The following is a 576,716-nucleotide window of genomic DNA, read 5'->3' on the forward strand; positions in this document are numbered from 1 at the left end:
GTCCGAGGTGGTCCCTGGGGAATGGCTCTGAGATCTGTTGGGTTGTCCCATCTCCCCCAGATTGGGCCAGCAGCTCCCCCATCGAATCTGTAGAGAACCCCCCCCCCCCAGTTTAAGCACAATAATAATTGTTTACTGACCTTTTAACCTGTCCCCTTCGGTTCTTCTCCAAAGACGTTTGTTTTCCACCATCTGTTAATAAAAATGTGGTTAGGCTGGCGTTTTAGTCACTTATCTGCAACTGAATGCCCTAGAAACTTGACAGCTAAACTAAGCCCCTCTAATGAGAGGATCTGACAAATTTCATGGGAATAAAGAAAGTAATCATTGAATGCAGAAAAGAAATAGAAAATGTTAGTGAAAAACAAAATACATTTTTAAAAACTGCACCCTAGGAGCAACTCATAAAAAGCTCTTTCATAATGGGTAAGGGACTCTATAGTTCTTAGTAAGAGGAACATTCTAATCAACACTTCACAGTAATCTCAAAATACTTAAATAACTACAACATATACACATACTCAGGCTTAATAGGAACTATATTAATTAAAACTTTCAAACCAGCTTTAGAAATGTTTTTGGAAAATCTAAATATTTCCAATAGCTACTGGTGAAAAAGAAACGAAATAATATTTTAAAATAAGATGCAAGTTCTTTTCAATCCAATTTTCCTTTTCAGGTCACAAGGTAGTGGAAATAATTTAAATATGACATTATTTTGAGTATTCCCATCTTTGTCATCAACTCTAATCATTGTGGCTGGTGTAAGAATCCCAATAGCTTGTGGAATTCACACTCACATAGCCATACATTTTCGATATTTGCATTTCCTAAAACACTTCTATTTCAAAGTAGGGACCTGCCTCCAAATTACAGCTTTCTGATTAAAATAACCACTTGACAAAAACTATCAAAAATCAATGGCTTTTTGTAGGAACACTCATCAGCTACCTTTGTGTATATCATTTTATCCACCAGGTTTTTCACATTTTCAAACGTTTTATTACTCCCCTTATCCATCACAGAGTCTCAAAAATAAACTGTCCCCCCACCTGAGACTTATTTTAAAATCGAGTTTTTGTTGCCTAGGAGAGCTAACCACCAGTTACACTTACAAATGACCCATAAAGTCCATCATAGATCTTTGACAGATCTACGAGAACGCCTCAAATTGTAAATAAATTATTTTCCATTGAGTCTCGTTTGAAAAAATGACTGAACCACTTAATTATTGTAAGGCGCTCAGCATTAACCTGAGCCAACATTAATCAGCACTATTAATCAGGCATCACATTGCTTTGTTGATGTAGCCAGGATTCCTTACCAAGGCGTTCACTTTTACATTAGGAAGTTTAAGTTTTATAAGTACCCAGTCAATAGCTAAATAAACACCATGATTTGCACTAGACTGAGGATTGGTGTGTGGCGAGGTATTTGAAGGTAAAACGGAGGGGAGGAATTTGTTCACAGACCATTAGTTACTTTAGGTGATCAGCCCCCATTCCCCTACCCTGAACTTGTCTGGCCAAGGAGGGCGCCGAGATTGACTTTGCGTTCCGTTTGTACCTTTGTCCAAAGCTCCCTCCCCGAAGGGTTAAAGGGATCTTCCCTGGAAACGTTTGAAAAACGTGGCAAATTATCTTCTGGCCACTGAAGGGTAAGTGTTAGGATTTAGAGAAGGTCAGAGCTGAAGATCAACCCAGGAGGAGTGCTGCGGGGACAGTGTTAACAGAGATTTGGGTGAGCTTTATACTCGAGCCCCAGATTTGGACGTGTCACTTGCTTTGTTTGCTTTAGTGAAGCTACACTTTTGTACGCGGCCTGTAGCTCCCGGCTCTTGAAATTCCCAGAGCGCGGAAACCCAAGTGTTTCATTTCCCGCGTGGTCCTCCTTTGCGCCCCTCGTCCCCTCCCCCCGGGCGTCCCTCCCAAACGTGCTCCCAGCTCTCAGCCCCGGCTGGGGAATATCCACCGCCACGCTCTCAAGCTGGCACAAGGGACGAGAAACTATTCTGTGAGGCGGGCTGGGGGCGACGCGGCGATCTCCCTCTTGTGTGCTCCGCTGGCGTGCAAGCTGAACGCGCGGGGCGCCCGCCTGGCCGGGTAGTGCCCACGTGGAGGAGGGCTGCCCCCTGGCGGCGGCGCAGCGCCCTGTTGACCGCGCCGCAGGCCCGGATCCCGAGCTGGGAGGCAGCAGGCGTTTTGGGAGTGTGGCTAGTGGGCTCCGGGCCTTCCCTCCCACTGGCCGTCGGACGGCCAGGGTTTATGTTTCTTGAGGCCCCACCTCTCCTTCTCGGGAGCCGCGGAGCAGGAGCAAAGGCCTTTCCCTGAACCGCAGGTTTCTGCTGTTTTCACTTGGATGGTTTGGGCGCTCCACAAGTCCCCCCCCCCCCCCCCCCCCCCCCGCCCGAGAGAGCCGTTATTGGGATTGTGCGGCAGCAGGAATCGGGGAGGTGGCGGGACCTTCCACTGGGGGGGGGGGGTCGGGGGGGCTCGGTGCCTTGCACTCGGTCCCCTCACAGAACCTCCTTTGGTGGGTGAAGGCTAGCAGAGACCTGGGGGAGTAAACTCCCCATTTGGGACCTTGGACTCCAGCTCTCTCTGCCCTAGAGCATCCCAAGAGTTTACCCATGAATGTGTATACGAACGTGTTTCCCAACTCGGCGGACGCTTGGGGCTGCGTCTCTCCTAGAATCATTCCACAAGTCTGTACTGAGATACCACTTTGTGCCTAGAGCTCTGGTTCTGGAGAGAAAGAATAAAACTGGAGTCCGTGGTGTGAGGGGTCCCGTGGGGGAGCCAGGTAGATGGGCAATTGTTAGGCTCAATGACAAGTGCTTTCTCAGTCCCCCGGCCACAACAGCGGTGCCTGGGAGCCCTTCTTTAACCGGACACTGTCCTTCCCCCCGTGGCTCTACGCATCTTCCTTTTCTGGAACCTCAAACGTCTGGAGGCCAAAGGGCACTCTATTCCTCGTTGTTTTTTTTAAATTGTTTTTTTTTAATTGTTTTCCAGTGTGTGTTAAAATATACATAGCATAAAATTTACCCTTTATTTTTACTTTTTAACTTTTGTTTCTTGTGACTAGGCTCAGAGCCTTATATGTATTAAGTAATGTATAACATGAATATATACACAAACATCATCACATCGATGGCATAGCACAGTAGTAAAAATTTACCGCTTTATACAATTCAGAGGCATTAAGTCATGTTGAGGCAACAATCATATTATCCATTTCCAGAAGTTTTCCATCATCCCAAACCCATTAAACAGTAACTCCAGGGGCGTTTGGGTGGCTCAGTCGGTTAAGCGGCCGACTTCGGCTCAGGTCATGATTTCTCGGTCAGTGAGTTCGAGCCCCCAGTCGCGCTCTGTGCTGACAGCTCGGAGTCTGGAGCCTGTTTCATATTCTGTGTCTGCCTCTCTCTGACCCTCCCCCGTTCATGTTCTGTCTCTCTCTGTCTCAAACATAAATAAACGTTAAAAAAATTTTTTTAAACAGGAACTCCATTCCTCCCACCCAAACCCCAGCCCCTGGCAACCATGACTCCACTTTCTCTATGAATTTGAGGATTCTGGCTGTCTCACAAAATAGAAAAATACAGTGTTTGTCCTTTGTGACTGGCTTATTTCACTTACAGTATCTTCAAAGTTCATCCATGTTGTAGCATGTATCAAAATGTCATTCCTTTTTAAGGCTGAAAAGGCTTAAAGGCTCTTTTCTATATATACACATTTTGCTTATCCATTCATCCGCCAACGGACATTGGGTTATTTTTCTCCTTTTCTGTTCCTTTTCAAACCTCCATGCACCTAGCTCTTTGTAACACCATGCATGCAGTGGGCATTCAATAAAGTTTGTCATTTTCCTACACCTTTTTCACCCCAGAAATCCTCAAAGGAACCCCATTGTCCTAAGAAAGCACACACATTAGTGAAGTCACAGCAACAGTCTTCCCACACCCTTCTAGATTTGTAACCTCACCTTGCTCACGATTTTGAGACTTTCTTTTTTTTAAGATTTCTTTTTTTAAGTTTATTTATTTATTTTAGTGGGGGAGGGGCAGAGAGAGAGGGAGATAGAGAATCCCAAGCAGATATTCTGCCACCACAGAGCCCAACGATGAGCTTGAACCCATGAACTGCAAGATCATGACCTGAACTGAAATTAAAAGTCGGATGCTTAACCAACTGAGCCACCCAGGCACACCAATGTTGAGACTTTCAGATTCACACTCTGCACATTATCTTCAATTTTAAAGAGTTTAAAAAAAAAGAGTAAGAGTTAAGACTCCACCAGAATTGTGAATATTTCCCCCTGATGCATGCGTGCGTGCGCACACACACACACACACACACACACTTACATTTTATATCCCTTTCCTGCCTTCTTACCTGTCTTAAAGCCTTGGAGGCCTCAGATGACCTTGAAATATTTATCTGGCTGTCCAGGTCCTTCTACTTCAGCATTCTCTAGTGGTTTAATATTCCTTCCATGAGGGTTGGTTCATACATGCCACTGAGCTAATGTCAAGGTCACAACAACTGGTGAAGTGGGTACCATATGATGGCTGCGGAAACAGCCATGGATAGTTGCCTCTAGTTGTTACAGAGGCCACGAAGGCAGAGTGGAGCCCTCCATCTTCATGTCGCAGTTCCAGAAGCCTCTCCCAACATAGGACTCCATGGGCCAGACTCTTTGCACCCCCTAAATCTGCTTCTTTGGAGCCAGTTACGTAGTCTGAAAATAAGTTCAAGGCAAGGTGTTACTGGCTGAGAGTAGTTAGTACCTCTCCTAAGGGTAGGTACATTTTAACAAAAAACATTTGATAAAATGTCATAATCCAGTTTCAAATGGGGGTCTTCACGCAGTGTAGTTGGAAGTTAGAGTCCTTTGTGAAGAAGATATTTTAGTGGCCTTCTGGGTCTTATTAAGCAGTCTTATGCTTGCACAACAGCTCCTTAAACAAGCATTTCATGTCCTGAGCAAGATTCAGAAATCCTCAAGAATTCAGAATGTCAGCAAAGGTCTAAATCTGTGTTTTATAACAGCAAAATTATTTATACTGACTCAGGAATTTTCATTACCGCAGTTAACCTGGACTAGCCCTCCTGCCCCAACACACACCAGCACAGAGACTTATTTAGCTCTGATCTCAGTGGCTTGAGGCGGCACGTTTAAATTTTGTATCCCAAAATGAAAAGTTCAGAAGATATTTTTATCAGAAATTTAACTGCAAAATACACACATCTCCATTCCAGAGAGGACTCCTCCTTTGGGGGGTTACCTTCAATACAACACTCTCAAGAGAACATGTTCATAGCATCACCTGAGTGGCTCAATGGATTAAGTGGCTGACTTCAGCTGAGGTCATGATCTTGCGGTTCGCGAGTCCAAACCCTGTGACCAGCTCTGTGCTGACAGCTCAGAGCTTGAAGCCTGCTTTGGTTTCTGTCTCCCTCTCAAAAATAAATAAACATTTAAAAAAAGAGAATATGTTTTTAGCTCTGTAATCTTCTCATGTTTACTTACATTGTTTAATAAGTTAATTTCTTCGAAATAGACATGTTATTTTTAATTCTAACATAAGAATTAAAAAATAGTATTACCATATCTAGAAAGAATGCATTCATTATTATTTTTTATTTGTAGTTCACCCAGGGGCTCTCTGTGAAGAGAAATCTCTCTGCTTGGGAAGAATGGGGCTCTTTAAAGTGATTTTAGGGATGCAGCATTGAAAATAAAAAGGATCCTTTATAAAACCATGAGAAAGCCTTGTCACTTATTGCAATTTTTTGTGTGTTTAAAATACACAGTGACCAACCATAGCTATCACACACACGCGCGTGCACACACACACATGCACGTGCACACACATACACTCTATTGCTTGGTGTCCAGGCTTAAACCAAGACTGAACTATCATGCCTCTGCTCTACATATGCAAACACACCAAGAGATCTCCATATCCACCCTCAGGGGCAACCCTTCACCTGACACCACAGTCTGGCACCAATGTGGCGGTGGGGGGTTAGTTGCCGTGGAATACAAACATAGGCCCCTGTGCAGAAGGTGGTCTTAAAAGTTTCCACTAGAGGAATATGTGAGCAAATTGTCTTTACTAGAAAGCTCTGATTGGCTAACTTTCTAGAGCAGAAAAAAACTGAGAAAGGATCTGAACCCAAAATCTACAGAAGAGTAAAGAAAAATAATGACCACTGGTAATAAAAGACATGCAAATTGGAAAAAGGTGAAATGCCATTTTCCTCGATCAAATTAGCAAAGATCATGAACATGATGGGTGTAATGGTAAGAACTCTATCATACACTTCCTGTGTAAAGTGTAGTGACACAAAACTTCTAGCAAACAATTTGGCAGTTGTATCTTCAGTGCCCATTCTCTCTGTTATCATTCATTCTAGGGCTCCATCCTAAGAAAACAACCAGAAATATAAACAAAGATTTATGTACAAAATTGTTTGTTGTAGTGATTTTTTTAAGGGAAAAAAATTGGGAACATGCTAAATGCTCAAGAGTTCAACGTTTTACTATATATCCTTAAAATGGAATCATTTGCAATCATTAAAAATTAGGTCTGTGACTGGAAGTCCTAATCAGAGCAATCAGGCAAGAAAAAGAAATGAAAGGCATCCAAATTAATAAGGAAGAACTAAAACTTTCACTCTTTGCAGATAACATGATACTATATATAGAACCCTCTAAAGACTACCAAAAAAAAAAAAAAAAAAACCCAAAACTACTAGAACTAATACATGAATTCAGGAAAGTTGCAGGATACAAAATTAATATACAGAAATCCATTACATTTGTACACACTAATAATGAAGCAGCAGAAAGAGAAGTTAAGGAAACAATCCCATTTACAATTATACCAAAAATTGGGGCACCTGGGTGGCTTAGTCAATTAAGCATCTGACTCTTGATTTTGGCTCAGGTCATGATCTTAAGGTCGTAAGATAGAGCCCCATGTGGGGCTCCTCACTGAGCGTGGAGCCTGCTTAAGATTCCCTCCCTCTGCCCCTCCCCTGCTTGCACTCTTTCTCTCTTAAAAATAAAAATTAAATAAATTAAATAAATAAAAATAATTTTTTAAATTTACAATTGCATCAAAAATAACAAAATACCAAAGGAAAAAAAAAAACTACCTAGGAATAAACTTAACTAAGGAAGTGAAAGACCTATAATCCAAAAACTATAAAACATTGATTAAAGAAATTGAAGATGACCCAAACAAATAGAAAGATAGTCCATGTTCATGGGTTGGAAGAATTAAATGCCCATACTACCCAAAGCCATTTAATGCAATCCCTATCAAAACACCAACATTTTTCACAGAAACTAGAACAAGTAATACTAAAATTTGTATGGAACCACCGAAGACCCTGAATAGCCAAAACAATCTTGAGAAAGAAGTACAAAGCTGTAGTAACCAAAACAGTATGGTGCTGGCAACAAAATAGACACCTAGGTCAATAGAGAACCCAGAAATAAAGCCATGCTTATATAATTAATTAATCTAAGACAAAAGAGGCTAGGATATACAACAGGAGAAAGACATTCTCTTCAACACTTGGTTCTGGGAAAAGTGAACAGAAACTAGACCACTTTCTTACACAGAAATAAACTCAAAATGGATTAAAGACCACCAAATGTGAAACCTGAAGCCATAAAACTCCTAGAAGGAAACATGGGTGGTAATTTCTTTGACATCAGCTGGAGAAAGATTCTTCTAGATATGTCTCCACAGGCAAAGGAAACAAAAGCAAAATTAAACTACTGGGACTACACAAAAATAAAAAGGTTTTGCACAGTGAAGGAAACCATTAATAAAACAAAAAGGCAACCTACTGAATGGGAGAAGACATTTCCAAATGATATATCCAATAGGGGGTTAATATCCAAAATAAATAAAGAACTTATACAAGTGGATATCAGAAAAACACACAATTTAAAAATGGGCAGAGGACCTGAATAGACATTTTCCCAAAGAAGACATACAGATGGCCAACAGACACATGAAAAGATACTTAACATCTCTCATGATTAGGAAAATTCAAATGAAAACCACAATGAGATATCACCTTACAACCTTTCAGAATGGCTAGAATCCAAATGACAAGAAACAACAAATGAGGATGATGAGGATGTGGAGCAAAAGGAACCCTTGTGTACAATTGGTGGGAATGCAATTTGGTGCAGCCGCTGTGGAAAACAGTATGAAAGTTCTTCAAAACATTAAAAATAGAAATACTATATTATCCAGTAATTCCACTACCAGGTATTTACTCAAAGAAAATGAAAACACTAATTCAGAAAGACATATACACCCTATTTTTATTGCAGCATTATTTACAATAGCCAAGATATGGAAGCAAACATGGAAGTTGGAAGCAACCATGGAAGTCTATCCATAGATGAGTGGATAAAGGAGATGTGGTATATATGTACAGTGGAATAATACTCAACCATAAAAAAGAATGAAATCCTGCCATTTGTAACAAGATGGAAGGACCTCGAGCATATAACGCTAAGTGAAATAAGTCAGTCAGAGAAAGATAAATACCATATGATTTCACTTATACATGGATTTTAAGAAACAAAACAAAGAAGAAAAGAAAAACCAAAACACAGATTCAAAAATAGAGAGAATAAACTTTGGTTGCCAGAGGGGAGGTGGATGGGAGAATGAGTGAAAGAGATAAAAGGGATTAAGAGGACATACTTTTCTTTTTCTAATCCAAAATGTGTTTAATGGGGGGGGGGGGAGGTGCCATGCTGTCTTGGTCTGTGAAGCACGTGACCCTTGATCTTGGGGTTGTGAGTTCTAGCCCCACCTTCAGGGTAGAGATTTTACTTAAAAATAAAACGTAAATGTTTTTATTGGGATGGTTTCCCATCATCTTGATTCTGGGGGTTATTAGTGCTACTTCCGTCTGAAGGAGCATCCTTCTGTAAGTCTTGCTTTTCCTCCTGTAGGCTGGCAATGGAAAGTGGAGCAGCCAACACACAAAACTACAGTTTGTGCATGGCTAAAGACAATCGCGATTTTATGAGCATTTCACATCCATGAAGTAGGAATTGGGGCTACGCACCAGGCACTTCTTCTTCCGCTTCCTCTCCTCTCCTGGGGAGGGGTGGAGGAGGTCCTTGGAGAGAGGCATGTTTTTGTGGGGAAGATGTCCCTTCATGAAAGGCAGAATACACTTATCTTGATGAGCACTGAGTAATGTATAGGATTGTTGAAGTGCACACCTGAAATTAATGTAACACTGTTTGTTAATTACACTTCAATAAAAACATTCGGTCTGCAAACAATCTTAATAACTTGAAAAGGTCTTAAGACTAATGGTAAAGGAAAAATTCAGATAGAAAATTACACATAATATCTTACCAATTTTTAAATATGCTATACATGTAAATAGTGTGACTGGAAGGAAATACAATAAAAGGTCAGTTGGTTATTTCTGAGAGGTGGGATTATGGTGATTTTTATTTTGGTATTTATACTGTACTTTTCTATCTTTTCCTCATTTTTCACAATGAGCAATCTCCAAATTGCTGAGCTGTGACCTGAGGAGCATAATTAGTGTAAAAGAAAGACTATAGTCTAAACAGTTTATATCATCTGACGCATAACTATTGGAACAGACACTAAGAATTTAAAAAAATTTTTAATGCTTATTTATCTTTGAGAGACAGAGAGAGACAGAGCATGAGTGGGGGAGGGGGAGAGAGAGAGAGGGAGACACAGAATTCAAAGCAGGTTCCAGGCTCTGAGCTGTCAGCACAGAGCCCGATGTGGGGCTCGAACACACGAACCGTGAGATCATGACCTGAGCCAAAGTCGGACACCTAACCGAATGAGCCACCCAGGCACCCTCAGACACTAAGAATTTTAAATAAACATGATAAATATCTTAAGGAGAAAAGGGAAATTATTAGTAGGATCAAGCAAGAAAGATAAATAATTTTCAAAAAACCCTAGTGGAAACATTAAGTATGAAGAATGCAATAGATGAAATAAAGAACAAACAGATGGAATAAATAGCAGAATGGAGACAGCTGAAGTATGGATTGGGTTTGAATGAAGATCAGTGTGAGGAAGTCTCCCAAAAGCAGCTGGAAAGGACACAATTCTAGCTTGAGGCACTTTGTAATTTTAGCAGGAGAGAGACAGACCATAAGAAATAAACAAAATGAATACATGAATTAATGAATGATTTCTCTAGTATGCTAGAAGTTAATAGATGTTGTGGGGAAAACAGTGAACAACGACTGGAATAATGATACAGTTGGGTATTTAGGGGAGGAGAATTCCAAACAAGGAATGATTAGGGCAAAGGCCCTGAGGCAGGAACATACCTGGTCATATTTAAGGAGTGGCAAGTAGGCCAGAGCAATCTAGTGGAGTGAGCAAGGGGGGGGGGGGGGGGGGTAGTGGACCAAAATCATAGAATACGAAATGAGGTTAAAGGGGTATGGGATGGGAGGAGGCGATCATGTAGGTAGGCATTATAAAGACTTGGGTTTTTACTCTAAATGAAACAAGGAGCTGTTGACAGGGCAGTCACCTGCTAGAATTCATCCTTAAATCCTGTAAAGGATTCATCCGGTTGCTCTGTTAAGAATATCCTGTATCAGGGGGTACCTGGGTGGCTCTGTCAGTTAAGCGTCCCACATCAGGCTCTGTGCTGACTTCAGCTCAGGTCATGATCTCACAGTTTGTGAGTTCCAGCCCCATATCAGGCTCTTTGCTGACAGCTCGGAGCCTGGAGCCTGCTTTGGATTCTGTGTGGCCCCCTCTCTCTCTGCCCCTCCCCTACTCTCTCTCTCCCAAGAATAAATAAACATTAAAAAAAAAAAAAAAAGAATACCCCGTATCAGGGTGCCTGGGTGACTCCATCGGCTGAGCGTCCAACTCTTGATTTTGGCTCAGGTCATGATCTCAGGGGTTGTGGGATCAAGCCCCGCTTCTGGCTTCACACTGAGCATGGAGCATACTTGGGATTCCCTCCCTCTCTCCCTCTCCCTCTTTTCCTCTGGTCCTCTCTCTCTAAAAAAAAAGAAAGAAAGAAGAAAGAAAGAAAGAAAGAAAGAAAGAAAGAAAGAAAGAAAGAAAGAAAGAAAAAGGAAAAGAAAAAGAAAATCCTGTACCAAGCAAGGGAAGAAACAGAAAGACACGTTAGGAAGCCATTGCAGCAATGCAGGTGAGACCCAATGGCAGCAGAGCATAAACCAGGTGGGTAGCAGCAGAGAGGTGGTGAGAAGTATCTCGATTCTGGATGTATTCTGAAGATGGCACCTACATGACTTCCTGACATACTGATTACAACCTGTATGCAGATGTTAAGGATAATCCCCATTTGGTCCTTTTGCAGCATTTTTTATATCACTCCATCTTAGTTTTTTTTTTTTTTAATTCTTTTACCTTCTGGCATCACCTAAATGTTGGCGTTCTCCAAGACTGTGTCTACAACTCTACCCCATTCGATATTCTATGCCTTGGTGAGACCATCTACCCTCATGGCATTATCTGTTGCTATCATCAAGTCATTTGAAAATTCCTATCCCCTTCCTAGTCTTCTCATGTTCTGCCGGGTCTTGCTTCTAGCTGTCTGCTGGACATGTCTACCTGAACTGTGGGCTGGGAACGCAAATGTTCTTTTCTGACTCTGGAACCCCCTACTTCTATGTATGCCCAATCACTTCTTTGTTAAGCATCTTGCCATCCTGCCAGCAAGAATGGGTCAAGACATCCAGTTACCTTGGACTCCTTCCTCACTTTTTTTTTAACATTTATTTATTTTTGAGAGAGAGAGAGAGAGAGCATGCACATGAGTGGAGGAGGGACAGAGAGAGAGAGGGACACACAGAATCCAAAGCAGGCTCCAGGCTCTGAGCTGTCAGCACAGATATGGGGGCTCAAACTCATGAACCATGAGATCATGACCTGAGCCAAAGTCCTACGCTTAACCACCGAATGAGCCACCCAGGCGCCCCTCCTTCGTCACTTCTTAATGTCTGCTTTGCTACCAAGTCCTTTCAGTTTTACCTGCTACAAGGCCTGGCTCAAATGCCACATTCTCAGTGGAACTGGACTCAATTTCAATATTTTAAGTAGTTCCTTCTCGCACTTTTATAGTTTTAGGCTTTACATTTAGGTCAGTGATCCATGTGGCGTAAATGGTTGTATGTGGCATGCAATTAGAGGCTTATTTCTATTTTGTTTTGTTTTGTTTACGTATGTATCTCCAATTGTCCCAGCACTGTTTGTTGACAGGGTATGTACTGAATTTCTTTAGAATATCTGGTGAGAAAGTATAATGGTACAACTACTTTGAAAAACAATTTGGCAGGATCTTTAAATGGAATATTACTTGGCAATCAAAAAGAATGACATCTTGCCATTTGCAACAACGTGGATGGAACTATAGGGTATTATGCTAAGTGAAATAAGCCAGTCAGAGAAAGACAAATATCCTATGATTTCACTCATTTGTGGAATTTAAGAAACACAACAGATGAACACAGGGGAAGGGAAGGAAAAACAAAATAAGACAAAAACAGGGAGAGAGGCAAACCATAAGAGACTCTTAAATACAGAGAACAAACTGAGGGTTGCTCGAGAGGAAGTGAGTGAGGGGAGGTGGCTAAATGGGGGATGGGCATTAAGAAGGGCACTTGTTGGGATGCACACTGGGTGTTATATGTAAGTGACGAATCACTGGGTTCTACCCCTGAAACCAGTACAACACAGTATGTTAACTAACTTGAATTTAAATAAATAATTTTTTTTAATTTTTTTTTTTAACGTTTATTTATTTTTGGGACAGAGAGAGACAGAGCATGAACGGGGGAGGGGCAGAGAGAGAGGGAGACACAGAATCGGAAACAGGCTCCAGGCTCCGAGCCATCAGCCCAGAGCCTGACGCAGGGCTCAAACTCACGGACCGCGAGATCGTGACCTGGCTGAAGTCGGACGCTTAACCGACTGCGCCACCCAGGCGCCCCTAAATAAATAATTTTTAAGTCAAATGTACACCTGCTACATGACCCAATGATTCCACTTCTAGCTATGTACCCAAGAGAAACAAAAGTATACAGCTATTTAAAGACTTGTATATGAATGTTCCCAGCAGCTTTATCAGCAATAGCCCCAAACCGAATGCCCATCACCAGGTAAATGAAAAAATAAACTATGGCACATCTATACAGTGGAATACTACTCATCAATAAAAAGGAATGAACTAACGATACATGCAACAACATGGATGCATTTCCAAATCATTACGACAAATGAAGGCAGCCAGACAAAAAAGAATTACATTCTGTATGACTCCATGTACACGAAACTCTAAAAAAAAATGCAAACAAATCTAGAGTGACATAAAGCATATCAGCGGCTGCCTAGAGATGGTGGGGGGAATGGAAGCAGGGATTACACAGGGACACAAGGAAAATCTGGGAGTAATGAATATGTTCACTGTCTTGACTGTGGTGATAATTTCACTGATGTATACATGTCAAAATGTGCCAAATTGTGCCTTTTAAATTCATCTCTTCTGAATCTTTTTTTTTTCTTAATTTTTATTTATGGAGGGGCACATGGGTGGCTCAGTTGGTTAAGAATCTGACTCTTAATTTTGGCTCAGGTCATGATCTCACAGTTCATGGGTTCAAGCCCCATATCGGCTCTGCACTGACAGTGTGGAGCCTGCTTGGGATACTGTCTCTCTCCTCTCTCTGCCCCTCTTGCACTCTCTCTCTCCCTCTCTCTCAAAATAAATAAACTTACAAAAAATAAAATGTTTATTTTTGAGAGCACGCGAGCATGCATGCACAAGTGAGCAAGGAGGGACAGAGAGAGAAGGAAAAAGAGAGAATCCCAAGCAGAAAGAGAGGGAGAGACAATGCCAAGCAGGCTCCACGCTGTCAGTGTAGAGCCTGATGCAGGGCTCGAACCCGTGCACTGTGAGATCATGACCTGAGCCGAAATCAAGAGTCAGATGCATAACTGACTAAGCCTCCCAGGTGCCCCTCTTCTGCATGTTCTGTTGCATCCATAGTGTTCTGACTTGGGTGAGATACAGGTGACCTCTTTTAGAAGATATATAGTAGCCATTTTTGTATCCATATACAGTGTTTAACACATTTCCGGCCATGCTGTGTTTCGCAAGGCTTTGCTGATATGAAACAAATATAGATAAATCAATGGCTCTGCTGTAAAAAACTGTAACTAGTTAGATGGGGATAATGACCATTGTAAGGAGGTTAATTTTTCTTGGATACATTTATGAGTTTAATGCAATTTTAATAAAAATTATCATGGCTTTTTAAAACTTCACTCTGACTATACCAAAGAATAAATGAGTGAGAATGATCAAGGAAGTTTTGGCAAAGAAGAGTGGCACTGAAGCTTGTCTTAACAGATATTACTAAGTAGCTGTAATAATCAAAATAATGGGGATCTCACATCAGAGTAAAGCAACGGTACAAACTGTTATGTCCACAAACAAGCCCTAAACTGTAAACACAGTCTTAGTATATGACTCACATGTGGTACCACAGGTTAGAGAGGAAAGGAAGGAGTTATTCATTAAATGGTATAGGATAGCCTGATTAACTTCTCTTGAGTGCAAAAAAAAAAAAAAAAAAAAAAAAAAAATAGGTATTTTGCCCATATGCCAAAGTAAATTCTAGGTAAATTAAACTAGGGGTTATTTAGAAGTAGGTAGAGGAGGAGGACGCCTGGGTGGCTCAGTCAATTAAGCATCTGACTCTTGATTTCAGCTCAGGTCATGATCTCACCGGTTCCTGAGATCAAGCCCCCAGTTGGGCTCTGTGCTGACAGTGGGTAGCCAGCTTGGGATTCTCTCTCTCTCTCTCTCTCTCTCAAAAATAAACTTAAAAGAAAAATAGGCAATAAACGTTTGAAAACTGTTTCATCTTGTTTATAATTTAACGGCTAGTAATTAAAGAAATTCAAATTAGGCAGATATTATTTTTCCACCAAATGGGCAAAAAAGTTACATAAGGCTGGCAAGGAATGAGGAAACAGGCACTCCCAAGGTTTGTTGATGGGACTGAAGGGCAATTGGCAGGATGTAGAAGCAGCCTCGGAGTGTCTATACTGTTGTTTGCTCCGTGATTCCACTTCTAAGGATCCATTCTAAAGAAATAATCATTTATATTCAAGGTGCTTTATCCAAACAATCTCCCCACAGGAATGTGAGCTCTGTGGAGGCAGGAATTGTATCATCTTTGTTTACAGCTATATCCCAATGATAAAGCAGAGCCAGGCACAGAGAAAGCACCCCCAAAATATTGTTGAATGGATATTTTCACTTTCTAAAGTTTTTATTATGAAGTATTTTAGGTGAATGAAAAAGGTATATATTTTTTTTTTCAACGTTTATTTATTTTTGGGACAGAGAGAGACAGAGCATGAACGGGGGAGGGGCAGAGAGAGAGGGAGACACAGAATCGGAAACAGGCTCCAGGCTCTGAGCCATCAGCCCAGAGCCTGACGCGGGGCTCGAACTCACGGACCGCGAGATCGTGACCTGGCTGAAGTCGGACGCTTAACCGACTGCGCCACCCAGGCGCCCCAAAAAGGTATATATTTTTTAAATGTAATAGTGATTTATTTTGGCCGGTGGGAGGAGAGGAGCAGAGAGAGGAAGAGAGAGAATCCCAATCAGGCTCCAGCTGTCAGCACAGACCCCGACTCAGGGCTTCATCTCATGAACCATGAAATCATGCCCTGAGTTGAAATTAAGAGTCAGATTCTTGGGGCACCTGAGTGGCTCAGTTGGTTGAGCATCCGACATCGGCTTGGGTCATGATCTCATGGTTTGTGAGTTCGAGTCCTGCATCAAGCTCTGTGCTGACAGCTCGGAGCCTGCAGCCTGCTTCGGATTCTGTCTCCCTCTCTCTCTGCTCCTCCCCCACTCACTGTCTCTGTCTCCTTCAAAAATAATAAACATTAAAAAAATTTTTTTTAAACAGAATCGATTCTTTTTTTTTTAAAAATTTTTTTTTTCAACGTTTTTATTTATTTTGGGGACAGAGAGAGACGGAGTGTGAACGGGGGAGGGGCAGAGAGAGAGGGAGACACAGAATCGGAAGCAGGCTCCAGGCTCCGAGCCATCAGCCCGGAGCCCGACGCGGGGCTCGAACTCACGGACCGCGAGATCGTGACCTGGCTGAAGTCGGACGCTTAACCGACTGCGCCACCCAGGTGCCCCTAAACAGAATCGATTCTTAACCGACTGAGCCACCCAGGTGCCCCAAAATGTATATTTTTTGAAAATACAAAACACCCAAGTATCCACTGCTTGATTTAGAAAAGAAAACATTACCATTATGGCTGAAGTCCCCTGTTGCATGTATTAGTTTCAAAGTAGGAAAAGGACAAAAATACAAAGCAAATTCACCATAACCTTCTGATCAGGCCAAAAATTCTACACAAAATTTTCCTTTTTCTCTCGTTTTTTAAATAAAAAATTACAGTGAAACACACATAAACATAAAATTTACCATCCTGACCAATTTCAAGAGTACAGTTGGAGGGGGGGCATGCAGAACATTCACATTGTTGCGTCAAGGTTATCACCATCCACCCACAGAACTGTTTTTGTCTTGCAAAACCGAGACTCTGCATCCATTTAACAGTACTTCCCATTCCTCCCTCCCCCAGCCCCTGGTAACCACTTGTTCTACTCCCTCTGTATATTTTATTACCCCAGGTATCTCATATAAGTAGAATTATACAATATTTGTCCTTTTGTGCCTAGCTTTTTTCACTTAGCCTATCCTCAAGATTCACCCATGTTGTAGGATATATCAGAATGTCTTTCCTTTTTAAGGCTGAGCAATATTCCATCGCGTGTATGTACCACATTTTGTTTATCAACTCATCTGTGGACGGACACTTGGGGTGCTTCCACACTTTGGCTACTGTGAATAATGCTGCCATGAATGTAGGTATACAGATACATCTTTGAGTCTCTGAATTCTTTTGGGAATATACTCTGAGGTCGAATTGCTAGATTAAATGGTAATTCTGATTTTAGTTTTTTAAGGAACTGCCATACTGTGTTCCATAATGGCTATACCATTTTATAATCTCACCAACAGTGCACAAGGGTTCCAATTTTTCCACATGCTCACCAACACTTGTTATTTTAATAGTAGTCATCCTAACAGGTATGAGGTGGGAATTCATCCCTTGTGTCTCCTGCACAATGCCTATCAGTGTGGACAAGCACGTGCTTGAAAGAAAAACTATACTCAGGAAGTTTTCAGGTAACAGAACCACAACCTCATGAGGTCTTTCCAGGGAAGTCAAAAAAGGGCTTGTAACACACCCACACCCACCCACATGCACCCACTCACACACCATTAAACAGAACCTCTTTCTTGTTATCTGGAAGACTTCTTCAGCAAGCATGGTGGCCATTACCACTAGGGGCAATATTCTTCCCAAGCAAGGCTGAAGTGTGGGGAATAAAACTCCCCCAGCCCTTAGGAGGACTTGAAAGGACACAGGCAGGGACTTAACAGGACCACGAAACTTTTGGGAATAAGGTATACGTTCACTATCTTGATTATGGTAATGGTTATATATCAAACTGTACATTTTAAATATGTGATTATATTGGATGTCCACTATTCCTCAATAAAGCTGTTTTTTTTTTAATTCCAGTCCCTAACAAAATTTAGAATTGCTCAAAATGAATTTTATCAAAAAATAATGAAAGGTTGGGGTGCCTGGGTGGCCCAGTTGGTTAAGTGTCTGACTTGATTTCGGTTTAAGCCATGATCTCATGGTTCATGAGTTCAAGCCCCGTTTTGTGCTCTGTGCTGACAGCTGGAGCCTGCTTTGGCTTCTCTCTTGCCCCCTCTCGTTACTCCTCCCCCACTCACAAGCATGCATGTGTGCACTCTCTCTCAAAATAAATAAACAAACATTAAAAAAAAAAAACAATGAAAAGCAAAGCACAAAACTGAGAAGAAGAGCAAGCCAGGAAATAATTGGGCAGATTTACAAACTGCATTTTCTTTATGTTTGATACCTTGAGCCTGAATAAACACAGCTCTTTAGTGCGGGTTGGTCCATGCCTCCCTTTCTGACCCTGATTATGAAGTATTCAGACACGTAACTTGTGGGTTGCCAGTGCTCCCTAGTTTGGTTGAGATTTCACAAGCTGCCTCAGTCTGCTTCCCAATTCCTTTTTCTGGAACAGCCAATACTTCCTGCCCCTCACAACAGGTTGGCACTTTTGCTTTATTTTTTCCTGGATTCTGTGCCCCATATGAGGAAAGTGTTGCCTTTTGGGATTCAAAGATTCCTTCTCTGCTCCAGGCAAACCGCATTAACCTTGCTAGTAAACTCTTACTCACCTCAGAAGTTGTTCCAAAATTCCTACCCTCACCCCTGAGCCACTGTTGTCTGTCCTGTTCAGTTCATCTGAAACTCATTCATTCGTGGTCTATTAAATTGACTTATGGCAGGGCCACCTACTGCTCCTAATATCTGAGCCTAATGTCATGAAGGGTCAAGAGAAGTGGTGACCATCATGCAGAATCTAAGGTACCTAATGGTTTCAATAAAATACCAGCCACATAAGGTACAAACATTTTGTGAAAAAAGATAATTTTAAAGACACGTTGCCAACTACTATGTAGCAAATTACCACAAAATTCATTAGCTTGAAACAACCTTTTATTATACTCATGACATGTGCAAGTCAGAAATTCATACAGGGGTTCATAGGTCTCTACTACAATATCCAGGGACTCAGTCGGAAAATTTGAAAGCTGGGGTGACCCAGGGCTGGGGACAGGAATCATTTGGAAGCACGTTTATTTAACATTTCTAGCAGCTGATGCTAGCTGTCAGCTGGGATTGGCAGTTAGAACACCACCATGTGACCTTTCCAAGTGGCCTGAATATCCTCACAGCTGACCAGTCTCTGAGAGAACCAATGGAGGCTTTATTGCCTTCTGTAATCTAGCCTAGGAAGCTATATAAGTAGTCACAAGTCCCCCAGATTCAAGGAGAACTGTATTCCTTTGTTAGGGCTTCCATAAGAAAGCATCACAGACTGGAACTCAAACAACAGAAATGTATTGTCTCACAGTTCTGGAAACTAGATGTCCACAAGGTATCAGCAGGGTTGGTTCCCTCTCCAGGTTGTGAGAGAAAGATCTCTTCTAGGCCTCCCTCCTTGGCTTGTACATGGGCGTCTTCTCTCTGTGTCTCTTCACATCGCTGTCCCTCTTTGTGTGCCCCTGTGCCCAAATTTCCTCCTTTTTATGACACCAGTCATACTGGATTAGGACCCACCCTAACGACTTTAACTTGATGACCTCCATCTCCAAATAAGACCACATTCTGAGGTGCTGAGGATTAGGACCTCAACATAGGAATTTTGAGGGAAAAACAATTTAATTTGTAAGAGGAATATAGACCCCAACTCTCAATGGGCAGAGTGCCAAAGTCACCCCATAAAAAGTGTGTGTGGGAGATATTATTACTACCATCTTTGGAAAATACAGTCTAACACATCATGATACATAATGCTTAATGATGAGAATCTATAATAGTTTGTTATTCGTTTCATGTAAGTCAGCTCACAACATAATAAAACAATGATTTGGGGGAGAGCTATTTTCATGTGTTTCATATTTTTATGGCAGTCAGAGAGCTCAAATGCCAAGTGTTTGGTTCCAAACAAGACACCTGGAAAATCTGTGGCTTGACTTTTCCAAGGCAATGAAGGCATGTGCTTCAAAAACTAGTGCTTCCCAACAGAATTTCCGGCAAATGATTATTTCTGGCTCAAGGATTTGCTCCACTTCAAGCTCCTTTACTGATGTGCTTATTTGTAGTAGACACTCAGTATTAGTGCCTATAGTTCACCCTTGACCAATTTTGTCTTCACTCAGAGGAATTCATGCCTATCCATTTTATTTTGCAGTAATTTTAAAGTAAATTTAAACATGCATTTTTATCAAGTTTTAGGAAACACATATTAATAAGTGCCTACTATAACCGTAAATCTTATCACGCCTCATTTGTTGCCACCATTGTTACTATGTGAATTGACTTACAGTGCAAAAAATCAGGTGGGGCCTCTGCCAAACCCAGACTGGCGGTGATAACACTTACTGGCCCAATGCACATCAGCAAATGTTCTGCAACAAGTATTGAATAAAGATTGCACAAAAACCAGTCTCGAAAATCTAAACATTCCTTTTGAAAGTGGGGAAGACACCCAGTTACTCCACAATCCACTGGGCTAATCTCCAAATTGCTTTTCCAGAACTACCCACTCTTGCCACTTTGCTCTTCCTAGCCTCTTTTCTCCTGGTCAGCCTCTCCCTCCCTGCCCACCTGGGCAGCACACATCACAGGGCCCACTCAGACCTACTGAATTAGTCCAAGTTCCCCAGGTAATTCTGGTCATCAGCTAGGTCTGCCAACCACAGATCAGTGTGATCAGATTCAAGTTCCTTAAGCTTAGCCTAAAAAGTTGTCACCTCTGCTCAAGTCACCGTCACATCCTCTGCCACTCCCCATCTCATGATTTACCCCCTAACAATACTCAGTGGGTTGCTTCCCCCCCAGACCCCACCTCAGACCCTGCCCAGGTTGAAACCCTCCACCCACCTTGACAGCCAGACAACCTATTTTCCCTCCAAAATCCAGCTCCAGTGTCTGCTTCCATGAAGGCTTCCCTGACCATGAAGCCAACCCTCATCCAGTGTTAATCCTTCTCTGCATTTCCGCTGCACCGCGTTCACAAACAGCAATCAGCACAGTGTAGAAATATACTTGCTTGCCTTTCTCCCCTGTGAGAGTATGATCCACTTGAAGGCAGGTTCGATGTCATTTCCATCTTAGAATTCCCAGCATCTAACCCGGGGCTGAATTGAATCAGAATAAACTGGTTTTATGGGAGTACACAAAGAAGTCCTTTGTCAAGCAGGTCAAGTCTCCTTTGTACAAACTCCTTGATGTTACTGTGTTCAGTTAGGCTGCTGTGTGTGTGCTACTCTGCCTGGCTCTGACATGATCAATTCTTTCAGTATTTAACACAGTACACACAGGCTCTTTTCCTTGGCAACCAAGCAAGTCCCTATAAAGACATTTAAGGGCATTAGCATTTAAGGAAAGACTCCCAAACCAGGGCTCTCCTGGTTTCTCCTAGCACAGACCCTTGAGTTCCATCCTCTCCCCTCATATTTCATGATCTTATTTCACATCCCAGACAACAGGGATCAATGTTTGCCTTACGTTGCCTGCCTCCTGTTAGCTCTTCTTTGCTTAGAACTTTGACCAAGATTGCAGCTGCAGCCCGTTAGTGACACTCCCAACTTGATGCCATCAATTTCCAGCCAACAAAAACTTCACAGATTATATAAAAACTCAGTCACACCAAGAATTTTGGCATTGCTCATCTAGAAACTGGGGATTTGGTATTGCCCGACATTCAGAGGACTGAAGTCCTTGCTTCTTAGGCTGGATGGTCTCTGGGAGGATGGCAAACAGAACCTTCAGATAACAGCCAGGATAACACAGCAGTGTTTCTCTGAGTTCAGGGTCCATCCTAGTCTCAGGAGGGCTTGTTACAACACAGATTGCTGCTTGTTACAACTCAATTACTGATTCAGGGCGTCTGAGGTGTGGCCTAAAAACTGCAGTTCTAAAAAGTTCTCAGGTGGTGCTCATGCTGGCTGAGGAAATACGTTTTGAGAATCTGTGTGGTAGAGAATGTCTGGAGAGGAGGACCAAGCCATCAATCTGACTTGTTAAATCCAGAATAGATTTACCTGCATATTAGACATAGTAGGATCACCTGAGAAGATTTAAAAACTCTGCCCAAGCTGCAGCCCATTCCAAATCAGAATCTTTGAAAATGGGACAGAAGTATCAGTATTTTTTTTAAAACTTCCCAAATGCTCCCAGGGTGCAGGCAAGTTTGACAACCACTGATGTAGACCAGCAGGTCTCAGACCTGGTTGCAAATTAGAGTCGCATGGGGAGCTCGTAAAACATATTCCTGCCAGGACCTTACCCTGAACCAATTAAGTCAGAATATCTGGGTGTGAGGCCTGGGCGGGTTGCCTTCATTCCTTTAGCCCTTCCTTCCTTCCTGTCCCGTTTTCCAGATTTTCCTAAAGTTAAAGCAGTGTCGGGGATTGAATTCTGGATGTCAATGTACCCCTATTAGAAATTGTCATTTCTGTTGCAGTTGATAAATCCCTTGTCTTAAACAGAAGAAACTGAGATAATGATTTTTATTTTTTTGAAACTAGAGAAGACTGATCCAAGGGGCAGGAGGGAGGAGAGGAGAAGGGGAACAAATTCACCTTCAGGGTGGATCCCCTAGCATCAAGGCCACACCCTCTCTAAAAATTACCTAGGGCAGCAACACCTGTACCTGCATCAACAGCATCACTTGGGAGTCTGTTAGAAATGCACATTCTCAGGGGCGCCTGGGTGGCGCAGTCGGTTAAGCGTCCGACTTCAGCCAGGTCACGATCTCGCGGTCCGGGAGTTTGAGCCCCGCGTCGGGCTCTGGGCTGATGGCTCAGAGCCTGGAGCCTGTTTCCGATTCTGTGTCTCCCTCTCTCTCTGCCCCTCCCCCGTTCATGCTCTGTCTCTCTCTGTCCCAAAAATAAATAAACGTTGAAAAAAAAATAATTTATAAAAAAAAAAAAAAAGAAATGCACATTCTCAGGTCCCTACCCCAGGAATTCTGAGGACGGGGCTCTTGAACCTGTGCCTCCAACAAGCCTACCAGGTGATTTTGAGGCAGGTTAAGGTTTGGGCACCTCTGACCAGGAAGATAGCAGTGGGGTGATTAAGATCTTGATTTTTCATTTCTGATGTTGATTATTTTTTTTAAGACCGAGAACTCACAAGTGCATAAGTGGGGGAGAGGGGCAGAAGGGGAGAGAGAGAATCTCAAGCAGGCTCCATGCTCAGCATGGAGCCTGACACGGGACTCGATCACACGACCCTGGGATCATGACCTGAACAGAAATCAAGAGTTGGACGCACAACTGACTGAGCCACCCGGGTACCACTCAATCTTTTTTTTCTTTTTCTTTTTTTAAACACACCACAGTACCTCTCAAAAGACAAGAGCAACATAGCAACAGCCATGCCAAGAGCCACCTGACTCAATGCCATGTGTCTCAGTGTGAGATGGAACCATCGAACCTCCACCACGCCCCTGCTGACTGTGGGCTTCCATTCCCGACCTTTTGGTCCAGAAGGTCCAGAAAGAAACTGGAAAAAAATTAGTGTATAATAAAGGTGATAGCTTAAATCAATGAGGGAAGTATGTACACATGGTCCCTGACTTATGGGGGTGTGACGTAACAATTTTTTCAATATTAGAAGAGCCTTAACATGTGGTTTTGCGTTCTTACTATGACGGTCACAGGTAATTCCCAAATTCGAATAGTCATTTGCATTTAGTAGACGACTGCCCTTCCAGTTTGATTAAAGTAACTTAGAAGGCTCTTCGGGGCTCCTGTTTGCCTGCCTTCTGTTCTCCATTTCCTCACCAGATGGGGTCATATAATCTCCAGTTGTTATGCAAGCCATAGCACATGAGCCTGTGCAGCCAGGAAGATGGAGGGCGGCCCTGCTGGACTGAACCCATCAATGTTGTACCAGGAGCCACGGCCCTCCTCTCAGCCTGGAGAACAGCAAAATAGGAAGCAGCTCATTTTTTAAATTAATTAATTTATTTTTGCCCAAAACCCTTTATCAAGGGTTAGCAAGACCCTCAGGCAGTATGAGGCCTCAGAGCTTGTTTGGGATGGAAAAACGACCACATATGAAACGAGTAGTGACACCTGTAACTAACTGACCCCTTTGCTGCTGTTCTTAGCAAAGAAGAGAACCTACTTTCATTGAGCACATACTCTAAGGATTTTACATATATAATTTTCCTTCCAATAACATTGTAAAGTTAAGTGGTATTACTCTTACAGAAATACAAACATATAGGAAAGAAATTCAGAGACTAAATGATGTTCCTGAAACCCCACAGCTAGTAAACTGAGATTGGAAGCTCTCACTGTTACCCTGCCCTGCCCACAAGGAGTGCCTGTGCTATCTGCACAACACTTAAATGTCAGTCCTGGCTTCTTTCTATCACTGCATTACACTTCTTGATGTAAATGTTGAAAATAAACACATATTTTAGGGGTACCTGCATGGCTCAGTGGGTTAAGCATCTGACTTTTGGTTTCGGCTCAGGTCATGATTTCACGGTGAGATTGAGCCCTGTGTCAGGCTCAGAGTCTGGAGCCTGCTTGGAATTCTCTCTCCCCCTCTCTCTCTGGCCCTCCCCCATGCTCACTCTAAATAAATAAGTAAGTAAGTAAGTAACACAATTTTTTAAAAGAAACCAGTATAAATGTGTGCTGGGTAATGAGTTGTTGGGATGCTCTGTAAAAATCAAAGGCATGAGCAAAGAATTTATGAAGGGAAATGTAGCTGTAATGGCATCAGAAATCACTCTTTCCTAGAACCTTCTGGGATCTGTTTTTCCCTTGTTCTCCTGCTGTCCACCTTCCTACCCCAAGAGAACTTTCATCAACTCTCTAGCTAGGCCAGGTAGGACTAATAACATACCCAACCTCTTCGGGCACTGTGCTCTCCACCAATGACTGTTCCACCCCTTCTCTCACACCCCATCCTAATTCCCACCTGCGCCTGAACAATCCATTTGACACGAGAGTGCCTGCTTCCCCAGAGCCCTGCCAGTATTGAGCACCATATTCTTTTTAAAGTCTTCACCATTAAAATAGTAAAACTAAAAATCTCGTTATTTAAAAATTTTTTTTCAACGTTTTTTACTTATTTTTGGGACGGAGAGAGACAGAGCATGAACGGGGGAGGGGCAGAGAGAGAGGGAGACACAGAATCAGAAACAGGCTCCAGGCTCCGAGCCATCAGCCCAGAGACTGACGCGGGGCTCGAACTCACGGACCGCGAGATCGTGACCTGGCTGAAGTCGGACGCTTAACCGACTGCGCCACCCAGGCGCCCCTAAAATCTCGTTATTTTAATTGGCATGTCCTTAGTCGCTGTTGAGGTTGAACACGTATATCCAAAAAATATTTGATTTTTTTTCCTTTGCAAATTGCCCTTTCATTTTTTAATAAGTTTATTTCCTTTGAGAGCCAGAGAGCCAGAGACAGAGTGCACGTGATTGGGGGAGAGGCAGAGAGAGGGAGAGCCTGACTCTTGGCTCAAACTCACGAACTGTGAGATCCTGACCTAAGTCGAAATCAAGAGTCAGATGCTTAACCGACTGAGCCAACCAGGCGCCCTGCCCTTTCACCTTCTTCACCCAATTTCTTTTGGGGCCTGGTTCTTACTGATATATGAGGACCTTTATTTACTAAGGACATTCATCTTTTCCCATATATAAGCAAAGACTTTGTCTCAATTTGTATTTTGACTGGTTTCTGCAGCACTGGGGTTGTATGTGGTCACATCTATGGTTTCTTCGTTCAGGGTCATTTTTAGAGAGATGTTCCCCATGCTACGATTTTTAAAATATATACTCATACCTTATTATATATAATTTGTATGTCTCACTTTTTACATTAAATCCATGTGAAAATTTTTTGGTCAGGTATGGAAAAGGATTCTAGACTTAATTCTCTCCTTCAAACGAATAGCCAGTTTGCTCTAATGCCATGTACCGAATGATAGACATCTTCAACTTCCAGTAAGGTTATGTCCCAATTACAATTTCACCATAAGTTGAAAATATCGTAAGTCAAAAATGCACTGAACACACCTAACCTACGGAACATCCTAGCTTACTTAGTCTAGCCTACCTTAAATGTGCTCAGAAGACTTACATTAGCTTACAGGTGGGCAAGTAATCTAACACAAGGCTTATTTTATAATAAAGTGCTGAGGATCTCATGTAATTTATTAAATACCATACTGAAAGTGAAAACTGGAATGGTGGTTAGTACCCTTGAGATCAGGTGCCTGACAGGGAGCTGCAATTCCCTGCTACTGCCTAGCAGCATAAGAGAGTGCAGTATTGGGTACCATTAGCCAGGAAAAGATCACTATTCAAAATTCAAAGTACAGTTTCTACGGAATGCTATTACTTTAGCACCTTCTAATGTTGAAAAAATTGTTATGTCACACCACCATAAGTCAGGGACCATCTGTACATACTTCCCTCACTGATTTAAGGTATCACCTTTATTATACATCAATTTTTCTCATGTTTCTTTCTGGACCTTCTTTTGGTCTTTTTAGACCTTCAATTCTCATGCCCCTACCACACTGGTTTAATTTCCGTAATTTTATATTAGGTGGTATCTGGTAGAGCTTTTTCAATCCTTCTTTATTAACATTTAAAAAACATTTCTAGGGGCGCCTGGGTGGCTCAGTCAGTTACGCATCCAACTTTGGCTCAGTTCGTGATCTCGCAGTTTGAGAGTTCGAGCCCAGCATTGGACTCTGTGCTGACAGCTTGGAGTCTGGAGCCTGCTTCAGATTCTGTCTCCCTCTCTCTCTGCTCCCCTCCCCCCACTTGCAGTCTGTCTTCCTCTGTCAAAAATAAACATTAAAAATTTTAAAAGAAAAAACATTTAAAAAAACATTTCTAGACTATTGCACATTTATTTCTCCAACTGAATTTTGGAAATATTTTGTCAAAGCTTTACTTTTCCACTTACTGTTGTAGGAATACTGCTGTTCATCTCTCTAGCAGCTGTTCTTTCCTTTATTCAATAATCATTGCCTGTGCCTACTGTTAACCTGGCCATGGGGTAGGCACTGGGGATATAAAAATAAGCTTGATGCAATTCTTGCCTTCAAGAGGCTTAAAATCACAGGTAGGAAGAGAAAAATCAATGAATTTGGGTTATTCAGTCATGATTTCTCCTGTTGGGGGAGTACTTTAAGGCTAGAGTCCAAGAAAAGGCATTGATGTATCTTCTGAGAGAAGTGGCGGAAAATGAAAATAGCAAGTGGTGGCCAGCCAGTGCCTCACCACTGGGCCTGGTAAGTGGCCTCAGGAAGGGTCCATGCTTACTGTGTAACATTGGAACCCTAAGATTCCGAAGATATGTTTTGGGGGTCTTAAAAGTCTACATTCCCTCTTAGCACTATCCAGTGAAGTCTGCATTTTCAGTTTCCCTATCCCATGCTAAAGCCTCCTGTCAGATTATGTTTCACCTGCTAGCAAGAGTGAGTATCCTGGTCTGTTACACAGCTCAAACCAGCATAAGTCAGGGACCATGTGTGCACATTCTTCTCACTCATTTAAGGTACGACCTTTATTATACACTGTATTTTTGTGTCTTTCAAAGCATTATTTGCCTGTTGATATAATCCAAAATCCCCTACAGTCTCGTGAGGTGAGCAGATATCATAATTTCTACTTGAAAGGTATATAAATGGATGCTTTGCAAAGCTAGCACATAAGTTACGTGATCTGCCCAAAGTGCTGGGTACAGAGCACCTGGAAGGAAAGTTTCAGGTTCCTGGGCCAGTTCTCTTTCTAGCATATTCTATGGCCTACTGAGTAAGCCCAATCTTTCTGTTTAAGGAGTTTCTAATAGCACTATTCAACCTGCAAATGGGTATGTCTAGAACTTCATTATATCTCTCCTCTACCCTTCACCTTCACCACTGTAAAGAAATGGGGGATCCCCTTCCTTTATATTTCTGCATCTAAAACAAGAGGTTGGGAAGAAAAGGGAAGATGCTAGAACAAGATTAGGGTGAAGATCTAGATGGAGGCCAAAGAAGTGGAGCAGAGGGGAAATGGGCCTTTCGGGGACCCCAAAAGGGTTGAAGGAGTTGAAGCTGTCACGGTTTCCTGCTAATTTATGTTCAAAGGCTCCCTGGCTAAATCCCCAGTCACTCCAACTCACTTCCTTTTTCACTGCGACCATTAGTAGCTTCTGAGCTTCTGAATTTCTCTCCTTCTCTGGGCAACTAAAGAATAGAATTCAGACTTAGTTTTTCACTTCCATAGATATACCTTTTAAAAATACACATAGAGGGGCACCTGCGTGGCTCAGCTGGTTGAATGTCCAACTCTTCAATTCAGCTCAGGTCATGATCTCCTGGTCGGTGAGTTTGAGCTGCACATTGGGCTGTGCTGGCAGTGGGGAGCCTGCTTGGGAATCTCTCCCTCTCTCTCTCTCTGCCACTTCCCTGCTCCCACTCTCTTTCTCTCAAAAATAAACATTAAAAAAGAAGAAAGAAAAAAAGAAGAACTGGGACAGAAGATTAATCTGCAGCTCTTGCAACTGGGCATTTCATTACTGCAGCTGAGACTTAAAGGGAGGAGGAGCTCGGGGTTAATGTGGGGGAAACGGGCTGGATGCTGCCAAGACTAACATTAGGGATGGGTGGGGGCTGAGAACAGCTGTGGGGGAGTGTTCTTCCTTACCTCAGCATGGACCAGCTGGAGGGAATGAAAAGACAGAGGAGGTGGGGATCTGGGCCAAGGAAGGGGAAGGAGAAATACTAAGTCAAGCAATTGGGAGAGAATTACTATAGCAAATTCTAGGGTCAGAGGAGGGAAGGTTTGGCCTCTCATGCATGTGTGTGTTGATGGGGGGTGGGGAGGTGGGGGTGGTGGCAGTTAAGTGACCTAGGTAACTGAGCAAAGTCAGGCTTGTAAGCCACTGCAAAGCCTGCTTCTGCAAGTAATGTGTATACCATCTGTCTCTCTGTGCCAGGGGAAGCACTAATAAATGTTACATGTTGAAACTTTTGCATAGCTTGTACATAAAAATTCCATATGCCAATTGACTGGACTACATGAACACATCTGTCAAAAACAGGTCTCTTAGGCACAATTTAGGACATTCCAAAGCAGCTTTATAACTGTTTCAACCTCCAAATGGTATGAATTAACTCTCATAAGCCAGGTCCATTCTCTGAGTGGAGAACTGGGCTAAATGTCCAAATAATTCAAGTCAGAAACACTCTTTTGCCTTCATTATAGAGAGTATCAGTAGCAAGGTCTTTTTCCCCCCCGAATTATACTGTTGATTGACTCAGTGTTTGATGTCACATTGTTAACATATGTTAACATGGCCAGAATGATAAAATACTTTATGTATAATGGGCTTCAAAAGGACGCTGTTTTTAACTTCTACAAGATTGTTACTCCACTAACATCTACAATTTCCAACGCACACTGACACCAGTAGGTGATTAGATCTCAGGTGCCAAGGAGATTTATTTTGAAAAAGCCATTATAGAGGAATTCCTGAGATGACCCTTTTACATCCGTTCTCTCCCTGCAACAGGAGACGCATGAAGGAGGAACACAGCCTCTTGGGGACAAAGCTTAGCTGTGAACTTCATGTGCTCAGTCTCAGCACTCATATTAACTCTAGGAACTGGAAACTTTTCTTCTTTTTACCTCATAGGGACTTTTGTTTCTGTTCTTTTATGAAAGTATCTTCAGAAAAGCAAGTGTAAGTAATGAATGAATGGATGGGATGGATGAATGAACTGGATAACAGAATCAGGATCTTCAAATGTCTCAACATGAAGGAACAAGTGGAAGAGCCCAAGAGGACATGTAATAGGTGCAAATGAAAATCACACGTAAGTCTCAGAAAACTAGAACTGGATGGAGGAAGAACTCAACCTATCAACAGGACCTGTGAAGAAAGGCTTAGGGATTTCCGTTTATTACTCAATAGGTATCAGCAAGCTAGTCAGGCTGCCCTGGTGACTCTGCTAATAGGCGAACACCATCCAAAACAGGCGAAGAGATCGCCTTCCTCGATTTGGGCTCAGATACCACGTTCAGATAGATACCTAAGTTTAACAACAAATTGGAGTGGATCCAAATAGGGCAACCAGACAAGACGTAGGGCCTTCCCCTAAAGAATGTGTGTGCAATAGGGGAACTGAGTCAAATGAATGGCAGTTCAAGGAACCTGTGGTTATGTTTAGCCTCAGAAAGAAAAAGCTTAGAGAAACTAGTCAGTACAGAAAGAATAAAATTTCAGTTATCAAATACTTGAGGATTTGTTATAAAAGAGATTAAGTCTGTTTGGTATGGAAACATCAGAGCCAATTAGTAAACTTCACTGGAAGATAGAGTTCACCTCAACGTGAGGAGGAGAAAGTTGCTTTTCTAAAAAAATTTTTTTAATGTTTTATTTATTTTTGAGACAGAGAGAGAGCATGAACGGGGGAGGGTCAGAGAGAGAGGGAGACACAGAATCTGAAGCAGGCTCCAGGCTCTGAGCTGTCAGCACAGAGCCCGACGCGGGGCTCGAACTCACGGACCATGAGATCATGACCTGAGCCGAAGTCGGACGCTTAACCGACTGAGCCACCCAGGCGCCCCGAAAGTTGCTTTTTAGGCTACATGTTAGCATATCCACTCCCAGTGGGAGTGATAGTGCCCTCAAGAGACATACTGTGCAAAGTATGGGATTACAAGGGTTTCAGGCCTTTCAAAGCTCCACCCTACTCAAGAAAAAAAAAATTTTTTTTTTGATTCTCAAAGGGTTTATTGGGGTTTCCTGGGTTAGGAAAAGGAGGGGACTCTTTTTGCTCCACACAAGGCAAGTTCTTCAGACATCATCTCCCTTCCTCTCCCTTCCCTCTCTCTTTTTCTCTTCCTCCCTCCCTCCCTCCCTTTCCTCCCAGTAGTTCCAAGAAAATCTTATTCCTTAGTATATAATTTCTCTTGTTGAGCTTTATTGGGCATCACGTGTGCAACATAGGCATTAACTTGGAAGATACACAAATGGATGCCAGATCAGTACTACATGGTGAATAGGGGGCTGTGATTTGAAGACTCTCTCTCAACTGCTCAATCTCAAAGTCATATTGTGAGTGGTGGCCTGCTGTACTGTTGGCTGCCATTGGCTGCCTTGAGGATGTTGTCTATGTTGGATGCTCAGTGCTAGTGTGTGACTTGAGCCTTGGGAAGTTAAAAAAAAAAAAAGGCTTGTATTTTTTTTTAAAACCGTCTTGTATTTTGGGGCGCTTGGGTGGCTCAATGGGCTAAGCGTCCGACTTCAGCTCAGGTCATGATCTCACAGTTCATGAGTTCGAGCCCCACATCGGGCACTCTGCTGACAGCTCAGAGCCAGAAGCCTGCTTCAGATTCTGTGTCTCCCTCTCTCCCTGCCCTTCCTCCACTCATGCTGTCTCTCTCTCTCTCAAAAAGAAATAAACATTAAAAAAAATTTTTAATGGCTTGTATTTTACTATTTAATCCTACAAAAGTTAGTCAATCATCATTCACTACGCCAAGGGCTGAAAAGAAGTGTCAACAATATTTGAGTAAGCATCTAGCATCTAGTTAAAAGACATTTTCTCATATCAAGCAAAACTTAATACTTAGGAAATTTAATTTTCTTCAATTGTTACTGTTTTGCTGAAAAAAAGAACCATTTTGAATGATTTCTTTTTAAATTGATTACATTGCTATTATTATATACTTCTAAAATTGCTAATATGTATATTGATTTGATACATTACAGTTTCTAAGTAAATCATATTAAAAGTTACTCAGCAAATATAGTTATAAAGTTAAATGCTGATAGCTTTTTCTTTAAGATTTTATTTTTAAATCTCCTCACCCAACGTAGGGCTCGAATTTACAACCCTGAGATCAAGAGTCACAAGCTCTACCAACTGAGCCAGCCACGCGCCCCTGATTATCAATTTAACTAAAATTTTAACTTAAAATTTTATTTTGTTGTTCTTAACCCTGCATTAAATAGTCAGCTTTATACTTACTCTTCTTATATATAAAGCACAAATATGCATATAGTAAATAAGCATACCGTGTGTGGTGTTTAAAATCTCATGGGCAGGGGCGCCTGGGTGGCGCAGTCGGTTAAGCATCCAACTTCAGCTCAGGTCACGATCTCGCGGTCCGTGAGTTCGAGCCCCGCGTCGGGCTCTGGGCTGATGGCTCAGAGCCTGGAGCCTGCTTCTGATTCTGTGTCTCCCTCTCTCTCTGCCCCTCCCCCGTTCATGCTCTGTCTCTCTCCCAAAAATAAATAAACGTTGAAAAAAAAAATTTTTTTTTAATCTCATGGGCAGGTGATTAGGCAAAAACATGTCTGAAAGGCTCTTTAGAGGAATAATTGTTTTTGAATAATTTTTTAAAAGTTGAGAAACTCTGAATTAAAGGCATCATAAGCTTTTTGGCATGAAAACATTTTGCTGTTGGTTTGCCAGGATGAATCTCAGCCAAAATTTGAAATTAGTTTATTCATCTTCTTTTCTTGTCCTCGTGTCCCCTTTCTTGCTTTTGTTCCACCCCAGGTTGTTGTCTATCTTCTAATGACAGAATCCCATTGCTTAGCTCCAGTGGTGGTAAATGACCCAGGCTTGTCCAGCAGTGGACATGGCACTTGAGTCAGGCCAATCACAGTTAATCCTGGGACTCTTGCTGGAACTGAGAAGAGATCCTTTTCTGTTAAGAGTGACATTTGCCAGGCTGTGAGCCTGGAGCTGTGAAGTCTCTCTTTGGCATAACCTGTGCCAAGGCTACCAGAGAGTAAAACCAAAGGAGAGAGGCAGTATTCGGTGGTATCCCTGAAAACCTAGATCTAGCCAAGCCTGAAGCTATCATAGGAACCCCTGGAGTTCTTGATGTCTTTTGTGGCTTAAGCCAGATGGAGTTCTGTCTCTGTTAACAGCAACCAGAAGGGTTTTCACTTTGTAAAATCAACACTGCCCAGTTCATTAATTCCATGACTCTCTATCCAGGGTCCAGGAACCCCTCTTTGGTTTCTCATTCAAAGCTGCTTTTCCCATTTGGGGCCTTAACCCATCACCTCTCCCTACTCAAACTCCACTCTCAGGGAGACTGTTATAGTTCTTGCTGGTTATGATTTTGAATCTGAGACACTAATCTTATAGCAGTATTTTTAGTGCAACTTTTATTTTCTTGGTTAAATTATGAATTAGTGTTTATTTGAAGAAATGTGTTTTATTTCCTTTTTGTAATGTTTGCTCTATATGTAAATATATATAAATTATGCGACATTCTATCATCAGCTCACCAGTCATTAAGTATGTACCATTAAGGTACTATACACTGAAAGGCCATAAACATAAATCTACATGAAATTCTACTCTGACCTCCCTGAAAAATGTCTATTGTTTATTTATGACAGATAAGCAGAAGGTGAGACTGATTTGGTAATTTTATTATAAAGCATGTAAATACAAAAAAATTTTTTGTGCGCACAAGTTAGAGAGAGGGGGAGAGGGGGAGAGGGAGGGGGGGGAGAGGGGGAGGGGGGAGCGAGAGAGAGAGAGAGAGAGAGAGAGAGAGAGAGAGAGAGAGAATATCTTAAGCAGTCTCCATGCCCAGCATGGAGCCTGACTCGGAGCTTGATCTCACCACCATGAAATCATGACCTGAACTGAAATCGAGAGTCAGACACATAACCAACTGAGCTACCCAGGCGCCCCAAATACAAATTTTTAAAAATTGAACTTTGGTATAGTAGCCAATATATTTTGGAATTTGTAAGGTTCTAATTAGTATATTCACAAGCAACTAAAGCTGTTCAGTATTCCTCATGAGTATTCCATTTAATAGTCCTATCCTCAAAAATCTGAAATTTAGTGATCTTTTTATTTTCAACAACTCCGCTCCCAAAGGGTTTCCAAGGAAGGAAGGGAAATTTGGAAGCAACAAAAGATGGCTTCTTTATTCTGTGGGTGCACAATCAATTAACATTGTTCATCTTTCTGTGAACCCAAATCGTTGAACAGCAGACCAAATAGCCTGGAGTGTGTCATTTTATCAGCCTCAGTAACTGATAGCCAAATATGGGATTATTTAAAGAGATTTAATTCACTAGGAAGATTTAAGTTGGGTTACATTACACTTGAGGACAACCAAATGGATTCAAAAGGCATCTGAAAATATAGAACGGGGAATAAGGAGCCAGGATTTGTGATATAAATTCAAAAGTCAGCAGAAACTCAACCGTGGAGGCTCAGAAGGAGAAGGTCCTGTGGAAAGTCTAAGGACAAAGAAAGAAGGAGAGCCTAAACAGATTTTTATTTTTTACTGTTTGATTGGTTTTTGAGAGAGAGAGAGAATGAATGTGAGTGGGGGAGGGGCAGATCTCACAACCATGAGCTCAGGACCTGAGCTGAAATCAAGAGTCAGATACTTAACCTCCTGAGCCATCCAGGAGTCCCCCCGTAAAAAGATACTTGAAAAAATAAGGCAGGCCAGGGGCGCCTGGGTGGCTCAGTCGGTTAAGTATCTGACTTCGGCTCAGGTCATGATCTCACAGTCTGTGGGTTCGAGCCCCGCGTCAGGCTCTGTGCTGACAGCTCAGAACCTGGAGCCTGTTTCAGATTCTGTGTCTCCCTCTTTCTCTGACTCTCCCCTGTTCATGCGCTCTTTCTCTCTCTGTCTCAAAAATAAATAAATGTTAAAAAAAAAAAAATAATAAGGCAGGCCAGCATCAAGAAAAAAACAAAAAACCAACCAAGAGCACAAGGCCATTTTGCCAGGGCCCATATCTTCACAGCTATTGAGAAGGTGAGAAAGAAAGGCTTATAATTGAGATTTTGCTCAATAGGCAACAGGGCAATCTTTGCTTAGGTTATATGTTACATGTTAAGTCATCTAGTGCATAGGACTTCATTTTGATCCTGGTTGACAGAAGACAGATGTCTGGCATCTGGTTCTATGACCCAGCGTGGTCACTGTTTAGAGCCCCTGGCATTCACTCTTGGCCCAATCTCTGTGGGAACCATGACTTGACAAGAGTTGTGCACCCAGATGTTGGGGGAGTGGGGAGTAATATGAAATATTTCACTCAAGTTACATGGAAGAAGATTTTTTTTTTAATTTTTTTGAAGATTTTATTTTTAAGTAATCTCTATATCCAACATGGGACTCAAACAACCCCAAGATCAAAAGTCACACGCTCTACTGGTCAACTGAGCCAGCAAAGCACCCCCCCTTTTGTTTTGATTTTTAATGGTACATATTTTTGGTACCTATTATCAGAGAGCAGTAATTTTGCTATACTCCAAATTTCTTATAAAAATTTTAGCATGGAATATTACCTCTGTAACTAACAGTCTGTGGAAGTGTCATGCTTTATATTCTTAAACTAGCCATTTGGTTCATACCCAAGCTGCAGCTATCAGTTAAATGGGGCTGAAAGCTCCTAAAGTGATCAACCTCACCCTCTTCAGAAGTCTCCATTGATTTAATGAATAGACAAGTCCATCAAGAACAGCTCTGGATTATTGTTAGCCAAACCTATTTGTGAATTCCCTCTACCTCTCTCCCCCTTACCAGCCTCTTCACTTCACTCTGGCATTATCTTTTGTGGCTTTTTCCAAGTCTAACTTTCTCTTGTTTAACATCTTCATGACACCTCCACTCACTTTATAATAAAACTCAAGGTCCTTAGCACTGCCTCCAGGTTCCCTCATAATTGCTTTGTCTTTGTAGCCTTACCTCTTGCCACTGACCTCCATGTTAAACTTCAAAAATTCATTCATACACTTTCCTCACAATTTTCAGCATACTCAAGTAACAAATGAACTAGCTATTTAATATTTTTTTATATAGGTCAATTTTAATTATTCCAATAGATTATTTTAGAAGGAAACTTTATATTTCTACCAAAAAGTCAGTTAGCAAGTTAGCTTCAACTGCCATATAGCGAAGATAAGTGTTTAATTCTACCTAGATGATGCTGCCAGCTGAAGCTCTGAGATTAAGACAACTTTCCTCTTTTTTTTTTTTTTTAATGTATGTTTATTTTTGAGACAGAGAGAGATGGTACAAACAGGGGAGGGGCAGAAAGACAGGGACAGAGGATCTGAAGCAAGCTCTGTGCTAACAGCAAAAAGCCTGACGTGGGGATTTCTGTCATGAGCAGAAATCGAGGTGGCCCCTTAACTGACTAAGCCATCTAGGCGCCCCCAAGGCTACTTTCTTTAAAAGGAAATTAGCAAATGTTACAAAGCTGTTACTTACTAGAGCCAGCCAAAAAGATGTTCTTCTTACAAAAGATGCAGAAAAGAATTGGTAGGAGATTTCTATCACTATGTAATGACTTATCCACCATGAACCACCTAAATCACTAAAATCTGATTAGTGAGGGAAGTGTCCCATGGTTTGGGAAATAATACTCTAGCTTGTCAAATTCCTTGTGGTTTGTGCCTCCTTATTCTTCTGTGCCTAAAATGCTCTCCTCTCACTCTTACTCAGTTGATTCCTCTAACCCTTCAGACCAACGAAATACTCCCTGATGTGCAATTCCAGGAGAAGTGTGATGCCCTTCCTTCTTGCTGCCTCAGCATCCCATCTGTTTCAGAGCACAAAACACCACAATGCAATTAACAGTTTGTCTCTTCCACTAAACTGAGAACTTTTTAGGGCAGGGCTGCTTCTGTCATCTCTGAGGTCTCAGCACTACATGACCATTCCTAGCTGGTTCATGTTCATTTATATACATGCACATAAATGAATAAATAAAATGTATGAAGATCAATCAATCCATAGAAGCATACTAAGACAATAGTTCTCAAATTTCTGGGGCAACTTAATAAAAACACAGAAGCCGAAGCCCTGGCCCCAGCCTCCTTCAGTGAGCGTGGCCCTCTACCTACATTTGTTTCTTTGAGCTCTCCCGGAAATTGTGACTCACAGTCAAGTTTGAGGACCTTTACAGGTAAGCAAACAGGTTCAAATCTATTTGTCCAAGGACTGCAGTCGAAATGAAACTGGAATAACTGACCATAGTTTGTGAAGATTTCCTATTCAGTCTTTTAAAAAAACTGGGGGTGGGGGAGGCACCTGGTAGCTCAGTCAGTTAAGCATCTGACTCTTGATTTCAGCTAGCTCATGATCCCATGGTTGGGAGATAGAGCCCCACATTGGGGTCTGCACTGAGGATGCAGCCTGCTTAAGATTCTCTCTCTTTCTCTCCCTCTGCCCTTCCCCCACTCACACTTTATCTCTCAAAAATAAAAACTTTTTAAAAATTTATTTTAATTTTTTTAAATTTTTTTTTCAACGTTTATTTATTTTTGGGACAGAGAGAGACAGAGCATGAACGGGGGAGGGGCAGAGAGAGAGGGAGACACAGAATCGGAAACAGGCTCCAGGCTCTGAGCCATCAGCCCAGAGCCCGACGTGGGGCTCAAACTCCCAGACCGCGAGATCGTGACCTGGCTAAACTCGGACACTTAACCGACTGCACCACCCACGCGCCCCAAAACTTTTTAAAAATTTAAAGAAAATATGGAGCCCTTCACAAATTCGCATGTTATCCTTGCAGAGGGGCCATGTTGCTCTTCTCTGTATTGTTCTAATTTTAGTGTAAGTACTGACGAAGTGAACGCTCAATTCAGTCTTGATAATGTACGTGAAAAGGCTATTTATAATGGAAATATGAAGCCATGATTCTGTTTTAGTGAGTACAATCAGTATATAAAACCACCTACTCCTCATTTGTTTGAATCAACAGCGAAGAACAATATCTAAAAATTAGCCACAGGGGGAACCTGGCTAGCTCAGTCAGTTAAGAGTCTGACTTTGGTTCAGGTCATAATTTCATGGTTCATGAGTTCAAGCTCCACGTGGGGCTCTGTGCTGACAGCTAGGAGCCCGGAGCCTGGAGCCTGCTTCAGATTCTATGTCTCCCTCTCTCTCTGCCCCTACCCTGTTCACACTCTGTTTCTCTCTCTCTCAAAAATAAATATTAAAAAAAAAATTTTAAATAAAAAAATAAAAATTAACCATGATACTCAAATTATAACCATGATTTGTGCTTTCGACACAGATTTAATGCAAATGTCATTCTCTTCATGTATTCAGCAGATCTGAGCTCACAACAGACTGTATGGTCAGAGAAAATAAGGGAGGATAACATTGAAATTTTCAGTTCTGTAAAACTCAGGAGGGTGAAAAATATTACTACCACCTGATTAATATTTTATAGCAAAAAATATTTATTATTGGAACAGAACAGAGACCCCAGAAATAAACCTACAATTATATGGTCAATTAATCTATGACAAAGGAGGTAAGAATATACAATGGGGAAGTGACAGTCTTTTCAATAAATGGTGCTGGCAATACTGGACAGCTATAGTAAAAGAATTAAACTGGCCTACTTTCTAATAACATACCCAAAATCAAGCTCAAAATGGATTAAAGACCGCATCATGGGACTTAAAACCACAAAAATCCTAAAAGAAAACACAGGCAATAATTTCTCTGACATCAGACATATCAACATTTTCCTAGATATGTCTCTTGAAGCAAGAGCAACAAAAGCAAAAATAAACTATTGGGACTACACATACACACACACACACACACAACTTTTGCACTGCAAGGAAAGCCACCAATAAAACAAAAAGACACCCTATATCAAATGAGAGAAGGTAATAGCAAATGACACATAAGAAGTTACTATCCAAACTTACATAAGTGAATATCAAAAAAACCCAAACAATCTGATTAAAAAAATGGCAGAGGACCTGAATAGGCATTTTCCCAAAGAAGATATACAGATGGCCAACAGACACATGAAACGATGCTCAACATCACTCATCATTAGGGGAATGCAAATCAGAATCCCCCAAAAATATTACCTCATGCCTGTCTTGTCAAAAAGATGAAAAACAAGTGTTGGTGAGAACGTAGAGGAAATGGAACCCTTGTGCACTGTTGGTGAGAATACAAACTGGTGCAGGCAATGTAGAAAATAGTATGGTGGTTCCTCAGGAAATGAAAAATAGAAATACCCTATGATCCAATAATCCCACTATTGGGTATTTACCCAGGGAAAACAAAAACACTAACTTGAAAAGATCTATGCACCCCTATGTTAACTGCAGCATAATTTACAATAGCCAAGACATGGATATAACCTAAGTGTCCATCAATAGAAAAATGGGTAAGGAAAATGTGTGTACACACACACACACACACACACACACACACACACACACACAGGAATATTACACAGCCATAAAAAGGATGAAATTATGACATGGAAGGACCTAGGGCATGATGCTAAGTAAGACTGAGGAAGACAAATACCGTATGATTTCCTTCATAAATGGAATCTTCAAAAAAATGAATAAACAAAAAGCAGAATCAGAACTATAAATACAGAGAACAAAATGATGATTGCCAGAGGGGAGAGTGAGTGGAGGGAGGAGAGGTAGGCAGAATGGGTAGAGGGGAGAGGGAGATAGTTATAGAATGAGCAAGTCACAGGATTAAAAGGCACACCATAGGGGCGCCTGGGTGGCTCAGTTGGTTGGGCGGCTGACTTCGGCTCAGGTCATGATCTCGCGGTCCGTGAGTTCAAGCCCCGCATCGGGCTCTGTGCTGACAGCTCAGAGCCTGGAGCCTGTTTCAGATTCTGTGTCTCCCTCTCTCTGACCCTCCCCCGTTCATGCTCTGTCTCTCTCTGTCTCAAAAATAAATAAACGTAAAAAAAAAAAAAAAATTAAAAGGCACACCATAATGAATACACTCAATGGTACTGTAATAGTGATGTAAAGGGACAGATGGTAGCTACACTTGTGAACAGAGGGTAACATATAAACTTGTCAAATCACTAAGTTGTGCACCTGAAACTAATGTAACATTGTGTGTCAACTCTACCTGAATAAAAAAAACAATAAGGGGTGCCTGGGTGGCTCAGTCCGTTGAGCATCTGACTTCGGCTCAGGTCATGATCTTGCGGTTCGTGGGTTCGAGCCCCACATTGGGCTCACTGCTGTCAGCCTGTCAGTGAAAATCCCCCTTCCAATCCTCTGTCCCCCTCTCTCTGCCCCTCCCCCAAAGTAAATAAACACTTTTTTAAAATAACAATAAAATAACTGAAAAGGAAAACCTGAGATGCAAAAATGTTGAGGAAGGGGCCCCTGGGTGGCTGGGTTAGTGAGCCTCCGACTTCAGCTCAGGTCATGATCTCACAGTTGGTGAGTTCGAGCCCTGTGTCAGGCAATGTGCTGACAGTGCAGAGCCTGGAACCTGCTTTGGATTCTGTGTCTCCTCTCTCTCTGCCCCTCCCACATTTGCCCTCTCTCTCTCTCTCTCTCTCTCTCCCTCTCTTTCTCAAAAATAAAGTTTTAAAAATCTTTTAAAAATTATGTAAGTAAAATAAATACATAAAATATTTGAAATAATAGTGGTGCTATATTCACGGTATAAGGTAGACTGGCACTCAGCATTTATTCAAATTTCTTTTAAGCTTACTTTCTGTACTATAAATGTTGAAAAGTTAAGAACTACATTTCCCAGATATCCTTGCAGTTAAGTGTTCTAGAAGTAAATGATTTCTGCCAATTAGGTACATGTAAGTAAGATCTGGAGTGTGGAAAACCAAAGCCTTCTTTCTGCTGCTTTGTTTTTTGGATGGCAAGCATGGTGGTGAATATAGGAGTTATTTTCTGCAGTGGCTTTCTAGAGCACAGTCATTGGCTTTGTGGGCATTGAGTATTACAGTATCTTCTTGATTCTTACATTGCAGCCATGGTAGTCCATCCTTAACACTGATAATTCTAGTCCTGGGGTCTTGATTCTCCATCCACCTGACCGGTAGGGGCAATAGCAACAGCTCCCTTAACAGTCTAGCTCTGCTATACTATCCTAGGACTCATTTCTGATGGCCTAGGCTAAAGTCCACTCTTCTAGCCTTTTAAATAATATTCTAAGCCCCAATTCCCTATACTAAATCCCTATATACTTGAAATAGCCAGATCTATTTATTGCAACTGCGTGCAGACTCATACAATTAGCAAAGATATAAAAGCATCCCAATTAATCTATACAATCTCAATAAAATTTTAAAATAATTTAACAAAACCTAACGTGTATATGGAATAGAAGCCTGCAAATAGGTCAACTTCAAGAATGAAAAAAAGACAGTCATCCTACCATATATTAAAAATATTGAATCTATCACCCAAATGCAAACAACGAAATAATTATTTCTGATTTTTTTCATTCTTTTACATCAGTGATAAATGATACAGGAATATACAAAATGAAACGTCCTCTAGGTTTAAAATATGGATAGTTTTATTAACCAAATGAAGTTACTAATTATATGTTCGTCTTTTAAGTTATTTTCTACCCTGACAACTTCTGTTTTGTCCATAAATAAATAAACAGTAATACATAAGCAGTATGACGTATCTGACAAAGGAATAGTGGGTGTCCTGACAGTTAATGTAAAGGGTGTAGACTTCAGGACAGCCCTTCAGCCAAAAGAACGAAATACCCCTGGGGGTGTGTAATGATCCTGGCTGGCACTAGACTGGAGCTTGGGAAAAGATCAAGTACTGAAACAAGAAGCTGAATCAGTTACAATTTGGTAGTCATGAAGTTATCCCATAGTTTACATTTTAAAGTGCTTATAGATTTGGCTTCTGCAGTCAGATTGCTTTCTTTGAGCAAATAAAATCTTTAAAAAATTTTCCCCCAATAAATTGCAGAATATATCGTTAAAGGTGCTAAAACGTAACCTAAAATAGAAAGGGCAAAACCACTTTTTCTATTAAAAAGTTAAGCTCTGCTGGCATTCTCTACCAGAAACACTGCTTCAAACTGTTGAATGATTTATTTACTTTTACTTCCTAAATTTGTCTTAACCCCACCCACTTCCAGGATATACCTTTAGAGTTTAATTATCCTCTGGCTCTCTGTGTCCTCTTCTCAGACCAAAGGTTAAACCACTTTAACCTGTAATACCTCTGCAGCTCCAAAATGATATGAAATGCACACAGTGTCAATCTCCTACACCACCTTCCTTCTTCCCACCACTCCTTATTCTCTAAACCAAGAATACAAGTTCAGGGGCACCTGGGTGGCTCAGTCGGTTAAGAGTCTAACTTCAGGTCATGATCTTGAGGGCTCCTGAGTTTCCTTGCTCTCAAAATTAAACATTAAAAAAAAAAAATACAAAAAACAAGTTCAGACTCCCAAGAAAAGCAAACAAGGATGTTGGATGTTGGCAAAGTTAACAAGTATTAAATTACAGTATTTCTTTAAAAAGGGTATCAAGGGGCACCTGGGTGGCTCAGTCGGTTGAGCATCCGACTTTGGCTCAGGTCATGATCTCGCGGTGTGTGAGTTTGAGCCCCGCAATGGGCTCTGTGATGACAGCTCGGAGCCTGGAGCCTCCTTCAGATTCTTTGTCTCCCTCTCTCTCTGCCCTTCCCCCACTCATGCTCTGTCTCTCTCTGTCTCAAAAATAAAAACATTAAAAAAAAATTTTTTTAAATAAAAAATAAAAAGGTATCAAGTTTACATTACTTTCTTGTTGGCAGTATTTTCCAGCCACTTAAAAGATACACAAATAAACAGTATATATATTTTTTTCTGCAGGATTTTAGTTTCCTTGAAGTTCTCTATATTCCTGTTCTTTATATGCCAAGTCCTCTCCTGTCTTTTTATTTTATTTTATTTAAAAAAAAATTTTTTTTTAACGTTTATTTATTTTTGAGACAGAGAGTGACAGAGCATGAGCAGGGGAGGGGCAGAGAGAGAGGGAGACACAGAATCGGAAACAGGCTCCAGGCTCTGAGCAGTCAGCACAGAGCCCGACGCGGGGCTCAAACTCACGGACGGCGAGATCATGACCTGGGCCGAAGCCAGACGCTTAACTGACAGAGCCACCCAGGCGCCCCTCTCCTGTCTTTTTAAATTACAATTCCACAAATTCACTAAAGCAACTAAAGTTTGCCAGTTTGTCACTCCTCCTCCTCTTGTTGCCACATCAGTTTTAATACCAAAATGCTGAAAATAGCAACAAACTCCATCAGCCATACTGATGCACTGTTACTGTAGCACTTGCTTCTACTCTAGTAGAATATACAATTCTCACTTTGATTTATCCTATTCACAAGAAGGCCCCTACTGAATCATCAGCATATAAGCATAGAGAAACTGAAGTACAACTAATAAATACTAGCAAATGTTGCAAGATAAAATGAAAGAAAACTGGCCTCTATAAAGCATTACTATCTTAAGGAATTTGAAAGACTTCATGAAGATAATAGAATTGGGGAGATTTACATAGCTGTGAAAGCCCTTAAAAATATTTTAGTGTGTTTAATAAACAGTATGCTAAATAGATAATCAGCAAAATTTGGATAACGTAGACTTCCATGCTTTGCTTTCATGACTCTCCAGGAGCTTCCTACCATTTATCATCCTTATTTGACTGCAGACAATATATTCTGAGAGCAACTTATTTTCAGTGGGCTTTTTTTCCCCCAGCAATTAAACATTTAAAGTATTTTTTTTTCTTATAAAAAAGTAATTGACCTCCTTGGTTCCACTCTGGTCTCAGAAATACAGACTATATTAGGTGACTGAGATTTTTTAAAAGATGCTTTGGTGGCGCCTGGCTGGCTCAGATGCAGGAACATGGACTTTTGATCTTGGGGTTATGAGTTCCAGCTTCACGTTGGGCGTAGACATCACCAAGAAAAATAAATTAAAAAACAAAACAAAACAAAACAGAAAGATGCTTTGGACATACCTACGACTTCAGTAAATCTTTCCTTTTTAAGCACACTTTCCTCTCCCCATGTTCACTCAACTGCTTCTGTACCAGGGTTCTCTGCGAAACAAAAAAGCCCTCTGCTCCTCCTCCTCCTTTTCCCAGCACTCAACTTTCTGTATCTTTCTCCCGGAGAGACCTTATATATATATAAGTTTTCTGAAACAAAATTCAGAATAAAATCAAAGTATGTATGTATTAATTTAATAACTGTTGATACTGTGCAATGGTTTGATAGAAGTTCACTCTATTATTTGTACTCTTATGTACTTGAAGTTTTCCACAATAATGTAAAAGGAATATTCAGTCTGGTATTCAAAAAGTTAGGGCTGGAATTATAAATTTGGGACTCATCAAACTAAAGATGACATTTAAAGCCACGGGAATGGATGAAAATGTTTAGGGAGAGTACAGGCAGAAAAGAACATAGGACTAAACTGTAAGCAACTCTAATATTTAAAAGTCAGAGAAATAAGATAAAGCAAAGTAGACTGAGATGCCAGTGAGAGGAAATCAGGAAGTGAGAGGTTCTGGGAGCCTGGAGGAAAAAAAGAAGTTTCAAAAATGTGGAAGCAGCCAAGTATGTCAATGCTACCTAAAGACTAAAATAAGAACTAGGAATCTACCTTTTGGAATTGTCAAGATGGAGGGTTAGACAATTCTTCGGAAAGATTTTGCTATAAAAGGGAACACAAAAAGTAAGTAGTGGCTGGAGGGGAAGAGAGGTCAAAAAGAGTCTTTCATTTTCTTTTCTCTTGAGATACATGATAACGAGGCATTTTAGTGTGCAGGGAGGATGATCCAGTTCAAGGGGGGAGGGGAGAGATAAAGGAGGGGATGCAACAGAAGAATCAAGGTCCTGAATGAAATACACAAAAGTACAAGTAGAGGGAATATTCTCCTGTGTGTAATAAGAAGGCAGGCAATATTTATAGGTTCAGATATACAGAGATGGTAGAATTGATGGAGGGAAGATGAGGTCATGTCAATCTTCACATCTTGATTCTCTACACTTTAGTTAGATGGCCAAAAATAAGTAAAGTAATATGGGAAGAACCGACCTCATAAGAGCACTCCTAAGAGTTCTTTGAGGATCCAGCTGTTAAAGAGCCAACACTCGACATTAACCTAGTAGAAATTGTTATTAAGATTCCTAGTTGAATTATCCATTAACTCAACAAAATTATCAAACCACCATTTGCATTTAATAAAGTACCACCACTAAAAATAACGATGGAGGTAACTTCATGGGGCTGAGGGTGTCAGAGAAGGCTTTCCTGAGACATTTAAACCAAAAGCCACATGAGGTGCAGAAATTAACTTGACAAAGGTGAGTTATATTAGAAGTTCAAGCAGGTTTAGAAACAAACGAAAAAAAAGGTCCATTGTGGCTATCAGTTAATGGCCAGATCACAAAGCAACTAGAAGCGTGGGAATATTTATTCTCAGCCATTTCCAATATCTCTTGTGGGTCAAAATGCGATCTTAATAAATATTAAACAAAGTAAATATTTACCTCTTGCTGAAGCTAACTTAAATCCAACAGAGAGGTGAAAACAATTCATGGACTTTGATTAGACCATGAACTATAAACCAAGGAGAGCAAACAAGTTTCCCCCTTCTTACCTGCTCTATTGACAGAGGACATGTTGAATGCTTCAGTAAATGAGTCTTAGGTTTGTTCAAGCTAAGCAGTTAAGTGTGGGAGCCAGTAATTTTTATTTGCCCTACACATCATAAATTATTCCTTTGTCAGCACTGATTAAGATAGTAACTTAGTAACTTTTTTTGGAGTTAAAAAAAAAACCCTTTCAGTTACTTTTTAAAAAAGCCTTGTATATAACTATTAGCAGAACCTGAATTTCCTAACCATTCACAAAATAAGCAAATGTAGCAGAAGTCAAAATTCAAAATTTTCTTTTCTTACTATGAGGGGCATCTTTCATATTTTTCAACATGATAAAAGTCTTAAAAATTAGAAAAGTACAAGACAGAAACATGGGAATCAAAGGAAAATAAACAATAACCTGGGATACTTCCAGAAAACAGGTGTCTAAAAGGTGAATCAGGTGACAGGCAGAAGAATCTTGGGTTTATGTGAATGCTCAGAAAACATTATATGAATAGGAAGTTTCAAATGCTCTCAGTGTAACATGGAAGAAGGGGAAAAATCTGTTCCTGAACAAAGACATACTTTCAAAAAGGGGACTATTTCTATATATATTTTGTAATATTTCTATAGCACTGACTGATGTTTGCACTGTCATCTTGACCTCTACAGTAACCCACCCAGCCTAATAGTACATATTTTTCTGTACTCAACTTGTCTTATATAGGAGCAACATTGTTTTCTAAGAAGATATCAACTGTTACAATTACCCTAACAAAGCAATACAGATGTCCTATTTTCTTAGAGACATCACATTTTAAACAATGTACATGTGAAAAGTATACAAAAAGATTCATCTTAATTAAAGAGAAATCTGCACCTACGCAAGTTTCCCTGCTGTATAAATTGTATTTTTCTTAGGGATTTGGAACTCATTTTTGACCCTGCGAAGGCTTTTCATAGCTAAGACCACCAAAAGGCTGACCAGATAGCATTCTGACTTAAATCGCCATTTTAAAATATAAGTAGTTTGACGTTAACATTGTCTTAAAGCTCGTCCTACCGTTCAGGAATTTTTAACTCACACCAGAAGTCTCTGTAAACACACTGGGCACAAATTCTCCCTTGATTGCACTACCTAGTTCAGAAACAAAGGTGGTTCAACTGTGAATCGCTAATTGTTAAATCCGTGCCAAATAAGGATCAAGGAGTCAACTTTTTTGTTAAAGAAAACAAGTAATGTAATCAAGTACAGGGGTCTCAGGTGAGACCTGCTACGCTTGCTGAAATGCAGATTACCCGGTTCCATCCCCAGTCCGAATGAACCGCTTTTGAGGAGTGGGACTCGGGAATGCATTCTGAACACTCAAGCCAGAAAACCTGTGAACCACGGTCCTGCAACCTACCCAAACCTCCTCCTCCTGGAAGGCAAAATTAGCTTATTTTGACGTTTGGCCAAAATGTCTTGTTAAAGGCTTATTTCTACCGGAGGGTAGAAATAACATTCTAAAACATTCTAAAACATTCAGACGACTGCTCCAATCTACACCCTCCAGCGAGCGAGAGCTACCAAAGAGGTGCGCACACTCTGGGCGCCCCAAGCGTTTCCGCAGATGGGAAATGCCGTTTCTTCTGAAAGTAAAGAATTTGGGGATCGGGGCCGACTTACTCAACCCTAACTGTGCAAAGAACCGTTCTTTCTGACTCCTTTATGGCCTTCCCCAGGACTACTCGCGGTGCCTCCAGCACAGAGTCCCTCGGGAGGTCTCAACCTGGCCCGCGCTGACGAGAAATGTGACCCACGCGACCGTCACAAACGCCTCTGCCTGCAGCCGCGCGTGCGCAGCGAGGAGCTGAGCTCGCAGCGGAGTCCGTTTCCTGACTCTAGGAGGAAGCAGTGTTGCATCACTTCCGGCCTCCCTCTAGCTGCCATCTTGCGTCCCCGCGTGTGTGCGCCTAATCTCAGCTGGTCCACCCGAGACCCCCTGAGCGCCTACCCTAGTCCCCCGCGCGGTCCCATTTCCGCTCCAACAAGGTACAAAAAGGCTCTGGACGCCGGCGTGGGAGGAGGACGGGAACGGGGGCGGGAAGTGCCCGGAAGGAGCGAGACAGGGAGGGACAGGGCTGAGGAGAGGAAGGCGATGCGACGGACAGGCGCACCCACTCAGGCTGACTCTCGGGGGCGAGGTCGAGCCAGGGGCGGCTGCCCTGGGGGCGAGGCGACGCCGTCTCTTCCTCCACCTCGCGGCGGAACCCGAGGACAGGAGCCTCAGGTACCGCGAGGCTTGCGGAGAGTGGCCGGGCCGGGCCGGGCAGGCCCTGGCTAGGCCGAGGCCGGGCCAGGGCCGGGGGTGGGGGGCCGGGGGTGATCAGGCATGGGTTAGCGCCCGTTTTTCGGGCCTGCAGGGAGGGGGGAGTCGTGGAGGAGGGATAGGAAGGTGGGTGCCTTTTGCGCTCCCCCAAAACTGAAATTGGGAGCTTTGCGGGGTGGATTGGGGATTCAGGCCTCGGCCTGTTTAGGACGTTTTTTCTTCTGCTCATGTCTTGGGAAATAATGAGCGTAGAATGCTGGAGATAACTAGACCTTTCCTCGCTGAGGGTTTCCTGTTTTTCTAGATGAAAGAAACTATCATGAACCAGGAGAAACTCGCCAAACTGCAAGCACAAGTGCGCATTGGTGGGAAAGTAAGTTTTAATAGTTTTTTGGGGTTTTTTTTTGTTGTTGAAGTTTCCAGGTTTGGGTTTTTTGGGGGGTTGTTTTTTGGTATTGTTGGCTTGTCACTGTCTCTAGAGGGCATTTCATCGAGCTCGCAAAGTGGGGTGGGAAGGAGGAGGCGGGGTTAAATGATATACAGTAGAGTGTATCAGTGGGACACGCATGTTGTATAGTAAAAAAAAAGTGAATCTAGGTGAAGAGACCACTTATGAACATTACTTCTGTGAAAATGTTTTCATTGTTACAGTGTTTCAGTACAACAAAATGTTTTCTAAGTTGATTAGTAAGAAAATGTGTCATTTCGGTTAGATAATCCTTGTGGCCCTCCTACTCCTAACTTGTTTTGTCCTAAGTTGTATACCTTCAGTGCTATGCTGATGCCTTTTTTTTTTCTTTTTTCTTTCTCTCTTTCTTTTTTTTTTTTTTTTTTTTTTTTTTTGTAAATAATTAAGGTAACTCTGAATTTAAGTTCCACCTGTCTTTTGAACTACAGTTTATAATGTCAGGTTCTGGATAATTGTACTTGACAGGTAGAAGTTTGTGTTCCCTGTACATTAAGACCTTTCTGTAATACTTTCTTAGCTAAATGCATTCCAGAGTAGTTGTATATTTTCTAGGATATTTGGGAGATACCTTTGTTAGAGGTACATCACAAAATTTAAGAGCAGTGACTATGGATTTGAAAATACTACCTAAGCAGATAAGCTCTCAATTTTGACTTTGTAAATATGCTAAAACTGAGAGAATGAGAATGATTGCTAGGCTTTTAGGTAAGTTTTGGTTAATTGGGGTTTTTTCTGCTTGATACTGATTTTCAAGAGTATTCTTTTTTGAACTTGGAAATTTTTAGATTGTTTTCTGAGTAATTTACTTAAATCAGAAGACTGCTCTAGACAGAGATCTACTTAGTTGTATTTTGCATTGTGTTAGCACATTCCTAGTATTTAACAAGGTGTGGTAGCTTGTCCGAACAGAGCGTGTCTTTACTTGGTAAAACTTGTAAAGCTTCCCTGCTACCAAGCTTGTTATCTATTAGCTTTTCCCAACTTTAAACATTTGCTTTCAAATAGAGTATTCTGTGAAATAGCCAAAAGTTTCACTTAGATTTAAATAAGGAGATGTGTATCTGTTAAATTCCTGGACTTTGCCAACAATGAATGTGTCCTGATTTTTTTTTTTTTTTTTTTTTTTTTTTCCCCTGAAGCGGGTAGTCTTCAGGATCTGCACCTGCCAATTAACAACCAGTAGGTGTTTCTTGGCCTTCTTAGCAATTGTTAAAAGCTAGGTGTGGCCTTCAGGTCCCAGAGAAACTCATTATAGCCTTTGTGGGTCAGTGTTTGGATATTCTTATATTGGTGTTTTTAACTATCATTTCTTTTGGTACAAGTTTCACAAGAAATAACTTGAATAATGTGCTTGCGTGCTATCTTTCTGTGGTTACTCTGATCCTGTAAAAATGCTTTATTCAGTATCTGATCAGAACATTGATAATATCTTAATTATATCAGTGAAAATGGAACTCTACACATGTGAAGTGTGTGGAATGTATAGAAGGTGTGTCCGTTTTGTTTTTATAATCCTACAGTAGCAGTTAGAGTGTCTTTTAGAGAGATTTAGAGACAATTATTTGGAAACCAGATAGCTACATAACTACATCAAGGTGGTGTCTATTTTTAAAGGCTTTTTTGGGTCTGGTAACCAGTATTTTTTGTAGCTGTTGATATTTTATTTGGTTTAACTATCATTATTTAAGCCTTTATTGTGCTCAGTCCTGAGAATATGAAATTTAAGAAGTTCATGGTCCCTGAGGGAGCTTTAATGGTAGTAGGGGAGATAGGCATCTTTTCTAAAAGAAAGATCTGTTTCATAGTGTAATATACGTATTCAGTAGAAGTGTTTCCGAAGTACAAGGGTGGGAATGATTTTGCTTGGGGACAGTTAATTACAGAGGTTTGGGAAGGCCTGAAAGAGGCTGGAACAGGGTTTTAAAGGACAAATAGGAATTGGTATGGAGGTTGGGGTATATTGAGGCAGGTAGGTGGTAGCCTTTCCCTAAAGAGCCTTATATACCATGTAAAGGGTTTAAACTTTTTATAGCAGTAAACAGAATGGAAGCTTACATTCTAGTGAGGGGAGGCAGACAATAAAATACATTTCTCTCTTATAGTAATAATTGTTATGAAGAAAAATAAACCTGGATAGATAAAAGACGATGGCTGCTGGAGTTGCTTTTTTTCATCGGGTGTTTGGGAAAGGTCACTGATAATGGTGCCAAAAAACGGAGATCTGTAGTAAGGGAGGAAGCCAGTGCAGATGCTAGGGGAAGAAGGGAACAGTATGTGCACAGGCTCTTTTCCATCTGTTTAAGGAACTCAGACGAGGTTTCTGTGGCTGAAGATGAGAATATGTATGTGATAGAGACGTTGTCAAGAACAGCATTATAGGGGCAGAGCAGATCATGTAGGGGCCTTGTAGATTAAGATAAGAACTTCAGATTTTACTATTCGGTGTTACAGAAGTCTATGTACAGACTCATTTGAATGTGTCATACATTGTCTTGCCTGTGACTGTTAATGGATGTTGATTTTTCATCGGTTAATGTAAAAAAACCAAAAAGGTTAATAGTTCTGAATATGGAGCTTTTAATGAGGCCTAATTTAGGTTGATAATGCCACCTCTTTATCTGCTCTTCTGGAGCACATAATCTAAATAATAGGATTTTGAAAAGATAATTTGTTTATATCTGACAAAATGAGAAGTTATTAAGGATTTGTTACCCTCTTTCGGCTTCCGTCATTGCCTATTTGCTGCCTAAAACTTTATACTTAGAGTAATTTTCTTAAACAGATCCAAAGGTCAGAAAGGAATTAGAAACTGATTGTTATGGTGTTTATGTGTGTTATCTTCTCCTCACTCAGGGAACTGCTCGCCGAAAGAAGAAGGTGGTTCATAGAACAGCTACAGCAGATGATAAAAAACTTCAGTTCTCCTTAAAGAAGTTAGGAGTAAACAATATCTCTGGTATTGAAGAAGTAAGTGTCAAATTTTATTTTTATTTTTTTAAGTGTATTTATTTTTTGAGAGAGCATGAGTGGGGCAGAGAACAAGAGAGAGAATCCCAAGCAGGCTCCTTGCTGTCCACCCTGAGCCACAATCAAGAATTGGATGCTCAACCTAATGAGCCACCCAGGTTCCCCAAATTTTATTTCTTTATAGAACAAGATGTGGGTAGAAAAAAATTTTAATGGTCATGAGTTAAATGATTTTTTAAAATCTTTCACTCCATTAATAGTAGGGAGATTGCTGAGTCTGAAAGTGATTAGATTGCACTTTTCCATTCCAGGCAAAATAGCACCTGTGCTACACAGTGGAATAGTGGATTACTTAGCCAGACTTCAGCTTTTGCTTAATAGAATGTTTGGCTTTAAAGGAATGTTGGTGGGTGTTGCTAATTAAAACTTTTTTTCTTTATAGGTGAATATGTTCACAAACCAAGGAACAGTGATCCACTTTAACAACCCTAAAGTTCAGGCATCCCTGGCTGCGAACACTTTCACCATTACCGGCCATGCTGAGACAAAGCAGCTGACAGAAATGTTACCCAGTATCTTAAACCAACTTGGTGCAGACAGTCTGACTAGTTTAAGAAGGCTGGCTGAAGCTCTGCCCAAACAATGTAAGTTTCCTAGTAGTGGTTTTGCCTAGCGTTACTGATTTGTCAGTAAATTTCTAAGATTTCAAGTAGATGTAAATATCTTTACATTTGGACATGCCAGTTTTCCTCTAAAAACGATTGTTACACTGCTTTTAAGTGTTCTTAGTGTGTTCAATAAGTTAACTAGTATGCTGTGATCGATCATTAATACTTGATTCAGTGGATTGTGCTAGACCTTTTACATGTTTATCTGTGTGTGTGTGTGTGTGTGTGTGTGTGTGTGTGTGTGTACATATGTATATGTTGGGAGAGAGGGTATCACAGTGAGAGACTAAAGAAAGAGGTTCTAGAAAGGCTTTCAGAGCTGAAGTAGGTTTTGGAAGTATCCCACTGAAAATCTTACAGGGCTAGTACTGTGAGGTCTCAACTCCTAAGTGTAGTTTACTTTTTTGTGTTTTAAAAAGTGGATGCTTACCACCAATCAAAGGCATTTAATTTTTTGATCCTTTTATGTTCATTTCAGTAAAGGTTTGTTAAGCATCTCCCTTATGCCATTAACAAAACAGCATTTGAGAAACAGCTTCTTGATTTGTCTCCCATAAGAAATTTTACCATGCTGTGGTATATGGGTTTACCTCTACCCTGTGGTGGCCAGAGGGCTTGAAAGAAGGGTATGGAATTTGATTTGTTGGCTGTTAACAACATTCTCGTTCATTTGTAGACTGCCATGTTAATGCTTGGACTTAGGGATGAAATCCCAAATGTCACTGTTGTAATCGTGAATATAAACTGTAACAATGCTTGGCCTTTCATCTGTTTTTGTGGTTGATGTTTATTAAAAACTTAACAAGTGTGTAACATATATTTCGCTTTCACAGCTGTGGATGGAAAGGCACCACTTGCTACCGGAGAGGATGATGATGATGAAGTTCCAGGTAGGAACCTTCACTTGTGGTTAAATTAGAGAATCTTAGCAAGGAAGAATGAAAAATCTTTACACTCTAGGAAAGTACCTTGTGGGGGGAGGTAATAAGGTAAAGAACAGAAAACGTAGACATGAACCTCACTTCTTTAGAATGGAAAAAATAATGCAGAGTTATTTAACTAGGAGTTAAATTTGTAGACTTGGTTTTTTCTGATTGGGATCCCAGGTAGGTATAGGTATCTAACTTTAAATATTGAATAAAAAATGTATGTTGTCACATGAATATAATAACTAATAGATCACAGAAGAGACCCCTGTTTCCTACTTCGAGATCAATAAATTTTTGAGAAGGCATGGAGAAATCGTTCAAGAGTCTTAGGGGTATGGTGTAACTATTCTAAAATCAGAAAAACTGTTGGCAATTAGGAGGCAATTTACTTGGTAAATCTCTTTAAAATCCATTGATGTGTAGGTTTGGCTTTTGTCAGAGTTTCTACCTTTTTCTTTTTCTAGATCTTGTGGAGAATTTTGATGAAGCTTCCAAGAATGAAGCAAACTGAATTGAGTCAACTTCTGAAGAAGATAAAACTTGAAGAAGTTACTGGGAGCTGCTATTTTATATTATGACTGCTTTTTAAAAATTTTGTTCATGGATCTGATAAAATCTAGATCTCTAATATTTTTAATCCCAAGCCCCCTGGACACTGCAGCTCTTTTCAGTTTTTGCTTATACACAATTCATTCTTTGCAGCTAATTAAGCTGAAGAAGCCTGGGAATAAAGTTTGAAACAAGATTAATAAAGTTCTTTGCCTAGTATATGGTTTCATTTTTTATTTCACTGACACTAATTTGTACACAGAAAGCAAAGTTATTCATAGCTAATCATGGCATGTAATATGACTGGTAATCTTTGATGAAATTTGATTAAAGATTTTAAATGGCCATATAATGTAACACAGGCAATATAAAGTTGTATTTTAAAACTTTTCTCCAGCAATCCTCAGGGCTACAGTGGTTTATGTAATGGGTATAACTATAAAATGAGAATGAAATACTCCTTTGAGCATGAATTTTTTCTCTTAATACGGTCTATTTCTTAAATGTATACTAAGTGCCTTTAATATATTACTGTACTTAATTTTCTCTCATTTAATCCCCAGTCTATGAAGTAGGGAGGAGTAGCTCCATTTTGTAGTTGTAACCCAAAGTTACCTAAAAAGGAAACTCTTAATAACCCTTGTAGGATATTCTGTAAGACACGTGAAAAAAGTAGTGTTTGTATTAGGAATGCCACCTTATGTTAATTCAAGTGGTAACACTGTAGCAGGGCTACTTTTTTCTCTTGAAAAAAATTTATGTATTTATGTATTTTTTTACTTTAAGAAATCTCGGCACCCAACGTGGGGCTCAGACTTAAAACTCCCAAGATCAAGACATGCATGCTCTACGAACTGAGGCAGCCAGGTGGCTCCTCCCATTTTCTTTTTAAAATAACACAGTAAAAACGATGTGTACAGTTGCAAGAGATTTAACAAACAATACTTGTGCCTGCACCCCAATCAGGACATCATCCCCAAAATTTGTCGCAATATAAGGCTACTTAAAACATTGTATTAGCAATCAATGTTGAAGTAACTTAAAAATTTACAAAGGGCATTTAAAATAAATGTCATCTGCTTTAAGGCCAGATGAAAAAATAGTCTTAGCTTTTTCTTGCAACAATGAGAATGTTAAATATCCATAATAATTTGCAAGTACCTTGTGAGGGTACTATGCAGCTATATCTAAAAGTCACTGTAAGTAAACTATAAAAATGAAATGCTTGTGTAGATAGTATTTGCATATTTAAACATTGTATTACTTTCCAAGGATGTGTCAGTCTTGTTAAAGTCTGCTGCTACAGTAACAGGGACTCAGCAGTCTCCGCGGTTACAAAATTACAGAGAAGTGCATGTTCCCAGAGTATTGTGGGTCAGGTTAGGCTCTGCTACAAAGTTGCAGGTGCCAGACTCATGGGTAGCTCTATCTGGAGCACTCGGCTTCCCAGCAAATGAGAAAATGGTGGGTCATCTACTGGCTTTTAACGCTGTTAACAAATATTGCTTGTATGTAACTGACCAAACAATGTCTAAAGGAGGACAGAAGATTGGGAAGAGCTAGAGGAGGCCTGAGGGTTTGCATTTCTGATCTACTCCCAGGTGAGTCTGATGCTGCAGGTGCATTGGCCATACTTGGAGTAAATGAGATTTTTAGTTTCCCAACTCATCCCAAGAAATGGAGTTGAAAGTGACAGGCTGACTTAGGCCTGTGAAGAATATGCTACTACCTGAATATCCTCCCAGGTGTTTGCCCAAGATCTGTACAGGAAAGGGACTGAATGAGGAAATGCAATCAGTTTCCAGGCCAGGCCTACACAGGGCAACTTATTTCTTTTAGCAGATGCTGGGTAGGGTTAATTCTGTTGTGCCTGTAGTCAGAGACTCTCCGACAACCTCAAGAAAAGTTCTTTGGTCCATTTTTTAAATGGTCTGGGGTGTGTTAGTGGCTATATATTAATAAGAAAAGTTCTTGTAACACCTTCACTATCAGGATTATGCTACAGTTACAAATGACTATTTTAGTTGCTACAAAGATTTCTCTGTCACTCTTGATACATGTGCTTTGCCTGCGGCTGGGGTCCACTTTACTGCAAGAACAGCATCTGATCAGAACATTGCTAGTCTCAGGACAGGGAAAAGAGAGCAAACAACCATCTGGCTCTGAAAACTTAGGAAGCGACGCACGTCATGAATCAAATTTCATCAGCCGGAGCAAGTCATGTGCATAGTCCAATCTGACGGCCAGGAGGCCTGGAGAAATGTACTCTTTCAGAGCAGGACAGCCAATACTTTTGAACAATACTGCAATCTACCATATCCTTACAATTTTTCTTTAATTGCCCACAGTTCTGGCGGCTATTATGTGTTAGGCTGTGTACCACTTGTTTTATATAATCTCATTGGTTATCATAATAATCTCCCCCACCCCCCAAAGAGCCACGTGGTACAGATAAGGAAGCCAACTTCAAGAGGTGAAAATACTTTGTGTCAGATCAACACAGCCTGTTGTGTGGTAGCATGAGAGTCAAACCTAGGTCTGCTCTTTTGACCTCAGCAACTACTAGAAAGAATTTTAAGTCTTGGCCGGCTTAGAGGGGCAGATGATTCTCATCTGGTTGATCTTCTGGATGCTGTCACTACATGCTGGCAGGTGTCCTCTACTTTTAAGACTAGTCCTGGGCCAAACTAGCTTTTAGCTGCATCAGAACCAAGGCTTGGCCAATGAAGAGATAGTGATCAAATTTTGATCTGAAAACTCTTGGGATTAATACCTTTTCTTTGTTGAAATAGTTAAACTGGAGTACACTTGTGTCGTCCTCCCAGTAACCCTGTGGTGCACAGGACAGAAAGCTACATTCTAAAATTTGGAAACAAGTTTAAAATGGGCTGAAAGGGGCGCCTGGGTGGCGCAGTCGGTTAAGCGTCCGACTTCAGCCAGGTCACGATCTCACGGTCCGGGAGTTCGAGCCCCGCGTCGGGCTCTGGGCTGATGGCTCAGAGCCTGGAGCCTGTTTCTGATTCTGTGTCTCCCTCTCTCTCTGCCCCTCCCCCGTTCATGCTCTGTCTCTCTCTGTCCCAAAAATAAATAAACGTTGAAAAAAATAAATAAATAAATAAATAAATAAATAAAATGGGCTGAAGGTCACTAAAGTTTGGGTCTGATTTCTACTAATCATTTTTTTCTCTGTTACATAACACCGGATTCATGCTTTAGGAGGCCCCTCTGCCCAATAAGATACATATGTCAATTTTTTTTTTTTTTTTGGAGAGAAGTCTTAAGGTAACTAATAACAGGTTTTTAAGGCTTTTCCAAAACAATGATTAGAAAAGTCTTCTATTCACATAAATTTTCATCACTCCAATCAGCACGGTCTTGAATGCCATTTTTGCAGCATGTTTGGGGAATGCAGGCATAGTCAGCAAAGAAAACAGTATCACATCTCTAGGCTGAACACTTTGTGCACTGTAAAACTAGACAATTTTATTTATTTTTAAAATCATTACTGTTAAAATGTCAAGGCGGCCTGGAAAAGATGCTCTTGGAAAAGAAAAAGCCCTTTGGATCCTAAAAATATGAGTGAAAACTGTCCAAGGGGAAAATTGCAGATGTCTATTAAAGATTCTACATGTTTTGGTGAAAGAATTCGTACTTTGAAAAGCCAAGAAGAGTACTGCCTCTCTCCATCGGTCTGAAAATAAACATACTGACACACTCCATAAATAAGGAAGGGGCCATATGAGTTTATGTGCTCAGTAAGCAGGGAAGAGAGTCAGTGTTCGCTAACTGGCAGTTAGCAAGAAGACAAGGATCTGTTTATACTCTTGCCTTTTATTGTCAATGCGTTGTTAGATAACACGCAACTCCCAGGAAGCGTTTCTGTTTCTACCTTCCATAACGGCCAGACAAAAGGTAGGAACGGATCTATTTAGTGAACGATATTTCTGATAAGTCTTTTACCCAGTGACTGGGGCACGAGGTATGAGAATTGTATCTACCACCATGGTTTCTAGACAAAACAGCCTTGCCAGTTTGTAAAGTGATGGGGTGCTGCAGTGTTTAAACCACCATGGAGAGCACCGCGGGAGGCAGAGAGGAGAGTGGTGGAGGAGGAGGAGTGAGGAAACACCCAAGGTTAAACAAACAAACAAGAATCTTTGAGACCCAAAGTACTCAACAGACTTGCCTTTGATCTTTACCAAAATTTCCAAAGAAATCCAAAAGGAATTTGGTAATGGACAAGAGTTGCTAATCAAGATTATTTCCTTTGTTGAACTTTGCAAATCTGACTGTATTTGCTTATTAGGTAGAGAACTAACCTGCTTTAAAAATGCAAACTCCTGGACATGATGGAACCACTTAATCACAGGTGTAAATATCCTGAGGAAGGTTTCTAAGTATATATTAATGTATGTAGTTGAAATGCAAAGGTAGCTACTCCAAGAACTCACTAAAACATCAATTAAGCCAAAGTAATTTTGAGAAAGAAGAACAAGCTGGAGGCATCAAAATCACAGATTTCAATATATACTTCAAAGCTATAGGAATCAAAACACTATGGCACTGACACAGACACAGACACATAGATCAATGCAACGGCATAGAGAACCCAGAAATAAACCCATGCTCATATGGACAATCTATGACAAAGGAGGCAAGAATATACAGTGGGAGAAGACAGTCTCTTCAACAAGTGGTGCTGGAAAAACTGGACAGCTACGTACAAAAGAATGAAACTGGACCACGTTGCTTTTACGCCCTACACAAAAATAACCTCAAAATGGATTAAAGACCTAAGTGTGAGACCTGAAACCATAAAACTCCTAGAAGAAAAACATGGGCAATAATTTCTTTGACATGAAGCATAGAAATGTTTTTTTAGATGGGTCTCCTGAGGCAAGGGAAACAAAAGAAAAATAAACTATTGGGACTACATCAAAACGAAAAGCTTTTGTACAGTGAAGGAAACAGAAAGGCAACCTACTGCATGGAAGAAGAAATTTGCAAGCCAGTAAGAGATTAATATCCATAATATATAAAAAGAACTTAAACAACCAAACACAAACACAAAACAAACAAACAAACAAACAAAACCACACACAAAAAACAAAACAAACAAAAAACCCAATTTAAAAATAGAGGACTACGCGTCGGGCTCTGTGCTGACCGCTCAGAGCCTGGAGCCTGTTTCGGATTCTGTGTCTCCCTCTCTTTCTGACCCTCCCCTGTTCATGCTCTGTCTCTCTCTGTCTCAAAAATAAATAAACATTAAAAAAAAATTTTTTTTAATAAAAAAAAATAGAGGACTAAATAGACATTTTCCCAAAGAAGACATACAGATGGCCAACAGACATATGAAAAGATCCTGAATATCACTCATCATCAAGAATATGCAAATCAAACCCACAATATCACCTTACATCTGTCAGAATGCCTAGTATCAAAACGACAAGAAATAGGGGCCCTTGGGTGGTTCAGTTGGCTGAGCATCTGACTTCGGCTCAGGTCATGATCTCACAGTTTGTGAGTTCAAGCCCTACGTCAGGCTCTGTGTTGACAGCTTGGAGCCTGGACCCTGCTGCAGATTCTGTGTCTCCCTCTCTCTCTGTCCCTTCCCTGCTCATGCTATATCTCTCTCGAAAATAAACATTGAAAAGAAGAAAAAGAAAGACAAGAAATAATAAGTGTTGGCAAGAATGTGAAGAAAAACAGAACTCTCATGTATTGTTGGTGGAAATATAAATTAGTGCACACACTGGAAAACAGTATGGAGGTTCCTCAAACAATTAAAAATAGAAATACCATGCCATCCAGTAATTCCACTCCTGGATATTTACCCAAAGAAAACAAAAACAGTAATTCAAAAAAGATATATGCACCCTTGTGTTTGTTGCAGCGTTATTTACATTAGCCAAGGTATGAAAGCAACCCAAGTGTCCATAGGCAAATGAATAGATAAAGATGTAGCATAGATACACAATGGAATATCAGCCACAAAAAAAGAATGAACTTGTCATTTGTAGCAACATGAGTGGAGCTAGAGGGTATTATACTAAGTGAAATAAGTCAGATAGAGAAAGACAAATACCATACGATTTCACTTCTGTGTGGAATCTGAAAACAACAAATACAAGTGAAATCTGAAAACAACAAAAACAAGTGAATAAACAAACAAAAAGCAGAAACAGATCCATAAATACAGAGAACAAACTGATGGTTGCCAGAGGAGAGGGGGGTTAGGGGGATGGGCAAATGGGTGAAGGAGAGCGGGAGGTACGGGCTTCCGGTGATGGAATGAATACGTGTGGGGATGAAAGGCACAGCGCAGGGAGTACAGTCAGTGGTGTTTTAATAGGGCTGCATGCTGACACATGGCGGCTACACTTGCGGTGAGCATAGGAGAACACGTAGACTTGCGCAACCCCTCTGGTACACACCAGAAACTAATGTAACATTGTATGTCAGGTATACTTCAATTAAAAAAAAAAAAAAACCTTACAGCGAGGGGCGCCCGGGTGGCTCAGTCGGTTGAGCATCCAACTTCGGCTCAGGTCGCGATCTCGCGGTTCGTGAGTTCAAGTCCCACGTCGGGCTCTGGGCTGACGGCTCTGAGCCTGGAGCCTGCTTCGGATTCTGTGTCTTCCTCTCTCTCTGCTCCTCCCTTGCTCATGCTGTGTCTCTTTCTGCCTCAAAAATAAATATGTAACATTAAAAAAATTTTTTTTTGAATTAGAGCAAAACAAAACAAAAAACCCGTCAGTTACCATATATGTAAAGAGCGGGAATTTCCACAATCATGGAAATATGCAAAGTAAGGCAATTTTTTTCCTCCTGAAACATTGTTTTGGCTAAATATAAAACATTATCAGTTAACGTCATCACATAAATAATATCAAATTGGATGTGTATATCACCATAAAAAACCACATCAAGTACACCTATTGTCAGTTTTAGGGGATTCATCTGAATGATCATCACAGCCGTTTCTTGTGTCACACACCTTGTCCATGTATGTCCAAGTCTTCTGGTTGGAATATCAAGTTTTGTTGGAGGCCGATTAGATGAAGGCATTATTTCTAGTAGAAAGAATTCCTTCATGATAATGTTTTAAATATAATTCTGAATTTTAGTTATTAGTTGCTGGTAACTGTTCTTTAATTCTTTTTAAAAATTTTTTAACGTTTATTCATTTTTGAGAGACAGAGACAGAGCGTGAGCAGGGGAGGGGAGAGAGACAGGGAGACACAGAATCAGAAGCAGGCTCCAGGCTCTGAGCTGTCAACACAGAGCCTGACGTGGGGTTGAACTCACGAACCCCAAGATCATGACCTGAGCCGAAGTCAGATGCTCAACTGACTGGGCCACCCAGGCACCGCCCCCCCCCCCTTTTTTTTAACTGTTCTTTAATTTTGACTATTTGGCCAGCTCACCCCAGTAGGTAGCAGATTCCTCTTCACCATGACCACTAGCCGGCTTGCTGTTCCAAAGCAGGGAGGATGGCAAGCAGGTAGCGAGGTCTTCACACAAGAAGTCAAGTTGCAGAGAGGCTGTTTCACGTTGTCGATATGGCACATCTCGAAGATTTGTAAGACAAGTGCTGGAGGAAGGCATATACATCCATGACCACGCACATCAAGCTTTTGTAATATAATAATAATCTGCTTTCTCCTTCCCCTTCTGCTTCTTTCCATGGGTCCTTGCCCCAGTATTTCTTCTCCTCGTTTTCTTTCTTTTTTCTCCTCCATCCTCCAGACCTCTTTAGGCTTACTTAGCTTGCATGTCTTGCAATACTACTGGCGTTTGAGCAAACGAGCGTGGAGTTACTCCCGCCTGAGAAGCTATCAAAGGTGATTGAGAGGGAGTCCACACACCTGGGCTCTGGTTTGAGCTTTGCCAGGGATTGGTTCTGCGCAGCCCTTCCATTATTTTCTCAGCTAGAAATGGGAACAAAGAAAGTTTGCTGCAACAACTTCAAGGGGACATTGGTAAATTGGTATCATTCTGTGTGTGTGTGTGTGTGTGTGTGTGTGTGTGTGTGTGTGTGTGTTTTCTAATTGGTATAGTTGTTTAAATGCAATGAATCTACTCACTCAAAAAAAGGAGTGGGAGGGGTGCCTGGGTGGCTCGGTCGGTTGAGCGTCTGACTTCGGCTCAGGTCACGATCTCGCGGTCCGTGAGTTCGAGCCCCGCATCGGGCTCTGGGCTGATGGCTCAGAGACTGCAGCCTGTTTCAGATTCTGTGTCTCCCTCTCTCTCTGCCCCTCCCCCGTTCATGCTCTGTCTCTCTCTGTCTCAAAAATAAATAAACGTTGAAAAAAAAATTTTTTTTAAAAGGAGTGGGAGCTTGTCAGAATACTGTGATGGTTTTTTAAAAAAATTTTAAACTATAAAATGTTGAAGTTCAGATGTAAATAGCAGGATAACCCTTGTATCCCCAAACATCGCTACACCTAAAATAATGTATCTCCAGAAAAGTCTGGTTTGGTGTATGACATGGTACACAGGCTGGAAATACTTTCAATTTAGGTGGGGAGTTGAGGGCTTTGTGAAAGTGCGTCTTGCAGCTTGAATGTTTTGTAGCTGAAGTGTGTTGATAATTAAGGGGCAGACAGTCCACAGTTTGTATCCCTTAGTCCATAAGGTGCCTGGCATTGTGATTGTAGCTCACTTCTCTCAAGTCACTAATCCACCTAATTTAATACTAAATTATACAGGGGCGCCTGGGTGGCTCAGTCAGTTAAGCAGCTGACTTCCGCTCAGGTCACGATCTCACGGTCCGTGGGTTCAAGCCCCGCGTCAGGCTCTGTGCTGACGGCTCAGAGCCTGGAGCCTGTTTCAGATTCTGTGTCTCCCTCTCTCTGACCCTCCCCTGTTCATGCTCTCTCTTTGTCTCAAAAATAAATAAATGTTAAAAAAATTTTTTTTTAAATACTAAATTATACACTCTTCTGTATTGTTCACCATTTCCCTAGTCTCCCTAATTCCAACGGAAACTTCTTGAAGGTAGAATCCACGTTCTGTGTGAACTTCAGAGTTGGGGAGAGTTGGAACCTTATCTAATCGTTTTACCAGCTCTCTGATCTGGGGCAAGACTTTCTGAGTCTCTGTTCAGAATGGTTATAACAACCACCTCTCAAGACTGTTGAAAAGAACAAAATAAAGATGTGATATATTTAATGTTCAGAGCAATGGCTGGCTCGCACCACATGCCAATTGCCCACTATCAGTAGACTCACCCCCAAATCACCCGTACCGGGAGACTCAGCCATTTTGGAAATAGGTGGGGTATAAATACATTCTTGTTTGTTGAGTGAATAAATTGACATTGTTGAGTATGATTATTGGCCTGCCACATAGGAGACACAAATACTTGCAGATTTTGTGAGTATCCCAAAAAGGGTCCCCAGACCAGTCACAGCAGCCATAACTCTGAGTACAAAGAATGCTGTGCAGAAAATCCGGAGGCACTGCCCAGTGGGAGGCCAGCCAGCATTGCCCTGTCACAGCAAAACACACAAGCACAAAGAACAAGTCTTCATCTCAGGGCAGAGACTCGTGTTGGAGGGCATTGTTGACTAGCTCTGTATTGTCCATGGTTATCTTAGTGTGAAAGCAGGAGCCAAAATTACAGGACTTTAAACGTATGCTTTGAGTTAGAGTGGTGTTTTCCGAGTCTACAGTTTCTAATTTGATCTTCTGGGTAAGCAGCCTTAGGATTATTATTATTTTTTTTTTTTTGATTTTACACTTAAGTGATCTCTACACCCAACATGGGGCTCAAATTTACAACCCCAAGGTCAAGAGTTACATGCTCTACCAACTAAGCTAGACTGGCGTCCCTGTGTAACCAGCCTTACGATGAATGAGCATTGCTCTCCCAGTTGTGAAAATGAAGTTTTAAAATAAAGAAACAGATGAGCACCAGGTGATAAATGGGATTGTTGAATTACTACATTGTACACCTAATTTAACTAAATAAACTGGGGCACCTGGGTGGCTCAGTTGATTAAGCATCCAATGTCAGCTCAGATCATGGTCTCATGGTTTGTGGGTTCAAGCCCCACATCGGGCTCTGTGCTGACAGCTCAGATACTGGAGCCTGCTTCGGATTCTGTGTCTCCCTCTCTCTCTCTGCCCCTCCCCTGCTTGTGCGCTCTCTCTCTCTCTCTCTCTCTCTCCCTCAAAAATAAACATTAAAAATTTTTAAAAATAATATGACTAGATAAACTAATATAACAAAAAGCTAAACTCTAAACTACTATAACAAAAAAATAAAAAACAAATAAAATGAAGAAACAGACAGTGAGTTGAAATAGCTTCCGAGGTTTATGTTGATATAAATGGAATGATGTCACCTCAAACCCGGGCCTTCTGATTCCCCACCCAGGACTACTTCTACTATGCTAGTGTTTCCCAAACCCTGGTTTTCAAACTATCTACCTCAGACTCACTGAAGGAAAGGCAGGTTCCTGTCCCCACCCCAAACCTACAGAATCAGAACGTCTAGTGAACGGGGCAGGGAGTCTGCGTATGACTGAGCACGTCAGGTCATTCGCATCCACACCAAAGTTTGAGAACCATGGCTCTGTGCCAAAGATGACACGCAGACCTGGGTCTTGGGTTCCAACCAGAAGTTCCAAAGGCTGGCACTTGGTGCTTTGGCGAACCCCAGGATCCTGCAACAGAAAGGCGGGAGATGCAAGCTGCCGCCCTTCAGAGTGGCGGGCACCGTGGGAACTTGCCTGACTGGTTTTATTGGCACATCATGAAGAGAAAAATAATGTTCAGACTGCTCTGGGTCATTTTTGTCAGAGTTCAGCAGCCCTACCTTCCCCAGACAAGGAGAGCCTTGGTATTTCTGAGGTAGGTCCTTGGCCAGGGTTCCTAAATATCTCTGAACCTTCTTCAGCGTCCTGAGGCTGCAGTTGTGACATTTCTGGATCCCCACTGTCAGAAATTAGCATCCAAACCTCCTGTGGGAAAATAGTACATTTTATTTTATTTTTATTAAAAAAATTTTTTTTAATGCTTATTTATTTTTGAGAGAGAGAGAGAGAGAGACAGAGCATGAGTAGGGGAAGGGCACAGAGAGAGTGGGAGACACAGATCAGAAGCAGGCTCCAGGCTCTGAGCTGTCAGCACAGAGCCCCACATGGGGCTCGAACTCACGAACTTCGAGATCATGATCTGAGCGGAAGTTGGACCCTTAACCGACAGAGCCACCCAGGTGCCCCTAGTACATTTTAACAGAAGATAGATGGGATGGCATCTTTTCATGGGAGCAACTCCTAGACTCTAAGACTTCTGTCCCTTTGGAAGTAAATCAAATACAAATATTAATTCTTTTCTCTCCAACACCTAATAGTGTTAACAGTATCAGGTAGCTGTGAATAGTCACATTATTGGTAAGGAAACTTAAGCTTAGAGTCTCAATGTCACAGACAGTAAGTGGTAGAAACAGACACCAGAACTCAGACTTCCTGGTCCACAAAGCTCCAGAAGATTCTCTCTGACGGATCACAAAACCCCTGTCGGCCCTTCCTCATTAAGCCAGAGTCTCCACCTCCTGAGATCAATGTGAATTTGTCCTTCCCAAGTACCTATAACCTTTAAAATGTCCTTACTCTTTGATTTAGAAATCTCACTTCGAGGCCTCTCCCCTGTGCATATAATAGGATATATAGAATAAAGCTGTATGTAGGAAGACTTTTTTTACATACTGTAATTTGTAATAGGAAATACTAAATGCTAAACAATGCTAAAATACTTCATTGACTTTAAATATTAAATACACATTTACTAAAGTGACTTAAAAACTACTCAGTTTTATATATGATGGGTTCTCAAAAGCATAAACTATTATATAAAAACATTAAGGATGACAGGGCACCTGGGTGGCTCAGTCGGTTAAGTGTCTGACTTCAGCTCAGGTCATGATCTTGCACTTTGAGTCTGAGCCCCACGTGGGGTTCTGTGCTGACAGCTCAGAGCCTGGAGCCTGCTTCAGATTCTGTGTCTCCCTCTCTCTCTGCCCCTCCCCCGCTCACACTCTGTCTCTCTCTCTCTCTGTCTCAAAAATAAATAAACATTAAAAAAAAACCCTTAAAAAAATAAATAAAAATAAAAACATTAAAGATGAAAGCAAAGGCTGGAGGAGTTACCTGTGGCCTTCTCCCTCCCGACTGTGGTTCATTTGCTTATGACTCCTTCCTTCAGCAAATGTTCATGGAACATCTGTGTCGGGCAGTGTGCTAGACCCTGTAGATACAACAGTGAACAAGAAAGATTGACAGAGTCTGGCCCTTGGTGAGCTTACAGTCTGGAAAACAATGTAATTTTTGGCAAGAGAGTTTGTATCAGAATCATGAGGAAAGTACTTTTTAAGAGTTCACATATCCCATGCCTGCCTCCTGAAGACTGGCTCACTGAGTCCAGGATGGGTTTGGGGCATGGCAAAAATTTTTGAAAAGCTCCCTTGGTGACTGTGAAACACAGGATGAATGGGATGATAAATACTCTTCTAGAATAGAGACTTCCAAACTTTTACGATTGTATATGCCTTCAGTAACAAAATAAATAAATGAAATAAAATTGTCATTCCCCTATGGCATGCAAATACTTATTGATAAATCTATACGTGTGCTAGTCCACCAAATATTATATGTATTGTAAAGCATTGTCTAAAATTAAATTTTAAGAAGGGTGAAATTAAATATACTATATAAAAATGAAAGTTCTAATTCTTTTTTTCCCCTGACCCCACTGGAGTCTCTTGCATACCCTGGGTGGTTCATTTGGAAATCACTTCTCTACTCTAAATGATAATGAGGCTGTGAGTGGCAAACAAGAAAGGAAGCTACTTTTAAAAAGTCAGTGCTTATTTAGTGTGACAGTCCTGAAAGGTATTCAAAACCTAATGCAAAAACTAATCATTAAAATAGAATTAGACATCGCCTTAGAACAGTGCCATTACAATGGAATTAGAACAACACAGAATGCCTTCATTACCTCAGTGGCTGCTGTGTAACTGGAAATCATTCCACCGCAGGTCAGCAGACGTGAGGGAACTTTCTCCCGGCCCTAAAATACATCGTCTTAACTAACAACCAAGAAGGAGGGAGAAGGAATTGTGCAGACTGAGAGATGAACAGAGGGGCTTACGTGAGGCCTGGACGCCTGAGGGTCTGCAATTACTCAGGACAAGCCTCGGGAAGTGGGCTTCTGAGGAGGTGGGGTAGGTGGGGAGAGGGGGCGCTGGAATGTGGAGCTGGCGTGCCCCGTACAGTGGGCGTGTGCATTTCCTCGCTTGAGGCCGACTCCATCTGATGCAAGACCAACTTCCATACTGCAGAGGGCAGCAGAGAGCAGCAGTGAACAGGCCCTAATGCCACAGGAGGGAGGTGTTTTCAGCCCGCTAACCTGAAGATCAGCACCCTAAGTTGCTCCGAGGTCGCCCTGACAGGAAGGACCAGGAGGACCAGGAGATACTCATGTCTGTCCTGTGCTACTCAGGAATGACTGGCTAGGACTTTTCAAGCGCCTGGGGGGAAATCTGCAGCCACTTGCCCCTGCCCCTGTGATTGTGTTTTCTCCTTTTGTAAGCAGCATGAGCATTGTTTAAGCACCTTCCAATACGCTGTCTCATCAACTTTTGTGAGGAGACCATGTTATAGTCGAGGAAACCGATGCCCAGAGATGTGAACACCTGTCCAACCGTCGAAAGCTAGTTAGTGGCAGAACGGGACTTAAACCTGAGTCTCCTAAAAGCGAATACTGGTTAACTTTTGCTCATCTCACCTCCCTCAGAGTTCCTGGACAGTTTGCCAAGGAACCTGCAAATACGTCCTCTGTGAGAATCTAAATGTTTGTCTTCATTGTGAGGATCATCTGTAACGGTCATTATAAAAGCACATTCTGAATCCTTTGGACGGACCACAACCGAGGAATAGAATGTATCACCAGAATCCTTATTTTTAATCTGCAGTCTGTATCTGGCTTTGAGTTTATACCAAGGGAAGTTCAGTGGACTTCATGGGGTGTTCTGTCACTGAGATAGAAACGTGGTGTCCTCTGAGGACACACGAAATACAGGCGTGCCAGGCTGAAAAGTAACTTGCCCCATAACATCCATGCCCACGTTTCCAGTGGAGGCGCACTGTGGCTCACTCTTTGAAAATATCAACTTTAAATATTGATTTAAAAAATCATTTCAGTAGGAAGTATGCCCTGAAGAATGGTTCTGTACCAGAATACAATAATTGGCTTAGTTGCCCACTGGAATACACACTGGTATCTTCAAATGAAGAGAACGTTAGAGTTTTCAAGCGACATCTGCGTTGCTCGCTTAGAGTGTTGGTTAAGTGAAAGGTGTGTTTCTCCTGAACTACAAGCAAAGGGATGTATCGACACTCCTGATTTGTATGCAAACAGGTGTTCTCAGGAGTTGTGTTTTCAGACTCACAATATAGAAACAGACTACAGGACGCCTGGGTTGCCCGGTTGGTTGAACTGCCAACTACAGCTCAGGTCATGATCTCGCAGTCTGTGAGTTTGAGCCCCGCGTCGGGCTCTGTGCTGACAGCTCAGAGCCTGGAGCCTGTGCTCGCTCTCTCTCTCTCTCTCTCAAAAATAATAAACATTAAAAAAAGAAAAAAAGAAACAGACTACATTATAGGACCCAAAACTGAGCTAACATTTTTCTACCATTATCCCCCAATTGGCAATTGTATTACTCATTCACTTACCCATCACTTTAAATTACTGTTACAAATCTGAATTCTGCTACCTTTCTGGCAACTGATTTCTTTCTTTCTTTCTTTTTTTCTTTCTTTCTTTCTTTCTTTCTTTCTTTCTTTCTTTTTCTTTCTTTCTTTCTTTCTCTTCAGTTATATAGTAATCTATCACCCTGGAGTTTATACATTGTTTCATGGTTGTATGTGTTGAAATAACAGTTTAGTAAAAATTAAAATGATGGTAACTTGGTGAGAGTTGGGGCCTGCAGTAATTTTCCAAGTGTGCAGAGGTTCCTTCAGTACCCAGGTTGGAGGAACCCACCCCAGAGAGAGCTTTCCTATCTCCCTGTTGCACCCCCTTCCCACTCCACGATGGCTCGCCTCTGAGAACTGCTTACAGATCTCTTTCCTTCCTCTTTTTTCTTCAGCGCGGTCAGCCTGACTCCTCTCTTACTGTAACTCCACTCTTAGCTCCTGTGCCCGTCAGGGGCCTCTCTTTCTTGGGAAAAGTGTTGAGATCCTACTCTAGTCCAGTTACCTTGTTTTACACCTGAAGGAGCTGGGGCCTAGATGGATAAAGTGACTCTAGTTCAAGGGTACTGGAGACTACAGCTGGCATTCCTGCACAGGGAAGCAGCAGTCATTACTCCCCATGGCCTGCTGGTCTCCTGTTCCTAACGTAGGAGGGAGTCTCGTTACAAAGTCTAGTGACGAAAGGCACTACGAGGAGAAAGTGATTACTGGTTCAGTCGACTCCTCGCCCGCCTGCCGACACGGTGCCCGAGACTTCCTGTGTCCTCCAGCAGGCACCTGTGACTAATGGCACAGTGGGCACAGTGGCGGCACCGGGCTGGAATCGTGAACCTAGGCTCGGATCTGCTAAGGCGGTCGTCAGCACCCTTGTGTGAGTCACCGCCCCTCTACAGGCCTCCATTTCCTGTTCTATAAAATGGTCAGGATCACAGTAGAATTCCGATGTCTCCCAATCTTCTCTAAATATGAGAGTCCCTTGGAGTGTTTCTTAAAAACCCAAATTCCTGGGCTCCGGCCCAGATCTGGAATACCCAGGGGAGAAGCCTGGCAATGTGTGTTTAACAAGGGCTCCGGCTCATTGTTATCAGCAGGAAAACGCAGAACCAGATGAACCCTGGGGCCTCTGCCAACTCCAAGATTCTGTCAACAAAAGCCTCCAATTCACTACAAGTGTGCACTCAGGGTCAGCTCTCGCCCCTAACAGGATTGCTATCGGAGCTGTGAGTGAGTCAGCCAGCAGGGACTGAGGGACTAAGAAAACAAAATGGGTGAGCTTAATCAGAGGGATTAATTGAGAGAGGGCAAAGGCAGGCTTGCAAGGAGGGACAGAGGCTAGGGTGAGGGGCAGAAGTGAGCTTTTCTGGGTGACGGGTGGTGCGGGCTGGCCACGTGGAGGAGGTCTGGCCTGGAGGGAGCCAGCTGCACTTTCTTCAAGGCTTTCGGTGTTTCCGTTTCAGAAGATGGGTATTTGTCCAGTGTGGCATGTAGATTAGTGGTGGCTGGGCTTCAGGGGGATCAATAGTCAGAAATAGACATGCAGAGGGGGCCCTTGGGTGGCTCAGTTGGTTAAGCCTCCGACTCCAGCTCAGGTCATGATCTCGCTGTTCCCGAGTTCGAGTCCCGTGTTAGGCTCTGTGCTGACAGCTCAGATCCTGGAAGCTGTTTCAGATTCTTTGTCTCCCTCTCTCTCTCTGCCCCTCTCCGACTCATGCTCTATCTCTCTCTCTCTCTCAAAAATAAACATTCAAAGAAAGAATGAAATAGACATGCAGAGATAAAGGGCACAAAGGAAAACTTATTCTGACACTTGTTAAAATGGTAAGGAAGACTTCATTTGAGACTATTTCAGTAGGAAGAGAGAGTGAACTCAACTCCACCTTTAAGCAAAGACAACTGGGGATGTACAGCCAGTGAGCAGAGTGAGGGGGTCTATGGGTGGAAAGTTACTAAGAGGAACTTGATTAGCCATCAAGGGTAGGGGGATCCTTGCTAATGCAGGCCAACATGACCCACTATCAAGGGCAAGGGATTCTTAGTAAACTGGCTTAGGAGATTTGTGCCAAGACTGGACTCAGCAGGCCAAGGTCAAGGGCAGTAGACCAAAGCCAAAGTCAAGGTCAAAACAAGAAGAGGGCTCAGAGGAGCTTGACTCAAGTTTGGTCACGGAGTGAGATCTCCCATGGTTGAGATGAGGTAGTAGTAAAAAGCTAGCAGGATTTGTCTCTGTCAGGCTAAAGAAGCTGACTGAGAGGAAGAACCATCCTTATGAAAATATGCAGGATTGAACTGGGGGCTGGTGTTGCTTGATAGAGGTAATGTTAATAATAATATAATAGCAATAATTATAGCTCTCATTTATTAATTATCATGTGCTAGTATGAACATTATCTCAAATCTTTAGAAAAACCCTCAGACTGTATCAGTTTTTTAATTTTTACAGGTGAGAAAACTTGGGCTCAGGAAAAGCATTGTCAAAGTCAGGAGTTGAATCCGGGTTCATCCGATTCTGAAACTCTCATTGTTTTCACTATGGCATAAATCTTATATACAGCAGTTTGTAAAGTGAATGGATTTATAGAGTGAATGAATACATGAACACATGCGCTTTTTTCCAGTCTAAAATAGTTCTCCAGATGAAAACATTCTTTTTGTCTCTGACAAGCCTTAAAAACTGCACGAGGGGCGCCTGGGTGGCGCAGTCGGTTAAGCGTCCGACTTCAGCCAGGTCACGATCTCTCGGTCTGCAAGTTCGAGCCCCGCGTCGGGCTCTGGGCTGATGGCTCGGAGCCTGGAACCTGTTTCCGATGCTGTGTCTCCCTCTCTCTCTGCCCCTCCCCCGTTCATGCTCTGTCTCTCTCTGTCCCCAAAATAAATAAACATTGAAAAAAAAAAAATTAAAAAAAAAACAAAAACAAAAACAAAAACAAAAAAACTGCACGAGCCTCTTATCCACCCTAACTTGGCCTCTCTCTCTGTCACTGTCACGTGGCCTCGGCTTCAACAGTGTAGTTTTGTTTTGTTTCATGTGACTGAGATGCCTAATGGGTGGCGTTAACGGACTCGAAGGCTGGAAAACTCAGTGCACAGCTGAGCACATTGGAAACCCTGAAAACTGACGAGGACTGAAGGGTAGAGAGCAGATCTCCTTGGTGTGCAGATGCCCTGGGGTTACTACATCCTTTTGCCTGTTTCTGACTAAAGGCCACTGGTCAAAGTGAGAGAGAAGCCTTGTGACTTCTGCGTGGAGAAGACTTCGTTCCTTTGTTCCTGCTGTCTGTGGTGAGACAGCTTGTCGCCAAGAACGCACCGGTGATTTGAATACCCCAATGGCTAGAAATATTAAGAGCTAATCCAAACCATCAGAATTGTTGGCTCCCACTCTAGCAAAGAAGGATAAACAAAATCTTTCTCAACTGGGAAATGGTTCAGGATTAATTTTCATGGCGTTTCCAGCCCATCAAAGATAAGCTTTCAACACCGGAATGTTTCACTCAAATTTTTCTCACAGGCTTCATTGTTTTGTTAATCAAGCTGATCACAAGGGTAGCATCTTTGTATCTGTATTGCTAATTAGATTCTTTCAAACCATGGTGACATTTTGGTCGTTTTGAAACCATCTTTTTTTTTTTTTTCCTTTTCATGCACTAGGTCATGTCTTATTAACCTCTTTGAAGATTTGGCTGTCTTTTTAGGGATATTTGAATCATACTGATTTGTGTGCTTATAAAATATGCAGTGAGGACAGATCGACAGAAGGCTGGAATGGAGAAGGAAATAAAGTGCGTGTTGTTAAGTTTCCATCTATGCCACAAACTATAAAAGGTCACACACATAAAATAATGGTATGGGCTATTACACCAGTTGTTTTCTGTTAGTCTCAGCTGATTGATGGTGATCCTATCAGCTAGGAATGCCTGCACCCTTTTTCGATCCGTGGCAACCCTCACGGACATTTCCCCCACCTGCACCTACCGCGCCTGCCCTGGGGCTCCTATTATGTCTGCAAATTACAGCTCAACTACAACCACCAGGGAACAGCGAAAAAAACAAGATTTATTACTCACAAGTCCTGGAGGGTACATGGCACACCTGGGCTCATATACCCAGGTCAGTAGGAGAGAGAAAGGTAAAGAGAGAGAGAGAAAGCCTTCTTCATTTATGGGGTTGAGGATGCTGCCTTGTGTCTCAAGGCTTCCCTCCTGGAGAATTCTAACGCTAGAATTAAAATATAACCTAGTTCCTGGCATTATTATCTGATCCCCATTTAAAATAAACTCTTGGGGCACCAGGGTGGCTCAGTCGGTTAAGCGTCCGACTTCAGCTCAGGTCACTATCTCGTGGCCCGTGAGTTCGAGCCCCGCGTCTGGCTCTGGGCTGATGGCTCAGAGCCTGGAGCCTGCTTCTGGTTCTGTGTCTCCCTCTCTCTCTGCCCCTCCCCCGTTCATGCTCTGTCTCTCTCTGTCTCAAAAATAAATAAACGTTAAAAAAAACCATTTAATAAAAAAAAAAAAAACTCTTGTAGTTATATTTTGCTTCAAACAGGTCATCATTTACTTCACCAGCTCCTAGGTGTTTTTGAGGTTGACAGTTTCTGGATCCTTTCTGGAGGGGTCAGTGTCACATTCGTACTGCATCATGACTGCCACTTGGCGGCCAGTTATTGTATGACACATCTCGGAGCATCTGATTGGTTAAAGCTCCATAACACACTTGCACTCTAGTCGCCAGGGGAGGCTGGGGTAAGGAGGGTGGGGAAGCTAGGGAAGAACGCACCCTGACTTCTTTGCTTCTCTAAAGGGAGGCGATTGGAGACATTGTCTTGGGAGCACAAAGGTATTGGTGAATCTAACTACACAAAATAAAATATATACGCTCTGAAAAAATTAACATAAAGCCCAAAGCTAGAACCCAAATGACAAATCAAATCAGTTTTGGGGATACACTGGAACACTTTAAGATGAATCAACTAGTCTTCTGTTTACTTACATCTACGCACAAAAGAAGAGAAAAAGAGTTCTAAGACAGTTATTTTTTTTTCAACGTTTATTTATTTTTGGGACAGAGAGAGACAGAGCATGAACGGGGGAGGGGCAGAGAGAGAGGGAGACACAGTATCGGAAACAGGCTCCAGGCTCTGAGCCATCAGCCCAGAGCCAGACGCGGGGCTCGAACTCACGGACTGCGAGATCGTGACCTGGCTGAAGTCGGACGCTTAACCGACTGCGCCACCCAGGCGCCCCTAAGACAGTTATTTTTAAGCAAAAGGGAGTAACGGTTCATATTTTCTACTTACAAAACTCCATGTGAATGCAGTTACCCATGACTATTAGGCAGCATACAAAGTTTTCAGAGATTAAAAAGCTGTGTTGAAAAGGCATTGTTTCTCCACTGAATCGCAGTGGTAACTTCGTCTATATTAGCTGACACACAGGTGCAGATCCTTCTTTAGACTATATTCTATATCATTGGTGTATTTGTTTTGTCACTGCCTGTGTTAACTGCTGTAGCTTTATATGGTTAAGTCTGGATATCTGACCATTTTACTCTTCTAACTTTGTTCTTCTTCAAGAAGAACTTCTTCAAGTTTTGGCTATTTTAGGCACCTGAAGTTTGAGATGCCAATATTAATGTGGCCAAATCAACATCCTTTTGTTGATGTTTATGGTATCTTTTCCTAGTTTTTGACTTTCAATCTATCTTCATCCTTATATTTAAAGTTTGTTTCTTTAAAATAGCAAATGGTGATTCTTGCTTGGTTTCCTTGGTCCAGTCTCTCAACCTTTGTCTTTTCTTTGTTTTGTTTTTGTTTTTTAAGTAGGCTTCATACCCAGCGTGGACCCCAATGCAGGGTTTGACCTCACGACCTTGAGATCAAGATCTGATCTGAGATCAAGAGTCAGACACTTAACCAACTGAGTCATCCAGAGGCCCCTCTCAACCTTTGTTTTTTAACTGTAATGTTTAGTCCTTGTACATTTAATGTTGAATTTAAGTTTACCATCTTGCTAGTTGTTTTCTATTTGTCCTATCTATGTTTCCATATTTCTTGCTTCCTCCTTCTTTCAAATCAATCAAGCATTTTTTTATTATTCCATTTTCTTATTTTATTTTATTCCATTTTATTATTCCATTTTCTCTTCTTTTGCTTTGAGCTCCTGGTCAGGGCTCTCCATAGGTATTGTGTTTGCTCCCCTTTTCCCCCTTCTTAACAGATGCTGGTGTTTCTCCCCACTCAGCCCAAGTGCTACAGAAGATGCTGGCTGTCAGTTGAGTTGGGTATGACTGGTAGATGCTCGGCTAGTCTTAATCTCCATAGCTGGTTCAGGAACGAGCATGTAAGCCTGTCGTAAATGAGACTAGAGGAGTGGTTTTCTGGAAACTTCCGGAGAAGTTCTTCCTCACTCTTCTGGAAGGGGGATGGGACACCTCCTTCTCTCATTGAACCAGACAGAAATGGAGAAGCATATGGCCCTTGTTATTAGACACCACACCATGGCCCTGAGGGGAACCAGCTTTAGGACGGGGCTGAATTGTGGCCCACAGAGTGCAGAGACCGAAATAACCTGGGTCTTACTTGACATTGTTGCTTTGCTATGTCAGCCAACTTTGAAGTCCTCCCGACTCTGGACTTCCTCCTATGTGAGCAAATACATGTACTTATTTGTTTAAGCCACCTCAAGTGGGTTTTATTTTACACCTGAAAGCATTCTGACAGATACGAGAAGTACACGTTACTTTTATATTCAGAAAAAATAAAGATAAAGGTCAGGGATTCTGACCTGGGCTTCCTGAAGCCACAGAAATAAGTGTCTTTCCCAAATCAATTCCTATTTGACATCAACTTTTCTTATCAATTACTGCATATTGCGTTGAGGTTAGTGAATTTGTACTGCATTCTCTCCCTGACTAGATTCTGAGGTGCAGGGGCCGTGACTTCAGCACCTGGCACAAACTTTGACATTTGTGTTCTAGTGTTTCTCGTAAGCCAACAGCAGCTGCTGTATTTGACTTTTCCCCCATGTAGGAGGCTGTGTGAAAGCTGACCACACACAGTACATGGTGCTTTCTTGGGGAGGGCCCCAGTCATCTTATTGACACAGGGAAGGCAACGGTATCTTCTAAGAAGAACCTAGAATGGCACAAAGGGAGTGGTTTATTCTCTGAAGAAGGCAGTAAGGCCAAACTCTGGCCCAAACGAGCTCTTTGCTAAATCCCACCAACCTGTTCCTGAAGTGGCTAAGGGACCTCGGAGGCAGGAGATCAGTGAGACAGGGGTACCTGTGATTGACTCCATTTTTGTTGACAGTCTCCTTGGCAGAGGGGCAAACACAGCGTCACCACGTACGAGAAGATCAAAGTTTTCATAACAGGCACACATCATGGAAGAGGGTTACCCAGCCTTGTCCTTGTGGAGGAACCCATGAGCCAGTGTGAATTCTGGATGGCCAGTGCTTTAGTCAATATCCGTGTCCCGAAGGAAATCCTAGAACAAAGGAATAACAAGTTCTTTGGCATTTGTTGGTAATAGACTACTGTCCCGGGTGTTCAGGGCTCTTTTCTTACCCAGAAGATAAGCAAAATAAGTTAACAACTGTATGGCATCAGAAATGCGTCTTTCGGAAACACAAATTAATAAAGGATGTGTAGTTATAACTAACAGCTCATTGAAGGACAAAAGCTGAGTTATTCATGTGTTATTCATGTTTACCTTTATAAAAGAGAGCATGTACCGACAGGCTAGAGAGAAAGGATAATCTAGGTTCTTTCATAACGTTACTTTGTAGACAGGGTGGCAATGTGAAAGGCAAATTTTAGAATGTGGTTTGGAACATGCTGGTTCTACCAGCCACAGCAAGGTTGGCACTCTTGGCTGTACATGAGAATCACCCAGGAAGCTATTACATGCCCCCGCTTGGCATCCCAGATGAATAAAACAGATTCTCCGGGAGACCCCGGCCTTAGCATTTTCAACCGCCCTCCAGATGATTCCATTGTGCATCCCAACTTGAGAACCAATTGTCCTTAGAGTGGAGCCTCTGCTACTCTCAGATCCTCTGCCCTCTGTTTCTCCTCAGGACATAGAGGGTTCTGTTGTGTCCATAAGGAGGACTAACGTGGGGACACAGCAGGACAATTAGTGTGTGATAAACCCAGTACCAGGCATTTTAGGGCCTTGAACATGCCTCAGTTAACCATTCATTTAAATTTATGTTTATTTTTGAGAGAGCGAGTGAGTGAGCAGGGGAGGGGCAGAGAGAGAGGGAGACACAGAGTCTGAAACAGGCTCCAGGCTCTGAGCTGTCAGCACAGAGCCTGATGTGGGGTTCGAACCCATGAACCTTGAGATCATGACCTGGGCAGAAGTCTAATGCTCAACCAACTAAGCCATCCAGGAGCCCCGACACTTGGCATTTTTAACTTGTCCTCAGGATGTGTGGGACAACAGATGATTTTGAACAAAACCAAACTCGCTGGGAGGAGTTTTTTTTTTTTTTATTTAAGAAAGAAATGGAGCACGTGTACACACACACACACACACACACACGTGAGTGGTGGAGGGGCAGAGACAGAAGGAGAGAGAGAATCCCAAGCAGGCTCTGCACTGTCACTGCAGAGTCCGACTTGGGCCTCAATCCCATGAAATGTAAGATCATGATCCGAGCCCAAAACTAAAGTTGGACCCTTAAGTGAGCCGCCCAGGCTCCCCAGAGGCAGATTCTATGTAAGATCTTCAAGGCAGGGCAGTGAAAATGTCCCTGTGGGTCCCCACCACTGCATCTCCTGAGTCCAACCCAAATCTAACATGGCGTATGAGCTCAATAAATGTGTATTGAAGGATTGAATGACTGTTGAGGGGAAATTTCTTATTTCAAATATTTAACCTTTTGGGTAAGAGACAGTGAACAGAAGACGGACTGAGTACCAATAAGGACTTTATGACACTTTCCATGAATTGATTCTGGTATATGTAATAGGTCCGACTATTCTCAGTGGATGTGAAAAAGAAACATAATGGACACATGTAAAATGTTGAGATGCTTTCCAGGCCCATAATGTAATAGCAAATATGTCTGAATGGAGAGCAATTTCACTGAATTTATGAATAAAAAATAAAACATGGGGCAAAGGTATCAAATGGTAGTCTATCCTTTTCACAGGGACAACTCAGAAAGCAATGGGTTTGGGATGGTCTACTGTGAATGTAATAATTATGTATCCAATTGTAATTTCAATTCCATTAAATATAAAATCACCAATAATCAAGTTTCTTGTTTGGAGTCACTGACGAGGCTATGCAGGTGAATTTTATTCCTGTGCACATAGCTAGCATTACATAGCTCTCACTCCAGCAAAAAGCCTTAACTGTCTTAAGAGGAAAATCTGTACAAAAAAGAAGTTTCCCTTAACCAAAGAATATTTATATAGTTCTCTTTAGGTTGTATCCCTTTTATTAAATGATTGTATTTTCTCTCTAAATGTACATCTAAAAGGTTTCAATCATGTTACGGTCCTTTTTTATATCTCGGTTATCTTTTATTTTAAAACCAATATATATATTTATAGTACTCCTTCAGTGGAATTAAAGAGCATTTAATTGACTTTTATTGAAGAACTGACTTTTCTTTCATGGAGGACTTTTCCTACTGAAAAACTTATTTACAAGAGAAAAATATTCTAAATATACTTCTAAAAATGACAATCAAATCTTTGTTGATTGACTTACATTTGATTTATTTTAATTATACTGTTTGATCTAATGGAGTATCCTAGCAGGACAGAAGGGTTAAACCAAAATCTTAAAGTAATTCCTCAATAATCTTATAAAATTAAAAAAAAAACAACTAGCATGCAAACAGAAAAAGTACTTTATTTATAACATCATTTTGTAAACAATCACACTGTGCATTTTTGAATTCAACAATAACAAATTTTTTTTCTATAGATTTATAGCAAACCTATGTGAAGTCAATGAGTTAATACAAGAGTGAAGACAAATAGGGTAGAATAATTTTTGAAAATGTTAAATTATAGCACTTGATACAAAGACAGATAACTATCTGTACCATAAAAATTTACATGCCACAAAACATTAATTTATAACTTTAAATATGCAGTAAAACACATTTATAAAAAAGCATCAATATTAATTTTATTATAAACCAGTGAATTGCTGAGAGGAATATTTATTAAAACTTACCCAAACCAGTAAATTTTGCAACTGAGGTAAAAATTTGTAAGTAAACAAAACTATCATTTATAAGAGCCAAAAAGTAAAAGAAAGGGCAAACGACACTTCCTGATGACTGTGTCTACTCCTTGATATTCTGAAGCAGCTTCAGCAAATGTGACTCAATAACCTGTTGAACTAGAAGAGATAGGTTATCAAGACCACAGCATGCTGATTACACAATTTTAAACAGAACTATCAAATTCAACTTAACATCAACTTTTTCTTTTCTTTCTTTTACATTTTTTAAGTGTTTACTTTTGAGAAAGAGACAGAGCACGAGTGGGGGGTGGGGCAGAGAGAGAGAGGGAGACACAGAATCTGAAGCAGGCGCCAGGCTCTGAGCTGTCAGCACAGAGCCCCACGCGGGGCTCGAACTCACGGACCGCGAGATCATGCCCTGAGCTGAAGTTGGATGCTTAACCGACTGAGCCACCCAGGTACCCCCATCAACTTTTTCTTAAAATAGTTATTCATCACATTCTGAGGATACACCCTAGTAATATATACTCGTAGTCTGAGGGTGATACGATTGCATGCAATACTTAACACACTTAAAACTTAGTCTGTCATGGACTTAGTAATTGTCTAAGTTACTGGATTCTGTTCTTGCACAAAGTTTGTTCTAAAGAACAGAGAAAGGGCAACCAGAAAGCATTTTGTAAATAATTTGTTACAAAATGTTAAACAAATCTTGTACATAAGTAGGTGTGCACTCTAGCAACTAGTTATTTGGGTTGGTGAAAAGTAACAGTAACAAACTCTTTTTTTTGGTAAGAATTTGTTGATGTTGCCCACAGTTAAAAGTATATGTCAGGAGTTAGGACAACATGTCATGTTTTAGGACAAGTGATGAAAATGGTTTAGACCACAGTTTGTACTATTTATACAGCTTTACTAACTAAAATACAATCTGACAGGGGCGCCTGGGTGGCTCAGTCGGTTGGGCGTCCAACTTCGGCTCAGGTCATGATCTCGCAGTCCATGAGTTCGAGCCCCGCGTCGGGCTCTGTGCTGACAGCTCAGAGCCTGGAGCCTGTTTCAGATTCTGTGTCTCCCTCTCTCTGACCCTCTCCCGTTCATACTCTGTCTCTCTCTGTCTCAAAAATAAATAAATGTTAAAAAAAAAATTAAAAAAAAATACAATCTGACAGTTCTAAAATACTTACCACCTCTATAGCCCAAGGCTACAGCTAAATCCATAGAATTATACCCAGAGTCAGTTTCAATTGTGGGGTCAGCTCCATTTTCTGTATCAAAACAGAAAAATCTGCATAAATAAAATGAAAATGTAGACATGTTTGTCTATTACTGGCTCATGTGCAAACAGCAGGACAGATTTTCAGCAAAGTGGAGGGTGTCTTCAGGATGGTCTGACAAAGTACGAAGGGCAGAGATTTCACTTCGGTGGGTCAGAGGGAAGACACTTCAAACAGGCATCCTCTCGAAAAGCTGAAACTCAGCAACAACTATAGCGAGAACTTCTGCATAAAGACGCCGCGGATGGAGGAAACAACTGTGGATTCACCCGTGATCCTCCAAAGGAAAGCAACAAAGACAATTGCTCCAAGCACAGGTGTGCGGTGTGCTGGAGCTGCTTCTCACACGGGCAACTCTCTGGTAGCACGTGTTCCAGAAGGATTCACGTGTTTAATAGTAATTAATGATTCTCCCGAGTAATACCAAGGGAGGCCACCTTGTAAGAAGTGAAAATAAACCCCTCACATGGTATTTTCTAAATATTTTCACTTTTAAAAATGGCTTACCTAAGAGCATTTTTACACATTTAACATGATTTCCATGTACAGCATAAAGCAAAGGTGTTCCTCCATTCTGCAAAAGGAAAAGGTCATTTAGTTTTCAAGGTGAGCAAGATTTGAGTAATTCAATGTTGCCATTGAGGAGTTTTACTAAGAAATGGACATGTAAAAGCAGTTTAAGGCAATTTTCATATTTTGTGAAGAATACTTAAAGCAGATGTCACAAGTGAGTTTACACCATTAACTTTTTCTTCCAGGTGTTTAAGTTAATGATTTTTCCAAATGTTTAGTGAAATGTATTACGTCTCTCCAAACTAAGTAAATCCTAGAGTTTATTACGGTATTTTAAAATCAGTAGCATAAACTCACCCAATCATATTCATTCACATCAACTCCACAATCAAGCAGCATTTTGACAATATCTGTGTAGCCTTTACTACAGGCCAATGATAGTGCACTTTCTCGGCCTTTTCCTAAAAGTTGGGGATCAGCACCCTGGAGTGGTAAGTGGAGAGAAAAGACTTTTCAATTCATGTAAACAAGAATACTGTTGTTTCTGTCACTAAGAATTCAGTTCAATACTTCGGTCAGGTAACGTTCTGGGGTAAATAACGCAAATTTCTACTCATGGATGCCTTCCTTCCTCCCTTTATCTCGGTCCTAACTGTCCTTCTGCTCTGGAGTCAATTTACATCTCCTCCACGAAGCTGGTCCTAGAGAGCTGACGGTACTTTTGTTCCCACTGTACCTCAAGGGAGTTGGGCATTAAATTCTTTCTTGCTGTTCACGTACGATTGGTCTTGTCTGCCCAGCTAGATCCAGGTTCCACAAGAACATGAAAAGCATGTAAAATTGTTTTGGATCCTCTACCATTGCATCTAGTTGGCTGAAGATACAAAATCTTTACTACAGACTTAAGTAACTGTACATATACATTTTCTGAGGCATTTTCCTTACATTCTGAAGTAGAAACTCTACCACAGCTATTTGCCCGTGTGCTGCAGCCCACATCAGAGGAGTAAATCCTTCTTCATCCGTGTGATTGATAACATTTTCTATTTAAAAGAAAAGCAATTTTTGTCATCTAATTTAACAACCAACTATTAATATCATTAAGAAAATACTGGCATTCTAAAAAGTTGATACTACTACTCACTGAAGTTCACTTTCTGCCGACTTATTTGCTGAAGTCCTATTAAGTGTTGTTGCAGGGTGCGGTGTGAATGTATTAAAATGTGCTTCGGTATACACAGCTCAGTTCAAACAGCGTGTTTCTACTGCACATGACGTAACGCTAGGTACAGGGCAGTCCACAAAAGACTGGACTCGGGATCAGGAGACCATAGTCTGAATCCTGCCTCTGTCACTTTACAGGACTATGATTCTGGGCATATCATTTAATTTCTCCAATACACGGAATAATACTTTGCTTATCTCAATGAGTAGTTGGGAGAAACACAATAGAAGCGAGATTATATAATAGCCCTTACAATTATATAAATATGTATTATAAAAAACCTCCAAAACCTTATTAAAATTATCTTCTACTCTATAGCTAACACTGATATTTTTTTCATTCTTGGTGGTTTACTAACATAATTGGGATGAAGACAGAATAATCTGAAACACAGTCCCATGCAATTCTACCTTGAACCCCATTTTGTTTCCGAGATTCACCTTACTAGTTATAAAGTCCACAGGTTTCCCCTAAGTTTATTTAGTAGACTGAGAATGAAACCGTCAAATATTTATGAACAAAAAGAAATATAATACTGAAGTATGTCTTATAAGAAAATGACATGATGAAAAAAAACCCACCTCTTTTATCATGCACCCTGTATTCAATCAGTAATGTTGGGATAACTGGCTAACTTTATGAAAAAGGAAAATAGAAGTAAAGCTTGACCTTTACCTCCTTATACCAAAACATTCCATATGCGTCAAAGATTGAAATGTGAAAAAAACCAAACCACAGAAATTGTAGAATAAGATGTGAGTGAATTTATTTGTAATTTTGAAGTAGAAAATCATTTCAAAGCAGGATATAAAACTCAAAAGTTGCAAGGAAAAAAATAAATTTACCACTACAAAATGTTAAGATTTTGTTTGAAAACATCAGAATCAAAGGAAAATGACAAACTAGAAAAAAATGCAACATAAACAACAAAGAGTGAATTTCTTTAATTTAGATAAGAGTTCACATAAATCAACACATATCAGGCAGTTCACACACAAAAAAGCTTAAATAGACCATAATTTTAAAAACTGAAACAAAACCAGTATGAGAGACTATTTTTTCACCCATGAGATTAACAAAGATTAAAGTCTGATAATATCTTGTGTCAGGGTATGGGGAAACAGAAACTCTAACTCTGGTGTAGGGACAGGACAAATATCTGGCAATATATATATATATAAATAAAAATTCACATTTTCTTTTGACCCGGCAAATATACTTGTAAGAATTTACGTACTTAAAAGGAACGTAAGCAAGACTATTATTTAAGAGCAAGAAATTGGAATCACCTCCAAGAGGATTAGTTAAAAAATAAAAACATGCACCTGGGTGGCTCAGCCGGTTAAGTGTCCGACTTTGGCTCAGGTCATGATCTCGAGGTCCGTGGGCGTGAGACCTGTGTCAGGCTCTGTTGCTGGCAGGTCAGAGCCTGCAGCCTGTTTCAGATTCTGTGTCTCCCTCTCTCTCTGCCCTTCCCCTGCTCATGCTCTGTCTCCCTCTATCTCTCAAAAATAAATAAACGTTTAAAAAAATTAAAAAAACCCGGGGCGCCTGGGTGGCTCAGTCGGTTAAGCGTCCGACTTCAGCTCAGGTCACGATCTCGCGGTCTGCGAGTTCGAGCCCCGCATCGGGCTCTGGGCTGATGGCTCAGAGCCTGGAGCCTGCTTCCGATTCTGTGTCTCCCTCTCTCTCTGCCCCTCCCCCATTCATGCTGTGTCTCTCTCTCTGTCTCAAAAATAAATAAACGTTAAAAAAAAAAAATTAAAAAAAAAATTAAAAAAAAACCAAAACATGGTACATATGTATGCAGCAATACAGTGCAAAATCATAGACCTGTTAAACTATTAAAAAGAATGAAACAGATCTTTATGTGCTTATATGGAAAGATGTCCAAAATATTAAGTGAAAAAAAGGAAAGTGTAATACGGTGTGTACAATACTTTCCCTCTTGTGTAAACAACAAAAAAGCACATATATATTCTCATACAGAACTCCAAAAATAAACAGAAATGTTTTCTAGAAAAGTTTTCTGAAAATATAAGAAATTTATAATATTTGCTTTTGGGAACAAGGCTAGGATGGTATGGGAAGCTGTGACTTTTATACTTTATATACTTTTTGTTTGTCTGTTTTTTACCACCTATTGGGTTATCTGCCTGGTGAGATTATGCAACTATTTTTGTCGTCTTTATACTTTCCTGTATTAAAATAAAACAACAAAAATCTAATAAACCCTACAAAATTTAAGTACGTTTAAAAGAACAGGCTATTACCTTGTTCAATCCGAGTAGCTAGGTAAAGCATCTCTCCCTGAGCAGCCAACTGGTGAACAGATAGAGCTGAAACAATACCATAAAAAGCTTCACAGTTTTCGACTTACAGGGTACACTTTCATCACGTCAGTATTCATATGTGTGCAGCAATTTTCTTTTCTAAAATAAAAACTCTCATTTTATTGTTTAAAAAAATATAACTTAAAATATACGTATATCTGAGGATCGGTATGTGTTTAAGGCAATTCTGACAGCTACAAAGTATTATTAGCAATGAACAGGCAAATTGTTATGATCAACTATTAATGCAAATCGCCACTGATCTTATCAATCAAAGAAACAGTTTAGGTATTTAATTTTTAAAATGCTAACTCAAACCAAATTTTAAAATGCAAACTCAAATCCAAACTTAGGAGGAGGTTGGGTCTAAAACCACACAAAGATACACCTTCTGTCTTTTTATTGACTGAATCCTCTGAAATCCCAAAGACCATTGTTTCAAGACTCCATGGGTTTTTTTCTAACCCATGGGAATTAGTAAGTTGAAAACTAACTTTCAGAGTAAATTCTTGAATGCAGACTTCATTGTGGCTAATCAGCTGTGTGACCTTGAGTAAATAATTAAATGTTTTTGTCTATAACATGAGGGAGGGGAACTGCATAATCTCTAGGTGTTTCTTTTTAGCTCAAAAATAATATGGTTGGACTATTTTAAGACAATATCTTTATTTCATTCATTTATTCATTCATTTATATTTAAAAGTTTATATATCTATTTTAAGAGAAAGAGAAGGGCAGAGGGAGAGAGAGAGAGAGAGACAGACAGACAGACAGACAGACAGACAGATAGAGAAGATCCCAACCAGGCTCCTCAATATCAGCGCAGACCCCCAGGTGGGGCTTGATCCCATGAGTGAGATCATGACCTGAAGTCAAGAGTCGGAAACTTAAGTGACCCACCCAGGCACCCCTCATTTATTTATTTTAAGACAACATCTTTATTTTACAACAAAACTAAACAGGTACTGTTCTGTGAGAGTTCATCTTAGAAATTAGTATCACTTGATCCTTGACTTCAGTAATATGACTGAGCGGCCTTAATAGAAAGGAAAGCAATTAGGAAGCACATGGAAATATAAAGAGTAGAAACTTTGGTTAATAGGTGAAGTAAGAATCATGGACTCCTCCTGGCTTAACTGCTAAGGCATGCCATTCAAAATTAGGAGAGATACAGTGTTTCCAAAGTAAAAACAAATATTTCACCATGCTTTAGAATATAGATGCATTTACATTACATATTCAGATACAGTTCCTAACGTCAAACTGCTAACTGGTTTGTTTTCATTAACATACCCATACTACATTTTTCTGATTTGTATAGAAAAGCTTCATTTTATTTCCTCTAGAATGATTCCATTTTTAAAAATTGTGGCTTCAAGGTTTTAAAAAGAGAAATTTCATATTCATATTATTATAGTCAAATTCTAAATTACAAATCACTCAGCTTTTACTACAAATCACTTGCTGATCACTGATCTAGTTTAAAATACTCTCTTACTTTGCACATAGTTCAGAATAACAAATTGTTTTTTTATAGTTAAACTATAAAGGTTTTAATAGTGCCTGGGTGGCTCAGTCGGTTGGGTGTCTGACTTCGGCTCAGGTCTGATCTCGTCGTTCCGTGAGTTCCAGCCCCGCATAGGGTTCTGTGCTGATAGCTCAGAGCCTGGAGCCTGCTTCAGATTCTGTGTCTCCCTCTCTCTCTGCCCCTCCCCTGCTCACACTCTGTCTCTCTCTCTCTCTCACACAAAACTAAACATTAAAAAAAAAACTATAAAGGTTTTAAGAATGAAAACCGGTAAAAATCTGTATGTGTATGAATATAAACCTGTATTTGTATAAGCCTATACAAAATCTGTATTAAAATCTGTATTTTTTCTCAACATAGAACTATAAGACATGAAATATGTGACTCTGCAGTAATATTGTGAAATTTTAAATTACTAAAACTATCAAGACATCACTTTCCAAATAGAATATGCATTTAAAGAAAATAATGTTTCAAGGCCAAACTCTTGAAAGCATTATACCAGTAATAAGAATATTTTAACAAATCAGTGGGAAATACTTACAATTTGCTAAGAGAGGTGTGGTTGAGACCTCATTTCCTCTGTGTTTGTTGGTTAAAGTAGTTGATTGTTTTATGGGTGAGAAGTGCTTTGTTGTAGAGGGAGTGTAGACATGCCTTACTTGAATTCCCGGAGAAGGAGATGTATGGATATTGCATTCAGCTAAGTAAAATAAATTTAAACACATTAACACAATATTTTAATGATAAAACATTTCAAAGTTCTATGTCAATGTTTACATTAAAAGAGAAATACACGAGGTACATCTTCAACTGTTTCTCAAGTGATATTAAATTATTCTTTGCTATTAAAAAATCTATATCATCATAGTGAAAGTTCCAGGAAAAATGTGTATTAATTTTGAACAATTTTATTTTGAAATTAGCTTTTTTATTCAGTAGATTGTTATAAAAATAAATCTACAATATGATGGCAGACCTCACTGCATTAATGCCTGGGAAACTGAGGCCAATCAAATATTCATGGAATAGGGAATTATTAAGCTAATTCATTTTTTAAAAGGCACGAATAATTTTTCTTCTATCATTTAAAAAGGTACAAATAAGAAACTTTAATTTCTAAATAAAGGTCAAGCTAGAAAATTTTAAAAAATCAACATACACTATAGACATCACAAAACATGAAAATTATTTAATTTCGGTTTCTCTGAGATTCTAGAAAATCATATTAAAAGATGACTTCCAAACTCTCTTCCCAAACTCAAAATCTCGTGATCAGAAAGCAAAAACCAAAACAAAAAACAAAAAAAACAAAACCATACACAAAAAACACAAAAAAACAAAAACAGAACAAATGCACATATTTATACCATAACTTGCAACCTTTAAATAGGACAGATGCCACTTCCAGGTCAGAGTTAACCTGATCTTGAATATTTTTACTATCCTCTTCATTTAAGGACTTCACAAATCGAGAACACACGTTCATATCAAATCGGTTAGGTAATATGAATTTCATTCCCATGGCAACACCCTGAGCTGATCCTTCCTCTGCATTTGAGTCCAGCTGATGTTCTATTTTAATGTCTGGCGTGCCAGTTAGACTGTAAGTGCTGGGACACTCTTCCACTATCAGCTGGGCTCCAATATCCAGATTTGCTGACGTAGCCATGACTTCAACTGTAGTTTCAATGATTAAAACATTCCTTCATGATTTCCTCTTTGTTTTATAGGAGTGGTATCCAGTGTGTTCTTGGAATTTAGATATTGAAAAATCTGAAAGAAAAAAATTAAAAAGATTATATCAACTTAGGTAATAATACACAAAATAATCATTTTTCAATCAAGTATGCACATAGTGCTCTTACAAGCCCCTATACGTAACAGTAAGCATACAATGTTTGGAGGCAGACACCTGGGTATGAATCCAAGCTTCCCCACTTCTTGGCTGTGTGAACCGGTACATTATTCAACCTCTCTAAGTCTCAGTCTCATCTGTAAAATGGGGGTATCGCCACTAATTGCATAGGATCTTGGTAAAGACCAAATGAGATACAGGCATATTTTTACCTTCATCACCAGGTTCCAACAAATTTTACTCTTTTCTCCCCTCTCCTATTCCTGAACATTGATAAGTGGACAGAAGATCAAGCTAACAATGAAAATAAACTTTCATGGTTTTTCACCAAGTTAGACCAAGAAGATGGAAGCTATGAACCACGAAGAGGGCTCACACCAGAACACAGCCATGCTAGCACCTTGATCTTGGATTACCCAGCCTTCAGAACTAACCGAAGTTCCTGATACAGGCGAAGCCCAGAGAGGGGTGGGAGGCACTTCATCAAGATGGAAAGAAGCTAGTTTCTGTTGGGAGAAAACCTTGTAAAAAATTCTCATAGCATCTTTCTCTCAAAAATTGGGCATTTGTTATTTTCATACTTCAAGTGGGTGACCTTTTCATTGACTGATAGATTTAAACAACCTTCTAAATTTATTTATTAGATTTTTAAGTGCTTATTTATTTGAGAAAGAGAGAGAGAGAGAGAGAGAGAATGACAGGGGAAGGGGCAGAGAAAGGGGGATAGAGGACACAAAACGGGCTCCATGCTGACAGCAGAAAGCCTGATGCGGGGCTTGAACTCATAAACTGTGAGATCATGACCTGACCGGAAGTCTGACACTTACCCAACTGAGCTACCCAGTAGCTCCAAACCACCTTCTAATTTTAAAGTGCCAAGACTTCATTCCATAAACTAAAACGGCTAAAACATTAAAAAAAAAATTGATGTGAAAACTTTAACCTCTTACCTGTAGTTCATTTTTTAACATGCTATGTTTATAAGTGGTCCTCAGTTTGAATTTAAGATAAAACTCATTGTATCCATGTCTATTGGCATTTATAAGACCTGATTCTTGGACAGGTAAAGGCTTTACAAAGCTTTGGTTATGATTTACTGAAGATATACTTCTCAATTTTTGTTTAGTTAAAATGTTAACAACTTAATATAGGCTTTTATGAAAATTTCCTGAGGGACGACCCATCTCCCACAGACTCCTACCCAGAGCTGGCCTAAATGCAATCCCCTGAGCTCTCTTAGCACACTGCATTTATTTCCATTTTGGCATTTACCATTCCTTTGAATGTTTCCACTTAAACTCCCAGGAAACTGAAAACTTCTCTAGGCTGGGGGCCACTCTTACTAATCTTTGCATACAAAACAGAGCTTGATCCCATCAGGTGCTCCAGAAATGTTTCCTGATATGAAGTTTAACACTGTTTCATATTATTTCCTATCCTAAAATGACCCTGCGAGATGCCCAACAGGGGCTTGCTAATTAGATCTGGCATTCCGGTCTCAACATCACTACTATCTACCTGTGCAACAATGGGTTGTATTAATCTATACAACGAAGACGGTTGAAATAGGCATCTCTAATATTCTTTCTAGCTCTAAACATCTTCCATGTCATAATATAGGCGGAATTACCCTCTTCGAGAAGGGGAGAACTGGGGCGAGGAGGGAGTGAAAACAGAACGCTGGGCCTGCCAATACGCTAGACGAGATGAGCCAAAATTGACGGGTTAAGCTAAGATTTTGAAGACTTGGAGAAGGAGAGGTGAAAATAGGATTGAGAGTAAGAGGCGATGAGAAGAAGACGGATGGCCAAGGAGAGCTAGGATCACCTCGATGGGTCAGAGCCCAGGGATGAAGGGAGAAAACCTAATGAGATACACATTCCGCAGTGGATCCTAGTAACAGGTGTCCCTTGGCTCTTCCTACTCCTGAAACTGTCCACCAAGGAAAGGAAGGTGCTATGGAAATGACGCCTCACAGGCGACAGGTGTCCCAGGGCAGAAGCCCCGTGAAAGGGACACTTGTAGGGAGGGAAGTCCGCTCGGGAGCCACCCGCCAGCTCGGCCCGAAAAGTCGCTCAGGCGGAAACTCTGGTTCACCCCCGGCGGGAGGGTCCGGGGGACAGGGGCCGGAAGCCTACTGGATGGGCGCGCAGGGCCTCGCGACTACCTTCGACAGCCGACAGCGAGTCGGGCCTTTCCATCTGCGGCCACAGATTCACTGCAGGCCCCCAAACCCCGGCTTGTTTTGACCGCGACGTCACTTCCGATTTCTTCTTTCGGGGTTTGGCCAAAAAACGTTCCGCGTCACCGCAGCCGAGAGGACTTCCAGGTTTTTTCCCCCGCCGCTGCGCAGTCTCTGCTGCCCAAGTACTACAGACACTGGGTCACTTCAGCAGGACCCGTCTGGGTCTCTAGAGCAACACCCGTCCAGTACTGGGATCACGTCTCCCCCACCGTCCCGCCCCCCTGACCCGCCCCTACGACTCCTGGCCGCGTAAGTCACGTGAGCCTACGCCCTTACGTCACTTTTGTGCGACCGGCCAGGTAGTTCTGCCCTCTCTGTGTCTCGGCGGCGCCGTGTAGAGTCCGCGTGATCTTCCGCGAGTGAGCTTTAATAGTCCGGGTGGGGGCTGGCCGAATCCAAGAAATTCTCCTTGGACACAAAGTGTCCCGGCGGACCCGCGGGGCCTATCGGAGGTAGGTGAAGGCGGCTCCTGGTGGGCGCAGTCCGGACTCACGTCGGGCCTGCTTTGCTACCTCGCGTGCTCCTCTGGGGCTTCCCAGTCTTCGCAGACGGGCTGAAACTCTTTAACCAACCTCTCAGGATCCCCACCGCTTAGCTTCGACCCATATTTGCCCCTTCTACGACCACATTCTCGCTTGTGCACCGTTATTAATGCGCATCCCTCCGAGGCAATGGGCAAATTTCCATCTCTGTCTTTGCTAATGATGTTCCCTCGGTTTCGAATGCTGCCCTCACCCCGCGCGCTTGTGCTCATCTTAAGAGGTCAGTCTGTTTTGATCTTATACGTCAAGGCCGAGCTGAAATGCACTGTGAATCTTTCTGGGAGCCTCCCGGTTAGAATTAAAAATCTTTTTTGAGCGCTTAGTACTTTGTACGTTACTTATAGCATATATCTGTTATTCTGCGTCGGATTGTAGTAGTATCTATTCATTTACTTTCAGTTTCTCAGGCTCTGACCTGTCCCTGATCATTTTCTTATTCATTTTCACATCATTTCTTGCCTGCATGCCTTTGTATTGTGTCGTGTTCCCCCTCTCCCTCTCCTCCAGTGCTGTATCTCACTTTTATCTGGCAAACCACTACTACTCCTCACTTGTAAACATTTAAAGCTTTAAACTGTTTCTCTCGAGGCAGAGTTAGGTATTCCTTTGCCGATATTCTAGTAAGGGATGGCTTTGCCTGTATGCTAGTAAGGGAAGGAGCCGCAGGCTAAATCTGGGCAAGTGATGGTTTCTTTTCGCCTGCCAGTGAGCCTAGAATTGTTTTACAGGTAACTGTTTGCAATCTGTTTGATGCTAGGAAGCACGTTGAACCCGAAGTGAGTAAAATATTATTCCCCGCCTCCATAAATCTCATTCTTTTCATTTATAAACATAAAATTGTACTCATAATTATTAGGGGGGGGTAGTAAAAAATTGGGATTTTTTTTCTTCCTTGCTTTCTTGTAACAACATGATATTCTCCATTTTGCCTGTTGGTCAGCAAAGCTTAAGATATTTATCTTCTGGTTCCTTGCAGAAGAAGTTTGTTGACTCTTGCTGTGTAGTAATGTGCATATTACAGACACCATTTGTGATTTTAATTTTGTGTTTTTCCATAGAACCCAACATAATGCTTTCTTTCCTTCCTTCCACAAGTTTTCTTTGAGCACTTAAAAAAAATCTTCCAGGTACAAAATGTTCAGTTTAGTAGGAAAAAGAGATCATTACAAATGCAATTTTACTATGCACAGTGACAGAAATATGCAGAGTGAAGTAGGATTAGTTCACAGAAGGTTTCCTGGGGGATGTGATTCTTGAGTTGAGCTTTAAATGATAAACAGCAAGTGGGTAGATGGAGATCATTCCTGGCAAAAGAGGACAAATGAGCAAAGAATGAGAGAAGAAAGAGAATGCTGTGTTAAAAGGGAGTAACAAAGAAGTGAAGCTGGAAAGGTAAGCAAGGGCCAGATCACCTGCCATGTTAGGGAGCTTAGACCTTTATTTTCAGGCAAGGTTGGGCTTTGTAGCAAAAGCTGGATCTTGCTGATGGCTATTTGAAAGATGAATGAGGGAGTCAGGAGCCCTTATACTGCACCATATCAGTAGATGAGAAGATCTGATTAGGGCAGTGGAACTTGGTAGAGTGGACATGATGGAGGTTTAGAAAGATCTGGGAGGTAAAATCATCTTAACTACTTGGATGTTAAAAGTGAAGAGGAAGGACAAGTCAAAGCTGATTCCATAGTCCTAGATTCTGCCAATCACCACCTAAAATGGAGAATATTGGAGTGTGTGAAAGCACTGACCCATATCTGTGTTACTGAACATAGTATCTCCAGAGCCTAGAACAGTGCCCTATACAGTGTAGGTACTTGAATGAACAGAAACATTTCCTTCCTTTTAATCATTGATTGCTGTGTTTCATCAAAATAGCCTTTAGCATATGCCATCCCTATTCATTTTGGTATTACTCATGCACTGTTGCCAGGCTTTTTGGGATAGACAATGAGTTGCACCACTGATAACATGAATCTCTTTTACAGCTGAATAGTTCTGGAGAGATGTTTTGGCTTAATTCTATGTTAGTTAAAAGTTTTAATTCATTTTTATCCTACTGTTTAAAAAAATTTTTTTTTCAACGTTTATTTATTTTTGGGACAGAGAGAGACAGAGCGTGAACGGGGGAGGGGCAGAGAGAGAGGGAGACACAGAATCGGAAACAGGCTCCAGGCTCTGAGCCATCAGCCCAGAGCCTGACGCGGGACTCGAACTCACGGACCGCGAGATCGTGACCTGGCTGAAGTCGGACGCTTAACCAACTGCGCCACCCAGGCGCCCCTATCCCACTGTTTAAAAAAATATATATTTATTTATTTATTTCTTCTTAGAGTTGGGGGCAGAGAGGAGAGAGGGAGACAGAGAGAATCCCAGGCAGGTTCCCCTGTCAGCACAGAGCCCTTTGTGGGGCTGAATCCCAAGAACCAGGAGAACATGACCTGAGCTGCAATCAAGAGTTGGACGCTTAATGACTCAGCCACTCAGGAGCCCCTTTTCTTAAATTTAATTTTAAGCTTTTTCGGGTTGCCTGGGTGGCTCAATCGGTTAAGCATCCAACTTTGGCTCAGGTCATGATCTCACCGTTCGTGAGCTCAAGCCCCGCGTCGGGCTCTGTGCTGACAGCCCAGAGCCTGAGGCCTGTTTCAGATTCTGTCTCCCTCTCTCTGCCCCTCGCCTGTGTGCACGCGCGCTCTCTCTCTCTCAAAGAGTAAATAAACATTAAAAAAGAATTTAAAAAATTTTTAATTTTAAGCTTTTCCATTAGAATACTAGCTTTGTTTTCCTTCTTGGTATTTCTAAGGCTTTCAGGAAGTCAAGACCCTAGACTGTGTTCTTATAGATTGAATGTTATCTTAAATTTGGTTTCAGGAAACTTTTCTATTTGCAGTTTCACCTTAATGCTTTCTGTTGTTAAGAAATAAACAATCCAAGCCAGTGCACTTCTGCTTTGGCTACTGGATGAATGGTTGAGCCAGACTTACTTCCAAGTGTTGTAAATTGGCTAGTTAGATGTGAGAATATTTGTGTACAGCTTCTGTGTATAGCTGAGTAGAGGGTGCACTCTGGTAGTCCTATCTGTATTCTACCTGCTTCCTTAAGGTTGTCTCTTCTGTGTTATAATTAAATGGCTTATTGGTCACTAATCCTATAAGCTACCACACAGCCTTTTGAAAAGACACAAAGTGAAAGTTATACAGGTTTAAGAATAACGTGTATTTAAAATGTTTTCTTTTTCAGACATAAAGCAGAGTCACTGTAATTATTTCTAACATCAATTTCAAACTATTTATTCTTGGATAACAGTCCAATTATATGAAATTATGGCTGGTTATAAGCCTGTAGCTATTCAGACGTATCCTGTACTTGGTGAAAAAATCACCCAAGACACACTGTACTGGAACAACTATAAGGTAAGTGGAGACAGTAACGAGGGGGTTGTACTGATGCTCATTTCTCCAGCATATGTTATACTTTGGATACTCTAATAGAGAACTAATAACTAAAAGGAATCAATCACCAGTTCATAATTTGGGTAGAAAATTAGGTAGCTGATGTTTTTTCTTAGAATTTTTTATAAAAGTCCCTACTGCTTAATCATTTTAATCGTACAAGGACCTAGCGCAGAATAGATGATTAATGAATGCCAAATGAATTAAATCTTAGAATTTGAATGTCATGCGAGAAAATTTTTTTTGCCTTTGCAAAACTAAGGAGAAAGTGATGCAGAATTAATTCTGCTAGACTATCCTTAAAAGCTTGAAAATTATTTTTTTTTAAAAGATGAACAACTAAATAGAAAAGTGGAAAAAGATTGGGATTGGGAGGTTAATGGAACAGGAAATTTAAATGACCAATAAATGTATAAAAGAGCTGTGGCTTCACTCATAAAGAAATGTCAGTTACCACAATAATTTGGATACTACTTTTCATCTGTTATATTGGCACAAATGAAAAATTTTGATCACTGCTACTTGAGGGAGGAAAATTGATGCAGAATTTCTGGAGGGCAGTTTCACATTATCTATCGTGATAAAAATACCTTTTGGCCATGTAAGTTCCACAGTTTGAAACTTACCCAAAGATTACAGTCCCCTAAATTTGCTGAGATACAGATATATAGATGTTGATTAAAGTATTATTTGTAATGCTAGAAATTCTGGGAAAACCTGTGTCCCTTAGTAGCGGACCGGTAAAGTAAATTATGATGTACCCTATAATGGACGGCAAAGCTATTGATCATATGAAAAATTAGCTGAGATGTGTAATTTTTTTTTTTTCAACGTTTATTTATTTTTTTGGGACAGAGAGAGACAGAGCATGAACGGGGGAGGGTCAGAGAGAGAGGGAGACACAGAATCGGAAACAGGCTCCAGGATCCGAGCCATCAGCCCAGAGCCCGACGCGGGGCTCGAACTCCCGGACTGCGAGATCGTGACCTGGCTGAAGTCGGACGCTCAACCGACTGCGCCACCCAGGCGCCCCTGAGATGTGTAATTGAGTGAAAGGAAGCGAGGTTCAGAACAGCCTGCATGGTGTGATCTTTGTGTCAGTTACAGAATACATGGTTAAATGTATGCTGGCACAGGCATAACTTTTTCTCCCCAGTAATAATCACAGAAAACTCCACAGCTGAAGAGAAAGAGTGGAGTATGGTTTTCCAGCCATATAGTTATTTACTTTAATGACAGCCAGGATGGTCTGGGTGATGTTATTTGGACCTTTTTTGCTTTTTCATACTTCTGTATTAGCTACAACCTAGTAAATGTTACTAAGAACAAAGTGAAACGATCGAGTAAGAAATTATGTAATGCTTGAACAGTCTTACCAGTTGTAACTCTGTTAATACTTTGTATTTTGTTTTGTTAAGACCCCTGTTCAGATCAAGGAGTTTGGTGCAGTGTCAAAAGTAGACTTTTCTCCGCAGCCTCCATATAATTATGCTGTCACAGCTTCCTCGAGGGTAAATATAATACTACATTTATTTTTCTTTTGTGTCTTTATATGTACTACTGATCTAGAGGCATTTGGTTAAGTACTGTGTTTTTTATCTTTTCATAGATTCACATTTATGGCCGATATTCTCAAGAACCTATAAAAACCTTTTCCCGATTTAAAGACACAGCATACTGTGCTACTTTTCGTCAGGACGGTAGACTGCTTGTGGCTGGCAGTGAAGATGGTGGAGTTCAGCTTTTTGATATAACTGGGAGAGCTCCCCTCAGGCACTTTGAAGGCCATACTAAGTAAGAGCCAGTGTTTAAAAATCTAAAAACAATTTTTTTTTAACTGAGGTATAATTAACAAAACATGTTCGTTTCAGTTGTATGTTCGATATTTGTATGTGTTGCAAAATAATAAGTCTAGTTAACATCTGTCACCATATTGTTACAGACAGTTGGTTTTTACGTGTTCTTTGTTGTTTTGTTGTTGTAAGCTTTTTTGGTTTCTTTTTTTTTGGGGCTTTGAATAAAAACATAGAGAAGTTCTGTGAAGATTATGTACCTGTATATACTTTATTTCATGATTGTTCAAGGACAGAGTGCTTAATCTAGGCCAGTCCTATGGTCCAGTTTGATGGGGCTCATGAATTCTGTAGAATTGTTTGTGACATTTGAAGAAATGTATGTTTTTCCGGGAAGATTTCCTGTAGCTTTCATGTGATTTCTTTTTTTCTTTTTTTTTTTTTTTCAACGTTTATTTATTTTTGGGACAGAGAGAGACAGAGCATGAACGGGGGAGGGGCAGAGAGAGAGGGACACACAGAATCAGAAACAGGCTCCATGCTCTGAGCCATCAGCCCAGAGCCTGACGCGGGGCTCGAACTCCCAGACCGCGAGATCGTGACCTGGCTGAAGTCGGACGCTTAACTGACTGTGCCACCCAGGCGCCCCTCATGTGATTTCTTAGTGAGTTCTGTGATCAGTCAAGGTTATAAACCACTGATCTAAAGGCACCTCACAACTATGAATGAGAACTCTATAGGCTGAACTATAATGGAGGTCCTCATTTTGAAGGCAAGTTGGAAGGTTGATTTTTTCTTCTTGAATTTAATATTTTCCCCTTGATAAATGGTCAGGGCAATTTTATATTATAACTTCATATCAGAATTACCACTTTCAATTCTGACATTTGCTACTGATTTAAAAATCTGAAGTGTTTTTTACAGTGTATTATCAGGAAGGTCTTTTCTCATAAGTGAAACATTTAAAATACAACAAATTCACTTAACATGATCCTACTTAGTGTCAAGTCTTCTTAGAATTTTGTAAAGAACTACCCAGTTTGAAATATTTTTTTTAAGTAAGTTTATTTATTTTGGGAGAGGGGGAGAGAGAGAATCCCAAGCAGGCTCTGTTGCTGTCAGCACAGAGCCTGACGTGGGACTCGATCCTAGAGACCGTGAGGTCATGGCCTGAGCTAAAATCAAGAATCAGAAGCTTAACTGACTGAGCCACGCAGGTGCCCCTGAAAATTTTTTTAAGTGTTTATCCATTTATTTTGAGAGAGAGAGAGAGAGAGAGAGGGTGTGAGTGAGCGGGGGAGGAGCAGAGAGAGAATCCCAAGCATGTTCTGTGCTGTCAGCACTCAACCAACTGAGCCACCCAGGCGCCCGTCCCCCATTTTGAAAGTTTTTAAATTAAAAGTACCTTTGCTCCAACATTTAGAACGTTTACCTTTATTGAGCAGTTTTGTAGAATTGTTAACGTATAGAAAATAACTTGTAAGGCTGTTGAATATTATTAACTTCATAGTGTAACGGTATTTAGAATTTTAAATTGGGTTAGGGACGGATATCTGTTTTAAAGATTTTTCTCTCATGATTTCCCCCTACAATTACTCCCTAAAACTGAGCTTTTTTTGTTATTTGGAGAAAAGCAGAGTTTTATGTTTTATGTTAGTTTTTTTCTTGCTGTTTAACATATTGATCCTTAATTTTTTAGAGCAGTTCATACAGTCGATTTTACAGCTGACAAATATCATGTGGTCTCTGGGGCTGATGATTATACGGTTAAATTGTGGGATATTCCAAACTCCAAAGAAATTCTGACATTCAAAGAACATTCTGATTATGTGAGGTGTGGATGTGCTAGCAAACTGAACCCAGATCTCTTTGTAACAGGTTGGTGAACTGTTTTTCCCTCCTGAAGTTGATCATTTTATTGCGATATAATTTGATGCTGCTTTGGGACTCTTTTGGGATAGAGCAATGTAAAAAATTTTATAAAGGAATATGTTTCTGTTTATCCAATTCTTTTTCTTCTTTTGGTGATTGTTCTTATTGTCTTCCAAGTGTGTTTGGAAACATAAGGCTTCCTTGAAAACATGAGTGTCTGAACTATGGTTTAGTACTCTGGTTTTCACAGAGCCTCCAAGCAGCTGAGAAACAAAGATAATGGAGTTCAGTCTTTGTGGGTGCTTGTGCAGAGGTTCCCACGTGATTGAGTAGTGACAATAACTTGAAGATGGGAATAGTTTAAGATCCTATATGATATAGTATGGTATAGTAATGCTTTTTCAGAAATAATCAGTGGTCCCAGAGTTTGTAGGTACTTTGTCATCATGAACGTACATATGTGTCTTTAAATTTTATCTAAGCCCTTTCTCCTTTTCAGATTTGTTTGCATACACACACGTATATTTAGTTTTTGTTGATTTGAGTAACGAAACTCACCTAATACCAAAATTGACATTTTAGGGTCATATGATCATACCCTCAAGATGTTTGACGCACGAACCAATAAGAGTGTGATCTCTGTTGAGCATGGGCAGCCAGTGGAGAGTGTCCTGCTCTTTCCCTCTGGAGGTCTTCTGGTATCAGCAGGTATTTTAAAAATTGCTTTTACCTATATAGTTGGTTTTGAGTCAGTTATGTCTTTATCAGTTACTTTTTATAATTTAATATTGTGCACTTGAATTACATACCTAGGTTTTGCTCAATTGATAAACAGGACAAGCAAGCAGTTATTATTTATTGACTACCTAATGTGAGCCAGGTACTGGGCTCTTACATACAAATTATTGAGCCTAGAAGTGAGTGAGTTTTCTCCCTATTTTGCAACTAAGGAAATAAATAAAAGTTTTTAAAGTAATTTGTCCGCGATAGAGTGGCAGATCTGAAATCCCAGAACTCGAGAGCCTGCATTGTGTATATAAGCCAGAAATCCAGGTTGTATGCCTGTTATTCCTACCTAAGAGGTCTTAGGTTGAAAGAGATCACAGTTCTTTCAATTCTAGAATCAGGCTTGTCTGTTTTTGTCTCTTTTGAGTGAAGTGACTTTGTCCAGAAAATAGTCAGTAGTTCTGGAGGAGGGTATAATGTGGCGTTCAAAAGGGGTCTTGGTACGTTTTTCATCAAGCTGGAACTGAGGTATTTTTCTGTAATGTTGATCCTAGAGCGTTTTCAAAATGAGAATTGAAGAAATAAATCGGCTTCTTTGATTTATCAAGTCAAAGTTAATGTGTTGACATTAGAATACAAAGGTGGTGTGTATAATTCATAGCACGTATATGGCTGTGTGTATAGATTTTTTTTCTTAATTCTAAAACCCGAATAGAAATTACCCTGTTTTGTACTTCTTCCCCAGTACCTGTTTAGTTTCAAAATAAATTGATGACATTGTCAGATGTATCCATTTTTCTTGATGTTATTTTGAGAAATGGAAACAAGCTGAATGGGGAGAATGGACGCGTGTATGCTAATCTCCACTGTGTCACTAGTTAATTGTATGACCTTGGAAAATCCCTTAACTCCTTTAGACTTTGAAAATGAGAGTTTGGCTAGGATCACTTGTTTTAAACTGTGCTCTCATGAGCTGCCACATGCGGTGAGAGAGGGACTATGAATTGGCTCCCAGGCCCGGTTTCCCAGGCAGGATAGGTAAGACCTTTGCTCCCCCCTCTCCAACTCATTCTTCAATTTTACCTTCTAGACTTCTGTGTAATATTTCATTGAAATAGAAGATGCTATAGTAAAAGAATTCTTTTTAAACTATTAGATTAAATTGCCTTTAAGGACGCTTCTAACTCTTAGAGTAGAAGTGATAGGGAAATTTTTCAGTTTTGTTAGGATTCACAAACTTTTTAGGAAATAAAACTATATTATTTCATTTCTGTAGTGACATGTTTCTTTTGCAGAATGATTTTATTACAATTTTCTTAAAATCCATTTTGGTTATACTTTTTATTATATTTATATTTATTGTAAAGTTCTGTGAACTTTACAGGTATGCAATAATTTTTCGTTGTAACAGTTCTTCGTGGTAGGAACTATTTGTTATCATCAGTTACAAACTCAATAAATGATAGAGACAGCATTGAAACTAGGCAGTTTTGCAGAACCCTTCACTTCACCTCCATGCTGTGCAGTGTCTAGTAAAGAATGCTTTTCAAATCTTGAAACTATTGAATGTAGAGGCAGAATTTCAAACTAATGACGATTTCTTTCTATAGGAGGTCGTTATGTTAAAATCTGGGACGTACTAAAAGGAGGACAGTTGCTAGTATCTTTGAAAAATCATCATAAAACTGTGACATGTTTATATCTGAGCAGCTCTGGACAGAGGTTACTCTCTGGGTCACTGGATAGGTTAGCATTTTCATTTTCTTTCCTTATTATTGGTATTGTAGAAATATTTACTGCTTGAGAAAATGAGTTATTTCTGCAGTATTTGTGATGAAATAAATGTTCTGTCAAATGACTTCTTTGAAAAGCTATTGAGTTGAAAATAGTTTTGACCTTTTATTTACAATACAGTAAACTTATTTTCTCACTTGACAAAATTTAGTGTGTTAACTTGCATACTTAAGGAATTTTATTGAACCATTTGAACGTTAATCTTAAAATAGTCTGTTATTCTGTGGCTTTAAAAAATCCTTTGTGTATATATTTGTATATTTTAAAAGATTTCTTCTGAGTGTATGTATACATTCTAGCTTATATTCTTCAAAACTTAAAATTGTATGTGAAAATTTCTATACTTGAACGTGATTCAAATATTCCTTTTTTATATAAGCATTAGTATTCCATTAGTTAAAGTTCTAGAACAGTGCTGGCCAACAGAAATAAGATGTGGGCTACATATGTAGTTTTAAATATTGAAGTAGCCACAGAAAGGCAAAAGGAACTAGGTAAAATTAATTTAATAATATGTTTCATTTAGTTCAATGTATCTAAAATATCATTTCAACGCGTAATCCGTGTAAAAATTATTACCAAGAGACTAGAGACAAATTAAGCATCCAATATGTGCCCTATGATGTGGTAATTTATAGTGATTAAAGTGAAATATAGTTTTGTTTAACAGAAAAATGTTTTAATACTGCCTCAGTTTTAAAATTAAAATAAGTTAATTAAAATCAAGTAAAATTGAAAATTTGGCTCTTCATTTTCATAACCACCCTTCAAGTGCTCAGTAGCATGTGGCTAGAACTATGGCACAATTCTTGTAGTTACTTACATTCGTTTGTTTTTGGTCATTTTGTTTCCATATTTCCTATTTTCACTATTATGGAAAGCCTTGGTTTTTCAGTATGCTTAATACATATTTTAAAAGCTAGAAAATATTTTAATTTTTTTTTTCAACGTTTATTTATTTTTGGGACAGAGAGAGACAGAGCATGAACGGGGGAGGGGCAGAGAGAGAGGGAGACACAGAATCGGAAACAGGCTCCAGGCTCTGAGCCATCAGCCCAGAGCCTGACGCGGGGCTCGAACTCACGGACCGCGAGATCGTGACCTGGCTGAAGTCGGACGCTTAACCGACTGCGCCACCCAGGCGCCCCTAGAAAATATTTTAAACAGAAAGGAATTTATTATGTAAATTAGGTAGCAGATTCTCTGAAATGGTGTTACTAGGCAATTTGGGACTCGAGTTTAAAAAAAAGCTTTTTTTAAATGTATGTTTATTTTTTTGAGAGAGAGAGAGAGAGAGAGAGAGAGAGAGTGAGTGCAAGTGGGGGGGTGAGGCAGAAAGAGAGGGAGACACAGAATCTGAAGGAGCCTCCAGGCTCTGAGCTGTCAGCACAGAGCCCGACGCAGGGCTTGAACTCATGGATTGCAAGATTGTGTCCTGAGCTGAAGTCGGACGCTTAACCAACTGAGCCACGCAGGCGCCCCTGGGACTCAGGTTTTAGATGTGTCCCTCAAAAATCAAGTGTGAGTTGGCTCTGTTCACGGTTCTCAGCCCACAGTGACTTGTGTCTCCAAGAGGATGCATGGCAGCAGCTGGAGACATTTTGGGTTGTTGGCACCAGTTGGGAGTGGTGAGCTGCTGGCCTGCAGTGGGTAGTGGTTCAGGATGCTGCTGAGCTTCCTGCAGTGCACAGAACAGCCTCCACAACAAAGACTGATCTGGCCCATGGTGCAGAGCATGCTAACATTGAGAAACCCTGCTCTTTTGACTTCCAGTGGGCTTTGATACTTTTTCTTTACTCTCACGTGTCATCTTCAGGCTACGTTGGTTCGCGGTCTGTTCTTCTGGTGACTAGTCAGGTCTTTGTACAGACATGGCTAGTGCTGACAAATAGTTCAGTTGTAAAAGATTCAGTGATGAATTAGTTTGCAGTTAATGTTATTAATTGTTATTTTCCTTCATTGATGTGTAAAATTTAATGTTTATATATTTCTAAAAAGTAGAAAATTTGCATTTTATACTCCTTTCCAAGGTGATTTATGACAAACCTTTCCTTTTTATCAGGAAGGTGAAAATATATAGCACGACTTCCTATAAAGTAGTCCACAGTTTTGATTATGCAGCTTCAATTTTGAGTCTTGCACTTGCAGTAAGTATTTTTAGCCCTTTTTAAAGCTTTCATTAACATTGTTGAGTGAAACTGAAATGGAATTTTACAGTTTATCTTTGTATTTGAATAAATCTTATTTTCTTCTTGCCACATGAAATAGTTAAGACAGTTGCTATTATATGACTTGTCCCAGTAATTTAGTATGAATTGAGATTTAGGTCTTGTTCACCATACAGCTTCAAACTGAGTACAGCTGTAGGCATTGTTAACTCTAAAGACAGGATCTGGGAAATTGTTAAATCTCTTTTCAACACATTTAACTTAGGGTTAACATACTCTAGAAAGTCACATTGGCTCTCTGAGGGGGAAAAAAAAAAGAGGAGAGAGAGAAGGAGATAACAAAGTGAATGTGCTTGTCTTTGTTGATGCTCTTTCTGGAATGTCCACTGTCAAGTTTCATGAGCCGTGGAAGAAGAGGAAATTTGAATACATCATATAGAAATCTGAATTAGAAGAGGAAAAGCTTATTATAAAATATTCTCTTGGCCAGACTGTGGAAAGTCATGCCATCACACAATCCTTTTCCTAGTAAGAGGATGTAGGAAAAAAATTATTTTAGAAGTTCCTCAAGATGTCATTAATTCTGTATTATTATACAAAGTGCCAGTGATAATTTACACTGGATATAACATGTTCTATCAGTAAAATCATATCCTGGAAGAAAAAATGATTTGTTCTGACTTTTTGCGTAGATCATTGTTAGGCAAAGTATCTCTATCTGAATGGAACTCTTGTGAAAGTGCGGATAAGCAGAAAACGCTTTATAAATGGCGTTTTGAAGAAAAAGTAAGATAAATGATGTGTTAGGAATAGACTAACTTATATTTCTAATTGCTTTTAGCATGAAGATGAGACAATAGTTGTGGGAATGACCAATGGAATACTAAGTGTTAAACATAGGAAATCTGAAGCAAAGAAGGATTCTCTTCCCAGGAGAAGAAGGCCTGCGTATCGAACTTTTATTAAAGGAAAAAATTACATGAAGCAACGGGTATTTGTGTATTTCTTACATTTTCTTTTTAGATGGTGTAGTTTGTTAGAGTAGTCAACTCCGTCCCTGCACGTTACTGGAACGTGTAGTTCACATGGCATTTAGCTTTATTTTGCTTTTGTCTACATTAGCTCTCTCTCCAGATTGCTAGATTGGGAACATTATTAATAAGTACTGGGGAATAAGGAGTACTTTAATATCCTGGATCATTATAATGTTACAGTATTTTACTGTATTCAAAAATAGGGGCGCCTGGGTGGCGCAGTCGGTTAAGCATCCGACTTCAGCCAGGTCACGATCTCACGGTCCGGGAGTTCGAGCCCCGCGTCAGGCTCTGGGCTGATGGCTCAGAGCCTGGAGCCTGTTTCCGATTCTGTGTCTCCCTCTCTCTCTGCCCCTCCCCCATTCATGCTCTGTCTCTCTCTGTCCCAAAAATAGATAAAAACGTTGGGGAAAAAAAATTTTTTCAAAAACGGTATCTTTCATATGGTATCTGATTGAATGTCCTAAACAACCCTGAACAGTAGCAGAGCCAGTTATATCCCCATTTGGCATCTGAGGAGATGGAGATACAAAGAAGTTACAGTCTATGTAGCATTTCGTTACTGGTTACCAGAGTTGTTGGGCCTAGATCTGTTTCTCACATTCTTGGTTTCTCTTTCTGCTAGGTCACGTAGGCTGCCACGTAAAGAGAACTGAAATGAGTACTATTTGCCCAGAGTGAGGTGTTGTGTATATGTTATAAGTTAAGTCATAGGAGAGTTAATAATACATTGATGTGGCAAAGTATTCCATTTTCAATTAGTCTGCATTCTTGGCATATGCCTGGTATTTATTACGCAGTTCAGGGTCACCCTGGTGTAAAAAAATACCACTATGAAAAAATTTGTTTTCAATGCAACTCTATACAGAAACTGATTTTTCTTTATAAATTTGCTTTGTAATACAGGATGACATTTTGATCAACAGGCCATCAAAGAAACACCTAGAATTATATGACAGGGATCTGAAAAACTTCCGGGTCTCTAAAGCACTTGACAGAGTCCTTGAGGTAAGTGAGGAGCATGTATACATACATACAATATGCTGTGTGTGTGTGTGTGTGTGTGTGTGTGTGTGTGTGTGTTTTAAATTTTATTTTTATTTTTAGTAAGACTTTAGTTTTTTAGAACAGTTTTAGATTCACAGCAAAATTGAGGGAAAGGTACAGAGATTTCCCATATATTCCCTGCCCTACACATACATAGCCTCTCCTATTACTAGCATCCCCCACCAAAATGGTACATTTGTTACAGTTGATGAACCCATAAGGAGCATATTTTTAAAAGACTCATTTTATTACTTGTCTTGTGCATTACCATTACTCCAAACTGTGAAGATAAAAACCTATTTAACTTCGGTAATTGTTAGTGAGTTCCAAGACTATGATCTTTTTCCTTTGATGTCTTATCTGCTCGTGTTGACTCTGAAAATTTTTCTAGCCTAGTTGTACAATAAAGACACCTGAGATTACAGTTTCCATCATAAAGGAGCTAAATCGAAGAGGAGTCCTTGCAAATGCCCTTGCAGGCCGGGATGAAAAGGAAATCAGTCGTGTTCTTAATTTTTTGATACGGTATGTTTTATGTCATGAAACCTGTATTTTGCATCGGAAATCCTTCTTTATCTCAAATGAGAGACATTTACTTTTAGATTGACCTTTGTAGACAACTGAAGGAACAATTCAGGAAATCTATTTTAAGGACCTTTTGGGAAAGATTACAAGTTTCAGTAAACAATTTTTGCTTTTTAGGAATCTTTCTCAGCCAAGATTTGCCCCTGTTTTGATCAATGCTGCTGAAATAATTATTGGTGAGTAGTTGTTAAAACCTGAAAAATCCTAGCATGCTTGCAACACTAGAGGTGTCAGATAATGAAATCAAATAGATTACAATATCTTGTTTTATCAATTCTCCAGTAGAGATTATCATGAAGAAAACAAACAACATTAGCAAAACAGTGCATTTTAAAGGAAGTAAAATGTTTACAGTAGTTCTGAATTGCTGAGAATAATTATAACTAAAGAACTTTGTCTTAGACATCACTAATGATGACTATTTTTTAATGAGAAAATGAAATAAGAACCTCTACAGTTTACTTTCTGTAATTATTTCTTTTTGAATACATTTATTCAGTTGGACTGTTTGCCTTCTATAAATCATAAATTGTAAAATAAGTACAGATTTTTCAGTACCTTTGTAGGTAATATTTTTACACTTTTCCTAAACATTGGCTATTCGTTTATTGTTTAGAAAGATACTTACCATTAATGTGTTTTATTTCTCTTTCCAGATATATATCTTCCTGTGATTGGTCAGTCACCCGTAGTTGACAAAAAGTTTTTATTACTTCAAGGACTTGTAGAGAAAGAGATTGATTACCAAAGAGAACTACTAGAAACCTTGGGGATGATGGATATGCTCTTTGCTACTATGACAAGGAAAGAAAGCACTTCTGTGTGGCAGCATGCATCTGATGGATTTCTAGAGAACAAGAAGGTGGAATCATAGTGTCTGCTTAAAGAGACCTGTAAGAACTGCTAACTTGAAATCGATTTGATTCTATTAATTATTGGAAAGAGAATCTCTTTGATAGATTAAAAACTACCCCAAAACTATTCACAGAAGGAGTTTTATGGAAGAGACCTGAATAGCTATAATTGGAAAATAAGAACCTATTTTAAGACATGGTTTACCATGGTTTACCAAATATGTACTATATTTTGAATTATGCCATGGCATCTTCTGCTGGTAAAGATCTCCGTTATCTTGGTCATAGTGTATTGTTCACCTTGGACAAATTGATACTGATTTTAATACAGCGAAGTTGTGTATGAACATCTGGGCAGGCATTCAGAATCTGGAATGGGTTTCAGCTGGAATCCTGCTAAAGGAACAGTGCTTTATTTTGTATTTCTGTCCTGGAAAAACAACAACGGCAACAACACAACAAATGGCAACGACAAATAAATTCTCTCTTCACTCTCATCGGTGCCCTTGGGATTTTCAGGCTTGGCTCCCTCTGCTTGACATCATCATTTATCATGGGTCCCGTGTTCTGCTTCCACTGGTAGTGGGACTGCTTCTGCTCCAGTTGCAGCAAATCAGTGGCCAGCTCTGAACAGTTTAACTCTGAACTAGTTAGATATGTATTCAGAAAGTGTGAGGAGGCAGCTTTGATACCTAACAATTGTATTCTCCATTCCACATACTCTTTTTATTCCGTGAATCGTGACCATCCTTGTCAGAACAAGGTCTACAGATTTTAGTGGACCACGTTTTCTTCCATCTCGATATGTTGTTTTTCTACCCAGTTTTCAGCTTGCCTCAGGTCAAAGGAGTGATAAAATTTGTCATTTCTCTTGTAAGAATTAGCCTTTCATCTTGTTGTGTATGTTTGGAGCTTATCTTGTAGCTCCCGACCCTTCTGAAAACCATTTTCTCTGATCTGTATTTATATTTTTATCTCTCAATTTCCATAATCATCTTGTGCTTCAGAACCCAAGCTAGAGTAGCTTGCTTTGGAAAATAGTTGTATTTTTTTTTAAGTTCTATGTAAGTCACGTTTTTTTATAAAGATATTCTTATTTTCTTCTTGTATTTCTGAGATGTATCAATTCTTGATGGATAGTTCCTGGCTAGTGAATGCTGGCACACACATTTCACACTGGCTACCTCTCCCGCCTTCCCATTCCTTTTCCACCTCATGTGTTAATTATCTGTAAGGAAACATGCCTTGGGTTAGAAGGACCCTTAGTTAAAGGAAGATTCTACAATGGGAATCTCCTCTTAAAATTTAGTTCTGTGAATTCAGATTTTTTTTTTTTTTTTAAAGCAGAAAAAAAATTTTCTGTGGTCTGGTAAGAGCCTGTGCTCAAAAATAAGGTGTAGTTTCCCTTTTATGAATTGATTTATGTAAACATACAGCACACTGGCTTATGAGAAACCAGGAGTTTGCTTCCCTGAGTAATTATGAGATTAGATGAGGTCAGAAACTGTCTTCATGTTGAAATAATTAATTTATTTAAATAAACGTCGTATGTAAAGGCTTTTAAAAATACTTCTTAAGTATGGTGGTAATTTGTGTACTAGTAAAAATTGAGAGGATGAAATTCTGTCTAAAACTAGCTGCCATCAAGTGTGTGACATGTGATAAGGGTTTTTCCATATATTATTAGTTTTTAAATGTTTATTTATTTTGAGAGAGAGAGAATGCGAGCAGCGGAGGGGCAGAGAGAGAGAATTCCAAGCAGGCTCTGTGTTGTCAGCACAGAGCCTGACGCGGGGCTCAATCTCACAAACACGGAGATCCTGACCTGAGCTGAGATGGGGAGTCAAATGCTTAACTGACTGAGCCCCCCAGGCGCCCCTCCCATAAATTATTTTATTCAGTTCTCATCACAACCATCCACTGTTGGTGTTCTCATTTAATGCTGAATTAGCTACAGTAGTTAACCTACTCTTAAATTCCCCAAGCTTGAGTTACTCGTCCTCCTGGCACTGTGAACTGGCCTGGCCTCTGGGCCCAAAACTACTGCTTCCCTTTGAGAGGACTTCACTGAGTGCCGCAGTTCTTAGATGAAATATATAGTGAAGGAGAGTTTTTACATTCATTGGGACAAGTTAGTATTTGTTATTTAAAGTGTTTAAACACAATTGGCATGTTAGCCATATTATGGTATGTAACATTGGCCTTTGGATTCTAATTTAAAATGCCTAAATGATCTTAGACTCTTGAATTTTAGTTTAAAAGTACTTTATTTTTTTTTTATTTTTTTTTAATGTTTTATTTTTGACAGAGAGAGAGAGAGACAGAGCATGAGCGGGGGAGGGTCAGAGAGAGAGAGAGACACAGAATCCGAAGCAGGCTCCAGGCTCTGAGCCATCAGCACAGAGCCTGATGCGGGGCTTGAACTCACAGACCGCGAGATCATGACCTGAGCCGAAGTAGGACACTCAACCACTCAACCGACTGAGCCACCCAGGCGCCCCTAGTTTAAAAGTACTTTAACATGTTACTAAGCCTGCAAAAATATTGACATGTTCCAGAGAATTAAGGAAGTCACCGTACATTTAATTTATTACATTTATAAGAGTTAGGTACTTCGGAGAGCTTTGCTTGTTGGGTCAAGCATTTGAAGCGCTGTTTTCAAGAAAATACTTTTAAGTGTATAAATGTTAAGTCGTTTAAAGGAATTTGGATTGTAAATGGGTTTGTTTAAAGAAATTTAAATTTTAGTCTGTTCCACTTAAGTCTGCTCTCTCAAAGATGAATTAAAGGCCCCCTTGAAAGTGATTATTAAAATGTACTAGTCTTCTGGATGAAGTTAAATCTAAAACTTTAAGTTTTCAAATGCTTGACTTTAACAAGTAACTATAAATTGTCTTTCCTAGGAACAAAATGTTCCCCTCAGGCACTAAAAGATACTTAATGGTAAATAGGTTACATGCCTATTTCCCCTGATTAAAGTAACTAGACTAGGTGTGGTGTATCTGGCTCGTTCCCTGTGTAAGCGGGGGGTTGTAATTAGGATTTATAATCAAATTCTTGATCTAAGAAAATGTGGGATTCAAAGAATGCTGTTGCGATTATCAGCAGAGGAAGCTGGTCTACAGAGAGAAAGGAGAATGAAACCTAAGTCCAGATAAAATAAGCAAGACAAGGCCATCCTGCCTCAGCAGTTCAGGCTAGAGAAGAGAGAAACCATCATTGTTACCAGCAGTTTGTTTTACCCTTCTGGCTGTCCCTTAGGGGTTCCCTCAAGAGTCCGTGAGAGTCTTTGGAATCCTTCTAATAAATTCTTTTTGTTTAGATGAGTTTGAGTGGTTTCCTTTATTCACAACCAAATGGTTCCAAAGACTAATTCACTAATCCTGAAAACTTATTGAAACACGTACATTAGAGTCAGGGAATTGGCAGATATAGCCATGAGCAAAATAGACAAAATCCCTATTCTCTTGGAACTAATATTCTACTTGGGAGAGGCAGATGTTCAGTAAACAAGTAAAATATGTCGCGGGTCAGATGGTGATAAATGATCCGGAGAAAAATCAGGCAGAAGAGGGAGTTAGGAAATGATATGTGTGTGTTGGGGGTGAGTAGGTGGGTTGCAGTTTTAAACAGAAGTGAGGGAAGGCATCACCGCAGTGGCAACTGGGCAAAGGCCTTAAGGAAATGGAGAGATCCTTACTGACATTTAGGGGACCGGGTGGCAAGATCCTGAGGCAGAAGCATGCCTGGTGAGTTCAGAATAGCAAGGTGCTGGCTTAACTGACATGAAGCAAGGGAAACGAGTTGTAAGACAGTCATCAGGAATGAGATGATGCATTTAGGCAGCTCTTTGAGGGAACTTTACCATTAAGGGGAGCAGAAAAACAGATCGGCTGGAGGGATAGGAGGTCAAGGCAGTTTTCCGAAAAAATTAATGAGGTCTAATTGGTATGCTATAAATTGCACATTTTAAAAGTTCAGTCTTAACGTGTTTTGACCTGTACACCCATAAGACCATCATTGCAAGCAAGGTAATGAGTATGTGTCACCCTCAAAAATTTCCTCCTGCCCTTCTGCGAACCTTAGTTAGGTCCCACCCACTCAGACAACCACTGTTCTACTCTCTGCCACTATAGGTTCATAGATCGGTTTGCATTTGGTACAATTTCACACAAATGGGATCATAGAATTTAGGTTGGGGCGGGGCTGGTTCTCACTTAGCATAACTGTTTTGAGATTCGTAATTCATTTGAGATTTAAACTTGAAAAAAATTACAGAATGTATGCTGATGCAGATAATCCGGCAGACAAAAAAACTAGTGATCTAGGAGAGAGGCAGGCCGATTGCCGGGGCAGTGTTCTGGGGAGGGACCTGGGGTCGAGGGCCCAAATGGAAGGATTGGCTTAGATAAGAGAATGAACAGTTCAGGCCTGGTTCAAGAGGAAAGACAAAACATACGGGCACAGATGCCATTAAGTGTGTAGATGTGATGATGGTTAGGGTTTGTGGAAATTCTTTACTGGGTACCTTTACTGGAAACAACCAATAAAAACAGTTTGGAGGAGGAAGTTAGAGGAGAGAACAGAAGATATGAAATACTCCTAGAAAGAGCTCAGAGGGAGCCACCTGCCTAGGTTTGAATCTTGGCTCAGCCACTCACTACCTTTGTGACTTTGAGCAAGTTATTTTACCATTTTGTATTCACTTCATCTGTTCATCAGACAACATCACAGGGAGTGGTTGTGAGAATTAAGTGAAAGTACCTGGAACATTTCTGTTGTTAGCTATTATTATTTTGGGGAGAATGGGTGGACTACAGAATTAAGTAGGATTACCAGCAGCACTAAGGGCCTACATGAAGTTAGTGTCATGGATTTGAAGCAAGGCCAACTGGCATGGTTGTGTTTCTCTCTTCACGCTTGGCTAATAGGATGCAGACGCAGGGTGCCCTGAGACACGGACTCAACCAGCACTGAGGTTTTCATTGGTGAATGCAAAATAATAGAGAAAGGGACAATAGCTTTTAAGATTTATGTCGTGTAGTTATGATGGACCACAGACGCAAGATGGATAAGGAAATGGAGTGAGGATAGTGAAAACATAACTGGATCACTGGGCTATTTGTGTGGAGTTGAAGAGTTAAGTTTGTTTGCTGGAGGTAGTGAGAGAGACACATGGAAGGTGGTGGTCCAAGAGCCAAGAATTATGACAGGAGCAATGTTGGAGAAAGTGACAGAAAGCCAGGAGCTAGAATGTTCAAGAAATGGTGGGGAGTGGCCACTGATCAGTGGTGACCAACAAGGGGGAGGATTAGGTCTGCAGTCAGATGGCATGAAAGTCAAAAGTGAGGCTTTCTTGGGGGAATAGTGAGGGAGAACGATCCAGAAACCGCATTGAGGATCACCCACCCACCTGTTAGGGCTGCCATAGGAGGGGTCTGGGAATATGAGTAGCACTTAGGCAAACTGTAGAGGAATCTTGCTGAAAGTAACACACAAGAAACTGGCCTTCCCCTCACTCCTGCCTTCCAAATCATGTGTGAATATAACTAATTGGTGGAACTCAGTTTTGCATCCAGAGCACTATCTACAAAGAAATCTGGGAAATGTGGTTTTTGACTTTCCAGCTCTGTAGTTCTGAAGGCACCCCAGAAGGAGGATGGAGCAGAGGATAAGGAAGGCAATCCCTACAATTTTCTTCCCCACCTGTTCTACACATCTTTAAATATACAGGTACGCCCTCACTTCTAAACCAACAGGACCACGCCACACTTGCTGTTGTGCATTTCAGTTTTCCCCTTTGTGTCGCAGACTGCTCCATCTTGGTGCACATAGTTCTGCTGTGTTCCATTTTATGCTGGCCTCCTATATCACTGTGGATATAGACGTGTCATAAGCAGTTTAACCAATGGAGACAAGCTACAAAGGTTATGTTATTTTTCTGGTATCTCCAACTCAGAATTTTTCTGCAAGCTGTCTTTTTTGCCTGTTGAGAATTTTAATCAGGTGAACTTGAAACTGCATTAGGACGACTTAACCTAGCTCTCCCTTAGTCCACGAGGTGGCAGTATTATTTCGAATACCATGAGAAACCCGTTTCCACAGTCCTTTCTCTGAATCAAGCTGGTGTTCCTAGGTAGAAAGGTGAGTTCTCTCAGAAAACAACCAAGCTATTTGGCTAGTGCCATGTTGACAAAATGACTTTCAAAGCCCTTCTTTGAATTAAAGATTAACCTTTTCAGCAATGTAGAATAATGGAAAAGAGCATACACTGTGATCCTGGGCAAGTCCCAGCTACTCTGGGCCTCAGCTTCCCTCTCTGTCAAATGGGACTAACATCACTTCCCTTGCAGGATTGTTGCAAGAGTAAATGCAGTGATATAAAAAGTACCTTACCTGCTTAACTGTGTTTGTCACATGTTTGTGGTTATGAGAAGTCTATTTGCCCTGCACTAGTTGGGAGTGTTTTCTTAGTTCCCGATTATTAACATCATTTGGACTAGTTAGATGAGGGTTGACTTGAAATTTTCTTTGATACTCTGTTATAAAGGATGTTTTTAAAATAAATTAATCCCATAAAATATAAAATGAGGGGTATAGTTACTTGAGGACTTGAGACAGGCTGCTCGCAAGCATTTTGAAAGTAAACAGTATGATTTGCAATATGTGTTATTTACAAAAGTGAAATGTTAGTTCCCATTGGGTCATTAGGGTTAAAACTTTTTAATGTTTATTTATTTATTTTGTTAGGGGAGAGAGAGAGAAGGGGCAGAGAGAAAGAGGAGAGAGAGAATTCCAAGCAGGCTCTGTGCCATCAACTGTGCAGGTCAGATCATGACCTGAGCAGAAACTAAGAGTTGGATGCTTAACCAACTGAGCCAGCCACTCCGGTGCTCCTCATTGGATCATTAGTGTTATAGCAGAAATTTTTAATAGAGTCGTCTATAACAGTACTTATTAATGCAGGCGTTCCTTTATTCATATCACCTGTATTAGCTGGGACTGTGTGATGACTTTATTGGCTAAAAGGCTAGAAATATAAACTGTCAATTTAATGAGGCTTGGCAGTTTTCTATAAACATAACTATAAAACAATGGACTCCTAGACAAGATACATTTTTTCAAGTTTTTAAAACTAAGGACATAACTGACATACAACATTCTATTAGTTTCAGGTGTACTAAGAGATATATTCTTGACAAAGTGCTTCCAATTAAAACAAAAAATACCTGAGTCAAAAGCAGTTTCCTCATAGGAAACAAATGGAAAGCTGTGGACAGATTTTTTTTTTTTTTCTGTTGCCCACTCAGGATAAAAGATTTTGAGCCTCACTTGCCTAGCCCATTCTTATTTCCTAGTGATAAAAGATCAAACAAAACATTGAGAACAAAATTGAGAACAGTGAGAACAGTGAGAACAAAAAATTGAAAAAGAATAAAATAGAAAACCGCAGTGAAATTTACTAACCATAGCATACATGGATTTCCTTTTTCTGTATTTTCTAAGACACTAACGTGAGCTTGTGCACATGGTTTTTCTCCCATAAGATCATTATTCATAAACTTAAACATAACCTAGCAGTTTTATTTACTTGTGAGTACAAGTAAATACACTTACTTACTTAAGATAGTGTAAGTCAGTATGTTATTAATGATAGGAAACTCTATGGAGCTTATAATCATGTATAAGTCTGCTTTAACAATAAGTATGAGGGTGATCAAAACTACAAAATTATAGACAATAATAATAATGGCTAACATTAATAATATACTTACCAACGTACTGTTCTCACCAATGTACATATATCAACTTACTAGTTATTTAATCTTTACAACCACTCTGGAGTAGGTACTGTTACTATCTCCATCAAAATTACTATTTTGCAATTATGTATTTCTCTACTATATAGAGTAATACAAAGGAAACACAATTAAAAGCAAGGTGGTGACTATGTTAGGTGATGGATAGATTAATTAGCTTAGTTGTAGTAATCACTTCACTGTATATGTACATCAAATCATCACTTTGTATACCTTAAATATATATAATTTTTATTTGTCAATTATACCTCCCTAAAGCTGGAAAGAAAAAAGGATAGGGGCGCCTGGGTGGCTCAGTCAATTGGGCATCCGACTTCAGCTTGTCATGATCTTGTGGTTCACAAGTTTAAGACCCACATCAGGCTCTGTGCTGTCAGCTCAGAGCCTGGAACCTGCTTCATATTTTTGCATCTCCTCTCTCTCTCTGTCCCTCCCCTGCTCATGCTCTGTCTCTCTCAAAAATAAATAACCTGAGCCAAAGTCGGATGCTTAATGGACTGAGCCACCCAAGCGCCCCTAACTTTAAAACATTTTAAAAAAAGAATGAGCCACTTAAAAGAAAAAGAAAAAACAAGGAACAAGAGTAACCACAGATGTAGAAGAAATTTAAACAACTTAGAAGAGTGACAAAACTTTATACAAATATATATATATATATATATATATATATATATATATATTTCTTTTTTTTTTTTTAATTTTTTTTTCAACGTTTATTTATTTTTGGGACAGAAAGAGACAGAGCATGAATGGGGGAGGGGCAGAGAGAGAGGGAGACACAGAATCGGAAACAGGCTCCAGGCTCTGAGCCATCAGCCCAGAGCCCGACGCGGGGCTCGAACTCCCGGACCGCGAGATCATGACCTGGCTGAAGTCGGACGTTTAACCGACTGCGCCACCCAGGCGCCCCTATATATTTCTTTTTTAAAGTTTATTTATTTTGAGAGAGAGACAGAGTGGGAAGGGGCAGAGAGAGAATCCCAAGCAGGCTGCACACTCAGCAGTGAGGCCAACACTGAGCATGATCTCACAAACTGTGAGATCATGACCTGAGCTGAAATCCAGAGTTGGACACTAAACAGAATGAGCCAGCCAGGTGCCCCTATACAAATATATTTAAAAAGCTGGGTTACATGGATTTTCTAAAAAGTTTTTATTTAAATTCCACTTGGCATACGATGTAATATTAATTTCAGATGTACAAGTTGATTCATCACTAACACATAACACCTTGTGTTCATCATGACAAGTACACTCCTTGATCCACCCCCCCCCCCCAACCACCTCCCCTCTGGTAACCCTCAGTTTGTTCTCTATATTGAGAGTCTGTTTCCTGGTTTTCCTCTCTTTCCACACCACCACATTTGTTGTTTTGTTTCTTAAATTCCACATGAGTAAAATCATATGGTACTTGTCTTTTTCTGATTGAGTTATTTTGCTTAATATTCTCTAGTTCCATTCATGTCATTGCCAATGGCAAGATTTCATTCTTTTTTATGGCTGAGTAATATTCCAGTGTGTGTGTGTGTGTGTGTGTGTGTGTGTGTGTGTGTGTTGTGTCTGCGTGTGTCTGTGTGTGCGTGTGCACACTTATACATAAAATATATACCACATCTTCTTTATCCATTCATCAGTTGATGGATACCTGGGGTGTTTCCATAGTTCAGCTATTGTCAATAGTCCTGTGATAAACATTGGAGTGCATGTATCCCTTCGAATTAGTATTTTATATCTTTTGGGTAACTACCTAGTAGTGCAATTGCTGGATCATAGGGTAGTTCTCTCTTTTTTTTTTTAAGTTTTTCAATGTGTTTTGAAAGAGAGGGAATGAGCATGGGAGGGGCAGAGAGGATCTGAAGCAAGCTCTGTGCTGATAGCAGAGAGCCTGATGTGGGGCTGAAACTCACGAACCGTGAGATCATGACCCGAGCCAAAGTCAGACATTTATTTAACTGACTAAGCCACCCAGGCGCCTCAGGGTAGTTCTATTTTTAACTTTTTGAGGAACCTCCATACTGTTTTCCAGAATGGTTGGCTAATTTGCATTCTAAAACAATAGTGTGAGAGGGCTCCCCTTTCTCCGTATACTTTTCTTGAAAATATAAATGAACAAAATAGGTCCCAAAGAGAAAGAAAAAATGAAACAGAACACTGGCCAGGGAAGTAATTCAGAACATAACCTGAGAAGCTTTGGACTTAAATGTTTTATTAGTGAATTGCTGGAAACTTTCGAGGAACAGAGAATCCTGACATATTTAAACTGATCTAGAAGTTAGAGGAGAAAACTTTCAATGTAACTTTCTGAAGCCAGCATGACACAAATGTCCACAAATCTTTTTGGTACGTTGTACTATTAAGGTGTTTGATGTTCCTCCTCTGAGACAGGTTATAGTTCTTCACACACAGACATCTGGCATGTCTCTAGGACTTGAGACGCGCCCCCTGCCGGTTGGATGATATATCCCCACCCTGGAAGTCACGACGTGGTCATGTAATTTGCCTTGGCCTATGAAATAAGGACAGAATTGACATCATGCCATTTGTAAGCAGAAGTTTTAAAATCCAGTTCATGGTTCACCAAGTCTCTCTCTCTTCCATGATAACCAGCAATATGCCAGATAAGCTCATCCCAGAGGGAATATGACATGGAGAAAAGACAGAGTAGACATATAGTATGAGGAAGAATCAAACCTCTGATACTCTAAGCTGCTGAGATTTGGGAATTGCTTGTTATCACAGCATAACCTAGCCCACCCTGACTGATAAACTCCTCTTCCCCAACAGCAAAAAAAAAAAAAATATATATATATATATATATATATATATATAAACAAAATTCACTTATGAACACAAATGTTAAATCTGTAATTAATAAGGAAAATATTTCAGGCACACATTGTAGGGATGATGTAAGTCTCCCAAGTAAGTCTCTACGCAGGTAGGAATGTTCCCCACTGATGACTTGGAGACTTCCCACTTTATGCATGTAGGTTGCCATCTAAAGAAAAGGTAACAGTGATTAGTTTGTAAGATGTGTAAGTAACATTGTTCCTTCTCTCCACCAACCTTCTGTATCAGTATCAAAAAAAAAAAAAGAGTTAAAGATCCAAGGGCTTCATCAAAACACTCTTAAGTGGGAAACTGCTTCTTAGAGTTGAGATAAGGATGAAGGGTACATTTAATGCAAGTTCCCAGGGCTCATTGCCTTATATAATGTCATGGTATGATGCTTCCCATGAGCGCATAGGAAGTGCATATTACTTTTATTTTGAAAGTGGAGAAATTGAAGTCACTAACAGGGAAACTCTGATACGGATTCAGATCACCAAGCTCCTGATGCAGTTTGATTGGCAGATGTTTTCTGGTTTTGTTACAAATAAATCTATTGCCTAAGTCAGTGAGTTTCTACTAAAGATACTCTAATGGTCACTGCAGTTTGGGTTTTTTTTTTGTTTCTTTTTCCTCTATGTAATAATGGATGTGGTGATTTCTAAATCATTAAAAGATGAACACATCGAGCTTTTGTAAAGAATCCTGGAGAACTGGTTGTCCCTGTAAATATAACATTGTCTCTTGCATTGCTATAAGCAGACCATGTGATCAGTGATGGATATTCTTAGAAAATAGGATATGGACGTCATTTGATAGTCAGAGGAACACTAATTTAATGTTCAGCTCAACCAATATAAACTGTTAGGTCAACAGTCCAAATAGTAACATAGACTAGTTTATCTCTGGATTTCTTTCTTAACAATATAGGAGATAAGGGTATGAATCTCCTTGATCCATCCTGGAAAAACAGGAGAACAGTATTTAAAATCTGAGCCAGCCACTTAAATAGTAGCTGACATAAGGTTGGATGGGTAAGACAAGTTGTGAGAGTACAGGGGCCATATCTGCCTTACATACAGGGTTTGGCATACAGTAAGTGCTAAGTGTTTGCTGTTTGAAGGCTGAATTCTGAGGAGGCAAATGTCAGACCTGAGATAAGTGTGAGCAGGGATGCTAGGGAGGGAGGTGGCTTGCTCTCTTGGGACTAAACAGGAAATTAAGTCCTTGGTCTCCGGGGAACTAAACAAAAATGGAAGAAGCTTCAAGGACAGAAGGTTTTAAAACCCCAGAGTTATTTTATTTTGAAATCATTTTAGACTTACAGAAAAGTTCCAAGAATAGTGCAGCTTCTCTGAGCTTCCCCAGTGTTAACAACTTCTGTTGCTAACCACAGTACAAGTACCAAAACAAGGAAATTAACATTGGTGCCATGCTATTAACTAAAATACACCGGTTTCTCCAGTTTTGTTCCTGATGTCCTTTTTCTGTCCTCGGATCCAACCCAGAATCCTACATTGCGTATAGTTGTTGTGTCTAATATCCTCCAGTCTGTGATGGTTCCTGAGTCTTGTCTTTCATGACCTTGAAACTTTTGATGAATACTGGTCAGTTATTTTGTAGAATGTGTCTCCATTTGGGGTTGTCTGGTGTTTTCTCATGATTAGATTAGGCTGCATGTTTTGGGCGAGAATATCAGAGAAGTGATACTGTGTTTCTCTTGGAGTGTCACATCAAGTCCACACGATGTCCATATGCCCTATTACTGCTAACATTGCTTTGATCCCTTAATTAAGGCATTCTAGGCCAGGTTTCTCCACCATTGTTATTTTTCCATTTGTATTTGAGAAATATTTGAGATCATTCAAATATCCTGTGTAAGCGTAAACATTTACTAATTTCAACTACTAGTTGAGGTTTGGATGTGCAATTCCCTGATGATTAGTGATGTTGAGCATCTTTTCATGTACCTGTTGGCCTGTGTGTGTCTTTGGGAAAATGTCTATTCAGATTGTCTGCCTATTTTTAAATCTTTAATTTTTTTTAAATGTTTATTTATTTTAAGGGGGTGAGGAGGGGAGAGGCAGAGACAGAGGAGACAGAGGATCTGAGGTGGGCTACTCGCTGAGGGCAGATTGCCAGATGCAGGCCTTGAACCCACACACAGAGAGATCGTGACCTGGGCCCAAGTCGGATGCTTAACGAACTGAGCCACCCAGGCGCCCCTGCCTATTTTAAAATACGTTGATTTGTTTTTTGCTTTTGTTGCATGAGCTTCTTCCTTATATATTTGCAGATAGTAACTGCTTACCAAATAGATAGTTTGCAAATATTTAGGGACAAGCTCTTTGTGAGGGATCAATTAAAGAACGATCTGCAAAACTTCTATTTTTTAAAGTTTATTTATTTTTGAGAGAGAGAGAAGGGAGGGGGAACACATGCATATGAGGGGGGAAGGGCAGGGAGAGGGAGAGAGAGAATTCCAAGCAGACTCTGCTCTGCCAGCAGAGAGCCCTGTGTGGGGCTGGATAGCACAAAGTGCAAGATCCTGACCTGAGTTGAAATCAAGAGATGGACGCTTAACTGACTGAGCCACTCAGGCGCCTGCAAAACTTGTTTCTTTTAAGTGATTTATTACTAATTTCTACCAAAAATGTTATCATTTTTAAGTTTTTTTAAGTTTACTTATTTATTTTGAGAGACGATGGGCAGGGGAGGTGGCAGAAAGAGAGGGGGAGACAGAATTCCAAGCAGGCTCTGCACTGTCAGTGCAGAGCCCAACACAGGGCTCAGTGCCCGGGCTCAATTCTATGAACTGTGAAATCGTGACCTGAGCCAAGATCAAGAGTTGGACGCTTAACTGACTGAGCCACCCAGGGGCCCCTATCATTTCTAGTCTTAGGTAGTATGATGCTAATTTAATAAAGAAGAAAATATTCCATTAATAATGGGTTCAATGGCTGCTCAACTTATGTGTGCTATTGCTGTCGAGAAATGTAAGTGATTTAATTTCCATACTTCATGAAGTTTTTGTCCCTGTGTGTGAGTTCTTAACCTGTGAACCACTAATAGACTTTCAGGTGGCCAAGAACTCCCTGGAAAGTAAATTCAAACTTTGGTGAATATGAGTGAATGTGTATTATTTTGGGGGGCAAAGATCTGAGGTTTTTTCAGGTTTTCAGATCTGTTTGTGACCACACTCCTTTTCCCCCTGAAGCCTTATACTTTAATTAACATAGTGAACAAACACAGATCATTCTTTCTTCCTGACTCAAACTTCAACTGCTGGGTTTGGCAACATTTACACAGGAGGACAGAATCAACGTTAATTCAGGTTGATCATTTTGGTTGGAGAAAAACATGTCCCTACAATGAACAAAAGATGGTAAGTGTCCCTTTTATGTTGCCAACTGCAGAGATTTGGATCAGCATTGTACCATGAGGTATGTTTAATTTATAGAGAAACAATTACGTTTTGATGCCAACAGAAAAGCAAGTAAGTGTTTGGTATGATTAATGATACTTTGCATTTGGGGCTTTAATCTTGCCGTGTGATGTTTACTTATGATGGTTTATACAATTTGTCATACTGTCAGTATCAAAGGTGAAGGCCAAGTGCACTATGTTAAAGGTTTTCTGGTCTGGGATACCATTTCCATTCTCCTCTTTAACGCTCTTAACCTGTTTCTTAGCACAGTTTATGTTATGTGAAAGAAGAATGTAATGTTTTATAATGAGGAATATCTAAGGACTTTATATTTGCCGTGAAAGTCATTTCAGTGGCACATTTTAACAGTGCCAAAATGACTTGCAAAAGAAATACTCAGTTCCACAAGTGTGACTAGAGCAGGGGAGCTGTGTGAGAAGGATGGCAAATGAGACCTGTTGATAATATTTTCAGTAATCTTGGAGTATATCTTAAGTGTTTGGGAGTGGGGTGGGGGGTGCACCTGGGTGGCTTAATTGGTTAAGTGTCTGACTTTGCCACAGGTCATGATCTCAGTTTGTGGGTTCGAACCCCACACTGGGCTCTGTGCTGACAGCTCGGAGCCTGGAGCCTGCTTCCATTCTCTGTCTCTCTCTCTGTCCCTCCCCCACTTGCACTCTATCTCAAAAATAAACATTAAAAAAATTTTAAAAAAGTGTTCTTGGGGCTTAATAGAAATTATAGGAGAATATGTTTATCTGTAGAACCAAATCATGTCTTGCACAGAAACTGAAAGGCAAGTGCCATTCTGTTTCCTTTGGCTTATTTATCTCCTGACCTCTGTGTGATTTCACTGGCAGTTTCTCCTCACTCCTTTGTCTGTATTTCCTTGCACTTCACAAGGTGCAACTAATTCTGAAGTCCTCAAAAATTAAAAGATAAAGGCAAGAGAGTTTATATCTATCACCTTCATGTTGCTGATGACTATGAAGTGTTTCAAAATGTTGAACATCTATTTTTTTTTTTTGAGCCTCCATCTGGAGCTTCCAGGAGTCTATTTTGCATGTTGTAGGTCCCCCACTAATAAGTCTTGGTAGGGTGGAAAAGAGAGAATTTAAAGATAAAGGGTACTCTCTTGTTAGAAAAGTTGGCATTTGAATGGGAGCATATCTTTTGCAGATTAACTAAGACTGTTGGGTCCCTGGCTTCTCAGCTATAAAACAAACCAAAATAAAGTATAATTATATTGGGGCAGGGTTTGGAAGACAAAATAGAACAAGATAATGAGTCTAAATAGGGGCCCACTAGATGATGTTCCTTCTTGCTTCAGACTCCAGAGCTGAATTCATAAGTCCCTGCTAGAAGGTTGAGGGGTGAAGGTATCATTGAAGCCAATGTTGTTTATTAAACAAACAGTTATGTGTTTCTTCTGCCAAATCTTATACTAGGCAACGGAGAATCAAAGATGATTAAAGCATACTCCTGACCTTGGTCAGCTCTCAGCTGAGGGACATGGAGGCAGGTACAGACCATCCAAACGCCATACAAGTAAGTTCAGTGACCAAGAACTATGCGGAGTCGGACAGAAGGGCAGATAAAGGCATCTAGCTCAACCTGGCCTGGAGGGTGGGGTTGCTGCTGAAAGTTTCCTGGAGGGAGAGGCTGAACGAAGGTGTAGGAGATCAGCAGAAAAACACAGATCTGCAGACTGGCTTCCAGAATTTATATGGCTGAGCAGACCAAGATGTGACGGCTGAGGTTGGTGGTGGACCACATGGACCGGGGCAGGCACAGTCATTGTGGTGACTGGGGTTGTTTCGACCATCAAGAAATATGTGACTCCTAAGTTCTTCTGAAACTCCCTGCATGAGGCCATACAGGGTAGTTGTTGTGAGTCCGGGCTGCGCTTGAATCTGGGCTTTACCACTTACTAGTTTCTTTTCTGGTAAAGAGGAGATATTACTGGTAGCTGATAGCATCTCTAGTGTTGTGAGGATTAAATGAGCTAATGTAAGAAAAGGCCTTAGAACAGTGCCTGGTATATGTTAAGCATGGTGTTAGCTGCCATTATCATGAGTCTGAGGCTGTGACCCATAGTGCAGATCCTTGCGGCACTGGTGGCCAAGGAGAGAGTGGCTTTCTACAAACCATTGCCAAGAGCAGCTCTGAAGAAGGGAGTGGCAGGTTATTTCGGTGTTTCCCAAGGCAGAGGTGGGGAGGAACTTAACAGAAATACCGAGGTAGCATTTTCAAAATATACATGTTAGGGATGTATCCTGGAGCTGCTGAATCAGTATGTTCAGGGGTGAGGCCCAGGCAGGAGTAAAGGGAAAAGGCTTCCAGGTGGTATGTCAGCTCAGTGCTGTCTCTGCCTCCCCTTAGGATAACAGTGTGACCAGGGAAAATGTTTAGTGTAGGTGCATGTCAGGCACAATGTGGTGCGGGGGAGTTTCCTTGAATACACAGAATAAATCAAATTGTCTTCCTTTCCACCCTGCAATCTGATGTGCAAATGTCAAGACAGGGAGAGGCAAAAGATAATAGGGGCAGAGCTTTGCAACCAAAGGGTTTAGGGCAGAATGCCCGGTGCTTTAGGAACTGTGCTTAGGTTAAAACAAGAGATGGTCTGAGAGACTTTTGCAGAGCCTTTGTGCTTGTGACATCACAACCACCCAGGGAAGGGATCTATGTAGGGGAACTCTCCTGGAGGAGGGGACACAGAGGGGACTGGCCAGGCCTCAGTGCATCTCCACATCTGTTTGCCGGGAAATACTCTCCAACAAGCACACTGGCCACGGTGCCCTTAAGGAGGTACAACCTAGTGATTAAATGATGAAACATAAAAGAGGAAAAGACAGAACACTTGTTAGGTGTCTAGAATCTCAGAATGTAAAATGTCCCACAAGGAGAATCCTACAAATGTCACTTACCATTGTTGGGGAGATTTACTTCCTATGGCTTCACTCCTGGCTCTGGGGTGTTAGTGACATTCAGTCCACCATCATGGCCTGGCCTGCAAGCTGCTCTCTTTCAGAGGTCCCCTGGAGGCCCACTAGGCGACCTTCTATTTGCTGAAATGGCTCTTGTCAGGGCATTCAGTATCATGTTGGATAGGGGTGGTCACAAAAAAGACACTAAGAGTCCTTAAGGAGCTTAGAGTCCAGCAGAAAAGACACAAATAACACCGAAGGCTACCAGTTACCAGGTTCTGGCTGGGTACTAGGCTCCAGTCCTTACCACAATCATGGTCATGGAGTCATGGAATGATCTTCACTTTAAGGGGGATGAAAGCATGTCTTAATGAGATAAAGTAACTTACTGGACGAACACAGTTAGCAAGTGGCAAGTTAGGTGTGACGACAAAGTCCACGCTGTTCTTTCGGCTTGACCACATCGCACCTTAGCCAGCAAGGTGACAACCAACTCAGGAGCACAACGTGGTAATTATTATTACAGTGGTGTCTTCAAAGCACCAAGGGCAAATGGATGAGAAGGGGCAAGAATGACTTCTAGAGCATACACAGAATAGAATTCTACCCTGTTTTGGGAGCACTGGGAGCACATACTTGCATGTTACTGAATCTTCTAGAAAACTGTAGAAGGTTGGAGGTTTCTGGATGGAGCAGAACCTGACGTGGTTTTTTTTTTTTTGAGTTCAGGTATATAACTACCAAAATTATCAATTAACTACTTAGAATTTAAAAAGTTGTGGTAGGGGCCCCTGGGTGGCCTCGTTGCTTAAGCATCCAACTCTTGACTTCAGCTCAAGTTGCGATCTCACAGTTTGTGAATGCAAGCTCTTCATCTGGGTCCGTGCTGACAATGCAGAGCCTGCCTGGGATTCTCTCTCCCTCTCTCTCTCCCCCTCTCCCCTCAAAATAAATAAACTTAAAAAAATTGCGGTAAAAATACATAGTAAAATTTATTCTCAAACATTTTAGATGTACATTTCAGTAGTATTAAGTATCTTCACTTGGTTGTGCAACTAATCAATGGCCTTCTTTTAGAAGTAACTAGATACTCATGTTTTTCTCATTTTTCACTCGTATTCCTTTCTATGCTTTTAAAGCTCTATTTAGGTTTATTCGTTTCACTACCTATTTGTTCACAAATCCCCCAATCCTACTCCTCTCCCAAGAGATGATCACTATTAACAGCTTTTTGGGTGGCTTTCTAGACTGATTACAATGCATTTGCAAATATATATTGATCCACAAACAGTTTACTATTTTTTAAATAAAAATGGGCTGCTAATAAACATACTGTTCTGCAATTTGCTTTTCTCACTCAGTCATATAACCCTGGACATCTTTCCACGTTAGTACATTCAGAGCCATGTTATTTTCTTAAACAAATAGTAGAGGCGTTCCATAATTATCTAACCAAATACCCATATGAACAATTAGGTTGTTTCCAATTTTTGCTCGCAAAAACGGTGCCTGAGCATAGTTGTGTATACATGTTCATGCCCTTGCAGGTATCTTTAGGATAGATTCTGAGAAGCAGACTTCTGTGTCCTTGAATTCTGTGTTTAAAAATATTGTACGTTTTTGGGTGGGGGATGGGTTAAATGGGTGATGGCTTAAGGAGAACACTAGTAATGATGACCACTGGGAGTTGTATGTAAGTGATGAATCACTAAATTCTATACCTGAAACTAATATTACACTGTATGTTGACCAATTGGAATTTAAATAAAAACTTGAAAAAAATATTGTTCCTTTTTTTTTTTTTCCATTTTTTTAAAGTAGGCTTCATTTCCAGGGTGGAGCCTAATGTGGGACTTGAACTTACAACCCTGAGATCAAGACCTGAGCTGAGATCAAATTTGACACTTAACCACCTGAACCACCCAGGTGCCCCTTTTTTTCATTTTCAAAAATGAGATAGAATGCAAATATTGTATATGTTTAAGGTGTATAACATGTCAATTTGCAACATTATATATTGCAATATATTACTATCCTATGGTCAGCTTAACACCTATCACGACACAGTTATAATTTATTTTTTGTCTTTTATAATTTTTTTGTTGTGAGAACATTTGAGATACAGTCTTTCAGCAATTTGAAGTATATAATACACTATTATTGACTATAATCACTACCCTGTGCATTAGGTCCTCAGAACTTACTCATTTTCTAATTGTAACTTTGTACCCTTTGGCCAACTTCTCATAATTTCTTCACCTCCCAGTCCCTGGTAACCACCATTCTAGTCCCTGTTTCTATGCAAGTTCAGCTCTTTCTAGATTCCACATATAAATCAGATCATGCAGTATTTGTCTCCCTCTGACTCCTCTTAGTATAATGCCCTCAGTGTTGATCCAGGTTGCTGTAAAGGGGCAGGATTTCCTTCTTCCTCATGGCTGATTATTATTCTATTATGTATGTGTGTGTGTGTACGTATATGTATATGTATCTGCATCTCACATCTTCTTTATGCATTCATCCATTGATGGACACTTAGATCATTTCCATATTTTGGCTACTGTGAATAATGCTGCAATGAACATGGGAGTGCAGAGATCTTTTTGAAATCCCGTTTTCATTTCCTTTGGTTATATACCAAGGACTGGGATTGTTAAATTATAAAAAGTTTCATTTTTAATTTTTTGAGGAACCTCCAACTATTTTCCATAGTGGCTGTGTCCATTTACATTCTCACCAGTGTACAAGGGTTCCCCTATGTCCACATTCTTGCCAACACTTGTTATCTTGTCTCTTTATCTTGTCTCTTATCTCTGGGATGACTGCAACTTTGATGCTGAGTGTGTTTTCAGGTACCTGTTGGCCATCTGGATGACTTCCTTGGGAAAAGATCTATTCCGTTCCTCGGCCCATTTTAAGATCAGATTATTTTTTTGCTATTGAGCTGTATGAAAAAATTGTCTCTTTGATAATTTCTTTTACCCTTTCCGTCTTCTCCTGGAACTCTTTTTAGTGGGACGTTGGATATGCGAGATTAATCCTGCAACAATTTTGTTTTTGATTTTATATTTTCTGTGAACTTGGCTTTTTTTTTTTTTTAACTTTCTGGGATTTTTCATCAATTTTATCTTCAACATCCTGTGTTGAATTTTCAAATTGAATTTTGAATTTTATTTTAAAAATATTTTGAGAGAGAGAGAGAGAGAGAGAGAGAGAGAAAGTGTGTGTGTGTGTGTGTGTGTTTATGGAGGAGGGGCAGAAAGAAAGAGAGAATCTAAAGCAGGGTCTGCACCACCACTCTGGAGCTCAATGCGGGGCTTGATCTGACAAATCATGAGATCATGACCTGTGTTGAAATCAAGAGTCTGACGCTTAACTTACTGAGTCACCCAGGCACTTCTGAATTTTGAATTTTAAACTTTACTATGAATTTTTAAATTATATTTTTAATTTCCAGGTATACCTTCTTGTCCTCCCTCTGTTCCATTTTCACAGCATTTTGTTCTTGTTCAATAGGTACTTTAAATCTATCTATCTATTTCTGGAATACACAAATGAGAATTTATAAGAAGTTTTTTTCCACCTGTAGTTTAATTCTTAATTTCTGAAGTTTAATTTTATAGCTTAACTTGGATGGGTTTTGTCACGTTGTGGCTTTCTACATGACTAGCTGTCCATATTTGAGGTAGTATCCAGGCATTAGTGGTTTTAAAAGCTCCCTACATATTCCAGTGGTCTAGAGCAGTGGGTAGGCAAACTATAGCTTGTAGGTCAAATTCAGCCCACCATCTATTTTTGTACATACAATTTTTGGAACACAGACACCGGTCATTTGTTTACATACTGTCAATCACTGATTTTGTGCTATAGCTGCAGAGTTGAGTGGTTGTGACAGAGACCGTCAAACCCACTCAGATGAAGAAATTTTCTATCTGTCCCTTTACAGAAAATGTTTGCAGACTCCTGTTCTAGCGGAAGAAGGCAAAGGCTGTCTTGTAAGCTCTCTGAGCTTGTCCACAGCTTCTGTCATGCCTGCTGCTCAACTACCCCATATGGCTGAAATTAGCTTTTTAAAATGAAAAACAACTAATTTTTTGCAGTATGAGATAGTATCAGAGAATAATAAATTTTAATATTGATTTTTAAGAGAGAGACAGAGTGTGAGTGGGGGAAGGGCAGAGAAAGAGGGAGACACAGAACCTGAAGCATGCTCCAGGCTCTGAACTGTCAGCAAAGAGCCTGATGCAGGGCGTGAACCCACGAACCATGAGATCATGACCTGAGCTAAAGTCGGATGCTTAATGGACTGAGCCAGCCAGGGACCCCAAGAGTGATAATTTAAAGACATTTTCCTTGATAGAAGAAAATTAACTGCCTTTTAGGGTGGGGTTCTGAGTAGGACACTTTAAAATAAAGTGTCTATTTAAAATAGTCTATTTTTAGACTCTCCATTTTTCTCCAAGTCTTTCAATTTTCCTTTGTATATTATGGATGATTCTTAAGTCTTTTTGTCTGAGTTGGAGTACCAGGGCCTGTGTAAGCTTACCTGCTCTCCATACCTCCCCAGGGTGCTGAAGAAAGAGCTCTGAAAGTGTCCCATGAAGGGAGTGTGGGAATGAGATCTTTTCAGAATTAAAAACAGACAACAAAGTTCCCATGCATTATTGCACTTATCACCGACTGCCTTGCTCTTCTGAGTTGGATTCAGAAATTGCAAAATAGTTTACTCGGCCAATTAAAAAAAAAAAAAATCTTGGATCCTTTAGTGGCAAAAGTCCGAGTTACTGAGATAAAATATTTTTTATGTAGGTTTTGTTATTGTTGGGGGAGGTTAACTAATTCATAGCAATTTTATTTATAGATTTTCCTGTCTTTTCTCTCCCTCTGCCTACCCTTTTTAAATGGAAAAACAGGACCTCGGTCCTCTTTAATGAGTAATAGCTGCCCAAAGCTATACGTGCATTTTGAGGCTTCCAAATGATGTCATGTGCAGAACACCGACACTTCATTCTCACCATCTGGCATGTCACCAGAAGTCTTCAACATAATTGCAGCCCATGTGACTGTGGCACACACATTAGTTCCCACCTATATTATCAGTGATGAGTTCTATCTCCCTAATTAAAAAGGTGTTGTTATCTCGATGATCAACTCTGTTTTTTAAGAGCTTTGTCTTTTAACTGTGAAAACTTGCTGCAGGCTGGGATTTCATATGTTTGTGCAAGTGATCAGCAGGTGTTAGGGGACTGGAGACAAGCTAGCTTTTGAGTTACGTGGCCCCAAATCTTATACGTGAGCATTCCAGTAAGGTTCCTGGAAACAAACTTGCTAACCGGTGGAAGGTTTATAGATGTCTGCATTTGGGGATAGTATCTAGCTGGCCTGCTTTGTACAGTCATGCCCTGGAGACCAAAAAGGGGCCTTTGAGTTGGTTTAAAATTTAAGAAGTCAGGTACAAACTGGGGAGAGCTGGAGCCATTTTTGGTAAGGAAAAAAAGCTAACAAATGGATGGTGCAAATAAACAATCACTTTGTGAGATGAAGCGTGTTCTAGACCCTATGGAAAACCTCTGTGTTTCCTTGGGTGAATCAAGGATAGGATTTCCTGGCCCTTCACAAGTCAAAAAGGCCTGGCTTTCATGGGGTGCTTGCGGGGGCTCAGTCGGTTGAGCATCTGACTTCTGTTCAGATCACCATCTCACAGTTGGTGGGTTTGAGCCCCGTGTCGGGCTCTGTGCTGACAGCTCAGAGCCTGGAGCCTGCTTTGGATTCTGTCTCCCTCTCTCTCTGCACCTCCGCCACTCACTGTCTCTCAAAAATGAATAAACAAAACAAAACAAGAAAAACAAAAAGGCCTGGCCTTCCCGAAGGGCAGGGAATTATCAACCAACAGTTAGTTTCCTACAAAGTTTGGGTCGGGAGGTTTAGAAAAGAACAGAGTAACTGATGACCTGTGAAGCTGGAGAAAATAAAAAGCAAAACAAAACGTGCCTGGGCTAGAGGCTACATACTTCCCAAACCGGCCTTGCGTTTCAGAGGGTCCTGAAACAGCACGGTCCAAAAGAACCTTCTGTGATGATGAAATGTTGTAATATGTGTTGTCCAAGACTAACACGTGGCTATCAAGCCATCAAGATATGGCTAGTGCAACGAGGGACTGATTTTTCAATTTTATTTCATTTCAATTAATTTAAACAGCCACATGTGACTGATGGCTACTATACTGGACAGTAAAGAAATCAGAAATCAGTATTTTTTTTTTTTTGTGGAGGTTACTGTATTTAATCATAGTGATGAAGGTGACACTTTTTAGCCATGAGTGGCCGCATCTGAATATTTAGGAACGGATTAGAATTGGTGTTTCTTGTAAAATGAAATCTCATCGTTGTATCTTCTTTTAAGAAAATCCCCTGAGTAGTTTCTAAAAAGTGGTGCTGGATCAGGAGGGTAAAAAAATACGGGGATCTGAAAGATCAGTTTTGCAAAGGAAGGGTCTCTAGACAGTGTAAAGCTCTGAAGGTGGCTGGGAGGTAGAATAAATCTCCGCTGGTAGAATTTTTGGGCCTCAGGGATGCGCTGAAGGGGAACAAAATTTTGTCAGTGGAGCATTCCCAGGGGTCCTCAAATCCTGTGGGAAGTGTTGAACTACTTATACAACTGATTACACTCAAGAGGCAATTTATAGCTCCCCCAGCATCTTTTTTCTCATGTAAATATCAATATCTAAATATCAACCACAACAGGCTCCATCTGCTTTCCTTAAAATACCTGGGATTAAAATGTACTTTGAATACACAGGCACATTATGACTTTGGTGGGCCCCAGGCTCTTTTGCATTCACGAATCCTTGCCTCCGTAAAACAATTCAATTTTATTATTTTGGGGCACCTGGGTGGCTCAGTCGGTTGGGCGTCCGACTTTGGCTCAGGTCGTGATCTCACAACTCGTGGGTTTGAGCCCCGCGTGGGGCTCTGTACTGACAGCTCAGACCCCTGGAGCCTGCCTTGGATTGTGTATCTCCGTCTCTCTCTACCCCTCCTCCGCTCCCGTTCTGTCTCTCTCTGTCTCAAAAATAAACATTAAAACATTTTTTTCATAAAAAAATTATTTTCATTGTTATATATACATTAATATTATATATTAAAACATTTCATCCGACCTAAAAGTTCATGTTTTTCCTTCTGATTTTAAAAGAAGTTACAACATGTTCTTTGGCCCCTAAAAGTACTGTAGGCTCTGGGCACTGAACCAGCTGTACCTAGTGGAGAAGTTAGGCCTGTTGGAGAGGTCTCACGTTTAAAACTGGCTGGCAATGGCCTGTTCCTTCTTAAAAGATTGCAAAATACCTTTTGTGCATAGTCGGTGCACAATACATGTTAACTGATTAAAAATATTCAGAGATGTTGGGGCACCTGGGTGACTCAGTCAGTTAAGGGCCCAACTCTTGATCTCAGCTCTGGTCTCGATTTCAGGGTCGTGAGTTCAAGCCCTGCGCTGGGTCTGAAGCCTACTGAAAGCAACAACAATAAAAAACACAAACAAACAAAAATGTTCAGAAACATCAAGACTCCTCTTGTAACAAGGTGACTACTTCTCTACTTTTGTCCCTAATGACCATTCTGGATCTGTTACTTTGCTACTCAGACCCGCGCCATTGTGGTCATGTGGGGCTTGTCACAAATGCAGATCATCAGCCTCCAACTGATGTGGAGTCAAAATTTGCATTTTGACAAAATTCACAGGTGATTCACACGTACCTTGCACTGAAGCACCACTGGCTGGCAATTTAAAAAGGATTGTACATCTGGGGCGCCTGCGTGGCTCAGTCGGTTAAGTGTCTGACTCTGGCTTAGGCCATCATCTCAAGTTTGTGGGTTCAAGCCCCACATGGGGCTCTGTGCTGACAGCTCAGAGCCTGGAACCTGCTTCGGATTCTGTGTCTCTCTCTCTCTCTGCCCTTTCCTCGCTTGCATTCTGTCTCTCAAAAGTAAAACAGACATTAAAAAAATAAAAAAATAAATAAAACAGATTGTACATCATCAGCAGAAATGGAAGAGCTGATTCCTCATATAATTGAGGGCTGGCTCTCATCTTTCTCTAGTGGCTATAAATTCAGTTGTTAGACCAGGAGTTCCCAATCTTTGGCATCACCTGGGAGTCTTAGAAAATACCAATGTGCCACTTCCAACCGTAGGGATTCTGAAATAATTGGTCTGAGGTGGGATTGTGGGAACCAAAGTTTGTTAGTGCTTCCCAGGTAATGTTCATGTGTAGCCATACTGAAAACTGAGCCCTTTTCCACAAGATTTGTCCCGTGGTTGTGATCCAGTGGCTTTTTTTTTTTTTCTGTGTTCCTGACCTTCTCAACATGAGCAACCAAGTGTACATTCCAGAACTAGTCTCTTACCTCAGAGTCTGACATGCTCTATTAATTATTTCAATGCTCTGAAGTATTCTCATTTACCCATATTCTGATTATCAGTTGCCACCATTTCCTGCATCCTTATAATGTATCCCATAATAACCTTCATTTAATTTTCACCATGTTGAAGAATTTTTATGCCCATTTACAGATGAGGAAATGGAGGCTAGAAGGTTTGGATCTTCCAAGGCCATCCTTTCTCACGCTACAATTTGTACCCCCTCCCTCACCCTTACCTCTATGGTCTTCTAGTATCTTGCTGTTATTTAAAAAAAAAAAAAAAAAAAGGTTAAGTTCCTAACATATATGGCTCAAGATTAGATTTACAATTTTTCAATCTTTGAGAATTATTGGAAAATAGAATGAAGGGCAGGAAAGAATTAAGTAGATAATCAAACTGGAGCAGTTAGAAACCACTAAAACAAAGTTTGAAAACTGTGATAGCAGTTTTCCATCCTATATAACTGAGGGGATAGTGCACTTAAAGAAAACCAAGTAGGGGCGCCTGGGTGGCTCAGTTGGTTGAGCGGCCGACTTCGGCTCAGGTCATGATCTCGCGGTCCGTGAGTTCGAGCCCCGCGTCGGGCTCTGTGCTGACAGCTCAGAGCCTGGAGCCTGTTTCAGATTCTGTGTCTCCCTCTCACTCTGACCCTCCCCTGTTCATGCTTTGTCTCAAAAATAAATAAATGTTAAAAAAAAATTTTTTTAAGAAAACCAAGTATTAAATACCCCCAGAGCTAGAGTCTGTATACAAATATTAAATACTCCACAGGTGCCCTGTGTTAGGACTGTAGAGATTCTTGGGATAAGAAACAGTCTTTGCCCTTGAGATGTCAAGAGTGGATAAGAACCTGTAACAGTCCCACATAGGACAGTGAATATAGTAAAGGACTAAGTTGTGTGATAAGGTCGTTACACTTTGGCAAAGTTCAGAGGCTGGCAGGAACCAGGACAATGAAGAAGAAAAGACTCAGGGAGGAGGTCTGTAAGGATGAATGGAGACTGAATAAGAAAGACAGAACTGAGTTGGGATAGTGGCATAATCCTCAGCAGGACGTTAGAAATTGAACTGAATTGCCAACCTGGTTTCTTGTTGGCTGAATGTCCCTTGTCTGGGGACTGACAATACATAGGTAGTCTTTGGATTCTCAACAAATGCTGCCCCAGCCAAGCTTAGTACTTTCTCAGTGTCGGGAGTAACCTGTACCTGGTGTAGCAAAATCAACCAGACGCAAAGGGTTACTTACACTACTGATAGCTTCCTTGCCTCATACATTCACGGGCTTCTTTTAAGGTTGCTAAAGTACACTTTGCTTAATATTTGAACCTAGAGAAGTTGAAAGCCAAGTGCTTACTTAAATATTGATCAGGCTCAGGGCTTGAGAGAAGGCAAGAAAACTACAGACAGCATGATTAGATGTCCTCAGCTGGTAAAGGTTCCCCAAAGACTAGTTCTGCTTCTTTTTAGTGGGGAAGGGGTTTTGGATAATTTCCTCTAATATTTGTTCCTCCTGCTACATGGTCTTACTTCTTTCTACATATCTAACGTAACTAAGAAAAGGGAGGAAGGACAAGGAAAAAATAGAGTGATTCAATACTATGGATGCAAAAAGACTATTAACGACAAGGTCACTAACACATGGATGTTTTTGCTTACCAGAGTTTGGGAACCGTTTTTGTCTGGTAAGGTGATTCAATTCGTCTCCAGCAGACATTTTACAGTTGGAAAAGAAAATTTTTTTGGAAAATATTATTGTTTTTATCTCGAGTACATTGAGGTCTTGGCATGGGGAGGACCGTCTTTAAAAGGCAGTGCCTGAGGCCAGGCCTTGGGTTCATCCCAGTGGGAAATAACATCAGCTGGAACTGCACCTAGGGGAGGGGGTTAGGAGCGCAGGCAATCGGGGGCCCCTTTATGAAGGCAGGACGCCAGACCTTTGCCTTGGAACAGGACTAAGGACTTCAGAGGCGGGATCCTGTTGTTCTGCTATCTTCTTCAGGAACTCGGTCAGCAGATCGGGTGAGACAAGGTGAGACTGCAAAGAGGCACAAATGGCCCAGACGCAGGACAGGTGTTGCAGACAGCTGGGAACAGGTCGGGGGAGGGGAGCTCCTCCTGGCTGACTGTCTTGGTGGCCAGCTTCCTCCAACTACACACCCTGTCCGGCTCTGTGGGCGGTAGGTCTTCGCAGGAAAAACAAAGAGATTCGAGGTCCTCACAAGAAAAGTCCATTTGGTAACTTTGCCTTTAAAGTTGGTCTCAAGTCTGTGTTTTGGAAGCCTGGCTGACGGAGAAGCTTCTGTGCTCGGGGTTATGAGGAGCTAACCGGAAAAGCGCCTTGGATGGTAAGGGAGCCCCTCCCGCGCAGTTTTTCGTGGTGAAAACAGGTTACGGTTCTCATGAGAAATTTGTGAGTTTCAATGACTTGCAAGGCAGCCACTAGCCCGCACGAACGCGGAGGGAACGGAGGCTCGCACAGCCCTGGGACACAGGGACGTGAGCCTCAAGAAGAAAGAGGGCGTCTGGTTTTCAAGTCACACTTGGGCCACGGCCTGTCACCGGTGTGGTGGCTTTTAAGTGAAGAGCCTGCGCTTCCCCTGGGCATGGCCGGCTCCCTCCTCAGGCGGCGCCGAAGCGAGGTCTGTGGGGGCCCGGGGAGCGCGGGCGCCGCACCCGGGACGCGACCTCGCCCTCCCCCGGCCCCGCAGGGGCCGCGCCAGCCTCCGCCCGACTGGGCGCTCCGGGATGGGGGAGGGAAGGCGAGGCGCGCCGGGAGGGAGGGTGGGGGTGGCGGCGGAGACAGCGCGGTCGGGCCGCTTCAGGTTTCGTCCTGGAGCCGGTGGCGGGCGCGGCGGCGGGCGGGCCCGGCCATGTGATGCCGGGGCCGGGAGGTGGGCAGGCGGGGATCCAGTGGCAGCCGGCAGGCGCGGAGGGAGCGGGGGCGGCCCGAGCTGCGGGCGCAGCCAGCCGGCTCCGGGAGCGCGCCCGCGGCTCCGCCCCCTCCGCGCTGGCTCCAGCCTCCGGGGCGGCCGGGCGTTGGCAGCTTCGGGGAAAGCCTTCCCGGCTCCGGGCGGCGGCGGCGGCGGCGGCGGCGGGCCGGGGCGCGTTCCAGACGCCCTCGGGCAGGGCGCGGGCTGCAGCGCCTCGGTGGGGTTCCGGAGGCTGTGGGGGCCCTGGCTCCAGGTAAGTGTTCTTGGGGGCTCCATCCCCCGCGTCTCCCTGTAGCTCAGGGCAGAAAAGTTTGCTCCCCTCGCCCGAGTTCTCTAGCCCAGAAATACTCTCTCCAGGGTCCTGGGGGACGCGAGGGGCAGCAGAGGTGGAAAGGTGGCTGCCGCTGTGAGTTTAGTGGCGCGAGGGATCCTGCCGCCTCATTGCCCCTGGGGGCCGGCAACAAGTGCAAAGGGCCGCACCGTCCGGCGCGGCGGCGGCCGCTGTGGAGCCTGGGGTGGTTTGCGCCGCGCGGCCGGGAGCGCACCGAGAAGGCTGTGGCCCCTCTCGTTGCCGCTGGGGGGGGGGGGGGGTCCCGGGATGGGGGGGTGGAGGCCCGGTCGGGGTCCTTTGAGAGCCACGGAGATGCACTCCTGCGGTGGAGATGGGGGTGGGGGGCGGCTCGAAAGCTGGTTCCCCATCGGTGTCTTTGCTCCAGCGTGAGGGTCCTTGGTGGGGCTGGGCTCCCAGAGAGCAGACCTCACGGTACCAGCGCTAGCACTCTTTCGTATGGAGACGTTTGCCGTATTTTCAAAGGCAGCTGCAGACGTTTGATTACGAGGGGCGGTCGGCGTTCCGTCGGATTTTATTCTTACGGGTTTGTGTGCCCCTTGAACATCTGGGATGTGGGTGGTACCCTAACCTTCTCCTGCTTAGAGTTTCCTGAGGGGGTCACAAAGATGGGCTTTTGCTCGGCCGAGGAGGCATCCTTTCCTGTCGAGGCTGGGTAGAAGCTGGGTGCTGGGGCCGCCTTGGAAACCCATCTCTGGTTTCCCAGACGCCCATTAGAGTTCCAGGCGAGAATCCATCTGCCTCCCTAGGAGCCCACAGTGACCCCCCCCTATTGGTTACAGCTGGGTGGGTCACGGAAAGGCAGCAACATCTGTGTTTGCCCAGCTTCCTGAAATGACCCCTGCCTGGGTCTAGACCAATCTCTGCAGACCCGGAATTATGGTGGTTTACCACCAGACCCGCGCCAGTTGGGAAGGAAAAGAAAAAACGCAAACCTTATAAAAAACAAAACAAAACGACACAAAACCCCGCCCCCTAGTCCCCTCCTCATTTATGGTCCCGGGGGTCTGTGATTTTCCGAAGCTTTCTCATCCTCTGTTCCTAAGCCCTGGAGCTGTCAGGGAAAGCGAAATCCTGTTTTCAGAACAGAAAGGAGACCTGTCTTTACTAGGTTTTGTGGGTTGCTGTTTGCACATGACCATACAACCAGAGTGAGAACTTAGGGGACGGTTTCTGTATGAATTCTGGATTTTACATATATCTTAATAAAACATCTCTATTTGCCTCCTCCTGATTATGGCCGACCTAACTGCTTTGGACTGTTTGGAGGACAAGAAAGGAATACTGCAAAAACATTTTGGAATTGCTTTCTACAGCATAGCATTCCAGCGTAATGGTCTGTAGGGAACTTTGTGTGATTATTGTGCTCATTAACTTTGATTAAATAGGAATTGGGATCACATCAGACCTCTGCTTTAGTGGTTGGGAAACTGAGGCACACAGCTTCTGAATGTCCTGGCTAATAGGAGAATGGAGAACAGAATTAGTGTTTGTTCTGCTTTTGACAGTTTTCTTCCTTATCACAACCGTATAACCTGGTCAACCAAGAACAGGTTATGTAACAGGTGTCATTAGATTTTGCTTTGAAGCACCTGTCCTGCCCTTTAAGAAGTTTAGAAGCACTTAAAGAGGGAGATGGTAATAAAGGCTCGATGAAATTTCATCAGTGGCGTCATTTGGGGTTAACACCTTTTTTTTTTTTTTTTTTTAAACATGGGTGCAGTGCGTAAGAGTTGAGAATATTTTCTCGTACTTTTAAAATGTTCTGTGGTGGCTAAGACGAATTAGGTAGAAATTTGAGGTGAGCTCTGATACATGACCTTGGGTGTATGCCATATGAGAAAAGGAAAAGTATCCTCAAAAGGTATTAAAGCTGGAACACAATACGTTTATGTTTGGCATTGTGTATAAAAACAAGTACTATATTGGTACTTAAGCTCTAACTTGAAGTCTGGCCAGAGTTTATTACTAAGCAGACTGTACCGAAAAATGAATGCTATAAATATTGGAAAACCCTGATTGGGGTTTGGCTACAATGGTATTGCCAAATTACTCTGGTAAATGATGGTAAAGCCCAAATTACTCTAAAACTCCTAGGCTGACTAATTGTATTATGTGTTAATTTACTGATTAGATAGGACAGATGTAGTTGATAAAGGTTTTGTGTAATTGCATTTGTACTTTCATTGTTTTAGTTGAACAGAGAAGCAACGGGATAATTTTTTCATGTGACTTTAAGATTTGTTACAAAGAGGGACGCCTGGGTGGCTCAGTGGGTTGCGTGTCTGACTTCAACTCAGGTCATGATCTCTCAGTTCCTGGGTTCAAACCCTGTGTCGGGCTCTATGCTGAAAGACCCTGCTTTGGATTCTGTGTCTCCTTCTCTCGCTGCCCTCCCCCCCGCCCCCACTTGTGCTCTGTCTTTTAAAAATGAATAAATGTTAAAAAATAATGAAAAAGATTTGTTAGGAAGAGATGGGTCAGGTTGGGTAATTGTTATTTTGGGTTCTAAATTTCTGTGGATTTCACATCTAAGGCAATACTGGTCTAAGTTCAGAGTTTTTAGGGTCTGTTGTATTTTGAGTGGACTTTTGCACACTTGATACTCAGACTTTTGGTAAAATGTCAGGTACCTTTATGTGATAGTACATCTTAATCAACTGTAATTTTGTCCTTAATTTGATCTTGGCACAATAGTAATTTGCTTATTTCTAGCATTACTGCTCCTGGACTGCTTCTCCTGGATAACCAAGATAATGAGATTTGACATAATTTTTTAAATGAGGGAAAGCAAAAATGTCACGTAATTGAATATTGGGCATTTGTTCCGGTGATATTTGTTTTGAACTGTTTTATCATATGTACTTCTATCCTTCAGAGGTGATTTCTCCTTAATTTTTTTTCCTGAATTTGAGGTTTGACTTCTTCTTTCTTTTTTTTTTTTTAGTTTTTTAAAAACTTAAAAATGTTTGCTTATTTTTGAGACAGCACGAGCGGGGTACTGGCAGGGAGAGAGGGAGACACAGGATCTGAAGCAGGCTCCAGGCTCTGAGCTGTCAGTGCAGAGCCCAATGCAGGGCTCGAACTCACGGGCCATGAGATCGTGACCTGAGATGAATTCAGATGCTTAACCGACTGAGCCACCCAGGCGCCCCTAAAAGTTTTTTTTAATGTTTTATTTATTTTTAGAGAAGGAGAGAGAGAGAGAGAAAGCACGTGTGTGCGCCTGCAAGCAAGTGGGTTTGGGGTAAAGAGAGGGGGGCAGAGGATCTGAAGTGGGCTCTACGCTGACAGCAGCAAGTCCCAGCCTGAGGTGGGACCCAAACTCCTCTAAACCTTTGATCATGACCCCAGCTGAAGTCAGACACTCAACTGAGCGAGGCGCCCCTTGAGGTTTGACTTGTGTAGGAAGTTAATGTAAAAGTAAGGTTTCTTGAGAGGAAAACCTTGTATCTATGAGTGAAGGCCAGCATTGGTGGAGACAAGCAATGTCAAGTTTACTTTCCTTTTTTTTTTTTTTTTTTTTTTTTTTTATGAAATTTATTGACAAATTGGTTTCCATACAACACCCAGTGCTCATCCCAAAAGGTGCCCTCCTCAATACCCATCACCCACCCTCTCCTCCCTCCCACCCCCCATCAACCCTCAGTTTGTTCTCAGTTTTTAAGTCTCTTATGCTTTGGCTCTCTCCCATTCTAACCTCTTTTTTTTTTTTTTTCCTTCCCCTCCCCCATGGGTTCCTGTGAAGTTTCTCAGGATCCACATAAGAGTGGAACCATATGGTATCTGTCTTTCTCTGTATGGCTTATTTCACTTAGCATCACACTCTCCAGTTCCATCCATGTTGCTACGAAAGGCCATATTTCATTTTTTCTCATTGCCACGTAATATTCCATTGTGTATATAAACCACAATTTCTTTATCCATTCATCAGTTGATGGACATTTAGGCTCTTTCCATAATTTGGCTATTGTTGAGAGTGCTGCTATGAACATTGGGGTACACGTGGCCCTATGCATCAGCGCTCCTGTATCCCTTGGATAAATTCCTAGCAGTGCTATTGCTGGGTCATAGGGTAGGTCTATTTTTAATTTTCTGAGGAACCTCCACACTGCTTTCCAGAGCGGCTGCACCAATTTGCATTCCCACCAACAGTGCAAGAGGGTTCCCGTTTCTCCACATCCTCTCCAGCATCTATAGTCTCCGGATTTGTTCATTTTGGCCACTCTGACTGGCGTGAGGTGATACCTGAGTGTGGTTTTGATTTGTATTTCCCTGATAAGGAGCGACGCTGAACATCTTTTCATGTGCCTGTTGGCCATCCGGATGTCTTCTTTAGAGAAGTGTCTATTCATGTTTTCTGCCCATTTCTTCACTGGGTTATTTGTTTTTCGGGTGTGGAGTTTGGTGAGCTCTTTATAGATTTTGGATACTAGCCCTTTGTCCGATATGTCATTTGCGAATATCTTTTCCCATTCCGTTGGTTGCCTTTTAGTTTTGTTGGTTGTTTCCTTGGCTGTGCAGAAGCTTTTTATCTTCATAAGGTCCCAGTAATTCACTTTTGCTTTTAATTCCCTTGCCTTTGGGGATGTGTCCAGTAAGAGATTGCTACGGCTGAGGTCAGAGAGGTCTTTTCCTGCTTTCTCCTCTAAGGTTTTGATGGTTTCCTGTCTCACATTTAGGTCCTTTATCCATTTTGAGTTTATTTTTGTGAATGGTGTGAGAAAGTGGTCTAGTTTCAACCTTCTGCATGTTGCTGTCCAGTTCTCCCAGCACCATTTGTTAAAGAGGCTGTCTTTTTTCCATTGGATGTTCTTTCCTGCTTTGTCAAAGATGAGTTGGCCATACGTTTGTGGGTCTAGTTCTGGGGTTTCTATTCTATTCCATTGGTCTATGTGTCTGTTTTGGTGCCAATACCATGCTGTCTTGATGATGACAGCTTTGTAGTAGAGGCTAAAGTCTGGGATTGTGATGCCTCCTGCTTTGGTCTTCTTCTTCAAAATTCCTTTGGCTATTCGGGGCCTTTTGTGGTTCCATATGAATTTTAGGATTGCTTGTTCTAGTTTCGAGAAGAATGCTGGTGCAATTTTGATTGGGATTGCATTGAATGTGTAGATAGCTTTGGGTAGTATTGACATTTTGACAATATTTATTTTTCCAATCCATGAGCAGGGAATGTCTTTCCATTTCTTTAAATCTTCTTCAATTTCCTTCATAAGCTTTCTATAATTTTCAGCATACAGATCCTTTACATCTTTGGTTAGATTTATTCCTAGGTATTTTATGCTTCTTGGTGCAATTGTGAATGGGATCAGTTTCTTTATTTGTCTTTCTGTTGCTTCATTGTTAGTGTATAAGAATGCAACTGATTTCTGTACATTGATTTTGTATCCTGCAACTTTGCTGAATTCCTGTATCAGTTCTAGCAGACTTTTGGTGGAGTCTATCGGATTTTCCATGTATAATATCATGTCATCTGCAAAAAGCGAAAGCTTGACTTCATCTTTGCCAATTTTGATGCCTTTGATTTCCTTTTGTTGTCTGATTGCTGATGCTAGAACTTCCAGCACTATGTTAAACAGCAGCGGTGAGAGTGGGCATCCTTGTCGTGTTCCTGATCTCAGGGAAAAAGCTCTCAGTTTTTCCCCGTTGAGGATGATGTTAGCTGTGGGCTTTTCATAAATGGCTTTTATGATCTTTAAGTATGTTCCTTCTATCCCGACTTTCTCAAGGGTTTTTATTAAGAAAGGGTGCTGGATTTTGTCGAAGGCCTTTTCTGCATCGATTGACAGGATCATATGGTTCTTCTCTTTTTTTTTGTTAATGTGATGTATCACGTTGATTGATTTGCGAATGTTGAACCAGCCCTGCATCCCAGGAATGAATCCCACTTGATCATGGTGAATAATTCTTTTTATATGCCGTTGAATTCGATTTGCTAGTACCTTATTGAGAATTTTTGCATCCATATTCATCAGGGATATTGGCCTGTAGTTCTCTTTTTTTACTGGGTCTCTGTCTGGTTTAGGAATCAAAGTAATACTGGCTTCATAGAATGAGTCTGGAAGTTTTCCTTCCCTTTCTATTTCTTGGAATAGCTTGAGAAGGATAGGTATTATCTCTGCTTTAAACGTCTGGTAGAACTCCCCTGGGAAGCCATCTGGTCCTGGACTCTTATTTGTTGGGAGATTTTTGATAACCGATTCCATTTCTTCGCTGGTTATGGGTCTGTTCAAGCTTTCTATTTCCTCCTGATTGAGTTTTGGAAGAGTGTGGTTGTTCAGGAATTTGTCCATTTCTTCCAGGTTGTCCAGTTTGTTGGCATATAATTTTTCATAGTATTCCCTGATAATTGTTTGTATCTCTGAGGGATTGGTTGTAATAATTCCATTTTCATTCATGATTTTATCTATTTGGGTCATCTCCCTTTTCTTTTTGAGAAGCCTGGCTAGAGGTTTGTCAATTTTGTTTATTTTTTCAAAAAACCAACTCTTGGTTTCGTTGATCTGCTCTACAGTTTTTTTAGTTTCTATATTGTTTATTTCTGCCCTGATCTTTATTATTTCTCTTCTTCTGCTGGGCTTAGGCTGCCTTTGCTGTTCTGCTTCTAGTTCCTTTAGGTGTGCTGTTAGATTTTGTATTTGGGATTTTTCTTGTTTCTTGAGATAGGCCTGGATTGCAATGTATTTTCCTCTCAGGACTGCCTTTGCTGCGTCCCAAAGCGTTTGGATTGTTGTATTTTCATTTTCATTTGTTTCCATATATTTTTTAATTTCTTCTCTAATTGCCTGGTTGACCCACTCATTCGTTAGTAGGGTGTTCTTTAACCTCCATGCTTTTGGAGGTTTTCCAGACTTTTTTCTGTGGTTGATTTCAAGCTTCATAGCATTGTGGTCTGAAAGTAAGCATGGTATAATTTCAATTCTTGTAAACTTATGAAGGGCTGTTTTGTGACCCAGTATATGATCTATCTTGGAGAATGTTCCATGTGCACTCGAGAAGAAAGTATATTCTGTTGCTTTGGGATGCAGAGTTCTAAATATATCTGTCAAGTCCATCTGATCCAATGTCTCATTCAGGGCCCTTGTTTCTTTATTGACCGTGTGTCTAGATGATCTATCCATTTCTGTAAGTGGTGTATTAAAGTCCCCTGCAATTACCACATTCTTATCAATAAGGTTGCTTATGTTTATGAGTAATTGTTTTATATATTTGGGGGCTCCGGTATTCGGTGCATAGACATTTATAATTGTTAGCTCTTCCTGATGGATAGACCCTGTAACTATTATATAATGTCCTTCTTCATCTCTTGTTACAGCCTTTAATTTAAAGTCTAGTTTGTCTGATATAAGTATGGCTACTCCAGCTTTCTTTTGGCTTCCAGTCGCATGATAAATAGTTCTCCATCCCCTCACTCTCAATCTAAAGGTGTCCTCAGGTCTAAAATGAGTCTCTTGTAGACAGCAAATAGATGGGTCTTGTTTTTTTATCCATTCTGATACCCTATGTCTTTTGGTTGGCGCATTTAATCCATTTACATTCAGTGTGATTATAGAAAGATACGGGTTTAGAGTCATTGTGATGTCTGTATGTTTTATGCTTGTAGTGATGTCTCTGGGACTTTGTCTCACAGGGTCCCCCTTAGGATCTCTTGTAGGGCTGGTTTAGTGGTGACAAATTCCTTCAGTTTTTGTTTGTTTGGGAAGACCTTTATCTCTCCTTCTATTCTAAATGACAGACTTGCTGGATAAAGGATTCTCGGCTGCATATTTTTTCTGTCTAGCACCCTGAAAATCTCGTGCCAATTCTTTCTGGCCTGCCAAGTTTCAAAAGAGAGATCAGTCACGAGTCTTATAGGTCTCCCTTTATATGTGAGGGCACGTTTACCCCTTGCTGCTTTCAGAATTTTCTCTTTATCCTTGTATTTTGCCAGTTTCACTATGATATGTCGTGCAGAAGATCGATTCAAGTTACGTCTGAAGGGAGTTCTCTGTGCCTCTTGGATTTCAATGCCTTTTTCCTTCCCCAGTTCAGGGAAGTTCTCAGCTATTATTTCTTCAAGTACCCCTTCAGCACCTTTCCCTCTCTCTTCCTCCTCTGGGATACCAATTATGCGTATATTATTTCTTTTTAGTGTATCACTTAATTCTCTAATTTTCCCCTCATACTCCTGGATTTTTTTATCTCTCTTTTTCTCAGCTTCCTCTTTTTCCATAACTTTATCTTCTAGTTCACCTATTCTCTCCTCTGCCTCTTCAAGCCGAGCTGTGGTGGTTTCCATTTTGTTATGCATTTCGTTTAAAGCGTTTTTCAGCTCCTCGTGACTGTTCCTTAGTCCCTTGATCTCTGTAGCAAGAGATTCTCTGCTGTCCTGTATACTGTTTTCAAGCCCAGCGATTAATTTTATGACTATTATTCTAAATTCACTTTCTGTTATATTATTTAAATCCTTTTTGATCAGCTCATTAGCTGTTGTTATTTCCTGGAGATTCTTCTGAGGGGAGTTCTTCCGCTTGGTCATTTTGGGTAGTCCCTGGAGTGGTGCGGACCTGCAGGGCACTTCCCCTGTGGTGTAGTGTATAACTGGAGTTGGTGGGCGGGGCCGCAGTCAGACCTGATGTCTGTCCCCAGCCCACCGCTGGGGCCACGGTCAGACTGGTGTGTGCCTTCTCTTCCCCTCTCCTAGGGGCGGGATTCACTGTGGGGTGGTGTGGCTCGTCTGGGCTACTTGCACCGTGCCAGGCTTGTGATGCTGGGGATCTGGCGTATTAGCTGGGGTGGGTAGGCAAGGTGCTCGGGGGCAGGAGGGGCAGGCTTAGCTCGCTTCTCCTTAGGTGATCCACTTCAGGAGGGGCCCTGTGGCAGCGGGAGGGAGTCAGATCCGCTGCCGGAGGTTTGGCTCCGCCGAAGCGCAGAGTTGGGTGTTTGCGCGGAGCGAGCAAGTTCCCCGGCAGGAACAGGTTCTCTTTGGGATTTCGGCTGGGGGATGGGCGGGGGAGATGGCGCTGGCGAGCGCCTTTGTTCCCCACCAAACTGAGCTCTGTTGTCAGGGGGCTCAGCAGCTCTCCCTCCCTTTGTCCTCCAGCCTTCCCGCTTTCCGAGCAGAGCTGTTAACTTATGACCTCCCAGACGCTAAGTCGCGCTTGTTGTGGGAACACAGTCCGTCAGGCCCCTCCGCTTTTGCAAGCCAGACTCGGTGGCTGTGCTTGGCCGGCGAGCCGCCCCTCCGCCCCGGCTCCCTCCCGCCAGTCCGTGGAGCGCGCACCGCCTCGCCGCCCTTCCTACCCTCTTCCGTGGGCCTCTCGTCTGCGTTTGGCTCCGGCGACTCCGTTCTGCTAATCCTCTGGCGGTTTTCTGGGTTATTTAGGCAGATGTAGATGGAATCTAAGTGATCAGCAGGACGTGCGGTGAGCCCAGCGTCCTCCTAAGCCGCCATCTTGCCGCCTCCTCCTGGAAAATAAAAGCTTTAAGAGACTTGCAAATAATAAACTTCACCAGCCTAGCGCAGAAAAATGTGGAGTTTCAAGTTTACTTTCCTTGATAGTGTGTCTAGAAGAGACCCTCTAAACCAGTCCGCAGGTAAAATTCTGCCGTGTTTCAAGAGGCAGGCTTTGTTTGAGAGGTGTGCACATGACCATTTTACCTTCTTGAAAGATACCTCAAGGTTTAACTAAGTCTGTATATTAAAATTCACAGACCTTCCCTTCATATGTTAATCGAGAGGTAAATTGCCTGCTAATGACTTTATGGTTGAGCTCCTAATTTCATTGGCAAACACGAGTTACCATGCCCTTGTGCTTAAAGGCTTGCTCCTTTTCTTACATCACTTTATAACTTCTTTATAACGAAGCGAATAGCACTGGGGACTCTGGAGCCAGACTGTCTAGTTAGCCTGCCTTGGCTCTGTCCTGGTTGTATGATGCTTCTCTGCCTGAGGTTTTCCATGGGTAACATGGGGATAATCATTGTAACCTGCCCCTTCGGGTTGTTGTGAGAGTCAGTGAGTTAATTCACAGCCTTTCTAGAAGTGCCTGGCAGAGAGGAAGTTCTAGAAAGCATTGGTGATGATATTTGTAACAAATGGTAAATAGGCAATTGCAGAGTTTTAGCTTTAGCAGGTTTTCCAGGTTTCAGAAAGCAGTGAGAGGTCAGTGTGAAGGTGCCTAACTCAGGAGTCCGGGATGGAGATGGCCTGTGATCTCCCAGCTGTATGAGTGTGGCCAAGTATGACCCCTCTCGGGGTCTCCATTTCCTCCTCTGGTAAAACAGAGTAGACTGGATGGTCTCTAAGGACCTGCCAGTTGTCACAGTGTAAACTAATAAAATTCGGAAGGTGGGCATTTGTCAGTTCAGCCTTATTATCTTGGGCAACGCTGCCAGGAATGTACCGTCCCCAGGGTTGATACAGTACCTGCAGTAGTCTGTGAGCATTTTGATGGGATGTGGACTATTAAGACCATTAACTTCCCTCCTCTTCTTCCCCAGACGGTCATAGGTTGAAATGACTGTATTATCTTCCTGGACTTAGTCCAGAGAGATTTTACACATCAAAGTCTAGATCCCATGCATGCAGGTCATAGGCCACCCTGCTCCCTTTATTCCAAAGAGCTCCCTGTATTTTAAAGCGGTAATATGGCTCTTGGAAGCCGAGAGATAAGCTGGTGGATGTTTTCTGAATTTTATGATAAAGATTCCACATCTGATAAACAGGAAAGCCCTAGCAGGAATACTGTATGCTCCAGGACTTGGAGCACAGGAGGTCTTATTAAGGACTTAAAAGTAGTGGTGAAGGGGCACCTGGGTGGCTTAGTGGGTTGAGTGTCTGACTTCAGCTCAGGTCATGATCTCATGGTTCGTGAGTGAGAGTCGTGTGTCCGGCTCTGTGCTGACAGCTCCCAGCCTGGAGCCTGCTTTGGATTCTGTGTCTCCCACTCTCTCTACCCCTTAGCCACTCATGCTCTGACTCTGTCTCAAAAATAAAGAATAAAAAAAAAAAGTATTGGTGAAGATCAAGAGGTTCCACTGGGGCAAATTTCTGTCTTGTGTGGTCCCCTCCCGCCCTTTGTTTGTGTTGTCTCCTGGCTCTTTGTCAGTTTCCCTCCTTTTCTTCAGCCTCCTGGTTTGCTGTATGACCAGATGTTAGTTTCAAACGGTAGGAGATGCTCAGCGATGGAAATTGTGGCTCCTTACTTTGAGCCCCAACCCAGGATTCCAAGCTTGGTGGTTTGTTGTTATCACCTGAATTTAGAATCTCTGGTGGGCCTAGCCTTTAAAAAAACATTTTTTTTAATGTTTATTTTTGAGAGACAGAGTGTGAGTGGGGGAGGGGGAGAGGGAGAGAACCCGAAGCGGGCTCCAGGCTCTGCCATGTCAGCACAGAGACTGATGAGGCGCTTAAACTCACAAGTTGTGAGATCATGACCTGAGCCGAAGTCAGGTGCTCAACTGAGGCAGTCCTGGCCTTTTTTTATAAAGGTGATAGACCTGGGTTTGCTATCTATTTCCTAACCTTGAGGGGTTTCTGGCATTCTACTTTTGAAAATTTTCAGTAAGGCATTTTTCTCATGGACTTCCTTTTCCCTATGGGCATGTCAATTGTCCCCTGCTGCCTCTTGTGGACCCTCTACTTACATTAACTACAACTAATAACTGCCTATGGAATAGGCTGTATGCCTGCTAACCGCTCTCACCTCATGTTTGGTCTCTTTTCTGTTCTTCTTAAAATCTGTTGCAGTCTTCAAAGCAAGCTCAAGCTTACTTCTTCTGAAGCTTCTTTTTTACTAATCTTTTGACCAGATTAATACAACTGAACTCTTTCCCTTCCGAAGTCATTAATACATGGCTGGTCCCTCATATTTATCACTGATCACCTGCCCCTGCTTTCCTTTTGGGCTCCTGTGTGTTAGTCTTGACTTTCCGAACTAACTGTAAGCTCAGTGAAAGCAGGAGCCCTGATTTAAGTTGCCTTGTAGCGTGTTCAGGTTGGTAATTTTGCTCTCATGTCTAGAAGTCCTTTTAGTTTACAGCATTCCTGCAAGGGCTAATGGCAATGTTTTCCTGTGTATCAGGTATGGGTTGCATTAGAAAATACTGGGATGCAGAGGAGGAGAGGTAAAGGTTGCTCAGGACATTAGATGACTAGTCTTTCTCAGATGTAAATGGGCAGTTGCACAGGCCTCTTAAGAAATTGTTCAGGGGTGCCTGAGTGACTGAGTTGGTTAAGCATCTGACTCTTGGATTTGGCTCAGTTCATGATTTTGTGTTGGTGGGTTGGAGCCCCATGTTGGCCTCTGTGCTGTCAGTGAGGAACCTGCTGGGGATTCTACCTCAGCCCCTGCTCTCTCTCCCTCTCCTTCTTTCTCCTATAATAAATTAACTTAAAAAATTGTATGTTCAGTCTGGGAAAATAAATTTCTTGGCTAAAGTCAGAGTCTTAGGATTGAGAGAAACCTGAAAGTTATTCTTTAGTTTCTAGCAGGTGCACCATCCCCCTGTGTAGCTTACTACTGAATATTTGACCGCTTGAATACTGTCCTTGAATACTTGGAGTGATGGGGAGCTAATAATCACAAAGACCACCCCCCCCCAATCTAACTTTTCTCCCCCTCAAGTTGATTTTTAAATATAAGCATATGTATTGAGAGTGTACAACATGATGACTTATTACATATGTTGGGGAAGGATAATATTTATCTCATACAGTGAAGTTCTTAGTGTATGTGGTGAGAATGCTTAAGATCTTCTCTCAGGAAGTCTCAAGTAGACAATACTGGATTAACTCCAATACCATATTAACTATAGTTAGCATGCTGGATATTAGATCCTCAGAACTTAGTCTTGAAGGTCAAAAGGTACAAATTTTGAGTTGTGTGTTCCCATTTCCTCATTTCTCCCAGCCCCTGGCAACCGTCATTCAATTCTGTTAGAATTAAACTGGCTTTTTATTAAAAAAAAGATTCCACATGTTATTGATAGTATACACTATTTGTCCATGCCTTGCTTATTTCACTTGGCATAATGCATTCCAGATTCATTGTTGTTGTTGCAAAAGGCAAGACTCTGCTTTTCTCATGGCTGAATAGTATTCCATTGGTAAATATACCCTACTTTCTTCACCCATTCATCGGTTGATGGAAACTTAGGTTGAATTTTGTCAAATGCTTTCTTTGGATCTTTTGAGGTCAGATTTTTATGAAAGCATTGTATCACATTTATTGACCTTTTTATTTAATGTGTTGATCCCTATAGATGCTTTTTTTTTTAATTTCCACACACTGCGATTCCCTCTTCCACTCCCCAACTTTCTTCTTGTCACTGATACCTACTTTTATATCATAACGTTTGGAAAAGATACTTGATATTTCAGTTATCTTCAATTTGTTAGGACACATTTTGTTTTTTTAAAAAACGATCTGTACTTGAGTAGACTGTGTGTGCTTGAATAATGTGTATTTTGCTGCTGTTGAATGGAATGTTTGTATATGTTAGGTCCTTTTGGGCTACAGTGTACTTAAGATCCACTCTTTCCTTAGTGATTTTTTCTGTCTGGATGATCTATGCATTGTTGGAAATGGGTTATTGAAGTTTCCTAGTACTATTGCTTTGCTGTCTATTTCTGTCTTCATACCTGTAAAATTAATGTTTAGGCTTTCTGATAGTAGGTACACATAAAATTGTTAAATCTTGGCGATCAATTGGCTTATATTATTGTATAATGACCTTACTTGCCTCTCATTATAAATTTTGATCTAATCTTTGTGTCCTAAGTATAGGGATCCCTGCTTTCCTTCAGTTTCCATTTGTGTGGAATGTCTTTCTGTCCTTGGACTGTTAGCCTGTGAGTATTCTTCAAGGTTGAATCTTCTAGGCAGCCATACTTGGGTCTTAGTTTTTTTTTTGTTTATTCGTTCAGCTGCACTGTTTAAAATTTAAACCATTTACATTTAGAGTACTACAGAGTCCTTATTGCTAGAGAAAAACTTCTTCTTGACATTTACTTAATTGCTTTCTGATTATTTTCTAGTTGCTTTTTTCTCTTCTCATGTAGTCCCCCTTGGTGAATTGATAGGACTTTCAGGGGTTCTCCTATGCGTTTCCATGTGGGGTGAAATCCCTCTAGGGGATTGTTATTGGCACTAAGCTACTCCGGACTGGTAGGATGGAATGAATGACACAGGTCAGATGCTTCCTATGCTCTATATGGCCATCCTCCATTTTTTTTTTTTTTTAGCTCCATAGGATTTCTCTTGCTTTTCGGGAGAATGCAAAACTTGCCCAGAGCTATTTTTGTTGGTTTGTAGTTGTTCTTGGGGGATAAATGTTGGCACCGCCTTGTTCTCCGTCTTGTTGACATCACCTCCCTGTCCCCAGTGTATCTTTGGAAAGATTAGGCTGCTATACTTAATGAAGGAGAGAATTGTTTTTATCATAGTTTGTTGATGAGGGACCATTCTGAACAGTTGACTTTCATGACATCCCCTTAGATTTAAAAACATGAATTAGTAGCCTGCTTTCAAGTCTTCTAAATTAGAAAAGAAAAACCTGTTCAGCTTTGCTTAAGTAACAGGATTTTGAATCCTCTCCCCACCCCGGGATACTGAATATACCCCAGTTTGCTATGGTTCTTAAAGTGCAGTACTTTCAGATGCTGTTTGACAGCACAGAGCATGGTAGAACCATTCACACTCTGGGCTAACTGTCCCACCCCTGTCCCCTTCTAGGAAGGTGGTAAAGCCTCATGGTTAGGATTACTAGCTTCAGGTCAGAGCCGAGGACACTTCTGGCTCCACTCCTTCCCACCTTGTCTTGGGGAAGTCACTTAAACTTTAAATTCTGATTTTAGCTATTACTCTCATAGTTTTGTGAGGAGAACTCCATAAGATAGTCTATGGAAAGTGCTTAGCACAGAACCTAGGATAGAATGATTGCTTGGGGCACCTGCGTGGTTCATTTGGTTAAGTGTCTGATTTCTGCTCGGGTCATGATCTCACAGTTTGAGTTTGAGCGCTGCGGTCGGGCTCTGTGCTGACAGCTCAGAGCCTGGAGCCTGCTTTGGATTCTGTGTCTCCTCCTCTCTCTGACCCTCCCATGCTCGTGGTCTGTCTCTCTCTGTCAATAATAAATACATGTTAAAAAAAAAACCTAAAACTAAAAAAAAAAAATGATTGCTCGAATGAAGGCATTTCAACTATGGTACTTCTAAGTAGCATTACTGACTCTTTTTTTTTTTTTTTAATTTTTTTTTTCAACGTTTATTTATTTTTGGGACAGAGAGAGACAGAGCATGAACGGGGGAGGGGCAGAGAGAGAGGGAGACACAGAATCAGAAACAGGCTCCAGGCTCTGAGCCATCAGCCCAGAGCCCGACTCGGGGCTCGAACTCCCGGACCGTGAGATCCTGACCTGGCCTGACCTGGCCTGACCTGGCTGAAGTCGGATGCTTAACCGACTGCGCCACCCAGGCGCCCCAGCATTACTGACTCTTGATGGTCCATTATCTCATAATTGCCAAGTTTGTTTGTTTTTTTATTTTATTTTATTTTTTTTTAATTTTTTTTTCAACGTTTATTTTATTTTTTGGGACAGAGAGAGACAGAGCATGAACGGGTAGGGGCAGAGAGAGAGGGAGACACAGAATCGGAAACAGGCTCCAGGCTCTGAGCCATCAGCCCAGAGCCTGATGCGGGGCTCGAACTCCCGGACCGCGAGATCGTGACCTGGCTGAAGTCGGACACTCAACCGACTGCGCCACCCAGGCGCCCCTGTTTGTTTTTTTAAACACCTGTTGTTCTGAGCAGACTTGGGCAATTGGTTTCTTAGTCCTATGAACAGAACTGAATTTCTCAAAATTAATTTCCTGTATTTGGCTCTTTAACCTTTCAAGGTGTTTTAGATGGTTAAACTTACTACTTTTAGTTCTAAGTTTTGCATGGTTTAATGAGTGTTTCTTTAATGCTTTAATGAAATAATAACACTATTATCTAGGCTAAAATCCTAGTCCTGAAGGCAGGGTAATTTGGTGTTTGTATACAAATTTCAGATTGACGTCTACCAATTTCTGGTAGAGTTCAACTAGTTACTGTTGTACTAGGATCAAAGTTTTAACCTTCCATCTTTCATTAGAAACTACACAATGGAGTGAGGTTATTCTCAAGTGACTTCATCTTAGGAAATCCACACTGGTTCCAAGTGGCCACTGTTTCTTCTTTGAGGTATTCAGACATTAGTCTTCTAATAATCTGCTGTGGCAACTTGTTTAGGATAAAAAGAGACCTCTTGGATCTACAGCTTGTAGAATCTGCCTGTTTGAAAATTGGAATGACTGGGGCATCTGGGTGGCTCAGTCGGTTAAGTGTCCAACTTCGGCTCAGGTCATGATCTCACCGCTCCTGAGTTCGAGCCCTGCGTTGGGCTCTGTGCTAACAGCTCAGAGCCTGGTGCCTGCTTTGGATTCTGTGTCTCCCTCTCTGCCCCTCTCCCGCTCACACTCTGTCTCTGTCTCTCTCAAAGGTAAATAAACATTTAAAAAAAAAAAAAGAAAATTGGAATGACAGGTCCCTGTCTTACAGGTGAAACCCATCATTTTCCATAGTTGCTGATTATGGCTGGGAAATCACATAGGATTCTTAGATTTTTTTTTAATTTTTAAAAAAAATTTTTTTTTTTGTTTCAACATTTATTTATTTTTGGGACAGAGAGAGACAGAGCATGAACGGGGGAGGGGCAGAGAGAGAGGGAGACACAGAATTGGAAACAGGCTCCAGGCTCTGAGCCATCAGCCCAGGGCCCGACGCGGGGCTCGAACTCACGGACCGCGAGATCGTGACCTGGCTGAAGTCGGACACTTAACCGACTGCGCCACCCAGGCGCCCCTAGATTTTTTTTTTAAATCATCATTATTTTTTTAATGTTTATTCTTGAGAGAGAAAAACTGAGTGTGAGAAGGGGAGGGTCAGAGAGAGAGGGAGACAGAATCTGAAGCAGGCTCCAGATTCTGAGCTGTCAGCATAGAGGCTGATGTGGGGCTTAAATCCACAAACCACGAGATCATGACCTGAGCCAAAGTTGGATGCTTCACCAATTGAGTCACTTAGGCACCCCTTAATTTAAATTTTATTTATTTATTTATTCACTTATTTTCACATACAGTGAAATAATAGTTGGGTATATAATATAAGCTCCTTCTAATCTGTATTTTTGTACCTTTTTGGGTAAATACCTAATAGTGCAATTGATGGATTTTAGGGTAGTTCTTCTTTTTAATTTTTTGAGGAACCTCCCCTCTCTAGAGTGGCTGCACCAGTTTGCATTCCCACCTGCGTGCAAGAGGGTCCCCTTTTCTCCATATCCTCGACAACACTTGTTGTTTCTTGCACTGGTAATTTTCACCCTTGGGCCAGGTGTGAGGTGGTATCTCGTTGTGGTTTGGATTTGTATTTTCCTGATGGTGAGTGGTGATGAACATCTTTTCATGTGTCTGTCAGCCCTCTGAATGTCTTCTCACATAGGATTCTTCTTATCTCCATGTGTCTAGCAGCCTGGAACTTAAAGCAATTTAATGGTTTCTTCACGAAGGAGTTTCCACTTAGAGATGTTCTTGATGTCCTCCTCCACTGGAAAATCATTTCCCTCAAAGAGGAGATGAATTTTAAATAGAGAAAAATCCTCTATATCATTCATTTCATACCAGTCCTAAGCAGACCTATTTATCTCTTCTCTGATGTTCTGGCTTAAAAATAAATGGAAATAAAAATCTTAGTGTTTTTCTTTTTCTTTCTTCTTTTTCTTTTTCCATTTTTCTTTTTACTCCTCACTCCCCTCAGGTTATTTGGGGCTTTGGTTTGCCTGGCCTAACTCTTCAGAGCCTGCCAGGCTAATTCTTTGAGTAAAAGAAGCAGAAAAGGGAGTAAAAAAACTATGCTTACCTTTGTGTGGAAAACCACACCAAACTAGGAATCAGGAGGCCTGCTTTTTAGTCTTGAGCTCCTAGACTGTGAAGGTCTCTCCATCCATCCAGAGAATGCCTATCCTTTCCAAATGGGAGGTTCTTGGTTTTTCCCATGAACTGATCTCTTTAGGCAGTGATTTCACTGAAAGGTGGGTGGTGGCACATGGGATGAAATGGTAGGGCAATTAAGGCCTGGTTTTATCATTCAGTAGAAAGTATAATCTATCTCCCTCCCGTTCAGAAAAAGCCACTTACATAAGAATCAACCCCGCTGACATTTTTGTGTAGGGCTTTCCTGTACTTGCCAGATTTGTAACTGGTCAGAAGTTCTCACAGATGGATTTCCGGAAGTACCTTTTGTACGAGTTACCACAGTCCTTAGAAACTTAGAAAGTTTCCTGCTGTCCACGCCTCATTCTTAGAGGCAAGTGACAACACACACAGCCTGTTTTCAACATTTTAATAGGTTTTTAACTGATGGATTATTAAGGGGGAATACAGTAGAAGCAACTGGTTTTTTTTTTTTTGTCACCCTAAGTTGTTTAATAAAACTTGCTTTGTTTCTTTTGATCACCAGAACTATTGAGAGCCTCCTCATTGAAAATCAGTGTTAAGAATCTTTCAAATCTTAGCCATTGGATCTAATTATTACTTGAGGGTTACCTAGGTACTAATTTGGACTGAAATAGTTTATTATGAGATAAATGTCTCATGTCTTTTTTTTTTTAGCTTCATAAAATTTTACTTGCCTCTTTTTACATAAGATTTTAATCTATTGCACATATAAATTGTTTTGCAATAAAAATGAATAATCAAGGCTTTCTTATCTACAGAAAGTCTCAAATTAACTTTTTACTTGGCTCGTCTTACAAAAACAGGAATTTATAGTACGGAAAGCCCAACTTTACCATGAACAGTTGAAGAAAAATCACATCTTGAAGAATGCCAAGCATAATTTGGATACTTCAGAATATGCCATTTTGAAAAAGAGAATGACCTGTGTCTGTCATGTGCACCTGAATCCCTCTATCATTCTCTCTAGTTCCTGATGGATTATGGCTGGGAAATCAAGGTGTGTCTTTTTTGTATTAAAATGAAGAATAAGGGCTCCTGCATGGCTCAGTCATTAGGCATCTAACTTTGGCTCAGGTTATGATCTCATGGTTCGTGAGCTTGAGCCTCTCTTGTCTCTCTCTCCCTGTCTACCTCTCTCTGTGCACCTTGTGAGATTCCCCACTCTCCCCCGGTCTCTCTGCCTCTCACTCACTTGAGCCCTCTCTCTCTTTCTCAAAAATAAAAAAAAAAATACATGAAGAATGAGCATTTTTTCCTTTCACATTGATAGTAGGAAAATTTATCTTCATGGGCTGTTAGGGCATCTTTGTTGATAAGCAGAAATTAAAAGTAACAAAATGTCAATTTTGTGCTATTTTTTTTTAAGCTTCATTTATTAGAGCGAGTGTGTGAGCAAATGGGGGAAGGGCAGAGAGAGAGCAAGAGAAAGAGAGACTCCCAAGTATGCTCCATGCTAGCAGCATGCGGGACTAGAACTTTCTAACCATGAGATCATGACCTGAGCTGAAATCCAGAGTGGGATGACCAACTGACTGAGCCACCCAGGTGCCCCTGTGACATTCATTTAAGTGTGGTGGTAGGTTCTGTGCAAGAAGAAGGTTTTTAAAGTCTGAGTATAACAGAGGCTGGAACAGAAGCGGAATTTGGGTTGAAATCTTAGCACTGCTACTGACTTACCAGGTGGGTCATGTGATCTCTTTGATCATTGATGGCCTTACTTCAAATCCATGGGGTTGGGTCAAGCCCTTCTCTTTGGTGTGTCCCATTCCTAGGCTTTGTTCTGTGGAGGTAATGATGGTGTCTTAGGTATCTCTTTGATTACTAGCCCAATGCTTGGTTCTCATTGCATTTTAAGGCACTTAGTTGGCAGCATCTAAATTGTTAAGGAAGTTGGGTTTGTAGTGTTGTATCTATCACAGGGAGAAATGCTTGCTCATAGCTTGAGATTTCCCATGTTGTTGTTTGTACCTCACTGCTCATGAAATATTTAATCAGCCAGTAGTAACCTAGCAATTACTTCATTTATTAAAAAAAATTTTTTTAAATGTTAGAGAAACAGAGTGCAAGCTGGGGAGGGGCAGAGAGAGAGGGAAACACAGAATCCAAAGCAGGCTCCAGGCTCTGAGCTGTCAGCACAGAGCCCAGTATGGGGCTCGAACTCACAAACTGTGAGCTCATGACCTGAGCCAAAGTTTGACGTTTAACCAACTGAGCCACCCAGGTGCCCCACAGTGACTGTAAATTGAATTCTAAGATGACTGAAAGTGGATCTTAATTTGACTTTAATGGATGGACCTTAATTTACTTATATGTCCATTCATCTAGGCTAGGTGCAGAATATGTCCTGAAATGCAGAGCGTTTTTGATGTCAAATTTTAGCTAAAATAAAGGTTGTAATTCATTTTCTTTCCTTTCCTCTCTCTTTACTCCGTTCTTCTTCACTCTCCCTTTCCTTCCATCTTCCCTGCTTTTGTTCCTAACACTTAATTTGATTTTACTGTTTTCCACAAGAGGTATAGCAAATATCTAAAACCTCTTCTATTTCATGTATCTCCTATTTATACTAAAGAAAACACACTTGTCCTCATAAAAATAGTGATGTTTTTAAGGGATGACGTTCTTTCTAGTTTTCATTGAACCTCCTGATAAAGATAACTTGTTGATGTTTTGGAAATGGGACATTATTGTGCTGGGAATTTTACTTGGTGGTTATAGGGGCTCTAAATCCTCTTATCCAGGCATACTTTGCAAAGTATTTCCACTCTGGAGTGTTGGAGAGTTACTCTTGAGTTTTGACCCTTCACTGATTTGAGGTTAGTATCATGTAACTATTAATTCCTACAAGGGGGGCACATACTGGATACTGGAGGCTTAGTGGTAAGAGGCTTGTTACAACCAAATCAGCAGCCATTAATGCAAATAAATATGTTGTGGTGTGAGATGGTGTGGGGCAGGGCATTCTCAGCAGCCTGGTATGATGGGGACCAAAGTATCGTCCACTTTTTCCCGCTATTCCAGTGTTCTAAATCTATATTATGAATATGTATTTGTGTCAGTGATAATGAAAATAAGCAAATTTAAGAAATAAACATTTTAATGAAATTCTGTACTTCATTGTAGTTCACACATAAAATTGGAATGCCTGTCAATTGGCAAAATTCCATCACAAACACTTGAATGTCAAAACTTACTGTGTTACCCATGCACCCCAATGTTTATAGCAGCACTGTTGACAATAGCCAAAGTATGGAAACAGCCCAGATATTCACTTACAGATGAATGGATAAAGAAGATGGTGTGTGTGTGTGTGTGTGTGTGTGTGTATGTATACACGCGCGCGCGCACACATACACACACACACACACACACAATGGAGTATTTCTCTACAATCAAAAAGAATGAAATACTGCTATTTGCAACAAAGTGGATGGAACTAGAGGGTATTATGCTAGGTGAAATTAGAGGAAGACAAATATCATATGACTTCACTCATGGAATTTAAGATACAAAACAGATGAACATAAGGGAAGGGAAGCAAAAATAATATAAAAACAGTTGGGGACACAACATCAGAGACTTAAATATAGAGAACAAACTGAGGGTTACTGGAGGGGTTGTGGGTGGGTGGGATGGGCTGAATGTGCAAGGGGTATTGAGGAAGACACTTGTTTTTATTAAATTTTTTTTTTCAACGTTTATTTATTTTTGGGACAGAGAGAGAGACAGAGCATGAATGGGGGAGGGGCAGAGAGAGAAGGAGACACAGAGTCGGAAACAGGCTCCAGGCTCTGAGCCATCAGCCCAGAGCCTGACGCGGGGCTCGAACTCACGGAGCGCGAGATCGTGACCTGGCTGAAGTCGGACGCTTAACCGACTGCGCCACCCAGGCGCCCCAAGGAAGACACTTGTTGAGATGAGCACTGGATGTTATACATAGGGGATGAATCCCTGGAATCTACTCCTGAAATCATTATTGCACTGTATGCTAACGAACTTTGATGTAAATTTAAGAACAGTAACCTATAAAAAATTAAAAAAAAAACCTTATTGTGCTACCTAAAGAAGAAACCCTTTCAAATTTGGGGTTATGTTGTAAATGTTTAACTTAGCCACGGGTTAGAAAGTTGGGTGTTAGAAAAGACTTCTTTGTTCCAATTTATTTTGGCAATATGCTTGTAATAACTTTACATCTTGAATTTATATGGGAAAACCTAGCTTTGTGTACATCCTAATTACAGACGTTTGAAAATTGAAGCAATTTAAAAAAATTCGGGAAATTTTGAGAAAGGTCTTTGTGTTGTGCTTCATGTCAAGATCAAACGGATTCTCAGGTTTCTACTGGGAACAGTCTCAGGCTAAGCACTGCACCACTCTGAATTACATCGATGGCCACAGCTGTAGCCAAAACTGAACTCGAGGAGGTAAACGATAGTGCCATTGAACAGTAGTGTTGTTCATATGCCAAGTACATGTTTTTACCTGTTTTTACCTGTTTTTGGGCATAGGATCTTTGGAATAACTCAGTAATGAAAATTGAAATTCCTGTGTGCCACAACTGAACCCCAGTAAACTTATGGAGCATTTCAAGTTGCATAGCATTTAAAAGATACTGATGGAATGAATCACCACCTCATGTGTTGTTTTGACAGGAAATGTATCATGTCTCAATAATTTCCTTACAAATTTTTCCTGCCAGGTGCCTGTTTTCTTCTTGTAAACGTATGCCCACAGAATTCCAAATATGTGGTTGATATTTCCCACTGATGCATTTTGACAGCTCCTCTTTCTTCTTGAGAATAGCTACTGTACTTCTGTTTGTAACGAATTTAAGGCTTCCTACAGGGAAGTGAGAAGGTTTAGCTGTTTTGGAGACTGATGTCCAGCCTGGATGGGTTTGTGTGGTGAGATCTTTTTACAAAGAAAGGGTTAAAAGTGTTGGGGCGCCTTGTTGGCTCAGTGGGTTGAATGTCTGACTTCAGGTCATGATCTTGTGGTTCATGAATGCACGCCCCACCTCGGGCTCTGTTCTGATAGCTCCGAGCCTGCCGTCTGCTTCAGATTCTGTGTCTCCCTCTCTCCCTGCCCCTCCCCAACTTGCATGCATTCTCCCTCTGTCTCTCTCCCTCTCTTAAAAATAAATAAACATTAAAAAAATTATTAAAAAGTAAGTGTTGACAGTCGCGGTCTAATGCCATATGTACATGAAGTATTACTCATCTATGGAGAGATTAGGGGGGTATCTTAATTTCCTACTTTTTAAAAATTTATTTTAATTCCAGTATAGTTAACATACAGTGTCCTATTAGTTTCAGGTGTTCAATGTAGTGATTCAACAGTTTTATACATTGCTCAGTGCTGCTCATTATAACTGTACTCTTTAATCCCCATCACCTATTTCACCCATCCCCCACCCACCTCCCCTTTGGTAGCCATCTGTTTGTTCACTATAGTTAATCTGTTTCTTGGTTGTGTGTCTCTTGTTTTTTTCCCCTTTGTTCATTTGTTTTGTTTCTTCACTTCCACATGAGTGAAATCATACGGTATTTATCTTTCTCTGGTTATTTTGCTTAGCATTATACTTTCCAGATCTATCCACGTTGCTGCAAATGGCAATATTTCATTGTTTTTTATGGCTGAATAAAAAGCATTATATATATATATATATATATATATAAATCTTCTTTACCCATTCATTTATCAGTAGACACATTGGCTGCTACCATAATTTGGCTAGTACGAATACTGCTGTAAACATAGGGGTGCTTATGCCCTTTCTTTCTTTCTTTTTTTTTTTTGGATATATTCTTTTGAATTCGTGTTTTGGTATTCCTTGGGTAAAAACCCAGTAGTGCAATTACTGGATTGTAGGGTAGTTCTGTTGTTAAATTTCTGAGGACCCTCCATACTGTTTTCCGGAGTGGCTGCACCAGTTTGCATTCCCACCAACAGTGCAAGAAGGTTCCTCTTTCTCTGTATCCTCACTAACTCCTGTTGTTTCTTGTGTTGTTGATTTTAACCATTCTGACAGGTGTGAGGTATCTCATTGTGGTTTTGATTTACATTTCCCTGATGATGAGTAATGTTGATTATGTTTTCATGGGTCTGTTGGCCATCTGGATGTCTTCTTTGGAAAAATGTTCATGTCTTCTGCCCATTTTTTAATTGGAATGTTTGTTTTTTGGGTGTTCCTTATATCTTTTGGATACTAACCCTTTATTGGCTGTGTCATTTGCAAATATCTTCTCCCATTCAGTAGGTTGTCCTTCAGTTGTTCGTTTCTTTTGCTGTGCAGATGCTTTTTATTTTGATGTAGTCCCAATAGTTTATTTTCTTTGCCTCAGAAGACATATATAGAAAAATACTACTATGGCCAATGTCAAATTACTTACCTGTGCTCTCTTGTAGGATGTTGATGGTTTCAGGTCTCACATTTCTGTCTTACATCCATTTTGAGGTTATTTTTGTGTATGGTGTGGGAAAGTGGTCCAGGTTCATTTTTCTGCATGTTGCTGTCCAGTTTTCCCAGCACCATTTGTTGAAGAGGCTGTTTTCTCCCATTGCATATTCTTGGTTCTTTTGTCAAAGATTAATTGAGCATCTAATCTTGGCCCTTTTCTGGGCTTTCTGCCCTTTTCTACTGATCTATGTGTCTATTTTTGTGCCAGCATTTTACTGTTTTGACTACTGCAACTCCAGCTTTTTTGTTTTTCAACATTGGTTTGGCTATTTGGTGTCTTGCGGTTCCATATACATTTTAGAATTGTTTGTTGTAGTTCTGAAAAAAAAATGATGGTATTTTGATAGGGATTGCATTAAATCTGCACATTGCTTTGGGTATTATGAACATTTTTTTTTTTTGCGGGGCGTGGTAATAGGGACATTTTAACGATATGCTTATAAACCATGAGTGTGGAATATCTTTCCATTTGTGTTGTCTTCCGTTTCTTTCATTACTGTTTTATAGTTTGTACAATACAAGTCTTGCACCTCCTTGGTTAAGTTTATATCCTATTTTTGGTGCAGTTGTAAATGGGGTTGCTTTCTTATGTTTTGTATCTGTTGCTTCATTATTAGTGTAGAGAAATGCAGTGGATTTCTGAACATTGATTTAGTGTCTTGCGACTTGACTGAATTCATTGATCAGTTTGAGTTGTTGTTTTTTTAGTGGAGTCTTTAGGGTTTTCTGTACATACTGTCATGTCATCTGCAGATAGTGAAAGCTTTACTTGTTCCTTACCAATTGGGATGCCTTTTATCCTTTCCTATTTTATACACACAAGTAATTAAGCACAATGTTCTTTTACAGTGAGCATGAGTTCCCTTGAAGTAAAATAAATGAAAAAATATCAAGGAGGTACCTATGTTAAGCCAGGTGCTATTCAAGGCAATATGAGAGATACGGAAAATTAGAGCCCCTGACAGAGGATGTGTGGGTAACCCCTCACAGGGCAGCTGGTGTGGCATCTGTCTGTAAAGGTGAGGGTTTCATGCTCTGATCTGCTTAGACCTGGGGGCTCTGGGAGGGAGGGGTAGCCACCATAGAAAACAGGCTTTCTTGACCTTCCACTAGAAATAGGTGCAGAAATCTAGGAAATTACATGACTGTGTGCAAAAATTTTTAATTTAGTAACTTGGGCATTGTATTTTAAGGACATTGATGTGTTTGCCCTTTGGATATTTAGTTCCGTGTATTTGACTAGTAAGAGTGTATCTGTGTATGTATCTAAGTTTATGCACATTTTATTACTATAATAAAAACACCCATGCATTTTTATCAGCAAATTATCACCCACAGCCTTTTATAGTCTGCCTACATATTTTCGTATGGTTTATATTGAGTGATTTCCTAACTCTTCCCTTCTTTGGTAGGATAGATATGTTCCTTATATTAATTGAGTATAGAATTACAGTATGTAAAGTATAGTTTATAGTGGTTCATTCTTTTAAATAAAACAGTGGTTTCTTCCAAAAGTTGTAACCTTTATGGCAGGATTACATGGTATAGGTAGTGAGCCTTGTGTTCATAGACTTTTAAAGACGTGTGACTCGGTAGTGTGTGTATCCCACATAACTTTGAAGATGATAGGTTTTTATGAAGGCGAGCTTGTTGGGGTTGGCATCTAATTAGAGCCAGCCCTCCTACAAACAGCAGTATAAGCTTTAACTGTGCTTAGAAAATTAGTTTTCTGTTTTAGGTTTTCTACATTTGTATAGGGGAAGAAAAAAGAATTTATCGGCAAACCAAGGTTCTGTTCTTGTATCCTTAATGGGGGTTGAATGTCAAAGCCATAGTATGGTTAAAGTGAGATGCCTATATGGGAAATGGTTAATGCTCTTGAAAAGGGCAAGTCAAGGACGCTAACCCTGTAGGATGCGGAGTGACGGGAGGGGGAGAGCAGAGGAGGCATGAGCTGGCTCTGATGGGCATCCGACCTGCACCTTATCCCACCTCTGTTCTTTGGCTTCCCTTGGGCACTCATCTGCAGGGATCAGGCAGGTACTTGGTCACAAGCCCACAGCAGTACTCCTGCCTCAGCCCTCGCTTTCCTCATCCATCACCTTGTGTGATTCTGTGAGCAGTATGTAATAGATGCATATATGATGGGAAAAGCCTCTATGAAAGTGAAGCAGCCTTATTCTTTTATGCACCTTGTGCCAGAATGCCATTTAACTATCAGTTAGGCAGAGCTTTGATCTTTAAAGTGCCAGGGAGAATTTCTGCCAGCAGAGCTCTGAAGATCCTATACTCCATTTAACAGAACTTCCTTCAGTATTATGGTTAACAAAAACACAAAACAGTTGTAGGAAACTAGAATAAATCCTTAACTGGACATACTCCATGAGATTTTGGGTGTAAAGCTAGTTTCACTTGGTGGATTTTCCTTTTTTTTTTTTTTTTTTTTTTTTTTTACTTCTAGTTTCCTCATCTATGAAATGGAGATAATACCAGCTCTCTGGGTAAAACTGGATAGTTGACCCATCAAATGAAGTTATAAATGGGAATACTTCGGTTTTACATTTTTGGGTCATTTAAAATTTCTAAACCCTACACCGTGGTAACTTTGCACGAAGAGTGATTTATGGCCCAGATTTACTATTGCTGTACCTGCTGTAAATATACGCGTGGAAAAGCAGACCCTGTGATCATTTGGTACCATGCCAGCTCCTGTGTCTTTCTGTTAATTTAACACTTGGGCATTTAATAACATGAAAGAAAAACGTGGAGCCAAATCAAATTAGGGAGCAAAGTCTCAAAGAGGACCATTCTGTAAGAGAGGGACTAATGAGTGGCCTTGTTCTGGTAGGAATCCCTTGTTCGGTACTTGAGGTTGTAAAAAAAAAATAAAACAAAAACCCATAAACAAAAATAAAGAAGAAAAAACACTTTAAAACCCATGGGTTTTTTTTTCTTCTATTGTACAGCTAGAGTATACAGCCATTTGAGAAAGCATTAGTGAGGCATTTTGTTAGAGCACATTTCCCCTCTCTTCAGGAAAAACAAACTACCACCAAAAGAGGTTTTGTCAGTACTCTCATTTATTGGTGGGAATATATACATTTAAATGGTTTGTCAATGGCTGCCACTTTGGTTAAGAAATAAAGTTTCATGGGTCCCAAGCATTAGTATGTGTTAGTCCTTCAAAACCAGTGGACGAAAAACGATCTTCTCCTTAATCGGTGGTCAAATGAAAAGATGAAGACAGTAAAGAACTTTTTGATCCTCTCATCTGGTTTTGGAGTCCTACTCAGTTGTAACAATTCATCAGGTTCCTATGCTGGAAACATTTTGGGCTAAGTACATGTTGACTATCTTGGAGTCTTGAGTTGGGATGCCTCTCTGGGAAGGATTTGGCTCTTGAACATCTTTTTTAAAAATTTCACTCATAGGGGCGCCTGGGTGGCTCAGACAGTTAAGCTTCCGATTTCAGCTCAGGTCATGATCTCATGGTTCTTGATTTTGAGCCCTGTAGTGGGTTCTGTGTTGACAGCTTGGAGCCTGCTTTGGATTCTATGTCTCCCTCCCCTGCTCGCACTCTAGCTCTCTCCCTCTCTCTCAAATAAAAACTTAAAATTTAAAAATCTCACTTGTAGGTCTTGGGTGGTGGGCACATAGTGTTTCTACTGCCTTAGTTGAGGCCTTGTTCTAATTAGCCCACGATTGCCATGGGCAATGGGAAATAGAGTCCCTGTGGAAGTATCTTTGTGCAGTTTGGAAAATGAAGCTTCTGAGGTTTATCCAACGATCCAATCAGTTTCTGTAGCATTTGAGGGCCCTATTACAGAGAGTGTCAGATGAGCTTTTCATCAGGCACAGAAAGACCCTTTTGTTGTTGGTGTTTTTTTTTAAGCAATTACTGTGTTTTATTATTTTTTTTTAGATTTTTATTTTTATTTTTTTAAATTTATTTATTTTAATATGAAATTTATTGTCAAATTGGCTTCCATACAACACCCAGTGCTCATCCCAACAGGTGCCCTCCTCAGTGCCCATCACCCACCCATCTCTCCCTCCCGACCCCCATCAACCTTCAGTTTATTCTCAGTTTTTAAGACTCTCTTATGGTTTGGCTCTCTCCCTAACTTTTTATTTTCCCTTCCACTCCCCCATGGTCTTCTGTTAAGTTTCTCAGGATCCACATAAGAGTGAAAACATAGGGTATCTGTCTTTGTCTGACAGGAAGACCCCTTTGTGTAATTTAGTTTGGAATTCTGGAGTTGCTATTAACAATGAAGATGGTAAGTATTAGTTACTTTTCTTTTGGCATTGTGCTTACAGCTTTATGAATTATTTTCTTTAATTCCTTGAACAACTTCACCATTGGTTTTACAGATGAGGAAACTAAGGAAAAGGTAGGCAGTACTTTCTAGGTCCAGCAGTTTATTGATCACTTGACTGTGGGACTCCCTTCTTTCTTAACTTTGCCATGGTGTGTCTTAGAAGGCTAGAAGGGGGAAATCCAACTTGTCTGCATAATAGATGATGCTGTATCAACTAAGTTGAAGTTTTCACTGCCTCTCTATTTTCAAATTTGCCTTCATAGTGACACTAAGTGCCTCATGTTTTACACTTATTTCAACCTATGTAAGACACTTGTCTGTATTTTATTTGATTTATATAGTTTGACATCTTAAATATTTCCAGGATCGCAAAAAAATTTTTTCCCCCATTTTGTCAACTGATTTTGAAGGACTAACATATTGTTGATTAATTATGACCATTTGAAGTTCTTGGCTATTTTTTAGAAGAAACACTCCAAACTAGGCACAGAATTCTAATGTCCATATCTGTACAGTTCCTAGGACTTTGTATGCATTCTACAAGGCTGTTTACATTTTAAATAATTTTGAACTTGGTGACTGCTCATTTAGGCACGCCTGAGGACTTCTCTACTTTTTACTCTTGATCACTCTGTACTTGGTCTTCATTGACTTGCATGCTGTCCCCTCAGGCCTCTTCAGTTTGCACTGGTTTCCCAAGGGTGGGAAGTCGTCACCCCATTCTCCAACCTGCCAGAGCGCACATTAAAAGGTTATGTTTTCTGCAGGGGAACACTACATAAAATGGCTTTAGTCAGTCTGGTTTTTGCTATCACCATGTACCAGCAATTCTGAACAGTAACTTAAAGTTACTTGCCACCAAATTTCTTCTGTTGGTCTAAATTCTAAATAATTCTTATAGTAACTGTTGCATTTTAATATCTATATAAACTTCAAATTAGCACATTTTGATGACTTATCCCTTAATTTTCATATTGAATACAATGTCAATTAGGCTAACTTCCATTTATTCAATTGATCCCTAACACAGGTTACATGAGTTCTGAGAGTAGGTTGAAAAAGATTTGGCATCATCCAAACTTGATTATGGTTCAGTTTGGGGGTCTGAGATCTGTAGTACTATTTAATGGTGTATATAAACAGCGGATTTGAAATAAGCAATGTTAGCACAGTGATGGTAAAAACCAAGAGATTAAACTTGAGATATATTTAATTCTGTCCTACCATGAGACCAAGTGGAGTTTGTTCAAAATGTAAAGCAGTGAGTAGAGAAAAGGGAACCCTTGTGCCCTGTTGGAGGGAATGCAAACTGGTACAGCCTCTGTAGAAAACAGTATGGAGGTTCCTCAAAAAAATCAGAAGTAGAATTACTATATGATCCAGTAATTCCACTATGGGGTATTTACTCAAAGAGTATGGAAACACTAATTTGAAAAGATGTAAGTAATGCTGCAATAAACATTGGGGTTCATATAATAACTACATTATGGAAGCAGACTAAATGTCCATCAATAGATGATTGGATAAAGAAGATGTGATACACACACACACACACACACACACACACACACACTCTGTAATATTACTCAGCCATAAAGAGTAATGAAATCTTGCCATTTGCCACAACATGGATGGACCTCGAGGGTATAATGCTAAGTGAAGTAAGTCAGAGGACAACAAATATGCATGTTATTTTATGCATATGTGGAATTCGAGAAACCAATGAACAAAGAAAAAGGAGGCAAAAGGCAGACTCTTAAGTATAGAGAACAAATTGATGATAGAGGGGAGATAGGTGGGCAGGGGCCAATGGGGGAAGTAGGTGATGGGGATTAAGAGCACACTTACTGTGATGAGTAATGTATAGAATTGTTGAATCACTATATTGTACTGCTGAAACTAATATGACACTGTATTATACAGGAATTAAAATCTGAATAAGTAAATTGCAAAGCAATGAAGGAGTTTAATACTGTTTCATAGATAAATATACTATACTTGAACTTGAATAATACTTTGAAATTGAAATTTCATTAAAAAACTTTTTTTTAACATTTATTTATTATTGAGAGACACAGAATGAGCATGGGAGGGGCTGAGAGAGAGAGAGACTCAGAATCCGAAGCAGGCTCCAGGCTCTGAGCTGTCAGCACAGAGACTGATGTGGGGCTCGAACTCACGAGCTGTGAGATCATGACCTGAGCTGAAGTCGGATGCTTAACCGACTGAGCCACTCAAGCGCCCCTCAAATTTTACTTTTTAGATGGTTTTGGAAACTAAAAGATGAATGTAGGGAAAATGTTAGGATTGGCGCAATCCGTAGTTGGCTCCATTGGATCTTTGGAAGGCATCTCAAAGTTTTGTTGACATTTTCTTTATTTTTGCTGGCATGATTAAATATTTGTACTTAAATGAGACTTTCACAGTGTTTCTTGCCATTATGCGTTTTTAAAAAGATTGTTACTGAAACAACTGTTGTGTAGAAAAGGGGGTATTAAATGACCTGCTTTAGGTATCAAATACATTAGGTATGGCACTGCCAGTGTCCCTCTAAATGTTGCTCTTGTATCTTCCCATCAGGCGTTAATTTAAAGTTCGCGAGAATCTACATTACAGATAAGCATGTAACCTAGCAGACCTCGAGTTGGTTGACATGGAATTTGTCCTATGGCCTGTTCTGTGTTCCCCATGACGGTCCAGGCTTCACCATTTCCCTGGATTACTGTATTTACTGGCTTCCTGTGCTCACATCCTTCTGCCTCCTGCTGCTGCCACCACCACCATCCATGTGCTCCTCTCTCAGGGCAAATTATCTGAAATACAAACCTTAGCATGTCTGTTCTCTGCTTAGAATCCTTCACTTGGTCCTCTTGTTTTTCATTCCGCAGGACCCTTCACAGTCTGGCTCTCGAATTCCTCTTCGGCCTTCCTCTGTCAGACAGCTCTCCTGAGAGCTCCTTGAACACCCCTTGATGCTTGCTTCTCTGCCTTTGTGTCTGCTTTTCCCTTGGCTAGCCATTCCCTTTCGTCTTCACTTCCCTACTCTCTGCAGAAATCTGGCTAATGTCTGTCTTGTTTTCGAAGAGTTTCTTTTTAAGTAATCTCTGCACCTTCTGTGGGGCTCGAACTTATGACCCCGAGATCAAGAGTTGCATGCTCTACCAACTGAGCCAGCCAGGCGTCCCATGACTTCTGTTGTTAATGAGTCATAGGTCCACTCCCTCCCTCTCTTGTCCTCAGCAGGTAGCTGCATCCACTGCATCAGAGGACGTTGATGTTGTCCTCAATGACATTGTTGTCTTTTGCCTCTCCCACTACACCATGGGCTCCCAGCATCTAGGTCAGTGTCTGTTGCGAATTGGGTGCTCTCAGTAGTGCACAGAGGAATGAACTGACAACCACAGATTCTAGTCATCTGAATTACATTGTCTGCAAAAGGCTGTATGACCTGGGCAGTGCTTTCTAGTTTACATAGAATCACAGATCTTCCTGGTCATTAGAACCATCTGGGGAGTTTTTGAAATGTAGTTTCCTGTGCACTTAGAACACTTGAGTTAGACTATCTGGCAGGTGGGACTTGGGAATCTGTATCAAACTCGACTGGCATAGAGTTTATTCTTGCCTGGAAAGCTTTTTATGAAAATCATGGTTAATTATTGATAGTTTCCCTCTGTCCATTAGCTTGCTGTTCTATCCAAGAAAGAGATGTAAGTAATCTTAGAGAGTTACTTCCGTATAAGAAAACAAAAATCTGTCTACCCTTTCACAGTTTAGAGAAGGCTCCTATTAACATGTGAGTTAATCCTCAATTCTGGGAGGTAGGAAGATGGGTCACATTTTAGCATGTGAGGTTGATACTTGATCAGGGTCATGTTTCCTATAGGTATGTAGTTAACTAGGTTGTTAGGACTCCCAGTAACCTTGGGAGTTTGATCCATGTCTTCCATTCCTATGATTCCAGATGGCCTCCCCACCCCCTTCCTGCTGGCATTTAGCATTTCCTGTTCAGGGCCATCCCCTGTGTCTGTGGTCACTGGGTATCTACATCCTTGATTCTGGTGCCATATTTGAGCACTAGGCGAGGGGCATCTGTTACTGATGTGAATTGGTATAAATGGCAACGCTTCACACTTGGTGGGTCTGAAACTGAACTCCTTACTGCTCCACCCCAAATGGTACCTTCCCCTAATCCAAAAGTCCAGGAGTCTGTTCCTAGTGTTCACTCTTCTTTATTCCTGGTGTAACTTGACTTTTTAAATAACCTTAATTCTGCCACATCCTTTCCTCACTGTTACCGATGCAGTTGAGACCCTGATCTTATTATATCTAGATTGCTGGTACATTACCTGCCTTTGATTTGGTATCCTAAAAATGTATTTTCTGTACTGGCACCAGAGTGATCCATCTGAAAAAAGAATTGATTGCTCCCTCTTTAGGTAGGATCTCCAGTAGCTCCCTATTCCTACATGGAAAAAACTTCATGGTATTCAGTCCACCATCCAAGGCTTTCCACTATTTGGCCAGCCTTGCAGCCTCACCCTTTAGTGCTACCTCTCCATCTTGGAGTGTTCCCTTTGTGCAAGTTGGTGCTTCTGTTTGACAGCTCACTGGGCATAGCCTGCCGAGCCTTGCCCCCCTGCCTTGGCTCTGTTGTCGATTCAGCCCTAAACATCCTTCTTGCTCCTGGTCCTCGTGACCGGTATATTACTCTCCTTTACCTGGCTAACTCTTGCTCTGGAAGATAGATTTACAGGTATCAGTACCTTTAGGGAATCTCTTAGATCCTCCTGTTTAACTAGAATGTAGCTAAGGTAACTTTAAAGAGACCTAATCAGAGGCTTAAATAAGACAGGAATTTATTTTCTAGAAGAGTCTAAGCTGGAGAGATGGGTGGCTCTCACTCTGAGGTTATGTTCCTTCTGTCTTGTTGCTACGCTGTCTGCAGGGCCTTATTTTCATTGCATGACTGTGCTTGACTCCCTCCCACAGAGAAAGAGGTTGTGGAGGCCACACTCCTTCCTTTGAGGAGCCTGATGGACACTGTATGCATGACTCCTGTTCACATCTCATTAGCCTGAACTTCCCTGAATGCCCACACCTAATTCCAGGGCAGGCTGGGTAATAGCATCCTTAGCTTAGCAGTTTTTAATAAAATGTGACCCACACATGTAATAGAAAGTTCCTAATAACCATATTAAGAAAAAGAAACAGATGAAAATAACCCATTATATTTAGCCCAGCGTATTTAAACTAGCATGTCCCTTGCGGGATTAGCTACACTTCAGATATTCAGTAAATACACGTGGTAGTGGCTACAAAATTGGGTAGTACAGCTTTTGCTGGCTATGTGTGCAGCTAAAGTTGAAGGTTCCTCCCATGGAAATTAAGGGGAAAATGGTATCTGGGATCACCTGGGTAGTTGGTCATATTTCTTGGTAACCAGTAGTCGTTTCCCTTTCTTACTTGATATTACTGCAAGGCATTGCCTGTGACACATTGTGCCTACACTTACCTGATTTAGTCTGTCATTTGCATTGAGTATTTTTTAAATTTTTTTTTTCAACGTTTATTTATTTTTTTGGGGACAGAGAGAGACAGAGCATGAACAGGGGAGGGGCAGAGAGAGAGGGAGACACAGAATTGGAAACAGGCTCCAGGCTCTGAGCCATCAGCCCAGAGCCCGACGCGGGGCTCGAACTCACGGACCGCGAGATCGTGACCTGGCTGAAGTCGGATGCTTAACCGACTGCGCCACCCAGGCGCCCCAACATTGAGTATTTTTAAGAGCAAAGATTAAGTTTTTTTCTCTATGTCCCAGTATAGTATTGGGCACATTTTGATGATTCAATAAATGTTAAGTGCATAAAGTAACTGAACTGGGATTTCATTTAATTCCTCACCTGTTTTCATTATTCTTGGGCAGATGCTTATAAATCTACTCATTGATAGGGTAACACTTTCTTGTGTGTCAAAAGTTACATTGTCCTTCGGGGGATGAATATACTGTGATTTTATTTGATAGATTTCCTGTGAGGTCAGATTCACAGGCGCTTTGGGATAGAATGGCAGATTCTTGGTTCTGCAGATCATGTTTTAGAAAATAGGTCCGGTGTGCAGAAATCTATTTTCTGTGAAATAGTGAATCTTCTGGTGATGGTGCCTCTGTACTGTGAAAGAAAAGGATAGAGCTTTTTGCATGCAACCTCTTGCCTTGAGAGTTCCTGTTCAGTCCTTGGGGAAATAGGCCATTTCCAGGCAATACTACAAATCTGTTGTTGGTAGAGGACAGAGGAAAATACTTTACATGTGAAGCACAGTATTCCCAGAAGTCAACAATTGAGCAGAACTTATCAATGATTGTTAGAATTAAGTGGGACATGAATGTACTTTCTCATTAAATGAAGTACAGAACGGAATGTTCACTAAACAAGGTAAATTGTGGATGTTACGGGCTGTTCCTAGCTTGTACAAGCCAGTCCTGCATCCCTAGTCAGGTGGCTGCAGGAATGCCTTTCTTGGGCTGGTTCTTGACACGGGTGGCATTCTCTTTCTGGAGAATGGAGGGCAGGGATAGGAAGGGTAAGTGCACAGGACTGCGTCTCCTCTCACTTTTCATCGACACCTCCCTTTGCCCCTTGCTCTGTCATTGTTCCACACCTCCCCTCTCCTCCACCATAGCTCTTCCTCCCTATCCCAGGAGTAGCTCTTGGGATGAGTTTCCTAGGTTAGTCACATTTTGTGAGAATCTCCTTTCCATCATTCTGTGGCTTGCTTCAAAAACATATTTATAACCGTAATAAGAGCCACTACTACGATAATGGCGTTCCAGAGCGTGTGCATGTCAGGCATGTACTAAGGCCTTCGTGTGCGTTACTTATTTTTTCTTACAAGATCTTATGAGCTAGGCATTATTTTGATGCCCATTTTTTTAGGTGAAGGAACAGAGGCTTTGCTTAAGTGACTTGGCTGGGGTCACAAGCTGATGAGTTGCTGAACTAGACGTACACACATCTGAATCTAAATCGTAGGCTTTGAACTGTCGTATGGTCCTTCTTCCTAAATATAACTTCTGTGACTTTTCCCCTCTATTTGATACATACATTATTTGTAGTAGAATGGGGAGAGGGATGGGGTGGGACAGGGACCCAGGAGCATCTGATCTAGAAGCAAAAGAATTGAAGGTTTGGACAACCACAATGACTTACTGGTGGTAGAGCAAGGAGGAGACAGAAATATCAGACTCAGATTCTGAGTACTGGGAGAGCTTTCGCTGTGACTCTATTTACGATAGCGTTGTACAATATGTTAAAAAAAAGCACTCACCGTGGGATTATTCCTGGGTTGCAAGGGTGGTTCAATATCCATAAATCAATCAACATGATACATCACATCAAGAGAAAGGATAAAAACCAAGAGATCATTTCAATGGATGCAGAAAAAGCATTTGACAAAGTATAACATCCATTCGTGATAAAAACCCTCACTAAAGTAGTTTTCAAGGCAACGGACTTAAACATAATAAAAGCTACAAATTAAAAACCCACAGCTAATATCATCCTAAATGGGAAAAAACTGGGAGCTTTTCCTCTATGGTCAGGAACAAGACTGGGATGTCCAGTCTCCCCACTGCTTTTCAGCATAGTACAGGAAGTCTTAGCCACGTCAGTCAGATAATAATAAGAAATAAAAGGCATCCAAATTGTCAAGGAGGAAGTAAAACTTTCGCTATTTGCAGATGACCTGTTACTCTGTGTAGAAAATCTGTAAGACTCCCCCAAAACTATTAAAACTGATAAAGGAATTCAGTAAAGTCACAGAATACAAAACCATCGTACAGGAATCTTTAGCATTTCTATACACTATTAATGAAGCAGCAGAAAGAAAAATTAAGGAATCAATCTCACTTACAATTGCACCCAAAACTGTAAGATCCCTAAGAATAAACCTAACAAAGGTGAAAGACCTATACTCTGAAAATGATAAAATACTGATGAAAGAAACTGAAGAGGACGCAAAGACCTGGAAAGACATTCCATGGTAATGGATTGGAAGAACAAATATTGTTAAGAGGTCTATACTACCCAAAGCAATCTACACATCTAATGCAACCCTTATCAAAGTACTAACAGTGTTTTTCACAGAGCTTGAACAAACCTAAAACTTGTATGGAACCCCACAAGACCCCGAATAGCCAAAGCAACCTTGAGAAAGAAAAACCTGGAGGCATCACACTTCCGGACTTCAAGTCACATACAAAACTGTACTAATCAAAACAGTATGGTACCGGCACAAAAATAGACACACAGATTAATAGGACAGAGTAGAAAACTCAGAAATGAATCCACAGCTGTGTGGCCAATTAATTTTTGACAAAGCAGGTAAGAATGTCTGGTGGAAAAGACTGTCTCTTCAACAAATGGTGTTAGGAAAACTGGACACCTACATGCAAAAGAATGAACCTGGACCACTTTCTTACATCATACACAAAAATAAAATGGATTAAAGATCTAAATAAGAGACCTGAAACCATAAAAATCCTAGAGGAGAACACAGATAGTAATCTCTTTGGCATTGGTTATAATGACTTCTTTCTAGATATGACTCCTTAGGCAAGGGAACAAAAACGAAAATGAACTATTGGGACTTCATCAAAATTAAAAACTTCTGCACGGGGAAGGAAAACAGTCAGCAAAACTAAAAGGCAAGCTATGAAATGGGAGAAGATATTTGCAAATAACATGGGATAAAGGGCTAGTATACAAAATATATAACAAACTTAAAGTCAACACCCCCAACATGAATAACCCATTTAAAAAAGGTAGAAGACATGAACAGACATTGTTCCAAAGAAGACCTACAGATGGCTAACAGACCCATAAAAAGATGTTCAACATCACTTACCAGAGAAATGGAAATCAAAACTACAATGAGATAACACCTCAGACCTCAACACCCATCAGAATGGCTAAAGTCAACAACACAAGAAACAACAGGTGTTGGCAAGGATATGGAGAAAGGGGAACGCTGTGAACTGTTGGGGGGAATGCAAACTGGTGCAGCCACTCTGGAAAACAGTATGGAGGTTTCTCAGAAAGTTAAGAATGGATCTACTCTATAATCCCACAATTGCTCTAATGTATATTACCTGAGGAATACGAAAATAATAATTCAAAGGAGGATACATGCACCCTGGTGTTTATAGCAGCAGTATCTACAATAGCCAAATTATGTCAAGAGTCCAAGTGTCCATCAGTTGATGAATAAAGGAGATGTAGAATAAGCACACACACACACACACACACACACACACACACACACACTGGAATATTGCTTTTCTATAAAAAATGGAAATCTTGCCATTTGTAAGAACATGGATGGAGCTACCTGAGAGTGTTAAGCTAAGTGAAATAAGTCAAGGAAAGACAAATTCCATATGATTTCACTCATGTGGAATTTAAGAAACAAACGAGGCAAGAGGAAAAAAGGGGAGGCAAAGGGGCAAATCAAGAAATAGACTCTTAATTATGGAGAACTGATTGGGGGGGCAGGGGGACGGGTAAAATAGGTGATGAGGATTAAGGAGTGTACTTTGATGAGCACTGGGTGACAAATGGAAATGTTGAATCCATTGTATGCCTGAAATGAATACGGTACTGTATGTTAACTACCTGGAATTTAAATCAAAAATTAAAAAAAAAAAATGGCGTTGTAGCCATAAGGTGGTTCAGCCTTGTTTTAGTGATCAAGCAATTGGCGCTCAGAGACATGAGATTATTTTCTGCTATATGTGCACATAGTAAAATAAATAGAGGATGGCATACTTGGATGGGTCCTTAGTCCAAGTTGACTTCATTCAGCTACATTGTTTTAGTGCTGCCTTTCATTAGTTTGTAACCAACCCGTTAGTTTCCATTTTATGTTTGTCTGTTTGTTACCAGTAATAAACTATCTTTGGAAAGTAACTCAAGGGGAAGTGGACTTGGTTGAGGAATAGTAGCAGGATAGTGGAGAAAGTGGCATAGAAATTGGTTTTGCAGCTGCCTAGGGAGTAGAAGTGAAGGATGAGCTAATACAGAAGGCGGTGGAAGCGAAGGAGACTGTGGGTGTGCCCCCGGTCCCTCTGCAGTAAGAGGGGGGGGCAGACTACCGAGGTTGGACTTGCCAAATTCTTCTGCCCACACCTTGCCGTGGCCCTCACACAGGCCCAGTGTCTCATTTGGGGTGGAGTGTTTCAGCTCCCATGGCTCCCTGAATGGGAGTGGAGGAAGGAGAAGTGTATAATTCCACCACTAAGATTGTGGCAGGAGGGAGTGTGTTCTTGGAATGCTAAATAGGAACTCTGATTTTCACGTGGAAATGTGGGTAAGTATGCTTAGGACAACATCCACGGGTCAGCATTTGAGGTAAAAAGGCTCTCTGGTTGGTTGTGGAGGGCTTGAGTGAGGTAAGGTTTCATGGGAGCCCAGCTGTGGGCATTCACAAACATGGGACTTTTCCTCTCCCTTTGGGTCTGGTGGTAGAGAACGATCTTGGCATTATGGTCCAGATGAGGTATGTAAGAGAAAGATGTGGTTTTAATTCCTAGCTCTACTCTGGTGACTTAAGGACCTCAGTGTTTTCTCTTCCATAAATTGAGCATAATACCTACCTCATTACTGTGCAGAAGAAATAAGTAACATGTTAAGAGGCAACTCAAACTCGTCGATACAGTAAGAATGGAGGGAAAGCAGTTGTACCAGAAGAGCAGGGTCTTGTCTTGAAACAGAACACATCGTTGTACTAAGGTCGTAGTATTTGGAGGAAGCGGGTGGACATGATGGAGGGTGTTACAGGTCTTCCTCAAGCTGCCCTTGTCACGTCACTCTCTGAAGTGTTAGCAGATAGGACCGTGTGTATAGTAAACTTCAAGTCAACGACAGCTTGTTTCATGATAACATAATTGAAAGCACAAAGTATGTACATGGAGCATTCTTTATTTTTCCACTTCTTAAATTAGTAATGTGTTCACTATTCAGTATCCTTCCCAAAATTGTTTTCAGTAGCTGCACGCATTTCTCTTAGTATTCTCTTCTTAATGTGGGACCTTGAGGTTATTTCCCACACACTACTCATCTGATGAAGTGTAACTCCTTAGAAGGGAAGAGGCAGTTCTGTGTTACAACGATAGTTGTAAATTCCGAGTTAGAATCAGGGGCTGCAACCGTGGCTGGTCCCAGCTTCCCATCCTCTATCGTACTGAAGTCTGCCATTGACCTATTTGTCTCTAGAACCAGGGACTTGCTCTACTGATCTTATTTCTTTTGACATCAAGCACAGAGTGGGTGATTGGTAGAGGTTTATGGGAAAAGACTGAGGATAGAAGTTTTGATGTGTAGAGAGGTTTGAGAGCCTCCAGTCGGCGTTTTCCCTCTGTGTTCAACTGACTGCTTCAAATTTTCAGGGATGAGGAGTGAGTATAAAAAAATCTCTTCCCTCAAGAAGGAGAGATAACACAAGCAGGAAAAAGAAATGACATAATTCAGTAAAAAAACAATAAGTTGAAATTCTGGTTAGGAGTTCAAGCTTGGAGAATTTTTACTGCTGGAGTAATCAGGTGTAATGGAGCAGTCCAAGCAAGATGGGATTTAGGAATCACCCACTTAGATAAAAGGGGGGCATAAGGAGTGGGTGCTTTAGGCGGGAGAACCATTGTGAACAAGACTGCAGTGATGGGAATCACTGTGGACCATGAGAGACATAGTGTGGTAATCTGGGGAAGTAGAAAGAAATTGTATTAGATCTCCAGGTAGGGTAGGGCTATGTTAAGAAGGGTTGGAAGCCAAACAGAATTAGACAGAGGCATAATGAGCAATAAAGAGTCTCTGTAGGTTCAAGAGTGACATGAGGAAAGTGGTTGAACTGGAAATTCAAAGGTGGTGTCAGAAATAACTTTGAGAAGGTCACTTATAACTATGCAAATACTTGGTAATATTGTACATATCTGCTACCTTTAAGTTTCCATGAAGCTCATTTAATCCTTACATGCCCAGGAATGGGTAGCAATTATATTCTTTTTTTTTTTTTTTTAAAGTAAGCTTTGCATTCAACATGGGGCTTGAACTCACAACCCTGAGATCAAGAGTTGCATGCCCTACCGTCTGAGCCAGCTAGGTACTCCTGTATTCCCCATGTTATGCATATGGAATTGGAGCTCCCAAGTGGTTGACATCTCAGTCACACAATTAAAAAATGGCAGACTTAGGAACCCAAATGTTGCTCCGAGCAATTGGTTTTCCAGCAATGGATCGTGGTGTGGGGGACAGGTCATAACATAAGGCCTTGTTGGAGGAACAGTTTCTAGGAAAGAAAAGAATAGCATCCAAGTGGAACTTACGTGTACTGGGTGCTTTATGTAAGTTTGATTTCCTCACCCTAACAAAGCTCTTGATATCCTAACTTCACTTGACACATAAACAGGTGAGGCTCAAAGAGGTTAAATAACTTGCCCAAAGTTATGCACCTACTTAGAGGCAGAATGGGAGCTCTAATCCAGTGTATGAGCCTCTTTCCTACCTTGGCTCTGTTCACTACTTCTGTGCACCTACTTCTATTTGTGGCTTTGCTCAAGAATGTGAGCAAATGGGTTGATTTTTTTTTTAAAGGTATACATGTACAAGATGAAATAATATTAGAACGAGTATGACTAAAGCAGGTCTCTTGGCTTAATATTACATTGTAGATTATGGAGGGGAGTGTGTTTAATAAGAGTAAATATTAGGAAATTACAAAAACTTATTAGGAAAAGATTAAACTTAGATGTCTTTCAGGTTTTGTGCTTGTACTTGTTTGTATTCACCCCTTAACCTTCAGGACGGAGACTGAAATGGTTGGCAGGGTGCAATGTGCAGTTGATGTCTCTAGTGTCAGCTCTGGTCGCTTAGTACCTTGTGCACAGCTCTGAGAAGGAATTTTAATGCTTACACTTAGTTTTCAGTGTCCTCTGTCCTCCATGCATGTGCTAGAATGCATGTCTTCTCCCCAGGCCCCTCTGTTCTCCCCTTCGGTCTGCTTAGCCTGTATTACCTTGTGCTCATACCTTGTATTACCCTGTCAGGGAACTTTTCCCCTTATTTCCCAGGAAGATGGCACAGGGGTGCACTATACACATGGAACTGGGAGGGGGATACTGGATTAGGCCACTCAGGGTAGAACGGCTGGTGTGTAGAGGGAAACTCTTAGGACCTAAGCTGGGGAGTACCTCAGTCCTAGTTCTTGGGTGTCAACAACAAATAATTTGGCTTATAAATATGATGGTAATTGGCCTCATGTTCTTATTTTTTTTTAAGAGTGGACCCCTGCTTAAGTCCCCTACCCATGTCCCTATTCCTGACTGCATGGGGCAAAGAGAGAAAATGAATGCCCATTGGCTTCTGTAAGGACAATGGGATGCTGCTTCCTATCAAAGCTGTATACAACGGTGGATGCAGGGGGTTCCTTAGGGGGGAGTGCCAGTGGCTAACAAGGGAAGGATGCTAGACAACCGGTGCCCTGCAGATGTCTATTCTAGAGAAGAAAGGAAGGAAGCCTTCTAGTTCACAGTGGCCTTGAATGGCAGGTACAGAAGTGATGTCCTCCTTCTCTAGGCAGTGGGGAGCCCCCGAGGGGTTTAGAGTAGGCTAAGGGGCTAGTACTTGAAGAGCAGTACTTGAAGTTAAATGTTTCGTTCTTAGGCCGAGTGGACTGGAGAGAGCTGGGGCTGAAGGGAGAGAGGCCAGTTGGGAGATTAGTGCCAGTGTGCAGTAAACACAGAGCTGGAAATCTGGAATTTACCATGAGTCATCAGTAGATCAGGGATTAGAACTCACTGACCTTGAGTGAGTCATCAGACTCTCCTTGCCTCAGGTGTCTGCAGCCCACTCGGGAAACACTGTCGGGATGAACTCATCAAAATCTTTGGTTCAGGTTCACATTAGCCATGGTTTCATTTCTAGCATGGAGCTTGTTTCCACCCTTTCTGTGTCTGATCCTTTTCTAGCCACGGCTCGCTTTTCTTTTTCTGAAATGGAAAGTTGAGGTGTGCTAAAACCTGAAGTTCACAGTAATCTGAGGACATCCTTGCTTTGTTAGGGAAAGATTTCACCTCCAGATTGTGCATTCATTGGGTCTTCAGCACGTTTTTGAGCCAGGAACAAGGCTGTGAAAGGTTGTTTGAATACTGATGTAGAATCACAGTGGGCAGGGAAAGCCATCTATTTGGATTATGAACAGAATCCCTACAGTGGCCTATTCATGTCAATGTTAATTGTGATCATTTGAGTGGACTTGGACAGCCTTTTAGAAAACAGGGAAAAACGCCTTCAACAAAGCTCTTTTCATGGATGGCTCTTAGGATACACTTGATTGCACGGCCCTTACGTAGCAGTTCGTATTTTTTCCGGGGGTAGATTTGGGATTCTAGTTTGTGCAATAGGAGTTTGGCCTCGCTATGACTCACAGGTCAACGCATTAAACTCCTGTTTGAAGGCTTACCAGAGCTATGGCTTTCTGTAGGTTTTTAAATGATTTTTAACCTGTATTTTTTTTAAATGGTTTATTTATTTTTAAGAGGGCGCAAGTGGACAAGGGGCAGAGGGGGGGGGACAGAGGATCAAAACGGGCTCCATGCTGACAGCAGCAAGCCCGATGTGTGGCTCGAACTCAAGAACCGTGAGATCATGACCTGAGCCGAAGTGGGATGTTCAACCAAGTCACCCAGGTGCCCCAACCTGTGTTTTTATTTTGAGAGATTGCTTGTAGAAATCCTCATATTGGAGTTGTACTTCACAAAGAGGTTTCACACATGACCTTGTTTTGTCTCTTTAGTCATGTGCAGGCTAACTTCAGTCAGATTTTCAGTGGAGTGTGTTGGAAAAAAGTTTGCTTTGTCCGGACCTCAAAAACTTACAAGTGGTGTTTCATTGTCCCTTTATTTGAATAGCTCATAATGCTTTATACACGCTAATTCATAATTCCTCCTTTGGGGAGCCCCAAAGCCCTGTGTGTAGGCAGTGGAAAATATTTTTTTGCTGCTGCAGTATTTACACACGGAGAAACCAAGTCCTGAGGCAAAGGTGGGCGGGGCCTGGGGAAGCAGCCCGGCTGCTGCCCTGTTCTTAGTCTGTCCTCTTCCTTGACTGTTAGAAAACCCCAACTCCTGTCCCTTTGGAAAATAAATACGTCCAAGGAAAATAGCCTTGTAAACCAGATTCTGCCTGGGGGACAGAACCCTAAGAGCGAAGAGTAAGAGGTAGTTTTATCATGAAATGGTTGATGTGGTTTCATCTCTCTGTTCTGTCGCCCTGCATGTAGTCGGAACCTGGTCAGTCAACACGATGGCATGTTTCTGTGTCCAAAACCACTTTTTGGATGTACCCACCTGGTTGCTTGGATGCTTTCCAGGGGTTAGGGTAGGATGGCATTTGCTGTTCCAGCTTAGGCTGTGCCAGAGGTACAGGAACAGCGGCCGTTTGTCTTTTTCAGACTCCCACGTCCCCAAGGACAAGGGCATGGCCTTTACTCCTAATTCATGTCACCTCTTTTATAGTCCCACTGTGCTCTCTTAGGAGTGAGTCAGTAAAAGGACTTGTTGGGGGCAGAATAAACTGCAGGGGCGCCTGGGTGGCTCATTGGGTTAAGCGTCTGACTTAGGCTCAGGTCATGATCTGGCGGTTCGTGGGTTCGAGCCCCGTGTTGGGCTCTGTGCTGACAGCTTTGGAGTTTGGAGAGCCTCCTTCGGATTCTGTGTCTCCCTTTCCCTCTGCCCTCCCACCCTCCTCCCCTCTCTCTCTCTCAAAAATAAGTATAAATTAGAAAAACATGTGACCCGTCTGCACATGTGGGCGTTTCAAACTTAATGTGCCCCAAACTGGGTTCCTGGTTTCCTTTCCTACACCTTGGCCACCTGCACTACTCCCTATGTCTGTTAATGGCAATACCACCTTTAGCACACGATGCCAGTTTGGGAGACCTTCTCTTTTTCTCTCATCCCACTTCTAATTGTCAGGAAATCCTGTTGAGTCTACCTTGGGAACGTGTCCAGAACTCAATTAGTGAGACAAGCCCCGCCCCCCCCCCCCCCCCCCCCCCCGGTCTCAGCCACCATCTCTTGTTTGTATTATCGCAAGGGCCTCCAAACAAGCCCCTTGCTCTGCCCTTGGCTCTTCTCAGCCAGGCTGTGGCATAGGGATTAAATGATACCGTTTAGTATACATGTCTGGTCACGTCACTCCTCAGCTCACAGCCTCAAGTGGATCTTCTTCACGCTCAGAGAAACCGAGGTCCATGTGATGACCTACAAGGCCTTATCTGATCAGGTGCTCATTTTTCCTCTGTGCCCAGCCTTTATTCTCCTTTACACTCATACTGATTCCTTGATCTCACTCATGGGGTGTGTCTTCTCGCTTTGCTTCCGGATTTCCCGCTCTCTGCTGCTTCTGAGACTCCTCCCAGATAGCTGCACTGCTCTCTCCTGCCTCTTATGTCTTTGCTCACATGTCACCTTTGTAGCTACATCCACCCAGACCACGACATTGGAAATGGCGCCCCACCGTCCACCCCTCCACTCTCTTGTCCTTTGCTCTATTTAAAAAATAGTACATATCACTATGAAGTATACTGTAAAATTTTCCGTGTTGTTTGTAAACTGTACTGTAAGCTTCAGAAGGACTGGGACTTTTGTTTCTTGTTCAATTGTATATCCTTTGCACATAATGTCCTCGTGCCCAGCAGATGGTCAGATATCATTTAATGAATAAGCAGTGTTTACAAAAACACTTTTGCCCTCCCGTCCTAGTCACATCAAACGACTGGGTTTAATCTCGTAGGTAAATTTTGATATGCACAGAGCACGGCAAAGGATACAAGAGTAAAGGGTTCAGCTGGAAGATAAGATAAACCCTCGACATGAGCAAAAAGTACTAAGATACAATTGTTAGATCATTGAATAAATAAAAGATCTAGGGGAGGTCATTGGGAAAATGGCAGGAGGGAGGGACTCTGGAATTTGATCCTGGGTGTCAGTACTATTCTATTCTAAGTATTTTGCCTACTGGATTCCATTTGATCCTCACAACAGGTATTGTGAGACAGGTAAGTAGCCCAAGGTCACAGAGCTAGTGGGTGTTTGAGCCAAGATTCAAACCCTAGTGTCCCATGCCACAGTGTTAGAGTGTTCAGCGTGTGAATCATGGAGCTAAAAGGTTTGGGATGGGCCAGCTTTGTAGAGTCTGGGTGTCTGATCCATGGGGAAGCCAATCTGGGTCCAAGTGGGATTTCTTTGTTGAAATGGTGAGCGATGGGTTATAGGTAGGATGAACAATAACGTGAAAGGCTTTGGATGCTCATTGCAGAGCTGGCATTTGATCTGACAGGCACCAGAGGGTAAGGTTTCTTCTTGAGCAGGGGAGTAAAATGATGGAAATAATTGTGACTATTTAACTTGGAGTTGATATCCAAGATAGGTTAGAAGTAGGAAGGGCATACCGCTGGTGACCACTCAGCAGACTATTTGGGATACCCTGGCAGGGGGAGGTGAAAGGAATGGGATGCTGGATAAAGAGATGGGAGAGACGGACTCCAAACAGTGACTATTTCGTGAATGAATGAGTGGGGGGAATGAGGAAGGAAGAGCGGTCAGAAACCATCTGGGATTATAAACCTGAGTGGTGTTACTGTTTTTAACACAATTGGTACCATTAGGAAAGGTAGACTAGTTAGGTCCTGGTATACTGAGAAGTTCTTGAAACAGTGATAGGAGGAAAAACAGGGCAGGAACAATTTTCCTGTAGGGAAGACCTACAAGAGTGGAGAAATGTTGATAATCTTCAGACATTGTGAGATAAAGGGGGTGGCCCCAGTTCTGTATAGTTTCAGAGATCATTGTAGGACAAATGGGTAAAATTTGGGGCAAGGCATATTTGCTTTAAAATAAGGAATTCAAAGTATCACCAAGGAGGAGCTTCACTTAGAGAAACTGATCTGATCTTCTACACAGCTCTGCAAAGTAGATACTACCATCCCATTTTTTATAGATAAATAAACTGAGATCTTGAAGCAAGCAGCTTTTAAAAGCGTAGAGCCAGGGCCGCCTGGGTGACTCAGTTGGTTGAGCATCTGACTTTGGCTCTGGTCCTCATCCTGCCACTCGTGGGTTCCTGCCCCACATCCGGCACTGTGCTGACAGCTGGGAGCCTGGAGCCTGCCTCAGATACCGTCTCCATCTCTCTGCCCCTCCCCCTGCTCGAGCGCGCGCGCGCATGCGCTCTCTCTCAAATGTAAATTAAAAAAAAAAACACTAAAGAAAAATTTAAAAAGTGTAGAACCAAGATATGTTATTGATTTTCCTTTTGTGGTTGAATTTGTTTTTAAGATTAAAAAAAATTAAAACCTAAAACTTTAACTGTTAAATATAAGTTCAGATTAAATATACATTTAAATTAAATACAACTTAAAATTTAAAAACTTAAACACTTTCAAAATGTGTCTTATTTATAAATTTTATTATGTCAGAGGGGTATTTTTAAAAACTTGAAGATTGGGGCGCCTGGGTGGCGCAGTCGGTTAAGCGTCCGACTTCAGCCAGGTCACGATCTCGAGGTCTGTGAGTTCGAGCCCCGCGTCGGGCTCTGGGCTGATGGCTCGGAGCCTGGAGCCTGTTTCCCAATCTGTGTCTCCCTCTCTCTCTGCCCCTCCCCGGTTCATGCTCTGTCTCTCTCTGTCCCAAAAATAAATAAAAAACGTTGAAAAAAAAATTTTAAAACTTGAAGACTTTTTTTTATCACTCTCTGCAATCCCATGTTATAACCAATATGAACAATTGACTATTTTTACATTTTTCTCAGTCATAATACAAAATAAATAGTTTTCATGAGTAAAATGAAACCACACAATAGACATGACTTGGTAAAGTACCTTTTTAAGATACTCTGTGTTTTGGTATATCTAGATGTAGAATTGTTGGGACTCCATTTATTTTCAAAATCTGAGAATTTATCAACTGATAGAAATTCTCCAAAAGTCTCTTAAAATACTGTTTCTCCTTTATTATCTCTTCTTTCTCAGTGTGGGCCTCCTATAAAAAGGATTCTGGACTTTCTCATTCCGTATTTCATGTATCTTAACATCTTTCGTATCTTTCACCTATTCTAACTCTGTGCTGTATTCTGGGTAAATTCTTAATATCAAAGTTCTAATTCACTGATGATCTCTTGACTTTCCATTTTTGCTACTTAACCTATCCAGTGAATTTTCAAACACTCTACCTGTTACTTGCTGAAATTCTGTTTGCTTCTTAGTCAAGTCAGCCTAGTTTTTGTTAAGTGAGCTGGGGGCAGATCGTATTCTCATCCTAAGTTTTCAGTTATTTTTTAGCATCTTTATTGAAACATACTTAGATTGCAGAATGTTTGGATAGTCTATTGCTTGAGCTTCAGAAAGTCTAATTTTCTGTTCTCCTATCTTTCTCATATTCAGTAGTCTTGTCAAGTGTCTCAAAAGTTTGCATTGTGAGCCTATGACCAATGACCCTTGAACTGGGGGAGTCCTGGAATTCTAAGTTAACCCTGAATGCATGCATAACCATAAATGTATCTTGTATGTAAATTTTGTACGTAAATTTTGTAGTTGAAGATTTACAGAGAACTTTCTTCCACCTCCCCCCCCCCCCCCCAACCAAGTTAAGGCTTAAGCTGAAACAGAACAATTTCTTCTCTTTTTCTTTTGCTACTGGTCATAATTTTTTATTGGACTAAGTAAAAGCGTAGCCCTTTGCTGTACTGGCGGATGCCGAAGTTTCAGTTAGGATACTTAACCACACAGGGATACATAACTTTGTCTCTTGATGTCCCTGGCAGTTAAAATGCAGTCATCTTGGCTGAGACTGGCAAACCTTCTCAGGGCAAATATTCTCAATAGGTCATTACGACATTTTTTTTTTTTTTTTTTTTGACGAGTCATAATTTTAGGACTGAGGAGATCTCCTTTACTGAGAGTTGAACTACACACTTGAAGTAGCTCTTAAAAATAGTCTAGTGAATGTTTTAAGCAATAGGGTCCTTAGGTTATTTAATCCATCATATAGGCAGAAAGGAGGTCTGTGTTTAAAAATATTTACCAAGTATTTGTCAGCTTCTAAGAAGGAGCACATCCTGCTCATTGAGGATTAATACCTTTCCTATGTTCTCTCCTAGCACCCAGCACTTCTGTTTACTCTAATGTTACATGGTAACATTACATTGTAATACATGGTATTAGCTGTTTACTTGTGTGCTTTCTCCAGTAAACTAGGAGTTCCCTGGGGTAGGGACCCTGGTGTATTCGCATTAGAATTGTGCTGATCACAGGGCAGAATGGAGGGGGACCCAGAAATAGGAACACAGCAGTAAAGGGAGAACTACTCTGGGTGGCACGGGACTCAGCTCTTTGGGATTAATGGGACCCAGATCACAGGAGCAGAGATGGACAAGGGAATATGTGCAGAGCCAGAAAGAAAGCATTCTAACGGCCTAATCTATGACTAGTTGGTCAAAGGTGTTGATTTCAAAATAGGGAATGATAGCTTCTGCTCAGAGTAGCCTCCTGTGGATGGAGAAAAATGGAAAGAACTGCTAAAGTTGTAAACAGCTAATACAGTCAGAGGAAGTGGAAACAGGAGAGCATACCCTGGTGCGAGCTCACGACTAAGGTGGACAATGAATGTAGTCTGGAATTGTCAGTTACACTGTCAATCATAACTCGTTTACCAGGTGCATTTTATACCTGGGGTATTTTGTATAGTGTCTGTGTTCTACTAAATGCTGTGGGAACTTAACCAAAATGAAGTTTCCTCCCATAAGTCTAAATTTATAGGTTACACACTTAGACAAGTCTGTGATGCATTTAGGTATGTGTGTATACTCGGGCTGGGAACTGTGTATTTCCTCTAATTTGGCTAATAGGCCTATTTTTGCCCCAAGCTGTGTGTCCTGCTGCCTTACTTTTTCCCCCTCAGTTAGTGTTTTGGATCAAGGTATGGCCTGCTGGTGGGAAAGATGGAGGCTTTATATTCCTCACTGTCTATTACCCTATGAACTTGGATTATATTACTCATTTAGTGACCTTGAATCTAGAGGAGAATAGGAACATGAAGAAGCAGATGAGAAGAGAGTTTGTTATGTGTTTGTGTGTGCACCTGTGTGTATGTTGGAACAGGGTTGAGATGAACTTGAGCCCTGTTGATGAGAAGTCCTCATGTGAGAAGTACTGATGAAGCACTGACCATATATTTGGCATTGTCTTTGTCTCTTCAGGCTGCTGTAACACAATGCTAAAGACCGGGTGGCTTAGAAACAAGAATTTATTTCTTACATCTCTGGAGCCTGGAAGTCCAAGTTCGGGGTGCTAGCCTGTTCTGAGTGAGGGCCCTCTTCTGGGTTAGAGGCTTATCATTGCATTCTCACATGGCAGAAGGGGCTTAGGGAGTTCTGTGGTTTTCTTTTCTTTTCTTTTCTTTTTTTTTTTTTCTTAAGGCCAGTGCCATTATGGAGGCTCCACCCTCCTAACCTGAGCACCTCCTACAGGCCCCGCCTACTCATACCATTATGTTGGGGGTTAGGACTTCAACCTGAATGTTAGTGGGGGACACAAACACTCAGACCACAGCAGGTCTGTACACACCTGCCTGTTTTGTTGTTGTTCATACTGGCTTTTTAGACTGCATTTGTTGTCCAGAACAGATAGAGGGTAGTTCAGTTCATGGCTGGTGAAGATTTGCCTTGATTTGGTATTTACTGCCTCAGATTTCGCAAAGTGTAGCTAGCATTCATTTCCTAATAACTTTGTAAGTGTGCGTTTTTCAAAATATGAGGCTGACTGTTGCTTTAGGCAACACATTGTTGCGTGAGAGCCATAGAAAACATCTGAGAAGGGGACTCTGAGCTTTCTTGAGGGCTTGAGTAAATACTGTGCAGGCTGAAAAACCAAGTTGTACCTGCCTCACAACAGGCGTTGCAGTTTTTTGGAGCACATCCAGTCTTAAGTTCAGGTTCAGGTTGCCTAGAAAGACAGAGCCTTCCTTATTCTTTGGTTTCTCCTGGTGAGGGCTATCAACAAGGAACTTAAACACCATAAAATAAAACCTTTCACCCCAACAGAATCTATGTAGAATTAGGTATTAAAACTTTTTTCCACAGTAACTTGAAATGTTGAGGCCTAGCATTCTTATTGATAATGAATATTAATATATATATATATATTATGAAGTAGATGTTGGATAATTTCTAATTTAAGCAAAAATATCTAGGAATTTTAAGGCAGGCATAGAAAAAATTCATTAATTTCCTAGGCAGTTACACCTGGGATGGTACTATGTAGTTAATTGGTATTATTTTCTAGAAGTAGCAACTGTCTTGTGAGGAATGTCCTTCCAGGAGACATTTTGAAGCTGGCTAGCCGCTTTGAGGGCAAGGCACACCTAAGCCACTAGGAGCAAAATAAAAAATCTGTCCAAATTGCCAAGAAGGACATGGGACAATTCTTCAGTTATACAGGACTGTCCTTCTTACAGGACGTTGAATATCCCTGGCCACTTGGTGCCAGATACCAGGATCTGTTCTTCCCAGCTCTTCTGATACTCTGGTGTCTTTCCCCCATCCCTGCAAGCACCCACAGGTCCCAAATGGGACGGGGGGAAGACCTAAAACATAAGCCCCCTTGATGAGTCTTTCTGCTGCCCTTGAAGTGCCAACCAGTGACTTGGTAACTTCCAAAGACAATGGCCCCTTCTGAGTCCTCATTCTCTTTGACTTGACTACAGTCCTTGGTAAGCTGTAAGCATTATTTATTATTGCTGAGCGATTAGGCTTTTGAACGTTGCTGAGCCGTTTGTGTGTTTGAACTTGTCTCTTTACATTTTTAGACCTCACGCTTTATTTAAAACATTGCCTTGAATATTAAATAACAAACACTTAAATTGTTGACTATTTTTTATGTTATTGCAATATCTTAATACTTATCCTGTAAGAACTTTTTAAAAAAATTTTTTAATATTTATTTTTGAGAGGGAGAGTGACAGCACAAGTGGGGGAGGGGCGGAGAGAGGGAGACACAGAATCGAAGCAGGTTCCAGGCTCTGAGATGTCAGCACAGAGCCCGACGCGGGGCTCGAACTCACGGACCGCGAGATCGTGACCTGAGCCGAAGCTGGATGCTCAACCAATTGAGCCACCAGGCACTTCAGAGCTTCTGTTTTAACCTTGAATCCCAGGTGGTGGATGGCACAAAGTCCTTGTTTGGTATGTAATAGAAATTTGTGACTATTATTAGCTTGTGTAGGTAACATTTCTTCAGAGCACAAGAGTATGCCTAGATTTGAATCAGAATAACAAAATAATTTTGACTGTTTTCGCCCAGTGAAAGTATTTGAATACCAGTTCTCCCTATGTTCCTGCTTTAAGACAGCTCATGATCCCTTTGCCCAGTGGAGGTTTTTTAAAAAATTTTATGTTATGTTACGTTATGTTATGTTATGACTTCACCGCAAAGCTCTTTCCTTTTCGTAGACTTGTGGAACGTTTACTGTTTCGTGTGGTCATATTCACTTTTTTACCTCCCGGTAACAGCTCCATTGGCTTTTATCAGGCCGATTCTTCCACCAGCGTGCAAATGGCTGAGAGTCAGCGACTTCTTAAGTTAGGGATCCGGTAGGTCCTTCTCTGATTTTAGTGTGCTTGGCTTCATTTATCCACAGCATTTGCTGCCTTGTCCGTCCCTCTTGGATTTTGTCACATTAGTCCCCTTTCAAATTTCTGACTTAGAAGTGGAGACTTGAAGTTAGGAGGATGAGATCCGGGACCAGACTGCCTGGGTTTAAATCTTGGCTCTGCCACCTAGTACTTGGGTGACCTTGGACAAGGTACACAACCTCTCTGTGCCTCAGTTTCCTTATCTGTAAAATGGGGATGGTATTCCATGTGAAACAGGAGGTATTCCATGTGGCTCTGAGAAGTAGGTGAATTTAAACAGCACTCAGAACCTTGTCTGACACAGTAAATCGTGCTCAGCTAATGCCAGCCTTGTTAGTTATTTCTCTATTCTTAGTGTCTTTCGTGAGCTCTTCTACCTTGCTTTCTCTTGACATTCTCTAAGTCTCTACGCCACGCCTTTTCGAATTTCTGTGTATCTACCACCTTAATCCTCTCATTTACTCCCAGTGACTCAAACTACCGTGTTACCAGTATATCTTTCAAGCCCAGACCTCTCTGTCTTGATGAGTAATCACGTCGCAAACTCGTTATGGCTAGTAGTCCTTTCTCCCCCTCCACGTCTTCCACTTCTCCTTTTTATTTTCCCTATCTTGGTCAATGTCACTAAATACCTGGCTCCCCAGACTAAGAACCAAGGAGTCACCCTAGAATCCTCCTAGTCCTTATCCCCTACATCTGGTTTAGCATTAAGGCCTGTCCGTTTTGTCCCTTAATCTCTTAAATTTATCTCTGCCCTCCCTATGCTACTGTTTTTCGTTCAGGCTCTCTGTCTCTCTCACCTGAGTGACAGCAATGGTGTTTGATCTGTTGCTCTGACTGCAGAATCCCTCCTCCACCTACTCTCACAGTGGCCTCTTGAAAGCACAGTTCAGGTCACATCCTTCTCGTGCATTAAAGCCGCTCGCTGGCGTGAAGCTCACATGACTTACTAAGGTGTATCATGGGGACCCTGAACGTGTTTCCATCCTTCTGTCCTGGAGGTGTTTGTCCCTCCGTGAACAACCCTTTCGTGCTTCATGGGGTTCTGCCTGTTCCTTCTTGGGCTTGAAAGGTTGTTCCATTTCATCGCGTACCTGGTGAATATCTGTTGTCCGCCTCGGTGATTTTCAACAGAGATCTGTGTTGGCATTTGGGGTGGGACCTTTCTTTATGTAGGGTTGACCTGGCATTATAACAGCTCCCTTTCCCATTCTGCTTTTTCCCTATCCTACCGACCCGGTCATGTGAGAACCAGAAAAGCTGTCCTGCCCCGTTTCTAGATGCCTTTTGGGATAGGAGTGCCCCTAGTTGACAAACTATATAAAAGGCTCAGGTCAGGCTCTGTCTCCTTGGGGAGCCCTGTTGATACCCCAACTACTGACAGAGGGTAGTGTTTGTGCCTCTCTCTACTGCTAGAACCCCATAAGGATTTTGTGGTCTTCCTGTCTTCCTCTGTCCATGGGGCAGGCATTCTGGTGCCTAGGGGCTTTCTATATCCTTGGTATTGTCTTTTCTATAGGTTATTTACCTACTTCACATCTGTAAGCCCTTTCTTGTCGAATAGATTGATATGTACCTGAAAGGAGACACTTTTATCCCCCCTCAGTACTAAGCATACAGGAAGTTGTGAGTACATGTGCTGAACTAAATTAAACATTTTGAGACTAGTCCTATTTCTTTTTAAAAAAAAAATTTTTTTTTCAACGTTTATTTATTTTTGGGACAGAGAGAGACAGAGCATGAACGGGGGAGGGGCAGAGAGAGAGGGAGACACAGAATCGGAAACAGGCTCCAGGCTCTGAGCCGTCAGCCCAGAGCCTGACGCGGGGCTCGAACTCCCGGACCGCGAGATCGTGACCTGGCTGAAGTCGGACGCTTAACCGACTGCGCCACCCAGGCGCCCCAAGACTAGTCCTATTTCTAAGGCTAAGTCTCATTTCTTTTCATCTTTGCTTGAAGGTCATAATTCTGAATGTTAAATGATCATTCTAGAGTTTCTTCAGGTTTGACACACAGATCCACTAGTTTTATTGTCTAGAATTCAGTATACTAATTTAGCTATTTACCAGTTAAAAAATGTCTTAATTTTTCTTTGCATTGGCATAGAATGTTAAACTAGTTAGGGGTGTACAACATAGTGATTCAATAGTTGTGAGCATTGCCCAGTGTTTACCATGATAAGTGTATTCACCGTACATGAATATGATAATACTGACTGTATTCTTTGTGCATACTTTTCATCTCCTTGACTTGTTTTACAGCTGAAGCTTGTACCTCATGATCCCCTTCCCCTGTTTTGTTTCTCCTTCCACCCCTCTGACAACCACCAGTTTTTTGTTCTTGTGTTTGTGAGTCTTGTTGTTGTTGTTGTTGTTGTGTTTTTTAGATTCCACCTAAGTGACATCGTGTGGTTATATACTGTATTTCTATAATGCAGTAAGCTGGAGAAAAGAAAATGTTAAAAAAAAAAAAACTAAGAGAAAATGAATTCACAGCACCGACTATATGTATCCAAGAAAAATCCATCTATAAATAGACCTGAGCAGTGTAAACTTAGGGTGTCCAGGGTCAAGTGTATTTCCTTGCTTCATTAAAAAGTGTGGAAAATAAAAAACAGAAATGAGAAGCTGGTGAAGATACCAGGGTCTGATAAATCCAATGAGGTCATTTGTCCAAGTAAAGAACTATCAGTACCAATAGGGTCCTCCCTAAACTTGTTTGTGGAAGCTGTTATGCAGAAAAAGCAACAGTAAAGCAAATTACAGGAAAAGCTGGAGTATATTTTGTTAAATTCTGACCAAAAGGAGACATGAAGTTGGTGTTATTAAGTCTCTGGCGGGTGACTTTTGGCCCCTGAAAGTCTGTTGTTCACCTCTGTCACAGATTTGGTGTGTTTTCGAGATGGATTATGTATAAAAGTAAGGGGCCAATTACCTTTACTCCTTCCAAACCTGTTAGTTCAGCCTGTCAGACTCCTCACTTTTTCCTAAATAGCACAAGTCCATGTCCTTTTTTTCATGCTGGTCCTTCTCCCTGCCCCCCCCCCCCATTACATTTATAACTCATTTGTCACTGATGCTTGCCTAACACTATCATGTTCTGTCAGGTTGATGGTGTATTACTCCTTAAAACTTCTAGGTTTTCACAGATATAGATATTCCCCGAACCAAACTGTGAGTTCATCAGTGATAAGGGTGGTGTTTTATGTATGTGAATCTTTCTCATGACAGCCTCCATGGTGCTTTGCATGGAGTCGGTGACAGTAAATTGACCTCCGGACATGATAGAGGGACCTCAGAGACCTATTGCTAATGAGGACATTGACGCCTTTGATAGGCTGTATCTTGCCCAAGATGCTGAGTGATAGAGCTTTGCACTGATGATGAAGGATGCAACTAAACAGATCGATCGCAACAGTGAGATAGGAAAAGCAATGTTGAACTGATATATAAAAAGGCTCGGAATGCAAATACATCCTGCAAAATACAAGGGAGTGTGCCAGTTATGGTGGAACACACACCCCTCTGTGTACTTCATAAACATTCTCTCATTCAGGCTGCGCCATTTCAGACTGACTCCCCTTCTTCCTGCCCACTCCCACCACTCCTACTGGTTTGAATTAATGGGATCTGTTGAATAGTTACTGTATTTTCTAATCTTCAGACCTCTGCTTGCACTCTTTCTTTCATATGAAATTTCTTGTCAAATTGGTTTCCATACAACACCCAGGGCTCATCCCAACTGGTGCCCTCCTCAATGCCCATCACCCATCCTCCCCGTCCTTCCACCCCCATCAAACCTCAGTTTATTCTGTTTTTAAGTCTCTTATGGTTTGGCTCTCTCCCCCTCTGACTTCTTTTCCTCTTCCCCTCCCCCATGGTCTTCTGTTAAGTTTCTCAGGATCCACATAAGAGTGAAAACCTATGGCATCTGTCTTTCTCTGTATGGCTTATTTCACTTAGCATCACACTCTCCAGTTCCATCCACGTTGCTACAAAAGGCCATATTTCACTGTTTCTCATTGCCATGTAGTACTCCATTGTGTATATAAACCACAATTTCTTTATCCATTCATCAGTTGATGGACATTTAGGGTCTTTCCATAATTTGGCTATTGTTGAGAGTGCTGCTATAAACATTGGGGTACAAGTGCCCCTATGCATCAGTACTCCTTAACAGGCTTCTTTCTTTCTTTCTTTCTAAATTTTTTTTTAACATTTATTTATTTTTGAGACAGAGACAGAGCATGAACATGGGAGGGTCAGAGAGAGAGGGAGACACAGAATCCGAAACAGGCTCCAGGCTCTGAGCTGTCAGCACAGAGCCCGATGCGGGGCTCGAACTCACGGACTGCGAGATCATGACCTGAGCTGAAGTCGGACACTTAACCGACTGAGCCACCCAGGCGCCCCCAGGCTTATTTCTAAAATGCTCTCTTCTTACCCATTTTCACTGTGCCCACACTGAAGCTTTTTCCTTAGACTTGGCCTTCCCTCCGAGTTGTTCATGTGTTCTTTCCTCCTCCAGTTAGCATAACAGTTGTGAAATATAGATATAATTCTACACTTCTAGGTTTGTTGACAGAGCTGTGAGTCATCATTTCCAAGTGAAGGTTTAAAACAGAGATGGTTGTCGAGTTGTGTCAGTAGGAATAGCTCTACCCTTTGAATTCTCTGACCGTAGTGGGGGGAGTATTCATTCAGCTGTGTAAAATCACACACCGGCCTGGTATAATACTATTCAGAATTCTTGATGCTTGGAGATTCCTCTGGGCTGGGGTGAGGCTGAGCTGGGTGGACCCATTTCAGAGGAGCCTGGCCCCGTTTAGTGCTGACTCATCTTGTTAAGTCTGATACTTAGAGGTCTTTCAAAATACTCAAATGCTTAAGAAACCCTTTATATAAGCTTGATAAATGAAGCTAGCCTTTGAGTACTCTTGATGGGCACTAAGTGTTTTCTGTTGTTACTGTCAGCTGTCTGAATCCTCTCAAGAGGCTTATGAGGTAGGCACTATTACTCAGGGATGAGTGACTGCCCCAGGGAGGGGAACTTCAGGCCCAAGTCACACAGTTAAAATAGGGCAGAGGTGTAGTTCATATACAGGCTGCTTCTGAGGCTCTCCTCTTATGAGGTGTTGGCTGCTTGTTACCCAAGCAACTTGCTATCTTTGAGACCAAAGTTATGTGACACAAGGACTTTGTGCTGTGGCTAAGGAGAACGTGGGCTGGATAGGTCAGATGGGCTGGATTCACACGCCCGCTTGGCCGCTTGTGGCTGCTTGATCTGTAAGTGGTGCAACTTTGCCGAGCTTCTCTTTCTTCCTGTGAAGTGCAGAGGGCGACCATGGATACTGTCTTACCTGGGGAGAGCAGGTATCAGGGACGTTCCCTACAGGGAATCTCCTTAAAAGGAGGACCAAGGTCTCATAGGAAACAGTGGTAGAAAAGAGATTTGCCTGGGGTTCTATTATGAAAAGGAGTATCCCCTATAAAACTTTGTATTTGACTTCTGTGGCTAGCACGCAGCACAGCATCATGGGTAAGAGTACAAGCTTTGAAGCAGGAAGCTCGAATACCTGTTCTACCATGTGTAGTGTGACCTAGTGCCTTGCAGTTTTTTTTTTAAAATTTCTTTTTTTAATGTTTATTTATTTTTGAGACAGAGACAGAGCATGAACGGGGGAGGGTCACAGAGAGAGGGAGACACAGAATCGGAAACAGGTTCCAGGCTCTGAGCCATCAGCCCAGAGCCCGACGCGGGGCTCGACCCCACAGACCGTGAGATGGTGACCTGAGTTGAAGTCAGACGACCAGCCGACTGAGCCACCCAGGCGCCCCGTGCCTTGCAGTTTTCAACTCTAATTCTTATTCTTAGGAGGGACATCAAGTGTAGTGTGTGGGGGGAGGTGTGGGGGGGGAGAGGGAGAGAAGAGGGGAGTGATGGTGGGGGCATTTATGGTTTTTGCCTGCCAAATTTGTTAATTGCAGAGCAGGACATGTTATCACACTGTATTTTCTTTTTTCTTTTCTTTTCTTTTCTTTTCTTTTCTTTCTCTTTGTTTCTTTCAGAGTGTAATTTCTTAGAAAATTATTACATTTCACACTTTCTTTAAATGCACCTTACATCTTTATTCTAATTAGCATTTTACATCAAACAATGAAACAAACATGCAAAAATAAAGCTCTCATCCAAAATACATGCATATCATACTGTATTTTCGAAGAGCTATCGTGAGCTATCGTTAGAATTAGTTAACAAGTTCTTGCGTTTTCTCATAGGATAAAGAGGAGAAGAAATTCTTCCTTTAATACTGCAATGATCTTTAAGGCTTTATCTCCTTATGATTTCTTTTTTTCACTTGTTAGTGGATCTCTGCCACATTCTCATTGATCATCAGTAGGATCACGATTTGAGAAGTTAGCCAATATTGAAAAATACTATTCTCGATTTTATTTAACCTAATTTCATCTTAAAAAAAAGATTTCCAATTTTATCCTGATAGGTATTTTATATTTATAACACCCAGTAACCACTTCAAGACCAAAACAAGTAACTACAAAACATCTAAAGTACAAGGGGGACTGGGTGGAGAACAGATGCTAGCCTTAAGTAAGGGGGCGGGAACTGAAGAATAAACTTGGGAGGGAGTTGTTCCTAATCTTCATGGTGGTCAGTTGATTCAAGAATCATTCTTAGGTTGCGGCACCTGGGTGGCTCAGTCGGTTAAGCGTCCGACTTCAGCTCAGGTCGTGCTCTCGCGGTTTGTGGGTTCGAGCCCCGCGTTCGTGTTCTGTGTTGACAGCTCAGATCCTGGACCCTGCTTCGGATTCTGTGCCTCCTTCTCTCTCTCTGCCCCTCCCCCACTTGTGCTCTGTCTCTATCAAAAAGAAATAAATATAAAAAAAAATTAAAACAGTTATTCTTAGGTTTAGGTAACTTTTGCTTCAGTGTAAACTTACAACTGCAGGGATTTGTAAATGAAGATTCAGGCAAGTAAGACTTCCTCCATGGTTCCTCTCATGGCTGCTGTGAGGCTTCTCTGAGGTGTTGGTAAAATACATAGCACAGTGCCTAACCACATCATTAGCCTTCCAAGTATAGTTACTAACAGTATTAGTAAATATTTGACCATTATTTGTTAATAGGTTTTGTAAGAGGTGTACCAGCCAAAGTTTTTGGCATGTTCAAACACAAAGTTCAAGTCATAGATTTTATATGGAGTTAGTCTTAGAAACCCAGAATTTCATAAAGTCAAGAATGATTATTTACTGTGAAAGTTGAATGTTATATTTTCTCTTATTTTTAAGTTGGAATATTCTCTTCACCTTTTAAATGGTCTAATTTTTATTAGAAGTAACTAGCAAAATGAAGATCCTGAAACATTAGGCATTCTTTCTAGTATGTGTGAAATATTGAATATTTTGCATCATGATGTTCTTTTTATAAGAATTTTTTCCTCTGTTTTGGGAGCAAACTTAAAAACTGTGGCTGTGTACCAAGACCCCCTATCATTCTCTGGTGTCTGCAAGAAAGACTGGAAATTGGCCTTAAATTTCCCAAGACACATTTTTGAAAAATAAAATATTAAAACAGTACTCGAGTCTAAGAATTTTTGAAAATCCAAATGGAGAACTCAAATTAGGAAACGTAGACCATGATATTTGTGTGGTGAAAAGCTGGTGTGTGTAGAACTTGTCTAGCAAATACAAACTGGTTTTGTTATTAAACTTGATAATAAAGGAGGCACAATATGATTTAGCCATGCATCTCTGCAAGGGAGCACAGATCTTGCTGCTCTTGACTATGTATGAAGCATCAGTTTTGGAAAAATTCAAATGAGAATACGGTTTTTTATACCTATATCAGTTTGAACTTCCGAGTATTGGAGTATATAATACATGTACCTCAAATGATTCTGTCTCTGATAGGGGCTTTTAGAAAGTTTGGAACCAAGGCTGAGAACCGTGGGGACTTTAGTTTTAGTTTATTTTTTATTTATTAATTTTAACGTTTATTTATTTTTGAGACAGAGAGAGAGCATGAACGGGGGAGGGGCAGAGAGAGGGAGACACAGAATCTGAAACAGGCTCCAGGCTCTGAGCTGTCAGCACAGAGCCCGACGCGGGGCTCGAACTCACAGACTGTGAGATCATGACCTGAGCCGAAGTCGGACGCTCAACCGACTAAGCCACCCAGGCGCCCCTGTTTTAGTTTATTTTTAAAAGCGGTGAAAAGTGAGGTCTCCAAAAAACAAAACAATTGCTGTTCTCAATGGTTGTTAGATTTCTGTACTCAAAAATGGCAAAAGCTAGAGTGGGTGGGAATAATGGAATCCGAGTTCTTATGTGGAAGGTGAAATAGAAAGGAATATTTAGCCCTTGATGTTTCTTGACCTTTGGCCTGTCATCCTATTAGACTGTGGATTGGGAGCCCTCATTTGCAGTCTGCCTCACATGGTCTGAAAGGTGTAGAGAAGCTGGATCCCTCTTAGCTTTTATAAATTTTTTTTTTTAATGTTTATTTTTGACAGAGAGACACAGCATGAGCGGGGGAGGGGCAGAGAGAGAGAGGGAGACACAGAATCGGAAGCAGGCTGCGGGCTCCAGGCTCTGAGCAGGGCTCGAACTCACTGACCGAGAGATCATGACCTGGGCCGAAGTCGACGCTCAACCGACGGAGCCACCCAGGCGCCCCTCGATCCCTCTTAGCTTTAAAGAGGTGTGACCTTGCACTCTGCCCTGCAGTCCAGCTTGCAGGCCCTTGCCACCTAGAACCTCAGCAGGGGGGGGTGGGGGGAGCTCGGGAAACCCCACAGCTTATTCCTTAGTCTAGTAAGGCTGCATTGAGACCCCTGTGGGAAAAGTACCCACAGCCTGGCAAGTGGGGACAAAGGCTTACCTAGAAGGAACAGATCCGCAAGATGTCACGTACCCTTACTAAGTTAAAAAAAAAAAAAAAAAAAAAAAAAAGCGTGTATCCTTATTTTTTTAATTTATAAATTGTACTACTGCAACAGTATATTTTTTCAAACTTACTCCACATTTAAAAACCTATGAAGATTAAATGCGATTAATAACCCTTTTTGTTCTCACTAAAAACATTGATGTACAATACATGTCAGCGGAAGTAATAAAACAAATGGGTCGTTATTTTGAAAACCTTGGTTTAAAATACTCTATAACCCTTCTTTTTAATTTTTTAAGTTTTTTGTTATTTTAATTAGAGAGAGAGAGAGACAGAGACAGAGACAAAGCACAAACGAGGAAGGGGAAGAGAGAGAGGGAGACACAGAATCTGAAGCAGGCTCCAGGCTCTGAGCTGTCAGCACAGAGCCCCATATGGGGCTCCAGCCTGCGAACTGGGTGATCAAGACCTGAGCTGAAGTCAGCCACTTAATCAACTGAGCCACCCAGGTGCCCCTACTCTGTAACCCTTCTGTTTGAATGTCTGGTTCAAAGCCCTTTGACTTTGAAGTTGGATTTAATGTGTGTCACAGCTGAAGAGAACCTCATTATGATATATATATTCTAATACAAGTGCAGTGCTGGCTAAACTTAAAAATTTGGGGCTTTATGTATTAATCCCATCCACTAATTATACAAGTTTATTAATTTTTTTAACGTTTTTATTTATTTTTGAGACAGGGAGAGACAGAGCATGAACAGGAGAGGGTCAGAGAGAGGGAGACACAGAATCCAAAACAGGCTCCAGGCTCTGAGCTGTCAGCACAGAGCCCGACACGGGGGCTCGAACTCACGGACCACGAGATCATGACCTGAGCCGAAGTTGGCTGCTTAACCGACTGAGCCACCCAGGTGCCCCACAAGTTTATTAATTTTTAAAAGTGGCTGCATGGGGCACCTGCGTGACTCAGTCAGTTAAGCACCTGACTCTTGATACTGGTTTAGGTTGGGATCTTGCAGTTGTGAGACTGAGCCCCACATCGGGCTCTGCACTGACTCTGGAGCCTGCTTGGGATTCTCTCCTTGTCCCCCTTCTCTGTGCTCCTCTCCAGCTTTCTGTCTCTCTCACATACACACGCTCTCTCCTACAAATAAAAATTAAAAAAATAAAGTGGCTGCAAACTCCCATCTTCCCTGATGTCAGTCGGTTCTCCTATAATTTAGAAGTTGTTATGTTTTAAAAATACAAAACCTGTGAAACATTCAGTTTCAAAGATTTATATAGATTAGAAGGCTTTTTCCCCCCAAGAATTTGAAGCCTGCTGATATGAGGGCTTTATTAAGTTGCAAACTTTATTATTTTTTATATGAAATTTATTGTCAAATTGGTTTCCATACAACACCCAGCGCTCGTCCCAAAAGATGCCCTCTTCAATACCCATCACCCACCCTCTCCTCCCTCCCACCCCCCATCAGCCCTCAGTTTGTTCTCATTTTTTAAGAGTCTCTTATACTTCTAAGTTGCAAACTTTAATTACTGCAAGAAAATGACAAAACAGTGGTAGCACGTACTAATATCCTTTTTGAAAATGTTATGGCATATGCTATCTAACAGTTGAATTTCCTTTAAGAATTTTTACTTACTGAAATATCACCCCTTCTTGATGGAAAGGGCTATATGTATTCCAAATACTATATGTATTTGGAAAAATGGATGTTTTTACAGACATGTCAAAAACAGCCACTTTTTGTAGAAAAACGAGAACACTTCTATTTTGGGAAGCGAAAATTGTGTAGGACATATTAAATAAAGTGGGACAGTGTTTTAAAAGACTTTGCCACAGTATAACTAATACGACTCAATACGGTGTGTGGATGTTTATGGTCCTTAGCAATGTCATTACAGAAATTGTAGATTGGACTGTGTTTGAAATTCATTACGGTACTTTGCCCATGGATGACACAGGGAATGAATTTCACTTACGGTGCCTTTTAAGGTTCTTATCCAAGCAGCTGCCCTACCTAGTGATTGTAGTTGAATGCTTTTCCCTTAGGAGATTACTCTTTATTAAAGAAGTAATTCACACTTCAGATTAAGTCCATATTCTCTTCACAAGTGGTTTCTTAGTTTCTCTCCCTCTCTCCCTCTGTACCCCTCCTTCCCACCTTCCCTTCCTTTCTGCAAGCAGGGGAGAGGGGCAGAGAGCGGGAGTCCCAAGCAGGCTTCATACTCAGCACTGAGCCTGAAGCAGGGCTTGATCTCAAGACCCTGGCATCATGACCTGAGCCAAAATCAAGACTCAGATGCACAACTGACTGAGCCATCCAGGTGCCCCAGAAGTGGTTTCTTGGAGATGTATTATCAGATAAAATCTAGAAAGCTGAGTAAGGGAAAACATCTGCACTTCTACGAGTGTATGGCAAACCTCTTACACAGATGATGTATTCTAAGATTCATTAAAATACTCAGTAGTCTTCAAAGTTTTGTTCATAAAGGAATGCATTTATATTATTTTCTGTGTATTGCGGTCCTTTTGAAACCACATTGACTGTAGAATGCACTCTTGCTATTAAGCAAAAATTTTAAAAGGTTGTAATTGTATCAAGTTTTGTGAAAGTTTTTTAAAAGATTGCAATGGTTTATGGCATGCCTGTAAACACAGGTTAAAAACAGTTGCTGATACCTTGAAACACATTACACATTTAGGGTAAGGGATTGTGGTATATGCTATTGGGTGTACTTTCAAAATTTAAATACATACCTGAAAGCTGATTTTTTTGCGGGGGGATGGAGATTATAAGGCATTGCTCTTAGTCATTTTAATTTCCCAGTAGGGTTGATGAATAATTCGTATTTAGGAATGAGAGACTGATTTGTCATATTCTTGTTAGTATTGTCTTCCATTTGAAGATTCCTTCCTGGAATTCTTAAGCCATTCATCTAATTTATGAGGCGAGTTTTATTAAGAATTGATGATAATAGATAAGCCCATTTAAGTGGGTCTACATAAATGGCCACAGGGCACAGTGTGTTGGTAATGAGCTTGGTCTTCTCTCAGGATAACTTAGGGAGTATAACTTGTGACCTAGGAGGGTGCCAGTGGCAGTGTGAGTATGAAGTGTTAATAAACCGGAAGTTAAAAGTTGTTACCAAAAAAAAAGAACTTTCTGTATTTTCCTTCTCGCCAAGTGTATACTTGGGGTATTATTGCACTAAATGTCCCAATTCAGGTTGCTATGTGCCCTGTCACCCATCGCCGAGGTACTGCAGCTGGTGTGGCCTGGGAAGGAGAGCCAGGATTGGCCTGGTGAGCAGAACTTGGGTGGTGGTGGGGTCTCTGTCTTGCCCCATTCACAGTTCTCATCCAGCCCACTCCTCACTTTGTCCCGGTTTTTAGGGCTCTCTTGTTGAGCTGTGCATTTTTTGAGGGCCGAACCACCTCCTGGTCATCTTTGTGGATTGTTTGGCCCACTGTAGGTGTTCATTGAACGTCTTGAATAATGGTTGCTTTTTTTCCCTAAGCTTCAAGGTGGTTTCTGGATGTGGGTTTTACAGGGGCAGGCATGTAGTTGGTGGAGTGGTTGGTAACTGGAGTACATACCCGCCCTCCTGAGATCACATGACTGAAACCTTTGCCCTCTGGATGTTCAGCAAAGAAGTGTCTTGCTCCTGAGGTCTCCTGCCTCATTTGGACCGCGGTGAACTCTAACCTCAGAGACCTCTATTATTCAAGTAGTTAAGGCAAAACTTTGAGTACGTTTATGTTGACTTTCTGGCTTTTGGAAATATTTCTCTCAAGAGCAGTCAATAGCATATTACCTGGGGTGGATAGGTTTCCCTTAGGTGTGGAAATTAATGTGAGAGAAGAAAAGGGGGGTGGTATTTGATACAGATGGAATCTCTTTTCTGTAGTTCATGGTTTTGTCTCTGCAGTTTTCCCATCTATTGTTACTTCTCCCCCCTGGATAACTGAAGGGAGGGACACACAATTCTGCTGGTTGGTTACGCAGTGCCTCCTGTAATAACGGTTGTCATTCGTTATTTTCCTTGCAGATGCGGAAGCCATGGAGTTGAGCTGCAGTGATGTTCCTCTATACGTAAGTCTCTAAGTGTTGGATTTCAGGTCTAAATGACCCTTTCTTACACTCAAAACCCGTGTGACTAAAGTGGAGAGAAAGGTTTTGCTTGCTGTTTGAGGCTTAAAAAAAACCAAAAAACAAAAAACGTGAACTGTCTTGTTTCAAGTATGTGTATGGACCCTTTTAAAAGTCATTGGCTCTTGGCACTGAAGTCTGGGTTTTAATGATACTTATCTGAGTAATTTTATTTAAACTGTATAACTTCTGGACTCACAAACACCCGTTTCATTCATGTGAATGGTTTTTGAACGTTGTATTTTAGGATATACCGATATTGGTCAAGAATGTCTTCTAGGTGCGTCTTTGGATAAGGTTCAGTGGCATTTGTGTCAGCTAAAATCATGAAATAGGAATTCCAAGGGCAAAGTGCTGGGACATCCACAGAATAGGTGGAGGATTGGGTGACAGAGATGCCCGATGAGATGCCTAGACAGGTGTGTGTTCTGCATTGAGGGAGGATTCTGCTCTTCTGCACAGTTACTGAGTGTAACGGGGAAGGGAATGGATGGTCTCTTCACATATAAAGTGGGATAGGGCTTCATCCCCCTGCCCCCCTTATTTCCTTGAAATCTGAGTTGGTATTGGGTGGGCATGGATGGGTATGTGGGACCTGTGGTTTCAGGTAACTTTTGAATCATCGACTCATGGAATTCAGCAAGGTTATCCTTAATAGATTTAATTTAGGTTATCCTTAAAAGAATGAAGTGTCAGGGAACCTGAACACACAATCAGAATCTTCAGTTAAAATCTTTTGATCCATTTCATTGCCCTCTCAACCTCAGATATACTCCACTCTCTTCTATAGAGAAAAACTGAATGATACTACTACTCTGTGCTTGATGTCAAAAGAACCAAGGTCAGTAGAGCAAGTCCCTGGTTCTAGAGTCAAATAGGTCAATGGCAGACTTGAGTACAATAGAGGATGGGAAGCTGGGGCCAGCCATGGTTGCAGCCCCTGATTCTAACTCAGAATTTACAACTATCGTTGTAACACAGAACTGCCTCTTCCCTTCTAAGGAGTTGCACTTCACACATCAGATGAGTAACGTGTGGGAAATAACCTCAAGGTCCCACATTAAGAAGAGAATACTACGAGAACTGCACGCAGCTACTGAAAACAATTTTGGGAAAGATGTTGAATAGTGAAAACATTACTAATTTAAGAAATGGAAAAATAAAGAATGCTCCATGTATATACTTTGTGGTTTCAATTATGTTATCATGAAACAAGATGTCGTTGACTTGAAGTTTACTATATACCCGGTCCTATCTGCTATCCCTTCATGTAGTGACAAGGGCAGCTTGAGGAAGACCTGTAACACCCTCCATCATGTCCACCCGCTTCCTCCAAATATTACAACTGTACTAGTATCCTACCCACTAGATTATCATCAGACTAGGGAAGAGTCAGTACTCTTCCAGACAAAGTAAAGGACAGACAAAAGTAAAAATAATTTTGTCTAATAAACAGAATATACTAATGGGAATGAAAGGGAGTAAGTGAAAGGTGTTAAGAAAACGTTACTCATAATCTGAGTACCTATAGATGTTTTATTAAAATGACACTTTGTCATTTCTAAAGTGCAGTTTTTTTCCACCCTCATTTTAACATCTCTGAAGCTGACATGCACTGTGCATTCCAGCATATGTCACGGTATAGTTATTACCTATGTGTGCGTGTCCTTGCTTACAATGCTCAAATGGTTGTCACTTAAGATTACGTGTGTGCCTGGGAATGCACGCTGGTGCAGCCACTCTGGAAAAACAGCATGGAGGTTCCTCACAAAACTAAAAATAGAACTACCCTATGACCCAGCAATTGCACTACTAGGCATTTATCCAAGGGATACAGGTGTGCTGTTTTGAAGGGACACATGCACCCCCATGTTTATAGCAGCACTATCCACAATAGCCAAAGTATGGAAAGAGCCCAAATGTCCATCAATGGATGAATGGATAAAGAAGATGTGGTATATATATACAATGAAGTATTACTCGGCAATCAAAAAGAATGAAATCTTGCCATTTGCAACTATGTGGATGGAACTGGAGGGTATGATGCTAAGCAGAATTAGAGAAAGACAAAAATCATATGACTTCACTGGTGTGCACAAAAGTGCACCTGATAGGACTGAAGAGGTGCCGTGAGGTAAGGGAGAGAACTAAAGATAACTCTGAAGAAGTCTGGCTGCACTTTGCAAATAGGTGGATGGAACTGGAGGGTATTATGCTAAGTGATATTAGAGAAAGATAAACATCATATGACTTCACTCATATGAGGACTTTAAGATACAAAACAGAAGAACATAAGGGAACGGAAACAAAAATAATATGAAAACAGAGGGGGACAAAACAGAAGAGACTCATAAATATGGACAACAAACTGAGGGTTATTGGAAGGGTTGTGGGAGGGGGGATGAGCTAAATGGGTAAGGGGCACTAAGGAATCTACGCCTGAAATCATTGTTGCACTATATGCTAACTAATTTGGATGTAAATTAAAAAAAGTAAAAAACAAGTTAAAAAAAAGATTACATGTGTGCCTTGTTGGTATAATAAAAACAAATCTAAAATCAATTTCTACCAAATTAATAACATAAACAGAGCACACATAAGAACTATACTAAAAGTTGTTTTTGTGCTTTGGGGTAGACCTCTGCTTTTCTGTCTTCAGAGGTTTGATGAATATTTACTTGTAGCTTCTAGTTTATTAAATTCTGGTTTATAAATGTTTAATTTTTAAAATTCACACATGAATTAAATGCTTTCAAAATGATTCCATTACAATTTGGCATTAAAAAGTTAAGTTATGGGGTGCCTGGGTGGCGCAGTCGGTTAAGCGTCCGGCTTCAGCCAGGTCACGATCTCGCGGTCCGTGAGTTCGAGCCCCGCGTCGGGCTCTGGGCTGATGGCTCAGAGCCTGGAGCCTGTTTCCAATTCTGTGTCTCCCTCTCTCTCTGCCCCTCCCCCATTCATGCTCTGTCTCTCTCTGTCCCAAAAATAAACAAACGTTGAAAAAAAAAAAAAAAGTTAAGTTATTATGGGGGTACCTGGGTGGCTCAGTCAGTTAAGCATGCAACTTGGCTCAGGTCATGATCTCCCAGTTTGTGGGTTTGAGCCCCACATCAGGCTCTGTGCTGACAGCTCAGAGCCTGGAGCCTCCTTCCCATTCTGTGTCTCCCTCTCTGCCCCTCCCCAACTAGTGCTCTGTCTCTCAAAAATAAACATTAAATTTTTTTTTTTTAAATTAAGTTACTCTGTACACACAGTAACACGGAAGACTTGGAAACAGCAACATGGTACACGATAAAATCTGTCTAAATCTAGAAGTTCTTGCAATGAGTATAAGATAAAATTCAAACATGTAATGATTAGAAATTTTTTAGTGGAATATAAAATGGAATTTATAACTGTATATTATGTATGCATTTATGTATACATACAGAAATTGTATATTATGTATATTTAACATGACACTTGATATGTATAATTGTATGTTATGTATATTTAACATGACTCTTACTTGATATGTATATAGATTGTAACCTGATTCTTTTAACCCACTTAAACATTTATGTCACTATTACAAATTGATCTCAGCCAATTTGACTCCTTGGACATATGTAGTAAGAGGTCAGAGAGTGTATATTATAGTAAAAACAAGTCTAAATTCAATTTCTACCAAATTAATAACATGTAAACAGAGCACATGTAAGAACTGTAGTAAAACTTGTTTTTGTATTTTGGGGTAGACCTGTTCTCTGCTTTCTGTCTTCAGAGGTTTGATAAATATTTACTTGTAGCTTCTAGTTTAATAAAGTCTCATTTATAAATGTTTAATTTTTAAAATTCATAGTTATATTTCATAAATTATAAAAATAGGAAATACCAAGAAAAATTAAAACCTTATGCTTAACTCTGTCATCAGTATAAGCACTGTTGATATTTGGTATGTTTTTCCAGAGTTCTATTTATATCTGTGTTGACTTTTATTGACATTAATGCATTTATTATTAAGGCATATATATAGATGATTTTTTATTTGATGGCAATGTATTGGATCTCTTTATTTTGATACTTTTATGTGCTAACAATCCTATTATGATTGGTTATTTTACAAAAATCATCTTTGGCAAGTGTATAATGTAAAATCCAAACAAAACTAGAAAGTTTAAAGGACTCACAACATATTGAGATACTTTCAAATTTTAAAATAATTGTATGCTAATGAAAAATCTCATGAAAATGGGCTCTAAAAAATAGAAATTGTAAGATTTATCTGAAGGAAGATTAGACCACATAAATGGAGTGATAATTATGGAGGAAAAAAATTGATAAAAATTATTCCCAACTTGGATTCACCCTCTACAAAAAGGCACCTTGTTCAGGTGGCACATACGTATATTTTTTCCCGTTCCTTTGATTATAAGCTGTTTCTTAAAAAAAATTTTTTTTTCAACATTTATTTATTTTTGGGACAGAGAGAGACAGAGCATGAACGGGGGAGCGGCAGAGAGAGAGGGAGACACAGAATCCGAAACAGGCTTCAGGCTCTGAGCCATCAGCCCTGAGCCTGACTCTGGGCTCGAACTCACAGACCGCCAGATCGTGACCTGGCTGAAGTCGGACGCTTAACCGACTGCGTCACCCAGGCGCCCCGATTATAAGCTGTTTTGACGTGAGAATTTATCGTTCAAAAGTCTTTGCTTCTTGGTCACTAAAGAGAATCCTTACTTACAAAGATGGTAGACTTCATTTATAACTTCTAGTAGATTTTTGGATGCTCTTTAGGGTTTTCTTTTTTTTTTTGCATTTTTTTATTTTTTTATTTTTATTTTTGGGACAGAGAGAGACAGAGCACGAACGGGGGAGGGGCAGAGAGAGAGGGAGACACAGAATCGGTAACAGGCTCCAGGCTCTGAGCCATCAGCCCAGAGCCCGACATGGGGCTCGAACTCAGGGACCGCGAGATCGTGACCTGGCTGAAGTCGGACGCTTAACCGACTGCGCCACCCAGGCGCCCCTCTTTAGGGTTTTCTATACTTAGTACCTTGTCATCTGCAAGTAGTGGAAGTTTTACTTCTTCCTTACCAACGTGGATGCCTTTTTTTATTTTTTGTTGTCCAATTGCCTTGGAGAGGACTTTGAGTACTGTGTTGAATCAAAAGTGGTGAGAGTGGACATCCTTGTCTTGTTTATGACCTTATCAGAAAAGCTCTCCGTTTTTTGCCATTGAATATGATGTTAGCTATGGTTTTTTCATGTATGCCCTTTATTATGTTGAGGTATATTCCCCCTAAACCTACTTTGTTGAGGGTGTGTATGTATCTGTATCTATATCTGTATCTATATCTATATATCTATATATCTATATATCTATATATCTATATATCTATATATCTATATATCTATATATCTATATATCTATATATCTATATATCTTAATGTTTATTTATTTTGAGAGAGTAGATGCACACAGGGAAGGGGGCAGAGAGAGAGGGAGTGAGAGAATCCCAGGTAGGCTCTGTACTGTCCGTGCAGAGTCCATTGTGGGGCTCGAACTCAGAAACCATGAGATTATGACCTGAGCTGAAACCAAGTGTCAGGTGCCTAACTGACTGAGCCACCCAGGTGCTCCTGTTGAGCGGTTTTGTCATGCATGGACGTTGTACTTTCCTTCTTTCTTTCTTTTTTTTTTTTTTTAATCTTTATTTATTTTTGTCAGCGAGAGACCGAGCATGAGCATGGGAGGGGCAGCGAGAGAGGGAGACACAGAATCAGAAGCAGGCTCCAGGTTCTGGGCTGTCAACACAGAGCCTGACACAGGGCTCGAACTCACGAACTGCAAGATCGTGACCTGAGCCGAAGTCAGATGCTTAACCGACTGAGCCACCCAGGTGCCTCAGATGTTGTACTTTCAAATACCATACAATTTCACTTGTATGGAATTCAAGGAACAAAACAAATGAACAAAGAAAACAAGAGACAAACCAAAAAAAAAAAAGCCTCTTAAATACAGAGAACAAACTGATGGTTACGGGTTAGGAGTTGTTGGGGAGGATGAAATAGGTGAAGAAGATTAAAAGCACACTTACCATGATGAGCAGTGAGTAGTGGATAGAATTGTTGGATCACTATATTGTACACCTGATACTAAAATAGTACTCGATGTTAACTATACTGGAATTAAAATTTAAAAAAAGATGAAGTGATATCTCTATGCCTATAGAAAATCTGTGGATATAAGAATTCTTTTTTCCCCCATGCATTTTGTTTGGATCCGTGAAGAAAACTTTCACGTTTCCTTTTTAAAGTTTCATTTTTCTAGGTCTTTGACTATTATTTACTCTGTCTAAAACTGCTATTTCAAGGTTAGACTGTTTTGTCCTTCCTGTAGTCTGACTTCTAGAAGCATTTTTTTTTTAATTTTTTTTCAAACGTTTATTTATTTTTGGGACAGAGAGAGACAGAGAATGAACGGGGGAGGGGCAGAGAGAGAGGGAGACACAGAATTGGAAACAGGCTCCAGGCTCTGAGCCATCAGCCCAGAGCCTGACGCGGAGCTCGAACTCACGGACCGCGAGATCGTGACCTGGCTGAAGTCGGACGCTTAACCGACTGCGCCACCCAGGCACCCCTAGAAGCATTTTTAATTTTATATTGAAGTGTTCTATATTGTCGAGTCTGTTTTTCTTTTTTGCCCGCACAATTTTTGTTCCCATTCCTTTGTGTTAGTTTCTCTGTAGTATTTTTGAATCTTGGTCTATTTCTTATGCCCATATAGTTTCATCACCTTGGGTATTTTATTGTGAGCACAAAGAAAGAAATTAACATATTTTTCTCTATTTCAGGAATTCGTTTCAGAGGGTGTGATAATTTTTGATTCTGTCTGGTGTGCTATAGAACTTTATAGATTTTTTGAAAACTATTTCCACTTGCTTGTCTTTAGGAAGGGAGACAGTGTTGGGGATGCAAGGATATTCCTCAGATTAGTCACAGACTGCCTCTAATTTTTAAAACGAACAATGGAGGTTCATTGACTTGCTATTGCAGGAAAAGAGAAACACTGCACCGTAATAAGATTAGAGAAGAAGCAGGGGTTGGCAGCTGGTAGCCAAGAGTTTTTATAATACCGATTTGTAGACCGTGGGGATGTGGACCTTGCAAATCCAATTTTCAGCCTCTGAGCAGCTTCCTGCATCTGTGTTCTAAGGGGGCACTAAAGGAGCTGCTTTGGAAGGTCAGGCTGTTTGTTCACGATAGAGGAAAATAGCAGACACATGCAGTCTGGCTTGAGGTCTAGGCTTAAGGTGTAGACTGAGTTGACAACATGCTTTGGGGAGGAGGAGGAGGAGTGTTAGGCTAGCAAAGAGTTGTAGTGATGAAGCTAATGACGTTTGAAAGCCTGGAAGAGTGTCAATTATAATTAATTGATGTAAAATGTTCTCTTTTTTTTTTCTTCTTTTTTGAGAAAGAGTGTGTGCATGCACATGTGTATGGGGAAAGGGCAGAGGAACAGGGAGAGAGACTCTTAAGCAGGTTCCATGCCCAGCTTGGTGCTCGCTCTCACAAACTGTGGGATAATGACCTGAGCCTAAATCAAGAGTTGGATGTTTCCCTGACTTGAGCCTGCCAGGTGTCCTGAAGATGTTCTCTGTCGTAAACCATCTTTATTTTTTATAATTTTTTTCTAATGTTTGTTTATTTTTGAGACAGAGCACGAGTGGGGGAGGGGCAGGGAGACAGAATCTGAAGCAGGCTCCCGGCTCTTGAGCTGTCTGCACAGGGCCTGATATGGGGCTTGAACCCGTCGACTGCGAGATCATGACCTGAGCTGAGGTCGGACGCTCAACCGACTGAGCTACCCAGGCGCCCCTGTCTTAAACCTTCTTAATTGACAGCACTTGGGAGCTTAAAAGTCCTATATTGCAAGCCATTAAGTTATTTTTATTTTTATTTATTTTTTTTTAATATATTAAAAAAAATTTTTTTTCAACGTTTATTTATTTTGGGGACAGAGAGAGGCAGAGCATGAACGGGGGAGGGGCAGAGAGAGAGGGAGACACAGAATCGGAAACAGGCTCCAGGCTCTGAGCCATCAGCCCAGAGCCTGACGCGGGGCTCGAACTCACGGACCGCGAGATCGTGACCTGGCTGAAGTCGGACGCTTAACCGACTGCGCCACCCAGGCGCCCCAAGTTATTTTTATTTTTTTAGTTTGTTGTTTTTAGTCCTTTGTTTCCTAGTTTGTACATAAAAAGATCGGAAATGATGCAAGTAGAGCTTAAGAGGTGAGATTTTGCTTACTTGGTATTTGATTGAATTTTCAAAGAGGAAGAGATTTTGCATCTGCAAGCCAAATAGTGTTTTTGCTATTCGGTGTTTTTGACTACTTGTTAAATTGAGTTGCCTCAAAGTTTTTGTAGATTAATAAATGTCATAAAACAGATACATGTTAAATTTGTTAATCTAGGAACTTGCTTTTTCCACATTTTATTTTTATGTAAGTTATAATTAGCCCTAATCTTCCCCCGAACAGCTCAGTGCTGTGAATAAAACAGACGAGCTCTTCCTTGGGAACTTGTTGACTGCAAAGGCTTTTTTCGCAATGAAAATAGCTTTATTCTAGATAAAGTTAGTTAAATAACACTTGCTCATGACAAAAAAAAAATAAGCACAAATTATTAGCAATTACTTTTTGCAAAATTTGTACATACACTGTTCCATGAAAGGAATCCTATGGAAAATCTGTTAGGACCTTTAGCAGATCTCAGTAATCATTCCTCTCCATTTTATACCTCCTTTTCTGTCCTCCCTGGTAACTGCTGTTGAAAGTTGATGCATTTTCGTCAGCAGCATTATAATCTCTGGTGAACTTGTTGGCAAAAAGAATATGAGACCTTTACCTCCGACCTACTGAATCAGACATTCTGGTTGGTGGGGGGGTTGGGGGGGCAGCAGTCTGCATTTTAAAGCCACTTTGAGGTAGTTCTGTTGCACACTAAAGTTTGAGAACCACACTTACTGTGTATATTTACACATTGTTGCATGTTCCTACAGCCCTGTACATCAATTTAGACACAAGCTTTAACAAAATCATGAAAAAGCCTAGATCATATTTGGACTTCTGTATCTTTTCCAACTAAGCAATACTTGGTAGAAACTCCTCTAAATCATTAGACATAGTTCAGAGTCATTCTGTTTAATGAGTGGGTGTGGACCACTGTGGTGTGGTCCACCTCTGTGGATGAGTATTTACTCTGTTCTTGACAACCAATCACTAGATATGTTTGTCTATATGTCTTTCTATATTAATATTTTTGTCTCTATAGGATAGATTCTTAGAGGGTGCATATTTCAAATCTTAATGAATTGCCTTGCAAATGAGATAGAACACTTAGCATTTCATTAAATATCTTTCTGGTATGTTTAATATCTTGTGTTTTTAGCTTCAATGACTAGTAATTATGAAATCGGTTGTTCTCATTTTCATCGTGCAAAGGAAGGAAGTATATTCACTCTTGTATGCTTTAAGAAAGTTCAAAAATTTCTTGATTTATTATTATTTTTTTGCTATGGTGCTTCATTCCTACTGGTTCCCAAATTCTGGTTAATGGGAGCATCTAATCCATGGAGATGTTTATAACATCTGCAGAGGGTGAATCTTTGCGTGTGAGCTGTTGCTCTCTTCCACCCTTCAGGCATGTTAATGGGAGCAGCTGACTGAGAAGAGTCTCATCATTTCTTTCTCTGGAGGCTGCGAATTGTTTAACTGTTGGGCAGTGCATTGTTGCCAGCTGGATCTAAGCTGCTTCCCTCTTCCCTTAGTACTTGGTTATTCTTCCCACTTCATGGTATCCTGCTGTGTTTGGTCTCAAGAATATTGGTTGCTACTGGGCTCATTGTGTAGATTAATGGAAAGTGTAATCTGATGTTTAGAGATGTGATTAGGTCGTTGGGTAACTGAGCGAAACTTCCCCCAGTCAAGCACTTTTATTTCTGGGGCTTGGAGTAACTTCCTTGAGTCCTTGGCCGAGTGTAGTCTTCTTGGTCCCAGCCTTATGGGGGGAGGACCCGAGGACAGGTTCCAGGGCCTGTTTCCTAGCCGAGGGAGGCAGCTTCCTATGGAGGCGGTGACTTATGGCTTTGTTCTCCGCTCACCTGGCAGACGCCTCCTTCCTGATTCCTGCAGACTCCCTCTGGCTTCTGGTTCCTGTTGAAGGAAATCCTGTCCTCCAGATGCTGCCCCTTCTCTGCTTATGGCTCTGCATCCCTGATGGCTGCCTGTGACTGGTCTCTCTCGACGATTATGTCAATGATAGTAAGGGAGCGTATCTTTGAGACTTTGGCCTTGCCACCCTCCCTTGGAGATGAGCAAGTTAAGGTTCCTAGAGGGAGTGACTTACTTGACTGATGAAACTGAGTTGGTTTGACATTAAGAATTTTTACTGCTGTATTAGAAGTCGTAAAATACTTGTACTCTGAGAGAGGTAGAGCCCACAGTAAGTCTGGGGTTTTCCCATTTCACTGGTTAATTAAAATGACCTTCCCGTTGTCCTGTCACCTCCAGTGTTTTTTCCCACTGGCCAGTACCCACAGGCACCATTTTGTTTGTTAGCGCCCTGCAGTCTCTCTTGAGCTTTAATCGTGAAGAATGGTGCCACTTCCCCCATTTTTTTTTTTTTTTGGTCTCGCTAGAGGATCCTGCCTATAACTACGTCTAGGCAAGCCCTGGCCCCCTGAAACTAATTTACTCAAAAAAAAAAAAAATCTGGGCTCAGTAATTGTTTTTCATTTGCCTCATTAAGTTTTCCAGCTCGCATTAATAGAAATTTCATTAGCTCAGGTGTCAGAGGGCATGGGTGAAGGTGTCTTTGGCACATACCAGTAAATTCTGGCTTTGAGAATGGAGTCAGGAAGAGCTTTTGCCTCAAAACCACTTGCAGATCACACGTTGACTGTGTGAAAATTTATTTTTAGCAAATTAAGTCTCCTGACTTCAACACAGCAGCTTGTGCATCTCAGCCGTCACCTGTTGCCTGGTTTCTTCCATCACTGGGCTCACTTAGGCTCTTGGTTTCTGCTAACTGGACTTTTTCCTGCCTGCTCCCCCTTTTACCTTTTTGCCTTTTGTCCTCTTGTCCCTGTGAGAGGGCAGGCCAACTCCAAAGCACCATGTTCCACCCGTGGTACAGGAGATCCATGGTAACTGCTTTATCCTGCCTGGCCAGCAGCCACCAGATGTCCATTCCTGGACGTCCCGAGCTCCTTCACTGCTGCAAGAGACAGCTCGATGGTATGGCAGGAGCAAAGGGGAAAAGCACTTCTCAGACGTTAGCAAAACCCGTGACTTACAATGTTACATCAGTCCTCCGTTAGCTTCATCCCTGTCCCTTTCCTCTTAGCTCAGTGGCAGTTTCTGGTACCCCTTCTGTCACCACTGATAAGACCTACGTCTGACAAAAGGCTCCAAAGTAAAATGAACAGCTATGGGAAATTGCTGGGAGACTCAGCCCCAGCACCCCCCCCCCCCTTGCCCGGAAGGAATTTCTTTGTGGGTAGGCTGGGGGCTATGGGTAAATTAGTACCACATGTCATAAAGTCTGATGATCTCTCTCCCATATTTCAGTGACAGCCTCCAATTTGGGTAATATGCAGCCTTGTATTTTTTAACGCAGAATGTGAAATAATTGACGTTTTTGTTCTAGTTGATTTTAAAATATATTACCATTTTAAGAATTTTAGACATGCATATGGGTCAGAGTTTTCTCTCAGAGAACCCTCAGAAGATATAAGATGTGATTTAGTTAAAATGTTTCAGTAACACGTTCTAGAAAGGGAGCTGTTACAGAAGTGCGTTAGTAATTCTGTATTATCAACAACTCTTCCCTCTGACCCGTGAAGATGTGCACGTGTATGGTTTGAATAGGTTGTTTTTAACTCCTGACTTTTTCCTCTTCAAAGTTTGATACGCTTTTGACTTTAACCTTATTTCTATCAAAACTGATCTCATGAACTTCACCAATTTTGTTCTTGGTTAGTCAGAAGTGTTTAAGTCTCCAATTAATACAGTGCACTATTCTAGGCACTAAGGATATAGCCCAGAGAGAAACAGATTTCTAGGATCCTGCTCTCCTAGAACCCACTTGACAGTGGAGAGATGGACAATAAATAGGTAAACAAATAAAAACATAGGACATTGAGTTAATGGTGTGTTAAGGCAACACAACGTGATATGATAGAGAATGGTGTGTGTTGTGAGATAGGGTGAGAGCCAGGATCCCCCATAGTGTTCCAGAAGGATCAGGAAGCTCAAAGGGCCCTGAAGTAGGAGTTGACTTCACATATTTAGGGGACAGCAAAAAACCCACGAGAGAAGAGGAATGCCAGGTCATGGAAAGCTTTGGAAGCCAATGTAATGAAATGATAAGTTGGTGGGGAGTCAAGGTGGGGCAATTGCCCAACATGATTCTTAGTGTTCATGAACTCTGCTGGTTCTTCTCAAGTTCTTTATTCGTCTATTGTGTTTTCTTCTCCTCTTTTTATGTGAGTGTTCCCAGGGCCCCCTCCTTTCTTCTCTCTTTCTAGGCAAGCTTATCTTGTTGTTTGAACCACAGCACCTCTTTGAAGACTGCCACATGAGAATCCTTCTCCTGACTTCTGCTCAGGCCACATCTTCTACTTCCAGCTGGCCCGTTTGCTGTATCCATTTAATGAGCACTGGCTTCAAATCCAGAGTGTTATATTCTAAACAGTTTTTCAAATTCTCCTCCTAACCAATACCCAGTCCAATTTCCTGTTTGCTGTTCCCTTACCATCATTCTTCCAGGCATGGTGACTTTACATGTGAGTTTTCCTAATTCTTTCATTCCTTCATTCTCTGTAGTTGATCAGTCATCAAGATGTGCTGATGATTACGGTTGTCTCTTTTCTCTCCTCAGCCATTATGCAAATTCATCTCTGGGTTGTTGCCTTTAACCTCTTCAGATCTGCCATTTCCTTAGACTTTGTGATTGTTTTCTTTTCCCCCTCAAATATTATCTCCTGCGTTCATCTCTTGCTTTGCAGCCATATACCCTATCTGTTCTAATCTGACAAGTTCTCTATCTTGGTGGGCTTTCTTTTCTTAGAGCAGGACTTTACCCAAGCTACTCTGGTTCCATAACCAGGAATATCTCTAGGGTAGGAGTGGGATACATTATTGTATGTAAGTTATGACCCTGGAAAGCTATACATTTGGTATCTTCTTGGAAGTTTTCTTTTTTCTTTTTAAGAGAGTGTGTGTGTGTGTGCGTGTGTGTGTGTTTGAGAGAGAGCCCTAGTAAGTGGGGGAGGGGCAGAGAAAGAGGGAAAGAGAGAATCCCAAGCAGGCTCTGTGCTGTCAGCACAGAGCCTGATGTGGGGCTTGAACTCACTAACTGTGAGATCATGACCCGAGTGGAGATCGAGTTGACCCTTCACCAACTGAGCCACCCAGGCACCCCTTCTTGGAAGTTTCCTAAGACTTGTTTGCACTTTTTGGGTTACCATTTTGGAAAATGCTCCTGCCTCCTGGATATTTCAGTTATCAGGATGTATTACCTCCTGGTGCCTTGGGTATAGCCTGTGCCTGAAAAGCTGGACTTTCCAAAGGTGAGGATAATTGAGAGAACAATAGCTCAACTCTGTGTCCTGTGGACACAGGTTACTATACTTCGTTATATCAAAATACCGAGTGTTGTGTCCAATATACTACAGCCTTTCAATAAACATTTGCTGACTGGATTCCTCGAAAACCGTTGAGGGGGAGGTAAGCTTGTTCTCTGATCATAGCAACATTCTGGACAATGGCTGTGGTCACCGGGGAGAGGATCCAGCTGAGAAAATGCTAATTAAAGATGGTGCTTGGTCACATCTGTGATCGTATACCCCCCCCCCCCCCACCATAAACAACAGCTGTACTGTTCTCAGGGCCTCCTGCGTGTCACGCTTATTGCTGCTCTCAGACCTTGTACGTGCTGTTTCCTCTACTTGGCATGCTCTTGTTCCCTCTTCCGTTGTATGATTAAATTCTTACTCATTATGCAAGTTTCAGCTCAAATGGGACATCAAACTTACCATTTTAGGTTTTTGAGGAGGTTGTGTTATGGCTGGGTTTAATCTCTTTCATTAAGCTTGAAAACAATTAGGACAGGAGAAACTTAAAATGCTAGTTTTTTGTCTCCTGATTTTCCAATACCAGTACAGTGCCATGGTCAATAAATATTTGTTAAATGAATGTACGGTTCTAACTTAGTTTGACTCAAGTGCAGTGGTCAAGGTTCACGCAGTATATTCTTTAGTTTTATTGTTTGCTTATTTCTGTACTGTTGTACATTTTGCCGGCAGGTATATGGCTGTCCCTATTTTGGGATGGGGACAGTCATGTTATTTTTTTGGACTTCAGGTACACAAAAGTCAGAGCAAAGTTCACATTAGGAGGGGCTGTCCCAGCGGTGATAAAGTTTGGAGGTTTTGAGGGGAACGTGTCCTATGTAGTTTAACTACATTTTGGAGGCACTGTATGGAATCTGTAAAAATGATGAAACGCAAGATTAGTTTTTTGTGAGGTAGATATTCCTCGCCGAGAATTAGAATTTAACAGTGAGGAAGTTCTGACAAAGTAGTGGGGAATTAAAATTTGTCTAACTGGAGATTCCTAAAGAGTTTCCTAACTCAGTATCTGTGAAAACTGTCAGATGAACTGAACCCCCTTCTTTAGCATTCTTTAGCAGTATCTCCCATCTCTCAGTTATTGTGCTCCGTGTCTTTGGAAATAAGTCCTTGCATGACTACCTTACCTGTTGAGAGCACCTTGTACTGCCGTGAAAAGTGTTTTCACACCTTAGCTATTTCATTAGAGCCATACAGTGCTATTTAATGGAGGAGGTGAACTGAGAGATGTTAAATGGCTTGCCTGGGTACATTTGTGCATGCATTAATACACTTGACAAATTAAATGTGCCAGGTTAGGTAAGATAACAGGCAGGAGCAGGTCCTGGTTTTGTGAGGCCTGAGTTGATGTGATTTGTAGTGTTCTCTTTCAGAAAAGGAATAACAAAATTAAACCAAATGCATATTAAATTAAATATTTATGAGAAACGACAGCATTTTTAAAAGCTGGGAAATTCCATATTTATTCGCAATCCAGACTCCCCTTTGCCAAATCCTGAAAAATGCCCTCACACACTCCAGGGCCACCCGACAGGCAAGGGAAGTGTGTCCTAGGGGAAATGGAATGGAAAGACAGAGCACTCAATTAATGGCAGTTAGAACATCTCCCACTTAACTCCAGCCTAGAGTAGAAACTAATTTTTTTTTTCTGTAACATTTCATCCACCACTCTTTACATAAACACTCAGCCACAACCTAATTTCCCAGTAGTCAATGTTGTTTTCCTCTGATGGTCATGGTCACCACCCCTGACTTTGATAGATCAAACTATCACATTTAAAGTGTATTACTTGGGGCGCCTGGGTGGCGCAGTCGGTTAAGCGTCCGACTTCAGCCAGGTCACGATCTCGCGGTCCGTGAGTTCGAGCCCCGTGTCGGGCTCTGGGCTGATGGCTCAGAGCCTGGAGCCTGCTTCCGATTCTGTGTCTCCCTCTCTCTCTGCCCCTCCCCCATTCGTGCTCTGTCTCTCTCTGTCCCAAAAATAAATAAACGTTGAAAAAAAAATTTTAAAGTGTATGACTACTGGGGGGCACTCGGTTAAGCATCTGACTCTTGATCTTGGCTCAGGTCAGGATCTCATGGTCTCGGGATCCAGCCCTGTGTTGGGCTTCATGCTGAGCGCAGAGCCTGCTTAAGATTCTGTCTCTCCCTCTGCTTCTCCCTTCACCTCATGAACACATGGTCTTTCTTTCTCTCTTTAAAAAAAAAAAAAGTGTGTGTGTGTGGGGTGGTATTACTATCGGAAGTTTAGAAATAAATATAAGGCTTAGGACCCTGCTGTGGCCTTGCAAGAGGCCTTGTAAAGCAGGGGCCCTGAAGCTTAAGCTTGGGTAGCTTTATGGTAAATGTGCCTGGCACAGGGTATACAAACATGGAAGGAGCCGGCTGCCCTGCCCTCAACACTTCATTAGTAGGGAGGCAGAATAATCCCAGAAAGTGAATAGTGAGAAATGGTTGGATAAAGATAGGCTGAAGGTGCTTCTGAAACCACCAGAGGGGCTCAGGGAACACTTCTCAGAGAACCTGGATTCAGACGGGCAAATGGATGTTGCCAGCAGACTGGTAGAACAAAAATGGTTCAGACAGAGGGTGTGGTCTGAGAAGGCTCATGGGTTTGCCAGAACCTTGTGAATGGAAGAGAGGTCTGGGGTAGCTTTGGAGGGCAGGTGCTGGTGTAGATCGTGCCTTGAGTGATAATGATGGGGGCATTGAAACCCAGGTCATTTGACTGCCCCACTGTATCACATTATGTGGTGGTTACATGCATTCTCATGTTCTCATACTTAATTTTGCAGACATTTTCTTGTAAGTGCAGAAGAGAAGAACATCTGCCTCTTGTAACAGATGGTGCAACTATTGAGGGCAGAAAGCAGCAGCCTGAGTTCCTTCTCTGGAGCTCTGTTTGAGAGTAACAGTGACACTTGTCTTTCTGGATCAGGTAGCATGGATGTGGGAACTTTTGGGGGACACCTGTTTTCCTAGGGACTTGTCTTTTACCTTTACTTTTTTGAAGGTGAGTAACAGGAAGGGAACCTCTAGAGAGAGATGTAGGGAGAAAGCTCATTAAGCAATTTAGAAACAGTTGCCAGGGTAGACCATGTCAAAGACTAAAAGTTTATCATCTTTAAAAATTTCTGAAAACTTGAGTGCCAACTTAGAATTTGAAATGACCGGGTTTTGGAGCAACGTATAGATAATGTCTGGTCTGGGGTCATATGGGATGTAGGAAATTGGGTGGGTGGGAGAGAATTAAAAAATGTAGGTCAGTAAAACTAAATATTTCAGCATGTGATAAAAGTGTTGGTCAGTTAGAATATGGTTGTAGTTATTAAATGTGACTTTCTAGAAAAAGGCAACAACTTCTTGTATTGCCTTGAGAACAGGTAACCCTTGTATTCCCTTCTCAGTAGCCATGTACCCACCCCCCACAAAAAAATGAAACTAATGAAGTACTCATTGTCAGCACGGATGTTCAGATTAATGCTTTAATGATACAGTTTTATTAAATCTGTTTTAAATGTACTTGGCCACTCATAAATTAGATTAAGAATATCTGTAGGTCAACAAGAATCACATATTTGTCATTTAATCTCATAATAAAATCTTATATGAAAGAGATAATGCATATTTTGGTAAGAAAGTGAAGACACCTGGCATGAATTAGAATAAAAAAAATTATCCCAAGGGGTAGTGCTATAAACATGAGTTGTAGGACTTTTTTTTTGTATGAAATCCAACATTGGCTTTCATAATACTGCAGTTTACTTTTATTATTGTGACTTTTCAGATTATTTACACCTTCATTACTTAACAAAGAATACAGTAGGAAAGGGGTTTTGGGGAAGTTACCTGTAAACAGAATCATATTAGCAGGAGAGTACACTCTTGAACAAAACCCAGTGGTGAAGACTTTTGATAATCATGCTACACTCTGTGTTTGAGTTCAGATTTTTATGTACTACATTTGTTTTAAGTGACAGCCCTCTATACATCTTTGTTTGCTGTTGAATTTAAAAAATATATTTATACATGAGTGGTGGAGGATTAAATATGAAAATAAAGGGTACTGTGTCAAGACCACTGATTGAACTTAATAGTAAGCTGTCCCCCAGGCAAAACCGGTTAAAAAAAAATAAAAGGCTAAATTGTCGTAGGTATAAGTTGGTGTATGACAAGTTGGTGGTGGAATTTCTGTGGGTAGCTGCCATTGTGCTTTCAGTGGAAGTTGGAATGACTGGGAGGGGCATTCATTAAACTGCATGTGGTCCTGATGAGAATACAGAATAGTCCCTGAAACATTTTTGACGGCAGATAATTGAAAGTATCTTCAACCTCCATCAAGGAACCCCCCACCCCCCCAGCCAATCCCCCACCCTTAATTCCTAGAAGTCTCCAGGAGTTATGTGAGTGGAGTGATAGAGCTTGTGATCTTGGGCTTTTGGGTTTTTTCATTCAGCATAATGTCCTTATGATCCATCCCAACTGCTGTGTGTATCAGCAGTTCATTCTTCTTTGTTGATGAGTAGTATTCTGTGGTATGGAGGCACCCGTTTCTTCAAACTTTCTCATAATGTAGGACATGTTGGTTGCTTCCAAGTGTTGGCTACTATAAGAGTGCTGTGTATAGCTCTTTGTGTGGGCATGATTTTCATTTCTCTAGGATGAATGTCCAGCTGTGTGATTGCCGGATTCTATGCTAAATACATGCTTTAGCTTTCAAAGGAACTGCCAAGCTGTCTTCCATTGTGGCTGTACCGCATTACTTTTGCTTCAACAGTAGACGGGAGATCAACATTCTTTGTATCCATGTCTGTATGTTGCATGGTGGCTGTTTTTTCTTTCCGGTTTTATTGAGAAATAATTGATTTACATCACTGGAGAAGTTGAAAGTGCACAGCATGATGGTTTGATATACATACGGTGCAATGATGACTACAGTAGGCATAGCTAATATCCACCTTCTCATATACATAGTTACTTACAGGAAGCCAAGGTGGTGTATGGGGCTGTGGAGGCCGAACCACTTTGTTGATAAGTATCGTTTTGCTGCCTCTCCCTTTCTTTTCTGCTCCTGTCCTGATCCTGTTCCTTAAGAGTTAACTCTTAACTCAGAGGACTGTTAGGTATCTGGAGGTGTTTTTCAGATTGGTAGCTCTGACCCTCCGATGCTTGGTCTCTGCAGAGCTATGCATAGTAGAATTTGGATCCTGACCTGGTCACCTGAAACCTGATGCCTTCTGTTCTTCCTGGGTCTGACTCCTCCTTAGACCCCCCGGTTCTCTCCTTGGAACGTGTGGTCCCCCACCTTGTCCTCCAGTGTTACAGCATCGCATGCCCTACTGTGCATGGGCCCTTGGCCAGAGTTGGACCTTCAAGTTAGCATTCTTCTCAGCGTTGGCCCTTTTGGTCTCGTCCTGTGGCTGCCTGGGGTCAGAGAGAGAGGCAAATTGAGAAGTTGGAATGTCTTGGGGGGTGATTTATTCTTGGGTTAATGGTGATAGTGTATGTATGTAAAGTGTGTAAGGAAGAAGTAGTTGGTACGAGTAAAGTGGCTGTGCGTTGGCTACCCAGCGTGGGGAGGAACATTACTTCTGCCTCAGTGTAGGAAGTGACTTTGCTTTCTCAGTGCAGGGAGAGGAGAAGGGCTTGACAGAGTAGGCTGGCTTGGGAGTTCCAAGGAACAGGCATACAAACTATCTTAGAGCATTGAATCTGAACAGAAATAGGGAAGTTCTAGATGGGTGGATGTAAATTACTAACATATGTGTTGTAGAATAGAGCCGTATGTTCAGTTTGACCATGCCTGAACAGTATGCAGGGGCAAGCTCACTTATTTTGAAAAAAGTTTAAAAAGAAAAACTGACATAAGTTTTTTTTTTTTTTTTTATGTTTCCTATGAGTGACCCTCTATTAACCAGAGAAATCCATCCATTATTCTCTAAACAAAATTGAAACAAAACAAGCATTCTATCAAAGGCATGAATTTTTATATTTTCTAGTGTGGAAAGGTTGTATGTATTTCTGGAATATAGAAGTTGATGAGTAATCCCTACTGGCTGGTAGTAAACTGAAACACTAAAATGATAGGACTAGAAGACAACTGAGAAACTTTAATTACCCAATCGAGTTTCACTTTGGGAAAGTTAAATTTACTCAATAATTACGAAGACCCTAGTGCCTATGTGAGAATAGCTGCCTTAATCCCCTAGAAGTGGTAATTCTGCCTGATGGGTTGTGAGTAGCTTGGGAGTTTTTATTGCAACTTCCATTGTTTGGGATTGTAATTGGTTACAATATTTTTGTTGTTGTGTTTTTTATTTCATACAACAATAATTCTGGCTCATGTTTGGCTTTTGAACATCAGTAACAATAGGTATGGGAATCGTTTTTATAGATCCACTTTGTGATCCTGCCTAGTGCTGAGGTTCTAACCAACACCTGGCCCTACCACCTTATATAGGGTGTGCTTACTCTTCTCCCAGCAGGGAGTGGGTCTTGTCCAGGTCATAGAATGAGTGACCAAGTTAGAGCATTCTGATTCTGGTGATGTTGCCTTTTAGAAGTTTTCATTTTATATGGTAGCCCACTTATGGAGCACACCGTATAATTAAAGTCCGTATAATGTTTCCCCCATTTTTACTTTGTGAAAACTTTTTTTACTTGGCAGTATTTTTAGACTGAAGAATTGAATTTTTGCATATACTTCAGTATATTTTCTGTAAAGTTAACCTCTTAAATAACCGTGATACAAATACCAAAAATTAGAAATGGATTGGCACAGTAGCATTAACTACATTGCAGAACTAACTTGGCATTTCAGTTTCCCCACTATTGTCCTTTTTCTCTTCCAGTACCCAGTTTCTCAGTGTTTTGTGTGTGTGTGTGTGTGTGTGTGTGTGTGTGTGTGTGTGTTTATGTCTTTGACAATTACGAGGAATAGCGGTCAGATACTTTGAGAGTGTCCTTCAATTCAGCTTTTGTGATATTTTCTTATGATTAGACTCAAGTTTTAGATTTTTGAGAAGGGTATCACAGAGGTGAAGTACCTTTCTCATTGCATGGTATCAGGAGGTACCTGATAGCAATATGTCTAATTACAGGTGATGTCAATTTTGATCACTTGGTTAGGGTGGTGTCTAACAGGTTTCTCCCTAGTAAAGTTAGTATTTTTTCTTATTCCATACTCTATTTGTTAAAAGTGAGTCACTGTTAAAGTTAGTAGAATAATTAATGCATATCTTATAGGAGAGAATTTTAGATGATCACCAAAACCAACTACATAATTTGTAGGGTCCAAAAGAAAGTGAAATTGTGGGACCCCATGTTCAAAATTAATAAAAAATTTCAAGATGGAAGTGGTGGAGAAGAAACCAAACTGTGAGCCCTTCTGTGCATGGAACACTGCAGCTGCACAGACTGCACACCCATAAGAATGGCCCTGAGGCCATTCAGTATCCTGTTTGTCCTTAACTTGCCCACTAATTTTATCGTTCCTTCATAGATCTTCCTGTAGAAATTATTACTATGGGTGTTTGAATAGCGACCTTGTTTTTTTCTTGTTGGTTCTATTCTATATTGATTGGAGTTCTTAGGTGGGGAAGTCCATAACATATGGATTCCACAATATTTGTTGTATTCTTCGGGTTATCACCAAATACTGTCATTTATCTGCTCAAGTTATTTCAGCTTTAGAGATTGAGAGCTCTTTCAGATGGACTCCTCTGTCTCTTTGAAATGCTTCCATCTGTTTTTGTTGTTGGGAACTTCTTTTTTAGTACCATGAGATGCTTCCGATTGCTCTTGTATTTTCCCTGACTCACTCAGCCTTTTCTCCAAGGAGCCTTGTTTCTTTTTTATTGGAGAATGGGATATAGAAACCAAGATCTAAGCATTAGTTGTGCTCATTGCCACTGGAGTGCTACTGCTTCCACACTTTCTCGGTGGACAGAGCTTGGGAATGTATACAGTAATCCATTATACAAACATAAAACTATGTTTTTATGTTTACCTGTCTGATATATGAAAATAAACATGACCTCCTATCCATGACTGCAGTCCAGTGCTATGGAGTTTGCTGTAGTATTCACCCTTTGATTATAACTCTTCTTGTGTTTGACAGTGAGAAATTTGGCTGTGTTTAACTACACATGTTTACTCATTATTCTAACTTAGTGCTTTTGTAATTGCTAATCTGTACTCCTGTGAGACTATAAATTTTCCAGCTTGAGGACAGGGTTTATGTCCAACATAGCTTGTTCTTTGTCACTGAAGTGTTTTTATTAATGATTGTTGAACTTTGTTAAACCTGATCTCAATAAATGTACAAAAAGTATTTTTCATCTGTAGTCTGTTAACCTGGTGAATTATATTGATATTTGAATGTTGAACCAGTTTTGAATTCTTGAGATAAACCCCACTTGGTTGTGATGTGTTATCCTTTTTATGTATGGCTGGTTTTAATTTCCTAGTATTTGTTGGGTTTTGTTTTTATGTTTGTGAGGAACACTGGTCTGTAGCTTTTTTTTTCTTATAATGAGTTTGTCAGAATTTGGGAGTAATGGAATTCCTTTCTCATCTGAAGAAAGATTCCACATATGTAGACTAGGAAATCTCTTGGTTCATATAAAATGAGGTAATAAAATAAAAAAAAAAGGAGGTAATGATAAAAAAAATACTGTGAAACTATAAATAGTCTACCTTTAAAAAATTTTTCTTTACATTTATTTATTTTTGAGAGACAGAGCACAAGTGGGGGAGGGGCAGAGAGAGGAGGAGACACAGAATCTTGAAGCAGGCTCCAGGCTCTGAGCTGTCAGCACAGAACCCGACACAGGGCTTGAACTCACAGACCGCGAGATCATGTCCTGAGCCAAAGTCGGACGCCTAACTGACTGAGCCATCCAGGCTTCCCTAAATAGTCTACCTTTTTGACTGAAGTGCAAGTGAAGATCTCTTGATCCTTGTTCACTTTTCTCTGCTTCTTGGTGAGATGGACACTTTCTTCTCGCGGTATGTGACTTGATGCCTACAGTGCACCCAGAGCTAGTGCCAATGTGTATCTTGCTGCTGAAGCTGTGCCAAAGGGCACTCTCTGAAAGTTCCAGCAAGCCTGGGCTCAGTTTGCATGGAATTTTGCATGCATGGTAACTAGTGGAGGGAAATGGGCAAAAAAACTATTTGGAACAGGCACAGAGTTCAGTGAACTTTTCCCTTGAAATTGTCCACGTGCTTCCATTATACACAGAACAGTAGGAAAGTCCTCATTAGGCTAGCAGAACTGAGGCATATTCCCACCACTTGCATTCCAGGCTCTTAACCTAGTTCACAAATTGCCCATCTCTGATTGCCTCTTGGAGGAAAAATGGAGGGAAATAAATTTTAGGGATAATATAAACTTTGTTCTGAAATTGGAGTTTACTACTTCATTGATTTCAGAGGTATGATTATTGAAATAAACATACAGTGAACATTTGTTGCAAGGGGTTCCTTTGGTCACTATTTATTGTGGTTTACCCAGATAACTCATTCCACTTCTACTTGCAAATGGGGGAGGTGTAGTAGTCCTAAGAAAATAAAATAAGTATATGAAATACAAATTTTTATGCAAATGCCATATTTGAGGAGGCAGTTATTATGAAAAAACTCTTAAGCCTTCCTACAAAGGCTTTTTAAACGTCTGTATTTCCCAGGGGCCAGATTGGTGACACAGGCAAATTCTAGGGGATCACTTTCAACATACTTTCAAATGCATCCAGCCATTCTCCCAGGACCTCTCTTGGTCTTTTTTATCTTCCTTCATAATTGCTTTGTAAAATTCTTTGTTTTCATTGACCCCATCCCGCCAAGCTATTGATGTAGTGTTGCCACAAGGCTAAGTGTCAAATCATAGATGCTGTAGTTTGCTTGCTGATACCACTTACTTTTGCTTCTTGGGACAGGTGAAGGTTGATTTGTGGCAGGGAGTGGTTAGGGTAAGGGCACAGGAAGAGGAAATTGAGTCATTACTGTCTTTCCAGGCCTGTTGACTTGGTTTTTGGAATAAATAGAAGCTTCTAGTAAAACTATTTGAGATGTGATATTGACATGTTTGTGAACATCATCACCACTCACAAGTTTGGAGAATAGGGAGCCATGATGGTATTTTTTGAAGGAGGGAGAAAGTCATCCAAGGATTTGGTCATTCTGAATACCTCTTATATTTGTAAGGTGGAATTCTATAGCTTGGAAATGGCCATTTTCATGGTAAATCAAATATTTGTGGTTCTTGAAGGAATACAGGGTAGTAATATATGCAGATTGTGGGTTGATGTATTCCTTCCTCTACTTGGCATTATTATTTGTTTTGCCCTAAGTGTGTGTGTGCATGTGCAAATTCGAAATTGCAAATGGATGTCCTTAAAGAAAAATTTATGTCATTATTTCTTCACCAGGGAAAATGAAAGAAAGAAAAAGGCTGAGAATAAACTAGATTTTAGATCTAGTAAGTGGCTTTAGCTTGGAGATACAGGTGGACCTCCTGGTGAGATGAACCTGGATTAGCATTTTAACATCAAGGAAGTAATTCAACTTCTCTGGGTCTTGATTCTCATTTATAGAATGAGGGGAGTAAGTGCTTGTAAAGTGCCTGCATCATTGACTAGCATATATAGTTAATTATCATTCATTGTCTCTTTTTTTTAAAATGTTTGTTTGTTTGTTTGTTTATTTATTTATTTATTTATTTTAAAGTTTTATTTCTTTTTGAGAGAGAGACAGAGTGAGTGGGGGAGGGGCGGAGAGAGAGAAAGAGAGAGAGAGAGAGAGAGAGAGAGAGAGAGAAAGAGAATATCCCAAGCAGGCTTTGCACTGTCAACATGGAGCCCAAGGCGGGGCTTGAACCCACACACCGTGAGATCATCACCTGAGCCGAAACGAAGAGTCGGACTCTTAACCGACTGAGCCACCCAGGCGCCCCAAATGTTTATTTATTTTTGAGAGACAGAGACAGAGTGCGAGCGGAGGAGGGGCAGAGAGAGAGGGAGACACAGAATCTGAGGCAGGCTCCAAGCCCTGAGCCGTCAGCATGGAACCCAACGCAGAGCTCGAGCTCACAGGCCGTGAAATCATGATCTGAGCCCAAGTTGGATGCTGAACTGACTGAGCCACCCGGGCGCCCCATCATTCGTTGTCTCTTGAACCAGGTAGTGATTAGGATCACTTGATGAAAAAGGCAAGTGTGGGGGCAGGACTTGAAGAGAAACAAAGTCAGCTTCTAAGTTTGGGAATTGTGATACAGTGAGATGGGCAAGACTTCAGGAAGACTTCAGCTTTCTCACTTGGAACACAGTGGAGATGTTGAAGGTGTGAAGAGACAGCAAACCAGAACTAGATGTGTCCTTTTCTGAGAGGCACTGAGGAAGATCACTGGGCATTGAAATGTGTCCGGGAGTAATTCTTCCATTGTCGGAAAGGAATGCCCAGGGAGGTCCAAGGTCAAAGAGGATAGTATGTACAAAAGCTTATTTTGAGGACATTCTTTGTTTTATCATCAGTATGATGATATCCTACATCAGCATAACTTTTGGGCCATATATATGTCCCTGTGTTTTGTTTTGTTTTGTTTTGAAGTTATTTAGTTTGAAAGAGACAGCATGAGTTGCACAAGGTGAGAAAGGGAATCCCAAGCAGGGCCTGCACTGTGAGTGAAGATCTGGACAAAAGGCTTGATTCCACAAGGCTTAACTCACTGAGCCACCCAGGTGCCCCTGTCTCTGTGTTTATGTACCTGTATTATTTAGATAAACTCACATGGAATCTCATGCACAAATCTTAAGAGTATACAGGGTAAATTTTTACAAACGCATATTTGTATCATCACCCAAATCAAGATAGAGAACATTGTCCAGCACATTTTTGTGCCCCCTCCCAGTTGTTTGTATGAATGCTATTGGGACTATCATTGTAGATTATTTTCATGAATCAAGAGATTTTGACTGAACATTCTCTTCCTAACACGTTAGTATTGAGAAAGTAAATACAAGATACAAAAATATTTAGCTGAGACAGAAAAGGGTGAGCTCTCTGATTATATTTACTAACATTTCCTTATACAAAGTGAATGCTTGTTCATGAAGTGAATTCATTTCTTACCACTCTTACGAAAACACTCCTTCCATTGTGTGGGTCAGGCTGTGGTACTCTGATTGAGACAAAATAGACAACAAGTGGTGAGAAGATGGCTTGAAACCCAAACTCAAACGAGCAAGGAACCACAGTCAGAGTCTTAACTGTCATCTGTGGAGTCTGGGTTTGGTGCTGCTGCTGCTGAACTGTGTGGCTGATTCCCTTTGCAGTCACCGCCTGCTGATTCCGCGATTACTGTCTCTGATCTCCCTATCTTGATGTCACTCGCCCCAAATTAAGAATCTGAAATGGGACATGATGGGCTGAGCCTGGGTCATATGACTGCCAAAGGCCAGCAGAGGAAATGTCCGTTTTTGTATTGTGAGGTAGGGTCTTGCTTGCCACGAAGACTCAAACATCGGATGATTCTCTAAAAATAGGAAGAGGTTTGGATGCCATTTAGACAAAAACAAAACCAAGCTCAACTGAAAGGCAAACTGTCCATCATACTTTAAAGCTTACTTCTGTTATTTTAGAACACAGCATATCTGAAGTGTTATGTGTTAGGTAGCAGATTCCATGTAGCTTCAGGACAGAGTGCTGCTATCTCAATATGCGATTGACTTGTGTGGGGAGCTGTTAACGGATCTCCTAAAGTTCGTCTCTTAGGAGTAATGCCTTGAGTTGTCAAGTAAAAGTATCTAGGTGTCCTTGGTCTTGAACAAAAGTATGCTGGGATTGAAAAGATGTCTCCCCCCATCCTGTAACTGAGTGGTGACATGTGCTGATCAGAATTTCCTTTTGATGTGTTCAGATAGTATCAGTTACCAGAGCCCAAGAGATGGGCTAACCAAGCTGTTAACGGCTTCATTTATTACAAAGAGGGAGGAGATTTTCTTCTGATACAAGCTATAGGCTTTTTTTGGAATGAAGACTAATAATTTAATTCATTTGGCCTTAAGAAGTTAAACAGTATCAAGATGAGGGTTTTTTTTTTTTTTAATGACAAGCTAGGATGAACCAGGCACCTGTGATTCCTCGATCTCTCGATAGCTACACCTCTCAACTGAGAATTGTTGCTTTCTTTGATGGCAAGTCTGGAGAATTCTATGACAATTATGAGTATACTGGGTATGTCAGTGTATAGTATTTCGAGTGCTGAGGGCCTGTTTTGAGGTCCAGTGTTGTTCTTGCTTATGTTATTTGTGTTAGGAGTCTACATGGTTATCCAGCCTGTTGCGGTCTGGATTTTGCTTGCGCTTCTTTTGCTCGAGCCGAGTTGGGGGTTGATAATACTGCGGATATCAACACTTGGACTACTCAGCATTGGTGTCCTGTTCACCCAGTGTGGCTTGCTAGACAGCTCTCTGGCCCCAAAGACCACCCGTGCCAGTGATTGTGATCATGAGCCTGCTTTTGTTTTGATCCCCTTTGTTGTGGAAACACCATTGCTCTCCTGACTGGCCAACCCCAGCAGTTGCAGGTTCTTAGTTATATTCTTGAGACTGTTCTGGAGTGCGTATCTCTCAACACTATCCGTAGTCACATCATGGCTTTATTATGAAGGTCGTTTGAAGGTCTATTTTATGGCTTAGAGAAAATGTCGGTTTTAGCCGAGTTAATTGGTCTTGAAATATTTAATATTTCTTAGCACTAGGGGAAAAAATCTCGATTCTAAGGCTTTGTGAATAATTATAAAGTTGATATGGGTGATGTAGAGCTCATTACTGAAGGATACTCTACACTTCCTGTGCTCTGAATTTCTAAATGTTTCCCTCTATAAAAAGTGTACTGCTGCTGTTTGAGTGACCTGTTTACATACTTACAGTATGTTCTTTATTTGAACAGTTGGTGAATCTAGAGCATGTACTGAGACAGAGGAGGCAGAATGAAGTGCCAAGAAAAAAACCCCCCCAAAGAACGAACAAAAAACCCCTGAAAACCTGACCCAAGCAAATACATGCTCAGGTAGTTTGTGTAAATGAATATGAGGGGACTGCACACATTCATAGTTGGTCGTTTTACTCAACTTTGTAAGTGCAGGCCTGTTGTGACATTAACATTCACCTATTTCACCTGTTCCCCTACCCATCTCCCCTCTGGTAGTCCTCTGCTTGTTCTCAATATTCAAGAGTTGTTTTTTTATCTCTTTTTTCCTCATCTGTTTTGCTTCTTGAATTTCACGTGTGAGTGAAATGCGGTATTTGTCCTTCTCTGGCTGACTTACTTCACTTAGCATTATATTCTCTAGATCCACTCATGGTGTTGGCAATGGCAAGATTTCATTGTGTTTTTTTTTTTTTCTTCCCCATGTTTCTGATGCCTACTAATCAGTATAAACCCCAACACAATACATCACGGTTTTGTGCATTTAGAGGGGAGATAGTTCCTGGATAAGTAGAAAATTGTGCGGATGACTTCTGGAAGACCTTGATTCTCAGCAGCTTTATAGTGAAACATTTCATTTAGAAGTCTGGACTTTTTTTTCCTTCAGTTTGCTGTAATCTACGTTCACTGAGTAGAACTCGTATTGATCGTTGGGACCCTGTTTGTTCTAGGGTTCTGGGTAATTCTTGCTGTCCCCTCCGACCTCGGGACTGAACAGTGCCCAGGGACAAGACCTATAGCAGCTCCAGTACCTCCTGCTCCAGTAAATACAGAGAAGGGGGATCAAGCTCAGATGCTGCTTGGCCTGACCAAGAATCTGGCTTAACATGATTGTGGTAGGGGCCTCAGGTCCAGAAGATGAAAAGATCAAATCTGCAAGGCTGACCACTAAGTAGTCCCTACACCAAGCACAGATGGCATTCTTTGTTTCGTGGCTGAGTAAGATTCTATTGTATATATGTATCTACCACATCTTCTTTACCCATTCATCTATGGATGGACACTTGGATCGCTTCCGTATTTTGGCTGTTGTAAATGATGTTGCAATAATCATAGAGTGCATATGTCTTTTTGAATTTGTGTTTTTGTATTCTTAGGATTAATACCCCATAGTGTGATTACTGGATCATATGGTAACTCTTTTTAGAATTTTTCGAGGAACTTTCGTACTGTTTTCCACAGTGGCTGCACCAGTTTGCATTCCCACCAACAGTGCACAAGGGTTCCTTTTTCTCCACATCCTCGCCCACACTCATTTGTTCTTGTGTTTTTGATTTTAGCCATTCTGACAGATGTGAGGGGTAACTCATTCGAGTTTTGATTTGCTTTTCTTTGATTATTAGTGGTGTTGAGCATCTTGTCAGCCTGAGGTGGTTTGCCCCTCCTCCTCCTGTCCTTTCTTGGTCACCTGACTGGTTTTCTGGTCATGCTCATGTCGGTTGAATTGTCTAACTCCTTTATTTCCCTCTTGTCCTTAATCTTGTCCTCTTCACATTGTGATTGATCTCTCTGCTCTCTTTCCTGTAGCCACTTCTCTGTGTTTCTGCCTTCCCCTTTCCGGGAGATCTCTTTATTAGAATATCAACATTGTATTTGAGAAAACTGGAATGATGACAGTAACTTAGGTTGTGTCCAGTATAACCACATCACTGATAACGTAGAAAGTGGTCATTTTTAAAAAAATTTTAAATATTTATTTTTGAGAGAGAAAGGAGACAGAATGTGAGCAGGGGAGGAGCAGAGAGAGAGAGAGCAAGAGACTGACAGAATCTGAAGCAGGCTCTAGGCTCTGAGCTGTCAGCACAGAGCCCGATGTGGGGCTCGAACTCATGAACTGTGAGATGATGACCTGGGCTGAAGCCGGACGCTTAACTGACTGAGCCACTCAGGTACCCCCAAAAGTGGTCATGTTCTTATGCTTCGGTGATTGTTTATTCATTGTTGCTTTCAGTAAGGAAAGTAAAATTTTGAATGCTAACTGCATGTGAGGCATTGCCCTGAATGCTGAAAATTTCGAATAGAAGAGAGCTCTTAGTTTTCTGGGCATGAGATATCGTAGAAGAAAGATGAATTGTAATGATCATGTGTTAGCCTGTGAAAGAATCCTATTAGTAAGTTTATTGTTGTATTAATTACAGTGGCAAAGAACTATTGTTACGGGTCATGGAAATGAAGTTGTTACACTGAAAGTCGGATTAATTAAAATGGAATTTTTTGATATACTAGTTAGGAAGAGTTTAGAGCTCCTCAAGCTATATTCTAATATGCAGAAGAAATATTGTTTCTTATTTCTAAGAAAGATGTGTCCTCCTGACCCCTTGTCTGCTGGGCAGTAGGAGAACACAAAAGGAGTCTACTGCAGTATATGTTGTCTGATGAAATGATAGAAATAAATAGTTGCTTTATGTTTTGTATGCTCACTTATTTAGATACACTTTTCAATTTCTCAGGTATGTGGCCTCATCTGTTCCTTTCTAGGGTACTTTGTGCAGGTCTGGGGAACAGAGTGGGGATTGGGTGTCCTTTCCTTTGTCTTCATGCCAGTTCTCAATGACCTTTTCTGTTTTTGGGTGTCTGGCTAGTATCTGCAGCTATGTAGGTTGGGGGCTGGTCTCTTTGAGCTTTGTCAAGCCCCAGTTGTGGTCCTCAGTTGACCTTGACTCCATCTCTCAGCCCTTGCTAACACTTTTTGAGACCTCTCCAGATCTATCACCTCCTCAATCCAGTGCGTGGCGTAGGACCTCACCATTGTACATCTCTGCTGTGAGTTATCTTTTGTTTAGCCAGGCCTCTTGCTTCTTGATTCACTTCTTTCTCCATCCTTCTTAGGAGTACACAGTCACTTCTGGTACCATCCATACCATACTAGAACTCAAATTGGCTATACAGTGGGTTAAATGTTAGTCTCAGTCTTGGAGTGTCCTGGAACTTATCTGAAACCTTTTCCTTGTTAGGGTCAAAAATAAGAAGGGAGATCAGAGTGCACATGTTTGACCACCCCTGTCTTCTTGTAATCCCCTGATCCCAGAAGGAGTGAATTTTAGGCTTTACCCTATTGAAGGTTCTTTCTGTAGTTGGTAGCAAGCATCATACCTAGCCTTAATAAGAAGCAGCTTTATCTTCCATAGAAGACACCACAATCTGAAATTTTCAAGCTCTGTTCTTGATAAAGCCGACTTTTCCAGCCCATTGTCTTGATGTAAAATCATGTTTTCAATGTCAGAAGCAGATAGTTCTCTTTTGTTTTCTGCTGTCACAGTGCTAAAATGTCCTGTCTCCTCAGGACAAGCATCCATAGCTGCAAGGCTTCAGGTTGACAAGGGAAAGATGACACACAAACTGTGTGTGTGTGTGTGTGTGTGTGTGTGTGTGTGTGTGTGTGTGTCGAGGGTGGTGGAGAAGTCACTATCAAAGTATTACCCTTGTCATACTAGTCATACTAGGTATCAGTAACTAACTCTGCAAGTTGCAAGACACATATGTCACATGCATAGAGGCTACATGTTCCCAGAAACAAAGCCTCAATACCTCAATAACAAGGCAAATTATATTCTTACATATGAAGAAAGCATTAGCTGGGGATTATATTCCTGCCTAAGTACTAGATAGGACTCCTTGCCAGGTGGCATTGAAGAAAAGCTACAGACCACCAGGTGACAGGAAAGATGTCTTGCAGGGGAGTGGACAGTTGCAGGTTCTCATATCGATCCTGCCTGTTGGACCATCTACCTCAGAGGCAAATGGGTTAAACTAAGAATGTGTTGTTCTAAAAGACAAATGACTTGATGTATGTCAAAATATTTTGAGTGTGGCAGTTGCCTTAAATAGTAAGCATGAATATTGAAAATAATGGTAATAAGCTTTTTTAGTTGTCACTTGAGATTTTAGAGCTCATTTAGTAATCATTATATTTTACAGATTGGAGTAAATGACCACATGAGTAGATATGACACGTGGTCCCTGGAGGGAACATAACTTTATTTTTGGTTGAATTAATCAATGAAGAGAGCAAACTAAGGGGGTTACAAGAGGGTAGAGCAAGAGCTAGTGATGCACTGGAAGGCAGGGGAGGGGAGAGGTTCAAAAAATGAGAGGTCATACGCTTTAGCAAAGAGGTTAGTTACTTAAGATTGAAGATGTCAGTGAGGGTGTTTAGCTACCAGTTGGAGGTATGGTAGGATGTCGGCTGGGTTGCAGTGAGTTAGAAAGGGAGACCGGGATTGCAGATCTTGACTATCACAGGAAATAGTGAGAGCATATAAGACGAAGGAAGAATTTGACTCTGAAATGGTATTGGACTTGAACGTGTCGGTAATCTCATGAAGGTCCCAGTTGAAATGCAAGGGGAAGAGGGTGTACGATGGGTGGAATGGTACAATCTGACAAATTGGGAGTAGATGCACAGCCAGACCTTGAGGGGAAATGTCCTTCTCTGAGACTTAAAAGTGTGAACCAGGGTTACAGGCTGAACTGAGGTCCCGGGTCCAGATTTTCCAACCCTATTCATTATTCTTCCTTCTGACTAACTTCTTCTTAGAAATGGGACATATATATCTCAAAGTGGATATTCAAGAAAACGAAAAGGCTACCTATGCCAAAATTGAACATATATTTTGTCATTTTGCTGACCATCTTTTAGGATTTGAAGAACCTTTGGGGGAATTTGAAAGGCCCTTGCCTTTGAAAATAGCAGCTTTCTACAAAATGTGATAGTTCTCCAATTTCCTCAAACCAAGAGGCTTGAACTCATTAATCATTAGCTTGAAAATGGAGATTAGAGCATTTCATTGCTTACATTCTCACTAAGGTCTTTGTTTTGAGAACCTGGAGAGCAGGAAACTGTGGGATCTGGGTTTCTTTGTTTTTGCTTTTTCCTTTTTCCCTCGGGCTGCGAAGAGCAAGGGAGTTCCACAGGAGCAGTTCTCGACAGTGTGCCAGGGAGGATAGGGACCCTGGAGCATGAGACAGTCTCCTGCCTCAGTGTCCATGAAGACATTTAATAGTATGAGCTTATACTTCAGGGATTTGTGGATACCCGTTGGCCAAAGACTTCATTCTCCAGCTCCACTGTTATTGAGTTACAGAGTCATGGCTTACACCAACCTATGTGTTGAAACCAGAAAACTAGTTGATGACCTCTTTGAGAAGTAAAGTAAAATCATTCTTGGGTCCTATTGAATCTTCAGAAAGGGGAAAATCTGAAGTGTTAAAAGTGCCTGTGGGTTTGGTGTGTTGGTCAGTGACTCTGGGTTTACTTCCCTCCAGAATCTACCTCTGCTTGAGTGCTGTGTGTCTAAAATGAGCCCGAATTAGGTTTATCTGGCTGGTCACTTTTGATTTTCAAAATACCCTGTTTAAAGCCTTTATTTTTATTAATGGTGTCTTTTTTTTTTTTTTTTTAAAACCAGGGAGCTCATGGTTAGTCCTATGACTTTAGCATGGAACTGTTGCGTGAAATTTTGTCTCATCTGTTGGTATACTCCTTGTCTGAGGTGTCCCTGGTGTAAAGGGCTTAGGAACTGTTCTGTCATGTGCCCTGTGCTGGCCCCACCCTCACCTGGAAGATTTTCTGTAGACCTAGACACAGAGTCAGTGTTTATTGATCATATCCAGAAGCCTATCAACAATGGTCTTCTGTAGCCATTCACTGTTAGTTGAGAAATAATTAAGCAGTAGCATACAAATCTGTCCGGCATATGTGGACTCAGAGATAGAAAAGCTTGCTTCTCCGCTGGACTGTTTAGTAGACTAAGCAAAAAGATTCATTGTGAGTGTGTAACAAAAGCTTTTCAGAAAGGAGAGAGGGCGAGAGATAATTAATATTCTCGAACATCCCCTGCATACCAGACACTGTGCTCGCTGTTTTGTAAACCTTTTATCTAATTCCCATGACTTACCCAGTGTGCTAAGTATGTTTTTTTTTTCCCCTCTCAAAGGCTCAGAGAGATTATAAATGATGTGTCCAAAGTTGCACAGCTATTTAATGGATTCCCTGAGACCATCAGACTGGAAGGGCTCCTCAAGTGTGTGGGGTGGATGAATGAAACACCGTGGCCCAGTTCTCTTGACTAGCAGCCCGAGCGAGTTTCCGTGTTACCATTTAGTCTCTTACCTTATATTTTTCAAAATGTACAATGCTTTATTTTTTAGGAAGACCCACTATGAGCAGGACGTGAAAACAATGGGTGTGAATTTTCCTGTGCTCATTTAATGTTGGACATTTGATTCCTAATTTAAACATAACAGTGCTACTCCTGACATGTTGAAGTTCCAGAAAGGCTCTGACAAAAACCAGACAGGTATTTTATGGTAAATCCCTACTCAGAGACCATGAATTTTATGGGGTGTGTGTGTGTGTGTGTGTGTGTGTGTGTGTGTGTGTGTGTACATAGATAGATTTATATATAAACAAGGCTAACTGTGTTCTGAAGTAGCTGTTCTTTGGTGGTCTGGTCTAGTGAACAGATGAGGATAATCTCTCTTGTTTAATGTAGACAGTCCTTTTAAGTCCTTAACAATAATTTAATCTGCTAATTAGCCAAAATATTCTTTTTCAAGAACATTAATTTGCTAGTCTCCATTTTTTATATCGCAGGAGCTATATTTCAATACACGGTTTAATTTTAAGAATGTTTTACATTATTTTCAAAGTGTTCAGGAAAGAGATTAATGTAATTGTTGTCCAGGAATAATTTCTGTACCTGTCCTAGGCCACTTTACTCTTAACTTCTCCACAGACCAGGAAAATGGGTGTCACTCTCTTATATTTGGAAAAAAAGAATATTTCTTGAGAAAAAGGATTCCCTACTTGATAAAAACAGTTTTTCACATCTCTGGTCTAATTATACTCTTTTAAGCTCATGATAAGGATCAGTTAGGACTTATTTGTATGTTCTTATAAATGGTGGGGGGAGGGGAAGACCAAACAAAACAGAAAACCAGTTCCCTTATAAGCTCAGGAGAAAGTTCCTTGTTCCCAGATCCGTTTAAGAGGATAAGCCATTCTAAATCTTTTCAGACACCTCTCAGAAGCGCTTTCCTAATATCCAGAGGTGGGGAGGGTATTTTAAACCCTAAATGAGCAAACCAAACTGGCCTGGCGATTGCTTAGTCACACTCTAATCGGTCTAGAAATGGTTCTGGCATGGGCGTGATGGTTAGAAGTGCTCAGTTACAACCAAATCCTGGCTTCTCTGGTGTGGATTTCAGAGTTTGCATTTGGTTACCTCCTGCAAGTATTAGACAAGAAAATGGTATCTGCCATCTCCACTCCTTTTAAGTACCTTCCCTCCAGCTCTGGAGTGCCTTGATTTGTGTCCAGTGGCCCACACAGGTGTCCTTGCTAGCATTTGTAGGGATAGTGCAGAGGCCTGGGTGTCCTCTGCATGATTTACCCACCCCTATTTTCATTAAAAAATTTTTTTTTAAAGTTTATTTATTTTTGAGAGAGAGAGAGAGAGAGAGAGAGAGAGACAGAGCGTGAGCAGCGGAGGGGCAGAGAAAGAGGGAGACACAGAATCCGAAGCAGGCTCCAGGCTCTGAGATGTCAGCACAGACCCCAATGTGGGGCTTGAACCCACAAACCGTGAGATCATGACCTGAGCCAAAGTCGGACACTCAACTGATTGAGCCACCCAGGTGCCCCTCGACTCATCCCTATTAAAAATTTTCTGTGTTCCATTCCTTCAGAATGCACCTGCTAGGTGAAAATTATTAAAATAATGAAAACTAAAATAATTAAAAAAAACTTTTTGGAGAAACATAGGTGCATTTTAGATAAAGAATCACACAGAAAATAATATAATCTGGACATGAGTAGGCTTTCAGTTCTTGTTTTTGTTTTGTTTCTGGTCAAGTTTATTAGGGTATAATGTGCCTATGGTAAAATTCATCCTTCCTAGTAAACACTTCTTAGTTTTGACAAGTGCATTTAGTTCTCTAAGTAGCACCACAATCCGGGTATAAAACATTTTTATCACTCCCAAAATTGCCTGTGCTGCTCCTTGGTTGTAGCCATTGCCTCTCCTAACCCCAATCTTGGGCAACTATTAATCTCCGTCTCCGCGCCCCCCCCGCCTATGTTTTCACCTTTTGCGTCACGTCCTGTCAATCATGTGGCCCTTTGAGTCTAGCTTTTGGCATTCAGCATAACGTGTTTGAGATTCATTCCTTTGTTGCCTGTCTCAGTAGTTCATTCCTTTGTACTGCTGAGTAGTATGCCACTGTGTGGAGATACTACAGTTGATTTATTCACCGATTGAAGGATATTTGAGGTATTGTCACTTTTCAGTGATTACGGATAGAGCTACTGTAACCATTTGTACAGTTCTTACATGACTGTAGGTTCACAACAATGTCTGCATAAATACCTAGGACGAGGATTGCACGTGACCAGTTTACCAAAGGGTGATTACTAAATTTCCTTGAAATTTCATGATTTTTCTCTTAATTGTAGATGTGATGCATGTTCATTGTAGAAATATTGAAAAATATCGAAAAGAATGAAGAAAGTAAAACAAAACAAAACCCGGATCTCCTCTGTCTTTCATTTTCATCTGCTTATATGCATAATTACTTGAACAAAAATATTTATTTTGTGACCTAGTTTTAACAATATTTTACTGTATCATTAAATATTATTTATCATAATTTCAAATGACTTCATAATACCAAGAAGTGAACTTGGTGAACTTGGTGAACTGATAGAGGATATGTTTTGGTACAGGAGAACTTAGACTTTGTCAGCTGTAGCTGTTTGCACATAGCTAATCCTATTCTCACAGCCCTATATTGCATGAAATCATTGAGGAACACTTAGAACGAGTATGACCAATTGCCTTTCCGTGGATGTGACCTTTAAGTTTGAGACTTATGGGTATGAATAGAATTTTGGTCCTCCCTGCTTAATTTTTCCCTTAGGTGAACTCGGTAACGATTAGCAATGATTTAAAGGGTGACTGTAAGAAGGTTGTTGTTCTTCAGTTGCATAAAAGAATTTGCAAGATTTTTTTTTTTTAAAGTTTGTTTATTTTGAGAGACAGAGTGTGCCCACACCATCTCTGAGCCACCTAGGCAGCCCTGCACTATTTTTAAGTGAAATTAAGGTTAGAGACTACCATAGCTTAAATAACCAACTAACAACTAAGGATCTTTATTGTGTTTTTGAAAAATGCTGTCTGCACTACTGGTTGTAGTAAGGTCCCTGTACTGTAGTCTGTGAGTTTGCTTTTTTTGGTCGATATTTTGGAAAACTTAGGGACGTAATTGGTGGGGAAACGTGTATTCATTCACATGTCTGGCTTGCAAAGCCCTAGACACGTCATGTTCTCTTAAGAATAGCTAACAATAGGGGCACCTACGTGGCTCAGTCGGTTGAGCTTCCGATTTTGGCTCAGGTCATGATCTCACAGTCCGTGAGTTCGAGCCTCGCATCGGGCTCTGTGCTGACAGCTCAGAGCCTGGAGCTTGCTTCAGATTCTGTGTCTCCCTTTCTCTCTCTGCCCCTCCCCTGCTCATGCTCTGTCTCAAAAATAAATAAAATCATTAAAAAAATTTAAAAAAAAGAATAGCTGACAGTATTTGGCTGGGTAATGAAGAGGAGTACGAAAAGGATTTGAGAAGAGTGTGAAGACTTGGTTTCCATTTTGGGTGTCCGGTAACCCTTTCCTGTGCCAAGCCTCACCTTCATCGTGTATATTTCTTAATTAAGAAATCATTAAGGGGCGCCTGGGTGGCTCAGTCGGTTTAGCATCCAACTCTTCGTTTCGGCTCTGGTTGTGATCCCAGGGTAGTGGGATCAAGCCCCACGTTGGGCTCCATGCTGAGCATGGGCTCTAAAAATAAGAATAAAAAAAGAAATCTTTAAAAATAAAAAGTCTCCAAGAATCATTGTTAATCTAGTAATCAAAGCGATAGACTTGGGCAATGTGAGTTATTCCCCCCACCGGACCGTGCTTGGTTGCAAAGACCGAATCCTTCCTGGTTGAAATGCAGGGGGGAAGAAGATGTGCATGTTTCTCAGTGCAGCATACCTCTCGATGGAGTGAAAAGCTCACTGCCAGAAGAGAGGAGGGCATGGTTCAGTCTCAAGAATGGAAAGGACGTCCTCTGAAGCTTCCAGGCTCTGAGCTCCCTCGTCTCAATGTACGGCTAGCAATCTTGTCAACAAAACTCCCGTTAAATAGATACCAGTTCATTGTCCTGCTTATGGACACATGCTCTAGAGCCCAGCTATGGCAGTAACAAAAACCAATGTCTTTTAAAAGAGTTGATTGAGTGCTTAACTTTAGTTTTATTTTTGTTAGGGAAGCACTTAAAAAGAATCTAGTACATGCCTTCCAGTTAATTGGGAAGTAAAGAGTTTTAATGGAAAATTGATGGGTTGACTAGTAGGCAAATTAGTTTGTTGCTGGAGTCCATCAAGAGAGTGTGTGATAAATTTACTAAGCACAGTGTAAGGTACGAGGAATACGGCCAGTGAGAATTTTGTGCCGAGTGGAGTTTCAAGGCAGCTTTGTGTTTGGCGACTTTATCTAGCTCTTAAAGAAAGGAGAGAACAACAGTCTTTATGGAAACTGTATGTGGGTACCTTTTAAGCAAATTAGGCATTTTTGAGTACTCAGTGTTGTCACTAACCTTTTAAAGCTGTCCTGTATTCCTGCTGCTCAAGTGTCATTTCCCGTCAGTTCTGAGTGATTTTAATCTAAACACATTAAGCTTCAGTCCATTCTTCCTGCATAGAGATAGAGAGCTCGATCTGAAAAGACTAGCAGAGCTCTTACACAAGGAGGTCTGTGTTTGCACTCAAAAATGAGAGCATGTAAATCAGTCTTGTAATGGTTTTCAAAACTGTTCTGAATGACATTTGACATTTAGAGATTGGAAACATTTAAAAAATTCATTGCTTCATATTTTGTCTTTGTACATGTTTCTTTAATTGATAGGTTCTGTCAGGATCATTATAGAGCTCATTTTGTTATCCACGTTATTTGGTATAATTACAGCAGGAAGAGTTGAGATTGGACCGCAGGGAGAACTTCCTGAAAAGCTAAGTGAGACTGGGGGTACCAAGAAGAGAGGGAGATCTTTTTTTAGAAACCTATAAAGTAAAATTTAAAGTGCTCTCTGTGGATGAGTCTGTCTCTGTGCTCAGAACTAGGGGGATGTGCACAAAATGCACTTGTGACTATTTCCACTTAATGCTTTTGTGATGCTCTGAATCCCAGCAAAAGGAAAATGTCCTATGTATCGAATGCAAGTTTGAACCACTTATCGTGGAATCTTGTGTGTAGAAATTCTGACAACAGGAACAGATGGTCATCTACTCTTGTTAAATTGGTGGAGAGAAAACTCTTCACCAGATCATAAAAAGAGTCCATAATTGGACAGTTGTAATTATTACAAATTTTAATTTTCAAAAAATCTGTCTCTCATAATTCTCTCCATTAGTTTTGCCCCTGAGACGTTGTGTAGGAACAGTGCTCTTTCTTGTCCATAATCCTTCAAAAGTTTGAGCACGGCTTTTATGTCTCCCCATTAAGTGTTCTCTTTGCCAGAGTAAACTCCCAAAGCTCCCATGATGTAGGTTTGCCAGCTGTTATCACCCTGGTGGCTCTAATTAAACAGAAAACCCCTGCAGGTTTTGGTTAAAGTGGAGGACAATGGAACCATTTTCTTCCTCTTCTGGACACTGTCCTATAGTCTCAGGTAGTCTTAGCTTGATGTGGGCAGCTGCGTCACACTGTCAACTGTCAACTGTCCTGAGGTCACTGCCTTCCCAAATCTCTAGATCCTTCCCACATCAGTGGTGGTCATCTGGTGTTCTTCCATCTTCTGTCGTGCTGCTGAGTTTTAAGTGCACTACTTGAATTTATAGTTGGGAAATTCATCTTGTTAGTGTCGGCCCTGTTCTTTTTATTTTATTTTATTTTTTTTAATTTTATTTTATTTTATTTTATTTTATTTTATTTTATTCTTTATTTTATTTTATCTTATTTTATCTCATCTCATTTTATTTTATTTTATTATTTTATTTTACTTTATTTTATTTTTTATTTTTTAAAATTTACATCCAAATTCATTAGCATATAGTACAACAATGATTTCAGCAGTAGATTCCTTAGTGCCCCTTACCCATTTAGCCCATCCCCCCTCTCACAACCCCTCCAGGAACCCTCTGTTTGTTCTCCATATTTATGAGTCTCTTCTGTTTTGTCCCCTTCCCTGTTTTTATATTATTTTTGTGTCCCTTCCCTTGTGTTCATCTGTTTTGTCTCTTAGAGTCCTCATGTGAGTGAAGTCATATGATATTTGTCTTTCTCTGAGTAATTTCACTTAGCATAATACCACTAGTTCTATCCATGTAGTTGCAAATGTCAAGATTTCATTCTTTTTGACTGCCGAGTAATGCTCCATTGTATATATATACCACATCTTCTTTATCCATTCATCCATCGATGGACATTTGGGCTCTTTCCATACTTTGGCTATTGTGGATAGTGCTGCTATAAACATGGGGGTGCATGTGTCCCTTCGAAACAACACACCTGTATCCCTTGGATAAATGCCTAGTAGTGCAATTGCTGGGTCGTAGGGTAGTTCTATTTTAGTTTTTTGAGGAACCTCCATACTGTTTTCCAAAGTGGCTGCACCAGCTTGCATTCCCAGGCCCTGTTCTTTTTGAGTCTTGACTTACTGATGCTTCCAACTTTGCTCCTGCCATTTGTCTATTCGATAGGGACATCTATGTCTTCATTAGTAAACCTGTAGAACAAGATAGAACCCTTCTTGTCTCTTGGAAAGATTGCTCATTCTTAATTATTGCTTTTATCAAAATGTAGTAAAGAAATGGTTGGACTAGTAGCTCACTGAAACATGGGTCACAGTTGGTGGCTTCCCTTTGTGGTGCCTCTACAAATCTTGAATCAATTCCTTAGCTTTACAAGGTAAAATTCAATTTTTCTTTAAGGTCAGGTGTGACAGATAAACCTATTATTGAAAACTTTAAAATATGGTTTTAAATGATAAAATGTTAGAAGTAGAACATTGTGGAAAATAATTAAATAAAGCCCTCTTTGATATTATCATGTAGAGTTAAGACAAGTTGAAAGGTTACTGTTTTTTCCCTTTTGTTCCGAATGCTAAACAATATTCGTAGCCACAAGAGAGTTAGTGTGCATCTAGCAAGGAACATGTGGTACTGAGTGTTCTACTGAGGAAGAGAAGGATCCCATTGGGAATCCTGATGAGATCCATCAGGGAGCTGCCCAATTATTCTGGGATAAGTGTGTTCTGCAAATACTGTTTTCTGTCACTGCTCTTTCCATCATTTATCTTGCATTTCAAAGGAAAAGTTTTCCTTTTCCTTTCCTTTCCTTTCCTTTCCTTTCCTTTCCTTTCCTTTCCTTTCCTTTCCTTTCCTTTCCTTTCCTTTCCATTTTAGCGAGGTGAAGGAATGAACAGGGGAGAGGGGCAGAGGGAGGGAGAGAGAGAATCTTAAGCAGGCTCCACACTCAGTATGGAGCCCGATGAGGGATGGATCCCATGACCCTGGGATCCTGACCTGAGCCAAAATCAAGGGTCAGATGGTCAACTGATTTAACCAACCAGGTGCCCCTTGAAAGGAACAGTTTTGATGCTTTGGATGGTTGACCAAAGGTGTGTGACTTGAAAGGAAGAGTTTTGATGCTTTGGATGGTTGAGCAAAGATATGTGACCTCGCCCCAGAAACAAGGGAGGAGTCTGGTGCTGGGTGTTAACATGTGAGTTTTACAGCACCTGAAGGTGCAATTAAGGAAATGGAGAATAAAGATCAGAAAATTAGGAAATGATGACAAGCCCTGAGCATTATGAAGGACTTTGTAAAGGTCATTGCAACCTGGCAGGATTGATCCACAAGTACATAGAGGATGAAGCATGCCTTGTTCTCCAAGAAAGAGCATGTTGGCTTTGCCAGTGTCCATTCTCTATAAGGACTTGACTGTGAGAGGTTAAGGACTGCCTGGGTCAGTCTCCTATCTAACTGTGACCTGGATAAGTTAGCTCAGCACTCCCTGCCTCAGTTCCCTTGTTTGTCAAATGGGGTTGAGAATAAAACACCTACCTCAAAAGATGGTTGTGGGATTAAATGAGATGATCTTTTGAAAGCAGTTGGTACTGGATTTGGTGGATGAGTAAAGATTAATATGTGTTACTGTAATGCGGATGAGCATGGATAGTGCTGATTTTATTTTTGAGAACGTAGTCGTGGTGTAAAGGGGGTGTGGTTGCACATGCGTCCTTAGGGAGCTCTACAGTATTTCCTGTAGGTATCTGCTGTCAGACCAGGTGAAATACTTAGAAGAGCTGGCTAAGTCATCTTGTCTGGGGGGTAACACAATGATCAAGTGTTGAAAACTTGCCTCTCTTTAGGTTGTCTATTTACAAAAGCCATTTAGATCATCATTCTCTTCAGAATATGTTAAATTTCTCATTTACTTGTCACTGATCAAATTTCCGGTGGGCTCTTGCTTTCTGATAAGGAGGCATGTATTTTTCTTCTTTTCAGTAGGATGTCCACATTACAGTAAATAGTTTGATTCAAATTGTGTAGACCATTTCTTTTGTTTTTAGAGACAGGAACTTAATGAGTTGGGGACTCGTCTTTTTTGGGCCATGTAAATACAAATCATTTACACACTTGTTTTAATCTTGGAATAGTACCAAGTAGTACATAGGAGATAAACCTGAATACAAATCCTAGCTGTGGCCTTCAAATTTGTCCTGAGTCATTACTTACTTTATTCATTTATAAAGTCAGAATTACAGAACCCACCCTTGCAGTGTATTGTGAGGATTAAATATATTTTCTACGAGTGGTACATAGTGGTATTCAATGAAACATAGCTATACAAAATCATTATATTAATCCTGGATGAAAATCAATTTTTCTTTTTTTTATTGTTTTATTTTTTTTTAACGTTTATTTATTTTTGAGACAGAGCATGAATGGGGGAGGGTCAGAGAGAGAGGGAGACACATAATCTGAAACAGGCTCCAGGCTCTGAGCCATCAGCACAGAGCCTGACGCAGGGCTTGAACTCACGAACCACGAGATCATGACCTGAGCCGAAGTCGGACGCTTAACCGACTGAGCCACCCAGGCGCCCCTAAAGTCAATTTTTCTGAGTTTCAAGATTAAATGAAAATGTAAACATAAATGGTATTTTCAGTTGATGGCTAAGTTTATAGCTTATAGTTCTGTTTATAAGTTTGTAAAATACAATTTAGTGAAATCAACTCAACTTATTCTTCCATCCAAAGTTTTTTAAACAGTAAAGTGTCCAGGCAGAGTTATGTTCTTACCGAGCATTGGTTGGAATACAATTGCTTCTCACCTGTTAACAAGGTGTGCCAGCAAGGCTGGGAGGGAGATGGGTAGGTGGGGACACCCTGCTTGCCTTATGGGATTCCAGGGTTACCTTGCATCTGTAGGTACACTTAAGGCAAAACAAAGGAAATGGAAATAAATTTTTTTTTTTTTTCCGAAAATGCATACCAAAGGATTGATGGCTTTGTAATGGATGTAGCCTGCAATCATTACAGGTTAAAAGAATCTTCTGTGAAGCAGAATTTCTTTAAAGATTAATGTTTTCATTGGCTTAAAACTCTAGATTTGAAAAAAGAGAAATTGATTCTTGAGGTGCCCCCAAACTAACCATGTGTTTAGAATCTTTTGGTCTTTTTAGTTAGTGTGGGTTGAGTCTTTATTTTTATTTTTTTGATTTGAGAATAGTTGACACACAGTGTTACGTTAGTTTCAGATGTACAGCACCGTGATTTGACAAGTTTGTATATTCTGCCCTGTTCACCAGAAGGGTAGCTACCATCTGTCATGTTCTAGTGCTTTTACAATATCATTGAATGTATTCCTTAAGCCGTGCTTTCTACTGCTATGATTTATTCATTCCGTAACTGGAAGTCTGTATCTCCCACTCCTCTTCACCCATTTTGCCCACCTCCCCTCTCCCCTCCGGCAACCAATTTTTTTCTTTCCATTTATAGTTCCCGTTCTGCTTTTTTAAATTCATTTTTCTTTGTTTTTTTGTTTTCACTACATTAGATTTGACTCATGAGTGAAATCGTGAGGTATTTGTCTTTCTCAGTGTGACTTACTTTACTTCATCTCATACACTCTAGGTCCAACCATGTTATCTCAAATGGCACTATCTCATCCTTTTTTATGGTTGGTGTTATTCCATTGAATATGTACACCACAGCTTCCTTACCCATTGGTCTATCCGTGGATACTTAGGTTGCTTCCATATCTTGTTTATTGTAAATAATTCTGCAATAAACATAAGGGTGCTATGTCTTTTTGAACTAGTGTTTTCATTTTCTTTGAGTAAATACCCAACAGCAGAATTACTGGATCATATGGTATTTCTGTTATTAATTTTTTCAGGAGCCTTCATACTGTTTTTCACAGTGGCTGGACCAGTTTGCATTCCCATCAACAGTGCACGAGGGTTCCTTTTTCTCTGTATCCTTGCCAACACTTTTTTTTCTTGTCTTTGTGATTTTAGCCATTCAGGTAGGTGTAAGGTGTAATATCTCATTGTGGTTTTAATTCACATTTCCATGGTGATTAGTGATGTTGAGCATCTTTTTTGTGTCAGGCCATTGGTATGTCGTCTTTGGAGAAATGTTCATTCAGTTCCTCTGCCCATTTATTAATTGGGTTGTTTGCTTATTTGGGGTTGAGTTGTATGTCACTTACACATTTTGTATACTAACCCTTTCTCAGATACATCATTTGCAAATATCTTCTCCCGTTCACTAGGTTGCCTTTTCATTTTGTTGGTTTCTTTTGCTATGCAAATGCTTTTTATTTTGATGTAGTCCTAGTATTTTAATTTTGCTTTTGTTTCCCTTTCTTGAGGAGACATATCTAGAAAATGTTGATATGGCCAATGTCAGAGAAATTACTGCCCGAAATATCTGGACAGACTGAAGACAAGTAATGAAACTGAATTGGTAAACAAAAAACTATGACAAAAGCCCAGGACCAAATGTGTTTTCTTTAATCAAACAGTTGAAGACCAATATCTTGGATATTTTTGGAACAGTTTGTATTATTGAACTAGGTTTTTTTTTAATTTTAATCCTCAGTTGAAATTCCATAATGTTTACCCCTTCTCTTCTTTTAGCCTTCAAAACAAAACACCTCAAATCTGAGAAATGTAGAAAGCTCTTGATGTTCTGTGTGTCAAAAATAATCCATTTTTAACAACCGCGTGCTCCACATGCTCAAAATTTAGCACATTGGGTTTCAATGGGAATACATTGCTTTCTGTAATTATTGGAAACATGTTGACATTGACTCAGGGGAGTTAGATGTGCTTTACTTAGGAACACATGGCTCTGGAGGTGTGTTTGGGTGAAAGGTATAACTAGTTAAAAAAACAAATGAATCTGGCTATCCTATTAAGAATGAGATAATTCAGGGCTTGTAATAACTTAAGGATTTCTTCAGTTACAAGTCTTTAAAAATGCAAATCATGACAAGTCCTCTGCTTGGATATTAAATAATTTTTTCAGGGAGAAGGGGTCTTGTGTTATAATGAGTACTCATTTGGGCTTCAGGAAACAATGGGAACTCTGTGGGAGAGTCAATGGCTGGCAGGTTTTGTATTGGCACTCCTTCAGGAGGAGACTCCGAGTTAGTTACCACGTGGCCAGCAAACTCTTTTTTGAATTGTTGGTTTTTGAAGGGATAGGGTAGTTATGGAATGATAATTGTTATGCCTCTGATAAGTAAGTCATAAAATTGTGTACCTTTGGAAAATTTGTAGCATTTGTCACTTGTGCTGTACTTGTGGGTAATCTCCACAGATTCAAGGTAGATCGTGTACTTTATGGTGTCAGACATCTCCTTTCTCGTTAGGAACGACATTTAAAATAATGAAATTTTCCTTTATTATATGAACAGTTCCTTACTGATGAAGCAGTAAGGGGGGCAGGCAGGCACCATGTGCTTTTGAAAATAGTCACATGAGTGTGATGACATTGCTTGCCCGTTTACAGCGCAGGCTTGGCCTCACAACCCCAAGATCAAGAGCCGCAAGCCCCACTGAGCTGGCCAGCTGACCCCGAAGTTTAGTATTTTTCAATGTTGATGAAACTGACCTGGGAAGTGACACTAGAAGCTCTTCCATTTCTCTTGGAATCCGCTTTTATGCCAGAACCCGTGGCAGGGATTGAGCCGATAACCGAACATACCTTGCTTCTCTTGGGCACATGGCTTGTACAGTGTGTCCCCGTTAGTCTTTGTAGCTGAGTTCTTGACCGTGAAATGGTAGCTGCAGAGGTGGGTGCCCTGTTCAGGCCTGGACAGCGGTGATGATCCATATTCTTCTCTCCTTTTGGCTGGAATGGAGAAGCTAACTTGGGATCCATGGGTTGCAGGTGGCAGGGCCACACGGTGGTGGGAATGTGGGTCCCCGGAAGGCTATATGGAAGCAGTGTGTGCTTGGGGCTATTAGGTGAGCAGGAAATGTGCTTTTACTCTTTTACTCCAACCAGCCTTCAGGTTCTCCATTACAGTTACCTTCTGACTTAGCCTCTGCCTTTGAGGAGCCTGCAGCACCTCCCTTCATTTCGTTCCCGTGTTCGGGGACAAAGCCCTGGTTTTTGCCAACAGATTTGCCTTTTTCTATGACCTACCTGTTGTGTTTGCTTCTCATTCACTCCATTCTCATTCTTTTGTCTTCCTTTATTAAAACACACACAAAACTTGCAAATGTTGCAATTCACCGCTCAGTTTCCATGCTCAGCCTTTCAAAGTCTCTTTGCCCAATCTGAAATAACTCCCTGGGCACTTGGCATTATTCTATTTGAAATTATCTGTGTAGCACCCACAATTTTTTGATTTTTTTTTTATTGTGTCTTCCCTGAAGACTCTAAACGTTGAGAGCAGGTGTTGGCTCTGTGCACTACTGCCTCCCTTATTCCTCAAACAGTGTGTGCAGTGTACTCTAATACAGACTTGATACATACTTGATGAATGAAGTATGAAACCATATCTTACTTTAGATAAGAAAAACGTGGGATATTAGGGGCGCCTGGGTGGCTCAGTTGGTTAAGCGTCCGACTTCGGCCAAGGTCACATCTCACGGTTCATGGTTTCGAGCCCCGCGTTGGACTCTGTGCTGACAGCTCAGAGCCTGAAGCCGGCTTCGGATTCTGTGTCTCCCTCTCTCTCTGCCCCTCCACCACTCACGCTCTGTCTCTCTCTCTCAAAAATAAACATTAAAAAAAAAAAAAAGGATGTAATTTACAAATGAGCAAGAAGAATTACCTTTTTTGAGTTCATACTGTTGGCAGGTGCAGGCATTCCTTATCTCCTTCCGCCCTCACTAATTCCCAAAGAAGGAATATCTGCTGTTAATCTCATTTTGCAGATGAGGAAAGGAATTGCTGTACAGAGAAGTTAAGCCACTTGTTTAAAGCTAAACAATGATTAGTGGTAGAGGTAGGAATGGGATCCAAGGTTGTCTGACCACAGACCAGGGCCCGGGTGCATCACCACCATGTTCTCCTGCCCTCATGATGTCACCGAGTGAAAATAAGGATGAAAAGAAAACAGTAAAATGGAGGCTTATATTTTGGGCGGAAGAAAAAGACTTGAAGGCAGGAAGAGCTAAGTACTATCAGAGAGGTTGACATGAGATGACTCAGAGTTCAGAGGGTATATCCTGCCTTCAAGAGCTGCCTTACAGACTACATGGGGTCAGGTTGGGCAGAAGGGATCGGGGCAGAGTGCTCCCCAGTGACGGGAGGGTGTGAAGTGCTGGGAGTTTCATTTCACGGTCTTTAGAAAGAGGAACAAAACATTGCTGGGCAAATTACTACTCGAATTTGTAAGTAAAAGAGAAATGGAGATTATAGTACCTATGACGAGGTTCCATAGAGTACAGATGGGGTAGTGATTGAGCATAGAGCATAGGTAACATTTCTTCGTACTCTCGTGGCCTGTTGCTTGCACCACTTCTTATTCCAGAAAAAGTCAGATGCACAACTGAGATAGATTAATACCCTAGAGAAGGAGTGCCCTCTTAATCCCCTAACAGACAATTCGAGCATCCAGTTCCTGAAGAATGCGGTAACTGATAGCCTGCCCAAGTCTGTTAGAGTGAACCGTCTTAAGGATTAAAAATACTTCTAGTTTTTTTGTTTTTGTTTTTTAAGTTACTGTTGCTGTACGTGAGAAGGACATTTTGAAGTAGAGGTTTATGTAGTATCTTTTTAATGTGGGTATAGTACTTATTTTACCTTTCTACTTTTAATTCTGTGAATCCTCTTGCTGCCATAAAGAGGATTTGGCGATCACCGTAACTCGAGTCAAAGAATTTAGCCTTTTGGGCACGATATCTTCATCTGCAAAATGAAGGTACTGATACCAGACCACCAATCTCTCTGGTATTTTCAGAAAACGGGAAGAATGTGCCTGGCACGCAATATTCAAAATAGGTTATTTCAGGGGACCAAGAATACTAATAACATTGTTTTTAGTATGACTACATTAGCAGCTAGCCAGTTTAGTAAGTTCTCAAGTGTCAGGTGCTGGGCAAGGGTCAATAATACCCAATTGAGTTGAGTCTTACCTGCTAGGTGAATTGTGTTTTTATGTCCATTTTACAGCTGGGGTAGCTGAGGCTGCTGAGATTGGAACTCAGGTCTAATTTAACTCTAGGTGCCTCATGCTCAACCTTTATATTCCTTCCACTAACGCATCAGGATGTGGGTGGAGATCCTGACTGACGTTTCTTGTCTACTTTTTCAGCCACATTGAGCCAGACACATGTTTTCCTAACTTCTGGGAAAGTTTTCACTACTCTTAAAGTTCATTTTTTGAATTTATTTTGAGAGAGAGGGAGGAGGGAGGGGGGAAGGGAGAGAGAGAAAGAAAGAGAGGAAGAGAAAGGGGGAGGATCAGAGAGAGGGAGAGAGAGAATCCCAAGCAGGCTCTGAGCCATCAGCACAGAACCCAATGCAGGGCTCGAACTCAGAAACTGCAAGATCATGAACTGAGCTGAAATCAAGAGTTGGATGCTTAACTGACTGAGCCACCCAGGAGCCCTTTCAGTGTTCTTTACAAATTACTGAACAGTAGAGGACTGTGGGAGAGGCTATATCCCAAGAAAGGCCAACCTCTCTGGTGTCCTTTCTGGTGTATCTACCTCTGCCCTGTAGATAAATGTTGATATGATTGTGTCACTCTGCTGCTCAAAATCCTGCCCCCTGCCCCAGTGATTTCCCATCCCTCAGGCCCTCCATGAGCTGGCCTTCATGTCCGGCTTCCTCTCTGGTCCCCCTCAAGTTTTGACAGCCTGGCCACAGTAAACTCTTGCTTCCCAAGGAACCATTCTGTAGCCAGTCTTCATGCTTTCCCTTGACCAAGTCCCATCCCTCCTCTGGGGGGAGGACTTTGCCAGCATCCTGTGGTGTACCTGGAGACTCCTCCCAGCTGTGCAGAGTCCCTGGCAGTAATTTATGTGGTGTTGAAGCTTTTCTCTGCCCCTGAGGCTGTGAGCTCTCTGAAGTTAGGGTCAGGTCTTGTTCTCTTACTACCCTCTGTGCCTGGCACAATTCAGGGATTTGTTGAATGAAGGGAGAAGAAAGCATAAAATAATTTAAATGTGGTTACAATATTCATTCTTCTTGAACACAGATCTTTTATTTAAAAAAAATTTTTTTTAACATTTATTTTTGAGACAGAGACAGAGCATGAATGGGGGAGGGTCAGAGAGAGGGAGACACAGAATCTGAAACAAGCTCCAGGCTCTGAGCTGTCAGCACAGAGCCCGACGCGGGGCTTGAACTCACGGACCGCGAGATCATGACCTGAGCCAAAGTCGTTCGCTCAACCGACTGAGCCACCCAGGCGTCCCAACAAATCTTTTCTTCTAAGTATTCAAAGTACAGTAAAACCTTGATTTGCAAGCATAATTTTTTCTAGAAACATGCTTGTAATCCAAAGCACTTGTATATCAAAGCGAATTTTAAGTACCATTGGCCCAGTTGTGATCATGTGATGTTTGGCGTCACCTACTACTTGTATTGCAAAACATCGCTCATTTATCAAGTTGAAATTTATTAGAAAGATTTCTTCATCTTGCAGAACACTTGTGGAACAAGTTAATTGCAATCCAGGGTTTTACTGTATATTCATGTGTAATTTAAGACTGCATTAAGTTAGGTGTGGTGAGGCTGTTGGAGTCCGTCAACAAGGGGCCAGCTCTTCCAGAAGCCCCACCGAGGCAGGATGTGGCAGGAGTTAGGAAGCAAGCAGAGCCTATCTGGCAGAGATGGGCTTGAGTCCTAGTTTATCCCTAAACTTCCAGATCGCTGTGGTCAGAGTACTTTACCTCTCAAAGCTTCAGTTTCCTCCACCATGAAGATGATGGTTTCTATCTTGAAGAATGATTATAAGGACTTAATGAGATAATTAGTATGGTGTCTGATACATTCATGTGCACAGTACTATTAAGACACAAAGAGTGTTTTGCCATGTTTTTATCCTTATGGGTTACTAAGCAACCTCATTTAATAAGTTGATAGATACTGTTGCTTTCACATTGAATTTCCACGTTAGGATGCGAGAAATTTTCTATTCAGTGTGAGATAAAACAAAGTTGGACTCTTTCTGGAAGTTACTTTAGTAACCTCTCTAAGAGGGCTTTGTCAGTGGTGAAGTATCTGCACATAGGTACCTTTCATAATAAGGTTTGTAAAACATATTTATATCGGTCAACTAAAGGTTTATAGTTGGTCTTATCACAAAAGTTTATATACAATAAAAGTTAGGGTTAGAGGATGATCAAAACTATTTTGTGTTTACATTGAAAAGCCTTCTGACCACAACCCCAGTTTGATCATTCGATGTAAATTGCTGATAAAGTCCAAGAGAGAGATAAATGGAAGGTCTCTCTCTTTCTGTCCGTCTCCATCCATCCATCTATCCATCCATCCATTTGCCCATGTATCTGTAAGAAATGGAAGGAAGAGCCTTGAACTACAGGCCAGCTCTTCCACAAGAACCCCTATGGTATAATAACTACCCACTTTCTGACATTGGAAAGCATCCATTTCTGCACTTGTGGCTCCCAAATCATCTCAGTGGCGCAGGGTCGCTAAAGGTGCTACAGTTGATGATAAGCAGTGCTGAATAGAAAATGTGGTTTCCTGGGAAACTGATGCATTCGCCTCTTCTTAGCAGCGAAAATCCTATCAAGAGCCTCTGTGATATGGCAGAAAATGCCTGGTAGTTTCTTGCCTGCTGTCTGCAATGGGCCTCTCTGATTTCACCCTTGTCCCATTATGGTCTTATCTCAACAAAGCAGCCAGAGGGATCCTTTTGGAGTGAAACTTAGATCTTGTCACCTTTTACACAGAGTTCTGCAATGGTTTCCCACTGGAGTTGACACCTATGTCCTTAAGACAGCTTTACTTGTTCCTGACCTTGCCTCCCATTCCTCGCCTCTTCTGCTTCAACCGCCATGTTTCCTATCTCAGACAATCCAGGCACATGTCATTTTAGGACCTTTGCCCTTTCAGTCTCTGAACATGAAATTCTCTTTCACCTCTACAAGGTTCACTCTGAGTTTATTCAGGTCTCTGATAGAACATCAGCTCACTGGGGGCATTTTCCTACTTTCCCATTTAAGATACCTCTTTACCCTACCTTACTTTTCTGAGCTCTTGCAAATCCCTCGCATATCAGACATTCAACATTTCCTGTCTCTGTCTCTGTCTCTGTCTCCACTAGAATGATAGTGAAGGCAGGTAGTTTGTTGTAACCACAGCTGTACCATGCAGTAGATCTCTTCAATGGATGAATGTATGGGGAAACATGGTGGTTGGTTCTGCCTCCCTTGTGAACTATGGACACACCATTCCCTCACCTTCTGTGTCATTGGGGGTTGTGATGGTCAAATGGGACAGCCTATACAGAAGTGCCTTATGAACAGTGATCACTAAGAAAATGCAAGGTGTTATTCTTACCCAGATTAATTACATACTTAGGCTTTGGGATTGGTTCTTTGTGTTGGTTGCTACAGATGTTCCGGTCTTGCTGGGCGATGTGCTGAATTAGGAAGAAAGAATGGATTCCAATTGACTTTTGGCTGAACGTTGCCTTTGGTGAAGCCAATATTTGGCAGCTTTGTATGTAGGTCCTATTTTTCACTGGCAGAGAACTCTGACCAGTTGACCTGAAGATACAGAGAAAGTTCAAAGTATGGGGCTAAAAAGGACAAGGCCAGAAAAATGGGCTCCTGTGTTCTAAAGCCACTGTCAATTCTAAAGTGGGACTGGGAATGGGAAAGGAATCGCTTAGTGTGCCCTCTCCTCCCAACACTGCTGTTTATGACGCAGGAGAGATGGACTTACGGCGGGGGGCGGGGGGGGGGGAGGGTTGTGGCCATTAATTGGACGTGGGTAATTTGGAAAAGCACATTCTGTGATGTGTCACAAGGAGACATTTCCCATAGTGCGTCTTTTGCCCTCAGTTCTTTTTTTCTTTTGTAATCTTAAATCAATTTTATTTAATATACAGTGTTTTATTAGTTTCAGGTAGAAGTACGATGAGTCCACAATTCTATGTGTTACTCAGTGCTCATCCTGATAAGTGCACTCTTAATCCCCTTCACCTATTTTCCCCTTGGACCTACCTCCCCTCTGGCAACTACCAGTTGTCTATATTTAAGAGTCTGTTTTGTTTCTTTCTTCTTTTTTTTATTTGTTCGGTTTTTTTTTTTTTTCAAATTCCACATGTAAGTGAAATCCTATGGTATTTGTTTTTCTCCGACTGACCTACTGCGCTTAGCACTCCATCCTCTAGGTCCATCCATGTTGTCGCAAATGGGAAGAACTCATTTTTAAAAAATTTAAAATTCCAGTGTACTTAGCATATGTTGTTATATTAGTTTCAGGGGCATGAGATAGTGATTCACCAGTTCCATGTATGGAAGTGCCCTCAGTTCTTGATTTTGATCAGATGAAATATTCTTTGCAAGCATCAAAATTCAGCTCTTGCCTGCCCACCCCCTTCCTTTTTACCCAAGGTGTTTCCAGATTGCAGTTCCTGGTAGGGTGGATATATCTCTCTTCTTGTTTTCCTGTATTTTCCATCTTGCCCCTTTTCTGCTTCAATTAAAGCGTTAGTTGCTTTGTTCTTCTAGCCCTTTCTCCTCTTGCCATTGCCATCACTCTCCAGCCCGTTGCTGCTGCTGTTTTCTCCTTTCCCTCCCCACTGAGCCCTCATCCCTTTCTTTTCGTTCATTGCCTCCCACACCCTCTTCTGGAGCTAGGGCTATATGGGGTTTTTGGGGGCTCTTTCCTCATTGCCCTGTGCCCTCAGTTTCTGTGGCTTCATGTTTGCCATGCTGCGGCTCGGCCGGCTTTTATCTGCACTTATTCCCATTCAAGCAGGAGAAGAGTAAAGAGGAGAGGCGCGGGTCCTGGACTCATGGTGTGTACTTTGACAGAGGGGATGAGAATGGAGGAAGAGAAAAGGCAAGAGCATGAGGAGAGATGGATGCTTTGGGGAACTTGGACAGCGTTGATTGATTCTGCTCCTGACTCGTTTCCATAAAAGCCTTTTTTTCCGAGTTCCTGGAGGAGGAGCACGGGGTGAGGTAGTAAATCTTCCAACTAGTGGCTTGGAGCACGTGAAAAGCATCGGATGGAGGGTGAAGACCCGGGCCCCTGCCCTGGGTCTGCAATGCGGTGGGACCCGGAACAAGGCACCTGCTGGTACGGCGTTCAGTTTCCTCACCTTGAAGTCAGATATTTATCAGATGAGCTCTGAGGCTTCTTAGAGCCCTGTATTTTGTAAATTTCTGAATCCTTATCTCTCTGCGCAGGCATTCCTGATTCTTGTATCTTTGTGCTAGTCATTACTTGGTAGGACAATCAGTACTGTTGTTTAAGAATGGCCTCTGTGTGTGTGTGTGTGTGTGCATGTGTGTGCGTTTGCGTGTCGTTGGTAGAGAGTAGAATTTGTGTTCTGGCACAGATGCTGGTCAGATGAGGAGGAGAAAGGGCACTGTTCCATTCTTTTGTACCCTCATAAGAGGGACTTCCTGTGGAATGCTGGAGCTACGTGTTCTACCCTGAAGTAAGAATACGGACCGTTGTGTCCCTGTTCTTTGCCCGGGAGTTATCAATTCACGGAAACTTAGGGTTCTTTGTATCACTGATAGTCTTGGTTTTGGTTTGGCACATTCAGTGCTGTCTGTGGACCCACACTGACTTTCACATGAGATCTGGTTTGACATACATTTGTAGACCTCAAGCATTGAAAAATAACCAAATGATATTATTGTCTGCTTAAGTTCAACCCACATCTTCGGCTCAGGTCATGATCTCACGGTTCGTGGGTTCGAGCCCCACGTCAGGCTCTGTGCCAACACCTCAGAGCCTGGAGCCTGCTTCGGATTGTCTCTCTCTCTCTCTCTGTGCCCCTCCCCTATGCACATTCTCTCTCTCTCTTTCTCTTAAATAAACTTAAAAAATTTTTCACAGCCTGGAGCCTGCTTCGGATTCTGTGTCTCCCTCTCTCTCTGCCCCTCACCTGTGCACATTCTCTCTCTCTTTCTCTCAAAAGTAAATAAACTTGAAAAAAAAATTCTTTTTTTAAGTCACCTGGGGGCGGGGGGTACCTGGGTGGCTCAGTCACTTAAGTGTCTGACTTCGACTCAGGTCATGATCTCACAGTTCATGAGTTTGAGCCCCGCATCGGGCTCTGTGCTGACAGCTCAGAGCCTGGAGCCTGCTTCGGATTCTGTGTCTCCCTCTCTCTCTGCCCCTTCCCTGCTCATGCTGTCTCTTTCTCTCTCTCAAAAATAAATAAACCACACACACAAAAAATTAAAGTTCCCCATAATACTTTTGGAAGAAAAGTGTTTTCCTTTGGGGGAAAAAAGTTTTCCTTTGAGGAAAAAAAATGGTTTTCCTTCAGGAAAAAAGTTTTAATGTCTGTTTAGTGTCTGTAAGGCTCCTCTGACTCTAGGATCCCCTCTGGTGGTCTACATTGGAAGATCAAGTTCCCCCACCCTCTTTTTCTTTTTTATTTTTTTTCTATTTTTAAAGGTTTATCTATTTTTGAGAGAGAGAGAGAGAGAGAGAGAGAGAGAGAGAGAGAGAGAATGCTAGCTCACCACGTATGAGTGGGGGAGGTGCACAGAGAGGGAGACAGAGAATCTCAAGAAGGCTCTGCACTGTCAGCACAGAGCTCGACAAGGTGCTTGAACTCACGAACCATGAGATCATGACCTGAGCTGAAGTCGGACACTTAACCGACTGAGCCACCCAGGCGCCTTATGGGGAACTTTAATATACAAAATGGACATAACTTCTTTATTATAAATGTATTCTTCAAATATAAATATATTAAATTTATGAATTCACTGAGAACAGTGACTTAGCCTGGCAGTTCAGGTCCTTTCCAGTGTATTAAAATTTGGTAATTAATACATTTAAGTGAATGAAAGGTTTTTAGATTTAAAAATAATTAGAAACCTATTTTCCACAGTGAAATTTAAATGGGATGCTTGTGAACTCTCACCGTGTCTGTTAGTCTCTGTTAGAATCCATAGTTCCCTGATCTCAGTTTGAAAACCACTAAGGTAGAGAATGAAAATGAATTAACCATCAACCCAAGGAGCTAGGAAACTGAACCAACAGAATAAGGGAGCGATTAGATTTTTTTTTTTTTTTTTTAATTTGAGGGAGGGGAGGGGCAGAGACGGAGAGAGAGAATCTTAAACACGCTGAGTGTGGAGCCAGATGTGGGATTCAATCCCACAGCCCTGGGATCATGACCTGAACCAAAGTCAAGAGTTGAGAGCTCAACTGACTGAGCCACCCAGGCCACACCAAGTGAGAGATTAATTTAAACACACACACACACACACACACACACACACACACACACGCACACACACCCCAAAATACCACTTGTCTAGACCCACGTATTCTTTTCATACTAAAGCTGTTAATCTAGAATTCTATACCAGGTATCATAGATTCTAGATTTGCAAGACTAGATCAGTCCTTATTTAGCTCTGTCCTCTATTACAATGCATAAAGAAGCAAAACAAAAACAAACAAGCCCTGTATTCTGGTTGTGCTTATTCCTTAAGCTAACGCAATCTTTGTCATCTTTGGACATCTGTGATCCCGACAAGGCTCTCACTGTAGAACTGAACTCTGTGCCCTGTCCTTCCCTCCATTGTTCTGTGCTTTCCCCCTTGGGGCCTGCAGAACATGTCAGAGCCCCTGTCTGCATGATACACCCTCAGATATTTGTAACAGTGAACATTTAACCATGATTCTTCTCTTCTTTGGCAAAACAGTCCCAGTTCCTTCAATTGTTCTTCATATGACAACATGGTTTCTCTGTCCCTTTGGCATCCTTGTCCTTTTCCTCTGAATGTATTGTCAGTTTTGTCTGTATTTAAGTATTCCATGGCCCACGTATGTCTGATGGAGAGCAGAGCCAGACCATACCCATTTAGTGGAGTTATTAGATTTTCATCCATGCAGGGTAGGGTAGAGTTAGCATTTTTGGGTGGTGGTCTCAGTGATAAGTCATGCTTAGTTAATTAGTGAAAATCCTAATACATGTCCAGTTAAACTGCAATTTACTTCATTATTTTTTTTTATTTTTTTAATGTTTGTTTATTTCTGAGAGAAAGAGCAAACACATCTGGGAGAGGGGCAGAGAGAGAGAGAGACCCAGAATCCGAAGTAGGTTCCAGGCTCTGAGCTGTCAGCACAGAGCCGGACACCGGTCTCGGACCTATGAACCATGGGATCATGACCTGAGCCATAGTCGGATGCTTAGCCGACCGAGCCACCCAGGCATCCCTCCTTCATTTCTTGTTTATGCACTGGCTTGTTTTGGAACCAAGCACAGGACGTTTCTTCCTCAAGAATTACTGGGATGATATAAGAGTAGATGTTACACCTAGAATTTTCTTACACCTAAGCCAGTACATTTTCTGCTATGGTCTGCTTGAAGTGTCATAAATATATTCAGTTTCTAGGAATGCTTTGTTTTCATACATCTGTGAGTAAGTCAGTCTTTTTTTATTCTATTTTTTATTAAAATTTTTTTTAATGTTTATTTTTGGGGGGTGGGGGAGTAGCAGAGGGAGGGAGACACAGAATCTGAAGCAGGCTCCAGGCCCTGAACTATCAGCACAGAGCCTGACGTGAGGCTTGAACTCAGAGAGATCATGACCTGAGCCGAAGTCAGATGCTTAAGTGACTGAACCACCCAGATGCCCCAAGTTAGTGATTTTAAAAGGAAGCAAACTAAGGAGGTTTTTAAAGCCTACTTCGGTTTTTTTCTTGAGGAATTTGGAGTAATTTACTGACCCCTGTCATGAATTTTGGTTTCTTACTCAATTTAGCTTTGATACAGAAACAAAGGCTATTTCACTTCTGTAGTGGTAAATCATTACATCAAGTGTGAAAGTCATGGAGAATTTTTGACTTGTGTGTTTATATTTACCTGACTTTATTGCAGAGGTATGAAAAATGGGTGGCTTTTAAATATTAACATATGCATTTAATTTATGGTAATTATTCCTTTTAGTAAATAACTGTTAAGTATGTAATTCAGATCTTTTAAATACTTGACAGTTTTTTTGTCTTTGTGTTCTATCAGCTGCTGAGAGAGACATGGTGAAGTCTAACTTTGTGATTATGGATTGGTCCAGCTCTTGGGCTTGTTAATTTCTTTTTTTTTTTTTTTTTTTTACAGATTTAATAGTATGATAACTTACTTTTCAACTGAAGATGATACAGACTTCCTCTTTCCAAGTCTTACTATGTCTTACTTTAAAAATCTACTTTGGGGCGCCTGGGTGGCGCAGTCGGTTAAGCGTCCGACTTCAGCCAGGTCACGATCTCGCGGTCCATGAGTTCGAGCCCCTCGTCAGGCTCTGGGCTGATGGCTCAGAGCCTGGAGCCTGTTTCCGATTCTGTGTCTGCCTCTCTCTCTGCCCCTCCCCCGTTCATGCTCTGTCTCTCTCCCAAAAATAAATAAACGTTGAAAAAAAAAATTAAAAAAAAATCTACTTTTTCTGATACTATTTTGGCCATACTAGCTTTCTTTCAGTTGGTACATCTTTTTACTTTTTTTTTTTTTTAATGTTCATTTATTTTTGAGAGAGAGAGAGAGCGTGAGCAAGGGAGGAGCAGAGAGCAGAGAGAGGGAGACACAGATTCTGAAGCAGGTTCCAGGCTCTGAGCTGTCAGCACAGAGCCTGTCGTGGGACTTGAATTCATAAACCACAAGATCATGACCTGAGCCAAAGTCGGAAGCTTAACCATCTGAGCCACCCAAGCACACCTATCTTTTTACTTTTAAACTTCCTGTGTTATTTTTATTTTTGAGTTAAAAGATTCCCTTCTGACCGTGTTACTTCTTATTTGGATCAGTTCATTTACACTTAATATACTTGCTGGTATATTTGGATTTATATCCTATAACCATCTATTTGACATACGTTTTTGTTTCTCCCATCTTTCTGATTAATAAAATATTTTCTAATTGAGTTTTTCTTTTATAACTTGTTAATTACATGTTTTTATACTAATGTTTACTTGCAACTTAAAACATGTATATTTGACATGAGCATAATAAGCTATTACTTTTAACATTTGCCCCAAACTGGTAGATACTTGAATTCCATTTACCTTTCACATTATTGTCAACAAACATAGTTCCACAAATACTATAAACACCGTGACATAGTTACGGTTTGGTGCATTAGATACTCATTATATCTACTATTTGATATCTCCTTTTGGGTGTCTGTTTATGTTTCAGATCCTTTTATTTCTGCTTGAATAATTGCCTTTAATATTTCTTTCAGTGCTGACCTGCTGGTGATGAATTCCTCAGTGTTTGTCTGAAACATTTTAATTTCAGCTTCATTTTTATTTATTTTTATTTTATTTTATTTTTTAATTTTTTTTTTAACGTTTATTTATTTTTGAGATAGAGAGAGAGACAGAGCATGAATGGGGGAGGGTCAGAGAGAGGGAGACACAGAATCCGAAACAGGCTCCAGGCTCTAAGCTGTCAGCACAGAGCCTGACTCGGGGCTCGAACTCACAAACCGCAACATCATGACCTGGGCCGAAGTCGGCCGCCCAACCGACTGAGCCACCCAGGCGCCCCTCAGCTTCATTTTTAAGAATGTTTGATGGGCATAGAATTTTAGGACATCCATTATTTTCTTTCATCACTTGAAAGATACCATTCTGTTTTCTGACTTCCATAACTTGTCTGAGTGGTTCTTTCTGGAATTTTAACGCATTTTGTCCTTTTTTCCATAGTTCTCTGATGCCTTTAAGAATAGGACTTTGTGGGGCACCAGGGTGGCTCAGTCGATTAAGCATCTGATTTTGGTTCAGGTCATGATCTCACGGTTTGTGAGTTTGAGCTCCACATCGGGCTCTGTGCTGACGCCTCAGAGCCTGGAGCCTGCTTTGGATTCTGTGTTTCCCTCTCTCTTTGCCCCTTCCCCACTCACACTCTGTTTATGTCTCTCAAAATTGAATAAACATTAAAAAAAAAGGCTTGAATTGGAAAATCTGTGGCTAAATATAAAGAACTTAAAAAAAAAAAAGAATAGGACTTTGTAATTTTTCTGTCTTTATTTTCTAGTTGTTTTCGGCAGGGACGCTGGCCCGCTGTGGACTGTTTCGTCCTGTCTGGAAATAGAAGCCATTCCTACTTGAAAGGCTCTTTCTGAAGAAATGTCTTAGAAGCCTTTGAAGTCATTTTGGCTTATCTTCCCCAAGAAAAAAATGATATTCTGATAGCCCCCTCAGATTTAACCAATTTGCATTCACCTATATTTTGTTGATTTAGTTTTGCTTTGGGATAAGAAATTTGAATGGTCTTGAGATTTTATGCTACACAAAAGGTGGCTCGAACATGCTTTGAAGTCAGTGGTTCCTAAACTTTTTGAACCATATGTTTCTGTACACTCAGAAGAATCTCTAACTAATAGAGTTTCTCCCCAGATGAATGCCTGAAACCCTGCATACATTTTGAGGTGCCTAAGGAGCATTGCTTTTCCCTCCCCTCTCCACTCTTCCTCTCCCTGTGGATTTCAGGGTGAGAATCATCGTGTTAAATACATGAAACAGAGGTTGAGGTGAATCTAAAGGTGTAGTAAGTCACTAAATGCTTGAGCACTGCTGTTGGTATGGTCACATGTTGGGGAGAAAAGTGTGCTGGGCCTGGGATGGCAAGGTGTGGATTTGGGTTTGTGGTTCTGCCACTCACTGGACCTCATAGTACCGGGGTTTTCATTTTGACAGTGGGAGTCATGGTAATCTTTCCTAGGACTTGCTGTGGAAATACGATGAGAAAATACACAATAAAGCACTTTGTAAATCATGAAACACTGTGCATATAAAAGATAATATGTGTGTTTAGATGTGTCTAGATCTATAATATGTGCACACACATACAGGAAATAATTTCTGCATTTTCTCATGTCTGTTGAAAGAAGTACTTAAACAGAGCAACATAGAAGAGAAGGCTTAGTGCCTGTGGTAGTTTCTTTGGCATTGTGCTTGAAGAATGGAAAGCAGATGACCTAACTTGGAGCTTGGGGCAGAAATCAAGACACTCTATACTGTCCATCTGGTTCTGGAGTCTTGATCTAGTTAGTGGTAACTAGTTGCTGTACTTGTATTTACTTATGAAATTGGATAATACACTTGAGAAAATTTTCAAGAATCTCCAAACATATTTAATACTGCTCTTCAGAGAAGGTTCTATGCAGAATTATTTTTTGTTGTAAAGAAGACAGGTTTCAGATCAAATCAAGTATCAGATCGAATTTGATAATTGACTTAGGGCATTATGTTGATATTAGCATAATGGCTTTCATTGGCATATATTAGTAAACTTTCAGTACAGTATTTGGTATCTTAGTTAACATGTACCCTTATTGTAGTTGCATCATAAAAATTACTCTAGGGGCACCTGGGTAGCTCGTCGGTTAAGCGTCTGACTTCAGCTCAGGTCATGATCTCACGGTCTGTGGGTTCGAGCCCCGCATCGGGCTCTGTGCTGACAGCTCAGAGCCTGGAGCCTGCTTCCGTTTCTGTGTCTCCCTCTCTCTCTGGCCCTCCCCTGCTCATGTTCTGTCTCTCTCTGTCGCAAAAATAAATAAAAACATTAAAAAAATTAAAAAATAAAAATAAAAATAAAAATTACTCTGTATAAAGACTATGCAGAATACCTTGAAAAACAGTAGGACATGTTTTACTGTCCTATAAAAAGATGACCATTGTTATTATTAACTTCCCATTTCTATTTAGTTATGTAAAGTTAGAGTTGAATTATATGCATACTTTTGAGAATATGAGGAAATCCATAAACCTTTCCTCAGAAGAATGGACACATACACATAAAAAGAGAGTTTGGCTTACAATTTTTAAGGGGTTCCCAGACCAGCTGAAACCTATTTATGGATTCTTCCTGTGGCCTCAAATTAAGAAACCCCACTATAAAAAGATGCATACTTTGTTCTCATTGTCATAATTTGAAACTACAGTATTTATTTCCTATTCATGCCAGATACTTTAGAAACTAGATGGTTAAATTTGTTGAGCATACAACACTGTTACTAACCAAATAGAATTACACATACATTGTCTATAGAGGATGAGAGTTAAGACTATAGGGAGAGCATTAGCACAGGGATATTCAGTGAGTATGATAATACAGGCACCAAGTTACTCAAGGTATTTAGAGACCTAGATCAATGAAAACATATTTAGAATGTGCACATTGGTGTCGATCATTTCCATCTGAAACATTCATCGGAAGAGGAATAAAAAAGTTGCGTGAAAGAAATAGTATTAAATCTTTTTGTCACGTGAAACTTTTTTGGTTGTTGGAGAAGAAACCCACAGATGTCACAGCATTTCAGCAGAAAGCTTGGTCTTTCAGAAGTATTGATGAGTTTTACAAGCAGAATTTCTTTATGAGATGCCTCGTGGTAAAAAATGTTGGTTTAATTTACGTGCGTGTGTGTTTGTATTGAGGTATATTTAGTGTGGTTGTAGTTCAGCTTTTTTACTGAATATTTGTTCTCATTTTCCATGTTACTGTCCTGTAGAGATTTTACAAGAGTATTTGAGTGCTTTTTATTTGGGCAAGAATAGATAACCGGTGGTACATCTTCATTGTTCAGAGAGGAAAGGGACTGATTCTCATGTTCATCTAAACTGGTGGACTTGAGAAAGTGAAAATTTTGAACTGCTGAAGGCAAACATGAATGGAAAAAGGAAGACCAGAGTTTTTAAAGTTGAAATTTGATCATACTGCTAGCAATGTTGACAATATTTTGTAGTACACTTTAATAAAAGTGGGCAATAAATGTCACTGGTAAGGGAAAAAAGATAAATGATATTAAGGAGGAACTGTTTACTATCCATAAATTTGGAAATAAAAGTTTTGGCAAGGTTGCAACGAAAAGAATACTCGTGACCAGCACAGGTGGCAATGAAATTTGAGAGAACATTATTGGAGAGCAGTTCGGCAATTTGTGACCAGCTTTCACACTTTTGGAACCATTTCTGGAATTTAGTTCTACAAAAGTAAAGGGTGATGTACATGAAGAGGTTTGGTGGAATATTAACAATGTTAACCTAGAAACAGTCTTAAAGTACAACATTACAAGGATGATAGAGTAAAATGTAGAAGGAACATTATAGTTTATGGAATGCAATTAAAAATGATGCCAAAAATCATAACATGGGAAATTACTTTTGACAGAAAAGCACAACCATATGTGTATTTAAGCTGTGATGATCGCTCTCTAAGAGTTAGCCGTGTGTTGAACAAAGACTGGGAGTCAATGGAAGAATGAAAACAAGTTGGTACTTTTGGGTGGTGTCAGGATGGATGGGATCGATTTCATTGCTACCATTTTTTTCAGTAACGATAAATTTTAGACCGCCTTCTGACTTTATGTGCTTATGAATTTTTGTGTTTAATATGGAATTAATTGGAAATTGAGACATGTGGAATGAGGCCTTTTTTCCCCCCTAATAGAGGCTTTTGTTCCAAAACGATTTGTTGGGTCACCTGTTCTTTCCGCACTGGCTTCACATGTCACCTTTATTACATGCTTTTTATGCGTCTGCTTCTGGACTTCATACTTAGTCGTCTGTCTTTGTGCCCCTGTCATGCTATTTAAATTATTATGGTTCTAGGGGCGCCTGGGTGGCGCAGTCGGTTAAGCGTCCGACTTCAGCCAGGTCACGATCTCGCGGTCCGTGAGTTCGAGCCCCGCGTCGGGCTCTGGGCTGATGGCTCAGAGCCTGGAGCCTGCTTCGGATTCTGTGTCTCCCTCTCTCTCTGCCCCTCCCCCGTTCATGCTCTGTCTCTCTCTGTCTCAAAAATAAATAAACATTGAAAAAAAATTTAAATTATTATGGTTCTATTGTATGCTTTACTTTGAGCTGGGGCAAATTCAGACCCCGCCCTGCGTAGCCCAAGCATAGCATTATCTTTCTCCCAACTGTTTCTAGTCTTGTGTATCTGTTCTTCCAGATGCACTTTAAAATAAGCTCACTTCATTTGAAAAATTAAGTTTGGGTTTTGACTACAGCACGTTAAATTTTGGGGTTTACTTGGGGAGATATTTTTGCCTGTTAAGCCTCTTACTGTGCCCACAATTTTCAGTGAAATGAGTGTGTGTTGTTTTTAAACTTGGGATAGAGTGAGCTGGCAGAAAGGTGATGACACATGTTCAGCATTTCTCCCTAGAAGCACAGCGATTCTGATAGTGATGTAGACGAATTCACTTGGGAAAGCTTAAAGTTTTTTTTTTTTTTTTAAATTTTTTTTTTTCAACGTTTATTTATTTTTGGGACAGAGAGAGACAGAGCATGAACGGGGGAGGGGCAGAGAGAGAGGCAGACACAGAATCGGAAACAGGCTCCAGGCTCTGAGCCATCAGCCCAGAGCCCGACGCGGGGCTCGAACTCACGGACCGCGAGATCGTGACCTGGCTGAAGTCGGACGCTTAACCGACTGCGCCACCCAGGCGCCCCAAGGGAAAGCTTAAAGTTTTAATTGTCCAAAACAAAGTATGAAATGACTCCAAGTGGGGAAACGATGGAGGCACACGGGAACTCTGTAAGTTGGAATTTATCTTTTCCATTAATAAAATCAATGATCCTTTAAGAAAAAGAGCAGGTTTTTGGTGGCCACAGTGGTTAGAAAGACCCTAGTCTGACCCCCAAATCGTCCCTGGGCGCTGATTATTTACACTGTACTTGTTTTTCAGAACATTTTCTGAAACCTCTTTTTCCTGTTGTGTGTCGCTTCATCCGAATCTCCTTCGAACTCTAAGTTTCCTGAATGAAAATGTTCATGTTCTTTAGTATTCATATTTCCTTTTTCTGGCGTCTTCTCCTGCCAACCCTCCATCCCATTCTATCCCATTGGGCTTCTCTCTTAGTTTCTGCATCACCCCCTTCCCTCCTCCTCCCATAATACTTTCTGTGTCTTTCTGGTCTCCTTGTGATTAGCAACTAAGAGGGCTGCTTTCATTGCTGAGTAGTATTCTTCGTGCTAAGACTCTGGGTATCTCTCTTTAATGGATATGTCTTATTTCTGGCCTGTTGTTGTTTATCTTCTTGTATCAATGTAGAGCATGGTGTGGTCTCAAAAGGAAGGCATACCTGAATTGTAAAACTGTTCGGTGGTGAATTGCTTTGGAAAGGGTTGCAGCTAAACTCCTTTATAAATTGTGGGTGGTCCTTGTTCACCCAACCAAATAAAATAGTATTGTGATGGTTGTTTTGACCAGATCCAGATTAGATATCCTTTTGATCTATGGAAAACTTTGATTTGTTTATACAATTTGTTTTCTTTATAAAAAAAAAAAAAAAAAAAAAAAAAAGACCAGTGAGGTCAGATTCTGTTCGCAGACAATTAACAGTCTCTTTAGCAACCAGGAACATGACTAACACAAGCTGTTCTTCCTTTTTTAGGAAATGGAATTTCATCGAAGTTTCCTCTCTGTCATGTCAGACATTTGTTACTGTTTTTTTTACTTTTCAGATCCTCTTCCTGAACTTTTTTGGAAGCTGTCGTATGGTGCATTTTTCTTGGTGTGTTACGTTCTATTGACGATATTTGTGTGTGTTTGCCCACGCTCACATGCAGAGAAAGGACAATCCAAAATTATAAACTCGTGTTTTTTTCCATGAAACCACAATTTGTGTTGATACCAATTCATAATTAATGATAATATTTCAGGGGGACCTGGGTGGCTCAGTTGGTTAAGTGTCCAACTATGGGTCAGGTCATGATCTGGTGGTTCATGGGTTCGAGCCCTGCGCTGGGCTCTGTGCTGTCAGCACAGGGCCCGATGCGGGGCTTGAACTCATGGACCTCGAGATCCTGACCTGAGCCGAAGTCAGATGCTCAACCGACTGAGCCACCCAGGGACCCCAGATAATGTTTCATGTGTGTGTTGGATTACAAACTGCCAGGAAAACAGCCGTTTTATTTTTAAAGTTTAGATGAAATATCCATGTGATTATTGGAGAAAGGAGTTATGCACTGATTTTGTTTCTGCTACTGATTGGCATAGTTCTTGATATCCTACAGAATAGAGTGCTGAGACCCATCAAAGGCAAACAGATGTTAAGGAGACTGTGTAGAATTTCCTCTGTTTCCTTTCCTCCCCTATCACGGGGGGAGGAACTTGCCAAGAGCGGGTTTGTTTTTGTTGGGCAAGCACACAAAAGCCCAGATGCTTCTCTGCACTGGGCCAAGCTCTGGAGGCCCTCCAAAGTGGGGGACCCTTTCCACCTCCTAGTTTCCATTATGCTGCCACTCCCATAGGCTGGGTGGAATGTACCATCTCTCTGGAGGACTCTCTTTGTATTGTTTGTGTGTGTGTGTGTGTGGAGGGAGTGTCCTGAATCCTCAGAGTCTTCAAGCATCCCAAGATGGTCTGGCAATTTTGTCCATCACTCCCTCTCCCTCGGTTGTAGCAGTGCTGATCTAGTCCCTCTACCTAGCCTCTGGGTGATGACATACCAAAGAGACCTCACCTGCTGCCTGCTTCCTTGGCATACCTTCTTTCCTTGGAGTGTGCCTCTAGGACCCAAAGGCAGCTCCTCTCCTTTGGACCGGGGAACTTAGCAGGCTTTGTGCCAACCAGAAGCTCTCAGGAGAAAGTGTCAGGCCAGGCCGGATGAGAAAGAGGACCTGGAATTCCCTCAGTAGAAGACAAATAGCATTTGGAAACGGCACAACAAGTGTGGGAGCATGTGGTGCAATTTATTTGGCAAAGTTCGTGAGTGTTTAAAGTTCTTACCACCTACTGTGATCCACTCTAGGGTAAGGCAATAACTAACAATAATTGTTTTGAGGGGCACCTGGGTGGCTCGGTCGGTTGAGTGTCGGACTTCGGCTCAGGTCATGATCTCACCGTTCCCGAGTTCAAGCCCCGCGTCGGGCTCTGTGCTGACAAATCGGAGCCTGGAGCCTGCTTTGGATTCTGTGTTTCCCTCTCTCTCTGCCCCTCCCCCTCTCGCATAAAATAAACACATGCTAAAAAAATTTTAAAAAATAATTGTTTTGAACCTTTGTACTATGGTAGTATATTAGGAACAGAAAAAAAAGTTAAATAAAATCAATGATGTAGGAAATAAAGGACAACAAAGTTGAATCACATTTCTATAGCTAGTAAATTTTAAAAGATTTCTTCCCTATGCTTTGGACTTCTTCCGGTTTAAAAACAGAACAAACCAGCTCTGACACCCATACTTTAATATATCAGAAAGCACCTGTCATTGAAAGTATTTGTTACCGGAAATGAGGATTTGTGATGTTTGAGTCTCAGCCACATAAAATGAACATTAACAATGCTGTTTGGGACCCCAGCCCTTTTGACTGTGTGTTTTTTTTAGAGCCAGGGCAAGAAAGTGTGACGATGCCTCAACTTAACTCATTTTTTAGGGGCAGATGACCGTCTATGCAAAGTTTGGCGAAAATGTTTATCTTCCTGAAGATGCCGAGTTTTACTTTATTTATGATGGATCTCATCAGAGACACATCGTGATTGCACGGCGCACTGAGGATAATGTTCTCCAATCCAGCGTTCCAGGTAAGGTATAATCTTCACTCTGCATTTGAGAATTCTGTCTGGAAGCCTCTTTCCTCCAGGGACATAGGCTGGGAAGAGGACCAAGAGGAGCAAGTAAACAGTGCTCCAAGTGGGATGGGTTTGGGTCAGAGGTGGAGAGAGGGTGGGGTAGGGGAGGGGACGGAGCCCATGAGAAGGCACACAGTGGTTCTTCCAGCTGAGGTTCTTCCAGCTCTGTCAGCCTTGCCTTCGACTGAGCAGACCCACCCTGCTGGCCCAACTTTCACAGTGGGCTCTGCTTTGGGTATAGTTGAATGGAGGACTCCCTGTATCTTAGGATCACCTCCTATTGTCCTATGGCTATGGTCAGGGTGGCTCAGGCAGACCTGAGACGTGACCAGTAGGTTTTCATTCTCCCTGCCTGCTTCGCCTGCACTGAGTCTGCCAGCCCTAGTGTCTGCCTGTCTCCTGCTTGCTCCTTTTGGTGTCTGGGGTTCCTTCCTTCCATGGCTCTCTGTGTATCTAGACTTGTCTTTACCAGATCTCAGGCTCCATAACTTTGTCTTCCCACCACCCAAATGTTCGTGTTCAGAAACTTGTCATTCTCCTACATGTCTTCTTTGATTACCGTGGTGACAGATGACAAGTTAATATTTCATGTTAGTGTTTGTTAAGAACTAATAGTTCTCAGATGCAGCTGTTTTTGAAATTTCACTGGAACGTGGGTTATGTATCTGAGACACCAAGTTGTAGCCACAGAGCGTAGTGAAGGTGTTATTATTTGCGGGGGGGGGGGGGAGGATTTTGTTGTTTGGTTTATTGATGGATTGGTTTTCTTTAACCTAAATGCGTCTTTTAGGCCCTCTAAATTGCATTGTGGAGGGAACCTTCAGTTCTTTAATGGGTAAGTTGGCTTCATTTTTAGAGGAAAGCTACTTTTTTTAAAAAAAAGTATTTCATATTTTTAGATAGAGATGGTGTGAATAGGGGAGAGGGAGAGACAGGAAGAATCTGAAGCAGGCTCTACATGGAGCATAGAGCCAGACATGGGGCTGGAATTGCAAGACCCTGGCATCATTGCCTGAACTGAAATAAAGAGACACTCATCTGATTGAGCCACCCAGGTGCCCCTAGAGAAAGGATATTTCTTTCTTTCTTTATTTTTTTAATTTTTTTTTAACATTTATTTATTTTTGAGAGCGTGCACAAGTGGGGGAATGGCAGAGAGAGAGGGAGACACAGAATCTGAAGCAGGTTCCAGGCTCTGAGCTGTCAGCACAGAGCCAGACGTGGGGCTTGAACTCACAAACTGGGAGATCATGACCTGAGCCGAAGTCGGACGCTTAACCGACTGAGCCACCCAGGTGCCCCTAGAGGAAGGATATTTCTGAGTGCTTCTGCTGTGTATCTGTTACATGTGGGAAGAAGGTAGACAGTAAACATGCGAACAACCCATAGTGAGAATTGCAGAGAGGTGCGAAGGCCCTTCAGCCCTACCTCGGCCTGGTCATCAGATCAATCTGTTGTCGCATTTCTGACGCCATGGGCAATTTTAAGCACTTCTCTCTCTGGTCCAGTAACTTCCATCCTTAGAAGAAAAAAAGCCAACCCTCTTTAATGGCACAGAGTCACTTTGTCTCTTTCTCTTTAGCCTTTGTCTTTCTGCTTTGACTTTTACGTTGATGTCTTTACTGCCTTTTGCTTCCCCCCTCCTTGCTTGATTTTCTCTCAGGAAGCCTCTAGTGGGGGAAGAATGAAAATAACAAAAGTGCAATCCTAATATCAAAACTTCTGTCATTTTCTTTACTTGGACGTGGGGGTTAGCCTTCTTCCCCTTCCTTGTGTGTTAAAATCTTTTTGATGGTAGTGTCGCCTGTTTTGAAGTGAGAGGTCTTACCTTAGTTTTAACAGAATCCGTACAGGCAGGTGACAGTCCCTGCTTCTGAACCTTAAATGTCTGCTGTTGCAGCTTTCCCATGGTAGCTTCTCGGAAGTGTGTAGAGTAGATTTCTGCAGTATGTACTGGAAGCTTATCGTCTGGGGCGGGGGGGGGGGGGGGGAAGGGTTGCTATTTGGTGCCAGCACCAGTAGATCATTTTTAAAGAGGTGATGTGAAATGGCACTGGTTCTCACTTAGTAAACTGGGATGCTCTTGTTCCTGTGAAGGCTCCTATTAGCCATTTGCTTGGCTATGATTATAATAATCACAGAAGTTGGGTGGGACTAATTCCTGGAGCTTCTGTCAAGTGCAGCATAAAAATGTACCTGGAGAGTGGTTCACCCACTCTCCTTGACAAGATGAAGGGGGAGTATAAGGAGGGACAGGTGGCAGGATTCGATGACCACCCACAAGAGAAATACTAAGAGCACTTCCAAGAGACAGAAGCTATTCTCAGAGGTGGCAGGGGTGGGGGGCAACGAACAACGTACGTAAGTGTTTCTGATGAGTTGTCTTCACTTACCCTGACTCGTAATTCGAAGGACCTCCGTGGAGCTACTTTATGAAGCTATCATCTAAATAAATACCTAAAAATGGAAAAGTCAGGAGGAAGTGTCAGAGCAGGAAAGGGCCAAGGCCTTTAAAGTGACAAAGTTGAATGAAGTGTTTGGGGTAGGAGTACAAGGTGAAGGTGTGCCAAATAACAGTGTTGGATAATGATAGGAGAATAAACACTGAAGTGCTCAGAGCTTAAAAAGGTTAGTGTTCAAATCGGGAGTTATAGAAAGAAAATGGAACCTGTTTTAATCTGGCCCCACAAGCCCAGCAACGTTTAAAGGTAACTGGCTTCATTTCCCTTCTGCCTTGCTGTCCTGGAGCACGTGGTCTGCTTGGGCAGTGCAATGAAACTAGTGACCCCTGCCTGGGTGAGCACCTCATGTAGACTCTAGGTGAACTATTTCCTGTCTTTTTGTCCAGGCCATGGGCTTCAGGAGACGGTGATGGTGTCTGTGTGCCTCTGCTCAGAAGGTTACTCCCCGGTGATCATGGGCTCTGACTCCGTGACCTACGTGGACAACATGGCCTGCAGGCTGGCTCGTTTGCTGGTCACCCAGGCTGATCGCCTCACAGCCGGTAGTCATCAGACCTTGCTGACTCCATTTGCCCTGACGGTGGGAGCTTTGCCTGCTTTGGATGAGGAGCTCGTGCTGGCTCTGACCCATCTGGAGATGCCTCTTGGGTGGACTGTCTTGGGAAATTATTCACTTGAAGGTGGGTCCTCACCAGAATATTCAGATGTCTTTTCTCTTTGTGCCTTACAATTTGTTGTCTGTCTCTGTGGGTTGATTTTCCTGCCCGTTTTTTGACCTGATCCTCACTCTGATATGGCTGGAATCCTTGAGATCCTGGGGCACTGGTCTCTGGGCTGGTTGATGCTATTCAGCTCTATTCGAGGCAGGGAAGAACTTTGCCTCAAAGAGGGAAGGACTGTTGTTTGGTGGTAGGGTCCTGCACCAGTTCCTTTGGGCTATGGCTCTACTTCCTTTGGCATCTGTTCTTGCCATGAGCTTGCTGCACTATTTACAAGTAACTAGAGTCATCAGGCAAGGAGCCTGAGCAACTGAGCTATGGGAGTATGGCCATGCAGGAAATAGAATCACTATGTTGACATCTTTAAAACACCAGTGTCACTGAGAGTATCCAGATGTTTGTGCTAAGTTTTGGTATCTCTGGAATGGTTCCTATTTATTAAAAGACTGTATAGACTCTTTTTTTAAAATGTTTATTTATTTAAGAGAGGTAAACGGTGAGCAGGGGAGGGGCAGAGAGAAGGGGGACTGAGGATCCGAAGCAGGCTCCATGCTGACAGCAGAGAGCCCAATGCGGGGCTCGAACTCATGAATTGTGAGATCATGCGTTATGTCAAAGTAACACGCTCAGCCGACAGAGCCACCCAGGTACCCCAAGACTGAATAATTGGCTCTCAACACCAACCATCTGTGTGTGAACAAAGATGGGTGTTTTGTGTAAGTCCATGCAAGGCATGAGGCTAAACTGTTCGACAGATGCTTCTTATGGTTATTACCAATCACAAAATTTTATTAGAAATAGATGTTGTTAGTGGCGCCTGGGTGGCTTACTCGGTTAGGCATCCGACTTCAGCTCAGGTCATGATCTTGTGGTTCACGAGTTTGAGGCCCATGTCGGGCTCTGCTGACAGCTCAGAGCCTGGAACCTGCTTCAGATTCTGTGTCTTCCTCTCTCTGTGCCTCTCCCCCCACTCATTCTCATTCTCTCTCTCTCTCGAAAATAAATAAAACATTAAAAAATTAAAAAGAAATAGATGTTCTATATTTTATTAAATACACATATACTGTTGTCTTTGTGTATTGCATGCTTTAGTTTAATGGCTGGATGATGCTGTTTTCAAGAGTTTCTGCTTCCTGATAACTTCTGATTACAGGTTGGTTTACATTTGATCATGGATAAGATGCAGTGCACTAATCTAGGTAAAGGGGTATGATTTTTGTAAACAGAATCATAAGGCCATTAGCCACAGAGAGGATCTCCCTTTCTTTCTTTACATCAGGGTTAAAGTAAAGCTCTCAGGGGGAAATTAAACATGTTTGTTACTCCTTAAGACCTTGGATGAGGTAAGTCACTATCCTAGTTCAGGGTTGAGCCACGTCTGACTCCTGTGTGCTGTACTTAGCTGTATGGTAGCTGACTGATAAGTGTGAAGGGGTGGATGCCGGGGGGAAGTAGGAGTTATCTGTTCCCCTCACAATTATCTCCAAGGACCTACCAAATGGCTTGGAACATATCAAATGTTCAAGAAATATTTGTTGTATGACTGACGGTTGTATTTTGGGACCTTGAAAAGAAAGTCACATCCTAGATATCACTATTGTAATTCATACATATATGTGAAAAAATGTACATGTTTTATCGCTAAGGAACTTTATATGTGTATATGTGTATGCATGTGTACATAAACATGTATATACATGAGTACGTTCCTGTACATTCACACATACACATGTGAATTCACAAATACATGTATATACATATATATTCATTTGTGTATATATGTGTTTTCTGGCTAAGGAACTTCATTTTCTTAAGCCTCCTGGCTTTTTAAATAAAGTCTAATATTGGAGGGTATTTTACTTCTTAGAAGGCAGATTAAATTTGGCAAAGGCATAAAGTTTTCATAATTTCTCACCAGTCACTACACTTGGGCACAAGTAAAGTGTCCCAAAGCCTCCAGGAGCAGCGATGCTGGTCAGAAGCAGGGCTCCTTCCCTAGCCCAGGGCCTCCCTCAGTATAGCAGCCTGGAGCCTGCAGTGGTTTAACTTGTGGTCCTGCAAGTGACAAATTGTTGAAGGTTAGGTTAATTGCACATGAATAACTTAAACTGTAAGAACCTTCAAAGTGGGATTCATGTTACCGCATGCTATATTTTCATCCAAACATTTAGGAATGAATTAAGATTTCCTAACCTTTAATCTGTGGATTGGCAATAGTACATGCATACAGTTTTTACCGCATGCTATATTTTCATCCAAACATTTAGGAATGAATTAAGATTTCCTAACCTTTAATCTGTGGATTGGCAATAGTACATGCATACAGTTTTCTGTGCTGGGGGTATATATATACTCAGTCATTTTGCTGATGTACATAGTAAAATATGTTGGGAAAACACTAGGCTAATCCTCAAGTTGGCAAGGGTTCCCTTACAGCCATTTTTATTGCTATTTGGAAATGTATTCACATTCTCTAAGCTTCCCTTGGCCATGATCTTTGGTTTATCTGTATCTTTATAGTAGACAGAGTTACGTCACCAAGAGGTTCTCTCCTTTGCATGGTGAGATATAGATGGGAAAACAATTCTAGTGTCATAAAGAATCTATGTTTCGGAGCTGGGTTCATATCCTGAGCCTGTTGCTTCCTGGCTATGAGAAATTCTGGGCAAGTTACTTCAATTCTAATGTCATAGGGTTTTAATTTCTAAAATGAAGCACTATAGTACCCACCTCATTGGCTTGTTACAACGATTAAATTAGATAATATATAGTGAATCTTGTATAACAGTGTCTGAACATACTACATTCTCAGTAGAATATGACTTTCATGTGTGAATGTGAATGGATTTCCATATGTAGAATATATTGTTTGTACATATGTAGGATGCAGATTATACTTGGTCTGGATAAAATACAGGTATTGTAAACATTTCCTTGACAATTTCTGGGAACTTTTCTTGACTTTCTCTTGGAATGGTTGACACTGCTTGAGGTAACATTGCCTGCAGCTTAGACTTCTAATGGAACTTCTCTATAGCATCACTGTTCAGGGATGGGGTTAACAACCCTTTTTCTTTTGGCTCATCTGAGTGGATGAATTCTCCTACCTTGTCTTCAAGTTCAAGTTCACTGATCCCTTCTTCCCTTTGATCTTGTCTGTTGCTGAATGCCTATTAAATCTTTTGTTGTCTTCTTTTTTTCTTTTTTTTTTTTTTTTTTATAATAGGCTCCACATCCAGCATGGAGCCCAATGCAGGGGTTGAACTCACAACCCTGAGATCAAGACCTGAGTCAAGATCAAGAGTCAAATGCTTAATAAACTGAGCCACTCAGGTGCCCCTGCTGTTGAATCTTTTTATTGAATTTTCATTTCATTTGTTGTATTCTTGAGCTCTAGGATTTCTGGTTGGTACTGGTTTGTATTGTTGTTGTTGCTGTTGTTGAAATTAACACAATGTTCACATATTGCTCTCCTGACCTGGGAGAGCATCATTTTGGCCATTATTTTGAACTCTCTATTGGAGAAATCACTTCATTCCATTAAGGTTGGTTTCTGGGAATTTATCTTGTTTGGTTTGGAAACTATTCTCCTGTTTCTTCATTTTCTTTGACTCTCTTAGATGAAACAGACACCTCTCCCAGCCTTGACAGACCGGTCTCCTGTAGATGAAGTTCGTTAATCAGTCTAGCCCAAGTTCCTGGTTGCCTCTCAAACATGAGTGATTTCCCAGGATGTTATCTTTGTTCTTAGCGGCTCCCCGTAGTTGAGGTAGTGCTTAGGCCCATCAGTATCCTGAAAGGGAGGATCTCAGTCACCACCTAGATGCTGGCTGATTAGAAACCTGATGCTTAGGCCTAAGCTTGGAGAATATGCAGTCAAATGCCTTTCAGGGAAAGAATGGCAGGTGGGCATTTTTTGTTGGCTTCTCTGAGCTGAACCCTGGGGGGATAGTTGCATCTAGTCCTTCTGTGTGCACCCATTAATAACGAATTTTTTATCCAGTGCAGTCCTCTGGGAGTCATGAATGCAAGCCACATTGGCTCTGAAAACTAGGCAATCTGGGGAGCTGTCCCTTGGGTGGCAGCTGTAAAAGCTGGGGTGCCAGATGTGTGTACAAGTTGCTTCCAGAGAGATGCTGGCGACCTGGCTTTAATTTTCAAATGAACCCAAGCAAGATCATGGGGGGAATTGCCCATTGGCTCCCTTGGGGTCCAGGGAGGATCACAGTCAGCTCCTAGATGCATGCTAATTGGAAAGTGGACCCTTATGCAGCAGTTTGTAAAGTATGCACTCAAATCCCTTCCAGGGAAAGACTGGGAGCTGTGTCTTTATGCCTGCTTCCTCTGTGCTGAGCCCTGAGGGCATAGTTGTGCTGAGTGCTCTTCTGTTAAGAACTGTGTCTTTGTTTGCTACAGTCCTGTAGGACTCACGGATGCAAACCACATTGGCTTTCACAGCCAGGTGAAAGCTTTAAAAGTTGGGGTGCTAGATGTGACCCAGACCTTCCATTCCTTAGGAGAAACTGGGAGTTGGGGTTCCCTCTTGATTGTATTGTGTTTTGCCAAGGCTAGAATTCATGACGAGTGTGTCTCAGCCTTTTGTACCTCTTCCGATGTGGGTGTTTTCTCATGCCCCCTGTGCATGGGAGTCATACACTTAGCTCTTGGATTTCTCTCAAGGAATTACTGTGTGTGTAGCTTTACATTGGGTCCTTCCATGGGTGGAGGTGTGTCCTGTGTCGACAACTTGGTCCCTTGTTTTCAATTTAGCAGAGGTTTAATCTGAGCAGTTTAAATCTTTTACGTGCTCAATACATCTTTTCCTAAGGTATCTATTTTATTAGTGTTGTTTGTCTTCAAGGTAGAAAAATAATAAACTAAGGAGCTGTGGCATAAGGCCTACTGAAGTTTATTGTGCGTTAAGTGATAGTGGTGGCATCATTAGTTGGAAACAACTTTTTTTTCCTAGTAATTATTTCTCCTACCACTTACCCAGAAACAACGTAAAGCTTCACCACTGGCACTTAAAAATGCTTTGGGTTTATTTATTTATGTTTTTTTGCCGGATAAATGGATGTGCTGAATGAGAATTTATTTCTATAATGACTTCGTTTTGGAAGAATCTGATGGAAACCTTACTGGGAAGGATTACTGTATTTCTTTGCTTTTTGCACTTTGTAATCCCTCACTTTCTTGCCTTTTTAATCACTGAGTGTTACCTTGAAGGCCTCAGATCCTGGAGGAGGGCCAGTCTGAGCAGAGTGTTGTGTCTCGTAAAGAAAAGCAGAGATTTTTCTTGGCCCTCCTCTTCCCCCTCGGTACTCACAGTGCAACTTTATCATATGTTCTAAGGAAGGAAATATCCCTCGTTTTATTTAATTTTGTGTCATAAATAAAATTGAATTTCTATTTCATAAAATTAAACCTATTTCTTCCTGTGAAATAGCTTTCATGATAAAAGCTTTTGCAGGATCTCAGGACCCTATATTTGCAGTAAAACTTGGAGTATAGTTATATATATTCAATAAGATGCTACAGTTGATCTTTTTTGTTTGTTTTGGGTATTTTGCTTGGTGGGTTTTTGTTGTTTTGTTCTTTTTATTGGACAGAGAGCTTTTCTCAGTGATTGGCGTAATTTTGACAATTAGATTAACTGGGATAAAACCCTTGGTTTCTTTCTCTTGGTGCTCAGATAACTTGTGAGTTAGTCTTCCCTTCCTGCTCAACTGTATCATTTACTTCAGTTGTGTTCCCAGAAGCCTGACATGGCTGGAAAGCACCAACCTTGCCATCTCTAGTGAGAAGGCTACCATTTGAGTAAAGAGCCCAAAGGGACTAGAAATACTATCTTGGAAGACTGATGGCATTGCCTTTAGGAATATAATAGCTCCTATCCCAACCTATGGAATAAGAAGATGTTGTCTTGCTTAAGCTTTCTGATATGAGAAAAATAAGCCCACTCATGTTAAAAACAAACTCATGTCAAGATTCTCTCTCTCAGCATATATTTACATTTATAAACCAATATGTATGGGGCGCCTGGCTAGCTTAGTGTGGAGTGTGCGACTCTTGACCTCAAGGTTATGAGTTTGTGCCCCACATTGGGTGTGGAGATCGCTTAAAAGTAAAATCTTAAAAAAAAAAGATATACCAATATATAGCAACAATTTCCAGATTCAAGACCTTTTTTGCCAAAGTAAATTATTAGCAAAAGCAAATTTGGACTTTTCTGTAGTTCTCTAGGTAAAATAATTCATATGTTCAAAGGTTTCATTATAGGTACAAATTTTTAGTTATGGGAAAGATGGAACTCTTTATTATTCCAATTATGAAAACATACAATCTTTTTTTCCAGTTTCATTGAGACAGAGTTGACATATAACACTGTGTAAGTTTAAGGTGTACCATGTGTTTTGATTCATGTATGTATAACAAAATGATTACAGCTATAGCATTATGTAACAACTACATCCTGTTACATCATTACCATTTCCTTTTTGTGGTGGGAACATCTGAGAAAAGTGATACCTTGAATCGAATCTGCAGGGCATACATTGTATAATTTTTGAATAAAAAAGGAAAATTCTGTCTGTTACGTTCTATCAAGTTTAAAGAGTCAAACTTTATTCTTGCCTTTATAGTTGATGACATGAAGAAAGTTCTAGGGAAAGCCAACTGAGTTTTTGAAACTTTTCTGCAGGGGTGTCTTGGATCTAAACACAACTGCTCTGTTCAGGGAACCAGCTTGTTTTTCTGGAGCCGTCCCCCCAAAAGTAATGGGTGGAACTGGTAATACCCACTGAAAGCAGCTTAGATAATTTACTAATTTAATTATTGATTTCGAAGATGAGAATCTTTGAGAATCCAGTAATTAAAGGAATGTGCTGGTTGCAGAGTACATGTTGTAAGGGTAAGTCTAAGTACCAGTGGTCTGTGCAAAAACCAGTCACATTGTGGTTAATCTTGACTTACAGGAAAAGGAGAAGCCTTGTCAGGGACCATAAGTTTAATGGAGTGGTCATGCTCTTACGAAGAAGGATGGTTAGCGTGGTGCTCTGTTTTGTTAGTAGGATCTTTGTAAATTAGTTGGAGAATCTTTGTTTTTCTACACTTGACAACTAAAGAGGGGAAAAGGAAAAGAAACGCAGAAGGCCCAAAGAACTTTGGAAGGAAGTTTACAAAAGTGTGGGTCATTCAGCAATGGTTAAAACGTGTCTTGATTGTTTAGTGTACTTTAAGGGGTTTAAAGAGCAGTTTTATTTTAGGAAAAGCCATTAATTGAGAAATAAAGTTTCTTTTTTATTATTAAATTTCTTTTTAATGTTTATTTTTGAGAGACAGAGAGAGACAGAGTGTGAGCGGGTGAGGGGCAGAGAGAGAGGGAGACACAGAATCTGAAACAGGTTCCAGGCTCTGAGCTGTCAGCACAGAGCCCGATGCGGGGCTCTAAGTCACAGACTATGAGATCATGACCTGAGCGAAGTCGGACGCTTAACCAACTGAGCCACCCAGGTGCCCCGAGAATTAAAGGTTCTTAACTAAAGACTCAGTGGAAAGTGTCACTTTTCTGTGACATCTACATCATGCTTGAAGCCACACACCCAGAATCCTCACCTTTCTAGGCAAGAGCAGAAGGAAACGTGTGGGCCAGCAATGTTTGACAAAGGAAAATATCTGTTGACCTTTCTTTGAATAGAGGAAAGAGAACTGTAACCAGTAAGAAGCAAGATTTGTTTAACACTTGAAATAGAGCTTGGCTGGCGTTTTTATCCTTGAGTACAATTTGCTGGCTGCAGAAATAGAAAAAAAAAAAAAAGAGCAAGGCTCAGGAGCATCGCCCTGTTGGTTGGCCTTGACTTGTGTTCTAGGTCTTAGTAGCCAGGAGATGGCATAATGAACTTGAAGACTGACTTAGTGTCCCACAGACTGTGATAGGTCAGCTTTGCTTTTGAGCCCTGAAGCTTTGCACTGAATGGCAAATTTTAAATAACATCAGCTGGTGTCCTACCAGTGGATAGGAAACCCATAAAGGACAGATTTCTTACAAAATACAGATTTTCAGTTTAAACAAGATTGAGGAGTATGGAAATTAATGCATGACAGGTATCCACTAACTCTGAGGTTTTAATTGTTTTTCTTGGAAATCTTGACATTTTTCAAGCAGTTACATATACACTCAATATTACTTTCTAGCCTTGTGTTACTTCTGATAGTCTCTCATGGAACAAACATCTCCGCACTTCCTTTTCTGACATTTTAAGCTGAAATTCAATTCCTCCAGTTGCTAAGGTAACCTACTGCATGAATGCTAGTGGTGGAGAGAATGTTTTTTAGAATAGGTTCCATGATAAGGGGGGTGGGAGGGAGGGGAGGGTAGGTGATGGGTGTTGAAGAGGGCATATTTTGGGATGAGCACTGGGTGTTGTATGGAAACCAATTTGACAATAAATTTCATAAAAAAAGTTGGAAAAAAATAGAATAGGTTCCATGTTAAATTGGTAAAAGTGTTACACATTACTTAGGCTTGTATACAAATATGCATCATTTGTGACATTTTCAGTCTTTATTTTTAAGATTTTGTTTTTAAGTAATGTCTACACCCAATGTAGGGCTTGAACTCACAACCCTGAGATCAAGAGTTGCGTGCTCTGCTGGCTGAGCCAGCCAGGCCTCCTGAAGTTTTAAATCTTTAAGAATGTTTTCTATGTCTTCCATCTACCTGCCCCCCCCCCCCCCTTTCAAGCCTTTTATTGTTAAGGAATGGGTTTTCTGGCAATTAAGAATTTAATACGGAATTGAACTCTCAAGGAAAAGGAACCCCTCATCAAGTAATTTGAATTTATTTTTCAGTTAAAGCCTTATTAAGCACATTGTCTGTTTAAGGTATTATATTTTAAAGATGAGAAGGCAGCTGAAAGATTTCCTTAAATAATAAGCTTCCTACTTTTACCTGGCATTAATGGCCCTTAGACTGGAATTGAGAATTATCTATTAGTTCTCACATAAGAGATAGAACAGAGGGTTGTATTCAGGTTAGTTTCTCCCTCTCTCATAGTTTTCAAGGGAAAACAATGTAAGTGGAAGCTCCTGCTTTTTCTTTTTAAAAAAAATTTTTTTTTCAACGTTTATTTATTTTTGGGACAGAGAGAGACAGAGCATGAACGGGCGAGGGGCAGAGAGAGAGGGAGACACAGAATAGGAAACAGGCTCCAGGCTCTGAGCCATCAGCCCAGAGCCCGACGCGGGGCTCGAACTCAGAGACCGCGAGATCGTGACCTGGCTGAAGTCGGACGCTTAACCGACTGCGCCACCCAGGCGCCCCCTTTTTTTTTTTTATTTATTTTTAATTAAAAAAAAATTTTTTTTTTCAACGTTTATTTATTTTAGCTCCTGCTTTTTCAAACGCCCTGCCCTAATGTGCTTCCTAGAGGATTTAGGACAATGGAAGGTTTTGGGATTTACCTCTGGGTGGCCATGTCCCATCCCTGCTTCTCTCATCTGGAAACCCTTCAAACAGCAGGATTCTTATGACTGTTTTGATTGCACTCAGGGGACTAACACTGAATTTGCAAATGACAGTATCCAAGGATTCTGCTAATACTCAAGGAAAAAAAAAATAAAATTTTTGCTTTTTTCCCTAGATTTCTTGAAGAGGATTTGAATGTTAGCAGCTGTCCTTGTGTTACTTTATTTTAAAAAATAAGTAATTGGCTTTAAAACTACCAAGGCTTGCAGATTAAAGGCTGATGGTTGAACAGGTAGGTGGGACAGACTTGGAAAGGAGGTGGGCAGTGAGGCAGAAGTGAGGAGATGTTCTTAGGGAAATAACCAACCTGTGTCCTTTGGCAGTAACCTGCTGTATGTGGTCCCAGTGAACTGTGAAGGGCCTTGCCTTGACTCTTTAAATGTGGGCCTTTATGTGATCATGAGGCTATATAGGTAGAACCCCCCCCCCCCCCAATCTTGTGTAATCCTGCCCTGGGTTCTAATTCATAATGATACTCACATACTTGCTTTTCTCTGCCCTACCTTTGTAGCAGTAGAAACTTTTTTTTTTAATAAAAAATTTTTTTCTTTTTAACGTTTATTTATTTTTGAGACAGAGGGAGACAGAGCATGAACGGGGGAGGGGCAGAGAGAAAGGGAGACACAGAATCGGAAGCAGGCTCCAGGCTCTGAGCCATCAGCCCAGAGCCCGACGCGGGGCTCAAACTCATGGACCGCGAGATCGTGACCTGAGCTGAAGTTGGATGCTTAACGACTGAGCCACCCAGGCACCCCTGTAGCAGTAGAAACTTTAATTTGCAGACCTGTCATGAGACAGTGGTGTGTGTGTGTGTGTGTGTGTGTGTGTGTGTCTCTCTCTCTCTCTCTCTCTCTCTCTCTCTCTCTCTCTCTCTGTGTTGACCTATCTGGCCAACATGTGCACAGTGGAGTATGAGCCTGCATCCTTAGGAGTGGTGTGGCTTAGTTCTTTATGCTTGGTTTCCTGACTCTTGCTTTGTTGACTTAAGTTCTATCTTCACTGCCCTTCTTGTTTTTGCCATCTTTTACATAATCCTTTCTTTGCCTTTAAGAATTTGAGTTTTGGGGGTGGAAAAGCCTGGGTTCAGATTCCCGGTGCTCCATTTAGTATCTGAATGAGCTTGGACAATTAGTTGATGGTGTCATATCTCAGTTTCTGCTCCTCTTCGATGGGGATAATAATAGGCCTTACCTTGTGCAATGGCTGTCAGGATCAAATAAGACAACGTATGTAAGTCACATAATAAATGTTAGGGGGAAACGAGGGATGTAACGTTCTTACGGTCACTGGCAACTGACAAGCATGAAATAAAAAGGGTGGTTGTGCTGGTCCATTTCTTTGCTTTCATTTGTATGTCAACAGCTGCTCATGTGGACTTCTCGTGATCTCTTTCAACCTCCTCACCCTCATCCCAGGCACGGAGCACCTTAAACACTGGTTTCTTACTCGGTTTATTCCATCTAGCTTCCTCTTCTAGGCTCACCAGAATATCCCTAGCTGAGCATGCCCCTCGTGCTGAAAGATGGGATGAGGTCTCCCCACTGGTGGGGTAACTCACAACCATTGAGTTAAATATTTCTCAGTCTAGCCCTTTGTACAGAATTCTGGCTTCCAGTGCGTGGGAGGGCAGTGAGTGGACCCTGCCCAGCTGTAGACCACAGCTGGCCTGGTTGTGCTTCAACTCGGACTCCCAGGGCAGATTTCAAAAGGCCATTGCCAAGATTTGATGAGTCTACAGTTTTTCTGCTTGTCAGTAATACAGTTAGATGGTAATGTATTTTCATTTATCTCCCAAACAGAACAGCGTGCTTCGAGGGTCCCTTGGAGGGGGGCCTGGCAATTCCACAGGCTCCCCTGTGGTGTGAGGGGAAAGAACGCTCAGTGCCATAGTAGGCTGTCAGCAAATGCAAAGAAGTGAATACATGGAGAACACGAAGAAGAGCTTGGAGAAATATTAACAGATGATGAAAAAAAATCTAGTGCACAGTCTGGAAGGAGGGTATGGCCTGATTGTTGCTTATGGCACCTAAGAACCGCCTGCTGCCCAAGGCATGGGGCTCTAGCACATTTGTCTTAATGGCTCATCTGGTGTCCTACATCGATGCAGTTACAGCGCCCTCCTAAGCAGACGGCTGGTTCTCTTAATTGATGCTTTTAAATTATAACCAGAGGAAAACTGTTTTGCAGTATATCATGTCTCTCTTTAGTGACAGTTGTACTTTTTCTATGAAAAAGATGAGATAAGTGTGTACTACTGGTACGTTCCCCCCAGTACTGGCTTTCAGAGTTCGTGAGAACCCTGCCTCATGTGTTATTTTCATTACGTCACCCTGACAATCCTGGGTAGCAGGCTGGGAAGGTAACACTTTGCTTCTCCGGATCAAGCAACTTACAACTTGAAAATTTAAGTGGCCTTTCCAGAGCCACATCTCTCTCAGTGTTGAAATCCAGATTGTTCAGTTCTTTTGGCTGTCCACCTTTGTGCTATATACTATTGTGTCTGGATTCTGAACACGGAATATTGATGCCCACCTTGTATCATTCAGTTTGGATATGTCCCCCAGATTGCGAAGGCCAGAAATTGGTGCCCATCGTTGAGTCCTGATAAGGACTTTGTAGTGTTTCAGTGTGTTAGTCCTAGTTCCATAAGGTAAAATAAAGTGTAACCAACCTTTAAGAGCTGCAGACTCCATAAAGTGCCTTCCAGCATTGTGTTTCGCAATGTGAATTTTATGGAATGATACTGTGTGATTGATGTGTTCCCAGATCTGCGGTCAGCGGTTGTAACTGGGGTGTCTCCTGTATGTCCGATGCAGAAAGTTAAATTTCAGGAAGCTAAAACCCACCCTTATGGTTGTTACTCTCCTCCTGCCTTGGGCTTTATGACCCAGCCATGCCTGCCATGTTGGTACTGTGCTCTTTCTTATCTTTCCTGTGAACCTGTGTATACTTGCCGTTCCTGTCCCAGACCCAACAATCTCTGATCTTACGTGTGGAAGGCTGATTTTTACTTGACACACCCAAGTCCTGATGAGACCACTTGAATGAAAGCTACCATAATACATGATTTCTCCTCCCATTTTGTTGAGAGTCCTGGGGGGGTGGGGTGGGAAGGAGATTGTGTCATGTCATATATCCTCACCTGTGCTACATAGAATTTTTGGCAATACTTTTTTTCATTCTCCTTACTTTCTGTTCATCATTTTGCCATGATACATGATATCGTGATACATGATAGAGGTTGATTATCCTGCATGGTAGTTTCCTTATAGGTCCAATAGTTTCCTTATTTCTATTCATACTCTTTCTGTCTAAGCCTAGACCTGTAGCTCATCATACAGTGACTTCAAGGGCCAGATATTTATTCTGAACAGAAGTGGGTTGACAGCATGCTGTTGGAAGACAAGGGACCTGTCCATCTTTGGCAGCCACCGGGTCCGGCATCTAGTACTAGGTTCATTCAATGTTTGTTTACTGAGTGGCTTAAATGCAAAAATTGAGGCCTCCATCAGTATATATGTGGTTTTGGAAATGAGAGGACAACTTATTTTAATGATTGGGTTATATGTGAATTAAAAAAATGTCTCTTGTTATTCATAAACTTAAAGTGTTGAAGACATTTCAATGACTCCACTCACAAGTTACGGAATATCATGAAGTCCTACAGTGTAGAAGTACTTCTGAATTAAATTGTATTTAAAAATATTTGCTTCTAGATTATTGTCTCTATCACACTTATTTTCAATATCTTGTTTACAGCATTTAAGGATATATCTTGGTTTGGCAGCAAACATAGAATAAAAATACCTTGCATCAGTTACAAACTTCTTTTTGTTATTGGTGACATGTTTTAGATAATCTTTTTAAAATTTATTTATTTTTCTCATTAACACGCGGTGTAGCCTTGACTTTAGGAGTACAAGCCACTGATTCGTCTCTTATATTTGACACCCAGCGTTCATCCTGAAAAGTGCCCTCCTTAATAAAAGTGCCCTCCTTAATGCCTGTCACCCATTTAGCCACCCCGCCCTCCTCTATCAGCCCTCAGTTCTCTGTATTTAAGAGTCTCTTAGGGTTTGCCTCCCTCTGTTTTTATCTTCTTTTTCCTTCCCTTCTCCTGTTTTCATCAGTAGAGTTTCTCAAATTCCACATATGAGTGAAGTCCTATGATATATCTGTCTTTCTCTGACTTATTTTGCTTTAGCTAATAGATCTTAAGAGATGACTGGGAAGACCGTGGTATAAAAAGAAAGCAGAGCTTGGCATTTTGTTAACCACTTACTTATTGAAAATAGCAGATCTTAACCCTGACGTTGCAAGAATCGCTTGGGAATCTTTAGGAAAAAGCTAATGCTTGGGTGCCACCGCCAGAAATTCTGTTTTTGTTTTTTTTTTTTAATTTTTTTTTTCAACGTTTATTTATTTTTGGGACAGAGAGAGACAGAGCATGAACGGGGGAGGGGCAGAGAGAGAGAGGGAGACACAGAATCGGAAACAAGCTCCAGGCTCTGAGCCATCTGCCCAGAGCCCGACGTGGGGCTCGAACTCCCGGACCGCGAGATCGTGACCTGGCTGAAGTCGGACGCTTAACCGACAGCGCCACCCAGGCGCCCCCAGAAATTCTGTTTTAATTGTCCTGGGGAGAGGCTTAAACACAGCTCTCTGCATGTGGGGGGAGAGACCTACGGGCGCCGTTAGATCCCAGAAGAAGCAAAGTCTCACTCACGGTCCCCTATTTCTCCCAGAGAGATAACACTGACTTGTACAGTAGTCTTTCCTTGCTTTTCCTTGAAGTTCTACTCCCTGTGTATTCCTGAAAAGTATGCCTTAGTTTTCACTTTTTAAAATGTTGTTAATTGAAACATGTTCTGTGTATTCTTCTGTGACTTTTCCCCGACATTGTATTTCTTAGTTTTTTTCTTTCTTTCTTTTTTTTTTTTTTTTTTACGAGAGAGTGAGAAAGAAGTGAGCACACAAAGAAGGAAAGGGGCAGAGGCAGAGAGACAGACAGACTCCTAAGGAGGCTTTGTGTTCAGGGCAGAGCCTGTTGTGGGGCTTGATCTCAGGACCCTGGGATCATGACCTGAGCTGAAATCAAGAGCCAGACCCTCAACCAACTGAGCCACCCAGGCACCTTATATTTCTTGTGTGTTTTTTTTTTTTTTCCTGTATTAGTCTAATTTTCAGTTGTTAGGATACTAGTGTGATTATTCTACAGTTGAATCTATTGTTGATGGACGTTGAAATCACTTCTCTTTTTGACAATTTTACATCTTTGTGTGTGTTTGCTGGTGTACAAAGCCTAGTCCTCAGGAGGGTTTATTAGGTGGGAATGGAATTGCTCAGTCAGATACAACATAAGCTTGGGTAAATTTAATAGATGATCCCAGTGTGTTTTCCAAAATGGTTATGCCGATTTACGTTTCCTGTAGCAGTGATTGTGAATTCCTGAGGGCTTGATCATTTATTTTTCAGTCTTGCAACCTGAACTTTCTGCTAATGTCAAGGCATAGATGGACCGTGTGAAGCTATAACGGTCCCAGATTTGGACTGAACAGTATATAAAGTCACTCTCCTTTAGCAACAGCCACACTGTCTCTGCTCCTGTGCTCACGTGCTCCGGGAGGTCCCTTGGTGTGTACTGGATTTCATGGATGCTGGATCCCTGGTCAGTCAGGGCCAGGAACTTGTGCCTTTGATGTGACAGCCTCATTTTCGAGGCAGAGAAACTGAGGTATGGCACAGCCAGAGGCTTGGGCTTTGTACCTCCTCCTCTGTCTGGGGCAGATGAGCCTCCCTTTTTTGCCGTGACGGGAAATGCTGGTTGAATGTCACAGCCTGCTCACTTCTTGTTTTGTGCCTGGGTGATCTTACTCCCAGGATGTGACAGGTCATATCTTCTACTGTTTGCCATTAGAACAATTACTAGTAATTCTGTTTTAGAAACATTAGTGCACGTAACTCCTGGCACCAGCCAGACAGGATGAGGCATATTTATTTGGTTAAAAAAAACATTTTAAACACCCTCCTTCCCATGTCTGCCAAATTGTAAAACTTCTTTTCACAGCTTGTTTTCCTGACCGCTGTTAAGAATCTGAAACTCTATAACAAGCAGAATTATTTATATATGTCACAGTGTTTCCTATTTCAGGCTGTTTGCCTCATTCTAGGCTCTAAACTTTCCTACTGAATGAGAAAGCTCTCTCTCAAAACATTTTGGTCAGTTTCTTACTTGTTTTCTCCAAAGAACAGAAGATCCTCTCTTCCCCTGCCTTCCCACCTTCCCGGGAAGTGGGGAGTTTGGGAGGGAAGGACAGTTTGAGCAGTGAGCAGTTCAGTCCCACAAGTTTGCTGTGCTCTCTTAAGAAGTAGATGTGAGATTGGAGCCTGAGGAGGGGAGTAGGGAGCTGGATTAGCAGAACAGTCCTGGAAAGTGCTCCAGAGGAGGGAACTTCTCCCCACACCCGCACTGTCAGCCAGATTAAATACACTGATCTACTTCCCAGGTTCAAGGACTTGTGCGTCACTGTCCCCAGGCAGTGTAGGGGAGTTGCATTTAAATGATTGACACCATACTTGAGTTTATCAATGGTATGATTTTCAAGGGAATGCAGGGACACCTAGGTGGCTCAGTTGGTTAAGCGTTGGACACTTAGTTTAGGCTCAAATCATAATCTCACAGTTCCTGAGATTGAGCCCCACATCGGGTCCTGCACTTACAGTGCAGAGCCTGCTGGGGATTCTCTCTCCACCCCTACCCTTACTTGTACTCTCTTGCTCTCTCAAAATAAGTAAACTTAAAAAAAAAAAAAAAAAGACCTGGCTTAGGTTTAGATATTCCATTTTTGGTCTTTTTCTTGGAAGAAAATTGTATCCCGTAGACCCATGTGATATTTGTCACCAGATTCAAATTGGGATCTAGGACTTAGAAATTCCATCCTAGGGTAGCTGGTTATGATCTAATGCTGACCTACATGTTCGGGAGTGTCCTTGTGCATGTGTGTTGGTTTCATTACCAGATCCTAACTGGTCTCTTCCTCATTTTTAAGAAGGGGGGATACATGGAAATGTTCTCAAGCATGCCTTGTTGGGAATCTGTTCAGAAGGAAAATCCGACTTTCTAATAAAATGAGTTTAAAGAATAAAATAAACATCACTTCTTCAATAGCCTTTTGAAGGTATCAAGTATATTAAACAGATACTTAGCATAAGGGGTACATACTTCGTTTTTAGTTGTTTTGACATTTCAGTTGTCCTCTTATGGGGCCAGGGGGTCTGTGCTGTGTCACACAGACAGGGAGCAAATGCACTGTGAAGTTGTGCTTTTCCCTGTGAGGACTTACTTACATATTTGAGATAGAAGGCTTTATGGGGAAGCAAAAATAATGTAAAAATAGGAAGGGGGACAAAACATAAGAGACTCAAACACAGAGAACAAACTGAGGGTTGCTGGAGGGGTTGTGGGTGGGGGGATGCGCTAAAAGGGGAAGAAGACACTTGTGGGGATGAGCACTGGGTGTTATGCATAGGGGTTGAATCACTGGAATCTACTCCTGAAGTCCTTCTTGCACTATATGCTAACTAACTTGGATGTAAATTAAAAAAATATATAAATTAAAAAAATGAATTGCAACTAGAAAAAAACTTTTTTTTTTAAAGGCTGTACGTTCTTGATCTAGATAAATAATATAAACCCCTAGGGGCATCTGGGTGCCTCAATTGGTTGAGTGTCCAACTCTTGATCTCAGCTCAAGTCATGATCTCACAGTTCATGAGTTCAAGCCCTGCATCGGGTTCTACAATGATGGTACAGAGCCTGCTTGGGATTCTGTCTCTCCTCCTCTCTGCCCCTCCCCTACTTGTGAGCACTCTTTCTTGCTCTCAGAATAACGTTAAGAAATAACGTTAAGGAAAACCCCACTAAAGATAAAAGCAAAGCAGTTTTCTTCTGCTTTTTTTTGTAGTGGAGTATTTCCTTCTAATTGTTTGAAATTCAGATGTTGTTGGATGCTAGCTCTCCAAGTAGCATCAGCACAGCCTGCTGGGGAAAAGAAAGCTGAGTTAGCTCCCTACCCTGGAAAGACAGAACAACACCTTTACACGGCCTTACCGGGCTCTTCAAGGGGGGAGGGCAGGGTTGGAATGTCATGAGAACTTGAAGTTGGGCTTAATGATGGTCTTCTAAGGCAGAGGAGTGGCGGTAGGCAGGGAAGAGAGTTGGATTAGGACTGGATAAGGATCATGATATCATAAAGCTTGGTTTCAGGCTTTAAGCTTCTTGATGCTTTTTGCAGAACAGTTGATGGGTCTTGAAGGGATGATGCATATACCATCGTTTGCCCAGGGAAGAGTCTCCTGGGGTTGGTTACTCGTGGGGTTATGTTAAGGAAGACAATGGAAAAGTAAAGTCATGTTCACGGAGACTGTGAACTGTGTGGAGAAGTAGGTAGTCTTTGTCCTCAGTGTCAAGACTCCATTGAGAGTATGTAGTTTTTGTTCACAGATTTTAGTCGTGTCAGAGGCGGAACTAAGGACGGACGGTAGGTGCTCCAAATAGCACCTGCAGTCATCTATGAAAAGCTAACTTTTATGGGTAACTTTTATGAGTACTCAACAGGGAAAGGGCCCCGTTGGTCATATATTCGTTCATTCAACAGGCAGCTATTTCTAGAGCATATACATGTGGTTGACACTACACTGGGGTAGAAGACATAGGTCCCTCCCCTGCTGGCCTTTCTCTTCGGTACGATGCGGTGTGCTCTCTACCTCTTTCCTATTAGAACTTCAGCCAGTAACATGACTCAACTTAAGGGGTACGTGTGATTCAAATTCTTACTGCATGCTTATTCCAACAGATACTGAGTGTTAGGATTTTCAGGTTTAGTTTGTGAAGAAGGCTAGGTTTGTTTCAAGGGGTGTCTTGATGCCTACGGAGTTCATGGGCCTACGTTTTTTTTTAACGTAAGCATATTCACTTTTCTCTGTATGTCCAGTGTAATCTTTATCATGAGCCATCTGTGTTCCAAGCACTGGGTATTGCAGTAGAAACATCGGTGTACAAATTCTGTACAGATCAGGCACTTTTAACATAGACAAATCACGGAGATTCTAACAGTTGCTGTTCAACTCACAAATACTGGATGACTTCAGTTTGTCACATACTACGCTGGGTGTTGAGATGAAAAAACAAAGTTCCTCAGTCTGTACACTGATACACACAGGAGACAACCATAATGTAAAGTAGCAAACACCACGGTGAAAACTCAGATACACAGATCAATCAGGAACCTTCTGTCAGGGGGTGTGTGAAAAGGCACAGGCTGACTTTTTTAAGCAGAGCGCCAAAGTGGCTTTGCCAGCCCTGAAATTATCTAACAGATGGGTGAAAGCGCCTCTATGAAGTTTGGGAAAGACCATGGTCTCACGTATTCTGGACACAGGAAACCCATTGCTGACCCAGCTTCTCATCAGGGGCGGAGCACCTCTGAGGATGAAGAGTGGGAATGGGGGCTCCTTTACAGTTGGGGCCTCCGAGAGTCTGTCCTAATGAAATAGCAGTATCTCCTTAAAGGGAACCTTGGAGTGTTTCTGAAGGGTGGCGGTGTGCTCCTAGCACTTGTTTTCCTGGACGAGTTTAGTGCACATTGGAAAAGGGACGTGAGTGTGCGCTGTAGTGGGTGGGAGCAGCCCTGGGCTACCGATGAGCCAGCACTGGGCCAGACTGTCTCCAGCACCTACTGGCTGCCTAACTTTGGACAAATCACTTGACGTGTCCACGTATATAAAATGAGGTGTTTGGATTAGATGCTTTTGATGCTTCCTTCCAGTTCTAACATTCTGTATTATGTCTAAAGACATGGTTTTCTTGGATGAAACGTATTAAGACAAAGTTTGTGAATAGAGGAACTAATATCCTGTGTTTTCCTTTTCAGTGTCTTTATGCAGAGAGTCTCTTCTACACCTGGCTATGAGATGGGGCCTGCCTAAGCTCTCTCGTTTCCTCTTGTGTCTCCCTGGGGGAGTCCAGGCTTTGGCTTTACCCAATGAAGAAGGTGCCACCCCATTAGACTTAGCTTTACGTGCCGGATACTCCGAGCTGGTTGAAGACATCACAAAGTGAGTTTGGCTAATTGTTAGATTGATTCTCTCTTAACCTATTTCTATGAAGTGTTCCAAGTATTGTGGAAAAATAGAAATAAACCAAATCACAAGCTAATGTTGGTTTATGTTTTACCATTAGTTCTCATGTATAAAGTACAGAGTATGTGAGCAGATATACAGATGTATTTATTATCAACATTTCATGGGGGGAGTTAGGGGAAGAAGTCTTGAAAGGCTCAGAGGGAGCTATAATAAAGAGAAAAGTTGGCAAAACACTAGCCTAAACCCTACTTACCTTTCAGGTTTCAGCGTAAATGGGACTTTAAAAAAAAAAAAAAAAACAACTAAAAATAAATAGCACTTCTTGAGAGACACCATCTACATTAGGGCCTTTTGTGATCATGATTAATTTATAATATGGTGGTTAAAATTATTAACAATATTAAAAAAATTTTTTTAATGTTTTTTATTTATTTTTGAAGGAGAGAGAGACTGAACATGAGTGAGGGAAGAGCAGAGAGAGAGGGAAACACAGAATCCAAAGCGGGCTCCAGGCTCTGAACTGTCAGCACAGAGCCCAATGCAGGGCTCGAACTCATGAACTGTGAGATCATGATGAGCCAAAGTTGGACACTTAACCAACTGAGCCACCCAGGCGCCCCAAGATTATTGACAGTATTATTTAGAATTATATATGTAGTCATCATTTGTTGCCTAGGTCTCCATCCTGTATCACTTAAGGGCTGAAACTATTTGTTTACCCATTGTAGTATTTCTGATACATTTTCAGTATATAATGCTCACTGAAAGAATATAAATTATTGAATCAACCGAGCCAGCCAGGCACCCTAAATTTTTGTTGAATCAATAATAGATAAACCCTAAGATACTGTGTGGTTATTAGGATTTAGTGAAGTAATGTAAAACAAACAATAATGTAAAGGGGCTGTAAAGTTTGCTCTGTTGATGACATCAACATTGTCAATGAAGGAGGGATGTGTCGTTTATTACTTACAATGGTTCAGATTGGTTGTTACTCTGAAGAAAGGGAGATTCGTATATAGCAGTTTCCTTGACTTAACCAGGTGTTAAAAAATGGGGAAGTGCAGTGAAAATTACAAATAACTAGTAAATATATTCAGAGTATTATTACTTGGTGTATTTTAATGGACTGTTTTTTCTTGTTTGGCTTATGAAACTCAATGTGATTAATTTATAATTTTATCCTGAATAAATGGATATTGGCATAGAAGTCAGAGCTTTTTGTTTATTTTTGTCCTACTTTAGTCACGTGACTGCCAACCGAGGAAAAAAAGCGAATCCAAAAGGTCTTTTCTTGGGTCTAATATGACCCCACTTGCTTGGCTAAAAAGACCAAAGCAGGACTACTTTCTTTGACTTGGTCATTGTGGGGGGTTCACATTTAGATCAAAGCCCAGGAGGCTGACTTCATCTTGGATAGCTTGGTACCTTTCACCTGTCTCCAGGACCAGAAGATATTATGTTAGCGTGGGGAGTTGTTTTCTAAAAGATTCTAGAGTTGATACTAGTAATTCATGCCAAGAATTTGGGGAGATACCCCACATCTTAGAATGTAAGTGCTCTTAGTGGATCTCTTTTTGTTGCTCCATATGATGGAGTTAATATTTATTTGATTGGAAGTATATTCTCTTTTTGTGAAGCAAATATTCATTAACAAAATGAGGTCATGTAAGAGGAGGAAAGAGCCATAGAACTAATTCTGTGAAGTGAGGAATCTGTGGGGATGTGACAACCTGCTGAGGTGAGCTCCTATCGGCAAGCACTAGCATTTTCCTCCGAAGGCTCCTTTACTGTTGCAATTACATGACCTTGTGAGCTGTCCAGAATATTATGATACTAACCGTACAGCCTGCATGTAGCTAATGAATGTGCAGTTGTTCTTGGCCAAAACAAAACAGAAAATTAGTTTATATTCAAGAATTCAGCTTGGGAATATTGTTTCTTTGTTTATGGGTGTTTTCAAGAATAGAACAAGATCAAATTTATGCTTTTTTAATTTGCCTGATAAAATGATTTATAACAGTGGACCAGTGTGTTATGAATATCCCACTTGTTTGTACCATCCGAACCTCACTGTGCTCCCTGGAGATCATATCTATTTTCCACTGTAATCACCTAATAAGCTGTTGGCTGCCAGCTAATTTGTTCTATTACACATGACCCCGTTAAAGCAAGAGGCATCTTTTTGAGTTAAAGAGAGAATAGAATATTGAGGTACAATACTGTGTTTAAAAGTCTGTAGTTTCATTAGTTACATAAATATCTTTAAAGTATGTAGTATACGTGAATAGCTTTTCAACTGACATCTTCTCTAGGTAGAAAATGTAGCTTTATTAAAGGATCTGTTTACATGATCTTAGGTACTTGTTGTCAGTGGGTGGCTTGCATGGATCATTTGCCAGTTGGATTTCTAATACTGGGTGCAGTGAAGGTACTGGGATCTTGGAGTTGATATCTCTGAAATTGCCAGTGGGTTTTGATATGTGACATTTCAGTTTCCAGGGCAGACGTTTCCCCGACTTTTCCCGGGTGCAGCTCAGTGAAGATGCCTTCCTGCAGTATATTCACTCCTCAGAAACGCTGACCTTGACTCTGAACCACACGGCTGAGCATTTGTTGGAGGGAGATATTAAACTCTTCAGGAAATACTTTTGGGACAGAGCCTTTCTCCTCCAGGTGTGTGTCCCTTCATTCTGGTATGTAATAACTGATACTCCTTGAGAGTACAGACAGCAGGCTTATTCTTTTGGGAACAGTGTTTTGGAGGGTAGCACTTCATTTTTTTTATAGCGAAGCTTTGGACATGAAATTGGAGACTGTGTTACATTGGTAGAATGAAGATTATTGCATCATATTTTGGAGGTAGAACATAGTAACTTGTGTAAGGATTTATTTTCCAGGAGCCAGCATCCCCAGTGTTGGATTTTAATTATCTAATACTGGATATTTGGTATTCACTTATTGATTTTACTGAATTCTTTTTATTTATTTATTTATTTATTTTTAAATTTTTTTTTCAATGTTTATTTATTTTTGGGACAGAGAGAGACAGAGCATGAACGGGGGAGGGGTAGAGAGAGAGGGAGACACAGAATCGGAAACAGGCTCCAGGCTCTGAGCCATCAGCCCAGAGCCCGACGCGGGGCTCGAACTCACGGACCGCGAGATTGTGACCTGGCTGAAGTCGGACGCTTAACCGAGTGCGCCACCCAGGCGCCCCTGAATTCTTTTTTTTTAATGTTTATTTATTTATTTTGAGAGAGAAAGCACGAGTGGGATGAGGGGCAGAGAGAGAGGGAGAGACAGAGAATTCCAAGCAGGTTCTGTCCACACTGTTAGTGCAGAGCCTGATGTGGGGCTTAATCCCACGAACCATGAGATCATGGTCTGAGCTGAAATTAAGAGTTGACCCATTAACTGACTGAGCCACCTAGGTGTCCCTGATTTTACTTAATTCTTATTTAAAGCCATTGCATTTAGGGCTGTTATACATGAAGAATACCGACTTGTGGGCTTTCTTAAGACTTAGATGTAGTTAAGCCTTATCCCAGCATGTAGATTCTTCTTGAATGGGAATGGTCGTTTGAAGTCCGTTCCTTTTCAAAGGCTGGCTCAAACACCAGCTTTCAGTGACATCATAGCGTGCTCAGCTCAGAGCTTAAAATGTTTCATCTTTATTATTTTTTATTTTTTTGTAGAATCTGGAGCAATATAAAGAATATTTACATCTTTTAATTATCATGAAGCAAAATGTTACTTTGAGTAAAAGGCTTGAGTCCATCTGGTTGACAGTGCTCCGGGGTATAACGGATTCACTCACCAGATCCCCTGATGTCCTGTGTTCCCAAGTGTTTGCTTCATATAATTAAACGGCAGTTTTAGTAAAAACAAAAGAACCCCCCCCCCCCCCAAAACACAAAACATTGCTATCAAAGATTATGGTTGCCTTAGTCCATATAGGGTTTTATCTAAAGAAGTAAAATGAAGAGCATCTGGGTGGCTCAGTTGGTCAAGCATCTGATTTCAGCTCAGGTCATGATCTCATGGTTCATGGGATTGAGCCCCGTGATAGGCTCTGTGCTGACAGCTCAGAGCCTGGAGCTTGCTTTGGATTCTGCGTCTCCCTCTCTCTCTCCCCCTCCCCCACTCATGCTCGCTTGCGCTCTCTCTCTCAAAAGTAAATAAACATTTAAAAAAATTAAAGAAATAATATGAAACATGTTCCTCATTGTGAACTACATCCCTTTGTTGGGTTTTAGGAAATGTATCATTTTCTGGCATACAGTGTTGCCTCATTTGCTTAAGGATGCTTGTCATTTTAAGACCGTAAAGCCATCAGCCATTCCTGTGGCTTCTCACCCAAGCCCCCAGGGGTAGATATTCTGACCAGGCCAAGCCATGGCCTTGAAGAGCAGCATTGCTCTCGATGTGCTCAGCTCCCTGCACCCGTGCAGGGACACAGCTCAGGAGCACGCGTGTCCTTAGATGGGGTGTTCTGGTCACAGCGCAGCATCTGGTGACAAAACTCTTAAAAGCAATAGACCCTACCCTGCATATAGCAAAAATCATGACCATTTGTTTCATTATAAAAGGCCACCAACTTCTGAGGCTGGATTCATGATTTCTCATGACACATTTGAGATAATACCGAGGGCCTGGAAGATGCAAGATGAGTAGATACCGGTGTTCAGTAATTGGTGGTAGTGGACTCAGAGTAACAGAGACCAAATGGAGATTGCTTTCCAGTTTCTTGGAGGTTTTCATTTCATGAGAAGGGCTCAACGGAAGAATAGAAATTGTGTGGCTGGGTGGTGAGCAGAGGAACAGGAAAGGAAGAGAGCAGAGATTCATGAGGTTACTGATTTATAAGAAAGGAAGTCATAGTCCATGCTTTGGATCCATTTGGATCCATTATCCATCCATTGGATCATAGCTCCTACGACCACAACCTTGGGGTTTTGAAGAGTTGACAATGATGTAGGTGTCTTTTGTTATGTTAATGAGGCGACTCTCGGAAAGTAGCTAGTGTTGGGGACTGTGATTAGGGGGTTGGAACTTTCTTTCATTCCACCCTCTGACCTGGTTGGGGGCTGCCGACAGGAGATGGCTGCCGACAGGAGATGGAGTTCGCCCGTGGCCAATGATTTAATGAATCATGCCTATGTAATGAAGCCTCCTTGAGAACCCAAAAGGCCAGGGTTCCGGACAGCTTGTGGGTTGGTCACCTGGGGTGGTGATGGGAGTGGTATGCTCCATGACAACACGGAGGCTCTTTGCCCTTTGCCTGTACCTTACTCCACGTCCCTGAGTTACATGCTTTTGCAATAAGCCGACAATCTGGTAGGCACACTGTTGCTCTGAGGTCTGAGAGCCCCTCTAGCAAATTAATCACATCCAAGGTGGGGAGGTTGTGGGAATCTCTGATTTATAGCCTTTTGGTCAGAAGCACAAATAACAGCTTGGACTTACAAGTGGCATCTGAAGTGGAGGAGGCCAGTCTTGGATGGTGTCAGAGAATTGCTCCTTCGTAAGGAAGCTCCCCCGCCTTCCCCGCCCCAGCCTGGAATTGGGTCCAGAACCCTAATAGACATCCAAGTAGTTCATCCTCACCCGTGCTACAAAATGTTTCCATGGTATTCTTGAATTCACAGTCTTCAGGGGTACTTCTTTCTGGTTTGAGTCTATTTTAATTAATTAATTACTTAATTAATTTATTAAAAAAAATTTTTTTTAACGTTTATTTATTTTTGCGACAGAGAGAGACAGAGCACGAATGGGGGAGGGTCAGAGAGAGAGGGAGACACAGAATCCGAAACAGGCTCCAGGCTCTGAGCTGTCAGCACAGAGCCCTACGCGGGGCTCGAACTCATGGACCGCGAGATCGTGACCTGAGCCGAAGTCGGACGCCTAACCGACTGAGCCACCCAGGCGCCCCTGGTTTGATTCTATTTTAAATGAAAACAGGTGATGACTGTTACAGGTTGTCCCTGCTAAAGCTTTATCATTTGGGGGAGCAAATATAAAAAATATGTATAGTAGTAAAGTATTCATGTTTTGTTAAATCTTAGATGTGGGAAAGTCTTTTTTTTTTTTTTTTTTTTTACATAAAAGCCGTAGAAATGACTTTCGGGTGCTAATTTATTCTCAAGGAACTGAATCATTCATAGCCTTTGTCTTGTCAAAGAGGTGTCTTCAGTCTTGGGATTTGGTCAGTGCTTAGTTACCTGCAGCCCTTCTAGAACAACAACCGTAAAACCTTGCTGCAGAAGCCTGAGGCTGCTTTACCATAGACTGGAGCTATGCAGGAAGCGATCCCATTTAGACACCCTACTTGTTAAGAGTTACAAAGGATTCATCTTAGCACCCTGTAGTATAGCTGACACTATGTACTGATAATTGGCAATAATCATTAAGTGTTAAAAAATGCCAAGTTGGGGGCACCTGGGTGGCTCAGTCGGTTGAGCGTCTGACTTTGGCTCAGGGCATGATCTCGCAGTCTGTGAGTTCGAGCCCCGCATCGGGCTCTGTGCTGATGGCTCAGAGCCTGGAGCCTGCTTCGGATTCTGTGTGTCCCTCTCTCTCTGACCCTCCCCCGCTCATGCTCTGTCTCTCTCTCTGTCAAAAATGAATAAAACATTAAAAAAAAAATTAAAAAAAAATGCCAAGTTGGTGCTAAATATCCAAATAGTAAAGATATTAGGAAATTAGATAATAGGCAAACATCTTAGCTATATTTTCCAATCATGATTTCATTTTCTCCTCATGACAGAGTTTTTGCTATTAACCAGAATACTGAGAATTTAGTTCTTGAACTTGGCTAACATTAATAATAATTTCAGCTAGGAAATTAAAGTGTTCCAAGATTGCATCGAAATTTGCTCAGAAGAATAAAAACTGTTTTAATACCTGCCATTTACAAAAAAAAAAGAGTAAGTATTTGCTTACTTCAGGTTTTGTTTTGTAATCAGAAACCAGCATTGTCTGATGCCCTTTTCACACAGGCTTGCCCATTGCCCTCACTGAAAGACTAGGATTTCAGTGTTAGGGCTAACCCAGATAATCACATGGGCTGGTGGTTGTGTTTGGCCTTGAGCCTGCATGGCGGGATCTCCTAAGACCCTAGTCCCTCTCGATTTCATCTCCTTAGCACCTCCCAATACATACCTGGTCTGGTCCACCCTTTAATTCCATGGTGGACCCTAGAAGAGAGGATACTGCATCTTGGGGATAAGGCTGGTGGGAGTTAACAGCTATAGAGGGTAGGTGACTCAGTGCTTGTTCCCTGCCCCCTTTGTGGTTTGGCTAAGTATGTATATTTCCATGGGCTGCAGTGTTAGGCTGTTTTACCGTTTGGCAGGTTGACATGTCATTCTGTGGCTCTTTTCATTTTCCTGGCCCTGAGGTATCCATTTGAAAAGGAAATGCGGAGGGCTCCAGGGTGGCAGCTACTCTCTAAGGCCACCAGCTTGGTCTCAGCCTGGGCAGCCTGCACCAGCATATGGTGGCTTGCAGCCCAAGACGAGTGGTCATCCTGGGCCCTCCCTCTCTCTGTGTCTTATGGCATGGGCAGAGGTTGTTCAGGATGGGCACCTGCATAAACAGTGGCTCTTTACAGTTTCACCGTTTTCTGTTCTTCTGTCCCTTTTTGGTTCATGGATTATTTTCCTGAGGACCTTCCTCTTGTGACATGGGGAAGCAAACAATAGAGGATTAGTGGCAGGGACGCTTGCACCCCATGCCTCTGGGTTCCCCTCAGTGTCTCTCATCGTCTTCTTGGGGTGCTGCCTCTGTGTACTCCCAGTGGCTTTGCACACCCTGTCTTTCCAGACCTCCCCAGGCCGTGTCTGTCTCTGTTCAAGATCCATGGTTGAGATTTCCATCTCCTTGTCGCATATCTGAAACCTCCACTGGTTTTCACTGATTTTTTCTTCTTTCTTAGGCTCTTGAAGATCAAGAAGCCAGGCCGGAGGAAAGACAAGACGTGCCTTCCAGTGCTGCAGAAACTGAAGAAGGTATGGAAGCTCCTTGCCCCTCTCTGAGGAACCCAGAGAGTATTCAGAAGTAACAAGTTAAACTGGTGGTGACAGTAGGTAGTGAAGCGTAGTAGAAACCGATTCTTTCCTTTGGCTTTCTATTTAAGAATATTTTTTATTTTTTTGAAATTAGGTGTGGGGATAGGGTTATACATATTTGGGGGCATGATTACATTATCTATTTAATTTCAGGATGGTGGAGGGGCATTACAAAATATCTGTTATGTAAAGGGACAGTAGTGTGATAGGCCTGAAAACCAAGACTCTTGCCTGTAAGTCACCATCATTGACAGCTGGTTAATACATATTTTTTTAATAAATAATTTTTTTCTTAAGTTTATTTTGAGAGAGAGAGAGAGAGAGAGCACGAGTGGGGGGAGGAATAGAGAGAGAAGAAGACACAGAATCCAAAGCAGGTCCCAGGCTCCGAGCTGTTAGCACAGAGCCCGATACGGGGCTTGAATTCATGAACCATGAGATCATGATCTGAGCCAAAATCGGACACTTAACCATCTGAGCCATGTGGGTGCCGTCTGGTTAACATGTTTGATTCTGCTTGTAACTGCCACTTAGACTCGTTGCATGGCAGGTTATTTGTCAGGTGTTAAACTCTTAAACTCTTTGCCCCCATGTTTGTTAAAAAGGAGTCTTGGATGAGGAAGTTTTGTAGCAAGTTGTTGGAAGTCTGTGTGCCCAGCCATATTGCACACGCTCTTGGGTTAAGCTGACCAGCTTCCTGCTCAAGCTGGACCTGCTTGGGCCCCTGTGGAGTTGCCTTCACTTATGTATCCTGTAGATGATGTGCTGGTGGCACTGAGGAAGCTGAGGCTTGTCCTGCCTAAGGAGGCCATGGGTAACTTTATGCTTCCTCCTGAAGACCTGTAGGAAAACCTTTCTCGTTTCATGTCAGGAAAGCCGGCTTCTCCTGAGCATTTGGCTGGCTTTCACTGCTCTAACTGTAACTTAACAGGGTTTTTTTGTTTGTTTGTTTGTTTTTTGTTTTTTCCTTGAAGCTGGTTGAAAAAAAACAATAAAAACTTGGAGCTAAGGTTCTTACCTACAAATATGTACGGTACTGCTAAATTAATTTTTATATCACCCTTATTTATTAAGCTTTCACCCTTGCCTTTTCCTTGTGGTTTTTACTTGTATGTTTTTCTTCTCTTTCTAATCTACCTTTAAACTAATTTAGAACAAAGTGAATCTGAATAAGTGTTTGAATTCTTGCCCTTAAGGGGCTGACAGTTGGAATCGGGGCAGAAAAACATGTTGCCTCAGCACATTATGATAAGTGAAACAGGAGTCATATGCAAACTCTATGGCTTCTGACAGTTATCAGGGAAAGCTTCCTGGAGGAGGTGACCCTGGAACTGTCATCAAATGGAGGGAAGGGAATTTGAGGCAATGGAAATATTTGTAATACAGAGTTTTGAACCACAGGATGAATTGAGGGAAATGCTGATCATTTTGTAGTTCTGTCAATTTCGTGTGTTTGTGTGTGTGTGTGTGTGTGTGTGTGTGTGTGTGTGTGTGTGTGGTGCCAGTGACACAGGCTTGAGAGGGAGGCATAGCAATATGGCTTATACACAAGGCAAGGAACTGGAACCTCCACCCTGACAGCTGTGAGAGCTGTTTCAAGCAAATGAGATTATTATTTTCAAAAGGTCACTCTGTGAGAATGTGAAGAATGGGTTGGAGGGGTTGGAGGCAGGGGTGTTCGCTGCTATAAGTAATACAGAGGAGGGTCTGCACCACAGCAGTGTGATGATAGTGGAGAGGTGGGGACAGATACTGCCCTAAGGGTGTAGGATATCAGGTGGGTGTCAGCAGTGAGGGAGGAAGTTGATTCCTCCAGTCCCTAACTGGGTTAGACCTTACAGGAAGGTCTGTGTTCCTAGCTGGGTTAGACATTACAGGAAGCAGCTTCATGACAAAGCAAAAAGTTACTCCTTTGTATATGGGTTGAGTTTAATGGGTCTAGGAGCAGCCAAGGTAAGGTACCTGAGGTCCTGCAACCAATAAGCAAAATAATTTGGACAGAAACTCAAGCGCTCCAACTCCAAAAAATTCGTGTGTGTCGTGTATAGACCTTCTAGGCAATGCTTTGATTTGCGTGTGCTTGGAGGACATATTAGAAACTGCACGCTCCAGCAGAGAGCAGTATTCAACGAAAGTGGAAATATTCCATTAGTTTTTGTCCATTCTTGAACCTGTAGACCCCTCAACCGGAAGAAGGAAACATTGTGAATGTAAAAGTATGCTTCTTTTCCTTCTTCTTTAAGCCCCAAAAGCAAACCTTCCCTTTGTGGTCTACTAGGAGATTCTTAAGAGGTTTTGTTTTTCTGTTCCTCCTGGGACAGTGGGTGGAGTGGGAGGCTCCACGCTTGTATCTGTAGCTGCCATTGATTAAAAGATGGCAATGTTATGCCGGAGATCAGCTTTGCAGTCTCTGTTAGTGTAATAAATGGTGTCATCATGGTCTTTGAGCCAATTATGTTTCCATAGTTTCATGATTGTAATCGTACTCCCAGCAGGATGGGATGTTATTCGAAATGAACTAAATAAAAAGCCTTCTCATTTTTAATATGCTGAGATGAATATGCTAATGATTAGTATTTATTAATCTACCAACTGACACTGTTTTGTCCCTTGCCGCCTTCGTCCTTGTTTGATCTCCTATGCTAGGATTTCCCAAGGAGCGTTGTACAAAACACCCATGTTGGGAGATGCTTTGATAAATCAGGATTCTTGGACCAAATAGGTTAAAAAATGCACTGTAAGAGACCTTCATTCATTCTGGAGATTGAGAGTACATGAAATGTTTTTCAGCTTCTAGTTAACTTGTTGCAGTCAAGACCCCCGGGTGACCTTATTCGATAGCTCTCCAAGTGGTTCATGCCAAGAATCCCCTTTTAACGGTGCTTACACCATCTCATGGAGATGGTCTGTGGAAGGAACTCGAGGGATGTTGCCCTTCCTCATTTCTACCGTTCCTGCCCTTTCTGGACTGCATTTCCTTCCCTTTCACTATCAATCACATGGATCCTTTCCATCCATTAGTATGGTAATGCTCCCACTGGGAGCTGGGTAAGGGAGGTGTTTTAAAAACTCCTCATGTCATCTTGAATATTGAGAACACCTGTGCCTTGCCACCACCCCCCCCCCCCCAACCCCCCGTGCTGTACTTTCTGATGTTGTTTGGCAGGTTGATGCTGCTTAGCGTCTGTGGGGCATAGACAGCAAACAGAACCATTGTAATACCACTGACCATTATATGACTCCATTTTCTTTTATATTCTGTAGTTGAAAAACAAAACCCTATGTGATTTGCTAACTGTCTTGACTTCTGTGTTAAATAGTCCCTTACTTTGTTGGCTTCTCTCCATTAATTATGTTCCACGTTTTCATTAACAAGGAAGTGGCGAGTCGGGACTGGAGCTTGAGTTCTCATCACAAAGGACAGAAGGCAGAATCTTTTCCTGCAGGCTGAAACAGCAGTTCACAGCAGGGCGGAGAGGTTTCCTCTTCATGACCCCGCGACAGAGGCGGGAGAGGCTATGGATCCAAACACGAGGCACTGTCTAGGCAGGCAGATGTGAGCCCTGCAGGCTCATCTACTTATTCACTCTGTAAACATTTGAGTGTTCACTTTATGGCAGGCAGTGTTCTAAGCTGGTGACATAGCAGTAGCTAAAAAGGCAGAGAAAAAAAAACCCGATCTCAAGCAGTTTACTTGTATATAATTGCACGCCAATATTTGTTGAGTGCCAGACCCTGTTCTAGGTGCTGGGGACGCGGCTGTGCACTGAACACAATTTGTGCATTCCAGTGATCACTGAGAGGGACATTGCTAGGAGTCAGGAGTATATTTGTTCAGTTGTATACATGAGAAAGTAGCAGCACAGAGGGGTCACATAACTTGTCTGACGTGATACTTGCTCAGGCAGTCAGAAGTGTGGCACGTAAATTCTCTTACCTGTCCCACTATCCAATAGCCACTACCCTGATATAATGGAACACTTACCTATTTCATCCTTGGGTTGCCGATGGAGAGTTCTCTCCAGCGTTTGTGTAATGGAAATGTGTAGAATTGAAAGCATTGCCTTGAAATCAGCTCTCTTCCACATGGCTGACCTGTCTCATAAAGTCCTTCCAAGGATTTATGACCCACAGGCACAGGCACATCTTGATGACACACACCAACTACAGGCAGACTCTGCTGAAAACTCAGCCCCACCATCATCTGGCTTCTGAACATTCTGCAGGTTATTGAGCTGTGTTTTCTTTTGCGCCACATGGTGCAGCTGGGGGTATCATTTAATACTTCATCATACGGCTTAAATGAGAAAATACAGGTAGAGTCCCTGGACCAGTGTCTGACCACAGATGCTTAGCCACTGCCAGTGCATAGCAATGCTAGCTTGTTACAAGTACAAGTTATAAGCTGGGCTAGGGTGGCGTTAGTGGCAGTCATGCACGTGTTGGGATATCAAGACACAGCTCTTCCTGTCAGAGTAACGAGGTAAGCAGCTCTTTCATCTGAGAGTTCCTTAGATGAGGTTGCAGCCCTTCCCTCTGTGCTCTGGGTGAGTGAAAGGTGAAGAGAGAGCTGGGTGGGGGATCCTCCTTATTGGAATACTTGCGGTGAGTTACTGGGCAAACAAGGGGGCTTTTATGTGTGCACGGTTTCCCTTCCGAGAGTCTTCATTTTATTTTATTTAAAAAAAATTTTTTTTTAACATTTATTCATTTTTGAGACAGAGAGAGACAGAGCATGAACGGGGGAGGGGCAGAGAGAGAGGGAGACACAGAATCTGAAACAGGCTCCAGGCTCTGAGCGGTCAGCACAGAGCCTGATGCGGGGCTCGAACCCACGGACCGCGGGATCGTGACCTGAGCCGAAGTCGGCCGCTTAACCGACTGAGCCACCCAGGCGCCCCAAGAGTCTTCATTTTAAATACTGTAACCGAATGTCTTTTTAGAAATGTTGAATACAGTTCCAAGGTTTGTCAAGACGCAGGTCCTTTAAGCCAGGATGGGTGGGAACTGAGGTGTACAGGTTTCAGGACCGCAGTTAAGGAGACTGTTCTGTGGGGATTGGTTACTCAGTTGGACACAGAGTTGTTACCTTAACCCTAGTGTGGAGTGTCCCTCCAAGGACTTGATCAGGGTTTTTCACCTGAAGTCAAGTATTTAGGCTTTTTGAAGACCGTTACAAATCATACCCAGAGAATGTACTTTCCAGCCCGAGGAAGTGATTTGAAATTGTTCATTTCATCTTAAAGAATAGCTCAGCTTTTTCTGTACTTTCTTTAGAGACTGGCCTTGCCCATCTTCTTTCTCCTCCCCACAGAAGAGAATGGGTTTCATCATTAGAGGACCAGGGATAAAAATAGGATATCAACCTGATATGATGTTCCTTTTGTGTGTTGTTATTATTATTATTCTAGTTTTTTCTCACACGTAAGGAAAAATTCTTCTCCTTGCCTCTCCAAATGATTACAGAATTAAAGAGTAGCGGTGTGAGCTGGAAAGAATTTCCGATTCTTCAGAACTCACCTAGATGTAACAACTTCTGTTGAGATGTGCCTCGGACACTGGCTCCAGCTGGGTTAGATTGGCAGGCTAGCGGCAAGGACTTGCATGAACTGAGCTTACTTGTATTAGGAGTCTGATACAATTGAAATAAGCTTAAGTTGAAACCCTACAGCTTAAGAGTTTCTTTCCCAAGTTGAACTAGAATCTAAGTGGGAAGCCAGAGGGACACAAGAGTAATTCACAAGACAAAACTGAATGTCATTTATACCTTTCAAATATGACTTGCCTCATTTTATTCAAGCAGTTGAGTAAATCAGAAAAATTATTTCCTGACCTCAGTTGGAGATGGAATGATTGAGAGCTTCTGTTTACTAGATGTTTGTAACTAAAATTTTGGGCTGAGGGTATCTTTTTTTTTTTTTTAAATACCCATGACCAAGTTCTTCATTCTTTGAAATTTTATGGACAGTGGATGATGCACACTGGAGATCTAAAAAAAGAAAACAAAAAAACCACAAAACCCACCCAAAACTATATCGTAAAGACGTAGTAAGCATAGTTACCATATGACCCAACAATTACACTCCTAGATACATCCTCAAGCAGAATGAAAACCTACATCTCCATAATAAAAGGTATGTGCAGGTGTTCATAGCAGCCTTATTTGTAACTGCCAAAAAGTCGGAACAAACCCGAATATCAGTTTAGGAGCGAATATACAAAATGTGGTCCATCCACACGATTGAATGGCGTTTGGCAATAAAAAGGGATGGGCTACTGGTACATGACAACATGAACAAACCTTAAAAATAGGAAATATCCAGAACAGACAAATCCATTAAGAAAGAATGAAGATTAGTGGTTGCCTTTGGCTGGGGTAGGAATGCAGGCAGTTAGGGAGAAATGGGCCTTGAGTGCTAATGGGTATAGGGCTTCTTACTGGGCGTAATGAAAATGTTCACAAATTGTGATGATTGCACAACTCCGAATATGTCAGAAATAATTATATGCTTTAAATGGGTGATTAGTATGATATTTTACCTTAAAGCTGTTGAAAGGTACTTCTGTAGGGGAAGAAGTGTATACTAAAACATTAACAATGGTTTTATTATTTCTTTTGATATTTACAAAATGTTTAAATTACTTTGGTGGTCCAAAAAAGTGTCTTAAGTAATTTGAAAACATTTTGAAAAAGATGTCCTAAAGTCTTTTTGAAAGGACGCAGAGCACGCATATGACAATTATATTGTAAAACAACCCTACATTTGGAATTGCTTTAGGGCAAGAATCTCTTTTCTCACCTTGATGTCCTCTCCCCGGCTGATCGTGTGTCTCAGCCAGTGATCCAGCTAATGTTGTGGACTTGAATGGACTGTTAAGGCTCCTAGAAGAATGGGGCTCATGCTGGTATTTCTGTAGATAAGTGCCTTATCCTTTCTCCCAGTCCATATTTATACTGGAAAGTCCAAAAGATAGTTTTTCCTAGTATTCCCACTTTTAGGAAAAAATGGAATAATTGGGATGGTGAAACAAGAGGTCACAGTGTTAAATGGTCTCCAAATTAAGGCTTCTTAAGGAAGGCTTCTCAGATTTGTTCATTTCGCCATTTTAGTTCTCTGGCATTTGCGAATCAGACATGCACACTAGGGTAAAACATTAAAGTGATACATGGAAGTGATGTTGTTATATAAGGGAAACACCAGTGCGTGACTGGAAGTGAAAGGGTGACTTTTGGATTTAGCTGGAGGGGTGGGAGGAAGCCAAGGGAAAAGCATTCATCCGTCTGATCAGTCTGGCAGGTTAGAAGTTGCAATCAACAGTGATGGTTTTGAAAGTGTTTGAATTTGTATTTCAAACAAGTGAACCACTTTCCCTTCCCAGTCCTGACCTACAGTTTGCCTCATGATCCACTACATCTCATTAGCTCTTTCGGGCCACCAGATTTCGGTGGAGGAGAGAAGCATTTATTCAGTGCTTTTAATATGCTAGGCACTCTGCTTGGCATTGGGGATTCAAATGTTGGGCCCAAATCAATTTGGACCCAGCCTCCCTAGAACTCATCCTGTTGGGAGAATAGGATCCATTCAAAGACTCTGAACCACTCTGAATTCCTTTGGACCTTTGTGGAGGAGGCATTGCAAGCTGAGAGCATGACCTGTATTTTCCAGTTGTACTTTTGATGATGCCTTGCAAATCTAACCCAGTTACTGACTTGGTTGTGGACAGCTGAACCTGAACCAGGGATGAACAGCAGTAGTTGGCTGGGTGGCTCTGATCAGGACTTTTTTTTTTTTTTTTTTTTTCCTCCTTCTTGGGAGGAGGCGCAGCAAAGGGTAGTTAAAGGAGAAGACTCATCATCTTGTATTTTCAGTGTAAGCTTTTGCTTTGCTTGAATGTAGCCTCTGGGCTCCCATTTTTCAAAAGGGGACAGTAAGACTTAACACAGAGTCGAGATCTATTAGGCTCATCTCTTAACAAAACACTGCTAGTAATCTTAGAGCTCCTTAGCCCTGTTTTGTGAAAACCGTGTTTGCCCGCATAGTGTCGCTGGTGAACATGACTATCGGAGATTATTTCTTCCATTATAGTTTGGACGTAAGAAACCATGTTTATTAAGTTTGGTAAATCAGGTTTAGAGGGGATAATCCTTCTGGGTGGGCCGGGAAGGCAAGATGAATAGGCCTTTAAGACAGCATCGTTCGAAGTTACTGATACCATTATCTGCTGGAGGTTGCTATAGCAATAACTGGTTTGATTGCCCTGTGCACTTGATGGTACAGGGGAGTACGTGTAAAAGGATCCTGGTAATTTAGCAGAGACTCTCCTGGAACAATATGATTAAGCTCCAGTAGAATGAGTGTCAACTTCTTGAAAAGCTCTAGGATGAAGTTGTGTACAGTCCTAGATTAATTAATGATACATTATTATCCTGAATCTATACACCGTCACAAATATTTGTAATGGTGTTTGGATAAAGGTTTTATAACTCTGAAAGTTATTTTATTTATTTATTTATTTATTTTTATTTTTATTTTTTTTATTAAAAAATTTTTTTTAACCTTTATTTATTTATTTTTATTTATTTATTTATTTATTATTTTTGGGACAGAGAGAGACAGAGCATGAACGGGGGAGGGGCAGAGAGAGAGGGAGACACAGAATTGGAAACAGGCTCCAGGCTCTGAGCCATCAGCCCAGAGCCCGACGCGGGGCTCGAACTCACGGACCGCGAGATCGTGACCTGGCTAAAGTCGGACGCTTAACCGACTGCGCCACCCAGGCGCCCCTTTAACCTTTATTTTTGAGACAGAGAGCGACAGAGCATGAATGGGGGAGGGTCAGAGAGAGAGATACAGAATCTGAAACAGGCTCCAGGCTCCGAGCTGTCAGCACAGAGCCTGACGCGGGGCTCGAACTCACGGACCGCGAGATCATGACCTGAGCTGAAGTCGGACGCTCAACCGACTGAGCCACCCAGGCGCCCCTGAAAGTTATTTTTAAAGTGACGAAATACAAATTTTAAAAAGACGTGCCCCTTTTAATAGAGTTTGTGGTTTTTGCATTAATGAGATTAGATTGTGTCTGAAACAGAAGAAAAATGCCACAGATTATACAGAAAACTGTAGGCTGACGGTGTGCAAAGCCTGGAATTTGGAGAGTGGCAGGAAGCTGGAATCTGAACATACAATCAGGGTGGCACATCTTTTGTTATTGCAGGCTGGGTTTTACCAGGCGCTAGGGCCTTCTTCATTAGCACAATCTTGAATAAAATGTGTGCTGCCCCTTTTAATCACTGCTGTAGGTACACAATTGTTTAGAAATGCGGAATGCTAATTTAAGAGCATATGGTCTGAAATGGCTTTAAAGGTATATTTTCTAGTGCCAAAAGAAAAACGTGTGTGATTCTCTTGGAGTCTATGCACAAGTGTCTGTTGAAACTTTGGTCCTCGGACTCTTCCCCTTCTTTAACATGCTGCTATTTTCCCCCACCTAGCCAAATTTTAGGGTTTGGGCATGTGTGTTTCAAAACAAAATCCCTAATACTTTCTACAGGTGCTTCGCATCAATTTATGCATCTGTGTAACAGGACAGAAAGCTTTATGTTAGTGTTTTGAATTTCGGCACTTGAGCAGCGAGCGGGCTTTTAAAGGGTGAAATTGGCTCCTTTTGGCGTTCCTAGCTCTGACCATGTTCCGCAGACGCTACTCTGCTGCCACCTGGAGGCCCCGTGTGGGCTCTGCATTTAAAGGTAGGTAGGGATCCAGAGAACAGAAGCTGCTCAGGCTGGGTGTCCGAGTGTCCCTCATCCCTGCTCAGGTCAGTTGACATGACCACGTGAAATTGAAGCTGTTATCTTAGCATTTTTCATTATAGGTCTTGTAAGGATTATGAATGCAAGGACAGTAAACTATTGGGGGACATAAATATCTCCTTACTTGTTAGTAAACCCAAGGTTTATGTTAGCAAATTTTAAAAAAACCCATCATGACAGGGAGAGAGTTGACTGCCGTGCTCTGTCCTTGACCTATTGTAATTTTTTAGGAAGTGCAGTCTACTTTGTCTAAGCAAAAACAGGAATGAAACTCCTAGCTTTGGTGCCTGGCAGTAAGAAGAGCTTGCGTAAATACTCCCGGAGGTCTGGAGCCTCAGGTGACTTCAATTAATAGGAATGGCTAAGTGGAGTGGCAAATAGCTAGTTAAATCAGGGGGTTTCCTCAGAATCAGCGTTGGGGCCGGCCATGGTGGCAGGGCAGCTGAGGGAGGGTTCAGGGGAGGCCGGGGGCCCACGCCGTTGTATGTTAATACAATTGGTGGTAAAGCTTCTTAGCCATCTGCCCTTGGTAAGAGTGTCCAACACTTATTTTCCCCAGGCCCCAGCCTGCTTTTGGTGGTTACATGTCAACAACAGTGACTCTTGTTTATGGGCAACTGAGTGGGAAGAGAACCAGTCAGCACCCAGAGAAAAATACGCCGTAAATAAGCCTTCCTGTTTAGCCCAGAACATCCCGACCACTCATATTTCCAGGAAAGCCTTTATTCAGAAGGAGGGCGCTCAGTGTGCCTGTGGCCTGTCCGTGCTCAGCCTGGCATCATCTGTGGTGGGAGCGTAAGGGTTTTGCTAGCACTGTGGGCTTTTAAGGATGCCTGAGGAAAGGCCACAGCTCATCTGGAATGAATTAGGCTCTTTTGAAACATAAAATGTGTGGTATTTGAGGAACTAGACGTGGGATTTCCTCAGGTAGGTACTCGTCATGTCCTTAGAATCCGGGCTATTTTGAAGAGCCTTCGCTCTGTGAGCCGCCTTCCTTCTGAAGCCAGGGCATTTGTTTATTTAATGGTGGTTTTTTTTTTTTTCCCTCAGGATTTCCTGCAGGAGGTCCGGGGCTTGTTTGCCTCTTGGTCCACATAAAAACTACCAGAGTGTGGTAGTTGGGCTGTCAGATACTCTGCTCGGTGGAGAGGTGATTTTTAAGAAGCTTCATCTAAAAACCTAGCTCCACGCGGAGAGTTCCTGGGCTACGCAATTATATCTAGTCATCTAGTTTTTGTTTCCTTCGTTGTCTTTTAATGAAAGCTCCCACCGGCTGATCCTGATGAGGATTATTCCTTTTGCAGAGATTAAGAATTTGGTGTCTGGCGGATCATCACCGGAAAAGGAAGACGATGTCAAGGTAACGGGTCTCCTCTCCTCCTTTCCACGTTTTCTCCACAGCTGAATTAGAAGGGAAGGTCCAGCGGTGACAAAACATTTTAAAAGAACCAAATCTGAAAACAAGTAAAGCCCCAGGGGCATGCCCCAAGTCACATGCAGAGTAACTTGCAATTCAGTTTCCTTTGCAGTCTCTTGATGACCAAAGCTGGCTGTCTTTCTGGGTCGCAGTTGTGTATGCAGGACCGTTGTATGTACGTTTTCCAAAATAAGTTTTTCCTTGAAGACTGAGAGCTATGGAGGTTTGCCAGCAATGTGACAACTGGACCTGAGAGCCAGCCTCCGGGAGTAAAATCACCTGTGGGGAGTGGTCAGGTGTGCTTCAGCATAGGGCCCGGTCCTTTCCTTAAGGCAGCTCTTCCATAATGCTAATTAAGTCCAAGACTAGCTTCCTGTTGATGTGCCCTGATACACGTGACACGTCTTGATTTTTTTTTTTTTTCTGAGATGATACACATGAACAGAATTGTGGCACATTAAGTAATTTTTTAACCTCCCTGACTTTATCGATATTTTCCAGTGTGTGGAAAACCCGGTGGTTCAACCGAAGGAACACGAAGACCGGGACAGTGTAGACGCGGGTATGTTCTGAAATGCCACTTTCCCCTGTACTCACAGGAGTATGCCAGTCCTGGGTATGCACGGGACAAAATGAAATCTTCCTTCCTGGGAGCTGTGGCTAGTTTGTGAACACGATGGACGTAAATTTTCCTTGCAGCAACAGTTCTAATATTAGGAGTTGAGAGGTCGAATAATATCCACTTATGATCCTTTAAAAAACAAATCAAGACAAAGCCATGAAGGCTTCTCCTGAGCAGTTGAACTCTGAGCCAAACTCTGTCTCGGGACTCGCACTGTGTTGCTTATGTTGTTACTTCTGTGAGGTAGGCTCCGCTTGCTTCAGGTGAAGTGACACAGGGGTCCTTGAGAGCAGGTGGTGGAATGGAGACTCCTAACTTCATTCTGCCTGGCCCCGGAATCCCAAGCTTACCACCCTCCCATTTGGATACCCACTTGGGCGGCCCTCGGGGCTGAGCCCCTGTGGTCCTCTCCCTGGCCTCAGGAAAGACCAGATGCTTGTCACTGGGTGCGGAACTTGGCACAAAGAGATCCCTTGGTCGGGTGAATGTAGTTTTTCCCGGGGACTGAACATTCTCATCTGTCCACAAGTTCTAGTTCACAAGTCTCTATGGCTTCTCCCCAGATCTCCTTGGCCATCTTCCAATTCGTGAGGGCTAATCTGGACCCCAGGGTTCCGCTTTGAGTTAGAGCCTGACGGAGCAGTTGGAGGCTGGGGGACATACATAAACTGGGCTCTCAGCTGATGTCTCGTCTCGGCCCCTGGGCGGTCTGTGCAGACCTCTGGGGCTCAGTGCAAGGCAGATACGCAACAGCTTTCCCAGTTGGCTTCTTTAGACTCGGCGAAGCCGGGGCAGTTCGCGCACCTGGAAAGCACACAGGCAGAGTAGTGTGAAGTGTTGGGAGGGTGCAGTGGAGGTGCTATTGGCCCCGGTGGCGAAGTGCTCAGGCCGATGGGAAGGGCAGGGAAACGGAGACAGTGCCCAGGCTGAGTTTAATGGTGAAGGTGGGTGGGCCCGGGAGCCTAGTGGCGCAGGGGTCTCCCTGGAGGCCAGTGGGGGTGTTGGCACATTTGGCAGGCACAGGCAGAGCAGTGACAGCAGTTGGGGAGGCATGAAGAGTAGAACACGGCGAGGAGGAAGTACCGTCAGCGTCCGTTGGCCGTGCTGCTGGTAGCTTGGCCGCGAGCCAGACGTGTTTCCAGGGTCTCCCTGAATGAGGTACTACTGCAGTTGGGACAGAAACTGAGATTCTTCCGAGCAGTGTGCGCACCTTTAAGATTGCTGCTATATAAGGTAAGGGTACTGCTTGACTTGCAGAAGAGGGGAAGAGGAAGGAGAAATGAAAGCAAACGTCTCCATTTAAATGACTGTTGTAGGCCATTAAAGCAGGATCCTAGCCCTTGCTCACGCGCACAGGATGTCTCATCTACAAATTGCATCATGCCCCCAGGAACGTTAGCTGTGAAGAATGTTTACCAAAACACACTGCTGGTGGGGGAGGACCGTCGGCTGTTACAGGGGTTCAGTAGCAAGAAGAGACTAATTTTCAGCCTTGAAGGCTCCATTCTCACACTGGTGCACGTGCTGGGTTAGAAGACACGTGGTAAGGAGACAGTAGTGGTCTGACCTCATCAGTGTGTTTGGTCAGTCACAACCTTGTGTCTGAGGAGGATTGTAATAAATGCTTTGAGACAAACTTGGACTTTAGTCCAGTGAGTTATGAAAAGGGCCGTGAATGATTGTGCCTGTGCTAACGTTTGCTTTTTGTTCAGTTAAAGTCACCTGACTTGATGCCAAGAAGGCTCTCTTTTAAAAGAGCCTTCTGGGACAGAAGGGGGAAGGAAGCAGTGAGCAATAGTTGGATGGTAAGCCCGAGTCTGGAATCTGAAATGGCTTTTCCCCAAGGTCACTTCCAAACTATTGTGTTATTTTATATGTACTTATATTCTGCTCAGTCTGCAAGGACATGCTGATTAATGTGGGGTTGAGATACATGCCTTGGCTGACTTGGATTATTCAAAATAGTATGACGTTAGTTTTGCATGCTCTCATAAACTACAGCAGTGCTGTTCCAGTAGAACTTTCTGTGATGACGGACATGTTTTATATCTACATTGTTTGCAATGGTAGCCAGTAGCCATAGGTCTATTGAGTGTATGGTCTGTGACTCAGGAATTGATATATATACATTTTTAAAAATTTATCGCCCTGGAAATTCCCATTGTATTGTTGGCCATCAGAGCATCAAGAATTATACTGGCTGTTAGTTCCTACGCTGAAAATGGCTGTTGATTGCAGGGATGATGTCTTGGGTGGGTAACAGCTGGTTAGCTCGTCCAAGTCAGTGCCTCTGAGCCACTCAGGGAGTACTAAGAGGACTTTTGGGAGTGATGGCCCTGCTCTCTGTGGATGCTGTAAGAACCTCCAAGGGGAGGCTCTCAGTTGAAGGGCTGGGATCCAATTCTGTTGCCGTCAGAGTGAAGAGAGGACCTTCTCAACGTGTATTTCCTTCACATTGAGGGCAGGTAGAATGGAGAGAGCGGGCAGAGCATTTGGAGGAAATGGATTGAGAGAACATAGATGAAATGGGCCAATGGAGAAATGAAGAAGGAAGGAAGGGTCCATTTGGCTCAAGTATACAGGACTGAATGTGATTAAGAAATAGAAGCTGGGCGGTGGGTTGCAGCAAGCCCTGTGCTGAGGAGAACGGAAGTGGACAGTGGTGGGGATGTGGGGGGATGTGGGGGGATGGTGAGCCTCAGCCACCCTCCTGGAGCTCCACCTGCACACAAAAATGCATAAAGCATCGCTGCGCCAGCCAGGTTGCACGTGGCATGACCCGTTGCTGTCGTGCAAACTCTACTTTTAAAAGGTTGAATTTGAAAAAATACAACTGCCTGGTTAGAAATTAAGATTTCCAGTGGAAATCTTGTGCTTGAAGACTGTGAAACAAGAGTGCCGGTATCTCAGGTGAATTATAAAAGGTCCTGGAAGAGAACACTCCTGCTAGCCTAGCAAGGGATACTCAAGAGTGTGAGTGAAATTGTGTGTGTCACACCAGATTCGGTGACACTCGCACGGATATGGATTTTTCTGCAATAATTGATCAGCCATGTCCTGCATTGAGCAAAGATTGTTTAAAAACTACAGCTCAAGCTGTAATAGTCACATATTATATGACTGTTTAGATGGAAAAAATGGGTAGGCGAACTAGACTTGTTAAGATAAGAACCAGGTGAACATGTTTTAGCTTTCCTTATGGGACCTGGTTCTAGGGAGCTCGAGATGGAATTGGCTGGCATCATCGGCCTTGCTTGACAGTCCCAGGACCTTGAATCTCTGGGCATGAAGCAAAGCCGTTCCAGGTTTGGCTGGCTGGCAGAGAGTGGGCTTCCTGAAGTGCCAGAGAAGACTTGAAATAGAATGTCGTGCCAAGTAGACTTGTGGATAAAATAATCTTTCTAAATTACGGAAGTCGTAAATGCTCACAGTAGAAAAATTTGAAAGCTTATAAAAAGTAGGAAAAGAGAAAAACACCCCTGGAATTCTCCCACCCCAGAGCAGGTGCCCTTCAACTTTGGTGTATTCCTACCAGTATTTTTATTACGCATCCATTTTTTTTTTACATAGTTGGGATTATGTAAATCACAGAATTCTGTGTCCTGGTTTATTCATTTAACATTATATATGCCATAAGTAAGCTCTATTTTAGTAGGTAGCGTAAAATGATTCTGTACTTTTTTTTTCCTACACAAAAATGGGTTACTTTTCTAAAATGAAAGGGAAAGCATCGTAGATGATGCCAACAAGTACTTATCAGTGAGAAGAAAAAGGCTTTTTTTAATAATATATGTGGTTTGATTTTATAGAGTGACCTGATTTTCATTTTATGCTGAGGCTCGAATCCCAATTAGTCTTGAATAATTCTTGTATCACTTCATTGCTATTACTGTTGTTACTTATATGTAACATGAGAAAAAGAAAACCTTTTAGTTAGTAGGTGTTGGGACCGGGAGGGGTGGATATCAGGGAGACACATGAACCAAAGCTGGTGTAGAAAGAAACCCGACCCGATTACCCATCCCCCCTTCCTCCAAAAAACCCATCCAGACCAATTGTGAAGACAAGGAAGCAGAAATAGACAGAAACAAACAGTAGGAAGTGCAGTGTTGCAGATTGCCTAACCTAGACAGCACAGACTTTCATGACTACAGAAAATACTCAAAAGGAGAAACAAACGCCTTACCCAGGAAGCTTAGGAAAAAATGTGAGCGAGGGGAACCTGGAAGGAAATGATTGGAAGATCCAAAGGATCAGCCCCTCTAGAACAAAATGTTTGGTGTAATACAAACTTCTTACAGGATCCTCATTTGTGGCTCTATTTGGGAGAGGTCCAGGTCCGTGGATTTCAGTGGTAAGATGCATGGAGGCCATATAGTCATTCATGTTAGTTTGGCATAAACCACCAAATAAGTAGGGCTAATCAGGTTAGTCTTTGGTTTCTTATGTTAACTAAAAGTTTAGAAATGGAATTCAGGTTGCTAAGTTATAAAACAGCACTTTTAAGTTGTTTGTGAAAATAGTTTTGAGATGGTTCCAAATGGCGCAGAATCTTAAGATCTAGCACCCATGTCAGTGGAAGCTGGCTGTCTCTTGGCTGTTATTTAATAATAAATGTGTATCTATGTTGAGATCTGAAGAATGTTAAATGAAACATGAAGGAATATTTAAAAAGTGTCAGGGAGAAGGGAGCTTAGTAGAGCTTGTAACCTTCTGAAAAAGAAGTTTTGAAATTTTTGGCAGATCTCTCTCTATGCCCCAAGCTACAGAAGCTTCTGTGGATTCCTTTTTTTAGGCCGGGGATGGGAGGGGTGTGTCATTTCTTTACCACAAGCCAAAGCTTATCAGTGATTTGATTTTTGAAACAAAGGGGCTGGGGCTTTAGATGGACAAATATCCCAGGAAGACCATTGGGGATGCATAGTTATTTGTGAAAACGGACTCATTGTAGTCCTGTTGATTTCAGTGAATTTTTTTTTTTTTTTTTTTTTTTTTACTATGCTTGTTGAGGTTTTAAACACTGTTTTTGGTAGAAGAATTTACTGACTTACTAGAATTCCGCTGAGTGTATGTAATAAGCTCAATTTGGGTGTTTTACCATGAGTGTTCTGCCTGTTCTCTTTGTGCCTTCACTGTTTGGACACCTTCTCCTCGTGGAATGTGAATAAACCATTGTTCTTTAAATTAGACGAGAGGAATATTTATTGGCAGAAATGTATTCCATAAATTAAAGAATTGGGGGAGTTTTAGGTTAATCTATACTATAATCTAGGAAGCATGTACACACTAAAACCTTACTGGAGGTGTAGAGTATCATGCTGCTTTTCTTTGGATTAAAAAACAAAACCTGTTAAACTGTAAGTCCCAAATCTATTATGAGCCTCATGCTCTGCCGATTAGCTCATAAATGTAAAAAAGGGAAAATAAAAGTGAATGAAGATGAAGAGTTGCATAGGTACTCTGTTACCCTGCGGTTCTAAACTCAGCCTACACGTTGGGATTACCTTGGAGCTTTATACTGAAACCTGTGTCCATCCCCATAGAAATCTGACTTACTTGGTCTGGACTGTAGCCTGCACTTAAAGAGTTCTATACGTTCCCCAGGTGATTCTCAATTGTGGCTGGAGGTTGGGAACCATGACATACGTCCTCAGGGGAGCTCTGCTTTGCTGGAATCACCCCTGACTTCCTGGGTTTTCCATATTTTCCGAGTTGGGGAAATGGTGGTTCTACTTTTATTGCAGTAGATTGCAAAAGCAATTAATGGAAGCCAATTTGTACTGGGTTTGCAGACTCCCAATGATTATCACCATCAATATCCTCATCGATGTCTGGGGAATGTAAAACCTTTGGGAAAAAAAATTACTGAGAAAATTTCCCAATCACTTGAACCTAAATGAGATGGTTAATATTTAAAGATTAATCACTTTAAAATATTAAGAAGGAATCCTGTGATTGTGACTTGCTTTCAGAGTCATTTATTGGACTTTGAGGTGCACAGATGGGGATGAAGGGAATTGTGTTTAGCTCATGTGATAAGGGCTTTACAAGGATGCCTGATGTTTGGCATTAGTACCTATAGTACTAACGGAACTACCTTTTTCTTTCTTTTTGCAAACAAATTTAATTTCTGAAATGTAACTGAGGGAGGGGAAAAAATAGCAGTTTTTTTCTCTGAATGCTAAATGTCCTTTTTGTCGTTGCTGTCTTTCATTTTATTTTTTCGTCATGATGGGTATATTCTTTAATCCCCATCTCCTATCCCCACCCCCCCCCCAACCTACCCTCTGGTAATGATCAGTTTGTTCTCTGTAGTTGAATCCGTTTATTGGTTTGTCTCTCACTCTCTTTTTTCCTTTGCTTGTTTTATTTCTTAAATTCCACGTGTAAGTGAGATCATAAGGTATTTGTCTTTCTCTGACTTACTTTGCTTAGTCTTATACTCTTTAGCTCTGTGTTGTTGCAAATGGCAAGATTTTTTTATGGCTGAATAATTTTTTATTTTATGCACCCTCTACCCACCCACCCTCCCCCCATCTTCTTTATCCATTCATCGGTTGATGGACACTCGTGCTGTTTCCGTACTTTGGCTATTGTAGATAATGTTGCAATAAAACTAGAAATACATATATCCCTTTGAAGTAGCGTTTTTGTATTTTTTGGGTACTCAGTAGTGTGATTACTGGATCATAGAGTAGTTCAATTTTAAATTTCTTGAGGAACTGCCATGCTTTTCCAGAGTGGCTATACAAGGTTGCATTCCCACCAACAGTAAACAAGGGTTCCGTTTTCTCCACTTTTTGCCAACACGTTGTTTCCTGTGTTTTTCATTTTACCCAATCTCATAAGTGTAAGGTGGTGTCTCATTGTGGTTTAGATATGCATTTCCGTGATGATGAGTGATATTGAACATCTTTTCATGTGTCTGTTGGCTATCTGGGTCTTCTTTGGAGAAATGTCTGTTCATGTCTTCTGCCCATTCTTTTTTTTTTTTTTTTTTTTTAATTGGGCTGTTTGTTTTTTGGGTACTGAGTTGTATCTGTTTTTTTATATAGTCTGGATACTAGCCCTTTATTGGATATGTCATTTCCAAATATTTTCTCCCATTTTTAGGCTGTCTTTTAGTTTTGTTAAAGGTTTCCTTTATGCTGCAGAAACTTTTTATTTTGATGTAGTCCCAATGGTTTATTTTTGTTTTTGTTTCCCTTGCCTCAGGAGACATACCTAGAGAAATGTTGCTTTGGCTGATGTCGGAGAAATTACTGCCTGTGCTCTCTTCAAGGACTTGTATGGTTTCAGGTCTCACATTTAGGTCCCTAATCCTTTTTGAATTTATTTTTAAATTCAAATGATGTAATAAAGTGGTCGACTTTCATTCTTTTCCATGTGGCTGTCCAGTTTTCTTGACACCCTCTGTTGAAAAGACCATCTTTTTCCCATTTACGTATGAATTGTAAATTTTCATTCTCTAAAATAAGATTCTCAACTCCGAATAAACTAAGTGAATAAGTAAATTCCATAGGCTCCATCCCTAAAGATTCTATTTTGATGGTTTAAGTCAAATGATTAGATATAGAATTCAGGCAAAAATAAAATATTAAAGAAAGTAAAACTAATTTATAAAACATGAAAACAAATGAAAACTGGGAAATATATTCTGGAAATACACTTAACATTTTAATAAGAAGAGTTAAAATTCCACCCATAGATTTCTTTCTCTTGTGTTGAAATATTCGAGTATAGCGTATACAGACGTCAAATGTAAAAATTGCTCTCACAGAAGAAACACTGGGCTCTGGGCCTGACAGCAGAGTACGTGTGCTTATGTGAGTTGAGGCTTGGTTTTAATTGAGTACCAGTGGCTAATCCCTTGGAAGGGACTTCAGGGCAATTAAGTAAGAGCTCGTATTGCTGGCATGAAAGCTAACAATTTACTGGGACACACTGCTTTAACTTTCAGAGTGGCTAATTGAGAGGACCCTTTTATGAAACATGGCCTCTTTCTTCCAACATGAGCAAGAAAGCCAACAGAACTTATTCTTCACAGTATGAGATCCTGTGGAAGAATGTATACAGCCAAAATACAGAGAAGTGGTACAACCACAAATTGAATAGGAGACCCAGTAGTAAATCTGTGTCTTTATAATATTTTAAACAACTTTAACTTCACTCTGTGATTTTTTTTTTTGATACCTAGAACTTGAGAAGAAAACTGTGAGTAAGCTAGCTGGGTTTCATCCATGCTCTTGAGATCTGTCTGCGGATAAGATTTCTGTGATCTGATTGAGGTAGGCTCACTGAGGTACCCTCAGTTGCACATGAGAGCCTCTCCCTAGGGTTACCTCTTGGGAACCTCTTAATTCCAAAGAGACACTATTTGTTTATGAAAAATTAAAATTAGTTTCAGGATATCATCTTTAATTAGCTCTGTTGGTAACTTCACATAATAACTTAAAAGAAAGTGGAGTTTTAAGCATGACTTGACTTCTCCGTATCTCATTAAGTAAGTGATTCAGTATTTTAGCATGAATTCCACAAACGTTTAATGAACATAGATTCTGTACTTTACCTCCTCCTTTACAAATGTTTTAAGCTTTATTTTTTAGAATAGCTTCAGATTTACAGAAAAATTGTAAAGATAGTACAGAGAGTTCCCACACGCCCCTCTTCCCCATTAACATCGTATATTATGGTACACCTTTTTAAAATTGATTGATGCATTATTATTGACAAAAGTCCATACTTTATTTAGATTGCTTTAGTTTTTATCTGATTTCCTTTCTGTGTCCCAGGATCCTATCCAGGATACCATATTGTATTTAGTTACCATGTTTCCTTAGGCTCCTCTTGGCTGTGAGAATTTCTCAGACTTTCCTGTTTTTCTTTGTTTTTTTTTTTCCAACGTTTATTTATTTTTGGGACAGAGAGAGACAGAGCATGAACGGGGGAGGGGCAGAGAGAGAGGGAGACACAGAATCGGAAACAGACTCCAGGCTCTGAGCCATCAGCCCAGAGCCCGACGCGGGGCTCGAACTCACGGACCGCGAGAACGTGACCTGGCTGAAGTCGGACGCTTAACCGACTGCGCCACCCAGGCGGCCCAGACTTTCCTGGTTTTTAATAATCTTGACAGTTTTAGGAGTACTGGTCAAGTGTTAGGTATAATTTCCCTCAGTTGTTATTTTTCTAAAATTTTTTCCCATTATTAAAATTGGGGTTATGGGTCTGGGGAGGAATACCACAGAGGCAAAATGCCATTGTCATCACCTCACTGGTGTATGCTGTCATTACTTTCACTGTTAATGACGACCTTGATTATCTGGCAGAGGTGGGTTTTGTCAGCTTTATTCACTGTAAAATGATTCTTGCCCACTACTCTTTGCACACTATACTCTTTGGAAGGAAGTCATGATGTTCAGCCCATACTTAAGGGGTGGCGTGTCATCTGTATACATCCTTGCGTGCTAATAAATAATTTGGAATTCTCCTGCTTGGGGGGCTTATACCCTTCCTTACCTATTTATTCAATCATTTATGTCAATAGAGATTTTTGGATATTTATTGGATACTCGAGGTCATAATCTAGTCCTGCTTTATTGTTCAGAAGTGGTCTCACTCTGGCAATGGAGGAACTCTTCCAGTTGGCTTCTTTGTCCTTTGTTCATATTTCTGTCATTGTGGGGTTTTGTTGTTGTTGTTTTAGGGGAGTGAACATACTCTTTAAGATACTCTGATGGTGGATACATGACACTGAATTTGTTAAAACTCAGAGAGCTTAATGGCATACAGAGTGAACTTTAATATGGGCAAATAAAAAAATTAAGTTGGAGGGTCCTATGATGGAGACAGAATGTGACAAAACCATTTAATTGTACTAAAAATGTATGAAATGCCTTACTGTAGGGGATGAGGAGAGTTCAGACCTCAATAACTTTGGAAATGAGTAGAGTCTGTAAGATGAAAGGAAAGGAAGCGGTACATAAACATTGTCCTCTGGGTGATGGAATTGTTGGTCCCGGGGATACAGGTTAACAATTATACCACTGTAAAAGTACCCTGGAAATGAACAATTAAGCAAATGGATTATAGATAAGATTGTTATGTTGGAGTGGGAGTTGGTAGATAACCAAGGAGAGGAGGCTAGAATGATCTTTGTGCTAATGAATTAGAGTTGGACACATCAGTATGTACTCATGATTAGTTAACATGGACACGCATAGTTGCTTATAGAAATATTTGTAGATAAATGTGTATGCACACGTTAGGGCACACATGTAGGTGTCTCCTTACTCTTCCAGTTGACAGGGCCTAGAAGTAACAATACTCTAGTTAGAATATATAAGATGAGCCACCCTTTATTTAAAACTAGGATTCTCCATTCTGTTTTGTGGGAATTTTAGCTTTAGAACTATGGCATGGATAGATTTAAGTTTACATTAGAACTGATTGTTTAAGTTTTTTGCCCATTTTATATCTCCTAGTTAACTTTTGGACATGCAAATAATCATATAAAAGTCCATAGAAGAATAAGTTGAACTTTGAATGTTAAAATTGGCTTTAAAAAGTAGGTTTGTAAATAAGTTTGTGGCACATAAGAAACTTTTTTGGGAAGATTTGGGAAAATTGGAATTGGAAAATTATCAGAAAAAAACCTAAAATGTAGATGTCGCTCTCCCTAAGTGTCGTGGCTCTTTCTGTCATGAAGGATCCCTTTGTCCTGAGGCTATGACAAGAAACTTGACTATCTGTCCACCCTTGCTCTGTCCAGCCTCGTGGCTCATATCCTTGCTTTTCCCACCCCTAGGACCTCTCACATCCAGTGTCCACAGCTGCCTCTCCATAATAGAGTCAAAATTCCTCATAATTCATTGTTCAGAAAAACCAAGTGCTCATACTTTTTTCCTTTTAGGTTATGCCAAGGATTTCAAGGTCTAAAACAAAAATAGATCCACCAAGAGTCTTTTTTTTTTTTTTCCTTAAGAGTATCATCTGGATAGAAATTGATCATTTTAGCCTTATTAACTGCTAGGGAAAGCATTGACAATATAATTCTTTTTTTTTTTTTAATTTTTTTTTTTCAACGTTTATTTATTTTTGGGACAGAGAGAGACAGAGCATGAATGGGGGAGGGGCAGAGAGAGAGGGAGACACAGAATTGGAAACTGGCTCCAGGCTCTGAGCCATCAGCCCAGAGCCTGACGCGAGGCTCGAACTCCCGGACCGCGAGATCGTGACCTGGCTGAAGTCGGACGCTTAACCGACTGCGCCACCCAGGCGCCCCAACAATATAATGCTTTTTTAAAAAAAATGTATGTATGTATGTATGTATTCATTTAAATATAATTTATTTTTAAATTGGCTTCTATAAAACACCCAGTGCTCATCCCAACAAGTGCTGTTTCAAAGGGACACATGCATCCCCATGTTGATAGCAGCACTATCAACAATAGCCAAAGTATGGAAAGAGCCCAAATGTCCATCGATGGATGAATGGATAAAGAAGATGTGGTATATGTATACAATGGACTATTGCTTGGCTACCAAAAAGAATGAAATCTTGTCATTTGCAACTATGTAAATGGAACTGGAGGGTATTATGCTAAGTGAAATTAGAGAAAGACAAACATCATATGACTTCACTCATATGAGGACTTGAAGAGACAAAACAGATGAACATAAGGGAAGGGACACAAAAATAATATAAAAACAGGGAGGGGGACAAAACAGAAGAGACTCATAAATATGGAGAACAAACAGAGGGTTACTGGAAGGGGTGTGGGGGGGATGGGCTAAATGGGTAAAGGGCACTATGGAATCTACTCCTGAAATCATTGTTGTACTATATGCTAACTCATTTGGATGTAAATTAAAAAATAAAATTAAAAAAAATAGTAAAAAAAATTTTTTAAAAACCTATTTATTTATTTAAATATAATTTGTCAAATTGGCTTCCATAAAACACCCAGTGCTCACCCCAACATGTGCCCTCCTCATTGCCCATCACTCACTTTCCCCTCCCTGCCCCCCACCCATTTGTTCTCTACATTTAAGAGTCTCCTATGGTTTGCCTCCCTCCCTCTCTGTAACTTTTTTTTTCCCCTTTCCCTCCCCCTCCCCCATGGACTTCGGTTAAGTTTCTCAGGATCCACATATGAGTGAAAACATATGCTGTTTTTCTCTGTCTGACTTATTCCATTTAGCATAATACCCTCCAGTTCCATCCACATTGCTGCAAATGGCCAGATTTCATTCTTTGTCATTACCAAGTACTATTCTGTTGTAAATATAAACCACATCTCCTTTATCCATTCATCAGTTGATGGACATTTGGGCTCTTTCCATAATTTGGCTATTGTTGAGAGTGCAGCTATAAACATTGGGGTACAAGTGCCCCTAGGCGTCAGCACTCCTGTATCCCTTGGGTAAATTCCTAGCAATGCTATTGCTGGGTCATAGGGTAGTTCTATTTTTAATTTTTTGAGGAACCTCCACACTGTTTTCCAGAGTGGCCGCACCAGTTTTCATTCCCACCACCAGTGCAAGAGGGTTCCCGTTTCTCTGCATCCTCTCCAGCATCTATAGTCTCCTGATTTGTTCATTTTAGCCACTCTAACCGGCGTGAGGTGGTATCTGAGTGTGGTTTTGATTTGTATTTCCCTAATGGAGTGACATTGAGCATCTTTTCATGTGTCTGTTGGCCATCTGGATGTCTTTGGAAAAGTGTCTATTCGTGTCTTCTGCCCACTTCTTCACTGGATTATTTGTTAAAAAAAAAAACCTGTATTTATTTTGAGAGAGAGTGTGTGAGTGGGGGAGGAGGGAGACAGAGAATTCTAAGCAGCCTCCATGCTGTCATCACAGAGCCCAACCTGGACTTGATCTCAACGACTCTGAGATCATGACCTGAGCCAAAGCCAAGAATCAGACACTAACCGACTGAGCCACCCAGGTGCCCCTGACATGGTAATTCTTGAATATGTTGCTTCATGTAGAAATGTGCTTTCCTGTCCTAAATGTTCTGGATATTTTCTTCTTACACTATATGTGGATATTGTCATAATACAAGTAATGTCATCCTGATGGATTTCTAGGGTATACCCAGTTTTTCCCCTTAGTACGGTGATAAAAAAGCTTTTGAAAGGGCATGCAGGTTTTTTACTCAAATAAGTCAAGGCAATTAAGGTAGGTAAGAAATAAAAAGTACTCTTATGTATAAAATAAGATGGCTTTAGGAAATGGTGGCATCCTAGAGTTCTAATTTATGGTAACAGTGTTTGTCCCATGCTCCCAGTTGATGTCTGTTTTATAGGAAATCAATTTTATGGGCTCTGTTTATACACAATGCAGAAGTAGAGAGAAAAATTGTAGTTCAAACGTCTGGCTGGCTCCACTCATGATGCCACGTCCCTGAGTGTGACACTGCCGATGTGAATGTCCTGTGCCCACTGTCCTTCTCAGAGCACATCTTGAGCCCATGGATAGGAGCTGTGCTTTGAAAGATCCTTATTTTCTGTATAGCATGGCCTCCCAGTAAGAGCCAAGCATTTCACTTGGTGCATAACCAGAGTCACAATGTTCTCCAACAAAGAACTGCTTGTGTTGAATGCCAACAGATGACACGGTGCCTTCTAAAGGATTTTGAGGAAGATTCTGACCATCCCAGGCTCCATTACATTGCCTCTTCTGGCTGAAGTGAGCCAGGGTAGGCTTGTCCTGACATTAGGGGTTTTTGCCTCCAGCTCTTTGTGTTTTTTAATGATTTTCCCCCAGAATGCTGTCTAGCAGTGTTAGAAACTGTGGTCTCTGGTTGTTAGACAATGGAGCATAATAGGAAAAAAAAAATCTTCCTTCTCTTTCAGTCTTGGTATGATTGTCTGGGAACTTCTTTGCACATTAGCGTGTCTCACCTTAAGAGTCTAAATGCTGGGGCGCCTGGGTGGCGCAGTTGGTTAAGCGTCCGACTTCAGCCAGGTCACGATCTCGCGGTCTGGGAGTTCGAGCCCCGCGTCAGGCTCTGGGCTGATGGCTCAGAGCCTGGAGCCTGTTTCCGATTCTGTGTCTCCCTCTCTCCCTGCCCCTCCCTCGTTCATGCTCTGTCTCTCTCTGTCCCAAAAATAAATAAACGTTGAAAAAATAAAAAAATAAAAAAGAGTCTAAATGCTCTGCTGGCTGAGCTAGCCAGGTACACTGGCAGGTCTCAGTTTAGAAAAAGCTATCACTCCGGAGGTAAACATAAGAATACTTCAGTGTCTATAATGTAGAAGAGAAATACAGCGAAAGGGAAACTTTATTTAATATTTAAGAAAAAGTTATGAAAACTTAAGTTCTTTACTATTGCCCCATTTGATTCTCACAACTCTTTGTAGTATTGACGTTATGACCTCCTTTTGTATGAAACAAGTGAGGGTCGGAAAGTAACTTGGTTAGGGTTGCTAAATAAGTGACAGAGCCACTGTCTAAGCCTAGACACATAATGGCTCCCCAAACCCATGGTTTTTTCTTTTCAGCATCTGACTGCTTAAGAATATGAGTATGACACGGGGCGCCTGGGTGGCTCAGTCGGTTAAGCGTCCCACTTTGGCTCAGGTCATGATCTCGCGGTCCGTGAGTTCGAGCCCCGCGTTGGGCTCTGTGCTGACAGCCCAGGGCCTAGATCCTGTTTCGGATTCTGTGTCTCCCTCTCTCACTGCCCCTCCCATGCTCATGCTCTGTCTCTATTTCTCAATAATAAATAAACGTTAAAAAAAATAAAAAAAAAATGGGTATGACACAGCTCTCGCACTCCAGGAATTTTGGGGCTTATTGGAGGATGAGAAAATTGTACAAATATTATAATTCAAATCAAAATATAAATACCCTCTGAGGAAGATTAATTTTACCAAGACTGAAAGGTAGGTGGCATGCCATCATGACACGAGGAAAATGAAGGGAAGCTTCCCTTCTGTGTGGGTCTTGCAGAGAGCCAAAACTTCAGCAGCATCTGCCCTGCATGTTTGTCACCCAGTGGAGGTAATTTTCTAAACAAAGGATTTTCTAATTACAGGAGGCACAGTAAGGCTGATGAAATCATTCACACCCTGGCATCATAATAGTTGTATGATAGCGGGTGAGAAAGTGGCCCTTGGGGGACCTACCATTGAATTCCTCCACCTGCAGTTGGAATCAGCCAGAGAAAGCAAAGAATTTAAGCCATTGAATGTGAACGAGATCTAAATAACATCTTGAATTGATTTAAATGCAGTCATATTGGTATAACAGGGGACAAAGTTGAGTACTCCAGGAAACATGATAAATGACCCACATTTGGGAGAAGTTCTTTGGTGAGCAAGAAAATGAACTGGCCTAAAAATAGAGGGATGCAAACAATATTTTCTCTTTCATTTTATGTGTTAATTCAATGTTATATAGCTGGTCAGTGGCAGTAATTTCATTCTTTAAAAATATTGGTGCATCAAATAAGAATAGAAAATATTGTTAGGCTTCTCACATGTATTTTTTGGGTAGTTCTATTTTATTGTCAGAATAATTTTCATATCAATAATCAAGTGATAAGTAATTGGTCACCAAGGACCGTGCTTTGGGGAAAACTAGATTAAGATGGATCTACTTGGCATCTGAGCTACTAGAAATGTGTTTTACAAAGACTTTATCATATTTCTCTTGGGATTGTCCTGACTTTCTTCTTATTTGTCACTGATGGTCAAGAAGGGAGCAGCTCTAGTAGTTGGTTGACCCGGGATTGATCCTGGTTAAGTGGCTCTAAAACTTAACCACGCATGGCAAATGAGAAAGATAATATTATTTCCTGGTCCAACACTTTCATTTCAGTTTGATGATTGTCTAGACAGGTGGACGTTCCCTTTCTTTGGTCTGCAGACCTCTCTGAGGCATCCAAGGATCTATGTACATGCGAAGTATTGCCCAGAACCTTGGAGAACAGTGGGCTTTGTCCACTCACCAGTACTGTTGTTTTACTTTTATTTTGTCAAATAAAGATACTATTGTGATGAGTAAAACACAACGATACTTTAAAACACTTAACATAAAGCTACAGGAAGTCTCGTGAGGCTACCTATTTTCTGTGGCGTAGGGAATATGGTCAATGGTACTCTAATAGCCTTGTATGGTAACTACAGATGGTAGACCTACTGAGCATAACAAGAGTGTTCATTCAGTCTTCTACACCTGAAACTAATATAACATTGTGTATCACCTACAGTTGATTAAAAAAAAATTTTTTTTTTCCAACGTTTGTTTATTTTTGGGACAGAGAGAGACAGAGCATGAACGGGGGAGGGGCAGAGAGAGAGGGAGACACAGAATCGGAAACAGGCTCCAGGCTCTGAGCCATCAGCCCAGAGCCCGACGCGGGGCTCGAACTCACGGACCGCGAGATCGTGACCTGGCTGAAGTCGGACGCTTAACCGACTGCGCCACCCAGGCGCCCCCCAAAAAATTTTTTTTAATACATATTTTCAATCAGGATATTAAAAATACTACAGAATGACATGTAAAGCTTCTCTATCCACAGGTTAAGTAAGTGTACATCATTCATTCATCATATGCCCACAGTGTCCCTGGCATGTTTCTAAGCTTTAAAACTTAGAGAATGAATAGAAACACTCACCTTCAAGATTTTATTTTCTTGCTCAAGATCCATGTGGACTAAAACTCTCTAACCTGGTACAAGGCTTGAGAATAATTTATTCTTAGAATTGCACCTAGCTAATTAAGAGAAGTATTTTTCAAATAAAAGGCCACGAAGTAAAACATGTATTAATGTTTATTTTGACTCCGTTGTAATGCTTACAACTGTCTCCTAGTTGCATTTGGTTATATTTGTATGTGGTATTTGTGTAGCAAACCATATAAAAACACAACCGCGATTCATGTAATTCTAATTTTGATTTGAATTGGAAATTAAGTGGTTTCTCCCCTTGATCCAGTTCCATCTGGCCCTCTCACCTACTCCCCACCCAATCAGACGGTATTAGCTATTATGGAGCAGATTACGCATCTCTTTCTGACAGCGTGGCATGATCAAGTCAACAATTTGGGAAATAATTGTGGTGAAAAGGAATATTAAGTATGACACCTATTGCTATGCTTCAGATCTGCAGAGTCACTCAGGCCTTCATATCGTTTCCACAGTCTTAGTTTATTTGGGTGGCAGATGACGTCACAAAAGAAAACACACCATTTCCTGCTATCAATAATACAAAATAAATGCTTAGAAGAGGCTCCCCTCTGAGACTTGGCATGTGTTTTTTTTTTTCTGCCACAGCTCTTGGCTGCTTTGCTTGAACTTCTGTGGGTCCCATGTATCGGTGTGCTCGTGGAGAGCAGGGAAGTGACTTTGCGTAGTGTTCGGTTTAGGTGGAGGTGGTGATGGGCTTGTACTGAATGCTAATTACCAGAGGCTCGTTAAGCGGAACCTGTAGGAACTCTTGGTTTGTGGTAACTTAGTCACTAGCTCTGTTGAGAGGGACTGTAGGGTTAGAGCCAAGCTCTAAAGGTACCCCAATCCTTAAGATTGAAGCCAAACTTAGTGACAGCTGAAGAATTCCCCAATTGTGCTGAACACTAGTAGAGGACTTTGCATGTATTTAATGAGTAGAATTGTCTGTAACAGTAAAAGCTTCCAGCCACTGTAGCATTAAAAGTGTAGGGAGACTAGATTGTTAAATGAATTATCAGAGTTGTTTCGGCCCTAGAATTTGAAAATCTGCTGACACTGTCAATGCTATGAAAGAACAGATTGCTCTGGAAAACTCCTCGCCTTGAGTGTGATGGCTTTTATTTGCCTGTGTACTGAGCTCTCTGGCTGTCCACACTTGTAAACCTCAACCTTTACATCGCTGTGCAGGGTGGCTTTTCTGTAAACGATCCTCCAGCTCCAGAACAAAACAAGTGCATTTGGAGGCTTTTCTTGAAGCCAGGCCACTCTATTTGAATTCAGTCCATTTCCAGCCACAAGAAGAGGGGAGTTAATGATTCATTTGCTCCCAGTGACCTTTTGAATAACTGGACTGTGATGTACCAGTACAACCCTTAGCTGCCTCTCTCTCCTTTTTCACTTCCTTCGTTTGGCTTTAATATTTACAGCCTCCTTCTCAGTCTACATGCCTGGACGCCTGAAGGAAGCAAAACGTTTATTGCCTCTCCCTCCCCGTGTTCGGGAGCTTTTCACCCAGCCCCATTCCTTCCTTTGACATCACATGGTAGACTCGCCTCCTGGCGGGGGACGCCCACAGTTCTTCCTGAGTCTCTCCTGTTGAATCTGTTGATTTAAGCAAAACAAAAGATGGATTCGGACTCGGACTCCCCCTTTAACTACTCATGGCCTTCCTTCCCCAAAATGAAGATTCGGCGGAGGGCGTCCAAGCAAGGTAGATCCCGGAATCTTTTATTTCCCTCAGAGCCACGCCAGGGATTTTCGTATTCTTACCTTTCTTTTCCTCATTGCTTTGCCAGACTCTTGTCTGATGAACTGCAAGTTTACACATGTCTTTATAAAACTCTAACTCTCAAAATACTTTGCAGATAGGCTTCTGAGGTAAACCTGCTGGTTCTTAGGTTCCTTTCACTTTGACTCTGCCTTTGTGCTGAATTATGCACGTGCACTTCTCTTTTTAAAAAAAAAGTGCGTGGGGGGAATTTAGTACAAGGTAACTGTTTCAGACTCACTTTATCGGAGTTACCTTGGAGTTACCTTGATAACGGAGAGTCCTGTTGATTTAAAGAACTGTGTACATATTCAGTATCCAGTTTCTGCTTCTTTGGTGTTTGTTTTCAAGTGGGTGGTTTTTTTGTTTGTGTTTGTTTTTGATTCTTTACCTAAGAAAAGTGTTCCATTTTATACTGTTGATTTGATAGTCATTCTAAGAAAGGGATTTTAAGCAAGCGGTTTAAACAAGAAAGCCTGTGTATCTCCAGGGGATATAGTCCTACATTAAAAAGTTTATTAGTAATTACCAAGAGTACAAAACGCTTTGCTGTCAGAGGAAAAGTCATTTATTTGTAGCATGATTAATAACGCAGTCAGTTTATACCACTTATTCCCCCTTGAACTCATTCTTATCGTACAGTCCTTGGAAATCAAGGGACAAGTTAGTGTTTGGGTGCAGTGAGGTATCCTGAGTATTTACTGCACCATCCCCGGCCCTCAGCAGGTGGCAATTGTTGTTTTCTGAGGTTTACCAGAGCAGGAAAGGTAGTCCTGCATTCTGCCCTTTATCTTATGTGGGGAGTTATGTGGTTATGTTTTTAATTCAAGGACAAGGGAACATTTTCATGAGCTTGAAGGCAGAAGAGCTGTTTCTGAAAGTGGACTGTCCCTGTAGCATTGTTAGGGAGCAGAATTCTGTATTCTCTAGAACAGGGTGACCTACGGAATCACCCTGGGCAAATTTTTGCTGAGAAAAATGGAGGCTGGCAGTTGTCAACGTAGCTGGTTTGCCTCAAGGGCCTTTTTCCTTCTAAAATAAAATAGAGGGGTGGTATTTGTGTGTGTGTGTGTGTGTGTGTGTGTGTGTGTGTCCCCTTTCTCTTTGGCTGGGGTCAAGGCCACCCCCAGGATTAACCTTGGTTAGACATCCAGGGGTGGTAGAAAGCCTCATCCTTAACAAAGTCCCCTTACGGCTCTGCTACCATCCTTGAAAATCTCGTACTGGGGACTTAAAAACTGTTGTACAGGGGCGCCTGGGTAGCTCAGTCGGTTAAGCGGCCGACTTCAGCTCAGGTCATGATCTCGCGGTCCGTGAGTTCGAGCCCTGCGTCAGGCTCTGTGCTGAAAGCTCAGAGCCTGGGGCCTGTTTCAGATTCTGTGTCTCCCTCTCTCTGCCCCTCCCCTGTTCATGCTCTGTCTCTCTCTGTCTCAAAAATAAATAAACGTTAAATTAAAAAAAAAAAAAAACTGTTGTACCACATTCCACTTTTCTGTTTGAATTTTAAAACTTAATTTGTTCTTTGGGGCAAGGGACCATGATAAATGCAACTTACCATTAAATCGTTCAGGAGGAAAACTTTACCTAAGAGAGACCACAAGCATGTGCATGTAAAAGCAAGCTCAGGCATATACAGAAAATGGAGTAAAATGTTAACAATAGGTAAATCTGGGTAACGATAATATAATGGTGTTCTTTGTGCTGTTTTTCTAACTTGTCTGGAAGTTTGAAATTACTTCCAGATAATTAAAAAATGTTTTTAATGTTTATTTTTGAGAGAGACAGACACACAGAGTGAGCTGGACAGGGGCAGAGAGACAGGGAGACACAGAATCCCAAGCAGGCTCCAGGCTCCGAGCTGTCAGCACAGAGCCCGATGTGGGGCTCCAACTCACAAACTGTGAGATTATGACCTGAGCCGAAGTCGGATGCTTAACTGACTGAGCCACCCAAGTGCCCCCCACCACCCCGAATAATTTTTATAAACTTCTAAATTACTTAAAGTGGGGAGATACACTATGTCATTAATTCTTTGGAGCGTTACTCTGGTATGGTGAGAACTGCTTGAAGGCAGGTTGCTGTTCTGTAGGATTATTAGATCTTTGTGCTCATTTAACCTCATTCCAGCTTGGGGAATAATCTTCGTATGTTTTTGGGCCTGGCAGACTGAGTGGATGTCTGTGTTTCTGGGGACCTGCATAGCCTCACAACCGGGAGAGATGTGGGATTAACGATGAGGAGGCCGGTGGAGAAGTTTGTGAGTCCACTGGGGGTGTAGGGCACACATTAATCATGCTGCCCTTAGAAATCTAAAATTGGGGGGCGCCTGGGTGGCGCAGTCGGTTAAGCGTCCGACTTCAGCCAGGTCACGATCTCGCGGTCCGTGAGTTCGAGCCCCGCGTCGGGCTCTGGGCTGATGGCTCAGAGCCTGGAGCCTGTTTCCGATTCTGTGTCTCCCTCTCTCTCTGCCCCCCCCCCTTCATGCTCTGTCTCTCTCTGTCCCAAAAATAAATAAACGTTGAAAAAAAAAATTAAAAAAAAAAAAAAAAGAAATCTAAAATTGGAACACAGCCAGTGTGAGGTACAGCAAAAAGTCACAACATAGCTATGTTAAACTATATTAAACTCAGTTAAAGTGAAAGCTGGTACTTGGGATTCGAGAATCAAACTATTTGCAGATCATAAATGACAAGTGGAAATAAAATTGATAGCAGAGAATCGTCTGTGTCTCCTGCTTGCTTTTTTCATTAAATGATGATGGCCGACGGGCGCCTGGGTGGCTGAGTTGGTTAAGCATCCAACTCTTGATTTCAGTTCCGGTCATGATCTCATGGTTTGTGAGATCAAGTACCCATGTCGGGCTCTGTGCTCTTAGTGCAGAGTCTGCTTGGGATTCTTTCTGTGCCTTTCCCTGCTTGTGCATGTGTGCATGCTCTCTCTCTCTCTCTCTCTCTCAAAATAAATACACTTAAATGATGACGGCCTAGTTGTGAAGAGTGGGTTTCGTCACACTGCAGTGTTGGCTCGACAGAGTCCCAGAACCACTTAGAGGTGACCTGGTCTCCCTGCCTCGTTTTATAGATGAGGGTTATGGGCCCAAAGAGGTGAAGTGATGGAGAATTATGTGCTCAACAGGCATTTCCAGAATAGCAGGCATTGTCGTAGAAGGTGGGGCAAAGTGGTGAACCCGACAGGTACTGTCCCTGCTTACAGGGATCTTAGCACTAAGGATGGGTGGCACATCTCACAACACCTGGGCATGCTATGTCTGTATACTGGAAGAAACACCAGGAAGCTGGATTTTTTTTCAGCCCAGTGGCCTGTTTGTGCCAGAACTGTGGTCTCTGGTCTCTTGTAGGGTGACCTAATTATCATCGGTCTTTAAAACTAAGGTGGCTTGTATTTCTTGCTCTTTCTTCTAGTTATCACCGACATCATTCGTAGAAGCTAAGTTCTGGTCACTTGGGAAGTCAGGAAGGAGGTTTGGAGACCTGGGATTTCTGCCTTATTAGCAAACTTCTCTTATTTTGTTGGTAATACTGTTGTTTTTGGTAAATATTTATTTTGAGATAGAGTGCACGGGCAGGGAAGGAGCAGAGAGAGAGAGAGAGGAGAGAGAGAGAGAGAGAGAGAGAGAGAGAGAGAGAGAGAGAGAGAGAGAAAGACCTAGAATAAGCAGGCTCCAGGCTCTGAGGTGTCAGCACAAAGCCCGATGCAGGGCTTGAACTTGTGAACCATGAGACCATGACCTGAGCCGAAGTTGGCTGCTTAACCAAGTGAGCCACCCAGGCACCCCAGAAATATTCTCTTTTATTCACTCGGATTTCTCTGTCCTGATCCCCCTAGTTAGTATTCTGTCTTTTAACACTCCATCTTGTCCTTATTATCACCATTCTCTAATAGACACACATACACATTCCTGGCTTGTTCAGAGAGCTGGGAAAATAGAGAAGGTTTGGTAAAAACAGGAAAGCGAGATGAGCAGAAACCCACCAATACCTACATCCACTAAAAAGTGAATATAGTGCTTTCTTCCCCTCATGCTGCCAGCATGGAAGAGAAAAGGACTAACTTAGAAGCAGTACCTTTGGAAATGGCCACGTCTAGAAGGGAATGTGACGACGTAAGCGGAGGGTGAAAGCATTTAAAAAACAAGCTGCCTCAGAAGTATCCTGGGATTCTTGAAAGTTGCCCCTTGTCATTTCATGGCCAGGACAGGCTGTACTGGGAGCCGTGTGGTTAATGATTGGGGTGGGCTAGAATCCTTGACCGTTCCGCTTCAGAGACTCAAGGAATGCCTGGACTCTTGTTTTGTTGGTTTCGGTAGGAGATTGAACCAAGGAAATTAATGTTTATAAATCAAAGGTGAAAAAATCCAGGGATTGGGCCTTACCTAAGTTAACCATAATTATTCTTCAGTCCTTAAGATGTATTCTTTAATTCACATCACCAGGGCCCAGAAAATGTTCAACTGTTCTTTGTGCGTTTCATCCACTTAGGCAACTTCTGTCACTCTCTCCTACTCCAGCTTATGTCCTGTGCCTCTCTGATTGCAAAGTATGAAAGAGGGCTTTTGACCCCTGTTTGCTCGTGAAAAACTGGTCTGTCGTTGCCAAAGGAGGCAGTGCCTATCAGAAAGCTTCACTACCTTGGAGAGCTTAGACAGTACCATGTTTTCTGTAGCTATAGTCAAAATAAGATTTGTGTGGCACTTAATTAATCATCATAGCCACTGTTAACTAAGCTGTGGTAGGCGCCCTACATAAATGATAACTGATTCTCGAAATAACTCTGTAAGGTGGCTACTACCTCTGGCTTCCAAGCGAGGAAACTGAAGCTCAGTGAGTTTTAAAGTGATTCTTGTGGCAGTGCAGAGAACAGTAACCAGTGGTGGAATAAGGAAGGAGAGTGAATACACAAGTGAGGTCCAGATAAAGTGTTTTTCACACGACTTAGTTTGTAAAAGATCTGTATGTTAAATAGGTGCAGTTATCTGCTTCATTTATTTTTTGGGGGCTGTGAGGCTCATAGTAGGGAAATGAGGGGTCCAAGATCAGAGCTAATAAGTGAAAAGCCAGTCCTACATCAAGGACATTGACTTGAGAGGTTTCGTTCCTCTCGGGTTGTTGTACCCCTCTTGGTGGAGGAGAACTTCCATGAGTAGCTCCCTACATTCAAAGGGTGCCATTTTGTCTCACCATATTAGCTGCTCCCTCTTCTGTGAATCATTGACTAGAAAGAGAAGCAGCAGTGAAAACCTGGGAGGAGCAAAGTGGTAGAGGGGTTTCTACGTCTTCGTAGATCCGTTCCCTTATGCATATAGTAGTGCCACACATTGTCGTTTGGGTGGGAAGAGATGAACAGATGTGTGCCGCGCTGGGTGCTGGGTTGAGGAGAGAAAGAGGCAGGGTGCCTTGAGAAGAGGATGGGATGGGGGAGCTTCCAGTGTGTCCTGGAAAGTTCACAGGTTTGTCTCAGACAGAAAGATGAAGTTAGAGGGAGTGAGTTTGCTGGCAATGGAGACAGAATCATCCCAGAACTGTTTGAGCCTTTCCTGTGAGCTCATTGAGGAGGGCAGGTACATAGCCTGAAAAATAATCCCCTGATGCAGTGAGTGTTCAAAGTACGATGACATTTCAACAGGTTGAAATGTAATTTTTAAAGGCGAATGACTTGTATATCACGGCCTTACTCGTTCTGGTCCATGTTTTCCTTTCTTCCTTTCATGAAGTTTCTTTGAACATACGTGTAGACTTCCGTGTGCCTGTGTGTTTTCAGTTCTGGAATTCCCCAAAAGGATGCCTGACCACCATCGGGGGAATAGGTCACCACAGAAATCCTTATTGAGGAAGAGAAACATTTTATTGAAGGTGACATAACCTGCTAAGATTTTGTTGGTTCACAATGAAGATACTGTCTAACTGGAGAGCAGGGTGGTTCTAATTTCAGAGTCTGCTTGGAAACCTTGGTCGGCAGAGGAAAGGATGCCAGTTACGAGCCCCTTGCCAAACAACATAGGGAGCCTCATGGCTCCCTTTAGTTAAACAAATACTTGGCCACATAATTGAAACTGATTTTTTTTTCTTTTTGGGGGGGGGTGGTTTAAATTCTTGGGCGAGGTGATTTCTACACTAATCCCTGTAAGTGGAAGGGAGGAACTATTCCAATTTATTACCCCATGGTTAGGGACTCCTCCCTACCTCTGAACTTTGGGGCAAGAGCTAGTAGTTGTTTATTCAGATATATTAAGGCAGAAAGTGATAAATCCCATAGAAGTCAGGAAAAATTACTGTTGAAGTTCAAGGCAAAGAGAGCAGTTCAAGCTGAGGGATGTTGGTTTGAAAGGGCTGTCATTTTAATAGCCTGTGGTGACCTGGTGGGGTTTTAATAGGTAAGTGATCCCTCCAAAGGGGCAGAGTCAGACTACAAAGAATGTATTAAAGTGATGGAACATATCCCAGACTCATACACTGTTGACTCCTGGGGTTATGGACATGAAGAGTGACGGCAAATGTTGCATTGGCCTAGATAATTATTCTTGTCTGCCTACCATCCTCCTTCCCTTTGCTGAACATTCAGATTATTTCCAGAGTGGCCCCTCCACTGCTCTGGCCATAGGTCCAAATGATGCTGGCACCTTCTCATGTGACCTTGCCTTCTTCGATGCGGTGGGCTGGGCATCATCCCACTCAGACTGAACCAATCATAGCGCATCTCCTTGGTCATTGAGAGTCCCTCTTTGGGATTCTTCAGATTGGGGTTAGGAGGGACATAGCGCCTTTCATGAGAGGCAGCGCTGGAAGGTGGGAGTAGAGGCCATTTGCTGGGAGAAAGCAGTCTGTGGTAGGAGGAAACCCTGCAGACTAAGTGTAAAGAGAGAAGCAGTTGCGTGATAAGGTCCTGCTAGGTTCCAGGCCCTTGCTCTCTTCTCTGAGGTCCTGTTGTGGCCCAGGTGCCTCCCTCTCAAGGCTTGGTTGTTAAATTCCCTTGGTTCTGTGACATGTCCTCACATGCTTTCAGTAAATCTTTTCTCTCCCTCTTTTATTTTTATGAGATTATGTATGTAATCTCTCAACTTGTTCTGTAAGACACAGCTTGAAGGTTTTGTTTTCTGCAAGACCTCTGAATTCCCTGAGTTCATCATTCTTCTTAAAAATTTTTAGAATTTATTTTCTCATTATGATAAGTGTACTTTTTAATTCCCATCTCCTATTTCCCCCATCCATCCATCCACCTCCCCTCTGGTAACCATCGGTTGGTTCTCTGTAGTTAGAACTAACTTTCTTTCTTTCTTTCTTTCTTTCTTTCTTGTTTTCTTTCTTTCTTTCTTTCTTTTAATGTATTTTTTTTTAGTGTGAGTGTGTGTGTGTGTGTGTGTGTGAGAGAGAGAGAGAGAGAGAGAGAGAGAGAGAGAGGCAGGCAGAGGGGCAGAGAGAGGGAGTAAGAGATTTCTAAGCAGGCTCCTCACTTTTAGCACAGAGCCTGATGCGGGGTTTGATTCCATGAACCGTGAGATCATGACCTGGGCTGAAATCAAGAGTCAGACACTTAACCCATTGTGCCACCCAGGTGCCCTGTGGAGTCTGTTTCTTGATTTGTCTGTCGTTTTTGTTCCTTCACTCATTTATTTTGTTTCTCAAATTTCACATATGAGCGAGCTCATATGGCATTTGTCTTTCTCTGACTTTCTTTGCTAAGGATTATAACCCTTGCTCCATCCATGTTGTTCCAAATGACAAGATTTCATTCTTTTTAATGGCTGAGTGATAGTCCATTATGTATATACAGCACGTCTTCTTTATCCGTTCATTGATTGATGGACAGCTGGGCTGCTTCCACAATTTGGCTATTACGAATGATGCTGCAGTAAACTTATCCTTGCCACTTTGGCTTTTGCATGTTTTTATAATAGCCCCTTCATTAGTGCGTGGCAGCTAGTATTGAATGTCTCGCGCTAAGACAGTGAATTCCTTGAGGACAGAGCCGGGTGACCTGTTTTCACAACTCTACTGCTTGGATCACAGAAAGCAGGCAGTAAATATTTAAAGCATATTTTGGCACAGATTTACTCACACTATACTCAGATACTTTTTCATTTTGTCTTGGTTCCTTTATTTTGCCTGTAATAGATCTGATATTGTTATGAAGTCCTATACTCCAGACGGTGGGGAGGGGAAAGGATGTATTTTAGTCTAATACAGAAAACTTGGTATGATGCAAGAATAGAAACCATTATTTTCGCTGTTCAGTCTCTCCAAGTAAAATATCCAGTTGATCCAATTTCTTTCTGATCCTCCTCTTTCTGGCCAAGCTGCTATAGAATGTGATTTTTCTGGTGAGGAGGGGGGCATTTAGAAGAGGCCTAATTTTTGAATGTCCCGTGGGTCCTCCTGGTGTCTGCTACAGATCTGCTGGCCTGGGCTCTTCCCTAAGGCATGAATGTTTTTTATGGGGTGCCGTGACATCTTTGACCAATGTCCTGCAACTGTATCCTCTCCCTGGTGTTAGTCTAGATTTCTCCTGGTGACTTCTCCTTCACTGACTTGGCCTCACCCTTGTTATACTATATAAAACTTGGGATCTCTGTCCCAGGCTGCTGGCTTGGGTGTTTCTCTAGAGATATCTGCTCCAGGGTCCTTTCCTTGGTGCCGTGGCGGGTCCGTGGCAAGCCACAAGTACTCTACTCAGCCATTAATACTCCTCTCACAGGCCTGTAGGATCTTAGGGACCCATTCCCCCCACTTAGGCAAGTGGGAGCAGCTCGGGAAAGCTGGCCCTGCTGCCTGACCTCACTCTCCCACTAAGTGTTCTTGGCAGTGGTTTCCCTTGTGATGGTGTGGGGCAGTCTGCAAGGTGGTCTCCTTCAGAGCCCCATGTGGAAGTACGAAAGCCCATCAACGTGAGTTCCCCCCAGGCAAGGAAACCACATGTCTCATTTCTTTGATCTCTTTTGTCCCTGCCAATGAAAACCCCGTTATGAATTCTAACAAATGTTATATCCAGCTATCATTCGTACTAATTTACCCAGAGGTTTCCAGAGTTGCTCAGGATTCTGAATCCTTTCAGAAATCAAGTAGAGTTTCCCATCTGGGAGAAACCCAGAACAGTTAGGAGGAATGCCAAGCAGTGCTTGGCTTTCATCATTGATTGATTGATTCATTCATTCATTCAATCGACATGTTGTTGAGCACACAAAAATAAGTGAGAGGTATTTGGAAGCTGGTAAGAGAGTAGATTTTAAAAGTTCTCATCACAAGAAAAAATATGTGTATGACGATGGATGTTAACTGGACTTATTGTGAGCATTTTGCAATATATACAAATATCAAATCCTTGTTATTCACCTGAAACTAATGTCATTCATCCCCCCCAAAAGTGAAAGGATTTACGTTTTAGTGGAGAATTCTCCATTTCATTAACATAGTTCCTTTGTGGTAGTGGAACTTAGTTACTTTTGGGGATGTTAAGTGGGGCAAAAACACATAGCTCTACAGATGGGTGCTGGAGAATTGGAGCTCCGTGTGACTTCTGAAGTGGATATAATCATTTTTATTTGACATTGGTTTTTTTTTCTATAAGATAATCCAGGATATGAATTATTCATAGGGTTTCTTGTGATGATGACATATAGGAGCATCTTCCTTATCAGTTAGTTTGTATTTTTTCTCTACAGTTAACAGGAAAGGTCTTGTCAAAGTCCTGCCAGTTTATTTGATGTCTTTCACTTCTGTCCTGGTGGTTGTATGATGTGCTCCTTTTTTTCCCCTTCGGTTTACTTAGTGCTCCTTTGTGTAGACTAACTTGATTTAGGCCCCAGCTACATCAAGAAGGAAAGGAATTGCTGGGCCACCTGGCTGGCTCAGTCGGAGGCGCATGAAACTCTTGATCTTAGGGTCTCGAGTTCGAGCCCCATGTTGAGCGTAGAGATGACTTAAAAAAAAATAAAAATTTTTAAAAAAAGAAAGGAATTGCTGGTTAAGTCTAATCACAATACATGACTGAACATGTCCCAGATAGCTTGGGAGAAGCCAGGGTGGAAAGGGTGGAAAAAAGTTACACAGTTAAACTGCTTTTGCACACATAAACATAGGTGCTCTTAAAGGCTACTTTGTGTTACTATAATTAGGAATGAGAACTTGGAAAGATTTGGGAGAAAATTGTTACTGTTCTCTAAGAACAATGTTTTCTTGCTCTCTTCAGCCTTCTCTGCATCCCCCCCCCCCCCCCCCCCCCCCCCCCCGTGCCTCTGGTGTATGACCAGGAAAAGGCCTATTCTCTTCTTGGATAATTTTGATAATGAGGTCTTTCAGAACAGCAGAATAGGGCTTCTTTTAGGATCTGATTTTAGAGTACCAAGTTGTAACTTGTTATTTAGAAAGGCTTTTAAATTGTTGTTCTGAGGGAGAGGGCTGGAAAAACCGCTTTCACCTCAGCACCTTTGGAATCCCTTGACTTTTGTCCTCAGTTCTTACTGTTAACAGAATAGGTCGAGAGGTCTGATCTTATCCCAGGGCTCCCTTTTCTTTCACAGGATCCCAGGAGGCTGAGGAAGTTCTGAGGATGAAGTAGGCATTTGGATCAACGTTAGAACCACTCTGTTTTGGTAGATAGAGGTTCCCTGCATTCTCCCAGGCATGCCGTGGTGTACATGTACATCTTCGAGTAACTTCATTTTACATTATGACCCACAGGAAATTCCTGGGCTGGGGATAATTTTAGAATGTGGATGGCTCTTTTCTGTGACCTCAAGTCCAACTCAGAAGGATGAGGTCAAGAGATTTTTCCGGGCCAAGACTAATATCAGGAAAATCCTAAGAGAAACTTAGAGGAAGAATAAGCAAGGAGATAAATGGCAGTCTAGCCCTGAAAATGTTCCTTTTCACGTAGGACGGTGAGTGTTTTTCATCCTTGTGGAACACCCGGAGACCAGTGACAGAAAGGGCTACTGTAAATTTCAGAATTCGGCAAAAGTTCTCTTTCAAGTTGGGAGTCAGGGGCTAGTGTGCTGCAGTGAGAAAGGCTGTCTCATTGGGCACCATTTGCATTCTGGTTCTGTCACTTCATAGCTTTAGTGGGTTAGTCATTCTCTTTGGGCCTCACCTTCCTTGTCTACAAAGCCAACACGATAACATCTCAGGTGGCTAGGGAGAGTTGGGCTCGCAGATGGGCCAGAACGGTCCTATGTACTCCTGCAGAAAACACTTCAATTAATGCATTTACATGGGTATTATCTGATACGGTCGGTTTACCGATTACCTGGTATTTTGCCCGAGATTCTGCAGCCGTTCTTTCACATCGGCACATTTTTAAGACACAGCCTATTTCTTCCTTTGTTTTACGTGTAAAAACTGTTACTGTTAGAACTCGAGAAAATCTGGAAAGTGAAGAGTTGAAATTAAAAGCCACTTTGTTGTACTCCATTACCCAGAAGAGAGCAGCTAACATCTCCGTGTATCTTTCCAGTCTTGCTCTCAGTTACCTTGTACGTTGTTGTGTGGCTGAACAAAATGAAATCCTCGACTTACTGTCCTATGAATGTTTTCTCAGCGAGACTCAGACTGTCTTATTCCGGCAGCAGATCTACAGAGGCAGAAAGCATGGGCTCAGGAAGTGAACAAACACACGTAGGCACAAGTCATATTGTAACACATTAATGAAAGTTCCTAATGGGAAAATGCCAGACATTGCTGAAATGCCATTTTATTTAGCTCAAGTGGGATACTCCGTAAACCCAGTTATTAAATAAAGTATTTTGAATCAGCTAGCAGAGTGCCTGTGTGGAGCTGCCGTTGACTAGTTTGGGGAAGTTATTTAAATGGCACCACGGTTTCTTACTCTGTAAAATGGAAATGAGAAATAGTACTGTTTCAAAGGATCATTCTGAGGATCCAATGAGCCATTAAATGGAAATGATACAGTGCCTGGTTTAGAGAAAGCATCGTATCAGTGTGAGCTGTAATAGCAGTGTTACCTAGTATAATTACCTGTTATAGAGCAGGTGTTTAATAGATGCTGATTCTTGGAGTACCTAGTGTTTTTCTTCTCTCCATTTTAATGTTTTGGCTTTCTTTCCCCTGATCTTCCTAGTACCTTTACCTTGCAAATCTGCCTGATCGTCCATTGTTGCTTTAATAAAAGAGTGATCACCGGGTTTTTAAAATAAAGAGAAGAAAGAGGAATTCTTGGGCTGCCGCTGCCCGCGGGCATGTCGGATGGTGTTGCACAGGAAGCGCCTGCCACCTGCAGGGTTCGGCACAATGGGAGAATCTGTTTTTAGCTCAGACCCCCACCAGGAAGTTGCTTGTCCTACCAGGAGGAACGAAATAAAACTTCTGTCCCCAGAGTGTGGTACATCAGATAGGACAAAACACAGAGGGAACGGGCAGGAAGGGCTCAGAGAAGGAGAACAGCTTGTGGCTGTTTAGAGCCTGGTTAGGGGACCTCCTGGGGAAGTGGTCTGTAATGACTGTACTTAAAGATGTTGTGTTTTTTTTTTTTTAATTTTTTTTTTCAACATTTATTTATTTTTGGGACAGAGAGAGACAGAGCATGAACGGGGGAGGGGCAGAGAGAGAGGGAGACACAGAATCGGAAACAGGCTCCAGGCTCCGAGCCATCAGCCCAGAGCCTGACGCGGGGCTCGAACTCACGGACCGCGAGATCGTGACCTGGCTGAAGTCAGACGCTTAACCGACTGCGCCACCCAGGTGCCCGACTGTACTTAAAGATGTTTTTAAGGGCCTGAGATGGAGGCTGAGGGACCTGGGCTGGGCCCAACAGGTAGCACGGTGGCTGGTAGTCAGTAGACTCAGTAAATGTTGGAAAAGGGAATGACGGAATGAATGGAAAAAATAAGAAAGCAATACTCCCCTCACAACCAGGTGTAGAGCAAGAACAGCTGAGCAGCTCGCAAGAAAACTTCCAGAATCTGAGGAAATTTGTCAGGTGGGAAAGGAATAGTCTCTTAGTTGTACCTGGTACAAGGTTTCTCTTCTTAATGAAGAGTATTCACGCCTTCAGATAATATTTATTAAGTATCTCTTATGTACTTGACATAGTTCTAGGCCCTGGGGATATAGTGGAGAAAGCATTCAATGTCACTGTTCTGAGGGAGTTTACATTTTAGTAGAAGGAAACACAATATATAATATATACGTAATGTGTTAGGTGATGATTAATGGTATAAGGGAAAAGAGAGCAGGTGGTTGGGGGAGGTGTTGTTTTATATACCTAATGGCCTGGGAGAGCCTGTTTGATAAGATAACATTTGAGTAAAGAGCTGATGAAAGTGAGGAAGCAAAGCATCTGGTTATCTAGGGCAAGAACAATCCTGGTAGAGAGTATAGCAAGTGCAAATGGCCGGAGGCGTGGAATAGCAAGGACAGTGTAGCTGGAGTAGAGTGATCAGTAGGCTTCAGAGAGGTTGGGTGAGTATGGAGAAAGGGCAGATTGGATAAGTCTGATACTGTGATTTGTAGTAGGAAGTACATATTTGGGCTTTCTCCTGTTTCTGGCAAAGAGTTCCTAAAACTCTTAGAATGTCCTAAGTAGTGAACGTGATAAAGATGTGACTTTTGGACCTAAGATTTGGGGGCTAGTTGCCAGGAGAACGGGCCATGTGATTAGAAGGTAGGAACTTTTAGTGCCCCCCAGCCCCGCCCCTGCCTCCAGGGAAGGGGAAATGGGCTGAAGATTGAGTTCAGTCACCAATGGCCAAAAAAAATGTTTTTTTGTTTTTTTTTTTTAACGTTTATTTATTTTTGAGACAGAGAGAGACGAGCATGAACGGGGGAGGGTCACAGAGAGAGACAGAATCTGAAACAGGCTCCAGGCTCTGAGCTGTCAGCACAGAGCCCGACGCGGGGCTCAAACCCACGGACTGTGAGATCATGACCTGAGCCGAAGTCGGACGCTTAACCGACCAAGCCACCCAGGCGCCCCCCAAAAAAATGTTTTTAATGTTTGTTTATTTTTGAGAGACAGGATATGTGCACGTTCAAGAGAGAGAGAGAGAGAGAGAGAGAGAGAGAGAGCTGTAGAGGAGAAGAGAGAGAGGGAACACAGAATCCAAAGCAGGCTCCAGGCTCCCGGCTCCCAGCTGTCAGCGCAAAGCCTGACTCGGGACTCAAACTCATGAACCGTGAGATCATGACCTGAGTCAAAGTGAGAGTTTTAACTTACTGAGCCACCCACGCATCCTACCAATGGCCAAAGATTTAATCAATCAGGTCTATGTAATGAGACAAAGAGGCCAGGATTCAGAGAGCTTCTGGATGGAAAACAGAGGTGTCAAGATAGCATTGCACTGAGAGAACATGGAAGGTCCCATATGCATCTCTTCCGCGTAGCTGTTCCTGAGTTATATTCTCTTCTAATAAACCAGAAGTTGAATTAGTAAAATGCTATTCTCAGGTCTTTGAACCTCTCAGGCAAATTAATCACACCTAAGGAGAGGGGCTCACGGCAACCTCTGGTTTATAGCTAGTTGGTCGGAAGTATAGGTGACAAGCTGGACTTGCATCCGGTTGAACCGGGGGTGGGGAGCAGTCTCCTAGGACTGAGCCTTTAACCTGTGGATTCCGATGTTATCTCTGGGTGGAGAGTGTCAGAACTGAGTTTGATTGTAGAACGCTCCATTGGTGTTTGCGAGTTGCTTGCGTGTGTGGGGAGATACCTTCCTCAGACACGCCCTGCCCGTGTTAAAGTGGGTCCTAGAGCCATCTTAGTAAGTAAGGCACGGTAGGTTGGAGTAAAGTTTGGCTTGTACTCAAAATGAGATGGGTAGCTACTGGAGAATTTTGCAGAGTCAAGACATGATTTGGTTTTCTTTGTAAAGAGATTGCCTTTGTATGTTGCAGAGGGCAGGTTGTCAAGGGCAGAAAAGTGGAAGCGAGGGGGCCAGTTAAGAGGACAGTGATCTTGCAATGGGCTGCGCACGAGATGGTGGTGACTCACCTTGGCAGGGCAGTGGCTGGAGGTAGAAGGAAAAAAAAAGGCCGGACTGTGGGTCTGTTGGGTTGTGAAAGAGAACAGTCAAGGTGACTCTGAGGAAAGGCAGAGTTGCCCTTCACTGTGAGGAGCACGTGGAGAAGGGAGAAAGTCAGGAGTTCTGTTTTGCACTCGCGGATGTTGGACAACTCTGTGGAGATGTCAAGGACAGGGTTGTGATTCAGGGGAGAGGTTGGGGTCGGAGATGAAACTATAGGAGTCATTATCGTACAGTGATCTGTGAGACCATGTTGTTAGATGATCCAGGGGATGTGGGAGAGGGAGAGAGAGGCAGAGGGAATGTGACGATTGATCCTAGGACCCTGCAACCTGCCAAAATTTAGAAGATGAGGGAGATTGAGAAGGAAAGGTGAGAGAGAGAGAGAGAGAGAGAGAGAGAGAGAAAGAGAGAGAGAGAAAGAGAAGGTAGGTTTGTCCTGGAGGCAGGGGGAAAAGAGCAATGAGCTGTGTCAAATGCTATCTTAGGTCACATAAGGTGAGCAGGGAGAACTGACCACTAAGTTCTGGGGCACAGTCTCAGTGGGGTGGAGGTGCTGGGAACTGAACTCTCAAACATCCTTTACCCATCTCATGGTGGTTAGTTGTTCTCAATAAATCCTTCTCTATGCATCAACTGCTGGGTTTAAAGCACAGTTAAACGAATGGGTGAGGGAAAGAAACCAACCTGCCCGGCCAATGTAAAGAGATACCGGGACCGAGAGGCCCTCTGCTGACCATGGCAGGCAAGAGCTGGGCCCCCAGAGTGGGCCAAACCCGGTCAGCAGCACATTTGCAAAAGGCTGCCTTAGCCGGCTTGGTTCATGTCTGGGTGTGGGTCTCTTACATAACCAGGCAACTGGGCCGCATTTTCCTTAAGCTGCAAGGCCCTTAGCTTAGGGAGGGAGGGTTGGATTTCATTAGAACTCAGGTTGCAGAGGCCCTGCACTGGTCCGTGCTATTAACTATTCCCTGCCCACTTGGAGGTAGTTGTAAATATCAGAAACAAGAGAGGTTATTTGCAGCTGCTTTTCCCCCTTTCCCCCTTTCTAGCTCCCCTCCCTGTGGGTGAAATACATTTATTCACATTTGTCTCTCGTGTTACCAAACCAGAGCGTCTAGTATAGCAAAGAAGTGCTGATGCAAACTTCTGTTTCAGGGGAGTCCTTGTAGAGTTGCCTAGATCACATTACAGAGCAGGGAGCATAAGGGGAGACGAGAATGCTGGGAACCCACTTGGCGTTGGTGTTTATTCTCTAGGCACTCTGCAGTGAGAACCTGGCCCAAGGCCACTTGATCATGTTGGAACATCATAGTTTCTGAAATCCTTCCTTTGTTCTTGGGAAACACTGTCTCTGATTGTCTGCCTTTATTCTTTGTTCTTTTATAATCTCCCCTCTTTCGTGAGCTTTCATGCTTGAGTTGCTGGAGGTAAATCTTATGGACAGTTGTTTAACTTTGTTTTTTGGTTGCCATTTTCAGGATGAACTTGGCAAAATTTCTTAACGTGAGCTAAATCTGAAGTACGGGAGTTACAACGTTTTATTTATTTTATTTTTTTTTTTTTAAATTTTTTTTTTTCAACGTTTATTTATTTTTGGGACAGAGAGAGACAGAGCATGAACGGGGGAGGGGCAGAGAGAGAGGGAGACACAGAATCGGAAACAGGCTCCAGGCTCTGAGCCATCAGCCCAGAGCCCGACGCGGGGCTCGAACTCACGGACCGCGAGATCGTGACCTGGCTGAAGTCGGACGCTTAACCGACTGCGCCACCCAGGCGCCCCAGAGTTACAACGTTTTAAAAGCTCTTCGTGTAGGAAATGGAATGTTTTGAAAATTCCAATTTCCTAGGGTTGGTTTTAAACATGTAGAGTTATAACCAAGGTAGACATCATATTATTAATGAAGCAAAACTATGGTAAAGTATCAAAACCATACAACCTCATTTACTTGTATGGTAGTAGCGAGCATTTATATAGGGCTTACTGTGTGGTCAGATCGTGTCCAATCAGTTAAAATATTAAATCACTTCATCCTGATGATCATCCTAGGAGATAGGTTATCATACCTGTTTTACAGATCAGGAAATGGAGGTGTGGAGAGGTTGAGTAACTCGCCCAGGGTCACACAGCTAATACATGGTGAAGTAGGGCTTTGAATTCAAGCAGCCCAATACCTTTGCTCTTAATAAACTGGAGTACGTTGTTCTTTGCCAGGTTAAAATTTGCAGCCATTTGGGTGGGCATCGAGTTTTGCTTACCTTGTATACAGTCTTTGAAGTATTGGGTTTACTACCCAGTAAAAATAAATGTCATCAACAGAACTGTAAAGTTAACTTTTTGCTAAGAAAAACGGTTTTAAAAAGAACCTAATTTAAGACAAAGAGCTGATTTTCTTATTGCAAATTATTTCTGTATGCTAATTGAGAAAGGATCTGAAGGATGTTCTTTTTTGGGGCAGCAGTTTTTCTCTTAATTTGCTACTAAAGTGAAAGGTATGAAATGTATCTTAAATCTTGAAAAGATAAGAAAAGCTATTGTAGCTTTTTTCTTTTAATTTTTTTTTTCTTTAAATGACTGAGGCAAAAAGAAATTAGCCACTTGGCTATATGTAGCTGGTGATTATTTGAAAGTATTTTTGAAGACTTTCTTTTTTTCTCTACTAAATCTTAGTCTGGTTTGAAGCTCATTAGATATGGTGACTAGCGTTGAAGTTAATAAAGGAGTGGACATCTTGTAAGTGTGTCATCTTCTGGTTTGTTCTTCTGTGTTCATTTCTACATCCAATTATCCTTTGGTAGTCTTTGGCAAGTTGGGACTCTGGATGCTTTGTGGAAAAAGTCTTAGGGGTCAGTCTTCTAAATTGTTTTATTGAGTGACCTACATGGCAGATTGTGGATGAGAGATCTAGAGAGGAAACAGATTTTCCATTGTCACTACTGTCTTCTGATTTTGTACAGTTATGTTCCCTCCCCCAACCCCCACAAAGAGTGATTGTCTCTGTGGAGTCATGACCTGAGTGACAGGATGATGAGCTGGTCTAGGCAGCTTTTCCAAAGTGTAGGGTAAGTTCTCCTGGGCACTCTTGGTCTTGGAGATTGGATCCCAACCTAACATGAGATGGCATTGAATCACATAATAAGGCAGGTATTTGCTTTGCATTTTTCTTTTGGTCACTCTGCTGATTCAAGGAGAAAGTTCATTTTGCACACTGCTTCTTGACCACCTTTCCAGTCCTCGCGAATTTCCCTTCATCACAATGAGCGAGCGGCCCTTGTAGGGCGTCAGCGTTGATGGGCAACTGTGTTCAGTCAGAAGGTAGTTACATGGTTTTAGTGTGTATAATTCTCTTCGGCTTTTTGTGGGGAATACTAGCTTTCTGTTTATAGTGAGCATAAAGTGTTTCTTTCAAACTTCATTGTATTCAGAGTAAAAAGGTGAGTCAATCTAAAAACAAGTACTAGAGGGGCGCCTGGGTGGCTCAGTCCGTTAAGCGTCCGACTTCAGCTCAGGTCATGATCTCGCGGTCTGTGAGTTCGAGCCCCGCGTCGGGCTCTGGGCTGATGGCTCAGAGCCTGGAGCCTGCTTCCGATTCTGTGTCTCCCTCTCTCTCTGCCCCTCCCCCATTCATGCTCTGTCTCTCTCTGTCTCAAAAATAAATAAACGTTAAAAAAAAAAAATAAAAAAAAATAAAAAAATAAAAAAAATAAAAACAAGTACTAGAGAATATAATAACAGGTAGTAAGTAGCTATGGCAAAATTGTGAATTTGGTAGAGGAATGACACAATCTTGGAAAATACTGGTATAATATCTGCTGTAATTTTTACAGCAGATCCCGTTTCTTGTTTGAAATTACTGGGACTAGATTGGTTTTAGAATTTAGCACTTTCAGATCTTTTTGGAATAATGCTTATATATATGATATGACTGGCAATGCCATTCTCCAGTGTGGTAATATTTCTGCAGCAGAATGCATGAGTATTCACACCAGATAAGGTAAATAAAAACTCTGCATGGCCTCATGTGGATTCAGGTCAGATGTTGCACCAAATATGTTTGTGAGCCAAATTGCTACAGAAAAGTTTTGATTTTAAGAGTTTTCTCGATTTCAGAATTGGAGATAAGAGATTATGCACCTGTCTTTGTTAACAAGTGACATCGTTTTTTAAAACACTAGTCAAATTATGAAGAAAACAAATTAAACCCCAGTTTGGTCAAAGTAACCAAAGGAACTCGGCCATCTTGGAGTTTATTTTAGTGCTTGGTTTGATCTTACACATTCTGACCTGCTGCATAGGGCCAGGTAGATTTGTTTGTGGGGGGGGGGGGAGGTGAATGCAAGGATAACAAAAGTAGTTCTTAGTTCTGCTCATCTTTGAAGTGAGGGTCAGAGTTTTGCCAACAAAGCTCTTTCTCTTGGTAGTTCATAACATGGCTTTTGGGTGACTGGTCAGTACATTCACTGGTACCACACAATTTGTGGTGCTGTTGCTTTTGGTTCTATGTTTTTAAGATAGAATCCATCAATTGTTTGCAATTGTTTTGTTGAATGTCTTGTTCTTAGTCTAGTTACCGATGAAGTCTTAAATTTGCCGGTGATAGAAGTGGCTAAAAAATGGGCATAACCGGCCCCCCAAATGTGGTGGCAGAAATACCAGGTGCGTTATAGTGTGTGGACTTAAAACATTCTAGAGCAGTTAGAGGGCGTGTTGAGTTATTTATGATTGTTTTTCACACATTCTGTAAAATGACCTATAAGCAAGTATTTTCTTCAGAACACATCGAAAGTGTTTTGTCAGGTTCTTGATTTATAATCTTTGGAACATGCTTTTTTAAAAAATTTGTATAATTACAATGAAAGTGTATGGTAATCATGAAGATTACGCTTGTGAAGAATTTGTGGGTGTGTGTTAGCTATTTAAGTAAATTGATAAAAGAAGACGTTATGGATGTAAGAAAATGCATCCCATTTACACTGTATATTTACTCAGGGGGCTTGATGAAATTTTATTTTGGTCTTCTGTGGTGAACAGGTAGGTTAAGAAATAGAATCTAAAGCTGATGCCATTTGGCTCATACAATTGATGTATTTTTGTCACTTGCATAATGTCATCCAGCAGTTTCTAAGAAAGAACAATTTTTTATCCTAGTACATCAGCCCAACAGTTAATAATTTTTTTTTTTTCATTTTCTCATGCACTCTCATGGGCTTACCTGGGTTATATGTTATGATACAGATAGGACGGGCAGGGAGATCATTGCCATTTCTGGTGAAAAGGCAACACTATTCATTTTGTATCCACTCTAGAACACTTGCTGGAGTGTCAGGGAAGATGGCATTTGCTATAAATAAAACTTTGAATCCACACTATTAGAGTCATTTACAGACATGGGTGTTCTATTATTAATATAGCACTAAGAGTATTATTAATATAATTAGTACTATACCTTATGGTTAGTATCAATAATCTCAAATTGAACATGCTTGAAGTAGCTATTAATAACGGAATATAGTATCAGTGACAATTAATATTTATTGACCTCTTGCTAAGTGCTAGGCATGTGTTTAGTGCCTTACATGTTTGAACTCCTGTAACCCTCATACCCTATGACAGGGAAAGCACGATGAAGATCTGCTTTTATAGAAGAAGAAACTGTTAAGGTATTGGGACATTAAGTAATTTAACCACAGTCACAGGAAATGAAGCATTCTGGCTCCACTGTGTTTTATTGCCTTCAACCTTAGGTTCCCTACAAATACGGTTGCACCGCACTCTTTGGGATTCAACTTTAAGCAACCTCATCTATTTGTAACAAAGCTGCGAGCATAGAAGCAAGTGAAAACAATTCTGTAATTAAAATAGCAACATTCTCTTTAAGAGTGTGCACAGTCAGGCTGTACAGAACTACTGGACGTTGTACTATTTTAGGTCTGTTAGTAAAGGGTATGGAGCCTGGACACTGGAGCGGAATCCAGGGGTTGTAGTTCAGGCACTGATGCTTCCAAGTTATAAAGTGAGATGAATGTTAATCTGTTAGAAATTGAAAGCACGGGGCGCCTGGGTGGCTCAGTCAGTTAAGCGGCCAACTTTGGCTCAGGTCATGATCTCGCGGTCCATGAGTTCGAGCCCCGCGTCGGGCTCTGTGCTGACAGCTCGGAGCCTGGAGCCTGTTTCAGATTCTGTGTCTCCCTCTCTCTGACCCTCCCCCGTTCATGCTCTGTCCCTCTCTGTCTCAAAAATAAATAAACGTTAAAAAAAATTTTTTTTTTTAAATAAAAAAAAATTGAAAGCAAAAATCTAATGATTTTATAGAAATCTCTTTTGATTGGAAAAACGTTCTTGAAACGGGCACATATTTATCTATTCATGTCTTCTGCCCATCTCTTCACTGGATTATTTGTTTTTCGGGTGTGGAGTTTGGTGGGTTCTTTATGGATTTTGGATACTAGCCCTAATTCCGATATGTCATTTGCAAATATCTTCTCCCATTCTGTCAGTTGCTTTTAGTTTTGTTGATTGTTTCCTTCGCTGTGCAGAAGCTTTTTATCTTGATGAGCGCCCAATAGTTCGTTTTTGCTTTTATTCCCCTGGTCTCCGGAGACCTGTCTAGTAAGAAGTTGCTGCAGCCGAGGTCAAAGAGGTTGCTGCCTGTTTTCTCCATATTTATCTAGTACTGTTCTGTAGGCTTTAAATAACTGGGAAGGTTTGGATGTAGAATAGAAAATACATGCATGTAGATCTTAACATGTGAATGAATGTGTTTAAAAAACACAATCTGCGCTTGTTTTTGTTGTTGTTTTACGGTTTGATTAAGAAGGTAAAGTTTGACTGTAAAATAAGTTCCATCTACTCTTTTCTGTCCCATTTTCATTTTTCTGCTAGATCACTCTTTTGATGCCTTCAAAAAATCCAAGCGTTCCCCAGCATTCTCTGCTGCAGGCCAGCTCTCTGATGTGCTGAATGGTGGCAATGAAGTTTATGCCAACTGTATGGTGATAGATCAGGTAAGGTGTGACTGATGTTACAAGAGGGATCTTGCTCTCTTTCCAAACGCTGAGTAACTGGGAAATATATTCAGCCTTGGTTTGCAGCTCTCAAGATTTCAGCCTGACGGTGGCCCTGGTGATGCTACAGTAGAGCCTCCTCATATGAGCATTTAACTTAAGTTCTTTCCATTCACAGCACGCATTAACCCATCATGAAGCACTATAGAGAGGGATCGTGAGACACTGTCAAATGAGAAGAGTGTGAGAGCTCTTGTCTTACAGCCAAAATAGGAAATGACAGTTGGAAGCTTATATATATATACATACACATATATATGTATATATGTGTGTATATATATGTGTATATGTATATATATATTAAACATACGTAAGTATATATATATGTACATATATATACATAATATATATATTAAACATTTATTTATTTTTGAGAGGCAGAGACAGTGTGAGCAGGGGAGGGGCAGAGAAAAAGAGGTTGACACAATCTGAAGCAGGCTCCAGACTCCCAGCTGTCGGCACAGAGTTCAACGTGGGGCTCAAACTGACAAACTGTGAGATCATGACCTGGGTTGAAGTCAGCTGCTTACCCAACTCAGCTACCCAGGCACCCCGGGAAACTAATATCTTCTTTACAGCTTTTCAGAGTAACAGTGTGTGTACAACCTGATTCGACAATAGTTGTATTCAAATCCAGCAAACAGTTATGAGCGAGAGCTTGACGCTAGCCCCCATACAATGTTGCCATATAAATCACTTCTTTAATCCTTACAACGCACCTGTTAACATATGCTAAGGTTATATAGCTTCAATATTAAAAGAGAATGGTATCATACTCCTGGGAAGTTAGAACCCTTTAGAATGCCCCACCTATTCTCTGGCAGAGATTGGTGAGTTAGATCTCATAGAGGCATGTGGTTTGAATGATCCTCAGATTTTAATATTTATAAAAATTAATACATAGTTTTAGATCTGAAGATTACTCTGTACACTATGGACAATTTTAGGCATTTTCAAGGGTAATTTTGACAGCATATAATTTTTGCCTTATCCACAGACTTCAAAACCTAATGTCCAGAAAAGGTGCATCATATATATGCTTATTGAGCCCCTTTTTGTTGTTGTTAGTATGCATATTGCTTATAGATGTTTTCTGTGATACATACTTTTCTGTCTAGGTCTCAGTTTCACCCCGAGTCAAGTATTTTGGGTTTTTTTCCTTTTGTGTTAAAATCATTGTTACATCAAATCATTGTTACCTCATAAATGGCAGAGATTGGGATGATACTCAGAATGACAGAGGAACCAATAAATGAGAATGGAAATTAGTTGTAAATAGCTGGTATAGTTTTTTTTTGGCATAAAGCAGCTGAGTGTCAACCCTAGTTACAGAAATCTAGGATGAAACAGAGTTTAGGACAAACAGGGAGTTCTGGGGACATTCTTTGAAGACACAGGGGAATTGGGTTCGGTGTGCTCTAGCGACATTCTGATTCTGATGGTTGTGGTATTTTCTCAGCATTTAAATGAAATACTACTTGAGTTCTTATCTTTTGGCTCTGAGCCTTAGTGAATACTGCAATATTTCCTTTTACTTCAAGTCGCTAAAACTGTACATGACTCAGTACTATGTGGGGGACACTTGTGTTCTCGCATTAAGCATGCAAAACTTCCAAAACCAAAGATGAGGTTAGGACATAATTTTGTTTGGGGAGATCTTGACATAAGTATTGCTTTAGTAATGTGAGGTGTGAATTTCAAGAGAACTCAAATAGCCTAATCGATAAACTGAAATGGGGCAGAGGATTGCTGGATTTGTGCAACGAAAACAGAACTAAAACTACAAGTATGAATACAAATCACAAAGTTCACTCTGTCAGTGGGGCATAGTTATATGGTTTCTTTCACTTTTCCTACATCGATTTGAATAGCAAGGATAATATAAGAAGTCCAAATTCTGCATATTTGAAATAATTGCTATCAGTATCTGAGAAGAATCCTGTTTAATTTCCTTCATCTGCCCCAGCCTGGCACAGAAATCTAACTAGATTGTGATGAGAATCTTATTTGTGATGCTTTTTCCAGTGAATTCTCAAAGTTATCAACCTATCTGATGAGGAGATATACATGGTAGAAACTATTTTGCAAATTACTCTGTCATATAAACTACTTTGAAAAAAATCCATTTTATTTGGACATCATTTCAAACCATAATTTAGTACAAAGAATACACGTATACTCTTTATCAAAATTCCCCAAATGTTAATATTTTACCACATTTTAGTGTAAATATACTCCGAGCATGTGTTTGTAGATGCAAATGATGAAAATAAGTACATAAATATTAACCATTTAAGGCAAGTTGAAAATATGGTGCCCTGTTACCCCTCAGTCTTTCATAGTCTATTTCCTAAAAAACATGGTTATCCTCTTACCAAGCACCTATAGTTACTGAAATCAGGAAATCACCATTAACATAGCATTAACTGTCTACAGACCTCACTCACTTTTACAGATTGACTCAATAAATTCTTTGTAGCAAAAGAATATTCAGTTAAATGTCTCGCATTTAGTTGTCCTTTCTCTTTAAATCTCCTATAGTTTGCAACCTGTCCTTAGTCTTTGTCTTCCATGAAGTTGATAATTTTGAAGACTACAGACCAGGAATGTCCTTCACTTTTGGTTTCTCTGATAATTCCTCACAACTGGGTTCAGGCTATGTGTGGTTGGCAGGAATATTAAAGAAAGGATGTTGTGTTCTTCTCAGTGCATTGTATCAGGAGGCACATGACGCTAATTTATCCCATTACTGGTGTTGTTATCTTTGATTTGCCAAGTTTGTTTTCAGTAAAATTACTCTCTCCTTTTAAAATATTAAGCGTCTTGCAGGGAGAGACTTTGAGTCTGTACATCTCCTGTTACTTAACAGACTCTGAACTGCTGGTTTGAGCATTCCTTGATGATTGTTTTTGCCGTAGTGAATTATTATGATGATGAAGATTTAGGACTCCACCTTTCCTCCTTTTACTTCATTCCCCCTGTACTACCCTGTCACCAGTTTCACCCTCTTTCTTATTACTGTTTTGTCACCTGGAAGTAACTCCTTTGATTACTGCCACCTCAGATCACTGATGCTTTTAAGCCCCTTCCTTAGAACAAGGGCTTTGATCAACTAGGATTTTTTTTTTTTTTTCATATGTGTAGGTTGCCCTTTGTTTTTCCAGTGATGGTTTTAGGTCAGTCTTAGACCCTCCACTATCTCCCTGTTTACTCTGCCATGCAGAATTTTCCAGACGGCTCTCATTTTCTGCACAGGCTTATGGCAGGAGTCTAGCAGGTTGTTTGCTGAAATTTGGCATTAGCGTTATTTTTTACTGATAATTTGAAGTTTGGGGCATTTTATGTCTTTTTGTTAAGTCCCTGCATCCTATGTAGTTTTATTCTTATTTTAGTTTGTAATTTGTTTTGTTTTTTTGAGACTAGGATTTATGTGACCACCACTACCTTGGTTATCCAGATTCCAGGGACCTAAATCCTAAATTTTCTAAGGTTTAAGACGTTTTGGTGAAAATAAAATAGACACAGTATATAACCATTATGTCATTGCCTACTCTTTAATTTTTGCTCAAGTATTTAAAATACATCCCTTTTTTTGAGTCAGTGGCTCATAAAATGTTAAAAGCATAGTCCATTTTGGGTTTTGTAGTAAAGAACAACTTTATAAAGCACTCAGGTGGTCTTCTTCCTTTTGTGAATTATGGGATAGCACCCAAGTGAATAAAAACACCATGAAAGAATTTCTCCTTACATAAAACAAGAACAAACAAAACAAGGTGAATAAGGTGGAAGGTTGTTAAATTGGGGAAACTTTATTCTCTGTTTCGCCAGTCTTTCCTACTTTTGCTCCGCAAATATTTTTCTTTCAACTACTAGGTTGGCGATTTGGATATTAACTACATTAACATAGAAGGTATCACTACAAACACCTGCCCTGAGTCGATGGGTTCTACTCTGGGACCTCAGAGCTGCAAGCATATCCTTGCTGCGGAAACCAGCCATGGAAAATACCCGCTAAGTGAGAAGAAGGAAGTGGCCTCAAGTACTGAAGCTCGGCAGTCCTTCGCATCACCATCTGGTTCATATGCTTCCAATTTTAATCTTTCTTTTGGTCTTCATGGATTTGAAAAGGAACAAAGTCACCTAAAGAAAAGAAGGTAAGGGGAAAAAAAGGTAAGATACTATATTCTAAAGGAAAAGTGTAGAATATCAAAAAACTTTGTAGCTGAACTTGTGAAATTATATTTTATTAGATTTTATTGTCCCATCCACTTTGATCTCTACTTCAAACTATTACCCCCTTTTACATTCCTATATTCCTTGCCTTAAAAGTAAGACACTTATGAAAATGGACAAAAAATAATAGAGGAAAAGCACAATGAGATAGCATTCTACATTACTTGATAGGCAAAAATTTTTAAAGTGTAACAATACCACATTTTGTTGAAAATGTATACAGTGGAAATCCCAAATACCGTTGATAGGAGTGAAAATTGCATTATAACTTTGGAAAATAATTTGGCATTGTCTAGTAAAGACATTCTATCTCTTGTAGAAAATGTAGGAATGAGGAGAAAGGACTTGCGATCCCCCAGAAAGCCCCATTTTGGCTCTTCTTTCAGTGGATGCCAGGTTAGGAGTGTGTAACAGGATTGATGATGAGCTCAAAGTGAAATGCACCTCACTCATTAAAAAGTCAATAACAAGCTGAGAGGCTGGCAACTTCTCATGAAGGAGAAATTTGAGGGCACACAATAAAAACTGGGGTTAACACAGGGACCTGAATCCAAAATTTTCTAAGGTTTAAGACATTTTGGTGAAAATTAAATAGACCCAACATATAACCATTATGTTACTGAAACTTAACTGTTTTGAGAAGCTACAAGGGGAAAGTAAGCAATGCAACATTTATTTTAAAATGCCCAACAGCAACAACAAAAAAAAGATGAATGAAGTTTCATTCTAAAACTTGCCTTTTTTGTTTTACCACCATCCACAGTAAGAAATACTTTTCACACCATGACCCCGCGCCACAAACATACACAAAAACAGTAAAGAAATGTCCTGTGAAATAACATGTGGAATGTATTCTGTTATTTTCTATTATATACTATTTTAAAAGAAAATTTGGGTCACAACCTACAATACATTTCATATTTCACTAATGGGATTTTTAAAAATAGCATTATAAAACATTGACCGAGAGGTGATCCCGAAGAATATTGTTCATGAGGGGCGCCTGGGTAGCTCAGTCGGTTAAGGGTCTGACTTTTGCTCAGTTAATGATCTCGCGGTTCATGAGTTCGAGCCCCCATCGGGCTCTGTGCTGACAGCTCAGAGTCTGGAGCCTGCTTCAGATTCTGGGCCACCCTTTCTCTCTGCCCCTTCCCTATTCACGCTCTGTCTCTCTCTCACACAAAAATAAACAAACACTAAAAAATTTTTTGTAAAAAAAAAGAATATTGTTCATGATACCAAATAGCTTAACAGCTTAATGAAGAAAAATAGTAGCCCAATTGAAATTAGTAGAAAAAGGAATGTTTTAATGTATAGCATGCAAAATAAGATAATAATCACTGATAGTTGTAGCGTATACTCACAGCAGTGGAGAAATGTTGTATGTAACTGGAAAGGCTTATGTTAAATTACGATAGGATTGCAGGCAGCCAACCATTTGAACTTAATGTTTATTAATACAGAGATTGCAAGTTAAAAGCAAATAGAGGGGGACAAGACATCAGCACACCTTTAACCCCTTTATCCCCTAAGGTCTCTGTCTACTCTCTGACTACTATTGAATTAAGGAAACTACATAGCACCTTAATATATCTATAATTACATTGTAGTAACATTCAGAGCACAAGTATTTGCCAGAAAGTGTTTCTTCACACCAAGCCTTAGTTTTTGTTTTTGTTTTTGTTTTTTTTTTTTTTTTTTAATGAGAAATCACTTTATGGACTTCAACATTTGCACTGAATTACAGTGTGAAGTCCACCCCCGGTGTGTTCTGTGCTCAATGCCAAGGTGAAATCCCTCCATGGGTTCTGAAAGGAGAAAACCCCACTTTGGAACAGCTCACTGATGCCAGTTGTGCCTTTCATTTCTATGTAAGTGTCACAATTGATCACGTTGGTATTCAGTGGCCATTAAGTAGCCTATGGATTTTTAAGAAAAAGAACCAACATGACTAATTCAAAGTTTCATATTCTTCATGTTTCATAAGCGAGATGGTTTTATTGTGTTGTCATTAACATTTTAACTCCAGTACTGCAACAATGAAAGAAAAACACATTTGAAAATGCATTGAGCATTAACATGCCTATAGAAGCACTTGGCTTCAAAGTTTGAGTGGTTTAAAATGTAAATATTATGGAATGAGCCAGGAATATGGAAGGTCACATTCTTTCCTTTTAATTTTATGGTTATTAAAGTGAAAATAGGAAAGAAAAGCAGTAGGTTAGCAGAATTATTACCTGCTTCTGAGGGGGAATTCTCACCTAAAATCTCTAAAAATGATGATCTAACGTGACACATTTGGGACCCCACTTGATTCATGTTGACTCCTGTCTTTTTTATTTTTTCTTTGTCAAAGTTTTATTTTCATTCTAGTTAGTTAATATACAGTGCAATATTGTTTCAGGAGAACTGAGTGATTCACCACTTGCATTTAACAGCCAGTGCTCATCATGACAAGTGACCCTGTTAATGCCCATCACCCATCTAGCCCACCCCCATCCACCTCCCTCTTATTGTTAAGACTCTCTCATATTGACTCTTTTCTTGACAATAGTTCTGAGGCGTGAACTGCAATCTGTCCCTGATTGTCCCCGAGCTTTCCAGCCCCATGCTGCCTATTCCCCACAGGCCTCGCAAAGAGCCCAGTGGTTTTGTTTCATCCACAGTTTTAGTATTTGAAGGATACGTAAGGCCGGTAATAATTAGATTTATGAAATAAGTAAGGCAGAACCAACTTACGGCAGGTTTTGTTAAAGTACTTGAAATGGCTTTTGTTAGGTAGCAATGTTCATTTGGGGAAACATAAAATTTTGTTTGAGAAGAAGAGATTTCGGGGGGAGAAAAAAATTCTAAGTTTTGTTAGAAACAAAATGAGTCTGCACTGCATCTTCAGCCAAGGAGAATTTGAATTGAGAGAAACAGAAACCAGTGACTGTGTCGGTCAGTCTGTAGGCTTATGTGATGTTTACTTACCTTGTGCTTTAGTTCCAGCCTCGATGCCCTGGATGCCGACAGTGAAGGGGAGGGGCATTCTGAACATTCACACGTCTGCTACACTCCAGTGTCTCAGAGTTCCTCAAGAACTGGGATCCCTAGTGGGGATGAATTGGACTCTTTTGAGACCACCCCTGAACCAGATTTTAGTATCTCCAGGACCGAGTCCCTTTCTTTATCAAGTAACCTGCAGTTGAAGGTATTCTTAATGCTATTAATTTGGTTTGTTGTTAGCACGGAAGCCATGTTCTCTAAAGCAGTCCATCTCTATGTGAAGGACAGGTTATGTTTCATTCGCCTGTGTGAACAATTTTTTTTTTTTGTTTTTTGTTTCTTTTTGAAGACTCATGAGCTGTGTGATTGAGTCTGTCTTGTTAATCTCTCCCACTCCATTTCATCCGTATAGTGCTTCAAATGATTGATTTATATTAAATTAATTTACCATCAGTACATATAATCTTCCACATCCTTGGAAAACTTTACTGCCTCATACAATGATTTGTGCCACCGTTCCTTAAGCAAAGGGAGAAAAACTGGCAAGAAGAAGTGGATTTATGTGATCAGTCTGGTTTTGGCTCACATACAATTTTACTTGGCTCCGGTGTTGAGGTAAATATTACTAAGGCAAAGGTGGTATTTGTTGAGCCTTCCCGGCTGCACCAAGTAATGTGGGACACTGTAAACTCTGTCACTTTTCCTGTAGGAGAGGACTTTTCTCTCTCATAGACATTTTCACATTGGAGTTTTGTTGTGGTTGTTTGTTTCATTTTTTTTTTTTTTGAATTTTTTTTTAACGTTTATTTATTTTTGAGACAGAGAGAGACAGAGCATGAACGGGGGAGGGTCAGAGAGAGGGAGACACAGAATCCGAAACAGGCTCCAGGCTCCGAGCTGTCAGCCCGGAGCCCGACGCGGGGCTCGAACTCACGGACCGCGAGATCGTGACCTGAGCCGAAGTCGGCTGCGCAACCGACTGAGCCACCCAGGCGCCCCTCGTTTTGGTTTTTAAAGAATGAACTCTTTTAACCTTGCAGACAAAGCCTTTTTGTGTTTCCACTTAAGTTTTCTTCCTTTTGGATTTCTTTTGTCTCTTTGTTTTCTTTTTCAGTTGAGTTTACTACTGTAAAATAATGTGCCCTGTGCCCAAACTTCTCTTCCTGTGAACATCTGATAGTTATGATAATGCTCTGTTTTTGTAGTGTGTGCTTTGCAGTATATGAAGCATGTGTTACATTTGTACAAAATACATCATTTTCTCTTAGTTAGGACATAAATATTACCTTTTAGTTTTTGAGTAAATGAGGTTCTGGAGATATTAGATGTCTTGTCCAGGTTGCCCACGCTTGGTGATAGATCCATCGTTCGGTCCAGGCCTTCTGACTACGGTTGCTGAACCCTTTCCCTCAGCTCTTAGGCCTGTAGAGCAGTCATAATCTTTTGAACCTGAATGTCATGTGATGTTTCTGGATGGTGAGAAATGGGTATGGTCGTTCATGTAGATACTTCTTCTGCACTTTGAATGGAATGATGAAAAACTTCTCGTTACTTGGAAGGAAAAGTAATTCCGTCTCTCTTAATCAGTTCCAGGTTGTTCGCTTTTCAGGAAGACTCTGCCTTATAAGACGTATCTTGCCTTGCTTCTGTAATTACCCTATGTAACTTTTTGCCAAAGAGTTCTGGCTAATTTTCAAAGTTCCATTGTTAGGGGAAATAACTACTAGGTATGACTTAAATGCAGAGGGTGGCATTTGGCTCGGGCTCTTTGTGGCCAGTCACCATTAGGGGTATAGGACAGCTCTGGCTGGCCTTTCTGATATCTAGAACCAGCGAGCCCTCCCTAATAAGAAATTCAGCAGCCAAGTCTCAAGGCCCTTTGAAACAGAGGCAGGCTTCTGTTTTCAACTTGCCTCCAGGCCCATTAACTAAACCAGTGAACTTAGGGAAACCATATGTTTTCATCTAGGGAGAATGGAAGCTCCCAGCGCTTGTGAAGGACAGTTGCTGATGGCTTAATTTTAGTAACAAATTTTGTATTACTTTCTTTTAACTCTAACTTTAAGTGATAGCTTAAAAATGGATAAGTGGGATCAATCCTAAGGATCCTAGGTCCCAATTGGGTGAGAGTTGGGTACCATAAATGGCTTTAATGGTATTCTATTGCATTTTGATTTAACTTTTCTGGAACACATAAGGTAACCATGTTTTAATTATCTTGCCACCTTGCATTGTGACATATGTTGCAAATATAGAAATAGTGTGTAATTGGGAAGGAAGTAACAAAAATAGTAGGTCACTTAAAAAATAAAATTAAAGATCTCTAAATCAGTGGTACTCAAATAGCATTTCAGGAGTGCTAGATGGAAGGCCTGTTGAAAGATGGGCACAGACTAAAAGGATTTGTAAATTGACCTGATGCATTCTTCCTGAGAGGCTACAGCTAACATTATAAGTTTAAATAGCTGTTGGGAAATTAAAAAACTCATGTAAGCGGCTATTTCTCTACCTTCTAATAATTATGAAATAAAAAGCTATAAGTTAATATGGAATTTTGCTTAGATACTACAGTACAAAATAACAAAAAACCTGACAACTCGGTTGAAAAAAAAGTGATCCACTGTTGAATATGCAGGGAAAAAAATCATTTGACTTGATTTTTCACTTTTAACCAACCTGATTAGAATGTCATATTTGTATTTAAAGCGTATATGGGCAGGGAGACGCTCGAGTTTACTAAAGCATTCAAAAGACAGTACAATTTTAAAAGTTGTGATAGGCAAACAAGAACAAATGATGAGATCACATCAGAAATATTCACACTGAGTCTTTTCACAGAGACGCTGACTTACTAACATTTGTGGTGAACACATACTCTCAAGTCCTGTGTAGAATTTTTTTTTTTAAACTTTGTTATGATCTCTTCTAGGAATCGTTACTTTCTGGAGTCCGCTCACGTTCTTATTCCTGCTCATCGCCCAAAATTTCTTTAGGAAAAACTCGGTTGGTGCGTGATTTTACATTGTGCAGTTCTAGTGAAGGTAAGCATTATTTACCCTTTGGCTTTGAGAGCATTCTCTTCCAGAGCAGGTTTTCAGTCAGGAAAGGTATATAAAATATATAAAAGCACGCAGGAATTTTCAATTCCATTTTCATAATTGATTTTTCAAAGCTTAGCACAATCCTTTTCTCACTGTGTTTTAGTCCAGTTACAGATTTGATGATGAAATTAAAAAATATGCACAGACCACTCTGTGGCTCTGTTCTTTGAATGAAATGTTTTCCTCCAGGATGGTAGTGTAAGCTAGAGTTCATTCTAGGTTCATTATTATGAGAGCTTCAGAGGATTTGAAGCAAATTATAAAAAATTACTTCGCCTTAGTTTATTTATTTATTTAAAAAAAAATTTTTTTAACGTTTATTTATTTTTGAGACAGAGAGAGACAGAGCATGAACAGGGGAGGGGCAGAGAGAGAGGGAGACACAGAATCTGAAACAGGCTCCAGGCTCTGAGCTGTCAGCACAGAGCCCGACGCGGGGCTTGAACTCACGGACCGCGAGATCATGACCTGAGCCGAAGTCAGACGCTTAACTGACCGAGCCACCCAGGCATCCCATACTTTGCCTTAGTTTAAATTGCTGAAATAATTTACTTAAAGGCAAGGTTTGGCAAGATAGATTTTTTTCCCCCTTCTTTTTATTTAGCAGGGGACTTGAGACCGTTGAAATAAAAGAAAATAGTTGGAACCTGAGTAAAGGTATCTCAACACTCTTTGTGGCGGTGTAAACAGTCAGAAATAAAACTTCTAGAAAAGGGTGCAATAAAACCCTTCAGAAAAGGGTGCAAATCATAAGCATACAGTTTGACAAATTTTTAAAACTGAATTCAAATTACATATATAATGATGATGGGCAATTCAGAGCTGTGCTTGTAGCCCCTTGCAGCCACCACCCCCGTTTTCTACTGTATTTTGAAACAAAGGTATTTCTGTACATAATATATTATGTAGTTATTATATTTAAAGGCATATCTGGAAGTATGTCGATGTAATACCGAGCCTTAAAATAAAATGTTTGTCATTGCATTAATGCTTTTTTGTCTACCATCCTTAAGAGTCTTAAAATATTCAGAAAGCGAGAGGTGCCTGAGTATTCTTAGTTTCCCATTGTAGAATATTTATAAGTTTCCTTCTCTTGATTTTTACTTTTTAAATTTTTTTTTAATGTTTATTCATTTTTGAGAGAGAGAGAGCACGAGTGTGAGTGGAGGAGGGGCAGAGAGGGAAACACTAAATCCGAAGCAGGCTCCAGGCTCTGAGCTGTCAGCACAGAGCCCAATGCGGAGCTCGAACCCACAGACCAAAGATCATGACCTGAGCCGAAGTCAGACGCTTAACTGACTGAGCCACCCAGGTGCCCCGTTTTTACCTATTCTTTATTACGTTGTTGTTGTTGGTATTTGCATGTCACGTAAAATAGTCTTAAACACATGATCTTTGTGGTTGGAACTGCCATCCTAAAACAATGACTTCTATATGGGAGATGTTCCATAATTATTTGTTGAATGAATATCCTGAGCAAGATACACAGAGCACAAAACAACTGCTAGGTATTTTTGTTTTTGTTTTTCCTCATTCTCTCTGCGAATCTTTACTGGAAGAGGAGAAAGCAAGACTGATGATAAATGTCATTGTGAATTTATGGAATGAGAAGATGGAGAAAAGGTTTAAGAAAGAAAGGAAAAAGATGGATTGAATTTGCCCTGGGTGTGTGTGCGTGTGCATGTGCGTGTACACACGCATGCACACGCACACACACACATCATGAGTCTTTCTGAGATCTCCAGTTCTGCTTAACCTTAGTTTTGGTTGGGATTCCTTTTAATGGCAGCCTGACATCTTTTCACTGCTTGTCCTAGATGGCAAAGTAACTTCACACTGTAACTATTTAGACAATGCTTCTAAATCTTTGCAGTGTGCAAAATGGCAGTCTTGGCATTATATATGTGGTATGACTGGTTTTTAAAGTCACTTCAGAAGTTGGAAGTTGTTGACCAGATGACCGAGAGGAATTTGATCGTTTATAAGGGAAAAGAGCCCTGATTTATGAATTCATTAATGAATATGGAAGGGTATCTTTGCCTTACATACAATCCTTAAATCTTGGCAGTTGAGTTGGAAGGAATAAAAAACTGACCTGAATTTTTTTGACTTTTCTGTTAATAAAATCTTACTTTAGACAGTATATTTAAAAATAGGGCCCTTTCAGTGAAGTTTGGTCTCCAGAAGGTAAGAATCACAAATAGGCAATGTAGATTGAAGGTAAACAGCACATACAACGATTCCAATGGGTAAACCATAGGATATGAGGAATAAATGAACTCTGAAGGACGAAGGAATAGTTTTGTGTGTGAATGTGATCAAAGCCTAAGAGTGAAAGCTTAACTAGTTCAAAGATGGAATGTTTCATTGTTTAGTTTGCTTAGATTAATCAGAGGTAAATCGACATTTACATTACCTTAAGGTCTCTCTTGGTGAGTTGGAATAGCGCCAAAACCTTTTTCTATTTGAACAGAATCCAAGTCCTCTTTCCCCCCAGTGGGAAGCCCCTTTATATTAGCTACATTGCAGATATACAAAGATCGGATTCAGCCCTTTTCATTCCTATTTGCGATGTTTTCTCATCCTTGTCATACCTAAGAGGTTACTTACTATTGTTTCTCATGATTTTTGTTTTTTTTTTTTGGCCAACGGTATGATGGGGTGGCAACATTATTTAATGCTTGTATACACAAAATCCTGTCCTATAATTCCCTTTGGTACATTGTGTGTTTAGATAGGAATATTGTCAGTAATTAAAACCTCACCAGGAAGGACACAAGTGTTCTAGTTTTAAGAATTTGAGGAGTGAAGTGAATGTACTTGTGAAAATCATTGTGTGCTGTTATTTGTCCAGTCGCCTGAGTCTGGTTCCATTAGTTTCCTAATTATTTTGGACATGTGGCTAAATCTCTTGGTACCTTAGCATGTTTACAAGAAGCATAACGATTTCTTTCTCATGACTTGATTTGAGGAATACTTAGTAGTAGTGGTAAAATCCTTCAAATTCTTCAAAGCAGATTTTTTGTTACCTGCAAGATAGCATTAGATTTAACATTGATACTTACACATTTCAGGGATATGCGTTGATTAGTTTTGTGCCTTATTTATCTGGCCCATTTCCCTTTGCAAACTGGTTTTGCTTTTTCGCTCTTGTGGATTGTAGAGGTAAAGATTTGTCCTTGCTCTGTAAGTGATGTGTTCCGCAAGGGCCACCCCCTCCTTCAGTCTCCGTCACTGTCGAAGTCAGTGTCTGTGTTCCATCCTTGTAATGGGTACTCCAGTTCCGGAAAGAAGATGGCGCTTACCTGCTCGCATGAGCCTACTCCTTCTGTCTCCCATCTCCCCTGCCCCCAGGTCCAGCGGGGAAAGTGATTCTCCCTTTGCTACCACAGAGCACATCTCTGAACTGGTTGCTGCTAGGATTTTATGAAGATGTTGCAGCTCTGTTAAAACGAACTCTCCCTTATGCTGATCTTTGAGACTTTTCTTTTGAGCTTCACTCAAGAGACAGCTAAGATGTGTACTGATTCTGTATGTTGGGGGAATTAGTGTTACAAATAAGTGATGAAGCTCTCATGAGAAATATCCAAAGAGACGAATAATTACTGCAGGGCTGACACTGTTTGCTGCTGCTTGCTGATGCTAACTTAGTTCATAAAGTCATTAAATGCTGCCCTGTGTTGGCCTCCTCCCTGTCCTCTCCAAACTAGGGGCAGTGAGGATATCCAGAGCAATGCCGTACTTAGGTAAAATAACTTGTTTTCTCATTATTTTCTAACTGACAGTGTGAATAATGATGCAATATGGTGGAGCGTGTGCATTTCAGACTAACGCATGACTACTGGTTTGTCTGCCTCAGTTTTCATTTTATTGTTCTGTGTCTTGTAGAGCAAAGAGCTTACAGCTTACCGGAGCCACCAAGAGACAAAAGGTATTTTAACTGTTCCAAATTTCCTGAGGGCCTCCTTGCCATCTTTGGAAATGTTTGCGTATGACTTTTGAGATCCCTTCGATAGTTTGTGAGAGTTTCTGTGTAATAAGCCTACGTGAATCCTTTGCCCCCTCTGAAATCTGTGTTGGTACAGGTTGGCCAGCGTGTTCCTTCGAGTGCCCAGATAATGCGGGCCTCAGCCCTGGGGACAGAGTGTTCTTTCTTCGGTTATTTCTAAGGACAAACACCTCCAATGTACTGGACCAAGAGGCGCAGCAGTGTGAGGGTGACCTGCCTCAGAGGGGCATTAGGTTCTTCCTAGGTCTGTCTGCCCTGACGAGCAGACTTGCTGCGGGAGCAGGCCCCTGGTTGGTCACATGTACAAAGTGCATAACCACCTCTGCTGTATGTCTTTATGGCTATTGCCGAGAGAGGTTGGTTCTCTCTGGAACAGGAAGAACAAGTGATACAGAAAGTCCTATAAGCGTTAACAGTTTTCCGATGGATGGGCAGATCTGAAAGCTGCAAACCTAAGCTTCCCTTTTCCCGAAGCTGCTGCTTTTGGTGGAGTCAGGCTTGGGAAGCTGACCAGCGGGCAGGCGGGATTGTCGAGTTCTGCTGGTCCTTCAGTAACTGCTCATAAGTCACACGGGGAAACAGCCCTGGGGTTATGTGCAACACCAGTGCCAGAAATGACATAAACGTTTGGCTGGAAGAAACAAGGTGAAAAAAGAGGAAGGTGGCTTTAACTTGAGTGACAATAATGCTAAAACTGGAACCTTTTAATATATACATCGAGATGGACTGTTTTATTTTAATTTTTTTAAAATGTTTATTTGGAGAGAGACAGAGACAGACAGTCTTCCTCCTGTCATCTATTTAACAATTGGAGAAGTAATAGACTGATGGTAAAGATTTTTTTTTAATTCAAAAATACTGCTTCTCCACTAGGAGAGGGGTGTAAGACTGAAAAAGCCAATGTCTTAATTGGTTAAATATTAGTCCGTAAAATACTTGAACTTGGATGGGATGTGTGGAGAGGGTCCCTTTCTCATTTCTCATTTTGTCACTCCTGTGATTTTCTTCTTCCGTGTGTGTCTGCATCCTGAAGCGTCTTTCTCAATCTATCCCCTGATGTATCCAGTAGAGTTGATATTGATCTCATTCTGTGCCCAACACCTTTTGGATGCTGATGCTTTGCTTTGGTCATGTTGTACTTATTGGAGCGGATTGCCTCCTTTGGAGTTCTCTTATTTATGTTAATCACTTAGTTTATGGAAGAGAATGCAGCCGGCTGAAAGGGGGCTCACTCCAGAATGTGTAGGTTCTTTTCTGCAGGAGCAGACACTTTGTATGTTCCAAATTTTTTTTTTATGCACAAAATATAGTAGTATTTAAATCTTCCAAAACGTTAGTGTATACAGTAGCTGACAAATACAGGTTAATACTCTGAATATGAGTATATAATTCATTTTTTAAGTTTTTATTTAAATTCCAGTTAGTAAACATGCAGTGTGATATTAAATTCAGGCTGTACCAACTTGTTAATGATTATATGTCATGACAGTTATTTTATTGACACCATCTATCTTAAGTGTGTTACACTTATTACTTTATGTATTAAAAAAATCTGAGCATCTGAATGTCCACAAAGAAGTCTCACTGTGTCAATTTTCAGTTGGATATTGGGAATTCCTTTTAACACTTAGGATGTTTAGTTCTTTGAAAAATAGATATTATAGGTTTAAAGATTAAAGTACTGAAGATCCATATTCTTGAGATACTTAAAATTATCTTTATTGAAAAGGTAATGCCATGAGAACCTCTGAAGAATGGGGTTTGTAAAACTTGATTGTGGATGATTCTATTGATCATCAAATCAACAATAGAGGTTGGGCATCTTGTTCTGGGATTTGAAGAGTTAAATTTTTTTTTTTCCAGATTCTTAGAAATTGAAAAGCTATTTAAATTATGTTATGAAAGCAGTTGGGGACTTTTCCCTTCTCTGTTCTTTCCTAACGTAACTAATTGTTACATAGGTGAATACCACATAGTTCGAGTTGACACACGGAATCTGCCAGAACTTCCACATTTGCCCAGAGGTTATGCTATGTGATTCATTTTCATAATGTGACAGTGGAATGTGTCCGTGATATTCACATTTCTACCATGTTTGTTTGTTTTAGTTATTTACTTTGAGAGAAGGTGAGCAGGGGAGGAGCAGAGAGCGAGGGAGACAGAATTCCAAGAAGACACTGTGCTGTCAGGACAGAGCCTGACATGGGGCTCGATCTCAACGACCGTGAGATCATGACTTGAGCTGAAATCAAGAGTCAGACACTTAATGAACTCAGCCCTCCAGGCGACCATGTTTCTTAGTTTTTTAATACTGAGTGTTACAGGTGTTTTTTGTTTGTTTGTTTACTTGGTCATGTCTCAGGTCTTCTCAGTTTTTGAATTTAAAGAGTAAGGGGTATGACTTCATGTTCATTTTGTAGTTTTGTAGAGGATATGTGGAAATTGTGGTGCATTTAAAGGTTTTAATTTTTTTTTTTAGTGTTTATATTTAAGAGGGAGAAAAAGAGCACACATGAGGAGGGGAGGAAGGTGCAGAGTGAGAGGGAGACAGAGGATCCAGTGCAGGGCTCAAACTCACAAACCATGAATGAGATCATGACCTGAGCCCAGGTTAGATGCATAATGATTGAGCTACCCAAGTGCCCTGCATTTAAAAGTTTTAAATCAAAACAGAAGCACTGCTTTTGATAGGTTCTTCTGTAGCACGGAGAATTGGGAATAGAGTTGGATAAACAGAGTGTTCTTTTATTTGAGAGAGTTGATTTCTGTTTCTGCTGTGAGGTAGGTAGAAGGGAGGCCTTGAGAACCCCACAATCCACATTGACCTTACCATTCTTTAATTCTGAGACTGAGGTCTCCTCACCAGATGATTCTTATCTTAGACATTGGATGGCACTTGGTGGGGTCACAAGAGGTGTTCCAGAGATAATTCTTTCTAAGGTCTCAAACGCGTTTTTCCCCTGAATTCCAAAAGTGAGTCTGTCATGAGTGTTGCAAATGAGGATGCTTAAGAAACGAGAGATACAGAAATTTGTAAATCAATTAACTGGTCAGTTACCTGAGAAGGTAGTTGTGGAAGTAGAAAGGAAATAAGGTCCAAGCTGCTTCTGTCACTCTGCATAGTCCTAGGGTATCGTCACTTCCATCCTGCCTCTTTGCTTTCTAGCTTTTTCAACGGTTTTCTCGAAGTATCAAACCCAGTTGCACTTATTGTACAGAATTTAAATAGCACGACATACTCTGTCCTGCTTGTGCCTTTAGATCTGTAGGACCAAGAGGCACTTAGGAAGCCCTGTATCATCTTTTCTAAATGTGTTCATAGGTTTGAACTCTTGATTACCTAACGTAAATAACTGTATTAATAATGATGTGTATCTAATATAAATAAATAACAAAGTTTCATTTAATATGTGTCAGGTAAGTACATCATATATTTAAGTGTGAGAAGGGGCCTTAGAAATAATTAGAAGTCTAAGCCTAGCATTAATCAGATGAAAAACTAAAGTCCTAGGACTTGTCATTGTATTCATTGTCATGAAATGCGATCATATATTTTGGTACATATCAGTAACATGATAGCTTTTTTTTTTTTTTTTTCAATGTTTATTTTTGGGACAGAGAGAGACAGACCATGAACGGGGGAGGGGCAGAGAGAGAGGGAGACACAGAATCAGAAACAGGCTCCAGGCTCTGAGCCATCAGCCCAGAGCCCGACGCGGGGCTCGAACTCGCGGACCGCGAGATCGTGACCTGGCTGAAGTCAGACGCTTAACCGACTGCGCCACCCAGGCGCCCCAACATGATAGCTTTTGAAAAGTGTTTCCCAGAGATGAATATGTTACCCACTAATGTGGATGAATGAGAAGTTTGGGAGATGGGAGAGACTTGGGTTACAGAATGTTCTACAGAGGTGTTACCTGGTTTTACATAATACTTGGTTGATCTTTAATATAGTCATTCTCTTCCTCCCACCCCCTTTATAATAATATTAGAAGTATAAGACTATCAGAGAAAGTTTCAGGGGAAATAGAACTTCTCATAGCTGGGACTTTTTTTTTCTCTAAAGAATGATTATATGGATTAGGGGAAAATAAATGATGATCAGTGTGTTCACAGATAGCATACTGTTATCTTCAGATTGCCTTGTATTGTGGGGAATTATCCACAGCCTTCTTTCTTTTACAACCCAGGGAGTCTCAGATTGCAAATAGCTCGTTGAGTGGGAGAGACTGAACCAAGAGGCAGGCAGTCTGTTTCTCAAACTCTATGATCAAAGGAAATGTGTATTTGCTGACTATTATCTCTATGCTCTAAAAATAAATAAAATCCAGTTTCATATTGCTGGTTATTTGGTTTTTCTGTGCCCTAGGAAATTGCTGTTTGCATAGTAAATAAGGAGATGAGGGTTTGCAGAGTGAAGGTGTAAGTCTAAGGTTTCCTTTATTTCTCTAGTATTTTATTAAGAAAAAAAAGAAATATACAGAAAAGTTAAAAGAATTATCTGCTGAATACCCATTTCTACTACTTAGATTCTGTAATTGATATCATGGTGAGATAGTTGCTTTATCACACATCCATTATCCATCTATAAAATATATTTTTAATAGAGTCTATCTTTATCTTTACAATAACCATTAAAACCTGAAAAACGTGTATACACACGTGTGTACATAAATGCTATTTTTTACTCCCTCTTTAAGTTCTGATAAGCCACGGTAACAGATTCTTTTTTGTAGAATTCAGCAAGAAGAATGGGATAAATATATTATACCTGCCAAGTCAGAGTCTGAAAAATACAAAGTGAGCCGAACTTTCAGCTTTCTCATGAATAGGATGACAAGCCCTCGGAATAAATCCAAGGTAAGTCAAGTTCTGTGCCTTTTGTGTTTAAAGGGTCGCTGGTTCCACTTTTCAGCAATTAGTATAGTTTCCACTGGCCCTTGAAGATCCCTTATCTTAGCCTTTGTGTACACATATTCAAAGACCTCTACATTTTTTTCTGAAATATTGTCCAAGTCACTAGAAGTGCAAGACAAATGCAGCCTGTGCACATTTCCATTGTGGCGTCACGGCACTCCTCCACGAACGGCCTTTACGTTCAGGCAGAAAGTGTAGAGACTGTGTATGGCTTCTGTGACTACATGGGCTCTCAGCATTTCTCTTTTCTCATTTCTCCCCACTTGGCTGTTGGTGCTGTATCTGAAGACAAAAAGCAAGGACGCCAAAGACAAAGAGAAACTGAGCCGACATCAGTTTGTCCCTGGAACATTCTCTGGGGTTCTCCAGTGTTTGGTGTGTGATAAAACGCTCCTGGGGAAGGAGTCATTCCAGTGTTCCAGTAAGTTCTCCGACCCAGTGCGTGCCATCTTTGTACTTCGCCTCCCCAGACGGTAAACTCCCCGAGAACAGGGCCATTGTTAAGCATGTTGACATAATCCTTCATAGTAGCACCGCACATGTGGTTTAATGACTTACCCAAGCAGTGAGCCATGATGGTTAGAGTCAGTGCTTGTTGTCCACAAGTGATAGCCTCCCAGAACCCCAGACCCGTGTATCTCACTGATTGCTTGACGTCTCTCTGTGGGTGTCTACATAGGTTCTCAAATGTCGCATGTCCAAAATGGAGCTCTGCTCTGTTCCTTGGCCCGTCTGCAGGCTGCCCCTCTCAGTTAATGGCAGCTCTACCATGGCAGCCAGACGCTCATGCCAAACATCTTGAGGTCTCCCTTGATGCCTCTTCATCTCTCATATTCCACATCCAGTCCTTCAGCAATCCTCTGGGGCGATCTTCACAACATGGATGAAAGCCAGCCACCTTTCATCCTGCTGCCGGTATCACCTTCGTCTAAAGCTACCATTTCAGTCACTTTCTAATTGGTTTCTCGGCATTTCTACCACAAATGGTGCAGTTCGGAAAACATCTGTTCTCAAAACATGAGCCATAGTGAGCGTGTGAAGGCACATATCCTTATGTTCTAGATCCTCCAGTGGCTTCCTACCATCCCCCAAGGAAGGCCAAAGCCCTGAAAATTGGTGCAAAGCCCCAGGGTCTCCCCTGTCATCCTCTCCCCCTTCCTCCCTCTGTTCCGGCCACTCTGGCATCTTTGCTCTTCTCTCAGCCTGCCAGGCATGCTGCTCCCAGAGGGCCTTTCCTGGCTCTTCCTTCTGCCTGCAGTGCTCCTCCCTCAGATCAGCTCCAGGGATTGCCCCTTCACCTCCTTCAGGTGTGCTCGGATAACACCTCTTCAGGCCTTTCTTGACCACCTTATGTTTGGCTCATACTGGTTACTCAGAGCAACCCTGTCTACGGGCGTCATTGCCTTGAGAGTCCCTTGTCTCCCAGACCAACAAGACAAAAACCATCTTCAAAATCCACATGCAAGAAGGCTGTCCTTCGTTCTGGGTTGATGGTGCAAGCTGACACCTTGGACCCATTGATTCCTCTTTGCTGTTGTCCCCCAACTCGATACCATTCAGTCCCTCACTTCCTTTACTCTGAATACTTTTACCAGCTTCCTCTCTGTCAAACACCACTTTCTTCTTGCCCATCTGTGCTTAAGGACGTCTCTCTCTTTTTGTTCACTGGATTAGCCCACGCTTTCCAGACAGATGTGTTTGGTTGCCTGGGTGCTGAATAGTCCTATAGGTGGTTCCTTCCTCAGCCTCAGTTTATAGCCAGCGGCCTCACCTGGCCTGTGTCCTCTTGCCTCTTTCCCTTGCTTATGATGATCTTCCTCTTCTTAGTTTCCCCAGCTCCTCTGTATCTGTCTTGATTTCTTGCCCCATCTTGGGAGGTGTTCCCTGACCAGCATGTCTGAAAATTTTGCACACCACATGTATGAGGTATTTACCTCTTCCGTTTAATGTAATGTACACCCTCCTGTTTTTAACTACTAAAATAGACTTCAAGGACTCTAATCACACAGTGGTTCTTCTGTATTCCCTGCAGCAGCTGTCACAAAGCCCAGCCTTTGGGTACTCATGTGTAGTTAATGCTTATGGCGGGGGGCGGGCTCCCTGAAAGGTAAACTTCTGTAGCACAGGACATGTTGGTTCACAAGGAGTTGGTCAAGTGGATGGCCATGAGACTTTGTGTGGAAGATGGAAATGGCTGAAAATATAGAGGATGTAGTTAGCTTTTAAAATAGTCATTTTTTAAAAAAAATGCACTAGGACTCATAAAGGATACAAGGTTTAAGGAGAAATTAAAAAAAATTTTTTTTCAACGTTTATTTATTTTTGGGACAGAGAGAGACAGAGCATGAACGGGGGAGGGGCAGAGAGAGAGGGAGACACAGAATCGGAAACAGGCTCCAGGCTCTGAGCCATCAGCCCAGAGCCCGATGCGGGGCTCGAACTCACGGACCGCGAGATCGTGACCTGGCTGAAGTCGGACGCTTAACCGACTGCGCCACCCAGGCGCCCCTAGGAGAAATTTAAAACTATCCAAAATCTTAACAACTAGAAAAGATGGCTATTCATATTTTAATGGAGTCCTTTCTTTTTTTTTTTTTTTAATTTTTTTTTTCAACGTTTTTATTTATTTTTGGGACAGAGAGAGACAGACCATGAACGGGGGAGGGGCAGAGAGAGAGGGAGACACAGAATCGGAAACAGGCTCCAGGCTCTGAGCCATCAGCCCAGAGCCCGACGCGGGGCTCGAACTCACGGACCGTGAGATCGTGACCTGGCTGAAGTCAGATGCTTAACCGACTGCGCCACCTAGGCGCCCCAATGGAGTCCTTTCTAATAATAAAAAAGTTAGCTGTTAATGCTGGTGTTTTTGTATGAAATGTGTTTGATTACTCTTAACTTACTATACATTTAACTTTTTCCCCAATTTTTTTTTACAACAAATAATGTTGTAGGTGGCATTCTTTTGCATATGACACTGTCCACATCTTTGATTATTTTCTTAAATTCTAGCATCAGCAGGTGTTAAATTTCCTCTTTAACCCACAGTACTTAAAAAGTTTTAGGATTTACAGTTTTTAAGGAGAGGAGTGTTGGGGGTTTAAACTTTGGTTATTAAGTTTTTTACATGGGGCAAGAGATTGTGACATGTGTAAGCTGCTGTTATTAGGAAATAATCCTATTTTATGGATGTATTTTTGTTTTTAATTATGAAGATTACTATTTCTAATCTGAAAACCATGATATGCTATAAAACAAAACATAATAGACAGTCAAAATTTTGGTGTTTGTATTCTTTTTTGTTAAAGCCTGAGTTGCTACTTTTTCACAAATTCCTTTGTTTATAAATAGATTTCACTGCTTATGTTTAGATATTACATTATTTAGTGCACAGAAGTTCACAAATCACAGCTTTGTTGAAGATTTGACTTTGATAAATATAAAATAACCTTTTTAATGCCATTATATGCTTTGGGCATTGAATTTCACTTTGTCTGAAATTAATATTCCTTTTGCTTTCCTTTTCTTTGAATTTTCCCTTACTATTTCTTGGTTTTTAATTTGGAATGTGTGTCTTTAATTTAGACATAATCTGGAATTGAGAGCTAGTATTTTATAACAAGGCTTTTTTTTTCTTATTTACTCAATTTTACAGCTGTCAATTATCTTTTATAGTTCTTTGCTGTTTTCCTTGATGTTTGATTTTGCTATTTATACCATGTGTTGTTGATGTTGTTTTTTAAATGTTTGTTTTATTTTGAGAGAGAGAGCATTCCAACTGGGATAGGGCAGAGACGGAGAGAGAGAGAGGGAGAGAGAGAGAGAGAAAGAGAGTCAGTCCCAAGCAGGTTCCGAGCTGTCAGTGCAGAGCCTGATGCGGAGCTTGATTCCACAAACCGTGAGATCATGACCTGAGCCAGAATCAAGAGCTGGACACTTAACCCACAGAGCCGGCCAGGACCCTGCCATGTGTTGTTGGTTTTTATGTTACCTGGGGATTGGGCAAGATAAGCTAGCTCTTTCAATATCCGCTAGTGGTAACTTTTACGGCTTATAATTGAATATTCTCTAATTTCTCTTATATTTACCCTTTTCTCTGTTAGAGCTTATTGGTATCCTGAATTATTGAATTGCCATTTTAATGTTGTATGATCTTTCAAGAATACCTTTCTGTTTCAAGAATAATTTGATACCTGTATTCAGTTCTCTGTCTCTACTTGCAAAATGTTTTTAGATGTTTTTTGTTTAGCTGGTTTCAGTGCATTGTGAAAAATGCATTTGTGAAATGCAGATTTCATTGTGAAATGAAAATGCATTGTGAAAAAAACCATTGCTCGTTTTTTTTTCTTTTTTAAAATAAAGTTCGATCACTTCTTGAACCCTTAATTTCGATTCTGCTCTTTGATAGTCTTAAGTAGTGTTTCAGATAAATAAATATTTTTTTCAAAAGGGTCGTTGGAGTGATCTGTTTTCTGAAACCTTGTGTATCTAAGTAGATAGATCTTTGTGTCTTTCACACACAAAGGGATTGATGTAGCTAAATAAATTCCTAGACCAAAACCTTTGCCCCCAATACCCTGTCAACATTGGTCCATGAATTTTGGGCATTAAATATTATAGTGGAAAAGTTTGGGGCCTGTCTGACCTTCTTTCTTTATTGGTGACCTGCTTTTTCTGCCTACATGCTTGAGAACTTTAAATTTTTAAATCCTATAGATGTCAGAATATGTCTGTAGAATAGTTGTCGTTTAATTCCTAGGAAACCGTGAGACCTTTTGATTTGCCTTTTGTAGTTCTTTTTTAGCTTGATAAAAGTTTTTGTCAAGTGTAGCTTTGACTGTTGCTTCTGATGTAATTTTTCTGATTTCTTCCTTGGAGAAGTATGATCTCTGTTCCCTTTTTTGTATGACATGTTCTATTTTATAATTATACCCCTCTTTTCCTCTCCATTCGGGAGGGAATCTTTCAAGTCTAATTTCCTGGTGCTGCTTTGATAGTTTTGTTAAATTGATTCTCCTCAGTTCGTTCTCAGTTCTGCTTTCTTGTCTCACAAAACTCCTTCCCCCTGTCATCTTGCAGGCCTATTGTGCTGCTCTGTTCTCCCTCCGTGGCCCTGTGGTCCTATTTTATGTCTATTTTGTGTATCTAAGTTTTTCCTCTCTGTTTCTAGATTTAATGGTATTCAGTGGCTCACTTTTCCTGTGAGTTTTCAGTCTAAATTTTTGTTGGGCTCATCCTGTCCACTTTTCCCCCTTTCCTTTCACTCACTTGTTTTGGAATGAGGAGAGAGCCCTCTGATTTCCACACTTGCCACCAGGACCAGTATGTGGGTAATTCTGACCTCTGCTCATTGGCCTTTGAGGTGTTGGCTAAAATGCCTCTGCGGACCTACAGCGGGAGGAAGTTGGGCTCATTTCTCAGTGGGTTATAGGTATTTGACGAGAATGGCTTGGATGGATCTAAATGTGACCTACCCACAAGGAAGGATCCTTCTAATAAAGATTGTGTTAAGCTGCAGGCTCCTCGTCTACAGTGTGTGGGGTGGGTGGGACGAGGAGGTGGCGGCTGATGGTGTGGGGGCTGGAGGGCGGGCGGGCAGGACAGGATGGCAGCGGCCTGGCAGAAAGTGGTCCCCACATGAAGAGACTGCTCTCTGTCAACACACGCTGCGTCTCTGAGCCTGTGGGCAGAAAGGGGCAGGCAAACTCTTGCCTTTTAGTGAGGTTGAGGGCCCCATGTTTTATGGAGTAAGACAAGCGGGTTGATGATTTGTCTCTTTTAATTTGGCCACCTGGGGGCGCCTGGGTGGCGCAGTCGGTTAAGCGTCCGACTTCAGCCAGGTCACGATCTCGCGCTCCGTGAGTTCGAGCCCCGCGTCAGGCTCTGGGCTGATGGCTCAGAGCCTGGAGCCTGTTTCCGATTCTGTGTCTCCCTCTCTCTCTGCCCATCCCCCGTTCATGGTCTGTCTCTCTCTGTCCCAAAAATAAATAAACGTTGAAAAAAAAAATTTAATTTGGCCACCTGTAGTTAGCAGGATTTCCTGTCGGAGGCTGACAGGACTTTATTTTTCAGCACTGTGTGAGTCTTCCTTCTTTCATTTTGCAAGGCATTTTACCTGGCGTGGGAGCGGGCACTTGCCGCCAGCCGGATATCAGAAATCCATTGCAGTGTCGGGCGTATAGTAGTCAATGAGTTCTCAGAGTGTATATCCCATATAATTGCAGGTTTCGTAATTGGTAAGACTGCGGCAGAAGCGGAAAAATATCTCCAAGGAAATGAAAACATTAGCCATGTGCTTGTGCTCGAGTGGTGGGGCTGCCTGTGATTTAGTTATTTTTTCCCCTATATTTTCTAAATATTTTTATATGCTATTTTTACCGCGACCAGCAAACGCACAGTGTGGCCTTACTCATTCTTCCCTTTCAGACTGTAATGCAAATGTACACAAGGGCTGTAAAGACGGTGCCCCTCCATGTACCAAGGTAATCTCTCGTTTGTTTTTCATGTGCATATATAGCTCTGTTGCTTCCTGTTATCTGTTTAGGTTCTTATTTTTTTTTTTTATCATGGTCTAGATTTGTTTCTAAAGTGATCATTATAGTGATAAAAGAACACGTGTTCTAAGTGCATGGTCGTTGCCTTAACTATGTCCCTTTGGAAGTAGGGAAAGCTCAGATGTGGCCACCTGTGTCGTAAGGTGGACGTGGGTTAGCCTTTCTGTCGAGATGGGCTCGGTTTATGAGTGCAGACCTTAAGCATAAGGGTATGAAGTCTAGAGCAGTAATTCTCAAATAGAAAATATCAGCATCACACCCGGAAGACCTATTTCTGAGCCCCATTCTCAGAATTGCTGATCCGGTAGAGTCCAGGTGGGGTTGGAGAATTTGTATTTTTAACAAGTTCCCAGGTGGTACTGCTGTGCTGGGACCGTACTGTGAGGCCCGCTAGAATAAAGGGATGTTCTCTGAGCTTGGGAGTGGGCTTGAGGGAACGGGCGCATGTGTCCCATCTCTTCCTTTGTTTCCCACTCTAACGTCCTGTTAGAAATGCGAGTGAGCATGCCGACACTTCAGGGGGAACCTTGGGGTCTCTAACTTCTGTGATCAATGGAAACACACGTCGCGTCAGGTCACAGAGTTAAGGATGATGTTTCGGCAGCCAGGGGTGTTGTGTCCTGTAGACAGGAAGAGTAGCCAAGAGTAGGAAGAGCAAGTGGGAGAAAGGCAGCACCGACAGGAATTCCCCTCTCAGCCTCAGGCTGGACGCACATGTTGGACATTTCTAGTTGCCATAGATGTTAAATAAAGCTGGGATATTCATGAGATGTGTTCATGAGGTGCGCCCTCATTACAACTCAGCATTGCACATCTCATCATTATCACTTGTTTCTTTGTTGCTTTTAGTGTCTTTTGCTTTGAATTCTTGGTTTGAAATGATACAGATAAGAATCCTGTATAACTGGGTGGACATGCTTGTAGTCAAATGGAATTTAATCTTATTTTCCATGTTTCCAATGTTCTTTATTAGAAATTCCAAGAGAAACATAACAAGAACAAGCTGCAGACCACCCTTGGAAGTAAGTGACATAGAAATGACAATTGCATACATATGATACTTTCTTCCAGTGTAAAATACCTGCTCCTTTGTTACTTCCTTTGCCCAATTACTTCTTCCTTCCTAACACATGGTTAGTGTAATATTTAGTTACAAGGAGGTCAAGAACAGTATAAACTTCTATGCCAGCCTAATAACCTTTGTTCTGTATGTACTATATGATATTTTAAGGAGGACTATATGGGGGGACCTATTAGGATATTGTCTCAATTATAAGATATGATGTAGTGTAATATGCGCTATTGATTTAATGACAACCTTCGGGGGAAAAGAGAGATATGACATTAGATGTACATAACTTTGTTTTCCTAGCAGTAACCTCCATTTACCTATACAAATACCTATCACATACTTCTTCAGAATCAAGGTGAGGGATAGAATCCTCAAGTTTGGAGTCTATAGTCCCTGATGTCCATTATTCTAGTGACCTGGTCCTGCTTTATTAGTTGGGCTTGAGGCTGGGATCTTATCAGCTCCTTTAGCATGACTGAAATTTCAAGGCATGCTGGCATTTTCCTCACATAGGGCTAGTCTTGGTGCTTATGTTTTTTCCTTGAATTGCTTAAATTTATTGCTTAAATTTAAACAATTTCTCTTGGAAGTAATCAGCAGCCTCTGAAAGTAGTTTATATTGCACGCAAGAACCAGGGACCATAATCTCCTAAGTTGGAAAATCCTTTCATCTATTGTGAGAGATTTTGGAATTTGTTCTGCCTCAAATACTGCATTGCTTTCCATATGACAGGCGTTTTTAAGTTTGGGGTCACTTTTCATTTTAATGCTCCAACAGTGTGACCAGTGTTTCCAAAATCACCTGAATCAGGGGACAATAAAGTATGCAGAGTCATGATGACATGAGATTGGATGTGATGTTACACAGATGCCACTTGTGCAGATGGTAACAGCTGTGACATCACTTATCCTCTGCTTTGGCAGAAGTCCCTTTGATTGTAGTTGTGAGGCTCTTCTCAATTTCATAAGGTTAAGCATGAAAATATAAAGCATTTTGGGGCGCCTGGGTGGCTCAGTCAGTTGAACATCTGACTTTGGCTCAGGTCATGATCTCATAGTTTATGGGTTCGAGCCCCGCATTGGGCTCTGTGCTGACAGCTCAGAGCCTGGAGCCTGCTTCGGATTCTCTGTCTCCCTCTCTCTCTGCCCCTCCCCCGCACTCACTCACTCTCTCTCTCTGTCTCTCTCAAAGATAAATAAACATGAAAAAAAATTAAAAAAGAAGATATAAAGCATCTTATAACTGATAAAAATTCCATGTCTGTACTTGGAAGCCATGAAGATAAAACCAAATCACACATGTATAAAATCCTTCATGATATTCTGGGGCTCTCTATAAGTATTCATTCTCCTTTACTTGAGAAGGTGTTTGCTATATCTCTGAAACTGTTTAGACTGAAATGTTCCCCGAGGTCACGTATGGTACACATCAAATGTAAAACCATATATGCCTGTCACAATTTAGAATTGACGAGAAAGGCATTGAAGCACCCTTTAGTTTTCATTCAGTACGTGACAGAGAAGAGCTCAGCTTGACTTGGAGGTTTCATTTGCCTGAAGTTATCACCCATAAAGAATAGACTCCCCAGCATCATTCCAATCCACTGACATGCCATGTGTGTGTATGACTGTTTATACATACAATATGCATTCTAATAGTGCTAATAACACCTTGGATCTATTTAAAGCTGGCTCTAAGGAGTACAAGCAGTGGTTTATGGGAAAGCTGTCTCAGTGTTTCCCCATTCCATTTTCTTGTTTGTGTAATCCCAGCCGCCCAGTCTCCAAGTGGATATGCTAAAGCAGGTCTGCCACATGGGTGTCAGGAGGGTGTGAAATGGAAGGGACATTTGAAGCAGGTGTCAGGATGTGGCAAGAAGACTGGTTTCAAGGCTGGGCATGTGATGTATTAGAAGCCGCCATTCGAGTGTTTTCGCTTCTTGGCTTTTTACATGACTGCTGGTAATTACTGCCCTCTGTGAAAACCACGTGAAGCGCTCATTTTGATTTCTAGATTCTTCATTCCGAGACATCCCGCAACCTGGTCTCTCCTTGCACCCTTCTTCCTCCATGCCTATTGGATTGCCCACTGGGAGAAAAGAAACTTCAGTGCAGGTCCATCCATTGTCCAGAAGTGTTCCAGGCACTACCTTGGAAAGGTAAGGCTTAATGTGATTTCTCATCTTAATATCTCAGAGCCACCACTGGAGCTGACTCTTCTCTCTCTCTCTCCCTCCAGTTTCAGAAGGTCAGGGCTATCCTTGGAGTCTGAGAGTGACGGGAACAACTGGAGAAGCAGGTCTCATTCCGATGAGCTTTTACAGTCTATGGGCTCATCTCCTTCCACGGAGTCCTTTTTAATGGAAGGTGAGGAGAAGACATGTTTGTTTCTGTGGTGAATTGCCAAGTGGAATATTTTCTGAAGGATGTAAAATTGAAACACTCTTTTTTCTTAAAAAAGAATTCTGTTTCATGGTGTCTTTTTGGTATAGGTTCTTTTGATAAAAGAAGGAAAATTTAACCCTAGGGGATACTCCCACGTAGTGACTGAGTATAAATGATGTATTGAATAGACATGTCATAAAGATAAGAGAATGAAATACATTCTGTGCTTGTTGTTGTTTAAAAAGCTCTAGAACTACTGATGAATTGGAATCAGGATCATACATTAAAAATATATACTTAGTTATGGGGTGCCTGGGTGGCTCAGTCGGTTACGTGTCCGACTTGGGCTTAGGTCATGATCTCACAGTTTGTGAATTCGAGCCCGCCGTCAGGCTCTGTGTTCACAGCCTGGAGCCTCCTTCTGATTCTGTCTCTCTCTCTCTCTTTCAAAAATAAATAAAAATTTATATATATTATATATGTATATATATGTGTATACACACACACACACACACACACACACTCAGTTAAGAGGGTACTCACCTAGATTTCTGAGATACTTACCACTATCTGTTACCCTTTACTTCTAGAGGAATAAAAGCATGTTTTAAAGCATATTTTATAAGATAGGATTTATTCTGGTGAACTGCATGTTGTATCCAAGCTGTATCAATCAGTGAAGGAGGACCCAAGGAAAGGAGAGCAGTGACAAGAGAAAGGAGTAGACACTGCCCAGGGAATCTTTTGCTTTTATTTTGAACTTGGATCTTTAAATCCATTGTTGTCTCATCTCGACTGAGCTGGACTCTGTCTAAGGAATGCTGTTTGGGCATGTAGGATTCAGTTTTCCTAGAAGGTGTGTGTGTGTGTGTGTGTGTGTGTGTGTGTGTGTGTGTGTGTGTAATGTAAAGCTCTGCAAGAAAAACCAAAAAAAAAAAAAAAACTGTACTCATAGGACTTGAGCCCATGTACCCTGCTTTCATGTTTATATTAAGGACAGCAAGCCACATCAAGAGCAAAGACAGCATTCAGATATGAGTAAACAGTACAGAGTTCCCTGGGGCAAAAGAAATTGTGTGTTCAAGATTCTGTAATCATTTTATGGACTCAAAAGGTTACCAAAAATAAAACTATAGTACAGCATGCCCAAACAAAGAAAAGAATCTTTAAATGTCTCCCCACCCCCCCCCCCCCCCCCCCCCCCCCCCCCGCACACATAAACCATCACTGTTTTAATGATTCTTTGCTTTCATGAGAGCTGCCTTGACTTGGACCCTTTCACCAGTTTGGTTTTCGGAGGTTTCTTCTCCACATCAGCAGTATTTTGGCTTAGTTGTTTCTGTGTTGACAGTAGGTTTATTTCCTGTGTGTTTTGTGTGTGACTCCACTTCTGGCTTCTCTGTTCTGCCTACATCCTAGATGTCGTGGATTCTTCTCTGTGGAGTGACCTCAGCAGTGATGCCCAGGAGCTGGAGGCAGAATCTTGGAGCCTGGTGGTGGATCCCTCGTTTTGCAGTAAGCAGGGGAAGGATGTCATCAAAAGACAGGATGTCATTTTTGGTAAGCATTTAAAATATGCTCTTGGGGCTGATGCATTGTGGTATAGGGGAAAGAGCATGAAATTTGCAGTCCTCCGGACCTGGGTTCAAATCCTTGTTCTCTCCCTTTTTATCTACTTGGTCTCAGACAGATGATTTAACTTGCCTGGATCTTAGTTTCTCTGTCTTTATTTAAAAAAAAATTTTTTTTTGACATTTATTTATTTTTGAGACAGAGAGCATGAACAGGGGAAGGTCAGAGAAAGAGGGAGACACAGAATCTGAAACAGGCTCCAGGCTCTGAGCTGTCAGCACAGAGCCTGACGCGGGGCTCGAACTCACGGACTGTGAGATCATGACCTGAGCCGAAGTCGGATGCTTAACCGACTGAGCCACCCAGGCACCCCAGTTTGTCTGTCTTTAAAATGGGGATAACAATGGGGCGCCTGGGTGGCTCAGTTGGTTAGGCATCTGACTTCAGCTCAGGTCATGATCTCACAGTTCGTGAGTTCAAGCCCCGCGTCAGGCTCTGTGCTGACAGCTCAGAGACTGGAGCCTGCTTCAGATTCTGTGTCTCCTTCGCTCTCCACCCTGCCCATGCTCACGCTCTGTCTCTCTCTCTGTCTCTCCCCAAAATAAATAAACATCAAAAAAAAAATTGCTTTTTAAATGGGGATAATGATATTCAGGTCTAACTGTTGTGAGGCTTAACTGAGGCATCATATATACCTCGTACAAAGCAAATTTTATGTGTCAGACCTTTTAAAGTTTACTTAAACGTGGCCTATACGACTTTACTTCTCTTTTAAGAACCATGGGAAATTTTCACATACTTTCATGTAGGGCAGATGGGTTTCTTTCACTTAGTGTATTGTTTTTGAGGTTCATCTTTACTGTTTAACAATACTTCATTCCTTTTTATGGCTGTATGTTATTTCATTGTAAACATACTACATTTTGTTTCATTATCAGTTGAAGGTCATTTTAGCAGTTGAGGGTCCTTTTGGGCCGTTTGCACTTTTTGGATCATGTAGTAACTTTACGTTTAACCTTAAGACGAACTGCCAGACTGTTTTCCAAAGCAGCGGCACCGTTTGGCATGCCTGCCGGTGAGGTACTGAGGATTTTGCTTTCCCCACATCCTTACTAACTCTTCGTTATCGCCCACCCTTTTTATCACAGTTTACCTAGTGTGTGTCACGTGGTGTCCCATTTTGGCTTTGATGTGCATGTTCCTGCTGGCTAATCAGGTCAAACATCTTTCCATGTGCTTATTGGTCATCTGTCTATATCTTTGGAGAAATAGCTTTTCAAATCTTTCGCACATATTGAAGTAGGCTTTTTGTTTTTTGTTTGTCTTTTTACTCTTGAGTTGTAATAGATCTTTTTCATCTCTGGACGCAAGTCCCTTTTGAGATATTTTTCTTGCATTGCCTTTTTTTTTTTTTTCAGTCTGTTTACTGAAATCCCAATACTGCTGTTTCCTTAGAGGCTTAATAGTGTCATTGGCAGGCACACTTTATTAAAAATTGCTGTGTGTGGGGCGCCTGGGTGGCGCAGTCGGTTAAGCGTCCAACTTCAGCCAGGTCACGATCTCGCGGTCTGTGAGTTCGAGCCCCGCGTCAGGCTCTGGGCTGATGGCTCAGAGCCTGGAGCCTGTTTCCGATTTTGTGTCTCCCTCTCTCTCTGCCCCTCCCCCGTTCATGCTCTGTCTCTCTCTGTTCCAAAAATAAACGTTGAAAAAAAATTAAAAAAAAAATTGCTGTGTGAAAATCAAGGTCATTGTTTCCATGTTCCTTGTGGTATTTACATCATCGTTGCCATAGCCGTGCAACCTGATCATACACATTTTTCTTGAACATCTCCAGTTGGTAGTTCTCTCTTTCCGTAGACATTGCCTTTTAATTCTGTTCATCTGTGCTAAGATCTGAAATTCCTCCCCCCCTAGTTCCTGTCTATGGGCTCCTCCAACGTAAAAAGTCTGATCTGTCTCCCTAGGCCTGCCCTTGGGAGTATTAGCACCAGTATTAGCCCCTCTTGTATGCCAGGCATTAAGTCTAGAAACCAGGGAAATAGCCGTGAACAAAATGTACAGGTTTTCTTCTCGTGTGAACTTGTTGGGGGGAGACACTACAGTGTAGGACAGAAAATCTGTAAAATACTCAATAGAGTGTGTGTGGTAAGTGCTGAGAAGAAAACAGAGTAGTGGGCCATATCGAACATGGGGACATGGGTATTAAATGTTGGGGTCTACAGGGAGATTTGAGAGACCAGTAGTACTTCAAGAGAGCTGGGGGACTTGGGGAAGGAGTTAGACCTGGGGAGAAAACATACCAGGTGGTTGGAACAGCAACCATGGAGGCCTTGAAATAGCATGTGACATTCTCTCATTCTCTGGGCTGTCTTTTCATTTTCTCCATGGTTTCTCTTCCTTGATCATCACGCTTTTTTTTTTTCTCCTGGAGAAAGTGGAATTTTGGCAACAGATCCAACGACTGTTATATGCATTAAGGAGCCTTATTATTTCAATTCAGTTTAATTTAATGAAGTGCTGCTACTCAACGCAAAAACCAAAAAGCCAAAAAAGAAAGAAAGAAAAAAACCAGGCAAACTAAGTTATATTTTCATAGAGCATTTAGAGGAATGGAAGACCTGGTTCCTAGCTAAAGGTGCCTAGTTCATTATGCTAGCTAATTATGTCTCGGTTTTAGATGAACGGGATTCTTATGTATGGGACTTCACTTATGTGTATCATCTTCACATATCTGGAAAAAAGAAAATGGTTTAGTATTTCGAGCTTGCATTAATTGTTGAGTCAATGCTGACTTTTATGGTGGAGGAATATCATTGTTCCAAAATATCACCTCTTTTTTTGTTTTTTGGTTTTGTTTAATTTGTATAACATTTAGTGTTTAGCCACTAATGTCAGTGGGTGGAGTACTTGCTCATTAAAGCTTGTGTCTGCGCATGTGTTTCAGAGCTGATGCAAACAGAGATGCATCACATCCAGACCCTGCTCATCATGTCCGAGATCTTCAGGAAAGGGATGAAGGAAGAGCTCCAGCTTGATCACAGCACCGTGGATAAAATCTTTCCTTGCTTAGATGAGTTACTTGAAATCCACAGGCATTTCTTTTCTAGTATGAAGGAGCGAAGGCAGGAGTCCTGTGCTGGTGATGACAGAAATTTCATCATCAATCGCATTGGAGATATTCTGGTACAACAGGTGAGAGAGGTTTTTAAAGGCCCTAACGTCAAACACCTGGAGGTTTGCAGACTTTCCACAATGTGAAAGCCTATGAAGAACTGGAATTGATTTTTTTTTTTAAACCATTGGCAGATGGGATTGCTTGGTTTTCTTCTGTTGGATATGCCTTTGTGTGCCTGATAGCCAAGAGCTTTGACAGCCAGGGACTGACTTGTGTGTGTCTCCAAACCTGGTGGGATCATCCTTGTCACTGTCTCCACCAGGAGTCACAGCCATAAATAAGTCTATTAGGAAAAATCTGCTTAGACTTTTTGATCTATGATAACACATTCCCCACCACCCCCACCACCCCCACCCCTGAGCCTGTGATGGTCATGGCAGTATCTGCAAGACAGATGCTGGCTCATCTTAGGAAGAGTGAGGAAGATCTGTTATCGTTAAAGCCTTGGTATTCATGCCTGGGGGGACAAGACAGCAAATCTCACTAAAAGGAGACAGTTTTAGGTGCTCGGGATGGTTGAAGCATCATGAGAATGGTTTGTGTGACTCTACTAATAGATAAGAAAACCAAAACTGATAATTCCTTTTGGCCTTCTGGTCTCTTTGAAAGGGCTTTTCTATGAAAAAACCTGCTAATAGAGAAGTTAAGTAGCGTACCCTCCGTGATCACAATCGGGCAAGCCCTTTGAGGGTACCTCCATGTAAATTACCTCCTTTACCTGCACACCTCCATAAGGTAAATCTTATCTTCCCCATTGTACAAATACAGAAACTGACGCATGGGGAAAGTAATAACTTAGTCAAGTTCACACATCTCCTAAGTAGCATAACTGGGATTTAAATCACAATCTGCTCTTTTAACAATGAATTAGGGATGTGATTTCTTGAGGCCTCCATAGTGACATCTGCAGAAGCTTTTTATCATCACTAGGTTTTAGGTCCCAGTAAAGCAGGGATTCTTATCACTTTGATGACTACTGTATTTCAGCACCTAGAACAGTGCTTGGTACCATGAATGTTATTGAATGAATGGATCCCTTAGGAACAAAATGCCAGAAATTCACTTGAGTGCCACGTTTTGCGGTCCCTTGTAGAGCTTGGGGAAAGGCATGGAGATGCATCCTTTCTTACCTTCATTTGACTTTCTCTAGATAAATTCCACAATGTCATCTTCTCCAAAAGACTGATTTTGAAACCATTTCACCCTATAGCCCACAATAACAGAGTTCAGCTGTTGGTTCATTTACTAAAAATGGGGGAGTTAAGGTCATTGATGTAAATATACTTAAATACAGATACTTTTGAGGCACAAAACAAAAACCCCACTTAATTGTGCAGTAACTGCTTCTCCATGTCTAAGGATGTAAAAACCCACATCAGTAACCAGTTTTTATTTTATTTTATTTTATTTTATTTTATTTTATTTTATTTTATTTTATTTTATTTTATTTTTTTAATTTATGGTTGTTTATTTTTGAGAGAGACAGAGACACCGCAATTGGGGGAGGGGCAGAGAGAGAGAGGGGGAGAGAGAATCCCAAGCAGGCTCTATACTGTTAGCACAGAGCCACATGTAGGGCTGGAACTCAGGAAACCATGACATCATGAACTGAGCCGAAACCAAGTCAGACACTTAACCAACTGAGCCACCCGTGCGCCCCCTACAAGTTTTTAATCAAAGAGTAATCTGCTTTGCAGATCATCTATAAAGTCATAGACCTGCCTCATAATTCATCTGAAACACATAATGCCAAGAGACTGTAAAGTCCTTTGCAAGACAATTTGAGTAAAAATGTAAAAATGTGTCTGTGAACTTCAATTTGAGTGCGTTCAAAACTGAAGCACAAGATTTTTTTTTTTTGTCATTTGAAATTATTTACATCTCTTTTCTTGATAGAAATGCTGTATTTTTAAATTCTCATTTAGAACACTTTTGTTCTTATGTTTGTAGCTGCCATGTTTTATATCTCTACCCATTCTGTTTTTATTTAATCGTGTGTATAAGCAGGACTGACATTGGGAACGAGGTTTGGGAAGTTGGCTGTCACATAGGAAGAGCCTGGTGTGCTGCTTTTGGATGAAGTGCACTCTTCTCCTTCGGGGAGAGATTCTCGGTTATTCAGAGAAAAGGGTTTTAAGCCTCCTTTGGCATTTCTGTTGTTGGCATGCATAGTGGGGGTGGCAAGCGGTCTCCTCCCAGTACCGTAAAAAGTTGGTTCCCGAGGGAGCACATTAGCTACCTCCTCAGACAAGGGATGCAGGTGTGGGAACCAAGGAAGCATTAGCTGTTTAAGGGATGTAGGAGAGAAGACTTCAAAGGAATCCCTCACTTTTTAGCCATAAGAACCTTATTCAGGAGGCTAGACTGGAATGTGATGCTAATTGAGTCAGTGGAAATGTTGGTGTTGGTTCGAAATGATGAGTATGAGGAACATGGTTGATATCAAGCCATAGTTTGCCAACTTCAGGTACATAAGAATCTCCTGAAGCCTGTTAAAAATGAAGACTTCTGTGTTCCAACACCCTCGTGGTTTTGTTTTGATAGGTTTGGGGTGGGACCTGGGATATGGCATTTAAAATTTTTTAATTTTGGGGGTGCCTATGTGGCTCGGTCAGTTGGTTAAGCATCCGGCTTCAGCTCAGGTCATGATCTCACTGTCCGTGAGTTCGAGCCCCGCGTCGGGCTCTGTGCTGACAGCTCAGAGCCTGGAGCCTGCTTCGGATTCTGTGTCTCCCTCTCTCTGCCTCTCCCCAGCTTGCACTCTGTCTCTCTCTCTCTCTTTCAAAAATAAATAAACATGCAAACAATTTTTTTAAAAAAATCAAAATATTTAATTTTTTAAATTATTTTTCCTCGATGCTAACATCTTGCAAAATTATAGCATCGTAATCAGGATACTGACAATGATTCAATCAAGTCACAGACCATTTCCATCATCACAAGTACTTGTCTGGCTACTTTATAGCCACACCTACTTCCCTCCTGTGCCCACCTCCTTAATTGCTGGCAACAACTAATCTCTATTTCTGTAATTTTGTCATTTCAGTAAGGTTAGATAAATTACATGTGTGTTACATATAAATTACATATGTACTATGTAATCTCCCTTGGATTGGCTTCTTTCAGCCAATTAAAAAAGAATCATCTAGGTGGTTGGGTAGTTCAGTGGTTCATTCCTTTTTATTGTTGAGTAGTAGTCTGTGGTATGGAAATACCACGTGTGTTTAATCACTCACTTGTGGAAGCACATCTGGCTATTTTTAGTCCTTGGCTATTAGGAGTAAAGTCGGTTTAAAAAAATTTTTTTTAAATGTTTATTTATTCTGAGAGAGAGAAAGAGCGACTGTGAGCAGGGGAGGGTAACAGAGAGAGGTGAGAGAGAATCCCAAGCAGGCCCCGAGCTCTCAGGGCAGAGCCCGATGCGGGGCTCAAACTCATGAACTGTGAGATCTTGACCTGAGCCGAAATCAAGAGTTGGACGCTTACCTGTCTGAGCCACCCAGGTGCCCCAGAAGTAAAGCTGTTTTAAACATTCATGTACAGATTTGTGTGTAAACTTAAGTTTTTCAGTTCTCTGGGATAAATGTCTGGGGTCCCAATTCATGACTTGCAGGGTGGTTGCATGCTTAATTTTGTAAGAAACTGCCAACTGTTTTCCAGAGTGATTGTATTATTGTACATCCCTGTAAACAATGTACAATAATCCAGTTTTTCTGCATTCTCACTAGTACTTGGTGGTGTTACTATTTTTTTTAATTTTACCTATCCTGAAAGATATGTAATGATAAATCATCGTGGTTTAAGTTATAATTCCCCCATAGCTGATGATGTTAAACATCTTTCATGTCCTTATCTGCCCTGTGTATATCCTCTTTGATGAAAGGTTGGCTCCTGTCTTTTGCCCGTTTTCTAATGGGATTGTTTGTTTTCTTACTATTGAATATTGCAGTTTCTTTATGTAGTCTAGGTGCTAGTCATCTGTCAGGTATGTGATTTGCAGACATGAAGTCTGTAACTTATTTTCTCATTTTCTGAGTTTGATGAAGTCCATTATTTCGGTTTTTCCTTGTAAGGGTCATGCTTTTGGTGTCAAATCTAAGAACTTTTTGTCTAGACTGAGATCTCAAAAGATTTTCTCCCATTTTTTTTTCTAAAAGTTTTAAAGTTTTATGTTTTACATTTAAGTCTGTAGTCCATTCTGAGTTAATTTTTGTTTAGAATATGAGACACAGGTCAAGATTTCACTTCTTGTTTTTAGTCTCTGGATGTCCATTTCCCCCAATGCTTTTCCGCCTTTGTTAGAAGAGCCATCCTTCCTTCACTGAATTGCCTTTGCTCCCCTGTCAAAATTCCGTTGGGCATTTTGGGTTCCTGTTCTGTTCCACTGATCTATGTGTCCATTATTTCACATAGTCTTAATTCTTGTAGCTATATAATCAATCTTGAAATTGGGTGGACTGAGTCCCTCTACTTAATTCTTTTTCAAAATTGTTTTTAGCTATTCTCTTTTTTTCTATAAATTCTAGAATAATCATGTCTGTATGTAAAAACTTGCTGGGATTCTAACGAGGATTGCATTAAACTTGTATATCAATTTGGGAAAAATGATGTCTTTACTATCTTGAGGCTCCCAGTCTATGAATATGGTATGTCTCTGCCTCCATTGATTTACATCTTCTTTGATTTTTTTTTTTACTAGCACTGTATAGTTTTCAGCATATGAGGCCTGTGTGTATCTTGTTAGATTTGTACTCAAGTTTTATTTATTTATTTATTTATTTATTTATTTATTTATTTATTTATTTTGAGTAATTGTAGTTAATTTAAAGATCTCTTGAGATACTGGCCTCAAGCACAGATAAAACTATAAGGAAAGATGAAGACATCAGAGATGGTGATGTAAATTTGAAGTGCTTTCCTGGGGTTAGGGAGTGAGGTGTTTTCTGGTTTCTGTTGCTATAATCCTGAATGTGTCAAAGTCTGAAACACTGGCATTCAGGTAATTCAGTTTGTTCCCTTATGATTCTAATATGGTTACCATGTAGATTTTTCTGCAGAGATGTTTCCACAAATTAAGCTTATTGAAATATCCAGCCCACATCTCTACTTTGGTCCATCAGTTAATAAATTGGCATTCTGATTATTCATCTTTCCCTTTTACCTGCCTCTGGACCCATTTGTGATGTGCTGACAAAAATTAAATTCCCAACTGAGGACTGAATCCATGGACATGATCAGTTCACCTATGTCAATGTCAACCTCTGAGAGGTCACACCTTCTTGAGGCAAATATTGCCACATAGCTTTTCTTTTTTTTTTTTAATTTTTAAAATATTTGTTTATTTTTGAAGAGAGAGAGTGAGCGAGCACGAGCAGGGGAGGGGCAGAGAGAGAGGGAGACACAGAATCCTGAGCAGGCTCCAGGCTCTGAGCTATCAGCACAGAGCCCAACGCGGGGCTCGAACCCACGAGCTGTGAGATCATGACCTGAGCTGAAGTTGGACCTTAACCGACTGAGCGACCCAGGTGCCCCACATAGCGTTTCTTCACCCTAGAAAAGTAAAAAAACAAAAAACAAAACAAAAAAAAAAACAAGCCCCAACAACAATAGCGTGAAATGATAGTTACACAAACAGCTCAAAAAGAATAAAAATAACAAATGTCTTTCATTTGACTGCCTGATAATCAAATCAGTTTAAAACAATAAAACCATGGTAGGTTGGTGTCTTCCCCTTACCTCTTGACAACTTTGTTTTAGTTTAATGTAAAAAGTGGGGAAAAGAAGGGACTGTGTTCAGAAATTTCATATTTATTCTTTATTTGCCAAGAATATATTGAAATACTTGAAAATTGCATGTTCTTTTTAGTGTTGATAACTAATTAAATTTGTAAACCATCACTGAAATGTCACTCTTCTCAGTTTTCAGAAGAAAATGCAAATAAAATGAAGAAAGTATATGGAGAATTCTGTAGCCATCACAAAGAAGCCGTTAGCCTCTTTAAAGAACTCCAACAAAATAAAAAGTTTCAGAATTTTATTAAGGCAAGTATTTTAAAGCTATTACAAAGGGGAAAACCAGCATGGGAGGTAATTGATGCTTGCTTGTTATATGACCTTAACAAGTTTCACATCTAGATGCTGTTTTTCAGGGGAAAGAGAAGAAAGTGATAGGTTTGTGGCAAAGGTGGAAGGTCTGTTTTTCTGTCTTTGTGAAATATTTCTCCCAAAACATTTCCTTTTGTATTTTATATTTGTAATGGGTCCTCCAAGCTTCTGACCACCTTTGTAATATCCTGGGAAGCTATTTCCTGCCCTGACAAGTTATAAATCAGAAGAACCTTAGTAAAAATATAGAAGCCACCCCACTCCTACTGGATTAATTTGAAGTAAATCCAGAACATCATATAATTTCACATGTATGTAATATGTATCTCTAAACAATGCATCTTTTAAAAATTACAATGGTACTATCACAGCTAATAGGTTAACAATTATTCTTTAATAGCTTCAGACAGCTGGTCAGATTCCCTAAGAATCTCATGAAATTGGATTGCTTAAGTGAGAATCTGATTAAAGTTGACATATTGTGTATCGGAATTGTAGCTTTTAAATCTGTTTTAATTTGAATGTTCCCCATCCCCTTATTTATTAATTTTTTGGTGTCCAATTTATTTGTTGAAGAAATTTGTCCTTTAGATTTCCATGGATTCTGCATTTTTTTCTACCATTTTAAGAATGCTACCAGATTCTCCCCCTTTCCCCCCTCCCCTGCCCCACTGCACATTTGTTTTGAGAACTTGAAAACTTAACAGTATAAAATTTTTAGGAAAAAAGTTGCCCTGATTAGAGGGAACTGTAAGTGCCGTGATGAATAATAACCAATGTAGAGGATGATTGTTTAGAAAAACAAATATTTAACTGTAAACTCACACTCAAAATGTGACTTTGACTTGTGAATATTTTCCAGAACTTTTACTCTTCATAAATCTTAACACTTACTGGCATGTGCTTAATTTTGGAATTAACTACGAATACATCACAGTAACTTGAAACTCCTTAAGCTTGAAGAATTAGGTTATTGAAATTAATGACAAAGTATATGATTTAATGGCAATTAATCAAGTTTTAATGAAAGATCATACATATTACACTGTATCTGAATAAAATGATACAGTTGCAGATTCTTGGTTTTATTAGGCTCAGACCTAAAAAGAAAATAGTTTGTGTATATAAAAACGTATACATATATATTTTTAAGCTTCAAAATAGTAACCTTTTGGCGCGACGCCGAGGAATCCCAGAATGCATTCTGCTAGTCACTCAGCGTATCACGAAATACCCTGTCCTGGTGGAAAGGATTTTGCAGTACACAAAGGGTGAGTAATAAGTTCCAGGGTAAACATTTGCCTCTTGCATTAATTTTAAACATTGCTGAGGTATTGCCAGAGGATATAAATGCTTGTGGCCTGTGATTCATGAAACCTGTTTGTTAGGGAAAAACTTGTAGAGCCTTGAGTTTTGGGTCCATTTTGAGAAGTTATCTTTCATAATGTAGCCTGGGCAATCTTCTGAATTCCTCCAAGCAGCCCGAGCTACGCAGCATTCTTCATACTTCAACTCTGCCTATCCCTTCTTCAGTTTCCCTACATCCACATCTTCATAATACCTTTCCTTCCTCATCTTCCTCTTCGCTTACCAGTAAGTCTGATGAGCCATATGCCATTGATCCTATCACCAAATGTCAAGCCTTCCAAGCAGTGAATTATTAGAATGAGAACAATTCATGAGGGAGCTTTTTTTTTTTTCCCCCACCCTGTCAAATCATCATGTCCCAGAGGGTAACATCTGGGCATCCTTTAAGAGGCTAATAATGTATATGGCTGGGCCATAAGCTCCTTAAGGCATCTGGAAGGATTGTGTCTATCTGGTTCTTTTCTCCTCTTCTTCTAGCACCTTCTTCAATGCTAGTGTAGTGACTGGTACAGAATAGGTTATCAATAAATACAAACATACCAGAGCAATGGATGAGTACATAAAAATTCCTGTTCCTCAAGCTAGCTTATTGATCTTGAGTAAATTATTCTTTGGGTGGTAGCGTTGTAGGTTAACTAACACTGGGGTTTGGAATTATGTAAACTTGCATTGCCATTGAATATACTTGGTTTAGCAGGTCATTAGTTGGGCATGTTTGTTAAATGAGCCTCGTTTTCCTCCACTACCAAGTGAGACTTATAATCCTTAGGGAATTGTTATGATGGTTAAATGAGATGGTTGCATAAAATGCCCAGTGCAGAGCCTGGTGTAAACAGAGTGGAAGCTGTTTTTATTACCTTAGTTACGATTGATGGACTTGTTGCTTATAAAAACCGTAATGAGATCTTAAGTACCCTGTCTAAAAATGTGAACGTCTAACATCCTTTTGGGGCAGGGGGAGGGAAGCAGTCTTGGCGAGTAGGAAAGCATGAGTTAGTGTTTCCTTTTTTTTCGGCCACGTTAAGGACTAAGTTCAGGCTGGAATGGGGGCAGCTATTCCTTGATCCCATTTTTACCACTCCGCGTAATTTAACGTAAAGGGAAATACAAGAACAGTGTGAAGAGAAAAGCCTCATAAATGTTGTTCTCAGCAAAAATAATGAAAACACACCTGAGGCTTTCCATTGGTATGATGTTCGTATAAAGTGTAAAGTTGTAATACGGTGTGTCAGACACTAAAACCTGTCAGATTGTGTTAGGTCAGCCATCGGTACTCCAAGAATCGCCCCGTGCCAAGTTCCTGGTAGAGTGATTAACAGTCATTACCTACTGTGTGTCAGAAATGATGAGTGTGACTTACGGCTTTTCAGGTATAGCCGTCAGAGTGACTGAATGGACACTGCTTCCTTAGGTCAGACCCCCCAGTGGTCCATCCTCTCTCTGGCTTCTGGGAACGTTGGTTCATGTGGCTCTATTATGGCTGTGCTTCTCACACTTCATTAGGCAGAGTCCTTTCCTGAATATCTTGTTTGCTTGCACACTCTGCCTCAGTTAGGTCTGAGGTGAAGCCCAAGGAATCATTCTGACAAGACTCCAAGAGAGGCCCGTGCTGCTTCACTTCATGTAGCCCGCCATTACAGGACAGGAATTTGTCCCTCCTGGTCGAATGACTGAGCCTTTTCTTGGCCTTACATGTTACCTTATAACTCAACTTTGCTTTTCTTTACTCACCTTTCATATTTATAAAATAGGTTCTTTAGAGAGAAGCATATTTTGAGGTGGAGGGGCTGCTTAGTGGTTGGTAATGTAGGAAAGAAGATACTTTCAGACAGTGAGAGAGAATCTTCCTTGTTGAAGAGCCCTGTCAGGATCTGTTGATTGGTTTTCTGGAAAAAAAACAAAAACAAAAAAAACCCACAAAAAACCCTTGGTGTATCTAGGACATTTAGAACCTGGAAACATTTAGAGTGTTTGAGGACTTATTCTCCTCTCATGTGACTGCTATTTCTGTGTGTTTATTTCTGTTCTTTCTAGGCTTTCGTGCTCTCAGCCAGTTTTCCTTCTCTCCTTCCAGCACCTTCTGACCTCCTGAAACTTTCAGTTCTACTGACCTCAATAAACATTAACCGGGTGTTCTTTGTCATCAAATAAGAAAATTGTTAAATCCAGTTTCATCTGGAGTCCTAGGATCCTGTTCCAGAAACTCCTCCAGAGTTTTTTCATAAGATAACTTAGAGATAAGAGCAGATGGCCAGTGTTTCAAAGAATAACAACTGGAATCGATGATTACTGTGACTGACCTACTAACTTCGACCCACTAAGCACAGTGTTTTAATGCCATTTTTGTAGGTTGAAAGTGTTAAAATATATTTTATTAATACATGCATCTTGATGCTAATGCAGTTCTAAAATATAATATTGAATATTTTTTATGGAGGGGGAGGGATCCAGGAAGGCAAATGAGTCTGGGGCCTGTTCAAATCACCCTGCTGTTCAAATCACTCTGTCTTGAAAGGATTCTAATTTGGGCCTGCAGCCTGGTTAAATTGTAAGAGATTCAGTGAAGGGGTTATTTGATTACCTGTGTCTGGAAAGGTGGAAAGAAAGCCAAGGTTAGTATCTAACACATTTAGTGTTCTTGGGGAAGGTCGTAGCAGTCTCTAGAACTCAGACATCTTACAGTGTTTCAGGTTAAGCATATCTGATAAGTACATCGTTTAACAGTTCTTTTTGGGAGGAAGGGTACAGACTGATAATAAAGCATCTGAACTTAATCCAGTGTTTTCATCGTGTGATTTTTGCCACTTGTATGATTTTAATTGCATTTAACACACAAAAAACTGTCTTCCTCAGCACAATGGCTAATTTTATAGTGTTGTTTCTTTTTCCCACGCAGAAAGAAGTGAAGAACATAAAGACTTGTGCAAAGCTCTGTGCTTAATTAAAGACATGATTGCCGCTGTGGATTTAAAAGTCAGCGAGTATGAGAAAAACCAAAAATGGCTTGAGATCTTGAATAAGATCGAAAACAAAACCTACACAAAGCTCAAAAATGGCCATGTGTTTAGGAAGCAAGCACTGATAAGTAAAGAAAGGACTCTGTTATATGATGGCCTTGTTTACTGGAAAACTGCCACAGGTCGTTTCAAAGGTATTGGGGCTCCAGCAGACCTGTTTTTCTTCTTTCACATATGTTACTCATGTAACAGGACAGGTTTTCAAAAGGAAAAGTGGCCCCGAGGTGGCAGATGCACACAGACCCCCTGGGATGTGGAAGGATCCCTGTGGGATCCGGTCGTCAACTTCACTAGGCAAATGCCACGAATCTTGGGGGGGCGTGTGCTGCCCCAGGCAAAAGCCTTCATAAATATTTTATGAATTTGCAGTTTGGAACGTTTGAATCAAAGGCACTGAGAATCCTGCTAATGGCTGGCATGGAAATAGTCGTCAGGCACATGCAGTGTGTTGAAAATGAGGCAGTATGTCTGTACATTTAGCGTCTGTGCGCCAGGCCAGCCGGGGGCTGTCATGCCATCGAGGGGAAACATGAGCTCTGAATGTCATTCTTACTGAGTAAAAAGATGCAGAAATACCCATGCTGGCGGTGGTGCAAACTCTTCCTCAGTGCTTCTGTTTGCCATTTACTGGCATTAATCTGACCCTATTAATCTAGTTAGACTCTAAAACCGCTTATTCAGATTCTGAAGATCTGATTCTGTAGGTACCGTCTTGCCTGATGCAGGTTGGCTCCACCCTGATCGCATGTGATAGAATCGCCTTGGGAGCTTAAAAAAAATTACTGATGTTCGAGTCTTCTCCCAGAGATTCTGATTTTATCGGTCTGGGGATGAAGTCCAAGTGTAGGGGTGCTTAAATGCTCCCAGGTGAGTCTGCTGTGCAGCCAGGGTTAGGAACCACTGGTCTGTTATCCCTGTTTTTAGTATATCTTAGTAACTTGCTCAGGTAAGAAGTAAGAGGAAGAGGTTATTCAAAGGGTCTAGTTACTCAAAGGTAACCCTTGGGAGGATTATCAGGTTTTCATGGTGTTTGCATCTAACGACCGAGATGGGATTTTTTGGTCCACAATGTTGCAACCACACATTAACCACAATTTGAACATTAACCAAACGAAAACATTAACCAGTCTGTAGATCACGTTGCAGCAAGTCCTTTGCTCTTGGTCATTTCACTGAATCAGCAGTTGGATAACTCTGTTAGGATGTTGAGTAGGTTAGAGAAGATGAGTTCCCGTGAACAATTTGTGGAAATAGAAGATCACAAACTCGCTCAGGTCTAGATGGAGCAAGACAGCAGACTTGTACACCTAATTCAAGCTAGAAGCTCCAACAGTTATAGTTAAGCTTCTTTTTCTAAAGGTAACCACTTGCTCCATTCTATTAGAACTTTTGTTTATTGGATTTTTTTTTCCATCTGAATACTACAGTATTACATTTTGCTGGAGATTTAGCTCTACCTATAGTGATACAGACCTGCATGCATAAACACAGCTAATCTAAGTTGTCTGTAAACTTCATCTTTGGCTACCCTGATACGGGCATTTTTATAGAAGTTCCATACTTAGACTAAATGTTAGTCTATTTTTAATAAGTTTATTTAAGTTTCAACCATGAAATAAGAGTATTTGATAAAGGCATTTGAACTGTGGTTAGCTTCATTAATACTAGTAATATCTTTCCTTTGAAGATATCCTGGCTCTCCTCCTAACTGATGTGCTGCTCTTTTTACAAGAAAAAGACCAGAAATACATCTTTGCAGCTGTTGTAAGTATATGGCCGTGTGATGCATATTTTAAACGGTTGATTCACTTATTAAACAAATGTAAAAGTATTCAAGTACTTTGGTGCTGGTTGGTGGACAGGCACTATCCTTAGCCCCTCAGGTGACCCTCTATCATCTGGCTATCTTGGCATTTCTTCCAGATCTTTCCCACCATGCCTCCCCAGCCACTCAAATATTAATGGTGGGAACGGTGGGTTTCTTCTGGACTCTTGTTCTGTTTCCATTGGTCGGTCCCTACTGTACCCGTTGCCATCCCAGTTCATAACTCTCATGTTGTTCCTCCTGCCAAACAAGAGAACACCATTGTGGTATCTAAACTTTAAAGAAGCTTCTTCATTGTTTCTACTATAATGACCACCGATTACTACGATTATTCAGACAACATTAATCTCTATTGTGTGTTATATTAATTTCATTGCTGGCACAGAGTTAGACTAAAAGTAAAATCAGTATTTTATAACATTTTTTATGCAGCCTCTTGTGGTCCGAATGGCTCCCTTTAAGAAGAAAGATGTCCTCAATTAACTCTGTCAGCATTAAGGAGCATCAGATCCTGTTAAAGGAAAGAATCCAGATGCAGTACCGGTGTGGGCATTGTAATGGTGGCTCTCCAAAATGGTTCCTATTTATCACCCATTGACTAATAGGACATTTGGGTACCACTCGTAGATATCATCAGTTCTAACCGGTTTTAGCAAATTCAAGGCTTAGTGAAGTTTCTGTTAGGCCGTTCAGAGAAAACAAAGAAGCCTGCCTGCTCAGTCAGTGGTGGATTTGGGGGAGGAAGAGGCTGGTGGAGTGCCTCACCTACCCATCTGTGCTTGTCACCTTGGCCCAATAGCCTCCTTCCCCCTGTTTGGCACATTGCTCTCATCGGCACCCTGAGGCCAAGTTGTATAAAGGTCAGAGATTGTTTCACAAAGCTACTGCAGAAAATAGCAAGAGATCTTAAGCAAGTCCCCATGGCCCTGATGCATTTGGACTGTATATATTGCAGATTTCATGACAACCTACTGATTTGTGTAGTAACCTCTCTATGCTATTATTTGGGGTGCTCTGAACAGAGAGAAAGTAAGTGGGAAGGTGAAACCATTTGGCTTGTCCTATGGGAGGTGAGGACCATGGTAGAAGAGAAAAATTCATTCTACACCTTTATAGAAACAAAAGTTGTTGAAAACTAAAGAGCTGAAACAGAAGCAGATCATAAGAGAACCTAACCCCGTGCATTGAAGGAAGGAAAGCAAATAAGGTCTTTGGTCGTATTTCCATTATTTAACGAAGGATATTAACAGTGTCCATACAGGCCAAATGACCTGCTGACAGGTCAAAGCTTAGATGCGGCATAAAGATAACCCTCTTCGTTTCTAGGACAACATAGCATATAGATTCAGATCAAGTTGTGATGCTCACCTGATAGTAGGACTTGAACTGTGGATTTGTCCCTCCTCTGCGACCTCTTGAAGAGTTAGCTGTGCCAGCTTTAGACTACATTTGCCATTAAGTGGGATGTTAGGAATAAACTCCACCAAATCCAGAATGAAGGCAGCCACACCTTCGCCCCTTTTGGTAGAAGGTGTTTGACTACAGACAACAGTAAGATGATACCGATGCTGTTTCACGGAGATGCTAGCCTGACACATAGTGACTTTCCTAAAGGTCAACCAAGCCCTTGTCAATGCCAGCATAAGAGAAGGCATTATGTGTAAGCGGTCAAGGGCACTGTGCTGTTACAACATATGCTTTTGAGTTGCATCATACACATTTAGTTGACATAGCCCTTGTGTCTTAAAGCCCTTGTGTCTTAAATATCTTCTGGCTAACACCTTGAGGGAATTGCTGTATTAGCTAAGGTTATACAAATGTCTGGATTTCCTAGTTCTCACCTTGGTATTGTAAGAAGCTAGCTTCCTGCTAATACCTGTGGGTGAGTTTCTCTGCTCTTTGTACTGCTAGAAAAACTTCTTTAGTAAATGCTTCACTTGCTACATGTTACAAAAGACATGATGAATTTGGAAATGGCCAGATGATAAGTAGCTGAAAATAGCAGAAGAATGGAGTAGTGTCCCTAGAAGAAATTTTGTTTTTAAAGAGGACTCAGCTGGAAATGGGAGTAGGGCCTAAATCTATGAAATGAATAGGAAAACATAGAGATGTTCGTTAAATCCTAGATGACTGAGGGGCGCCTGGGTGGCGCAGTCGGTTAAGCGTCCGACTTCAGCCAGGTCACGATCTCGCAGTCTGTGAGTTCGAGCCCCGCGTCGGGCTCTGGGCTGATGGCTCAGAGCCTGGAGCCTGTTTCCGATTCTGTGTCTCCCTCTCTCTCTGCCCCTCCCCCGTTCATGCTCTGTCTCTCTCTGTCCCAAAAATAAATAAACATTGAAAAAAAAAATCCTAGATGACTGAGTACTGAGTCTAGGAGGATCTCTTGAATATTAAAGAAGGTAATTTCAAAATGAGCAATTAAAAATACAAAGTGAGCATGGTAATGTGCAACTTCAAAATAGGCAGCAACGTTAAGATCTTGTTACCACAGTGGGATTTCGAAGGGAATTACTTGTGGAATCAGACACTTCATGGAATCACACATGGAGGGGGGTGTGATACCAGGGCTAAAGGTAGCAGCTCCTTTTCCTCTTCCTTTGTGGCAGAGGCGGTCAGCCTGCCTGCGGGGATTGGCAGGCAACACCCAGGTGTAAACTGAGAGGGGGCTTGGGATCAAGGATCCCATAGCGAGTGGTGGAGACTGTAGTGAACTGGTGAGAACATGACCTGTGTCACAGAGGTGTTTAAATGAATCAGTGTGTTTAAATGAATCCATGAGCCCAGGATTGCCAGTCTGCTTTTTCCAAGAACCCACAAATCTGCAGGTTTAAAACATGGGGAATACCTCAGATTTTAAAAGTTGGCGACTATTTAAAATGTGGTTTTAAAATGCTGAGGCACAAACAGAACATTTCTGCAGGCTGGGTTAGGAATTGGCATCACCTATTTTTAACATCTCTCTCTAAGGCAGACCTGTTACTTCCATTCCTAGAGATTTAATTTGAATTCTCAATCATCTCTAGTGTTCATGTGTGATTAATACAAATAATGATGCTTCCTGGTCTGATGGGTCATTCAGTTAATGGTACCTTCTACCTGCTTACCTATTTTTCATTTTAAAATTACCTGACCTTACCACCTCCCCTCCTTATGCAATGCTAACCAATTGGTTCAGATAATTTCATTCTTGCTAATGTCTTCTGCTATTGAAACCTACTCTGCCTTTTATTTAAAAAAAATTTTTTTTTTCACGTTTATTTACTTTTGAGACAGAGAGAGAGACAGAGCATGAATGGGGGAGGGTCAGAGAGAGGGAGACACAGAATCTGAAACAGGCTCCAGGCTCTGAGCTGTCAGCCCAGAACCCAACTCGGGGCTTGAACTCACAGACCGGGAGATCATGACCTGAGCCGAAGTCGGCCGCTTAACCGACTGAGCCACCCAGGCGCCCCCTTACTCTGCCTTTTATATGCAGAGGCCATTTACCTTGAAAGCTGAGGAACCTAACCCCATGCATTGAAGGAAGGAAAGCAAATAAGGTCTTTGGTCGTATTTCCATTATTTAACGAAGGATATTAACAGTGTTCAGGCGCTCTCCCTAATTAGAGAGGGCAGTATTCAAAACGTTGTTGTTGGTTTTCGTTTTTGTTTTTTTGCTGCTCTAAGAAGAATGGGGGGCACTGGGGTGGCTCAGTCAGTTAAGCATCCAGCTCTTAATTTGGCTCAGGTCATGATCTCACGGTTCATGAGACTAAGACCTGCACTGGGCTCTGTGGTGACAGCGTGGAGCCTGCTTGGAATTCTCCCTGCCCCCCCCCCCCACCGTTTCTCTATCTCTGTTTCTTTCTCCCTCTCCCCCACTATGTGTGTTCTTTCTCTTTCTCTCAAAATAAATAAATAAACATTTGGGGAAAAATAAAAAAGAATGAGATGAAGAGATACTGTGGGCACACCCTTGCACACAACTTTAGATGTGGTGTAGCCGTGTGATGCTGGGAAAGCAGACAGGTCGGCACTAAGGAGTCGGCCATGAGAGATATAGTGGCATGTTCTGGGTAAAGATGTTGCTCAGTCCATGAAGGAGAAGCCAAACCACCTTCTGCTACCAACTCTGAACAGTGGTGGAAGCCGCAAGCCATAGAAGATTCTTCATACTTCCTCCCGAAACTGTTTATCTCCTGCAGGCAATTTTTTATTTATTTTTTGGTTATTCTTTCAGCTACGGTTCCTTACCCAGGTTAGTTATTATTCTCTTACTCATCATTGAATCCCCAGGGCTTAGCAATGGGACATCGAAAGATCATAATAAATGTTGGTAGAAGAGGTGGTTTCATCATGGCTTATATGCCAAATTTTAGCCTCTCTTCCTCCTCAGCTAAGTCCAGTTCTGCAGACAGTTATTGAAAGCCTGCACCATGCCAAACAATGTACTAGGCGTATAAGTGTGAATCGGACTCGTTCCTGCCTGCCAGTGGCTCCCATAGTTGGTGGGAGGAAGAGACATTGGCAGGGCAAACTACAGAAGTTGAGTTGGTATGCTCTGTACTTCGACAGCAGAAGACCCTGCTTATGCTCAGGGAGTCTGAGGTCGGGCTTCCTTCTTCCCACTGTCACTTTCAAGGACCACCCTAAATCCTGCTAAATCCAGTGGACTCTTAGGTGGTCCACCCTCTCCCATCTTCTTGTGATATTTGATAAGCTATTTTCTATCCCACGCCCTTCTAGAAAAATCCCTCAACCCCTGACTGTGGCATTTTGATAGTCTTAGCGCTCGGATCGTTCGGCATTTTAAAAGGGTGTCCTCTGACGCCACCCGTTCTTACGGACAAACATTCCCCTTTAGCCTTTTCTTCCCATCCTCTCTTCAGCACACCCTTGCCATTGGAGATCTGAGCAGCTTCCACAGAGTTTCTGAAAGGTCGAAGTGAACTCATTTGCCTAACACTCGTGCTTTCTTCTGCTCATGTGTTTGGTGAGACCCTTAGTTTTGGTGGGTTGCTGTTTCACCTGTACCTCTTCCTATCTCATGTAGGATCAGAAGCCATCCGTTATTTCCCTTCAGAAGCTTATTGCTAGAGAAGTTGCTAATGAGGAAAGAGGAATGTTTCTAATCAGTGCTTCATCTGCCGGTCCTGAGATGTATGAAATTCATACCAACTCCAAGGAGGAACGGAATAACTGGATGAGACGCATCCAACAGGCAGTAGAAAGGTAACCCTTCCTTCTGTCCATACGCCAGGGGATGGACTCGTCCACTTGGGGAAAGTATTCTAACCATGTTTCCTCTGCATGAACACTTTGCCTCAGCCGGAATGGTCTGCTCCCTGCCCCCGCCCCCGCCTGTGATAGCCCCTCATCTGCAGCTTTGTTCTCTGCGCCTCCCTGCATGTAAAGCCCTACCTCCCCTCCGCCTGTGTGAATCCTGCTCATCTCTGGTGCAGCTCATGGCTTCCCTCCTTCATGAAGACCTCCAGTTCCAGTGGTCTCTTCCTTACCCGGAATTCTTTAACACCTGCTCTCTACAGCATATACTTGGTGCCTGTCGTATATTGCCTTGTAGCAGCTACCTTTTTCGTGTATATATGTGTATTAGATTGGAAGCTCCTCGAGGGCAGGGGCCATGCTTTTTGTTTTTGTGTGTGCCTAATTCTGAAGAATCATTCAATAAACATTTTTAGATTGGTCGATCTAAGTGTTCAAAGTCAATTCCCTTGTCATTACTAGTGTTTTTATAAACTGGAGGGGGTGAGGATGATCATCCTTAATGGTGATTTGATTAATCTGTTTTGAGTGATGTTTTATAAAATTCCTCCACCTCCACTGCACCATACTCAAGCTGGCACCCTACCTCTGTCCCCTCCAACTCCCTCTACTCTGTCCCATTGTGAAGTACCCAAATGTAGTAGAAAGCAAAACTTACTATTTTAGTCGGACCTATTGCTAGTGTTGATAGTGTGGGGCGTAGAGGTGTGAGCACATGAGTGCATTTGTGTATGTGTGTTTGTTGGAATATTCGAGTCATCCTGTACTGCTGACTTGGAGAGCTATGTCGTACGTGCTAGGTCTTTTATATACGCAAGAAAACCAAGTATCTCAGCTAGAGGGCACGAAGAATTCTCTTTGTGCTGAATTTTTCTTCTCTGAATAATGCTACCTTCAAGTCCCCATGTCTTACTAATGAACCGAAAGATACTTGAATTTGGTTTTCAGTGGTCTGTCTTGACTATTGTCTTTTAAAGTTGCCCAGAAGAAGAAGGGGGAAGGACAAGTGAATCTGATGAGGAGAGGCGGAAAGCTGAAGCAAGAGTGGCCAGAATTCAGCAATGTCAAGGTACTGTACACACATCTCTGACTCCCTGGCCGTGGTGTTCTCCTTGGGTGTTGGGCAAGGCCAACAAATGTCGTGGTGTCACAAATGGGGGTTATAATTAAAACATGAATTCCGTGAACCTGAGGCCCACCCCTCACTTGTGAGAACAAAAAGATGGGTTTCAGGAGTGTTCAAAAAAGAGGACTGTCTCCCTCCTTCCTCCTTAGTGATTTAAAAGTCTATAACAAATTTTCAGAAATAATTATCCATGTAACATGTACGAAACAGTAACTGTGGGCAGGGCAGTTTTGGTACAGATGCGCCCTGGGGTCATCGTCTGGTGCTGTAATTTTAGGTCCCAGCACTGGAAGGTCACACTTGTGTGACTCTGGGCAAGGAACCCATTAACTCTGGTCATCAGTTACCACGTCTTTGAATTGAGGAAATTAGGTTAGCTCAGTGATTCCCATCTCTGGCTAGACATCAGAACTACTCTGGGAGTTTTGTAAAAATTCTGATGCCTGGGCCCTACCCTCACCCGTTTCCCTTGGGCTCTATGGGAGGTGGTTGTGGATGGATTTTAAATTCTGCCCAGGTGGTACCGAGGCAGACTGAGAACCCCTGGATTAGATGCTGACGGAGGTCCCTTTAAACCGTAAGAATCATGTGATACATTGACACCAGAGGAAAATGGTACATGCCAAGATTATCAAAGACATTGGATGTTGAGAAACCAAAACCTAAACCAGTAGGTGTGGTCTTAAGCAAGACTGACTGAAGCCTGAGTAGCTTTGCATTGTTTTCCCTTGCGGGTATCGGTCATCATGGACACTGCCACCCCACCTCGATTTTCATTCCTCAGCTTAGTGTTTAGTCTTAGTGGAAAACAAGCTGAACAAAGAATAGTTTTGCAAGTCTTTCTGGAATTAGAGGCAGGGGAAAGGAACACGCATCCGAGTGCAATAAATGTACGGGAAAGACCATGGAAGCTACAGTCACTAAGTGGAAGCGTTAGGGTTTGAACCCGGTTGTGTCCCGCTCAACAACTTGTACTTGACCTGTGAGACCATACTGATGAGCAACATCGTGTTCTTCTAGCTTGGACTTTCATACAGTTGTTGTATTCCTCTGCTAACCTGTGCTAAATGCCATTTTGTAGAAATCCTCAGTAACCAAGACCAACAAATTTGCACGTATTTGGAGGAGAAGCTGCATATCTATGCTGAGCTCGGAGAATTGAGTGGACTTGAGGATGTCCATCTAGAGCCCCACCTCCTCATTAAGCCTGACCCAGGAGAGCCTCCCCAGGCATCCTCATTAGTGGCAGCGGCCCTGAAAGAAGGTAAGCTGCTTCCAAAACTATTTGCTGTGACAGGGTCAGAAAATGTTCCAGTACCTTCCGGGTGTGCCCAGCGCTGTGGTCTTGGTGCTGAGCACATAGAGCAATGAGACAGAGGCTCAACTGTGCTACAATTCATATTCCAGAAATAGCGAAGTAAAAGAAAATACACGTGTCGGGTCGTGTCCAGTACTATGAAGGAAAAAAAGCGCCCCTCAGTAGATGAATGGATAAAGAAGACACACACATACACACAATAGAATAAACAGGATAAAGAAGACACATATATGTGCATACATATACAGAGTAGAATTTTAGCCGTAAAAAGGAATGAGATCTGGCCACTTGCAGCAGCGTGGATGGACGGAAGGGTGTGATGCTTAGTGAAGTTAAGTCAGAGAAAAACAAATACCATGTGATTTCACGCCTATGTGGAATTTAGGAAACAAACGAACAACGACAAAAAAAAAAAAAAGACTTTTTTTTTTTTAAATTTTTTTTAATGTTTATTTTATTTTTGAGACAGAGAGAGACAGAGCATGAACGGGGGAGGGGCAGAGAGAGAGGGAGACACAGAATCGGAAGCAGGCTCCAGGCTCTGAGCCATCAGCCCAGAGCCCGACGCGGGGCTCGAACTCACGGACTGCGAGATCGTGACCTGAGCTGAAGTCGGACGCTCAACCGACTGAGCCACCCAGGCGCCCCAAGACAGACTCTTAAATACAGAGGACAAACTGGTGGTTGTCAGAAGGGAGATGGGTGGGGGAATGGGGGAAGTAGGCGAGGGGGGATTAAGAACACACTTCGATTGCTTAGCAGTGAGTAATGTATAGAATTGTTGAATCACTATACCGTAAACCTGAAACTAATGTGATGTGGTGTGTTAATGATACTTCAATAAAAAACGAGGCAGTCTTGTTTGAGAAACAGTGGAGGACAATTGCTTCAAGGTAGATTGTCATAAAGTCTGAACCCTATTTTTTTTTAAAAAAAAAGATGAACAGGAGAGGGAGTAGAGAGATCGAGTGGGGAGGTTCTCTTTGCGTTAAAGTGACCAAGAAAGGCCTCTTTGGTAAGGTGATATGTAAGCAGACATAAGGGAAGTGAAAAAGCCAAGTAGACATCTGGGGAAAGAATGTTGCAGACACAGAACAGAGGATGCAAAGGTTCCAAGGCAGGTGAGTGCCAAGCCTGAGGAATGGCCAGGAGGACTGTGCAGGTAGAGTGAAGGGAGGGGTGGTGAGTGGCCGATGAGTCAGAGCCAACTAGCGCTCAGATTACAAGGACCAGATGGAGGTCAGTAAGGAGTTTGGATTTCATTCTGAGGGGCATGGGAAGCATTAGAGGGTTTGAGTAGCGCATTGACTTGATGTGTGTTTTAAATTTTTTTTTCAACGTTTATTTATTTTGGGGACAGAGAGAGACAGAGCATGAACGGGGGAGGGGCAGAGAGAGAGGGAGACACAGAATCGGAAGCAGGCTCCAGGCTCTGAGCCATCAGCCCAGAGCCCGACGCGGGGCTCGAACTCACGGACCGCGAGATCGTGACCTGGCTGAAGTCGGATGCTCAACCGACTGCGCCACCCAGGCGCCCCAGACTTGATGTGTGTTTTAAAAGGAGCCCCCCGGAGGGTTCCTGGGTGGCTCAGTCAGTTAAGCGACCGACTTTGGCCCAGGTCATAATCTCATGCTTCATGAGCTTGAGCCCTGCATCGGGCTCTGCGCTGAGAGTGTGAAGTCTTCTTTGGATCTTCTGTCTCCCTCTCTCTCAAAAATAAACAAACATTAAAAAAAAAAAAAGTATAGGAGCACCTGGGTGGCTCATTCGGTTGCGCGTCCGACTTCGGCTCATGTCATGATCTCACAGTTTGTGAGTTCGAGCCCCAGCATCGGGCTCTGTGCTGACAGCTCAGAGCCTGGAGCCTGTTTCAGATTCTGTGTCTCCCTCTGTCTCTGTGACCCTCCCCCACTCGCGCTTTATCTCTGCCTCAAAAATAAAGAAACTAATTTAAAAAAATTTTTTTAAATGTCTAGGATATAACTGGGGGTTTGACCGAGGTAGGGTGGGGGATGAGATCACTGGGGAAATGAGAAAGTCAAGGAGACATGAGGCCAAGGTATTGGAAGGTCTATGTTCATAAAACTGAAATTCCTGAGAATTCTGACAAGAGTGGCATTGGGGAAAGGGAGAGAACTTGCACCAGGTGCTAAATTGTTCAAGGAGTCTGTAGATGAGTGACAACAAGGAGGGGTAGTGAGTGGTATAATCGGATGCCATGAAACTAAAGGAAAAAAGGGGCCTGGGGGTGAGGGATAGTAGTTTGGAGGTGACAGGGACAATGGGTTTGAGAGAGAAAACAAGATGAATAACTGCAACAGAGATCCTATGCCCCACAAAGCCTAAACTATTTAAAATGTGCTCCTTGGCAGAAAAAGCTTGCCAAGCCCTGGCTCAGGTCTCAGAATATTATCTCTGGAGGAGAATTTAGAAATCAGGGCATTCTACCATCTTTATTTGATGAGGAAACCGACATCATGAGAAGGGCATAGAGGTTGTCTGAAGAGGGGTCAACTGATGGGTTCATTCATCCATTCATTCATTCAGCCTCGACCCTGTGCTTTGTTGTTGGTGCTGATGGAAGTAATCCTTTCATAGCTTCTGGTTAGGTACAGGCTCCCAGTTACGGAATGATGAAATCACAGGGATAAAAGGTAGAGCTTAGGGAATCTAATCAGTGGTATTGCATGGTGACAGATGACAGCTACACTTGCGGTGAGCGCAGCATAATGTAGAGAATTGTGGATTAGCTATGGTGCACACCTGAAACTAATACAACATTGTCAACCACACTTCAATAAAAAAAAAAAAAAAAAAAAAGAGGGCGATAAAAACTTCTAGTGGGGGAAGACAGGCAGTACCTAAGGAAACAAAGTGATTTCAGAAAGTCACAAGAAAATAAGATTGGGGTGAGGTGAAGGCTCTGTGTTAGAGAAGCCAGGGAAGACCTCTTTGAGGGGATGATTTTTTTGACATGAGAACGGAAAGGTGAGAAGAAGCCAGCTGTCTGGAGATACGGGGGAGAACCACTCCTGGGCAAGGACCGAGTGGGTGCAATGCCCTCGTGTGTGGAGTGAGCGTGGCATGTTCAAGGGTAGAAGGAAGGAAGGGCGGCAGCACTCAGGGAAGTAGATGAGGTGAGGTTGCCTGGGTGAGCAGAGATAGATGTTTATAGGCTCTGGTGAAAGAAATATCTTATTCCACGCTTGATGGGAAGTTACTGGTGGCTTTTAATCATGGGTGTGGCACGATCACACGTCTCGAGAAGATTGCTGGCTGCCGGCAGGGGAGCAGAGTGAGGGAGACCCGTTTGCCAGAGATGGTTGGGAGGCAGTTAGAGGAGCTGATGGGGGTTGTTGGGACTGTTGACAGTGGAAGTAGAGGGAAGTGGATCAATGCAAGATATATTTTAGAAATAAAGCTACAAGTACTTTCGAGTGACCCTCTCATCCTTGATAATGTCTTTATTGGGTAAGTCACCCCCTCTCAATTTTTAGCTGGTGGCTTTCACCTCTTCTGCCATCAGAACTGTGAACGATGCCTGCTGTTAGGTCCCTCTGCCTTAATTCATCTGGCCCTCTGTGTTGTGTAGGCGCTCGGGAATAGGAGGGGACCCAGCTGCTCAAGAGAACACCAAACAGTTGAGGTACGGGCTGACCCACCCTGAGTCGCTGTTCATCAGTACTCCGAGATCTAGCAGGAATTCTTTTAATTAATTGATCAATTAATTTAGAGACAGAGTGAGTGGGGGAGGGGCAGAGACAAAGGGAGAGAGAGAATCCCAAGCAGGTTCCCACACGGTCAGCAAGAACACCCAGTGTGGGGCTCGAACTCATGAACCGTGAAATCATGACCTGAGCCGAAACCAAGAGTCAGATGCTTAATGGACTGAGCCGCCCAGGAACCCCTAGCAGGAATTCTTAATCAGGGTGAGGTCTTTATCTCTGGGGGGGAAATAAAAAACAGTTCAGTAATGCACCTTGAATGGTCTCCCTAGGTGGTTGCTTTACTGGATGGCTTTTCTTCTCTTTCTCCTCTTTTGTCTCTATCGCTTGAATCCCGTTCATCCTTCAAGATTCTACTCAGTTGTCATTTCCTTTAGTAACTTCTTCCTAATTCCAGTGGCTAATGCAACTGTTTTGCTCCTTAGCATTCCTGGAGCATTTTATGGTACTCTAATAAACTGGATGATAGAACTCAGCACTGATCACATGCTACCTTGTATATAGTTACTTGCAAGTGTCTGTTTCCTCTTTCCGTCTCATACTCTCCTAATTAGTTAATCACATGCCCAGGAGCCCCTAGAACAGCCGTAGGTGCTCAGTGAGCATTTGCTAAATTCCAACACTGGACACAATGTTTTAGACATATTTATAGGGCCTTTAAAACTGTACCATTCACATGCTAGTTGAAAGCATTTAGCATAAATAAAAACCTCACTTTCTTGGTGTAGTGTTTCCCAGTCTTACCAGATCCTAAGAGCAGCCTTTTGTGCTTGTTTAAAATGCAAATTCTTTGTCTTTTCCCTTGGAGAATCTGATCTACTAGGTCTAGGTAAATTTTGGAAATCTGCATTTTTTAAGGTACAGTTGGGGAAATTCTGTTTTGAAGAAGAGCTAGTCTCCCTGAATAGTAGGTTTTAAAACATTTATGCCTGAAATCATATTTAAATTAATTGAATTACAGAAAGTTTTTCAGCATACTTAGTGTAACCGAAAGTTAAATCTGAGACTTTTTTATATAGCACATCTTTTTATTAATTCTCTATCATAAAATGATGCTAAAAGTATTGGTATAGGTCGCCTTTTGGCAAACTTTTTTCTGTAATGAGCCAGATAGTAAATACTTGAGGCTTTGCAGGCCACATACGGTTTCTGGGACACATTCTTTTTTGTGCATGTGTGTGCGTGTATTGTGTATTTTAACAACTCTTTAAAATATAAAAACCATTTTTAGCTCCTGGGCCGTATAAAAATAGACACAGGCCAAATAGAGTTTGCCAACCCTTGGTCTAGATTAAACTACGTGTATTTGGTTTTTAAATTTTGTCTTCCTTCTCCTTTTTAGCCGAGAGCCTGCAGGTTGCAGTGAAGGCCTCACAGACGGGCGACGCATGCCAGTCATCCGAGGAAGGTTGCGGAGAATCTGCCTTGACAGATACGCTGGGTCCCCCTGACGTGCCAGGATCTTCTACAGCTTGTAAGTGAAAGTACAGGCCTTTGCCGTGAGCCTGAACACAATCTCTGGAGCATAGAGTGGTCCTAGGAAATGAAAGCAATGACTCTGTCCCTATTTGGAGGAGACTTGATGCATTTTTTTAAATCCGAGAAAACCTGAGAATAAATATGCTAGCCTGATTTATTTACGATAACGGCACTGGCATTCCCAGGACAAGGATTTCGAGAATAGTTGGTGGGTTCTCCTGCTCTCATACCCAGGCAAGCTTTGTACCTTCCCCAAACCTGACCCTGCTTCATTTTTGATTTGACTTACTGAGTACAATTTGGAATATGGTTTTGAAAGAACTTTTAAACTTTCGGTTGTTTGGAAATGGGTCTCTGCAGTTCACGAGAGAACAAACCCTTGAACTTAACCTCCTGTAGGCGTCCTCACCTGAGAAGCCATACGCCAGAAGCTAGGCTGCAACACATTCCCTGCAGACACGGGGTTTGGTGATGTGGTTAAAGGCAGAAGTGCCAAAAATTCTTGATCAGCGTCATCATACGCTTTGGTTCAGATCAGAATTCGTTTATAAAAAGCCCTGTGGCATATATTTTATATATTTTTTTTTCAACGTTTATTTATTTTGGGGACAGAGAGAGACCGAGCATGAACGGGGGAGGGGCAGAGAGAGAGGCAGACACAGCATCGGAAACAGGCTCCAGGCTCCTAGCCATCAGCCCAGAGCCCGACCCGGGGCTCGAACCCCCGGACCGCGAGATCGTGACCTGGCTGAAGTCGGACGCTCAACCGACTGCGCCACCCAGGCGCCCCAATTTTAAATACAGAAAGACAGCATGTAGAGAATTAGGTGATTTCTCAGAACCCCATGATGTTCTATACGGAAGCTGAATATTTACTTCCCTATAGCTTTCTGAGAGAAGAGCATAGAGGGTTTATTTTTCCTTGTATTTGGGTGATAAAAACCTTCCTTCCACCAGGCCTTATTATGCACAAGATAAAACGTCTTTAGTAGCTAGAGATGAGAGAGGATTAAATTGTCCTTGAATTTCTTTATCAACATCCCTTGGTTGATCAAGATACACGGACGCAGTATGGTTTTAGAATTCTGTCCATTTTTGAAATCACTAATAATTATCTTGCTCCCTCAAATTTCACTTTATCCCATCCTGCATTTCTAGTTTCAGAAAGTGCACATATGTTTTTCATTTTGACACAACCCCGATTCATCAAGGGAGTTGTACTGCCCTGGGTGATTTCCTTTTAAAAGAAAAAAACTCATTATGCCATTGAGGGAGTTCCGTCTAAAAATACACGAGGGCTCTGCTGCTCTCAGCCTCCCCCCAGGGGCAGCCAGAGAGGAGAGGCTCCCCGCGGCTCCTGCAGCTGCTCAGGGGCACATGGCCACACCTTCCCTCCCTGTTCTCCCGTCTGTACCTGTATCTCCCAGGATTTGGGAGAGTGCCCGGGGACACCCATGACATCTGTCAAAACCATTAGACTATTTGCCCTGATACCAGGATCGATGTAGGCAGGGGCAGGTTGATAGGGTCCTGTACCCCCAAAGACCTAGTCATTTGTGGGCCGGGTTGGAGGATGGTGCTATAAGACTTAGATTCTCTTTATAAGGTTGGCCAGGGCAAATACTGTTTTTAATGAGGGTCTGTAACTGACTGGGTCAGTTCTTTGTTTCACTTGGAGGACTGGGTCCTTGTAAGTCAGGCCCATGCCAATCTGAGGTCATCCACCAAGCAGGGCCTTCAATTTTTAGTTCTCGATATACCTAATAAGGTGGGTCACTATAACCTACTCCTGAAAAAGTTCTGGAGACCTGAAATTGAATAAGAAACAGAGGCACCTGATAATTTGGCTCACCATGGGGTTCTTTGCCCATTGCTGGTTCTCATTTGTATGGGGTGGTGGGGAGGGAGAGTGTGAGAAGGCCTAATTCTTTGGTAACGTCTTGGGTGTCTCTCTAAGAAGTAAGGATAATACCAAGTAGTGGAACCATTTTTTGAGTGGTAGAGAATTTCTGTAGAATGTCCTTTCACTATAAGTGAAAAGCATTGACTGACTTGGGCAAAATGAAGTTAATTTTTAGCTGATTTAATTTGAAGCAGTTTCAGCTTAAACAAAAAATTCTTTGTAATAGAAGTAAGTGGCCTTTGGGGTCCTGGGGATTTGCATTTAGAAAAGGCGAAAAAAGCATTTCCTCCATCAGAAAGAAAGTTTCAAGATGGCATTGTGTGATAAACAGTGTCCCAAAGTGAATATTTCACCAGGGCCCTGACTGGACATGTTTCTAATGAAATGGTGTGTGTGAAATTGCTTTGGAAAGTCTAGTTTAAATCAGTGTAAGGTGAGCACAGTCTTAAGTTTCAACTGAGTTCACATGGGTAAAGAAATCAAATTGTACCAGCAGAGATCTAATGGATGGAGTGAAATGCGTGTTTGGTACTTAAAAATATTTCTGGTCTAGAAATATTTCTGCGTTTCATAGGTTAAATACACCGTATTTACAACTGTTATGAATCTAGATTCTCAACAAGTGTTATGAGAAAAAAACACTTGGAAATTGTTTTTCAAGGGTTGTTTGGAGATAGGGACAGCTTCCTTTTTGTAGGACTATGAGCTCATAAAGTATTCACCATCTTCACGCTGCTCAGAAAGATATTTCACTCCCGTTGTTGGATTACTCCTTCTAAGCCTTCTTTATGGTCTGCTGTTCTTACACGGGCCGCAGAGGAGCCTTTCACCGAGCTGTCTCCTTCGACCTGGGTCTGCCAGCCCTTGCTTTTTGTTCTCCAGTGCCTGTTTTCAATTTCCTTGTCCCCAGCAGCTTTATCCGAGTAAGTGAAAGTGAGATGTAGCATATACCCCTCTCGGTATCACCAGCCTCACATGAGCACCTGTCTGCAAAAAAGAAAAATTAAAAGATGGGTGATAATTGCTGCCGTTTGTCAGTTTGGTATCTAATAGCATGTAAGCTCCCCGAGGGCAGGGACACTGTGCTTTGCATTGTTTCAGCACCTTGTATGAGAGTATGTGATACGTGGGATTTTGTGTTCCTTATTTTGAAGTCCGTGTCAGCTGCGTGCAAAAGAACCCGGTGCGCTGGCTGCTGTTTGATGATGTCCTTTTTGTTTCTGTCTCAATGGTGTGCTTCCAGCACTAGTCACAGAAAGGACAGGAGGAAGAGGCTGTTGGGATGTGGATCCTGGGACCCAGGGTGTGGGAACCGACCTGGCGGTCTCTGATGCAGGGGAGAAGGTATTGTGAACTGATTTGTTAGTAAATGGCACCAGTTACTTTGTGTAATAAAATAACCACAGGTCCTGGTCTGTCCGTGGCAGTGAGTGGTATGAAAGCATTCTTCTGCATTGTTCTCGATTTCGGTACTCATATTTAAGCCTTCTCACTTAAATCCTCTTAAAATGTTCTCACTCTTCCTATTCATGTAGGTGTAAACAGAGAAATGATTGGAAAGTTATTAAACGGTTTTAAAACTCGATTGTTTGTGTGTCTGCGCACTCTTACTTCTGGTCTCCCTTCTGCTCTCTGCCCTGCAAACCTCTGCCTTTTCACCTGCTACACTTAGCAACTCTTGGCTGAGAGGTGCCCCTGGCATCTGTCGGGGTCTCTAGGCAACCAAGGGACACTAAAGGGGCAGAAAGAATTTTGACTTGAAATACTGTTGCTGCTTGCACGTTCTTTTATCTTCCTCTCATTTCAGGTTGTTTTCCTGTCTCCGCCCACACTGTCACCTATTTTTTGGGGGGGGAGACTTCTAATCAACCTCACCATTTTTTTTTGCTTGGGGCAAACTGGTTCTAAACTCCTCTCCTTTTTGGACACAGTTTACATGTAGTATATACCACTCTTTGAAAAATTAAATCATGAAACTTCCTATTCCCTTCAAATGAGCCTGGGATGCCAGAAAGAGGGAATAAGAATATGAATCTGGGAGGTGCTGAGTGGCCTCCCCAGGGTTGGCTGGGGCTCGAGAGTTTTAGTTTTCTCTAATTTCAAATTAGGCACATTACCATGCACCAATATGTGCTAATGTGGAAAAATGACAGATGTCCTATCTTTGTGTACTAATGTACGTAGTATATATTTTTGCAAATACTATATGTGACTGAGACTTCAAGTCCAAAGATTTTTTAAAAAATCCGTAAAAAATATGGCTGTGATTTAGTGTTGTTGTTGTTGTTGTTTTAAAGATCTTCATAGGCCAAAATAAAAAACGGAATGCAGTATTTTACTTCACTGGCTGTAAGCTTTCTGACTTATTTTTTTCTTAAAATATTCCTGCTTTTCTTCCTTTTCAGTGTGGCCTTCACTTTTCAGTCTGTAGCTTCCAACTGCTTTTGTCGTAGAGGCAGAGAGGGAGGGTAAGAGGGCTGGTTAGCTAGGAATAGTTTTTTTCTTGAACGGACCCTGTGGTGACTCCCACTCCCAAGGTCTTTTTTCCTTCCAGGATGCAGTCACAGGTAAGTGAAACGGGGTGTGAAGGTTCCTTGTTGGGTGAACCTATCTGGAAGAACTTTCATAAGGCATTTGAGAAAATGAACTGACACATAGGGCAGGATCACCTGAAATCAGATGTAGGAAAGAAGTGTGCAATGGATATGTTGTAATTAGCTTCCTTAATAAGGTAAGGCTTAACACAAAAATTGGAAAGAAATTTAAAACTGAGTGCTGCAAATGGTGCAGCATCCTGTGTGTAACTCAACCGCTGCAACTCTATACATTCACCACAAGGTGGTGGCCTGACTCCGTGAAAAATACGACATTGACCCTTTCTGTCCTTTCCAACTTCGCGGTTCTGGGGAATAAGTAACCGCATGTAGCATAATCCAACTCATGTCTATGTTTCTGATTTTTATAGAGTATAAAAATTCTATACCGTACGATTTTCTTATTACAAAGGCAATGGAGTGTGCAGCAAGGACAGAACCACAAGAGCAGAGAGAACTCTAGAACTCGCTAGCGAATGGGAGTTTTTAGCCCAATTGCGGGGGTGGAGGGGACTTGAGTACAGGTCTAATGACTCTAAACTTCATGTCCTTTTCCCTCCCTTATCCTTCCTGTATTAGAGGTTATGCTTAGTGCTGAAATCTTTTATGGCCCGGGGAAGAGTGTGGGAGAGGGGTAAGAAGGGATGTGGCTATTTCATTAAAGCTTCACTAGTCTGAACTAATTGAATTTAACAAGTCCAAAGTTACCTGAGAACATTACCATGGCTGACTGTTCCTTGTGGTTTTAATTTAAAGCTGCTCAGATAAGAGAAAGCAGTATACAAGATAGGCTCTAGGCGGGCATGGAATCTGATGATCTCCTATAGCGTAAAGAGTGGAGTACATAGCGAGCGCTCAGTATTTATTTATAGAACGCAGTGTGAGTGTCCGTTAGATGCCAGGCTTCGTTGTTAAATTTGCAGTTACAGCACTGAACGCACATAAGAACTCCTGCTACTTGTTGCCTTACATCCTAGTGAAAGAAGACGGACGATACCTGAACAGACAATTGTTCAGTTCAATTCTGGAAACTGGAAATCCTTACTACCTACATGTGTCTCTAATGTGTGCAGTAGAGAGACAATGAGACATAGAACCCATCCCCCAGGAGCAGATGGTCTCCAGCCTCATGATGGCCTCTGCTGTTAGTGCGTTTACTAAGGCAATCCCAGACGGTTCCAGTGAACTCACAGTAGGATCTGGAGCTGGCCAGCTAGGTGCTCATCCTTGAGCCACCTCTGAGTCTGATTTCCTCTCCCAACCATTGACTGTCTTGGCTTTGTGAATCTTAAACGTGGATATAGGGAGCAGGAAGTCAGGCGTGATGTTCTCTAGCTTCCAAATCTGGCCTCCAGAATGCAGGGAGCCAGCCTGGTCTGAGGGCCAGCTTCAGCCTGGGCACCGAGAGCTCACGTGACAGTATGGTGTCCACAAGGTAAATATCATCACTTACGGAGAGAGTACAGAACTTACCGGCTGTCATCCCTTGTTGTTTAAAGAGATGTTTGGGGGAAAATTTACCATGTATGTCACATACAGAGTTTGCACAGATGGGGCTCTCACTGAGCGGTTGTTTAATTCTGTAGGCTTTGATTTCTGGCAAGGAAAGAGGGTCATCAGAGAAGACTTTTGAGGGAGTGAAGTGATTTACCTGACACTAAGTGTAGCTTTTCAAAAGTAGTGCGATTTCATTTTCTTGTTCTTTACATATTTTAGGTGGAATATAGAAGTTTCCCAGGTGCTTCACAGTCAGAGGTGAGCTATGCATACCTGAAATATATCCTCATCCTCTTGTAATTTTTGGATAACGAATGCTTTTTCAAGTATTTGACTTTCACGATCTTATTTTCCAGATTATACAAGCGATACAGAATTTAACCCGGCTCTTATATAGCCTTCAGGTAACTGTGCTCCTCTATTCTTTGACCTTGTGAATGTTTTCTCTTAACACAATTCATTTTATTTGATGACTCCCGGCCATTACAAATTAGAACATACGAGAGGCAGTCAACGATCTTAAAAGAATGCCAATTCCCGAAGTGTAATTCCTCTAGTTGCATTGAACTTCACCTGGTTTTGTAATCACAAGGCAACACCACTACTTTTTGTAACATTCTTCTCTGAAACCATAAAACGGTTCATATCTTTAAAAAATATTGATGACTGTGACCTGGCCTGAAGCTTACAGTGAAACTCTTAGGTGAGTGTAGCATGGCTTCACATTTTCTGGTGAAAACTTAAATTCACACCTAAACTTTTTTCACTTCGACATGTGGACTTGGGCCTTTTGAGCACTTAAATAATTCATGTGCTCTTTCATTCGTTAGTTTGTTCATCCACCCAGCATTTATTGAGTGCCTTCTCTCTGCTTGGCGCTATGCTAAGGGCTGAGCACACAAAGGCAGATGAACCACAAGGCCTATCGTCGAATGGCTCGCTGTCTTTCAAGGAAAGGCAGGCACAAAAAATGCTTGCATTGAGGATTACAGGGTTGGATGATCCCTTAGGTCATGCACAAGAAAGGCCAAATACGTCCGATTGCTCAATTTGTGATTAAAAGCATTTTGATGATATAAAAGCAATGTTAGCGTCATGGATAAATTGGAAGAAAAATTTGAGGATGTTAGTAAATAAAATGGCTTGTGATTCTATAGAGAGAATTATCCTTGTTACATTGGTGTATATCCCTCTAGTTTTTAAAAATTATTTTAGGGGCGCCTGGGTGGCACAGTCGGTTAAGCGTCCGACTTCAGCCAGGTCACGATCTCGCAGTCCGTGAGTTCAAGCCCCGCGTCAGGCTCTGGGCTGATGGCTCGGAGCCTGGAGCCTGTTTACGATTCTGTGTCTCCCTCTCTCTCTGCCCCTACCCCGTTCATGCTCTGTCTCTCTCTGTCCCAAAAATAAATAAAAACGTTGAAAAAAAAATTAAAAAAAAAATTATTTTATACATGCTCTTCCATAACATGTACTTTGCTACATGTTCAGCTCTTACTCTGTAGCACAGTATTTAGAGGCTGTATAATATTCAAGTCTATGGAATTTGTCCAGTTCTTTTTATTATTATTAGTTTTTAAAGTTTATTATTTTGAGAGAGGGAGAGAGAGAGGGAAACAAGGTGAGCAGGGGAGGAGCAGAGAGAGAATCCCAAGCAGGCACTTGTCAGTGTCTACACCGTCAGTGCAGAGCCTGATGCGGGGCTTGGACTCACGAACTGCAAAAGCATGACCAGAGCCGAAATGAAAAGTCTGATGCGTAACCAGCTGAGCCACCCATGCACCCCAGAATTTGTCCGATTCTTCATAGCTATACTTCTGTAGGAAGTCTGTTAGATATTCTTGTATATTAACCTCTTAACATAGCTGCATGTTTCTTTAGGATAAATGGCTAAAATTATTTTTTTTTAGGTTTTTAATAGGTATTACCCAAATAATCCTATCAACACCCCCTGTCTCCTTCTCCTCAGTTTAAAAATAGGTCAAGGTGTCTGATGATCTTAATTTTCATTTCTTTGATTACTGTTGAAACTAAACTCCCCCCGGCCACTGGCTTAGTAGCCATTCATGCTTTGTATCTTTTACCTGTTGAATATTAATAGAAAATAAAGTTGGGTGCCAGGGTGGCTCAGTCATTAAGCATCTGACTTTGGCTCAGGTCACGATCTCACAGTTTGTGAGTTGGAGTCCCACCACATCGGGTGAACACAAGTCCCACTTCAGGTAAAAACCTGACCCTGGATGAGCCTCACTTCTCTCTCGTTGTCTGCCCCTTATAGGGTGCGCGCGCGCGCGCTCTCTCTCTCTCTCTGTCTCTCTGCCCCTTGCTCACTTTTGCCCTCTCTCTCTCTCTCTCAAAAGAAAAAAGTTAAGTATGACTGTAAGTTTTCACCAGAAAAAAGTGTAAAGTCATGCTCCATTTAATGTTTTCTTATATGTATTTTGACCGCATCAAGACTTCTTTTATGTCTTATTGATCATGTATCTATTGTTCTGGTAGCACTACCTTAATAATTAAAATTTTGGATTCTATTTGAATATATTATGGTGATGATCTCTTCTTGTTCTTTTCTTTACTCATCTATATATTCTTTCATAAGAGATTTGACTCACTCTGGCAAGTTTCTTACCCTTGTACCAGGACTGATTAATTAAAATTTCCTATTTATGAATGAATTTGGGTAGAATTGTCACCTCTGCAGTAATTAGTGTCCTCTTGGGGAAAATGGTGTTAGTCATCTCTTATTTTAGATAAAAGGAAGATGTTTCTGTTTCAACAGTTCTATTCTTTAGAATACTCCAGGTAGAGGGGCGCCTGGGTGGCGCAGTCGGTTAAGCGTCCGACTTCAGCCAGGTCACAATCTCGCGGTCTGTGAGTTCGAGCCCCGCGTCAGGCTCTGGGCTGATGGCTCGGAGCCTGGAGCCCGTTTCTGATTCTGTGTCTCCCTCTCTCTCTGCCCCCATGAATGGGGGTTCATGCTCTGTCTCTCTCTGTCCCCAAAATAAATAAAAAATGTTGAAAAAAAATTTAGAATACTCCAGGTAGAAAGTTAAAATTTGAAAGTAATGAGATTATGGTTATTCTTCAGTACTTACATCATTTTATTTTCTTGGCTTACACTTTGTCTTCTGGAAATGTATTAAGTAACTGTGGCAATAGCAAGCATCCTTGTGCTGTTCAAGATGTAGTGGGAGTACCTTTGGCGTCTGACATTAAATATGCTGGTCTGGGATAGCTGGCCTTTGAGTTGATAGATCATGTAAAACAAACGTCCCTTTTATATTTTAACGGGAAAATGGATATAGTTTGAGGACAGTTCATTAACTTTTGGGAGATGAAAACACTGAAGATCCCAGCTTGTGTTGCCTGATGAAGACACTGACAGGTCACTGGTCTTCTTGTCAACCTTGCATGGGACCCTGTGTGGGTTCAACGTTCAGAAAAGCTGACCTAAATGACCTGGTGTTTGCACCACATGAGATTGAAGGGAGGTATTGAATTCTCCAGTGTCTTCTCTTAACCTCAGCTTTTGAGCTTGTCTGAGGATGTGGGCTCTGAAAGATTTCTATTCAGGGAGCATTCACCTCTTGTGAAGCTGTATCTCTTACATATGATTGAAATTTTTACCTGAGCATTTTCAAATCAGATGAAAATGAAACTTGATCCCTATATTAGGAGAGCAGAGTTGGAGATAAGGTATGGGGAAGGTGGAAGGGAGAAGACAAAGAAAAGTTGAGAGAGTAAATTGGGAATTTTCCTAAATTTGAAAGCAAGTGCTGTTCTCTTTGCCAAATATAAGGGTCAACTGTACGTGTGAAAATGAATATCCAGTCTCCACATTCCACCTCGATGCTAGAGACGAGAGTGGTCTCATCTCAAATGCTAAGCAGATGTGAGGAATGCTTCATGGTAGCCTTTAACTAGCCTGGTATAAACTTTTCATGAGCACTGTACTTTCCTATGGTAGTTTGGGCATATAAAATACTGGATGTTCGTTTGTTTTGCTATACTGATGCCCTTGAAATTTATTAGAATTAATAAATGTACAGTCTACAGTTGAACTAAGTCAGCAGAATCCTGAATGGTTTCTTATTTATGTGCCAATTATTTCATATTTAAAGATAAAGTAATTACTATTTTCAATGATAATCGTTCTCTTTTTAATAACTTCTTAAAGATCTTAAATATCCATGCGAATTTTGGAATTGTTTAAGTAAGTTTTCAAGGTTAAAAACATGAATTTTATTTCAGAAGGCCCCAGCAAGTACATTTTTGAATCTTATTTCAAGACAAGTGCCAATTTAAAATTTACTTGAGTTCTTTAACCTTCAAAAGTGCAGGGAATTGTTGCTCTAACAAAGAACTACTAGTCAAATCCCCATCTTACCAGCATCTGTTACATGGGCAGTTTTCAAAATTCTTAGGAAAGAAAAATGTGAATTTATTCCTAGGAGACTAATAATTTCTCATAATGAGTCAAAACACACATACATACCCAGTATGTGGCCATTTTCAATTTGTCCCTTTTGTGCTTCTTTGTGCTTTAAATGGGAACTTTTAAAATTAAAAGCTTCCAAGGGCATTCACTGAGTTGTTTCTTTCTTTCTTTCTTTCTTTCTTTCTTTCTTTCTTTCTTTCCTTCTTTCTTTCTTTCTTTCTTTTTTTTTTTTGGTTTTGTGGAATCCTTCCAAATCTTGGCAATTATTTCCTGTGAATGCTGCCAAACTTTTCATAGGCAGATACCGTAACTCCAAATGTTTTTTTAATCTGGTTGGTAATGTCCTCTGGGCTTTAGAGTATCTATGTTCCCTTAATCATTCCAGCCTCCTGTTAGCAATCTATTAAACAAATGAATTTCGGCTTAGGACTTTACGTATGACCTTCCTGCTGTAATACAAAGAAATAACAGTAACGAGATAGCTTTACCACTTACGTATCTCCTAAATATGAAATTAACGGCTGTTCTCGGGCATTATGTTATAAAAAGATTATTTACCAAAAGTCTCCAAGTGGTTGACTTTTATTTTTGTGTTTTCATGTATGTAATGTAGCTTAAGTAATTTCTGGTTTGGGACTCAACGGATACTACCAGGTTTATATAGAATCTTAAATTCTCATGAATTATTGAGTGGAGAGACCTCAGAGAATGAGACATAGAGCAGGAATGCAGTCTTGTGAATTTATGTACTGAATTCTTATTCAAAAGACTTGCTTAAATATTACCAAATAGCCAGCAACAAGCCACATTTCCAAAAGAAGGGATGAGTATTGCTTTTGTGCTTTTTTTTTTTTTCTTTTGTGTATTAATTCCCAAATGGTACTGCTAGGCAATGTGGATAAGCGTATTTGGGAGGTTAAGGTCAGTCTTTGAAGATAACTTAGAAAAAGGACAGAACATTAAGGGGAAATAATTTGGTCGTGCTTTTTGTGTCTAGAGGTAGTTCCCACCCAAAGCCCAAGCCCTCGGAAGCCGTGACCGTTTTCCTCTCCCCTGCTCTGACAGGCGGCCTTGACCATTCAGGATAGCCACATCCAGGTCCACAAGCTGGTTCTCCGGCAACAGGAGAGCCTCTCCCCAGGCCCGTCTTTTCGAGGGGGCCCGCTCTTTCAGGACCAGGAGAAGGCCCGCCACCTGGAGAAGCAGCGGGAAGAGCTGGCCAACGTCTACAAGCTCCAGTACGAGTTCCAGCAGGATCAGCGGCGCTGGCACCGCAGGTGCGACCAGCAGCAGCGGGAGCAGGAGGCCAAGGCGAGCCGGCTGCGGGAGCGCGAGAGGGAATGCCAGTCCCAGGAGGAGCTGCTGCTGAGGAACCGCGGGGAGCTGGACCAGCAGCTCCAGGAGTACCAGCAGAACCTGGAGCGGCTGAGGGAGGGCCAGCGCCTGGTGGAGAGGGAGAGGGAGAGGATGCGGGTCCAGCAGAGCCTGCTGTGTGGCTGGAAACACAGTCGGCAGAGTAGCCTTCCCGCAGCATTTTCTCCAGGAAGCACAGAGGTACGGGCCTTCTGTGCTTGTGGAATTGGTGTGTAAGGCAGCTTCTCAAAGACAGGTTCAGTCGTGGTCATTCCTGCGACATTGACCGGATCCGGTATCTGCCATTTTGCTGTGGCGTTAAGAGCTCACAAGAATTAATCTATAGGTAGCAGAAATGAGGAACCTGGTGCCCGGGTGTCCCGGTCAGTTAAGCGTGGGACTTCAGCTCAGGTCACGATCTCACGGTTCGTGGGTTCGAGCCCCGCGTCGGGAGCCTGCTTCAGACTCTTCTCCCTTGCTCACTGCCCCTCCCTCGCTCACACTCTGTTTCTCAAAAACGAATAAACTTTAAAAAAGTATTTAAAAAAAAAGAAATGAAGAAGTTTTAGGGAGACAGGCATAGAAATCTTGGCTCACGCTACAGAAATTTGAAAAACCTAGGTCCTGTTTGGATCAAGGGCTTGTTGTACCCTGTGATGCCCTTATGCAAGGGAAGAAACAAAGAAACAAGTCTTCCAGGAAGGCAAGGTTTGTCCTAAGGCATGCTCACCGTGAGCGTGCTGCCTTTCCTGTACTTGAAAGACCTCTTTTCTTGATCGCGCCTTCAGAGTTTTATATAGATATACCTTTTAGCAGATTAATTAGCTGTTAATGTGCATCTTTGGGTACTGAATTCAGCAGGTATGATACTATTCTGTTACTCTAATTTTATTGTTTTGTACATTGACGTATTAAATTTGAAACCTGTTTGTTTGACTAATAGTCAACATGAGTATGCTAATTAGTGGCTGGGCCGGATATTAAATCTTTTTAAAGATGGTCTTCCATTCGTACACCTTCTACTCATGTTTGACAGTGCCCTTGTTCCGGGAATTTGCTGCACTCTGTGCACATAAATACTTTTTACTGATAGTGCATAAAGTTGTAAAACGTGATAAGATTATAAGAAAGATCTGTGATGCATACGATTGTCCTTTCGAGTTGGCTAAATTACATTTATGGCAAATACCTCGTGTATGTGCATATATTTTCAACAATTTATTTAGCCAAATTGAAAAATGTTGTGCTCTCTGAAAGTGGTAGCATGCCCGCTAGGTTCTTTTGTTTGTTTTTTGCTTTTGTTTTTAAAGATAGGCTGGACACGGCGAGTTGAAGTTTTGGTCCGAGCTCATTTAAAGGGGGTGGGAGGAGGTCTAATGCTCTTATTAAAATCTTGATGGCTAGAACTATTAGAAATAAATACTTTACGAAACTTGCACAAATTGCTGGAGAAATTACTGTACTTTTTTACATTTTCTTACACAGGTAATGGAACTTCATCGATCCGAGAGTTTGTGTCATGAAAATTCATTCTTCATTAATGAAGCTTTAGTACAAATGTCACTTAACACTTACAACAAATCGACTCCATCGGGTGTCCATCAGGATGCCACTTATCCCCAGAATATATCTAATTCGGATTTGGTAAGGACTAGTGAAAATCAAGTAGACCTCCACCTGGACGTTTCTCAGCCCTTGGATGTCAACCATGAACTGTGGACAGCTGCTGGGTCCTGTCATCAGATACCCCCTCTCCACCAAAGCAGCAAGGATTCTTGTAAAAATGGTAATTAATGCTTTAAACATCATCTGTATAGTTTCAGCAAGAAGCTGTTTGTCTGAATGGTTGGCTCTTCTTCAGAGTGAATCAAAGTGAGCCCTAGAAAGGGAATAAACTGGTTCTGATGACCTGGAGTTTGTGGCATAAACTTCTTTTTAGTGAAGTCTGGGCCATCTTCTAGCCAAGTTGGAACATGGTTAGAGGGCTTTGAGGATGTCACCAAGGTGTAAGAACCAGACAGTGTTTTCAGATCTGTGGGTTAAATGATAGATACCAAGTTGCTTCACTTTTAAGGTAAAGTTATTCCTCACCGTAGACCCTACCACGTCCCGATACTCATAGTCGGCTCTCAGAAATAAAAGATATAGACAGGGTTTGTGTTAGGACTTTATGGCCTATCAGGGCAATTTCCTGTAACGTTAGTGAAATCTCTCCTGCTATTAAACACCTCAAAATGAAACTGTTAACATCATTTGTCATTGTTAAAAAAAAAAAAAAAAGTGTTGTGTCTCCATAAGTACCTCATAATAACACAATTTGCTAATCCCATTAAAGCATTTGCCAAATATAAATGAAAGGCAGCTCCAGTTACCAACTCCACATGAATCCAAGTGATTTAAATCTATGTCTATTATAAATTGTTTTCTAGGGGATATGAAGTAGGGAATGAGAAGAACTTGAAACCTCTTTACCGAAAAACAGATGGCACGCAATAGAATAAACAAATGGCTGGCCACATGGATGTGAAATAAATCACTGACAGCAAAATCTTTCAGAAACATAAAACAAGCAATAGTGTAGAGATCTTCAGAACTTGACACAGATTTGTTTCTATACTTTATATATATTCTTAGTTTGGTAGTGGGATAATTTCTCAGCGAAGGAAAGTTTCGAAGGTACTCAGCCTCTCTGAGAACTAGAGAGTGACAATTCCGACACTGCCTGAGAGCTGATAGGTGACGGATCCAAAAGTTGTGAATTTTTAATAGTGGATGATAATTTGCCTTATTTCGTGACTGCTGTAACATTCTGATTTCTTGTCAGTATGTAGGAGAGAATGAAATCCTTCTTTGAAGCTTCATTTCAAACATCCTCCGAATAAAAACAAATAAACTGGAATGGTTCGTTGAGATTTTTTTAAATAGGTAGAATTTAGAGAACGTGACCCCTTTATTATCTTGCAACTTTAGTATTGTGGAGACCCCATTGAAGAATGCTTTTTCTAGGTGACCGTTGCTTTGCTGTGTTGATTCATTAAGTTGCTTTTGACAGTGTTTTTAATGTTGTTGGCAGTGTGGTTTCGCATACCGGCTTTGGTATAATTCAAAAACTCAGTGTGAGTTAAACCACATTCAGCTTTTGTTTAAAAGCAGCATCTCTCTCTTTTTTGTATAGCTCCCATCTTTTTCTTTTGACTTGTGCTTCAAAGGATGAAGCTTTTAAACATTTGGCAGCACACTTGCAGGAGATAGAAAATGTACTAAGGAAATAAACAGTGATTATATCCAAAACCAGCCTCTCCACATGTAAGAAATTAGAGATAGCCGAGGGAAATGCTGAGAAAATGTACTTATGCTTCAGTTATCGTGTGTCCGGCGTAGGCCAAGGACACCGAGGACATTGGCAAAAGAGAGGAAAATCAACCTTGGCCTGAATCTCTCAGGAACATCCTGGTGTGTGTGTAAGTAGGGATTAGATCAGAATGCAATGTGTGCTGTTAAGCACTAGAGTTTTGCAACTAGTCAAAAAAAAACCCAACCCTGTTTATATTTGTTTAGGTAAACGTGATAAGCACTTTCTGGAGGAGAGACGGGGAAGAGATTAGGAGGTGATAGAGAAGTGGAATGAAAATTGGATATACGTTCTTAAGAGGGTTGTCAGGGCCAGATAAAATTGTTCCAACCACTCTCGAGCTTTCACAGCTTTTAAAATTGAAAGTAGCACAAAATAAGCTGCTGATGGTGCTCTCGCCTGACTCCCGCACCCTGGGGTGGGGCAAGGGGGAGGCTCTGGGCTGGCAGAGGCGGAGGCGGGCCCAGGATGTACGGATGGAGAGAATCCCAGTCTGGTGCCCGAATTAAGGGCAAGGCAGCGTCAGCGTTCCCTGGCACATTTTGCCGCTGAATCTCTGGGTTAGTGGTCATTCAGTGACCACCACTGAGGACCTGTGGCTCACGATATCCTGATGAACATTTGCCTCTAATGCTCTTGGCTGGTGTGTTTGTTAAATGTGCATTTAGCCATGTTTCATTAATGCCGTGCTGAGGATTTTACCCTTAGGCTTTAAGGTCAGCCGTATTAAGATACCTACTTAAAGAATGGTTTGCTCTTTTGTGTGCTCCGATACCGTGTCCATATGATCAGCTCAGATCAGCGGAAATGTGAATTTCTAGCACAGTAAGCCGGACGGGAAAAGTTGTGTGTCAATTAAATTCTTGCATGTGTTTAGACGTCCCGTAGATGGGAATTTTCATTGGTTTGTTCAGTTCAGTTTCACCAGCCACTTTATCGTGCTCTGGTTGTAAGTGGATTTTGAACTACCCTTCCACCACTTGCCTCCACCACCAATTATATGACACCCCATTTCAAGGACTGGACTACGGTTCTCCATGGAGAAATCATTTGATGCAACAGTCCACTGAGATGCCTCTGTTCTTATCTCCATTTGGGAGGAGGACCTGAGGTATAGTCACTTGGTCCCAACAGCTGGTGAATGGTAGAGCCCCAGATGGAGCCCAAGAAGACTGGCTCTGGAGCCCATGCTCTTCACCATTACACTGCACATTGTTAATTTCTAGAAAGCTGTTTTGAATTGTGCTTTTTATAGAAGTTGGAGTAGAAGTGGAATAAATGTTGCCGTAATGCCTGGCAGGATGTTCACAATTACAGCCAGTTGTGGTGGTGGTTTTCTTCTCCTTCCTTCCTTTTTAGCATTACCATTTGGAAAATGTTTCTAGATATTTGGGATCGTGGTGGCCAGTGCTTGCATGGATTCTGAGCATCTTCAGATACCATACATACCCTTCAGCTTCACTGTTTTCCCATAAAACGCATTTTCTTTTTTTTTTTTCTAGTTTTATTTTTCCCAGTATATGAAGTTTATTGTCAAATTGGTTTCCATACAACACCCAGTGCTCATCCCAACAGGTGCCCTCCTCAATACCCATCACCCACCCTCCCCTCCCTCCCACCCCCCATCAACCCTCAGATAAAACACATTTTCTTAAAGAGCATTTGCTTCTCTAATGTTACATAATAAAAACTCCATGTTGGGGGTGCCTGGGTGACTCAGTCAGTTAAGCATCCAACTCTTGATATTGTTCAGGTCGTGATCTCAAGGTCATGAGATCGAGCCCCGGGTTGTGCTCTGTGCTGTGTGTGGAGCCTGCTTGGGATCCTCTCTCTCTCTGCCCTTCCCTTGCTCGTGTTCTCCTTCTGTCTCTCAAAATAAACAAACATTAAAAAATAATAATAACTCCATGTTATTTGTAAATATTTTTTAAGTCAGCACCTTAACTCTACTCTCCAATTTTGGAAGCTGTTTCGTGAACACAATTCTTGGGTGTTTGAATATTGAATCCAAATTGGAGTTTGATTTTGTTTACGGTGGAAGAGATGGTTGTTTTAAGAACTTAATCTGTACTCAGGGACACAAACTACTAGAAGACTATAAGACTACAGCAAATTTGAATTTCTTTAAACAATATAGTCCCTGTAGGACAAGTGCTGTGTAATTGGACCCATGAAATACTCAACTTTACTATTCTTCTTAAAGGCAAAACAGATAATTTATTTCTGTGATTTTTTTTTTTTTTTGCCTCTTACCTTTAGAATTCTAGAACTATTTGGTGTCTCTATTACTTTACATTTGATTTTTTTTTCATTAAATACCAGGCAAAACACTCTATGGTATGGAAATTAGTATGAAATCTTCTTAGTCTCCCTTTTCAGTTATATTTTTATCTGTACCTCACTATTTTGAGGTTGCCTGGAAAGTTTCTTTTCATTATAGTTAAAGCATTATGGTTTTGCCATGCACATGATAAAATTTAAATCAAGAGCCAAATTTTATGCATTAGTCATGTTGCTATTGGAAGAAGAATAATTTTATTAAATTTGGATTCCGAAAGAGTGTTTCCCTTTATTACACATTAGGATTTGGTGCCTATCAAAGTATTATCAAAATTCAAAGCATTGTATTCAGAATATTTCATCTTGGCAGTGTTGTTGTTTTTAATACAGCTGTGTTAAACTTTCATTGGTGTGTTTTTTACATAAGGAAAGAAAATAGAAAAATTTCCAAATAAAAAGCTAAACTGTAGTTAGTATTTAGGTAACAGTTTTTAAGAAGTGAGTGTATGATAATTTCTCATGTTTTTAAAATATCCCCTAATTCAGAAATGCGCACCCTATTTGTGTAATCTGTGTGGAAAGAAGGCTGGCCAACAACCTTCAGGCAGTTTCTCAAAAAAAGTGAAACTGGCAATGGAGAGTATAAGCTTCAAGGACCAAAGTGTATTTGAAAGGAGGGGTGTATTAGTTTGCTAGGGCTGGTGTAATAAAGTACCAGACAGGGAGGCTTAAACAAGAGAAACTGATTTCCTCGTGGTCGTGATTCTAGTGGCTGCAAGTCTGAGATGGAGATGTTGACACGGTTCGTTTTGCTGAGGGCCTCTCTCCTGGCCTTCTAGAGTGCTGTCCTCCTCCTGTGTCTTTGCTTTGGTTTGTTCCCATGCATGTCTGTGTCCTAATCTCCTCCTCTTTTAAGGACACCAGTAATATTGGTTTAGGTGATGACCAATCACCTAGGTCATGCTGATGACCTCACTTACCTCTTTGAAAGCTCTATCTCCAAATATATTATGAGGTAATGGGGGTTAGGAGTTGAGTATGTGAGTTTGGAGGTGGGGAATACAGTTTAGCCCTTAACACAGGATAAAATAACTGTTTTTCTCATGGCAATAGTTGTAGGTATCGTGAAGGCTTTTAATTTTTTTTTTAATGTACCAGAGTTGAACTATAATTTAACTACATTGTGAGCCTTATTTACTTGGTTAGGGGAGTGAATTGAACTTGGAAAAATTGTGCTAAATAATCTATATCTGCTTATTGATGTATTATCAATCCTGAATGTCAACACATAGAAAGTGGGTCAGAAAATATTGAGTCTGTAGATTCGTTGGACTGTATTTCCAAACATAGGTCCTAATTAAGGAGCTTTGGGAATTTTGAGCTCTCTGAATGAGAGGGATAGTAAATGCTTTTGTTTTGAGTTGCTTAAGTGAACCAAAAATGGAAGGGTTGAGAACATTCATTATGACATCAACTTATTGTCTAGATAGATCTATGGGAGTTTATAGAAGTCAACACTGGGGAGTCACTGGGCAACTCTTTTTCCTGTGGAATTTTGACTATCACTTTGGGAACATTTTTAAGGAAATCACAGTATTACTTGCTCTCGGTAATCCACGCCATGGCAAGACTATAAAGAACTGGACTCAGAGGCTTAATTTTAATGTTTCTCACTGACAAGTGTAGATGATTGACTTTCCCCTTTTGCAGATTTTGTACCAGGAAAGGGAAACATGCCATTTGCTTGTAGAGCCTGGTGAGCCCCCGGTGCTGACTGCCAACTTCCTGATTGCATAGTTCTCTGGGGGAAGGTTGGCTGTGTGAGCCAACTGGGCCAAGGCCATCCCGCCTTAGCACGTAGAGCCCAGTACACAGCAGGAGAGTAAAACAGCAGGTGGGTGGATTCAGAGGCAGCCAGCCAGCCATGTGGCTGCCTGTTCATTCCCACCCTGGGCTCCAATTTGGTTTCAACAAGCTGCTGCAGTTGAGTCCACTCAGTATGAATGATTCCAGAGGTTAGGCCTAGCCTTGGGTCATCCTTAGCTTAAGACACGAAAAAAAAAATACTTCCATGTAAATAGAGACATAAATGTACATATCAACCTAAATGTGGTCTATGGTCTACACATTTTACCTTTCCGGTACAGTGTGGCTTTATTCTCACAGTGATTAAGGGTTGGGTTTGGAAGGGAAGTTTGAAACCGTTCATGTATTTAACATACCTGAAGGATAAGCGGTGGTCCTGTCCGTCTCATTGAGTCCTGAGACAGTGATCCAAAACTAGCAAACGTTTCCCTTCCACAGATCAGAATTTGGGACTCCTGTTATCACCCGTCTGTCTGTCTTGCAATGGAGGTTCCATTTGGTAGGGCTTGCTTCAAATGTGAAGTGTTCAGCTGAGGACTGTTAATTTATGTCTGCCTAAGAAGAATATGACCATCTGGCTCAGTAGGTGGCAAACTTTTTCTTAAAGGACAACGTAGTGAATGTTTCTGTCTTTCCAGAATATCAGGTCTTTGTCGCATATGGTCAGCTCTGCCATGGTAGCTCAGAAGCAGCCACAGACAATGTGTAAAGAATGAGATTAGCTGTGTTCCAGGAAAAGTTTATTTATAAAAGTGAGTTGTTTTTTTTTTTAATCCACTTCAGTTGAAAAGGTTATACTCCTTCTTTTGGAATTTCATCTCAATTCCCTTGTGGTTGAATTAATAATGGAATCTGGAACTTCATGGCACTTAAAAACATTTGAATTCATGGTCTTATTTGTTCTTTACAGCAGTCTTGTGACAGTTAATGTCGCTGTTTTTCAAATAAGGCGATTTTGTCTGTACTTTTTGTTGAGTCTCTGTGAAAAGATGAATTTAGAAAGATAGAGTTGAACGGTTGGAGTTGAAGGCTGGTGGCTTAAAACTTGGAGAGACTCCCCGCAGCCCCCTACCGTCCTGACCTCAGATCCACATTCCTGTGATTATGTCATGGAGGGCTATCCTCTAACTACGAGGCTACATTTAGAGAAGTAAGGTGTCATAGGTGGGATTGGTTGCTGGAACCATGGTTACTATAGCTGACTGTGCCTCATGGTTTCTGAAAAAATGCAATAAAAGTATGAATTCCTCTGTTCGAAGATTCTCATTTGGTAGGACATGGATGAGGCTACACATTGGTGTATCTAAATTCTCCTTAGGTGATTGCAAAGCAGCCAGCCTGTACCCTTTCCCTGGTGTGCTGGGCATGATGTTCAAGAACCTCAGCTGAAACACTAACTCTCATTCCTATGGCTACATGATTTCTAAGCCTTCGTTTCCCATCTGTACAAATTGGAAGGATGTGTTAACAGAACTAAAGGGGAAAAAAAGGCGTGGCATGTCTTGGGATCTGAAGAGTATCTGCTTCCTTCCTACCTTCTGGAAATAGTTCTGATTGTGATTCAGGGCTTGTGTGCTGTTTCCTAAATGTCGCTAAAGCCAGTAAGATTTATTTGTTTTTCTTTATTTTTTTAATTAAAAATTTTTTTAATGTCTATTCAGTTTTTAGAGACTGCGTGAGCAGGGGATGGGCAGAGAAGGAGGGAGACACAGAATCCGAAGCAGGCTCCAGACTCAGAGCTGTCGGTGCAGAGCCCGACATGGGGCTCAAACTCACGAACCGTGAGATCATGACCTGAGCTGAAGTCGGCCGCTTAACTGACTGACCTGCCCAGGTGCCCCATAATTGTTCTTGTTTTGTTTTTTTGTTTTTTAGAGAGCAAGTGCGACTGAGGAAGAGGGGCAGAAGGGAGAGGGGAGAGAGAGAGAGAGGGAGAATCTCAAGCACACTCTATGCTCAGCATGAAGCCCAACACAGGGCTTAATCCCATAATACTGGGATGATAACCTAATCCAAAATCAAGAGTCAGATACTTGGGGTGCCTGGGTGGCTCAGTCAGCTAAGCGTCTGACTTCGGCTCAGATCATGATCTCATGTTTTGTGAGTTTCAGCCCTGCATTGGGCTCCCTGCTGTCAGTGCAGAGCCTGCTTCAGATCTGCTGTCTCCCTGTCTCTTCCCTTCTCTCCCATTTCAAAAATGAATAAGCATTAAAAAAAAAAAAGTCAGATGCTGAACCAACTGAGCCACCCAGGCGCCCCCCAGTAAGATTTAGATTGTGAACAAAAAAGACCTAAATAGGGGAACTTTTTTAAAACTCAGAATGGAAATCACTTATTAAGGGTAACCGTGTTTCTGTATCGGTCTGAGAGGAGGTGTTTGTTACATGTCACCAGAACTGTCCTGCGAGGTAGTCTCAACAGCAAAGCGTTTAGCTTCCCTTTGTTCTTTTCTGTAGAGGAAGAATTTACATCAGTCAGCTGTGTTTCCAGAACCAACTGAAAGAAATAACTCTGGCAACAAGACTGAAAAATCTCCATTTGGGATACAGAGCTGCCATAGCTACAGAATATCCAACCCTAATTGGTTGCATCATGTCAGTATGTGCCCCGGAAATCTTGTACTTGAGTTCCCTGAGTAGGTTTTTCTACTAGAAAGAAGTGTTGAGAACGGCCAACAGTATTTTGGTTTGAATCATTCCTCACTTTAAAATTTAAAAATAGGGCTTTGGCTTCTGATCTTAATCTCCTTTTGAGTTTGGTTACTCTGAATCAACTTGTTCTTATTAGTCCTGGATAAACTGATAAAAATCAAGGTTCAGAATTACCAGGAAGTACCTCTTATTAGCACTCATCATAATTTGAATTAATTACATGTGTAATAATTTAATGTCTGTCTGCTCCAGTATAGAATGAGCTTCATGGGGTTGGGGAACTACATGTGTCTCCTTTGTTTTTTTTTAAAAAATTTTTTTCTTCAACGTTTATTTATTTTTGGGACAGAGAGAGACAGAGCATGAACGGGGGAGGGGCAGAGAGAGAGGGAGACGCAGAATCGGAAACAGGCTCCAGGCTCCGAGCCATCAGCCCAGAGCCTGACGCGGGGCTCGAACTCACGGACCGTGAGATCGTGACCTGGCTGAAGTCGGACGCTTAACCGACTGCGCCACCCAGGCGCCCCTGTGTCTCCTTTGTTAAATGCTCTATCAGAAGCACCAAGCACACGGTTTGGCATATAATGAACATCGGATAAATATTTACGACCTGAATGAAGGAGTTAAGGCCCGTACTCTGTAGCAGAAGTGATGGAGACTGTGAGCTTGAGCCACACAGCTGGACTTTACTGAGACATTTCAAGAGGTTGAGAAAAGACAGAGTTAGATGAGTATCTGGCCAGCTAACTGGATGCACTGAGCTTCAAAACATGTAAGACGGGTGTGTATTAGATGTCAGGACAACTGTATGCTTGCTTCTTGCCTTTAATACATGACTTGGATTCTAGGCAACAAACTTTAACAGTTATCAACTTTTCTTCCTTATTAATGTTGAAATGAATTTGTTTACTGATGTACAGTCCTATTTAACAGATTGTACAACTCTAGAGCATCTTTTTATGTGAGGTTTTTTTTTTCCGTGTAGAACATTATGTATAGTCCCATCCAGCCTTGGGTAGCAAATGAAAACTGAAAAAGTGAAAATGTATTCTTCGTAAAATGCTTTAATTTATTCTAAACAAGTAGAAATGAATCCTTGCTGTCGTTTAGGAAGGTGGCACAGAAACAGTTTAACATTTAACTATTTTGTCAGTAACTTAGCCTATCTGTTCACTGGGGTATTTCTTTTTTAACCGTAAAGTAGCTCAAACACCAGTAAATGAAACGTGGGCAGTTAGCTCAACATCAGCGAAATACTTTCTTAAACGCTTTTTGTTTTGCTAAATCCTATTTAACAGTCCAGTGTATTTCCCCAGACAAAACAAATAGTATTTGCTTAGTTAAATTTACTCCTAAAATGGGATCCAATTTCTCTGGCATGACTTTCTACTTGTCTGACTTAAAGTATTGCCTGAAAGATCACATATTTATCATTACAATCTTAAAATTAAGTGTGGTGGCATCTTAAGAAATATATCCCTTTGCTTTAGTCCAAACTGAAAGGCACCATATTTTCTCAAATGGTCAATTCCCAGACATAGCTGGCTGAGGGGAGACATCTTGTCCTGTTGTTTTGCACAGATTTGAGCCAGATCATAATAATACAAAAAAAAAAAAAAAAAACCCTGGGCCCGAGTTTTGATCTCTGGAGATGTTAATTTGTCATGATAAATCACTGTTGAGTTTCCTTGGATAAGGGGCCAGAGTATCCATTCTCTTTCTGGATGAGAGATTAATTCAATTTAATTTGAAATGTTAATGCTTGGTTTGAAGATTTACCTAAGGAAAAATGTAATCTTACAAAGTTTCCAGTTATGCAGGGCAGGACTCTGGGCCTTTCACCGAACAATTTCACAGTAAGGCTGTGCAAAATTTAATTATTTTTGTGATGACTCTTTTCCATAGCTCTCTTTGTGCAAATTTCATTACGCTCCAGCTTTTTCTTCCTAAAACATAACATGCTGGATGTTTGGATTAAATACAGAATATTTGGATCATCGGCCAAAAATATAGGACACTCTGCTTCTCTGGTGAATTGAGGCCATTTTGTAAGAAATGGTGCTGTAAGGCTTTGGAAGTAACGTTTACAAGCAAAACATTGGCAGAGTTTTAATTTTATTTAATGACCTGCTTCCTACCAGTGATCTTGGCACCCTGTGCAATGATTTGCAATCAATTAATCACACAGAATGTTGTAACACTGCAATAAGGGCATTGCACTCTGAGAGTCTCATAAATCCACCAGCGACAGAAAACAGAAATTGCAAGCTCAAAGACCTCTTCGTGAAAAACCCCAAATGGGGAGGTGATTTTAACGTTGTGTTTTCTGACGTGTCCTTGAAAGCCTCAGTACTTTCTTGTAGATGGTGAGTTCCTGTAGTTCCCACTTCTCAAAGATGGTTTGGCCCTAACTGGACTGTCAGTACAGGAGTCTGTAAGTGTTTGCCTCATTCACTTTAGACACTAGTCTTTTAGATGAGGGAATTCTGGATTCTTCTGAATTACTGAAGGAGGCTATGAATTCAAGGCAATAACGTTCAACTGCAGTAGGCCGTATTTTTGAAGTCTTTGTAGGAATGATTCAGGAAGGACGCATGTTTCCATCCTGGGAATACGCTGACATTTGCTAGAGGCAGATGGCAGAAGATGGGATGGTGTGATATTACAAGTCAGAGACTTGACATACTTGACTTTGCCAGAAGCTTCTGGAATCTGCATGTTTAGGATCTTAAGCTTATATTCTTGTCATTTCAGATGTGCCCTTGCAGTTAACTGCTTAGCTATGCTGTGTGTTTTTTTTTTCTTCTTCTTCTTATTTTAGCATAGTAAATATGGAACTATTAAACATTCTTAAAATTATATAAGCCTGAACTCTTGGATGTATGCATATTGTGTTGTCTTTACTTGCTTCCATATGGTTCTGTTTTGCGGATGTTCTTATAACAAGAATATGGAAGCTTAATGTATATCCCATCTGATTAAAATTGAACCCTCTTTTAAGAAACCGAAGTTTTCAGAGCTGTATTACTTCCCATGAGTAGGTTAAACTTCTGACTCTTGACAAATTTATTCCTCCCAAAGCTATACTATGTTTGATTATTTGTGAAATTATCCACATTGGCAAGTAGAGCTCATCCTCTATTTTTAGATGCTTGACGCTTCTGTTCAGCATGAGCTCTAAAATACGCTCCCAAAGTTTTGCATATGCAAACGCCTCTTCGTTGGCACAGAGACGGGATGGAGAGAACGTAACAAACATTTTGGCCAAAATGTGATGGTCTGTTAGTCGGCATGTAGTAATGAGGCCACATTTTGGATCCAAGCTCCAGTGTGAAAAAGTGCAGTCGTACCCTGATGTCTCTCTCTGGGGACTGCAGGCTCAACTCCCAGCGCTCTTGAAAGGAGAGTACGGCAATCCTGGGAATCAGGGCTGGGGGGTGGCTGTTAGCTTGCCTTTAGGGTACTTCACTGAACTGTCTTCACACATTTAAAAAAGATTTTTTTTTTTTTTTAGTTATTTCAAGCTGATCAAATAGCCTGAGGGTAATGCATTGTTAAATATCAGGTACTAAATTCATCTTTTGTGAGCCTCCGCTGCTCTGAGATGCTTTAATCAATGGAGAAAGCATGAAACTGCACTGTGTGAGCCTGAGAGCAAAGGAAGTATTGGGAAAAACCACATTAAAATTCCTCTCCTCTGAGAAGTTGTCATTCTTCCTGGTAAGAGTATGGAAGGATTTTTGCAAATGGTATTGCTAGTAAATTGAAATATTTTCCCTTTATGCTTGTCAGATAAGAGATACAGATATATTGATAGATAAATATTGCAGATATGTTTGTCAGAGTCAATCTCTTACCTACTACTTAGGATTGAGTCACACTCCCCCACAATTAAAATATTTTCTCAGACTTATAGGACTTCTATAAATTTATAATACTTTAGGTGATAGTATTGGGGATTTTTAGTTTTTTTAGATCATCTGCAAGTTGTGTTTTGTTTTGTTTTGTTTTTGGGGAATCCATTGGCCCACTTTGAGAATGTATGGTTCAGGCAAGTTCCAGAAAATGTGTTTCCTGAAGGGCTTGATTAAATGACTGAATCAACACTGACCCAGAAAAGAGTTGAAACCTGCCTGGCAATACCATTTTGGGCCAGAATGACCAAGGCCAGATATGTTCCTGAGATAAAAGTAGGTGATAGACTATTCTACTGTTTCTCAAACTCACTTTTGAAGATAGTAGAAGATAAAGGATCCACCATCTCCCACCTCCTAAACCAAGTTTCAGGAAAAATAGACTGAACATGTATTTTCTTAAGTAATGAACTTTACCTGAGTTAATCAGTTAATCAGTGCTTCATTTTTAAGTGAGGGATTTGAATGAATACATGAACAAATGAATGCACGAGGCAATGTCGTTGACTAATATTGAACAGTGGAGATGACTGACTGGCATAGTGGTTAAGACAGAGAAGGGTTGGAAATTACACCTCAGTTCATATTCTAGATCTGTCATTTGTTACCTGTGAAATTTTAAGCAAGTAGTTAACTTGATATGTTTATTTCCTTATATATAAAATTGGACTTCTGATAGTATCTGCTTTGTCCTTGGTAGAGGATTACATAAGACAAAGCATAAAATACCTGGAACTTTGGAGGTGCTCAGTGTACATAGCTTGTGTTAAGCTACACATCCTTAGGAAGACTTGAGCCACCGTACTCCTTCAAGGTGGTTGCTTTGGTGGCCTGAAAGACTTCATCTCATTTGGGTTTTGAGCTAAGAAGACCCATCTCAAAACATGTTGCATAATTCTACTGGCTGTTACTAGGTGTTACTAGATAGGTGGTTCTCATAATAATAATATTGGGAAATGCTGGCTTGGGGACTCTCCAACCTTTTCAAAACTTTTATCGTGCTCATGGATATCCACAGGTGGCGCTTCGCAAACCTTGGCAGTTAACCACAGCCTCCTCCTCTGGGGCCTAGTGTCTGGCAGGGCCCCAGAGGAGGCCCTACTATTCCTTTAAATATACTGGAAAAAAACACTGATGTAAGTGGATGTTGAGATAAATGCATTGCCCGGGGCGCACCCTTCAAATACATTTTTTCTCCCTTGGGAACAGTTGAAATCCAAATGGCATATCCCAGCATGATTTACCACATGGGTTGTCTTTTGGAAACAGAATCCAGCATGGATTTAAGATAGAGCTTTGTGTAGCCCCCAGGTCAGCACTTGAGCCTGTGGTTAAGGGTTTGTGTCCAGTCCTCTTAGAGATTTTTTTGGGTTCTCTTCCTTGGGTGTTTCCAAAGGATCCGTGTGTTGAAAGGCGGTCCTCCCTGAAGGAGCACCGGAGGCTTTGTGTTTGGGCCTGGAGGTCTGATCTGGCTTTGAACCTCTCAGCCGCCTCTCCTACTACATCCTTTCCCCACTGTGGTACAGCGGTCAGAAGTTCTCCTTGTTATGTGAAAGGCCAGGGCCCTCCTATTTTTTGTGCATCTACTTCCTCTGTCAGGAATAGCTTCTCTTCTACCCTTTTCTTCCAACCTGGCTGACTCTTGCTCACCTTTCAAGACTTAGCTCCAGGGTCACTTAGTTCTAGATGCCTTTCCGAACAGACCCTCTTAGTCTGAGTTAGGAACCTCTCGTGTATAACGTTGTGTGTCCAATGCACCCTTTTCCTCCTTTGTACCATATTTCATACGTGTTTTCCCTTTAGACTAGATGATGCTTTATATGGTTTATTTTGTTTGAGTTATAACTTACATACAGTGAAATGCCCAGGTATTAAGTCTATTCAATTAATTTTGTGGAAAGAATATCAAGGCGCAGAATATTTCCATCACTCCAGGAAGCTCCCTTCTACCCCTTTCCAACCAATCCCTACCCCCCCCCGAAGCAACCACTCCTCTGCTTTTCATCATCATAGGTTAATTTTGCTTATTATAGAATGGCATGGAATCAGATACTGTGTGCCTTCTTGTGTTCAGTTCTTTTCCTTCAGCATGCTTTTGAGATGCATCTATGACCTTGCATGAATCTGTGGTTCATCCCCTTTTATTCCTGAGGAATCTTGCCTTGATGGATTTACCACAGTTACCCATTCTTCTGTTGATGGACACCTGGCTTATTTCTCATTTTTGGCTATTATGAATAAAGCTGCTCTGAACATTCCTGTACAGGGCTTTGTGTATGTGTGTGTGTGTGAATTATGTTTTCATTCCTCTTGCGTAAATACCTAGGAGTAGAATTATTTCTGGAGTAGGTGCCTGTTTCAATTTTAAGAAACTAAAAGCATTTTCAAAGTGATTATACAGACTATAAATTTGTTGACTGTGGAGTCGAGGGCTTATTCAGGTAGGTTTCCCTTATGTCCAGCCCAGTGCAGAGCATACACTAAGCACTCAGTGAAGAGCAAATGGAAAAGAAGCTCAAACCAGTTTTCATTCTGATATACTCTCTACTAATTGACCAAAAAAAAAAAAAAAATGCCCATTAAAGGAATGATCTTAAATGTATGCCCATTAACGGAATGGAACCTGATGGTCTTAAATGTGGTTTCCTTCCAGGCAGGCAAACACAGGGGAATATAGTTCCCTTCTCACTCTGCTCCTGGAGCTACCCCTCCTTGCAGGATAGCAACACATATAGGATGTGCAGGTGAAGCCGAGGATGTAGATTGATAGGCAATCGTAGAAGGGTCCCGGTCACTGTGGCTGCCATGCTTGTTTCTCAGGTAAGAACTCCTAACCCTTCCCTCCAAGACCCTCCACAGGCTACTCTTTCATCGCATCCCCCACCTCAACTCACCTGCGCAAACTCATGGTTCAGCCAAGCTTGACAACTTTCCTTTTTTATAGCATCTAGCATTTTCTCCCCTTTGCCAGACTTGCCAATTCCAGCTGGAATACCTCCACACAGGGCCGTCTCTCCCTGTTGACATCCTGGTCGGCCTTCAAGGCTCACTTCAGATGTATCGTCCCTGAAGTTGTCCTACCCACCGAACCTGGAAGCTCACTGTCTGGAGGGTCTGTGAAGGGGTGTAGAGCTGTGGACTATATTCATCCGGCCCTGAATGGCTTTCAACTGTGTGGTCACGGGCTTTCTCAGGACACCATACTCAGTGGTCCTCAGATGTCTGTAAGGAATGAGGGCTGCTGGTCACTAAGGGACCAACTGAGGCTGCCCTTCATGATCCTTGCTCTTGGTGGCTGATTCCGTGAAAGAAGTTTCATGTCATGCTGTGGCTTCTTCTTGAGACGAGTTGTTGAGGGAAGAAAGAGGTCTATCCAGAAGGAGGGAGATCTAGTGCCAGCTTGGGGATACATGTCACCTGGTAGATACTGAAAGGGAAATTGGCTTTCTTTTTTTTTTTTTTTTTTTTTTTAAATTTAAAAAAAATTTTTTTTAACGTTTATTTATTTTTGAGACAGAGAGAGACAAAGCATGAACGGGGGAGGGGCAGAGAGAGGGAGACACAGAATCTGAAACAGGCTCCAGGCTCTGAGCCGTCAGCACGGAGCCCGACGCGGGGCTCGAACTCACGGACCGCGAGATCGTGACCTGAGCCGAAGTCGGCCGCTTAACCGACTGAGCCACCCAGGCGCCCCGGAAATTGGCTTTCTTTAGGCCCAGTGTTAGTCACAGGTCATATGTCAACAGGACAAGTATTAACAGCAAGAGCAGCTTCTTATGACATTAGTATCCATAAGAAAATTTAAAAACAATTTTCTTTAGAGGGAGATGGCTCCAAGGAGGAGAGCAGTGAATCCTGTGATATGTGTGTTTTCTTTTGATTGCTGTTTTGGTAAAATCCTTATTTTGTCTCTGTTCTGCAAACTGCCTTCTTTTCAAACCATACAATTTCTAAAAACATTTTAAGTTTAATTTCCAGAAATGTAATACAGTTCTCTTTACCCTGATAACAAACATAAATGTGAAAAGAATGCCAAGGGTGTGAAAATCTGCCTTGAACAAAACATTTTTTTCTATATATTATGTTGTGCTTTTAAAATTATAATCATTTTTGAGTGGCGTAAACTCAGAGCTACAGTTGGAAAATATATTTTGGAGTTTGGTTTCTTGGCAAATGTTACTTCAAACAAATAAGACTTACAAAAATAATGTTTCTCATTTCTAAAAAGAAAAATTGTGTTGCTATGAAAACTGTAAATACCAATTTCTCAGAACAGAAAAGGCATGTTAGTTGTTTGACATCATGTAATTTTGTAGTTGATCAAGAAAAAAATACACTCATTTGTAGACCTTTGAAGAATTGGACAACAATTTTTTTTGAAGCCCAATAATGTGATTATTCAGACGTAGTTAGAACTAGTTAGCTTGGATGTATTTAATTGCCTGCTTCTGGTTTAAAGAAATACACTAGATCTTGTATGCTTAAGAATTTTAACAGATGCTTTTCCCTTGACTGAGTCAGTAAGTAGTAAATGCAGCGTTAAAATTCTGCCTTATTCACCTGGCAATAAAGTGAATTCACTTCTCTTTCACAGTGGGTAAGGTCATGAAGCAGGCAGTTTCCAGAAAGTCAGCCTAATTGGCATAGTTCTTAGGAGCCCCTGGTCTGTCTTTCAGAGGGATTCAGTGTCATGAAAATACTGACCTATCCCTGAGTTGGAGACCTACATGTCGTTTGATTCAGTGCACTCTTAGAAAAGTTGTACCTGCTTCTTAACAGGGACTCCAGGATTTGATGATCTTAATTTTGATTTAAAAATTGAGCTTGATATTTTGTTTTTGTTTTTGTTTTTGTTGTTTTGCCTATCTAAACGTATTGTGGACAATTTCAAACATGTACATAATTGAATAGGAGTATGACAGCCAGTTAGTTACCATGATCAACTTGAAAAACTTAGGAACTTCTGGCCAATTGTGTTTCACCCAGACACTTAACCCCAACACGCCCAGTATTATTTTGAAGCAGTATTTAAAAATCATGTGTACGTATTTATTGATGCATAACATTTCAGTATTTATCTCTAAGAGATAGGGCTCTCTTTTTAAAACTGTTATCACACCAAGGGAAAAATGGAACAAAAATTCCATAGTATCAACATATAGTCAGTATTTAAATTTCCAATTGTGTGTGTGTGTGTGTGTGTACTCTTCCTAGTTTGATTTTTTTGACTCAATCCAAATATTATAATAATATATATATTATGTAATATGTAATATATAATAATATAATATATATTATATAATAATATAAGACCACATATTATACTTGGTTGCTGTGTATTTTAATGCATTTTTAATATAAAAGTTTTAACTATGAAAAATTCAAACTTACAGAAAAGTGAAGAAAAAAATATGTATCAGGCATGCATTTAACAAATGTTAACCTGTTGCCATGTTTGCTTCAGACATTTCTTTGCCTTTTTTTTTTTTAGAATATTCAATATACCGTCCCTCCCCTCATTTTTCCTTTTTTTCCCCATTTAAACAATATTCTATAATTGGTGCATATCATTTCTATTATTCTATAATTGGTGCGTGTCATTTCTATAGTATGTTTTTATGTTCTTGCTACATACATGTATGCATAAATATATATATTTTTTATATTCTATATAATGTTTGTCTTTTTGCAATTATTTTTTTTCCACTCAATGTGCATATTCATACATGTAGTTCAAATAGTTCATTTTAAACTGCTGTCTACTATTCCCTTATAGAATAAATGCCAGCTTATTTGTTACTAGTGAACAGTTAGGATGTTTCCAATTTTTTTACTCCTACAAATGATTCTCAGTAAATATCCTTTTATGCATTCCCCTTGTGTATATGAATGAGAGTTTATTTACATGATAACACTTAAAAGTGATGGGGATGTCTTTGGTTTTGCTGGGTATTATTTCTCTCTAAAGTTAAATAATTCAATTATCAGCATCTATATATGAGATTTCCAGTTTCTCCAGAACTTCCCCAACACTCAGTATTGTTAGGTTTCTAAATTTTGCCAATCTCATGGGTATGAAATGGTAACTCCCATTCTTAGAATTTGTACTTCCCTAATTACTCGTGAGATTTAGTGTCTTTGTGTATTTATTTGCCATTTAGGTTTCCTCTTTGGTGAAGTGACTATTTTTAAAGGTGTTTTTCTAACAACAGATTTTGGAATTTCAGGTGTTCAGTATTACTTATGCAGGCAAATTAATTGTTTTCAAATGGGTTCAATATGGTTTTAACTTTGAGAAATAGTTGTAGGAGAAATCGTATTTACAGTTATATGTAGATACTTTAAGATTGCAAAAGGACATTTGTGACAGAGCTAAGGTCTTTCAGGATGGAGAAAAATCAACCATATGTGCAGAAGCCACTTAAAATTATGTTGTTTTTGACTATTCTATTTTACTGAGTCTTTAACCATATATCTTCTTCATTTGCTTACTTTTTTCCTACCTCCCAACTATGTATTCCTCCATAGCTTGTGTACCTCTCAGTAACTGACCAATATTAGTTTCCACACACTCAACACGTCCGATATCTATCTGCTTCATTTTCTGTCCTTGAAATTTCCCTTCCAGGATCCTCTGTCCTCCTTTTCCAATAAGCCCTTGTTGTTCCATGCCTGCTATATAGGTGTCACCCTTCATACTCCTCCTGTGACAGATCCCGTGTGCTCAGTCTCATTTTTTATCTTTTATGACCTATTCCTTTATGTGGTGGATCTTACCTCCAGATGTTCCCAAGAAAAGCCGTAATGAAAGCACATGTTTTTCCAAATAACTAACTTGAAATGTATTTTTCACATCATTTATTTTTGCTTTTATACTTGGTTTTTATAATATATTTAGGCTTAGAATTCCAGATCAAAAATCATTCCCCTTCAGGGGCACCTCCATGGCTCAGTCGGTAAAGTGTCTGACTCTTGATTTCAGCTCGGATCATGATCTCATGGTGTTGAGCTCGAGGCCTGCATAGAGCCCCGTGTCAGACTCTGTGCTGAATGTGGAACCTTCTTAAGATTCTCTTCTCCCTCCCTCTGCCCCTCTCCCTTGCACCCTCTCTCTTTCTCAAAAAATAATTTATTCTCCTTCAGAATTTTGAACGGTTTGATTATTCTGCTTCTTAGGGTTTCTTTTGAGAAGTCTGATGTCATTCTTATTTCTAATTCTTTGTGACCTGTTCTCAATTTTGGAAGCCTTTACAGTTCTCTCTTTATCCCTTCTTGGATGAATTGTATTATATGTCTTCGTGTGGTCTTTTGTTAAAACCATTCTTACTGGTTACTTTAGACATTTTCTTTGATTGTGGGAAATTTTCTTTAAAAAAATCTTCTCATCATTATTATCTTATTGGAACTGTTTCTCGTTCATAGTTGGACCTCTTGGGTCCTCTGATTTTTCTGCTTATTCTGTGCCTGCCCCCACTTCTATTCCCATTTCTTAATGTTTTTGTTTTCCTTTCTGGGAGATTTTCTTATCCTTAACCTCCTACTAGTCCATTGACTTTTTTTAAAAAATTTTTTTTCAACGTTTTTTATTTATTTTTGGGACAGAGAGAGACAGAGCATGAACGGGGGGGGGGGGCAGAGAGAGAGGGAGACACAGAATCGGAGGTAGGCTCCAGGCTCTGAGCCATCAGCCCAGAGCCTGACGCGGGGCTCGAACTCCCGGACCGCGAGATCGTGACCTGGCTGAAGTCGGACGCTTAACCGACTGCGCCACCCAGGCGCCCCTACTTTTTTTTTTTAATTCAGCTAGCTTATTTTTAATTTCAAGAGATTTTCCTTTTTCTCTTATAGTTGATATTTTATGGAATCTTGCTTTGTAGTTGAATGTCTTTTAAATATTTCTTTGAAGATATTAGAGATTTTCTTGAGCTTCCTGTATTCTTGAGTTCTGTTTTTTTAAGTTAGGCTTGTGTCTGTATTTGCATTAGGCTCTCCCTTTCATATTCCATAGTATACCTACCATTGTGTATTGCTGTGAGAATTGAGTTGAATGTTTCACTCAAAGTCAATTAATGTTAGTGGCTTAAAGACAGAAGCCCTATAATGCAATTCTATCTTGACTGCATCCATTTGATTCTGCTGAGAAGGCAAGGGTTAGGCTAAATGAAAATTTAAGGTACTTTCAACACATAAGCATTCGAAACTGGTGATTATCAGGACTTTGAGTAGATAAATTTTTTGTATCAGGTATTCACTAATTCCTTTGGCAATATGTTTTTATACCTACTATTATTATAAACTGAAATCAACTTTGATATTGTCAGACTAAATGTATTACCTTCTATTTCTTAAATGTTACATCTTAGTTTCAGTAAACCCAAAAGGCTGAAGAATAGGAATCTAAATTACAAGAGAAACTTACCAATTCTTTCCCATCAACAAATACACCCAGGGTGTAAAAGATCTTTTCTGATTATGGTTCACCTGGGAGATGTTAAATTTTCTAGGCAAAAGCAAAGGGACATATTTGAATCTGTATCGTATCTTATAGGTAGCTATAAACTCAAATGAACCTAATTTATTTTATGAAACAGAGTCATATAAATTGTGTATCTTTCTAAATAGATAAAAACCCATACGCACACACTTGCCAATGACTTGTCATGCAGTTGCATTAAAATTGATGTAAACACATTCAGCATCCAGAGGAGGCCCCTAATTTATTGCCACAGTGTTCCATTTTTTTTCAGATGTATAGGAGCTACGCTGTTGGAATAACAGAGAACCCTTTATAATTTTATAGTCCAAATATATGTGAGGCTCTGCACTTTAAAAAATATACCATGGAACATTTCAATTGTATACAAAAGTAGAATTGTTTAATGAATTCTCAGCTCTAATGATGACCAATCCTGGTCATCAGACAAGCCAATCCTGGTTCAGACAAGCCAATCCTGGTTCATCATTCCCCTTTCTCTCTCTCACACTGGGTTATCTTAAAGCAAATCCAGGATATCCTATGATTTCATTTCAAAATACTTGAGTATCTTTCTTTAAAAGGCAAGAAGTGTTTTTTTTTTAAAGCATCACCACAATATCTTTATTACACCTAAAAAACTTTATACTTGAAATCATACTGTCAGTACATGAATTTCTCTGTCTCAACTTTTTCCCCTTGGTTTGTTTGATCCAAATAATTTCATATATTGTATTTGGCTTGTATATCTCTTAGATCTCTTTTAATCTAAATTTCTCCTGCCCCCCCCTTTTTTTAAGTCTTATAATTATTTGAAAAGACAGTGTTGTTTGTTTTTTGAAAAGACATTTATTTCCTGGAAGAAAATCATTTTTTTAAAATGTCCTATATTCTAAATTTTTCTGCTTGCTTTCCTATAGTGTTATTTAACGTATTATTCTTCCCACCGTGTTTTCTGTAACCTGGGTAGTTGGAATAGGTGTTTGGTGTTTGACTAGATAGAGGCTTTTTTGACCTGAAGAATCTTCACAGATCGGATTATATGTTTCCTATATTGTCCATGTTATACATTTCCTGTTGCATCCTATCATGAGGCCAACCATGTCTGTTTATCTTTTTATGATATTATATTTGATCTGTGGGTTCAGATATTGTCAGCTTGATCCATCCACTACAAAGCTCTCCATCTGCTTTTCTCCTAATAACTTGAGCAGCCACTGTCGATAATTGCCCGTGTCCACCAGAAGGGCATCACGTACAAGGTTAAGAGTTTTTGAATTTGGAAAGCCTCACTTATTTTCAACTTCCTGCCCCTGACCTATTCTGACATCTTGGTCATTTGTTGTTTCTTTCTTAATGTATAATAGATTTGCCTTTTTTTTACGGTACCGGTTCCCCAAATACGTTATGTGGAACATACCAAGCACACTGTGAGAAAAGTCCCCCTCAGTTTGGAGGGTGCCACATACTGTTTTTCCCCCTCAGAGATTTATGATCTCTGATCTCAGGTGAGCCGATTAAAGGTCTGAGGAATCTGTTAAAAAACTTGATTTGTAGGGGCGCCTGGGTGGCGCAGTCGGTTAAGCGTCCGACTTCAGCCAGGTCACGATCTCGCGGTCCGGGAGTTCGAGCCCCGCGTCAGGCTCTGGGTTGATGGCTCAGAGCCTGGAGCCAGTTTCCGATTCTGTGTCTCCCTCTCTCTCTGCCCCTCCCCCGTTCATGCTCTGTCTCTCTCTCTCCCAAAAATAAATAAACGTTGAAAAAAAAAATTAAAAAAAACCTTGATTTGCCCACAGTTTGATCAGCTTCCTGGACCACTGTATTTATTCTTCTGTCATTAACACCTGTTAGTATCTTGTTTAGAGAAACACTTTGAAACGCATCCTAAAGAAGAGAGGAAGGCAGAGGCACTTGCCCCATCCTCTCATGGGGCTTGCTAATGTTAAGGTCGTGAATCCATAACGTTGGCACGTTATGGGGAGAAAGGAGAGCGAGAGCAAATGAAAGTTCATATAACAGACTTGGTTCATCATACCATGTCTTGTGTTAATCTCGTCTTCATTGTATCGGTTGCTTCAGTTCTGTTTCTTGTCAGTGTTACCTACATAACTCCAGGTGATTCAAATGTTAATTACTGATAAGACAATAAAGTCCAGCTATAACAGTTACAATTTAAAAAATTGTAACTGTTTGCTTTTATATGTTATAAATTTCTTCATGCACTCGGACCCCCAGAGCACATTTCTGTTATTTTAGTTCAGGTGCATTACTGTAGATGAGGAGTAGTAAGGAATCCTAACACTAATGGAGACTGTTGGTTTCAGATGCCAACGCCGGGTTCGTTTTCATGCCAGAGGTTCACATGCTGCTTGTGCCTCACTATGGAAAATAGAGTCGAGCAAAATTAGTGACATAGACCAATTTTCCTTTGCTCTGAAGATACCTCAAGTTCTGTACAAGAAATGTTTTCCATTAGAAGAAAAATGCCGTGTATTAACGCTCCTGAGAAAAAATAGTGATCGCCAGTAATGCCATCAGGAAACGATTTTTTCAATGTTTCACAGTATAAGCATGAACCAATCATTAAACAGGGACTACAACTTATTCTGCAGACTTGGAACATTAATCAAAAATTTTTTTGAGGTGGAGTTATTCTAGGAAAGTGTGAATTTTGATTTTAGGAACATGCGTAAGGGATGTAGTAATCAGAAGCACAAGTCAGAACACTTCATTAAAATAAACAAGAACAGAGCCAAGGCCCAGAAGACACGAAGCTCTGTGTTGCGAGTTTTGTTTGGGAGAATGGAATGGGATGAGACACAGAGGGCTGAGCAAGGCATCATCAGTGATCCCGACAGTCGACTCAGTGTGCTTCTTGTAGCACTGGGTGCTGGGTGCCTGGCCATTGGCCATACGTTGAGTTGAGTTAAATTCTAGATGTCCCCAGCTGATATTTATGATGAAAGTTATACTGGTGCTTTTAAATTTAAATGAAGCTTAAAAATTATCATAATTTAAGATGCTTTTCTATTCAGAAAATCCAGAAAAGGCAAATATTACACTAATTATTTAAACATGATAGATAATGGATATTGAGGAGGGCACCTTTTGGGATGAGCACTGGGTGTTGTATGGAAACCAATTTGACAATAAATTTCATATATTAAAAAAAAAAGGAAAATAAATAAATAAATAAATAAACATGATAGATAACTCCTTTTGACGTATCACAGACTTTTTCTTCCTGACAAGTTACTCAAGTCTGCTGTTCTTTGAAGGGAAGATTGCGTGCAGGTTTTGACTGTAAACATTATCTTCTCAATAGGTAGTTTTCCAAATACTGTCCGTTGAAGACTCTATGTTGGCTCAGTCAGATAGGTGTTGTTGAGAAGAATGAAGGTAGAGGGGTGGGGCATAGGTCTGGAAATTACCTTAAAAACATTATCTTAGATGCAACTTAAGGTAATACATTCGTATTTCTTGAGCATAAAGCAGTTTAAAAACACATCCATTTGTTGTTCCCTCAGAATATTATGTGGTGAAGCGCTAAGCCAAAGTCCAAATGTATAAATTCTCATACAGTAGAAGTTCAAGAGGCCAGAAAGGTGATTTGAGTCACGTCCTTCCTTCATGAACTGAAGCCCAAACAGAAATGACTTGCCCAAGGTTACGATTTACCTTGTGGTTTATTTAACTCTTGGGTTAGGAGGCGCTTCTTTCATTTTTAATATGGCACATGGTCACATGGTATACTTTGAGTTTATAGAAAAGAACCACTTATCCAGTTGGCTCAGGAGAAGAATGATGGTGAGCCGACGGAAGGAAGGCTCATTTTGCATCCTACTAGTATCAGGAGCTGATTTCTATAGTTGTAAGTCATCCTACACCCCAGATTCTCTTTCCTGATGGTCTAAAATTCCAACAGCAGGTGAGAAGTGTGAAAACGGTCCGTTGTAAATGTCTGCCAACAGGTTGCAACTAAGGGCTGAAAACAGGGAGATTTAGGCAACTGTCTGTGGATACGTATCAGTGTGTGGTGTGGGGCATATCGCTTGGTAGCACGGGTGCTTTTTGCCCCCCACTCCAAAATGTGGGTACTTAGAATTTTTTAAAACTTCATTAGCAGGTGGACTTAGACCCCACATTGGACCTATGGAAATTTCTTGTTAAGGGTGAAGTTGTTTGGTGTGAAAATTTTCAGTTAGGTAGAAGAAAACCCTGCACCAAGATTTTATTTCTCTACTATGTTTAGCCAGGCTATGGGGATTCGATGTGTTTCCGCTTCTTCGTCTTTATCTTAAGGTTAGTCATGGTCATTCTGTTTAGTTTCCACAAGTATGGTAAAGATCAAATTGCATCTTTTATGTCAATGGACAGGGAAAGTTGTATTGAGACACTAGATGGAAAGGTTCCTTGTAGTCTGAAGTTTTGTTTCATTATAATAGCATTTGCTTTTTAGTCGACCAAATTAGGATTCCATTAAATTAATATTTCTTTGCTTATTAAAAAACCAGGTATCCTATTTTTATGTTCAGCAGTTTATAGGGATTTCGATCACAAAATTGGGTGATTTTTATTCCTCAAGAATTCTGCTTTCTGAACCAGTGAGGTTTTATTTTAACAAGTGTTTTTTCAGTTTAAGATTCCATAATGATCATATTCTCTAGGGTAAAAAGTGTGGAAAAAGGTGGCTGACCTTGAGAAGTATACAGTTGCTGTGCTGGTGCTCTTTCAGGGTTGAAATGGAATCATAAAATCAGAAATCATGGAACGGTTTCCAGTTTCAAAGATGGGTTGTCTGACCTTGCCTAAATAGTTCAGGCGGAAGTCAAGGAGAAAATGGAAAGGAGATTGAGTTCACCTTCAGGTGACATACATCCACAACAACCTCCATGAATACATCTAGGATGCCAACATGGGCCTGTCACTTTAGGGTCCAGCAAGCTATTTTTCACCTAGAGATGTTCCTCTGTATTTTTATTTTTATCTGAAAAAGTTGTCATTAAATGTCTATACTCCCTTACGCACACACATACATACACATATACACATACACACCAGTTAAAAACTAACCTTCCCCCCCCCCCACACACACATTTATTCTTGGATCTCTGTCTTTCCTGAGCTAGAGCCTACAGTTTAAAAGAATTCTGATATACGTTTGGTTCTTTGGCTGTTCTTAAGCCTTCTCCTGAAACCATTAAGAGGACTTCCCAGATCCATAGACTCACCACCAGTATTTTGGATTCTTTGCTACATGTCTCACACCCCCAGGGGAAGGAAACTTACAGGGATTAAGGGCTTGCATTGTGCCGGGCATTGTCACGTTTGTCCGCAATCACCTCCCAACCACCTCATTCAAAGCATGGTTGTTCCTTCTCCGTGTGGTATTTCTTGTACCCTGGCTGGACCTTCTGTTGGCAAGGGGGCAGGAATACAGTGGCTTACATGAACTGTTCTTTAATCTACGAGCATCTGATAGATGCAAGTTTTGAGGTGTATATGTGTTAGGTTGTGTAACGCTAAACATGAGTAGCGTAACTGAGAATATTTTTTTTTTTTAGAGGTTAAATGGCTTTATTCATTCAATGCCTGGGGAAAGGAGTCGAAAGCGCGAACGTGTGTTGTGACCACAGGCAAGCATACTTTGTCTCCCAATGTGATAAAAGAGCAGAGAGCATTCTAGGTTGATCTGTGTTGCCCTAATAGAGAAATCATTGTGGGGGCAGGACGGTTTGTGGTGTTTACCTGATTAAATGAAGGAGGTTCCCAATTTTATAATAATCATTGTATCCGTTTTTTGGAGCTTGGAATGTCTCTCTCGTTCTTAATTTCTTTTTTGCTAAGTGATTCTTCAAAATGTGGTACTTAGGGAGGGTAAGTATTAAACATTCAAAGTCTCTTAATGTAATAAAAATGGTCAAGCCGTTTCCATCACCATAAGAAATGGGAATCCTGAGACTCTTGATCGGATGTGCAAGTGGCAGTGGTCCCCTGAGTTCAAATCTAGATTAGTTCTTCATTGTGTGATGTGGGGCAAGGAATTTAAGTAGCCTGAGCTTTCGTTACCCAAACTGTAAACTGTGGGTTACAACATTTTGAGGCTTAAAAGAGTGATGGCTGTATCAGACCTGGAAAACTTCTTGTGCCCAGAAGTCACGCTTTGCACGGGGGTAGTTAGAAGCATCTTCACTAGTCGCGTGTTCAGTAGTTAGTGAGTTCGAGTATTCGAGGTACAGGATTTGGAATCAGGGTTAGTAAAATCAAGTCACGCGAATGTAAAAGAATTTTCTTCTTTGGGCCCCACGGGCATCTAGAGGCCGGGCAGGCCTAAGCGTGGAGCAGAGCTATGGAGTACAGCCTGACCTCTTCTTCCCCTCCCCTCTCCCCGGGGTCCCCCTCAGCTTCACAGGCACACGTCAGCTCCTCCAGGTGACTTGTGTTTATTTTCTGGGGCTCTGGCTGCCCCTCTTCCAGTGGGCCTGCCTCTTACTGGAAGAAGTGATGAACGGACACGTAGCCAAGTGTCCCACGTCCCTGAAGACAGAGCAGCGTGAGGATGTTTTACTCTCCCTGCCAGGCCTTGCTTCCTGCCTTCCCTACCAGCTAAGGTCGTTGGCAGGAGGGCAGGAGCCACAAGCATTTTTGTCATTAGAATCCTACCAGTTATGGGTACCCATCTAAATAATAGAGTCTTAGAGTCAAATGTGGCAATGTTTATAATGACCTCTCGTTGATGACTGAAGAAGGAGCGGGTGGGCTTCAGGCTATCCATCTTTCTCGCCTGGGTTTCCACGCATACTCCGCCTTTTGCGCTGACCGGAGCCGGTCATTTGTGACTTTGCCATATAAGTGAGCCTCAGGAAGGGTGGTCAGTAGAACAAGGGAAGAGAAAATGGTTTGCAGCAACAGCCTTTCTTTTCTTCAAGTAGGAACCCCTCTTTGCCTTCCCTTACACCGTGTACTAGAGGGTTTTTAGCAGAAAAAAGGGAAAATAGACGATGCCCTGCTGTTGCTAGGTAACCAGAAAAAAAGAACCCAGCCGTACTTGATACGGGAACAGTTTTCTCTAGCTAAGTGGTTTGTAGAGTGTTAATTAGATTTGCATAATGGTGAGGCTGGCCGGTCTCCATCCTTCAACTCCTTTTTCCCCCACCCCTTTCCCACATTAATAAAATCCCAGCCATATTATTTGAGTCTTGAGGTCAGTTCTTGACTTTGAGATATTCTGAGGGGAGGGGCTGTGCAGATGCAAATATAGTTCATCGCCCATAGCTAGAGTATATACCGTATTTCTAAGACCTTGAACCTGTTTTTATTTTTATTTTTTTCAACGTTTATTTATTTTGGGGACAGAGAGAGACAGAGCATGAATGGGGGAGGGGCAGAGAGAGGGAGACACAGAATCGGAAACAGGCTCCAGGCTCTGAGCCATCAGCCCAGAGCCCGACGCGGGGCTCGAACTCACGGACCGCGAGATCGTGACCTGGCTGAAGTCGGACGCTTAACCGACTGCGCCACCCAGGCGCCCCTGAACCTGTTTTTAAAACATAAGTGGGCACCCTTGTTCCACAGTAGCAGTGTTTTATCTGCCCGCAAATGGTGACAAGTCTTTATTCACTAGACACTCCCTTAGGATTATTTTGTCAGGGTTATTTTTAGCCATAGGAGACATTTGAACGCACACCCAACCACATCTTGATGATACATTGATTAAGTCACTTGATGTGATTGCATTTTGTCCCTTTCTCCTTGGACTCTCGGGTTCTCTCTGTGGCTGAATATATGGGCACTGCATGTCCCAGGCTTAGAGAGCTCTGAGTTACAGTGTCACCTGCCTTGGAGGCCTTGAGCGGATCCTCCTGACCTGTGCCGTCTGTCTGTTGCAGATTTGGACATCTCTCAGACTGAGTTTCCAGCCTCCCAGGACTCACATCCACATGGCTCTCAGCGGCAGACATTTACGGCCGAAGCAAAGCTAAATCTTCAGACATTGACTGGACAAGACCAGGAGACTGGAGATGACGCTGAAGAAAACATTGTTTACCTCTAATTGTGTTATTATTTTTCCGAGCAAAACACAACACTGGCATTTGGTGGAGATTTTTTTTTTTCATTTCCTGACGTTCGTGTGAATGTGTCTAAATTGCCGTAAGAGTAATATTTAATATTTCATGCAAGTTCAGTTTTTGGGCATGGGTCCAAATAAATTATTGAAAGCAGTTCTGTTTGTGTAGTCATTAACTTATCACACCTAATTTCAGATTTCTGGAGGAGAAATTAACTTGAATAAGCAGAAATATTTTCAAAGTTGTTGTGACTCTTGAGTAAAATTCCATATTGCATTTTCTGCTGGATCATCTGGTTTTTGAAATGCCTTCCTTGAGATCTAGAAGAAGCAATGTGGACGGAAAGAGTGATATTCATGATGGGCAGACTTTCACAGCCACAGCAGGTCACGATGGAGAGTGGCCTCGGTGGCCCCAAAGGCAGAGGCGGATGTGGGAAAGTCCCTTTCTTGGCTGGTTTTCACGCTCTAATTTCTCTCTGGGGAGTCACAGGGGCGGGTCCTAGTGGTGATCTGTTACAGTCACCATGTCACCAACATGTCCTGTCTGGGGGGGACCTGCTCCAACCGGGCAACCACTCTGTGGTGGACACAGTCTGGACTCTTAGGACCTGGGCCACATGCTTTGCAGACTCACTTTCTTGGTTGTGATGCGGGTTGTTTTTCAAGCCAAGGTTCCTCACCGTCCTTCAACAGGGCCTTGAGGCAGAGCCCTAGCCGGTCCATTTTGATGTAAATAGTGAAGCTCAGGTTCACGGTGCTTCTCACGGTTGGCCCTGTGTCCTCAGGCCCTGAGAGCAAGAACAATTACCACTCCATGGAAGGACCTCTGCCTTCACGGACAAAAGCTCTCTGGGCAAGGCTTGCGGCCTGGGCCTGTCCAGTGCTCTCCCCCACAGGAACACAGGCACATCCTGATTTCAGAGTGATACAGGTCTCTCGGTAAGAAAAGAAACCAGGAAATATTTTCAGCTCGTTCTTCAGAAATATTTGTATCTGTTTTGCCCAGAGTCAAAAAATATCTTTCACCTCACTATTGTGCTTTGGAATTTTAACAGTGTGTAAGACATTAGTAAAATAGACGTTTCACACACCATCACTATCTCCCCTTACTGAAAGTGGAAAGGAAGGAGTACTAAACTCGCCCACATTGCAACACTTGCGAGGAGGGAGCTGTGACAGGAAGGGAAAAAATTAGGGGGCCCCGGGGCGGCTCAGTCGGTTAAGCCTCTGACTCTCGATTTCAGCTCAGGTTATGATCTCATGGCTTGTGATTTCGAGGCCCACGACAGGCTCTGTGACAGTGCAGAACCCGCTTGGGATTCTGTCTCCCTCTCTCTCTGCCTCTCTCCTGCTTGCTCTCTCTCAAAATGAATCAACTTAAAAAGGAAGGGAAAAAATGTCACCCGGACTCCATTGTTTGGTCAGTTGAATACATCTTTTATATCTTCACATAGGCAAGTCAAATCTTAGTTTAAAAAAAAGCCGTTTGGGGGAGTACTCTTTCTGACTCTTGCTGCTTCTGGCCATTTTGGTCACAATGCTAACAGATGAAGAGAGTGGTTTCCAAGAATGGATATAACTTATTAAAATTTTTGTCAATCACTTCCCCTCCGGGCTGAGCTCCTAAATTAATCAGACGCATCTTCCCTTCCTAAAGGCATCTAAAGAGAAAAACCTGTCTTTCCCCTCTCTCCAACAAAGCCTCGTCCAGAATCGTATATCCCTTGAATGTGGAACATATTGATATTTCAGTCTAGATCCTTGCTCTGATAACTATAGATATCTTCTCTTTTCCCCTGACGTTGGATATAGAAATATCCGCATGTGAAAATAGGAATAGATGTTCAGAATCCTCACACGGGTCTTTAAAAATAGGTGTGCTCAGTTGATTTTCAAGTCCTGCACACTTTGGGTCTTCACGTAGCTACCCTGGGGAAGTCTTAGTATCTCTTGAGATGACTACATCCCTGGGTTTCTCGTGCCAATTGTCTTACTATTAGGACCTTTCATCTGAATAGAAGTTGCAAAGCTTTCTTGATCGGTTCTTCCTTTTCACTCTGTCCTTACGGTGCCCTGAATTTAGATCTCAGTGGAGGTCACTCTGTGCCTCCCAAAGAAACTCACGAATCCTAGGAGAAGACCGCCCTATTTTCCAGCCTCATAAATGAGTTTCTTCTAAAGAACCTACTCTTCCCACCCACCGGCGAGCTTCAAGGAAGCATTCATCCCTTGAGACGTATGCTGCAGAAAGAAAGGCAACCCTGGGGCTCTGTCCTTTGCAGGCTGCGGGAATTAACGTGCCTCCCCACTTGTGGTCCAAGCTACTCTGCCTTTCATCAGGACTGCCCAATTGCTGGAGTCCTGCAACACTCCCAGCCCACTCACGGTTGGAGCCCTGTCCATTCAGAAAAGGGCCACGGTGTTTGCTGCAGAGGCGGTGGTTGTGGTGTGTGTTGTGGAAAAGGGGGGAGCGTGACTAAATCCTGGGATGACCGACACAGGAGGAAAAAGGAGCATGTATCCGTTCCTGGGACCTGGGACCCCCCCCTTTCCTCCTCAGAACCAACCCGAGGTTATCCGTGTCCAGCCACCTCTGTCTCGGTCCGCGAGAGGCACAGCCGCGGAGAGCATGGACTTTGGAGCCAGATCTTCCCCTTGCTGTGTGTCCCGGGTGTGTCACTTCACCTGTCTAGGTCTCAAGTTGCCTCACCTATACAAGAGGGATGATGACCTTATAGAATTGTGAGGCTTGAGTGCTTAATAGACGTGATATGCTTAGAACAGAGCCTGGGGCATAGTTGTTAATAATAACATACGCTAGTTATTGTTAAATCGTTAAATAATCTTGGAGTGATTTCTAAGCCTGGTGCCAGTCCTCAGGCAGATTGTGCCTGCACAGCCAGAAACCACGAATAGGGAAGTGACGTGCCTGGAGATGGCCAGTCACAAGGCCGGACTAAGGTTTCCTAATGAGGTTAGTGTTCGTCTTATCTGCATCTCTAAACCTTCGCTCCGTGCAGTTTTTCTTTTTTTAAAATTTTTTTTTCAACGTTTCTTATTTTATTTTTGGGACAGAGAGAGATAGAGCATGAACGGAGGAGGGGCAGAGAGAGAGGGAGACACAGAATCGGAAACAGGCTCCAGGCCCCGAGCCATCAGCCCAGAGCCTGATGCAGGGCTCGAACTCACGGACCCCGAGATCGTGACCTGGCTGAAGTCGGACGCTTAACCGACTGCGCCACCCAGGCGCCCCCGTGCAGTTTTTCTTTAGACACTTGACTGCTAGAGGCCAATCTGCTAGGACCAAAATAAAGATGAATTAGCCTGCAAGTTGTTGGAGAAGACAGACACATGAACAGATGTGGAGAAGTACAGGTAGCTAGGAGACCTCCTAGGAAAAGCCTGTGGGGGGTCAGTAGTATGTGGAGTGGAGGGAGTTAGTTGTCTTAAAGTGGAAGATACCTAAAGGAAGTCAGAGACGGGGAAAGATGATGTGAGCAAGGAAGCCAACCCAAACAAAAGGCCAGAGACACGAAATAAAAGCCACAAGAGACACCGGAGCACGCGTTGGGAGGTACTCAAGAGCAAGCTCCTCCCCTATGGCTTAAGGTGTCCAGTGAGAACACCCATCTACCTTCACCTCTTTCAAACACTGTTGTCCAAGTTGTGAGGAAACATGGAAGTTTCTCTCTCTCACCCCAGGAACTGATTGGGTTCCACACAAAGCCAGGTTCCGGAGGAGTATGCCTCCTCCTTATCCCCTCACCCTTCCACACCCACTTCTACCATAAAAGCAATTGGGTTCTGCCCGACTGAGTATCTGCCTACCAGATGGTAAGCCACAAGAAACCAAGAATAAAGGGGGCCGTGCGACCACTTGAGGATGTTTATTGGAGCAGAGGCGTCCAGAAGGATGCCCCAGGGTGCTTCTGGGGGATAAACTGACGACGTTCATGAGTCAAAGCAGAGTTAAGTGGAGGAAAAGGGGGCAAGAAGACTCACTTGGCTCTTCTGCTTTGTTTTCTTATCTCCGTTTTATTAAGGTTTTATTTTGTTGTTTTATTTGGAACATATTCCTCTGTTTCCTCATTTTGCCAGACTCTCTGAATTGGTTTCTACGCATCAGATGAAACAGCCACCTCTCCCCGTCCTGAAGGTAGTTGAGAGTTTGCAAAGACCTGTCAGTGTCCCAAAGAGGGTGTCGGCTCCTAGATTCAGGCTGACTGGAAGCCAGACTCTCAGGCAGCTCGCTCCCACCCTTTGCTTTCGCTGGGCAGTGGGCGCGACTTCTGTAGGTTTTCAAAGAAAGCTAAGTGTTCTGGGCGCTCATCCGTCGGGTGTAAGTCTTAAAAGTTGGGGTTGCAGTTGTGAGGCTACAAACCCCTCATTCCTCAGGGAGAGCCTCCAGGTTTTGAGTTTTTCCCGCTTGTGTGTTGGCGCATCAGGAGTGGGGATTTGGGCAGGCCTGTGTGTCACAGCCTCTCCTGCCTGCCTCCAAGTGACTGTCTTCTCATTTGCCATGTGAAGCAACTGCTCAACTGGTTTTCAGAGGGACTCGTTGCAGAGGTGAATGTAGACTTGCGCCTGGGGGAAGAGGTAAGTTCAGGATCTTCCTAGCCGAAGACTCTCTTGTTTTATTTTCTTTGTCAGCTCTGATGCTGTTCCTCGCCCTGCCTTCGTCTACCACTTAGGGCTTTGTGGAGAATGGAGAAGAAAAAAAAAAATTAAGGATGTAGAGGGGGTACCTGGAAGGAATATTCCAGAATGATGTGGTGATGAACACCCAGAGTTCACCGTGTTCTTTCCTGATTGCCCCTCATGCACGGATGTCCCTCTGCCAGTGTGAGAGAGGCAGTAAAAAGATACGGCAAAGTCAAATAGGTTCGAGTTCTGCTTACTGAACAACCCCCCCCCCCCCCGCCCCAGGTCCATGGGGTTGCACAGTGCCAGGGGGCACCATAGAGCACCCATGCTTGTGGAATCCCATGTGAGTGAAGTCTCTTGGAGTTCTACAATCCTGCAACCTTGCTTCCGAGATCAGTTTGCTTACGTATGAAATGGGGATGATAAGAACAGTCATGCCTTGTAGGCGTGTTGCAAGAGCTAAGTGAATTAATGCCAGGATGGTAAATGCCACACAGGATAGCCAGTCTAGAAGTGATGGCAGTTGTTATATGCTGGTGACAGTGGTCCGGAGAAGGTGAGTTTGGGCATGCTCAGGAACTAAAATAGCTGCGGAAGTATGATTTCAGTTTTTCATAGCCCATTATCCTTTGCACTGAGAGACATCCAAGATCAAAGCCCGTGATGATGCTGCACTCAGAGTGACAGCTTCATGATACTTATTGAATGAAAGGAGGGGATGAGGAAGAATCTTTGGAAATCTCAGATCGAAGAGGGGACGGGAACTGAGCTAGAACCCTGATCGCATTTCCATTCCATTTCTTTACCTCTTGCTTGTGAGTTCAAAGCAATCGCTTCAAGGTGATGACTGAATATCACTTGGGATGAAGTGATTTGAAGTAACTTGAAGGGGGGCCTTGGTTCAGTCGTTCTGTAGAAGCTTCATGGCTGAGAAACTTCAGCGTTGCCATGAATTGAACCCTAGTTGTCTGCCTAAAAGTCAGGAGTTTTAGATCCTGCCAGCAGCCAAGAGTCTCATAGAGACTCTTGCCTGAGGACAAAAAATGAGTTTGGTGACATTATAAGATTATACTTTCTCCATTCATTTCAGTAGATACTATAACTACATTAGAGAACTGGCCCTTATTCCTGGAAGAGCTCCCCCTGCCACATCCCTCAGTGACACCCCCACCCCCCACCCCCAAGCTTCTGGTTCTACTTGGCTCTGTCCCTAGGCAATCTGGAGATAAGCCGTCCCCAGGGCCAATGTATCCAGGGTCCACAGAGTTTCAGTCACCGGAGAAGGTTTGGGAAGGTCCTCTCCTTGTTCAGGGGCTCAGTTGATTGATCCATTTTATATCGTAAGAGGGATTTGTCTACTAAAATACATTTTTACTCACATGAGAGTTTGTCTAAGTTCTCGTCTTCTCTCTCCTCAGCTGGTTTTGGGTTGTTTGCCTCTTCAAAGAAGGACGCTGTGAAGGGGAAGAGAGGTAGAACTCCGATAAATGGTTTACTTATTAGCTCCCACATTAAGCATTTAATGACAGAAGCCAGTATGAACTCAAATGCCATTTGGGCCTGGCTTCATTCTCCTGTGCTCTCTCTATTACTCCTCCCCACCTCCTCCAACACCATGTGTAATATCTGAGCAGATTTTCTGGGTAGTTGTCAGTGTTAATTTTTACAATCTCTGCCATAACTGCTTCGAAGAAACACACACATAAAGTCAGTATCAAGGAGAATTTCTCTGTAGGCCACGGAGCTAAAACAGACTCTCAGAAATGTGCTTGATGTTCCCCTGGGCAGCATCCACGGCCTCCTTGGAAAGCCTTAGTCCACCTCTCTGCTCCCGGCAAGCTGCAATTTGGGGAACAAGTTGGCAGGTACCAGCAAGGGACAATAGGCTTTGAATTAAGCTTCGTAAAGCCAGAAGCTTAGGAAACACACCTTCCGATGAGTTTCTTTTTAACACTTGTGTTTCTTCTAACTGCCCTGCAAACAATAACTGTACATTCCATCAAGATAACTGGAGCCATTAATCTTCCGTAGCACAGGAGTTTCTGGTACCATGAAGATAGTAACGGGATTTTCTTTCGGCAATACTTTGAAAAATGACTGTTATTTTGTATTCCTGGTTTCAGGCAGTTGATTTCCACGATGGTGATGCTGAATGTGACATCATAACTTGGTCTCTCCATGTAAACGCCTTCTACGCAAAGTTCTCATTGGATCGAACCCCGAAATCAACGCAAAATTATTTTGGTAAGGGCCATACTTTGAGTCATTCGCTTCGAAGAAGATTTTTGAATGCAGAGACTGAGCCTGGTGAGCATCGTTGCTATGGAGACCATGTGAGAGTTGGATTAATTAAGGCCTGAACAGATGTTGGGAAGTGTGCGGAATGCACTGTTTTCTGCTAGTAATTAAGGAGAGTACATGTGTACGTGAGAGAGGAGGAAAAAAAAGAGAGACAATCAGAGGCAACGCAGTCAGACAGATAGATGTGCTTGGCCCTGGAGATGTAACATTTCCTCAAGCAAAAGGTACGGCCGATAACTCTGCTGACACTACTCTTGTTCTCCACCCATGCCAGACAGAATAATTGCTCGAAACGGCCAAGCAGTCCATCCATTATTTCTTGTTGGATCTGATTTATAAGAGGCATAGGAATATACAAAAACATGTCCTCGAGTCGGTGAGTTCAAGTAACCCATCTGGCTGTACACTCGAAAAATCCAACGGGGCTGTACAAATGGGTTTTGAGCGACCTGGCAGGGAAGCCAAGTTTGAAGACTGGGGCTATATTAGCTGTCCAACCTGCCAGGGGTATTGTCATCTGTGAACTGGCAGCCAATAAAGGGGCTGGCTGCCCAGGGCCATGGAGAAATTGCCATGGGAATGCCTTTAAGATTAGAAAGTTAATGCAACATCCATCTAGTTCAGGTTCAATTTGGGGGATATTTGTTTTAGTGTGACATCTGTTGATTTTTACAACAGTGTATTTCTGTCTTCTCTTGAACAATACTACTGTTAGGTTTAGGTTAGAGTTCAGCAAATCAGGTTCCATTTGAATCCTGCGTAGCGAATCCCCTAATGACCAATGTCCCCATGTTGCCTGCCTCCTCCTGGTCTGCAGGAAGGAGATAATGCATCGAAACTGTGCTAAGACTTTTCTGCTGGGCTATCAGCAGTTTGACTAGGACTGGTAGCTTTTGAAGCATTTGTTTGTTTGTTTGTTTCGGGGTTTTTTTTTGTTTTGTCTCCCAGCTGTGGAAAGAGCGTTGTCTGAAAATGGGGAATCAGAAAACATCACAGAAGTGCTTTGCTTCCTGGGGGACGGTGTCCTAGCGCTTCAAACTCAGCCCCTTCCTACCCCGAGACCATGGAGGTGAGTCGGAATGGAAGGAGGTAGTGGGAAACTGCCTGGACTGGGTGGCAGGGAGGGAGAGGGAGAGAGAAGGGCAACGCTGCCCTCTCATGGGACTTTTGCCCAGTCTTGCCGTGCCACTGATGACGTCTTGGTTCAGAAGATCAGACACTTTACACCTGTGGGTTATTGTGAGCTATAGAGATAGGGAAGCGGACGGATTGGACCAATGTGAATGTATCATTACCCCAGAGGAAAAAATGCAAGTTTGCAACTTCATTTCTGCATTGCCCTCTCCCCATGTGACCTGTAGTTCCCTCACCCTTAAACTTGATTGCTGAATCTGTTGTGGTTTTCACCTTTCCTCTTCTCTGAGGATTAGCTCCCTTTATCTCCTGGAGGAAAGCACTTCCTGAGGCTAGAGAACTCAAAAGGATTAGTGTTTGCTCTTTGAATCAACTGTAGTCTGTTTCTGTGTCTCTGGTTATTAATAAGAAAAATCACCCTTTGCAAATAAAATTCTTTTCTATTTTTTTCTTCTCTCCAGCGTGCATAGCTAGATAAGAGGGAAATATATTCTGGGTAATTTGTTTATTGAAAAAGAAATCGGGGAGTGAGAAGGTAACAACCATAGTGGTTTGATGCCTTTGGAAAGACATCTGTTAAGTGCTTTGGTAACAGACCGACAATGGAAACCTTGCAACACACAATAAAAATAGAGGCAGGATAGAAAGTGAATTCAAGAGGAAAAGCTACTTTTCCCCCAAATTGACAAACTTTGAAAAAATATCTTATATTTGTTAAATGTTAGCGTGCTTTCTTTGTGTATATACACACATACACTAGCTGTGGTCATTTCTATATACCTGCTCCCTACTTTCCTTCTGTTGTGTCCTTCCCTGTGTTAGTGTGAGGGCACAAGAACCCAACTGCCACCATGCTACGGACACAATCCAGATCCCTGGCAAGCCGTGAAGACAAATAAGAAGCATTGAGACAGAATATACCGTAGTTGTTAGTAAGCCATTGGCCAGTGGTCCAGGATTTAGGTCCTATTATCCATCCACCCAGTATAAACATCTGCCACGCTCAGGACTCTGCTCGATGTGGGACACAAGATATCCTAAGATGCCTGCCCTCTAGCAGATCACCACATAAGCCAGTGAAGACCTCTCCCAGTGGTGAGGGGGCAATATAGTTCAGGCAGCGTCATGAAGTGGTCAAATCCCATTAATGAAATGAGCGTCCCCGGCATATTATTTCAACAGTTTTAGGAGTTGAAGTAAGTGGGGAGCCTCCTGAGGGGGAGGTGTGAGGAGAGACTTTGTGGCTGGCAAGTATTTTGGTTTGTTTTTTGTCCCCTGGGAGGGTCTTGAAATGTGTGGTTCAAGCCCATCTCAACAGTACAGAGACAACAGCTTGCCTCAGGAGCTGTTTGCAGATGTGTGGAGGGTTTTTTGTTGCCACAAGAACTGGGAAGAATTACTGGCATTCAGTGGAGAGGAGAAGTTAAAAGTCCTGGGTAGGACAGTCATTCTCCAAAAGCCCACTGAGAAACAAAGATCACAGTCCCGCTGTTTAAGTGTTTTCTTTATTTGCAATGGCATTACCAAGGTGGGAAAGCTTTTAGACCTTTGATACATTAGTCAAAAGTGACTCTGGGGGTGCCTGGGTGGGTCAGTCAGTTAAGCCTCTGACTTCAGCTCAGGTCATGATCTTGTGGTTTGTGAGTTCAAGCCCCGTGTGGGGCTCTGTGCTGACAGCTCAGAGCCTGGAACCTGCTTCAGATTCTTTATCTCCCTCTCTCTCTGCCCCTCCCCTATTTGCACACACACACTCTCTCTCTCTCAAAAAGAAATAAACAGTAAAAAAAATTTTTTTAGGGGCACCTGGGTGGCGCAGTCGGTTAAGCATCCGACTTCAGCCAGGTCACGATCTCGCGGTCCGTGAGTTCGAGCCCCGCGTCAGGCTCTGGGCTGATGGCTCGGAGCCTGGAGCCTGTTTCCGATCCTGTGTCTCCCTCTCTCTCTGCCCCTCCCCCGTTCATGCTCTGTCTCTCTCTGTCCCAAAAATAAATAAAAAACGTTGGGAAAAAAAAAAAAAAAAAAACAAACTTAAGTGGGTATGTTTTTTGTTTTTTTTTTTTTTTCTGAAATTTATTGACAAATTGGTTTCCATACAACACCCAGTGCTCATCCCAAAAGGTGCCCTCCTCAATACCCATCACCCACCCTCTCCTCCCTCCCACCCCCCATCAACCCTCAGTTTGTTCTCAGTTTTTAACAGTCTCTTATGCTTTGGCTCTCTCCCTTTCTAACCTCTTTTTTTTTTTTTTTTTTCCTTCCCCTCCCCCATGGGTTCCTGTTAAGTTTCTCAGGATCCACATAAGAGTGAGACCATATGGTATCTGTCTTTCTCTGTATGGCTTATTTCACTTAGCATCACACTCTCCAGTTCCATCCACGTTGCTACAAAAGGCCATATTTCATTTTTTCTCATTGCCATGTAATATTCCATTGTGTATATAAACCACAATTTCTTTATCCATTCATCAGTTGATGGACATTTAGGCTCTTTCCATAATTTGGCTATTGTTGAGAGTGCTGCTATGAACATTGGGGTACAAGTGGCCCTATGCATCAGTGCTCCTGTATCCCTTGGATAAATTCCTAGCAGTGCTATTGCTGGGTCATAGGGTAGGTCTATTTTTAATTTTCTGAGGAACCTCCACACTGCTTTCCAGAGCGGCTGCACCAATTTGCATTCCCACCAACAGTGCAAGAGGGTTCCCGTTTCTCCACATCCTCTCCAGCATCTATAGTCTCCTGATTTGTTCATTTTGGCCACTCTGACTGGCGTGAGGTGATACCTGAGTGTGGTTTTGATTTGTATTTCCCTGATAAGGAGCGACGCTGAACATCTTTTCATGTGTCTGTTGGCCATCCGGATGTCTTCTTTAGAGAAGTGTCTATTCATGTTTTCTGCCCATTTCTTCACTGGGTTATTTGTTTTTCGGGTGTGGAGTTTGGTGAGCTCTTTATAGATTTTGGATACTAGCCCTTTGTCCGATATGTCATTTGCAAATATCTTTTCCCATTCCGTTGGTTGCCTTTTAGTTTTGTTGGTTGTTTCCTTTGCTGTGCAGAAGCTTTTTATCTTCATAAGGTCCCAGTAATTCACTTTTGCTTTTAATTCCCTTGCCTTTGGGGATGTGTCGAGTAAGAGATTGCTACGGCTGAGGTCAGAGAGGTCTTTTCCTGCTTTCTCCTCTAAGGTTTTGATGGTTTCCTGTCTCACATTTAGGTCCTTTATCCATTTTGAGTTTATTTTTGTGAATGGTGTGAGAAAGTGGTCTAGTTTCAACCTTCTGCATGTTGCTGTCCAGTTCTCCCAGCACCGAAAAAAAAAAAAAAAAAAACAAACTTAAGTGGGTATGTTTTAAAAAAAAAAAAAAAAAAAAAAAATTTTTATTTATTTTATTTTTTTTATTTTTGGGACAGAGAGAGACAGAGCATGAACGGGGGAGGGGCCGAGAGAGAGAGAGACACAGAATCGGAAACAGGCTCCAGGCTCTGAGCCATCAGCCCAGAGCCCGACGCGGGGCCGGAACCCACGGACCGCGAGATCGTGACCTGGCTGAAGTCGGACGCTTAACCGACTGCGCCGCCCAGGCGCCCCCCCCCCCAAAAAAATTTTTTTTAAAGTGACTGTATAGATACTTGTAACAAAGAGCATTTTCATTTTTAACCAGACTTCAGATTTTTTAAGGAGAGTATCCCGAAAATTCAGAGAACCTTAGTGTAAATGTTCTTCGAAAAATAATTTCCTTAACATTGTCAATGAAGAGTGATAGACAAGACCAACACAAAACTCAAGTTAAGGAGGCTCTGACATTTTTATAAAACACATTCTAACTTTAGCTGACATTTAAATTAAAAAGCCCAGCAGTACAGCACGGAGCTGATTGATTTGGAGAGCATGGCCATGAGATAATGAGGGCTCTGCCATACTCTTCCTAGTGAGGGGTAATAAATGATCTATTCCTGGCCAAAAGCAGAAGAGCTGACACACTTTCCGTGTTTGAACTGCGGAAATTTGCATTGCATGGAGCCTGAAAGTCATTCAAATAGTGCTTTCCTTTGCTCCTTGTAGCATATTTTCATGCTAATCTTGATAACAAACAGAGAAAAGACCCTGGTTGGCAGTTCATGTGTCAGAGGCACTAACTAATGGTTGCTTTTGAAAACTTTCCAACGTGCTTTAGACAGAGCAACCTTGCCGAAAAGACGAGCAAAAATTGGTTTCTAAGTGGGTTGATCCTGTCTTGACCCGCCAAATGTGGGAGTTTCAAAAAGCTTAGGTCAGAAAGTTCAACCAACCCCTCCTCATCTGGAAATGTGCCCTCTGTTTTGGGGAGCGCGCTTACTTTGTATCGCTGGGAGACACCATATAATCAGATGGGTGTAAGAGAGCAGTGGCTGGGACTGAATGGTGAGCTCTGGCCCTTCTTGATTGCCACAAAACTCTAGTCCTTTAGTTTTACCCATCAGTACTATGGTCCATCCTCCCGCTGAAGACTGACGGAGACTTGTAGTGGACTTAACTTGATGATCCACCCCAAGATCCTTCTGAATGGAACCACTCCAGGTGACGTTTGTCTGGAAGTCGTGCTGGCAGAGGCCGTCTGGAAGCCCAATAAAAATGAACAGGACAAGAGAAACTTTAGTTTCCTTTGAGAAAAGTGGATGCTCCTTTCATTTGTTACATCGAGATACAAGCACAGGAAGGCTAGCCTAAGAGTCTCATGGAAAAGCACGAAATGTGGTCAGCGGTGAAATTTGTGCTTTTAATCAGGTGCCATCATTCACTGGTCTAAATTAACTTCAGTTATGACCCTTGTTAAAAGGCCTTTGACTCTCAAAAACCAGATATTTTGCCACCAAACATGACTCTTTGTACTTTCCTTGAGAGCAGGTGCTGCTCCTGACATGTAGAAAAACTCATTCCCTTGGGAACCTAGTTTATCAACAAAGACCAAAAAGAGGGTGAAGCAGAACAGTTCCTTCAGCCCTTGTATCCTCATTGGACATTTTCTAAATTGATCTTTGTGAGTAACTCTTGGGGTATTTATCTCAATTTGCTCCTTGGAGAAATATTTAATTATCATTTTTTTGGCCTTAGGTGCTTTTTTTTTTTTTAATTTTTTTTTTAACATTTTTTTTATTTTTGAGACAGAGAGAGACAGAGCATGAACAGGGGAGGGGCAGAGAGAGAGGGAGACACAGAACCCGAAACAGGCTCCAGGCTCTGAGCAGTCAGCACAGAGCCCGACGCGGGGCTCGAACCCACGGACTGTGAGATCATGACCCGAGCCGAAGTCGGACGCTTAACGGACCAAGCCACCCAGGCGCCCCATGCCTTAGGTGCTTCTTAAGTTGGTTGCTGTTAAACTGTGTCTGAAAATAAATCCTTTCCTCCTTGATTTTCCCTCTGGGATCCATCGAGAGACTGACTTCCAGGCAGCTTCGTGAAAGACAAGGGTCCATCGACTGTTCCTAAGGAGCTGTAGGAACTCTGCTAATTGCCAGAGGCTCTGCGTGCTGGCTGGCAGTTCTGTGCAGCCCATTGGGCTCGAGTCTCCCACCCTTTGCTCCGACCCTGACTGCAAGGGGAGAAAGGGCTTTGGGGGACTGTGGAGTTCTGACTGCCAGTGACAAGCCCGCTAATGGACCCGTGTGGGCAACATCAGGTCACAAACTAGCATCTAGGAATGGCTGGCGTAACTCCAGTGAGCCCTGCTCATGTAGAGTGTTGGGGTTTATGCTGCCACTTGTAGGTATTTTACCTCCAGGACCTTCAGCTGAGTTTATATTGAAGTTCCAAGTACTCCTCCAGGGGGAGCAATCTGAAGGTCCCAACTAAGTATGGGGTACCGAGAAGTAATTTAAGGGTAACTCGTCCCAGACTTGTTAGTTGGGTGCTCAGGGGCTGCAGTGTGCCAGAGAGAATCCCAGCCTTGCAGAAAGACACTGAGCCATGTCACCTTCTCTACTTTATAGAAATAGCTTAAATAGGGTACAGGAGTAGAACCAGGGGCCTTAATTCAAGGCGAATGCAAAACAGGGTCTAGAGGAGTGATTATGAGCCTGGGTTCTAGAGTCAGGCTACACAGGCCCAGGGCTCCTGCATACTACTTACATGACCTCAAGTGAGTTATTGGGTGGCCTTTCTGTGCCTCAGTTTTTCACTTGTCAGCTGAAGATAACAATATTGTCTACCCCATAAGGTTATGTTGAGGTACGTATGGAGCTCTTAGAGGGTACACAGAAAATTCTCAGTAAACCTCCATGATTATATTAATAGTCATTATTGGAGCTTTTACATGCTTCGTTTTGGTGATGGTATTCACCGAATCCCCACCACTCCCTTGAAATGACTTTTTCAGAGGTCCCTTGATCTGAGAAGTTGGAAGTGGATTGCAGACCCCTCAATAATTCTTGCCACATCATCAAGAAGTAGAAAGAGAACAGGTATAAGCCACTTTTCCACAGTGGAAAAAGAAAAAAAGGTTCATCTAATAGCACGATTGTCAAAGATGGGGAAATGTTGCTGCATGTGCCTAGGGCATCACTGGCTGGCTGGTTCTCTGGCCTTTTGTAGTCCCTCTTCTTACCAGGGGGTTGAGTTCATGAACTTGGTGACTTCACCTGGGAAGTGCTGATGGCTAATTCACCACCGCCAAGAAGGGAGGAGAAAGGGAAGAGCGAATGAAGAAGGCCTCAAGCTGTCATCGCTTGAGAGAGAATTAAGTATGACCTTTGTGGTTTTCCATTCAGGGACTTCTGCTAGAATCACCCCGGAAACTCACAGAGCAAAAGGGGACAGTATTTGCCATTTCTTTGCTAAAAGCCACCTCCTGCAAGTTGCTCATTTTAGAGGACATCTGACCGTATCGTCTTAGTATATCATGCATGATCAGTAGGGAGGATTGGGACACCGGCTGTCAGATGAACACACAACATGCCCAAGGCTGATTCAGTATCAGTCCATTTCCCTGAGCCCAAATTAATATAACCCAGAATAGACATAGAGAGAAAGGAGCCATTTGCAAGGGTTGAGATTTCCTCATGCCTCCTGATTAGATACCATAGGAATTTCTATTGGTTCTGTCTTCTGACCCAGTGGATTCTCAGGTTCAACTTGTTGGGCCCAGTGTGATATGTTGCTGAATGACACATAGAATCTCCCGAGCCTCCTCAGCTAATCCCGCCGGATCCAGGCAAACTGGATCCAGCTCTACTATTCCTCTTGTGCCTCCACTTGTTCCCACAGACTCTATAAAGAAGACCACCTTGAATCCATAGGTCATACACTATCAAAAGAAGAAAAGATGTCGAAAACTTGATTGACTCATTAGTGGAACCCAGTATGTTTTTTTTCTTCCTTCCTTCTTTCCTTTCTTTCTTTCTTTCTTTCTTTCCCTTCCTTTCTTCCTTCCTTTCTTTCTTTTCTCTTTCTTTCTTTCTTCCCCTTTTTCTCTCTTCTTTTTCTTTCTTTCTTTCCCCTTTCTCTCTCTCTCTTTCTTTCTTTCTTTCTTTCTTTCTCTTCCTTTCTTCCTTTCTCTCTCTCTTTCTCTCTCTCTCTCTCTCTCTCTCTCTCTCTCTCTCTCTCTCTCCCCGGTACCTTTTCTTAAACCAGTAATTGTAACAAAATCATTCTCTTATCTTATAGGGTCCAAAGATCTCATTCTCTTGAACTGAAATGAAGTTGTCTCATGGCCCTTGTTACTTCCGCCCACCATGCTCATGTTATGATGGTGTGTACTTAGTTACTTTAACTGCTTCCCTGTTATTCCTGCAGTTTGTTTATGCAGTGTGGGCTGCTCACCCTCCTGGAGCTGATAAACTCTGCTGATCCCAAGGCAGAGAGTGAGCCAAGAGCAGCATCTCAGAAGCCGGAGAGGTGGAGAGCCAGGAAGATGAAAGAGAGGAGTGGGCCTTTGATTTTACCGAAGAAAGTTGGCGTGTTTGTGCAGATTTTTTCTATGAGATGACATAACATGATTCCTAGTAGCAACATGCCATCTGGCTGCAGTGCTGTTGGTGTCGTTCAGGTTCCCACTGGGAAAGGCAGCCAGTGGACCAGGCTCAGCCAAATGCCTGCAGACATTTCGGCCTCAGCTGCACCCAATGTGTCCCTACTGGCTCTTTGCACCAAGTTCTGAAATTCATCTGTGCGCAGAAGGAAATGTTCTCTTTCTGCTTCTGTGTGACCCTTCTGCTGCAACCAATTAATATTCATGAAAGAGAATATTAATTCTTTTCCAAGCTGAAACTCAGAAATCAAAAACAGAGTAAGGGTTGTTTCAAGACCAAGCTAAACCACCTCCCGGATTTGCCTGTGTTGAAACAACTAGCCATCTAACAAAACCGGCCAGTGGCAGACAGGACAGTAAATCCAGGACCTCCAGGCAAGACAATTCCTGGAGTCTGGGTGGGAGATGGGTAAACAGACAAAGGATCTGAGGGCATGCTTCATGTTAATTCCCCTTCCTATAAAAGACCTTGTGCCGGTTCATGCTGGGAGCTAGAATCATTGCGTTAACATGTCACCGGCAGTATTTGTGCAGGAACTGTTATTATCCTCACATTGCTGAGGGGTGGGCTGATGCTCCGAGAGGCTGAGTGATTAGAGCAAGGTCATTCCGTGGTGGAGCCAGGATTAATTCAATCACGGTCTGACTCCAAAGCCTGGGAATGGTTTTCAGCATATTCTCCACTGCCACTTCCGTTAGATGTAGATAAAACATTGTGGGCCCTGTCCACACAGGAACGTTTCTTGTATGTCTAAGACGACCTGCCCAGGGGTTGTGCTTAGTGTTTTGCCAAAAAATTCAATTCCAAAACGTTTATTATTCCTGAACACTAAGGATAATAAGAGCAGTGACGTATCGAGCATTTACCGGGTATGAGACATTATACCAAGTGCCTTAAAATGCATCTAATCATTACCCCATAGTAGGTGTTACTGTCTCCGTTTTATGGAAAAGAAAAGAGGTCTAGAGAAGTCATGTAACCTGTCCAAGCTCCTATGATATAAGCTTGAACCATATGCAAGTGCGATTTTGTGGGTCAAAGCCAATCAAATATAGGTCAGTTTTATTGTAACTAGCAAAATTGGGACTTGAGTCTGGGTCTGCCACTTAACTCATTAGCAAAAGAATGGTCTATGGCATGAAGTTGGGCTCAGTTGTCCTTGGCATCTGATGGAAAATAATGCTTCATATCAGGTAGTAATAAACCATCAGAAACTATTTGTGGTGGCTTTACAGTGCATGGACCTATATATGCCTGTAGAGTGAACAGACACCAGCATGGTTGGGATGTTGTCTAAGTGGTGGAATTTAAACTCAGCCCTTGGATATCATACAAATCCCCTTCCCCATCTTTTTGTTGTTTTGTACTTGATTCCATCTGCTTGCCTTCAGCTCTGCCCTGTTACTGTCTCCGATTCCTGTCCTTGGATTCACCTTAAACTCGTGCTTCTCCTGTCATGACTTGTTTTGACCTGGCTCCTCCTTTGGATTGGCCCTGGGCCTTAGGTTGCTCTGTGTGACTCATCCCCTCTCTTGGTTCCCACCTCTCACCTCACTCTGGGCCTCTGTACTTTTGCTCTCGATTCAACCCTCTGGGGCTTCTGGCTCTTGCTCTCAGATCTAGCCCTGCCTGGACAGCTATTCACCCTGCGGCTGACCCTGATGTTTCCTTAGTTCCCAGTTTTCCATGCCAACCACTATTCTCCTCCAGACTCCAGCTGATCCAACTTCCCAGTGTGTGGGTGGGGGAAGGATAGACTTTGAAAGTGTTAGTGATAAGTCTGGAGGAGGAGGGAAAGTTAGCTAGCTCTGTTTGGTTCCCATGCGTAGGAATGAGTTCTTTGGAGAAGAGGCAATTCTAGCAAAAACCATCATCAGAAGCTGGTGGCTGTGGTTTCAGGGAAGGGACAACCACGGTGAAAAAGTATGGTCGTCGGTGGGACAAGTTGAAAAACAAACAAACAGGGGAATTAGGTTCTGTTGGCGACTTAAAAGTTTAGTTCTCAGAGGAAATTACCGACCAGGCAAAAGAAACAAGCAGGTGATGCCCCTAAGGAAAGAGGCAGAAGGAGGAGGAAGCTGATTCCGGCAGTTTTCATCAAAAAGGAAGATGCATTACATCTTCCTTTTCTCTGAGCAAAAGTGGAGCTTGCCTTCCTCCTGGCGAGCCCAGGCATTTGGCTTCATCTCTGCAGGTCAACTCATTAAAGGGGCGGAAGTTTTTTAAAGATCTGGGATCAAGCACCTCAAAGGAAAGTGATGCCGAAAGGTATCAGCTGAGGGAAACCAATCAACTTTATTGGAAAATGAGAAGGACCACAGGAGCTACATTGGGGACGATTGGGAGGTGGCGACCAGGACATCACAAAGTGCTGTGTCAACTTAACACAGGGCTGCTTTAATACCTGGCCGTTCGAAGACTAGGCAGTTGATCGTCCCCATGCGTCAAGACAAATACCTCAAGGACAGCTGTTCCCCTACAGTTGGATCATTCTTGCCTTCTCTGAAGAGACAACCAAACGGACGGGTGTGGGCACATGACTGGGGCATGGCAGTGAAAAGACACTGTGGGGATAACAGGAGTTAGAAATTTTAATTGGGTGTGACGGGGCCCAGAGAGTAACCAGCAGCAGAATGTGAGCTCCAGAGGGTTAGAACCCCTCCATTTCTAAACTGATATCCTTCTGGGGCTGGGCCACTTCTTCCGAGCAGGACTGACAGGGTTTCCGTGGGCCTGACTCTCCGGGAGAGATGGCAGGGTGACCTGGTCACTTTGGTGAGCCGGAGAACATTGACCAGTGATCTAGGAAATGAGCTTTGGAGGCAGATGCCTGGGTTTAAACCCCAATCCGACCACTTTCTATCGCTTAAACAAGTCTCTTTATCTGCTGTCATTAGTGGTAAGAATGGGAAAGTGATAGTTACCTCATAGGGTTAAATAAGAGCACGTACGTATGTAAGATGTTTAGCAGAGGGCTTAATTCATACAAAATATTGAAAAAATGGTATGTGATGTGATAGGGAGGATGATGCTGATTCTTAGTTTGAGAGTCAGGGCTGAGAGAAAAAAAAACAAACCAACAACAATGCTTTAGTTTTTAGCCTCAGAAACCTTTGCTTCTCTATATGTAACCTTTCAAGCTCCGGGCGCTCTTCAAAAACCTTGTTTTCCTGCAGATACTGGGCCTCAGACTGCATTCACAGATGCAGACGAGATGGTCATTTCTTCTTTCTCACGTGGCCTCCAGAGCAATGTTCTCTCCCTCGCTGTCTTTCCCACTCCTGGGGCAGGTGGTGCTGCCCGTGCTGACCGGGAACACCTGAGAGAAGGCATTTGATTAAGGGTCATCCAGTCTTCCCTTTGAGCTGGAGGAGAAAGCACGCCTTCTGACAAAGCGATACGATAACCACCAAGTGCAAAGTAGGTCTATGTTATTTCCTGTTGGGGCATCAAACACTATATAATGCATGCCTATTAGATAGCAGGGTTGTTGGGGCACCTGGGTGGCTCAGTCGGTTAAGCGTCCGACTTTGGCTCAGGTCCGTGAGTTTGAGCCCCGTGTCGGGCTCTGTGCTGACAGATCAGAGCTTGGAGTCTGCTTCGGAACCTGTGTCTTCCTCTGTCTCTGACCCTCTGCCGTTCACGCTCTGTCTCTCTCTGTCTCAAAAATAAATAAACATTTTTAAAAAATTTAAAAAAAAGATAGCGGGGTTGTTGAACAGAAGAGTGATTTAGAAGGGCCTGATGTTGAGACTGTTGCTCGATCCTTCTTTAGTAGAAAATATTTCGTTTCCATTTACTGGAAGTGATACATCCCAGTACTGGGGTTGAGTTCCACCACAGTCATTAAAACAGGCTTGAGCGTTCCACACGCTTGTGGTTAATGAGTGTTACACTTTGGTTGTTCTCTTTTCTGTCTTGTAATGTCCAGTCCTGCCGGTGTTGTATGTGCAAGGGAGGGGGTTGAGCATGCTTTGGCCGCAATTTGTATCAGCATCAAATTGACTTAAGGAGTTAGCGTGGGTCAATAAATATCCCTGCGCACGTTTATTTCATTCTTTGTTCAAGTATGGCAATATTGACAGAGTGACTCAAAATGAATTATAATTTTAAAAGGATGGTTATGTCGTGAACATCGATTATTTTCTTGTGTTTTTACAAACTGAACATATACACATAACTTGGTATATATCAATACAACATAGTCACTCTCTCCAGATGATTAGTCCTCCACGGTAAGAATTTTCCAGATAACTGAAACTTACTAAAAACATACTGTTTTAATCATTTAAATGAAAATCTTTTTTTTTAAGCATAAAACCTATTTCTCTGACTTCTTCCTGTGATTCTCAACACAACCTAACCTTTTCTTGATAAATCAGAGGGTTAGACATCATCGTCCTTGTACTGATTGAAAACGGGCCTAAGTGTTACCGAGGTCCCTTCATTACGTGGCAACATCTTTGGAATTCTCATTTTTAGAATATTCCTTATACCCTCCCTTGCTGTCGTTGTGTTGATGTAACTTCCTGCTTCTACCAGTGGGCCTGCTTCTTTGCTTCCTCCTTAAATCAGCTGTTCCTACTCGGAATGGGACGGAGAGACCAGATAACTAATCTTAGGGAACTTTTAAGGAAAGCAAGAGTAAATAGACTCTGAGTGGGGCCTTCTTAGGAATAAAACACTTACATTTCAGTACATGGACTTTGTGAAATCCCTTTTGACTATTCCTCTAGCTTTTTGTGCTTGTGTTGGTGTTTCCCTGAAACATTCTAGGTAGGAGAAGTTGAAAGAAGTCTGACTTCTAGCTAATTGAGATGTCGCTGTAATCTTGAGAAAGCAATCTATCACATTAGCTTGGGTGGCTGTGTGTCTGTCAACTCTGACAGCAAAGGGTGCAATATTCCTCATCAGTCCTGCCCATTTGAATCCCTCCCCTGGTTCCCTAAGGGTATAACTTTGATGTCAACCACACGGTAGTCTGTTATACATAGTAGACCCCTGGAATTCACCAGAGATCTATTCTAAGGCATTAGCGAATCCTCAAAATTGCAAATATTATTATTACATAAGAGTCTCGCCCACCCAATGCAATAAAATGTGGTAGAAAAATGTACGTGTTTCTTTAGACCTTTAATGACTCTACATATAGGACTTGAGTTGCTTATAAAATCTGGTTTGCTTTCTTTTGGGGGCCATTTCTTAAAAAAATAACTTTATTATTTATTTTTTTTAAATGTTTATTCATTTTTGAGAGAGAGAGTGAAAGGGCCGGGTGGAGGGGAGGCGCAGAGAGAGAGGGAGATTCGGAATCTGAGGTAGGCTCCCAGCTTCGAGCTGTCAGCCCAGAGCCCGACGTGGGGCTCCAACCCACCAACTGTGAGATCATGACCTGACCCGAAGTGGGACACTTAACTGACCGAGCCACCCAGGTGCCCCCAAAAAGAAACAAACTTATTAATTCACCATCATGACTGCATGGGCTGTGACGGAGAGAACTGAAACCCTGTTTTGGGGTAGATGCTTTGGATTATGCTGCTATTGAACAGTCAGCTAAGTGATTCCTTACACATACCAGGCTCCCGCATAGAATGATTCAAGTTTGCACTTGGAAAAATATAATCGGTCATAGACCAAGGACGGCAATCTCAGATGCATGCAGGACCAGGTAAATGAGCGATTATATTTACATTCATGAATGCGCTCTGTTGGCATTCCCATTCTTGTCTATTCTAAACATAGCTTTCCGGATAGCACTTACGGCAATTACCTCGAAGGGCTCTCTCACATGATATTCCAACCCCCTTCTCTGTCTTTCTAACCTCTAGAGTCTGAAACTTGATTTGCCAGTTTCCTTGCAACTCAGAGTAGACATGTGACAGAGTCCTGACCAATGGGACACAAGCAGAAGTCTGTGGGAGGCTTGCCTTTTGCCCTTTCTCCTTTTTTCTACCTGAAATGTGCAAAATGCTTTCCACCCATGAACATGAAAACTACACAAGAATGGTAAAACAGGAAGATGAAAGGTGTCTGTGACTCTGACAGCTTTGTGGGGCACTAACCTTCCTACTTTAAGCTAGCGTTTTTTGAGTTTATATCGTTTGCAGTTGAATGTATTCTTGACTGGTTTGCAGATCATAGTTTTTATCATGTTTTATTTCATAATGGAACATTAAGCTGCGTTCTTTCACTCAGACATGCTTTTTCCTGTTACACACACAGTCATAGTCTTCCTTGATGCAAGAAATGCTCCCCCATCTTTAAAACAGAAAACAAAAGGGGCGCCTGGGTGGCGCAGTAGGTTAAGTGTCCGACTTCAGCCAGGTCACGATCTCGTGGTCCATGAGTTCGAGCCCCGCGTCAGGCTCTGGGCTGATGGCTCAGAGCCTGGAGGCTGTTTCCGATTCTGTGTCTCCCTCTCTCTCTGCCCCTCCCCCATTCATGCTCTGTCTCTCTCTGTCCCAAAAAATAAATAAACGTTGAAAAAAAAAATTTAAAACAGAAAACAAAATATACCTCTCAGTCTATTTTTCTTTTCTGTTTTTTGAAAAAAATAATTTTGGCATTTGTTTTTAAGTGGAAAGATAAATAAATGTTAGCTGCTGACCTCTGGGTAAATGCTGGGAAAAAAAATAGGAAATGATGAGGATTGTGGAGAAATGAACGACTCACCCTCCATCTAAAGGGATCTTTGAAGTGGGAATATGGATCCAGCATTGTCTCTATTTTCCAAAAGAGAAACATATTTCATTTTTTAAGAGAATCTCGAAATACATTTGTGATAGGTCTTATTTTTACAAATTTCTTGGCAGCTAATTTATGAATTTTTAAACGCTCTGTGAGACAACATTGTGTAGGATAAGCTATACATGTATGCCTGAACGATTTGGCTGGATGCCAGTTTGTATCTTGTATCATGGGGGAAGCTCACTAAAACTGCACGCTGGAGAACACCAAGAGTCTGTCATGCTAACTTATATTATCTGTTATTATTTCACAAAGATAAAATCTTACCTTTTCAACTCAATCGGAGGCAACCTGAAAGAAAGGAACAGCCTGTATTTTTTTCATATTCCTTAAGGTATCTTCCCTGTGGCTCTCTGGTGGGTCTTGGCAGGATATTTTCAAAGAAACGTGATACCCCGGTGCCCAATGCTGACATGCCTTTATAGAGTGTTAACAGAGGGCACAACACCGTGAGAAACACAAAAGAGTGTGGGAAAAAACAAAAAGAAATAGAAGAAACTGTGGTAAATCCCGCCAGTCTAATGGAAGGGACCACACTCATGTGACCTAGTGATTCATGAGGAATGGCAACCACAGACTCAACCCGGGACAAGGGGCGTTGCACAAATTGCATACATAGATCCTGAAAAAAAACAGAAAAACAAAAAACAACAAAAACAGAGTTTATTGAGGAACGGGACACCTCTTTCCTAAAAGAATCTGAAAACGGAATGTCTTTTCTTAGACACAGTGAAAAATCGTCTCTGCACGAATTGTTTATTTGTATACACATAGCGTGTTTCATGACAGGTTAGGTGAAAATGGAAAATGTGAATGCTGAGAATATGCCAGATATGTTTGTTAAACATTAAAGTGATTTCTATGATAATGAATGCATGCTTACCGAGCTGTGAACATTGCGAGTAAGATAAATTACCAAGTACCTTGGTGCGTTTAACAACTCTGGGATGTTATTGGGGCTGGGAAATTAAATTTAATGTTGCACATAGAACATCCAGCCAAGCCCCCAAAGAATGTGGAACGAAAGCTAAGGGAGCCACGCGTCTTTAGAAAAATCCCCAAACTTGACCAACAACATGTGCTTGCTTGATTCCTCAAGTTTCAGCAGGCAGAGAGCCAAATTTTCGGAATTCATGTCATACCTGTGATGGTTTCCAAAACTAATAGCTCTTGCTTTTGTTTGGATGATATTGTCATGGATGATGTTATGACAAGAATAATGAGATGGGGCGAAAGCCAGAAAGGGACAGGGCAGCTGTTGGAAGTCCAGAGTGGCGTTCGGCTGACCTCATCGGTAGGAAAGGTAAATAAAAGATTTGTGAGGTTCTTGTAGGTGGACCTATCTGGGCTGGGTGCTGTGGAGGGGGCCCAGAGAAACATAAGGGATCTGTTTTTGTGCCCACCAAGGTGCCTACAACTCAGGCACTTTAAAAATTCAGAAGATTTGCTATGGAGGCAGATGCCTAGCTCAGATCTTGTCTCTATGACATCACGTGTTAGGCTGTATGGCCTTGGGCATATTAAACTTTTGAGCCTAAACTCAGTGTCCTCATCTGCGGTATGGGGCTAGAACCTCTTACTTTAGAGGATTGTTAGGAGGGTTCAGGGAGGCCCAGATCTTAGTTGCCCGGTACAGAATCCCCCCCACGTTACAGGCTGGCTGGTGTCTCGGTGTTACCACGGCTCAGCATTATGCAAAAGACCGCGTGAATTAAAGATGGTTCCTCCACAGTAGCCTTATTATCCAGCTCGATTGATATAAATCACATTTGGCCCAAAGGGTACCTTGACTGTTTGGTGAAGACACGCCTGATGGAGACCCTGGTGGGTCCAAAGCACGCTGTGGCCTGAAGTGGTTTTGTGTTTTTGGAGCCTAACACTGCATCTGCCCCTGGATAATGCGTGTTAACAGATGGTGCCCCTGGAAATTTAGACTAGAACCGATTAGGAGGGGTGTCGCCAGAGCCCCCAGACCCCTGAGTCCTAGAAGTGTGTAGTTGAGCGTGATTAAACACCATACAGTCTGAACGCCTTATTTTATGGAGGAAGACATCTGCTCTCCCCTGCTTATGCTCCATCACTCACGGCGGAGGCTGCTGGCAGGAACCGCAGCCTGGGGAGTGGTTGGCTCGTGTTGCACATCTTTGAGAACAGTTCTTCCTCGGCCCAAACCCTCCACTTCCACCTCTGCCACCTGGCATTTCCCTTGCTACTACTCTGTCATGCAACTCCAGTTCCCACTGAGGGCAGAGCAGAGGAAATGAGAGACGGTGGGCTTTGTGCCGGGTTGAGCTGTTCCCTTGGGGTAGCGTAGCTGCCCATGAAGCCTGGGATGGGTTTGATAAAATTGAGGCCAGAGGTAGACTGACAAACCAAGGTAATTTCTCTCGGATGTTACTGACAATACTGAGGCCCAGGGCTTAAAGACGATCGAACAAGCAAACAACAAAGTCAACCTCCTTTAAGAGGGTGGGGAGAATGTGCGTGCAAGCTGGCGTTTCCTTTGGGATTGAGAGAAGCACATGAAACCGTGAGTTGTCTTATTTGAGTCTGTGCCTCTCTAGCCTCTCGGTGCTTTCTAGAAAACAATTATGTCAGAAAATTTCATTAATTTTATGTCTTTGGGTAATTCCCTGACTGTAATTGGTTTTGAGAGTGTGGTGATTGCAGAGCCGCTGTGGGTAAGCGCACAAATGAAAACAGCCTTTTCTCAGTGTGATGAAATGTAATTGAATGATGACTCCAATTTTTAATAACCCCAGAACATTAATGCGCTGGGAATGCAACTATTGCTATTGGTTACAAGATAGCACATTACCCGAGCATGCATGAAGCCCCATGGTGATGGAAAATGGAGACCATTCCATTTGCCCAGAAATGACAACAACAGTAATAACAACAGCTTATGATCTACTGAGCGCTAGGTACCGTTCTAAAAATGTTTGTGTTTACTCGTTGAATCCTCACAGCAGTCCTTCAAGGTAGGTGCGATTGTAACCTGATTTGTAAATGTGGAACCCAAGGCCCAGAGAAATTGGAAAATTTACCTGACTTTCCATAGCTACGATACGGCGAAGCCAGTCAGAGAAATATTGCCAGCCCCCGCCCCCTGCAATGATCATATATGATGGTCATGTTGGTTTCCTACCCACTTTCTTAACCATTTGGATGTTTATTTGGCTTTCCTCCCTTTCCATACACTTCCCATGTGTTAGGTTGTACCATATGAAATTACTATTTTTACAAGTAAAAAGATCATTGGCTGTTCCAGTTTCAGACAGTTAAACCTAATATGCCATGGTCCAGCGGTCATTCCTAGTTAATTTAATGAAGACACTAGGCACATTCCATTTTCCCGATCATGGTCATGTATTCAGGAGGAAGGCACATGATCAATGTAATCCAATTAAGACAGGTCTCAGCACTCTTGCCTACAGTGTTGGGATGGACATTGCTATGCGTAGATATAAGGTCCAGAACTCTTATAGCCATCTGGATAATAGCTTAACAATAGAAACTACCCATGGAGATTCCATATCTATCCATAGTCGAGGGAAGCACGAAATGCAGACCCAGGACGCTGTCTGGGCCACACCTGATCGCTGATCTCTCTACTTCTTCATTTAGATGAGCCAATCCGTCCTCTTTTTTACAAGGCAACTGAGTTGGCAGCTGAGATGACTTTTGTTCCCAGCTGTAGTTCGGTCCTTTTTGAGTGGAAATTACCTTTTGCATTTGACATAAATGGCAGTGAATCCAGATGAGAGGGAGTCTCCCACATGTCACATGCATGGGCGAAGGAGGCCTCCCACTGAATTCCAACAGAGCCCCCACGGGCCCATTTAGTTTCCAAATGTTCGCTTCTTGCCCCAGAGTGTTTTGGAGGGGGCGACCTCCTTTCAGGTCAGGCATGCTTGCTTATCAGTCTGCAAAATGAGGTGTCACTCTCCACGAAAGAGGGTGGAGTGTCGTTAAGCCATCTCCAGCTCAGGCTTGGAACCTCCCTACAGGAATTGTGTTTTCCCAGCCAATGGTCAGTCACCCGTGCCGAACAAAGTGGCTCACGTAGACTCAGAGAGTTGCCAATAAGATAAGAAACTGCTATCAGATTTCACCCTTGGAAGTTCTTCCTCCCTTTTTTTTTCAGTTTAGGATTGATTCATCTTGAGTTTCAAGATAGGAGAAGGTGGGGGTCACGAGGAAATTTATAGGGCTACTTCCCAGGGCAATTTCCAATGTTTAGCCATAAATATTTTCAAACGGGATAAAAGAAGTCACCCTATCACTACCAGCCTGCACACACATGGGCCCTGAGAAGGAGCAAAGCTGCCAGCAAAGGAGTATGGGAAGGCAACCTAACACTTTTCTTTCCTGTTTGCCCCCAGGGACGGAGGGAGGCGGGCGGATGGCTGCTGTTGAAAGTGTGGAGCACAACCCCCGCCCTCCCAATTTGTACTTAATCTCTCTAGACATGTATGTTCTTTCATTGCCAGGCCCGGATCCATGACAATCATTTCCATTTTCTCCCCATCTCCCTAGCAGTGCGCAACAAAGGAAAGACTTTCTGAGAGCCCATGAAATGTTTTTATTGAAACCCTGTTCTCCAGGGAGAGATTGAGGAAGCGATTTAAGCAACCTTATTACAAAATAAAAATGTATCCTCCTACTCCATGACAGGAAATGCGAGAAAGAGAGACAGGCCCATAAAAAAAGCACTATGGTAAAAAGAAAGTTTGCAAAAAGACTGGAACAAAAGAGAGATGTTAAGCAATTACGGGCCCAAGGAGCAAAAACAGCATGAGACTCAAAAAGGAATTTTTTTTTTTTTTTTTTGAGTCTACACACAATACTGCATCACGCGGGACGCTGTTTAGGACATTACGCATTACATTTCAAATTTTCTAATTAAAAAGATTCATCAAGCTGTGTATAATAGCTTAAGGGACTCCCTTATCTTTAATATTATACCTTAGGAGGGGTGCTCCTGATGTCGTACTGCTCACAGTGTTTAGGAGAGCGTTTGGCAAAACCACCAGAAAGCTTTCAGGTGCGTCATATTTTGTTTGCATAACACTTTAAGTTACGTCATACTATAATTTAGTGGCATCTAAATAAATCTGCTCATTAATGAGGCTGATTAAAAAACAGACACAACATAACATGGCTATGTCTCCAGTCGGACTGTTGACTGCTTCCTACCCTGCCAGCCCCTAGTTTGGCTGAAGATTCCGATGTGGAAGTGAACAGGAAGTGTGCCCTGCTGGGTTTTTTTTTTTTTTTTTTTTTTCTAAGGTCTGCTTGGCTTGGACATTTGTTAGTGATGGCTAATCTCTCTCTCACTAGATCCTCTAGGCGTTTCAGAACCCGTGGATTTAGTGAAGGTTTCACAGGATAAGTGCCTCCTGTATTTTGGGCACAGCTGCTTGGGGCTTCTGCCCTGCAGCGGGCTGGGCTAGGAGTAAACGCTTCGAATTTGCAGGTGCAGCACGTAAGGGCGCATTCACTTTCCAAGAAACCCTTGTGCCGGGCTTGGTTTCCTTCTTCTGCTTTAGGAAGGCTGCTAAGCACCTTTTCCTCCTGTGAGGAGCGGGGATTGAAGGTGAAATGGGGAGACGTGCCTCTCCTTCTGCCCCTCTTCGTGTCCACCTGCTGGAAATGGAACTTGTATCAGCGAGTAGTGGTCACAGGGCAGGTGAAGGATTAAGGCCCCCTTGCTGGGTTGGTTGGGGAGGGGGGGATTGGTAGGGGCAGGCGGAGGGGAGAGGGGTAAATAGATATGGGGGGGGAGGTGTGGGTGGGTTGCATAGGGAGGGGTGGTGGAGTGGAAGGTGAGAATATGAGTACTATTGGATGATCTAAATGGCCCCATTTCTCTCTCAAGAAGCTTTCAGGCTTTTAGGAGGAAGAAGGCTGCCTGCAATATTACTCCTGCAGGCATGTTTGAGTCAGAAAGAGCCTGAATTTTAAAAATAAAAACCGCTGCCTTGCTTAATATATTCACTCTTCTAACAAGCCACCAAGCAGCTATTGTACTCTCCCAGGCCAACGGACATATATCTTGCCGAGACTCATACATCCAAAGTCAGGATATTGTCTGGGAAACTTGAGACCGCAGCTTGTGCAGAAGCCGCCATCACTGCGTAATTCCTTCCAGAAGAATAGAAACGCAGGCACAAGGCAGGAGCGCAGAGTCCCCAAAGGACACGTTGCCATTTATTTTCAGTGTGATTACTTTTCATTGCACACTGTGCAAGGGACGCTTTTGAACGCTATCTTAGTTGCTTTTCATGTCCCTTCATTTACTGCACCCCAAGAGACAGTCAAAGTCTCCAGGCCACACTCTGCAATAAAAACTCAGCAAGTTTGAAGGATACAGCGTGAAGCTTCCCAGACGGCCAGGAAGTTCTGCTGACGGTACTAAAATTCAGGAGCTTCATCTAGCATCCCAGGCAGGTGTGTTTATTCAGCAAAGGGGAAGCTGGAAATGTTTCCTTTGGGGATGGCTTCTTTTCTTCCTGTGCTCTAAGAGCTGGTGTATATTCCTCCTGGACTGCCTTGATCCCTGATTTGCCACTTCTGGATCTCAGGCCAGTCTCTGGGGCTTTGTTTGGATTCTGGAGTTTACATGTCTCAGGATCTTTTGTACTGTTATGGGCAAGGATGAGCCCTTTCAGCAGGGGCCGAGGGCCCTTTATGAACTGTGATCGAATATCAAAATCCTTCTCCACTCAGGGCTTTACTTGGACTGTCCTTGAGTGCCCGATGACCCAAAACAGTCCTGCATTGGTTCCTGATCAGTAAGTGCGAGACACCCTCTAAATGTATTCATCACAAAGTAGTATGTTTCCTCACCAAAATAAACTCGCGGACCCAATCACAGATGAACTGGTCCAAAAGTTTACTCCTCCTAACTGCATGTTGCTGCAGATACTCTCCTTTTTTCAAGAATTTCTGAATTCCTGGGGCACCTGGGTGGCTCAGTCGGTGAAGCGTCCGACTTCAGCTCAGGTCACGATCTCGCGGTCCGTGAGTTCGAGCCCTGCGTCGGGCTCTGGGCTGATGGCTCAGAGCCTGGAGCCTGTTTCCGATTCTGTGTCTCCCTCTCTCTCTGCCCCTTCCCCGTTCATGCTCTGTCTCTCTCTGTCTCAAAAATAAATTAAACGTTAAAAAAAATTTTTTTTAAAGAATTTCTGAGTTCTAGGTCAAGGTCGCTTTGGTGTATTTTGGAAAGTGTCTCAGTTGTACCAAAATCAGTGGTTCCTAAAACTTCCAAGTATTATAAATTTTTTTTAAAATTTTTTTTTTCAACGTTTATTTATTTTTGGGACAGAGAGAGACAGAGCATGAACGGGGAGGGGCAGAGAGAGAGGGAGACACAGAATCGGAAGCAGGCCCCAGGCTCTGAGCCATCAGCCCAGAGCCCGACGCGGGGCTCGAACTCACGGACTGCGAGATCGTGACCTGGCTGAAGTCGGACGCTTAACCGACTGCGCCACCCAGGCGCCCCAAACTTCCAAGTATTATAATCACCTGGAGGACTTGTTAGCGAGTCTTGCTGGACCCCTCTCCCAGAGTTTCTGATTGAGTAGTCTTTTTTAAAAAATTTTTTTTAATGTTTTTTTATTTATTTTTGAGACAGAGACAGAGCATGAACAGGGGAGGGTCAGCGAGAGGGAGACACAGAATCTGAAACAGGCTCCAGGCTCTGAGCTGTCAGCACAGAGCCCGATGCGGGGCTCGAACTCACGGACCACGAGATCGTGACCTGAGCCGAAGTTGGCCGCTTAACCGACTGAGCCACCCAGGCACCCCTCTGATTGAGTAGTCTTGGTTGGGGCCCAAGGATTTGCACTTCTAACTAGTTCCTGGGTTGGATGGGATCCTCTTAAAAGTCGTCTCCTTCCTGGGACCTCAGAGTGGGACATTAGTTTAGAAGTTGGGACGTTACAGATGTAATTAGTTAAGATGAGGGTGTACTGGGGTCGGGTGGACCATGAACTCAATGTGGCTGGTATTCTTGAAAGAAAAGAAGAGTCCCAGAAGACACAGGAGAGGAAGCCACGTGACAATAGAGGCAGAGATTCGAGCAATGAGTCTACAAGACAAGGACCGTCAGTAGTTGGCAGGCATCACCACAAATTAAGAGAAAGCCATGGAACAGATCTTCCCCTAGTACTTTCAGAGAGAGAGCGTGGTCCTGCTTCTACCTTGATTTTGGACTTCTAGCCTCTAGAACGATGAGAGAGTAAATTTGTGTTGTTTTCAGCCACCGGTTTGTGATGATCCATCTTGGCAGCCCCTTGGAAATGAGTCCCAGAGATGCTGATGTCGCTGGCCCTGGAATCACACTTTGAGAAACATCGATCAAAATTACTCAGGTCCTCTCTGTCGTCAACTCCCAGTTCTCTTTACAATGTCCACCATAGTCTCTTTCTGATACTTGCATCTGCCAGCGCCTGCTTAATTCCCTAAGAAGAATTTTCACCAGCTCTTGGTTCCCTCATCCTTCCCTGTTTCTTGTTCCTGATCTTTCCACCCCCGTATAATCTGTGGGGCTCTCTTTAGCTAGATTGCGGTAAAACAGGATCTCTGACCTGCTCTCCTGATAGAGAATTGTGGCTCCTGAGGTTGGGTGTTCACACACTCATGTAAGAAAGGGGTGTCGGTAGCAAGAAGCCGTTTCAAGAGACTTCAGGGAACCAGAGAGATGGGGTGGGAGCGAGGGGATTTGGGCCTCAGGAAGACAAGCATTAAGAGGGATTTATCTGTCTTCAAATATATGAAGTGTTGCTGTGCATAGAATGCAGACAGCCTGCTTCCCCCTGCCCCCGCCCCATCCTAGAAGGGCCAAAGGAAAGCAGGCTTAGGAAGGAGGACTTCCAGTGGATAGAAAGAATTTTCTCAGGTGGAAGGTTTTAAGTCGTTGGAATGTCAAGGGAGAAGTTCAAGAGTAGACACCTCTTCATTAAATGTGATTTAGGTGGGGCCCTTCCTGGAGCCAGGGGGACGAAAGAGCTAGATTTCTGAGGTGACTTCTGCTCCTCTAGTCTACAGCCTTGCAAAAGAAGCGAAATGCCCAGTTGGGAAAAACATTAACTCAAAGGGGTAAACCATCTCCGTTGGTATTTTTTTCAATCCTAGTTGGGGAATCTCCTGTATTTCTCCTCCTCTTCCTCCTCCTTTTTAATTTCAGCCTTAGTGAGGTACAGTTGACCTGTAAAATGGTAAGGTATTTACAGTATACATTGTACAAGGGCTTCCTCCATCCAAGTAATGAACCCATTCATCACCTCACAGAGGCTTTTTTAAATTTAAAATTTTTTTTTTCCTGGTGAGAACATTTAAGTTCTACTCTCTTTGTATTTCTCCTTTTCTATTTTTAATTTAATGCCTGCAAGATACTCTTTGGTGCTAGATGAAGGAGTTTGATTACTTAGAAGGTTTTTGTCTCATCCCTCCAGTGTTATCTGGTCTCCCCAAGTCCAGTTTACCCACCTCCGTGATGACACAGGCAGTGCATATTTATTTTCTATTGCTGCATAACACATGATCATAAACTTAGCAGCGTGAACAACACGTATTTGTTATCTAACAGTTTCCCTGGATCGGAAGTCTGGGCCCGGCTTGCCTGTGTCCTGTGCTCAGGGCCTCACAAGCTGGAATCAGCGTGTTGGTGAGCTGCATTTCTCTCTGGACGTTGGGGCCCTTTTCCAAGCTCACAGTGTTGTGGGCTGCATTCTGCTCTGGGTAACTGTGCGACTGAGGCCACACTTTCTTGCCGGCTGTTCACTGGGGGCTGTTCCGCAGGTCCTTGCATGTGGCCCTTCTCAGGCTTTCTCACAACATGGCGACTTCCTTCTTCAAGGCTGGCAGGAGACTCTCGCTCTGTAATACCCTCACAGGGGTGACATCTATCACCTTCGCCTACTCTACTGCCTTAGAGCCAGTCACTTGCTTACATTCAAGGGGACAGGATTATTCAAGAGTGTGAGTCTTTGGGGTGACCTTAGAATTCTTCCTATACACGGAGGTTGGGAAGGGGTTCTTTCCTAAGGCCCAGCCTCCAGGGAGACCTGGAACCCAAGGACATACACTTCGTGGGGGATTTATCGGATTAAATAAATACACAAATGGAATTCCAAATGGAATGCAGAAAGTGAGGGATCCCCATTTCACATTCCAGTTGTGCTTGAAAGCTCAATTAGGCGGTCAGTTGTCAGAATTCAAGTCCTTTCATCAAGAGCACAATATTAAAATTAGTGGTTTTCTACAGTTTTTTAAAGGCAGTATAGCAGCATAGAGGGTAAACTTTGTAGCCAGATTGCCTGGGTTCAAATCCTGACTTTTGACACCGTGCAGCCTTAGGCAAAGTCATTTAGCCTCTGTAGGCCCAATTTTCCTCATTCATGAAATGGTCATGATCATAATAATATTTTATGGAATGTTGGTGAGGATGCCATGAATCCGTACGTGTAAAACATTTCAAATGCGTGGTATATATCGTAAACACGATATATGTGTTAGCTGTTATTTGAGTTAGGACACCAGATGTTACAGGCCATTCACACATACGACACTCCCTGGGCATTCTTAGGACTCTGGACATTTCTTGGCTTGTAACTATGGCTCTGCTCCTTTCTCTTCCACTCAGAATGCAGGAAAAAGTGACATTATAAGGATAAGTTTGAATCAGGACTGATTTCTTTCTTTTGTTTTATGTTTGTTTATTCATTTTGAGCGGGAGGGGGAGGGACAGAGGAAGAGAGGCAGAGAGAATCTCAAGCCGGCTCCACACTGCCAGCACAGAGCCCCACATGGGGCTTGATCTCATGAACCGTGAGATCATGACCTGAGCCAAAATCAAGAGTCAGACACCTAAGCGACTGAGCCACCCAGGCGCTCCAGGACGGATGTCTTAAAATGAAATTATTTATATATTAGTCTTCATAACCAGTTATAATAGTAATAGATGAAATGTATTGAACATTTACTCTATGCCAGGGCGTCTACCAAGTGCTGAGACAGGATCATTCCCATGAAGCAGGAATTGTTATCTCCTTGGACGGAGAGGGAGACTGAGGCTCAGATGTTATTTGCCCCACCCAGCTGGTCGGTGGCAGAGCTGGACTCCAGAACCCTCAATCGTAATAACTGTTCTGTACCATTTTTCCGTTATAGTATCGGCAACTCAGCTCTCAACTTTTGTGTTCTGACATCATAGGCAAATGCTAACATAAATGACACAAAAGGAGAAAGAAACTGAGTTCTTGTTTGTTTAAGTAGGTGGGAGGGAAGGGCCACCTGGGCGGCTCAGAAGTTTAAACGTCTGACTCTTGATTTCAGCTCAGGTCATGATCTCACCGCTTGTGAGTTTGAGGCCTGTGTAGGACTCTGTGCTAACAGTGGGGAGCCTGCTTGGAATTCTCTGTCTCCCTGTCTTTCTGCCCCTCCCCTGCTCACAATCTCAATCAGTCAATCAGTATTAAAAAGCCGGTGGGCATCGTAAATTCAGAAGGAGAGAAACCACTCAGAAGATGTACAGATCGGGTGAGCACCTGCTATGGACCAGGCATGTGCGATGTTCCTTGTTCACCATTATCTCACTGAATCCCACAGAACGCTACAGGGAGCTATTACAACCCTCTTTGAGCAGATGAAATTGAAGCTCAGAAGGTGCCAGTGAGAAGCTGAACTAAGTCAAACCCAATCCTTCGGGCCCCAAAGCCTGTTCTTTCCACCGTATGATGTTGTCTGAATGGTGAGCAAAGGAGGAGCGAAAAAGGGACCGAAGTGGTGGGTAGTATCCTCTACAGAGAGAGAGGAGACCCTGGGCAGGCAGCAGGGGGCCCCATCAGTCTTGACTAACTTGGTCGATGTGCGGAAGGATTTGCTGTCCCAGGGCTCTTAGAGTCCCAATTCTCAGGTCCCACCGCTGTCACAAAGAGCAAAGCACTCAGACGACTTCAGGGTCCTTTCTTCATTTTCTCGAATACGCTTGACCTTGTTTGAAAGACAAAGTGAGGTATTTTTTATAGCACTGGGTAGATGCCATAACACTTCTCTCATATAAACAGATACTCAAGGGGCACCTGGGTGGCGCAGTCGGTTAAGCGTCCGACTTCAGCCAGGTCACGATCTCGCGGTCCGTGAGTTCGAGCCCCACGTCGGGCTCTGGGCTGATGGCTCGGAGCCTGGAGCCTGTTTCCGATTCTGTGTCTCCCTCTCTCTCTGCCCCTTGCCCGTTCATGCTCTGTCTCTCTCTGTCCCAAAAATAAATAAACGTTGAAAAAAAAAATTAAAAAAAAAAAAAACAAAAAACAGATACTCAAAGTGTGGAGGCCGAGAGTAGGAGAGAGAGATTAAGAAGGAGACGAGCTGCCAGCAGAGAGGGAGACACAGCGATGCGGGGGAACACCCTCTGTGAGATATTATTATGGCCCTTTGGGTAAGAAACCAATTCAATCCCGGAGCCTCGGATGCCACTCTAGGATGCTATTTCAACTTTTTTTTCTCGGTTTGCTTTTAGAAATTAGACAATAAGTGAGTAAGTAACCCTCCCCCTCCCCCCCCCGATAAACAACATATTACATACATGATGGAGAAAAGAGGGGCACAGCCCCCTGGCTGGCAGTGGGCGGGAACTCCAGAAAGGGCTTCTTAGCCTTCTTAGTTTCAAAGGGCAGAAGCTGATAGAATGGGTTTGGCATCACATACACCTGGTTCAATTCCCAGCCCTGTCGCTTCGTTTATTGCATTGGGGAAAATCTTCCTGAGTCTTCTGTTTGCCCATTTCTGAGGTGGAGGTAATGACATCAACCTTGCAAGACGTCTGAGCTGATTCAAGTAGGCAAAGATTCAACATGCAGAATGTGCCTCATACAAAAGGCTCATCAATGGTACCTGTTACGGCTGCTGTTTTTTTTTTTTCACTATTCCTGCTGTTTCGTAACTATTAAAATAAGGCTAAAACCTGAAAATAGTCACTTCAGTGTAATTATTGTTTAGAGAAATTTTGACTTGAGTCCCGCCCTTGGATAGACACATGCAGGAGACCACGGTGTGGTGGGTCCACGCAGAAAGGGGCCTAGGGCCACACATTCTATCTGGAGCCGGAACCAGAGTGGTGTGAAAAGAGAATTCTGAGCTTCTGGGTGTAACTGGGTGAGGACCTTACAAGAGAAATCATGTGTCATCTCTTGGGTGCAGTGGGGTTGATGGACACCTGCCTGAGAGTGGGGTGCGGGTGGAGGGGGGTCCTTTCCTATACCTCTATGGACAGGCCTAAGAAAGTTATTGACAGTGTGGCCTCGGAGTTAGGGGCACAGACTCTGGAGGCCAGCTTGGTAACTGTGGCCTCAGATAATTCACTTCTTTTTGCCTCACCTTTCTCATCTATAAAATGGGGAGGAAGGTTATGACAGAATTTACCCCCACACTTTCCTGCAGTGATTGAGAGAGCACACATTGGAACGCCTTAGCGGTGTGAGGTACAGTAAGCCCTCCAAAAATATTAATTCTCATTATTGCTACCGCCGTTACTCAGAAGAAGCCGAGATTCAGCAAAACCTAAACAATCAGATCAGACAAATAAAAAATTAGAAGGCAGTGAAGGTGATTTTGCACCCAGGTTTGTGATTTCATCTCGTGGGTGTCCCTGCCCCTTCTATCCTCGGAGTTTAAAACTCCCTTCACGTTCTGTCCCCCTGTGTGTGTATGTGTCACTGAGATGTGTATCGTTGTAGAAGTGTGTCCATAAAGTGTATTTTTTTTTCAACGTTTATTTATTTTTGGGACAGAGAGAGACAGAGCATGAACGGGGGAGGGGCAGAGAGAGGGAGACACAGAATCGGAAACAGGCTCCAGGCTCCGAGCCATCAGCCCAGAGCCCGACGTGGGGCTCGAACTCACGGACCGCGAGATCGTGACCTGGCTGAAGCCGGACGCTTAACCGACTGCGCCACCCAGGCTCCCCATAAAATGTATTTTTAAGGTGCCCGCACCTTCCATCTTTTGGCAGTGGAAGGGACTTTGAATGACTTTGGGGTTATTTAGGATTAGTAGGAAAAGTCCACTGTTCTTTCAAGACTATGACAGATCGGGAAAAGGCCTCATCTGACTAGCCAAGAGTGGTACTCCGTTCGTTGCTTGCCCCAGAGCGGAAAATTACTAGTTTCTGATTACTGTGGGCTCCCCAAATATGATGTATAGCTGAAAACTAAGTTCAAAAGCTGATTTCAAAAGGAAGATTTAGGCATGTCCTCAAAGGAATCAGTGGACTTCCTCTGCTTGGAAAAAGCATTTCAACACAAAGAAGCCTGAAACTGAATGGTTGGTCTTTCGCAAAAGGCCAGTGTTTGCAGGGGTCAGATGGAAAAGCAGAAAAGAGAGTCTGCTGATGGCCAGAAAGAAGCCTGCGCGAGGCTGTCTTCTGGCCGTGTAGCTTACACACGGATACACACGCGGCTGCGTGCGTTACACTAAGAAACCTATCTAGGGAGAAAAATGGAAATGATTCTCCCTGGTTTTCAACTGAGTGCAACTGTAAGGGAAAAACTCACTTCTCCTGTGTCTCTCCTTCAAGGTTCACACAGAATGCTTTCCTTCTTATTCTTCTGGTTATCGGATGTATGGGGTTTTCCCCCACACCAAGCAATTCTCCAAGACACCAGCTGGGCATCTGCATAATTCAGTTCACTTCTGCCACTATCCATCTGGAGAGTCCTCACTCATATACCCCTGAGATTCCAAGTTAGGAGATCTGGGTGCAGCCCAGAAATCTGGATTTTTATACAGCCCTCGGGTTGATTTTGATAATCATGTAGATTAAGGAGCCGGAGTCACTAGATCGGAATCACTCTTTCGCCAAGGAACTAAATGGAGATGAAGCCTGTAACCAGTGAAGAGCTGAACATTACCTTCGTGTAGAGCATCTGACCGCCCCCCACCCCTGCAACCCTCCCAAGAATAAAGACTACAATGAAATAAGCTAGTACTCTTGCACATACACTATACTCCACAAGGTTACAGCATCTGGAGACGGGAGAAAAATCATTATCTTTGCATCCGAGGATACCAGACAATAGAAACCCAATTTGTTTACCCAGGAATAGGTGAGAAGCCCTGGGGCAAAGGTCTCACGGTCTATAACATCAGAGTAGTGAGCAGAAAGGATTAATTCAGTACCCGTCTAACGTGCAGAATTGCAAAGTGAGGACCCAGGGTGAGCATGGCTGGGTCAGAGGCACGGTATAAGTACTTCCCTCTTTCAGGCTGCCTCTGAAACAGGGAAGTACTTATACCGTGCTTCTGATCGCCAAGTTTAGGCAGTTTATTTAGAAGCTTCAGTTTGTATCCAGATGCTCCCCCCTCCCCTTCTCCGTCTCTCCTGAACAGGCTGGGTTAAACTCTGAGCTGGTGCCTCGCCCAGAGCACACGTTCCTTTCCTTCTTGTCTCTGCTGGTGAAACGGACTTCGTTCTCTGGGACCTGAGATTTTAAGCCCACATCAAAAGCTCAAGGAGGCACTGACCAGAGCATGTGGCTCAAATCTTAATACAGTATCTTCCAGAGATCTGGGAGTAGCTATGTGTAAATGGGTGGGGAAGGGTTTCAATTGTCTGTTGTTCTGGATGAATGATTCTGTTGGCTCAGGAGAGGAACCCTTAGTTCAAAGCCATTTTTTTCCCCCCCACAGATACTGAGTTTCCCACACAAATCAGCAATCATTTATCAGGTAGGTACTTATTTCATTTTCCCTGTAGGTGGGGGTGGAGACATTGCCACTTGCTGGGCAGCCACCAAGAACCAGCACGGGGTAAAACTCAACATATTCATTCTCTTATTTTACCTGCTAGTGGCTCTGAAGATACTATCACCCCCGAATCATAGATCAGTTGGGGTTTGAGGGGGAGTGCGTTGTCCTTCCCCTAGGGAGTAAATGGCCGAGGAGAGATTCAAACCCTGGTCTGTCTGCCTTTTGTACCCTGGCTTCGTCTTCCACTCTCCGACGCACAAATCGTGGCTCAGGTTAAGGAAAATATTTAAAAAGCCATGAAGATTGCTAGCACTCTCAGCGATAAGAGCTTTTCCGTAATAGCTAAGTCCAATCCATTTTATCGTGGTTCAAGCTTATGTGATTGCAAAACTATAAATGTCAGTTCTTTTCCAGCATGCTTAAAGGTGGTGAGTGCCTACGCATGAGCATGGGGGGCCTAGTTTTTAGAAGACATTGGGAGAAAGATACAAATGTATCAAACCAGTTAGCTTGAGATTATTCTTGTCACGAGGGGTTTTAGTTTACAGTGGGTTTCCTTGAAATAGGAGTGGGCATTAGCCACCCCATCCTTTTCCCACCGGTTGTTAACGTGGTGCCCACCTCAAGCAGTGATTCTGAACCCTAATGCCGGAAGCCTGGGTCCTACAGCAGAGCTTGTGATGTGGTGGACCTGACGTGTGGCCTGGGTATTGGGAGTTTCCAAAGCTCCCCAGATGGGTCCAATGTGCAGGGAAAACTAGGGATTAAATGAGCGGGGGAAAGAAGAAGAGAACGGGAAGCGAATGGGAAGAGAGGGCCATAATCCAAAGGATTAGGAAGCACTGAGAGGTGACCAATTCGGCCCAGTTTGCCATGGACTGTCCTGGTTTTGCCACCAAAAGCCCTATGTCCTGAGCAACCCCCTCAGTCCCAGGCACAAGGACTGTCGGTCACCTTAACATCCCACAAGTGGTAAGATAAAAGTTCTCAAATGACATCCTCTGTCCGCGGGAAATGGATCTGTTTGCAAAGCTTCTCTGTGTGCACTTTACAACCACATGGCTCTTACATGGAAACACACAATCCCATTGCGTTGAATTCTAGAAAAGCAAATGTCCGTCTCTGCCTTCAAGCCCTGGGTTCCCTTTGCTTTGCACTTTGATGCGGGGCATACCTGTTGTCCATTAAAGATGCACGGAGCCGTTGGCGTTGTGGTTGCATTCTCTGGACCTTTCATCTGAGAAGAGCCTTGCTGCTAACCCTGTTTTTTCCCATTGCCTTTTACTAAATGATTCCCAACACCTGAAAGTTATCAGGGCTCTTTGAAGTGTCCCGTAATCCCGATTCCCATCTATTTACAAGCGATGTGAGATAAATCTGAATTTACCCAAATTAATGTATAACTTTTAGAAGCACCCCACCCCCTTCGAGCATCCTGACTGGATTTCATGGAATCTTGTTTGCCTCTGACTTCCCACGGGCTCCGGAATCCAGCCACGGAGCGAGGGAGACGATCATTCCTGCTCGCGGAGCATGTTTGGCAACTTTTGCAGTAAACACCAAGGAGACTGGTCTCTGCTCTGACATGTCTCAGTGTTGAGTCAATCAGACGGCAGGTGTCTGGTGGGCCCTGCCTGCCCAGTCCTGGGCTGGTGTCCTAAAGGCCCCCAAACTGGCACATGAACAAGAGACCAGAACGGCCACTTTCATCAACAGCATGATGCCCCATGAAAAATTCCACATTTGGAAACATGTGGCACGGTTCCAGGGGATTCCTTCGTGATAGACACAGTTCATGTTTGGAGGGCTACCTCTGTGCTAGCGTCACGCTAAGGACAGCACAGACACAGGCATTCTTCATCCTCAAAGTAGATGTAAGGGGTAGGTATTATTACCCCTGGCTTATCGACAGAGAGCAGGTTTGATGAGGGTGGATACATTACACAGCTTGTAAGTGACACAGGCGAGAGATGACAGGGCTTGATGTGCGTGGTACCAGGGCTATTGCTGTGGATTCCAAGAGCCCACATTCTTCAAAAGGCAGAGAGAAGGTTTTGGAAACACAGCACATAAAACAGTTGACATAGAACCATGCTTACAGGGGAAAAAAAAAAAAACCCCTGAAATGTCAAGGGCGTAGCATAATGGTTACATGACTGGATAGTCAAACTGACTCCTTCCAAAGCTTGGTTCCAGTTATCTGTAAAATGGGTTTACGTGAGTTTATCTCATTAGAGTTGCATCAGGACCAGTGGGCACACTCTCAGTGGCAGTTGTTGTGTTCTCATTATTACCTTTATTGTCGTTGTTGCCATTATATTACCGTTACTACCACCGTAAGTGTCTTTGCTGCAAGCATACCTTGGGATCCTTGGGCCATCATAACACCAGGATTGACAGGATCCTGGAAAAAGATGCAGTCCAGAGCAGGGCACTGATCAGGTCATGTCAGGTCATAGCATACTTGTTTTCTTAAAGACTTCTTTTTGGAAAAGAAAAATGATCCCCCAAATCCCAAACTCTGCTAATTTTCATTCAAGAAATGGTGAAGCCAGGGCTCTTTCAGTAAATGCTGAAACACAGTTGATGCTGAGTAATTCGCAGCTGGACAACATTTTGCAAAGGGAACGTTTCATTTGTCCCCACCTCATTCCTGGTTCCAGGTTCCTTTTGTATTGACTGGAGCCATCTTTGATTATGAAGAAACACACTAGTCATAGGTATAATCGGCGACCATAAGTCATCTGGTTCAATTTTCCCTGTTTTGGGAAGCCCTTCTGTTGTCACTCTCTCGGCATTTGAATGCCTCCAGTGCTGGGACACTCACCACCTCAAGATGAAGTCTCTATCACTCTACCCTAGCTCTAAGTATTACCAATTCCTTTCTGGGTTAATCGGAAATCTCCTTCCCTCTAACCACGTCTACAGACTGCCCACAGTCCTGCCATCTTGGCAACATGGAGCAATACCACATTCTCTTCTACAAGGAGATATCCCCTAAACCCATAGTTGAGGCAGTTGGCAATTTTGTCCTTTTCAAAATTTGTTTTCTAGAGGGAAAGGCTCCAATCTTGAAAGACAAATCTTAGCATTATGCTGGGAACAATGCACTTACTGTGTGGACTGTTTTTTTGGCCACAAACAACCAGGATTGCTTCACAGTTTTGTGCAAACATGTTCTAATGGGCTTAAATATGACATTTGGTCATTTCAGCCCAAGGCCAGACTGGCCACGGTTCAAGCTTCCAACTGAATCACTAGTTCATAATCACCTTTATCACCTGGACTATTTAAATTGCTTCCTATATATGGAATCTTTTACCCATTCAGATACCGGTGGGACCTAATCATTTCTGACCATTTCTATTTTCCAGGTGGAATTGTTATTCTCAGTCTAATGTCTCTGTCTGAAACCTAGGAATAAAGAAGTTTTTCTATGCAGGAATCTGCAAGGCCACTGCTTTCTAGGACTGAAATTAATTATGAAAGGAGAATTGCTCTGGTTTAAAAAAAAAAGGGGGGGGGGGAGACTCTTCCACATTCACACTAATAATAACTTTCCTTTTTATAGTCACTTCCTTTCTGTAATGGAGTTCAAAGGGCTTTACAGGCATGGCCTATGATCTAATGATCATTTTACTATTTTTGTTAAGTACAAGTGCTGTACTATATTATTATCCCCACTTTATAGAGAGGGAAATAGAGAAGCAGGGAAGCCCAGAGCATGGGAAAGAAGGAGGACTTGGACATCTGGATTCATGACCTCATTCTGGCTATTTCTCACCTCAGTAATGTCCTCCCACTTGCCCCCTTTCACCCGCTCTTCAAAGGCCAGTTCACATGACCTCAGCTTGATGGAGGTTTTCTCTTCCCAACCACTTATTGCATGCTATGTGACTCTTGATTTGGTTCAGGTCTTTATGTCTGGGTCAGTGTTTGGGGGCATTCTGATTCATAACAACTTGTTCCAATGATCTGCATATTATCCTTCAGCTATGGACTAGAAGTTCTTTAAGACGAGGGGCTGTATGATCTGTTTCTTGCGTAGCCCAAATAGCTCTTGCATAAGAGGTGGGTACACAGTGCTTATTCAACAAGATCTTAGCTTTCTCCCAAAGACTTAGATGAGGCCATGTGCCATGGTAGGAACGATTGATGATTTGTGCCTGGAATGTGGGCCTGGAAAGGTAGAGACCCAGCCAGTCAACACAAGAACTGAGTACCCCCCAAGGGCAGGGCATTGTGTTATGTTGCCCAAATGAATGCAAAGAAAGGCAGGTTCTGCCTCCGCCTTCAGAAACCTGGTTCCAGTTTCCTGAAGGGGTAAGCAGAGTAGTTGGAACCATTGCAGAGCGATTAATGAGAGGCTTTACAACATAGAGACGTTGCTTCGAATCTCTGCTCTGCCACTTATGTGTGGCCTTAAAGTCTTTGAGACTCTAGAATTTCTTGTGCAAGAAGATAATAATAATAGCGTAGTGATGATGAATGAGATAATGTCTACAAAAGCATTGGGCACAGTGCCTCATACAGAGTTAAGAATCAATAAAAGCATCCATTTTAACATTATTATTAAATGCCTGGTATTTTTAAGTAAAAAAAAAAAAATGGCATAGCAAGGACATGCATGATGGTTGGAAGGAATGGCCAGTGAATCATGTGACGAAGGAGGCAATTAACCTTGAAATTCAGTGAGAATTTGGGCTTTGAGAAGTAGGAAGGCTGGGGAAGGCCTAGGGAAATGTGTGAAATGTATGAATGTGAGAAGGGTAGTGGGCTGGGGTGGAGGAAAGCGAGCAGGCAACGGTGAGGAAAACGAGAGCCATGCTACTACAGCTGATAGTTGGTGACTTCTCTAATAATTTCCTTTCATAATATGATGAGGTAAGAATTGCCATGGCCCCGTTAAAGATTAGGAAGCTGACATTCAGAGGCCACCTGCAAAATTAGTTGGAAACAAATGGAGAGGACTTGGTCGGTATTGGTGCTCATGGGTCCTCTTCCCTGCTGTTGGTGGAGGTAAATTGGATGTGGCTTTTTGGTGTGCACTCTGACGGTATCTTTCACAATCACGAATTCCTCTCATCATCCTGATTTTGAAGAAACACTTGCATATGTGCTCACAGAGGCATGAAGAAGGATGTTCAGCGAAGAGTCCACAAACTTGGGTACAACTCACACGTCTGTTAAAGATGGAGTACGTTGGTAAATCGTGGCATGTCCACGTTATGGTATATTATTCGCCAATTTAACATCATGAGGTAAATCTACATGATGCCATGTAATGATCTCTCAAAGAATCTGCTGAGTGAAAAAGAGAAGTTGCACATTATAAAATGATTACAATACCTATCACTTTTATGTATTTTTTTCAAGTATATTTATTTATTTTGAGAGAGAGAGTGCAAGCAGTGGAGGGGCAGAGAGAGAAGGAGACACAGGGAATCCCAAGCAGGCTCTGCACTGTCACTGTGGAGCCTGATGTGGGGCTCAAACTCACCCAACTGTGAGATCACGACCTGAGCCCAAATCAAGAGGCGGATGCATAACTGACTGAGCCACCTAGGCGCCCCCCAATCACTTTAAAAAATCTTATACATGTATAGGTATATTTGTACATGCAATAAATGCATAGTAAAAAGGTCTATATAGCGATAAATCAGATTTTTAATAGTGCTTATCTCTGGGGAGTGAAAGAATATATATCAGGGAAGGTACATGTTAAATTAGGACTTAACATTTTAGTCTACCTATTTGTGTATTTTCTACAAAGAAAATATATTCAGCTACTACTTGAATTCGGCAACTAAAATTCAAAAATATATATGCTACATCATTATTGTGGAACACTACATATTCATTAAATTAAGCTAAAATGTTTTAAAATATACTTATTGATTTGGGGGAAAATCCCAATTAAGTGAAAAAAAGGTTTCAAACCAGTATGTGCTATATATATTGCTTTATAAAAGTTGACGTATAGCACACACCCATGTAGGTACATAAACAAATACTAGGGAAAAAGCACACGCCAAATAGCGGTTATCTCTGGATGGTAGGATTATGGGTGTTTATTTTTTTCTTTATACTTACAGCTCATAGATTTTTCCTTAGTAATGCTGTGTAACAGCACCCCAACCCTCATTAGCTGAAGACAACAGTCATTTCTTTTCTCACTCAAAACCATGCGATTATCGAGGCATTTCTAGGTTGGGCTCAACTTGGTTAGCTGTGGCCCTAAGCTGCAGATTGGGTCCAGGTCTACTCTATGCATTTCATCTTCCTTGGGGCAGTGGGCTAACCAGGGCATGTTCTTCTCATGGCAATGGCAGAGGTGTGAAGGAGAAAGGGGAAACTCATGCTAGGCCTTCAGGCTTTGGTTTAGAGTTGGCACACAGTCCTTTCTGCCCACATGGCCAAACCTGAATCAATGGGGGAGGGAAATAGATACTGTTTCTAGAGCAAGGATCTGCAAAGTCATTGCAAAGGGCATGGATGCAGACAGTGGTGACCTTTGGTAACTATAATGCAGTCTACCACAATTGAAGTGTGCTTTCTAATCTCCCCCACTGTGAAAATATATCACTGATGAAATAAGCATCTCGTTATATAATATGTGGTTCCTCAGAAATACGGGTGATAAAACAAGAATTTGGGAGCAGCAGTGCTTTGCAGCTCCAGTCTATTGGCTTTGTGGATTATCTCTAATTTTATCCTGCCAGTTAATGTTTCTACCAGTGCCTTAGGACACACCCGAGAAAAACTTGTCTTCTGTTTAACAAACTTGCAGGCCTCGTCTTTCCTTATCAAAACTCCTCCTCTGTTAGGAGAGTTCATGTACCTCGGGAGAATGGCTGGGAATGCCACATGATTTGCTGAGGACTATAAAACTATGAGCAGGAATGGCAGCCAGTAACTGCGTTCTAAGGTGGGCATAGAGCAAAGTTATCCGACGCCATTTTGTACTGTTCTGCAAATCTCAAATGAAGCAATGAAGTTTATCTCAAGTCTTTTGGCTTCATAATGGCAAGAAACAATGGCCATTATCTCAATGACTTATTGTCTCCAGTTGTTTCTTCTGCCAGGTCTTATTGCACCAGAAACACCGTATTCGAGTAATGAGAGAGGATATTAAACCCCAAAGTTGACCTACACTGCCTTCCTTGCCATCACATCCGTCCACAAAAGAGAACACCACTTTTGGAGAATGTACTTGGGACAGAAATCACTACCATTTTTGCCCCTAGTTCCCCTCTGCCTCCCCCAAGCTAACCTTTGGATTCAGTTCCCTTGTGAGGAGCCCCTAGACCCTTTCAGGAATGCAAGAATTCTCCCACCAGTCTATTTTATTTTTTTTCAACGTTTTTTTAATTTATTTTTGGGACAGAGAGAGACAGAGCATGAACGGGGGAGGGGCAGAGAGAGAGGGAGTCACAGAATCGGAAACAGGCTCCAGGCTCTGAGCCATCAGCCCAGAGCCCGACGCGGGGCTCGAACTCACGGACCGCGAGATCGTGACCTGGCTGAAGTCGGACGCTTAACCGACTGCGCCACCCAGGCGCCCCTCCCACCAGTCTATTTTAAACTCCTTAGAGAAAAGGCTTTCATTCAATCCCATCTGCGGTTGTGTGTTGGTGTGTGTGTGTGTGTGTGTGTGTGTGTGTACGTGTGTATGACAGAAAATTTTTTGCAATGCAAATATTTGTGGACTTTTTAACCTTCTACTCCTCTCAATCTTAGTCATGCCTTGGTCAAACTATGTTTTAATTACTTTAATCTTTTTTCATCAATCACATGATCCCTCTTCCTTTTCCACTCTATCAAGCTTTCTCTTGTTGATTAGGTGCCCAGAGTAGAGGACAAAATTCTCTAGATTTGCTCCCAGATTACATCTGGGTCCCACATAGTCAACATAGGAAATGGTTTGGAAAGCTTCAGGAGCAGAGAACTTGTTCTTGCTACTTGAGATACACTCAAGTACTCATTTAACTCAAAAGAGACAATATTTCCATTCTGAGTAGTCAAGCAATAAAGAAAAGGCGCTTCAGGCTTTTTTTTTTTACACAGAGACTTAGTAGAATGTCTGAGGCACCAGGCTGAGGCTGCTGGAGTGTGAGGGGCTTTGTGCCTCTGGTTGGTGGCTAATACATGGTCAAGGCAGCATATTTTTCATCTCTATCCCAAGATCTGCCCAATGGAAATGTAATCACACATTTCATGAAGGTTCACATCTTGTTAACTGTACCTTACCTTAAAATACTTAGGAGAGGGTACCACTTGTGAAGAATATGCTTAGGATGGAAATCACCCCTCCCCTCTGTCCCTGCCTCCTCTCTCCTTTCCTACCTCCCTAAGCCAAGCCTCGGGTTCAACCTCTGTAGTTCAGCTCCCCTGACAGGAGCCACTGAGCCCTTTCACATGTGCAAACTGTGCTTATCACTTACTGCCCATCCCATCTCTCTTGGCAGGCATATAAGCCATGCCCTGGGGATATTTCTCTGAAGCAGGGAAGAGATCCTTAAAGGGAGCCAATTGGCTCCATTTAGGGTCATGCTCGGTTCTGGGTATCTCTTTCACAACTGTTCAAGATAGTTGAACACAGCAGAGGCAGGAACATGCTGCAGGAACCTCAAGGCTCGTTGGATGAGCACCTATCAGGGGACTTTCCAGACTTCAAAGTGATTATGCTGCAAAGAATGAATGAGCCCTACCGGACCCAATGCTTCTTGCTGAAACAAAGAGAGCTAAAATGCTTTTCAGAATCTTAAACAATTGAGGGATAGGTTCTCGGACACGCCTTGTATTTCATCAAATATGTTTTGAACTCTGAAACACTTTACAAAGTCCTCTGATTCTCTGCTATTGGAAGTTACCATTTGGGGCTTTCAACTTCTTTCCCATGATAGTTAATTCCAATAAAGTGACCTTGAAAAGTTATTTAATTATTCATATTTTAGTTAAAGCGAAGGGAAAATTCCATGATATAGAAAATGCAAAAACTTGTTCTGACTAAGCTTTTGGGGGTGCCTGGGTGGTTCAGTCAGTTAAGCATCCAACTCTTAGTTTCAGCTCAGGTCATGATCTCATAGTTCGTGAGTTTGAGCCCCACATCAGGTTCCGTGCTGACAGTGCAGAGCCTGCTTGCGATTCTCTCTCTCTATTTCTCTGTCTCCCTGTCTCTCTCTCTCTCCCTTTCTCTCTGCCTCTCCCCCACTCACTCTCTCTGTCTCTCTCAAAAATAAAGAAATAAAAAAAATGTAAAGAGGAAGATTTGTAAAAATAATCAAGTAGCATAGCGGTTTACTAAGAAGTGTCATATTTTCTGGGCGGTGAGTGCAGAATTCACATTAGCACATCGACCACTCTACTCAGGCTAGGGACAAAAGTTCATCAGGTGCAGTTCGCAGTATCTCCGAAGGATTCAGGACTACAGGGGATACTATTAGTTCCTCCCAGTATTTCAGATCAGGAGGCTTCCGGGGAGGGAGGGGTCATTTATTTCTGAGGTTCCGTCTTCGTCGCCGTAGTAATTTTTCATCACCATTTTGCAGCTGGTGAAGAAAGACTTGTGGAAGTTACAGCACAGTGTTTCTGAAAGTGTTCTCTGAGGAATACAGCTCCTATAGAATTGTCATTGAATGTGACAGAGATCCTGTGATCACATGAACTTGGAAGCATTGAGTTAAACAACCTTAAAAACCTTTCCTTGCTGAATGTCTTCTCAGAGACTTTTAAATGCCGGGGTACACTATGAACCTCCAGACAGAAGTGGGATGGGAGGCAGGAGTTTGGGTGGATAGAGAATAGTGCATACACCACTCCAAGAACTTCCCTTACCTTCTCCCGTCTGCCTTCCTCTAGAAAATCTTGTAGAACTGGTGCTCCATGAAACATTCTGTGACTCACCTAGTCCAAGTGGAAATAGTCCCAAATTGGGAACCTGTTTCTCAGGGTTCCAGGTCTGGATGTTTAATGTCGGGTGCTTATTTAACCTCTCTCAGCCTCAGTTTTCTCATTTGCAACAAGAGCAAGTCAGTCCTAACGGTTCTGGAATCCTGCGTTTCCTTGTGTGAATGCTTCCTCACATTTATTGCTTTCTGACTCAAAATGTGTTCTGTGTACTCCTTTTAGGGAGAGTCAGCCCCCCAAGACATCCCAAAATGAACAAATAGTAGCAGCCCGCTACCACTACTGTGGCTCACCTATGCATTTATAGGACCAAATGGCTTTGCATTAAACCAAAACACCACTAGCCACGCCTTCCTGGAAAGAATAGTTGGTACTGCTGAATGCTCTCTTGACAGATGACTCTCGGACAACATGAATCATACTTTGAACTTCAAGTCCATTGCACATTTCATCACATTTTCAGCCAGGGCCAAGGAGAATTTTCAGTGTGAAGGGAGACACAGCCATTTACCCTGGGGTTGTTTGTTAGAACGATGAAGATACCATTCTAGAGCAGATAGGGCCTCATAAAATAGCTGTCTGTTGAAGGCTTTGCAGTGACTTTGATGTTCTGCAGGGAAAAGTCATCACAAGTGCCGATGGGCCTGGCTAAGTCCAAGAAGAACTGAAAGGCAGAATTCCTGGAACTTCTTATTCATTCACTTGGCCACTCTTTATCGAGCACTGACGAGGTACGAGAGCTCGCATAGCTGTCATCATCATGATCATCATCAAGACAGGGTCCCTTTTATAACATTCTCACCAGACCTGGGTGTTACAATTTGAAGCTCTTTGCTAATCTGAGAAGTGAAAAATGCCTTTTCACTGTGGTTTCAGTTTGAATTTCTGATACTTGGCCTTTTATAATTTTCTAAATTATATCTTCTCTTTTACGAACCTTCCATTTGTACGTCAGTGTCTTGGTACATTTGGAATGAGTAAATAAGTGCCAGGAGAATACCTAATAATCCATGAGCATAGGAACGACGTTAAAACTGTGGGCAGACAACAGGATATGCAGTACGTGTGAGCAACACTAGAGGCCAGGTATAGCCCCAGGTCTTCCGTCTGGCCAGCCATTATGCTAGCTGTGACATCTACCTTGTGCCAGCTACCCTTCTGCCTCTGTGAGCCCCTCGTGACCTCTCAGAGTGGTTGATCTTCTGGACTGTGTGGGGGTGCAGGACTCTTGCAGGGCAAAACATGTTTCTGCACAGGTGGAATACACCTAACACCCAACAACTTTGTTTAGGTGTTAGAATATTTTCTTTCTTTAGTTTCTCTTGCCATGTCTTTGCATCAATTTTGAATCCTAATGGGAGAGGAACAATGGAAACAGCCCATCTGTGTGGCAGAGCGCAAGCTCTTGCTTGAATGAATTCCCCGAGGAAACCCAAATCCTCAGCAAACTTTGAAGCCAGCCTCTTTGTCTCATTTTATTCTTTGCATATCTTTTATATCCCACATGATGCATACTACAGGGATGTGTCATGGGCCTCATATATAGCAGCAGACTCATGTGGAGAACCTCTGTGGTTCTGTGGTCCCGAGGATCTGGGTGGACAGACAGCTTCCTAATGGTAACATTCTCCTCACCTACTTGGATCCTCTCCCACCAACCTACTTGTTCTCCTGCTGAAAAAAAAAGACTTGGGCTTGTGGCTAGTCCCTTGGCTGGGTCCAAAATGAAGGAGCCTCCCAGTTTCTTTCTCCTCCTACTTCCTGCACCAACCAGTGAGTTCATCATGTGGTTGAGGATTTGTACCTAGGCAGGTACAGTTTTGTTTTTGCAAGGTGGAACATAACGTTTTCTTTTTTTTTTTTTTAATTTTTTTTTTCAACGTTTATTTATTTTGGGGACAGAGAGAGACAGAGCATGAACGGGGGAGGGGCAGAGAGAGAGGGAGACACAGAATCGGAAACAGGCTCCAGGCTCTGAGCCATCAGCCCAGAGCCCGACGCGGGGCTCGAACTCACGGACCGCGAGATCGTGACCTGGCTGAAGTCGGACGCTTAACCGACTGAGCCACCCAGGCGCCCCGGAACATAACGTTTTCTATCTCTAGAGGTTCAAGGGGCCCTTGTCAGAGGGTGCTCATTTCACAAATGTATGTCAGGCTTTGGAGTTGTATGATGACTCGAGTTTTTAATCACTTCCAACCCGTGACAATCCATGAAATAGAGCTGTTCTCTCTTCTTGCTTTCTCCTTGGCACCAGTTTGTTGTAGGTTGACCTCTTCTTAGCGATGGGACAGACATAAAGTTAAGGTGGTTTCTGTGCAGCTTTAAGACATTCAGGATGTCCATTTGATGATGAGGTCCCAAGAACATTCTAAGGCTGGATATGTTGAGAGTCTGGCTTATTAGTGATGGTATTCAAGGTGCAGCTATATTGTATTGAAGAGATGGTCTCCCAAATGTTTCATTGTTCAAGTTGACCGTAGAGTTATCCATGCTCCCTCTTTCTCCTTCTAATCACCCATGACTAAGGATAAGAAATCATACAAGTTGGCAAAAGGAAACTGGTTTGGGCCAATGCCCCAAACTTTCTTTTTACATTTCTCTCATTTAAAGAAGTATTCTTCGGGGCGCCTGGGTGGCTTGGTCGGTTAAGCGTCCGACTTCAGCTCAGGTCATGATCTCACGGTTCGTGAGTTCGAGCCCCGCGTCGGGCTCTGTGCTTGCTGACAGCTCAGAGCCTGGAGCCTGTTTCAGATTCTGTGTCTCCCTCTCTCTCTGCCCCTCCCCTGCTCACGCTCTGTCTCTCTCTGTCTCAAAAATAAATAAACGTTAAAAAAAAAATAATAAAATAAAGAAGTATTCTTCAACTTGTGGACCCTGACATGGCTGCCTTCGGAAGAGTGCCATGCTTACAGCTCACACTGGCAGAGGAGCAGGGATGGAAAGACAGACGTGTGAAAAGAGAAGCCACAGGTCCAGCGAGCCGCTCGTTAAGGTTAGCTCTGCCAATCCCAGGCTCTTGGCCACGACACTCTACTACTTACCATTCGTGTGTCCTCCAGCAAGTACCACATTTCCTCATTGTTAGTAATGGGAATAATTATCTTACTAATTTCAAAGGGTTGTGGAAAAATTGAATGACTTAACACAGGGAAAAAACTCCCAACGGCATCTGGTATATGATAAGAGCTACATAGTATTAGCGATTGTTGTTACCATTATTATTGTGATCATGATGATAATCAGAGTGGCTCCAATGAACTTCAGATGGAAGCCTCTGGTCTCCCTAAGGAAGAGGAAGATAGTAAGTGGGAAAGTGGTTCATGGCACCAAGAGCTACTGGTTTTGGAATACCTGACCAGCTGCAGCAAAAACCATGCTGCTTCAAGTCCTTTTTGCTTTCACATCGTAGTTGACAAAACCCCTTTAAGCAGTATACCTCTTCTTGTTTTCTACAAAAATAAAATGAAATAATTTTTGCAAAACGTTTGTCAAGGAAAATGCAAGCTATCATCACTGTGGTTTCCTTTTCAGCCATAAAGGTGCTTAGATTTTTTTTTTCCCCTGTCACTAACACAAGTTAAATAGACTATGTTTTTCTTTCTTTCACTGTCCTTTTTAAAAAATGGGTTTAAAATGTTGGACAGTGAAAGAGTTGCCCCTAAGGCTCATTGTGTCAAACCACATCATTCAGTCACCCACTCACCACTGCAACGTGTATCCAGAAAGATATCAACATAGAGAAGCACTAAGCAGGCAGCAAGAAAAGAACACAAAGGAACAGGTGAGGTCTTTGTCCAACCCATAGCAGAAAACACAATAACAACAAAGAAACTCAGTGGACACAAAATATTGGGAGAGCTACCTGGGGAAGTCACATGGCCTCTCTGGAATAAGCAAAAGAGAATTGCAATTCACAGTGAACCTCTGTAGCAGTCCATGGTCTTCATTTTTTAATCATATTTGCTAAAATTTACTGGATATTATCTGTGCTCTAAGAGCCCTCCTACGGGGCCTACAATGTCTTATCTCTTTTAATCCTCACTAATAACCCATTGGGGTAGATATTACTATTGCTTCCGTTTTACAGTTGAGCAAAGAGTAGCCCCGAGAGGTTAAGTCACTTTCTGAAGGTGATAGCTAATAAGTGGCAGAGCCAGGATTTAATCCAGATCTGTGTGACTCTAAAGCTCACACTTGTAACTGTGACGCCATCTGCTTCCCTCATTAATGAGTGGTACATCCCAATAGTCTCTAGTGGAGCCATATTGGAAAGGTAATAAGAATGTGTCCCCCAAAGGAGATCATCAGCTATTAGAGGGATAGGGAAACATCATATACTAGAGTTCTCCAGATCCTCCTTTCAATTTTGAGTTTGTGAACTGATGCCTGTAAGGACGAGACACTAGACGAGGAAAAAAAAAAAAAAAATACCCTGGGCCCAGTATTTCCATGGTAAGTGAGCTAAAGCGTGAGCCCACAAAGAGCTATGCATCACTGCTCCTCAGCAAACCATAAATAATAATGGCAACTAATAAAATCAAATTCATGTGCACCAGTGTGATTACTCGAGCGTTAGCCTTTGCAGGGAGAGCCCAGCACATCTGCTGCCATAACTCAATAGAAATCAGACTCCTGGTATTTCTAGTGGGCGGTTTTGGATAGCTACTTTTTAAGAAGTCTGGAATAATCGTACATACTTTGGTGAATATGCAATTGACAGATAATTTACTTCCCATTCATCAACATCCTCAATGAAGGAAAATATTGGAGTGATGAATATGATGATTTAATGGGGGAGGGAAGGAAAAAAAATCAATCTGGAAACTTAGTATTTGGATAATTTATGGGCAGTATGGCATGGAAAAGGCTGCATCAGATTTTGAGCAAGTACAAGTTTTGTGCCTCAATAAGGAGCTTATAAATAAACATGAAGGCCTAGCAATCTTGAACTTCAGAATTAATCTCATTTGAAGTAATAAAGGACTCAGTTTCAAAGAAGGAAATCTAGGGCAGAATGCCCAGCTCAGTAGACAATCTGGGGAAGGGGAAAACTTTTGGGAAAATTAAAAACCTTTCTGATTAGTTATTTTTATTTTTAACCGTAAACATAAGAGAACCAAAGTTCTTCACATGTAATCTCTGAAAATTTAAAATAGATGAATTCCCATATGAGAAGGGCTTTAAAATTCATCTAGTCCAATCTCTTCATTTAATAATATAAAAGAGAAAGATTCCAGAAAGCTGGATAGATGGGTATACATTTACATGTCCAGCCAGCTTAATTTTATATTAATGAGATTTTTAAAAATAATCATAATTTATATAATCTTTCTGATTATAAAAGTGACAAACATATATGGGAACAAAATGAGAAAAAACATAAAAAAGCAAAATGGTAAAAAAAAAATTCATAATTCTACCATTCAAATCATCGTTCCATTAACGTTTAGGTATATTGCCTTCTATTCTCTTTATACATTTATACTGAGTTTGTATTTCACTGAAATGGCATTATACTATCCTTTACATTTTGACTTGGCTTTGAAGATTTTTGATAAGTTAAAAATAGCTTTATTGGTTTTGTGTGTGTGTGTGACCCTAAAAGGCAATACATGTAAAACATTCAGACAATATAGAAATTATGAGGAAGAAAATAAAAATCACTGGGAACTTCGCCATCCACAGGTAAAAACTGGTAATACTGATTTATTTTCTTCTCAAGTTTTTTCTGTGGTGTCCTCGTCACCCAGATGATCCCCTGCCTCACCAATTTATGGGTTCATATGAGCTCTCTTGAAAATTAATACATTTGCTGGCTCTTCCTTGCCAGCTGAAATGAAACCTTCAGGATCTCTAGTGCTGTCTCACTCTCTCCCCTAGTCATTTCTGGGGATGCCTGTGGTAGCTCAGGGTGCCACAGACCTCCTGTTTTGCTCTGTGGATGTCCCATGATCACAGAGCCTCGAGGGACACATGGGGTCACCCCAGCAGGGAGCAGGAGCCTCTGTGAGAGGAGTCCTTTTTTCCTTCCCCAGCATTCAGTCTCCTGGGACTTTGAGACTGCAAAGGAGTCATGGTGTCAGAGACGCTGGAGCCTCTTGGGCTTCCTTGGCTTCCATGTGCCCTGCCCAGAGGGGAGTACCATGCCTCGTTCTCCACCCCATGCTTTTGTAGGTTCTATATTCTATCTCTTTGGGGAAGGTAAGTGTGCTTAAAAACAGCTTTTCTAGCCGTCTAGTCCAAGTGCAACGTCATGACTAAGGATCTCCAGTCCCTGACTTTAGCAACCCCCTGTGATCTATTTTGGATTAATTTTTGGATATTTTGAAAGAATTTTTGGATGTGGTAGGAGGTATGGATCAGAGTTCAGTTTTGCAGATGGATGTCCAATTGTTTCATCATATTTATTGAAAATGCTATCCTTTCTCTTCTGAATTGTCTTGGTGCCTTTGTCAAAAATCGGTTGTCTGTTATGTGGGTGTCTATTTCTGAACTCTCTTTTGCCTCCAATCAGTTGTCTACCTTATTCAATTCCACATTGTCATTATTAGTGTAGCTTTATAATCGGTCTTGAAATCAGGTAGACTTAGTCCTCCACTTTATTCTTCTTTTTCAAAGTTGTGTAGACAATTCTAGGTCCTTCATATGTGAATTTGAGAATCCGTTTGCTAATAATACTTGTTTTCATGTCCTTGCCTGATAATTCTAACATCTGTGCCAGTTCTCATTCAGGTTTGATTAATTGATTATCCTTCTCATTCTAGGTCGTGTTTTCCTGCCTCTTTGCTAATTTTTTATTGTATTCCAGATATTGTGAACTTTACCTTGTTGCACACTAGATGTTTTTTTATTCTTATCAGTATTCATGAGCGTTGTCCCAGAATGCAGTTAAATTGGTCAGAAACCATTTGATCCTTTTTAGTCTTGCTTTTAAGATTTGTTAAGCAAGAATAGATTAGTGCTTTCTGTCGGGCTTGTTCCCCATCATGGAGGCAAGATCCTTCTGTGTTTCTATCTAATGAATTGTGACATTTTCCAGTCTGTCTGTGGGAATGTGCCCTACCTGTGTGAGTGCCTAGTCTTGTTAACTGGTCTTTGTCCAGCCATTGGGTCCTTTCCTACCTGATCACTAATCAGCAAGGGAGACCCTCTGCACCCTTCTCTGTGAAGCTCTTACCTCCCCAGCAGTTTGTTCACAGAACTCCACTTAACCTTGGTCTCTCAGACTCTCAGCTCCCTCCCCTCAACTTGGGGACCCTTCTCACTATAACATGGTCTGGGAAATCTGCTGAAGTTTGCTAAAGCCATTTTGTAGGGCTCATCTCGTTTGTTTCCTGTCATTCAGGGAGTATCTTAAAAACCATTGTTTAATATATTTTGTCTGATTAAAAAAGAATGTTTCAGTGTTTATGTATTTTTGAGGGTGGGGGGAAAGGCAGAGAGAGAGGGAGACAGAAGAGCCAAAACAGGTTCTGCGCTGTCAGCACGGAGCCAGACTCAGGGCTTGAACTCACGAACCGTGAGATCATGACCTGAGCCAAGGTCAGATGCTCAACTGACTGAGCCACCCAGGCGCCCTCTGGTTCTTTTTAATCTAATACTTTCTGAAAATTTCAGGCAGGAGAGTAAATCTGGTACCCTTTATTCCACCATGGCTGGAAGCAGAAGGCACATTAACATTTTAAAGGCTTTTTGTACATATTGCCAAATTGCTCTCCAGTAACACCAGACGATAAAGGGCAGAGCAGTTGAACCAAGTTTATGTGTCTTCAGTGCCCATCCTTTTATTAAAACAGTGTCAATTTGATAAGTGGCAAATATCGTGCTGTAACATGCCATTCTTTAGTCGCCACTGACACACAATGTACTTTCATCTCATCAGGTATTTGTATTTCCCCTGTGGTGGGTCTTTGCCTTGTTTTCATTCATTTCATGGAGCACTCACTCACAGGATCTGAGTCAGCACCACTGGCAGAGGGACCAGTCAGATGCTTCAGATTCCCGTTCCAGAGAGTTGTGCTGTGTGCACTAAGGCTGTAGAACAACACGAGGGGTAGAGTAGAATGGAGAAGCTTAGCCAAGGTGCTTGGAAAGCCAGAGAGAACCTGTTACCTGACCTTGAGCGTGCACTAACTAGGTCTTTGTTACCAGCAAACAGAGGTGGAATTAAATTTATAAATGCTAAACTCTGCTCCTATTTCCAATGGGGAGCTGCCTTGTGCGTGTTTGTAGGTGGCAGCCAGCAATCTGGATTTATTGGCAACCTTGTGAAAATGACTGGGGATTTTTTTTTTTTTTTTTTGCAGATAGAGCTGTTTTGGTCGGGTCTGAGGTTAGTCAGACCCTGTTCTGTAATGTCTCCTTGGGCAAATTAAGACTCCCTATTCACAGTAAAGTTTTGTTTGTCTTTGGCCTGTTTCGTTAAAAAAAAACTTTATAATTTAGTTGATTTCTCCCATCATCCTGCTTCAGAAGCATGAAAACCAAAGGTATGTGGAGACAGTGTTATCTGAAACTCCAGGTTTACTTCAACACACTTTGGAAGTTCTTTTTTTAATTTTTTTTTTTCAACGTTTATTTATTTTTGGGACAGAGAGAGACAGAGCATGAATGGGGGAGGGGCAGAGAGAGAGGAAGACACAGAATCTGAAACAGGCTCCAGGCTCTGAGCCATCAGCCCAGAGCCTGATGCGGGGCTCGAACTCACAGACCGCGAGATCGTGACCTGGCTGAAGTCGGACGCTTAACCGACTGCGCCACCCAGGCGCCCCTGGAAGTTCTTTTTAATAACCCTCATGTCTTTGATGATTCTGAGTCGAATACAACAACATTTTATATTAATTATGGCAGTTCCCAAAATGAAAAAATATTTTTGAATGAAGCCGACAGTTACATTTCATCCGACAGATCAAGTTGTAATAATCTGTAAATGGTTCCATATCAACCTGCTCAACAATCTTTACATAAGTAACCTGTGTACCAACTAAAAATCAGAGTAATACGTAATACATACATTTATGCATACAAACATATTCACACATATCCCACGCCCATTTTTAGTTTGTGCTTTTACCAAGGAGAACTGGGAGATGTTCAAGGCTATCCTAGCAATTCATGTGTATTAGACTGTTAGGGCTGCCATAATAAAACACCACGGACTGGTGGCTTAAACAACACGCCTGTATTTGCTTATAGTTCTGAAGGCTGGAAGTTCAAGACCAAGGTGCTAGGATTGAGTTTCTAGTGAGACCGCTCTTCTTGACTTGCAAACAGCCTCCTTGCTGTGTCCTCACATGGCCTTTTCTCTGTAGGCATGCTGCCCTGGTGTCTCTTCCTTTTTTTGTAAGGACAGCAGTCATATGAGATTAAGGCCCCATACCTACAACCTCAGTGAGCCTTAGTTACCTCTTTAAAGACCCCATCTCCAAATGCAGTTGCTTTTGGAGGGCTTCAACATACGAATTTTGAGGGTGGGGCAAGATTCAGTTCATAACAATCTGAAAGGGGGTTCCTGCTTTTTGTAATCTAGAGGAAATACAGAAAAATTTAGGCATAGCGTCAGGTCTCATGACGTTTCTAGGAAAAATGCTGCTAAAAAGATGGGAGGGCGCACCCTAGCCGCTGAGAGGGAGCTCCATCTGGGACTGGCCCCTGTGCGAGCCTGAGGTCCAGGTGCCTAGAGTCCTGCCCAGCGGAAGAGACTGTGGGGCCTGGGACGCACCCTGTCCTATGGGCAATGGTTGAATAAAGCCATCTCAGTGGAAAAAAGAAAAAAGAAAAAAGAAAAAGGTGTGAGGGGCAAGCTATTTCAACCCCTGAATGCAGGAGTGGTGGTGGGTTTGGGAGGAGTATTATCTTTGAGAACAAGAGAACTCACCCAGACAAAGAATGGACAATGAATTGGGAGTTTATTCCAGAGACAATATGAAATATTACTAAGGGCAACTCTAGGGAGCTTTAAATGATATACGTGGGATTCTTACTGAATGCTCTAGGTTACAAGATTTACTTGGAAAAGGAGAGTCATCGTAACACAGAAATATCCACTAAAAACTAACCAATTTAAAAATCAGTGGTCACTCGGGGCGCCTGGGTGGCTCCGTGGGTTAAGCGTCCAACTTCGGCTCAGGTCATGATCTCATGGTTTGTGAGTTCAAGCCCTGCGTTGGGCTCTGCACTGTGAATTCAGAGCCCAGAGCTTGCTTCGGATTCTGTGTCTCCCTCTCTCTCTGCCCCTCCCCCACTCATACTCTGTCTTTCTCTGTCTCTCAAAAAATGAATAAACGTTAAAAAAAATTAAAAGTCAGTGGCCACTCAAACATCACATTCATCTTAACACTGCTATCTATCCAGGGACATGTTGGAGGGGCTCATACAGGCTCTCAGAGACAATGTACATGTCTCTTCCCAACTCTGCATTCAGTGACATCACATTGGTCACTTGGAATTGGCCATGGTGGATTGTTTATATTAGGCATTTGGAAAACACTGTACATCAGAGCTCTTTGTTTTGGGGGGACTGGTTGTTGAAGATTCACCAGCAAATTAGTGGATTGATTCATGCCCAGTGAATCAATACCACGGCTAGACCACTTACTTCCCATTGTTGAATACATCTAAAAGAAAATAAAAATTCAATGTAAATAATTTTATATTGCAAAATCTATATTTTGCAGAGGATATAAGATTTTATGATGCTAATATAAGTATGCTGTGCTACTATGCACAACACACACATAGCCATTGGCAAATAAAGATGTGAGACACTTTGGCCAGTTATCAACTAAGAAGGAAATGAATAAAATGCACACCTAAATGTGATGATTCCACATTAACATATAAGAGAGGCCCTCATGAAAAATGACAAGATCTTGATTTTTTAAATAAAAATATTCCTTTTACTTGCTGCACAGCAGTAACCTGAAATTACAATGTTCTCAGAGAAGCGGTCAAAGAAGTTTTTTTGGACAATTTTTACCCGCCTTCCCCATATCTCTACAAAACAGTTCCTACTTAAGCATATAATCTAATTTTTTTACTATAAAAAACATACTTCATCATTTGAATTTCATTTTTAACATAAAGTTCAAGTTAATTTTTCTTTGTCCCTTACATTTTAAGTGAATTGACTTAAATAAAGAGTTCTCCAATTTCAGCTATGCTTCCGTATAATAAAATAATTGAGTACTTGAAAATGCGTACTGAGCATGTATCCATCTGTCCATTTGTTCAGCAAATAGTAATTGAGTATCTACTATATGTTAGACATGCTAGAAGTGTCTGGGAATGCTGAGATGGCTAAGACAATGTTCTTATCCTTAACTATTTATTCTAAGGAGAATAAAGATGCATCATTACAGTACAACTAGAGAGGAAGTAACAATAAAATGATACACAAGGTTACACAGTTTTACAGTGAAGAGAGTGATTATCTCTATGGTGTGAGGCTTGAAACAACCTGAAGTAAGGCAAGCTGAATTCAAGCATCATGCCTATGGAGAGCCTTACTCTAAACCTTTATCTGGTTTAGATGCCCCTTATCTATGTTCTGACAGAATCTCATACAGTCTATTGAAATTGTCAGCTTATTTGCCTGTCTCTCCATTTAAGTTAAATGCATCTTGAGGGCAGAGGTGGTTTTGTATCCCCAGGATGTGGCACAAGCTCTGCTACATGCTTGGTGTCCAGTTGTGGTATAATGAATGACTAAGTGAAGGATAAAGAGTATTGAGAAGCTGTTGCTTAGTTAGTTCAAGCTGCTATAACAAATTACCATAGACCAGGTGGATTAAACAGCAAGCATTTTTTTTCTGTCAATTCTGGAGCTCTGGGAAGCTCAATCCAAGATCAGGGTGCCAGCAGATTTGTTGTCTGCTGAGGGCCCTCTTCCTGGTTTGTGGATGGCCGCCTTCTGGATGTATCCTCCCCGGGCGGAGAGAGAGAGACACCAAGATCTCTTTTCTTATGAGGCACTAATCCCATCATGGGGCTTCAACTCTTATGATCTCATCTAAATCTAATTTTTTCCCATAGGTCCCACCTCCAAATACCATAACTTTGGGGATTTGGACCGTGACCAAGGAATTTTGGAGGGGCACAGACATTAAGTCCATAGCAAAGAGTTTGAAGAATAGATAGGAATTTTCACAGAAGATCTGGGAATGTGCTGTGGAAAGTGAAGCCTCGGGGATTAGTATTCAAAGACAAGGAACGATAAAACAACATACTGCACAGCATGTTTTAGAAACTACAAGTTGTTTTTGTTATTGGTGAGAGTTGGGACAATAGTATAGTCAGAGAGAAGGCAGGAGCCATAGTCAATGGTTTATATAGTTTATGTATTTTTTTTTCTGTGCAGAAAATGAAAGTTATTCAAGGATTCCAAGCAGAGCATCATGTGCATTTTAGAAACATAACTATGGGAAAAGTGAAGACTGAATTGGAGACGGAGAACTGAGTCTGAGAGGTTAAGAATCCTATTGCAACAATTCCAAAGAATGATTATGAAACTTTGAAGTAAGTGTTTGTCGTTGTTTGTTTGTTTGCTTGTTTGGTTTTGTTTGTTTTGTGAGAGGAACAGTTATTCCCTGTAGAACAGCAGAGAATGAGAAGGAGAAGCTAGAAGTATAGATCGTCCCAGTACGAGAGGAAAGAACTGTTCCTTAGTGTGTGTTTGGCTCGTATTCAAGCATTGGAAACTTTGGATGGCAAAAATAATAGCTGCCATTTACTGAAGGTTTACTGTGGGTCAAGCACTGGATGAGATCTTTATGTACATTATTACATTTGGCCTTCATGAATGAGGATAGGGCTGTGATCTCAAGCCAAGTTTAATCCCCGAATTAATGCTCTTGACCATTGAGCACTGCTGCCTCTCCAAGGAATTCGGAGATATTGCCAGGAGGCTATGGCCTGAGAAATAGGACGTCACGTATAGATGCGTAGACTCTTGGGTAGGTACTCATTCACACCTACAAAGTCTTGGGAAGGGAGAATGGCATTGCCACAGGTTGGGTTCTCCAGGAGCAGACGCTGCGGTGGTGTTTGCAAGATGTTTATTAGGGATCAATATCTGTGAAAAGAAATGGGAGGAAGCAGGACTTAAAAGCATAATTGCTAGATATCCACGTCTCATTAGCATTGTAGTAACGACAGCAATGATATCTTTTAAAGAGTGTATTAGCACTAAGAGACATTATCTAACATCCTACCGTTTTCCTCTGTATGTTGAAGAATGATGGAAAAGGCACACCGTTGTGTGTGTGTTGGCATGTACATTTCTGTTCCTCGTTCCTCCCGATGTGACTTTGCCTCCTTTGTAGCCACTCAGAAAGTCTCTACCTCCTGCCATCAGTAGACAGGCTTTTTAAAATTTTTTTTTTTCAACGTTTATTTATTTTTGGGCCAGAGAGAGACAGAGCATGAACGGGGGAGGGGCAGAGAGAGAGGGAGACACAGAATCGGAAACAGGCTCCAGGCTCTGAGCCATCAGCCCAGAGCCCGACGCGGGGCTTGAACTCCCGGACCGCGAGATCGTGACCTGGCTGAAGTCGGACGCTTAACTGACTGCGCCACCCAGGCGCCCCAAGACAGGCTTTTTAAACACAGCCTCCTCATGACGGCCAAAGCCTCCGTCGCCAGCTCCTCCGCCGCACAGAGGATGTGCAGTTGTATCTCTCCCGTTGTCCCCTGTCTGAAAACGCCCAGGGGCTACCATACTTCTTGGCAAAATGGAGTTATCCTTGTTTCCCAAAATTGTCTCATGGTTTCCATTCCCCTGGCGATTTTTAAAACATACAATAGTACTTTGAAAGAGGGATTTCGAGGTCTACTTTAGAGACTAATTATGAATGCATTAGGAAGTACGCTGTTGAGAAATGAATGGTCTTACAGACCTGGGGAAAAAGTTTGGCATGACTCAGTGGGGCCTCTGGGCATATTTCACTGGGTTTCACGGGCTCCTCACAATACAGGGTTGTCTGAAAAGGGGAGGCTTTGCCCAGGTGATAATTGCATAGACTGTGAGTGTGGTAAAAAACTGGCTCCAGAAAAGCCTCTCACAGAATGTTCTGGCTAGAAGAGCTACAATTTGGTGCCTCTTCTCCCTGACCTGCGGGACTTTTAACGGATTAGCCAAAGGCATTCCCTGTGGATTCCAGTTTCAGAGGGACCTCATCATCACTGCCCCATCTCTCTACCGCCAGTCCCTCTCTGCTTGCACCACTGGGCCTCCTTGAATCAGCAAGCTACATGAGAGAGTAATCAGCCCAGGGCTTGGAGATCCAGATTTTGAAGGAAGGGCAGACAAGTGTGTGTGTTTGGGTATCTGGTACTTGTTACCAGAAATTGCCAGATACCTAAGCAGGAGAACATGAATTTGCAGCTAGAAGAATTAGGTTTGAATCCTACTCTTCAGTAATGAGCTGCGGGACCTTCAGCCCTTCTCTGGATTATGGTTACTTCAGCTGTAAAGTGAGAGTATTTTACCAGGAACTCTGAGATCTCATCTAGCTATCAGAATGTACAATGTTTTCAACCCTGGCCAAATATTAAACTCACTCAGGCAGCTTTTAAAGCATGCTGATGCCCAGGTCCTCTCCCCAGAGGTTCTGAATGAGTTGGGTTGAGTGGCACCTAGGTAAATGGATGGATCCAGATATGTGGTCCTGAAGAGCACGCAGTTTGAGGGCCCTCGTTAAGAAGAGCAAAACAGTATCTTACGCAAATTTTACAAACATGTGACCTTGTAACACACGGCAGGGTGCCTCCCATCACAGAATCTTCAAAAGGCTCTGTGCTTGAAGGTTAACTTTATTGTTTCAGAATAAATCTTGGGGGTACCCATAGATCAGTACATTTAAAAGCCCCCCAACATGATTCCAACGTGCATAATTCCAAGGGGGAGAATCCTGGGGTAGATTCTGAGTCCTAAGGTGAGGATTAGTGTGTAAGCACACCATCGTCTCTATAGCTCTGCCTGGAGTATCCTGGTTTCAAAATTTCCTTCCATATCTTCCTCTTCTAACAAATTCCTACTCACCAGAAAGGTTCAGATCTAAGATCCCTACCTCTGGGACCTTCCTTCATTCTCTGGTCAGGCAGTTTCTTCTGTCTTTGTCTCAGACCTGCATGTCTCAGACACAGCCCTCAGCATACTCTATGATAATTATTTCTTCAAGGTTCTTTCTCCCCCACTAAACTGAAGCTCCTCTAGAGGGAAGAGATGGGGTTTTAGGCATCTTTGTATCTAGAACCTAACACAGGAAGCCATCATGGAAAAAAAATTGTTTTAAGTTTACTTATGTGTTTTGAGAGACAGAGACAAAGAGAGAGGGAGAGAGAGAGAGAGAGAGCACACACGAGTGGGGGAGGGGCAGAGAGAATGAGAGAGAGAGAGAGAAAGAGAGAGAGAGAGAATCCCAAGTCAGCTCTCCACTGTCACTGCAGAACCAGACATGGGGCTCAAATTCATGAACCATGAGATCATGACCTGAGCCAAAATCAAGAGTTGGATGCTTAACTAACTCAGCCACCTGGGAGCCCAGAAAAAAAAAAAATTGTAAGTTGTTATTCTTTTAATTCTTTTTATTTATTTTTAAGATGCTTATTCATTTTTGAGAGAACATGCGCAAGGGGTGGGGGGCAGAGGAAGAGCGGGGAACAAAGGCTCCGAAGCAGGCTTCACACTGACAAAAGTGAGCCGGATGCGGGGCTCAAACTCACAAACCGTGAGATCATGCCGGGAGCCAGAGTCAGATGCCCAAGAGACTGAGCCAACCAGGTGCCCCATAAGTTATTATTTTTTTTACATAAAAGACCTTTTGACTCCCCCCACATCATATTTTCTAGTTTCTTTTCTCCATAGCCAATAAAAATACCACACTTAGGATCTACTCAGGTTCTCCTTGTCCACAAATGTAAGCTCTCCAAAGCCCTAACAAATAGCCCATTAAAAAGCTAGATTAGCCATCAGATGGCACTGACACTGGAACAGGACATCTGCACAGAACATGGGTTATCAGGCAGGATCATGGAAAGAACCGGGAGGCAGACTCAGGTGAGATTTTGAAGATAATTTAAGGTAAGGACTATGTATACAAGTGTGTGTAGAACTAAGGGAACCAGTAAGGGAAATTGAGGCACCCAGAGACCCATTATCCTACAGGTCTTAGAAAGTAAAAGCAAGAAACCATGGTCCTCAACTGGGTTGAGGACCGGAACCCACAAGACAGGCTGCTCAGTAGGAGCTCTAGTTCTAGAAGGATGTAGGCACTGCTAGAATGATGGTGCTGACCAAGACAGGAGCCCAGGAGGAAATGCTTTGATCTCTCTCCTTCCGCCCTCCAGTCCCCTGCTTGTGCCTCCCACTGACCCACCAACTGGAAGCCAGTGGCGGTGGCCCCTCCTACCAGTGACGTGATGCATAAAGATTGTCCCCCCGAGGGGCGCCTGGGTGGCGCAGTCGGTTAAGCGTCCGACTTCAACCAGGTCACGATCTCGCGGTCCGTGAGTTCGAGCCCCACGTCGGGCTCTGGTCTGATGGCTCAGAGCCTGGAGCCTGTTTCCGATTCTGTGTCTCCCTCTCTCTCTGCCCCTCCCCCGTTCATGCTTTGTCTCTCTCTGTCCCAAAAATAAATACACGTTGAAAAAAAAAAATTTTAAAAGATTGTCCCCCCGGAACCCCAGCTCAGAGTCGGGGGGGGGGGTGATAAAAGGGGCAGTGGAACTAGGGAGGGAAGATTAAACAGAAAAACCAGAACAATGAATTGGATTTTACAGTGAGGGAGGAAATAATCGGATGTCATCTATATCCATCGTAAGCTGATGCTGTTTACAGTAGTTCTGCTGTACTTATCGCAAGCGCAAGACTTACCAAACTCTGGGCAGCTTATAACCAGCATGAAAGTAAGGACAGATAACAAAAGCGACTCTCTGTGTCCCGCTGCTGTTTTCTAGGAAAGAGAAGCAGACGCATGCGGGAGTTCTGACACCCCACCTTCCCATCCCTGCCCTTCACTTTTGAGAGGCAACTAATTATTCTTGTTTCTGCTGAGACCTTATTTGTTCCTTGGGCCCCCAGAGCTTTTGCCACCCACTTCTTTCCTTACCACCTCTCCTATCACCTGAGATGTTTCTCAGGGATTCTCTTTCCTAACGTGTAGATCCAAGCTTGCCTAAGCTTACAGTTTCGCTCTCTGCCCCCATGTATGGACAATTATCCCATGGGCATTTGGGGTCCCCTGGTCTCTTCCATAGCCTGAAGCCTCGCTTACACCTTGAAAGGGAGCAAAAACAGCACTACACGTTGTGTGTCCGCAGCGAGCTAAGCTAGAGGTGGCTCACACCAGGTCTCCAGGTTAAGGGCCAGCACACTAACTGTGACGCTGGAAGAGGTCAGCAGGGGCACCCTCACCTTCCTGTTTCGTTCCATCCCTGCTCACAGGCCCGCTTCCCTCTGGCATTCACCTTACTGACCTGCTTCCTTGCACAAAGAGTCACCAGCAGCCAAGAGAAGAGCACACTCTCACAGGCTTCGCCGACAGGTTTCTTTTGCGTGAAGCCGCCATTTCCCCTTAATCTGGCTGCCCCTCACCATTCCTTCTTGCTTTTCTCAGCCTGGTCTTTCCACAGGTGGGAGATGACAGTGAAAGAGGGAGGTAGTGGGATTCTTTTGTTTCTCTGGTACTTAAAGTACCTGTAGGGGACTGTTTCAGAATAAGGATGTAGCTAAACCCATTCACTTTTGAATTTTCCAGGCTCCGGAGCTTGTGGTTAAGACTGGAGTCTGGGGGTGGGTAGCCACGTTTATCAAGGAGATACTTTTCTCTTCAGTGTTCTAGAAAGAGTGAGGAGGTGCTAATGGAGTTAGAGCAGAGCTGGGGAAAAACGATACTCTTGGCTGAGGCTGAGGGAGGCTTCAGGAAGAGCTGAGCAGGTGACGAAGGCAGCGGCAGCCTGTAGAAGACACAGAGGAGGTCAAGAGGGAGGAGCCGGAGGGGCCCGGGTGCCCATGGTCTATGCCTCCCGATGTGGAGGTGGAGAAAAGCCTCCCAGGCCTGAGGCTGCAAAGATTTTTCCTTCCTACTTCTTCTGGGGATTGTGAGTCATGAGGTTGTGTGCAGAGGATGACCCCAAGAGACAAGGGAGTCACTGGGTACATAATACGGGTACTGGGTAGGTTGGGAATTCTTTCAGGGAAGGGGCTATGGTGTCTTCTTTGTAACTCAGCCCAGTTGATTTACAACACCAGATGCTCAGTAGGTGCTGAATGGATGGTCGTTGAGTGAATGAATGAAGAGTGGAGGTTATTGTTGTTGTTGTTGTTGTTGTTGTAACTTTCTCCTTAAACACTGCGGTAAAAGTACTCACGATCTGGCTTGCCAAAAAAGTGGAGTTTTTCTTCCTGGATACTGAATGGGAGTATGTGCCAAAGGAACGTAATCCCCCCTTCCCCTTAACCCCACGATAAAATGTTATCTGGGAGTCAGTGCAGGATCCAAGCCAGTTTGCTGGGTTCCAGGTTTCAAACACTCGTGGATTCCCTGTTCCTCTGGTAAATGTGTGCTTAAGAAAAGCTCTTGGGAGGATTGTGACTCTGACCTTTCTTTTTATTCAGCTCTCAAGTCCAAGGCTATAAAATCAGACCCAGAGCTCTAGACAGAGCTGTGCCCCTGGTGTTTTAGGCATACGCTCCAGCAGGCAGAGCTTTCCAGACTACAGGCTTTGTCCAAAGTCAGTCTCCCTCTATCTGGGGAACAACCGTGAATAACCCACTACCATGCCACAACTAGAGATTTCTAGGTCTTAAAAGGCTAATTAACAATACCCTGAGAGTACTGAGTACGTTGCCATAAAAACCAACAGCCCTGTTGCCTATTCCAACTCAGGGCTCCATGACTCACAGGGCTTGTGACTCAGAATGCTCCCAGGCAGGTTTTAATAGGTTTCAGAAGCATCTCCTCTTACTGCTGTCTGAAGATGGGAAGGAGCCTCTGCCCAGGTGATAATTGCCTTGACCTTGAGTCTACTAAAAACGGGCAAGAAAAAAGCTATTGCAGCCTCAGAGTTGTCAGTGTTGAGAAGAGCAGAAGCAGAACCAGGGCACATGGAGACGCTGCAAAACCTGGTTTCACAACTGGGTTGGGACATTAAATGATCTCATGAGACCCAGCAGAGAATCTCGTGGCTTCCGTGAAAAGCCCAGACCTGCTTAGGAAGCATGAAGCAGAGAGGGTATTTATCGTGCTGGCTCAGAGTGGGACCTGTAGCCTGAAACCTCCCAACTGAGCGACTTCTAGCTGTGTGATCACGGCCGTCTGAGCCTCTTTTTCCTCATCACTCAAATGGAGAGAACTGTAGTATGCGCCACCTAGGTTGTCGTGAGAATGAAACAAAACAGCATAGTGTTCGGTAGGTGAGACACATCCAGTGGCACTCACTGTCTTTCTCAACACTCAAGGAAGCCAGGGTGAAGTCAATGGTTGGGCAAGAAAATCTATCTGAACATCTATATTAAATACAACATTCCTCTCTTTTTCCCTCACCGATATCAAATCCAGCACACAAAGAAATAAAATAAATAAGCTGCAGCTGGAGGGTTGATGCTTTCTCAATGTGCAGCAAATTCTTCACACAATCCCTCTACTTCACCAGTACTCCAGGCCACACCATGATATAACCAAGGACTCCTCAACAAGCTTTCATTAAGCACCCATGCTAACAAGATGGCCAAGCAATATGACAAGCTCTGGGGGTGCCTGGGTGGCTCAGGTGAGTGTCTGACTTCAGCTCAGGTCATGATCTCATGGTTTGTAAGTTCAAACCCTGCATTGGGCTCACTGCTGTCAGTGAAGAGCGTGCTTCAGATCTCTCCCCCTCCCCCCACCGTCCCTCCCCTGCTCACTCTCTCTGTCAAAAATAAATTAAAAAATGTGACACGAGCAGCCTTAGGAAGTTCATCATCTAGGTGGGGAGACGTGTTCAAACACATAATATTGGCACTGGGGCAAGGGCCCTAAAGCAGTTGTGCTTGAACTAGCCGATCTCACAATCATCTGGCAAGCTTGTTAAAACACCAATCCTAGACTCTACCCCCGCTGATTCTGATTCAGTAGGTCAGGGATCAGGCCTCTGGATTTACATTTCCAACATGGATGTGCTGATGTTGCTGTTTTATGGACCATCCTTTGAATAGCACTGTTAAAACAGAAATCAAAAGTTACGGTGTTAGGTATAGAGGAGGGAGAGAATAATGAATGAGTTGGGGGAGTGAGGTAAAGGAGGGTGCTATCCGGAGTGACTATGAAGTAGTATTTGAGAAAAGCCTAGAAGTAGGGGTGGACGGCAGCGAGCTGCAACCAGAGGATGGTGTTCACATAGAGAAATTAATAAAAAGTCAGAAAAAAACTGCCGAGTACATTCAGCAAGCTGAAGAATGAGGGTGTATGTGTTGTGGAAGGGAGGGGGATAGGAGGAAACGTTGGGCTTTGGTTTCTGAAAGACCTGGCTGAGGAAGTTGGACTGGTTCTGTCAAAAACAGGGCCACCAAATGTTTTTGAAGTTGGGAAAAATGTCATCAATTCAATGACCTGATGCTTTATATTTATGTGTGAGGCAGATCAGAAGAAGAGATGAGAAATGAGAAGTCCAGTTGGCTGGCTGATTTTTTAAAACTCTTTCATGGGCAAGGAGGTGTTCTGGAAGCTTACACTAGGCCAGTGGGGGTAGATAGGACTTAGATACGAAAGATAAAGTGGAGGGAATATCATCAGGATTTTAAAATTAAGTTGCATGTGGTGGATGAGGGAGAGGAACAAGTCAAAGGTAGCCCAAAGGCATGGAGCCTCAGTACCAAAGACTGTAGAAGTGTGAGGGGATTTAGGAAGAAGAAAGATCTAACAAGGAAGAGAATGACTTTGGTTTTGTACCTGTTGATTTGGGTCACCCACAGGTTATCTAGTAGCTCCAGAAGAGAGACTGGGTCTGCGTATATATGTCTGTGTGGAACATTTGGAAGACTGTGGACACTAGGAGAGTAGATGACTTCATCACGGTAGAAGAAAGGTGAGGGGAGAAGGATGTAAGCAACGGAACTTTTGGGGACTGTCTACATTGGGTGGTTAGTGGAAGAAGAGCCAGCAAAGAAGACTCCGAAAGTGGGGTCTTGGAGGCATTGGAGAGGCGGTTGAATGCTGTTAACGACAGCACTGAAGACTCATGAAGAAGGTTCCAGGAAAGGAGTGATTCGTAGTGTTAACTGCTCGAGAGGCAGAGGGGGAGAGGCCGTCAGCTGTGTTGAATGAAACCTTCAAGAGCATGCTTCCCAAAGTGGAGCAGGATCCAAGTTGCAGAGTCAAGGAACAAATGGGAGATGAGGATGTAGAGGAAGCAAGTGCTGAGTGGTGACAGAAAGAAAATGGGACAGTGACTTGAGAGGGAAACAAGTTTATGGGAGAGTTTTGTTGTTGTTTTAGGATCTGGGGGACCAGAATGAGTGTGTAGACCGAGAGGAGGCAGCCGGTGGAAAGGGAAAGATTAAAGAGGCAAGAAGAAAGGGGATGATTGATGCTGCAGGGTCTGGGAGGAGATGAGAGGGTGGGACGGAAAGCCCTGGGACAAAGGAACACTTTATAACCAAGTCCTCTGGGTGTTCTGGCAACCAGACTGTCTTGGATGTGATCCAAGCAAGACTCTTCCTTTACTAAAGCAAGCAACATGGCGGCACCAATGCAGCCTTGAGAATCTCAAATACAGAGGTGTCCACTTTATTCCAAGACCAATCTCTCCACTTTCAAGCATTCAAAAAGGACCAAAGGTTAGATTAGAGTTTCAGTATTCTAATTTTCCAACAAATTTATTTCCTTCCTGGGTTAGCCAAATCATAGAGTCTTTTCCCTCACCTGGATTCCAAATTTAATTAGCCAACTTCCTCCTTCCCCTGTGAGAGTCAGAAAATAGAGCTTATTTCTCTCCTTCCCTTCTTAGCTTTTGCTTATCTAAGCTAAGGGTCCCACGGGAGCTTTCAGCTGATTTATTTCAGCTGGTCCCTCATAGCCACACTGACTCTGGGTTAACCTTCTTGAATCCTCTGGGACCACTTTTAGGAAGGTTTGCTAGGTATTCTGATCTACTAATAGATCCCCTGAGAGGAAGTCCACACTGTCACAGTAGATCTTACTACCTAACACCTAGTGAAATCCTAGGCTTTGCTGAGCTCAGCCAAGACACTGCAGGAAACACATGGGCTGGGGTTCCCAGAGAGATTGTCTAGATTTCAACAAATAATGGTAAACAGAGTACATAGCTGTCTGTAGTAGGAAGCTTTAGGGCCTTATTTTTAAAATGCACTTAAATTTAAAAAAAAATGTTTATTTATTTTTTGAGAGACACAGAGCATGAGTGGGAGAGGGGCAGAAAGAGAGAGAGAGAGAGACAGACGGACAGACAGAATCTGAAGCAGACTCCAGGCTCCAAGCTGTCAGCACAGAGCCTGACAGGGGGCTCGAACCCACAAACCGTGAGATCATGACCTGAGCTGAAGTCAGAGGCCCAACTGACTGAGCCACCCAGGCACCCCTAAAATTCTCTTTTTTATATAAAAAAAAATTGGGGGAGCATGAGAAATAGATGAAATGGGTCTGTTTCTTAGGGTTTGTACTATTTGCAGGTAGTATTATGGCATTATTAATAATGAGAAAAGCAAGGAACTGCTTGGTGAAATGATATTACCAAAGGCATTTTTCCCTTGTGTTTGCCTGGAGGGAGTGGTCTACTCACCTTGGCCTTGCTCCACACGCTAAACTTTTGTAGGGGCACGTCGTTAGTTTGAGTGACAGAAACATGTTCTGCACCCTTCATAGACATCCATTATTCTGTGTTCTTGAAACATTTTCTTGCACATCAAGTTGTATTTCATACCATTTACACAACCACAGCCCTAGACGGCTTGTCTTTGATGTTAAATGGAAGACGTCAGGACAAAGAAAATGGCCACACATGATTGTAAACATAACAAGTGAGACATGAACGTCTGCTCTACGACATTTAAAACACGTTATTATAAAACATATGAGGAGTTTATTTCTTACTGCCTTTCATTTTTACTTTAGGCTTTACAACTCATCTATTGATGAATATCATGAGAAACAAAGATTTAGTAAAATATAGTGAGCCGTGGTTTAAAATTAAAAATGGAGTAAGACTGTCCTGGATGGGAGATAGGTGCTTTTTGGCACAGCAGCCTTGCTCACGAGTCTTTGCCCTATTTTCCGAAGCGTTGGTCACTCTTTATGTTGCAATAATGAAAAAATACTCTGGGAAATATTACAGTCATTTTGCCTGAGTGGATATGGCTGCTAACACAAGTGACTTGGTGAGTATGTCAAGAAATAGCCCACTTATGCCACCTCGGGTCCTCCCATGTGATGAGAAGCTTTGTATGGAGGCTGGGCACAGTTAGAGTGGCACGGTCTCGTTTTAAATCACGGTTGTGTGCGATCTTCACCGATGTACTTGCTCTCCATGTTTCAGATTCCTCTTCGGTAAAATAGGGATGGTAATTAATAATAGAGCCCTAGCTCAAACGGGGTGGAGGCCACATAGTTTAATCTTTGTGAAGTGCCATAGCACGTGCTGCTCCTGTGTCAAGAGGACCCTTTTGCAGGCACCCGTACCTGCCCCCCAGCTGCAGGTTTGGGCTGCTAAGAACGCACACGTGTCTTGCTGGCCATGCTTGATTTGTACTTTCCCCCACTTTACGACACCAGAGGTGGCCCATAGCCAATTACGGACTGATTCCGGGATCGAAGAGCCAGTGCCATTTCTTCCGGGAGGGACCAATGCTGGGATTCCGTTCAGATCCAGAGCTCTAGTGGGATCATGCTGGAACTAGACTTCTCTAGAAACCACACTTTGCCTGGCTTCTTTCCTTGCCCTGTTCCTCTCACCCCTGTACTCAGTTCTCCTCCACGACAGGAGGAGCTTGCACAGGAATCCGCATCTCAGACTTTGCTAGGGAACTTCACCTGAGACCAGTCCTTCATAGAGTGCTTGGTACTTAGTACTCATTCAATAGATGTGAGCAACCTTCAGGGCTTGAAAATAATCACATTTTAAAACTCGAAATCAGGTGTATGAACTGGAGACTTTATTGCTTAGAATGGAGTTAGATTTGTCATCAAAACTGGAAAATAAATGCTTCTACAATCAACTGTCTTTAAATTTTTTTTTTTTACCAGCCATGCTTGAGTGCCTGAAGGGCAGGAGCGAGAGGTTTCAGGAAGTGGTCAGAGCAAGGGCTGAAGGTGTACAGGCACAGTGGGGAGATGCCAGGACCAACTCCTTACCTGGGGAGCAGGTGGAGTCTCAGTTGTCCTGGTTTCAGAGTCTGAGGGCTACAACAGGGGAGGAACGGCAAAGCAGAAGAAAGGACAAAGCATCCATGACTTGGAAACAGAAATGGTCCCATTCTGGCTCATTTCTTGAGGTACGGGGGGCCGGTTTGAACTCTGGGGTTCAGTTGTTTGGGGTAACCAGACCTGAAATATGGTTTTGTTCAAATCATCAAGGCAGAGAAAACTCCTCTCACTGTTGGGAAGGAAGAGGGAAAGGTCAAGGAAGAAAGGAGAGGAGCGGAAGGGAGCTTTAGCGGTCAGAAACTCATGACCCTTCTGGCATAGCAGGGGAGAGAAAGGAATTATCTAGATTTAGTATGGTAGACACAGAGAGAATTCTGAGTGAAGCTTAACCCCTAAGCTGAATCATATGTGTTGAAAGGCAGACACTATTCCCTCCTGGCATGTGTTGCTATAGGAGAAGAGCCATTACAAAGAGCTAAGGGGGCCATGTTTCAGGAGCAGAGCCCCCCCAAAGGAGCGATACCACAAGCAGTAGGTGGCAGTGAGTGCCAGAAGTGACAGAACAGGCAGCTGAGCCTGATATTTTCAGCTTCATAAATCCAGAGGCAGTCATGAGGAAGTTCTCTTCCATTTAACATCCCATGGTCGGGAGATCCGAGCCCTGTGCACCTTGCAGTTTATTACAACCGTTTCATCAACAGCCACCAACTGGCTTTTTCTCCTCGAAGATGTGTCCTTGTCATCAACATTATTTACAGCAGAGAAGTTTGAGACACTCGTGTATAGGCAAAAAACTGGCTTCCTGGGACTTCGAATCTGACACCAATTTGCCTTACGTTCAGGATTGTTCACATAGTAGAAACAATGGGGAAGGAGGATGTTCCAGAGCTCAGGTTCATGATAGTTAACAAAGCCCTTGCCCTAGGTCCTGAGTTCACTTGCCTGGAATGGCAGCAAGTACTATGTATTGGGACTATTTTATTTGAAAAATAATTTTTTATGTTTATTTTTGAGAGAGACAGGGACAGAGCGCAAGTGGGGGAGGGGCAGAGAGAGAGGGAGACACAGAATCCGAAGCAGGCTTCAGGCTCTGAGCTGTCAGCACTGAACCTGACATGGGGCTCGAACCCACGAACCGTGAGATCATGACCTGAGCTGAAGTCGGACACTCAACTGACTGAGCCACCCAGGGGCCCCATATTGGGACTGTTTTAGAGTTAACTTTGCATGTTATCCTGGTCAACCCTCAACACAGTGATATTGTTATTTCCTTCCGTGTATTTTATTTTGAAAGAGAAAATTAAGGTTCAGAGAACCGAACTCAGCTAGGAATTGGGAAAATCAGCATTTGGATCCAGCCCATTTGCCTGAGAATCTGGTGCTTCTTTATTAGAGAAAAGGGCACAGTCCCAGGAGCTCCTCCCTGGCTCAGTCGAAAAAGCATGTGACTCTTGGTCCTCTTGTTCTTCGAGGAAATACCAGATGCTTGTCTTCTTCCTGCTTTCATACAGAAGTTAGCATTTTATAAACCTCATTTAATACCTTTCTTTTTTCATGTAACTCTACAGGCTAGAGATCTTTCCATATCAAGTTACAGGGATCTTCCTCATGCTTTTTTACAGTTATTTAGAATTCCATTACATGGATGTCCTGTAATTAATCGCATCAGTGCCCTACTGATGAAAATTTGATTTGCTCCCTATTTTTCATTATTACAAAATACTGCAAGGGGTAATCTTGCACAGTCATCCTTTAGCGCTTTAAGGCAAGGCATCTGGACGTATCCTTGACTTCCTTTCTCTTGCCGTTGGATACATCGTACCGGGAAACACGTGAAGAAGCATCCAGCTCTCTGTGACCTGTCTTAGAGAAACGGAACAAGCTCAGGCTCGGGGGCCAGAATAATCTGAGTTCCAATTTTAGCTTGGTCACTTTCTGTCTAGGCCATCTTGGGCGAGGTTTTTATCCTTTCTGGGCTTTAACTCCTTCATCTGGGAAAGAGGGAAAATCATGGAACCCATCAAAAGTGGCTGTGGTAGGGCTTAGAGATAATATGTGGAAAGCACACCAAGTGTTCATTAAAGGTTGCCATTATTGTGTAGAATTATCCTGAAATCCAGGCGTATAAATATACTCTTTACATCTGTGTCGTTGAGATATGGCCTCTACCTGGCGCCCATATTAATGACTCATAACCTCGACTACAAATCCATCTCATTATTGATGGTTTGACTCTTCATAAGTGGTTTATGAGTGGTTTGCCACATCCCGTTGATGAGAGAGCGTTCCTCTTGATAGAGCCACATTAAGCTCTAACCACACTCTTATAACGTCAAAGGACTCTGACTTATTAATTCTTTAGAAAACACTTTTTCTTACTATTCGGTTCAGCCCCTTAAGCTGACCCCTAAAAGGCACCAAGGTTTATCTAGGGTCAGATAAGCTTGGAAATCCTACAAATAGGGCCACCCACAGCCACATAGTCCAGTGACAGGTGTCTGGACTCACAAGGAGCAAAGACCCACGGAATACAGAGCAGACGTTTTCCAGCACCGATCTGAGAGTTGCTGCTTCCAATTCTCCTGTTTCATCTTTTTTGTATTTCTTGACACCCAAATCAGCACACAGAGGGCTGTGTCCTCCTGGCGAAGGAAACGAACACTTTCTGAAAAACAGACAACTCTGGTGATGGCAGTAATGCGATGATGGATTACCCTTATGCTTCCTCATACTCTGAATCCATTAAGAGCAGAGAATTGAATTCTACCTAGTCAGGACCCTCATTCCTTTCCTTAATTGCTTTTTAAACTACTGAAATGAAAAGCTGCAAACAAGGCACATATTAGCTACTCCACCCATTTTCAGCCCATTCCTACCACCGTCCCATCTTATGCCCTTCAAAGTAGTACAGCAGCAAAACGTGCAAAACTGAGTCGGTCACGTATTGTTTAGGCGACCAAAGGAAAATCTGTTAATGGGATTGGCGGTTTTTACAGCGGAAAAGAGTGAGCTGTGGAATGGCCTATGTGCAAAGGATTTTTCCGTGTCATTCAGAGTAATGAGATCCTGTTGTAGCTTCTTCCTGAACTGAAACCACTGACAATGTATTTGCATATTCATTTTTGGACACTTCGATCTAAAAACCAGTGTATGGGGGAAGTCAGTCTAACATCAGAAAATTGTAGGTACTTGAAAATAAAGGAAAAATTCTCTCCCGAGCTGATCTCTTTCCTCAACATGTTTATGGTCTTGAAGGAGAGGTGGAAGACTGAGTATCTTGAGATAATGCTCACTGCCTATTTCAAAGCGATAAAGAAATCTGATAAAGATTGGTGGCAGGGTTATTGACCTATGGTATTTGCAGTTTTTGACTTTTATATTTTCAAGGACTAACTCCAGCCTTTTATATGGTTATGGAGATTTGAGTGGCAATGTTCTTGTATCTATATTGTGTAACACGGTAATTGCTACCTACATGTGCTATATGCATTTAAAGTAATTAAAATTAAATCAGATTAGGATTGCAGGTCCTTCGTGGCACTTGTTACATATCTAGTGCCCTATCTCCCCATCTGTCTATTGGACAGTGCAGCTCTAGGATATAGAAAGGGGCAGGTATCTTTGTGAATGGATGTTAATCTGCCCGGACTGAATGTGATGGAGAACTCTACAATGGTTAATTTACTAATTAGCATCCTCTTGTAAAAGCCTTTCTTCCATATTAGTGTGGGACCGTACTCCGCTTTCTAACATCCCTAAACATGGTTACCTATGGAGAGGGGGGCTTGCAAATTAAAGTTCATGCATTCATGGCTCTAACATCCCTAAATATGGCTACCTATGGAGAGGGGGGCTTGCAAATTAAAGTTCATGCATTCATGGCTCAAGACACAGTTAAGCATAACTTCGTTAAGGTAGCGATCAACTCATCTGAATCACAAGTGTGTCCAAAATTCTTGATTTAAAAAAGACAAACTGACACAGGACCAGCTGTGGACCTGCATGGGTAGATAATGTTCCCACTAGGGGCAAAGAAATGCATCTTTTCCATATTGTTATCTATAAGCATATGCAAACTTCCTGTCATTTGAAATAACACGTGAGTTGGGTCAGATATATGTGAAAATGAGCAAACACATAAAAGTTCCAAAACTAAATGGTCTGCATTTTTTGATAACGATTTCACTCTCAAGCCTGATGACTAAGTTTACCTTGCCTTGATGCAAAAAGGATATGAAGCAATGTTATGTGTTTTGTAAGGAAAGTCTAATCATTGTTGAATACTCCTATGTTCTTTCAAAGATATCTGTAAGGAACTTACTGGCTGTTATCTCTCCCGCCCTCACTACCTGCCCTCCCAACTCCATCTCCTGCCAGCATTATTATTCTAGCAGATACCGCCAAAATGAACACCACCAGAGGAAGTCTTGAAAGGAGGACAAAAATTGAAAGCATTAAATATGAATATCAATATGAATTATTCTACAAGTTTCCTCTAGGGGGACAAAGGTGGTGATATGGGCTTATGTGATATGCATAAAATAACTAACTTTAGAGGCTTATTCTGTGCCAGGCACTCTTCTCTACATCTACTCATTATCACAAGAGCCCTATATTTTTAATGAGGAAATTGAAACAGGGAGAGGTTAAGTACTTTACCCAAGCTCACGTAACCATGCTCCAAAGCCAAGTCTAGGGCCATAGTCTGTGCTCTTAACCATGAGGCTCACTACTTGTCTGTTTGTATCTTATGTCTGCTTAAGCACTTGCTGAGCTGTGTCCTTGGTCCCCAGTTCAGTCTGGTAAGGTGGGCTTGTTCCTTGAGCTGTATGAAAGTCTCAGAGTGCAGGATATGAGCCATGTAGCATGTGTCACGATTTATCTGGAAGGTGGAAGGTGGGGTAAATAACCACTGGGAGGCTCACTTCCACTCTTCCCTCATGGGGGTTCCTTGTGTTACCATGTGTGGAGGGGTGAGCGGCTTGCCCCAAACCACCCCCTCCTTTCACCCGTAACAATCATGCCTTGGTCCAGACGTAGGATTCCTCAGGAAAGCCAGGAGAGGTGTGGTTCCTATCCTGTGAACAGACTCTTTTTTGGCTCTTGGGTGGACTTACAGGAACCAGGCACTTGTGAAGCCCAGAGGGCATGCATTGTCCCTTAGGGATAGAAAATTGTCTTTGGTAGGGTCCAGCTGGTGTTGTTTCCCTTGGGTAAGGCCAGTGTAAATAGACTCTCAGCTCCAAAACACTTCTGCTTGAAAGCCTCATATCTTACAATTAAAACTCAAGATAGTTTGAAAAGCAGATTTGCCTTTGTAGGACCACCAAATTAACCCATTGCTAGTAGCCTCTTGGGTACATAAATGAAAGTACAATGTCATTAACAAGCAGTCCATCACACTGTCTATCTGGTTAGCTCACACTTAGCCGGCTCATAGTCCGGCTCCTTTCTCAGGGGAAGCTGGTGTGGATGGCACAACACAGGTGCCGTTAGCAGTCCTGGTGTGTTTGTGTGACTGGGCTGGGAATTTACTCCCTCCACTCCTTATCTGTAGGGGAGTGACTGACAGAAGGTAAGGTTACAGAGCCAGACTGGAGGCGAGAGAGATCTCTCTTCTCTGCCTGGGTGGTCTCTTTTTTTTCTATCGCCTTGAAAAAGATGATCAGATATAGTTCTGGGGAAGGAAGAGACCTCAGAGATCCCATAGACCCACCTGCATTTTTGCCTTGCAGAGAAGAAAACTGAACCTTGCCATGGTAAAATGACATGCCCAAAGGTACTTTAATGTCAAAGATTATGATCATGGATGCCATCTGAAGAAAATTCTAATTCTGTCCAAGCTACTCAGTGGAACCAATTAGTAATAGAGCCTTCTGAAAGGTCTTCAGTGCTATTTCTTGGTAAAAGCCTCAATATATGCAGTTCACGCATGGAGCCCCGTGGGCAGAGGGAATTGAGGTGGAAGAAATAGTTTAAAAACTGTTTTTACATTTTTTGTAATGGGTACTCTACTAACTGTCTAAAGGGATTTGCAGTGGCTTATAATGAAAAGGAGGCCTATAATAAAGCCATAAAATATAAAAAGAGAAAGAAAATATGTAATGGGATAGGGAGTAGCCATATCAAACTGCTAAGTTAAAGCAGCCGAGGAGAACAATGTGAGTAACTTGGTCTCATTATCTGTTGGAATATATGAATTCTTCAGATACAACATTTTTGGGGAGTAGATGGTTAGCTTACGATTATTCCTTGCCCGTTCCAGAGTTTTTAAACTAGTTTTGTTTTGCTTTGTCTTTTAATTCCACCCAGGGAAAGCTTCTGGGGCCAGCCATGATGCTCTGATCCTTAATGACATTGATGGACAGTGCCCAGGAGGGGGTGCCAGAAGGCATTCCTGCCATGGCTTCACCATTACTCTGAGACTTGATGTTCATGGTGCACTGTGTGGTCCCATATCCATGGTCATAGCTTGTACCTGGGAGCATACATTGTCACCGAATCATTTAGTTGTCTTTTTTTTAATGTTTATTTATTTTTGACAGATCGAGAGACAGAGCATGAGCAGGGGAGGGACAGAAAGAGACGGAGAGAGAGAATCTGAAGTAGGCTCCAGGCTCTGAGCTGTCAGCACAGAGCCCGATGCGGGGCTCGAACCCACAGACCGCGAGATCATGACCTGAGCCGAAGTCGGACACTCAACCGACTGAGCCACCCAGGTGCCCCCATTTAGTTGTCTTTTTAAAAGACTGTACTTCTAGACTCAAGAACACATTTGGGCACAGGCAAGATAGGACTGCAAGCCAGGGACATCTCATCAGAATTCGTTTACCTGAATCAACAGCATATATTGCGTGCCGGCTGCTGTCTCACTCTTATTGAGGAGCAAGGGATATGATGTGGGTTGGGCCTGAGTGACAGATAGATGTGGGTCCGGTGACTTTTAATACAATGTAATGACACAGTCTGACGTAACAGAACAGTGGTCAGAATGACCTGTTTGAGGAACACATTAGAAGAGCAGATTCTGCCCAAAGGCATGGGAACAGGCTTCCCAGGGAACGTGGCATTTGTTTTGACCCCTTCTTCCACCAGACTGTTAATGAATATCTATTTTCTTCCAGACATTACGGGTGCTGGCATGAACAAAACAGTGTTGGTCCCTCTCGTCATGAAACCTGAAGCTATAGGTTACGTATAGAAGGAGAAAGGGACTCCGAGAATATAATTTCAGGGAAAAAAAAAAAGCCATGAACGAAGATGAAAACAGCATAGCGCTAAAGGCGACCAGATAATCTAAGGGGCATGAAGGAACTTGAACTTAATCCTATAGGCAGTGGAGAGACAGGGAGGGATTTAAGGAGCAGAGAGGCATCATCTGATTTGTGCTTTCAAAGTTAATTAGCCACAAATATGTCATTATATAAAAAACCATAAAAGTACTAGAGAAAAACATAGGTAAATGTTCATATAATTTTAACTTGGGGAAAAGCTTTCAATGTAAGACATGAAAGGTTAAACCCATACAGAAAAAGATTTGACTGAGATTTCAAAGTTGTATATCACCACCTAAGCGAAATAAATAAATAATAAAAGTTGTGTACCACCAAACCACTATGAAGAGTTAAAGGGATAAAAGTTAAAAAAAAAAAAAAAACTTTCAAAAAGTTAAAAAAGACATCTGTGAGTTCGAGCCCCGCGCCGGGCTCTGTGCTAACAGCTCGGAGCCTGGAGCCTGCTTGGGATTCTGTGTCTCCCTCTCTCTCTGCCCCTCCCCCACTCATCCTCTGTCTCTCTCTCTCTATCAAAAAATAAATAAACATAAAAAAATTTTAGAAAGTTAAAAAAGACAAACTGGGGAAAATTTAACAGGCTTGATATCCAAATGGCTCTTACACATCTATAAGAAAGAGAAGAACAGGTCGTAGAAAGGGAGCCAAGGAAGAAATTCAGATGTGCAAGAGAAGATGAAAATGTTCAAATGTACTCACACTTCAAACATCTCAAGACAGGTGGATACCATTTTTTATTTGCCAGATTGAACAATGATTTTTTTCTTTTTTAATGGTAATGCCTAGTGTTAGCACAGGACTAGAGAGAAACGCTTTCAAGCACTCACGCTTCAAGGGGGGTTTGGGAGAGCAGTTGCTCGTAAGTATCAGAATGAGGCGATCCACTGACTCAGCAAATTTATTTTTAGAAATATATGCTGAGGAAACAGGTCCATTCACAAAACCTTTGTTCCATATGGTTTATTCCAATGTCGTTTATAATAACAAAACTGAAACCACCAACAAAAATAACAACAGCAAAACACCCCACAAGGAAACAGTGCAAATGCCCCACCCTGAAATAAAGGATTGATTAAAAATGTAATAACCCGGCCACCCACTCAGATTCTGTGTGACTAGGAGAAAGGATAGGACTATTTGCTAACATGGGAATTGGCCCATGGTATATATTATTTTATTTTAAGTAGGCTCCACGCCCAAGGTGGGGCTTGAACTCACCACCCTGAGAGTCACACACTCTACCTACTGAAGCAGTCAGGCACCACACCCAGGATAAATTTTTAAAGAATAGGAGATGATGGAAAACTATCATAGCAGGATCTCACTTTTGTAAATACTGATTTTATGTACATATACACAAGATAAAATCTGGGAGAAAAGGACAACGAAATATTAAATGGTATTTCTGATCATAGCTGGTGTTTTCTCGTGCTGCCCATCTTTTATACTCGTGTTCTTCAACACATGTGGATTGATAGAAGAAATAAATTGGTTATTGTAACACACTAAGATGATTATCTCAGGTGCAAAATACCAAGGGCATTTAGGAAGCCTTTGCTGTAATCCAGTTAAGAAATGGGGGAAGCTTATGCTGAACTCTCACAGTTTCTAGCTCTGACTGTACTTCAGAATCACCTACAAAGATATTAAAAAATACTAATTCCGGGATGCAACATAAGCTAATTAATTCAGAGTCTCTGGTGCGGGGCCTTGACACTGGTATATTTTAACTTCTTCCACCCCACCCCAGGTGGCAAAAATGTGCAGCCAGAGGTAAGACTACTACTCTCTAGGGCAGCGGCAGTTAAAAGGAGAGGAGGATTCGATGTTTCTTGGGTGGGATCCCTGAAAATGATATATATCAATCTTAAGACAAGCATGAAGCTGGCTTTAGTGGGGTTCCTTTCCTCCTGTATAGCTTTCAAGGTTAAGTGCACTGCTGAAGAGCACAGGAGCACCGGAAAATGGCCTCTGTTGATCTCTCTTCCCTGCTGCCAGTTGTGGCATTGGCCACTGCATCGTTCCCTGCACACCTGCAGTGCCACAGGCTACAGGAAGAGATCACCCGTCTTCCTAATGCCCTGTATGTGAGCGGTCACTGCTCATTGAGGCTGCTGAAGCAGGGAGCTGGAAACAGTGCAGAGAAAGGGAGACATTTCATATACGTGTGAGAACGGGACTGGTACTTACGTGATGATTTTTTTTTAGGACAGGTTTTGTTATAAAGCTTGCTAGAGTTTGCCGTTTCACTAATAATTGCAGTGTGTGTAGGTGTTAGCGAACATTCCAGTAACTGAATGTTTCCAGCAACATGGCAATAGCTTCCCTTAAGGTTTAAAAATTATGATTTGCTTTTAATTACTACCCTTCTTAATAGGTGTTACTCAAACGGGAAGTAAAACTCCACACATTCTCACCAGCCTTTGATGCTAGGGGTTACTGAGGCAATTTGGAGAGAGATCTTACAAGGTGCCAAGGAAATACAGGTCAATTTTAATACATGATGTGCATTGACGTTTTTATTCTAGAGAGCAACAGAGAGACTTTTGTATAGCTGGGGAGGGATTATATCAGAGTTTGGCTACGGAGACAGGATTTTTCACTTCTTATTGGCTGAAAAAAATAAGCGAAGCCATTATAAACAGTATTGACATATTAATCATGCCTTCCATAATTAAACGCCCCCTTTAAAAATAGAAGTTACACAATCTGTCTTTCACTTCATCTTTGACTTTCATCCCAACACTAGTGGGAGGAAATGAGCTCTGGTTGGAATCAAAGTTGAAAGTGACTCTGACTTTGCAGAGGGCAATGGTGTCGAGGAGGAGAACTTGACTGTATGTTCTCTCCCACTCTGGGTCAGCATTTTGGGAGACGGGAGAGAAGCTGGGGAAACAGGACAGGAAATGGCAGAGCTTCCACCAAAGGTCAAAGGGAGATTGAGATAACGGACTGCATCCCAGACCCGATGCTGACAGCTCGAAATTCAGTTGTGTAAATACGGACTCAGAACTCACTCCCAAAAGTCACGGTGAGGTCAGGGACGTTTGGGAGAGAGACAACGTGGAGGGTGAGATGAGGGGCTAGGTGAGCAGCTCTCAAGTTACTATTCCAGTCGGTCGTGGACATCAAAGCCTATGTCTTCCTTAACTGGCAGGTAAAAGAGCTACGCAGGTGACAGGGAGCCTCTGGGCAGATAAGAACCAAAATTGCTGAGCTTCAGATCGTCAGTCTTTCTGCTTCACTGAAACCGGTCCTCTCTACTAGGGTGTCAGTCCCAGCTGCGACTCACCATAAAGCCCCAAAGGCAGAGGCTGCGGTTATGTAGTCCGCAGATTCTAATATGCCCATGCGGCAACTTAATGAAATTGATCAGCAGCATCTCCATTTTCATTTTTAAGGATATGAGTGTACGTAGTAAATAAAATTCAAACAATTTTATGCCTTTGGGTAAGGGAATACAATGAAGACTAAGTCTTCTCTTCCCTTCCCTGTCCCCTAGACCCCCTTTCCCATTTCCCCTCCCTGGAGACAATCCCCGTTCTTCATTTGTAAACATCCCACCAGAGACAGATCTCTTCCTCCTTCCTCTCCTCCTCCTCCATCGTCTCCCCGCCCCCCCCCCCCACTCCCCGCTACCCTCCACCCCCAACACGTCCACTTCTGGAAGACGACTTACACGGTGTTCTCTGTCTCTCCACGTTCTTAGGTTTGCCTGTCAGGAGTTTCTGGAGGTCATTGCATACCACGCCATACAGAACTGACTCGTTCTGTGACTGAGTGCACAGTACTCCACTGTAGGGTTGGACTGTGATGTGTGTCACCAGGTCCCCTAATGGATAGACTCTGCATTTCTTCCCAGCCTTTGTCAATGCTTCAGTGAATGCATTTGTAACTACCTTTATAGATGTGGAAACGTTTCTGAGGGATTAATTCTCGGACATGAAATTTCTGAGAGTAAATGCGTGTTCAATTGTGATGGGTATTGACACATCATCCTCTAAATATTGAGCCTTATCAAGAAGGTATGAGACCTGGAAAAGACTACATTAAGTGAAAGAAGCAGGTGACCAAAAGGCCACATATCTCTAATTCCATTTATAAAGGAATGTTCAGAGTAGGCAAATCTATAGAGATAGAGAGTAGCTAGTGGTTGCCAGGGGTTGGGGGCAGGGGAGATTAGGGAGTGACATCACTCCTTTAGAGTGATGAAAACATGTTAAACTTAGATATTGGTGATGGTTGCCCACCTGTGATCATACTAAAACCCGCCGAATGGAACACTTTAAAAGGGATGAATTTTATGATAGGTGAACTGTACCTCCATAAAGCTATTATTTAAAAAAACGTAAGAGGGTACCTGCCCCCCGCCCCCCTTGATGGTGTTTGTTCACACTGTTGCACCATCATTCATTCTAATTAGAGCAGTCTTGCTCCATTCTTCCTTAAAGAGGAGGACCGAGCAAGAAATAAAAAGAAAGATCTAAAGAGCCAGGCAGGAACTCAGGGTTTGGGCTGTCAACTTTATAGTCTAGCAACTAAGATGGCAACCATCAAAATAATCAAGTTGTCAACAATTGCCCATGAATTCAGCAGCCACGTGGGAATGAGGCTTAAGAATTCCAAAAAGGTTGAGGGACCTATTTCCCTCAGGATTTTGAAATCTCCTTTTGTTTTACCTAACTAAGGCCATCGATGCCACATGTCCTGAATGCAGAACTGAGTCCAAATAAAAAGTATTGGTTTTGAACACAGTTCCAGAGCTATTGATAGGTTGAGAAATGAACCACTGCGTGCCTCTCTTAAAGCAGGATGGTATTTTCATTGAGCAGGGTTTCCATTTCGCCTCTTTTCACCTCTCACCTCTAGATTAACCCTGCTAAATTCTTCTTTTTCTATGATGTCTTCTATTTCAGCCTGTTTGTGCCCTGTGGGATTAAAAGCTAAATACACTTTAACAAGAGTAATCCCTTAAGTGGACATGTTTCCGATATTGTTAGGCATTTGATCACAGGAGAAAGAAGAGAAAGGAGAGAAAGGTATGAAGGTAAAGAAAAAAGGTTGGCGATTTCCACGTTGGTAATATTTTGCTGCCCAGGGACTCTCCGTGCCAATATTTGCATGAAAATAGACCCATTCTTAATTCTCAACAATAAGTTCATTTTCCCTCTTCCTTTGAGAGGTTATATGCCCAAAGAAACTGAGGTCCACAAGGAAAGTCTTGCTCTCTCTGACATTTCCCTGTTTGACTCAGCCTCTGTGACTTTCATAATAACAGCCACCACATACAAATAGAGCTTAATTAATCTATGGCAAACACGTGTCAAGGCACATTTGCATATTGGCTCATTTAATCTTTACTACAATTCCATGGGGAAAGCACTCTTCCTATCACTGCTATGGACTGAATTATGTGCTCCCTAAATTCGTACGTGACAGTATTTGGAAATGCGACTTAGGAAGTAATGAAGTTAGATGAGGTCATGCGGGTGGGGTCCTCACGATCAGATTCGTGCCCTTAAAGAAAGAGAAACCAGGGAGCTTGCTTCTCCTTTCTCTCGGACACGTGAGGGCACAGCAGATAGGTGGCCATCTGCAAACCACGAAACTAGGCCTCATCAGAGAACCACTTTAACAACCATTTTGATCTTGGATTTCCTAGCCTCTAGAACGGTGAAAAAGAATCCCTGTTGTTTAAGCCACCTAGTCTTGTGGGGAAATGGGTTCTACTTACATAAATGGGTTAGGAAAAGGCTTAGGAAGGAAAGCCGCCACCACCAGGCAAAAGCGCCTGAGGTTAGCTAGCGAGATATTGTAATGGAATCGAGTAACTTGTTAATCACCTGTAGGAAATTACTTTCCATCTGGCTCCAATGTACCTTGATCACAAACTCCCCTTGCCCCCCAGACCCTTTGCTTCTTACGCACACAAGTAAATGATGACTGCCTGATTGTTTTCTCCACATTCACGTGTGTAAGATCTTGTTTTTTTCACGTTCACCACGTGGGTAATATCTTGTGAGCTCAATAAATACGGAGACAAAAGCCCTCTTCGCAGCTCTTGTCTCTTCTTGGACGCGGGTGTCTTTTGTTTTCAGTTCTTCATCTGCTCCCTTGCTGTACGAGGGAACTCCAGACTCCTAGTCTGCGATATTTTGTTTAGGCAGCCTAGGCTAGCTGATATGACCATCATTACGTAGAGGAGAAAACTGAGATCAAGAGGGGTTAAGGAACTTATTTCGTAAGGACTGCAATGTCATGAAGGCAGGATTCAGACTCACTTAGTCTGACTCAAGGTCTGCATTCCCTGCTGTTAGAGCTGATTGTGAGGAAGGCTAAGGTTTCTCTGTGTTTTCCTAGCCACTCCTCTTTCTGTCATTTTGGATTTCAGTCCTACCTTCTTTTGGGCTGGAAAAAGATGTGTCTCTGTTTCCGCTGTAGCTTTCTTCCCGTTGTTTCAGAGGCTGCTCTCTTTATTCATCTGTAAGAGCTGGGGCTTTTTAAAATTTCTGCCAATTACCTCCTAGTATGGTGCCCGGGTGGGTATTTAACAAGTCTTCACTTGAGTGAATATGTGTATAGTAAAGATAAAACTACCTTACCTCATGAAGTTTTATGAATAAGGATAAATCATTGTAAGGTCTTTGAAAAGAATATTACAGCAGGGGAGACTGTTGGTAATAATCCAGCTAACCAACAGACCTGCTTAAGCAGTTACCTATGCCTCAAAATAAGTAATTTTGCACTGCCTTATGATCGTGGACTTCGGGTCTGACAAAAGGGACACCAGTTTTCTGTGTTGCTCTTGGCTCTTTGCTCCTACCAGTCTTCTTGCGAGCTGGGTTGTAGCAAAGCAAACCCTCGATTGAATTTATGCAGGATGTATGCAGGACATTTATCAAGGCGTGTCCTTGGTATGCTTTGCCTCGGGGAAGGGAGAGGGCTGCAGCAGGGCCGGATAGAAGAAGCAAAGATGTACTGGAGGGCCAGTCCCATCGGGAGCACTTGAAATACAGTGGCATTTCGGGTTGTCCTGAGTTAAGCGAGATAGGCAGGTCTCCGTATTCCATAGTGACTCAGCCTCTAGATACGGGCTACCTGGGCAAGGGGCTGGTTCTGGGGGAGAAAACTTGTTGCACCTGAGGCACAGTTCCTGACGGGGCCGACAGCTGAAAGCTGTCCACTGAGACCCGCAGAAGCTGGACCGACAGGCCCTTGATCTCAGGGAGACCTCCGTGGTCTATCACCGTGTCCACATGAAAAAACGGTGGTTCGGGACGAGTGTTCTGCAGAATAGGAGCCCAGCATGGAGGGTGTTTTCTTTATTACAGAATATTACTTTCCTCTCTTGAGCCAGATTTTCTTATAAGGACTCTTGGCAGATGCCCAAAGATCTTAGGTCTGTGGAGGATGTTTTAGAAAGGCTTTCACTTACATTGCCTCTCCTGTGAGCTTCCCTTCTAAGAACACTCCCCCTCCAAAATCCAGCCGTAAATACGTTTTCTCCTCTTTCCTTCATATCTCAGGAGGAAGTTGCCTTTTCTCAGGTTAATCGTCCTTCTGTAAAAATCAACCTTTCATTTGACCCCTCTTGACCTCCCACAGAGCCTTGTCCTTTCAAGGATTCTCCCTCCACTCCCCTGGATTTCTTTCCCGGCTATGCAGGGGAAGTCTCTAAAGGCTATCTTCGAGGTGATAGGATCTCATTAGCGGAGTACCACAACGGTGGTATTTGGTGAGGAATGCTCTGGCAACTGTGTACAAGATGGGTGTGGGAATCCAGGCCTGCAAGCAGAGACCCCCCCCCCCCCCCAAAACGAGCTGGAGCTCTGCTGTGAAATGCAATGTGACTGCTCCCAAGCAGGTTCTTCTGGGTAGCCCTGATTAGTAATTCTTAGTTGCTTCTGACTCCACGCAGCCCATTAGGGTTGAATTGGTAGGCAGTCTCACGGTAAAGCAGGCAGAAGGGGGGTTGTGGTGTTGTTCAGGACTGACTTTGACTTCTAGCCAGTTAGGACGTGAATACATGACCTGTTCAGTCGCGGGATCTTCTAGAAGAATGAGCTGGGACCCACTTTGTGAATCCTGCTGGAATCAGTGACCGAGATACTGCCCAGGTATCTTGCATTGCAATACCTCCTTTTCCGGTGGTCTATATTCCCCTGGACCTGTGACACAGGACACAAAAGAACCCGCTCCTGTGAACACAAGTGAAGGACACAGTGGGGACTTGGCCCTCAGGCGGGAAGGAAGCTGAGGCCCAGATCCTGTCCTCCTCTCCAGGCTCCTCTCTTCAGCTATCTTCAAATTATTCGTGCAGCTGCCAGGTCACAGGGTGTCCCTTTCAGCTTCCTAAGATGGGAAAGTTACATACATAGTCGAGGAGCCAAGGGCCAGAAATTCTACCTTTTTACCTCCCAACACTCTTGGAGGCCTAGATGCAAATATCCCTTCCCCCACCTCTCCCATAAAGGCAGACTGACCACACAATCAGAGAAACGAACGGAACACCCAGTTTATGTTGAAGAAAATTCAACCTCTATCTGCTGCTCCGTCTCTGCCAGTGGACCTTTCTAGTTCTCTGCTTCTCCTCCATCATAAAGTCATCAAATACCATTGCACTTTGTGCCCTCCCCCCCCCCCACCAAAAAAATAATCCTGTTAGCCTCAGTTTCCTCCTCTGAAACATGTGGTTTAATAACCCCTACCTCCGGAGGTTGCCATAAGGTGGTCGTTCAATGCCATGACACAAGTCAAGACCACTCCGTGGCATCGAGCACCTAGTAAGCCTCCATACACATACGCTTCCTCCTCACCAGGCAGTTCCTTTAACGCCACTGGCTCAGATAGAGCCCAGCTGGTCAGGAGCCATGTCTACCTTGGCTCCTTCAAACAAATGGGCCCAATTACTTTCTGATTTTACTTTTTTTTTCTTTGAGAAGAGAAGGGGATGGGCAGAAGGAGAGAGTGAGCATGTGCGAGCACGCAGGTTGTGAGGGGCAGAAGGAAAGGGAGAGAGAAAATCTTGAGCAGGCTCTGGGCTTAGCTCGGACCTCAATGTGAGCCCTGATCTCATGACCATGAGATCATGACCTGAGCTGAAATCAAGGGTTGGATGCTTAGGGGCACCGGGGTACCTCAGTCTGTTAAGCATCCGACTTTGCCTCAGGTCATGATTTCATGGTCACTAGTTCGAGCCCCGAATCAGGGCTCTGTGCTGACAGCTCAGACAGAGACTGGAGCCTGCTTTGCATTCTCTGTCTCCCTTTCTGCCCCTCCCTGACTCATGCTCGCGCTGTCTCTCTCTCAAAAATAAAACCTTAAAGTTGGATGCTCGGGGCGCCTGGGTGGCTCAGTCGGTTAAGCGTCCGACTTCAGCTCAGGTCATGATCTCACGGTTCGTGGGTTCGAGCCCCACATCGGCCTCTGTGCTGACAGCTCAGAGCCTGGAGCCTGTTTCAGATTCTGTGTCTCCCTGTCTCTCTGCTCCTCCCCCACCCCCCCTTGCACTGTCTCTCTCTGTCTCAAAAATAAAACATTAAAAAAATTTTTTAAAAAAATCGGGTGCTCAAGTGACTGAGCTACCCAGGTGCCCCTGATTTTACATTTAAACCCAGTGTCCAAATCCCCATCCTGCTTTTACTGGTGAGCTATCTCCTCAATGGCAATTAAACAGATGTACTATGAGCTGGGAGAATGCAAGACTGCACAAACAAACAAAAACAACATGTAAGTAACCCGTAAGTGCTTTCAGAGTACCCTGAGCTCAAATGGCTAGTGCTATTCCATTTAAGGATGAGGTGTTATTTTTGTTGTCGGTACTAGGCTGAATAGAACAAGATGGTTTCTTAGTGCCGAAGTGAGCGTAAGAGGACCTACTTGTCATTGTCAACCTCTCCCAGCATACCAATGTTAACCAATCTACTTGATGAAGATTTGTCCTTGCCCTTGGGGTTTGCCTTAGAAGAGTTAAAATTCCTTCTCTATTGTGAGCCCCTGAAAATTCATTTTAAGTCAACAAGCAAAGAATGAGTTACAAGGAAGGGCAGAGCAAAAATCAACCATCACACAGTGGTGTCTTAGGCAAAGAATTGTCCAGAGCTTTCCCTTGTTTCCCTAGAAACTTTCACAACGGCAATCAAAGCTCAGGGGGCAGTTGGATTAAAGGCAAAAGGAAGTAGGGAGTAATTACGTTTAATCAGATTAACCAAACCTATTTGTAAGTGAATTTTAAAAGATGACTTTGAGGAAGTTGACTCTTGTTTCATGATCGACCTTCTTATTCTCTACCTCGTGATATGCCCCGATTCGAGAGACCCCCCCCGAAAACAAACCACCAGAGTCCAGAGTCAAAGCCAAGCGGCAAGGGTCGTTTATTGCAGGTTCGAACCCGACCCTCCGCGCACTCGTCGCCGGTGACGCTAAGAGGCCCCGAGCGAGGATCTTACAGCTTCTTTTATAGACAGGCACAAACAAGTTAGGGATTTTTTTGAGGTTACAGAGCTGTTATTGGTTAACATTTAAATTTGAACGCTCAGCAGAACTCGATTGGTTCCCGCCTTTATTTCAAACCATTCAGCAGAACTTGATTGGTTCCTGCCTTTATGTCAGACTACAACCAGGCGCGCCCTGGCTGGTTTCGGGAACGGCGGGGGGGAGGGGAAAGTTCTTTGCAGTTGTGAGTATACCTGATAATTTTTCTCTTAGCCTCTCACCTCGCACATCACCTTGACTGTGTTGATGCTAACCTGGCAGAGGGATGTAGAGGAAAGGTCACAGTTGTCAGGCCTGGGTCAGGACTCTGGCTTTGCTACCTAATATTTCTATGACCTTGACGAAGTTACTCCTTGGAACTTGAGTTTTTCCAACAGTGAAATGGGATTTTAATTTTTTTATTTTTATTTTTTATGGTGCACCTAAAATAGCAATGTATATACGAAGTGCCTGGAATGAAGTAGTTTTAAAAATGCTATAGCTCCTCTCTCTTTGCCTCCTAATTCAGAAGATGTCCAGTGGGTTTTTAGTCATGTGATAACATCAGTTGCTACCAGTTTTCTATGAATTATCACATTGTGACACCGAATATTCCAGGCCTAATGCTGCCACAAGCACCTCCAGATTCGGAGATGAAATTGCTGAGGCCCCGTGCTTCCATGGGTTTGAATCCAAGCCCTGCCACTTACAAATGTGTGAATGTGGTGTGGGCAATTTACTTAACCTTTCTGTGCCTCACTTTCCTCCTATGTAAAAGGTTATCAATACCTACCTCCTAGCATTGCACTGAGGATTGAGGATTAATTAATGTATTTAAAGCAATGAATATGGTGCCTGGCAACTACAAGAACTCTGTTAGCCCTGATTGTTACAGATTCTAGGTGAGTACTCGAGCTGCCTACTGGCTCACAGACCCCATCTTTGGGAATTGCCTCCACCCACTACCCCATCTCCCCTAGTGATGTTTGTATTACACAAATGGATCCTTCATCCACTTCATAGTTGTTTGCATCAGGAATGGACATCTTAGTTGGATAAATCCAAACTCTCTCCTTGGTTTGGGAGCAGGGAGCACTTGAGCCAGTGAATTGTGGGTTGCTGAGCTGAATGGTTGTACAGACACAGACTGGAGGCCATTATCCAAGCCCTGATGGTTGGATAGAAAAAGCTTTTCTGAGAAAAGTAGGAAAGTGGGGCAGATAGGAGAGAAAACCAGAAAGGAGAAACTCGATGATCCGTCCGACATGGTGAGAGGCTTGGGGAAAGGACTTCCAGTTCTCGAGACCAAACTAAGGAACTCTGTGCTTGAATCTCTGACAGCTCCAAATTCTTAGACCAATAAATCTCCAGTTCCAGCCTCTTCCTTGACTAGCTGAAGCACCCCTCTCTGTTCTATGCACATAAAGAAGCTATGATTAAAACACTGAAGTTCAGGGGAGCCTGGGGGGCTTAGTCGGTTGAGCATCCTACTTCAGCTCAGGTCATGATCTCATGGCTTGTGAGTTCAAGCCTCCCATACAGCTCCCTGTGATCAGTGCAGAGCCAGGTTCAGATCCTCTGTCCCCCTCTCTCTGCCCTTTCCCCCCTTGTGCTGTCTCAAAAATAAATGAACACTTAAAAAAAACAAACCCAGAAAAACAAACACTGAACTTCAGCAGGAAAGACCATTAGTGATCTGTAAATGTTCTTCGCTGACATAGTTGCAGAATTTTGAAACTATGCATCTGTGCACACTTTCCAATTAACATCTAAAATCTCTTCACTTTATTATGTATTGTAGAATCTGAGAATATTTTAATTTCAAGATAGTATGCTTCATACCGGTTGTATTAGACTACACACAGCTAAGAAAGAAAATATCCAAATATGACCCACCATCCTTATGATTTCAGAGATGCTAAATATGTGAAAAATATATAGGTCTAAGTGATTGAAATGTGTTCATAACCAAGGATATAATAACTTTTGCAACATGTTGCAAACATTTAAAAACTAAAACTGCTCCAGTATCCGTAAGGCTTTAAGTCTGCACTATCCAATACAGTAGTCATTAGTGGCTATTCAAGTTTAAATTAATTAAAACTAAGTGAAATGAAAAATTCAGTTCCCTTGTTTTAGCCACCAGTACTCAATAGCCACAAGTGCCTCATTGGCTACCATATTGATAGTGCACAGAGAGAACACTTCTCTCATCGCAGAAGATTCCATTGGACAGAGCTGTTCTAAAAGTTAAAAATTTCGTCTGAATTCATTTATCATTGTACCAATTATAAGTATTCATTTTGCTTAAAACAACCTATACATGTAACCTATTTTTATAAAAAGAAACCTTTGCACCGTTGTGTCTTAGTCAAAGGAAAGGGGTGGCTTTCTTTCTCAATGATTTGTGTGTTCTATGACTTCGAGAATGAACTGGGTTCAGCATCAGCTGTATTACTAATTGTTAATTTCTCAGTGCTTCCATCTAGAACATTTTTTTCATGCAAATAAGTAGATGAAAACTGAAAGTTTTACTCTAGCATTGCTGCTCAGTTCTCTGAACTTACGAGTTTATGAGCCAAAAATCAGATAATGATCTATCATCCAAATTTACATTTCAGAATCAGTTGACAACTTGATTAGGCATTTCTTCATTTCTGTTCAAATAAAAAAAAAAAACTAGAAACTACTTGACTTGCAAAATAATTTGGCATTCTAGTCATCTACTTTCTCAGTTTCTGGGAAGTATACCAAAAACCTACCAAGAGTGATTAAGTTTGTTATGAATTAAACCTTTTACTCTTTGACTTAGAGGCACTGTATTTAACCTATTCAGAATAGGTTAAGAACCTATTGCTAATTTTAGTATGCACTTACCGATACAATATATTGTGTGAATGCTTTTTTCTTACCATGTATTTTAAATAATATTTTTTCAGAAGCTGAAGATTTTAACTTCTGTAACTGTGAGAAATATGTTGACCAAAAATCCTGATTAGAGAAGCCTAGCTTAATTACAAATTACAGTTGCTTCCTGATCGGAAAAGTATGACTTCAATTTAGAACTGAAAGAAATATGGTAATATGTTTTGAGAAATATTATAAGATCCAATGAAAAATTAGGGGATGCATTTTGTAAGGTAGATCAAGTTGGGATTAAAATGACAACCATAATTCATTTTTATAATGTTGCAGAATAGTAAATGAGTAAGTTCTTCTCTCTACTTTGTAATAATGCAAGGTGATGGTGAGAAAACGTTATGTATGAAGCAAGAAGCAAGGAGTTTGACACATTTTTTGGTAATTGGCATGGTAATTTTTTAGTAAACCTATGTGAATGCATGTGTATAAAACTCTGGTGTCTGGTCTTAGACCATTAAGGCAGAATCCTATAAAAATAAAGAAGCCCCTTAATTTTATCAGATACTAATTTCATTAGACATTTTCTTTTGTAATTAAAGTGAAAGGTATATATTTATAGATGCTAATTATTTGGCAGCTAGAATATAATTCTTGAAAATTGGAGGTGGCAAATATTAAACATTCTGTTAATGAAATTAGGGGAGAGTTGACCATAGTTGGGATATATATAATTTGATAAAATAGATTTTAGACATATTAATAATAAATGCCAAGTCTGAAAAAATATCATTACAAAATTTTATCCAAAAGGATTTTTTCCAATGTGTCTTTAAAAATCTAGCCATCCCAGGAAAGATTCCATTTCCATTTGAAAGAATAAACATTAGAAGTCTATACGATTTGACTGTTTCTTTCCAAGTAGTGATATATTCCAGAGAAGACTTGGAGAATAGCTGAACATTATAACTTTTATTTGAATATGTAAGGAAAAACCTGTTTTTAGAGATCCCTATTTTCCTGCTCTTTGGTTCCTTGGAATTCTTCCTCAAGAATCAGGTATTCTGGGGCATCTGGGTGGCTCAGTCAGTTGTGTCTGATTCTTGATTTCAGCTCAGGTCATCATCTCCCTGTTCACGAGATGGAGGCCTGCCTCAGGCTCTGAAATGACAGCTTGGAGCCTGCTTGGGTTTCTCTCTCTCTCCCTCTCCCTCTCTCCCCCTCCCCCACTCACACACTCTCTCTCAAAAATAAATTTAAAAAAGATGTAAGGTATTCTGACAAGCGCTAGTGGAGGGAAGAAAAATGCTAAAAGCAGTCATTATTCCATCAACCTGTTCCACCACAGATTTGAGTTCTGGACGTGGGCTGAAACGCCCCTGGGGCTGGGAAAGCCGGCGGCCCTATAGGTTTGTGGTGCTTAGACAATGTGTGACTTTTGTTGCCTTGGAGAGTCCCACACTGTGGCAAGGTGCCAGCGTAAGATTTGAGATGAGAGATTTGTCTTTATTTCATAGAGACCAGAGAAGGACTTTTGGAAATACAGGCCCATTCTCATTCTCAGACTAGATGAATTTTAGGAAAAAGTACAGGCAGAAGTTCAAGATCTGGGCAGAAAAAAAATGTCTTAGAACTACATGGGATCACACAGCTCTTGGAAAGTGTATGAGTCTGAAATATCAATGGTCTACATGCTTGTTTATAAAACTGGGTTTCTTCTTTGTTCCTTAAAAAAACTTCATTATTAAAGGGGCACCTGGCTGGGCTAGTTGGTGGGGTATGCAACCCTTGATCTAAGGGTCCTGAGTTTGAGCCCCACTTGAGCATAGAGATTACTTTAAAAATACTGTCAAAGTGATGAAGACAACATTAAAGTGAATGTCAAAAAGAAAATAAGTTTTACCGGCCTTGTATCAAACAGTCTACATTCCCTTCTAGGTTTCTACTGTCCGTATACTGTATATGCGTTTTTATGTAATGGTGGTCTTGGGAAATCCCGAAATGTGTGTCCTGCTTTTTTTTTAAGGTAATGTTGCCTAATATTCCGGGTGGTACCCAGAGCACTGGCAAACCACGTATCAGCAGTGATTAAGCCCTCATGTTTGTGCTCAGACTATAAGTTTGTATTCCTTCCCGTAACCACTCATCACAAAATCTGTGGCTTAAAACAATGCATGTTCATTATCCTACTGTTCTGGAGGTCACATGACCTAAGGTCACGAGATTGGCAGGAGTGCATCCCTTCTGGAGGCTCTAGAAGGGAAAACCAACCTCCTGTGTCTTTTTCAGCTTCTAGAGGCCACCTGCATTCCTTGACTCATGGCCCCTCCCTCCATCTTCAAGGCCAGCAGTAATGGTCTTTAAATCTCTTTATTCTTGGGTCACTGCTCCTCTCCCTGATTTGTAAGAAACCTTGTGATTATATTGGGCCCACCTGGATGTCCAGGATACTCTCGCCATTTAAAGGCCAGCTGGTTAGCAGCCCAAATATCCCTTTGACGCCTAACCTAACAGATCTACAGGCTCTAGGGATCAGGACACAAACATTTTGATAGGCTATTCTGCCTACTGCAGACCCCAAAATTAGTTGGACTGTCCCTAAATTCCCCACCCCCCCACCCTTTTTTTCTGGAAAAAAACCAAGAGGGCCATTTGGTGTCATTATCATTGCATGTTGCTTGCCTGCCAGCAACGCGCTGAGCTCGCGGCTAAAACCTATTTAGGAACAGTCTTGCTCAATGTGCTTACAGATATGATTATTAACATTTTTAATTATTTAACATTTATTGAGCACCAACCATGCGCTAAGAACTCTTCAAAACATACAATTAGTCATGGTTGTTGCCTAAAGGGCCTACGATTTAAAATTAGACAAGTCTAAAATTAGACAGATGCTCGCATCCATAAATAGCAATGCTTTGCAATAGATCTGCGTATCCCAGGCAAGTCAGATGTAGTGCTTCCTGGTATGTGTTCCCCAAACTCCTCTTTACTCTCCTAAGGCCTAGAAATGTACGCTCCACAGAAAATACACGTCGAAAGTTGATGCAGACAGGAAGAAATAGCCTGTCAAGGCCACTTACAAGCAGTTTTTGTACAGTTGGGAACAACTGACTTGCATTTTTACCTCCTGTCTTCTGACAAGTAAGGTCTTTTTGTGTCCAATGGTTAGTTAGTAGGGTTCAGCAATGCAAAGATATCTCCTCCTCCAGGCAGCAATTACATTTCATACTGTGCCTCTTTTAGGAGGATGCCACCGCCCTCTGATTGTACAACATTGCCTTCATTTAAATCTAGTTCCATCACTGACCACTTGTGTGAGAGCTGGTATGTTTTTTAGCCCCCCCCCCCCCCCCCCCCCCATAGCTTGATTTCCTCATTTACAAACAGGCAATTTTGGCATCTACCTCCAAGAATTTCTACAAGCGTTTCATGAGATCATAGGAAAAGTGCTTAGAAAAGCCAATCAGACATATTAGTGTTCAATAAACAATGCTTTATTCTTGTTATTCATCTGATATATACCAGTGGGGCAACTACTACGTGCGGAATGCTGAGGCAGGTATGATGAGGCAATTAATAAGATAAAAACCTTGCCCTCCAGGAGCTCTCAGTAGAGCTGCAGAGATTTTGTAAAAGATGAGGATAATTTGGAAAGACTAGGAAGATCTCAAAGTAGATAGCGACTGTGTGGAGGTGAGACTTCTAACAGACCCCACAGAGGACAAAAGTGTCACGCAGAGACGGGAACAAATTGCCTACAGGGTAGAGATGGGGTCTTAGGTAAATATAAGACCCAGTGCCTGGGACCAGTAGGTCTGGTTCTTGGTAAGGAACCAGCGGCATGATTAACAATGGCATTTTTTTTTAATTGAGTGAAGTGGACCAGCTATACCTAAACTGATTAATTTATGACGTCAAGGAGGGTAAAGGGAAATAACATTTTTCATCATGTCCCCAGTGCCTGGAAAAGCAGATCTAAACTGTGCTTGAGGAAAAGCTATGCCCAGGCAGTCACTAAACATGTTTTCTGGAAACTTCAAGGCAGCATTATTGATAGGAATATAATTTGAGCCACATAAACAATGTCAAATTTTCTACTGGCCACATTTAAAAAAAGGGAAAAGCCGGTAAAATAAAACTTTATATTTTAAGTCAATACCTTGAAAGGATCATTTCATTGTGTAATGTAAAAATTATCAATGAGCTATTTTACATTTGTTTTTGCAATCTAAGTTTTTGCAATCCAGTGTTGTACGTTGTATACTCATAGCATATCTTAGTTCATACTAGCTATATTGTTTAAATTATTTTTTAATGTTTATTTTTGAGAGAGCACAAGTGGGGGAAGTCAGAGAGAGGGAGACAAAGAATCCGAAGCAGGCTCCAGGCTCTGAGCTGTCAGCACAGAGTCTGAACTCATGAACTGTGAGATCATGACCTGAGCCAAAGCTGGACCCTCAACAGACTGAGCCACCCGGGTGCCCCCATGTTAGCTATGTTTTAAGTGCCCGGTAGCCACTTACGACTACTGGTTACCATACTGGACATTGCAGATCTGTAGGTTTTAGTGAGATTGGAGATTAAAAGAAAACTACATACGTAAATATTTTATCTCAAAAATAAACTCAAATAATTTGGGTAATTCTGTATGTCCTACACAGTTCTCTAATGGCAGAACATACTAAGATTGTTTCAGTAATCCCCTCTCGAAAAATTTTCCAGGAATAAAGGCAAACACAAATCCAGTGTGACGACTTCCTTGATGTGATGATTAATTAAGACATATGGGTGAGCATAAAGCAAGATTTCCTCCTATAATCAGTCTTCCACTGACCTTCATTAAGGACAAAGGGCATTTTAATGGATGAAGCCTTCACCTTTAATAAGCTTTTACTCTGTTATTTACTATGGAATCATTCATTAGATTAACAAAACAATCTTAGCTGGCTAATGACAGAACTGTGGTCAGAACCCCAGGGATAGCCTATGTCACCACTAGAGCCTGAAGGCAAAATGTCACTTGGGCCACCTCCTCCAACCCAGTCAAGAATTCATTGACCTCTAATTGTATTCAGAGTTCAAGAGCTCAAGAGGTTACAGATGGGGGTGAGTGGATCCATGCTTTATACCATCATATCAGCTTGGGAAAAGGATGTATGAAAGCATAAACAGAGATTGATCTGGGCAAGAGTGAGGCATAGGTTTCTGCTTCTGAATGAGACTCCCGTTTATCGACTCCTTTTAGCGGAGGTATATTGGTGTATTCGTATATATCTTTATTTTGGAACAATTTTAAATTGGCAGAAAAGTTGCAAAGGTGATATGACCATGGTACGTCTGTCAAAACCTAGGAAATCAATGTTGGTACGTTGTTCCTAAGAAAACCCAAGATTTTACATTGACCTAAAAAAAAAAAAAATCTCAATTGTGTACAACCCACAATATTAAGACACTTTTTGATCTTAATGAAAAAAATATGACTTCTGTCTTGGAGAGAAGAGGGATGGGGGAAGGATGCAAGGGGTAGAATGATGACATCAGCCCAGGATGGACACTGGGATGAACTCTTATCATTAAAGTCGTTTCAAAAAGCACATCTTTATGAAGACTTCCCCAACCTTCTGCCAATAATTAGTGCTCACACTAGAGGACAAACCTCAGTAACACTTGGTGTTATATTGCCTGGGACTGATAGACACTCACATGTTAGCTTAAGAAAAGGGACTTGAGGGGCGCCTGGGTGGCGCAGTCGGTTAAGCGTCCGACTTCAGCCAGGTCACGATCTCGCAGTCTGTGAGTTCGAGCCCCGCGTCAGGCTCTGGGCTGATGGCTCGGAGCCTGGAGCCTGTTGCCGATTCTGTGTCTCCCTCTCTCTCTCTGCCCCTCCCCCGTTCATGCTCTGTCTCTCTCTGTCCCAAAAATTAAAAAATTAAAAAAAATTTAAAAAAAATAAAGGAAAGGGACTTGAATGTTCAAGGTGCAGTTTTTACAGCTTCCCTACCTTGCTTCTTGCCACCCATCACTCTCTGCCAGCTAACGTGCTTTCCAAAAGCATCTCTGAAAGTTTAACGCATGAAGAACTTACGTTGGGTCCTTCACCTTTTGAATTATTGGAAGGGAGATCTATATCTCTGAAGACCTGTAGTTTAGGAATCATCATAGATAACACATCTTAACAAAATTAGGTAAAGTTACTCTTCCTCTAAAGTGAATTCAGGGGGAATTTGGTCTACTCAATTTACTACTGACTTTATTTAAATTAAAAAAAATTTTTAATGTTTATTTTTAATTATTTATTTTTTTATTATTTAAAAAAAATTTTTTTTTTCAACGTTTATTTATTTTTGGGACAGAGAGAGACAGAGCATGAACGGGGGAGGGGCAGAGAGAGAGGGAGACACAGAATTGGAAACAGGCTCCAGGCTCTGAGCCATCAGCCCAGAGCCCGACGCGGGGCTCGAACTCACGGACCGCGAGATCGTGACCTGGCTGAAGTCGGACGCTTAACCGACTGCGCCACCCAGGCGCCCCTATTTTTACTTTTTGAGACAAAGCAAGAGCTAGCACAAGAAGGGGAGGGACAGAGAAAGGGACACACAGAATCTGAAGCAGGCTCCAGGCTCTGAGCTGTCAGCACAGAGCCTGATGCAGGGCTTGAACCCATGAGCTGCTCAATCGTGTTGTTGAATCAATAATGGACAAATAACTATTAAATGGATAGACTGGTTGAATGAATAAATTAGTTAATAGAGGAGTAATTCCTAATCATTGTCCTTGAAGAGCTTACCCGCTGGAAAGAGGCAAACAGAAACACATGATTGTAATGCATGGTGGAATGAGGTAAATACCATTTGAAATGAGCCCACTCAAAATAGAACTAAACAAAAGCACTGCTGAGGTTTGGATGAGAATAGTACCTCCTGGGAAAATAAACTAAGGGTAAGCAGTAATTGAAATTATCCAGGAAGTTGGATAGGATGCCCGAGTCAGAGGTGGGAGGAGAAATAAACGAGAGCATTCTAGCTGAGACAACAGGGTGGACAAACACAGCAAAGTGGGAAATCATGAACATTTGAAGGCTGGTTTACATAGCTTATGTGCATTTGTAGATCAGTAAGGGAGAAGAAATGAGATTCACACACTGGGTCCACGTTATGTGGATCCTTGAATGCCTGGGTTTGCTAATTTGGAAGTGGTAACACACGTAAATCATGAGGAAAGGCTGGGTTGGCAGGGGGGCCATAAAGTAAATTTGTTTTAGCATGTCTTCCAAGTACATCATGGTTCTAAGGAAAAGACTGGATTTTACAGGAAAGAAAAAGGGATTTGTGATAATATGGTGCAAACTGTCTGTAGGTTCTGTGATGCCAAATCAGGATTTTCTTATGTTTGTAATAGGAGTCTATGCTGTGATTAAATCACTGTATGTGTCCAGCCAATGAAATACAAAGAAAGCCATTAAAGCAACTTTGTTAAATAAACAATTAAAATAGCGGTAGTTTTTTAACTTCACGCTCTTTCTTTGTTACATTAAAAGTTACTTGATCAAGCTGACCTGAGCTTTCCGAACAGAAGCTGAATCATCAACTTCCTGTTATGTTTTAAAATGTATTTATTTTAGAGCGCTTGACCGCAAGGGAGGGGGAGAGAGGGAGAGAGGGAGAAAGAGAGCATGACCAGAGGAGGGGCAGAGAGAGAATCCCAAGCAGGCTCTGCACCATCAGTAGCGAGCCTGATACGGGGTCAAACTCAGGAACCAGGACCTCGTGCCCTGAGCCGAAATCAAGAGTCAGAGGCGTAACCAGCTGAGCTCCCCAAGCGGCAGCATCTGGAGCGGGCCACGTATTCTGAGTTCTAGCAAAGACAAGGCCCCCGAGCAGCTCATGAATGCCCTTGATTACAAAACTTGCCTTTACAGTGGACTGTTGATGCTTGTGTGAAAACCCTCTCGGGGAAAGAACACCCCGGATCACTTTGCTGAGTGGTTCCTGGGTATTCGCATTTACAGGGCCTTCCGCTGTTCTTGCTGGGTGCCTCGGTGACTAACTCTGAGAGTGGTAAAGCCCCTCGGTTCCCAGCTCCAAGCTTGCTGGGTGTAAAGATAGAGGCTATCGGCAGTAATTTCAGGGTGTGCTGTGTTTGCACATCTGCGGTGGCCTTCTGAATGGAGTTTCTGACCAGAGCCAGGCAGTGCCCCCCCACCCCCACCCCCACCTTTATTTTTGCTGTCACACCATTAAAGGAAATGAGATTATGGCACAAATCATGATTCACGTGACTCCAGCATAGAAGGCTAGTGAGATATTGCAGAGATAATTCCATAGCCGCCGTGGCCCTTGATAATAATTGCGATGTGACCACAGGGGATCACCTTCTAATAGGCTTTTGTTCAGTCAATTCAGAGTCTGTTGTGTGCTCTGAGTTTGGATAATTAAAGTTGTGTCTCAGAAGCCACATGTGGTAGCTCATAATTACGTAGTCGACTCTGAGAGGAAACTGAGGTGACTGACACCCGGGCTCGAGTGAACAACACGGGCCCTGGTGACCAGGAAGAAAGAAACCAGTCTCCTCATTTGGGAACATGGGGAAGGCGTTCACTCCGTAGCATCCGTTGCTTTATTTATTTTAAAAGGAAAATGAGTAATTACAGCCCTTCCCAGTGCAGTCCAGTCCCTAACCCTCCGGAGGGACTTGGCGTAACCCTTTCCTCTTGCCTCCAACAAACGAATGGTAGCTGACCTGGGCAGCGAAGAAAAGAATACATGGCTTATTGAAACCCCATCATGGTTTAATTATTTAATCGTTTGCGTGTTGAGTGATTTGCATAAAAGCAGGAAAAGTCCCATGTTGGAATTTGGCCTGTATCTCCTCGTATTCCTCCCTGGAGAAAAGATCGCAACATTTGGCCTGGCGTTCGCTCTTTAATTTCAGAGAAATGTGAACTTTGGAAAGCTTCGGTCTGTTATTGTAAGGACACAATAGTTGAAAGGGAAACAAATCCAAAGACCGTATCCCGTAGGGCCATGTTTCCCAAGTCAGCTTATGGCTGTCGAAGAAGCAAAGTAGCTGATTTCCCCCATACGGTTTGCCCTTGAAAAGGCATTCTTCAGAGCAGGATAGGCGGACTGCTTTGGTAAGTGGGTGCTTTTTCAACATGCTGAGACCGGGCCCCAGATTTTCCAGATCAAACATGGAAGAGACGACTACTTTATCATTCCGTTTAAAATTTGAAACGTTAGTGCAGATCATCTTTTATCCTCAATCTTTCGGCTGTGGAGAGGATTCTGGGAATCTACTTCTAAGGGGCTTTTAATCCCTGAGCCTGAGCAGTAGAATTCTGCTTTATTCTAATATAAGACATCTTTTCCTCCAAGTTTTGCCAGCAAAAGGGAGCAGATTTGCTACCCCAAAATATGTTTCTTTGGCATAAAGACTATTCTGAGCTAAAGGCAATCAAAACCCAGCAGAAGCTTTTTACCTCCCCCTCAGCTGCCTAAATTTACATCGGAAAGGGGGCCTGTACCAGGAATAAAGCTATTACCAGAGCTCCCTTTTACCTAAACTACTCATCTGCATAACAGGGCAACCTTTGTTTTCCAAACGTCTCCTCTGCCTTCCTGGGAGTGGCGTTTTCCCCCTTTTGTAGCCCCAGACCTCTACCCCTTTTCTTAGCTTAGGATGTTCTAGAAGTCTCCAACACCTGGCTGCTTTCTGAGTTTGCCTATCTTTACAGTGCTCCCATAGGTATGTAATTAAACTTGCTTTTCTCCTCTGAGTTTTCCTATCTTTTTTTTTTTTTTTTTTTTAGCTTTTCTCCTGTTAATCCCTCTGACAGCAATTTAACTATTACACTAGCCAAAGAACCTAGAAGGTAAGAAGGGAAAACTTTTTTTTTTTTTATCCCCTATACCAGGGACAGAACAGACTGCTTCATTCAAACACGGTTGTCTCTTGGAACTAGAGCAAATTTATTCTTCACCCAAAGTGGAGACAACAATCGATCTTCAACATGCTGCCCTTTCCTGAGGCTTTGCTTCATGAAAATGAAACCTATTTCGTACTGAGCACCATATGGTGTTTGTGAAGAGTGGACACACAGATGCTTCCTAATTAAAGCATTAAAGTTTGTCATGAGAAATGGCAGCCACAGATGATGTTGGCTGAACGCGTGTATGGGAGGGGGTCGGCGGGAAGGGATCCCAGAGAGTGGGTGAAGTGCACACTCTCTGATTGGCCCTCAGGGAGCGGATAATGGCAAGAGGCAGTTAATTTGAAGATAATTGAGAGATCTCTTTCCTGTCTTCACACAATGAAACAAGGTAGCGGGCCTCAGCTGGCACTTTGACTCTGGCAGGAAGAAAAGGGCCCAGAACGGGTTGCTAAAGCTGCCACCTCATTTTCACCTTCTCACACAAAGCTGGGAAACCCCTTTTCCTGGCCTCCCCCCTCCCCCCCCCCACCTCCCCCCTCGGCTCCCGGCACGCACCCATAATTATTGTTTCAACACATTGGACCATAAGTAAGAATTTGCAGAGAGAGGGGTATGAGGGAACTGGGGATGGCCGATGCTTCTGGAAAACAAGGGCTGTGCCTCTAAAATCCCGAGCTCACAGACCAACCAGAGAAGGAGCTCCCCCTTCGATGGCACGAACTGTTTTTCAAACCTCCTTCTTCTTGTTTTTTTTTTCTTTCTCCGCCTCCTTGGTTCTGTATACAAAACTGTGTCTAAACCACCAAAAAGCCCAAAACTACTGAGGGGCTTTCTCAGGTTAACTCCTCCACTTACCCGCACGTCTTGGAACAGAGGTCACACGGGCAAGGAATAGCCCGAAACCAGGCTCCACGATTCCCTTTGAAAGCTGCACTGAGAAGGGGACAAGTGGGTCATAACAAGATCCTTCCCTCTTTGCTGCCTACCTTCCCAGCTCCTTTTTATTCTCTCTTAGGGCAGCATAAATTCTAGGAAGTGCTTCGTCCAAGTAGGTGGAAAAATCCTCTGATTTCCTCTTTGAAACGCTCAAAAGTGGAAAGAGCCAGATTGACTACATTTATTCCTCATCAGGAAAGCCCCAAAGAGAAAGATTTATGGTAGGTGGGCACACAGGCTAAGAGTGGCAGGGGGCAATCTGAATGAGAAAGCCAGGCCGGAGAAGCTGGATTCGTGCAGAATGGCTTGGGGGTCATGAAAGGTAGCCAAACAGCTGGGGTTGCCAGTCCGATTTCAAGGTGTTTTTTTTTTTTCTTTTTGAAGTGAAAGACGTTTTTCTCTGGTTTGGGGAAGCTGGAGCCACATATGTTTTTCTTCGCTGGGAGCAGCGAGATTGTGGTGATCTCCTCACCAGAGACCCATCTTCAAGTTTGTTCCTGGGGAACACCATAGAGGTGGAAATGTTGGTCTCAGTTGTCCTTTCTGAGTTGCGATTGTCCGGAAAAGGCAGAATGGAGATAGATTGCTGGGACCGTGGAAATAATAACGAAACTCAGATTACAAACTTCTGACTACCAAATGAGACCACAAAGAACGCAAAGAGGTCAGATGCAAACCTGCAGCCGACAAACGTTTAGTATCGAGAATAGACAAAGAATTGATAAAGGTATGAAATCAACAAAATTAAAACAACCCAATAGGAAAAACTTGGTAAATGACAGAAATAGGTACCTTAGAAGACAAATGATGAATATATACGGGACAAAATGCTCAATTTCATGAGGAGGCAGGAAATGGAAATTAAACCCAAATGACAACTTAATTTTTACCAGATTATCAAACTATCGAGAAATCTGACAATCTCGAGTGCTGATGTGAGTGTAGGTGAAGAGTTTGCTTATACACTCTGGAGCGTTTGTGCTCTGGTACCACAACACTGGATAATGATTTGTTTTCTGTTCCGGGACATAGCTCCTTGGTAATTTCCGGTGCATCTACAAGAACGGCCCTAGCACACAATTTGTGAGAGCAAAAACTATCCAAACAGTCCGCAAGGTCATCAGTAGGCAAATTTAAGAATAGAGAGTGACAGTGGAGGACTATACAGCAGTGAGAATAAATGAATCAGAGGGAGCATATACATAATGCAGAATCTCCTAAATAATACTTAGTGAAGAAGGAAAAAACCCCGCATTTTACAAGGCCGCATACAATATGATGCCATTTTTCTAAGGCCTAAATCAAACAAATGAAAGAATGTATTATTGACATATAGTTGAGGGGCGCCTGGGTGGCTCAGTCAGTTTAGCGTCTGACTTCAGCTCACGTTGTGATCTCACCATCCATGAGTTCAAGCCCTCCTGTTTCGGATTCTATGTCTTTCTTTCTCTGTCCCTTTTCCGCATTCGTGCTCTGTCTCTCTCTCTCAAAAAAATAAATACTTTAAAAAACTGGAAAAAAAAAAGTTGATTCTTTTTATTCTCAGCAGTTACGTTCTCTATAAAGCTGCCGTGAACTTAATTAGCAAATACTGAACCAATGCTCCTAAGGAAAATAAACATACACACATACCCACCCACACACTCCCACACACCCCAGATAGATTATGATGTTAAATTCGAAAAACCACTCCCTCCTCTGGTAGATTCTATTTTCTTTATTATACAGAAGAGAAAATGAAGTTCAGAGTGTTAAGTGACTTGCCTGAGCCACCCCACAAAAAAGTAACCAGAGCTCGGATTTAAACCTGTTCAACTGATCCCAGAGCCTATGCTATTTGCAGTATGCTGCACTGTCCCTTTTCCATTCTCTGGTCTCTCTGTAGGAGCTGAAATAAGAGGGCACAGCGTTGTCTCAATTGACCTCAGGTGGGATTGTATTCATCGGGTGATTCAAATTCTCTGCTCTGTGTGTGTCTACAAAGGACTGTAAAAACATTCATTTTGGTTGGCTCTTGTGTCAAGGCTAGTGGACATGTCTAGTCATGTCTGAAATTCAGTCCTGAACACTTTCTAGACAGAAGCCAATCTCCTTATAAGCAGGTGTGTGTGTGTGTGTGTGTGTGTGTGTACAACAATATAAACATTGAATATCACTGAGTCCTGTGATGTCCCTTGATCTAGTTAACATTTAAAAATTTCATCTGTAATTTCCACCATCTATTACATTTATGATGGGAAAAAGATACTAAGTACAATTACCTGTATATTCTCGGAAGACTACAAGGCCCTTAATACATACAAATATGGGCTTTCCTTCTCTTTACTATGAAAAGAAAGTGTTGTAATTTTTATCTGTTTTTGAGAGGGGATTTTAAAACCACTAAGGATTAGATTTGATGGGAAAGGACAGTAGAGACATTAAATAGCTAATATGCCTACAAATGGCAGGATACTTTTCTGTAGATCAGCAATAATGAGTTACAAAGTAAAATGGAAAAATAATCCCACTCCCCATAATAGGAAAAGACCTAAGATGGTTAGAAATATTTAACAAAAAATGTGTGAGACCTATATGAATATGATAAAAATTTTTTGAGAGCTAGAAAATCATATTTGAATATCCCAAGTCACATACTAGATGGTCGAATGGCAATATTGCCTAACATAAACATCTTAGTTCTTCACAAATTAACTTCTAGTTGAATGACAGTTATGATTAAAATCCTAGGGAGGCTTTGGGGAAGAAACTAAAGAGACTCTGTTAAGGTAACCTGCAGGCACAAAGAGTAAAGAATAGCTAAGAAAATGTCAAAGATCAGGAGCATTTCTGGCTCCTGTCAAGATGGTGGGTTACCATGGCCTGCTGTTTTTTTTTTTTTTTTTTTTCCTCTAGCATCAAATACAAAGGAACTACTAAAGTAAGAAGGAAATAGGGGTTTCTGGAAGTAAAGTGAGAAATCCTTGGGAGTCTGAAACCTGTGTGTGTGTGTGTGTGTGTGTGTGTGTGTGTGTGTGTTGGGAGTGGAGGGCTAGAGGCAGTTGTGGCTGCAGGCTGGACGTGGGGTCCCCCTAAGGCAGTTGGGAGAGGATAGGTCAGTGAAACAAAGTTCTGCTTTCGCGGATGGTTGCAGGATAATTCTTCACCTGCCCCAGGGCCATAGACATAGGCCCTATCACTCAGGCCACCACTATCCCAGTAATATCAAGATAGCAAAATGCTGCCGGGGAAAGCAGTTAATGAATTTATTATTCTCTCCCTCCCAGTTAATTTCTTCTTCTCTCTCTCTCATTTTCCAACTCCCTAAATTTGGTGAATTTCCATATTAAAAAAACTGCCTTCTAATAATGCTGCTTCTTTCTAAGGGTTTGAGGAGACACACATAAAGCAGGTCTTAGGTATATGTAGCTTTAAGTATATTTATCAGGAAATAAGAATGGTTAAAAGCCAAAATTAGCCCAGGGTTTAACTCCCAAGTTAGAAAAAGGGTAACAACATTCAAGGAAGGAAATAATAACAGAAATGAATGACCTAGAACATGTGTATATACTCTTACTGTCACGAGTGAGGAATAGAGGTTGATCAAGGTCAAAGTTGTTTCTTTAGAAATATTCCTAATATTGACAGACTTCTAGAATGAATGATAAAGATATCAAGTATACCCCAAATATAGAATAAAAAGGGTGAAATTACTATAGAAGATAACACTGTTTGGAGATAACATTAAGAAAATGAATAGGAAAGCCAGGATCTGGGGGAAAAAAATATTTGTAAAATATATATATGGCAAAGGACTTGAACGGAATATATAAAGAATTCTCATAATCCAAGAAGAAAAGCTGAACAGCTCCGATTAAAAACTTAACACACTTCTCAAAGGAATGTATACACTTGACCAAAAGTACATGAAAAGCATCCAATACCATTGATTACAGGGACATTCAAATTAAAACCGCAAATTAGATATCACATACCCACTAGAACGTCTGAAATTTTTAAAGAGTGATGATCACAAATGTTGATAAGGATGTGGAACTACAACTTCGCTAATTTGCTGGTGGCGGTAGTGAACCGAGGAGGGGGCTAGGGAGTGGTCATACTGAGTGCACGCAGTAAGGGCTGTGGATACATCATCTGCAGGTAATTTAAAAACAATAGCAAACCTCACTATAAGTCAGTTTGTTTTTCATTATCAACATATGCTAACAATTCTAAACAACATTAGTGATAAAATACTTGTCCCCCCCCCCCCCCCCCGCAAATATCTTTTCGTTGGGCTAACTGCTAATTATTGAGGTTACTCTTGATTTGAACAATGTATGTGTAAGCTTTAGCACATGTACAATTTTATTATCTATCCTTTAATAACCATTGCCTGTTACATGGAACTGAGGTCCAATTCTCCCAGTTACACAATCATTCTCCTACGCGTTCACACTCAGCTACATGTGTTTCGAGAACAAGCCCCTTATGGTTCAAAATCTTTTCAACTGCCTTCAGAGCACAATTTTTATCTCCCACCCACCCCTGTGCGCTGCACATGGTTGCATTTAAACAGTAGATTTGAAATAAACAACAAAAGCGCAGTGGTTGTAAAGTCAAAGAAACAGAACTTTGGCTATATGAATTCTGTCATTCTATGTGACTACTTGGGGTTTATTATTTGTGTTTAAAATTTAAAACAGACAGAGTCCAAACTGCAATGTATAATACTTGTATACTTAATGCTCTTTATAATATTAATAGCTAATATTGTATGTCTGCTATATGCCAAACACTGTATACATCATTTCATCAGTTACAGTGATCACAGAGGTAGGTATTATTTTCTTCTCCACTGATAGATGAGGAAACTGAGGCACAGAGGGAGCACATGCATGGTCCTACACTGGTAAATGGCAAAGCCAGAGTTTGGACCGCTCACTCTAGAGAGGCACTCTCCATTACATTACATTACATTACAGTCTCCCCTCTCGTGTGTGTACGTATATGTCCTGATCTAACTCCTTATGCATATTTGTGCTTATATCCACACATGTGTTCTTACAGTCAAGAGTATGCATTGGCTCTCGAACAAGTTATAAAGTGAGGACAAGCAAGGAGGTCAGCAGTGCATCTCTCTGGGAGCCGTGATAATAAACACCAGAGGTGGCTGTGCAACTGCTTGGATCGGAATTCTCCTCTCCTTTTCTTTCTCCCACTCTTCCATACCAATAAATAGTCTCCCACACACAGAATAAGGGAGCCTTGGGCTTCTGAGTTCTTTCAGGAAACTAGCAACACTCACACCTGTTTAGGCTTATGTTCCCTGACAGTTTTAGAGGCACAATATGGCCCCAGGTCTTAGTGTGGAGTATGGGGGTGTGGGGCTTCTCACCAGCCAGCATGCATTCAAAGTTCATGGCGGCTGCCTAGAAACTACTGCAATGTTTTCCATTAAAGACCCCCAAGTATTTCCAGGGGTATAGGACTTTTTGATGCTGTGTTCTTTCCTTCCTATTGTTTCAGAGCTCTAATTAAACGATACCATGTGTAATACTCCCCAAGGTCCTAAGAAAGGGGAATTTGAATGGTTTGGGACGGTCCAATTTTCTTTAAAAAGCGCTCACAAATTTTTGAGGCTTTCGTATTTGTAGGCAGTAATTCCTGATGTGTAGTTGATATGCCAAATGCACTCCTTCCTGATGGTCACCCTGGGGCCACATGCTTGATTCGAGTTGCAAAGGATTTATTATGTACAGTTTTTGTCTGACTCGTTCTTTGCTTTCTGAAATAGAGAACTCCCCCAGACCAATTCTTTTTTCTTTTTCTTTCTAATGAGGGCTTCCTTGAGATTTGCATAGCCTACAATGCACCCATTTAAAGTGTATGATTCATTGCTCTTTATTCACAAATTTGTGTAACCATCACCACAATTTTAGAACATCTTCGTTACTCAGAGAAGAAACCTAGCCTTCAGGCATGGATTCTAACACTATTTTCCAATCAAAGAAACCAGAATTCCTTGGGGGAAACAGCTGATTCAAGGACTGGGCTGGATTTATATGAGCAGAATCTGGAGCCTCCTGTAGTGCCAGAAAGTAAAGAAAGGCTCAAACAAAACAAAACACCGAAATCCACCATACTCTCCCTTCATGGGGCTTATCAAAGGAATCAACCCAAATAGCTCCCAAGGGATAAAGCTGGAATAGTTGGAACAACAAAGTGAAGGAGTGTTAGATAATAACCCAAATTATTAGATAAAATAAATATCTAGGAGTTCTTGCTGATATAAATGATTAAGGGGGAGAAAAGACAAAGCTCTGTTGCAAAATAATTAAAAAATATTTATTACCATCGTCTGTTGATGAGACCGTGTCATTCGACCTTCTTTTGCTTTTTATTTTTTAAAAAAAAAATTTTTTTTTCAACGTTTATTTATTTTTTTGGGACAGAGAGAGACAGAGCATGAATGGGGGAGGGGCAGAGAGAGAGGGAGACACAGAATCGGAAACAGGCTCCAGGCTCTGAGCCATCAGCCCAGAGCCTGACGCGGGGCTCGAACTCCAGGACCGTGAGATCGTGACCTGGCTGAAGTCGGATGCTTAACCGACTGTGCCACCCAGGCGCCCCCTTCTTTTGCTTTTTAAAGCTTAGTTTCCTTTTTTGTTTTGCAGTCTTTGTTAAATCCAGTATCTGTGCTCCTTACAGCTCCTGTTTCTTACTTTGTTCCCTTTGTTGGTCATACTTCCTTGTTTCCTTCATACCCCGTAGTCTTTTGTTGTTGAAAACTGGGCTTTTTTAGAGAATGTATTGGACCAACTCGAGATGCTTATTTCCTTCCCCTTTCTGTGGATTGTTTTTGTTGGTGTTGACTTGTTTATTTGGCTGGCTCATGTTAGTGCAATGTTTCTCCCATAGGAGGATCCTTACGATACTGTTTCTCAGAAGGTAGAGCCTTTGGTCACGCACGCTGTTACCCTGGGATGACACTGGTGTAAGAATGGTTCTCTTTGTTTGATTTTTTTTTTTCTCTTGGTTTATCTGTTAGGGTGTCTGTCTCACTTGCTATCCCGACAAACTGATAGTGTCCCCTAATTACTGGCCGGTTGCACTACTGTTTTTGACGATGCCTGGGGCATGAATTGATTCTGGGGCTGATCTTACTAAATGGAGCACCTTTTACAGTTGCAGTCTTTGAGGTGTGCTCTGACCCCAGGAGGGACTTTTCTTACCTCTTTCCTTTGTTCTCGCCCCTCAACTAGCTGCCCTTCGGTTTAGTTTGTTGTTTTCAGAGGACTACCGGCTGCCTCTTAAATTGCCTGCCACGAACATCTCCGATATTTTTGAGAGCATCCTTAGGCTTGAACTTCTCTCATGCTCTGTTTCAAATAAAGTCAGTTCCTTTGGGAAGACCTTCAGAACTCTCTGTTCTTGGGGACTGCTTTACTCCCTGGCAAAATGTCTGAGCCACTGCTCCAGAGGTAGGAAGAGTGTGACACCCCTGCCTTAAGAGCAGGGTGCTGGGCAGGGACCTTTCATCTTCTCAATGTGTTTCTCCCAGCATGGGATCACCCCCCTAAGAGCAAGCTGTGACAAGGGCAGCTGGGTCTCCAATATTCTGGCCTGCCATGCCTGAGGTAAGACCTCTCCCTTATGAGTGGAGGGTTAGGGGAAGGAAAGGAGCAACATCTTGTCCACACTTGCCAGGAACTTAATCTCTGCAAGTCATTGCTGAAGGGAATGACAAATGCTGGTGGCCATTCCCTCTCAATGAGCTACTGTATCCCTTGACTGGGAGAAAGGGGAGAGGGATCCCTTTTTTCTTGGCCATACCTGTGCAGAGCGGAGGGAGAGTATAGTATGGCTTGTGGCTTAAGAGCCACAGACCATTCCTGTCCCAAGATTTAGTAGAGTTTCTTGAATTAACTTTTTTTTAAAATTAATGTTTATTTATTTTAGAGAGAGAGAGGGGGAGAGAGAATGAGTGGGGGAGGGGCAGAGAGAGAGGGAGACACAGAATCCCAAGCAGGCTCCAACCTCCGGGCTGTCAGCACAGAGCCCGATGTGAAGCTTGAACTCACGAGTCATGAGATCATGACCTGAGCTGAAGTCGGATGCTTAACTGATTGAGCCACCTAGGCACCTCTTGAATTAATGTTTTTTAATTGATATTTGTCCTTTGGATGATTTCCAGAGACTTTATATGATTGCTTTTAAAAATAGTTTTCACGAGTTATGGTTGCTGGTGAATGATCTCGTGAAGCTCCCTACGCCACTATTCTGAGAGTGGAACTCTTCTGTTTTCCTGCTCTGAATCCAAACCATACATTATTTTCATGAAGGCTGTGGCGTTTAAGATTCTGCCTACCCATCTGATTTTCTGTATGACTCTCTGTAAGGAGAGGGACCTGGGGCGGCTAGATTCCCTACGGAAAAACGTGGCAGGAGGACTGAGAACCCGCAGGTTCTGCAATAAATCGATCAGATGGCTCTGATTTATTGACACAATCAGTGTGCCGTGTTGAGTGATTGGATCTCCAGGAAATGAGGAATAATAAGATTGGAGATTCCGTGGTAGCAACCCTGTTCACTGAGGTCACATGTCAAAGAACTCTCCCCTACTCTCTCCAAATTACCCAAGTAAATTCATGAACCATTTTTTACAAATATAGAACATGGGATGATTTTATATAGTATATGACTAACATCTTTTTGTTGGTTATGTATAGGTTTACTAGAAAAAACATTAAAAGATGAATAAGTGTGAATATAGATACAAATTTATAGAGACTATTTCTTAGTACACAGATAGATTAAAGGTTCAGGTCAGGTGGCAAATATCGCGATGTTTGCCTTTCAAAAAGAAATAAACACATCAGTTTACAGTCCCGTGCATTTCTAGGGATGTAGTTCTTTGATTCTGTTTTTCTTTCCATTTTATTGTTTCAGTGCTCTAATTAAAGAGTGTCCCATCCATACTTCGTTATCCTCCAAGACCCTGGAAAATTTGGATGAAATGAGATTACAGTAAAACCTTGGTTTCCAAGCATAATTCATTCCAAAAACATGCTTGTAATCCCAAGCTCTTGTATATCAAAGTGAATTTGCTCAATAAGAAATAATGGAAATTCAGATGATACGTTTCGTTCCACAGCCCAAAAATATTCCTATAAAAATGATGACGATACTGTAAAATATAAAATACTAAAATATAAAATCCTAAACCTGCACTTACCTTTGAAAACCTTCATGACTGGTGTGAGGGAGACAAGAGAGAGGAGGGTTATTGTGTAGGACGATTTTCATTATCACTAATGGAATCACTGATATCTATTGGCTCAATGGAATCTTTTTCTTTTTAATGCAACTTTAACAGGGAACCTGTCCAGTGACCTGGGATGAAGCAGAGCATTCCTAAGCTTTCTCTTGTATGGAAAGGCAAAGGACTGTCCATAGGTGCTTTGAAGTGACAAAAAATACACTGGTGCCAGTTGGGGGCACCTTCTAGCATTCTGAAAAAAAAAAAAAAAAAAAAAACCAACAAACCCAATGATTTCTGCCAAACTCTGTGGCCTGAGACCGAGTATCTGAGTTTGGGAAATCATCACCCACAATCCCGTAGAGAGAGAGAGAGAAGAACCAGTGGCTTCATTGTGATCGTGTGACATTGAGCATCACACACTACTCGTATTGCAAGACATCGCTCGTTTACCAAGTTAAAATTTATTAGAAATGTTTGCTTGTCTTGCAGAACACTCGGAGAACAAGTTACTTGCAATCCAAGGCTCTACTGTACACGTTTCTAAAATGACACATGCACAAATGCACACATACAGAGCACATTAAAATTGAAATTTCACAATACTGTTGCTTAGGTAAAGCTAAAAAGCTATTTACTTCAAAGTAAGTCAACTTCAAAGTGATGCAGAAATACAGCAAAAATTGTAATGGGGGCATGAAAATGAAATTTGAGAAAAGATGTAAACATCGGGTAAAATTTCGCGTGATACCAAATCTGTTTAGACAAAAAAAAGTAATTACATGGGTTGTTTAACTCCAAGCATGGCAAGACGGTGTCTTCAGAATTCTGTCTTCTAATTGCTTATATTGGACAGCTTGGAAACAGAGGGTTCAAACAGACAAAAGGGAAAAATGGTGGTTCCCCTTCCACCCACGTAGCGGTACCTGAAGCTACAAACGGGAAGGCTAATCTTTCCCATTTCATTCTTTGCAAAGCGCTAGAAGGGATTAGCTTGAATGAGCAGACAGTCCGAGTTAACTTAAAAGAGAGGCCCCTATTGAATTATACAGTCAGCAGGACAGAGGTTAATTAGGAGGGACCCAGCAGAGCCACGGTTCAGATGGACACGAGGCTTCCATTCAATTGCTGCTAATATCCTCATTTTCAAGTTTAAGAGCAACCTTTGAAAGAAGGCTTGTGATCATTTTCATGGGCTAGTTGCCACATCGACCATTTATGCGTCTGAACTCAAAGCCCCGTTTTTTGCTGTCCTATTTTTTTGTTCTAAAGGGTTTGTCCTAAACTAGGTGACAAGCTTATGAATATGTCTGATCAGGCTGCGAGGGCAAGTGTTGTTAATATTCCGGCTCTGCACGTCTCCTGGCAGCCTTCTGAGTGGTTTCCCAATGATGTTGACTGTAAATGTTTGTGTTTTGTAGTGCCTGTGTGCCTCTTTGTCCTGGTCAAGCTCACCCCTTCTCCTTGTTCCTCTCCTGAGAAGAGGACCAAATTTCAAGGAAATGAACACAGTCCTCCATCGCCCCCCATTTAAAAATAAGAAAAAAACTTTGCCGAAAACCAAGCTTAAGAAACAGGATCTGGAACCTACTTCTCTCCCTATCCCTCACTTAATGCCATCTGCCCAGGTTCACCTCTATCTTGTTTAACTAGTTTTGTCAGTGAGCTTCTGTGTGACAGCATTAACTGATGGGGGTTTTACTTTTTCTTGTTTCAAGTTGCCCCTGTAGAATATCCGGGTAATTGGGCATACTAGGGATGCAGAAAGGAAAAATCAAAGAAGCAACGGTTCTGGAAATTTCTTGGCATAGAGAAGGGCTAATCATAATAATGATGAGATAGGTGTGTGGTAGTGATATGTCTACTATGGGACACATCCTACTGGCCTCATCAGATTCTCCTGGCCTCACCTGTCCCCTGGACCCTCGGCGCCTAGACCCTTGGCCCCTAGACTGATAGCTGAGGGTCTATCAAGAAAGACTTCATGATGGATCTCACGGTTGCCCCTGTGTTGTCTTCACCTCTTCCTCCACTTCTGATCTCATAAAATGCCACATCATAGGTTACCAGATCTTCCTCAAAAGGGGTCTGGTCTGTGTTGGGACACAGAACCATAGGAAGCGAACTCCCATGGGGTTCATTTGATAAAGGGGAAAGAGGAGGCAGGAGGGAGTCCTCCCTCTGATGTAGTGTTTGGAAGTAGGGTTTTTCATACAACTTGTCGGGATACAACCTGCCCCTGTCAAGCCACTGGCTGTGTCCCTCCTTGGCTTACGTTGGTACAGCCGTCATTGCAGAGATGGTGCCTCCTCATTTGCTCCCATTCTTGCCTCCCTTCTTTTTCTCCTCTCGCTTCCTGTGATGGTTCTTTCTAATGAAGCACGAGCATTAAAACCTTGCCCCACAGATCGAAGTATTCTGCCTCTTGATCTCTAAGTATTTTGGTGTTTGCCAAAGGCTGTGATCCTTTCTTCCTTTTTTTCCCCGCTTTTTTATTTTCTTCATTCAGAACGTCCCAGAGACAGGGTGTATAAGACGAAAGAAAATGGTGGCAGCTCTTTAATTCAATTTTAAAATTTCCGTCTTTGATGTTGGCCTGTCTTCCCAATTAATTCTGATCCTCTGCTTTTGTGTTGTCTTGCTTCGCTGCCTGGCAAGATCTGATTTGCCCTTGCAACCCCAGCTGAATGGCATCTTCTAGGTGAGGCTTTCTTGCCATTTCTGCCCACACCTGCCACCCCAGTCTATGCTGTCTCAAGCCAGGTGTAATAGGGCTCACATCTCTGCTCTTCCTAGGGGACTGGCAGTGTGTTCCTGTTTCTTGGATGCGATGTGACCGTGAGTCCGCCCCCACTGCCCCCTTCCAAGTCATACTGATTTAAAAAAAAATTTTTTTTTAATTTTTTTAACATTTTATTTACCATTGAGAGACAGAGACAGAACATGAGCAGGGGAAGGGCAGAAAGAGAGGGAGAGAGAATCCGAAGCAGGCTCCAGGCTCTGAGCTGTCAGCACAGAGCCTGATGTGGGGTTCGAACACACAAACCATGAGTTCATGACCTGAGCTGAAGTCGGAGGCTCAACCGACTGAGGCGCCCCAAGTCATACCAATTTTTTTACCTCCAGGTTGGCCCATAGAAAGTGCTAAACATTCTTTGCTGGATCATGGTAGTTCAGATTCTCCTTTTTTGCATTCATCATGGTTGTGTCCATCTCAGCCCTGACAGGTCAGGGCTCTTCCCTGGTCAGGACGGTAGTCTCTTAGCTTCCACACTGTCACTCTCCTTCTGACGATGCAGCTTTCGTAAACCACCAGACTGCTCTTCCCCAAAATTGCATCCTCTCACCCCTAGATTGCCAGCACCTGTAGGAAAGAGATATTCTGGCACGGAAATGATATAAAATGGTCAAAGCCCAGGCAGACGGTAATAGCACCTAATGAAAGTGAGATACATCATAGTTGATACAAATGCCTTTGTCGGGTGTCCAGGTTAGTTTCACTCCTTTACCTCAACTCCCCTATACAAACTCTCCATTCTGATCAGCCTTGGCTTCCCTCCCCTGCTTCAGCCTACTTAGCTGTCGCCTGCATCAGAGTAACTTGGGACACCTCTGTACCTACCCAAATTCTGTCCATCTTCCAACCTCCCACCTTTGTAGACACAAGTGGAGTTGCTGTAACAAGACAGATTCCCCCTTATCTCGACTGTTACAAAAGTCAGAAATGTGCCATCCAGGTTCTTAGGCTGGAGATCTGATTGTCTTAGGCTTTTGTCATCTCTTTAGCCAAGATGACAAGCTTTCCAAGAGCAGGAACCATGTTCAGTACTTGTTGAAGAATCTTCCTAGTTCCTGAGCCAGTAAAGACTCAACACATATTAGCTGATTGGTTCATTGCCACAGAAATTAGCCTGACCAAACCAGGCAGAGGAAGTTAATGATAAGATGGGGGGTATCATTAGTTTAAATTTTTTTTTTTTAAAACGTTTATTTATTTTTGAGACAGAGACAGAGCATGAACGGGGGAGGGTCAGAGACAGGGAGACACAGAATCTGAAACAGGCTCCAGGCTCTGAGCTGTCAGCACAGAGCCCGACGCGGGGCTCGAACTCACAGACCGCGAGATCATGACCTGAGCCAAAGTCGGATGCTTAACCGACTGAGCCATCCAGGCGCCCCTAGAGTTTAAATTTTAAAACAAGGAATTTTTTTTTTTTTTAATTTTCACTTATGTCAGCATAGAAGGAGAAAAACAACACCCATTTTTCTGTATGTCCAGAGAGAGAAATCCTGCTTTAGGTTAGAATAGTTCATTACAGCATTCTTCTTTTCCCTTTCTAACATATGCTATGACTCTTCAGAGCAGTCAGGGCACATTTTTTCCCAATTACTTTTTCTCTTTTGCTTCACTGGCAGTCAGTTTTTCTAATAGCTATTTTTCCAAGTCAAACACTTTAATTAAAGTTGGAATGAAAAATCTGATTAAAATCTAAATTGGCCAAGGAGCTGTGATCTTCTGGTCTGCGTTTTGCACTTACATAACTTATGCCCCAAATTGCTACATTAGGGCTTTCAGTCCATTTTCCTTACCTGAGGGGTTTAAAATGGCCTGGAGCTTTGAACCAAATAAGCCTAATTTGGGAGCTATTGCATACTCCATGTTAAAATTTTCAGGACTAGCAATAGGTTAGGGAAACTATGGAAAACTAAACTCCCAACTTAGTTTTTGAACAATTCAAAAAGACAGTCACATAATTTCTTCTCTGTTGGTAGACTTTCCTATCCTAATTTCATGTTGAAGTAAATTTAATAGTCCTCTTAAAACTCATTCTTGATGATAGATGCTCTGCCATGATGCAGAGAAAAAACAATTAATTTCAAATATGTAAGTGAGGATTCCATAAGAAAAAAGGTGATGTGGCTTCTCTAGGCTTACCTTTCTCTATTTTCCAAAAACCTTTCTGATGATAAAAACCTTTCTGATGATAAATTAGGAACTGAAAACCCAGAAAAATTAATGTCTTATTGTAAAAAAAAAAAAAAACCCACAAAACCCAAAAAGCAAGACAAGAAACAAACACCCCCCCCCCCAACTCTGAAGCATAGAGTAAGCTGATAAATCTGATTCTCACTTAGTTGTCTCAGGTGGACTAGTTAATAATTTCATAAAAAATGTATGAGGCCATCAGGGAAATACGCATTAGAACAAAGGCTGAGAGAACAAAGGTAACAAAAATGGGGAGCAATTTAGGAGAGAAATTGAAGTTACTTGAATGTCTTGCTTTTCAAGCTCAGCTTGTGGAGGTCAAGCAGGGTAGCTGGCCCTATTACTGTTCTCTACGGATTGAAATTGGCTGACGTGGGCAAAGGTCACCCCACGGTATCAATTACTTGCTGCTACCTGGAAAATTTAATTTCATGCTCTGCAATCGATCCTGCTTTCTTCTGTAGTATGAATGGCAACTGTCCCCAATTGATAACAAGAATAACTCCTTTTCCCGGAGTGATTAGACTCTAGGAGCTCCTCCATTCAGAAACGCTTCTGCAGATTGCTGGCTTCGTCAAAAAATCTGCAACACTAACGTGCTGAGTGGTTGGAATCCAAACTACGTGTTTGCCGTATGCTTAACGTTTTAAAACCTTGTTTGGTTGCTGATTTGTAGTGGAGCTCACCTCAACTTTTTTGTACAACTGATATTTAGGTTGATGTAGGTTTCTCCACAGAATTAATCAGAAAATGACGGGGACTGTGGTCATAGGAAACTTATTTCCTAGGGCTTATTTTTGCCTGACAAAAAATTAAATGTCTGTAAATAATTTCCCCCTCTTTTCCTCCCTGAATCATAGTCTTGAGAAAGATGAGGTAAGAACTGTTTTGATGGTGAGATTGATAGTATACTAGGAAGCTGATAGGAATATTTAAAGCCAAGAAACAAAGAACAAATCCTTTGTTTGGTCTGCTCCTTGACCTGGGTGTGAGCTGGAAGAATGAGAAAGCAAAACTGCCAGAAATCCTTGATAGTAAATGACCAAGGGAAACATTCGAAAGGATCATATATATGCTCCTCATTATTTTTTTCTACCTTTGTTCCTTTGGCCTCAATTCTAATTTAATAATGGCCCTAATTAGTTTCATCAGCATTACAAAGAATAAAATTGTAACTCTGTTATAGAGCAATGTACATTTCACAACATCTAATTAAAAAAAAAAAAAAAGCAGAGGGGCGTCTGAGTGGCTCAGTCAGTTAACAGTCTGACTTCGGCTCCGGTCATGATCTTAGGGTTCATGGGTTCAAGCCCCACATCAGGCTCTGTGCTGACAGCTTGGAGGCTGGAGCTGGCTTCAGATTCTGTGTCTCCCTTTCTCTCTGCCCCTCCTCCGCTTGCACTCTCTCTCTCTCTCAAAAATGAATAAACACTAAAAAAAATTAAAAATAAATTTTTAAAAAGCAGAAATGAAAAATTAGTCACTAATTGGTGTTTCTTACAGAGCATGTGTATGGGCATGTTTCTACGGTGCGCGTGTGCACACACACACACACTCCATATATGACACCCTAACCATGCAGTCATGAGCAGAAACCTTACTTCTGTTTGCCTGTAATAGAGTCATTGGTGACCACAAAAGGAACTCACATGTCACTTCCTCTCCACATCACCCTGCCAGTTCTCATTAATGAAACCAAATCCACCCTGGTCATAAAGCATGGGAGGGAAAGACAGAACGTAGAGCTTTAGGTGTTAGGCATCTCAGTGGGTGGGGAAATGGTGGGGAAGTGAGGGAAGACAAAGAGGGGGTGAGAATTGCTTCTTCTCTGGCCATTAGTTCCAAGAACAATGCCCCATCTGAGAAGAGCTGCACTGTCAGAGGAAGCGGCAACTATTTCCTGCTGGGGGTCAGAGGTCTTCAATTTACTCCATCCTTTTGATACAAAAGGCCATACTCTACTCCTCCTTCTCCTCCTGTTAAGAAATAAATGACCTAGCTAATCATGTGTTGCTTTCAGCCGATTATCCACTGTGATGGCTATTTAGGTGGTTTTTAAAATGCAAGTTAGGTAAAAACAAAGAAACAAAAAACTCTTAAAGTGAAAACAACAGTGAAAAAAAAAAAACCTAGCAAGCAAGAGAAGGAAAATAAGTGCCTTGGTTTTTGAGGCCTACGTAGAGAAAAAGAAATTAAAGACTTTCTGGCGTAGCTTCCTTGTCATGCAAAATGGAACCGAGACCTCAAAAAGCAAAAGTGACTTGCCCCAGTTCCCATAGCTTCTTAGAGTTAGAGGGGTATTCAAATCCATGTTACTTAAGTCGGGGACAACTTGAACATCAAAATAAGGGATTGTAGTACATTAGAACCCATTGAATAGAATACAAATTCTGATTCTACACTGATCTAAATAAACAAATGGGGAAGAAGAGAAAATTCTTTAGCTAGAATGATAAATATAGGAGAAATGACTGATGTATAAAATTATCAGTGGCTGTTAGAATTAGAGAAAAAATAGTCTGGATGAGAAACAAGTTACCTACACAGTCTAAGAGGATTTCATCACAAGTTACTTACTGATTACAAAGGGGGAAAAGGTAATTTTTATTTAAAAAAACCCTTTTTTTTAATGTTTATTTTTTGAGAGAGACAAAGCATGAGTGGGGGAGGGGCAGAGAGAGAGGGAGACACAGAATCCGAAGCAGGTTCCAGGCCCTGAGCTGTCAGCACAGAGCCCAACGCGGGGCTTGAACTCACAAACCACAAGATCATGACCTGAGCTGAAGTCAGATGCTTAACCGACTGAGCCACCCAGGCGCCCCAAAGGTAATTTTATCATGGAGAAACCTACTAAGCACCAATAACAAGTGACCAAAGTAATCATCACCGATGTTGGTATAAAGTGACGTTGTCCTGCCTCTCCTGATATGATACACTGAGAAGAATATATTACTTCTGTTGTTTTCTTGCCAAAAATGCATAACCAGAATCCAACCATAAGATAACATCAGGAAAACCCAAACTGAAAGACACTCTAGAAAGTAGCCAGCCTGTACTTGTAAAGAAATGTCAAGGATATAAGAACGACAACATTGAGACAATTGACAAAACTTTAAATAGACTGTGCTTCAGATAACTGTATTCTATCAATATTAATTTAAAAAAAACTTTGATAATTGTCCTGTGTGTCAGAGAGGAGCTTTATTCTTAGGAAATAATATACCGTAATATATTTAGTCAAATATTTAGAGTCTCCATCACTCTCAAATGATTTAGGGGAAAAATGCATGTATATGTAAGTATATATACTTATATATACATTATATATAAACTGTATTTATAATGTATATACATGTAACTGTATATATGTCTAAAATGTATATATAAAAATTAATGTATTTATAAATATGTACACATACATACATGTATATATTATACATGTTTATGTTACATATTATAGATAGAATGAAAAGGCTAATGAGGCAAAAATGCAAACTTTTCATGAATCTGTATAAAGGGTATTAAAGTCCTATGTACTATTTTTGTAACTTAAAAAAAAAAATTTTTTTTTAATGTTTATTTATTTTTGAGACCGAGAGAGACAGAGCATGAATGGGGGAAGGGCTGAGAGAGAGGGGGACACAGAATCGGAAGCAGGCTCCAGGCTCTGAGCCATCAGCCCAGAGCCTGATGCGGGGCTTGAACTCACAAACCGTGAGATCGTGACCTGAGCTGAAGTCGAACACTCAACCTACTGAGCCACCCAGGCGCCCCTGTAATTGTTCTATAAGTTTAAAATGATCTCAAAATAAAGAGTAACATAAGAAACAATCAGGCCTCCTGACTCCTAGGCTAGAGTCTACTTCAATAGAGTTAAGAACCAAAATTTAAGATCATCAAGTTTTGTATTGATATAACTGGCTTAGTCCGGCTGCTCTAACGAATTACCACAGGCAGCGTGGTTTCAATGACAGAAACTTACTTCTCAGAGTTCTGGAAGTTGGAAGTCCCAAGGGTAAGATATCAGCAAATCCAGTGTCCACAAGAGGGAGACACAGAATCCTCAGCGGGCTCCAGGTTCTGAGCTGTCGGCACAGAGCCGGATGCAGGGCTCAAACCCACGAACCGTGAGGTCATGACCTGAGCCGAAGTCGGATGCTCAACCGACTGAGCCACCCAGCTGTCCTTCTGTCTCTTTTTATAAGGGTGCTAATCCCAGTTGTGAGGGCTCTGCCCTCATGACCTAATCACCTCTCCAAGTCCCACTTCCTGATAGAATCACGTTGGGAGTTAGGATTTCAACTTACAACTTTGGGGGACCGAAATTCGTAGTTTGTCCATGACACTAACGCTTACCGGGGTGACCCTGTGTGCAGATTCCTCTCTTTGGTCAGCGTGTGATTTCTTTGTTGGAACTGGGCCTCCAGGATGGTGCTGACGTACTGAATTTGGGTGGTTCCTATTCACCCTTGACATAGGTTGAATTCGATGCTTTGGCCAACAGAGGTCCACTGTCAACTCTTGGCCTGTAGCGGCACGGTAGGCTCATGCTTCTGCTGTGACCCATCTGCGTGCTGACTGTGGTGCCGCAAAGGTGGCAGGAGTGGCATCGGGCCTCCTGCTGTACGCGGGGCAGTCACCCACCCCCACGAGGCTCCATGCCACATGTCAGGTAGTTCTCCAAGGCGGCCACACCTGTGTCCATAGGGCTTTGAAAGCCTTTGTTCCACGATGCCAACAGAACTTTTCAATTAATGACCTCATGCTCTGCCGGGTGGGTCTGAATCCCTGCCAGATAAATAGTGAACATTCTCTGTGTGAATGGGACCAGTATTCTAGCTGCCCAGGCCCCTCACCCACAACTGCCTGCCAATGGAGGTGTGTGGAAGGCAGGACGGCGGTCAACCTTGAAAGAGATCACAATCTATAAAGGCACTGTTGATGGCCTAAAGGGTTCAAGAGAAGATGTACTGGGACGATGTGCTATTCTATGTTGATGCTATAAGATTCCAAATGGTACATGAACCGTGACCAGAAAATTAATTCTTGTTCATATATTCCAACATACTCTGAGCAAGACTTGCATTTGTGGTCATCATCAGTGCAACCCGCTAACAGTCTTGAGGGTGTCACCGGAAGCCAATATTCACAAATAGCCGGATAAATGATGGAGTGGGATGAATGGGGAGTTCACCGGCATTAAATCTGCAGTACAAGGAATGGCAGAGGCACACAGATCTAAATTCTTTCAATACAAACAGGTTCTGAAGAGCCAAGGCATCATCAGTACTAACAGTAGTATTACCTTTAAAAAAAATTTTTTTTAATGTTTATTTACTGTTGAGAAAGGGGCAGAGCATGAGCAGGGGAGGGGCAGAAAGAGAGGAAACACAGAATCAGAAGCAGGCTCCAGGCTCTGAGCTGTCAACACAGAGCCCCACATGGGGCCCGAACTCACGAACTGTGAGATCATGACATGAGCCAAGATCGGGCACACCACCGACTGAGCCACCCAGGTGCCTCAAATCACTACCATTTTCTTGTGGTGACAGACATGAAATATGCCAGAAACAGTGCGTTTGACAATAAAGAACACAAAGAGCAAGTTTAGATATTAGCTCTTCCTGGTGCTTAGGCACTTTGAAGAATCTTCATGTGTACTTGTTAAACAATAAGCAAATGCATAAAGACCTCTTTTCTCCCTATTCTTTCAAATCTCCACTGATGAATCACTGTGTGTCACAAGAGCCCATGAATTTTGTAATACGTTTTTTAATCAAATTGTGGACGTAGGTAAGGGCCCCGTGCAATCTGGGGCGTGCCCTGCCTGTGGTGATGTCTTACTTTCATGATGGTGATTCAAGAAGGGTTACAAAGAGAATTCTTGAGAATTGGTGGTACCTCTCTGTGCCTCCGTTTTCTCACCTAGCTGATTAGAGGGCTAATTTATTATTTTATACAGAAGCTAGGAGGCTTATTTATTATTGTCAAGCCCAAGCAGATGTGCAAATTCGCTGGCCGAAGCACTTTGTCCTCACAGACAAGATCCTGGGGAAGCAAAGTTACGAGATCAGAAATAGGGGAGTTTGTTCTACCGTGGGAATGCTTATTGTAGTCCTCAGGAATTGACATCCGGATGTGGGTGGACGCATTGGGATGCTAACTTTGGCCTAAAAGGGCGTACCCTTTCCTAAACAATGCCAAGAGGGGCAGCACCAATCTGTAGTTCTGACTCTCTCCTGGTTTAAGACCATCAAACACGGATGATCTATCTTCCTGATAGAAGCGTATTTACCCACGTTAACCCTTTCAGATAGGTTTGCCCTGCAAGGGAGCTAGAGCCACATGGGCGTTGTATAGTTTTTATTTAGCATAGGCTGAATCTTTGTTTCCCCCCAAATTCATATTGACTTCCTAGCCCCCAAAGTGATAGTACTAGGAGGTGGGGCCTTTGGCAAGTGATTAGGTCGTGAGGGCACAGCCCCCATGAATGGGATTCATGCTCTCATAAGAGACCCCGGAGAGCTCCCTCACTCCTTCTGACCTGTCAGGTTATAGCAAAATGACAACCATCTATGAACAAGGAAGTGGGCCTTCACCAGATACCCAATCTGTCGGTGCCTAGATCTCAACTTCACAGACTCCAGAACTGTTAGAGCTAGATTTCTGTTGTGTATAAGCCACTCCATCCACAGCATTTTGTCATAACAGTACGACTGGACTGAGACACTATTCAAATTCATATAGCTGACCCTTCGACTCTCCCAGGGCAAAGTTTCTCTCATTTACACAGTTCTTGGGAAGCATCTCATGTCTTCATTCCTAATGAGGGACTACGTGTTCCACAGCAGATAGAAGCCGATTGATGGTGATTTCGACTGTATTTTGTCTTTGTGTTAGAGAATACCCAAGTCACTGAAGTCTGTATCTCAGTTTGAATGTTCATTTCCTCGTGACACAATGCTGATCTCCCTGATTCCCATCCTTTCCACCAAGCAGGCTGAGATGTTCCTTCTTACCATGCTATTTTAAGAGCACATTCCTTTAGGATAACATTTAGTTTTCATTGTGC

General features: G+C 41.8%; 4 protein-coding genes, 1 long non-coding RNA gene, 1 other non-coding gene and 1 pseudogene across 12 annotated transcripts; 3 read left to right on the forward strand and 4 right to left on the reverse strand.

The window, feature by feature from the left end:
- Positions 1-8,790: 8,790 nt before the first annotated feature.
- LOC125174466 (40S ribosomal protein S27-like) lies at positions 8,791-47,005 on the reverse strand (annotated as a pseudogene).
- On the reverse strand, positions 37,329-37,433 carry LOC125147106 (U6 spliceosomal RNA). Its single transcript, XR_007145009.1, has one exon. It is a non-coding gene; the product is annotated as a U6 spliceosomal RNA (small nuclear RNA).
- Positions 47,006-47,131: 126 nt separating the features above from the next.
- Positions 47,132-53,348, forward strand: BTF3 (basic transcription factor 3). Of its 2 annotated transcripts, none has more exons than XM_047876422.1 (6): positions 47,132-47,270; positions 47,852-47,920; positions 50,870-50,983; positions 51,426-51,627; positions 52,485-52,541; positions 53,045-53,348. In XM_047876422.1, the coding sequence occupies exons 2-6, from the start codon at positions 47,852-47,854 to the stop codon at positions 53,089-53,091; spliced, it is 489 nt and encodes a 162-aa protein (XP_047732378.1). In that variant the 5' UTR covers positions 47,132-47,270; the 3' UTR covers positions 53,092-53,348. The 2 variants fall into 2 exon arrangements, with proteins under 2 accessions (XP_047732378.1, XP_047732370.1); XM_047876414.1 differs by lacking the exon at positions 47,132-47,270 and adding an exon at positions 47,341-47,508.
- A 24,394-nt stretch (positions 53,349-77,742) lies between these two features.
- On the reverse strand, positions 77,743-89,288 carry ANKRA2 (ankyrin repeat family A member 2). Its single transcript, XM_047872788.1, has 9 exons — positions 89,006-89,288; positions 86,364-86,756; positions 85,525-85,683; positions 83,393-83,458; positions 80,840-80,937; positions 80,252-80,377; positions 79,889-79,955; positions 79,292-79,372; positions 77,743-78,260 (listed from the first exon to the last, which is right to left on the reverse strand). The coding sequence occupies exons 2-9, from the start codon at positions 86,650-86,652 to the stop codon at positions 78,205-78,207; spliced, it is 942 nt and encodes a 313-aa protein (XP_047728744.1). The 5' UTR covers positions 86,653-86,756; positions 89,006-89,288; the 3' UTR covers positions 77,743-78,204.
- A 99-nt stretch (positions 89,289-89,387) lies between these two features.
- Positions 89,388-106,053, forward strand: UTP15 (UTP15 small subunit processome component). Its single transcript, XM_047872152.1, has 13 exons — positions 89,388-89,535; positions 92,860-93,032; positions 94,490-94,582; positions 94,681-94,865; positions 96,564-96,742; positions 97,319-97,444; positions 99,073-99,208; positions 101,319-101,403; positions 102,266-102,415; positions 103,365-103,466; positions 103,897-104,030; positions 104,208-104,266; positions 104,747-106,053. Exons 2-13 carry the CDS (start codon positions 92,943-92,945, stop codon positions 104,962-104,964), a joined length of 1,557 nt encoding a protein of 518 aa, XP_047728108.1. The 5' UTR covers positions 89,388-89,535; positions 92,860-92,942; the 3' UTR covers positions 104,965-106,053.
- Positions 106,054-132,534: 26,481 nt separating this feature from the next.
- ARHGEF28 (Rho guanine nucleotide exchange factor 28) lies at positions 132,535-451,216 on the forward strand. 6 transcript variants are annotated; one of them, XM_047863854.1, is made up of 36 exons: positions 132,535-132,718; positions 199,146-199,189; positions 265,983-266,130; positions 269,027-269,320; positions 288,818-289,001; positions 291,524-291,704; positions 296,968-297,040; positions 308,216-308,271; positions 308,830-308,890; positions 349,266-349,387; positions 353,321-353,601; positions 356,666-356,873; positions 359,598-359,709; positions 363,658-363,700; positions 368,515-368,638; positions 368,984-369,116; positions 375,119-375,174; positions 376,220-376,268; positions 378,333-378,477; positions 378,558-378,685; positions 380,123-380,263; positions 383,220-383,467; positions 389,370-389,492; positions 390,709-390,826; positions 393,820-394,074; positions 395,628-395,704; positions 400,798-400,976; positions 402,005-402,096; positions 403,235-403,417; positions 408,540-408,671; positions 411,823-411,923; positions 414,890-414,928; positions 415,027-415,074; positions 420,171-420,659; positions 421,944-422,244; positions 450,884-451,216. In XM_047863854.1, exons 2-36 carry the CDS (start codon positions 199,157-199,159, stop codon positions 451,045-451,047), a joined length of 5,121 nt encoding a protein of 1,706 aa, XP_047719810.1. In that variant the 5' UTR covers positions 132,535-132,718; positions 199,146-199,156; the 3' UTR covers positions 451,048-451,216. The 6 variants fall into 6 exon arrangements, with proteins under 6 accessions (XP_047719810.1, XP_047719815.1, XP_047719803.1 ...); XM_047863859.1 differs by lacking the exon at positions 132,535-132,718 and adding an exon at positions 132,994-133,012; XM_047863847.1 differs by lacking the exon at positions 132,535-132,718 and adding an exon at positions 133,429-133,556.
- Positions 267,465-268,086, reverse strand: LOC125168674 (uncharacterized). Its single transcript, XR_007153247.1, has 3 exons — positions 268,007-268,086; positions 267,607-267,697; positions 267,465-267,517 (listed from the first exon to the last, which is right to left on the reverse strand). It is a non-coding gene; the product is annotated as an uncharacterized LOC125168674 (long non-coding RNA).
- Positions 451,217-576,716: the final 125,500 nt, after the last annotated feature.

Source organism: Prionailurus viverrinus, chromosome A1 (assembly GCF_022837055.1).
Source record: "Prionailurus viverrinus isolate Anna chromosome A1, UM_Priviv_1.0, whole genome shotgun sequence".
Classification (NCBI taxonomy): Eukaryota; Metazoa; Chordata; class Mammalia; order Carnivora; family Felidae; genus Prionailurus; species Prionailurus viverrinus.

What these genes read in the sequence shown, in the direction of transcription:
- ARHGEF28 (XM_047863854.1), top strand. Translation starts at nt 199,157, where the DNA reads ATGGAGTTGAGCTGCAGTGATGTTCCTCTATAC. An exon ending in CAAGTAACCTGCAGTTGAAG is followed by an intron (nt 356,874 to 359,597) that starts GTATTCTTAATG and finishes GATCTCTTCTAG; the next exon opens with GAATCGTTACTTTCTGGAGT. An exon ending in GGCTCTTATATAGCCTTCAG is followed by an intron (nt 415,075 to 420,170) that starts GTAACTGTGCTC and finishes CTGCTCTGACAG; the next exon opens with GCGGCCTTGACCATTCAGGA.
- BTF3 (XM_047876414.1), top strand. Translation starts at nt 47,377, where the DNA reads ATGCGACGGACAGGCGCACCCACTCAGGCTGACTCTCGGGGGCGAGGT. An exon ending in CCCGAGGACAGGAGCCTCAG is followed by an intron (nt 47,509 to 47,851) that starts GTACCGCGAGGC and finishes CTGTTTTTCTAG; the next exon opens with ATGAAAGAAACTATCATGAA. An exon ending in AAGTGCGCATTGGTGGGAAA is followed by an intron (nt 47,921 to 50,869) that starts GTAAGTTTTAAT and finishes CTCCTCACTCAG; the next exon opens with GGAACTGCTCGCCGAAAGAA.
- ANKRA2 (XM_047872788.1), bottom strand. Translation starts at nt 86,652, where the DNA reads ATGGCTACGTCAGCAAATCTGGATATTGGAGCCCAGCTGATAGTGGAA. An exon ending in GGCATCTGTCCTATTTAAAG is followed by an intron (nt 85,684 to 86,363) that starts GTTGCAAGTTAT and finishes TATTTTACTTAG; the next exon opens with CTGAATGCAATATCCATACA. An exon ending in ATGTGTAAAAATGCTCTTAG is followed by an intron (nt 79,373 to 79,888) that starts GTAAGCCATTTT and finishes GTTTTGATACAG; the next exon opens with AAAATGGAGCTGACCCCACA.
- UTP15 (XM_047872152.1), top strand. Translation starts at nt 92,943, where the DNA reads ATGGCTGGTTATAAGCCTGTAGCTATTCAGACGTATCCTGTACTTGGT. An exon ending in CACTTTGAAGGCCATACTAA is followed by an intron (nt 94,866 to 96,563) that starts GTAAGAGCCAGT and finishes TTAATTTTTTAG; the next exon opens with AGCAGTTCATACAGTCGATT. An exon ending in CCCAGATCTCTTTGTAACAG is followed by an intron (nt 96,743 to 97,318) that starts GTTGGTGAACTG and finishes TTGACATTTTAG; the next exon opens with GGTCATATGATCATACCCTC.